Here is a 493,953-nt window from a genome sequence, read left to right as displayed (position 1 = left end):
ACCTTAGGAAGAAGCTTCGGTATTCCAACTTACTGGGCTTTTTTCCTTTTCTTACTTCTGTATATTTCACTTTCATTCTTTTTTATTTTTTTTTTAAAAAAAACCTACCTTTTTCATTTTACATACCAATCTCAGTTCCCACTCCCTCTACTCCTCCTGTTCCCTCCACCTTCTCCCACACCCCACCCCACATCCACTCCTCAGAGAGGGTAAGGCACATTGCTTTGGGGGAAGGTCCAAGGCTCTCTCTACTATATCTAGGCTGAGCAAGGTAGCCCGCCAGAGAGAATGGGCTCCAAAAAGCCAATACAAACAGTAGGAGTAACCCTGGTCTCGCTGCCAGTGGCCCCACAGTCTGCCCCAGCCATACAGCTGCCACCCACACTCAGAGGGCCTACTTTGGTCCTCTGCTGGTTCCTTCCTTGTCCGGCTGGAGTTGGCTCATTAGCTCAGGTAAACTGTTTCAGTGGCTGTACCCATCATGGTCTTGACCTCTTTGCTCATAGTCTCACTCCTCCCACTCTTTAGCTGGACTTTGGGAGCTCAGCCCAGTGCTCTGCTGTAGATGGGGTTAGCGGGTCTGCTTTTTGTCCCGCCCAGCTCCTGCATGGCCAGCTTGACACCCAAAATAACAACACACAAACTGTATTCATTTAAACACTGCCTGGCCCATTATATCTAGCCTCTTCTTGGCTAACTTTCATATCTTGCTTAACCCATTTTTAAAAATCTGTGTAGCACCACGAAGTGGCATCTTACCGGAAAGATTCTAGTGTACGTCCATCTTGGGCTGGAGCTTCATTGCGTCTGACTTGGAGAGGAGCGGCACGGCGTCTGGCTCACTTCCCTTCTTCCCAGCATTCTGTTCGGTCTACTCCACCTACCTAATTTTCTGACCTATCAGGCCAAGCAGTTTTCTTTATTGATTAACCAATGAAACAACAGATTGACAAATGATCTCCCACATCACTCTGCTGTGAATTTCTGCATCTGCTTCCGTCGGTCGCTGGATGAAGGTTCTATGGTGACATTTAAGATAGTCATCAGTCTGACTACAGAGCAAGGCCAGTTCAGACACCCTCTCCACTATTGCTTAGGGTCTTAGCTGTGGTCATCCTTTTGGATTCCCAGGAATTTCTCTAATGTCAGGTTTCTTGCTAGCCCCATAATGGCTCCCTCAATCAAGATAACTTTCCTTGCTCTCCATCTCTATCCTTCCCCATCTCAACTATCCCATTTTCTCAAGTTCTCCTGCCCCTCCCCTTTCTTCCTCCTCCTCTCCTCCCACCCTCCCTTCTCCCCCCACCCCATGCTTCCAATTTTCTCAGGGATCTTGTCTATTTCCCCTTCCCAGGGAGACCTATATATGTTTCTCTTAGGGTTCTCCTTGTTACTTAGCTTCTCTGAGGGCCGTGGATTCTAGGCTCGATATCCTTTGCTTTACAGCCAGCATCCACTTATGAGTGAGCTCATACCAAGCTCATCAAGTAAGTGGGACCTCCCAAAATGGAGGAGCTTCTGTAAAGCCAAGGACATGGTCAATAAGACAAAAAGGCAGCCTGCAGAATGGGAAAAGGTCCTTGTTTCATTCTTACTCCATGGCTGGCTGTGTAGCTGGGTGGCTGGGCCCTATAATCCCCCTCTCCCTCTTCTCTTACTCCTTCATCTTTCCGTCCAGATTTCTATTCCTATCTATTCTCTCGGCCTGGCAGCCACGTCTATTCTTTCTCCAGCTTTGCTATTGACCGTTCAGCTATTTAATGGACCATCAGGCCTTTTAGACAGGCAAAGACTCACAGATTCACAGTTAGGCAAATGCTTCATAAAAGAAGCAACACATCTTTGCTTCATTAAAACAAATGTTCCACAGCATGAACAAATGTAACACATCTTAAAATAATATTCTACAACATAGTAGCAGTTGGATCTCAGTCATCTTGAGGCTAGCTTGGTTTACACAATGAGTTTTAGGTCAGTCAAGGCTACATACTGAGGGGGAAAATATTTAGAACCATGCTATTCAATATATTAGTCACTATATGTAACAACTATTTTTATTATTTTATGGATGTTTGTTTTTATGTGTTTTGCCTGTATAAATGTCTGTGTACCACATATTTATATGCAGTGTTCACAGAGGCCAAAAACGGGTGCTAGGTCTTTGAGAATTGGAGTTACAGTCAGTTATTAGTAGCAATGTGGATGCTGGGAATCAAACCTGGGTCCTCTGGAAGAGCAAACAGTGCTCTTGACCTCTGAGCAACGTCTCCAGCCCCATGACAAATTTAAATTAACTGAAATTAAAATTATTTAGTCCTTTTATCCCCATGAACAATTCAAGTATCCTGAAGCCAAGTGTTATTATCAGTTACTGTGCGGATAGGAAGCGAATATTATCACCATCAGCACAGAAAATTTGCCAGACAGCAGGGGATAGTGATCCAAATTAACATGGCAAAGATCTTATAGTTATTAAACAAGGAAAAGATAGGAACAAGACAGGTCAATAAAAGGTATAGGAAATCAGCCAGACGGTGGTTGGGACATGCTTTTAATCCCAGCACTCGGGAGGCAGAGGAAGGCAGATTGCTGTGATTTTGAGGCCAGCCTGGTCTACAGAATGGATCCATGACAGCCAAGGCTACACAGAGAGAAATTATAGCCTGATCTTTGTTGTAGTTTGCAAATTTTAATACTTTTAGTAACATGTATGTATTCATGTGTCTGTTTCTCTGGCACATGTGTGTAGGTGCCCACAGAGGTCAGAAGTGGGTATAAGATCCTCTGAAGCTGGAATCCTGTGAGCCACCCGACATGGATGTTGGGAACCCAACCCAGGTCCTCTGGAGAAGAGACAAGGGCTCATAAACTGCTGAACCATTTCTCTAGCCTCATTCCTGATCTTGATTTATTGTTATTCTTACCATTTACCCCACACATTTTATTTCTTGTCTCCCCACACAGGATTGCAAGATCTAAGACAGCTAGCTAGGGTTTGTCTGGCTCCTTGATGTATTCCAGGGAGAGCACAATGCCAGCAATACTGTACGTGCTCAGAAATGACTGTATCAACGGATATAAGCCACATTGTGTAACCTGTAATGTGCATAGCGACATTTTTCATGTTGCTCATGTTAGCTTCATTCAAACCTTGCATACTTAAATGGTAGGTACTACTATCTTCATTTTACTAATTCCTAAAATTGATAGTCAAGAAGTTTAAACAACCTTCTCTGTGTGGATGTTTTGCCTTCATGTGTACCTGTGCATAATATTCACGCAGCGCCCAAGACCAGAAGAAGGCTGTCTGGGTGCGCTAGGATTAGAGTTTACGTTTTGAGTGTCATGGGGGAATCAAGCCTGGATGCTCTGTAAGAACAAATGCTCTTAACCATTGAGCTGTCTCTCCAGCTGCCAGTTCTAACTTCTACGGTCCAAATGCTGTATGATTTAAAAGCTGGTCTTTCTCATCTCCGTTAGCGTAACAAGTGGATGTGGAAAATTTCACAAGAACTAACCTCTAAATAAAGAGCTGCAAACTAAGCCGGTTGGTGATGGCGCACACCTTTTATCCCAGCACTGGAAGGCAGAGGCAGGCAGACTTCTGTGAGTTTGAGGCCAGCCTGGTCTACAAACGCTAGTTCCAGGACAGGCTCCAAAGAAACCCTGTTTCGAAAAACCACACACACACACACCATCTCACGGTGTCCCCAGGTACACACCATCTCACGGTGTCCATCGGGTACACACACACACACACACACACACACACCCCGTCTCGCGGTGTCCACCGGGTCCATCTCCACGGGCCCTCACATCCCCGCCCCACAGGCCGTGCAAACGGGCTCTGTGACCCAGGCCCGTGACGTCACAGCGGGCCCAGCCAGAGGGCGAGGCTCGACAGGCGATGGCACACTCATATTCTCAGCTACAGGCTCCGTCTGCCCTCTCCCCGACCCCCAGAACTACCAGCCCCAGAGTTCTTTACTGCGCAACCCTTTCCACTTTGCTCAGGCGCTTCAAGATGCGCAGCAAGTGAGAGCGCGCAGGGACCTGTTAGCCGCTCCAGGCGAGTTCCCTGGTGTGGATGGGTTTGTGTGAGACGTTGTAAGGTTCAGCGTGGGCGTGACAGTGATTGAATGCCTGCGCGTGCTCTTTGTGCATGACCATGGCTGCACACCATTGCGCGTGCGCACCAATGGGGGTAGACTTCTGTCAGTTTACTGAGCTTCTGAATTTGAAATCACGTCCTTTATGGTGGGCTGTTGCTTGACAACTTTGAGTGTGTCCTGCCAAACTGCAAGTCACTGCGGGTGTATGGGGTGACTCTCTTGCTTACTTCGTTGTTTTTTGTTTTTGTCCCCTCCTCTCTCCCCAGACAAGGTTTCTCTGAGCTGCCCTGGAACTCACTCTGTAGACTCAGAACTCAGATCTCCAGCCTCTGCCTCCTGAGTGCTGGGATTAAAGGCGTGAACCACCACCACCCGGTTGTCTTAGAGTGACTATTTCAGTCCGTGTTGCTGCCTTGGGTCTTTTGTTTCAGGGCTTGCTTTTAAGGGGTGAGTGTGGGGTTTCAATTGCTGCATCTTCAAAGTTGGGTTCTGTTTTAAGTGAGGTCTTTATTTATGTGTCTGGGTTTTTGGCTGCCTTGTATGTGTATGTACCAGGTGTTAGTGGGTCCCTGAAACTGTCTCGTGGGTGCTGGGAACCAAACCTAAGTTCTCTGGAAGAGCAGCAAGTGCTTTTAATCTCTCCAGCCCCTTAAGTGAACTTTTAGAAAAGTAACTACCTAGATTATAGAGAGCAAAACCAAGCAGAGAGTAATCTCCAGTCAGCAGCAGTTCACTTGGACATGTCCTTCTTCTAGGTCCTGGATGTGTGCACATGAATTCCATTTTAAGTAAACAGGGTCAACCTAGATTCACCAATTCCAAAGTCCTAAAGCTGGCAAGACAAGGTGGAAACGCTGAGTATTCTAAAAGATTTCTTTAAAACCATGTTATTGGAGACAGGGACTTGGTACACAGACCATCGTGATACCAAACTCCCAATCAGCCTCCATCAGCATCTCTAGGCACTACAGGTATGAGCCACCATAACCATCTAATCACATTTTATATAACTACATCTTCCTCCTCCGATTCCCTGTACTATGGGATAAGATGTAGAATAGGGTGTTGTGTGATACATAAAGCTCGCTTGGAGTTAGAGGGCGGAGCTAGTCACTAGCTGACCATAGAGGTTTGGAGGACTGTAGAGAGAGGACAGGAAGTGGTCAGGAAGGGCTAAGACACACTCTTGGCCCTTTTGGATGAAGGAACAGAAGAGGTAGGAAGGTACTACCTTTTCAGAAACTTTCAGTTACCTTTCAGAAACTGAAACTCCAGTTTCTGACTCCTAGTTTTTATTGACAAGATTAGATTAACACTTCTATAGGGATTCATTTCTTTAACTTGTGTACAAAATAAAATTATTTTAATACCCAGATATTTAATCAGATTGTTACTGTCTCTGTGCCCTCCCATTCTTGTCGAAGAATATGACTTGCTGCAAAGCAGCATCCTTTGAGATAAAACATTCCATCTTGGAGGATGTTCTATAGGGAGGTGAAATATTCTTCTGTGCAGGAATGTGCCTTACAAATCAGGAAGTATACAACCCAAAAACTTTTAAGAAATCCCTGAAACTGAGTAGACTCATCAGGTCCCTCCTTTTCCAAGTTTATACAAGCAGTAAGAACGGACCTTAACTGAGTAGCCTGGAAGAGGTAATGTCCATGGCCGGGCGGTGGTGGCGCATGCCTCTAATCCCAGCACTCGGGAGGCAGGCGGATCTCTGTGAGTTCGAGACCAGCCTGGTCTACAGAGCTAGTTCCGGGACAGGCTCCAAAGCCACAGAGAAACCCTGTCTCGAAAAACCAAAAAAAAAAAGAGGTAATGTCCAAGAGGTTCACCCATCCCGGGATGGGCTTCTTGGGATGCAGCTATCTCTGACACACTTCTGCTCTTATAGCTAATCCCCCCTCCCCCACACTTCTGCATGCAACTCCAGTAACACTCTGGTTCACCACGACTTCGGTAACATCCTCACTTTGGCTGTCACTGGTTCCCTATCAAAGGTGAATAGATGCTTGCTCATGCCTCCTCCAGGAATACTGCCACACAATACTTGTATGTTTTCTGCTTTTAGGCAATAAAGAAAAAGCGTCATCTCTTCCTGCTGTCTTGACAGCTGTGACTTCAACTATCTGCCAAAACCTTCCAAAATTTCAGACTGACATTATTTGAACAACATTAAGAATTAAGTCTGAAGCTGGGTGTAGTGCCCACATTTTTAATTCTAGCACTTAGGCGGCAGAAGCAGGCAGATCTTTGTTTTCCAAGATAGCCTGGTCTACATAGTTAGTTCCAGACCAGCCACAGCTTACAAAGTAAAATTGTCTCAGAGAGAGAGAGAGAGAGAGAGAGAGAGAGAGAGAGAGAGAGAGAATCTAGTCTAAATAAAGACTACCACACATACCTGTTTTCCACTTGTAATTCAGTAAGTGCTAGAGGAAAGGCTTTATTTCATATAACTATTTATTTTTCCATCACGAATCCTCCAGTTTTTTTTTTTTTTTGGTTTTTCGAGACAGGGTTTCTCTGTAGCTTTGGAGCCTGTCCTGGAACTAGCTCTGTAGACCAGGCTGGCCTCGAACTCCCAGAGATCCGCCTGCCTCTGCCTCCCGAGTGCTGGGATTAAAGGCGTGCGCCACCACTGCCCGGCCCGAATCCTCCAGTTTTGATAAAGGTAAATGGCAGTTAAAAGTACATCCCAAGGCCAGGTGGTGGTGGTGCACACCTTTAATGCCGGCACTTGGGAGGTATAAGCAGGCAGATCTCAGCGAGTTTGAGACCAGCCTTGTCTACAAAGCGAGTTCTAGGGCAGCCAGGATTGTTACACAGAGAAACCACAAATCAACAAAACAAAAAAAGTACATTCCAGAAGCTAGGAGAAGTGGGCTAACAATAAAACACTTGCCTAGAATTCATGAGCGAGGGACTGCTTACCTAGCACATATAAGGCCCTGGTGTCTATCCCCAGCTCTACACACACACACACACACACCTTCCAGAAATCATAAAGAAAATTATGACACAGTATGCTAATGATAACAAAGAAACCTTTTATTAGACCTATACTGTATGCTAGGAGTAGATGTACAGTCTTTATAGTTATGAGTTCGAGTCCTTGCAGCAAACCACTGCACACCCATGACTGCACATGTAATATAGAGAACAAGTGCTAGCCGGGCGGTGGTGGCACACACCTTTAATCCCAGCACTTGGGAGGCAGAGGCAGGCGGATCTCTGTGAGTTCGAGACCAGCCTGGTCTACAAGAGCTAGTTCCAGGACAGGCTCCAAAACCACAGAGAAACCCTGTCTCGAAAAACCAAAAAAAAAAAAAAAAAAAAAAAAAAGAAAAAGAACAAGTGCTCACCATGTGTGAGAAAATAACACTTTGCTAACACTTTCTGGCATGGCATTAGGATTTGGGCTAATGAAAAGGAAGAAGGAGCATAGGAGCATAGCATACAAGAAGAAAATGGGAATAAACTCAACATTAAAAAAAATGCTTTTAATTTTCAGAGAAATAAAACATCAAACATCCAAACATAAGTTTGGAGTCATATTAATGGAGACTTCTTTTATAAATGCAAAAATTTAGAAGCAACCATAACATGAATAATAGTCATTTAAAATATACGTTTCATTGCTGGAAAAGCAATTATTATAATGTTTCTAGCATGATAAAGGCAGATGAAGGAAGAACACAAATACATAACTACATGGCTTTAGAAAATAAAGTCCATCAGAATTCTACCAAACTGATAATCGTCGTCTACAATCAATATAGCAGTTCATTTTGATGTCTCAGCTTTGGATTTTCTAGTTTTCTCATTTTTTTCACTTACAATAAAAATAAAGCTCATGAAATATAGCAAAAAGACTGACATGCCTCAAATCAACACTGGAATTCTACAAGGAACTTAAAATCACTACAGGTTACACAATTAAAACACTGTGATATTAGTGCAAACATCAAAAACAGTTTAGAAGATGATAAAAGACAGTCCTAAAACTGTAAGAAAATATAAACAGCCGGGCGTTGGTGGCGCACGCCTTTAATCCCAGCACTCGGGAGGCAGAGGCAGGCGGATCTCTGTGAGTTCAAGTCCAGCCTGGTCTACAAGAGCTAGTTCCAGGACAGGCTCCAAAACCACAGAGAAACCCTGTCTCGAAAAACAAAAACAAAACAAAATATATATATATATATATATATATATATATATATATATATATATATATATATATATATAAAAACAACGGTACAACAAAGCCCAGCAATGAAGAAATAAAGGACGATCAGGCATCTAGCACTGGGGTGGGAGAAGAGAGCAAACGTAGACTCGGAATCCCTAACCTATAGTTATGATTGAAAATATAAATACTTAATCAACCGCGTCAAGAAAGTAACTCTCAAATATGAATTTTTATTATTCATTAGCGTGAATTTCCTGATGGCGAACAAGGTCTGAGTCATTACTGAATGTCTTCCCACATTCCTTACAGCTAAAGGGCTTGTCCCCACTATGAATTCTCAGATGGCGGGTAAGGTTTGAGCATTTATTAAAGGCCTTGCCACATTTCTTACATTCATAAGGTTTTTCATCTGAGTGGACTCTCTGATGCTGAAAAAGCTGTGAGTTCTGGGTAAAGGCCTTCCCACATTCAAGGCATTCGAAGGGCTTCTCACCAGCATGAATTCTTTGATGCTGCCGAAGCTGTGAGCTCTGAGTGAAGGCCTTCCCACACTCCTTACACTCGTAGGGTTTCTCCCCGGTGTGGATTCTCTGATGGTTTGTAAGCGCCGAGCCACTACTAAAGGCCTTCCCACATTCCTTGCACTCATAGGGTTTCTCCCCAGTGTGGGTTCTCTGGTGCTGAACAAGCTTTGAGCTCTGAGTAAAGGCTTTGCCACATTCCTTACACTCATAAGGTTTCTCACCTGTATGAACTCGCACGTGTTGGAAAAGTTGTGAGCTCTTTGTAAAAGCTTTCCCACATACTTTGCATGCATAAGGTTTCTCACCAGTGTGAATTCGCTGATGGTCGATAAGATTCGAACAATAGCTAAAGGCTTTTCCACATTCCTTACACTCATAAGGTTTCTTACCAGTGTGTATCCTCTGGTGCTGAGAAAGGTATGAGCTACAACTGAAGGCCTTCCCACAGTCCTTGCACTCAAAGGGTTTCTCACCAGTGTGGATTTTCAGGTGACGAGTGACATGTGAACCACAACTGAAGAATTTCCCACACTGCTTACATTCGTAAGATTTTTCACCAATATGAAGTCTCTGATGTTGAATGAGCTGTGAGTTCTGAGTGAAGACCTTCCTGCATCTCTTACATTCATAGGGCTTCTCGTCATTATTAACAATTTGTTGTAGGGTAAGGAAAGTCTGTTGAACAAATGTGGGCATGTACTCACGACCGAGTATTTCTTGGCTTAAATGGTCACTTTGATATTGCAATTGGCTTCCACATTCCAGAACGTCTCTAAAACTGGAGTACTCGAGGCCATGCTTCTTAAGTCCCATTAACTCCCTCTGGCACGATTCTATTTCATAAACTTCCTTCTTTAGAGATAATAACTTGCTTTCACACATTGACTCCAGAGCTGAAAGGCAAGAAAGTAGAAAATGTTCTCTTCCCTTCCTATTTGGAAAAACTTAAAACTTTTATAATGGAAATGGGAAAAACTAAAGCTAAAGTGAATCTACTATCTAGAGGTGGTTATCACAGGCGCTTAAGATCTGTCTAGTTCAGTGCTTCTCAGCCTTCCTAACGCTGCAACTTTCGTACAGTTCCTCATGTCGTGGTGACCCCACCATAAAGTTATTTTCATTGTTCTTTCATAACTATACTTTTGCTACTGTTATGAATCATAATATAAATATTTTAGAGACAGTATATATATCTATATATCTACTATATATTTATCTATATCCATGGCAAATTCCTGGATATTTTGTGGCATAATAAATAATAAATTTGGTCTTTCATTTGTTTTGGGTTTAGATAATAAAGCAAGGTCTCATTATCTAGCTCTGGCTGGCTTTGAACTCAGAGATCCTCTGCCTCCCAAGTGCTAGGATTAAAGGAATGTCCCCTGAGATGAGGTCTTACTATGGAACTGGCTGATTCTGGGATTATTTTGTCTCAATCAATTTAGATAAAAAAGGGGAAATATTGTGGAATAATCTTTTTGTACACTGTGAAGATGTGCCACTCTGATTGGTTTAATAAAAAGCTGAATGACCAATAGCTAGGCAGGAACTGGGGGGCAGAGAGGACACCAGGAAGAAGAAGGGAGGAGACGCCAGGGGTGCAGAGCAAGCAGCATGGGCATTTACAAAGTAAAGGTAATCAAGCCACATAAAAGAAGTAGATGAATAGAAATGGGCTAGTTTAAGTTAGAAGAACTAGTTAGAAACAAGTCTAAGCTATTGGTGAGCTTTCATAAGTATAAGTCTCTGGGTGGTTACTCTGGAGCTGGCAGACGGGACAGAGAAGCCGGCCTACAGCCAGGATGATAAACACACAGTAGCATATTGGTCTTTGTCCTGGTTTTCTGCACAGAGCTTCAAAGCCCCGGGCCTCTCCGAATGACAGCAGTATCTCTGTACTGCTACTGAGGGTGTTCACTGATAGGTCTCTGAGAGCCTCAGGGCTGGTTCTGCAAGGACGGACTGGTGGTTAAGTCTGGCAGAGGACCTGCGCTTGGTTCCCAGCATCCACAGGGCAGCTCACACCGCCTGTGACTGCTGTTCCAGATGTATGAACTCTTCTGCCCTCTGCAGGCAGTAGTGCACATCTGCACACACACCACACACTCGGTTTATTAGAAGGCTGGGGTTTAGCTACAGGACCTCTGAAAGGAGGAAAGGCTGAGGTGTCCGTTAAGTAATAACGACGACAAGCTCGATGACCGAGTCTGCCCCCAGGACCTACATGATGGGCAGAGAGCCAACTCCAGTAAGTTGTCCTTTGATCTCCTCACACTAACATCATACAACAAACAAATACATGCAACTAAAAAAAACAATTTTTTTAAAGAACTTGGTTTTCTCACTAGACCTAGCTTTCTTGGCAGAAGCTTTCAAAATAAATCTCACAGGTGCTGTTTCCTCGATCAGCAGCGAGTTATCCCCAGGCACTGCGCTGCTGAGTGTTTCTTTCTCACTTACCTGAGCACAGGCCTCTTGTAAGCTCTTTGCCAATCATCCAGGGCTCTTTGCCTTGCTCCAATAAAGAGATCACCTGAGGCTTGGGAATGTGAAGTCCTGCTTACAAGAAAAGATATGGGACATTGTTATGCTGTGGGAAACAGATCCAATCCCTTGATCACCAAGCAAGAGATGCCATGACAGGAACAGCCAAAGACGCAGATGAAGCTTCAGCCACGGCCCACTGGAGTGGCCTGTTTCTCGGGCTTCTTTTTCAGCCCAGCTGAAACCATGTGCAAACAAGGAGCAGCAATTCAGGAGGCAAAGTTGGAAAGCAGCTGAGAAATTCACTGAGGAAGAAGCAGACACTCCAGAGAAGGCCGAGTTGTTGGTACGGGCGCTCTTACCCACTGAAAGCAGGTTGCTGTAGTTCTCCAGCATCACATCTCTGTACAAGTCCCTCTGAGCAGGGCCCAGGCACTCCCACTCCTCCTGAGAGAAGTCCAGGGACACGTCGCTGAACACCATCGATTTCTGAAACAATAAACGCACACCCTAGCTGTATAATACAAAAACTCCTCCTGAAACTCTGGTGCTTGTGCTGTGGGGTTCAGCGAATGAGCCATTGCTCTAATGTCAAGAACCAGTACCTCTGGATTCTCTGTTCATTCAGAAACAGATGACAAAGCCAAGCATGCTGATGCATGACAAAATGCCAGCACCAGGGAGGCTGAGACAAGAGTACTTTGGCAGATTGAGTTGTCAGCCTGGGTTATATAGTGAGATAAAGTCTCACTAGGGACTAGGGAGTAGTCACTGGTAGAGTCCTGGTTTCAATCCCCAGCATCAAGAAAAAAAAATCATTTCTTACTAATACAAATTATTTTTCTGGTGACCAAATGTTTTGATTTCTGATTTACAATCTCAACAGCTTATATACACTGATGAGACTGATTAGAACCATCCACTATCATACTTTTTCTTATTTCTGAGATAAATAAAATGAATGATTCATATAGAAAGTCAGCATGACCAGGTTGTGGGGGTGCACGCCTTTAATCCCAGCACTCAGGAGGCAGAGGCAGGAGGATCTCTGTGAGTTCGAGGCCAGCCTGGTCTACAGAGCCAGTTCCAGGACAGCTAAGGCTACAGAGAAACCCTGTCCTGAAAAACCATTTTGGGGGTGTCTTCTTTCTTCAACTGACCTGAGTTACACGGTGTACCCTGACAAGGATGACATTGAACATCTAGTCTTTCTACCTCTATAACCCCCAAGTGTAGGAATTATAGGCATGCACCACTGTGACTACTTAATGTGGAGTTGCAGACCTGACCCAGGGCTGAGTTAAACGAGGCAAGCCCTCTACCGACTGAACTGCATCCCTAGCCCTGTGTGTTATTATCCTTACACCACCTCCTATCGTTCTGTCATTAGTTCATCCAATACCAAAGGCTTGAAAGTCAGTAATCAACAACTGTTGAAAAGCTCAGCTTGCAAAAACCATATTATAAAATGCTACATATCACATGATCCAGCCATTGCTTCCCTCACACCTTAGGAAAGTATTTATATGTATGCCAGAATATTTGTAAAGATATTTTAAAGCAACTTGGTGCCCACCATCCATCATAGATCCACATAAGACCTAAGAAAGCTTTTGAAAGGTTTTAACACACACACAAAAAAACGGAGTCAGACGCAGCTTCCTAGTCTCAGTCTCATGCCAGCTGCAATGCAGAGATGCATCTCCCAAGAGTTGCCTGGGAGCTAAGCAGTGGGGCAGGTACCCACAATGCAATGCAGAGATGCATCTCCCAAGAGTTGCCTGGGAGCTAAGCAGTAGGGCAGGTGCCCACAGTCTCTCAGAGAGGCTTCTCCCAGCTGCCAGCTCCACCAACACACTCCAAGGCTGGTATAGGATTTTTGCTCATACAGACAGAAAAGGTTACAGATATGCAGTGAAGACAGATCCATACAGAAAAAAAAAACCTCTAAATGGGTTACAGTGTGTTTAAAAATATAAGTAGGCTTGACAGAGAAAAGAAAAAGGGTAGAAAAAGTCCTTTAAGAAGAAATGGCGTAATAAAAAATATAATAAGTCACGTAAAGATGGGAAATACAGAATCTGGATCCTGTATGCTATTGTGTTGTCTTTAAATTATCTGGTTGCTAAGAGACATTGGATTATGAAAACTACTGGATTGAACCAACCTATATATTTAGAAAAAAAATCTTCAAAATTTAAGTCAAGAGATATGTTACTTTGGGAGAGAGGTTCTGCTTTTGTTTCCAAAGGAAACGAGAGGCTGTGGATTCATTTTGGGTTAAGGAAAATCAGGTTTGATCGAGGAAGACCCCCTGAAAATCCTGGCTACAAACATAAAAAAAAACCCTAAAAGACACATGGTGCATATTTTACCTGCTCAAACACATAACAAAAAAAAAAAATCATCTTTAACTGACTTGTGTACAACTCACAATCTACACTCGTACTAATACAGAGCAAGGGGACCAGACACCAATGAAAATGATGGCCCAGGTAATTCAGCATCCAGAACAGCTTCCAGGCTGCTGTATGAGATGATCCAGCCTTACAGAACACTACAGCCAGGACTTAACAATTATCCTGATTTCCCAAGGTTCCCTGAAAGATGTCAGTGCTCCAGTCAATAGGAAATAGCTAGAAAACTACGCCTACATTCTCAAAAAATGGGTTATAGATATTATCATTTAAGGGGGGCTGGTTATTGTTGTGTAAATTGTGCCTTCTAAGTCGCTCAGATTCTCTGACCACCAAACAATGTAGAATATGGGCCTGCTCCTCTCTTGCTTCCAGTTCTGCTTCCAGCTGCTAGACTCTGTTCCTGGTCGTGCAGGAGGCTGTTGTCTAGAATGGTGATCTGTAAGTTTTTAAAATAAATAACCCTTTTATTAATCATTAAAAAAAAGAATATGGGCCTGCATATTTTGGCCCCCACAGGTTACAACTTATTGGTAACGGTCAGGAAAAAAGCTGAACAAAGGAGATTAGATTCAGGGATCTCCTTATAAAAAGAAAAGAGGAAATATAGAAATGATAGGATAAAAGGGTAGATTATTGAATCTACTTTAATCCAAAAACAATTATTAATCTTGAATATTTTACATTGGTATGGATTTTGGTTTATTGATAACATTTTAAAGTTAATTTTGTTATACTGTGTGTATATTTCTACTCTTGTTTGAAGTACTGTTCTTATGAAGCTCATTTTAAATGTATAATTTAAAAATACAGATTAATAGTAGGTCGTCTATAATAGTCAAACTTAAAGTCATGTTAGGTATGTTTTCAAGGTCATACACAGATATAGTTAGATAGTCTTCAAAGATGTGTAGAATATGGCATTTAATATTTTTAATAACCTAAGGTTTTTCATGATAGAAAGACACATCTGCTCCTGGCAGCACTAAGAGATGATGGGCAGAAAAAACTCCATATTGAGTTTGCTTTTTTTTTTATGCAAAAGCTAGCCATGTGGGCAAAGAAACCGCCCTTGCCTCAAACGCTGGCAGTTACTGTCCAAACTGGACCAGCAGAACGCAAAAAAAAAAGTGACTGCCAAACTTTGCCAAGACAAGGTAAGACAGTCCTTCAGAATTCCCTGCTTCAAGGAGGCCGCAGACAGACTAGGCCTGTAGGCCAGAGCTGAGTGCCCCAGAGCTACAGAGGATCTTTGGGTGACTGCCCAAGCAGCAAGATGTCCCTGTCGCTAGGTAACATTTTGCCATTCTGGGTCTTTGACAGAGTTGAAGACTAGATAGTTATAGTTTTATTTGGTTATGATAAAAAGTAAATTGATACAAAACTTTGGACTCATAAAGATAAGATAGATGGTAGAGTATTTCCTTTAATTTTGCCAAATACAAATAAACTAGATATTGTAACTGTAATTCTTATTTAGTAACTGTTTTGTTATATACAGTTTTACTATGTTAAGGCTAAAACTTTCCTTTTTAATTAGACAAAAAGAGAGAAATTCTATGAAATAATCCTTCTGTACACTGTGAATATGTATACCTCTCATTGGTTAATAAAGAAGCTGACTGGCCTATAGCAAGGCAGGATAAAGTTAGGTGGGACAATCAAACTGAGGACACAGGGATAAAGAAGGGCAGAGTAGAGGAGATACCAGCTAGCCACTGAGGAGACAGGACATGTAGAAAATTAGGTAACAAGGGCTGGAGAGATGGCTCAGAGGTTAGGAGCACTGGCTGCTCTTCCAGGGGTCCTGAGTTCAATTCCCAGCAACCACATGGTGGCTCAGAACCATCTGTAATGAGATCTGGTGCCCTCTTCTGGCCTGCAGGCAGACATGCAGACAGAACATTGTATAGATAATAAATATTTATTTTTAAAAAAATGAGGTAATAAGATATGAGCCACATGAAAATAATACATAAAAATATTGGTAAATTTAAATATAAAAATTAGCTAGTAAAAAATCCTGAGCTATTGGCAAGTATTTATAATTCATATTAAGCCTCTGAGTGATTATTTAGAGTAGCTGTGAGACAGGAAAATTCAGCCTATAGCAACCTTTTGATAATAATTAAAAACTGAGAAACAATGTCCAAACTACAGTTGTTGTGGAATTATCTTTTTGTACACTACAAAGATTTGCCACTGGGATTGGTCTAATAAAAGCTGACTGGTCAACAGCTCAGCAGGGATGAAGCAGGAAACTAGCATGGGCAGTACGGAGAAAAGGTAATAAAGCCATGAGGCAGAAGTTATAAGAGCTAGTTAGAAACAAGCCTAAGCTATCAGCCAAACTTTCATAATTAGTAATGAGTCTCCATGTGGTTATTTGGGAACTGGCTAGCCGGACAGAAACATCCCTCTACATACAGTTATCTGTAATAAGGTTACTCTAGTGGTTTTTTTTTGTTTTGTTGTTGTTGTTTTGTTTTGTTTTTTGAGACAGGGTTTCTCTGTAGCTTTGGAGCCTGTCCTGGAACTCACTCTGTAGCCCAGGCTGGCCTCAAACTCACAGAGATCCCCCTGCCTCTGCCTCCCGAGTGCTGGGATTAAAGGTGTGCGCCACCACCACCTGGCCCCAGATGCTAGTATTTTTTTTTTTAAGACAAAGGGTCTCACTGCACAGTTCTCAATTAACAGACCATGGCTAGCCTCAGACTTGCAGAAATTGGCCTGCCTCTCATCTAGCAAATATGGAATTTTTAAAGAAAGGCAAGACTTAAATTGTTAAGGTGAACTTGGCATGGTAGCTCATACCTAGTGCTTAGGAGGCTAAAGCAAGAGTTTGACTTCAAGTTTGAAGTCAGCCTGGGCTTCACAGTGAGACCCTGTCTCAGAATTAAACACAACCAACAACACAAATGACTCAAAAATGGGGGTTTAGTGATGGCTCTGTGGTTAAAGGACTTCCTGCTCTTGCTGAGGATCCATGTTTGGTTTCCAGCTCCCACACAGTGGCTCACGACCTTCTCTAACTCCAGTCCCAGTGGATCCAACACTCTCTTCTGGCCTCCAGAAGCACTGCACATATGTGGTGCTGCACATACATACATACATACATGCATACATACATATATACAAAACACAATACATATACACACACATACATATATACATACATACATACAAAACCATACACATAAATTAAAAATAAACTTTTTTTTAAGTATGGTGACTCACACATGTAATTTCAGTACTTGGGAAAGTGGAGGCAGGAGAATCAGAAGTATAAGGGAGCTCGAGACCAGTCTATAGGGTAAAAGGGACAACTGGAGCAGGAAACCAACCACACTGAGCACCTTGACTCTGAGTCCAGAGCCAGTGAAAGAAACACACCCTGGATCTGAGACCTGAGTCAGGGAAAGAAACATCTTTATTCCTGAACCCAGGACTAAAGACACATGCCCTGACTCTGAAACGAGTGCCAAAGAAACACACTTTGTCCCTAGAATCAGATCCAGTAAAAGAAATATGCCCTGGTCCTAAGATTAGAGTCAAAGGCTAAAAAGAACCAGTGATAGAAACACAGTTTGACCATGAATCAGAGCCATCTCTGCCCCTGAGCAGGGAAAACTAACCAATCCCTCTTCTCCCTGGGAAAACCCTGCCCCTAAGAAGCCCTATATAAGCCTCTCTGCTGGGTGAGTTAGAGGCCACCTTTTATCCCTCCCTGGCAGAGGCAGTCACTCTCCTGGACTTCTCTTTCCCAAATAAATCTCTCTCTCAAAAGAGTATTGGGTGGCAATCTTCATTCACTGGTACAGAACAGAAGAACCTGGCTAGGACGTCCCTCGGGGGCCAGAGCAAAGCAGAGACCAGAACTTTGCTGGGAGCTCCAAGAGTGCTGAGCAAGGCGGGGCAGGAGACCGCTACATTTCTGCACTGAGCAAGGCGGGGCAGGAGACCGCTACATTTCTGCACTGAGCAAGGCGGGGCAGGAGACCGCTACATTTCTGCATGGGCTTCCCCTTTAGCAGAGTGTTAGCAAAAGAAGTCTTGGGCTGGAGAAGAAGCTGATAGCTCTCTGTTCGGATGTTCCCTTAAGGGCACAGCTGTAGTGGCTCTCCAGAAGAGCGGGATTGCTATATCCTACCGGGAGACCATACCCAACCGCACCCCAGCTTCAGGAAGCCTGGCTTCCCAATAAAGTCAGGACACCTTTCCTGGAGGGCTGAGCTGTCCCATTGCAGCTCCAGCTTCCAGAGCTGTCCTACTGTGGATCCACCCTCCAGAGCTGTCCTACTATGGATCTACCCTCCAGAGCTGTCCTACTGTGCCCCTCCAGAGCTGTCCTATTGTGACTCCACCCCTCCAGAGCTGCCCTATTGTGACTCCACCCCTCCAGAGCTGTCCTATTGTGGTTCTGCCCCTCCAGAGCTGCCCTACTATGGCTCTACCCCTCCAGAGCTGTCCTACTGTGCCCCTCCAGAGCTGTCCTACTATGGATCCACCCTCCAGAGCTGTCCTACTGTGGATCCACCCTCCAGAGCTGTCCTACTATGGATCTACCCCTCCGGAGCTGTCCTACTATGGATCCACCCCTCCAGAGCTGCCCTACTGCGGCTCTACCCCTCCAGAGCTGTCCTACTGTGGATCCACCCTCCAGAGCTGTCCTACTGTGGCTCTACCCCTCCAGAGCTGTCCTACTGTGCCCCTCCAGAGCTGCCCTATTGTGACTCCACCCCTCCAGAGCTGTCCTACTATGGATCTACCCTCCAGAGCTGTCCTACTATGGATCTACCCTCCAGAGCTGTCCTACTGTGGCTCTACCCTCCAGAGCTGTCCTATTGTGACTCCACCCCTCCAGAGCTGCCCTACTGCGGCTCTCAGTACAGCCCGGCGTCCCAGGCTATCTTTGCAGCTCCACAGTTGTAGTACATTCCCCTACACAGCCTGTCTCAAAAAACAAAACAAAGCAAACAACAACCAAACCACACAAGTGCCATGTGTAACCTTTAGTGGGAATATATGCAGTGCTCAGCGCTGTGAAGATCCCGCCCTTGAAAGTAACAGAAGGAAACTGAGCAGAGGTTGTTTCCGTGAAGGGAAAATTTAACTCAGCTCTTTTTCCGAAATTCTTTAAAATAACCGTGTTTGAGATGTGTGTTTGGGAAGAAACAAAAACTTTACAAGTTATCTGTTTCCTAAATTAATATGTGACCATTACACAGAATGAAGTCAGAGCAAACACAAGGCGTGTGTCCGTGCAGAGTTTCCCACCATTTTCATGAACGGGAAATTTGAAGAACCAGGTTATTTTATGAGTCAGTGTTAGATTAAACAAGACCATCCCAGAGAAAAGCAAAAGGGAAAGCCCAGTGCACCTTGTATTTGGCGTGGTCCACAGCCATTCCTCTTTTCTCCACTGGGTACTTCCGGAGGGGCAGAGCTGGGGGAGAAAGAAGGAATCATGAGATCCCAAGCCTTTTAATAAAAGGTCACCCTGGATGCATACCTGTCACCCAAGTAGAAGAAATCTAGGCTGTCGTGATATTCCTAGAATCAGAAAAGGAATGAAGCCTATGTTGTCCAAGACTGGAATCTGTCCTTAAGAGACTGGGGTCTCTTAGAACAGAAAGTTGGAGCCACTTGGTCAGTCAGAGGCATCCCACACCTACAAACCCGTGGCTGCAGTCACTCACCCACCACAGGGATCCCATGTATCTTCACACCCACACCTAACCCAAAGAACAGCCTTTAACATATGGTCAAAGCCACAGGAACACGTCTACCCTGAGGATACAGCCACATCCGCACGGTTACAGAACCCTAAAATACAACACCACAGAAAACCACGGTGCTACAAATGTTACAACAGCACCGTGTCACTGCAGAGTCACACAATAGTGACAATCCCCTCCAGTTCCCCTCATGAGAAGTATACAAAATCACACATTTAGCAGAACAACAGCCTCATGAGAGACACAGCTTGGCAAAGGGACTCATCTTCCAACCATACTCACTATATCACATCAAGTTACATAATCACACTCCAACATCTGCAGAGTCACAAACACCCAATACACACGGTACACACACACACACACACACACACCCCTCCCCCTCAAGTTAACAGTCTTGCAGGCGTAATTACTAACTCTCTGATAGATCCCTCATAAACAAGTTATGCCGTTACACACCATCAGTCCAAACACACGGGGACGCAATCACACACACATACACACACGGTTTCACAGTTATCAATCACACACAGCTCTGAGAATGCTCATTGAGAAACTTAAAAATCACACCCGCGCACTCGTGGCGCCCTAGGGTCACTTCAGGTCACACTCACGCACAGCCAAGAGCTCGCTACTGCTCACCCGGCTAGACCAACTCCCACCAGCCTGACAGCTCGGACACCAACTGGTATTTCCCTTTAGAACCCAGGGTCGCACCTGCGGAGCCTCACAAGGGTCTAGGCCGCTCCCCGCGCACTTTCCCGTCCTCGGACAACGAGGGTCCCGCAGGCAAAAGAAGGGGCTGCTTTTAGTGCGCAGAAGTTTCTGGGAAATGTAGTTCGCGGTGGGACCTGGCGGGGAAAATGGCGCCCGCTCTCGGATTCCCTCCAGGGCACCGCCTGAGGCAGGCTGAGAGGCTCGCTCCGCACGTGCAATTGCGCCTAGACACAGGCACAAGGTAGGACCGAAACTCTCACAACACGCAGGGCTGACATCCTGGACACAAGCCTCCTCCATGGTAAGGGGCCGACCTCGGGAAACCACTGCTTTCTGAGTAAGACAGGTTGGCGCCGGAAGTTGTGTGTCGTCGCACATGTTTCTGGGAAATGTAGTCTAGGGACGGAAACTGCGTGGCACAGTCTTCTGGAACAAAGTTGCTTCAGTGATTTCTCAAAGACCACACCCAGTGTCGGGACGCTTGTGGGCGTTGTAACTCACTGAAGGAATGTTTAGGATGTCGATAGGTCTCCCGTTTTTCCTTCCTCAGTATAGGGTTTATATGACTCATTTAGGTGGCATATAAAAAAAGACAATGAATATTAGTTATTAAAAACTATCAGATTTAGGAGGAACTGTGAGCGAGTGATTGCTCCTGAGTAGGTATGGGATTCTTTTACAGTTTAGTTTTTTTTTTTTTTTAAGTTTTTTCCTATTCAAATTTATTTGTTTGTTTGTTTAGAGTCTGGGTATCTCTCCAGGCCGACTTGTTTGTTTGTTTGTTTGTTTGTTTGGAGTCTGGGTATCTCTCCAGGCCGACTTGTTTGTTTGTTTGTTTGGAGTCTGGGTATCTCTCCAGGCCGTCTTGGAACTCACTGTGTAGGCTGGATTTGCAGTTCATCTTAACCATCTTTTCCTGTCTCAGATGTTTGGACTAAAGGTGAGCTTCACCCTGTAGTGAAAAAAAAATGTTTTGTTTGTTTTTGTTTTTCGAGACAGGTTTTCTCTCTGTAGTAGCCCTGGCTGTCCTGGAGCTAGCTCTGTAGACCAGGCTGACCTCCAACTCACAGAGATCCGCCTGCCTCTGCCTCCCAAGTGCTGGGATTAAAGGCGTGCGCCACCACCGCCCGGCCTGCGAAAATATTCTTAAATTAGGAAATAAGTGATGTTGCGCGACTCCGTAAATACAGTGAAACAATTAAGTTGTGTGCAGCAAGAGCGTCTACAGGGAATTGAACCTGGGAACTAGTGTGTGTGGCGTGAGCCTTCTGATGTCTTATTAGTTATAGTTATGTTGGATTTTTAAAAGAAAATCAAGTCCACTGAGGTACAATTTAGATACAACAAAAGACACCAGTTGTATGGGTTTATTGTAAAACACACCTTTAAAAGGCTTATTTCCTGCAGTAGGTGGGCTGTGGAGGCCAGGCGAGGGCATCAGATCTTCAGGAACTGGACTTACAAAGGGTTGTAAGCAACCATGTAGGTGGTGGCACCTGAATTTAGGTCCTCTGCGGGAATAGAATGTACTCCTCGTCACTGCTCCCCTCTCTGGCCAGGAATGCACTAACTTAAAAGTGAGCTGTTTGAGGAGACTCAACATGAAAAATGGCACCGGCGTCATATTTATGACCTAGACCTTGTTTGCTTGTTTTTTGTTTCTGTGTGGCCCAGGCTGTCTGGAACTTGCTCATGTCTGCTAGCCAATTCAGAAGAGTCTTTTGGTTCAAGAGGCGGGGGTTATATTGGGGATGGACGGTACTGAGAGAAGAGGCGGAGCTGAAGTCTGCGGCCTTTTTGAGCTGTAAAAGAGCAATGGCAGGAGCAATGGCAGTGGTGGCGCATGCCTTTAATCCCAGCACTCGGGAGGCAGAGGCAGGCGGATCTCTGTGAGTTCGAGGCCAGCCTGGTCTACAAGAGCTAGTTCCAGGACAGGCTCCAAAGCTACAGAGAAACCCTGTCTCGAAAAACCAACGGCAGGGGTTGGTGGTGGCTTGTGATTTGGCTCAGGTTCCCCTTTTGTTCTTTAACATTTGTACATGGGATTTTAATAAACCATAAAGAAATGTCTAACACCTGTGGATCAGGTTGGCCCTGAACTCACAGAGATCCACCTGCCTCTGCCTCCTGAGTGCTGGGATTAAAGTCGTGTGCCACCACCGCCTGACTCTGCCTGGATTATTTTTATACATCAAGCCCCACCCTGATTTTCTGTGGGCATCCACAGAATAAGTGAGGCATTCTTCATGAAGAGTTCCTTACAAATGAAATCACAAGTTGCTGGGCGGTGGTAGCGCACACCTTTAATCCCAGCACACGGGAGACAGAGGCAGGCTGATCTCTGTGAGATCGAGGCCAGCCTGGTCCACACAGTGAGTTTGGAGTTCCAGAACATCCAGAGCTATATAGGGAGATCCTGTCTCAAATAAGCAAATGGAATTACATAGTAGGTATACTTTTTTTTACTTTGATTTTGGCAAGGTGTTTATGGGACTCAAATGTACTCCTTTCTTCCTAAGTATTTCTTTTCTTTGCTGAATGATATCCCGTTTATGAATTCTGTGTCTGAGCTTGCATGTCCAGTCATACATTCGTGAATGTTTCCCTTCCCTCCAGATTAGCTGATTTGAATAAAGCAGACAGACATCTGCTTGCAGTTCTTTCTATAAGCATGTGTTTCCACGTAGGAGATGTGTGGTAGTAGAATCAGTGAATCTTATAAGCAAATACTGAATTTTGTAACTACCAGACTGTTTTACAAAGTGGTCATACTATTTAATTTAACCAGCAATGTAAGAGTTTTATTTGTTCCATGTACTATTAAAACTATTGTCAGCTTTTTTTTTTTTTAAGATTTGGTGTGTGTGTGGTGTGTGGTGTGTGTGTGTGTGTGTGTGTGGTGTGTGTGTGTGTGTGTGTGTGGTGTGTGTGAATTCATACATTACTGCAGTGCCTGCACAGGCCAAAAGGGGAGCCAGATCACCTAGAATTTATAGAAAGATTTGTGAGCTGCTTGTCATGGCAAAACCTGTCTAAGTATTTGAGGCTTGAGCCACCACCCCGGCCTCTCTGGTTAGTCTTTGAGTTTAACTACCTATTTAGAGAGTCATGGTATCACATTAAGGCTTCGTTTACACAGAAAGGACATTGCTATCTACCAATTACTTTTGAATTTTGGTGCTTTTAGTCACATGGTGGCCATCTTAAGTTCTTTCTTTCCTCCGCCCCAATCTCCCTACCTTCTCTGTGTACCTCAGCCTGGCCTGGTGCTCCATCCCCGAAGTCCTGAGACTTTAAGTGTGAGCCATCATCCCTGGCATTAAACTACTGAAGGGCTCTAGCTAGCCTCGGCCTAGCAAACATGGCCCTGGCAGGCCTTGCCCTTCTCTCCCCCACCTCCTTCCCTCTGTCTTGCTAAAAACTGTTAGATTACAGTTCTAAAGCTAGCTACCAAGGTCTATTCCCTTATTTGACCACTTCCTCCTTCTGAGGCTGACTACCAAGGCCCAGCTATCGAAGTATTAAAGTCCAGTAATCAAAAGCCTCTTTTGGCTCACCTAATTAAGATGCCCAATTAAAAGTAAACACCTCATACTAACAGGAGGTTTCCCCTTTTACCTTTATAAACCTAAGTGCCACATTCGCCTCCCCTCTACTCAGAGGCAATTCTTTGTCCCTGAAAGACCCCGGTAGGGACCTTCCCTCAAGTGGAGACCCCCGGACCCAAAGACCAGGCCAAGACCACGGGTCAGATGCAAACTGCAAGAGGTTTATTAGGTAGACAGAGGTACCTGCGGGCGGCAAAGTCTTTTGGAGGACTTGCGCACCTGCAGACTGGGAGGAGGTCTTTTTATAGGAAAGAGGGCAGCAAAAGCAAGTTTTACAGAAGCAGAAGCGTGGTTATCGGAATGAGGCGGGCGGGGGGGGGGGGGGGTCATGAATGGTTTTCCTCTCCCAGCATGGATGTCTGGCAGCAGACATCCTGTTCTTATCTTATAGATATCCTACTTTGCAGTCATCCTGCTTTGTAGATGTCCTATCTTATAGATATCCTGTTTTCCTCTCACGAGAGCAGGCTAGCTGCTGATCCTGAGAATCTTTCAAGCAAACAGGACGTTCTCCCGGTGAGAATCTTTCAAGCAAACAGGACGTTCTCCCGGGAGCCTGCTAGCTGCGGGTTCTGAGGAGGGGGTCTGTAGGGTCTTTCAGTCCCTCTGTGACAAATACCCCTGTCCCCTCCCTTGTTCCCATCCCCTTCTCCCTTGTACTCTATCCTGTGTTTCTCTTAGTCTCTGCTCTCTGTCCCTCCGGGACAAATACATCTCCTTTGTGCTGAGAACTTGGCCATGGGGGTCCTGGGCGGATATTATTTTGTTTTGTTATTGCTGCCTGCTGCTTTACCCAAGGTGGTTGGTTAGATGGAGGACAACAGAAGAATGGGTTTCATGCCTGCACTCTACTGCTTCCTTCAGGACACCGCCACTGCTCCCCTCCGTTGTGGTATAGTCCACAGGACTGACCCCAGCTTGTACCCTATTTCCCAATGTCGTTTGTCCCATTAAAGATTTTAACACTCTTTCAGTTGCTTGTGGTACTGATTCTGACGCCTCCCTCGGTTGTTGGGGTTTCTCTCCGGAGCAGATTTCCGTCCTGAACTGTCAACCTTTTTCATGAATGATTTTTTTTCTATAGAGCGGACTGTACCACCTTGGTTTCTCCCCTCATTCCCAGTGGTTTCTCCCTCGAGCCCACTCTTAAACGTTTTTGTCTTTTCTGGATCCCCTGTACCCTGCGGTTTCTTCCAGCAGACGGCGCTGTATTCAGCGTGGCAACTAGGATTCTAAATATAACAGAACTCATGATCCCATGTCGAGTACCTTCTTCCTCTTGGATGATGAACAGACAAAGGTCACAGCACTCTATCTACCTGATAATTTTTTAGCTCATTCAGTGAAATCGGCCTGGATAGCTATTCCTCTGCTGTACGGAATGGACAAGCTTCAAAGATGGCGGCCTACACGAATAAGCATCTGTGGACGCGGCCATGTTCTCAGGGCCACTTAAGGAATCGTATGCAGAGGCTCTTGAAGCTACACGTGTGTGTGTGTGTGTGTGTGTGTGTGCGCGCGCGCTTGTGTGCGTGCGTGTGTGCGAGCACGCCTTGGTTTTCTCTAGCTGCCCAGGTAACGCTGGGCATGCGCACTAATAATAGCCCAGGAGGACATTTTTTGGAAGACCGGAAGTGGCCGTAGTCCCGGAAGGTGGTTTCTGGCCCGAGCTGCCGCTGTTGAGTATTTCTGTTGTTAATTCTGTTAATAACAAGAAGTCTTCGGGGATGATTCCGGTTGGTTTCAGCTAGAATTTGTGGAGTCAGTAGTGTGCGTGGGTGTTAGGCGGTGATGCGGTGGTGACTGCGGGGTTGATGGTTGTCCCTGGGGAGGATTTCTCCTGTCAATAACGGGACTCTGAGTTTGGCGGTGGAAGGGTGGGCGGGTAACGGGTGTGAGGGACGAGCGGGACTGTGCTGAGTGACCCGTGAGACCGTGGCGTCTGTTATCTGTTCGCTTTCTAGTCTGAAAGTTTAGCTCATTAATTTATAGCCTTCTTTAATGTAAAGGATTTGCGACCTTTGTTCTGTAGAGTTCTCTTTATTATTGTTCAAATATAATTGGCTTTCTTTTTTAAATTTGCTTTCTTTGATCCAGGAGTCATTTTAAAGTGAATTTCCTGTTTCAAATAATGTCTCTGGGTAGTGGGTCGAGTTGAAAAATACTTTATGGCCTATACCTTAATAACTTTTCATAAATGTCACATCTATTACATAAAAATAATTCGTTCTTTAATTAGTTGTATTGTGGTATAATAAGCATATATTTTAATATATCATATGACCTTACAGATTTTTTTTGTCTGCTTAGTTGTGGGGGATGGTATATATTGCTATAAGTGTATTGTTACCAACACATGTATATTTTTACATAATACATTTACCTATTTGAAAATTCTCCATATGTATACAATGTTTTTTTTTTTTTTTTTTTTCGAGACAGGGTTTCTCTGTAGCTTTTTGGTTCCTGTCCTGGAACTAGCTCTGTAGACCAGGCTGGCCTCGAACTCACTGAGATCTGCCTGCCTCTGCCTCCTGAGTGCTGGGATTAAAGGCTATGCCCAGTTAATTGTATTTTTAATAATAGGTATGACTAAATAGCTCAGGGGATATTATAGCAATTCAAGTGTCCGTCATCAATTTGTGAAAGAACTTAATTTCCCAAATGCCTTTCCTTTTTGCAAGTTTTCTATGGTTTGTTCAATTTTTGCCCCTTGGGTTTTTAAAAGCAATTGCTAGATTTTTTTTATTAGAAAGAAGCTATTAGTCTCTTGATAAAAATAATATAATTATTTTTAAAGATTTATTTATTATGTATAGAGTATTCTCAGTACTCTGCCTGCAGGCCAGAAGAGGGCACCAGACCCCATTACAGATGGTTGTGAGCCACCATGTGGTTGCTGGGAATTGAACTCAGAACCTTTGGAAGAGCAGGCGGTGCTCTTAACCACTGAGCCATCTCTGTAGCCCAATAATATGTATCTTTATTTCAATTTTGTGGCATCTTTTTTCTTTGTCTTTCTTTTTTTGGGGGGAGGTGTTGGACCCAGAACCTCAAGCATGCTAGGCAAATGTTCTACCTCTGAGCTATAGCTTCCAAGCCCTTCTCTCTCTCTCTCTCTCTCTCTCTCTCTCTCTCTCTCTCTCTGTCACACACACACACACACACTCATTATGTGTGTGTGTGTGTTAAAGCTATTTGTTTGTGTTCCAGGGCAGCACAGACTTGCCATGTCACAAGTGTGGAAGTCAGAGAAGAACCCATGGGAGCTGGTTCTCTCTTTCCACCACATGGTCCCCTGAGGTCAAACTAGAGCCATCAGGCTTGGTGGCAAGTGTCTTTACCATCTGAGTCGTCTTGCTCCTCCTTCCCTATGATGGCATATTTTATCATAGGATGTGGTCTACTCAGAAATGCGTGCCATCTTTTATATCTTCAGTTTTCCTCGTCTGTGTGTGATGGATGGAAGCTTCTTCCTCTGTGCATAACTAGATACCGTCTTGGACTTTGCTCCAGATTCTGACACTAGAGCAAGACTGAGTGATACAGGTCTGTGGGAATGTCATGGTGCTATTGAGAGTCTCTAGGAAAGGAATCTCGAGAGGTGCTACTATATATAAGAAATGGAAGATTAGATTAGTTAAAAGCAGGGCTTGGTGATGCAGCGTCTATGAGGTTGTCATCCATGAAGGGGTGAAACTTTTAATATGATGTATCTGTTTGGGGTTCACCATTGCTCTTTTCAGTACCCCCTGTGCAGTGTAAGCGAACCCTGTAAACTCATTGGTCTCACTAGTTTGGACTTAGGTGAAATTCTGTCTTCGGCTGTTGTTTCTCTAATCTGGGGTGAGCAGGCTGTAGCACGTGTTTCCCCAGTGGAACGGCACCACACACAGTCCATGGCACGGTGGTACGCAGTGCAGACTCCAGAATCCTTGCAATACTTTTGAGGCGTCTGAAAGTGCATGTATTTAAATTTTCAATCTTGCCTGAGTTTGTGCTCTGCACAGCGTGCGATGATTGATTTCCTTTGCTTTTTTCCGGGTGGCAGCCAGTTAGCAGTGCCAATTCCAGAATCAATGTCTTGAGTACACTTGGTTTATATGTTTTACTTATTTTGGTTATGTTGTCTTTACATTTTGATGTCTATTTTAAGATGTTTGCCTTTATGTAATGTGTGTCTGTGTGTTAGTGTGCCTGAGCACATGCCATGGTGTGTGCGTGGGGGAGGGAGGACAAACCACGCAGGTCAATTCTCTCCTTTTACCATGTGGGTCTTGGGGATGGACCTTGGCTTGTCAGGTAGTAGGTTCCTTTTACCCTCTAAGATGTCTCCCAAGGCCCAGATTTTCTTAGATTTTCTACTCTCCCAGCAATGTGTATTGAGTGTAGTCCCTGTAGTACAACAATTCAGGATCATTCTGGGTACTAGTTAGAAGCATGAATTCTTAAGTTCTTAGACCTGCAGGAGCAAAGCCAGGGGGTGTGAGGCTTAACTGTATTTTGACAATTCCTCTAGACCAGTGGTTCTCAGCCTTCTTAACGCTGTGACCTTTTAATACAGTTCCTCATGTTATGGTGACTCCCAACCATAAAATTAATTTTGTTGCTACTTCATAACTGTAATTCCGCTACTATTAGAGATTGTAATGTAAATATCTGTTTTTCCCAGTGGCCTTAGGTAACCCCTATGAAAGGGTTTTTAACCCCAAGGGGTTGTGACCCACAGGTTGAGTAACACTGCTCTGTAGTTTGTAGTACCTTCAGATGCCCAAGATGTCTTTCGATGGTGAATGGCTAAAGACTAAGGACTTGATCTTTCCAGGTTTCTTGGTATCTCTGTGGGGCTCCTGACAAGATCTTCCGCCAGACTTGAGATTGCTTCGTCCACACATCTCTGGCTGATTTCTTAGAGAACCAGTAAGTTTCTGGTTGCTGAGAGAACATGGTCGAGGCCCAGGGTGACCATGTCAAGCAATTGCTCTTCAACCCAGGGGATCTTGGAAGTTCATGTGAGGTCAGCAGGAGGAATCCTGGGGTGGGACTTTCTCCACAAAATAGTTGCCTCTGATTTATTGCTAGAGTCTCAGAGGAAGAGCAGATAGGCCATAGGAGGCAACCAAACTCTAAGGAAGCAAATTTTGATCTTTCTATCAAAAACTTAAGGAACACCTGGGCAAGTGTCCCTGGCTTCAGAGGCTGGAGGGTGGAGCATGATGAAAGACCCTTGTTTTTTTTCTTGTTTTGTTTTGTTTTTTGGGTTTTTTTGTGGGTTTTTTTGTGTTTTATTATTTATTTATTTGTTTGTTTCTTTGTTTATTTATTTATTTTTAAGGACAGAATCTCACTATGTAGCCCTGACTGGCTTGGAACTTGTTGTGTAGACCAGGCTTGCCTTGAACTCACAGAGATCCTCCTGATTCTGCCTCCCAAGTTCTGGGATTCATTTGTATAGCACTTGATGTTTGTCTTTTTCATTAGTGTTGAAGGTCTTATCCCTCTGGTGATACAGTGATAGTTTGTTAGGAATGATTCAATTCTTTTGAATAGGCAATGTCTATTAGTTCAGATATGGGGAACTAAAAGCAACACTAAAAATTCCTGTGTTGAAAGACTCGCAGGGGAAAGACGAACGGTGGCTCACCCACCTCGTTCTCTGCATGCCCCGTCACCGAGTGTAGTTGGCCAGTTTACATTGTTTGCCATGGGTTATTCGCTTCATTATATACCTGAAAACAACTACTTTTTTCTTCTGATTTCAAAAATAGTAGTTAGTGTGCTGGACACACACCGCAGTTTGTTTTTAAATGTAAATACAGAGCATCTTGTGAATAACATTCTTCCCTAGAAAAAAAAGTCTTCTTTTTCTGATCTCTAAGAAATAGTAGGATTTCATTTCAGGCTTTGACCACAAATAGCAAGTCTCAGCTGAATCTTAAAGACATTTCTGTTCTGTCGGGCAGTTTCAGCGTTGGATATCTCAGTCATTGTGTGTCAGGCGGGGAGCCAGGGTTGACTGCTATGTCAGGGTTAAGAAGTAACTGTCGTCTGTATGGTGGAAATAAGAGGATGATTATTGCTTTGCAGTTGAATAGTGCTGTGATTTCTGTCTGCTTAGGCATAATTAAAGAATGGCCTTTCAAGTGTTTATCTAAATATTCTTTATCAATAAAAACTTGGGAGTCAGATACCAGGGTAAGAACCTGATTGATCACAGAAGTGACGGAGAAGCAATCAGTGACCTCCACTCTTTCTCCTTCCTTGATCCAAAAGGACTGAGCCTTTCTCTCATCCCCTCCTTACTATTTCCTGTGTCTCTCTCTATATTCTCAGTCCTCCAAAAGCTCTATGGCTAATTTTGGTTAGCTACTAGCTAGCTCTGCCATCTGATTCAAAATAAACTATATTGGCAGTCTCGGGAGTGTCAGAGTGTGATCAAAATATCCCACAACATATTTTGGTTTTGTCTCCTGTAGGTGAGTTTTCCTGTCCTGCAGCTCTTCTCAAACACTGTTCAGCTATTGGCCAGTCAGCTTGTTTATTAGACCAATCATAGCGACATAGTGACACAGTGTAAAGGAATATTCCATAGCAGTCTTCTGTCCCAGTGGCCAGATAGTGAGTCTTCTTTAATGTTGACTGCCTGTGAGTGAGTGTGTGTGAGTGTGTGTGTGTGTGTGTGTGTGTAACACCACGGAGAGTACCATGATCTGGATAATCCTATCAGTACAGCTCCTAGCAACACTGAAGCCCACTTGATAGTTCCAGGTCTATCTGTCAGCAACTGCTTTTCTTACTTAAAAATAAAGGAGTGGAAGAAAATCTGCTCAGAAATAAGAATCACAAGAAACCTACAAAGCCGGGCGGTGGTGGCGCACACCTTTAATCCCAGCACTCGGGAGGCAGAGGCAGGCGGATCTCTGTGAGTTCGAGGCCAGCCTGGTCTACAAGAGCTAGTTCCAGGACAGGAACCAAAAGCTACGGAGAAACCCTGTCTCGAAAAAATCCAAAAAAAAAAAAAAGAAACCTACAAGCCCAGCATTGGTGGCACACACCTTTAATCCCAATACTCAGGAGGCAGAGGCAGGCAGATTTCTGTGAGTTCGAAGCCAGCCTGGTATACAGAGCGAGTTCCAGGACAGCCGGGACTCCACAGAGAAACTCTATCTTGAAAGAAAGGAAGGAGGGAAGGAGTCTACAGCTGCATATTTAGGAGTGGGAATTTAAGATGACAACCACCTGAAATGATGATGGATGGATCTTACTGATGATGATAATAGGATACAAAGAATTACAGTATTTATTTCCCAATACATGAGAGATCACCTCTGACCCATCTGTCTGGTGACCCACTGTCCCCCAGATAGCTCTGTTATATTCTACCCATGGCAGCAAACTACTGTAAAACCTTCCAGTCTGCCCCTCCAAGTTGCCTGCCACGCCCTGTCCTTCAAGGGCTGAGCTCAGACCCCTGGAACAAGCTATACCCAGCAAGGTGAAGCAATACGACTTCTGCATGAACCACAGGGGACGACACAGTGTCAGCTCTGTTTGGAAAGAATAACCGTGTACTCTCCAAGCAACTCCCTCACTGTGCTTAGACCTGTGAGGCCTGCAGGGAACCGTAGGGTTGAAGATGGAGACTTCTGCCCTAGTTTCATTTCCTATTTCAGTGGCTAAAATAGAAAAAAGAAACCTCACAAAAACAACATAATAGATCAAGGGTTAACTTGGCTCACAGTTCCAGGCTACAGTCATGGGATGTCACAGTGACAGGAACTCGACACAGCTGAGCACCTCTCCAGTCAGGAGCAAAGAGAATGCATGCATGCATGCTTGTGCTCAGTCCCTTCGCTCTGCCCCCCACTTATGCAGCTCAGGATCTCCTACCTAGGAAATGGTGTAGACCCCAGTGGGCTTTCCATACCAACTGACATAATCAAGACTCTCCCATAGGCCCCTGTGGTCTAGACAGCCCCTCACTGATACTCTCTTCCTACGATTCTATATTGTGTCCAGTTGACAAAATTAACCATCCTGGTTTTCTGTGGGGTTCCTGTGACTCCTCTGATGTCCCCAGCAATCTTCTTTGCTTATTTCCATCAACATATCGTAGTTGATTTGTTGTTTTGGCTGTGAGATGAGTGTCAGTGTTTCTTCTTGGCCGTCTTTCTGGCATTACTCTCCAGGGACTTTTACAAATGAGCGAAAGACAAAAACAAAATCTGTATTCCTCATTTCTAACTGTTTTTCCACCCACCCCCGAGTCCGTTTCCACTGAACAGGAATTTGCTCTTACAGAGGTCAGTGTCCTTCATGGATGTGTCTATAGATTTCAGCAGAGACGAATGGCGGCACCTAGACCCCGATCAAAGAAGCCTCTACCGGGATGTGATGCAGGAGACCTACAGTCACCTGCGCTCAGTAGGTAAGCAGAGCCCCTTGTCTGTAACGGAGTTTCACTGAGCGTATTCTGTTCTCAATTGGATGCCGCTGTGAGGTATCTTCAATATGTCATGGTTTTTGTCTGTGTTTGACTAGGGTTCTTTTAAGATTTGTTTCTTTATTTTCTTTATTTTACATGCATGAAAATGCAGTACCTTTGGAGGCCAGAAGAGGGCATCACATGCACTACAGTTGTGAGTGCCCAGTGTGGCTGCTGTGACACCAAGTCAAGTTAAGAACAAGTGCTCATAACTGCTGAGCATCTCCCCAGCCCTGCAACCAGGGTTTTCTTTCTCCTTTGTGCACTCTTAAGATGGCTCTGTTCATAGAGATCTGTGGCTACTTAAGGACAAACTCTCATTACACACTAAGACCCAACAGATCAGACTCTGAAACATAAGTAGTTGGACCCAGTCCTTTACTGTTTTCTTTGAACAGGGTATCAGGTTCCCAAGACAGAGGTTTTCATGCTGGAGCAAGGAAAGGAGACATGGGCATTGCAAAAGGAGAGCCATGTCAGCCCTGTGTAGGTGAGTGAGTGTAACCTGTTTAGGTGGGAGGCAAGGGATCCTCAAAAAAGACAAGAGAGAAAACGTCAGCCATCTTGAGCAGGATTGCACCTTAGAACAGGATTGACACCTTAGAAATGCTGTTAAGGTGACTTCTGGGAAAAGTTCTGCATTTTTTTGTATTGCTTGATTGAGGACCCTTAACATTGACTTCTCAAGTAACTGAATGCCTTCTGCTCGGGTGAACTTTATTATTTCTGTCTTCTTAACTTTATAGATTCTAGAGTGTGTGCTAATCTACCTCATTCTTTTTTTCTTTTATTTTTTTTAATTGACTTTTTTCTCACACCTTTTCCATGGCCTTAGTCTTTATTTATATACACAGGTATTTATGAATCTTTCTTTCATAATTACTTTGTGATATACATATTTATACTCATACATCCCATTTTCTTCTTACCCTGTGAGCTGCTTCAGAACCAAATCTCCACCCAGCTCCTCCTGTTTTTTTGTGGCTACTACATGAGATTTCTCGTTGCTTCCCAGCTTACCTTGCCTTTCCTCTAGCTTATGATTTGAGAATCCTTCTCACTGAACCTATAGAGTATCTGTCTGCTGTGTTTGACACTATTAATCACCCTTTACCAAGCTTCATCTTAATGCTGCCTGAGTGAGTACACATTTGACCCGGTCTTTCTTCCTGGCTACTTGATTTTTCTGTTGTTGCTGCTGTTTGTTTGTTTGGTTTTGGTTTTTTGAGACAGGGTTTCTCTGTAGCTTTGGAGCCTGTCCTGGAAACTAGCTCTTGTAGACCAGGCTGACCTCGAACTCACAGATATCTGCATGCCTCTGCCACCTGAGTGCTGGAATTAAAGGCGTGCACCACCACTGCCCAGCATTGCTACTGTTTTGTTACTGTACTTTACTGATGAGGCCTGCATTTAATTATAATCTTCTGTTTTAGATTTACGATATGGGGTTTGTATACTCTTTTCTCTCTTTTGCTCACATCCTCCTCCCTCTGTATAATGGAAACATTTAAAAATCATCCATGTTATGAGGTCTAAAATAAATTTGAGCTATTTAACTGTATAGACATGCCAGTTTGCTCTGTGTACCTTGTTCTTTGCTTTATTTTGTTCACATCTGCTTGTACGTAATACATGTATCTAATTATTTCCTCTAACTGATGTTTTATGTACCTGGATGTTTCCTGTCGACCACAACCTTTTTCATCAAGTTATTACCCTTAGTGTCTCTGTGCTCATCCTGGGTGAGCCATTTGCACCACACCATGTAACCTCTGCTAGCTGTAGCTGATTCTAGCTGGACTGCAAACTAAAATAGCATGTTTCACATTGAGCAAGAAGATAGCTTTACATGATGCTTTCTCATATTTCATTCCAGAAGAATTGCAGCAAATTGGTGGCCAGAAAGAGACCTGTCAGCAAATAGAAAATAAATCAGCAAGTGATGTTATCTTCATCAAGAAGACACTGGATACAAAGAGTCATTGTGGATCTAAGGTCATTAGAAAAATAATTCATGTGAACCCGTACATTGTTCTGCCTTCCAAAAGACCCCATCAGTGTGACTCACTTGGGAATGATCTGAAGCATAATTTAGAATTACAGAGTCATAATGAAAATAATGGGCCAGAGAGAATTAAAAAGATTACTGAATATGATAAAAATTCATCTTATACCAATGCTGAGCATACTGTAACAGGAAAGAAATTATGGGACCAAAATCAATGTGGAAAAGCCCTCAATTATGAACAAGTACCTTATCAATATCAGAAGATTTATATTGGAGAGAATTCATATGAATGTGCTGAATTTGGAAAGCTCTCCACCCAGAAGTCACAGTACAAAGTACATATGAAATCTCATACAGGAGAAAAACTTTATGTATGTGTTGAATGTGGGAAGGCATTTTCACAAAAGCCAGAATTCATTACACATCAGAAAACCCATACTAGAGAGAAACCCTATAAATGCAATGACTGTGGAAAGTCCTTTTTCCAAGTCTCTTCTCTCTTCAGACATAAGAGGTTTCACACTGGAGAAAAGCTCTATGAATGCAGTGAGTGTGGGAAAGGCTTCTCCTACAACTCAGACCTCATTATTCATCAGAAAATCCACACAGGAGAGAGACATCATGCATGCACTGAGTGTGGCAAAGCCTTCACACAGAAGTCCACACTCAAGATGCACCAGAAGATCCATACAGGAGAGAGATCCTACATATGTATCGAGTGTGGACAGGCTTTCATCCAGAAGACACACTTGGCTGCACACCGCAGAATTCACACCGGAGAAAAGCCATATGAGTGCAATAACTGTGGAAGGTCCTTCATTTCCAAGTCACAGCTCCAGGTCCACCAACGAATTCACACAAGAGTGAGGCCCTATCTGTCTGCTGAGTATGGGGAAATCTTCAGCGGTAGTTCCAACCTCATTGCACATAAAAAAGCTCAAGTTAGAGAGAAATCTTCCATCTGCACGGAATGTGGGAAGGCCTTTACCTATAAGTCAGAATTAATCATTCACCAGAGAATTCACACCGGAGAGAAACCTTACCAGTGTAGTGACTGTGGAAAAGCCTTCACCCAGAAGTCAGCTCTCACAGTGCACCAAAGAATCCATACGGGAGAAAAATCATATGTGTGCATGAAATGTGGGCTGGCTTTCATCCAAAAGGCACACTTGGTTGCACACCAGATAATCCATACTGGAGAAAAACCTTATAAATGTGGTCACTGTGGAAAACTCTTTACGTCCAGGTCCCAACTCCATGTACACAAACGAATTCACACAGGAGAAAAACCTTACATGTGCAGTAAATGTGGGAAGGCATTCACTAACAGGTCAAATCTCATCACACATCAGAAAACACATACAGGAGAAAAAGCCTATGTATGTTCAAAATGTGGAAAGGCCTTCACTCAGAGGTCAGACCTGATGATACACCAGAGAATTCATTCCGGAGAGAAACCATATGGCTGCAGTACCTGTGGGAAAGCCTTTACCCAGAAATCACACCTCAATATACACCAGAAAATTCATACTGGAGAGAGACAGTATGAATGCCACGAATGTGGAAAAGCCTTCAATCAGAAATCAATACTGATTGTGCATCAGAAAATTCATACAGGGGAGAAACCCTACGTGTGTACTGAATGTGGGAGAGCTTTCATCCGAAAGTCAAACTTCATCACTCATCAAAGAATTCATACCGGAGAGAAACCTTATGAATGCAATGACTGCGGGAAGTCCTTTACTTCTAAATCTCAGCTCCTGGTGCACCAGCCAATCCACACAGGTGAGAAACCTTATGTGTGTGCCGAATGTGGGAAAGCCTTTAGTGGTAGGTCAAATCTCAGTAAGCACCAAAAAACTCACACAGGGGAGAAACCGTACGTCTGTTCAGAATGTGGGAAGACCTTCAGACAGAAGTCAGAGTTGATTACACATCATAGAATTCATACTGGAGAGAAGCCTTATGAGTGTAGTGACTGTGGGAAATCATTCACTAAGAAATCACAGCTTCAAGTACATCAGCGAATTCATACAGGAGAGAAGCCTTATGTGTGTTCTGAATGTGGGAAGGCCTTCACTGATAGGTCCAACTTAAATAAACACCAAACAACACACAGTGGAGATAAACCTTATAAGTGTATAGTCTGTGGAAAAGGCTTTGTTCAGAAGTCGGTGCTCAGTGTGCATCAGAGTATTCACACTTAAACATTATGAGGAAAAACTCACTGAGGTCTCATCTTACTGTAATCGTTGTTTCTGTGAAATGGGGTGCTATGTATATTATTGTAAGTAAAAACGCCCATGTGTCAGTGCTACACATTACTGCTCAGAAAAGGACCCAGAGAAGCTGCTTAAAGGGATTATGGAGAAGGACCTTAGTACATGCCAAGAAACTGCATCCATTTGATACAATAGAAACTTCTCATGAAGGAATTCAGTGGAACACTATTACCAAGTTCTTCACAAGGACGACTGTTAACCATGTTAATGAGAATACTGTTGGGATAGATATAGTGCCAACTAATTGAATGATAAAACCATAGCGATAGCGATAGTCTTTTTTTCTGTCAGTTATTTGTTGCAAACATTAACAAACCTGTGGGTATGTTTGCATTCTTGGTTGAATCTAACATATTTATGCATACCCAGTACTTCTGTTGAGAGACATATACTACAGGATGGGGCATGGCATTTCATGTCTATAATTCCAGCCTTTTGGAAGGGCAGAAGCAGGAGGGTCACCATGACTTCAAGGCTAGTCTAAGCTACAGGGTAAGACCCTATCTCAAAAATGAGAAAGACCACAATAAAAACATATACTAACAAAAACTTCAGAGTGTAAGTGGATTCTTTTGTCATTTATACCAGGACCTGTAACCCACTTCATAAGGTACCAGTTGTCAGTGTTACAGCTCTGGAGGGAAGGATTATCCTGGCCTTCAGAAGCCAGGCTACACCTACAGCTCAAATAGGGAAAAGTATCCTGGCTATTAGAAGCCAGGCCATACCTGTAAGTGTGACAGCTCTGAAGGGAAAGATATCCTGGCCTTCAGAAACCAGGCTATACCTCTTAAGTGTTATAACTCTAAAGAGAAATGTATCCTGGTTGTCTGAAGCAATATCTATAACTCTGAAGGGAAAGGTCTCCTGGCTGTTGGAAGCCAGGCTACACCTACAACATTGTTCTGATGGTTTCCCCACAGAATGCAGCAGTTCTGCCCGTGCTCTGGCAAAAGTTGTTAATTCTCCGCTCCACTCTACTCCAGAGAAAGGTCATCCCCTAAACCTCTTTCAGGAGATTTATTGGGAGGGCGAAATTCAGAAGTTTGGCTGCCTCTGCTGGGGTGGAAAAAGGCAACTCCCAGCTGAACAGGTATAGGGTTTATTTAGGGCTTCTTAGGGGTGGAGTTTTTCAGGGTGGGAATTGGTCAGATTTCAGTCTCTGAGCTTGACAACCTCAGAGATTGGCTGGTTTTGTGCTCAGGGATTGGTTGGTTTTGTGTTCAGGGATTTTTTTTTTTTCTGAGTTGGTCAGGGCGGAGTATATTTCTTTGACTCTGGTTTCATGGCCAAAGTGTGTTTCTTTTGCTGGCCCTTTTAATCTTTTGGCTCTGGTTTCATTGGCCCCTTTTAACCTTTGGCTCTGATTTCAGGGCCAGTCAATTGGCTCTGGTCTCAGGATCAGGGTGTGTTTCTTTGGCTCTGGTTTCAGGGGTAGGGTGTGGTTTTTTTGGCTGACCTTTTACCCTACACCAGTAATTACTTTTTTTTTTTTTGGTTTTTCGAGACAGGTTTCTCTGTGGCTTTGGAGCCTGTCCTGGAACTAGCTCTTGTAGACCAGGCTGGTCTCGAACTCACAGAGATTCACCTGCCTCTGCCTCCCAAGTGCTGGGATTAAAGGCGTGCGCCACCACCGCCCAGCCAGTAATTACTTTCTGTTGACTGGGTGGTGGCGGCAGCGCGTGCCTTTAATCCCTGCACTTGGGGGGCAGAGGCAGGCGGATCTCTGTGACTTCGAGGCCAGCCTGGTCTACAAGAGCTAGTTCCAGGACAGGCTACAGGCTCCAAAAGCTACAGAGAAACCCTGTCTTCAAAAACTAAAAAAAAAAAAAAAACACAAACTTAAAAAAAAAAAAATGAGCCGGGCGATGGTGGCGCACGCCTTTAATCCCAGCACTCGGGAGGCAGAGGCAGGCGGATCTCTGTGAGTTCAAGGCCAGCCTGATCTACAGAGCTAGTTCCAGGACAGGCTCCAAAGCCACAGAGAAACCCTGTCTCGAAAAACAAAAAAAAAAAAAAAAAAAAAAAAAAAAAAAACAACAACAAAAAAAATGAATGTTGTTCTCAGGGCCCTGGAAGGCTAGAATATTGGCCAGAAGCAATGAGGAAATTTAGAAGTATATGGTTTATTGACAAACTGAAAAGACAGCAATCCCATTGTCTGGATTGGTCCATATCAAGTTTTAGCAAGTCCAGGACTCATGGTTATTTAGAGCAGGTTATCAGAAATTGCTTGAGTGTGTTTGTCAACCAAATGGAAACCTGTTAAGACATATACAAACTGGGAACAGAAGTTAAAAGTGTATGAACTCATCTGAAACTTGTAGTCTCAGTAATGAGGAAGGGAAGGGGTCCGAAGACCAGGAGAGAGAGAAAATACCATCATCCTTTTAACTTGTGAGAAGTGAAGTAAAACATTACACAACACTCTTCCGCAATAATCCCTGAGCCTTAAGAGGACAGGGTGTGATACGCATGTTCCATTTTTTTTTTTTTGGTTCCTGTCCTGGAACTAGCTCTTGTAGACCAGGCTGGCCTCGAACTCACAGAGATCTGCCTGCCTCTGCCTCCCGAGTGCTGGGATTAAAGGTGTGCGCCACCACCGCCCGGCCCGCATGTTCCATTTGAGGATGAGAATTCTGCCCTTTTCTGTCCTTTTTGCTCTGTGCCTTGGCCAGTTGTGGATGTTTGTATTAATCACATCTACAGCAAACAGAAACTCTTCTGATGAGCATTAAGAGATGCATTATTTATTGCTGTGGGACAATGGTTTTACCAGGTAAACATTTGTTTCTTGTACTTGTTTAATAAAACGCTGATTGGCCAGTAGCCAGGCAGGAAGTAGAAGTGGGGTGATGAGAACAGGAGAATTCTGGGCTAATATAAGTTATAATAGTTAATAAGAAGCATAAGCTAGTGGGCCAATCAGTTTATAACCAATGTAGACCTCTGTGCATCTCTTTGGGACTTAGCGACTGCAGGAACCAGGCAGGACAGAAACCTCAGCGAACAGAATGGTGCCCAACATGTGGACAAGTGCATCCACAGAAAACCTGAGAGAGCTTGAACAGGGTTAAGCATGGTTTCTTGGTAGCAGCAATTTCTCGGGTTTTCTCTGCTTGCTAGAGGCAAGTGCATCTCATTTAAAAGAGACTTCCTGACTCAGATTTAGCTGCAAAACCTTGCAGCTCTTTTAAGAAGTCCTGCCACGAAACACTTAAATGGTGTTGATGAAAAACTGACCTCATGCTTTTTAGTGGTCGCAGGGACCTTGAAACATCATAGAGTTGTGGTGATAAACATGGCTCTGGTCGGTACCTCCACCATGAGGCTGGAATCTCAGAAAGCTAAGGAATGGCCTGCATTCAGCTGTAAAAGCCACGGCTTTAATTCTAGCCATGTTGCTTAGCAAATTAAAGACTCATGTGGTCAGAAAGAGAGATGTACAGTAAAGATAGATTCAGATGAAGAAAACCTCTAAATGTTTTACAGTGTGTTTAAAAATATATGTAGGCTTGGGAGAAAAAAGAAAAAAGGATACAGTCCTTAAAGAAAAAGAGTAGTTGGGTGTGGTGGCACAAACCTTTAATCCCAGCACTTGAGGGGCAAAAGCAGGCAGATCTCTCTGTGAGTTCAAGGATACCCTGGTCTACAGAGGGAGTTCCAGGACAAAGATACATAGAGAACCCTGTCTCAAAAATTAAAAATAAAAAAGATAGAGGTTAAAATAAAGGCACGTAAAGATGGAAATCACACAGAGAATCTGGATACTGTGTGTTATTATGCTCTCTTTGAATTGTTTAAATGTTGTGGAAGGAGCAACAGCTGCTAAAAGATAATTGTTTATAAATGCTGCTGAATTAATCCAAGATAGGTATTTTGAAAATACCTTGACTTCAAAATTGAAGTCAAAAGGTGTGTTACGTTGGAGAAGAGGTTTTGCTTTTGTTTCTACAGGAAATGAGAGGCTGTGGATTCCTTCTGAGTTAAGAAAAATCAGGTTTGGTTAAGGAAGACCACCTGAGAAATCTCTGGTAGGAACAGAGGGCCCAGATGTCGGAGTTCTATATCCAGAACAGATTCAAGACTGCTGCCTGAGATGATCAAGCCTTACCAGATACTCCAGTCATGACTTGACCATAATTCTAAATTTTCTTTAGGTGCCCATAAGATTATCAGTGCCCCCAACCAGCAGGAAGTAGCCTGGAAAACTATACCAACATTCTCAGAAAATAGACTATGGACATTTTCCTTTGTTTAGAATGTTGGTTACAAGTTGTTATGGATAATGGTCAGGAGAAAAGCTAAACGAAGGATATTAGATTCAGAGTTTTTTTTAAAGGGGGGGGAAGTGTTGTGGGACAATGGTTTGTACCCTGTCACTTATATTTTAAATAAATGTTGATTGGCTAGTAGCCAGACAGAAAGTATAGGTGGGGTGAACAGGCAGGAAGTAGAGGGAGGGCAATGAGAATTCTAGGAAAAGGAAAGTTCATTCTGCAGTCGTGACCCAGCCACAGAAGAAGCAAGATGTGACTGCCTCACCAAATAAGGTACCGAGTCGTGTGGCTAATGTAGACAAGAATAATGGGCTCATGTAAGTTATAAGAGTTAACAAGGCCAGGTGGTGGTGGCGCACGCCTTTAATCCCAGCACTGTGAGTTCGAGACCAGCCTGGTCTACAAGAGCTAGTTCCAGGATAGGCTCCAAAACCACAGAGAAACCCTGTCTCAAAAAACCAAAAAAAAAAAAAAAAAAAAAAAAAAAAAAGAGTTAACAAGAAGTCTGAGCTACTAGGCCAAACACTTTATAACTAATATAGACCTCTGTGTGATTTCTTTGGGTCTTAATGGATGCAGGATTGGACTGGACAGAAAACCTCTAGCTGTCTTGTGGGCCACACATAGAATTGGGATCCCAACCCCCATTCACCAGACCCTGCCAGCTACTAGTCCCATCCTGCCCCCAAACTCATTTATCTTCTTGCAACCTCAATGGAACTCCAAAACACAGCTTGTTACAATACAGAGGACCAAGAGTTGAGTGACCAGCCACCTGGGAGAACACCCACTCTCCATAGTTGGATAAAACCCTGGGCCTTTCCCCCACCTGCCTCAGCTTATCTAGCCAGACAGCAGGACTTGACCTCTTTGCTCATATTCTTATTCCTCCCACTCTTCAACAAGACTTTGGGAGCTCAGTCCAGTGCTCCGATGCAGGTTTCTGCCTCTGTTTCCATCAGTTGCTGGATGAAGGTTCTATGGCGATATTTAAGATATTCATCAGTCTGACTATAGGGCAAGGCCAGTTCAGGCATCTTCTCCTGCATTGCTTAGAGTCTTAGCTAGGGTCATCCTTGTGAATTCCTGGGAATATTTTGAGAACCAGGTTTCTTGCTAACACCGTAATGGCTCCCTCAATCAAGATATCTCTTTCCTTGCTCTCATCTCTCTCCTTCCTCCATCTCAACTATCCCATTCCCTCAAGTTCTCATTCTCCCCTTCTAGCCTCCTTTTCTCCTTCTACCCTCCCATTCCCCCCACCCCTATGTTCCCAATTTGTTCAGATGATCTTGTCTATTTTGACTTTCCAGGTGGATCTATAGGTTTTTCTTAGGGTTCACCTTGTTACTTAGCTTCTCTAGGTGATGTGAGATATCCCTCTGTATGCTGTGATTACCATTAATGAATAAAGAAACCTGGCTTGGCCTATTGATAGGGCAGAACTTAGATAGGTGGGGGAAACTAAACTGAATGCTGGGAGAAAGGAGACAGAGTCAGAAAGAAGCCATAGAGCTGCGCCAGAGACAGTGCTGAAACTTTGCTGGTAGGCCACAACCTCATAGTAATGCACAGATTACTAGAAATGGGTTAAAATAAGATGTAAGAGTTAGCCAATAAGAAATTAGAGCTAATGGGCCAAGCAGTGTTTTAATTAATATAGTTTCTGTGTGGTTATTTTGGTTCTGGGTAGGTGGGATGAACAAGAGGCCTCCTCCTAGATCATGAACTATAGGCTCAATATCCTTTGTTTATAGCTAGTATCCATTTATAAGTGAGTACATACCATATTCATCATTTTGAGTCTGGGTTACCTCATTCAGGATGGTGTTTTCTAGCTCCATCCATTTGCATGCAAATTGCAAGATGTAATTTTTTTTTAACTCCTTAATAGTACTCTTGTGTGTAAATGTGCCACAATTTCTTTACCCATTCTTCAGTTGAGGGGCATCTAGGTTGTTTCCAGGTTCTGGCTATTACAAATAATATTGCTCTGAACATAGTTGAACATATATCTTTGTAGTATGATTGAGCATCTTTTGGGTATAAGCCCAAGAGCGGTATTGCTGAATCCTGAGGTAGATTGATGCCCAATTATGTGAGAAACCACCATACTGATTTCCAAAGTGGTTGTACAAGTTTGTATTCCCACCAGCAATGGATGAGTGTTCCCCTTACTCCATATCCTCTCCAGCATAAGCTATTATTGGTGTTTCTGATCTTAGCCATTCTGACAGGTGTAAGATGCCAGAGAGGGCTGTCTGTGGGGAGTGGACAGTGGAGTGGGTCTTGTGTGAAAACAGACCAGTGGGTGGCATAGGTGGTGGTGCAGCCTACCTGTAGGTCTCTCACCTGCTAACCAGCTGCTGGGGTCTGCTCCAGAGCTGTGGGGATCCACTAGAGTTAGCAGCAGGGCCCAGCTGGTGCTGAGACCAGAATGGGAGGGGCACAGGATGTGCCCTGGGACTTAAGGCCTGGAGGTTGGGGTGGTTCTGTACCCTGTATTCTGATGGCACTACTATTAACATTTACTTGGAGGCTCTTAGTACCTATGGCCCCTGGGGTTTGAGTCCCAGCTCAGTGTCTGTTTTAGGCCTAGGCTGAAGGGAGACACTGGTCAATCAGTTTCCAGTTGACACCACCAAGCATCTTCATATCCCTCAGAAGCACCAGTCCTGACTTACCTAATTCATCTGTGATGTGCTCCATGTCCCTTTCTGAAACCTGCCACTCCAGGGTGGGTCTGCAGAAAAGCCCACTGTGCCCACCCTGCACCATAAAGCATGGCCACCACTTAGGTGCAGAAATGACACAGACAGGATTGTTTAGATCTTGAGAACAATCCTGAGAACCGAGCATTCAATCTTTGCCAGTAGCTTCCCTAGCCGGTGCTGATTTACAGCCTAGCTGCTACAACTGCAGATGCTTGGAGTCTGAATCACATTGGCCATCCTGGTTGCTAAGGGCTATTTGAGGAGACTTTGCAGAATCAATACCCACCCTGAGGCACAATGCAGGGATGTGACAGCCAGTCTAAGTAGATGGTCTTGGGACCAGAGAAGTTGATAAGGGCCAAATAGGTAGGAAAGAAAGCATAAGTTGTTGTGGAATAATCTTTCTGGACACTGTGAATATGTCACTATCATTTGGGTTAATAAAAAGTTGAGTGACCAATAGCTAGGAAGGATTTCCTGGCACAGAGGACTCTGGGAAGAAGAAGGGCAGAGATACCAGGAGACACAGAGGAAAAAGCATGGGCAATACAGAATAAAGGTAACCAAGCCATGTAAAAGAATGTAGATTAAAAGATATGGGTTAAGTTATAAGGGCTAGTTAGAAACAAGCCTAAGCTATTGGTTGAGCTTTCATAATCAATAATAAGTCTCCATGTCATTACTGGGGTGCTAACAATCCTGATAAAAGTCCGACTACAATAAGTGCTCAGTGAGCACCATGGGAATTAGGTTGACTTTGTGGGTGCTCATGCACTGGAGAACCCAGAGAACAGGGCTGTCTGTGCACAGTAACTGCTCTGTTCTGCTGGGGTTTAGTGCCATAGCCTGAGGAACTAGCTAGGTGGACAAATGGGGCTTTTGTGATCAAGAGGGACCTTATCAAATCTGAGTTACTCTTGAGACAGTTTTCTTTGCCTGTGTAACCAGGCATGACTTTTTCTTCCTCACAGTTAGGGGTTTCTGTTAGTTTGCTGGGTGACGTCCTCCAACTGATGGCAGCTTTCTGAGAGTTCTTCTTATTCCCCCCCCCCCAAATCCCACTAGACACTCAGTTTAGACTTAGAGAGAAGAGGCACAGACTTAGAAGACAAGGTGACCAGAACACCTCTTCTCTTTCCTTAAAGGCGACAAATCTAAACACACTCCAAAACCACAGAGAAACCCTGTCTCGAAAAAACAAAAAAAAAAAAAACCAAAAAAACAAACAAACAAACAAACAAACAAACAAAAAAAAACAAATCTAAACACAGCTCAGTGATCAAGAGGACAGTAACCTGGGGACAATGTCATACAAAAGTCCCTGCTGAGTAATCATGAGGGCTGGGTAAAGACCAATGTTCTGCACCAGCCTGTGACTTCAGCAGGGGTGTGGGGGCATAGGAGGATCAGTGGGGATGGCTGGATCCCAGTCTGGTGAAGAAAAAGGAAGCCCCAGGTTCAGGGAGAGAACAGAATAGCTAGAGAATCAGAGAGCACCCACTGTTCTTTGCATGAATCTTTAGGTGCACCCACATGTAGCCCCATGCACAAATAGACCTTTTAAACAAGCAAGTGGTGGACTTTTTAGCCAACTCCTGGTTTCACACTCACATACAGGGCCCACCTGGTGGGTGGCAGTGATTGCCTGCCTTATCTCCAGCCTTTCCTGTGTGCCCATCATTGCCTGAATACTCTGCAATCTCACTCCTTCTGTCTTTGTAATGATGCGGTCCCAAATGCAGCTTTCAGTTTCCTTAAGCCTTGGGTGGTGACTCCGAGGATCTGCGGAGCACACTTTAGTGTGGCCATCAGTCTCAGTATGGCCAAGCACTGCCCTGGACATGGTTTCAGGGCAGCACGTACTTAATGCTGCTTGTTCCCTAAGTGATATACACGTATTCGCTGTATCTGGTTATATTCTCTCTTCAGTTTTTTATGCTCACCCCAAAACAATAAATCTAGTTTCTCTATGTAACACTGTCAATTCTGGTGAATCCAACGACATTTTCTTTTCTTTTTGTTTTTAAATATTTATTTATTTATTATGTATACAATATTCTGTCTGTGTGTATGTCTGCAGGCCAGAAGAGGGCACCAGACTCCACTACAGATGGTTGTGAGCCACCATGTGGCTGCCGGGAATTGAACCCAGGACCTTTGGAAGAGCAGGCAATGCTCTTAACCACTGAGCCATCTCTCCAGCCCCCCCCTACGACATTTTCAAGTCTTATTAATCTGCCAGTAGTATGTTACCGTTGATTATCCTAGTCACCTTCATTTAGCTTCTGGACCTCTAGTCTTGACTTTCCTCTTATCTCTTTGAGCCCCGATTTTCGCTCCTTTGTTGTCCTTTTCTTGATCTCAATGTTGGATAATACACAGTCCAGTTCTTGTTCTCTACATCAAGTCCCTAAAGATCCCGTCCTACTTCAGGGTTTTAAATATGTATAACTAACAACTATTAATATTAACTTTGGGGTAATTCAAGCTGCTATATATCCCACTACACAGTATTTTCATTTGGCGTCTAAAAACCATCTCAAGATTAGCAGTCCCTTGGAACTGGAGAGACTGCTCAGTGGTTAAGAGTGTTCAGTATTCGTGAGTTCCCAAGTTCGGTTCCCAGAGCACGCAGCAGATGGCTCACTACTGTACTCCAGCGGGTCTAGCATCCTCTTTTGGCTTCTTCAGGCACACTTCCACACAAGGCACACAAAGACACACTGATATAAATAATAATTTAAAAAAAAAAAAACTTAAATAACATATCCAAAACTAAACTTCCAGTTTTCCCGTGTTAGAACTGCATTTTATCCCATCATTTTGTTAGTTTTGTTTTCCAAGACAGGGTTTCTATATGTAGCCCTGGCTGTCCTGGAGCTTTGTAGACCAGGCTGGCCTCAAACTCACAGAGATGCACCTGCCTCTGCCTCCCAAGTGCTGGAATTATAGGCGTGCACCACCACGCAGCTGGCTTGCTCCATCTTATTTGATGGGATGTCACCTAATCGCTGAGAATGAAACCCTGAGACATTCTCCTAGGGCTTTTCTTCCTCACGTCTAACCCCTGACCATTAAACTAAACTTGCTTTGTATTTAATAACATAACTTTTCACTATAACAATAGTAACAATCACTGCCAGGTTCTCTGGCAGGAGGGGGGGTGTAGTGCCAGATTCGCCTGACTCTCCCTGGGGCTGAGCAGGATGGTGAGTGTTGTACAACCCAGCCACCCTCCCCTCTGGGTCACCAGGGAGAAACACAGCCACTGAGTCGGGAGTCTGTCAAAGCAGGATCTCATTTAATGGTATCAAGCAGGGACTTATATAGGGTTGTGATGGGGGTGGAGAAGCCTGGGATGAGCCAAGGCGAAGCAAGGAACAAGGGCCAATAATATTCTGCCACATTGGCAGTGGCTGGGCAGAAGCAGGCCTAGGTCAGGTAGCCAGAGACAGGTCTCCAAACTTGAGCTAGGCTCAGGAAGTTACACCAGGCCTCACCAAACTCAAGTTAGGCTTAGGAAGTTACACTGGGCCTCATGAGGCCCAACAATCACCGTCTAGGCCAGTGGTTCTCAACCTGTGGGTTGTGACCTCACAGGGGTTACATATCAGAAATCCTGCATATCAAATGTTTACATTATGATTTATAACAGTAGCAAATTTATAGTTATGAAGTAGCAATGAAAAAATTTTATGGCTGGGGTCACCACAGAATAAGAACTGTATCAAAGGGCTGCTCGGAATGCCGAGAACCACTGCTCAGGTCACTGGCATATTTCATCAAAGACAGCTACACATTATGTCATGCTTTTTGCACAAAACCCTCCAATGGTTGCGCATTTCATTCAGAATAAAGTAAAAAGTGCTTGCAAGGGTTTGTAAGACACAGCCCTTAGTTACCTCTCTGGCCTTCTGTCTATCAGCCCCTTGCACAGAACTCTAAGACCCTCTGGTGTTCCTCAAATACACCTTGTCCTGTTATGTGAATATGAGACATAATTTCTGACGAATTTCAGCAATGGAGGATTTGGATGGGAAAAGAGAAATGTTAATACAATCCACAAAGGAAGACCTTTCCATGAACTTTACACTTTCTAATCTTGGCCCAGATTCTCCTTGATGGACTCTAGCTCTTTTTTAGAGGATCCTTTCGCTCTGTTACCAGTTTCTGGAGACAGGCTGTCTTTATATAGAATTGTCTAGAATTTACTATTTAGTCCTGCATGACCCAGAACCTTAAATCCTCCTGCCTCAGCTCCCTACCTTCACCAGCAAGTGTTGGGGTTATAGGTATGCCACCATGCCTGATACAATTATATTTAACACGGTCTATGTTTATTTTTGCCATCTCCTAAGATTGATCATAGCTATACCCAACAACAAGAACAATGGTTGTATTTTAGCAAGCACTCAAATGAGACTACTTTTAGAATAATCTTGGATAAGGAAAGCATATAAAAATTCCAGTTTTCTGCCTACCTACTTACCTTTGTAGGCATGGGCTGTTGTCTCAGATTTTGTTCAAGTTCTTCAAGTCAGTTCATAGGTTTTAGTTAAGACGACTGAACACTTGCTGTCAGAAATAGCATCTCTGTCTCTGTCTTAGATAGGATCTATGTAGCCCTGGCTATCCTGGAACGTAGACCAGCTGGCCTGCTGCCTCTTCCTCCTGAGTACTGGGGTTAAAGGCATGGGCCACCATGTCAGACTGTATCTCCTAATAAAAGCAATATAATATCACTACTGGCCTGGCTATATCTACTCTGAATCAATGTCTCTTACAAGACTTTTTTTTTTTTTTGAGACAAGGTTTCTCTGCAGCTTTGGTGCCTGTCCTGGAACTATCTCTTGTAGACCAGGCCGGCCTCGAACTCACAGAGATCCGCCTGCCTCTGCCTCCCGAGTGCTGGGATTAAAGGCGTGCGCCACCACCGCCCGGCTCAAGACATTTTTTAAACCAGCAATAAATACTGAGCATGTTCTGTATCATTCCTGTCATCTCTTCTAACACTACTGCCTAGGTTGGTATCTGGTCTACCTTACAAGACAGCAGGACACAGGCTGATCAAATGTCTTGCCTGAAAAAATAAGAAATTCAGTTTTGTAGCTCACTCTCAATATGCCCTCTCTGTCCATGGCCTTAGATCAATATTGAGATCTCACCTATTCCCAGCAGCCTATTTCCAGGGCAAACATTATTTTATGCCCTTAAAGCAAGCTTCATTGCTAGTCATGGTGGCACACACCTTTAATCCCAGTTTGAGGCCAGCCTGGTCTACAGAGTAACAGGACAGTCAGGGCTACACAGAGAAACTCTCAAGAGAACAGAGAGGAAGAGGGGGAGGGAAGGAGGGAAAGAGGCGTTATCTTTCAGAGTACTAGGAGAGCGTCAACAAGTATGAGGTCACTTTAATTTTAAATAAAGAATACAAAGGCAGAGCAGAGCTGGAATGACTGTTCACATAATCAGCAGGGTTGCAGCCTCCGCCATCCAAAACACCCAGATACCACTTCCAAAATCCTCATGAGGCTATCTGGGCTCCACCTCAGATGCCTTCAGTGTTAAGAAGGGAAAAGAAACAAAGGATTTCTTAAATACTCTACTCATACAAATACCGTTTTCATCTTGTTGACCTGCAATGGAGACTGAGACAGGATTTTTTGCCTAGGTTTCTTGTGATTGACATGGAAATGAGAACTGGGTAGAACAGCGGTCTACGATACAAACACATCAGATTTTTTCATTGTAAATGAAATACAGTCTATGGGTGTAACTTTTTATTTTAGGTAACAATCTAAATATTCAAGTTCTTTTATTTCCTAGATTAATCTTGAGTATTTAGTTCATCATTTATAAATAATATTCTTGAGTTGACATCAAAGAGGGTGAAACATGTAAGCTTGGGACTTTTATGAGAAACCACACCTCTCCTACAGTCAGGAACAGTGGCTCAATAACCCACAAATGCCACAGAGCATCTCCATACCATATATTCCTCTTATAATAAATACATGAGATTTGAATGGATGCTTTCTCACATTGGTGATAGTGTATAATGCCTCCCACCCAAATAATTTGTTTAGGACAAATAATAGTGAAATATTTCTTAATGTTAAATACACAGTTCCTTCTTTCACGCAGATTCTCTGGAATCACAATAATAAAAATAGCACCTAATGTTTATGACCTGCTATGTTCAAGGCACTGTTCTAAGTGCTTTTACATGTTTAGACATGATAAGACAAAAAATGACCTTAGATCTTACAAACTCTTAAAACAAGGTTATTTATAACAAATGTCACAAAGGAAGTGAACTGATAGGACCACAATAATGTTGACACGTTTTCTGTGCTAAAGACCTTTATATACCATAGTAACAGAACAACTTTCTATTTTAATTTCAAAAATGTAGTATAGTTATAAACAAACGCTTTCCTATGTGCATTATACCAGCATTTCCATTCTCCCATATAATTTTCCAAATGCTGAACCTCATGAACCCCACATTCACATCTGTGAGAATTCTTCACTGATAACGATCAGGAAACACTATGCTAATCGAAAATAAGTTAACTCGAACAAAAAATTTGTGAATGATGACTGAAGTCTATTCCACATTCTTTACAGTCGAAAGATTTGTCATTGCTATGAATCCTCTGATGGTGCACTAATTGTGACCCTCGAGTAAAGGCCTTCTTACATTCTTTACATTGATATGGCTTCTCACCAGTATGAATTCGTTGGTGCCGAGAAAGATGTGAGCTCTGAGTGAAGGCCTTTCTGCAGTCTTTACATTCATAGGGCTTCTCACCTGTATGGATTCTCTGATGCAGAGTAAGCTGAGAGCCATGACCGAAGGCCTTCCCACATTCCTTGCATTCATAAGGTTTTTCTCCAGTGTGAGTTCGCTGATGTTGAGTAAGTTGGGAACCGCGGATAAAGGCCTTCCCACATTCCCTGCACTGATACGGTTTTTCCCCAGTGTGAATTCTCTGATGCTGTATGAGCAGTAATCCACGAGCAAAGGCTTTGCCACACTCGCTGCACACATAGGGCTTCTCACCAGTGTGCAGCCTCTGGTGCTGGGAAAGATGTGAGCTCTGCGTGAAGGCCATTCTGCAGTCTTTACACTCATATGGTTTTTCACCGGTATGGATTCTCTGATGTTGAGTAAGCTGCGAGCTACGAATGAAAGATTTTCCACAGTCCTTACACTCATAGGGTTTCTCACCAGTGTGAATTCTCTCGTGCTGCGTAAGTTCTGAGCCTCGACTAAAATGTTTTCCACACTCTTTACAGTCGTAGGGTTTTTCACCAGTGTGAATCCTCTGATGTCGAGTAAGGAGCGATCCACGATTAAAGGCCTTCCCACACTCCTTACATTGGTAAGGTTTCTCACCAGTGTGAATTCTCTGATGTTGAGTAAGTTGTGAGCCATGACTGAAGGTCTTTCCACATTCTTTACATTCATACGGCTTTTCGTTAGTATGAATCCTCTGATGTTGAGTAAGTTGGGAACCACGGATAAAAGCCTTTCCACACTCATCACACTTATAGGGCTTTTCACCAGTGTGAATTCTTTGATGCTGCATAAGTAGTGAGCCTCGAATAAAAGCCTTTCCACATTCCTTACACTCATATGGCTTTTCTCCATTGTGAGTTTTCCGGTGCTGTGAGAGCTGGGAACCACAAATAAAAGCCTTCCCGCATTCCACACATTCATAGGGCTTCTCGCCAGTGTGGATTCTCCTGTGGAGAATGAGCTGGGACAGCTGAGTAAAGACCTTCCTGCATTCTGTACAGTCGTAAAGCTTCTCTCCAGTATGCAGTCTTTGGTGCAGAGTAAGCTGCGAATTCTGAGGGAAAGCCTTTCCACATTCTTTACATTCAAAGGGCTTCTCACCAGTATGGACTTTTTGATGTCGGCTGAGTTGTGAGCTTCGAATAAAGGCTTTCCCACATTCTTCACACTTATATGGTTTTTCACCAGTATGAATCCTGTGGTGTAAAATAAGTTGTGAGCTTTGAGTAAAAGCCTTTCCACATTCCTTGCACGCGTAGGGTTTCTCGCCAGTGTGAAGTCTTTGGTGAAGACTTAGCTGGGAGTCACGACTGAAGGCTTTCCCACACTGCTTACATTCATAGGGCTTCTCACCAGTGTGGATGCTCTGATGCTGAGTTAGGTGTGAGGCCCGTCTGAAGGCTTTCCCACAGTCCTCGCATTTATAGGGTTTCTCTGTAGAATAAGCTCTTGGATGCTGAGATAAATAAGTATGAGGGCTGAAAATGGACATTTTGACATATGTTATCATCTCTTGCCTGTAATATTACTTCTGATTTTCTTCTTCCTTCTCTAGCCTGCCTTTGACTTCCAAATATCTTCCAGAATTATTATTAGTCTTAGGTGCAGTTTTTAAACCTGTCACTCACTTCCCACTGAGATCATTCTGATTCCTTAATGTGCTATTTTGAAGAAAGTCCTTATTCAAACATCTAAAAGTCAAGTCTGAAAGAGAACAGTAAATAATTTCAGAGAAATAGAAATAATATACCAGAAAAGACAACAGGAAAAGAACACCTGCAAGTAACAAGCATATATTAGTATTTCCAAACATTGCTTACTACACCCCACCCATGTCATTACCTAACATTCAAAGCGAAGTTTTCTACAAATGTAGTTTCCTTAAAGTAATACGGTTTTCCATTCTATCTTGTTCTACACATGCGCCTCCATAGTCAAAAACCAACTTAAGTGATTTTGATGCTGCTATCCAGAATAGAAAATATTAGCTTTGCTGGGCAGTGGTGGTGCACGCCTTTAACCCTGCACTCGGGAGGCAGAGGTAGGCGGGTTTCTGTGAGTTAGAGCCCAGCCTGGTCTACAGAGTGAGTTCCAGGCAGCCAGGGCCACACAGAGAAACCCTGTCTCAAGAAACCCAAAAAGAAAAGTTTAGTCACGAGGCACGGCGACACTTGCTGGGATTGATGATGATGATATTGATATGTATGTATACACACATTAGCTTAGAATGACTTCCTGCATTAAAATACATAATGGGTTAATGAAGACTCGCCTGGGAGTGAAAGAGGGTGAGATTAAGAAAGTTTTCAAGTCAGGAAGTGGTGGTGCGCGCCTTAGTTATTGTTCCTAAACAGTAAGAATCCTGCCTCGGGTAGAGGGGTAGAGATAACCCAGTACTGCTCTTCTGTAAGGCCTAGGTTAAGTTCTCAGCACCTACACAGTAGCTAACAATTGCATGTAATCACAGCTCCAGCAGATCTGATGCCCTCTACTAGGCTCTGTAGACAATGTATTTGGTATAAAGACATACATGTAGACAAAAACCACATAAAAGAAAAAATTTATTTTTTTAGTTATTTGGTTTTTTAGACCAGGTTTTTCCAGGCTGTCCTGGAACTGGCTTTGTAGACCAGGCTGGCCTTGAACTCGGAGAGGTCTGCCTGTCTCTGCCTTTAGAGTCCTGGGATGAAAGGCGGGTGCCACCATACCCAGCAAGAGCAAAATTTTAAAAATAAATTTTAATTTAAAAAAAAAAAGATCTTGGCCAGACATCATGGTGTATAGTCGCACATCCATTTGATCCCAGCACTCAGGAGGCAGAGGCAGGTGGATCCCTGTGAGTCTGAGGCCAGCCTGGTCAAGTTCAAGGTCAGTCAGAGCTATATAGTGAGACCTTATCTCAAAAAGTTAAAAAATATTATTTCTGTTAATTTAGCATAAGTTGTGAAAAATATAAAAAGCTTAAAAATGAGGGCGAGAATGCTTAAAGAATTGGTAGGCTAAAAGCTAAAAACAAGGAAACAAAAACCCACAACTGAGAACTCAGAGACAGAACAAACACACGGTCTTCTGTTCTGCTCAAGTAAGTCTGAGCGTTCTGAAAAAGCCACATGAAGAGTGAAAAACTAAAGCGATGTTCTGGACTCTCTGATGCTGCTTGGTGTCCGGGCTGGGATTCTGAGTGCTATGATGTAGCAACAAGAGATGGGTCGGTGTTAGGTCTAAAACCCGAGCCACGCTGTCCCTCTCTGTTCTTTTACTCATCTTATGTAGTCCAGGCTGGCCTGAAGCTTACGATCTTCCTGTCTCAACCTCTGGAGTGCTGAAATTACAGGCACAGGCAGACACCAAGCCCACATAACACTGTTAAGAGCACTGGCTGCTCTTCCAGAGGACCTAGGTTCAATTCTCAACACCTACCTGGTGATTCACAACCATCTGTTCCAGAGGACCTGACATCCTCTTCTGACATCCACAAGCACTACATGCATGTACACATAAACATGTGTAGGCAAAATGCATACACATAAATAAATGTTTTTAAAAAAACTTAGGTCATAAGATACAAGGGACAGAAATTCTTACCAACTGACCCCAAGTCAGCTTTCCAAACATCACTTCTCTGTACAAACCCCTTTGAGTAGAGTCCAGGCATGTCCACTCTTCCCGTGAGAAGTCAAAGCAACACTAATACACATCGCTGACTTCTGAAACAAACACAGCTCCAGCTGTAGAAATGAACAACACAGCTCCTCAATGGAGGGAACGATGAGAAAGGAGACTCCATAACGGGCACTGCCAAGCGAAAGACGGAGGCTTCTGATGTAGACAGACAGCACAGAATTATGTGATGAGGTGTAAGCAGGTTCCAGTTTTCTCCTGTAGGTGTCTTCTGCGTATGAAACATCTCATCATACTGTAAGTCTGGAGTGAATACAGTCCATACAATGCCCCAGTTTCTTTGATGAAACAGCTTTTGAGAGGTGTCGCTTGTGCTGGGATGGGCTTTGGTGGTGCCATTGTCTTTGAGTCCTTTCTGCTCCTGTAAGTAACCCTCACCCATATTCCTGGAATAAACTCATTGGTTCACAAAACCCAACTTTGTTGGTATGCAATCTTTGGTTCGTCATGGGCTCCGTATCTAGGGTGAGTAGATATAAGCGTGTGTGTGTGTGTGTGTGCGTGTGTGTGTGTGTGTGGTGCCTTCCTGGAAGAAGTTCTGTCACACAACCTAACTGGCGTGCAAACAGTGGCACGGCAGAAACAACTGAGCTGGGGCGGAATGACCGCATGGTCCCATCTCTGGGCAGCAAGGAATATAACAGGCTGAGCAACTTGAGTAGGGAGCATGCGCAGAGGAAATTCAGATTCAGCTGTCCTTTCCTGTATGGTGGGTATTGATGGACCTTTGTGTTATGAAGCTGAAGGAAGGGCTCTAGGAGGCTCAAGCATGTCAAACTTGGCAGGGCAGGCCTTGCCCTCCCCACCTCCCTCTCTATTCCCTTATTTGGAAACTTTCTTATGCCAGATTCATTCCTACGGTTCATCACCAAGGTTCATCCATCAAAGTATCGAACTGCAGCAATCAAAAGCCCTCTTTTGGCTACCCCAATTAGCATGCCCAATCAAAACACATCAGAGCACCCTAGCCCAGACTAACACAGACCTCTCCCTTTTTCCTCTGAAAAAAAAAAGTCATACCTACAAATATTTTGCTGTTGTGTTCTGCCTGAATCAGAAGTCAGTCACTTTTCTTCTCTACCTAATAAAGGATGTGGTCTGTGCCTAGCCCAGGGGTGGGAAGGAGCCCCCCCCACTGTGTGTGGGTGCTTTAGGCTTAGCAGTGTCTGCGGGAGGAGTCTCAGCATGGCAGTGTTCATCTAGGTTACAGGATGCCATGCCTGCTTCATGAGTGGGGCTCACCGCATGAATAGGAGAAGACCTGAAAACGGTTAAAGGATCACAGGGAGTTTTGCCGCCTTGGAAATTAGTACACAAGGGTCAAGATTGCTGCCACACAGCAGCAGAGGCCTCCTCGCCACTGTTGTGTGTAGTTAGAAATGCATCCCAGGCCGAGATGGCAGCAAATGCAACAAGAGAGATGCAGCCAAGTTAGCCTCATTTGGCAAGTAATTGAAATGAAATGAGAGACTGGTGGTAAAAGCAGTTAAAGATACTACTCGGGTCCAACCTTAATACAGAAAGAGGACAATCTACATCCAGCCTGCAGATGGGGCCTTAGCAAGGGTCCCCTATGAGAAACTAGGACCATCAGGAGATAGGGGCTGCGGGAACTGGGGAAGACTTAAACAAGCAAGCAAAGAGTCGGTCCCAGCCTGGCTTGTGAAGCTGTGGGACACGGGGGCGATGGCATCAGTCTGGCTGCTGTGGAGGCAGGAAAACTGAGTAGTGTAGCGCTCATCCCCCGGACATAAGGCAAAGGCTGCAGAAGCCGCGACAGCGAGAGGGAAGTCAGAGCCATTAGGAACACACAACCAGCAGGGTGTAGCGGCTCCGCTGCTATTGAAGGAAGTAGGAGTAAGAGAACCTGTGTTTGAACCCCATTCACTGGGCCAGACAGAACTGTATTCCTAGAGGAGTTACACAAAAGGTTCATCCACACTCGAGGCCGGGGTGGAGCTTTAGCGGTGCTGCTGGGCCTCTTGGGGGGACAAGATCTTGGTGGAGTAGGAAAAACTTTGGCAGATCTGTGACTGACTAGCACGGAAAGAGTGTCCATGAAGTGGGAGCGCAACCCAGGGGAGACAGTCAAAAGGTAAAGCCAAGGAGAGTGCTGTCTGTCCTCAAAGACAAATGTCGCAGAGTTGTGTCGAGCTGGAGTTCCTAAGAGAACGCTGATGGAAGCCAAACTATGCTGGGGAGCTTCTGAGAGACTCTCACCCCGGGAGCGGGTCACACAGCTTCTGAGAGACTCTGACCCGGGGAACAGGTCACACAGCTTCTGAGAGGCTCTGACCCGGGGTGCAGGTCACAGAGCTTCTGAGAGGCTCTCACCCCGGGAGCAGGTCACACGACTTCTGAGAGACTCTGCCCCGGGAGCAGGTCACACGGCTTCTGAGAGGCTCGGCCCCGGGGAGCGGGTCACAGATGATGTTGCTGATGGAACTGCACAGGTGAAGGCGATCAAAGCTGTTCCAGGGAGGGTAATTATCCGCCCAGGCTAAGGAGGGCTCATTTCTCTCCAGCAAGAAGTTATGCTAGGTGTGGAGATGGTTTGCCCATCTAGAACTCCCCTAACAGTCAGGTATGGTGATTGAGGAGGCAATAGCCACCATGCCCACCCAGAATCACTCTGACCCAGGGAGCCAGCAGGTGCAGCAGGGGAGAGCACGGCCGTGTTTACCTTTGGCCGTGAGTAGCAATGAGCAGATTAAACCAGGTCATCATTAAATCATGAGTTTAGCAGGTGTGGAGAAACATAGGGAGGCTCCCGGATATGGAAACACAGTGGCTCAGAGAGAAGGGCTGAGGATTACAGAGAGCTAATTAAGTTAGCGTCTCCTGTCCATGCTTTGTATCCCACCTTCATCTGTAAAAGGATGGAGCCTTTTCATGCTGTACTAGGCCTTGCTTATGTCTGACCTTAGTATCTTCTTAGTTGTACACATGAAAATATTCATTCAAGTACAAAAACACAAAACTTTATTTACTAGATAAACAGATAAAAAGCAAACAAAACTGAAGACAAAGATAGGGCAGCACATTTATGAAGGCTGGGGCAAGAGTTTGACCTGGTCTGCGCTGTACAAGATTGTGTTGATAAAAACATAAATTTAAAAAGCTAAAACTCCTCAAACGTTAAGAAAGATAAATACAAGAATGCTCTTACATTCCATGAGCATCAAATCCATTCTTTATAAATTTAACCACTACTGGAAAACATCTATTACAACTATACATTTTTATTAATCTCAAACTATAAAAATCAATAGCAGTTGGCTTAGCACATGTCTTTAATCCCAGAACTTGGGAGGAAGAGAAAGATGGGTCTCTATGGGGCTGGGGAGATAGCTCAACAGTTAAGAGCACTGGCTGCTCTTCCAGGGGTTCTGAGTTTAATTCCCAGCGTCCACACGGTAGCTCACAACTGTCTGTAATTCCAGTTCCAGGGGACACGATACCCATGACAAAACACCAATGCATATAAAATAAAAATATATAAAGTTTTTAAAAACAGAACTACAATTTCTCTCTCTTTTTTAATGTCGGGTCTCTATGATTTCATGGCCAGTCTGGTCTACATAAAGAAGTTCAAACCAGACAGTGAGGCCCTGCCTCAAAAATAATAAATAAATAAATAAATAAATAAATAAATTGCCTTATTCTCATTATAAGAGAAGACACAGGTAGAGATATTTATAAAAACAACAATGAAGCGAAGATTATGTCTTGACACAATAAAGGCAGCTGAAGAAACAAGTATCTCCTTACCTCAAATTTCTCTTCTAAACATACAACGGCCATCTTTTCTCTTCTGTGTTGTACCCTAAGAGAAAGAGTAAACCGAGATGCCACGCCATTCTTGTCATAGTCTAAATTACACCCTCTCCTTCCAACCCCACAATCCATCCCTCATCTAATACAAAGTCCGGAGACTAGTATTGGAAACGGACAAGGTCAAGCTGTTTCAGGCTTGGATTTATTTCTAGACTTAAAGCTGCCCACTAGAGGGCAGTGTCGCGGACTCTAGCCTCCACAGCAATTATTTCCCACTCCTGAAACCCGTTCCTAGCATCCTGTTTTGGGGTGCTATCGAATCTCGAAGTATCATCTAAATACTAGGCTTATAGCTTCACTTGGAGTCTTAATTCTCTGGCTTTCTGTCTGCCAATTTCCTTGGCTATAAGATCAAGGAGCACTGGGAACCAGCAACAACTCTATTTCCCAGGCGGAAGGAGGAGGGATGGCAGAGCTGAATCGATCCTGGTCATGTCTGAATGGATGAGTAACCTCTGTGGCCACACAGAGGCTAAGTCTTTAAATTCTGGGAGGGATTTGGGGAGAGACACAAAGTCACGAGAAATTCAGGATCCTTCAAAAGATTCAGCCCCGAAATGAATTCCAAACAAAATTTTACCGCTGTACCCTACCGAACTACGGTAAGATCATAGATACAAAACATACTAATGACCACACGAAGTCACATGGGATAAAATTTCCATAGCCACATAGCTAGAGCCACAATTTCATGGTTTAGTGCTACACTGAGCACTTAAACAGGATCCAAGCATGCACAAAAAACAAACAGCTGTAGGGGACAGCGACACTCTTTTACAAGAGTGCAATTCTACTTTATTGACGTTCGTGAAACAGCATATACAAACCCTTAGTCTGTCTCTCTCTCTCTCGCTCTCGCTCTCTCTCTCTCTCTCTCTCTCACACACACACACACACACACACACAGTCAGACAATCACCCAGATGGGAAAACCACGGAAGTCACAGGCCACGGAAACCAGCAGCGACCATCTCTGCGCCACTGCCATCACACCCGTTTACACAGCCAAACCAGTTATGCACAGGATACCCGACACGTCTAACAACCTCCAAGTGACACACACACACACATCCTACCACCATGTTACAACAACACCCTTCCTCCGCGATACACGTGGGGCTGTCACAACCACTGTCAAGAAACATCTCCAGTCACACACCCTCGGAGTCACACATCACACCAACCACAAACCAGGATCGCAACAGGCTCCCAAAGCTGGCAGGCTTGCAGCACACCCAGCGGAGACACGGCCACCTAGGTCACAGACACATCCTTCAGGCGTTCCTGACACTCCCACCTCCACGGGAGTGCATCTCAGGGTTCAGCCTGCAGCGCCTGACTTCGGAACCAAGGGCTCCGCGAGATGCCTAATGAACTTGTCCATGGACACTGCCCTCCCGCGACCTAAGTGCCCCGAACTCTCGCGAGGAAACGAAACCGAAGCGGCGTTCCGGACGCGAGGAGTCTGGGAAATGTAGGCCCGCGTCAGAAAGGTAACGGCAAAGTCGGCTAGCTATTCTATACCTCTGTGACGTGAACTGTACTGGTGGCAATGTGATTTTATACCTCTGTGGGATTGCTCGACACAGACTTCAGCCATAGCGAGTTGCTCGTGAAGGGTCACTACGTATTTCTGGTATAATTCACTAGTTGGCCATGATGATTTTTATTATGTAAATATGCTTTTCTTCTGTTAGTATCTCATATTGAGGCCAGGGGTTCCATTAGCGCTTGACTGTGCGATCGTGTTGACTGTGAAAAAATGATGGTCGAATTATTTCTTCCTTGAATACTTATTGGATGATCAGGAAAATGTAAGCACTTTATCTGAAAAGTCATTTAGACGTGACATTTTCTATTAGAGATATACTACGGGGAAAATTAAAATTTGATAGCCTTTTTTTTTTTTTTGGTTTTTCGAGACAGGGTTTCTCTGTGGTTTTGGAGCCTGTCCTGGAACTAGCTCTTGTAGACCAGGCTGATCTCGAACTCACAGAGATCCGCCTGCCTCTGCCTCCCAAGTGCTGGGATTAAAGGTGTGCGCCACCACCGCCCAGCCGATAGTCTTTATTTTTATGAAAAATTATTTTGAAACTTTTACATAAATAAAAATGAAGCTTGGAAGAAAATTTTGATGTCTAATGTTAACCACTTATTTTGTTAGACACAGTTTAAAAATATACATTACAAACATTTTAAGTACTCTAATCATTCCCATATAACCATGTATATGCCAGAAATATATACACATGTATACATATATTCCTTAAAAATCTGGAAGACTAGTATGCTGGTTTGAATGAAAATGGCCTCCACAAGCTCATATATTTGGAATTTGGTTGGTAAGAGGCTGGAGAGATAGCTCAGCAGTTAAGAGCACTGCCTGCTCTCCAAAGGTCCTGAGTTCAATTCCCAGCAACCACATGGTGACTCACACCATCTGTAATGAGATCTGGTGTTGTCCTCATCAACTTAGACCATGAGACCCAATATGGACAAGATCAACAGAACCACCATATACGGGCTGCCCATGCCTGCTTCAGCATTGCCAGGGCATACATTTAAATCATTCATTCATTCATTTCCTAGTTGGTAAGCTGTTTAGGAAAGGTTAGGAGGTGTGGCCTTGTTGGAGGAGGTGTGTCACTGTGGGTGGCCTTGGAGGTTTCTAAAGCCCAAACCAGACCTAGTCTCTAACTTGTGGGTCCGATGTGAGCTCTCAGCCACTGCTCTAGCGACATGCCTGCCTGCCAGATGTCATTCTCTCCACCATGATGAAACTGCAGACAAGCCCCTAATTAAGTGTAGCTTTCTACAGGAGGTGGAGACAGGTGGATCTCTGAGTTTGAGACCAGCCTGTTCTATAGTATGAGTTCCAGACCAGCGAGGGGTGCACAGAAAGACCCTGTCTCAAAAATAGAAAGTAATTCCCCCCTTTGGTCAAGTCATCTCTTCACAGCAATAGGAAAGTAGCTAAGGCAAATACATTGGCTATACTGGGAAGAGCTGATAGCAGGGATAATGGTCAGACAAGCCCAGCTTTATCTGTAATGTGTAAACCTTTTACAAGCAGAAGAGATCTACACATTGTCTTGGAAATGAAAAATAAATAATGTTGACATATTCAAGTCCTCATGGAACCTACATCCAGCAACAGCAAGCAGGCGAAGAGAGAGCCCTCTGTCTTCCATGCCCTTATATAGGCTGCCAGCAGAAGGTGTGGTACAGATTAAACGTGGATCTTCCACCTCAAACGATTTGGATTAAAAGTGGGTCTTCCCACTTCAAATGATCCAATTAAGAAAAAAGTCCTATCCAGGTGCACCCAGCAGCGCGGGTTATAGAGAATTCCAGATATAGTCAACTTGACAGTCAAGGAGACCCATCACAAGTCCTCATCTTGCCATCTTTTTTTTTTTTTTTCTTTTTTTTGGTTTTCCGAGACAGGGTTTCTCTGTGGTTTTGGAGCCTGTCCTGGAACTAGCTCTTGTAGACCAGGCTGGTCTCGAACTCACAGAGATCCGCCTGCCTCTGCCTCCCAAGTGCTGGGATTAAAGGCGTGCGCCACCACCGCCCGGCTCATCTTGCCATCTTGATACACAATCATATCACCTTATATCATGCTTAATTTCTGAGTAAAAATGATAACCAGTTCATAATTATTGCTACATGATATATAACCATCCCACACACAGATCACAAATGCATTATACATTTGACCAGGCCACAATACACCTAACATGATATAACTCTCCTTCATACAGATGCAAATGCATTATAAATTTAAAATAGTTGTTAATATCCCTTGGGGAACACTCGTTCAGTAGCTCAGACTTAAATATGATAACCATTGTTTTTCTCTTAATTGTAGTTATAGCACCTGATAAAGAGATTGAAGAAAGAAAACAAATATCTGTACAAATGCATTCTTAACAAAATACGACAGAAGCACACCAATTAGGATCTCTTTTTTGCAACTGGTCATGTGGCTTTAGCTGATGTGTACCTTTCTCTACTACCCATTCTGTATTTCCTAGTTTCTCCCCCTGGGCAAGAACCACAGCAGGTCTTTGCTCTTTTCCTGGAGGAGTGACTCATCCCTCCCTTCATTCCTGATGTGTCTGCGCCCTAATCCTGTGTGGATTGAGCTGTTACAGTTTCCCATTGGCTTTAATGACGAGACATGGTGGCACCAAGAGATGCCCTAAAGGATCTCCTGCACTCCACACGTGACTGATCATTCGTACCTCCATTGTGGGGAAGCAATCCAATCTTCCCTTGGTAATCGGGATCAATCTCCCCTCCTGACAATATTATTCCTTTCTTAGCCTGTTGACTTCAGGGCAGCAGAAGCCCAAAGTGGCCAAAGGGAAGCCTGAATTCCCAGCTCCGTGGAATGTTTGCTGTGGCTCCAGACAGGAGTTCTCCCCCATCTGGGACCCAGACTTCCAGGCCAGCAGAACATAAGAGCACAGGAACAAGAAGTAAAAATTTGCCTAGTGGGTCCCTAAGGGTGATAGTGAGTGGAACTAGTCCTTTTCCACCTCTTGATTCCTGGACCCATGGGTTCTGGCAATAGGAGAAACAGTACCTTATATTGAACCCTGATTCAAAGCATATACTGCCTTCTGGAGTGTCGGGGACCAGCCAGGACATAAACCATTTATCGTACCAGAGTGGAGGTGTGGGAATAAATGAGGTACAGTTCACACGACAATATCGGGAGGAAGTCTCAGGGTTCATTTAAATCCTGATGATCACCTGAGTTTATTAGCCAAATGGCTTTTATATCAAAACAATAACTGAGGGGGAATTCGTTAGCATTCTGCTTCCTAGGTAGGGTCGGAGGGGATGGGGAGACTTAGGTCACATCCATAGCTACTGTCTGTTTTGTCACGCCCATGCCCATTTTGTCTGTGAATTCCATGACACTGACTCAGAACCTGACTTTCCACAGACTTTACCCTGCTACAGCTTCTCACCCCTGTGAACGTCCTGGCGGTAATAAGTCCTCACCTGGAACTCAAGGTTTCCCAGCATTTCTACGTTCGCATGGTTTCTCAGCACCATGAGTTCCTTGATGGTGGGTAAATTTCGAGCCCCCGTGAAAGACCTTCCCACATTTCTTGCATTCACATCAGTGTGAACTCTTAGATGGTCACAGGTTTGCTGCTGTGGGATATTATTATTTTAAGTAGGCAGAGCTGTGTTGTATTTGTTTATGCTGTGTTTTTAGTGATGTAAAGATGTGTGTTTTGCTTGCCTAAGCACCTGATTGGTGTAACTAAAAGCTGAATGGCCAACAGCTAGGCAGAAGAGGGATAGGAGGGATCAGTGGGCAGAGAGAGTAAGAGAAGAGGAATCTAGGCTCTAGAGGGAGGAGAAGGAGATGCCCAGGGACAGCCACTCAGACAGACACCAGACAAACAGACAGACAGACACATGGGGTAAGATATACAGAATGAAAGAAAGTAAAAAGCCTGACTCGAAATGTAGAAGAAGAGAAACAGGTTAAGTTATAAGAGCTAGTGGGACATGTGTAAGCTAAGGCTGGTTAAGTCTCCATGCCATGATTTGGGAGCTGGGCAGAGAGAGGAGCTCGGTCTCTTTGGAGCTCAGAGTTGTAGGGGTAAGACCTCTAGGGGCTGGCTGCTCTGCTTCTCTGATCTTTCAGCTTTCATTCCCTAATATCTGTCTCCAGGTTTTTATTATTAATACCAATTAGAACTCGTGCAACAATTGGCCCCCAACTTTACAGTATGAATTCACGAAAAAGCCACTGGCCTGTGGCTTTGTAGTCATTGGCACACGTTGGGGCTCCTGCCAGGGTCACCATCCCGCTGGCTAGCTTTTCTTTTTGTTTTTCCCCAAGCTTATGAGTAAGTTTGGGATTTTCCTATTGTAGCTGTTAAGAAAAATCTTAAGACAAGGCTCTTGGCTGACGCAAAATAACTCCAATTAAACCAGATTAGACCAAATTAAAAATGCCCACGTTTAATAAATGCCACGATCCTGGGTGGCTGGGAGCATGGCGAGGAGAGAGAGTGAAAGACGGGACACACACATACAGGGAGACGCAAAACCCAAAACCACTTCGTGTTCCTTTTTCCAGCAGGAGCCTAAATAGCCTGTGGGAGTTGTCCTGATCCTCCCTGGGAAGGGGTCAGCATTTGGCAGGCTGGGAGTTGGAGTACAGAGGTGGAGTTGGCCCAAGGCAATTCCCAGAGGGAGGGGGCCTGAGATGGAGCTTTCCACTCCACTGGCGCCCCAAGGATGACTGCCAAGGACTGGGGTGACACCCCCAACTTAATATTACAGTAGCCTCTCCAAAACAGTCTCCAGCACAGAAAGGGGCCATGCATGCTTTCCCTCTACACTTACAGTACCTGAGACCACGCCAGTATATAAAAGGCTATTGCTGAAGGAGTTCTGATAACACCTCCCCTTAAGATCCAAGCACTGTTCAAGGTAAGATGAGATTACTCGGTGTGATTCTGTAAACAGGGATACTAGAAAATAATGGGTGGTCAGTTTAATAGAGGTGAATCAATCAATACCAAAGTGCTCGAAAATTCAGGGCACCTCATACTTATATTATGAATGATAGTTTGGGCAGGAAGAAGTTTGAGAAATCTGTCAAAAGTAGATCAGTCTTTCCTGAGTTAAAAATAAGGACTGTTGGGGTGACTTCTACTTCCTATTTGCTTATGAATCTGTGAAAATATCACTTGATTGTGATAAAAACAAATGTCTTAAAAACAGGCTATGGGAAACTGAGCAAAGACTCTAGCCACTGATCTAAATAGCAGTTTAGTCAAAAAGTACGGTCGGTAATGAAATTCAATAAAAATATGAGTTTCTGGGCCAAGGAGATGACCCAGTAGGTAATGGCACTGTTCACTCCAGGCTGTGCCTTACCGTGTTACCCCATATCATGAAACTGGCTTTCAGCCGGTGCCTTCCCTGGCCATTTTTCCGGACACTTGTTTTACTGACAGTGAACTGCAGGGTGACTTTTTCCTGGAAGGAATCCAAAGAATAAGGAATGCTGACTTTGGGTGAGTCATCCCCTTTTCAAAGCATACATCGAAGCCCCCCTGGGAGGAGGCAGTAAGAACTACTGTCAAGAACAATTAGAATAATTAGGAAATGAAAGTTACTGTGGATATAAAAGGAACAGAGTAGAAAAAAAAAAGAAAAAAAAACCTAAACCAAAATGGCTCACTTAGGGAAATTTCCCTGTAGGAGATCTGAGGCTCCAAGGCTCCGCTAGCCCAAGGAGACTGGGGTGGGTGAGGTGAACTCTTAACATTTTCTCTACTATGCCTTCTGGAATACATAATTCATTAACAATCACGCCTGTTTATCTTCAGCCATTTCCTGGAATGCTCCTTAGTTGCTATAGTGTGACTTTACTCAGTGTGCTGAAAGCCTTTAGATGTTGCTCCTAACCTCTGGGTCTGGAAACGGGCAAGTGGTTTGTGTGTTTGTCTTTCCCCTTCCACCTTTACAAAACCTTGTTGGAAATTCCAGAGTTTCTCTATATAACAGCTCTGGCTGTCCTGGAACTCACTCTATAGACCAGACTGACCTTGAACTCGGAGACCCACTTGCCTCTGCCTCCCCAAGTGCTAGAATTAAAGGCGTGCGGTGCACTGCCCGGAGCCTCAAGCTTTAATGTACCTTGTCACATATCATTTTGGATGACATCTACCAAAGCTCACTCTCTACAACTAGACCAATTCTTGTTTTCCATTCTTGTAATTTAATATAACCACAAAGATGAGCCTGGCTTGCTTACTGTGCCTGGACTGCCCAGCTGGTGGCTTGTTCTCCTTACCTCCGCCCACACGGTGCCGCTCCACTTTTTCTGCTCACAGGTATACAGAAACACTTGGAGCACACATGCATGCTATCTCCTTCTGCTCTACCCTCATTCTACATCACCCCACTGGAACTTAGCTACCGTGACCCAAAGAATCTGCTTTTTTTCATTTAGGACTCTTTGAACGACTTCTGGTCAACCAGCCCAAGTCATCTAGCCAGTAAAACCTTTTCTCTTGAGGGATCTAGACTGATCGTGGCTCCTTATGATATTGATCACACATGTCCTGAAGTGTTCTTGCCCATCTTCTTAATGTTTTTTTTTGTTTTGTTTTGTTTTTTAACATGTGCTCTATGACAAGAGAGTTGAACATTCTTGGGAAAATACCCATCATCTTTTCTTCTTGAACTATAAACCTGAAACTCTGCAGACTCACCAGTGCACACAGTACTCACCATGTTGAGCACTACAGCCCACACAAAGTGCTCTCCAGCATGCAAAGGCGTCCAGGAAAACCCCCATGCCTCTCCGAGAAGCCACTGCTTTGCACATCCCAGTGTCCTCCTTAACTGTCACAGGTAGTAATTCTTCCTCCAGTCTTTCCTTTGTAGTCACCAAGATGGGAACCCTTTAACTACAGCCTCATTTCTACAAATAACACTCAGTAACTAAACACAATATTCATTACCTTCTGGCCAAAGGGTTGCTGCCACCACTGTGCTTACACAAACAGTAACCCAGTAACAAATGCACACATGTCACAGGGTTGATGAGATGACTCTGTGGTAAAGACTCTGCCATCGAGCCTGAAGACCTGAGTTCAATCTCAGTGCACACAGGGTGGAAGGTGAGAACTGACCTGAACTTATCCTCTAACCTCCAGATGTGTGCGTGCACCCCTTTTTGTCTAATTTAAAAGGAATGTTTTATCCTTAACATAGTAAAAATATATAAACAAAACAGTTATTAAGTAAGAATTAGAGTAACAATATACAATTCTTTTTTTTTTTTTTTTTTTTTTGGTTTTTCGAGACAGGGTTTCTCTGTGGTTTTGGAGCCAGTCCTGGAACTAGCTCTTGTAGACCAGGCTGGTCTCGAACTCACAGAGATCCGCCTGCTTCTGCCTCCCGAGTGCTGGGATTAAAGGCATGTGCCACCACTGTCCGGCTATCCAATTCTTTTGTATTTGGCAAAATTGGAGAAAATACTCTATTATCTATCCTATCTTGGTGAGTCTAAAGTTTCACATCTAATTTATCTTTTAGCATAAATAAGAAACACTGTAACTATGACTATCTGGTCTTCTACTCTGTCAAAGACCCCACACAGGTAAAAACCTTACCTAATGATAGGGACCTCAAACTACCTGAAGTTACCCAAATTTCCTCTGCAAAATTGGGGCATCCAACTCTGGCCTACAGACTTAGCATTTCTGACAGACTTTCCTGTGAAGCAGGAAATTCTGAAGGACTGTCCCACCTTGTTTTGGCAAAGTTTGGGATCGTAAAACTTTTAGGTCCTGTTTAAATAACAACCGTGCTCTGAGCCTATCCTGCATCTGTCCCAGAATGGCAGCCACAAAGTTATTTCTGGTCCCTAGATCCCTGAAGACCTCTTGTCCTCTGATATTTAGGGTGTTAATACCTTTCTGTCCATTTTAATTTTGTTAATTTTTAAATGTATTTTTAGTTCTATGAGTACTAATGTTTGTTTGCACTCATGAGGTCTCACCAGCTGTGAGACTTGGACAGGATTGAGCCTGACAACATTCCATCAAGGTCCCTGACCTTGGGTTTATGGCTGCTGGGGGAGGGGGGACTCATTTTTCTTCTGTGGTGTAGACATTCAAGTTGTCTATGCCCTAGTAAATACTATTGAGCCATACTCATGCAAGCAGTGCCAATTAAACTCAGTGGGTCACACACTGGAGGGCAATATGGTCAAATACATTACATACATGCATGAAATTTTCAAAGAAAAATATTAAACTGTCAATCTGTAACATCTTGAAATGGGCAGCTCTTTTCTAAATTAAACTTATAGTTTCTTAGTTCTTAATAAATTGAGATATTTTTTAAATCTTCATTGTGTTTATGATATATGTGTTCAAGTGAGCATGTAGGCCAGAAGACAACCTCCAATGATGGTCTTTGTCCTTTTTAAAAAAAAAAGACATGCACAGACACACAAACATCCACATAAATAATCTTAACAAAAATAAATCTGGGAGCTGGAGAGATGACTCAGTGGCTGTTCTTCCAGAGGACCTGGGTTCAACTCCCAGCACCCACGTGGCAGTTCACAACTGTTTGTAACTCCAGTTCCAGAGAATCTGGCACCCTCATACAGACATACACGCAGGCAAAACACCAATGAACATTAGATAGATAGATAGATAGATAGATAGATAGATAGATGGATGGATGGATGGATGGATGGATGGATAGATAGATAGATAGATGGATAGATCTGGTTAGCATAAATGAATATAGCTTTATTATAAATGACAATAATCTCAGAATAACATGCACATGAAATACTTAAATGCTTTAAATATGTACATTTACTCACCATTGCTCAACATATAATACTAAAAGGTACCAAGAACTGAATTCGCATGATACTCAGCACTGACCTAAACATACGTTTGCATCACCCAGAACTGTCATTCACCCACAAAACACGCCTGAAAAGGAGCTGGCATCACCTTTCCCTTTAAATGTCCAGTTTACCTCTCTTGAGATTCTTCATTTCCTTTACAACTGAAACTTTTCAAATGTAAGAATTATGCTAACTAAGTCCCACATGGTTCCGTCTTCTTCTATGGTATATATACATATACATGTTATATATGTAAAATATATTACGTATCTCCTATAACCTTAGTCAAACATGGTCTTCTTTTTCATTTGAGACAGTCTCATGAATTCCTGGCTGGCCTTGAATTAACTACGTGGTCCAAGCAAGACCCTGAACTTCTGATCCTCTATGTCCACCTTCTGAGTATTAGCATTTCAGGCATGGACCACGATACTTGATTATGCAGAACGGGAAACCAAACCCAGGGCTTCATGCACACTAGGCAAACACCCTACCAACCAACCTGCATCTCCAGGCCCTCACAGGACTTTTTAAATGCAATTCTGATGTTTTAAAAATTCTGTTGGACTTTGTATGTTGTGTTAAAAAAAACAAGCACTTCTAAGTTTTCCTAGAAAATATGTGCTCCACATATAAAAATCATGTCTTGAATATTTTACACATTTATATTTCTTTGCAAATACTCTAAAATAGAGTTTTAGCCACTTCTCTTGTAAGGTATCCTTACAGCACATAAAGAGCCCACCAGTAAAGTCTTTCCTAAATAAACATAGATTATATCATGACCCTGGATGACAGGCATATTATTTTGCCCAGAGGTCTTCTGGCATTACACTTAGGGGTTTTTGAAAAGAAATTATCATAACGAGTAGAAATAAATCAGCTTTTCTTGCTTCTGTGTCACTCGCTGTCACAGCTGTGAAGAGTACCCCTGGGAAAATGCGGTCTTCATAAGTTCCCTCACCAGGGAGGGCTGGGAACCAAGAGCACTCGTATAGCACGCGCAGGCTCTGGGTTTCACACCACACGAGAGTACAAATGTTTACACGATCACTGAGTCACTCCTCACACTTACGGGCGCTGCATCAGTATGGACTTCCTGTCCTACGAGAGGCGAGTCCAAACTAAAAGCTCTCCACATTCCCTGGACATCGGTGGTTCCCTGCCATATGCGCTCCTAAGGCCGTGGTTCTGAAAGTCTTCTCCACACTTCTTGTCTCTTTTGAGTTTGTTCTACCAATTAAGTTCAGAATCATGAACAAGTGTTCCCACATTCCTTGAACTCAGTTTTCTTAGCCAGCATTTCACAGATGTCCATTAAATTCTGAAACATAAAGGTCTTTCCATATTCCTTACATCCAGTTTCCTCTCATGAATATCCTCACTTCGAGCAAGATATGAACCCAAGGCCTTTCCCCACCACTTACACTTGTCGGGTTTCCTACCACCATGGACTAACTGACATGGATAGTTGTAGCGAGTTTTCCATCCCACCAGCCACCTCCCAAATCATGACCTGGAGACTTATTAATTTTGAAAGCCCAGCTGATAGCTTAGGCTTGTTCCTACCTAGATCTTATAACTTAGCCTGTATCTTTTAGTGCACTTTCTGCCTCGCGGCTTTATCCCCACCTCTCCACAGAGCCCATCCTGCTTGCTCTTCATCTGGCTAACCATTCCGCCCTTCTTCCCAGCATTCTCTCTACCTCGAAAATCCCTCCTGAGCCATTGGCCGTTTAGCTTTTTTATTAAACCAACCACAGTGGCATTATCTTCACACAGTGTAAAGGGCCATCCCTCAAGAGACAGTGGCTTGAGTTACAGAAGAAGGCTTTCCTGAAGCTCAGTCTGGTTCCCTACCAATGTGGGCATTCTAGTGCTGTGTAAAATTTGAGACACAAAAACAGGCTTTTCAAGTGTTCTGCCTCAACTTGACTCCTCATGAGTATAAATCTTCTGACACTGATTGAGCTGAGCCATGAGCAGAATCTTTCCAACACTCCTTAAATTGATAAGATTATTGACCAGTGTGAACTCCCTCATGTTCAGTAACATCTGGCTGCCAACCGAAGGCTTTTCCGCACTCATTACACTCTTGGTCTGTTCGGCACTGTGGATCCTCTGATGTTTTATAAGATGCGACTGCTGGATAAAGGCCTTTCCACACTCATTGCACTCATAGGGCCTCTCCCCGGTGTGAATCCTCTGGTGCCGAGCCAGGTCTGAGGCAGAGGCAAACGCTTTCCAGCATTCCTGGCATTTGTAGGGCTTCTCCCCAGTGTGCAGCCTCTGGTGTCGCGTGAGTTCCGAGCTGTATCTGAAGGCCTTTGGGCACTCCCGGCACTGGAAACGTTTCTCCCGAATATGAACTGTCTTAAGACCTCTATCACCTGAACGCCAGCCCAAGTCCTTGCCGGTCGCTTTATAGTCATTTGCCGTCTTCCCCGGCCGAAACTGAGCAAGATCCGCACCGCAAGCGAAGGTCTCTGCGTATTCCTTATCTTCCCAGAATTCCTCGCCAGAACCAATCAGCGGCTGCTGAGGGTTTTCTAAAGCAGAACCGAAGGCCTTCTCACCTCTGCTGAACTCGTGCGGCTTCTTACTGTGACTTTTCTGATGTTGAGTGAGGTGTGCCCCGCGAGTGAAGGCTTTTCCACACTCCTTACACACATAAGGCTTTACTCCGGTGTGAACTCTCTGATGCCGGCCAAGGTCTGATCTGCAAATGAATCCCTTCCCGCATTCCTTACACTTGTAGGGCTTTTCGCCGGTGTGGATCTTCTGATGGCGGGCCAGATCGGAGGGACACCGGAAGGCCTTCTCGCAGTCCTTGCATTTAAAGAGCTTCTCCCGGTTGTGAATTTTCTTCAGGCTGCTGACAATGGAGCGCAGACTGAAGGCCTTGCCACATCCTTGGCACTCGTATATTTTCTTACCAGCGTGGACTGTCTGGTACCGAGGAAGTTCTGAATCTGGAAAAAGCGTCTTCCCATTTTCCTTATCTTCAAAGAACTTCTCACCGATGTATATTAACTGCCGTTGAGTATGATCTAAGGCAAAACTGAAGGAGTTTTTGCATTCTTTGCACTTCCGCAACTTATCACCAGTGTGGATTTTCCTGTGCTGGCTTAATTGTGAGCCACACGTGAAAGCTTTCCCACACTCCTTGCACACGTAAGGTTTCTCACCAGTGTGGATTCTCTGATGTTTGATGAGATGCGACTGCTGGATAAAGGCCTTCCCGCATTCGCTGCACTCATAGGGTTTCTCACCAGTGTGGATCCTCTCGTGGCGCGTGAGGTCTGAGCCGCAGCTGAACGCCTTCCCACACTCCCTGCACTGGTAGGGCTTCTCTCCGGTGTGGATCCGGTGGTGCCGAGTGAGGTCTGAGCTGTAGTTAAAGTACTTCCCACACTCCTTACACTCGTAGGACTTCTCCCCCGTGTGAATCCGGACGTGGACACTGAGCAGCGAATGGAATCGAAAGGCTTTCCCGCACTCCTTGCACTGGAAGGGCTTTTCCCCGGTGTGGATCCGCTTGTGCCCGGTAAGACTGGAACGGAAGCTAAAAGCCTTGCCGCACTCCTCGCACTGGAACGCCTTCTTCGCAGCGTGAAGCGCGCGGCACCGCGCCAGTCTGGTACCAGGAGGAAAGCTCTTCCCACATTTTTCGTCTTCTTCGAATTTCTCACCCGGGGAAATTAACTGGAGTTGGGCGGCGTCTGCGGCAAACCTGTAGGCCTTTTCAGACTTGAAGTCGTCTGCTTCCTCTTCTGTGTGTGGTCCTGGACAGCGACTAAAACCCGTGAGCTGATTCGAAAGGGGCGGTTCTTCACAGGTAAGCGCCAGCTGCTTAAAGCATCCCTCCTGACTCTCCTTTTGTGCTGGAACTTGACCTTTGCCCTCCCAGTCAGCTCTAGGACAGGAACCTTCAAGGCCGTGGTTTGTATCGGTTTCCATTACTTCCCACTGGGATAACTGTCTTGCACATTTGCTAGTTTTTGGTAGAACTTTCTTCATCTGCCACATGGAATCTATATCTGAAAGATAATAATGTAAATATATACTGTTACTATCCATATAGGAAAAAATGCCCTCAAAAATCAATGGTAAAGCTGGGCTGTGGTGGTGCACACCTTTAATCCCAGCACTCGGGAGGCGGAGGCAGGCAGATCTCTGTGAGTTCGAGGCCAGCTTGGTCTACAAGAGCTAGTTCCAGGAGAGGCACCAAAAACTACAGAGAAACCCTGTCTCAAAATCCCCCCCCCCAAAAAAAAGAAAGAAAAGAAAAAAAAAAGTCAGTGGTAAAGTAAATCACATAAGAAGTGAATGTCTCAAAAACAAACAAACAAACAAACAAAAACCCCCAAATCTGGACAACATTAAAAGGACAAAAAAAAAAAAAGAAACAAAAATTTTGGGAGAGCTAATTTTAAAAGGGAAGGGCTTGTGAACCAAACCTTGGTCCCCTTTAACATAGCCAGTGTTCTTCCACCAAACAATCTTTTCAGCCCCTACATGCCTTCTAGTACAACAGGAGACAAGAGCATATCCAGTCTGGCTTAGCCAAAGACAAATTTATTTTTAATTAATTATTATTATTGTATGTGGAGAGAGAAAGACAGAGACACAGACAGACAGTCAGACTGTGGGTGCATGTGGCAGTCACTGTATGTAGGTGTGACTGTGGGCATGCATGTGCCGCTGCAGACATCTGGAAGTCACTGTGTGTGTCTGCAGATATGAACATGCCACAGTAGACATGCGAAGCCAGTTCTCCTCTCCCACCACAGGCTTCAGGGGTTGGACGCTGGTCCTCAGGGCTGTAGAGCAAGAAGCATTCCTACCTGCTCAGCCATCTCGTTGTCCCGTTCCACCGTGACTACAAAGCCCCCCCCACTTCCCCTGCAGAGGATGTGCTGAACTACTGACCGCGGCCATCCTCACCTGTGGAGGGGAAAGGCAGAAACACAGGAGGTGGCCAAGCCGGGGCTTGTCTTGCCAGCATTCTCCTGGTTTCTCCCTTTGGCCCTGACCTCTCTGCAGGTAGCTCCTCCTAAGTGGCCCACACTGTTTTTACTTACTATCCCGGCTTTTAGCCACTAGCCTAACCGGTGTTCTTTTCCACCAGGCAAAAATTTCTGGGTAAGTTCCTATCACGGAAAATACAAGGCTTATTAATATATATACTCTTTCTCAATGCTAGTAAATCCAAGCTGAAACTAAAAACTGGTGACTGTGCGTTTGAACAATGACCCCATGAGCTCGGGAAACACACAAGGAAGGAGACAGTAGATAAAGGAAGGCAACCCGCTGCGGGTGGTGGCGTGGGGAGGAAGGAAATTGTAGCTAAAATGATTGATAGTTTGTAAATTTTTAGAGAGTAGGGAAATTTATAAATACCTAAACAGAAAAGATAAAAAAACAGCAAGAGATGGGAAGGCATTTGAGCTACATGATTCATAGAACAAGGCCACTAGAGAAAGAGAACGACACTTCCCTTTCTGTCACGTGGGGGACCAATGAGGATGACGCTAAGAGAGGACTGGAGAGAAGGCGAGGCCGGAGGGGCTGGACAAGCTCCGTGCTCTGTCAGAGACCGTCAGCCAGGGACAGTGAGTCCTGCGCCAGCCAGCGAGGCCGTCAGCCAGGGACAGTGTGCCCTGCGCCAGCCAGCGAGGCCATCAGCCTGGGACAGTGCGCCCTGCGCCTGCGGGCCAGAGGTGCTGCTGACTCAGCAGCCAGACGCTGGATGACTGCCCAGGTGGCCGCCACTCACCTGGGTAAAACCTGCTGGTCTCACTGCCCAAATCCACGGAGGCATCTTGTTCCTTTTCCAACACAGGGAACACACATGGTTGATAAATGCAAAGGCCTGCATGTAAGATAAAACATAGGAAGAACCACATGATAAGATCTCCAAACTTTTTATCTGGTGCCTTGGTGATGAAGGAAGAGGGACAATGACGAGAAGGGCAAGGAGAAGGACAAAGCACTGTGGGAGGATGATGGACATGGAGGTCCCCAATGATGACAACCATCTTTTCAAATAAAAAACAAAAACCAAAAAAACCAACCAAACCAAAACAAAAATACAATGTCTAGGGTGAAACTGAGTCTTACCTACTGAGACAAGGTGGCTGTAGTTCTCCAACATCACATCTCTGTACAAATGCCTCTGTTCCAGGGTCAGACACTCCCATTCTTCCGGGGAGAAGTCTACAGCCACATCTCTGAACGTCATTACCTGCCACACGACAGCCCCAACATTAATGGTAAAACTTAAACAAATTATTTAGGTGGAAGGGGAACAAGGTGGCAAAGGGCAGAGCAGGGAATGGGACACAGATGAGCGAAACCTGGAGCTGGCCATTGTGGTACGGGAGGGAAGGAGACGGAACTGTGGTCAGCCACACCCAGAGCCTGCAGGCTCTAACACTGTTGCTCTGGGGGCGGAAGAGATGGCTCCGTCTGACGGCTCAGTGGCCAGGAGTGCTTGCTGCTCTTCGACAGGGCCTGAGCTTGGTCAAGCACCCACACTGGGCACCATACTAGGTACCGACACTGCCCATAGCTCCGGGAGATCCGACACCCTCTTCTAACTTCCACTGGCATCTATACACACCATAGTCACAGAAGTGTACAAACATACACATTAAAGAAATAAACTGTCAAGATAAACTATTGCTTGGTCACAGCATCCTTATAGGTTTCATATGAGGAACACCTGGACCAAAGGGAGGTAGCCCAGAGACATCCTAGAACTTTACGGCAGACATCATGGAGAGACTAGGCCTGTCTGAAATCCCTAACTCCAGATTGTTGTGTGATACTTTGTTTGTGTTCTCACAAAGTGTGCCTGGCGATCAGAGGGCAGAGCTAGCTCTAGTTAACTATAGAGGCCAGGCAGTGGTGGCATACACCTTTAATCCCAGCACTTGGGAGGAGGAAGCAGGAAGATCAGGAGTTCAAGGCTACCCCGGCCAGTCTAAAAGAGAAACAGAGTCAGGCGGTGGTGGCTGGCTCACACCTTGGATCCCAGCACGTGAGAGGCTCAAGGCTTTAATCTCAGCACTAGGGAGGTAGAAACAGGAATATAAGGCAGGTAGAGTCAGGAGCTCACCCATTCAGTCTGAGGATTCAGAGGCAGAACTGCCCCCATTTGGCCTAAGGATTCATAGAGGTCAGAAGTTCCTGGTGGTGGCTGCTCTGCTTCTCTGACCTTTCAACTTTCACCCTTGATACCTGTCTGAGTTTTTATTCTTAAGACTAATTAGGATCACGCTTCACCAGACATATGTAAAACATGAGAAAATGCCGACATTTCATGGACCGCTCATTTTGTTGTTTGTTCTTTTAGGACAGGGTACTTTAGCTAAGTTTCCTATTGGTTTAAATTTAAAGAATTCTTTACCAATGTATTCTCCAAATCTTGTCTTTCTGAGCAGAATGTGCTGCTCCCTGAAGCAAGTGCCAACCAGTTAGCTTCCTGAGGATCCCCAGGTCGCTGCACACGCGGTGTTTCTGCCATGACTTCTAAATGCACTGGAAAGCACCCATTGCCAAGCAGCCCCGAATAGCACCGAGCACCGCAGTGCTCCCCAGTGCTCCCATCTGTATGCAGAGTGAGTGCAAACCTTCTTCTGCGGTCTCTGAAATGGCACTCCAGGATGTGCTCTCTAGCGGTGTATTCCCAGATTAGATTTGCGTTCAGGTCTAACACAAAGGGCCGCTGACCAAGGGGTGAGATAAGGGACCCTCAGCTGAGGGGAGAGTGCCTGCAGGGGAAGCCCTGGGCTGCTCACAGCATTGCTGACCTGGAATTGGCTCGGGTGAGTGGTTTCCGAACAAGTGACAAAAACATTTCCATGAGGAGAAAGGGTTTTTTGGGGAAATACAAACTCACGTGGGCCATGATTTAAAACTCCTGGATGCTGACCAGTCCTCTTCTTGATTCTGATCTTTATGAAGCCAACTCCTGAGGAAACAGAGCACAAAAAAGGGAATCGTGAGATCCCTGGCTTTCCAGAGGCCTCTTCCATGGGTGGGGAAAGAACATCTTCTTCCTTGCAGGAAGGGCAAGAAGGATTATGATGAAATGCTGGTCCCACTACAAATCAAGAAAACCCCAACTAAAACAGGATGGAGCTATAAGCCACTTAGTTGTGTCAAATATCATTCAACAGCTGGGCCGTGACGGCGCACACATTAATCCCAGTACTGAGAGGCAGAGGCAGGTGCATCTCTGTGAGTTCTAGTCCAGCCTGGTCTACCAAGTGAGTCCCAGGACAGCAAGGCTACACAGAGAAATCCTGTCTCGAAAAACAAACAAAAGCATTCCATAGATGAGACTATGAGACAAGGGTATTCTGATTGAATCTAGATGTCTCCAGATATGGGACAAGGGTATTCTGATTGAATCTAGATGTCTCCAGATATGGGACAAGGGTATTCTGATTGAATCTAAATGTCTCCAGATATGAGACAAGGGTATTCTGATTGAATCTAGATGTCTCCAGATATGAGACAAGGGTATTCTGATTGAATCTAGATGTCTCCAGATATGGGACAAGGGTATTCTGATTGAATCTAGATGTCTCCAGATATGAGACAAGGGTATTCTGATTGAATCTAGATGTCTCCAGATATGAGACAAGGGTATTCTGATTGAATCTAGATGTCTCCAGAAAGTCTTCAAAGCTGGAGTTAGAGATCTCCTGAAGTGGAGTGGAGCTCTCCCTTCCGGGAACTACCAGAGCTACCTGGGCTTCTCTGTCCAGGACACCACCTCCTATTTTCTCCACATCTAACAAACCTACTGAGTTGTTTTCACCTAGAGCATCTAAGAAGGGTCACACCCTAAACCCGAAGAGAGTTTTGAGGCTATAACAAGCCTGAGGAAGCTCAACATGCACTCAGTGAGACAAGCATACACACAGCCCACGTATGTTCTATTAGGGCGCTACAGAACTGGCACAGTCCAGCCGCACTGCCAGTCCCCAGTCCCTCCAGTCTCCGACACGAGTCCTAGTATGCTTAGCCTGGGCCTCGGGTCTCATCTCTGGAGAGGGAAATCACTGCTCTCTTAGAACCTTCATTTTCACTTTATATGAACGAGCTCTTTGCCTGCATGTATGTCTACGCACCATGTGTGCCTGGTGCTCCCTGAGGCCAGGAGACAGCATCAGCGTCCCTGGAACTGGAGTTGCACGTGGTTATAAGCTGCCATGTGGGTGGTGGGAACTGAACCCAGGTCCTCTGCAAGAGCACTGAGTGCTCTTAACTGCTGAGCCATCTCTCCAGTCACAAACACTACATTTTGAAAATGAGATTTAAATTTAATTAGAGAAGGAGAAGAGGCAGGAGAGATGACTCAATAGTTAAGTGCACTGGCTGCTCTTACAGAGGATTTCCAGTGGACCTGGGTTCGATTCCCAGCATCCACATGCTGGCTCACAGATACCTGTTAACTCCAGCATCAGGGGACCAGCCATCCTCTCTGTGGGCATTGCATGCACATGGTACACATACACATAAAATAAAAGTTAAAGAAGAAAAACAACAACAACCCCAAAACAAAAAAAGGCCAGGCATGGTAGCGAGCGCCTTTAATCTCAACACCCAGGAAGGAGAGTAGGAGAACCTTTGTGTGAGTAGCCAGGCCCACATCTCAAGACCCCGCCTCATGAATGAATGAATGAATACATGGGAAAAAAAGAAAACAAAAAATGAAGGTGGGGGCTGGAGAGATGGGTCAGCAGTTAAGAGTACTGGCTGCTCTTCCAAAGATCCTGAGTTCAGTTCCCAGCAACCACATGGTGGCTCACAACCACCTATAATGAGATCTGGTGCCCTCTTCTGGCCTGGGGATACGTGCAGACAGAACACCGTATACATAATAAATTAATTAATTAAAAAATAAATAAATCTTTTTTTAAAAAAAGGCAAGTGGGGGAGGAGGCTGTGAGAGGGCAGAGCAAGGGTACAGTGAGGCTCCTGAGGACTCCGTGTCCATTCTCCTGGGACACTAAGGGTTTCGTGGTCATGACGGATTTTTGAGAGAAAAAAGAGGAGCTACTGAGTAGCTGTGGAGCGAGGCACTTCGTGTTTGGGGGACAGAGGGACTTGAGAGTGGCTATTCCACAGTTTGAAGGCGGAGCAGTTCTAACCCCACATTCCTCCTGAAGCCGTGGAGAGAAATCAGAAATAAACAGAGCCTACGTGGACGCTTCAGCCACGAGAAATCCTCACTCTGTGAGGAGTGGGCCAAACACTGAGCACAAGGTTCTAACAGAAAAGATAGGGCGGGTGGGTTTCCATGAGTTCTAGGCCGGCCAGGGCACCACAGTCAGACACGGTGTCAAACAACAACAAAGAGAGAGAGAGAAGGGGGGGAGGAAGGAAGAACTAAAGCAGATGTAAGGGAGACTCAAAGCGGCAAACCAGAACCACTGTAGACTGTAAGTGCACACCGATACCAGCTGTCTAAACAAATACAATGAAAGGACACGACGGTTCGGGGAGACGGCACAACGTTCATCAGTACCGAAACATTACCTAGTAAAAGCGTTAGATTAAATAAAAAGCATGAAGAGGAGAGGCACTGGGGAGGCTCTTGCAGAACACCTGGTTTGATTGCCAGCACCCACGTGATGGTACACAGCACCCATGTGAATTCCAGTTCCAGGGGATTCGATGCCCTCTTCTGACCTCTGCAGGGAACTAGGTGTGCTCATGGTGTACACACACAGGCAAAATGCTCGTGCACATAAAGTTATAAAGAATATTTTAAAAACCATGAAGAGTTGTGCTAAAAAGGTCAACTGCCTGTAACCGAAAGGAAATTCTCATTTTAATTAGACCTTTCAAGTTGAAAAACTTAGGGGTTTTTAACATAGTTGTGGAAAAAGAAATGAGAGCTTTGAGGACTATAGCTAGCCAAACTATTATTCATCTTTTAATTGATTAATTAACTTATTTTGGCTTTTTGAGACAGAGTCTCATTATATATCCCTGGATGGCCTGGAACTTACTAAGTAGACCATGCAAGCCTCAAACTCACGGAGGTCACCTGTTTGTGCCTCCAGAAGACAGGGATCAGGGATCAAAGACTTGCGCCACCATACTTGGCTCATCAATTTTTAAAGATACAAAGAGTAACCAGATGTGGACACACATCTGTAATCCCAAACATAGGAGACTGAAGCAGGAGAATTATTATGCGGTCAAGGCTAGCCTGGGCCACACAGGAAGATCCATTTTTAAAGGGGGGGGGGAGCAAGCTATATATCGCTATGACATAAGAACTTTGAGAATATTCTCAAAAGTCCCTTCTGAAAAATATACTAGAGGCCACACAGAAACAAACAGAAAAAAATCAGCAAAATAATTGCAATAGACTGAACACATTAAAATGTGAATCTACATGAAAAGCAAGGTGGGAGCTAGGGTGGTCAGCATCCTGAAGGGCCAGCACAGTGTGCTAGCCTCTTCTACTCAACAGGGTGGACTTCTGAATAAGTAAGATACCGCGGGCTGCGAAATGTAATTCAGTGTGTGGAGTGCAGGCCCAGAATGTGCTGGCCACTGAATATGACATCGCTTTCCAGAACACACACACACACACACACACACACACACACACACACACACACACACACACACCACAGGGCAGGGCAATCGCCCATGGCTCCCATATTAATCCCAAGTGTGTAACCCCAATCCCCAAGCTCCCATACTAACCCCAACTCGGTCAGCCCGGAACGCCACCACATCCTCTTCAGAACTCCACGCTCCGTAGGAAAGCCCTTCACCCCCAAACTCGGTTTCCATGGCCATTCTGATTCCAATCCTTTTTTTCTTTTTCTTTCTTTTGTTTTGTTTTTTCGAGACAGTGTTTCTCTGTGGCTTTGGAGCCTATCCTGGAACTAGCTCTTGTAGACCAGGCTGGTCTCGAACTCACAGAGATTCACCTGCCTCTGCCTCCCAAGTGCTGGGATTAAAGGCGTGCGCCACCACCGCCCGGCTCTCTGATTCCAATCCTTAAAATGACACTTGCTATACCCCACACATCTTGGACGGTCCAAGGGATTCAGGCCTGAAGCCAATTGGGTTGGAACTCGCGGAAGCAGCTTGTTCACAGTGCATTCTGGGAAATGTAGTCCAACTCTGTATATAACAAAAGACTAGCTCACAACTATCAATTTACAGGCTCTCGCTTTAAACTGCATTACGTTCGTCGGCAAAGACCATCCCTCACACAACGCTAACAACTGTTCACGAGAACTTCAGGAATTTCAGGTCACATTAAGATGGCCAATGTCGAGACCTACATACTGCTGCTCTTCCTCGGCTATGCAAACGAAGCCCCTTGCCGTCTTAGGACCAGCAACATCCACGGGTGTGATGGTTCCTGGGAAATGTAGTCCTCTGCCTGGGAAGCCGGCAGAAAGATGGTCAATAAATGCCGGGGGTGAGGGGGTGCACTGACAGACACACGGGTTGCTGCTACAAGGATTGGAAAACAGCATCATGCTAGAGGTGAGTTTGAACTGTCTCTACTCCAGCCTTAAACTGGCTGAATCACAACCTCGTATCACACGAGCACCTGCCTGCATTAGGCGGAAACATGAAAAGGGTAAATTTTACTTGGTGCCCGCCCCAGATCCCGGTGTCCTGCCTAAGAATCTGCGAAAATCCTATCTTGAACTCAGGTTTAGTACCTCTTCCATTCTCAAACAAACAAATACCTCAGTCCCATCTTCCAGGCAATCTCTTTACATTATTTATTTAGTTAGTTAGTTAGTTATCTATTTATGTGTATGGGTGTTTTGCCTGCATGTATGTCTGTGCCCCTGGAACTGGGGTTACAGGTAACTGAAGGTGGTGGGATTCAAACCCAGCTCCTCTGCAAGAGCAGCAAGTTGCTGAGCCATCTCTCCATCCCCTCCAACTTCCCTTAAAGCTCGTGTTTTAAAGGCCGGATCATGGTTACATTATTATTATCCGGTATATTGATGCCATTCTAATTTGCTTAAGTCCTCAAAGAGGAGGAATGGTGGCCAAAAGTTCACATCGATTAAAAGAGCACGGCTTCTAAGGAAATCTTGAAGGCAATGGTGTCGGCCCCTCAGAGACTACGTGTCCTACGTATGAGTCTCATTTGGCTACTTCACTAGGAGCCCCCTCCACTGTTCTAGCCTCCCATCAGTCTCTCGTTCAAACTAGATTCCACCAGTTGAGTGAAGTTATAATCTACCTGAGAGAGAACGACACAGGTCCTGGATTTTAATGCAGACACCAACTGATGGGCGGGGTGTGGTGAGATTCGCCTATAAGCCTGGCGCTTGGAACGGCGAGACTAGAGGATCCAGGAGCTCAAAGCGAGGCTCCGATTTATCCTGTTGGAGGCCAGCACAAGCTACAGTCCATCTCAAACATAAACAAAAGCTACCACTTGACAACTGAGCTTGCTCTTTAATCACGGTATCTTATATACATTATGGTTTATAGACAGTGGCCCGCACCTGTAATCTCAGCACTGGCAGACGGGTCTCTGTGGTCAGCACAGCCTGCATGGCAAGTTCTTGACAGGGCTACACAGAGAGGCCATGTCTCAAAAGGAAAGGAGGGAGTGTTACAGCATTGAGTTTTCTAAACACTTCGAGGAGGAAAAGAGACGACACTTTGCTGTCAAATCTGGATTACACGGACACGCATGGCTGTGCTCCTCCGGTTTTCCGCACTGTGTCTCTCTGCAGCTTACTTTAGTTGTGCCTGATGTTGCTCTCTACAGCTAATCACGTCTCTGGGGAGGACGGGGTGGTTCACACCTGCTATCTCAGTCGTTAAGAGGGAGGGGGATTGCCTCCTGAAGGGTGACCAGGGCTAAACAGCAAGATCACCCGACTTAACAAACCCAACGAAAGAACAGAAACCACTTGAGTACTGGAGGTAAGAGAACCTGGAGTTCAGGTCAACCTTGGCTATAAAGAGCCTTAGGAGGCCAGTCTGAAAAGCTGGCCTGTGTCTCCTCAAGAATTCTCGAAGGAAGAGTACATGTCTGCTTAAAGGATCCTGGGCATGCCCCCGCCCCCAGTACACCTCACGGACAAAACACACTGTGTTTAAGAAGTCATAATGCCTGCGGATTGCCTTCGCGCAATTATCTCAGGGAAAAATAAAATGCTAATTAGTTATTATCAGCTGTAACTTTTGCTCCCATAACGTACAGGAAGAAACACAATTACTAATCGTAATTTGAAAAGAGAATGAGGTTTGGGAGGAGTCAGATTTCTCTGTGATCTCAATCACTCGCGCAGTGATCCACCCAGTCAACAAGACCCACAACAGCGCGCTCCACGCACAAAGCGGCACAGATCGACCCCAACTCTCGCTCACCGCACGGTTTTCTTACCTCGCAGTTTCTCTGCCGTTCAACTCCCCCAGGACCCAGTCGCACACGTCATCTCCCCATGATCTTTCTCACACACACTCAGGGTTGCCATTGCGGACTCTGTCACCTAGAGCACGAGGCTAGCTTCCTCTTGGTCAAACAGCCCCGCCTGCTTTGGTTTCAGAACCTAGGGTTCCACATTCGCTTTCCCGACCCCAACTTCCAGCAGGAAGCCTAATTCGGAACAGCCTCCCTGGTCAGATTTCCGCCCGGGGATTGGATGACTCGCCCACGCTAACCGCGCCCATCCGGTCACTGGCACGGTCTTGGACTACATTTCCCAGAAGACCGCGTGGTCCCGTTCGTCGCCCCTCGAGTGGCGGCCCCGAGGAAACTCACAATGCTGAGAGAGGGCTGGGTCCAAGAAAGATTGAACCATAGCAGTTAAACCTGCAAGGATAATTTTAAGTGGGTAATGGAACTTACTGCCAAGCCTGATAACCTGAGTTCGATCCCTGGGGAAACACGGTGAAAGGCGAGAATCCACTTCTGCAAGTTGACTGCTGAATGCCACAGGCAAAAATAATTATTTTTTGTTTCTTTGTTTATAAAAAGGAGTACTGTAACATGCTCGGCACAGTGGGTCACGTCTTCAATTCCAGCATTCGGGAAGCTGGGGCAGGAGGAGCGCTACTCTGGGTTGTCTCTTAAAAAGAAAGCATTGCCAATAGTCAACTGAGGGCTTACAGCCAACCAGCAGGAAAAGGAGTGAAGCACTGGACGAACTTAGGTATCAGTAAGAGAGGTTCTTACCATGGACTCCTGTAACCTCGAGGTGAAAGCCGGGGAGGATGTCTAATGAAAATGAGGGTTCAGAAGAACCTGATCAAAGTCTGGTCTAGGGAACCCTTGTCAGCTGGGATTTCCTCACGATTCCGATGAACAACCGAACAATTGGTGCCCGCAGGCCAAGCCACAGCTTTGAGCCCAGACTTCGGGCCCCTTGCAGTGTCCTACACTACATTTTCCAGACTCCCCTCGGTTTTGTACTTCCCTCTCCTGAAAACCTCTTTTGAGGAATGGGACGGATACTTAAACTAGTTTCGGGGAGAACTTAATTAGCTTCTTTGGGGATAACGAGGCGCCTTGGTGCCAAGGGTCTGGAAGGTCCAGCCCGGTGTGGAGCTCGGAGGAACAAGCTGGCACAGGGGCATCGTGAGACGTGTAGTTTGTCATCGTGTCTGGGTGACAGCGAAGAGACTGTGAAGGCGGCAAAGATTGCTTGATTGGTGATTATGACCACACACACTTCGTGCGAGCGGACCTTGCCGGGTCGTGCTCCCGAGTGTGCATTCCCCGGGCTTATGTGTTTGTGAGCATCTGGCAAGCTTTGGGGGAGTATAAGGTGCCTCCACTGAGAGGTGTGACTTACCCCCCCCCCCCAGTGTGCCTTTTCTACTTTGGGTGGGGTGTGTGGGGCAGGTGCACGGCTGATAGGGATCTAAACTCACATTCTTAAGCATGCACAAGGACGTTGGTTATGGGCCACCCTACCAGGACTCCACCTTATTTTTTGAAACCATCTTTCACTGATTCAGCAAGGCTGACTAGAGGTCAGCCTTTGCCTCCCCAGCACGAGGCCTACAGGTGTGCGCCACCTCGCCCAGCTTTTTACATTCCTGCTGGGGTTCCAACCTCAGGTCCTCCTGCTTGTGGCACAAGCACTTTACCAACTGAGCCATCTCCTCCGTGCCAAGTCAGTCCCTTTCCGTTATACCAGTAATGAACACAATAGAGTGAAGAACAGTACTGCTTTCGGTAGCCATCCCTCAAGGTGACGTACTTCGGGGTGAAAGGAACAGCGAGCACAGAGGAGCTTCATGTAGAAGTTACAGTTACATTTTTCACCAATCAGGATTGTTACAAAGTTATTCCCAAAACTTAGTTTTCTGACTTTAATTTTATTATTTATTATGTATTTGTGTGTGTGTTTATGTGCATGTATGAACAATTGAGTACAGTGCCTATGGAGACCAGGAGAGGGCACTGGATCCCCTGGAGCTAGAGATCTAGGTGGCTGTGGGTGACCCAACATGTGTTCTGAGAACCACGGTTGAGTCTTCTGCAAGAGAGGTGTGTGCTCTTAATAACCACTGAATCACCTTTCTAGCATCCCTCCTTACATTTTTATTTGGAGGGGTGTTTTCTGAGACAGTGTCTCACTATGTAGCCAAAGCTAGCCTGGAACTTGCTATGTAGATCAGGCTGCCCTCAAAATCACAAAGATCTGCCTGCCTTTGCTTTCCAAACACTGAAATTAAAGTTGTGAGCCATTATACCTGGCAATTTATTTGAAATACAGGCTTACACCGTAGCCCAGACTGGACTGGACTCAGTACTCTTATTTCTGCTTCCCAAATACTGGGACTACAAGGATGGACCACTAATCTCAGCCTAGTTTTAACTTTAAAACCATGGAAATGTTTCATTTTTTTTTTAAATCGCTAGGCAGTGGTGGTGCATGATTTTAATCCCAGCACTCATGAGGCAGAGGCAGGTGGATATCTGTGAGTTTGAGGCCAGCCTGGTCTACAGAGGGAATTCCAGGACAGTCAGAACTACACAGAGAAACCCTGTCTCCAAAAATAAGGTGAAAAGTGACGAAGACGCCAGACATCAATCTGTATCCTCTACACGCATACATGCACGTATAAACACGCACATATACACAAGGATCAAAAATAAGTCAGAAACAAAACATCAGTCCTTAAACATAGAAAATAACCAAATAAACCCAATTACAGATCGTGATGTTTTACGACTACAATTTTGGCTACATCTGAACAAACGGGAGAGCACAAATGTGGTCACATGACCAGGCCAGAGGACAGCCTCAGGTGCTGGCCTTGCTCTCCTGGGATTCAGCATCTCTAGCCTTGTTTTCCTGATGCAGGTGCCAAGCTTGTGAGCGTCCAGGAATTCTCATCTCTGCCTCTCGTCTCCACTCAGAAAGATTGGGATTACCGGCGTGTGTGCTATGGCCCGGCTGTTACACGGTCCTGGGATGCCAAGAGCACATGCACAGCAAGTGCTTTTGCCACACGGAGCCATCTCCCCAGCCCTTGACTACCACGTTAGTGACTTTTCCCTGCTGTGTTCACAATGCCTGTGTGTAAATGTGGGTGTGTGCACTCCACGACAAAGGTCAGAGGACAATCTTAGGGACCAGGTTTCTCCTTCTACCTCTATGGGGGTTCACGTTGTCAGACGCACTAGGCACTGCTTCTACCTCATCTCACTGGCTCTTCAGTGAGTATTTAAGCACAGCGATGCAAAGCAAACTTTGGCTTCATTCCGGATTATTAGCGGAGCTGACTTTACACTGCAGTACTTCATGTGTCTTCCAGAACAATGGCTGTATTGTGAGAGAATCAAAAAATTGCTATAAAGAAAACGAGGACAAAGTTTAAGATAGAGACATTGAATCTGAAGTATTTATATGAACTCAGTATCATTTCCGAAGACAAAAACGTTTAGTTGTGCAACATCAATACAGAGACGCACAGGACCTGTGCACAGTGTGAATTCTCACAAGCTGAATACATCTGCCATCAACACCCAAACCAAGTGACAAGACACTGCTGTCCTTGGAACCCCCGCTGTTTCTCTCATTACTACTCCTGGGCAGCCCACCCCACCCCGACCACTATCCTGCCTTCTAACTACATAGAAAAGTGTCAACTTTTGTACTTACTATAGAGGGGACCATAGACTATGGTTGTTTGTTTTTTATCCAGCGTCTCTAGCCTGGTGGTGATGGTGGCACACACCTTTAATTCTAGCACTTTGGAAGCAGAGACAGGCAGATCTCTGTGAGTTTGAGGCCAGCATGGTCTACAGAGTTCCAGGATAGCCAGGGCTACACAGAGAAACCCTCTCTCAAAAACAAAACAAACAAAACAAAGAGAGGGTCTCCTGTAGCCCAGGCTGAGCTTGAACTGCCTCTGTGGCCAAGGCTGACCTTGAACTCCTGAACCTCCTGTCTCTACCTCTCAAGTCCTGTGGTTTTAGATGTGTGCCACTGTGCCACATATGCAGTGCTGGGGATCAAACGCAGGACTTCCTGCGTGCTAAATGAGCACTCTACCAGCTGAGCTACAGTCCAGCCCAGGAAAGCCGTCTTTTATGTCTGCTTATTTTGCTCAGAATTGTGCTGTGGGGGATGTATTTGTATTGTTGCCCATAGGAACACTTGTATTGTTCCTTAGGGTTAAAACTTCCAACTGCTGCAGAAGAGAATCAGGCCAATATGCAGACCCTGGAACTGGGTGCCTCACCCTGGGAAGGGACCTGTATGTGCATTGGTGGCATAAGATTGAAACTTCCTACTAGTGCAGTCTTCTATTTCACTTTAGCAGTATTTACAAATTGCTAATGTCCCACACACTCATAGGCACTGAGTGACAGTACACTGGAAATAACTATGTTATGATGTGGGATTCTCCTCTATCTGCTGTGAATACCATTGGTTAATAAACAAACTGTCTTGGGCCTACATAGAGCAGAACAGCGGTAGGCAGGAAAACTAAACTGAATGCTGGGAGAAAGGAGGCAGAATCAAGAAGAGAAACTTTGCTGGTAAGCCACAACCTCATAGTGATACACAGATTAAAGGAGATGGGTTAAATTAATATGTAAGAGTTAGCCAATAAGAAGCTAGAGCTAATGGTCCAAGCAGTAGTTTAAATAATATAGTTTCTGTGTGATTATTTTGGGAGTCTGGGCGACCAGGAAATGAACAAGTGGCCTCCTACAAAAAGATTAAGTAGTTAAATAAGTCTGAATTATTTTATTCTGATGAAATTTTAGTTTCATTTTCTAAAACAGTACGGATTTAATACATAGTACAGAATATTCTCATTTAACTATGGTACTCTTAAAAATGCATCACCCAGTAGCCAAGTGTGGAGGTGCATGCTTGTAATTGCAGCACTAAGGAGGCGGAGGCAGACAGTGAATTTGGAGCAGACCAGTGAGACCCTCTCTCCAAAACAGAAAGAAGAAAGAAAGAAAGAAAGAGAGAGAGAGAGAGAGAGAGAGAGAGAGAGAGAGAGAGAGAGAGAAAGGGGAAGGAAGAGAACAAAGCACTACCAGTATGTTTCCTAGAAAGTCATCTCAAATATGATCAAGTTTCAGATCTTATTTGAGAAGATTTGGATTATCGTACCGTGCAAGACCCCAGTATGCAAAGGGCCTTGTCGGGACTAAAGACACCTGAGTTTGCTTCTATTTTACTTTACGGTAGAAAGGTCAACTGTGTGATGCAGTACAGAAGCTCACGAGAGTGGTCACAGGCGAATCATCTGCTTGACGTCACCATCCATAAAAAAGTCTTTATTACTGATAAAAAGGTAATTTAAAAATGTTCGTAAGTTTGCAAACACAATTCACTTCACTCTTAAATATGTAGAAAACTTTAAAAGCACAAAAAAGATTGTGAAGGCCTGGACTAGATAACACTTTTTTTACTTGTTTTTCATTGTTGGTGGTCTCACTGTGTAGTCCTGGCTGGCCTGGAACTTGTTATGTAGACTAGGTTGGCTTGAACTTAGATCACCTGCCTGTTTCCCAGGATGGAGTTTCTTGTGTGTGCATGTCTCTGTGTCATGCGTCTGTGTGAGAGGTCAGAGGGGGACTCGGCATTAGCCAGGTCTACCTTACTTTTCAAACAGGGTCTCTCAGTATCTGGATCCAGCTAGACTGGTTAGCCAGCAAACTCCAGGATCCATCCATCCTCACCCCCGCCCCTACCCCGAGCTGATGTCGCAGAGTGCTTGTCTCATCCCCGAGTTCATCCTGAGCAGTCAGGAACTAAGACTTCAAAGTCTTGTTATAAATTGGAGGGACCACAACACCTCGACTTTAAGTTGCTAGTGACACCGTATCAAATCACGTGGGTCTAGTTCATGAACTTCCAGATTGAGTCCAGGGCACTGCTTTCCCCTGCAGACTTCCTGTCTTGTTCACACGTTCGCTCAACTCATGATCTAAGAATTCCCAGTGCATCTGACCTACGTCTTTCAAGTCTTTTTCTAATATTCAAAAAGTGCTACCTCTTTTTCTAATGTCACTTTGCTGGTTGAGCCAAGTAGAGCGGAGTGGCGGTGATGCAGATCTTTAATCCCAGCACTGGGGAGGGGGCAGAGGCAGATGGATCTCTGTGAGTTCAAGGCCAGCCTGGTCTACAGAGTGAGTTCCAGGACAGGCCCCAAAGCTACAGAGAAACCCTGTTCTTTGCTTCTTGTTTTACCAGGAAATCTGTCCCCTTCCTTCCTTTCTCTAAACTGGCAGTTAGGGCTGTATGGTTTAGAGGTTCAGTGCTCAGTTAGGTGTCGCTGTTGTAGTCGTCACGCTGGAAGGCACAGAATTCTTTATTATTCTCCACTGGTTCAGAGGTTCCCAGCCTGACCTATTCACTACCCAGTTCAAGCCAGTCTACCACTCAGTGGTCTTTACCCCTAGAGCTTCCGTCCTGATGCTGCGACCTTTAATACAGTTCATCATAATCATAAATTATTTTCATTGCTACTTCATAACTGTAATGTTGCTACTGTTGTGGATCATGAATACTTGTTTTCCAATGGTCTTAGGTGACCCCTGTGAAACCCCCAAAGGGGTTGTGACCCACACAGGTTGAGAACCTCTGCTCTAGGTCACTTTGATGTGCTCTGCCTGAGTCTGCTGAAAATCTCTAATTAAGAACTGTACCTCAACAACTTTCAGTAGCTTTGAGACACAGCTTATACAGAAGTTCTTTTTATTTATTAATTTTCAAGATGCATTGGTGCCCCGGCTACGCCCTTAGGTGTACGGTATAGACATTCACTCCTGTGAAGCGCCATTCTAGAGAGAAGTTCCTAAAATTTAACACCTTTTTCCTCTGATTGAAACCTTTCATGCCATCTCTTGTGTGCAACAAGCAAAAAAAGGATTAAAACCTTTTTCTTCTAGAATTTTCTAATACCCCCTATCATATTTTCAACGGAAGGGTTCTTCAAAGGATGCTTAAGAATTCTTGTGAATTCGCTGGTGGTAGGTGAGGTGCGAGTGTTGTCTGAAGGCCTTCTTACACTCCGTGCATTTGTACGGTTTCTCGCCGGAATGGATTCTCTGATGCTGGATTAGTGACGAGTGGAGCCGAAAGGCTTTCCCACACTCCTGGCAGTCGTACGGTTTCTCCCCCGTGTGGATGCTCTGATGTTGAGTAAGCTGCGAGAGCAGTCGGAAAGTTTTCTCACATTCCAAACATTTGTACGGCTTCTCACCAAAATGGATACTCTGGTGTTGCGTCAGCTGGGAGTAGAGCCGAAAGGCCTTCCCGCATTCCTTGCAGTCATACGGCTTATCCCCGACGTGAATACCCTGGTGGGAGATGAGCTCCGAGTAACGGCGGAAGAACTTCTGGCACTCCTTACACTCGTATGGCTTCTCCCCGGTGTGGATCCTCTGGTGGAGCGTCAGATGGTAGCCGCGGCTGAAGCTCTTCCCGCACTCCTTGCAGTCAAAGGGCTTCTCGCCCGTGTGGATCCGCTCGTGCAGGGTGAGCTGCTGCCGCACGCGGAAGGCTTTCCCACACTCCGCACAGCTGTAGGGCTTCTCTCCCGTGTGCAGTTTGTGATGCAGCCGCAGGCCCGTGCTGCACAGGAAAGTCTGACCACACTCGTCGCACTTGTAGCTGGTGCCGGCACTGCTGAGCCTCTGGTGCCGGGTAAGGTGCGCATACTGGCGGAAGGTCTTCCCGCACTGCCTGCACTCGTAGGGCTTCTCGCCCGTGTGGATCCTCTGGTGGAGACTAAGCTGTCCCCGCACGCGGAAAGCCTTCCCGCACTCTTGACACTCATACGGCTTCTCGCCAACGTGACTTCTCTGGTGTCCGCGGAGGTCTGCGCTGCACGTGAAGATCTCTGTGCACTTCTTGCATTCGTAGAGCTTGTCAGATGTGTGAATCCTCTGGTGTCGGCTGAGGTGGGCGCACTGTCTGAAGGCTTTTCCGCATTCTTTACATTCGTAGGGTTTCTCACCGGTGTGGATTCTCTGATGGAAAGTAAGCTGTTGGCGGACTCTGAAAGCCTTTCCACACTCCCCACATCCATAGGGTTTTTCTCTGCTATTTTTCTGATAGAGACCAACAGGTGAGCGTTTTCTGTACATAGGTCTTTTTCCAGGGGTGGGTTTTGTTATTTGCCTGGAATATACTCTATGAGAACTCTCTTGTTCTTCAAACATTTTATATTCAAATTCTCTTCCATAAAAGGAGTCTTTGAGGCCATGCCTTTTAATTCTTTCCATTATTTCCCATGGAGATAAATTAATTTCATAGGTATTATTTTCTTGAAATAACACCTTACTGCTATACCTAGATTCCAGATCTGAAAAAAAAAAAAAAAAAATAAACACATGACACTCTCCCAATCTGGATGAAATAAACAGATACAAGTTTTTAAAACAGAAACCAAAAACATAACAGCAAGTAAGCTTAAACCAGACGTGGCGGCATGTCTGACCCCCGCACCCCAGAGGCTGAGGAAGGCGCTTTAGTTACACATGCAGGCACACAGGCAGGCCAGCTTGAGCTACTTCGCAAGAGTTTGGCTCAAGACAAGGAAAACAAAACAAGACAAAACCAGCAGCTAAATCGGCCAAATAGCCCCAAAATAATCATGTGTTTTGAAAATAAAACGTCTAAGAGGGATAAAGAAATGATGCCACCAGGTTATTTGGATATAGATCAAAAATTGAGAATCTGTACTTAAAATATCTTTTTGAATTGTATGCATCTCGTATGTGTTAGCTTGCGTGAGTTTATGTGCATCACAAATGTGCAGGAGCCCATGGAGGCCAGAGTCCGTTGTGAGCTGCTGCGTGGGTTCTGCAAAGGATGCAAGATAGTTATGAAGCACTCTTACATGCTGAGGCACTTCTCCAGCCTCACCACCTAAAGTTTGGAATGCCGTGTCTCTTAAGCAGAGTAAGTATATTTTCCCATGAATAGCATGGCCTGTGTTTACCATAGCGAATTGCTATCCCCTTTGCTCCTTGTAGCTCTACCGCACTTGCTTCCTTTCCACTTCTGAAAACAGGGACTGGAAAGGTGACTCAGCAGCTAAGGGAACTTGCTGTTCCCGCAGAGGACCTGTGTTCTGTTCCCAGCACCCACATGGCTCACAACTGTCTCTAATCCCTTTTGGCCTCTGCAGGCATGAGGCACACACACAGTGCATAGGTATATATGTAAGCAAAACAAGCACATAAATATATACAAACACATTCATATTTTTAAAGTTTGATACATTTTTATCTTGTCATTTGCCTTGATTTTCTTTGAGACAGGGTTTCATTCATGTTGGCTAGGCTGGCCTTGAACTCAGCACATTACCAAAGATGGCCATAAGCTTTCTGATCTCCCTAGTACAGGGTTACAGGTGTGCGCCACCATACCTGGTTTTATGTGGTGGAGGGGGTCTAACCCAGGGCTTTGTGCATAGTAGGCAAGCAGTCTATTAACTGAACTACATCCCCAGCCCAAGAGCTCAATAATTTTTAAAATAAAAAGTATTTTTAAAAAGAATTTATGTCATATAGCAACACTATCTGTAACATGCCCAACCTGGAAGCCCTCCTCAAGAGAAAAACAACTAAGGAAATGATGCCATACAAATACAGCACTGAACCGAGACTGGGCAATGCACAGCTACAAGCAACCATGAGGATCAATTCTCCAAGCGCACCAGTAAGTAAACAAAGTCAAATGCACACACACACATAATTGAAAATAAAAAGGGTGTGGTGTGGCTGCACACACCTTTAATCCCAGTACTCAGGAGACAGAGGATCTCAGTGAGCTCAGGGACAGCATAGTGTATATGGTGAGTTTCAACCAGGCTACAGGATGAGACCTAGTCTTCAAATAATATTAATTCATGCACATTGCATTGCTGGAAAAGTAAGCGCAGTTAAGGAGACCTTAAAGACGGATGGGAAACAGGCCGTCAGGGATTCTGCCCAGGGCTGTGGTGGAGCGTCTGGGCGGCTTCCATCCTCAGCACCAGCACACAAACAAACAAACAAACAAACAAGCCAAAGCCGCCTTTATGAATAAAACATACTTTATGTGCCGCAAGGCCTCAGAGTTGAGGGACTTGATGCTCGCGCAATCCCATCTTTAGCCAGCCAGAGCCTGTTCAGTTGGTTCTGTTTTCTTACTCACTCTCCTACAATTCCCTCACTCTGGTCCCTGACCTCATACTAATCCTCCATATCATTACCCTAATCACTTTTCTTCTAGTACTTACAAGGTTACTTTTTCCAGATAAAGTTTCACTATGTTGCCCTGGCTAGCCTGGAACCTGGTATTAGATTAGGCTAGCTTCGAGTTCCCAGAGATTCACCTGCCTCCTAGGAGCTGGGACTAAAGAATCACATCCCTGGTCATTTCAGGATATTAATAAACCGTTTATGCCGGGCGGTGGTGGCGCACGCCTTTAATCCCAGCACTTGGGAGGCAGAGGCAGGCGGATCTCTGTGAGTTCGAGACCAGCCTGGTCTACAAGAGCTAGTTCCAGGACAGGCTCCAAAACCACAGAGAAACCCTGTCTCGAAAAACCAAAAAAAAAAAAAAAAAAAAAATAAACCGTTTATTTTTTGTTTTATATGGTTGTGTGGTCAGGTGGTAAGGCCATGGCTCAACAGATGCTCAACCACTATGCTACACCCCAAACACAAGCATGTACTTGTTTATTTTTCAACTTTTACATTAATTTTACCTGTATGTATGTCTGTGTACCATGTGCATATATGTCCTTGAAGGCCAGAAAAGGCCACATATCCCCTGGAATGGAAGTTGCGGATGGTTGTGAGCCACAGTGTGAGTGCCGGACACCAAACCCAGCTCCTGTGTATTAACCGTCAGTGTTCTTAATCCCCACTCGTTGTATGACTTCATTACAAATATAAGCTCCATAAGATGAAAACAATAATTACATACATAAAAACTGAAATGCAAGTGGGCATAGTGGCACACACCTGTAGTCCCAGACAGGAGACGATCTGAGACCAGAGGATGAGGAATTCACAGACCGCCTCATTACATATTAAGACCCTATCTCAGAAAAGAAAATGCAGGCTGCTGAGATGGCTCAGCAGCTAAGGGCTCTTGGCTGCTGAAGAGGACCAGAGTTCAAGTCCCAACACGTGCATGGTGGTTCATGGCCACCTGAAACTCCAGTCTCCAGGGGATCTGGTGCCTTCTTATGGCCTCAATGGACACCAGACATGCAAGTGATGCACACACAAACATACCAGCAAAGCAGCTACACAAAGGTTCTTAAGGAGTGAGGGACAAACTAAAGGATTATCTACAAAGAAATTAGATATAAAACACAGGAAGAATATTCTCACTAGACAAGAAAGCTTTCCCTTATGGAAAAGGCAGGAAAACGAGAGAGAAGAAACAAACGGCAATCTGGCATAGAAGATATGTCATTGGTGACTCATTCGTAAAAGACCTAAGTTTTCTTTCCAAGTTTAATGTCTCTTCCCCATCAGCACCTAAGAGTGCGTCCCAGCCTTCCCCATCAGCATCTAAGAGTGCATCCCAGCCTTTCCCATCAGCATCTAAGAGAGCATCCCCAGTCTTCCCCATCAGCACCTAAGAGTGCATCCTCCAGCCTTCCCCATCAGCATCTAAGAGTGCATCCCAGCCTTTCCCATCAGCATCTAAGAGAGTATCCCCCAGCCTTCCCATCAGCAACTAAGAGAGCATCCTCCAGCCTTCCCCATCAGCATCTAAGAGCATCCCCAGCCTTCCCCATCAGCACCTAAGAGAGCATCCCCCAGTCTTCCCCATCAGCACCTAAGAGAGCATCCCCCAGCCTTCCCCATCAGCACCTAAGAGAGCATCCTCCAGCCTTCCTCATCAGCATCTTAGAGTGTGTCCTCCAGCCTTTCCCATCAGCATCTAAGAGAGCATCCCCAACCTTCCCTATCAGCATCTAAGAGAGCGTTCTCCAGCCTTCCCCTTCAGCAACTAAGAGAGCATCCCCAGCCTTCCCCATCAGCATCTAAGAGTGCATCCCAGCCTTCTCCATCAGAATCTCAGGGATGCATCCCCCAGCCTTCCCCATCAGAATCTCAGGTATGCATCCCAGCCTTCTCCATCAGAATCTCAGGGATGCATCCCCCAGCCTTCCCCATCAGAATCTCAGGTATGCATCCCCAGCCTTCCCCATCAGCACCTAGGAGTGCATCCTCCAACCAGCAGGCACATCAGTCCCACGTTGCCTCTGCCTGATGAGCGCCTACTTACCTTGGCTCCACCTTCTCTTCTCCTCCCTCACAACCATCCAGGGCTCTTTCCCTTGTTCCAACAGGGTGATCACATCTGGCTTAGAAATGGAACATCCTGCTTGAAAGGACAGAACAGAATATATGTACAGAACGAATCTATACATGGCTGTGACCCCAGCACTTGGGAGGAAAAGGAAGGAGGACTAGGGGTGTAGCGTCATGGCTACCTAGTGAATGCAAGACGAGGTACAGGAGACTTTGTGTGTGGTCGGGACACATGCAGAGTTTTATTTATTATTATTAATTTATCATTATTATCATGGTTTTGGATACAGGGTTTATCAGTGTACCTTTGGTTGTCCTGGAACTCACTTTGTAGACCAAGCTGGCCTCAAACTGAGAGATCCACCTGCCTCTGCCTCCTGAGTGCTGGGATTAAAGGCATTTGCCATCAACACCCAGCTGTTTAATTTAGTTTTTTTAACTTTTATTTTTATGTGTGTGAGTGTTTTGCCTGCATGTATATCCATGCACCATGTGCATACAGTGCTCTCAGAGGCCATAGGAGGGCGCTGGATCCCCTGGAACTGGAGTTAAAAATGGATGCTGGGAACCAAACCCACATATTCTGCAAAAGCAGCCAGTGCTCTTAACTTATGAGCCATCTCTCCAGGATCTAAAGATTCTTTAGTCAACTCTTCAAAACAACGATGGCTCTCAGGGTAGGAAAACACTAGAATTTAAAGTCTTTTAGTATCAAGGGTAGAGACATGATTTTATTTTCATTTAAATTCATACAACTCCATCCTTTTAAAACTTATTTTTTAATTATAATTATGTATTTGATCTATGTGGGATCACGAAAGTGTTTCACAGAGGTGCCCATTCCAAACCATGGAGAGAGGGTCTCCCGGTGGTCAGCGCGGAGGTGAGCTTACCCAGGGACACCAGGTGGCTGTAGTTCTCTAACATCACATCTTTGTACAGATCCCGCTCGTGAGAATTCAGGCACTCCCACTCTTCCTGAGAAAAGTTCACAGTCACGTCTCTGAACATCACCTCACTCTGAAATGACAAGCCGTGTACTGTGTGTAAGATAAACCGGGATAAGATGGACTGGGGGGGGGGTGTAAGTTACTGTTCTGTGACTGTGAGGAAACACCAAGACCAAGTCAGCTCTTACAAAAGAGCACTTAATTGGGGCCTTCCTTGTAGTTTTAGGTTAGTCCACGGTCAGCAGACAAGCATGGCAGCTGAGAGCTTGACATCCTGATACACAGACAGACAGACGGACGGACAGACAGACGGATACACGAAAGAGAGAGACAGAGAGAGACAAAGACCTGGGCTTGGTGCGGGCTTTTGAAGCCTCAAAGCTTACTCCATAACATGACTCCTCCAACAAGGCCACACAGGTTAATCCTTCCCAAATATTCCCACTAACTGGGGACCAAGTTTTCAAATATATGGGTTATGGGAATTCTGTTTATATCATGGTCTGTTGTCCAATTGAATAGAACGTTTGGTTCAAGAGGTTGGGTTCACATTCAGCTGACCAGAAATTAATCAGAGTCCTTGGTGGACTCAGGAGAGAGAAAGAGAGGCCCCTGGGAAGAGGAGGTGGGGCCGGAAGGCTGCGAGGTCTTTTATGAGCTGGGAGGCAGGCGGTGGCGGGTGTATCATGACCGTGGTGGTTGTCTCAGGTTTTTATATTTGTCCCTGAGATTTAATATAATAAACAGTAACAGAAATCATTTTATACATGAGCCTCTGGGGGCCATTCTCATTCAAACCCACAGGAGGCTAAGCAGATGGCTCAGCGGTCAAGAGCACTGCCGTCCTGCGGAACCAGAGTTTCCGGTGCTCAGGTTGAGCACACATAACACGCATTTGCAAACACACACACACACACACTCACACACACACACACGCATCAAAATTAACTAAGAAAATCTTGAGAAAATATTTACAAGGGGCAGAAGAGACAGCTCCGATGTTAAGAGCTCTTTCTGCTCTTGCAGAGGGCCCAGGTTTGGTCCCCAGAACCCACATGGTGGCTCAGAACCACCAGTAATTCCAGTTCTATGGGATCTAATATCCTCTTCCGATATTGAGGGCTACAGCATGCATGCAGTGCACATATATACACTCAGGCACACTCACATATGATAAAATTAAGTAAATATTTAAAAAGAATAAAATAGGTAAGACTATATATGTGCCTTTGCTCTGTCAACAATGCGGAGCAGCCAAAGGATCGGATTCTGTTAGGAAGCTTCAAAATAACAAATGAGAGTGTTTGTTCAGCCTGACAGACCAAAACTGACAGGGCAGTCAAGAGGGTGCGGTGGGTAAAAGCTGCTGTGGCCATGCCAGGTGATGTGATGGGTGGAAGGAGAACTGGCTCCTTTTCCCTGCACAGACACCTGCGGCACCCCCCCCACACACAAAATGAATAAACATAAATAAATAACTGCATGCGCTTTAACCCTGGGACCCACGTGGGAAGCTGAGGATTTGGGTCTATCCTCAGGACAAACCAAGGAGGAGAGAACCAACTCCAAAAGTTGTGCCCTGACAGTCATGTGTGCTCTACAGCATGCTCATACCCATATTGCATGCACACATACATGTGCCACAGCATGCTTAGGCCCACATGTGCATATGCACAGGCGGCATAAATAAATAAATACTGTAACTTTTTTAAAACAGAATTTGAGATACAGAGAAACCAACTTACATGAGCCATGATTCTAGAATTGCAAGAACTGGCTTGTCCTTCCTCAAGTATCACGCCCTGGAGAAGCCGATCAGAGCTAGAGCTGGGGAAGAGGATGCAGCCATGAGATCAGAGCTGCTCAGAGCTTCCAAATTTTAACTGTCAGTGTATCCCATTTCTCCCTTCTCACATGCAACACAAACTGCGGGAGGTGGGAGGAGCTCGCAGTCTTTTATGTCCTCCTCCAAACTACAGGACAATCAGCGGCAAAATGTGGCAGTGAGACTTCAGGATGCACTGGGGTCACCTAGAGGACCGGGTGAGATGGCTCAGGGGTTAAGAGCATTGGTTGCTCTTCCAGGGACCTGAGTTCAATCCTCAGCACCTACCTGTTAGTCCAGATCCCCCCTGGACACTTGTGGGTGGTGCACATACGTGTAAACACACGCACAAAAGTAAGTTTTAGAAGAAAGAATGCGCTTTCCTGACATGTGTTTGCTCTGCCCTGAAAAGAGAGAGCTCACAGGCCTGGACGAGCTGGGAAAGGGCTCTGTCGCTGAGCTACAACCCCAGCCCTCGCATTTGTGAAATTCCCGAAGAGACGCAGCAGCTGATCCAAATGCCACACTTAAGAACAACCAATGAGCCAGACCTACTGTCGCAAGACTTGGATCCCAGCACCGGGAGGCAGGGGCAGGCAGACCTCTGTGAGTTCGAGACCAGCCTGGTCTACAGAGAGAGTTCCAGAATAGCCAGGGCTACACAGAGAAACCCTGTCTCAAAAAACAAAAACAAACAAAAACTGACCAGTGCAGGGGAGGAGGATGGGCCTCAGCGGTACCTCCAGCCACCAATCTCAGTACCCTTAAATAATGCTTAAATAACACACTAGGCCTTACAAAACACACACCAGCCTTTGGCACAGGTATTTCAGTATTAGAGAACCCTAAGAAAAACGGGCCAACTATAGCACGTGAGTAATCAGCACAGAATCCCACCATCCCCTGCACTAAAAAGGTCTCACTGAAAATGTAGGAAAATTCTCAGACCCTGAGCAATGAAGAATTCATTCTTTTTTGTCTTTTTATTTTGCAGACAAGGTCTCAGTGTGGTCCAGGCTGGCATTGAACACATCATCCCCGTGGAGTGAGTGGCAGCGGCATCACTCACAGAACTGAATAAAACATTTTCACAGAGAACTTTCAAAGGGAAGGAAATTAACCTCATGTCCGAAAAATTCAGACAGACTTCACAGAAACACAGAGGCACCAGAAACTCACATGTAATCTCGCTTTTTTTTTTTTTTTTTTTGGTTTTTCGAGACAGGGTTTCTCTGTGGTTTTGGAGCCTGTCCTGGAACTAGCTCTTGTAGACCAGGCTGGTCTCGAACTCCCAGAGATCCGCCTGCCTCTGCCTCCCGAGTGCTGGGATTAAAGGCGTGCGCCACCATCGCCCGGCGTAATCTCGCTTTTAAACAGAAGCAGCGGCTGATCTTGCTTTTAAACAGAAGCAGCGGCTGATCTTGCTTTTAAACAGAAGCAGCGGCTGCAGGCTTCTAGAGCCTCTTCCCAAGACCTGCAGGCTGAAAAGGCGGAGCAAATTCAAGATACTCCGGGCCTTCTTTCTTCTTCTTTATTTTTTTTCTTTCAGATGGGGTCTCTTGCAACCCAAAAATCAGGCGGCAGAGGATGACCTTTACTGTCTTATCCTCCTGCCTCCACCTCCCAAATCCTGAGATCACAGGCGTGTGCCACCACGCCCTCCGGCTTCACCCCTATGCTTTTCTGAACTTGGTCAGAGCCCCGTTCCACGCTTCAGGGATCCCAACTGACCCCACCCGCATGCACCACAGCAAGCGACAGGGAGACTGGAGGCAGTTCACGGTCACTCGTGTCCGAGTCTGCTGCTTCGGCTAGCCTGTTCAGCGGACACTGGAGTTACCACCACCCCTGGGGCTGTCCGGCCTCTAGTTCCTAGGTGTCCCGCGGCTCTCAGCTCCCCGAGGCCTGCCCGGCATCTAATTTTCCCACGTTCTGCACAGGGTGTCTCCAGGTGCAAACCGACCCCGACTTCCCTCTCGGTCCTCGTCAGCAGCCAGGCCGGGTTTAGCAGCAGAGCGGCAGCACGATAGACTGCACCCACGGATGGCCATCCGAGTGCCCGGGGTCCGCAGAGCGGGCCCCGCCCTCGAGTCCCCTGGAAGAGCGTAGGCCGTGCGAGCCGGGCTCACCCGACTGACAGACGCGGCGCCCGGACGGTGGGTACCGAGTGCGCCGACACGACAGCAGTCGGTGACCCCGGCCTCGGCGTCGCAGCGGTGGCACCGACTTGCTACTGAGGGCTCTGGGGGTTCTGATCTCAAACTAGAAAGTCCCGGCGCCGCCTGCTTCTTTCACGGGGTTCTGGACTCCCCGCCCTACCGAGACTGCGAGCCCCGCCCCCAGTTCCTGGAAGGAGGGGTGGGGGCTGTGCGACAGTGCGCAGGCGCACAAGGGACCCGCGGCGTGAGAAAGGCTTTAGTGGCATCCTGCACCCGCAGTGGCAGAGGGAGTTTGGCGCCGAAATGACTTAGACCCGTGACTCTGACGTTGTACAAACTGACACCCTAATGCTTCGAGGTCCAGGGTGGAGCGCTTGCTGAACAGCCGCACTTAAACAGACATCTGCTTACTAGTTTTGACATCTGTTGCTTATTTTTGTTTGTTTGTTTGTTGTTGTTGTTGTTTTGTTTTTTGACAGTCTCCCTTAATGGCCCTGAATCTCGCCAGGGAGGTCAAACTGACCTTGAACTTACATGCTGGCTTTTAAGGCACACATCACCACACCCCTACCCGAACCACTCTTAGGGCTGTGCTAAGATTGTCTATCAGTTTTTCTTCCTTTCTTTAAAAACATCCGTGACAAAGTCTCTCTATGCAGCCGTAGCAAGCATAGAATCTGTAGACTAGGCTGGCCTGAAACTCAAAAATTCACCCGCCTTTGTTTCCGTTGTACTGGAATTAAAGGCACGCACCGCTACTTTGGGCACCGTTTTCTTTTCATGAAGGAGACTAGGGGTTTAATGTAGGCTGAAGCACCGGTCGGTGGTGGTGCACTCCTTTAATCCTAGCCTTCGGGAGGCAGTATATATGCTGAAGCGCTCGGGTTAGGAGGACGCAAAAGGACAGCACGCCTGAAACCATGGAACATGGATGGGTACAGGCTTCTCCAAAGGACTTGTTTTCATGATATTCCTACGTTCTTATGTAAGGAAGAGCTTTTCTTTTAATCCATTTCTTCAGTCTAAATAGCATGTATTCTTGGGTTCTTAACGTGTTGTAATCGATTTCTTTCGTTTTGATGCCTGCGTTTTCTAAGATTTGACTTGAGGGAGCCCCTGAAACTGAACACTGGCTGACCCGGAATTCATGATTTCTTTCATTCTGCCTCCCTTCAGTTGGCATTACAGGTGAAAGACACCACACTGGGCTGTTGAATACTTTGTCTTCTGATCGGTGGCTAACACGTTTGTTTGTTTGTTTTTGTTTGTTTTTAACATTGTGGTAATCATTAAATACTTCAGGGAGTTGGGGAGGTGGCTCAGTGCTTAAGAGCCGGCTGCTCTTCCAAAGGACCAGGTTCAGTTCCCAGCACCCATATGGTGGCTCACAAATGTAACTCTCCCAGGAGACCCAATGTACCCTTCTGGTTTCCATGGGCACTAGGCAATGCATGCTTTGCACATACATACACGCAAGCAAAACACTCACATACATAAAACATAAAAACCAAAACATGTTTCAGTTTCATCATGTACTTTCAATGTCCTAGCCAAAAGTATGGAAAACAAGACAATTTAATTATTTTCATTCACCTTGGGTATGGTGTGTGTATGTTTGAGTCTATGTGTGTGCCATGGCACACACGTGCAGGTCAAACAACCTGAGAAAGTTTAAAGCAGAAGGATTGTTGAGGTTAGCCTGGGCTACTGAATTCCAACCTGGGTTACATACAAAGCAAGACCCCATCTGAAAGTAGTGGGCTAGGCCAATGATAGAATGCTTACGTAGCAGGCGAAAGGCTAGGTGGTCCAATCCCCAGCGTTGGGAAAGCAGGAAAATGACATCCATGCTAAAGATGATGCAGCTTTATAATTTAAATAACTCCAGAGGCGGGAGGTGGAGGCAGGAGAATTACAACTTCAAGGCCTGCATTGGCAGCTTTGTGCAACTGTCTCAAGCAGCAAAAAACCCACAAATGTAAAATTGTTACAGACAATACATAGCCAGTGTTCAGATTGAACTGCTGACAAGATCTGCGTATTCGCTACTGGTCTCTCACATTAAACTGACACAGGGTCTTTGTCCAGGCGGGCCTCTGCCTCCACTGATGATCCTACTCAGCGTCCTAGGTAGTTAGGAAAGGCACCTACCTACCTTTGGGTCTAGGGGAGGCTGACATACAGAGCCTTGTCGTACCCAGGTCATTGTCACTGAGCTATGACCTCATCTGCTTTGTGATGACAGCTTGGTTAGCTTTAGGTGACCCCAGGCACAACGCTCCAGTTTCCCACTTTGGTTTGTGATCTTCTTGCTTCCCATCTTCAGAGTGCCGGGAGTTCAGCTGTGCACCACTGTATGGTTTGTGAAAGGCAAATCAGCCAGGCTTTTGTGTGTCCTAAGCAAGCAAGCTACCGCGTTCCATCTCTAGCCAATGGTGTGCTTTGCCCAACACCCACCCCCCCGCCTCTCTGATTTTTGTGACAGGGTTTTACTGTGTAGCCCTGGCTGTCCTGGAACTCACTCTGCAGACAAGGTTGGCCTTGAACCCAGAAAGATCCCCCTGCCTTTGCTTCCGAAGTCCTGGGACTAAAGGCGTGCGCCACAACCTTTCTTTTTGTAGGACTAGGAACCCAATCCAGTTTGACTCGGTACTTTGTTTTATTTGCAGTATGTGATGAGACTATATAGCTGGTAAAATATGCTGTTTTGTGAGCTGCTTGCGAATGGTAGAGTATACAGCAATCTGACCTCTCTTACATTCTTACACACAACAGTCTAACCGAATCTGCTCTGTGACTGGAAAAGTTGAATGAGGTGCATGGCTTTGTGATGGGGATGACCTGTTGCTGTGATAAGACTGACAAAAAGCAATGTAGGGGAGAAAGGGATTTATTCAGCTTACAAATCCATCATAAATATGGGGGATCCAAGGCAGGAACTTAAAGCATCGCATCCACATGGAAACAAATGCACGGACTGTTGCTTGTTTGCTAGCTTTCTTTTACATAATTCAGCGCCCAGGCTATGGAATGGTGCCGCCCACAGTGGGCTGGGTCGCTCTACACCAATTAACCAACACAGCCCACTAGACAGTAGGCCAACCTGATTTAAGCAATTCCTCGAAAGACTTTCCTTGAAGTTGATTCTGTCAAGTTGACAGTTAAAACTAACAACATACTTAAGACATGTAAGCATGCACCAAGTTTCAGGGCTTCTCCTCCATCCACAGTCCAGTCATGCTCATCCAGGTATCGCCATGGAGAGTTCTGAAGGCATGATCAAGGCTAGTCAGCTCCAGAGTAAGAAATTCATTTAAAAGTTCACATTTTTGAAAGACATAACTTGAAGATGGCTGTGGTGGCCCATGTCCGAAACCTCAGCACTCAGGATGAGACAGAACGGTCCTGTAGGTTGAGGGCAGCCTGGGTCTCTTTGGCAACTACTTTCTGCCTTCCTTTTTGAGGCAGGATCGCTCCTACATATGGAACTTGCTGACTGAGCTAGACTGGCTGGCTGTGGAAGCCCCAAGACCTGTCTATCTCCCCACCTCTTCTTCCTCCCTGCCCCACAATGTAGCCATGGAAGCACACTGCTTCTCCTTGGTATTTGATGTGAGTGTTGGGATCAAAATCCAGGTCTGAATCCTAGTTTGGCAAGCACTTTACTGACAATTGTCCCAAGTCCCCCAAATGAGGAAAATTTAAACCGTAATAGTTGTCAAATATTTATTATGTTCAATAACACATTTTAAGCCACTTCCCCACTGGGCATGGTGGTACATGCTTGTAGTTAAACTGGAACAAATTCAAGGCCATCCTCAGCTACACAAAGAGCTTACCAAGTACCAAAACACTTTATTAAGCAATTTTATGTTTGGAGACAGACTCTTACGTAGCCCTGACTTCTCTGGAACTCACCGTGTAGATCAGGCTGGCCTTGTACTCAGAAGATCCACCTGCCTCTGATTAAAAGCAAGAAAAGAAAGGGAGATCATCAGGCCATAAAAGCCAAGAAACAGATCCAAGACAGGTGACGTGGTATACACGGTTAATCACAACACTCTAACTTCTTTTTTTTTTTGGTTTTTTGAGACAGGGTTTCTCTGTAGCTTTGGTGCCTGTCCTGGAATTAGCTCTTGTAGACCAGGCTGGCCTCGAACTCCCAGAGATCAGCCTGCCTCTGCCTCCCGAGTGCTGGGATTAAAGGCGTGCTCCACCACCGCCCGGCAATCACAACACTCTAGAGGCAGAGGAGGACTGCCACAGGCCCCCGGTCAGACAGGACTCCATTGCAAGGCCGTATTTCAAGAGGGGCTGGAGAGCTGGCTCAGTGAGTAAGAGCATGCACTGCTCTTGCAGAGGGCCTGAGTGCGGTTTTGGGTTCATAACACCCTGCGCCTCAGAACCACCTCGACTCTGCCACAGGCGATCTGATGCCTTGGCTCCACAGAAGTCTCCAAAGCCCGTGCTCACATGCACAGACCACACACAGAGTCTCACTGTGCAGTCCTGGCTGGCCTGGAACTCTATGTAGGCCAAGGTAGCCTTAGATTCAGAGATCTTCTTGCCTCTGCATTCTGAGTTCTGGGATTAAAGGGCGCAGGGAGAGGAATGGGGGAACAGATCAGCTGGGCAGAGGTCCAACTGGATGTGGGCATGCACCTGTAATTCCAGCACGTAGGAAGCTGATGGGAGGGTCAGGAGATGAAGGCCAACCTAGGCAAGACTTATCTCAAAATAAAAACAACATTTAAAGTGGGGGAGTAAGCCCAAAAATCTAGGAACACAGCTTGTTTGTGTTTAAAACCAACAGGACCGAGTGCTGAGACATCCAAGTCGCCATCCACGAAGAGGGACATGATGCCCTGCCAACCTCTTCATACCCAAGCTGCAGTATTTACATTGTAAATCATAACATCAACCATAAGAGGAAAGCAAGGGATTTTTGAAAATATACTGGGATGAAAAATGACTTACAAGCATCACCACCAAAACAGATCTCTTCCAATCATGAACTGGCTACATTTACAAACCTAAATCTGACATTTAAAAAAACTAATGTAACCACAAACTAGGAAAAACGGTCATAAGTATTACACAGCCAGCAGGAAAACAATCGTTCACCAGAAAATAGTATTAAGACAATTCACAGAAAATGCAGTATTTGAAAATATGAAAGTATGGCATTAAAAGCAAATTACATTCAGCAGAAAAATGCAAATTAAAACTGTCATAACATTTCACTTAACAGAATGGCAAATCAGACTTTAATAAGGTGTCGGCAAAGGCAGAGGAAAGGGAGCTATACAACATCCGAGAAAGAACCAACCGCTATTGGCCTTTTGTAAATGCACATGTACTCAAAACAGCAAAGGCAACCCAGGGGTGGAGCTTTCCTAGACACCTGCACATAGAAGCTAATATGTACAAAGACAGTCACCTCATTCTGTATTTCAAAGGAGAGAAGACTATGTACCTCAGTGAGGGACTGATTCAATTAACTGTGGGAGGCCAAACAATAACAGCACACAGACAAGGACTATGAGCAAGGAAGTTAGTCTTTACTCCTAATATAGTCCACTTTCTACACTTAGAAACACTAACGGACGTAGTCTTCAATAATGTGAAAGATTTACCCTCAGTGCTGAGGGGAAGGAGTCTCACTGTGTAGCCTTACATGGCCTTACACTCCTGAGTGCTGGAATGCAGGCCTGAGTTACTATGACTCCAAACCCCTCACACCCCTACTTTCCCCCTCACCCCCCCAAGACAGGGAGGGTCTCACTGTGTAGACCAGGCTGACCTGGAACTCAGAGATCATCTAGCCTCTGCTTCCTGAAGTCTAGGATTAAAGATGTGCAGCACCACACCTGGCTTCGACAATCCTTAACAGCTAAAGATCGCCCTAGACTATGTCAGCTGCTTAACAAGTTATATGGATGCTTGCTTCCCAGTGAATTGCTGCTTTCAACCTATTCCTTCCTCTTTCATCTTTTAAGACTCTCCAGCATCTTGAGACAGTGAATTTCTCACTGACCTCAGTTTTCTGGACTTGACCTTCACATTCCCTAGGTTATCCGAGGGGAAGTATTTCCCCTCAACTCCATCAAGTTCGAATTAGTGGTTACTCTGAAGTTATTTAAAAGTATATTTCCAAAGATATGGAGAGACATCTCTGGGCCTATGCAAGAAGGCATTGTATATAATTTGAACCAACTGAGACTTGAAGTTCAAGACACAGAAAATAATTTCTTATATAAAAGAATATTTTGTAAATTTGGAGTCCAGGTATGTCTGTTAAGCCTTTCATTGGTATTTGTCCAAATGTTCTATCCTGATTTTGTTCATGACGGGTACGTTAAAATCCAAGCTGTCTTTTCTCTTTGTAGTTTAACCTTTGCTTTTTATTTATGGAGACCGTGCTATTAGTTACAAATAAAAACATTAAATCCTTTTAATGACGTGAATATTTGAACACTATGTTATTTTTTCCATTTTCTTTTTTTTTTTTGGTAAATAATTTTTGTTCTTCAGCTCTTCCTTGTGTGATTTCTTTGGTTAATATCTCAACAGCATGGGTTTCTCTCCCCATCCTTTAATTTCAATCCTTTTGTAGCATTGTCTTATTTATCTATTTATTTATTTTTGAGGTGGGGTTGCTCTATGTACCCCAGGCTAGTCTGAAACAACAGCAATCTTATCTTCAGTTCTTAAGGAGTACAATTCCAAATGTCCCACACCAACCTAGTCTTTCATTTAAATAAGAAAAAAACTTCCTTTCAACTATAGTAATCAGCCTATTCAAATAGCTTTTGGAATTACTGATACAGTGCCTACCATTCTCCTACACAACTTCCCAGTGGCTCCTTCTAGGTTCACCATCTTTGTCTGAGGTCTTATTTTGATTACTAGTTGCTTCTGCTGTTCTCAGCTACCTTCTATGATTCTAGCATAGACAGGGTCTCATGTGGCCCAGGTTAGCCTTGAACAATCATGATTTCCTGCACCCACCTTCCCAGCACTGGGATTACATGAATGCACCAACATACTTGGCTAAGACAGATCACCTTACGAAAAGGATGGACTGGCAAAGGTATTATGTTGACAATCTGTTTCAAATGTCCCTGCTGTCTGGTACGACAGCACCGGGGAAGCCGCAGCCTGGGCCACACGGATCCTATGGCAAACAACAGCTTACTTCGCTGCTTGAACACTGTCACAGGCTCCACTCAAGGGAACACAACCATTTTCCTACTTTTTAAGAGTATACTGGCTTGATTCTATGGGTCTGTGAATGTCAGAAAAATTTATGTATATTCACCAAAACTTACTCTAAACATTTCAAATTTAACTCAAATAACACTGAACAAATTATTTCATAGCAGTAACCCTTTCTAGCTGTACCCGGTGGCAGACGTCTGTAATCCCAGCTGTCAGAGAGGCCAGTGCAAGGAGATGAGCTCAAGGCCTGCCTTGGCAGTTTAGCAAGACCAGGCCTCAGAAAATAGAGGGCAGAACACATGCTTAGCAGGCCCCCGGCTCTGAGTTCAAGGCAGTGTGGGCGCACACACTTCTAATCCCAGCACTCAATGAACTGAAGCAGGAGGATTGCCACAGGATTACGAGACCCTGTCTTTAAATAAAACCCACCAAAGCCAACTGACAAAATTTCTGCCTGCAAATGTTCTGCTTCCTTCCCACTAGCCCTGACTGTTACATCTGTGTCTTCCAAATGTCTCCTTAGGACCTGGAAAATCCAGTCTACTATCAGATGGTTTAGGAAAAACTGTTAAGGTCCAGTTACTGATTTTATTGATTTTCTTAAGCTCCTTTAAATTAAGTAATCAATTATTGTAATAATATCTATTTCTGCTGTCAACTCTAGAATTTATTGATATTTTGATTGAATATTTTATAGCATTTATGCAGATGAGCTGAATCATGTTTAATACGTAGAGCTGCCTAGCTTCCACACTGAAGCAAGCTGTATTTTCAGACTGAATTTTTCATGTAATCCAGAAGTTACATGGTGACAGTTATAGATTGCAAATGTGTTCCACTTCCCATCCTGTGCAAACCCATCTGTCCTGTGTACGTAAACTCAGTTTCTGCTACAGAGAACACTTTGAGCCCACCTTCCAGCTAAATGCAGTGAGTCCCGGCAGCTGTGCCAGAGTCAACTGCCTGGTTCAACTGAAGCTGAGGTGAAAAACTGCTCATGTTCGAGTCTGACCATTGTCGCCAGAACTCACCATGAGAGCTTTGCTTCGGGACAAGCTGACAGGAGATGGCATTAATAAAATGCACATGAACATTCTACTAATAATAACGAAGACTATGATAAATAGATGGTTCCTAATATTTCCTAATCATTCCTCCATGCTACTGACTATGCCAAAGTTCCCTCTACTAAATTCATTCAGTCCCCACAATAGCCTTACTACTGACTAAAAGGCAGCAATCTCAAGTGCAGAAGTTAGCTAATAATAAAATACAGGTGTCAAATGATGCATGGGATAGCGTCTACACCAAGAAGGTCCACGCAATCATTCTCTATGTGGCATTTTCTATAGCTATAATTAAATGTAATCCTTTTACTGGTAATAGAATTAGTATTTCTAGCCATAATTTAATTTTTATTATTCCTATGTGAATTAATGTTCAATAAATTGTAGGTTATAAAGCAAAAGAAAAAAAGTACAGTTATCAGATGGTCTTCTCTTACAAACTCTTATTCGGTATCGAATAGCTGAAAAAAAACGAGGGCTTCCTGTTCTAATCACCATAGTATAAATTACATAATGTTAAGAGGCTCCATTGCCTCACTTCCAGGCTTTTCTCAGCAGGGTCTGGGTAGCTGAGGGACACCTACGGGTGTTTCCCATATTTCTGATCTTATCAACATTTTTCTTCCATATATACATGAAGATGTTGAATAAATAAAGGGCAGTATTCAAATACATAGAATTTCTCCCATTGTGTGTATTCTCTGGTGCTTCTTCACCTGCAAGAGCCGAGTAAAGGCCTGTCCACACTCCTTGCATTCATAGGGCTTCTCGCCAGTATGGATTCTTTGATGCTGCGTAAGATGGGACCTCTGTCTAAAGGCCTTGCTGCACTGCTGGCACTGAAAGGGTTTCTCCCCAGTGTGGATCCTCTGGTGTAGAATAAGAGTTTTACAATCGATAAAAGCCTTTCCACACTCTTTACATTCATAAGGCCTCTCCCCAGTGTGAATTCTCTGATGTCTATTAAAGTATGAAGGACAAGCGAAGGCCTTCCCACACTCCTTACACTCATAAGGTTTCTCGCCCGTGTGGACTCTCTGGTGTTGGATGAGATGTGCTTTCTGCCTAAAGGCCTTCATACATTCCTGACACTCATAGGGCTTCTCATTAGTGTGAGTTCTATAGTGTTTCATGAATGCTGAGTGACAGAGAAAGGCCTTTTCACAATAGTTACACTCATAAGGTTTTTCACCAGTGTGAATTTTCTGGTGATCATTCAAGTTGGAAGCCCAAGTAAAAGTCTTTCCACATAAGTTACACTCATAGGGTTTCTCACCGCTGTGAATTCTTTGATGTCTGGTAAGGTTTGCACTCTTGTTAAAGGCCTTCTGACACTTGTGACATTCGTAAGGCTTCTCATTGGTGTGTGTTCTCTGATGTTGAAAAAATGTGGAGAAGTAGAGGAAGGCCTTCCCACAGTGCTTGCACTCATAGGGCTTCTCATCCGTGTGAACTCTCTGGTGCTGGACGAGCAGGGAGCAGTTAGTGAAGGCTTTCCCACATTCCTTGCATTCACAGGGCTTTTCGCCAGTGTGAAAGCGATTATGTTGAACAAGGTAAGCATGCTTTTCAAAGATCTTGCCACAGATCTCACACTGATATGGCTTCTTATTGATCTGATATGGGGCAAGATGGAAGTCATAGGCAAATCCTCTGCTGCACTCCTTCAATTCATCACACTTCTCGCCAGCAAAGTCCTGCTGATGCTTCATCTGATCCGTGTAGTAGACAAACGTGTTCTCGTACACTTCATTAATTTTGTCACTGGCAGGAACTCTTCCCTGCTGAGTAATGGTTTCGCCTGCCTCCTGTTGATAGTGTTTTGTTTCAGAGTGAGTCATTTCACTCAGAGCGATAGGTGCAGCTGGCATCTTTTCCAACGGGGCTGCCACTCTCTGTAAACACTCCTCTGTGGATTCCGCTTGTACCTCAAGGGGTCCCTTGCATCTCCAGTCATTTCCAAAACTAGATTCCTCAAGGCAAGAATTACCGACTCTTTCTATTATTTTCCATTTCAATGATTCCTTTCCAAAGATCCCACGCTCTAGAGATAAATTCTTCGTTTCATTTACAGACAGCAAATCTGAAAGGAAAATAAGTACATATTTAGTACTAGAAGACATGAAACTTTACATTAGAAATGGGTGACTGGTGGTAAATGCCTTAAATCTGAGCACTGGGGAGGCAGAGGCAGGAGGATCTCTGTGAGTTCAAAACCAGTCTGGTCTACAAAGAGCATTCCAGAACAGCCAGGGTTGTTACACTGAGAACTCCTAGCTTGAAAAACAAAAACAAAACAAAACAAACAAACAAAATAAACCACAAAATGATTTTTTTTTAAAGATTTTATTTTTATTTCATATATATATATATATATATATATATATATCACTGTTTGGCCTATATGTGAATCTGTGCAGCGTGTGAAATCACCCGCTACAGAGACCAGAAGGCAGCTTCAGGTCTCTAGAATTGGAGTTACAGAGTTGTGAGCTGCTGGGAATTGAACCTGGGTCCTCTGGAAAAGAAGCCAGTACTTTTAGCCACTCAGTCACGTATACAGCCCCCAAATGATCTTACAGTGCTTGCTGCAGTGTAAGAGAACTGGACTTTAGATCCTCAGAACTCATGCAACCACCAAGAAGGCATGGAGGCTCACTTCTAATTCCAGTCTCAAAAGGCAGAGAGACAGGGAAGCTGTTTCCCAGGACAAGTTGACTAGGAAGATTAGGGTTTAAGAAACCCTGCCTCAGGTTGGAGAGATGGCTCAGAGGTTAAGACCATTGCCGGCTCTTCCAGAGGCCCTGAGTTCAATTCTCAGCAACCACATGGTAGCTCACAACCATCTGTAATGGAACACATGCAGGCAGAATACTGTATACATAATAAACAAATAAATATATATATTTAAAAAAAGGAACCCTGCCTCAAAATGGAAGAATAAAAGAAAGCGATCAACAAAGATTGCCAACATTAACCTCTGGCCTGCACATGAACTCACACACATGTGAACATGAACACACATATATATACTACATATACACAAAAAGGGAAAAACTCAGAAAGCAACTGGGGCAGATAAGACGGCTTGGTGTAGGAGGATCTTCTGTCTATGTATTACTTTCCTTGGTTAAATAAAGAAGCTGCCTTGGCCTTTTGATAGGCTAGCTCTTAGGTGGGTGGAGTAGACAGAACAGAATTCTGGGAGAAAGAAGGCAGTGTGGCGGATGCCATAGTTCTCCTCTGAGATGGACGCTGGTTAGACTCATGCTGGTAAGCCACAGTCAAGTGGCAATACAGATTACTAGAAATGAGTTAGATCAATACGTGAGAATTAGCCAATAAGGGGCTGGAGATAATGGGCCAGGCATCAATTTAATTAATACAGATCTCCATGTGGTTATTTTGGGGGTATAAACTAGCCGGGTGGCGGGGACACAGCCTGCCGCTCCTTTTACTACAGAGTGGCTGCCCAACGCGGCCTACTAACTCCACATAAAACCTGAGAGGGCTTAAAAGGAGAGAGAGAGGTTAACACAGCCTTTTTTGCTGTTTACTGGCAGGGTGCCACAGAGAGAATTTCTTCACTCGGCAGAAAAAAAGTGGCGGTTTTAAAACACCAGCTTTATGGGCTGTGCTGCCATTGCGACCTCTGACTCTTTTGGGAGATGGAGCATTTGGAGTAAAGTGCTACAATTTGTTTGATGGCAACTAGACTCGCTGTGTGCCTAAAAGGGGGTCATTGCGTGCTGCGGCTCAGAGGCACAAGCAGCTCTACCATGCTAGCGGTGCAAAGTGCAAGGCTCAGAGGCACAAGTGGCTCCGCCATGTTGAACTGGGCAGGGCAAGCCCGCAGTACCTGTTTTTGACCTAGGAATGTAACAGCTTAGATTCTTAAGCGCTTAGTGATTTAAAAGCGCAAAGCAAAAATGTTCCTGGACAGTAAAAAAGTTACAGGCAATGCAATAGGACAGATTCAGACATAAAAGACCTCTAAATAGGTCATAGTGTTAGATAGACATACGTAGGTAGGCTTGGGGGAGAGAAGAAAAAGAATATAGAGAATAAAGTTAATGCTTTAAAAAAAGGGGGTAAAGTCTTTAAAGAGACAGAGTACAGATAGTTATAGATTAAAAGAAATAAGGAAAAATAAGCCATGTAAAAATGGAAAATTCACAGAGAGTTTGGATTCTGTATATTGTATTTTCTTTGAACTTTTTGACTGTGAAGGAGCTAAATACAGAGAGACATTTCATTGTATGGGCTGCTAAGCTGATCCAACATGTATGTTCTAAAGGTATCTTGACTTCCAAATTTGGGTCTAAGGATATGATGCTTTGGAGAGGGTCTTCTTTTGTTTTCACAGAGGATGAGACCCTGTGGATTGCTTCTATCCCAATATGGTATGATAGACCACGCCCTCCTGAAAGGTTGCTGTGAACACCCTCAAAAAATTACTTCACTCAACTGCCGACTGAGATGAACCTAGTAGACAGGTTATACCATGAAAGACCTGAATAACAGCGCCCCCATACAGCAGGAAGCAGTTTGGAGAGAAAAAAACTGCGCCCATATTCCCAAATATTGTTTATAAATGTTTTTACATTTAAAGGGGGATATGATATAGAAATGAATAATTTGGATTGATATGAATCTTGGTTTACTGATACTAATTTAAGGTTAATCTTGTTATATGTATATTTCTGCTCTTGATTAAGGTATTGTGATTGTGTAGTTCATTTAAAAAAGGTAATGTATAATTAAGAAATATAGGTTAATAGATAATCATCAAAATAGTCAAGCTTGTAGTCCTGTTAGTTAGATTTTCTAGATATGTAGAGATATATTTCAGTTAGATAGGCATTCTTCGTATCTTTCAAAGACTACAGAATATGGCATTTAATGTTTTAATAACTTAGGGCTTTTCATGACAATGAGACACATCTGCTCCTGGCAGCACCAGCTACTTCAAGAGGAAGATGGGCGTTGAAGAGGCTCCTTATGGAGTTTGATAGCCATTTGGGCAAGAAACTGCTCTTGCCTGGACTTTTGCATAAATTGGACACAAAGAACACACAGAGAGAGGACTGCTGAACTTGCCTAAAGGTGAGATGATCCTTTGGGGTTCCTGTTTCATGAAAGAGTCTGCGAGACATTCTGCAGGACACAGCAGAAAATGACTGAACTGTCCTTGAAATTTCCTGCTTCATGGAAAAGTCTGCTGGATACTATGGGCCTATAGGCTGAAGATGGATGCCCCAACAGTACAGAAAAACTTTGGGTGACTGTCCAGGCAGTGAGATGTCTCTGTCATTTCTAGAGTTTTTGAAGTTGCTTACTTCTCATTTACTTAGGTAATATTATATCCTTCTGGAGTCTTTGATGGAGTTGAAGAATAGATAGATAGTTATAGTTATAGTTTTCCTTTGTTATGATAAAAGATAAAATAGATATAAAATATTGTGACTGTAACTCTTGCTTGATAACTGTTTTGTTATATGTAATCTTACTATGTTAAAATGAAAGCCTTTCTTTTTTGTTTAAACAGAAAAAAGGGGAAATGGTGTAGGAGGGTCTTCTGTCTATGTGTTACTTTCATTGGTTAAATAAAGAGACTGCCTTGGCCTTTTGATAGGACTGCAGCTTAGAATGCTGGGAGAAAGCAAGCAGAGTCATGCAGACACCACGCTTCTCCTACCCAAGATGGACGGTGGTTAGACTCATGCCGTACTGTACAGTCAAGTGGTGATACACATTTATAGAAATGGGTTCATCAAGATGTGAGAGTTAGCCAGTAGAGGCTAGATATAATGGGCCAGGCAGTGTTTAAATGAATAGTTTCTGTGTAATTATTTCAGGTAAAGCTAGCCGGGAGCCAGGCGGAGGGAAGTGGCCCACCACTCCTTTTACAGCAACGGCTCAGCGAATAAAGATGCAAACCCAACAATCTGAGTTCAGTCCCAGATCACACAGCTAAAGAGCAGAACAAACTCCTTCACGAATATACCCTAAAGTGCACACGTACAGTTAGTCTCAAACCCTGGAACAAATGGCAGAGGTGTCTATTTAATATATGAACGCTGACCTGGAAATTCCAAGGGAGGGAGGAAGACCGTCCAGGAAGAAGCTGAGAGGAGCCATGAGGGAGAAGGGGTAAATGTCTGGTAACAAGAATTTCAATTGGAGCATCCCCAAGCAGACAGAAAGACTTGTTGGAGAGAAATGTCCCAAATCACAAAGTGGCATCCCTTTCCATATGATGGGGGCCCAGTATGGCAAGAAGAAGCTTCCTGACACACCACTGTGACTTCTGTAGTAAAAATAGACTATGGAGGCCCAAAAATGTGAGCCTATTTCCACTTGGTCTGAAGGTCAGAGAGTTCCACCTTGCTCAAAGTTGCTGCCATTCCACCCTAACCAAAAGTCAGAGAGTTGAAACTTACTTCTATTCCTTCAAGGTTATTGTTTGTTTCTACCTCAAACAAAGGTCCCACCTAGATTTAGATCAGAGAGTTCTGCTCTCTGTTAACAAGTGTGGCTAATATTCAACCTTGTATTTCAGGTATCGAGAAGTAGACCCGTTTCTACCTCAAACACAAGTCTAAGGATCCAACTAAATTCCTACTCTCTCATGGAGATAACAATGGATTCCACCCAGGGAGTGGTTTGCCTACAGAATGTTTTGGTTATGGTGTGAACATTACTTATCTTGTTCTAGCAACAGAATGTTTAACTATGAATGTAGCCTGCAACCTTCAACTGACCTGCTCAATTCCTTGTCTCATGTTAATACAGTTTTTTTATCTTACTCCTTCCTTTTGAGGTTAGGGGTATTTTAAGCAAATGGAAATTAAATGCATGCAATTTCAGCATTCACTGGAACTCCCTCCCGTACGATCCTATGTTTTCTGTTTTATTATTTTCATTCACTAAATTCTCTACTAATTTTCCTAATCCCCATGTCCCCACCCTGGTAAGTGATTTTTTTTATTGAAGCTGGTCCTAGACAGTAGACAAAGCAGGAAACTCCATAGTGACACTTACCCAGTAGAAGGGGGGAAATGAGAGGTTAGAGCAGGCAGAGGAGAAAACAGCTGGAGACGTGCAAGCGTTTTAGTAAGTAGGGTTGCCCACATATGGGGCCCCAAAGGGCACAGCAGGGAGATGCCCACGTGGTGGGTGGCCCAAAGGGCTTAACAAAGAGATGCCTACATGGTGGGTATCCCAAAAGGGTACATCAGGGAAAGAGAACACTTACTGAGTCAGTGAAGAGAGATGGTTAGATAAGGTTGTTATGGTTTAAGTAAAATGCTGCAGGTTCCCTGAGGGGCACAGCAGCAGAAACGCTGCAAGTCCCCAAGTGGCAGTAGGCAGCGGGTCCTGAAACCATGGCAGGCCATGAAGGGCAGCAAGTCCCAGGCAAGGAGCCGCATGGGGGGTGAGAGACTGAGATGGATAGACACTCCACAAGACACACAGCAGGTCTCTGAAGGCAGCTGGTCCCGGGGAGAGAGCCACGCGGTGGGTGAGAGACAGAAACATGGATAGGCACACCATGCAGAGTGAAGTTGGATATTTACTTAGTGGGTTATGGAAGGGAAGGGGAAAAGAGGAAGAGCAGAGAGAGAGAGGCAGAAAGAGAGAAAGAAAGAGAGAGAAACAGAGAAGGGGGAAGGGAAGAAGTGGGGAGAAGGGAAAGACAGAAGCTACCTCTTCAAGAATGAAACAGAAAGGAAGTGACTAAGGCTAGAAACTGAAGATCAACTTGCCTTGGTAGACAGAGGAGGGAGTGGGCATGGCTTGTCTCTTAAAGGGACAGGACAGACCATTACAAAGGTAGAAGAGAGAAGCAGCTAAAGAGATGGAACTCTAGAACTGAATTTGGTGGGTGGCAGAAGCCAGCAGAAACAAATGATCAGTACATACCCCAGGAGAGTCAGATCAACAGCTTGTTTCAGAGAGGCTGAGTTCCCTAGAAGGGAGTTCATTTATGACACTCTTGGGCTTCAGCAGCAGATGGATGAAAAAAAGAAATAAAAAGGGAAGGAAAGGACTGCTCCCAGGGATGGGGGAGGTCCCAAGAGGGGTGGTGGTCAGTCACCTGAGGCCTTGGTGGGTCCCCTGGCGGGTGGCCTGAGGCCTCAGCGGGAGACAGATAGATAGATATGCCATGCAGAGAGAGTTTGGGCATAGAGTTTATTTAGTGGGTTATGGAGGGGAAAGGGAATGGGAACAGGACAGTGGGAGAAGGGGGCAAGAAGAGAAAAAGGCAGAAGCTACCTCTCAAGAAGAAGGAGAGAGAGAGAGAGAGAGAGAGAGAGAGAGAGAGAGAGAGAGAGAGAGAGACAGAGATTTGCTTGCCTTGGTGGAAGGGGGAGGTTGGGAGTAGGTGGGGCTTGTCTCTTAAAGGGACAGGGTATCCAGGTGACAGACCAACCAAGCAGATTACACTGATAGCCAGGTTCACTTTGATATGTTAAATAGGTGCACCTCAGCCATTTGTCCCAGGGTTTATAAAACAAAATAATAAGGATTTAAAAAATTAAATGGCATAGGTAACCCTGGAATGATTACATTAATATCAGATAAAATAGACTTCATGATAATACACACTGTCAAAGATAATTTTATCAAAGCAATTAAAGGCAATCACAGTTATATAATTCTATGATAACAAAGTCTCACAATTCATAAGGGAAAACAGAAATAAGAAATGACAATCCTACAATCACAGCTGCAGATGCTCCAATTATCTCCCAGTAACATACACAGTCAGACTCCTCCAAACAGTCAATCAAGACAACAAGATTACACATAGTACTGGGCAACATTATTAATAAATAAAATAAAACTGTCTAATTTTTATAAAGACGACATCAACAACGGCTAAATGCGGTGAGATGGCACAGCTGGCTAAGGGTTTGCTGTCAAGCCTGAAGACCTGACTGTGATCCTGGAGAACCACATGGTATAATGAGAACCCACTCCCAATAACTGTGTGCACACGCGCGCACACACACACACTCAAAATATGAGTAGACAAAAAACCTGGGCAGTGGTGGCACATGCCTTTAACCCCAGCACTTGGGAGGCAGTGGCAGGCAGAGGCAAGCTCTGTGAGCTTGAGGTCAGCCTGGTCTAAGAGCTAGTTATAGGACAGCCAGGGCTGTGACACAGAGAAACTCTCTCTTCAAAAATCAAAAACCAAAAACCAAAACCAAAAATAAACAAACAAAAAACCAAACATACAAACAAAAAAAAGTAGAAAAAAAAAAGAGAAAGAAAAGATAAAGAAAAAGCAAGCTGCTGGTCCTCTCCCTTTCTCAAACTATTTCTTCCAGAACACTGGTCTCACAGCAGGACTCTGTACACTGCAGGGGAGGACAATCACTGCCGCTCCATGACTGGTGTGGCCTTCCCCAAAAGCACCCCAGCTGCTCCCAACATCCTCACGCACCTGGATACCATCCTGCTTGCTCCACCATCCACGGTTCTTTGCCTTGCTCCAGCAGTGAAATTACTAAAGGCTTAGAAATGGCAAGTCCTACTCAGAGAAAGAGAATGTTAAAAACAAATACAGAAACAGACAACAACAGGCAAACAGTATTTGCTATATAATTAGTTTAACTGAAAACAAATTTCGGATCTTCAGGATGATTGTGATTTAAAACAAATGAATAAAAAAGTTGCTGTTTAGCAAGCAATTACTAAACAATTGTTGCTTGCAGAGATCACCGATGAAAATTAAAATTATGAGAAAGTATGTATATAGCGTATCAAAGGACTTCAAAGAAAGCATTTACCAGCTGTTAAGTGGTGGCTTTGGAGACGAAGAAAAAGCTCACTAGTTAAGTCCTGCATGCGGCAGACTTTCCTCTCCGCAGATCTTCATCTCTAGCATTAAGGGAAACATCTTCTGGATTATGAGAAAGAGACGGCCTTACCCAGTGACACAAAGTTGCTGTAGGTCTCCAGCATCACATCTCTGTATAGAGACCTCTGCTCAGGGCCCAGGCACTCCCACTCCTCCTTACAGAACTCCACAGTCACATCCCTGAACACCACCAACTCCTGGACGGAAAGCACACAGACAAGATCAGAGAAAACCATTCCAGGAAAATGTTAAGACTGCCTTTCAAGGTTTTTCCAGGGCAAGGCACGTCCTCTCCCAGCACTAGGGAAACTGAACATTTCAAAGCACTGGCCTTTGGCTCCTGAGAAACCATTTCTGAGCCCCTGGATGTCCTGCCTGGTGAGGTGTTTCTTTTCTGTATGCCTGACTGAGGCCTTCGGCTGGGCCAGCTTGGCCTTTAGGAGGCTGGAGAGTCAGTAACAAAGATGAGTTGTAGCCACCATGGGTAGGCCAGCAAAAACCCCAGACGAAGAGCATTTGTCAAGCGTTGCTTGCTGGCCATACTTGCTACACATTGTCTCATACCATGGCTAGGAGAACTAAGCATGTCTCCAGATTTCCACCAAGGGGACACAATGCAGACTTTAGACTTCGCCCTTGGCAAACTTCTCTTTTCTGGTCCACATTCTTTTTTTTTTTCCTTTTAACTTACTTAACCTATTTATTTTGTGTGCATTGGAGTGAAGGTGTCAGATCCTCTGGAACTGGAGTTACAAACAGTTGTGAGCTGCCATGTGGGCCCTGGGTGTTGAACCCAGGTCCTCCAGAAGAGCAGCCAGTGCTCTTAACAACTGAGCCATCTCTCCAGGCCCCTATTCTGCATTCTTCTGAGGTAAATTCACAAGTATGAGGATAACTGCTTCTCTTAGTTGTGCAAATTCAACCAAAGAATCACTCTAGTCTATCCAGATAAGTGGTTCACTCCTGTAATCCCAGCACTGGGAAGGGCAGCTAGAAATTCAGGGCTAGCCTGGGTCTTAGTTAGGATTATACTGTGATAAAACATCCCAGCCAAAAGTAACTTGAGGAGAAAGAAGTGTATGCCCCTTATGCTTCCAAGGTACCATTCATCACTGAGGGAAGTCAGGGAAGGAACTTAAATAGGATGGTACCAAGAGGCAGGAGGAGATGCAGAGGCCATGGAGGGGTGATGCTTACTGGCTTGCTCCCCATGGCTTTCTGCTTTCTTATAGAACCCAGGACCACCAGCCCAGAGATGGTGCCACCACAGCAAGCTAGACCCTCCGCACCAATCACTAATTTAAAAAATGCCCTATTGGCTTGCCTTCAGCCTGATCTTATGTAGGTATTTTCTCAATTGAGGGTCCCTCCTCTTGGATGCTAGCTTGTGTCAAATTGACATGAAAACTAACTAGGACATCTAGGCTACACAAGTTCCAGACCAGCCCGTGCTACAGAATGGCACTCAGTCTCAAGTAGGAAAAAACAAGAAAGCCAAACCCACAGACGAGGTACTGCAGTTGAGGTTAAAAGGAGCGTGCAGGAGAGAAGCCCAGCAGTGCACTGGGGCCCATAGAGAGGCGCACAGCATGTGCGGTCCAGTGTGCGCAGCTGTCCAGACAAAGCTATCTGTTGCGGCACCACCTGCTCTGGGAACCTAACACACTCAAATGGAAGCCCAAAAACTATTCTGTGGGTGTTTTGGTTATGATTAAAATAGTAATAGAGACTCATAACATAGCAATGGGCACACTCTTGGGGACAAGAGACACAGAAGACACTTGGAAAATAAAAAAGCATTGTACCCACACGAGAACCAAAAGCTGACTCCCTTCTCGCTTTTGTTCTGTCCCCTCTACTTTGGGTCACTCGCATAACTCTGCAAACAGGTATGCTGGTCACTGAGATGAAACCAGGATACCTACACTGCTTATCTCTTTCCTTCCAAGGCTAAAGCACGCAAGAGGGTGGAGGCATTGTACTAGCAATCTTTCTGTGTGTCTCCTCCAGAATCCCTAAAAGCACCTAAAGGTCTTAGGTCCTGGTCTTAAACCTGCACTCACCTTGGATTTCAGGAATGGTATAGGCTTAAGGGCTGCCCCCGCCCCCAGATGTGGCCAACTGTCCTTAAGGGCAGGGCCCAAGCAGATGCAAAAGTAGCCATCTGCTGATGATAAATGTGTCTACTAGGACCCCGAGGACTTCTGCCCACCAGCTCACAGAAAGGGACAGGATGGGGACTAATCAGACCACACCTCCATCAGGATTACGTAATTATGCAGACCTCTCTCATGCCCATCCTTCCCAGAGTTAGCCCTAAAAGTTCAGTGCCTCAAAGATAGTCTTAGTGCATCTTTAAAGGTACCCTAAGGCGCCTTTATCTCTGTGCAGCCACAAAATCAACTTCTCTCGGCTTTTCAGTGTTACTTATTCTTTATCTATTTTAATTTTTAAAATTCCTATGTGTGTACACTGAGGTCAAAAGAGATGAGGTCAAAAGGGAAACAGGCCAGGCACGGTGGCACTCACCTTTAATCCCAGCGCTTCGGAGGCAGAGGCAGTGGATCTGTGAGTTCAAGGCCAACCTGGTCGATAGAGTGAGTTCCAGGACAGCTTCGGCTGTTTTACATAGAGAAACCCTGTCTAGAAAAGTTTTTAAAATTAAAAAAATAATAAATAAATTTTAAAAGAAGTATTTTTGGTTTTCTAGGTGGAAAGTTATTAAGCAGAACAGAAAAGACAATGGGTTTCTGATGGGATTAATGAATAAAAAATAAGGAATAAATTATACACCTGTTCTGGGGGGTTATCAAAGGATGTGCAACCAATAAATGACATGGGAACAGAAAGCTCATGAGCTCAAGATCATCCTTGGCTCTAAACCAAGCTCAAAGCAGCCTGAGCTACATGAGACCCTGACTAAAAAAATTACTACATAATAAGACTGTCCCATTAAATAAGTAACCAAAATAAAAATATAAAGACTGCATATTTAAAAGCAAAAGTGTTTTCCTTTATTTGCAAACATATACCAACACTTTTCTTTGCAGATTTTTCTTTTTTTTTTTAATATTTATTTATTTATTATGTATACAATATTCTGTCTGTGTGTATGCCTGCAGGCCAGAAGAGGGCACCAGACCCCATTACAGATGGTTGTGAGCCACTATGTGGTTGCTGGGAATTGAACTCAGGACCTTTGGAAGAGCAGGCAATGGTCTTAACCTCTGAGCCATCTCTCCAGCCCCTTTTTTTCTTTTTTTTAGACAGGACCTCAAGTAGTGAGCTTGGAACTTACTGGGTGGCCTAGGGTGGGCTTGCTCTTGCAGCAATCCTGAATAACTTTATATTTCCCTTTTTCCTGACTCTCAGGCGACTGAGCACATGATCCAGTCATGATCTCATTTGGTATATTCTATGTGTCAGTACCTGTTAACAACCACATGTCTATTAATTCAGTCAGAACGGATCTAAAGTAAGTGCTGTTATTTCCTCCACTTTCTGATTAGGAAACTGAGGAACAGAAAAAAATGAAGTAAACTCATGAATCCAGAGGTATCAATATTCCTCACAAGGCCCAGAAGATGCTTAAATGAAAAAAGAAAAACAAAACAAAAACAAAAAAACCATACAGTCTCTTGTAGTTCTCATATACTGAAGAAAACAGAATCACACTGGCAAACCTCAACCTCACATGGTTACCATGACAATAGGGTGACAGAAACAATCCCACTCACCTTGAACACAGTGTTGACATCCACAATAGCCATGCTTCTCTACTCTCGGGGCACTCTGGGAAATGGCAGAACTGGAGAAGGAAGAGAGAGTGGGAAACTAGGTCAAAATCCCATGACCAAAAAAGTCACAATCGAAACTGAAATGCTACGAGGGACACTCGTAGAGACGATGACAGATTCTCATTCCTTCCATTTGTAAGGCCTGTGACCCACACAGGAAGTCCTTCCCACCCCATTAATAGGGTAAGGAATGTGCCATTGTGATGTGGAATAATACTCTTGTACATTGTAAAGAATCATCATGCGTATTAGTTTAATAAAACGATGATTGGCCAGTAGCCAGGCAGCAAGTATAGGCACAATGGCCAGAATAGGAGAATTCTGGGAAGAGGAAAGGCAGAGAGTCAGTCACCAGCCAGAGGCAGAGGACGCAAGATGAGAATGCCTTACTGAGAAAAGGTACCAAGCCATGTGGCTAAAAATAGACAAGAATTATGGGTTAATTTAAGTTGTAAGAGCTAGTCAATAATAAGCCTGAGTTAATAGCCAAACAGTTTATAATTCAAATAAGCCTCTGTGTGTTTCTTTGGGACTGAACAACTGCAGGACCAGGCGGGACAGAAACTTCCATCTACACCATTCCCATATGTCCTTATCACAGGGTAGACTCCACGAGCTGCAGCATCAGTGTCCCGGAAGATTCCCAGGGATAAATGCCATTGATGTATAGCATGCATAGAAAAAACTTCTTATGGACATGTAGAAATTTTCTTTTTTCTTTTTTTAAATGATGGGGTCTCACTAAGTAGAGTAGACCAGGCTGGTCTTCAGCTCAGAGATCTGCCTGCCTCTGCCTGCCCCATGCCTGACTCCTTTAACTTTCTCTCTCTCTCCTTTCTTTTTTTCTGGCTCTTTTAATCTACTTTCTCTCCTCCTCTCCCCTCCCCCCTCTCTTTTTCTGAAACAAGGTCCCACTGTGTAGCCCTGGCTAGCCTGAAACTCAAAATGTAGACCAAGATGACCTTAAACTCACAGAGATCTAACTGCCTCTCACTCCTGAGATTTAACTGGGATTAAAGGTGTGCACCACTATGTTCAGTCTTTAATTTTTTAATTATGCTATGTCTATAATGCCCAAGGCCCCTTCAAGTACCCAATAAAATGCCTGCTTGGGCTTTTCTGCGGGTAATATGAGTTTCCCCAAAACTAGTGCTGTTTGTTCCCCTTTCTTCAACCCCCCAAAAAACTGCCTTAGAGTTTATGATGAGAATTGTTTTTAAAAGATTAATTTATTTTATGTTTACTGGTGTTTTGCTTGCATATGTGTCTGTATACCATATGTACACCTGTTGCTTTGAGAGGTCAGAAAAGAGAACTGATCTCCCGGAACTGAAGTATGGGTGGTTATGAGCTGCCATGTGGGTGCTGAGAATTGATTTCCTCCACCTCATGCAAATAAAAAAGAGGAACTTGATCTCCTCTCTGGAAATCATAAACACAAAGCAAGGTACATTCGAGGAACGCCGAAAATTTCCGCAGGAATTGGTCAGGCGCAGAGTAAATTCCATTTTAGTCCGTTTAAGCTGCAAAATATCTGGGACTAGGTAGCTTAGAGACAGCAAACTTGTTCTCAGCTACGGAGGCAGAGAAGTCCCCATCTCAGCACTGACAGGTTTGGTGTCTAGTGCAAACCTATTTCTTGGTCCACAGAAGGAGACTGTTCTGTATTCTCATCTAGGGGACAAGCAGCTCCAGGAAGTCAAGGCACCAATCCCATGTAATTACCTTCAAAAAGTCCCCACCTCCTAAATCCACCACAGTGACGGCCAAGTTTTAACTATAAACTGGAGAAAGTGGGGATGGGAAACAACTGGGACACACTGTGCGCATGTGTGTCTCCTGTCCTAAAGGCTTGGAGCTGAGGTTTTCCTTTTATAGCGCGAAGTGGCTCACCCTGAATCTTGAACTCCAAACTCTGACTTCTCCAGTCGCAGTCAACAGAGCCTTATAGATTCTCTAAGACTTTTCAAATATGTTGTTTGTCCCTAAACAAGGCTACCTGAAGATGTGACACAAAAACAGGAGCCCCACGGTGGCACGTTTTTTCAAATATAATTTCTCCATCCTCATACACTTCTGAGACAGGATTTCACGACGGCCTGGAACCCACTATGGAGCAGTAACTGTCTTCCAGCTTTCGCGGCCAGAGTGCTGAGATTACAGATGTGGCTCACCCCGTCTGACTTCTGACTATATTTAAAAGTCATGGTGATCGGTAAATCGATCTATCTTGGGTACAGATATCCTTATCATCTCTATTATTTAGCTTTCTTTTTTTCAATTTTTCAAGTAAACTTGATATCCAGGAAGGAATAGAGGTATTTTCCCCCCACTTAGCGGTGGAAGACTAGAGGATCCGGTAACACTTATCACCCATGTTCTGACTACCTCGCGCACGCTCGCTCTCACCCTTCCGTACAATCCACACCCTCCGAAAGCCTTCTCGCCTGTGGAGTCGCACTTGCCTCGCCGTAGTCCCTGCGGAGATCTCTTCAGCCCCCAGCGCCATCCCGGAAACCGGGTGGGTCCCCTAGAGCCAGCCGGCAGCCAGCGGCCGGCAGCCGGCAACCAACAAATAAAGACCGGAAGGCCCCATACCCAAAATGCATAGAACCAGAGCCAGACTCACCTCAACTGGGACCCCACGGGCTACGAATTCCAAGGACCAGCGGATACCAACCAGAGCAGTACCCGGTTAGGTCGGGTAGGACACTGAGATGATCCGGAACAACCTCTCTTCAGCCACTTCCGCCATGTGTCTCAGCTTTTAAAGTAGACTACATTTCCCAGCAGGCCGTGCTTCTCTAGACTCCCGGGGAGAGTTTCAAAGCCGGAGAGTGGAAGCAGAGAATGTTGGAACGCTCCGGGAGAGAACGGACAATTAGCCTTCTAAGGAGGAACTTCCCACAGATTCGGGCCTGGGATCCTCTGAAACTTTTAAGGTGTTTCAGATCTGCGGTGGGGTGGAGATCTTTCCTGTGAATACAGCAAGGATCGCCTCAAATGACCCAGCTCAGTACTACATTTCCCAGAGGCCATCGCAGACCGTGTTCTCCTTGACGAACTCAGCCTGCACTTGACCCTCTGCTGTAGTGTGAGAGCTCCTTAGAGCTTTCCAGGTGTAGAGTCTGGGCAACGCGGCTTGGCTGGGACTGGAACACAATCTACTTACACTTGATAGCCACTAATTTAAAAGTGCTGCTTTAGCCAGGCCTGCAATGCATGCCTGAAATCCCAGCACTCAGGAGATGGAGACAGGAGAATAAGGGGTTTTAGAGCCAGCTTCGATTACGTTACATAGTGAGTTTGAAACCAAGGTTGCTTTTTGTTTTGATATGCTGTCTCGCTGGTACAATGAGAACTCGATGTTGATCATGCTGGCCTCAAACTCTGAAATCCCCACGTCTCTGCCTCCTGTTTGCTGGGATTCAAGTCACGCAGCCCCACATCCAGCTAAGTGTTGGTGGGTTTTGTTATTGTTACTTGGTTTTGTTGTTGCTGCTGAGGCAGAGTCTTACTAGGTAGCCTTGGCTGGTGTTCTGGCCTGGAGCTTGCTTGCTATGTAGCTCAGGCTGGTTTCTAATTCATAGATATTCTCCTGCCTCAGCATCCCAAGTGCTGGAAATACAGGCACATACTACCATGCCCTGGTTGTTTTTTCAGTCCAACAAACCTCTCTGCCAACACAATTCAAATCAGACCAAATCAAACCAAATTAAAAGAAACCCAGTTTTAATGGATGCCAGCGCTCCCGGAGAGGGGGACAGAGAACTGGAAAGACACGTGTTTGTTCTCTGGGGGGCAGTTTAAATAGCCTATGGGAGTGGTCTGCACCCTCTCTGGGGAGGGGTCACCATTTGGCAGGCTTTCTTGGAGGTGAGTTTGGACTGAGGCAACTCTCAGGGAATGGAGAGGGCTTGAAATGCATTTTTCCACCCCAACATTCCAAAATGGATGCCAGGACCTGGGGTGACACTTCCAACCAAACATTCAGACTTTTTTGGGATAAGGATGTTAGGGGCTGAGGTAACACTTCCAACACTGCTAACTTTCAGTCTTTGGGGGACAAGATCTTGCCTGGAATTTACAACAGTTGTCTCAGTCTCCTGAGTGCTGGAATTACAGGTATTTGCCACCACACCTGGCAGTAATTCTTAAATATATAAATTTACATTTTCCAATGGACTTGTAATATTTTGCCTATTTTTAATTTTTTTCTATTGTTTTTTGAGGCAGGATCTGTGTAGCATGAATAATAAAAGCCCAGAGACAAATATTGGGGTTCAAGCTGAAGATCAGAGAAGCAAAGCAGCCAAGCTACTAGAAGGTTCTTACATCTACCAAGGCTCAGACAAACAAATGGTCGACCCTGTCCTCAGCATGACTGCAGACTGCAATGTCTCCACCAAACCTCAGACTGTACTGAGCTCTTGTCTCCTCCTCATATTCCTCTCTGTATTTTCTCCTGTCTCCACCTCCCTGGTGCTGACATTAAAGGCACATGACTCCTGAGTGCTGGGAGCACCTTTGTGTGAGTTCTGTCTCTCCTTTTAGACAGATTCCATCTCAAGTAGCTTGAATTCTGAGATTAAAGGAGTGTGCCACCACTCCCCGGCCTTTAGTGGCTTAGCTCTTCAGACAAGCTTTATTTATTAAAACACAAAATATCACTACAGATCTGTAGCCCAGGCTGGCCTTGATGTTGCCATCTTTCTATCTCAATATTCCCATTGTCTCTATCACAGGTATATGCCTGATCTTCAATTTAAATTTTGGAATGGGAGCTGTTTTATGGATATAATAATATCTAATCCATAGTGTGTCTAAAAATAATGACTTTTAAATATTTTAATTATTGTGCCTCTTTCTAGTAGTCCACTAAATTCCTAGTGTAATACTGAAATCACAATGGCAGGCACTTGCGTCTCGTTCCCACAATCCTAGGGAAATAAGAGTATTAGGGATGCGTTCAGCAATAGGGCACTTGAACACCACCATGTATAAAACTGTAGTTTCAACCCCAAGAACCTCAAAAGACAAGAAGTGAGGTATAATGGCCTACTCCTATGACCCCAGTGATTGGGAGGGTATGTTGGAATATTGCCCCAAGTTAGAAGCCAGCCTAGTTGACTTGAGCTGAAAAAATAAGACTCCATTAAAAAAAAAACTGCTAGAAAAATTAAAACCTAAAGCCACCACCTCGAGGGACACTAGAGCAGCCTTCCCACCACTAAGAGATAAGATTTAGTCCAGGGCACTGATGCTTACAACCAAATTGTTCACACAGCTGAGAGGAATCTCATTCACAAGACCTAGGTTACTGTCACCCTGAAATAAGATTTTGCTGCTTAGATTTCTGGACTCCCTGGACTTTTCTGGACCTCCTAGGACCCTCATGCACATCCTCTCTTCAGACCTCTGCCCCAGAGGAATTTTCCGTGAACCTGCTTTGGGTGATATTGTGGCAGGTGTGAATGAGTGAGTGCAAGGTGAAAAGGGCCAAGGAAAAAACAACTTGCTCCTGACTCGACCTCAGGACTGGGGCTTGAAATCCCACCAATCACTGAGCTTGCTCCAGAGTTAGGCTACAACAATCTACCAATCCCAAGCCACCCTGGAAAGCTCCCCCAGCCCCTGCCCAGAAATCCTACATAAGTTCTGTACCCTGTTCTGTTTGCTGCTGCTGGATTCTGCCTTCCCAATAAATTTCTTGAGTGAGGTTTGTTGTGTGGTATGACTGGGAGCAGAGCCTAGCCGGAACAACTGTCACCAGACTAAAACTGTAACCCTTTCCCTGGGGAAACTTTCTCCTAGCAGGGCAGAGTTGTTACATTCCAGGGGACATGAGCAGAATTGTAACACTTCTCCAGAGCAGAGCAGATCTGGAGCAGGGAGTTGTTACATTTCCATTGGGGAACTCTTGCAGTGACTTTGTGGTATTCCTTGGATTCCGACTGCAAGGATACCTTTCCATCTGAGCTATGATGCTTACAGTGAATGCCTTTGAAGATACTAGGGCTATTGTTTGCTCTTCTTATAAACCTCCACAACCTCAAACCCTAGGGCTTGAACTACATTTCCCAGAGAGCAATAGGTGCAGGCAATTTACATTCATGGTCCAGTCCTAGTGTCCCCACCTGCCCCCCCCATTCACGCCTACCCAATGGCAATGTCCTCTGTGTTTAACAGTGTGAATTCAACCTTAGGCAGAGGGCACAGGTGAGTGGGACTCCAGACAAATGTTATGAAATTGGAGCTCCTAACTTGGAGAGAGAGAAGCCACCAGTTGTTACTGGAATAACAAGCCTGTGGGTTCATGAAGGACACACAAGGATTTTGTGTGTCTGTGTCAGGTAGGGGAATGTGTGGGAGCCTGTGTGCGTGCATGTGTGGGGAAGGGGATTGAAAGCGAGGGTTAGGGGAAGAGGACTATGACTGTGGAGGCACCAGGATGTGTCTCCTAAGGGGAAGTGCGGTGAGAAGCTGTGACCCCCGAGTGGCTGGCTGTGTGTGGCATCAAGGGACATGGGGTATGTCCTTTACATTTGTTTGGGTTAGTGTAGTACTGTGTGTCGGTGGCATAGGACCCAGCCATGACAAGCTCAATAGAGACCCGAGTCTCAGTACTTCCCCCTAAGATAATACCTGATTCCAAGGAAGACCACAAACTGAGATCACTCAGGCACCACCTAGGAACAGACCATCCAAAGGAAATTCCTAACGTTCCAACCATTGTAGGTAGGAGCACCTGCCAGCACACACCTGGTGTGGGATTCCGCTCTGCATGCTGTGATTACCACTGATTAATAAAGAAACTGCTTTGGGTCTATAAGAAGGCAGAACAGAGGTGGGCAGGGAAAACTAAACTGAATGCTAGGAGAAAGAAGGCAAAGTCAGGAATAAGCCATGTGGCCCCGCCAGAGACGGACTGAACCTTGCTGGTAAGCCACAGTCATATGACAATACACAGATTAATAGAAATGGGTTAAATTAATATGTAAGAGCTAGCCAATAAGAAGATACAGCTAATAGGCCAAACAGTGATTTAATTTCGGGCCTGAGAAAATGGGAACAAACAAGTGGCCTCCAATTCCACACACCCATCGCTATTCACCAGGACACCCCTAGACAAGTGTCAGCAAATCAGGGGTCCTGAATGTAAGAGGAGAGCCCCTTGTTCATCCCAGCCACTGGGCTAGCTTAGCCCCAAAATAATCACACAGGAACTGTATTAATTAAACCAGTGCTTGGCCCATTAGCTCTAGCTTCTTATTGGCTAACTCTTACATCTTAATTTAACCCATTTCCATTAATCTGTAATCACCATGAGGTCGTGGCCTACCAGCAAAGTTCCAGCACATCTATCTCCTGTGGCAGATCCATGGCGTCTCTCTCTGACTCTACCCCTCTTCCTCCCAGCATCCAGTTCCATCTTCCTGTCTACCTAAGTTCTGCCCTATCAATAGGCCAAGGCAGTTTCTTTATTCATTAACCAAGAAAAGCAACACACAGACAGAAGTACCTCCCCCACCAGTGTGTAAGATTGTGCCTAGGTTTTAGGGGGTGGGTGGATGTGGACATAAGGAGGGGTCACTGTCACCACTCTAGAGATGGTGGCATCTGAGAGAATGGAACTGGTAAATGAGGCAGACTAAAGTTCATGCAATAGCCAACTTTAGTCAGAGCTTCAGACAGTTTATACTGAGGGTTAAGAACAGTCACCCAAGTAAAGTTCTCACGAGTTCACACTGTAGACAGTCACAAAGACAGGTTGCACATGGCAAAAGCATTGTAGGTAGAGGAGGCTTGTTCATTTCCTGACTGTCCAGACTCCCGAAATAATCACACAGAAACTATATTATTTAAATCACTACTTGGCCCATTAGCTCTAGCTTCTTATTTGCTAACTCTTACATCTTAATTTAACTCATTTCCATTAATATGTGCATTACCATGAGGTCATGGCCAGCAAAGTTTCAGTGTGTCTATCTCCATCTGCTCAATGACTTCTCTTTGACTCCGCCTTCCTTCTCCCAGCATTCAGTTTAGTTTTCCCTGGCTAGCTATTCCCCTATAGCTCTGCTATAGGCCCAAAGCAGTTCCTTTATTAACCAATGATATTCACAGCATAAAGAGGGGAATCCCACATCAAAGCATGTTTTTCATAGCTGCATAGGATTAACAACAGCTAGCAATAATGATCAGAAGTGAACTCACTCCTATCCCCTACCACTGGGAGGAGTGCAAAAACACATTCCAAGAACAATCCCATGTTTTGAGGAAACTGAGGTCACAAGACTCTTGTTTTTGTTTCTTTTGTTTTTTCAAAGGTTTTGTTTTGTTGTTTTGTTTTTTTGTTTTTGGGGAATTCTCACATGGCTCCTGGACTGTCTTCCGACAGGTCACTCTTCAACTGATGAGGCCTGCCATCTGATAGTGGAGGGCTCCACTTGGGAACTGAAGTTGATCATAACAAAATAGAGAAGTTTTATGGATGAATGAATTGATATCTCCACACCATTTTTTTAATAAGGAAAAGCAAAATAAATGAATAATAAACTAAAACACCAGCGCTAGACTCCAATAACATCCATAAACTCTGGCCAGTGCTAGCCTCTAAAGAACCTGCGTTTGTTAATAGTGAATTCTCCTCATGCTATTGTTTAGAGCATTGGGCAGAAGACTCAAAGTGTACTTTAAGTAATACATTTTTTGAGAACTCAATTTTCCTTAAGCTCATTTATGACAATATCAAATATTTTTTTTATGGGATGCCGGGGACCAGCCTGAGCAGAGAAATGGGTCTAAAATCTGGGATGGTTGGAAGGCAAAGCGAGTACATGAACACAGGATTCTGATGCCAGCTGACAGGCCATCAGCTGCAGGGGAGCTGCTTCTTCTTCTTCTTCTTCTTCTTCTTCTTCTTCTTCTTCTTCTTCTTCTTCTTCTTCTTCTTCTTCTTCTTCTTCTTCTTCTTCTTCTTCCTCTTCTCTTCCTCCTCCTTTTCTCCTTCTTCGTCTTCTTTCTTCTTTCTTCTTCTGTTGCTGCTTCTTCTTCTACCCTGAACTTCAAACCCCAGACTTTTATTATAAATTTTACACAAGAAAAATGATTCTTTTTTCTTGTCACAGGTTAATCATTACCTGGGCAAAGCAGTTCAGAGGAAGTATAAAGATTTTTTGAAATCAGAACATCGTCATTCATTATGACATTTTCCCAGTTCCCAAGCCCCATGCCAGCCACTATATTCTTAATTCCTAGCTGAGTTAATCATAAAACAACTTCTGAGGCTTTCACCTCAGACACTAACTACTTACAGTTACAGAAGCATAGTTCAGTGGGTTTACTCCATTGTCGTACCTTTCCCGTTGTTGTTCCTCACAATTCCAGTTTTGATTTATAAGGCCATAAGCAGTCAGCCCTAAAGCCCTACGTCCCTCAAAAACTTTATTCATCACAGCCAAGTTCTTTTCTGTGTCAGTATAATTCTTTTGCCAAGTTTCATAATCAAGTAAAAAACAATTTCTGCATTTTTTCCCCCAAATTTCCCCAATTCCTTCATCAGTCAGGTTTTTCCCCATAACCTGCTCTGCAGCTTCAATGCCTGCCCACTCTATCAGATCAGGAAGACTCATATTTGTCATACAGCACATCCATATTTTCAGAAGCCACTGGTGTGGAAGGAGAACAAGAACATGAAGAACAAGCACACTAGTAGAATTGCTATAACCAGAATCATCTGTAACATTGCCAAATGCGTATGCAGATGCCACAAAAGCAGTCCTGGGGCAGGTAGGTGTTCTTGGGGCGTCCTCAAGAACAAGCTCATTTAGCTGCCACTGGGTTGCCTGGAAGGAATTGCTTCCTTCATCTTAGGAACTGCATGTGGACAGGGCGGGGGGAGGGGCGCTATGCTTTGCCATCTCTGGCAATGGGATAAAGAGGAATCCTCATTATAGGGGAGGAATCAGATACATCCTTGGAGAGTTTATCAAGTCCAAGGAAAATCTCAGAAGTTCAGATTTCTCAAAACTTTCTGAAATGGGATGACAGATTCTGATCACTGTTTCACCGAGGCCACTCATATTCTGCCCCAATACGTCTCTTCTGTGCCTGCTGGATCTCCAGGTCTCCATAGTAACAGGCGTCCCTACTCCCATCACTGTGTCTGGGTCTTTTGTCAATATTGATATTTGTCAGGCTGTTGACATCCACACCTCTACAGAAGATACAGAGGACAGTGCTAGGAAATCTTCAGCAACAACTGCCTACCTCTGTCTGAACTTGAGGTGCCAAGGCTGGCTTCAGCTACTTCCCAGCCTTGTTCCTTTCTGTTCTCCTATCTCCCCATTGGCAGAATTCATACATTGTTCATCATCTTGAGATACACAATGCAATTATCTAGAAGCTATAAAAATACCAGCAGTCAGACTCTATCCCAAAGGCTCTCCATACATAGTTTTGGGGGAACTTAGACACAAGTCTTGCTTGTTTTAACCTGGCTTACGATGTGGAGCTCTCTTATGGGAAAAAAAAAAAAAAAAAAAACAACCTGAAAATGCCAAAGCTTTGCAGCTGAGCTCTGGGTCCCCTGTGTCCAAGAATAGATAGAGACTTAGAGGGGACTTGTTCCTCGCATCTGCCTGGCACCCACATCAGCCCACACTGATACCATGTCTGGCACTTTTGCTGGTAAATTAATCTACCTTACTATCATCTTCCGCCTACTCAGACACTAAAGGAGAGCTTGCTTGTGTGGGGTGATTGCATGGATAATGAACAGGCCTCTCTCTTCCTGCAGGAGGCTGAGTTGTACTAGATCATTTTCAGTCTTGATCTTAAAAGAAGGAACATCGAACCTGACTTCGACAGTGGATTTTTATGTCTCCAAGATAGTTGAATTGTGTGTTTCCGACTCCTCCATAGCTGGAATTCTATGTCTATGTCATAGTTTAAGTTTTTAAAACATGAGAGTATAAAAATAGACAAGGAAACAAGATGGAGTCACAGCTCTCCAGGGTCAAGGCAGGACTGTACACACCAGAGAGGGAAGACGTTCAAATATAAATATGGAACACAAAGGAAAACTTTGGTCTTCCTTTCACTTTTATGTAATTAAGTTAAAAATTTTCTGAATAGGCATTCATGATGTAATTTGTTATGTAAAAGATACAACTAAGGCAGGTAAGCTGCCTCAATACCCACCCCCATCCACCAGACCCTGGAAGCTACAAGCCCCATCCCACCCCCAACCTTGGTGGAACTCTGAAACACCACTTGCTACAATACAGAGAGGACCAAGAGGTAAGTGACCAGCCACCCAGCAGGACACTCCACTCTCTAGGACCTCCATAGTGGGGCAAAACCCCAGGCCCCTCCACTACCTGCCTCTGCTTCTGTAGCCAGCCAGTAGGAGATTTTACTGCAGGTAGGCTATCCCAATACCCCCATCCAATGGACCCTGCAAGCTACTAGTACCACCCCACCCCAAACTTGCCTATCCTCCTGCAACCTCAGGGTAACTATGAAACACAGTTTTCTACAATACAGAGAGGACCAAGAGGGGAATGACCAGATACCCAGCAGGACACACAACTCTGTAGGCCCTTTACAGTGGGACAGAACCCTGGACCTCTCCCCCACCTTCCTCAGCTTATCTAGCCAGCCAGCAGAATTTCCTGCAGAGAGGACCAAGAGAGGAACTCTAAAGCACAAGCTGTGACTATGAAGAGTGGACCAAGAGAGAGAACCAAGAGAGAAGACAAAGAGAGCAGGCTAAGGGAGACCTCAGTGGATCCCTGAGACACAGACATTGGCAGTACAGAGCAGACCAAGAACAAATCCCAAAGACTCAGACAGCCACTACAAGGATTGAACTAAGACACAAAGTCACTTGAAGGAAGAGATGGGTAGGCACCAATGCAAGAATTCATCCAACAACCTAAAAAGCAACATGGTAATACTAGAACCCAGTGGTCACACAACAGGAAGACTTGATCATCCTAACCCAGAAGAAGCAGAAGAAAGCGATTTTTAACATAACTTTATGAAAATGATGGAGAACTTTAAAGAGGAAATTAAAAACTCTCTTAAAGAAATGGAGGAAAAGACAAACAGAAAATTGGAAGAAATTAATAAATCCCACAAAGAAACCCAAGAAAATAAAACAAACAAACAAATAAACAAACAAACAAAAAACAATCGAACAGGTGAAGGAAACAGTTCAAGACTTATAGAAATAAAAGCAATAAAGAAAACACAAACTGAGGGAATTCTGGATATGAAAAATCTGGGTAAATGAATAGGACCTAGGTTTTGGCAGGCTGCCTTGCTCCTCCTTGGGGGAGGGGTCAAGGTTTAGCAGGCACAGGGACAGGGCCTCCAAAGATGGAGGCCAGAGACCAGGACTTACAATTACATCAGAGTAAAGGGTTGGGAAAAGGTTTTCCAATCAAATAACCCAAGAAACAAGCGGGTGTAGATATCCTAATATCTAACAAAATAGATTTTAAATTAAAATCAATCAGAAGAAATAAGAAGAACATTTCATACTCATCACAGGAACAATCCATCAAGATGAAGTCCCAGTCCTGAACATCTATGCCCCTAATACAAGAACACCTTCATATTATAAAAGAAACATTACCGAAGCTTAAATCACACATCAAACCCCATACACTAATAGAAGACTTCAACACTCCATTCACACCAATGGACAGGTCAATGAGACAGAAACTAAACAGAAAAGTAAGAGAACTAATAGATGTCATGACTCAAATGAACATAACAGACATCTATAGAACATTTGACCCAAACAAAAAAGAATATACCTTCTTCTCAGCACCTCATGGAACCTTCTCCAAAGCTGACCACATCCTAGGTAACAAAGCAAACCTTCACAGATACAAGAAAAATTGGCGTAACCCCCTGTATCTTATCAGATCACCGTGATTTAAAGTTAGAATTTAACAACAACACTACTCACAGAATGCCTACAAACTCATGGAAATTGAACAGTGAACTATTGAACTACCCCTGGGTCAAGGAAGGAATAAAGAAAGAAATTAAAGACTTCCTAGAATTCAATGAATATGAAGGTACAATGTACCCAAATCTATGGTGTTGGGGTCTGACCCAGACATAAACCATTTCTCATACCAGAGCAGAGGTGTGGGAATAATTGAGGCACAGTTCACACGGCAATATCAGGAGTGAGTCTCAGGGTTCATTCAAATGCTAAAAATCATCTGCGTTTATTATCCAAACAGCTTTTCTATCAAAATGTAAACTGAGGGGGAAGTTCATTAGCATTCTGTTTCCTACGTAGCGAGGAGAATGACTTAGGTCACGTCAACAACTATGCCTGACGTAGACTGAAAAACACCTCTTCCCACGTTGAGCGCCAATTGTTGCAGGGTGAGTGCCTGCTTGTTTGTCCTGGCTGCCTGGCTAGCTTAGCCCAGAAATAACCACACAGAAATTGTATTCATTAAAACACTGCTTGGCCCATTGGCTCTAGTTTCTTATTGGCTAATTCTTACATCTTAATTTAACCCATTTCTATAATCTGTATATCACCACGTGGCAGTGGCTTACTGGGAAAGATTCTAACCGGTGTCGATCTTGGGTGGAGGATCCATGGCTTCTCCCTCACTCTGCTTTCCTTCTCCCAGCATTCAGTTCTGTCTTCTCCACCTACCTAAGTTCTGCCCTATCAGGGGCCCAAAGCAGTTCCTTTATTAACCAATGAAAGCAACTCAAAGACAGAAGGATCTCCTATACCATTTTCCCCTTTCTCTTTAAACAAAAAGGAAGGCTTTAACTTTAACATAGTAAAATTACATATAACAAAACAGGTATCAAGCAAGAGCTGCAGTTACAATATTTATATCTACTTTATCTTTTATCACAACTAAGGAAAACTATAACTATAAATTCTTCAACTCCATCAAAGACTCCAGAAGGATATAATATTACCTAAGTAAACAGGAAGTGCATTGTAAGCAACTTCCAAAACTCTAGAATTGGCAGAGACATCTCGGTTACTGGACAGTCACCCAAAGTTCCTCTGTACCATTGGGGCATCCATCTTCAGCCTACAGGCCCATAGTATTCAGCAGACTTTTCCATGAAGTAGGAAATTTCAAAAACAGTTCAGTTACTTTCTTCTGTATCCTGCAGAATGTCTCGTAGACTCTTTCATGAAGCAGAAAGCCTGAAGGATGATCTTACCTTTAGGCAAGTTCAGCAGTCATCTCTCTGTGGGTCCTGAATGTCCAGTGACACAGTTCAGGCAAGAGCAGTTTCTTGCCCAAATGGCTAGCAAACTCCATAAGGAGCCTCTTCAATGCCCATCTTTCTCTTGAAGTAGCTGGTGCTCCAAGAGCAGATGTATCTCATTGTCATGAAAAGTCCTAAGTTTTTAAAACATTTTAAATGCCATATTCTGAAGGTCTCTGAAAGATTAGAAGAATCTCTATCCATCTGAAATACTTCTCTGTACATCTAGAAAATCTAACTAACATGACTACAAATTAGACTATAATAGATGATTATCTATTAACCTTTATTTCTTAATTATACATTACATTTTTAAATGAAATATACAAATAAAATACCTTAATAAACATCAGAAATACATATACATATAACAAAATTGACCTTAAATTTGTATCAACTATGAAAGTTGTGCTAAAAGGAAAGTTCATAGCACTAAGTGCCTACATAAAGAAATGGAGAAAGCTCACACCAGTGACTTAACAGCACACCTGAAATTTATAGAACAAAAAGAAACAGACTAAACCAGGAGGAGTAGAAGACAGGAAATAATCAAATTAAGGTCTGAAATCAATAAAATAGAAACAAAGAAAACAATACAAAGAATCAATGAGACAAAGCTGGTTCTTTGAGAAAATCAACAAGACAAATAAACTCTTATCCAAACTAACCAAAAGGCAGAGAAAGAACATCCAAATTAACAAAATCAGATTTGAAAAGGGGACATAACAACAGACACAGAGGAAATCCAGAGAATTATTAAGTCATACTACAAAAACCTGTACTCCACAAAATTGGAAAACATAAAAGAAATGGATAATTTTCTGGGTAGATACCAGATACCAAAATTAAATCAAGACCAGGTAAACAATTTAAGTAGACCTATAAACTGCAAGGAAATAGAAGCTGTCATCAAAAGCCTCCAAAAAAACAAAACAAACAAACAAACAAACAAACAAAAAACCCCAGGACTGGATGGTTGCAGTGCAGAATTCTACCAAAACTTCCAAGAAGAGCTAATACCAATACTCCTCAAAGTGTTCCACATAATAGGAAGAGAAGGAACAAACTCTTTTTATGAGGCTACAGTTACCCTGATACTGAAACCACAGAAAGACTCAACCAAGAAAGAGAATTACAGACCAACCTCACTCATGAACATAGATGCAAAAACATTCAATAAAATGCTGGCAAACTGAATCCAAGAACACATCAAAAAATCATGCACCATGATCAAATTGACTTCATCCCAGAGATGCGGGGCTGGTTTAACATATGAAAATCTGTTAATGTAATCCACTATATAAATAAACTAAAAGAAAAAAACCATATGATCTCCTTATTAGATGCTGAAAAATCATTCAAAAAATCGAACAGCCCTTCATGATAAAGGTCTTGGAGAGATCAGGGATACAAGGAACATATCTAAGCATAATAAAAGCAATATACAACAAACCGACAGCCAACATCAAATTAAATGGAGAGAAACTTGAAATTATTCCACTAAAGTCAGGAACAAGACAAGGCGTCCACTCTCTCCATATCTATTCAACATAGTTCTTGAAGTTCTGGCTAGAGCAATAAGACAACAAAAGGAGATCATAGGGATTCAGATGGAAAGGAAGAAGTCAAACTTTCATTATTTGCAAATGATATAATAGTATATATAAGTGACCCAAAAAACTCTACCAGGGAACTCCTACAGTTGATAAATACTTTCAGTAATGTGGCAGGATACATGATCAACTCAAAAAAATCAGTAGCTAAAAAAAAAAAAAAAAAAAAAAATCAGTAGCCCTCCTATATACAAATGATAAAGAAACTGAGAAAAAAATCAGAGAAACATCATCTTTCACAGTAGCCACAAACAACATAAGATATCTTAGGGTAACACTAACCAAAGAAATGAAAGACCTATTTGACAAGAACTTTAAACCTTTGAGGAAAGAAATAGAAGAAGATATCAGAAAATGGAAAAATCTCCTCTGTTCTTGGATATGTAGGATCAACATAATATAAATGGCAATCCTACCAAAAGCAATCTATAGATTCAATGCAATTCCCATCAAAATCCCAACACAATTCTTCACAGACCTTGAAAGAACAATCATCAGCTTCATATGGAAAAACAAACAAACAAACAAACAAAAAACAGGATAGACAAAACAATTCTGTACAATAAGGAACTTCCGGAGGTAACACCATCCCTGACTTCAAACTCTATTACAGAGATGCAGTAATAAAAACAGCTTGGTATTGGCATAAAAACAGAGAGGTTGACCAATGGAATCTAATCGAAGGCCTGGATATTAATCCACACACCTATGAACACCTGATTTTTGACAAAGAAGCTGAAGTTATACACCGGAAAAATGAAAGCATCTTCAACAAATGGTGCTTGCATAACTGGATGTCAACAAGTAGAAGAATGAAAATAAATCCATATCTATCACCATGCATAAAACTCAAGTCCAAATTGATTAAAGACCTCAATATAAATCTGAGCACACTGAACCTGATAGAAAAGAAAGTGGGAAGTAGCTTTCAATGCATGGGCACAGGAGACCACTTCCTAAATATAACCCCAGTGTCACAATAAATTGAGAGCAACAATAAATAAATGGGACCTCCTGAAACTGAGAAGCTTCTGTAAAACAAAGGACACAGTCAATAAGACAAAAAAGACAGCCTACTAAATGGAAAAAAAAATCTTCACCAGCCCCACATCAGACAAATGACTGATCTCCAAAATACATAAAGAACTCAAGAAATTAGACATCAAATTTCCAAATGGTCCAATTAAAAAATGGGGTGCAGAACTAAACAGAGAATTCTCAACAGAAAAATCTCAAATGGCCAGAAGACACTTAAGGAAATGTTCAATATCTTTAGTCATCAGGGAAATGCAAATTAAAACAGTTCTGAGATACCATCTTACACCTGTCAGAATGGCTAAAATAAAAAACTCCAATAATAGCTTATGCTGGGGGATGTAGAGTAAGGGGAACACTCATCCATTGCTGATTGGAAATGCAAACTTGTACAACCACTTTGGAAATCAGTGTGGTGGTTTCTCAGAAAGTTGGAAACCAGCCTACCTCAGGATCCAGCAATACCACTCTTGGGCATATACCTAAAAGATGCTCAACCATACTACAAAGACATTTGTTTAACTATGTTCATAGCAGCATTTTATGTAATAGACAGAACCTGGAAGCAACCTAGATGCCCCTTAACCAAAGAATGGATAAAGAAAATGTGACACATTTATACATTAGAGTACTACTCAGCGGTAAAAAAATGATATCTTGAATTTTGCATGCAAATAGATGGAACTAGAAAACACCACCCTGAGTGAGGTAACCCAGACCCAAAAAGATGACTATGGTATGTATTCACTTATAAATGGATACTAGCTATAAACAAAGGATATTGAGCCTATAGTTCATGATACTAGAGAAGCTAAGTAACAAGGTGAACCCTAAGAAAAACATATATAGTTCTACCTGGAATGTCAAAATAGACAAGATCACCTGACAAAATTGGGAACATAGGGGTGGGAGGAGAAGGGAGGATGAAAGGGAAAGAGAAAGGGAGAAGGGGTGGGGTGAGGAGAACATGAAGGAATGGGATGGTCGAGATGGAGGAAAGACAGAGGTGAGAGCAAGGGAAGAGATATCTTGATTGAGGGAGCAATTATGGGGCTAGCAAGAAACCTGGCTCTAGAGAAATTTCTGGGAATCCACAAGGATGACCCCAGCTAAGATCCTAAACAATAGAGAGGGTGCCCTATATTCAGACTGATGAATATCTTAAATATCACCATAGAACCTTCATCCAGTAACTGATGGAAACAGAGGCAGAGACCTGCAGCAGAGCACTGGAATGACCTCCCAAAGTCCAGTTCAAGAGTGGGAGGTGTGAGATTATGAGCAAAGAGGTCAAGACCATGGTGGGTACAGCCACTGAAACAGTCTACCTGAGCTAATGGGAGCTCAACAACTCCAGCCGGACTGGGAAGGAACAAGCATAGGATCAAACTAGTCCCTCTGAATGTGGTTGACTGGGGCAGTGGCTCCAGGATTTATCCCTACTGCTTGTACTGGCTTTTGGGGAACCTGCCCTCTTTGGATGGACACCTTGCTCATCCTAGATATAGTAGGGAGAGCCTTGGACCTTCCCCCAAAACAATGTGCCTTACCCTCTCTAAAGAGTGGATTGGGGGGGGTAGATGGAGGGAATGAGAGGAGAAGAGAGAGTGGGAACTTGGGTTGGTATATATAATGAAAAGAGGTTGTTTTCTTTTTTAAATAATAAAATGGGGAAAAACAAAAAAGTATTTTGAATTGTTAAGGTTTGGACTTAATAAAAGGCTAAAAATTAGGGTCACAGCCATAAGCACGAAATGCTAACCAGAAACCAGAACCTGGATGTTCATTTCTTGTGATGCAGCAGACGATGACCTAGGCAGTTTGATAGAGGACTTGGAACAGCATCCAAGCCTACGGGTCTCAGTCCTTTGTGGGATGTACAGGGGTAGTCTAGGACTACCTGCATGTCAGATGTTTGGATTGAGATTCACAACATAGGCAAAACTGCAGTTGTAAAATAACAAGGGGAAAATTTTTGTGATGGAGGATCACTATAACATGGGAAAATATATTCAAAAGTCATAGCATGTGATCAAAACAGACTCTCTGAATGTGGCCGACAATGAGGACTGACTGAGACGCCAATGATAATGGCACTGGGTTTTGATTCTACTGCATGTACTGGCTTTTCGGGAGTCTAGTCTGCTTGGATGCTCACCTTCCTAGACCTGGATGGAGGAGGGAGGGCCTTGGACTTCCCACAGGGCAGGGCACCCTGACTCTCTTAGGACTGGAGAGGGAGGGAGAGGGAGAGGGGAGGAGTGGGAGGAAAATGGGAGAAGGGGAGGAGGTGGAAATTTTTAATAAATAAAAAAATATTAACTAATGACTTAAAATATATTTCCTTATTAAAGGTTTATTTTGGCTTAAGAATGTATGTTTAGCCTCCTTGTTTTTGCTAACTTTGTTTGGTTTAAGCTATTTGAATAAACTGAGTCATAAATTTTTGTATTGCTACTAAGAGGAACTTCAATTAAAAAAATTATTTTCTAAGACTCCCTCCTGTTCCCATTTTACCCTGGGACCTGTTCCTTGCCTTTGCATGAGACAGCATTTACAGCTGGATATAAACTTGTTCTGTTTTTACCCTCAGAATGACTAAGTCAACTTCTTTACCAGCTTCAATTTAAAATCATTACGGAATGTAAAGTTCTAGTCTTATAAAAGTGGCTAACTTATTATAAACTGTTAGGAAATACAAGTTAGTCAGTCATCCTTAAAGTACTGATATAATTAATTCCTGGGATAAGCCTTACTTGGGTCCCTGTATATGTTTTCAAAGTCAAACTTAAAACAAGTAATGAGAAAAAGACTTGTCTAATCAGCCATACCTAGGCAGCCCTCATACTTTAGAGATCTGCAGAATATGACATTTAAAATAATGATTAAAAAGCTTATATTAGACATAGACTCCGAGATCCTAACAGTGACTCAAGGTCTCCAAAGAAGATTATACAGGACACCATGATGTCTCCACCTGTATCACAATGACCCTGACCACTGGGCAAGATGCCCCAGTGCAACCCAGCTGCCAGGACCCGGTCCAGAGTGTGGACAAACAGCAAGGTATTGGAGAATTGTTTGTACCATTTTTGCCTAGACAAAATAAGGTCAGTCTTTTCCATGTCCCTCTTTCACAGGAAAAAAATTCACCTTATGGGTCTGGATAAGGCTACTTCTGCCTCCAATGCTATGGAGACCCAGGTATGGCTAAATGTGTATAGACTCTTATCCCTGTCATTTTTAATAGATTCAAAAGCTGCTCAGGTATATATATATATTTTTTTTTTGGTTTTTTCGAGACAGGGTTTCTCTGTGGTTTTGGAGCCTGTCCTGGAACTAGCTCTTGTAGACCAGGCTGGTCTTGAACTCACAGAGATCCGCCTGCCTCTGCCTCCTGAGTGCTGGGATTAAAGGCGTGCACCACCACCACCCGGCCAGATATAATTTATTTATCCTTCTGGTATCTCTGATAATATTGATGGCTAGGCCAACTATAATTTCAATTTAGCAGCGAAGATATCCAGATCATTCCACAAAGCTATAGCCAGCTTGTTAGCTCATTACACACACACACACACACACACACACAGAGAGAGAGAGAGAGAGAGAGAGAGAGAAATCAAGCATTGCTTTTTCTAAAGCTACTAGATCTCTTGATTAAAAAAATGTCTTAAAACATATAAAGGTCTGAGGATATAAAAGTTCATAAGCTTTGAGGGTCTAAAAATGGCTTAGGATGTAAATACAGATTAAGATATGAAAATGTTTCTGATTTCTTTCCCCTTCTATGGTATAGTTCTAATAAGCTGATAGAGCAATGATTACTTACTGTTTGGGTTACAAGCTCAATATTTTAGATTTATTTTGGTTCCCATTTAAATATGAACTAAAAGTTGTTTCTCATAGGGCCAAAGACGTCTCTGTCCAATCCATACCTGGCTCTCTGGAGAACAGAAAAATATATATGCTTTTAGTCAAAAGTTTTCTCTAGGTTTATCTATAGTTTTATCTAGGACAAAGGTATGAGTTTATTCCTGCAGTTTTACAGATACCCATTATCTGTTTTTTTCTTTTTTCTCTACAATATGAACTTCAATAAAGTTTCAAATGTATCATTTTCCTTTAAGTGCAAAAATTCTAATTTCTGTTCCTAGTTTAAACTTGTGTCGATGGGTTTCCACTTGGCTGGCGGACACACCTAAGCATCAGTTACTGACTACAACCTGCTCCGAATGTCTGCAGGCCCTGGATTTCCTGAAAGCTGATGTGGACCAGTCCAGCTGATGTGGATGCTCCCTGTCCCTTCAACGGAGTCTGTGAACCAGATGCTTCTGATGAGTGCCCCATTGCCTGAGCTCCCTCCTCACCTTAGACCAGCCTTTCAGCCTGCTTGGGCCCTGATGACAATGCCCCAATGTCAGCTTGAAGTAGCTGCAGAAAGAAATACATCGTCCCATGCTCCCTGCCCAGAATAGGTTGAAAGTCTGAGACAAGGGGAAACTCCCTGGGATTGGGGACAAAATGACTACCTATAGTGCCCAGTGATATACCAGAAAATTAGCGCCCCCCCAATGATGGATGTATTAATTAAAATGATCTTACAATAAAAAGACACTTTGGGTCTTTATGCAGAACCACAGAACCAAAGACAACATCCAGGATGATAATTACAATTTGGCTGTACTCACAAAACCAGAGCTACAGGGCCTGGTAGGCTGGCCACTGCCCTGGGAAAAATCTGTTAGCTAGTAGTTCTTAGGTGAAGGGGGAGGCCTGGGTCTCAGTAGTTTACCCTGAGACAACACCTGGTTGCAAGAAAGGCCATAAACTGAGACTACCCAGGCCCCACCCAGGAACAGACCACCCAAAGGAAATCCCTAATGTTCCAACTGTTGTAGATAGGATCACCTGCCAGCACACACCCATCTCTTTTCACAAGGACACCCCTAGACAAACGTTAGTCAGGATTGAACCTGTCACCGTAAGCCCTGCTAATATAACTTTTCTGGGTCTTGCCTTTAAATAGTGCTCTCTAGATGGGTGGAAGGTATCCTCTCGCTGTTGCCTTGTCCAGGCCCCTGTAGGTTTGTACCGTGCAAGATAATAAACCTCGCTTTTGCATTTCAGTAAAAAAGATACAATTAATAAACAATTTGTGCAAAACAATTCCTAAAGAGAAACATGGATTGGTGCCTTATTCAGTTTTTTTGTTTTTTTGTTTGTTTGGTTTGGTTTGGTTTGGTTTTTCAAGACAGGGTCTCTCTGTGTAACAACTCTGTCCTGGAACTCACTCTGTAGATCAGGCTAGTCTCAAACTCACAGAGATCCCTCTGCCTCTGCCTCCCTAGTGCTGGGATTAAAGGTGTGTGCCATCACTGCCCAGCTGATATTCAGCTTTTGATGTGGATGACGTGATGTGATGCAATGTGATGATGTGATGATGTGATGTGATGATGTGATGATGTGATGTGATGATGTGATGTGATGATGTGATGTGATGATGTGATGTGATGATGTGATGATGTGATGTGATGATGTGATGCGATGATGTGATGCGATGATGTGATGTGATGATGTGATGATGTGATGATGTGATGTGATGATGTGATGTGATGTGATGTGATGTGGAGGATTTGGGCTCAGGGCCCACAGTCACATGTCGGAAAACGCCCTTGCCCTGCGCCTTCTCTGCCAGACAAGATCGGCTTCACTAAGTGAGTTCCCGTTTTAAAGCACATGGCCAGTAGGGTTGGGAACCCATTTGCTTTTCAGGCTTTCCGCTGAAGTCACAGGCCAGCACTGGAAGTCTGACTCACATGGCGATAACCAGGCTTTCGCTGAGGTGAAGATTGTGTGTCTGAGGATGCCTGCCTTTCAATTTTCCCAGCCCTGTGTTTTGGCTCAAGGGCTGGCTGTCCGAGTGGAAGCACTGTGACGGACTTGAGCTCCACGATTGTACATAGACTTTGAAAATAGGTTTCTTGCAATTCCAAGCCAATTCCTAAAATGCCCAGGGACGGCCATTTACAAAGATCTTTTAAATTGGGGCCATCTAACATAAAGCAAACAAGGCTCCATAACTGCGATCTTTAAATGTGCCCCTGCCTTGGCTTCTAAGTCCCACTCCCCTCCTTGCTTCTATGTCCTGCTTCTATAGCTGTTTGGTTCACTCTGAGGTTCTCTAAACCAAATCTGTTTCCCCTGTCCTTCCACTCTCCTGGCTTCTGCCGCCTGCTCAGGGATCACTCTGCCCCCCCAGCAGTTTGCTGTTTGTCTCACTTTGTGCCCTCCGCCAGCTGTTTACCGTTCTTCCCCACTCCGTCAGCTGTTTACCGTTCTTCCCCACAGGCCTAACTATGCCACGATTTTCAGTTGGTCAGCTGACACAGGTTTTTAAGTGTTTTGTTTGTCTGTCTGTTAGGATAATGTGGCCACAGTATGTCTGTGTAAGTGTGTAAATGTGTTTTCATGATGTGCTCAAGTTAAGTTTCTGAATGCATGTATGCTTATGTTAAGATCAGTAAAACTTATAACTCCAGACTATAACAGCTCTGAAAAAATACAAGCACGTGGGTAGCCGCCATTTTGACGTCAGCGCCATCTTGGGGTAAGAGTACCCACATGTGCTAACATTATTTGATTTATTAAAATATTCCTTTTAATCTTCTTACATTTAGCATTGGTAAACTGTAACTTATTGAATAAAATGCATGCCTAAATTTAGCCTATACGCCCAGTTTAAAATAGCAGGAAATGGTACCTAATTCTCAAGTGTCTTTACAGATCTGAGAATATGGCATTTCACAAAAAAGCTTCTAACACAGACATGCCAGTTTCTGAATCACCCTTTGACTCCTCCAAGAAAACAGAAGACCTTCCACCTCCAGTCTTGCCTTTGGGTTTGGCAAACCTGTCCACACAGCAAAAAGCGGCCTTTCACCTCTTCAGCTTCCTGGATGCCTTTCAGGGAATCGATCTTCTCATCCTGCCAAACAGATAGACTAAATCCCGCCCCACCACCACCACCACCAAGGAAAAATCTTTGGGTCTCTCATACTCAGCTTGAGATCTCTGCTGAAGGATTTTCAAGGACTTTGCCATCATGTTTACAGGAAATGCCAGTAAAATTCTTGCCAGTTGCCCAAGTGAAGGCATGTGTGAGGCCCAGACTGAGGCGTACTTCTGGGAAAGGAACACTCCATCAGTTAAATGTGGCACATAATTGTTTGTGAGTTGGACTGGAGAGACAAAGTCCAAATAGAAACATGGCTGTCACAATGATAGCAAGTTTCTGCAATGCATTGCTGCCTCCTCTTTGCTGGAATCCTTTTCTTGCAATATTAAAGCCTGAACCAAGGTCTTACATATGATAGACAAGTGCTCTACCGGTGTGGGAGGTCCTTCTATGTGTTGTTTTTATAGGTTAATGAATAAAGAAACTGACTTGGCTTGATAGGGTAGGCTAGAACTAGGCAGAGAAAACTAAACTGAATGCTGGGAGAAAGAAGGCAGAGTTAGAGGGAAGCCATGTAGCTCCACCAGAGACAGACACCAGAACATTCTCCAGTAAGCCACAGCCTCATGGCAATACACAGATTAGTGGAGATGGGTTAGTTTAGAGTTTTAAGAGTTAGCCAAAAATACGCTTAAGCTATTGGCCAAACAATATTTCAAATAATACAGTTTTTGTGTGATTATTTCAGGGCTGACCAGCCAGGAACAAACAAGCAGTTTCTTACTACACTCTACCACTAACCTCTCTCCACAGATCTGTGTGTAATAACTTTTAAATATTTTTTCAGGCCAACTCTGAGCTCACTCTGCACTCGAGACTGGCCTTAAACTCCTGTTCCCCTGTTCTAGCCTCCTGAGTAACTGGTATTACAGGCTTCTGCCACAGGGTTCAGCTCTATTTGTTGCAATTTATGGTATATTAATACTCTCTATTCAGACTTACATTCAATTGAAAAATATTTCTTGATTATCTGTTGTTTACCATTTAAGACACTATGGTCACTTTATAGACCCTATACTCATAACAGTGGTTCTGGCTCCATAGATCTGCAGTATCCTCATATAGGAAAAGGCTGGGCCAGTTTTCCAGACTCATGATGATAAATGAATCTGGTGAAAAGGAACATTTTATAATAAGGATTGGTTTTGACAGTTTTGATGTGGGATTGCCCTCTGTATGCTGTGAATATGTTTTATTACCATTGGTTAATGAATAAAGTTGTTTTGGCCAATGACTTAGCAGAGCAAAGCCAGGCAGGAAATTTAAACAGAGCTGTATAGGGAGAGTAGGCAGAGTCAAAGAGATGCCATGTGACTGTCAAAAGAGAAAGATGCCCACTAGAACCTTACTGGTAGGCCACACCCTTATGGTGATACACAGATTAATAGAAATGGGATAATTTAAGATGTAAGAGTTAGTTAGAAATATGCCCGAGTCATTGACCAATGTTGTAATTAATATAGTTTCTGAGTGATTATGTGGGTCTGGGCAGCAAGGAAACAAACAAACAGTCTCTGCTTACAGTGTTCTAAGATTTGTGGTGTTGACCAAGAAAGAATGTACTTGTGAATTTTTTCATAATTAAAAATTAATAAAACAAAGTATTAATTTGAGAAAACAACAATTATCCATGACTTATGTGAACATGCTTTGTTTTTGTTAACAATTTTCTACTACACATTTTTATAACATATTACCATAAAAATTCAAACATGTAGAACAGTTAATGCTTGTATAATGAACACAAGACTCCCACCTAGACCCCACAATTAATGTTTTCCTCTCTTTACTTTATCACATATCCTTGCCTCTACTCTTCTGTTGCTATAATAAAAGAGCATGTCTAAGGCAACATGGAGAGGAAAGAGTTTCTTCGGGTTTACCATCCCCAGTTGGTCAGAGTCCATAATGGTGGTGAAGCTTGGCAGCGGGAGGCAGACATGGTGGCAGAAACCAGTAGCTGAGAGTTCACATCTTAGTACAAAGCACTTAATCTAAGATTTCTCCTCCTATTTATTCTTTCTGCCTGCCAGCCCTGTCTATCCTTTCTCCTGCCTTGCTATTGACCATTCTGCTCTTTATTTGACCAAATCAGGTGTTTTAAACAGTCAAAATAACACAGTTTTGCAAAGTTAAACAAATGCAACATAAAAGAATGCAACACATCTTTACATCATTAAACAAATGTTCCACAGCATAAACAAATGTAACAATCTTTAATATGGTACACTTTCCTACATGGATGAAGAGAATCAAGCTAGTACTTCTGTCTTGACTGTGTTAGCTTAGTTTCTTTAGCTGTGCAGAGACCCCATGACCATGGCAACTCTTACAAAGGAAAACGTTTAACTGGGGCTGGGCTACAGTTCCAAGGTCTAGTCCATTATCGCCGTGGTGAGAGGCAATGGCAGCATGCAGGCAGACATGGTGCTGCAGAAGTAGATGAGAGTTCTACATTTTGATCCACAGGCAGCAGAAGCACCTGTCTGTCATACTGAGCATAGCTTGGACAAAGAAGACCTCAAAACTTATCCCCACAGTGACACATTTTCTCCAACAAAGCCACACCTGCTTAGCCCATCATGGTTTGTTTGTGAAATATCTCTCATAGGTTCCTATGTTTGAACATCAGGGCGCAGAGAGTGGCACTAGTTTAGAAAGTCGTGAATCCTTTGAGAGATGGAGCCACACTGAAGGAAGTCGGTCACTGTGTGTAAGGGAATTGAGGTTTTGATAGTCTAGTTTTACTTCCTGTTTAATGTGTTTCATGATGGTAGATACAATGTGAACTCGTGTTCTTACAATCATACCTTCCCTGTTGTGATGAGCTGCGTCCCCTCAACTGTACACCGAAACAAATTCTCCCTTAAGTTACTTCTGGTCATATTTGATCACAGCAAAGAGAAAACTAACTGCTACAAAGTCTGGATGGTATTCTATATAGGAACCCAAATGGTAGGTATCTGTCCCATGGTACAAACACAACATTGGTTTCCTTATGCAACATTCTCAAATAGGTGCATGGTACCAGCTAGTTAATCACCACCTACTTAACTCACTAATCAAGGGACGTATGGCTAAGACATTATTCACTTCTCTCCCCATATTCAAACTGAAAAGCATAGCAGATTCTGTAGCAAGTGTCACCATCTGGCCAGTTACTAAGAGAAAAGGCTGACACTTCTAGAACACATGCTTTAGAGAGTTTCCATGGCTTTTGTAATCCCAGTAGAGTTGGCAATGCCAGATTTTCCAATGTCGACCCAAGACTCGGCTGGATGCAGGCAGGAATCTTGATTCTTTTCTGTTCAATTTCCAGGTAGGTTGACTGGTAAGTGCTTGCTCAATGCATCCATGAGTAAAGTCCTCACATGGGTGCTGATGTATTTCTGAAACTAAGAAGCTTGAAGGGCTGTAGCTAAAGCCAGAACAACAACCCACTGTTACTTATAGTTAGAGAGCTTTCAACAATCCTCATCCAAGACACCAATGTAGAGAACGCTGTGAACTTTGAATTGTAGCTCAATAACTTTATAGTAGATGAAAAACTGCAGAACTCACTATGATTATGTGGTAATATGTCAACCAGATTTCATAAATACCAGAATTCATTTTACTTTCTGGCTATGACACTGGGTGTGGTATATTGTTTCAAGTTCTTTAAAGTGTGATACTAATTAAGATTGAAGCTACTATGGTGAAACAAGGTCAATATTTTGAAAAATATCCTGGCATCTAAGGGAAATTTTGGAAAAATTCATAATTTGCATAAACTACAGTGTAACTGGAGATTTCTCTCCAGTCCACCAGTTCCCAAATAACCATTCTGAGGCTTAATATTAATTATAAATTGTTTGGCCTGTTAGCTAAGGCTTATTATTAACTAGCTCTTACAACTTCAGTTAACCCATTTCTATTATTCTATATTTTACCATGAGGCTCATGGCTTATTACCTCACATCTTACTTCTCTGGAAATGCTTGTGTCTCCCTCAACTCTGCCTTCTTTCTACTTCTGTCTGTGCTTGGATTTCCCATCTTGCTATATTCTGTCCTGTCATAGGCCAAAGCAGCTTCTTTATTAACCAATAGTGATAGAACATATTTACAGCATACAGAGAGGCATCCCACATCACTACAGTCTTCCATTATGAAATAGGGAAAAAAAGACCAACAGTCTATGAGGAGTCTGGACTTTGAAGTCAGGATTTAGGTCCCAGAAGGGACTTTTCACACTCATGTTTTAGTTTATGGGTGAAGATAATGCAACTGTCACTTTGTTATTGATGGCTTAGTGTCCTGAGGAAGTGACACCATGTCAAGGAGTTTTCTTCTGCAGTAGCCATAACCACCAGCAGCAGGAAGTGACTGGCATCTTTTCAAGAGTATTACTTTCATTGATTTTTTTTAAGTTTCATTAAAATAACATTAATTACTTTTAAAAAGTATTACAGAGCTTGATGTTGTTAAAAATAACCCTTCAAAAAGTGTTCATTTTCAGGCTGGCAGAGTGTCTCAGTGGGTAGAGGCACCTGCTGGCAAGGAAGACAAAGTGAGTCCCACCCTGAGCCCTCATGGAAGGGAAAACCAACTTCCAAAACGCCAGGCCTCCTTAGCCTTATTTCCTGGGGAAGGCGAGCGCCATCTGCTCGTTCTGCAGCCCCACAACAAAGGACACAATAGATAGTCACATCAAAGCGGAACTCGGTTTATTACTGTGAGTGTCAGTTTACATAGGCTAAGTGACATCCTGTGATGTGGGGGTACCTCCAGCCAATGAGAGACAGCCAAGCCCTCGCTCTGGCTGGAGGGGTGTCTACCTAGATTTTGCTGTCTCGTCCTCACTCAGTAGCTTTAAGACTATCCTTCAAACTCGTGCCAGACTTCTTCCTGTCCTACAGGCCTCGAGGTCCAGGCCCTGAGATAATTTTGGTCCAACACCAAAAGTTGTCCTGTGATCTCAGACACACACACACACACACACACACACACACACACATGTAAATAAACTAATTTTAAATTTTTTGATTATTGATAACAGATGAATATAGCTGATTATGACATAATTTTCTTAAGGACATGGTATGAAAAACAAAGTTAATTCACTTACTTTCCTTAGGCAGTTTCAGAGAATCAGTGTAGGTGTAATAATCTTAATTGGCCAACAAGTATCGTGGTTACAGCTTCGTGGCGGAGAGACATGGCAGATAGACGTGAGCGGTGGCGGACAGTCCCGCTTTGGTTTTGAGCTTTGTTGTCTACTTGGATACTGACAAATATGCTTTGTTTAACAAATTAAGAGCAGTTATTAAGGACAATTAAAATGATTCAGTACACAAAGAGAACTTTTTGGTGGCTTTCCATCATTCACAAGCCATGAGCGATGTGTGTAGACAGCAGATGTAACATCATTGGGATCGCAATGTGGAAAACAGAACGGTGGGCTGCTGTGGGGAAAGTCGGGCCCTTGGCAGCAGCAGGCTGGCCACAGGCATGGCCTGGCTGGTGAACCTGCAGTGCAGTGGGGGAGTCCCGTAAGCATGGACTCGTTCTCATGTTGAGTGGCAGATGAAGGGGAACGCGTCAGATGTGGGGAACACAAATAAAGGAATTCCCACACTACCTCCAAATATGGTATAATAAAGGGTTCTTTTTTTTTAAAGGATACCTCACAGAACACAACAGGGAACAGGAATGGAATGCAACATCCAGGTATGGCCAGCAGGGAGCAAGGGAGCAAGCAGGCCGACCCGCATGCTTTTTGGTATCCAAGGCCACGCCCAACCTGGTCCAGCCTATCAAAGGCCATTGACTAAAGGAAGTTCCCCCAAATAAACTCAAAGCTGTGTTTGTTAAATTCCCCTAACATTTTTCTATCATTGAAATAATCATGTACCCAACCTTTACTGATTATGCAGTTGTTCTTTCCCCTAGAATGAAATCAGCTTACTCCTGGTATTTTCTTTGTGACTTGGTTTTGGGGTAGCTACAGTGAAGCAGACTTTGCAGCTATCACCGGTGAGAGTAGCTTCATCTGTCCACTCATTCTCAGTGGCGATGCTTCAGTATTTGCTGCTCCCTAGAATGAACTGGGGATGCCGTTCCCTTGCTCTATCAGCTAGCGTGGACATTCATCTCCTTAAATGTTCGGTAATTTACTCGGTGTCTTCACCATGGCCTTGAAGCGGTGTTCTGTTTGTTTGAACCTCTGTGAATACGCTCATGGGTATTAGTTACAGATTAATTCGAGTGGCTGTAGAATGACTGAGACTTTCTGTTTCAACATCTGAGTTCTGCTAAGGTGTGATTTTCAGAAGTACTTCCATTTCATCTTCCCTGCCATCAACATGAGAATTTAGTCATATTAGCTTGTTAATATGTGAAGAGTCTATAATTATTTTTAAAGTTTTATTTATTGTGTTATACACCATTATGAAATATTTCAACAAAGTACACATTTTTGGTCCTCCTCTCCTCATCTCCCCATTTCCTCTGCTACCCCTGTCCCCCTTTTTCGGGCCCCTGACTCTTTTCTTTTTTCATGTCCTCTGTATCCTTTTGCCTAGTTTCCATCCTTTCTTGTCACCTAATATTACCCTTTTGTGGTTTCCTTTTACATATGTGCTTACACTTATTTACACACACACACTCTATAGGCTACAATACACATAAAAAGGAGCATGTGGTTTTGTCTATGAGTTTGGGTCATCTTGCTTAATATTATATTTTTACTATCTATCCATTTTACTAGAGATTTTATTTTTCTTTAAAGCTGAATAATATTCCATTGTGCACATGTGCCGTGTGTTCTTCCGCATGTTCATTATCCATTCATCTTTTGGTAGACATCTAGACTTTATCCATTTTATAATTATTTTTAAATCTTGTTTATTTCTGTTTCTCCTTTCCTTTTCTGTCTCAAGATCATCCATCCCTATGCATGGTATTAATCTTTACAGAGTTTTTATTTTTAATTTTAAAGACTCCTTTTATTATTTGTTTTTCTATGGTGTTACTTTCTGTACTGACATTTATTATTCAACCTATCCTTCATTCTTAAGTATTAACATGTTATTCTTCCTTGATCTTCTTTTTTGTTTTGTTTTGTTTTTTGTTTTTTGAGATAGGGTTTTTCTGTGTAAACCTGGCTGTCCTGGAACTTTCTCTGGCTTTGACCTCAGAGATTTTGAATCTCTGTTTCCCGAATTCTGGGAATAAAGGTGTGCACTACCACTGCCCAGCAGTTATATATTTTTAGACTTGGTTTCTTGAACTTCTTTATGGAGGGGATTTTGGAAACATTCATAGATCTTTTTAGTGACCAGTGGGAGAGAATGTCACTTGCTCTTCATGGATAGAACTCAGAAATGTGAAACATTCCATCATGCTCCTGACCTGCCACAATGAAGAATTACCCAACCTGACTCTCCACTGGGTAAGGCTGAGGAAACTTGCCTTAGGGCTCTCTGTATCCTTGGAAACAAGGCATTTTGTTACAATTCAGTTAAAATCACTTTTTCTCTTTCATTTTGATTACTTCCTTCACCGTTTGTGATCTTTGCATCTCAGTATGTGTCCACCTGGTGCCTCTTGAGAAGATAAAGGGCCTTCATCGGATAGTAAACTTCCTGTTGTGTGAACTATAAGACAACAGTACATTTCTGATGAGTGTGAATTACCCAGTGCTCTCTTCTATTTCAGCAGCAAAATTACTAAACACAAGTGATCATCACATTCAATTTATTTTTCAAAAATCCGGTAGAAAATTCAGATTAAGAAACTAGAGTTAAGCAGATCCATAGTGGCGCATGCCTTTAATCCCAGCACTCTAGAGGCAGAGGCAGGTGGATCCCTATGAGTTTGAGACCAGCCTGGTCTACAAGAGTTAGTCGGAGGACAGGCTCCAAAGCTACACAGAAACCCTGTCTTGAAACCCTCGGCCCCCCCCCCCCAAAAAAAAGAAAGTAAGAAAAGAAAAGAAACTAGAGTCAAAAAAAAATCTTTTTTTTTTTTTTTTTTTTTTTTGGTTTTTCGAGACAGGGTTTCTCTGTGGTTTTGGAGCCTGTCCTGGAACTAGCTCTGTAGACCAGGCAAGGCAGGGTTGCTCTGGGTAGCCTTGAGTATCCTGGAACTCACTTTTCAAACCAGACTGGATTCGAATGCCTCCTGCCTTTGCCACTGCTGGCCAGCTAAAATAATTTATAAAAAGGATGATTAATTGAATCAAATCAATTATGCTGATTTCACAGAGTGAGTTTTAAGAAAATATTTTTAGAATATATCATAACAAAAATATTCTTTCATTAAGAGTAGGAGACAATTTCAAATAAAAGTGTGAATAGAATCTTTGTTATAACCCAAGTGATCAACAGGGATTACACACTGAAGCGCTGGAAAGAGACTTATGCTGCATGAGATGCGAACAGGAGATGCGAACATCTAAGCAGAGAATGTTACATTCCTGCCCATTACTGTAATGAGGCCTGAGACGACAAGCTACTTAATGCACTCAATCAGTTTGTTAGTGTCAGATTCGTCACTGCGCAGGGAAATACATCAATGCCTGAGCCTCCAGGTTCAGGGAGAAGGTGCAAGGAAGTCGCCACCATATTGGTGTTGCGAAATATTACTTCAACAATGTAAACATGTGTCTGGTTTTGCTGCAGACTATTACTTTAACTATGTAAAGGTGTGCTGTTGCATTTGTTTAACTGTGTGAAGACATGTTGACGTTTCACCTTCCCTGCCTAAGGTACCTGACTGGTCTAAAAACAAGCTGCAGGGCCGATAGTTAGGCAGGAGAGGGATAGGTGGAGCACTGCGTGTGATTTGTGAACCACATATGTGCCTGATGCCTGGGTAGGTTAGAAGAGGACATTAGATCCCTTGGACCTGGAATTACAGATACTTGTGAGCCACGTGTCCTCTGCAAGAACAAGCAAATGTTCTTAATCACTGAGCCAACTTTCCAGCCCTCAAAATCTGAAACTTTTTGATTCCCAACATAATGGTATAAGTATAAAATTCTACACATGACCTCATGCGACAGAGTGTATGACATGTGATTAGAATGTATGTTAAAAATACAGTCATCGGGCTGGGGGATGGCTCAGTGGTTAAGAGCACTGGCTGCTCTTCCAGAGGACCCAGGTTTGGTTCCCAGCACCACATTGATAGGGAATCTTTGCCAACCAATTATCTTTAAGAGGTGGGACCAAGTTAGGGTGTGGCTTTCTGGGATCTGGAGGAAAACGCCAGCCCAGATGCGCTCTCTCTCTCTCTCTCTCTCTCTCTCTCTCTCTCTCTCTCTCTCTCTCTCTCTCTCTCTCTGTGGCTGTGGTTCCCTTGCAGCACAGCTGAGTTTGGACTTCTCTTTCCTGTTTCATGAGTTTTCCCCTTATAGCAAATAAAAATATAATTGTTTTATCTTTTAGCTAGCCTAGTTATTTCCTGAATCCAGCTAACTCCTACAGTTGGAGCCAAATTGTGGAGCTCGGGTCTCAGTGGCTTTAGCCAGCTGCCATCAGGCTCCACGCAGTTCATTTGGGTATAGAATTCCCATGCAGTGGCCCTGAGTACCACTAGCCGTGGTCCTTCACATTATCTGGCTTCTGGGTCCAGTTTTTCTGGCACTTGTGGCATTGCTTTCTTGCTCTCTTTGTGCTCGTGTAACTGTTGCGCAGTCAGGGACTTCCGTGGAGCACACAGTCTGTGATTTACACTGAATAATTGTTTTTAATTTGAGCATATCTTTCAGTATTTAATGCTAAAATCAGATTCAAGCCGGCCACGCAGCTATAAGTGCACTGCGACACCTACTGACAGGTAATGGTTATTGCACCTACTCCAGCTCAACCTCAACCACAGGTAAGATTTATAATTTAAAATATAAATTATAAATTTATAATTTAAAAAGGCAAGATGATGGACAATTTAACAATCCAAGAATTCAATAGTTTTTAAACTTATACCATGTATGATGTTATGCAAGGTTTATATGATTTCCCTGCTACATCCCTCTTTTTGATTCTGGGGATTAGCTTTGTCCTTCATATTTTCTTCTTAAAAACATGGTTTGATAATAGGGCCAAGAATGAGGCACTTTTAGAAATGATACACTCTTTAGAGACTGATAATGACCAACTAGAAGGGAAAATCAGCACTCTGGAGAAGGATACAACCAATTTGACAAAAACCCAGTCAATGACAGAGAGTGCTGCGACATTATCTGAGAGAATTCGTACTGTTGAATGTATTAATAGGACTCTGTCAGATGGTTATGATATAATGACTGATAAAATGTCTCTCCAGGAAGGTAATATGCATGCTATAAAAATTATGTCCAAGGATGAGACGTTATCTTTACTGGTCAGACTTCACACCTTGGAATCTTCATTAAAGGCATTAGAACAGAACACTGGACAGGAGATACAGATATGTAAAAAGGCAGTGTAAAAAGATTTGAAAATATTGAATTTATTGAATTTGATGACCAGGGACAAAAGGTACAAAGACAAAATGTAGCTTTATCAGTATGTACCAAAATCTGGGATAGCTTACCCAGAGTTCTGCCTTTCCGGTGATATCATCAGAAAGAGCACGTGGCACCAAATATCCTAAGGTAATTAAAGAATATACAAGGGAAACCCATACGTATGACTGATTAAATGAAATTAAACAAGCAATTGTATCTTATGAAATACATTTGTCCTTCATTAGGGAAATGGTCAAAACGAGGACTTTAAGCAGCAAGGCAATGTCATAAGATTGAACTCAGCTAATCTCAGTGGTTCTAGACAATGGACTGCAGTTGCTTTGGAAGTGTTATTGGAGGGGAAATTGTATAGCAACAGGGAAAAGCAAAAGGACTTGAGATTTCCCAAGATCAAATTCTGGGCAAGGGACATTACTCTGATCCTCAGGATCAGGGTCTTTATGCTGAACACACTTTGTGCCTATGTAGCACAGCAGCTTTAAATGCTTGGGACGGGATTCAGGAACCAGAAAAGAGAATTAAATCATACATTAGGGTTAAACAGGGTCAGAGAGAACCCCTTAGTGACTTTTTACAAAGATTAACTAAGGTTGTACAAATAGGAGTAACAGACCCAAAAGCTATACATGTACTAATTGAATATTTGGCTTTTGAAAATGCCAACTTAGAATGTAAAAATATCCTTGGGCCTTTAATGGTCAGATCAGCACCAATGGATGAATGGGTCCTGCATACAATGAATGTTGAGACATTTAACTATAGTACTGAATTGGGTAGGAGAAGCAATTTCCAATGGTTTAAGGAGATACTAAAATACCAAATGTTTTAATTGTGGTAGAATGAGACATATGAGAAGGGTTTGTAGACAAGGAATTCCTAGGAATAATGTCTCCTCTGGGAATGGCAAGAATAGGAGGACTCAGCCTTCAGGTATATGTAGGAAATGTGGCAAAGGCCAACATTGAACCACTGAATGTAGGCCAACAAAAGACAGACAAGGCAACCTGATACCATTAGGAAACTCTTGGGGGGGGTTCTCACAGGCCCCCATGATGAACATTGTCTAATCATTCCCAGTTAGTGTGGAGAACATGTCTCACCATGAAAATTAGAAAATCCAGTGCTTACTGCAAAAAATCATACTGGTCTGAATGATGGAATAGATGTGGAAGATGAATAAAAGCCCCAGTAGGGCATAGGAAATGCATGTTCTGGCAGACTTCTATAAATGATCAAAGACCAAAGCTAAGAGTATATAAATGCCATTTTAATTGAAAGCTTGCTAGACATGGGTGTGGATGTAACTATCATTGCTCCAGAATCTTAGCATCTATATGGGCCCCTTCAAGAGGCAGATGTTCAGTTCCTAAGAATTGGAACCCTGTCTCAAGTGAAACAAAGCATGAGATGGATTTTGTTGATTCATAGGGCCAGAAGAACAGAAAGGCTGAGGCCATATGTAACTAATATTACAGTGAATCTATGGAGTTGTGACCTGTTGCAGCAATGGAATACCCAGATTAACATTCCTGCAGCCCAAAAAGCTTACGTTTCTGGGGCGGATATTATAAGGTATTATAAACAAAAGTCACCAGCCATTCAGGATGTACAAGAAATTGTACAAAGCAATTGATAAACCTTCAGTGGTACCAACAGCCCTACCTTCAAAATGGTTAATGAAAAACCAATATGGGTTAAACAATGGTCTCTAACATAAGAAAAGCTGCAGGCTTTAGAACAGCTGGTACAAGAGCAACTGGATGCTCGACATATAGAAGAATCTACCAGCTCTAGGAATGCTCCTGTATTTGTTGGTTAAAAAGAAATCTGGAAAATGGAGATCTTAGAGCTATAAAAAAGGTTATTCAACCTATGGGCCCTCTACAATCTGAAATTCCTCTGCCTTCTCTGTTACCAAAGGGATAGCCTCTCATAGTTATTGATTTAAAGGATTGTTTCTTCACTATACCTTTACAAGAAAAGGACAGAGAAAACTTTGCCTTCACAGTGCCTACTCATAATAATTCTCAGCCTACTAGAGGATACCAATGGACTATCCTCCCACAGGGAAGACTCAATGGCCCCACCCTGTGCCAATACTTTGTCAGCTAGCTGTTGGAAATAATACATAAGCAATTTCCTAAGTCTATAATCTACCATTACATGGATGACATTTTGTTATCTGATTCAAATATACTTTAGAAAGGATGTTTGAAGAAGTAAAGTCTTGCCTAAATGGAGATTACAAATTGCTCCTGAAAAGATTCAAAGAGGAGATTCTGTTAATTACCTAGGTTACAGAATAAGTTCACAGAAAATTAGAACACAAAAGGCACAATTTAGGAGAAACCAGTTGCGGACTCTTAATGTCTTTCAAAGATTGTTAGGAGACATTTCCAGTCTATGACTGGCTGTTGGGATAACACATGATCTAATAATTCATTTAAACAAAGCCTTAAATGGTAACAAAGACTTAAATAGTCCTAGATAATTAACAGTTGAAGTGGAAAAGGAATCGAGATTGTTAAGGAGAAATTTAAAAAGGCACATGTAGATAGGGTGAATTCAAATCTTAATTGTATTTCAGTCATGTTGCTTTCCAGAATTTCTCCCACAGGAATTTTAATACAGAGAGATTATATTGTTGTAATATGAGCGGCAGGGTTGCGTCCCCGGCACCCAGCCGCCCACATGGCTAGCCCCGAAATAATTACACGGAAACTGTATTCTTTTAATCACTGCCTGGCCCATTAGTTCCGGCCTCTTATTGGCTAGCTCTTACATATTAATCTAACCCATTTCTAATATTCTGTGCAGTACCACGAGCTGGCTTACCAGGAAAGATCTTAACCTGCGTCTGTCTGGAGTGGGAGAATCATGGTGACTCCTTACTCGGCTTCTTTCTCCCAGCATCCTGTCTGTTTACTCCACCCACCTAAGGGCTGGCCTATAAATGGGCCCAGGCAGTTTCTTTATTATTTAACCAATGACCTTCCTCCATCATTTCCCCTTTTTCTGTTTAAACAAAAAAAGGCTTTCATTTTAACATAGTACGATTACATATAGCAAAACAGTTATCAAGCAAGAATTACAGTTACAATATTTATATCTATTTTATCTTTTATCATAACTAAGGAAAACTATAACTATAACTAACCATTCTTCAACTCCATCAAAGACTCCAGAAGGATACAATATTACCTAAGTAAACAAGAAATAAGAAACTTCAAACTCTAGAAATGACAGAGACATCTCATTGCCTGGACAGTCACCCAAAGTTCCTCTGTACCGTTGGGGCATCCATCTTCAGCCTTCAGGCCCATAGTATCCAGCAGACATTTTCATGAAGCAGGAAATTCCAAAGACAGTTCAGTCACTTTCTGCTGTGTCCTGCAGAATGTCTCACAGACTCTTTCATGAGTCAGGAACCCGGAAAGACCATCTCACCTTTAGGCAAGTTCAGCAGTCCTCTCTCTGCGGGTTCTTTGTGTCCAGTTTATGCATCAGTCCATGCAAGAGCAGTTTCTTGCCTAAATGGCTATCAAACTCCTTAAGGAGCCAATTCGGTGCCCATCTTCCTCTTGAAGTAGATTGGTGCTGCCAGGAGCAGACGTGTCTCATTGTCATAAAAAGCCCTAAATTATTAAAACACTTAAATGCCATATTCTGTAGCCTTTGAAAGATATGAAGAATACCTATGTAATTGAAATATGTCTCTATATATCCAGAAAATCTAACTAACATGACTACAAACTTGACTATTATCGATGATTATCTATTAACAACCTATATACATTACATTTTTAAATGAACTATACAATCACAATACCTTAATCAAGATCAGAAATACATATACATATAACAAAATTGACCTTAAAATCTATACCAATGCAAATTATTCATATCTATATCATATCCCCCTTTAAATGTAAAAGAACATTTATAAACAATATTTGGGAATATGGGCGCAGTTTTTTCTCTCCAAACTGCTTCCTGCTGAATGGGGGCGCTGTATTCAGATCTTTCATGGTGTAACCTGTGTGTCAGGGTCATCTCAGTCGGCAGTTGAGTGAAGTAATTTTCTGAAGGTGTTCACAGCAACCTTTCAGGAGGGCGTGGTCTATCATACCATATTGGGATAGACACAATCCACAGAGTCTCATCCTCTGTGAAAACAAAAGAAGACCCTCTCCAAAGCATCATATCCTTAGACCCATATTCTGAAATCATAATACCCTTATATCCATTCTGGTTTAGCTTGGCAGCCCATATAATGAAATGTCTCTCTGTACTTAGCTCCTTTACAGTCAAAAATTTTAAAGAAAACACAATAATACAAAGAATCCAGACTCTCTGTGAATTTTCCATTTCTACGTGGCTTATTTTTCTTTATTTCTTTTAATCTATAACTATCTGTACTCTGTCTCTTTAAGGACTTTATCCCCCTTTTTTAAGGGCATTAACTTTATTTTTTCTATTTTTTTTCTCAAGCCTACGTACACTCATCCAACACTGTGACTCATTTATAGATCTTCTATGTCTGAAATCTGTTTTATTGTGAATCTGTAATTTTTTTTTTAGTATCCAGGAGCGTTTTTTAAAATGTTAAGCACTTCTTAAAAACCCAAGTTGCACCATTTAGAGGTATTATGGTACTGCCTGTGTCCTGCCCAGTCTAAACCTTAACTGTGCTGTTATTATGGTAATTACGGTAGTTCCTGCCTGAGACCAGCAGAGTTCCACATGGCATGGCGGAGCTGAGCCGCTCCTGCCTCAGAGCCATTTGGTGCCCTTGGCCACACACAGTTTCAGGCACACAGCAGTCCACATTGCCATCAAGCAAGCCGTAGCACTTTACTCCAAATGCTCCATTTAAAAGCTCTGTCTCCCACAGGAGCCAGACAGAGATCGTGATGGCGGCACAGCCCAGAAAGCCGGCATTTTAAAACAGCCAGTTTTTTCCTGCTGCTGAGTCAGGACAATTTCTTTGCGGCATGCAACCCACAAACAGCAAAAAAGCTGTCTTAAATTCTCTCTCTCTCCTTTTTAAGCCCTCTCAGCTTTTACGTGGCATTCATTACCACGCTGGGCGCCACTCTGTTGTAATATGAGCGGCAGGGCTGCGTCCCCGGCACCCGGCCGCCCGCATGGCTTATGCCCCAAAATAATTACACGGAAACTGTATTCTTTTGAACATTGCCTGGCCCATTAGTTCCAGCCTCTTATTGGTTAGCTCTTACATATTGATCTAACCCATTTCTAATATTCTGTGTAGTACCACGAGCTGGCTTACCAGGAAAGATCTTAACCTGCGTCTGTCTGGAGTGGGAGAATCATGGCGACTCCTTACTCGGCTTCTTTCTCCCAGCATCCTGTCTGTTTACTCCACCCACCTAAGGGCTGGCCTATAAATGGGCCCAGGCAGTTTCTTTATTATTTAACCAATGACCTTCCTCCATCATTATATTGTCTTAGAATTGTTCTTTTTACCACATAAACCAAGTTAAAAAATCAAAATTTATGTGAAAAAGTCTCTGAATTAATTATAAAAGGTAAATTGAGACTATCAATTAGCAGGTATAGACCCAGCAGAGATTATAGTGCCTTTTACTACTGATGAAATAAAAAAGTTATGGGAAGACAATGAACCCTGGCAAAGAGCTTGTGCTAATTTTGGGGGAGAAATTAGTAGCAATTATCCAAAAGCGATAGACTTCACCTTATAAAGAGAACTTCTTGGATTCTTCCCCAAATTGTACGTGATGTACCAATAACTGGAGCCTGTACATTTTATTCTGATGCAAATGAATCAGGGAAAGCAGGTTACAAATCAGAAAAATTACGTAAGGTGGAACAAAGCCCTTATAATTCTGTTCAGAAGGCAGAATTATATGCTATTCTTATAGTACTAGGGGATTTTAAAGAACCTCTCAGCTATGGAAGCCGAGCAGGTTCTTTGCTGCCTCTGAGCTCTGGTGGAGGAGGCTGCTCTGCGGGCAGGTACCGGTAGCAGTGGGTGTCCTGCTCCCCCAGCTCAGCTTCTGCGGGATCCCCAGCTGGCCTGGGAAGCCGGCTTCCCCTGAGGTTGGCGTCATGAGGAACCTGCGGTTCTTTTGCCGCAGCCAGGCGGTGCATGGCTTCGGCTACGGCTCCAAGCAGCTGGGCATCCCCATAGCCAATTTTCCTGAACAAGTAGTAGACAGTCTTCTGGCTGATATATCCACTGGCATTTATTATGGTTGGGCCAGTGTCTGGAGTGGAGCCATCGTAAAATGGTGGTGAGCATAGGATGGAATCCACACTACAAGAACGCGAAAAACTCCATGGAAACCCACATCACACACACCTTCAAAGAGGACTTCTGGCGAAATTCTCAATGTGGCCATTGTTGGCTACCTCAGACCAGAAAAGAACTTTGATTTTTTAGAGTCACTTAGTTCAACAATTCAAGGTGATATTGAAGAAGCAAAAAAGCAACTGGATTTACCAGAACATTTGAAACTCAAAGATGATGATTTCTTCCAAGTTTCTAAAAACAAAATTATGAATGGCCATTGATGGAAAGTGCCTTATCTAGCCCTCGCTGTCGGGTCTCAATGCTTGTGATACAGTCTCACCTTGGTCATATTTTAAATCGAGCCTTTCCCTGTAGCTGTCAGCTATTAACTCCATTATGTTTATAGTACTAAAAGATTCATTCAGAAATCAAGACTTTTTAAATGTAGTATGTTGATGCTACTAGTGTGGTGTAGTGGAAATGAAGTCTGTATGAGTGTGGGTGGAAAACCAAGTCTCTGTGGGAAATGAAGCCTGGTTCTAGTTCTCATAACCATGTGTGCGGGCGTTGCTGAGCAGGGGCTTTTCCCAGGAAATGTGCCACACAGAACTTACCCCGGGAGGAGACTCTATAGAGTGTATTTTCGTTGTTTTGTGTATTAATATATTTTTGCAGACCTACAAACTTGCGAGCTTTGAGTCGCCGATTTCCCATTAGGTCACTTCCTGTAGTGTCCCAGTGTCTGTACAGAGCCCCTTCAGCTTGAAGTGTTCGCACGTGTCCCCGCGTCAGGGCGCCTGCTTCTCTGCACAGATTTGTTTCATTTCTCTCTCCTTTTGAGACAGGCTTCCATTCTGTAGCTCTGGCCGGCTTCAGACAGTTCCTAGCGGTCCACCTCTCTTTGCACTGGGATTAAAGGAACGCACCACCAAGCTTGGTTATCACACTTTCCTGAAAGGACGCAAAATATTTGTTTTCTCCTTAGGGAAACCAATAAAGGACATACTGTATGTCGCACATATGAAGTGTGGTCCTAGTCTGTTACTCTGTATGAACAGCTACTTAAATATAATTTAATAGTCATCTAAAGAGTCCTTGTGGTTTCAGAAGTGGAGAAAGTTTTAGCTAAATAATATTTCCCAGTTTCCCTCTTACTCTATCTTTTGGTGGCTTGAGTTATCAAAGTTGAAATTGGATTACCGATCGTGTTGTGCCTGTAAGCATATTGAATCATTGTTTGCTGTGTGGCAATAGATTTGTTGTTGGGGAGGAACTGCCTGGTGGGAGGGTCCATGTTAAAATATGAAGGCAATTTTAACAATAAACACACAGACACACACGTGGTGCATGCATGTGTGTAAAAGTGGGGTGTGGTGAGGGATGAAACAAGTGCTCTGTCACTGACTTACATCCCTCGCCCTGAAAATAGGATCTTTGATGTTGGAAATTCCATACTTAAAACAAGCCCTTTTCACTGGGTTTATGAAGCAAAGTTAAAAACATGGAAAGTACAAGAGTAGATTTGTGAGTTTTTTTTTTTTTTGTAAGAATAGCTTGCTGCTATGTTTCATTGAGTGCATTGCTAATGTCATCTCACATTTTGTTACAGCCATTTCTTTGGAATTATGTGGTTTAGAGGTTAATTATCTGGACTTCTGTATTGTTGATGTATTATAAGAAATTATAGTACCACTTTGATTAGTTTGAATGTTTTCAGGCCTTGGAATAAATTTTGACGATGTGTTTTTAAAAAAAAGAGAACCTCTCAATATAGTTACTGATTCACAATATGCAGAAGGAGTTGTCTTGTGTAGTGAAACTGCTGAACTTACACCAGATGAAACAGAATTGACTTTGTTATTTATTCAGGTGCAAGACAATCAGGAATAAGCTTTGTCCTATATATAAAACACACATCCAATCCCATACAGGTCTGGCAGGTCCTTTATCACAAGGTAATGCAGAAATTGATCAATTATTGATTGGAAGTGTGTTGCAAGCCTCAAAATTTCATGAAAAACATCATGTCAATAGCAAAGGTTTAAAGAAAGTGTTTTCTATTACATGACAACAAGCTAAGGAGATTGTAAAGAGATGTTCTACTTGCTCTTTCTATAACCAAACACCGTTGCCTGCAGGGAGTAACCCAAAGAATACACAAAGGAATGAGATCTGGCAAATAGATGTGTTTCACTTTATGGAATTTGGAAAATTAAAATATGTGCATCACACCATAGAAAAATATTCAGGTTTTTAATGGGCAACTGCCTTGAGCTCAGAAAAGGCTAATCACACATTTATTAGAAGTTATGGCCATCATGGGCATTCCTGCACAAATAAAGACAGACAATGGTCCAGCATATGTATCTAAGAAAACAAAACATTTTTCTTATTATAATATAAAGCATATTACAGGTATGCCAAATAATCCTACAGGTCAGGCAGATTATAGAAAGATCAAATCGAACTATAAAGGATATGTTAAATAAACAGAGAGAGATGCAAAATACCCCAAGATTGCATAATGCTATATTAATCTTGAATTTTCTTAACGCTAATGAGAAAGGAACAATGGTAGTGGAGAGACATTGGATAATGGAAAAAACTTCTGAATTGAATCAACCAGTGTATTTCAAGGATTTGTTGACCTCACAATGGAAACCAGGAGATGTGCTACATTGGGGAAGGGGTTTCGCTCCTATTTCCACAAGAGAAATATGGATACCACCAAAATTAATAAAGATTTGCTTTGAAAATGAGAAACCTCTTGAAAAAGAGAAATGACTAGCCAGGTGGTGGTGGCGCACGCCTTTAATCCCAGCACTCGGGAGGCAGAGGCAGGTGGATCTCTGTGAGTTTGAGGCCAGCCTGGTCTACAAGAGCTAGTTCCAGGACAGGAACCAAAAGCTACGGAGAAACCCTGTCTTGAAAATCAAAAAAAAAAGGATGACAGCTCATCCAAAATGGTGACAACCATACAGATGATAAGGAAACCATATAAGGTTGGGGCAGGGTTATATTCTTGTCTTTACAGGAAAATACACATCTTCAAAAATTCAAGAGACCCAGAATGTTTGGATGCTGATGGAAGGAAAAATAACTATCCAATAAGGATCATCAAGAAAAAAGAATATGCCGGGCAGTGGTGGCGCACGCCTTTAATCCCAGCACTTGGGAGGCAGAGGCAGGCGGATCTCTGTGAGTTCGAGACCAGCCTGGTCTACAAGAGCTAGTTCCAGGACAGGCTCCAAAGCTACAGAGAAACCCTGTCTCGAAAAACCAAAAAAAAAAAAAAAAAAAAAGAATATGACTTATGAGGACAGATGATAAAAACATATACATTTAAATATATATATTTATGAATATAGAGCTGGCTTTGGAGTTGGACAATGGCTCTGTCCTTCTCTGAATCCAAGCATATTGTTAAAAGGAACATTCAGAGTTTCAGTCTCATGTCAGGAGCCATCTGGTATGGGACAGAAGGAAGAATTTAAGAAAAAGTTTACTTTCTCCATGCCTATTTTGTCTCTATCATATTCTTCATTGAATGTATGTCTATATGAATAATGTTTAAGTTTTCCATGATGAACAATAGACTTTCCTACAGATCTTTTCCTGAAGCAATCTTTGAAGTTTCCAGGAGGAGGATGGGGCTCCACACCAACAACTCCACCTGGTTGAGATGACATCATGATGCTGATAGCACTATTACTAGACTGGTTTTTGGGTACCAGCTGCTAAAATGGTGCACCTTCTCATGACATTCTTGCCAGAACTCCAAATAAGAGCTTTAGAAAAAGCCCTATCAACTAATCAGAAACAGTTTGCAACTATACTAGACAGTAATCTTGAAACTTAACCATCACTTTACTTTTACAGGACCACATAAAAAGAACATTGCCCCCATGATAGCTGGAAGCAATTCTAGAAGACGATGCCCCCTCTCCCAACAAAGTTTGTCCTCAGGGTTGGGAACACCATTTAGGGGTTGTTGATTATTACTTGTATAAGGTAGAGGGTTGGGGTGGAAACTATGCAGGCTCAAAAAAAGAAGGAAAAGTCGGGCGGTGGTGGTGCACTCCTTTAATCCTAGCACTTGGGAGGCAGAGGCAGGCGGATCTCTGTGAGTTCGAGACCAGCCTGGTCTACAAGAGCTAGTTGCAGGACAGGCTCCAAAACCACAGAGAAACCCTGTCTCAAAAAACAACAACAACAAAAAAAAAAGAAGGAAAAATAGAATGGGATAATAGATAATTTATTACACTAATAAAATAGTGGGTAATAGAGTGAATACTTGTGAGCTAATATTTATGGATAATTTACATTGGTATAGTTTTTTGTATATTGATACAAGTTCAAATTATATTTGTTATTTCTATTTACAATATTTGTACACCTATGCAAAATTATTCTGTCAGATTGTATACATGCATGTTTCTACCTCTGTTTAAGACACTTTGTATACTGAATCAACTTTTAGGAAATATTTTTGTATTGCATTATGTATTATTCTTACCTCTGATCAAGATACTTATACATTGTTTATATTTTGAGGTCATTGTCCTCATTTGCTGCACATTTGTTTACAGATTATTTAATATTCTGACATGAAGTCTTAATTTTTAAGTTATATAGGTATTAAATATAGGTCAATAGCTTTTCATGTTTGTTATACATATAGTCAGATTAATTAGATCCTTTAGATACATAGAGATTGTATTCTGCCTAGATAGGTAATCTTCAACCACTTCAAGGATCTGTAGATCGTGGTATAAATAACTTAGGATTCTGTTGACAAAAGACATGATTGCTCCTGACAGCACCATTCTACTCCTGAGAGAATGTTGAACACTGAAGACACTCTACTTGGAGTTTGTTTTCTTCTTGGCACAGTTGGCCTTTGGGCAAGGAACTGCCCATGCCTCAACCACTGACAAAGTACATGATGTCTGGACTGGATAAGCAGGACACAAGGAAAAGGACTGCCAAACCTTGCCAAGACAGGGCAAGACGGTTCTGGAAAATTTCCTGCCTCTAAAAATGGTGTCAGTTATGCTAGACTTTAGCCAAAGTTGGTTGCTTCAACATTGCAAATGAGACTTTTGGTGATTGCTCAAGTAGCCAATTGTCTCTGTCATATACTGCTCGCTTTGGAAGCTGCTTGATTGTACTTCCTGCATACTCAAGTTATATTATCTCCCTTCTCAGGCCTTCAATAGCATTGAAGATCAGACAGTCCTAGTTACCTTCCTCTTATGGCTTAGCCAAGCCTATTTCCAATGCAAGACTTAGACTCTTTGAAATAGAATGCCTATCATGTATTCCTTGCTTAATATTGTTTATGTTGGTTATAATTTTGTACTTGATTTCTGTTCCTATTGTATATAGTTTTGAATTGGGTTTGGAACTCTCTTATTTAGACAAAAGGGGGAGGTGATGGAGAATCTTTGCCAACCAATTGTCTTTAAGAGGTGGGACCAAGTTAGGGTGTGACTTTCTGGGACCTGAAGAAAAACAGTGTGTGGCCCAGGTGCCCTCTCTGTGTGTGGTTCCCTCACAGCACAGCTGAGTTTGGACTTCTCTTTCCTGTTTCGTGAGTTTTTCCCTTATAATAAATAAAAATATAATTTTTTATCTTTTTGCTAGCCTGGTTATTTCTCGAATAGAGCTAACTTCTTCACCACATGGCAGCTCACAACCACCTATGACTCTAGTTCCAGAGGATCTGACATCCTCTTATGACTTCTAGTGGTATCAGGCATGCATTTCACATATACACACACAGGCAAACACATGCCCAGAAAATAAAAATAAACCTTTAAAGTGACTGACATATCCTTAGATAAGACTTAAATAAGGGAAGTACATACACTCAAAATTTCCCAGCTCATTGTTACATGAATTCATATACTTAACATGTCTACATGACTAGCTCCTGAAATTGGAAGCCAGATGATTTTCCATTTTGAAATTAAACATAGAAAATCAAAAGATAGCCAGATGTATTACACATCTATAATCACAGAATTTGAGAGGTAGAGGTAGTGGGACTGCCACAAGTTCAAGGCCAATTTTGGCTACATAATAAGTCTGGCAGTGCCCTATGTCAACAAAAGAACATAACAAAAATCTATCTTATAGGAACTGTGCCATGCATGCCTCTGAGGAAGGTCTTAGCATCACCATTTTTACTCCAAGGAAGGCAAAACAAAGATCAAAGACCCAGTGACTGCCAGAGCAAGGATTAGACTACAGGTTCTTCCAGCTGTCAAGTTGGTTCTGGAACCCACTGATTTGGGCTAGAGAGATGGCTCTTAGAGAACATTCAAGGTTGGTGCGGGGCACTCACATCCAGCAGCTCAGAACCACCTGGAACTCCAGCTTCAGGGGATTCAACACCCTCTCCTGGCCGCCATGGGAACCCACACACACATGGCATATGCACAGACACACACACACACACACGCACATAAATAAACCATTAAAGTGCTACTTCATTCTATACCCCCTTTATGTAGGCAAGAATAGCAAGGCTTAGATATGTTTAGAAATTTGGTCAAGATGCAAGTTTGTTGCAAGAAATTGATGGGCTCTCTCTGATTTTTCTACTAATGTTACATCAACAAGCTTCCCCTTGCCCTCTGAGGACAACACACATTAATCAAAGGGGAAACGTACTAGGACGGACTTGAAGGGAGCAAATCCCGGCTCCTGCCCGCAGAGGAATGTGTGTGCTCCTTTACCTGAAAAGCAGTTGTTGAAGGGTAACCATTTCCGCTGGCCACTTTGTGGAGATTCTAGGCTTGAAGAAAAAGAGATCAGAGTATTTCGTAAGAATGAGGAACATCATTTTATTTAGTACATGGTAGCTGAATGGAGGTGGGTCCTAGTACAGCCCCCTCCTCGATGTGGGGAACAAATCAAGAGGCTTAAAATCTGTCGCAGGCTCATTTCCGGAATGATTTCAGAGTCCTAATGTCAGTGAGTCCGAGAGGAAATGGGGGGCAGTTCCTTTACCAAGGAAGGATTGACTTGAGGTAAGCTTTTCCAGGCGAGTTCTAGGAACCCGTACCGAGCAATACCCACAGGTTGGACAGTATCCACATTGTTCTGCCCAGAGAGGGGTATCACATTCCAAAACTTAAGGGAACCTGCAGGGGCATGGGAGACACCGCAAAACAGGTGGTAGAACAACCGCTCCCCAGGCACTAACTCTACCTCCAGGGCCTTCAGAGTCTCTTTGGAGACGAACTCTTGGGAGTGAGGCTCTTCTCTCAGTAGCAGGTCCTGCAGCAGCCTCTGGATTCGGGGGGACTTAAGCTGGTAGAGGTCCATGAGCTGGTAGAACTTTTCCATCCAAGTAGCTGGGTCTTGGGCATACCGCTCCTGTAGCATGCGTAAAACATGATAGAGCGCCACGAACGTCTCCCATGAAGGGAGCGCTTCTTTTTCTGAGACAGCCTTTGTCTTCTCCAATTTGGCCAGTTTGGGATACCTGCCTTTACTCTTCAAAGCCTTGAGTTCCTTTTGAAACATAAGTGCCAAAGTTTGTCTGTCTACAGATGCATGGGCCCCTGTGAGAATGTCTCTTTGGGCAGGATAAAAGTGTCGCATCTCAATGTCTTTGAGAACATCTGATAACTGCTGCCTACGGGCACTTCTGTGAGACTCATCCAGAAGTTGCCAGTGTTCAGCCTTTGAATCTGCAGTCCAACTGGGGCCCGAGGGTGGTACGGGTTCAGGGATAGGCACTGTTTTCCTTGCCATGGAAAATGTGGGGATTCCTACCCTTGCCCTTGAGTCTGGAAAGTTCTTGAACATCAAAGTCGGGGTTCTTCTATCCACAAAGGGATAGGTGGCTCCCAGATCACCCTTTCTGGTTGGATAAAGGTGCTCTGCGTCCTTGACAGTAGAGAGAAGCTGCCCAGTCTGCTTTTTCCTGTAGGCCTTGGCCAAGAGATCCCAGCTGAAGGCGTCGGGGGGTTGAGTTTGGGTGGCTGAGACGATCATTGGTTCTCTTCTTTTAATCGGAGGTATCGCTTTTAAGTGCAGAGGACTAAAAACCTCTCTCTTGGGTTGGGAACGATCGATTTGACCTATGTCTAGGTGTTGAACAATGGCCTTCAGTTTGGAAAGTTGTATCCCTTCCCAGTAACTGGGTGAACAGAAGTCTCGGAGGAGTTGGTGCAGCTGCTGGAAACTCTCCCTGGAAAGCTGTGCTCCTGCTTCCAGCCTTCCGAGGGTATCGGCTACCCAACCCTTCTGAGAGACACTTGCTCCTGCATGGGCTGGGCCTTTATACCTTCCAGGAAACCTTTCAGGAGATGAGGCAGGGGCCCGAGGCACAACTCGGTCCTTAGTATCCTCCAATGGAAGCAGCCAACTCAGCTTGTCAGCTTTTAATTGTGGTCCGTGGAGCTGCTCTGGGATTTGAGTCTCTAAGCCAGTTCCTGGGGCTTGTAAAAAATCCTTCCTGTCTTTCCCCAAGACCACAGTCTCTTGTCTTCCCCGTGAACGTGGCCTGGGGAGTCCTTCAAGAAACTGATTGTCCCATCTTTCTCTCATCTCTCTCGGGTATATTCCCTCTTTTTCTCCTGGGGGTGACTGGGGTGGTATTACTAAGCGACTTTTGTCCATGAGTCTTGAATCTCTCTTTCTGTCAAGCAAGTCCTCTTTCTTAGGAAGTATTTTCCAGCCAGTTGTATCCTCCCTTTCCTGTTTTAAAAGCATCTTGTCTTTAAGTCTCCTCTTTTTCTCCTTTTCCCTCTCCTTCGCTTCCTCCTCCTCTTCCTCCTCCTCCTCTTCCTCCTCCTCCTCTTCCTCCTCCCCTTCTTCCTCCTCTTCCTCCTCCTCCTCTTCCTCCTCCCCTTCTTCCTCCTCTTCCTCCTCCTCCTCCTCGCTCAGGCTCTCTTCCTCACTGAGGCTCTCTTCCTCTCCAAGGCTCTCGCCTTCACTGACACTCAATTCCTCCCTCGGGCTTTCTTCTTTCAAGCTTTCCTTGCTCGGGCTTCTTTCTCTCAGACTTTCTTCACTCGGGCTTCTTTCTCTCAGAAATTCTTCACTCGGGCTTCTTTCTCTCAGACTTTCTTCACTCGGGCTTCTTTTTCTCAGACTTTCTTCACTCGGGCTTCTTTCTCTCAGACTTTCTTCACTCAGACTTGTTTCTCTCAGGCTCTCGTCTTCCCTGGCCTTGTCCTCCTCCCCCACATGCTCCAACCCCTCTTGGATGAGACTTCCCTCCTCTTCTTCACTTGGACCCTCCTGTGCACTCAACTTCTTTTTCACCTCGGCCACTCTCTTTTCCTTTTTTCTTTTTTTGGCCAGCCTTCTTTTTCTTGGTTCCTCAGCCAAGTCCCGCAAGTCCTCTGCACTTGAGCTGACCTCTCTCTCCAGGTATCTCCTTTTCTTTTTCTTGGGTACAGCCTCCTCCTCGCCTTCCTCTAGGCTCTCCTTTTCCTCCTCCGCAGGCACCCCTGCTCTTTCTGGATAAGTCACGCCTTCCTTCATTTTCTCCTCGGTCCATTCCTCATAGAGGTGACCTCTGACATGGTCCAGCAGCCACTTCAGCTGGACCTCTCCCGCCTCACCCTCTTCAATGTGCTTGCCCACCTCTTCTAGCTGACTTTGCCTTAAGAACTGAACCTCCTCGAGTCTCGCCAGCAGTGTCTTCACCTGGGCTTTCTCCAGGAAAATCTGCTTCTGGTTCTTCTTTAAGAACTTGCTGTCCTCCTCCAAGAGGGCTTTCTTGGTCAGCCTGTCACCTTCTCGCTTTCTCTCTTTCCAGGCCTGTTCCTTTTCTTTAGTTTTTAACCTCTGTTTCTTAAGAACATCCCACGCACGGCCATCCACTCTCATTCTGGGGAGCATCTCTTCCTCTGCCTTGCTGGTCTCCCTCAAAGGCACTGAACCCGCTTCTCTAAGGAGCTCGGCTAGGACCTTCAACAGTTGCTTCACTTTCGCCTCTAGTTTTTTCTTGGCACCAGCTTCCATCTCTTTAGGATGAGCCCTGCTTTCCACAGCCTGCTCCTTTCTTCCCTCTCTGGCTTTTCTCATATCCTTAGCAACAGGCTCCTGCTTGATCCTAACTCTAGAGGGTAATTTCCTCTGTTCCTGGAACAATTTTTCTTGTTTTTTCTTAATTTCTTCCTCTTTCTGGGTTATTTCTGTTTTCCCCTTTTCTAGCCTCATCCTTTCCCTGGATTTAGCCCTTTTTTCCAGCTCAGTATGCTTCTTTTCCAAGCCTCCTGGGGTCAGTATCACTTCCTCTTTTTCCTGGAACAATTTATCTTGTTTTTTTATAATTTGTTCCTCTTTTGGGGGTATTACTTTTCTTCCCTTGTCAAGCCTCATCCTTTCCCTGGATTTAGCCCTTTTTTCCAGCTCAGTATGCCTCTTTTCCAAGCCTCCTGGGGTCAGTATCACTTCCTCTTTTTCCTGGAACTGGCCCTTGCCCTCACCAGCGTGCCAACCCCGCATTACTGACCTCACCCTCTCTTCTCCTGGAACCAATTGCTTTTTCTTTGCAGCCTTTCTCTCCTCCTGGAACTGGCTCTCCTTTTTCTCACTCTGTACTCTCTCTTTCTCCTCTTTTAGAACTGGTTTCTCTTTTTTCTTGGCTCTCTCTTTTCTTCCCTCAGTTGCTTTCTCATCTTTTAGAATTCCTATCTCCTTCTTCTTTGCCTGCTCCTGTTCTTCCTGTGTCGGCTTGTCTTCTGGGACTACCATTAGTTTCTCCCTTTGCCGTGATTTTATATTCTCAGGCACTTCTTCCACTTGCAGAGACAGTTTTTCTCGTAGGTTGGCCAGTCTTTCTTTCTCAGCTGCTTCTTTCTGTTTTCTTATTTTCTCCTCCTCCTCTTCCTCTTCCTCCTCTTCCTCCTCCTCCTCTTCCTCCTCCTCCTCTTCCTCCTCTTCCTCCTCTTCCTCCTTCCCTCCCTCCTCCTCTTCCTCCCCCACCTCTTCTTCTTCCCCTTCCTCCTCCACCTCCTCCTCCCTCTTCTCTTCCTTTGCTAGCCCCACTTTCTTTTTTTCCCAGAACGTTCTTCTCCCTAACTCAATCATCCTTTTCTCTTTCTGGGCTCTTCCCCCTTTCCAGGTGGGCCTAACTACTTGGGACAGTTCCTTCATTTTTTCAAACTCTTCCTTCTCTCCCAGGCCCAGTCTCTCTCTTTCCTGATCTAAACGTTTTTTCTCCTCGGCTTTATCTTCCTCTACCAGCTCTTGTCCTGACTGCAGCTCTGGCTGCCGTTGTTCATCCTCTTCCTTGACTAGTCTTTTCTCTTCTTTTTCTTCTTCTGTAGGCCAATCCTGCTTTTGAGCCAGCATGTCCTCTAGCTCTGCCGGGCTCTCACTTTCTGTTGTTTCCTCCCTTTCGTCCTCAGATGATTCCCCCTCTTCTGGAGAAGAATAATAGTGGTCCAGTGCACCCAGTTCCGAGTCATAGTCCTCCTTGCCCTCTTCAGTTCTCTCTGATACCCAGCTCTGTCTCTTCTCCTCCCACGGCTGTATCGTCCTTTCTCCAACTTGTTCCTCTGCGTCCAGGATCAGTTGCTTTTCTTCCTCAGCCAATTCCTCCTCTTCCTGCTTCCTTTCTCTCTTTTTCCTCTCTCTGTGCTTTTTTGCTAAGGACTCCATCCTCTGTTGCCTGGCCCTCATGTTCTCCTTGTGGGCTTCCATAATCTTTGACCAATCCCACTTTTTCTTTTCCACAGCCGTCGTCCCTTCTTGTGTGTCTGTTTCCTTTTTTTCTCCAGATGGTTTCTTCTCTTGTATAGGCAACGCCTTTTCTTCAGGAGCTAATGTCACATCTTCTGTAGCTAACACCTTTGGGGAGCCATCATGCCTTTCTTTGTCCTGCATCGTCTCTTCTTTCGTGTCTCTTTTCTTTTTTTTTCTAGATAGTTTCTTCTCTTGTATAGGCAGCGCCTTTTCTTCAGGAGCTAATGTCACTTCTTCTGTAGCTAACACCTTTGGGGAGCCATCATGCCTTTCTTTGTCCTGCATCGTCTCTTCTTTCGTGTCTCTTTTCTTTTTTTTTCTAGATAGTTTCTTTTCTTGTATAGGCAGCGCCTTTTCTTCAGGAGCTAATGTCACATCTTCTGTAGCTAACACCTTTGGGGAGCCATCATGCCTTTCTTTGTCCTGCATCGTCTCTTCTTTCGTGTCTCTTTTCTTTTTTTTTCTAGATAGTTTCTTCTCTTGTATAGGCAGTGCCTTTTCTTCAGGAGCTAATGCCACATCTTCTGTAGCTAACACCTTTGGGGAGCCACCATGCTTTTCTTTGTCCTGTGTCGTCTCTTCTTTTGTGCCTGTTTTCTTTTGTTTTCTAGATAGTTTCTTCTCTTGTATAGGCAGTTTCTCTTCTTCAGGAGCTAATGCCACATCTTCTGTAGCTAACACCTTTGGGGAACTATCACGCCTTTCTTTGTCCTGCATCAATGCTTTTTCTGGAGAAGTTGGTTTCTTTTCATCCATGATCAGTTTTGTCATCTTTTCTTTTCTGCGCTGTTTCTTCTCTTTTCTAGGTAGTCCTGTTTCTTCTTGCAGTAACTTCTGGTCTCCCGCAGTTAGCAGCGTTTGTGGGGCAGCAGCTGTATCTTTGCCTTGTGTCAGTGTCTCCTCTGGGTGGCCTGGTTTCTTTTCATCTGGGATTAATTTTCTTTTGTCCTTCTTTGCTTTCTTGGGCTTTATCAATCGCGTTTTCTCCTCGAGCTTTATCAACTCTCCTCTGTCTTCCGTTCTTTTCTCTTTCCGTTTGCCTGGTTTCCTGAACTTTGCCTTAAGTTTCTGATCACTGTCTAAGAAACCTGTCATCATTTTCTTGTCTTCCGGAGAAAACCTCTCCCGTTTCTCCAGAAAACCTAAATCCTTTCGATCTCTAGCTGTCTCTGGCACTTCCTCCTTGACAACTCTTTTAGGCATCTTTCTTCTGCGAACAGGTGGTATCTGCACAGCAGCCTCGGATTCTGGTGGCCCGGTTTGTGAGGCCTTTCTCCAGGGACGTAAGTCTTGGAAGAGAGTCCAGCTGGGTTGGTTGGTGAGCACCCTCTCAGCCAAATTCTCCAGTTCTTCGCCCAGGTCCCTTACCATGTCTGGATGAGAACTTGCTATTCTTGAAGTGAGAAGGTGGCAAATATCCTCTCGCCAAGACGTCTTGTCTGATTGACTCACACGCCCGGGGGGCCCTGCCAAGCCATGACTCATTCTTTCGAATTTCATCATCAAGTCTTTGTCTGGCTCAGCAGGTAGTAGGGATCCCTTTGGGGCTTCTTTCTTGGATGTTTCAGCAGCCACCTCTGAAATGCTGTCTTTTGGCTCCTGCTGTGCTATTTTTTCTTTTTTCATTGCTTCTTTCAAAAGGTTTTTAAAGTGAGTAAGTCTTCTCTGCTTAAGGGACGCTTCTTTATCTGTGGCCCCCAGGACTTCCAGGGCCTCTCTGATTTCCTTTGCCTCCACTTCCCTTTTTTGCTCAGAGCTGAGTAGTTTCTTTAGTATTAAGGAAGCATCCTGGATATCAGCTTGCATGGGTTTCCTAGCCCTTCTCTGTTCGCCTGACGTCGCCGAAGGCACCTTTGGCAAATCTGCCTTTTTGGTTCTCTTGGACACTTTTAGGGTCTTTCTAACTGCAAGATATTGGGAGAAAGATAGTATGAAAATTGTGGAGGTGAGGAGACACTCTGTGACAGCTGGTCCAGGGAACTGCGACGGGAGTAATAAAGGCAAGAGGGACAAGGCTTTAGATTTACCAATGCTCATACTTTTAGCCAAGTTTCAAAAGCCGACTTTGGTACTGACGCTGGGTTGACCTTTCTCAGGAAGACTATCTCCTCTGACTAGCGCCTCCACCCCCGGCACGCCACTGTTCCACTCTTTATGAACCTTCGCTCCTGACCCTGCCTCAGGAAGACTGGCCCCAACAGGTCCCACACATCATCACCCATCCATACCAATCTTTCTGGTCTTTTCATGAGCACGTTTCCTTCTTCTCTTCAGCCCATCAATCTTTTCAGATTCTGACAAAGGTATAAATGTTTGCTCAGCCATCGTCTCAAAGTCCTCGTACTTCAGTGACTCAAAAGAAAAACGGAGTGAGCTGCCTCTGTGTGACAAGGTCAGGTCTTCATTGAGCCTCTCCTTTACATAAGCAAGCAGGCACTCCATATCGCTAGCTTGAATCCTCAGCAGATGGCTTAGAGAGACAGCCTCACTCATTTCTTGCCTACAAAAGTAATGAAGAAAAGAAGACAATACTGAGCAAGGGACAAGACAAAATTTAAAATGAGGGACAGAGCCAGAGGTGGTAGTGGTGGTGGTGGCTGTAGTGGCAGCAATAGTGCATGCCTTTAAACCCAGCACTCAAGAGGCAGAGGCAGGTGGATCTCTGTGAGTTCAAGGTCAGCCTGGTCTTCTTAGTGAGTACCAGAACAGTCAGAGCTACACAGTGAAACCCTGTCTCAAAGAATAAGGGAGGGAGGGAAAAAGGAAGGGAGGGAGGGACGGATGAAGGAAGGATGGGAGGGAAGGCTAGAAGGAGGGAGGAAGGGAGGGAGGGATGGAGAAAGAGAGAGGAAAGGCAAAGATGGCCCAATGTTTTAGTGTTAAGAGTACTGGCTGCTCTTTCAGAAGACCTGAGTTTGGTTCCCTGAACCCACATGGTAGCTTACAATGTCTAAAACACTTCCAGATCTGAAGCCTTCTTCTGGTCTCTGCAGACACCGCACACACACGGTATATATCCATATATCTATATATTGGCAGGCAAAACACACATACATAAAAGAAAAATAATAAATCTTTAAAACATTTGGTTTTTTGAGACAGTGTTTCTCTGTGTAGCCCTGGCTGTCCTGGAACTTGCTCTGTAAACCAGGTTGGCCCTGGACTCACAGAAATCTGCCTGCCTCTGCATCCGAAGTGCTGAGATTAAAGGTGTGTGCCACCACGGCCCAACCCAAAAACATTTTTAGAAGAAAAGAAACAAGAGAAAAGGGAGCAGGAAATGGAGAGAAGAGGAAACAAAGGGGAAGAAACAATTCATAAAGCACAAAGGAAGAGGCAGTGCTGAAGTTGTTTAAAGCAGAAGAGACTGAAGTAGAACACAGAGGAAGGGGAAAGAGCAGAGTGAGCAGAAAGGAAATGTCCTTTTGGCCCCAGAAAACTCGAGATCTTCTTAAGCCCTCAAAGTCACTCAGGTAAATCAATCCCTTTTGGCAATAAAGGAAAAGAGAAAGAAAGCAGGGTTAGTTGTTTTGGTGATGGTGATTGGTTTGGTTTGGTTTTAGTTTTTAGAAAGTCTTTCTGTGTGGTGCAGGCTGCACTAAAAGTAACCCAGGTTGGCCTCAGATGTGATCCTTCTGCTCCGGCTCCTAATTGGGATTGAAAGTGATCATTCCTCCACCGCTCTTTGTGCCTATCAGGTTTTTACCCCGATATCTGATTCCCAAGCTTTTATTGGGTAAATGCTTCATCTGGCATCAACTCCTAGCAAGATTACCCAGCAGCTTTCAAAGCCGACACTCCCCCATGCTGCTGCAGTTCACTGTGGGTTTTCCAGTAGCGGTCCCCCAGCTCTCCCTGAGCCAACATTCCCCAGGCCGCAGTCACAGTCACCCGCTGCCAGCTCTGTCATCCAGGGGCCCATGCCCTCACAGACTATGCTCTCTCAGTCCCCAGCTGCATACGGACAGCTGTGGTGCCTTAGGCCTGGCCTGTGCATCACAGCGGCTAGCCCGGCTATCTGGATGCTCTGCCACAGCCACTCACCTCAAAGATCCACCACACCAGCTCTGAGCCTCTCAGTGGCACAAGCATCTGGGACAAGCATAGTTAGCCCAGATGCCTGGGCATTTCACCCTGGACACCCCACTGCGCTGCTCCCCCCTCCCCAGTTGAGAGCCATTGCTGCTACTGGCTACTCCCAGACAGTTCCATCGTTGCTGCTAAGGGAAACCTGGGAAGTCAGCAAATCTGGTGAAACATAGGAGAATTCTTAGGGGGCATTTTTTTCTCACATTAAGAAATGGGAAACACAATTACAATGAAGGACATTAGGTCTCTGTATGATTACACAATGGATGATTTACAATTGGAACAATTAAATGGAGGGATAATCAATTTAACCAGGATTGGCATAATGTTCATTATCATTTTGATAATCTTTATTGTTGGTTTGATAATTCTTGGTTTATCCTTTAATAGGTTGGTTGATATGAGTGCCAAGATACAGACCTTAGAAAAACTTATTAAAACAGATCATAGAGATACTCAGATCCAGACAGAGGAATTTAAAGGAGAACCAATCTCAGCATTGCATTCAAACTGCCAACTTAAATTTATCCAGTAACCGTACAGGAATGGCCGCTAAATGATAGATATCCTCAAGGTTGTGCAAGACCTGCATTGACTCCTATGGAAATGTTAGATTTAAGAAAATTCAAGGACGTGATAGTCTCATATGGCATGCATTCACCTTTTGTGAAGCAGATGTTAAACTTGGGGTCAACTTCTAATAAAATTAACCCTCAAGACTGGAGAGACTTGGTCTCGTAGCCTGTCCTCATTACAATGGAGGACCTGGTGGAAAGATGAGGCTAAGACCATTGAACAACAAAGTAAGACTAGAAGTATGGAAATCTCCCAAGACCAACTTTTTTTTTTTTTTTTTTTTGGTTTTTCGAGACAGGGTTTCTCTGTAGCTTTGGAGCCTGTCCTGGAACTAGCTCTTGTAGACCAGGCTGGTCTCGAACTCACAGAGATCCGCCTGCCTCTGCCTGCCAAGTGCTGGGATTAAAGGCGTGCGTCACCACTGCCTGGCTCAAGACCAACTTCTTGAAGAGGGAGATTATGTTAATGTACAAAGGCAATCTTTATATGATGACCACACCTTGGCTTTATGCTGTACAGCAGCTTTGAATGCTTGGGATGGAATTGAAGAAGTAGAAAAGAAAATTGAGTCATTTACTATGATTATACAAAGCCCAAAAGAAACCTTCATGGATTTCTTACAAAGATTGACTTCAGCTATAAATAGAATGATACAAAATTCAGAAGTTAGACAAACAAGAATTGAATCTTTGGGTTTTGAAAATGCTAATGCACAATGCAAATGGATAATTAGGACATTAAAGGTGAGACCAGCAGCCTTGGAAAAACGAATCTGAGATACAATCAGTATTGAATCTCATGACCATGATGAAGCTTGGATAAGAGAGATGATTTTCAGAGGTTTGAAGAAAAATCAAAATGTCATGTGTTTCAATTGCCATAAAGTCAACTAGGGGCTGGAGAGATGTCTCAGAGGTTAAGAGCATTGCCTGCTCTTCCAAAGGTCCTGAGTTCAATTCCCAGCAACCACATGGTGGCTCACAACCATCTGTAACAGGGTCTGGTGCCCTCTTCTGGCCTGCGGGCATACACACAGACAGAATATTGTATACATAATAAATAAATAAATATTTTAAAAAAGAAGAAGAAAGTCAACTAAAAAGGGATTGCAAACAGGGCATTCCTAGAAGCAATGCTTTTTCTAAGCATAATTAAAATGGAACACTCCTTCCTTGTGGATTATTCAGAAGGTACGACAAAGGCAGGAATTGAACTAATGAATGTAGATCAACAATGGACAATCAGGGTAATCCTTTCCATCAGGAAATGCCTTGAGGGGCCTCTTGCAGGTACCCATGCAAAATTCAGTTCATTTGTTTTCTGTATCCATGGAGGAAATGCCTTCCAGAGCAATTAAAGAACCAAAAGCTTATTGTAAGAAACCATACTGCTCTGGATGATAGAAAAGCTATAGAAGAGAGAATAAGAAATACAGGAGAAGCCATAAGGCAAATATTTTGGCAAAATTGTGTAAATAAAGACCAAAATTTAAAATGCAGATAAATGATGCCATTGAAAGTCTTGTAGACACAGGTGTAGATGTAACAATAGTTGCACCAGAATCTTGACATCCAAACTGACCTCTTCAGGAGGTAAATGTTCATCTTTTAGGGATTGGAGTATTATCTTAGGTAAAAGAGAGATTGAGATGGGTCAAATGTATAGGTCCAGAAGGTCAGAGAGGAAAATTAGAGCTATATGTGATTAACATAACAATGAATTTGTGGGGATATGATTTATTACAACAATAGTTTAACATTCCCCAAATCTTAGAAACAAACCATAAGTTAGTGTATGTTTATAGGGAAATATTAGAAGGTATTATAAAGAGCAGTAATCAACCATGTAGGTTGTATAAGAACAGAGCACAACAGCTGCTGATCTTCCAAAGGCACCAACAGCCTGCCTTTAAAATGACTGACAGACAAACCTATATGGGTTGTGCAATGACCTTTAACAACAGAGAAAATGCAGGCTTTAGAACAGCTGATAAAGGAGCAACTAAATGCTCAGCATATTGAAGAATCAAAAGATTCTTATGTATTTGTTACTAAAAAGAAATCTGGAAAATGGAAAATGGTAACAGATCTGAGAGCTGTTAATAAGGTGATTCAGCCAGTGGACTCTCTACAGCCTGGAATTTCTTTGCCTTCTCTATTGCCTAAATGATGGCCTCTTATTGATTTAAAAGATTGTTTCTTCACTATACTGTTACAAGAAAAAGATGAAAAAAATTGCCATTATGGTGCCTCCTTATAATAATTTTCAGTCTGTTAAGAGATATCAATGGGACATGTGGTGGTGGTTCATGCCTTAAATCCAGGAACTCAGGAGGCAGAGGCAGGTGGATCTCTGTGAGTTCAAGGCCAGCCTGGTGTACAAGAGCTAGTTCCAGGACAGCTAGGACTATTACACAGAGAAACCCTGGAGAGAGAGAGAGAGAGAGAGAGAGAGAGAGAGAGAGAGAGAGAGAGAGATCAATGGAAGATTCTCCCACAGGGAATGTTAAATAGCATCACCCTGTGACAATATTTTGTATGTCAGTTGTTGGAAATAATATGTAAACGATTTCCTCTACAACAGTTTATCATTACATAGACAACATTTTACTAACTGATTCAAATGTAGATACTTTAGAAAGAATGTTTGAAGAACTAAAGATAACTTTGTTTTATTGGGGATTACAAATTTCTCCTGAAAAAAAAATATAAAGAGGAGATTCTATTAATTATTTATGCTATAAAATAGGTCTACAAAAATTAGATCCCAAAAGGTGCAAATTAGGAGAGATTGATTGCGGACTTTTAGTGACTTTCAAAGATTTCTAGGAGACATTTCCTATCTACAGCCCACTATTGGGGTAAAACCTGGTGATCTGAGTAATTTGTTTAAAACCTTAGACAGCGACAAGAACTTAAACAGCCCAAGAGGATCATCAGCAGAAGCTGGAGAATTGGAGCTGCGCTTACTTACTTCCCGGTTGTATTGCCCTCTAAGCACTCCCTACAAGAATTGTAATGCAGAGGGAAGAGATTATCTTAGAATAGGTCTTTTTACAACATAAACAGATTAAAAATTTTAAATTTATATGGAAAAGATTTCTGAGTTGATTCTAAAAGAAAAATAGAGACATCATCAATTAATAGGAATAGACCCAGCAGAAACTGTAGTACCTTTTACTAATGATAAAATTGACAAACTATGGGCAAATAGTAAACCTTGGCAAAGAGATTGCAGTACTTTTTTTGGAGACATTAACAATAAATATCCACAAAGCAAGAGAATTCAATTTATAAAGAGAGCTAACTGGATCCTTCCTCGCATTGTACGGGAAACACCAATATCTGAAGTCCCTAAATTCTATATATTGATGTAAATAAGTCAGGAAAGACAGGCTGCAAATCAGAAAATTTAATTAAAGTGACTCAAAGCCCTTATGAATTTGTTCAAAAGTGAGACTTATATGCTATCCTCATGCTATTCACTTAATTTATACCAGATGATACAGACTTGATCTTATTATTTATTAAGTTACAAGAGTTAATCAGAAATAGGAATCTTTCCACATATATAGCACACATCTGATCTCATATGGGTCTGCCAGCCCCTTTTGCACAAGGTAATGAAGAAATTGATCAACTGTTGACAGGAAATGTGCTGGAGACCTCAGAATTTCATTAAAAAAATCATGTTACTAGCAAAAGTTTAAAAATAATCTTTTTCATCATGTGGTAGACAAAGAAATTTTAAGGAAATATCCTACTTGTTCTTTATAAAACCAAACATCACTACCTGCATGAAGTAATCCAAAGGGTACTCAAAGAAATGAAATCTGGCAGATGGATGTATTCAATTTTGTAGAATTTCAAAAATTAAAACATATACACCACATCATAGATACATATTCAGAATTTCAATGGGCAACCACTTTGAGTTCTGAAAAGGTTTATTTGGTAATGACACATTTGCTAGAAGGTATGGCCATCAAGGCTACACCTGAACAAATTAAGACTGAAAATGTTCCAGCATATGTCTCTAGGAAAATGAAACATTTTTTTGCTTATTAGAAAATAAAGCATATTACAGGTATGCCACACAATCCTACACTGACAAGCAGTTATAGAAAGATCAAATCAAACTTTAAAGGATATGCTAAATAAACAGAAAGAGATAAAAAATACCCCAGAAATAGATTGTATAATGCTTTATTAACTCTGAATTTTCTAAATGCTAATATGAAAGGAAGAGCAGTTGTGGAGGAACTTTGGATAATAGAAAAAACAACAGAATTAAATCAGCCTGTATACTTTAAAGATGTGCTGACCTCAGAATGATGTGTGTTATGTTGGGGAAGGTATTTTGCTTTTGTTTCCATTGGAGAAGTAAAGCTATGAATACCATCAAAATTGATAAAGATTTGATTTGAACAAGAGAGACCTCTTAATTAGAAGAAATGATAGTTCAACAAACAGTATGGCCATTTAATATAAACTAATCTATAAAACTAATAAATACTTTGCATTTGATCAGATATAACCTCCCCAAAGTTAGGCTTGGGGCAAAATTTTCTTTTTGTCTTTTCAGGACAAGATTCTTTTCAGCTAAAGAATCTGAAAACCACTTGACAAATGAGAGAAGTGGTTAAAAAAAAAGACAAATCATCCAAAAAATGTCCCAAGAAACTCCTTTACTTTTACTCCTTAAATTGGCTTATTGGTATATCACATTTCCAACAGGATCATAAATCTTCCCAACTGTTTGTTTCTGCTGATCTCTACAGACATATAATGTAAATAGTCTTTTTGTAATCCCAGTCAAATTAAAAATTAAAGGTGATTTAGGAGTTGAAGTATGGCTCTTTCCTTCTCTAAACCCAAGCATGCTTATTAAAATGAAATCCAAAATCTGTCTCATGTCAGAAGAGCCACCTGATATGGGACAAAAGAAAAAACAAAATTATGAACTATTTTAGTGCCACTAATTTCATAATCCTTTGGTTTTATTTTGACTCTTTAAAATGCTTCTTAAAGTATAAATATTATCTCAAAATTTATAAGATTAATATATATTTTAAACTTTTTGTCATAATAGTAATGGTCATATAGAGCACTAACTAATTCTAGAATAAGGCTTAATCTAGCCTTCTGTACATGATTTTGTAAGGTTTGAGTTTCTATCAGGTAACTGGGAATTAAGCTTTTGTACTCTGGATGTACTTAACAGATATTGATCCTCTAACCTCTTTGAGATCTGCTGCATATGACATTTAAAATGTTTAAGTTTTCTGCGGTGCACCAAGACCACGTGTAACAGTGATAGAGAAGAAACAGTCCTTTAAATCAACTATAAGAGGCCATCCTTTTGGTAATAGAGAAGGCAGAGGAATTCCAGATTGTAGAGGGCCCCATAGGTTGAATAACCTTGTTGACAGCTCTTCGATCTGTCACCATTCTCCATTTTCCAGATTTCTTTTTAAAAACAAATACAGGAGAATTCCAGAGGCTGGTTGATTCTTCAATATGGCCAGCATCTAGCTGCTTCTGTACCAGCTGTTCTAAAGCCTGTAGTTTGTCTTCCGTTAAAGGCCATTGTTTAACCCATATGGGTTTCTGGCTCCCCACTGGGGAGTTGAACCCTGGTCTCCTGCATGACCGGTGGGGATACTCACCACTATACAAGAAGCTCCCACAGCAAACAGGGACCTTTGAAGTCTCCAAACAGAGGATGGGACCCCACAATGACAATTCCTCCAGGACTGTGGGAATACCACTAAGCTGACAAACACCACCTAATGATTGGCTTTGAACTCCAAACTGCTCAGGACAATTTCAAGTGTCTAGCTGAGATGCTCCAGCCGCACAGACTGCTCCAGCCAGGACTCGAGACAAGCCCTGCACTTCCCATTATGTAGAGCCTGGACAACAAGTGATACAGCCGCCTCTTCTAGGACTTGACAATTAACCCAATTTTTTTTTCAGGATCCCATCTCCCCATACAGCAGGAAGTAAGTTTAAGAATATGATGCTCACATTCCCAAGAGATGGAATGGTGATTTTTGGTCATTCAGAGGGTTACAGATATTTGTCATTGTTTAGGACAAGTCATTATTGGTAATGGTCAAGAAAAAAAAGCTATACAAAGGAGATTAGATTCAGGGGTCCTTTTTTGAAAAGAAAAAAGGATAAAGAAAAAAATAAAAGGAAAAAGATAAAAAAGGATAAAAAAGATATTATATAACTCTGATAGAATAAAAGGGTAGATTATTTTTTAGATTTATTTATGTAGATGAATACTTTGTATACACTTACATCTGCACATGCGATGACAGCATCCATCAGAAAGTTGTGAGCTGCAATGTGGGTGCTGGGAATTGAACTCAGGACCTTTGGAAGAGCAGTGAGTGCTCTTAACCACTGAGTCATCTCTCCAGCCCCAATGGTAAATTATTGAATCTACTTTTTAAAAGCAACTACTTGGTGGGGCAGCGGTGGTGCACACCTTTCATCCAAGCACTGGGGAGGCAGAACAAGTGAATCTCTGTGAGTTTGAGGCCACTCTTGGCTATATAGTGAGTTCTAATTCAGGCTCTGAAGCTACACAGAGAAACCCTGTCCAAAAAAAAAAAAAAAGCAACTACTTGTTTTAACTATTTTACACTGATATGGATTTTTGTATATTGATACAAAATTTGAGACTAATTTTGTTGTACATACATTTCTAATCTTGTTCAAGGTATTATACCTATATAGCTCATTTAACAATGTAATGCAAATTTCTAGTCCTTGAAAGCTATTATTACCAACTAATTAGGATATAAAGAAATGCAAGTTAGTAGTTACTACAATCAAACTTGTAGTCATATTATGTATGTTTGCAAGGTCAAACAGATATATTTTTAGATAGACAGGTTGTCTTCAAACACTTCAGAGATCTATAGAATATGGCATTTAAGGTGTTTTAATAACACAGGTTCTTTTCTTTTTATGACAATGAGACATGTCTGATCCTTGCATCACCAATCAACTTCAGAGAAGATGATAGTTTACTTTATGGCAAAAGTAAGCCACTGGGCAAGAAAGTGCCCTTACTTCAACTGCTGACAGTATACTGTCCTGAATGGACAAGCAGGACACAAAAGAAAAGACTGCTGAACTTTACCAAGACAAGGTCAGACAGCCCTTCAGAATATCCTGCTTCACAGAGAAGTTTTGTCAGACTTGTTTTTAAATTTATTTTTTATTGTTTTTTAAAGGTGTATTCATTTAGCTATGTGGATGTTTTGTCTATATGTTCATCCATGCACCAGAAGAGGCCATAGGAGTTCATGGGACTACAGTTATAGACAGTTGTGAGTCACCATGTGGGTGCTGAGAATTGAACTCAGGACCTCTGGAAGAGCAACAGTGTTCTCAACTGCTGAGCCATCTTTCAAGGCCTTATTTTTTTTATTGCTTTTTAATATATAAGTGCATGTATCTGTGTATTTGTGTTTTGGTATGTACAAACTAATACAAGTGTCTGAAGAGATCAGAAGTATTATATCTCCTGAAACTGGAGCTATAGGAAGTTATGAGCCACCTGCTGTGAGTGCTGGGAAATGAACTTGGGTCCCCAGCAAGAGTTGTATGTGCTCTTAACTGTGGTGGAATATTCTTTTAATTACATTTATTTACATTTGTTTATGCTGTGGAACACATTTGTTTAATGATGCGAAGATGTGTTGCATTATTTTTTAAAAAATATTTATTTATTTATTTTAGATACAGCATTCTGGGGTACCAGATCTCATTACAGGTGGGTGCGAACCATCTCTCCAGCCCTGTGTTGCATTTTCTTTTTTAATGCTGCATTTGTTTAACTCTGTGAGGCTGAGTTACTGTGTCTGTCTAAAACACCTGATGGTCTAATAAAGAGCTGAACGACCAATAGCAAGGCAGGAGAAAGGATAGGCAGGGCTGTCCGGCAGAGAGAATAAATAGGAGAAAAAGAGGAGCAAGAGAGATCAAGGATCAAGAAATGAAGGGGTCAACCACTTAGCCACATGGTCAGCCACAGAGTAAGAGTAAAATAATATTACAGAAATAAGAAAAGGAAAAATCCCAGAGGCAAAAGGTATATGGGATAATTTGAGTTAAGAAAATCTGGTTATAAATAAGCCAAGCTAAGGCCAGGCATTTATAAGTAAAAATTACGTCTCTGTGTATGATTATTTGTGAGCTGGGTGGCAGGCCCCCAAAAGAGCCAAAAGAGTCAAAGAGATAAAAACAACCAACAACATTTTGGTTTCCAGTGTTGGGCTAGAGTTTAAAAGCAAAACAAAACAAACAAAAAAACAAAACACTTAACTGCTTTGCCATCTCTATAGTTCCCAGCACTGTGCTTTCAAAAACAAATTTAAGTAGGCTGGAGAGGTGATTCAGCAGTTAAGAACACGCTGCTCTTTCAGAGAACCAGAGTTTTATTCCCAGTATCCAAATTGGTGGTAACCCCATCTCTAGGATATTTGGCGCCCTATTTCAAGTCTCCTGAGAGACTGCACACATGGCATATACACACAGACACACTCATGAATAAATAAATACAAAACTGTTTAAAAGCAAATAAAAGACCTGTGTCATGGCTTAGCAGGCAACGGTGCTCGCCTTGCACCTTTGGTTACGGAGAAGTTGGTTAGGATGCTATGCTTGCTGATTTCGTGAAAATGGTGGAGAGAGGAATCATTGATCCAACAAAAGTTGTCAGAATTGCTTTGCTGGATGTTGGTGGAGTGGCAGAAGCTGCAGTCACAGAAATCCCAAAGAAGAGAAGGACCCTGGAACACGCACAATGGGTGGCACGCTCTAACTCCTGTAACAGAGCTTTGCCCTCATCAATGAGCCATGACGGGGCATGTCTTCCAGGCCACTGACTTCAGAGAAGTCAGATGGAGAAAATGATGGACGGAAAGCATGGCTGACCCCAGATCCATCAGTTACTGTTTTCAGTTCACAATATAGAATGGTTTGCTCTGTAGGGATCATCCATTCCTACAGATAATTTAGTCTTTTGAATAAAGACATTTGTACACATTCCTGATACTGGGCATAAGAGCCATTTACCAGTGTCCGTCTTTCAGCTTAAATCACTGAGGTGATTCTACTCTTCTGTTGCAGTCAGGACCTATGCTGTCAGATCTGAGTTCACAAGTAGCCTTTCTGTGGGGAGGAAGAATAATTGTGTACAAAGGAGAGAAGTCTCCAATTATGTGACAACATTCGTGTAATCAAATTTTGTATGAAGTTTAAAAATTAAGCAATTAAAAATAATAAAGGTGAAAAAGACAGAACAAGAAGATGGATGTCATGGTGACACAAGATTCTTAGATTGAAAGATGTGTGGAATTAAATTCTGAAAAAAACATTTTTTAAACCTGGTCTAAAACTTGTGATCCTCCTGCTCATCTCCCTGCATGCTGTGATTACAGGTGCGCAGCCTGTGCTGAGTGCTATTCTGAAGAATCTTAAAGCAGTTAAGGAAATGATGGGGGAAAGTCGGTTGTCAGCACTGATGGAAAACACACAGAATTATGGAGCACAGGGGAAGTAAAAGGAAACAGAAGGGGCTGTGATATGGGGGCAGAGAAGAGCCAGATCCTAGAAACAGAGAAAGCAGAAGAAGGGACGCCCACCACCCCACTTACTGTATTTCTTGGAGGGTGTCTCGTCGTCTTAGCTGGTGTAACAGCATGGATTTGCTTTGGATGCCAGCATATCTAGACATAAGGTATAAGACCTTAGTCCGCACAATCTTCTCGCTGTCCATCAACCCCATAGTCAGTGGAAGAGTGAAGACGTGGCTTATGAAGCCCAGCTTCTCTAGCATCTCCCAGGCTAGCTCACGGATACTGGCGTTGTAATGGGTTATATCTTTGAGCAGGCGACAGGCTGTCTCAATGCGCATCTTGGGAGGGATTTGGTGACTGGCGAAAATCTGTGCCAGAGCACTAAAATATTTCTTGTATTTTTCTGTCGAACAGAAAACTGTGAGGTTGAGAATGGTCTCTACCAAATTTTCTACCATTCCATCACTAAATTTTTTCCCTACAACCCAGCTCTTCGCTGACATGCTTTCAAGGATACCATAGGAGTCTCTTTTTTGCTCCTGGTACACATCCTTTCGCTTTCTCATTAACATTTCCACATCTTCTAGACTCACAGATGACAGGGACCGGGATCTTAATGGTTCAGGTGCAGCCTTATCCTTTTCTTTGTAGGATAGACTTAGATCATAGCGTAAGAAAACCGGGGTACCATTAGGCCAAAGGCGGGCACGGATCACTGAGTTAGGGATGTAGCCATCTGGAGCAAAGGGCCATTCCTGCCCGTGGCCAAAGAAGCTTTGGAACATGCGGTAGATATTCAGCCCGTCCCAGCCAGGCAGGTGTAACTGAGCAGGGACGGCATAGGGATACTTCTGCTTGGAGTCAGAAGCATCAGCAGATTTTTCCTCCACAAAGTACAACCCAGGTCTCTCGTGAGTCACGGTAGATATGTGTCTGCCCTCTTCGACCACATGGGGCACGGTGCCATCAAAAGCGATGGCCCGTTTGTTGATAAGGGTTTCTAGCCCCTGGAGTTCCTGAACACTTTGTTCCAGGTACATAAATTTGGGTACAAATATCAACTCAAATGAGAAGAAGAAGCTAGGCAGGAAGGGCTTTGGGGTTTCTAGTATTTCATCTTCGATGTTTAGTCTGTGTAGGAGCACCAGCTGAGTGGGAGGGAGCAACTGCAGGCAAGACACTATATAGATGCTCTGGTTGAAAGTCAAAAGCAGGTCACCTCGACTATTGGCAAAGCAGGGCGAACCGAAATGCAGTTCAGAGTCAAACTGAGTTACAAGTTTCCCACGGAAGTCCCAGACCCGGACTGAGCCATCGGTGGCTCCCGTGACAAACAGTTTCAGGGAGAGGCAGACATCAAATGAAGTAACAGCGCATTCGTGCAAGCAGTTTGTCTCTCTCAACACAGAATTCCGTCTGGCTTCTGATGTTGGTAATTCTTGATAGCGCCAGAGAAACCAGCAGGAGTGCTCGGTGATGGCACCCACCGAACCCGGCAAGAGTACCATGTGTTTCAAGGGATAAAGGCAGTGAAATTTATCGACAGGCTCCAGGGTCAGGTCGGTCCCTGAACACACCACCTTTGTGAGTTGTATGTAGTTGTCCTTGCCGTAGGAACACAGTAAGGGATTTTCTTCAAAACCCTCCGGGGTAGACAATGCCAGCACCGCCCCGGAGTGGATAGTGTTCTCTTTTCGAACAGAGCAGTACTGGGACAAGATTCTCACAACGCCACTCTCGTGCCCACAGAATATCAGTCCTTTTTTGCTTTTGCCCAAATGGGACCTCCCGTAAGCCAAGCATTTTACTTTATCTCTGTAGTTTTCTGAAGTACACAGGAGATATTTGGCTGTACACGGGGAACGTGTGGCGTCAAACACCAGCACCTCTGGGCTGCCTATGGCCACAAAGAGTTCCTCTCTCTCTGAGTGATAGGCCCACGCCACAGCTTTATCCATGACAAGCAGAGGCCACGTAACAACCAGGAGGTCCCCTGTAACTGGAGACAAGAACCGCAGTAAACCGTCCTCGGTGGCACACAGGATACGAATCCAGTTACCGTCACAGCGGACCCGTTGTACCTTCTGCGGAGCAGAACCACAGACGTTGAAGAGCCTGTAAAAGTGGGGCAGGGAGTGCAGCGAGAAAGTATTGGCACTCTGGCAGAAGAAAGTTTGGTTATCAACAAACCGCAGTTGTTGCAGATCCGTGCCAACATTCAGCTGCCGCAGCAGATTCCCGGAAGCAAGGTTCCACTCCTTCAACAAACCCTCACCCCCGGCGGTGAACAAGGTGTATGTCTCCGGCCGACTGTTGATGCACAACACGGGTGCCGAATGGGCCTTGAAACTGTGGAGGAAGTTACTGTTCTCTAAACCCCAAGCGTGGATCTCTCCGTTCTTGTTTCCAGCATAGAAGGTGTTCTGTGGAACACAGCTGCAGGAGCAGGTGAGGGAGGAGCCGCTGGTTAGGGAAGTGAATGTCTTCACTTCTTTAAGCTGGCCGCGACCCTCCTGGGTAAAGACCCTCACCATGCTCTCACACAGCGCCATCAAGAAGCCCAGGGACGTGTTCAGAGACAAGTCCTGTACAAGCTCCTGACCACTCATGGTCACTTTTTGAGCCATCTGGAGGCCCTTGCCATTTGCTAAGATAAGCCAGGTAACCACAGCTCCCAAAGTTCCAGAAAACAGCACCCCAGTTTCTGAATCATAGCAGAGGCAGCTGATGGAGAAACGACAAGGCACTGTGCCCAGAGTGACAAATGCCTGATGATGGTCTCCCAAAAGCCGCAGGCGCATGTCCTCGCAGTAAGCTACTAACAGACGATGGGAGCTCACGTGGACCATTGATTTAATGGACGGCATTTCAGCCCTCATGGGAAATTTCAACTTCTTGACCATCCTTTTTCTTTCTGCGTTTTTTTCCTGTATCCATAGTATTGCCTAAAAGAAGGTGGGAGACAGAAGCCTGGTCATGGGGCGCAGAGCATCTTCCGGGAGCATGCTGTAAGAAAAAGTGGCTATCTCCTCTTGTAGACAAAGGAAAGATTTGGTTTGGGGGTGTTCCTAGTACTAGATACTGGGTTTATGAAAGAAGCTCCTGGCCCAAGGCCCTTGTGTTGGCCTTCAGTCCACTTTATAATGAACACATAATCTTTGGGCCTGATAGTTATCCGTGTAAAAGGGTGGCTAATCTAGGTCAAACTGCAACTTGGAGCCAGGAATTAAAATGAGCTCATTTTACAGGTGTGGTGCACAGGCCTGTAATCCAGCACCCAGGATACTGAGGTGGACAAGTCAGACTACATAGTGAGTTTGAAGGCAGCCTGAAACACATAGGAAGACCCTGTCTCAATGAATGAGTGAATATATGTAAGGTTGGGGCTGGAGAGATGGCTCAGTGGTTAAGAGCACTGGCTGTTCTTCCAGAGGACCCAGGTTCGATTCCCATACCCACATAACGGATCACAACTGTCTGAAATCCCAGTTCCAGGGGACCCAACACCAATGCGCATAAAATAAAAATAAATAAATTAATAACGTTAGCTTGTTCAGAGACATCCCTCTCACTCTGAAACAAGGGCATTTTAGGTACGGGACATACAGATTGCATTCTGAAGGAAGAAGCAAAGTTGAAGGAGCTTTACTTGTATTTGTTTTCCATACTGTTCCAGCCAGTTTAAGGCAACGAAATAGTTGGCATCCAGGGAGTAGGAGCACACGAAAGGCTTCTTCTGTGCATGATAAGACTCCTGGTATAGAATCTGGGGCCGGTCACTCAGGACAGTCACATTATACCTGATGTTTTCCTGGATCTGGAAGGGGAAAAGGACAGATGATGAGAAGTATGAGCAAACACTTAAAAATCCACACTGAGGGATTAGTGAACATTGGTTTGGTCTGTTTCTGCCTAACTGATATTCATCTGGAAGGCACTGTTAGGGACCCACCTCTCCCTTAGCCTCAGGCTACAAGAGAACCCTTTTAGGCTTTTTGTTTTGTTTTGTTTTTGTTTTTTGTTGTTCTTGTTTTTTTTTTTGTTTTGTTTTTTAAAACTGGGTTTCTCTAGTTTTGGAGCCTGTCTTGAAATTCAGTCTATAGACCAGGCTGGGCCTCTAACTCACAGAGATCTGCCTGCCTCTGCCTCCCAAGTGCTGAGATTAAAGGTGTGCACCACCACCATCCAGCATGGTTCTTTTGTCTTTTTGTTTTAAGAAAAACATCATGGAGGCTGGAGAGATGCTTCAGTGGTTAAGATCACTGGCTCCTCTTTCAGAGGGCACAGGTTCCATTCCCAGCATCCAGATAGCAGCTCACAACTGTCTGGGACTCCAGTTCCTGGGGATCAGACATACATGAAGGCAAAAAAACACCAATTCATATAAAATAAAAATAAATTATTTTTAAAAATTATGGAAGGTTTCGCAAATTTTTTATTTATTTATTTATTTATTAAAGATTTCTACCTTCTCCCTGCCACCACCTCCCATTTCCCTCCCCCTCCCCCATCAAGTCCCCCTCCCTCATCATCCCTAAGAGTAATCCGGGTTCCCTGCCCTGTGGGAAGTCCAAGGACCACCCACCTCCATCCAGGTCTAGTAAGGTGAGCATCCAAACTGCCTAGGCTCCCACAAAGCCAGTACGTGCAGTAGGATCAAAACCCATTGCCATTGTTCTTGAGTTCTCAGTAGTCCTCATTGTCCGCTATGTTCAGCGAGACCGGTTTTATCCCATGCTTTTTCAGACCCAGGCCAGCTGGCCTTGGTGAGTTCTTGATAGAACATCCCCATTGTCTCAGTGTGTGGGTGCACCCCTCGCGGTCCTGAGTTCCTTGCTCGTGCTCTGTCTCTTGCTCTTGATTTGAACCTTGAGATTTCAGTCCGGTGCTCCAATGTGGGTCTTTGTCTCTGTCTCCTTTCATCGCCTAAATGTTTTTTTTTGGATTCACCTTCTTAATTAGCTTCTCTAGGATCACACATAATAGGCTCAATGTCCTTTATTTATGGCTAGAAACCAAATATGAGTGAGTACATCCCATGATCCTCTTTTGGGGTCTGGCTCACCTCACTCAGGATAGTGTTTTCTATATCCGTCCATTTGCCTGCAAAATTCAGGAAGTCATTGTTTTTTACTGCTGAGTAGTACTCTAATATGTATATATTCCATACTTTCTTCATCCATTCTTCCATTGAAGGGCATCTAGGTTGTTTCCAGGTTCCGGCTATTACAAACAATGCTGCTATGAACATAGTTGAGCATATACTTTTGTTGTATGATAGGGCATTTCTTTTTTTTTTTTAAGATTTATTTATTTATTATGTATACAACATTCTGCCTCGATGTATGCTCGCACGCCAGAAGAGGGCGCCAGATCTCATTACAGATGGTTGTGAGCCACCATGTGGTTGCTGGGAATTGAACTCAGGACCTCTGGAAGAGCAGCCAGTGCTCTTAACCTCTGAGCCATCTCTCCAGCCCCCAGGGCATTTCTTGGGTATATTCCCAAGAGTGGTATTGCTGGGTCCAGGGGTAGGTGGATCCCGAAATTCCTGAGAAACCGCCACACTGTTTTCCAAAGTGGTTGCACAAGTTTGCATTCCCACCAGCAATGGATGAGTGTACCTCTTTCTCCACAACCTCTCCAGCAAAGGCCATCATTGGTGTTTTTTATTTTAGCCATTCTGACAGGTGTAAGATGGTATCTTAAAGTTTCGCAAATTTTTATGTCTTTCTTGAGCAGGGGCCACGCTGATCTCTGTGTAGTTCCAATTACAGTACAGGGGCTGCCAAGGAAAGCACCCTCTGGGCTCTCTTAATTAAGGTTCCAGAAAAAAAAATTAAGCCCTAATGTCCCCTTATGGAATGAAAGAATTTCTCTGGTTATATAGCCTGGAAAACCTTGAGGCAGCCACTCAAACCATCTCCTATTTGCATGGTTCAAGTGAGAAAGCCTAGTTCAGAACAGCTAGTTGAGTCTTTGTTTGGTTTGTTTGTGATTTTTCGATGCTAAGGACTGGATCTAGAGCGCTATATCGGGGTTTTATTGCTGAGCCACATCTCTAGCCCCTCACTAGTGAATTCTAGACAAGTGCTCTATTGCTCAGCCATACCTTTTTTTATTTTAAAAGCATTTATTTTATGTCATATGTATAGATGTTTTGCATGTGCAAACCTGTAGGTATATGCAACACCTGTGTGCAGTTCCCAAGGAGGACAGAAGAGGGCATACTCCTCTGAAACCGAAGCTACACATGATTGTGAGCTACCTGGTCTGGGTACTGGGATCCAAACTTGGGTCCTCTAGAAGAGTAGCAAATGCCCTTAACAACTGAGTCATCTCCCTAGTCCCTGCTTGGCTGTTTAGAAGCAGTGTCTCACTATGGAGTTACAAGGCAGAGGCTTGTAACCTTCCTGCAGCAGCCTCCCAAGCAATGGGATTACAGGTATACCCCACTATGCCCAGTTTAATGAGCTCATTTTTTAAAGATCTATTTCTTATTAATTCTTTAAAACTATGTGTATCAATAGGCAGTGGTGCCACATGCCTTTAACCCCAACACTCTATGAGTTCGAGGACAGCCTGGTCTATATACCTAGTTCCAAGACAGTCAGGGCTACACAGAGAAACCCTGTCTTGAAAAACAAACAAAAATTACATGTATGTGTGTATGGCACATGTATGTGGGTACTTCCATGTATGAAATAGTCATTCATTCATTGAGTTATACCAAGACTGAACACCAGTGGACTATTCTGCTCCTGTGTGTGAGGAGATGCACATGTGTGTCAGAGACATTGGACCTCTTCGAGCTGGAGTTACAGAGAGTTCTGAGTCACTTGGTGTAGGTTCTGGGAACTGAACTCCATTCCTCTGGGAGAGCAGTATGGGCTCTTAACTGCTGGGCCATTTTTTTCAGCCCCTTACTGCTATTGTTCTAGTGTAGAAGAAAACATTGACTTGGTGAGAGGAGCTTTCCAGGGACGATCATGTTCTACCCGTGCCCCATCCTGAAAGGCAGGAACAAACCATTCCCACAGGCCCACCACGTGCATAGCTTTCCTACAATTCACCTCTCTGTCATTCAAGATGTTGTTGATGATAGATTTCAAATCCCTCCCCTCAGGAACCAGACGAGGTGAGGGCAAAGTCTTAGAAAAGTTCCAGTTCTTTTTAGTCATCTTGGAGTATAGAACCTGGGAAAGACAAAAACATGTGACGTCAGGCTGGAAATGAAGGAACAGAGGAAGACAGAAAAGCAGACATGCTACAGGGGAGCAAGTATTTCAGTGGGAAAACACCTTTGTTTAGATGTATTCATTTTATGTGTATGAGCGCTTTGCCCACGTGTATGTATGTGTACCACACACATGTCTGGTACCTGGGAGGGAAGAAGAGGGGATCAGTTTCCCTGGAACGGGATTAAAGATGGCTATGAGCTGCCATGTGAGTGCTGGGAATCCAACCTGGGTTCTCTTCAACAGTTACAACTGAGCCTGGGAGCTGTGGCACACACCTTTAATCGCAATACCCAGGAGACAGAGGCAGGTAGATTTCTGTGAGTTCGAGGCCAGTCTGGTCTACAGTGAAACCCTGTCTTGAAACAACGACAAAAATCGAATCAATGATTTGAATTCTCCTTGCCCTCCCGGCCCCTCCCCCCAAACATGAACTCGCTATATAGCCTTGGCTGGTCTAGAACTCACTATGTAGACCAGGCTGACCTTAAATTCATGGAGCTTTCCTTGCCTCTGCCTCCTGAGTGCTGTGACTAGATGCATGAGCCACCAGTCTGGCAAAAAAAAAAAAAAAAAAAAAAAAATTTCTTTTTGAAAACTAAAGTCAGATAATGAAAATCAAAAGGCTTTGCAATTTTTAAAAGTGCATTCTAAAACCAGGGTTCTAGGACAGTGAAAGGGGCATACTGAAATCAAGAGAGAACGAGACGTGAGACAGAGCAGAGTCCCACGGATCTACATTTAGATCCTCCGGCTCTGTGGCTTCATGGTTTCTCCTTTTCCTTCGGATGTCTCGGACCCGATAGTCCTGTCTTACAGCTAGCAGACATCTTCACGGTCTCAGCAGGACCAGAGTTGTTCATCGCACTTCCTCCTGGCTGGGAATACCTGTTTCTAACAGCGGCTAATACCATGGGCTTCCGGTTCACTTCCCGTTCCCTCCATACCTGCAACACACCTGCACCATCCAAAGGACTCCAGAGACAAACCCCACTTCCAGGTTTCCATAGGAGGTGAGTCACTGGCTCCAGCATCATAATGCATTGGACTCTCCAAGTCCCCTCCCCCAACCCACACATCTGTGGGGTTCACTGACACCACCAACCTCCCTAAGAACTTGAGACTTGCCCAGCGAATGTGCCAGTGCTAGGAGGCACAGGGACAGGGGAAAGACGCAGCGGGGGTGGGGGGTGGGGAAGTGGAGTGGGGGGTTGGCGACAGGGGGTCTCTGAGGGGTGGTCTCGGGAGTCTTACAGTCTGATGAGAGATGTGTGTCAGAAGAGGGGGCAAGAGCTGTGCACACCAAACTTAGTGTTTCTGTCCCTCGACGCCGTTCTAAAGACTTGTCTGTGTGGCTTCGCCTAACTACCTTAAGGTAGGGCTGATAAAAATAATTAGCTTCGAAATTTAGATACTAGGACACAGTACTAAATAGGAATGTCGCTTAGTTGGTAGAGTGTTTGCCTAGCACGGCAGAAGCCCTGGGTTTGGTGCTAGCACCACATAAAAGCAAGCATGGTGGGGGCTGGAGAGATGGCTCAGTGGTTAAGAACATTGCCTGCTCTTCCAAAGGTCCTGAGTTCAATTCCCAGCAACCACATGGTGGCTCACAACCATCTGTAATGAGGTCTGGTGCCCTCTTCTGGCCTGCAGGCATATACACAGACAGAATATTGTACTCATAATAAATAAATAAATAAATATTTTAAAAAAAAAAGGCATGGTGACATTTACATCAGTCATCCCAGGACTTGGGAAGCCAAGAAGTTCGTCATTCTCTGCTGTGTCAGAATTTCTAGGCTAACCCGGACTATGTGTGAAACTCCGTCTCACAAACAAAACAAAACCAAGGCCCAAACAAACAAGAACAACCGTAACTAACAGACCAAACAACAAACACCCACGACTGAAGGGTCTTTTCCCTCTCCCTGAAATTGAATTTTAGTTGGTTGCTCTACGTATTTACTTGTTAATCCTATTTCAACCTGATGTCCTTCCTTCCTCCAGCAGATGAAAACCCAGCCACACAGCTACAAGGAGGCAGGGCCAGATATGGCAAAGTCACCGGACATGCATGGATGGGAAATGCAGCCTTTTGTGACAGAGGCCCTACATCAGCCGCCCACGTGTAAGGGAGGGGCTCTCTGTCATTATCAAAGGTTTCTATGCCGCCCTTTGTAGTGTCAGCCCTGGAACCAAGCTCAGAGAAGCTTCAGGTAAACCTGTTACAGAGATCAGTGCCCACGTTTCTCCCCACCTCAGAAGCCAAACGGGAAGGTGTGAGGGTCTTTTTAAGGAAAATGAGTGGGAAGCCTCGGAATCGCCTCATGGCTCTCTATCCTCTGGCCTAGGGACGCAGGTCTGGAATAAACTAGTGTTCTTGGGGATCGGGTTAGAGCAGTGATGGGTGTGAAGATTAACCAGATTGGCCATATCCGGTCCGTCCTACTGCTCCTCATGTTCTGCAAGAACCTCATTCTGGCCAGCTTCCGCAGACAGACCACAAAATGAAGGTGTCACCACGTGATTGCCGGAAAGTTGGCGAGTCCCATCTACCACGCATGCGTGTAGCACAAGGGTTGGTTAGGCCCCCAATGTGGGGGGAGAGGTAGATGCTCATGCCCACGCTGGAGGGAGGTCGAGCTATTCCTTTTGGAGGCTCCTGGAGCACGGATCCTGTGGTGGGACTGCAGGATTCCGCGGAGTTTGTGCTCCTGGAGCCTCCCCTCCTTCCTCCTGCGTGGGTTCTCCACGCTGTCTCAGGGCTGTCCTTGGGTCTCTGGCCTGGGAACTGCACCCTGAAACCTTGGAACTACATAGGTGTGACAACCTCCAGGATGGCTGCGTGCACTCCCAAGGTGATTGGTCCCTTTAGTGGCGGTGGCTGCAAGAAGGCTAGATTTCACTGTTGAAGCAATTTCTTTCAGGGACTAACCCTCCCAAATTCTTGGGTTTCCCTCATTACTGACCGGTTTAAACTTTAGCCAGTGTTCTTTGGTGACAGATTATGACAGAGGTGTTAGTATTAAAGTTTCCATCATCCTGAGCCAAGTGACACACGCTTTTAATGCCAGCACTCAGGAGGCAGAGGCAGGTGGGTCCTTGGTTTTGAGGCCAGCCTGGTCTACATACTGAGACTATTGATAAGTAAAAAATCCTCCAGTAGTAACTCCACCAATGCAATAAGTCAAATCAGGCCAAATTAATAAATCCAGGTTTCATCTGATCAGAACATTCCCAGTTGGTACCAGGAAAGAGAAGCCCAGAGGGGAAACCACAAGGGTGGGTCTATGGGCCAGACTTTAAATACCCTCCAGGGGTGGAGCCCCTGCTTGGCAGTCTTTCTTTGGGCCAGTGAGCTGCTGCTTGGTGCTCTGAGAGCAGGGTTTGGAATGCGACCCAGAGCTGGAAATCCCCAGCTTCTATCTTTAAAATCCTGTCTTACCCTGAGCTGAGTGAGGACTATATGGACCACCCTCCCTGTTAGGCACTAGATGGAGCAGTTCCTCCACTATGGCAGCTATACAACATTTTTAAATCCCTCTTTTATATTACTGACTATCATTTCTAGTAAAACTAAAACCAGTTATATGCTGCCTCATTTTTCTCTTGTCTGGATCTCAGTTCATCTAAATCTCAGACTTTGGAACCTATTACTGTACAAAAATACTAATTATCAGAATAAAATTTAAAGGAAAAAGGAAAAGAGACTACCCGTAATCACCATGCTTAAGAATAATAACATATTTATAATTGTTCTCATTATTATTGGTATTTTTGAGATAGAGTCTCCTGGCTGTCTGGATCTCCCTTTGTAGACCAAGCTGGCCTCAAACTCGTAGAGATCTGCCTGGCTCTGCCTCCTGAGTGCTGGGATTAGAGGTAGAGCAGCTCACATGCCTTGCTTCACCATGCTAACTTTAATGATTTGAGTTGTTTTCTTAACCTGCTAGGAGGCATTCACACAAACGATCAATCTCTCTATTCCTTTATATACTTTCTTGACTTAATCTTCATATCATCTTAGTTTTCTTTTTGTTTGCTTTTTGAGACAGTGCCTCTGTGTAGTCCTGGCTGTCCTGGAACTGGCTATGTATACCAAGATAGCCTCAAACTCTGCTGGAACTTAAGGCATGTGCCTCCATGTCTGGCTTTTTGGTTTTCTGTGAAACCCATGACTTATGTCCTGCTTCCTTCAATTCTGTCTGACAGTTGTGTGTTGTTTTTACTTTTTTGTCTTTTTGAGGAACCCACCACCCAACTCCCAAATAAATCACATACAGAAGCTTATTCTTAGTTATGAATGCCCAGCCTTATCTTGACTTGTTCCTTGCCAGCTTTTCTTAACTTTAAATTATCCCAACTACCTTTTGCCTAGGGCTTTTATTTTTCTCTATTTCTGCATATCTTTCTTTCCTTCGTACTCTGTGGCTTGCTGTGTAGCTGTGTGACTGGGTGGTTGGCCCCTATCCTCCTGTCCTTGTTCTCTTGCCTCTCCTCCTTGTTTCTCCTTCCATTTATGCTCTTTGCCTGCCCGCCCTACCTGTCCTTGCTCCTGGCTCACTACTGACCATTCTTCTCTTTATTAGGACCATCATGTGTTTTAGACAGGCACAGCAGCAGTTAAACAAATGCAGCATAAACAAAAGTCACACACCTGGCCAGGCGGTGATGGTGCACACCTTTAATTCCAGCACTCAGGAGGCAGAGGCAGGTGAATCTCTGTGAGTTCAAAGCCAGCCTGGTCTACAGAAGCAAGTTCCAGGACACAAGCTCCAAAACTACAGAGAAACCCTGTCTCAAAACAAAACAAGTCACACACCTGAACTTAATATTCCCCAAGCTCTGACCTCTTCATGTCGCACTGTCAGTCTTCAACCCTTGTCTTTCTTTCTGTCTACAGTCCCTTGATCATCTCGTCCCATCTGATAAATCCTTTATACCCAGGACTGTCACATTTAACTTCAGTCCAAACGTGTCTGCTGGATTGCAGGCCTGTGGTTTTCATTCCTTTCTAGGCTGGTAAGTTCTCGGACAGCTTGACACCAGCTATGTCTGGGAGGAAGGAGCCTCAGTTGAGAAAGTGCTTCCTCCAAATTAGCCTCTAGGCAAGCCTATGGGGACATTTTCTTTATTGACGGTTGATGTTAGAGAAGGGTTTGTTTCATGGTAGAGTTTGTAGCCCATCATGAAGGGGAGGCAAGACAGGAACTCAGGGCAGGAACCTGAAGGCAAGAACTGAAGCAGAGGCTGTGGAAGAGTGCTGCTCACTGACTTGCTTGACCTGATTCCAGAAACAACCCAGGACCAACTGCCCAGAGTTGGCACCTCCCACAGTGGTGTGGACCCTCCCACATCAATCATTAATCAAGAAAATGCTCAGTAGATTTGCCTACAGGTCAGTCTGATGGAAGCATTTTCTCAACTTTTCTCCTGGATGACTAGCTTGTGTCAGGTTGTTAAAAAACTAACCCAGTTCACTTTCCTTCCAAAATTATTCTCTTTCTAATTTCAATTTAGAGATCTGCCATCAAAACCCAACCTGAGGACAGACTTGCCCTCACAACAATTTCCCTGTGTCCCCAAAGCGCTGGCCTTGTCGCTTTAGAGTTCTATCCCACATGTTCCCTTTCCCCTCCAAGATCTTCCCTTCTTGAAATATACCTAAGAGACACAAATTAGAGCCACACGGTAGCTCGTATGTAAAAATGTATTCACAGAAGCATTATTCATAATTACCAGAAAGCAGAAACAATCCAAGTGTTGAATTCATTAAAATGATGCATGCATGCATAAATGTGGTGGTTGTTTAACCTTTTCTAGGACGATATGGCCGGACATCTGTCCACCTCAGGACATTGCTGGCAGACCCAAGAAATAATTCCAGCCAAACAGAACTCGGTGAACCAATGGATGCATTGGGGTTACATTCATGATGGAAACATGAGTCCAAGGCAGCTTGTCACTCTTGCAGAGGCCCCTAGTTTGGTTCCCAGCACCTACATGGTGTGGCAAACTGTTCCAGGGGATCTGACACCATCTTCTGGCCTTCTTGGGCACTACACACGTGTTGCTTTTACACACATGAAGGCAAAGCATTCACACACATAATGTAAATCTTTTTAAAGATAGAGACACTTTTACACTGCTACAGTTTTACTGACTTTTTTAAAAATTATTTTTATCTCTCTATGTGATGCATGCATCTTTTTTGAGATAGTGTCCTATGAAATCTATACTGTCCCCAAGTTCCTTGTGTAGCCAAGAATAACTTGGAGTTTGTTATCTTCAAGAAATGGGATTGCAGTGCTATCACACCTGGGTACTAGTTTAGAGTCAGCTGCTTGATAGATTACTGCAGCTAGTCTTGAACTCTCTGCAACCCTGTCTGGTCTTAAATGGGTAGTGATCCTACTGCCTTTGCATCCCAAGAGACAGGATTCTAGGTGTGAGCAACCTTGCCCGGTGAATATTTACTTCTGTCTTGATAGAACATATACTGCCTGTAGAGTGTCAAAAATTCTCAGCATTCAGTTAAGACATCTGTTTAAGGTGCCACTGAAGACCAGTGGGATCTACTTATTAAAACCACTAGCAATGAGGAATGAAGTGTGACTGCCAGCTCATTCCTTTGTGTGCTAGACTGGTGAAGAGGAGGTCAAGATGTGTTTAGAGACTTCGTGGGGGTTAAGGGTATTAGAAGCAAAGGATTGAAATTCAGAGTTAGAGGAGGATGTACAGGTGGCTCCTGAGTGCACACCGTGTCTCACAGTTCCAGCTTCTAGATTATGGGAGAGACGGGATTCCCATAGCAGCTGGTGTCATGGGGTAGATGGGATCCCCACATCCATCAGAATTGGTGTGTCTAATGATATTCAGATGGCTCTTAACCTAGGATGACTTAGGGTGTTTTCATTTTAATGATATGGTTAAATGAGTATCTATTTGGGCAATCAGTGAGGTGGCTCAGCACACAAAAATGCTTGCTGTAAGCCTAATGACCCAGCTACATAGTGAGATCCTGTCTTAGAAGCAGCAACAAAACAACCCTTAAGACATCTGCTATTTTAACCTCTAGTCACTAGCAAGTAGAGGTTGTATAGGAAGTAAAGTCCTGTCCTGCTCCATGCCCCCCAATACTATAGGGAGTAGAGTCCTGTCCTGCTCCATGCCCCCAAATACTATAGGGAGCAGAGTCCTGTCCTGCTCCATGCTCCCCAATACTATAGGGAGTAGAGTCCTGTCCTGCTCCATGCCCCCAAATACTATAGGGAGCAGAGTCCTGTCCTGCTCCATGCTCCCCAATACTATAGGGAGCAGAGTCCTGTCCTGCTCCATGCCCCCAAATACTATAGGGAGCAAAGTCCTGCCCTGCTCAATGCCACCAAACACTAAGTGGGAAAATGCTCAATCTTCTCACTATTTTTGTTCGTTTTGTTTTGAGGAGTCTATATAGCCCTGGCTGACCTGGCACTCACTGCAGACCAGGCTGGGCTGGGACTCAACAGACAGCCACCTGCCTCTGCCCATGGTGCTAAGATTAAAAGTATGTGCCACCATGCCTGGCCCTTAGTCTTCTAAATTTAAATTCCACCTTTTCCCACAATTATCAATATTGTCATGGTAACACAGTATCTTTTAATTTTTGTACCAGGAATTTACTTTCCTCTCCTATTTAGGATAGACTGTGGGAGGTGAAGGAGGAAGATGACAATGGAAGTCTGGCTTCCTCACCTTTATAGTGATGTAGGAGTGTCTTCTATCTATCTGTTGCATTCATTGGTTAATTAATAAAGAAAACTGCTTGGCCTGATAGGTTAGAACATACGTAGGCAGGGAAGACAGAACAGAATTCTGGGAGGAAGAAAGCAGAGTCAGGCAGACGCCATAGCTCTCCTCTCCGAGACGGATGCAGGTTAGAATCATCCCAGTAAGCCACCACCTCGTGGTGCTACACACATTAATAGAAATGGGTTAACCAAGATGTGAGAGTTAGCCAAGAAGAGGCTAGATATAATGGGCCAGGCAGTGTTTAAATGAATACAATTTCCATGTAATTATTTCAGAGCATAAGCTAGTCAGGTGACCAGGAGCCAGGCAGCAGAAACACAGCCTGTTTCTCCTTCTACAATTGGCACCCAAGCTCAGCCAATCACATTTGGCTAGGGTGTGGCATCCTGGGGCCAGGGAAGAAGGACCTGGGAATCCAGGTGCCCTCTCCTTGTTTGCCTCTCTCTCTCTCTCTCTCTCTCTCTCTCTCTCTCTCTCTCTCTCTCTCTCTCTCTCTCTCTCTCTCTCTCTCTCTCTCCTGCCTGTGGTGCTCGCTGGACCCTGGTCGTGTGAGTTTCTTCATTTCCATTTTTTTTTTTTTTTTTTTTTTTTTTTGGTTTTTCAAGACAGGGTTTCTCTGTGGTTTTGGAGCCTGTCCTGGAATTAGCTCTTGTAGACCAGGCTGGACTTGAACTCACAGAGATTCACCTGCCTCTGCCTCCCGAGTGCTGGGATTAAAGGCGTGCGCCACCAACGCCCGGCACCATTTCCAATTATTAAATTATATTCGTTGTTTTTGAGCTGGTCTGGTTAATTCTAACTACCCGTCGACCATGCCCATCATTATAGGGTATACACCACTGGCTCTGGGGAAGTTTCCCCTCTCTTAGGCATGACTGGTTTCCCTGGTGACCTTGGAGAAACAACATTTATGCTAAAGAAACACATCAAAGTTTTGTTGCAAATGAGAATCTTCTCTTTATTCCACATACAGAAACTGGCTTCTACAGCTGGGTAGGGAAGAGCAACAACTTCGACCTTGCTCTATGTCCGACCGTGTGGGCCCTGGAGATGGCCTACTTTCTGATAACCATGCCCTTGTCCATTTGAGAATTAAAACTCTTGATGTTCAGCCAATCCCGGGTTAGGGAGTGGGAGTGATAGCATGAGTAGCCAATCCCAGTTAGGGGGCGGGAACAATAACTCGAGGCGCTTTCTTGGTGAGGTGAAGATCAGCTTGGGGCAGGCTCTTCCAGGCAAGTTCAAGGATCCCATACTTGGCAATGCCTTTGGGACGAATGGTGTCCACATTATTCTGCCCAGGGAGAGGTAACACGTCTTGGAATTCTAAAGGGATTTGTGGGAGATGGGAGGCACCACAAACCAAGCAGTATAACAGCCGCTCCCCGGGCACTAGCTCCACCTCCAGGGCCTTTAGAGTCTCTTTGGAGACGAACTCTTGGGAGTGAGGCTCTTCTCTCAGTAGCAGGTCCTGCAGCAGCCTCTGGATTCGGGGGGACTTAAGCTGGTAGAGGTCCATGAGCTGGTAGAACTTTTCCATCCAAGTAGCCGGGTCTTGGGCATACCGCTCCTGTAGCATGCGCAAAACATGATAGAGCGCCACGAACGTCTCCCATGAAGGGAGCGCTTCCTTTTTCTTTGAGATGGGCTTTTTCTCCAACTTAGGCAGTTTGGGATACCTGCTTTTACCTTTAAGATCCCCGAAGTCCTTTTGAAACATTAGTGCCAAGGTTTGTTTGTTTACAGAAGAATGGGCATGGGTCAAAATGTTTCTTGTGGTAGGATCAAAAGGTCGTGTCTCCATTTCCTCAAGAACACTGGACAAATGCTGCATCCGTGCGCTTCTGTATGGCTCTCCTAGAAGTTGCCAGAGGATAGCCTTTGGATCTGTAACCCTCTTGGTAGCTAGTGGGAACTCTGGTATGGGGACAGCTGAAGATTTTTGCCAGCTCTCTTCCTTTCCCTTTATAGGAGGAATCACTTTTAGGTGTTTGGGGCTCATGGGCTCCCTCCTAGGTTTTAAAGTCACCGTGCTTCGAGAGTCCACAGTCTGTTTGTGACGGTGCACGATGGCTTCAAGGATCGCCAGGCGCAGCCACTTCAGGTCTCCTGTGGAGGTGAGGTCTTTGAGGATCTGACACAACCTGTGGAAACTGTCTCTAGGAAGCTCTTCTCCTGCTTCCATCTGTTTTAAGACGCCATGCAGCCATTCTAAGTCTGAGATATCTACATCTGAATAGCGTTTCTGTGCCGAGATCTCGGGGAGGGGCATCTGGCCTGTTGTCTGTCCTGCCAGAAAAGGATGATGCTGCAGAAGCCACTTGGCCTGTGGTGTTTTTTGTCGGAGTCTGTGAGCTTGCATGGCCCTTCTAACCATTTGAGGTGTGAGTGGTTTTATAATGGCTATCGGTTCATACTCTGAGATCGTATCCAAAAGGTGTAGGGGTTCCAGCTTATATTTCTCCAACCATTCCCTCTCTTTATCTATAAACTTTGTCTTTAGGGATAACTTGGATGTCTCAAATTCTGGAGGCTTTTCTTCCCTGAACGTTTGTTTCGTCACTTCTGGTGGCAATAGTTGCTTCCTTTCCACCTCCTGCTTCCTTTCCATCTCCTCGTCTGCTGGAGTCACTTTTCCAGGAAGGCTTTTCAGTGCCTCTAGCTTCATAGCGCTCCCTTTGAGCTCAGGGATTCCTTGTCCAATGGGAGGGAACATTTCCCTTCGTGGTGGGAACCTCCTTTCTTCTTGCACCTTAGGCTTTTCTCTTTTTAACACCACCTCTTCCTTCCTCACTTCTTCCAACATGTGTTTCTTCTCCGCACTCAGGCTTTTCATCTCTTCCTCACTCATGCTTTCTTCAGTCTCCTCCTCTTCCTCCTCCTCTTCCTCTTCTTCCTCCTCCTCTTCCTCTTCCTCCTCTTCCTCTTCCTCCTCCTCTTCCTCCTCATGCACCTTTTCCACCATCTTTTTCTCTTCCTTTTCTATCTCCTTCTCCTCTTCTTTCTCCTCTTCTTTCTCCACTTCCCCCTCCTCTGTTACCTTTTGTTCCTTCTTCTCTTCTCTCTTTTCTATCTTCTCCTCCATTTCCTTCTCTTCCTCCTCCTCCATATCCTTCTCTTCCTCCTCCATCTCCTCATCTTTCTTCTCCATTTCCTCCTCCTCCCCCTCTTCTTCTTCTACTTCTTCTTCCTCTTCCTTCAATTCCTCCTCCTCCTCCTCTTCCCTTTCTTCGTCAGACAAACTCTCTGGCTCTACCACTACCTCATGTAACAGGCTTTCCATTTCCTTGGAAAAGCTCTCTTTACATTCTATCTGTTCTAACAGACCGTAAAACGTTTCTGTTCCAGGAAGAAGTCCCACCAGGGCATGTCTCCTTCTCCATGATTTTTTGAAGACCAGAGCTTCCTCCTCTGCCCCGAGGTCCTCCTCCTCCTCCAAGAACTCCATCTGATCCCAGGCAAGTTCACTTTCTTCTTCGGCTACTCTTTGCTCTTGGCTTTTTAATCTTCTCATCTCCCTGGCCAGACGTCTCTGTATCATAGCCAGTTTCTTCTCATCCTCGATGACTTCTAGCTGTTCTTCATTAGCATCCAACTCCTTCGCATCAAGCCTGCCCTCCTCCTTAGTGATCCTGGCCTCCTGCACAAACAGTGTCCGTTTAATCTTTGTCATCTTTGTCTCTTTTTGGGTCATTTTCCTTTCTTTGCTGACGAGTTTTTGAAGTGCCTTTAAAGATTTTTTTGTTTGCACTATCTGGCGGAAGACATTAGTCTCTTTTCCCATTCTCCTTGTTGCTTTCGCTAACTTCCTTTCTTCCTGGGCTTGTATCCGCTGTCCTCTGGTCAGCTCCAGGATCTCCCTGGCGGCATTCTTCTCCTCTGTCGCCAACAGCCTGTCCTCATAGGCCAGAATCTTCTCCTCCAATGACACTCTCTTCTTCATTAGGTCTATTTCATGCTCAGTCAGCCTTCTTCGGCTCAAGATTTCCTCTTCGGTGCCTCTCCTGGAGAGCAGCTCTGACTCCTCTGCCAGCTTCAGCTTCTCCTCGGCCACTTTCTTAATTTCCTTTGTCAACGCCATTTCTTCTCTGGCAATCTCAGTCTCCTCTCTGAAGAATTTGCTTTCCTGGATTATTTTCATCACGTCATCAGATAACTTTATTTTTTCCTGGGCCAGTTTCCCCTGTTTTTCTGCCAGAATCATATCTGCCTCCTCCAGTTTCTTCCCTGCTTCAACCAGCTTCTGTCTTTTTGCCAGGAGCATCTGTTTCTCCTCCATCAGCTTCCTGGAGACTTGAAGCAGTTTCTCCCTGTACATCTTGAGCTTTTGTTTGACTTCCTGTAACTGCTTTTTCCCCTTGATGAGTTTTTCTTCATTCTCATGGAGAGCTGTTTCCCTCTCAGCCAGTCTCTCCTTTTCCAGAGACAGCATGTGCTTCTCCTGGGCCACAGCTTCTTCTGCCTGGGCCAGTCTGTTCTTCTTTTCTCTCAGTTCCTTCTTTTTCTGGGCCAGGCTCTCCTTCTCCTGGGACAGCTTCTTTTTCTTCTCCCTTAGTTTCTCCTTCTTCTCCAGCAGTCTCTTCTCCTCATTGGGTGTTCTGTCTTCCTTCTGGGCCAGTTTTTGCTCTTCCTCCATCAGCAGTTCATACTCCTGGGCCAGCATTTTCTCTTCCAGGGACAGATTCTCCTTGTGCCAGGCCAGCATCTTCTCCTCCTTCATCAGCTTCTCCCTTTTCTCAGCCAGTTTTTCTGCTTCCTCATTCAGCTCATCTTCTTTCCAAGCTAGCTCCCTTTTGTCCCATTCCAGGTTCTTCATGTCCTCTTTCAGCTCCTTTTCTTGTCCTTCCAGATTCAGTTCCTTTTGGGTCATCGTTTCCATTTTCTGAGTCAATACTGCATTTACCTCAGCCACTTTGGCTATTTTCTTTGCGAGTTTTTCTTCTTCACGAGCCAGTTTCTCCATCTTTCTGGCCAGTTTCTTTTTTTTATGGGCCAGTTGCTCTGCTTGTTTACTTAGAAGTTCCTCCTCCTCACCAAGGGTCACCTCGATTTGGGCCAGTTTCCCATCTGCAGCACCCCTCTTCACATATTCCTGGGCCAGTTTTCTCTCTTCCTGGGCCAGCCTTTTCTCTTCCTGTGCGAGTTTCTCCTCCTCTCTTGCTAGCACCCTCTGCTCTTTGGCTCGCTGTCTCTCGGCTCGGGCTTGTTCCCACTGGGCCTTGGCCTCTCTCCGTGCCTCTCTCCGTGCCTTTCGGATCTGTTTCTGCTCTTCTGTGAGAGGCTCTTGTCCCTCCCTCTCCTCCTCCTTCTCAGACTCTTCCTCGGATTCTTCAGACAGTATTTCCCCCATACCCAATTCTGTCTCACTTTTGGCCTTTGCTATGGTATTTTCCCAGATCTGTTTCCATTCGTCCCATCTCAGTCTCTTACTCTCCTCTCCCTCTCCTTCCTTACTGGGCAGAAGCTCTCCTTCAGCCTGGGGTCGCGCCTCTTCTTCAAAATGCTTCCTGTCCCATTCCTTCTTCCATTCTTCCCAGGGTATTGCCCTTTGACTCTGGGCTGTGTTCCACTCTTCCCAAGACTTCTTCCACTCGGCCCAAGACAGCTTTCTCTCTTCCACCTCTGCTTCTTCTGCTGCTTCAATCACTTCCTCTTCTACTTTGGCCACGCCCTCTAGTTCTGGAGTCACAGCCAACTCCCCTATGGAGACTGTCTTCTCTTTTTGAACTTCTTTCATTTTCTCCTGTTTAGCCATCTTCTTAGCTTTCTTCCCCTCCTTTCTGGGCTTTCCCTTTCCTTTGACCACCTCACCTGATTCTAAGAAAGCAACTTCTCTTTTCTTGCCCTTTTTCTGAGTCACTCCCTCTACCTCCTTTTCTTCCTGTTCTTTTTCTGGTGTTTCTTCTCCTGCCTCTGGCATCTCTTCCTCGGCCTCGACTGCCATATCCTCTCCAGTTACCTCTTCATGAACAAAATCTGCTTTTCCCTCATGCCGGGCTACTTGCCACTCATCACCCTTACCCACGTCTCCCCCTTTTCCCTCCTCCAGCGGGCAAATCTCCATAAAGAGTTCCCAGCTTGGATGCTTATCTATCAGGACCTCCTTAGCAGTGGCCAGCAGCTCAGTGCCTAGGTCCTCCACCATCTGAGTTTGGGAACCAGCTATCCTCAGGTTCATGAGCCGACAGAGGTCATCCCGCCATTGCATATCTGCACCGAGACCCCTGCCAGGGGTCCCCGCGACGCCCCTCCCGGAAGTTCTCGGCCTTCTCCTTGGTGGCGGTGGCGGAGGTTCCACAACCAGAGGTGTGATTTCCTCATCCACAATTTCAATTTCCAATTCTTTTTTTTTCTTCTTCTTGTGCTTTCTGGGTTTTTGAGCTTTTTTGTCTTTCTTATCTGCAATTTTCAGCTTTTTCCTCAATTTCATGGCCACAGAAATGTGATCCTTTAAGATATCTTTCTCTGAAATTTCAGTTTCTTTGGGGCTCTTTACTAGGCTCGCTGCTGAAGTCCTGGAATGGGTTGTGAGGTCCTCGACCATTTCAGCTTCTCCCTGGTCTCTTGCCTCCTCTAGTTTTTTCTGTTTAGCTGCTTCTTTTGCTTTCCTGAGACCTCGCAACAATTTCCGGACTGAAGGAAAATTCAAGACATGTAAGTGAGAAAAGCATGATGGGTAAATGAAACACTACTAAAGAAGGCTAGGCGGGGCCTGTCTTTTAAAAAGGCATTCTCAGCCAGGTTCCAGCACTTGGGAGGCACAGGCAGGTGGATCTCTGTGAGTTCGAGGCCAACCTGGTCTACAAAAGCTATTTCCAGGACAGGCTCCAAAGCTACAGAGAAACCCTGTCTCGAAAAAACAAAAACAAAACAAAAGGCATTCTCCTTGGTAGGTGTGTTCCCAGGTTGTGCCTCCTTATCCAAGGTCTTCCAGAATCTGTGTAGATCTTTCTGAGGAGAACTCTCTCTTCTGGCCCAATCTCTCTGTTTGTCTACCTACCTAATTAATGTCTTAGGACCCTCTCTAGTCCTAACTAGCCTTTCTCTTAGGGACCCTCATACGTACCATGCCTTTTACTAGCTGTTCGGATCCGTCTTTGGCTTTTGCTGGATTTGACCTCAGGTTCTTCAGGAACTGGGAGAGGTAGCAAGGAAAGGGCCTTATGAAGTACAGGAGAATATGGGAGTTCTAAAGAAAATTCAGGCTTTTTATCTTCTTTGGACAGTGTCAGATTCTCACTTAATCGCTTATCTACTTGAGTAATGAGGATTTGAATATCTGTGGGCCGCATTCCCAGAAGATGGTCCAGGGACTCCTCCCCAATCAGCTCTTGCCTATGAAAGTCAAAGAGAGAATGGACTGTGTCAAGTCAGGCACCAGTGGGGAATAGGAATAGAAGAGAGCAAACAAGGTTTTGACAGAGCGCATGATACAGAAAGCAAAATGAGGAAAGAAAATGTCTAGGGAGCCAAGAGAGCAATGCCAGGGGTGCCCTGTATGGGGAAGCTGCAGAATGAGAGGACAAGATGGAAGCTGGGACTTCAAGAAGTCAGGAGACAGAAAAGACATGGAGAAACAAGAGCGGAGCTGCTGAGGTCATCAGAAGGAATCGAAAGGGGCCATGAAAGAGAAGAAGGATCCATCAGGAGTGATAATGACCAGGGATAAAGAAGGGTTGGAGTGGGGAAAGGAAGATGGTGGTAAATTATCGAGGTAACAAAAGCAACTCACTGCAACTCCCGGAAAATGTCTCGTTTCTGGATGAGGGCTAAGAGTGAGCTCTTTGAATGGATTCCAGTCTCAGGCATTAGGGTCATGGCTTTACTCCTCACTCTCTGGTCTTTGTCCATTAATCCCTGGGCCAGAGGCAAAGCGAAGAGATGAGTGATCATCCCAAGACGCTTCAGCCCTTCCCAGGCTAGTTCTCGGATGAGTGGGTTGGAATGGGTTGTGTCATCCAGCAGACGGTGTGCTGTCTCTGAGCGCAGGGTTGGAGTCACCTGGTAAGAGGCGAAGATTTGTCCCAATGCACCAATACAGCATTGGTACTTCAGTGAGCTGGCATGGATCATGATGTTGAGGATTGCTTCAATCAGGCTACTGATGGCTACTTCGCTCATCTTTTTTCCCAGCCAGCTGCGGTTTGCTGCATCTGTAAGGACGCTGTAAGTGACGCCCTTAGTTAATCTCTTTTCTATGAAACTATCATCCTCTTTCCCTGGAACATGCCCTGCATCACTCATAGCTCTTATCTTGCTCTGCCAGAAGAAGAACGGTTGATACTTTTCCCAGTCCAGATCCCGCTGGGGTGAGTGCAGGCTGCACTGTAGGAATATGGGGCTGCCATCTGGCCAAAGACGGGCACGCACCACTGAGTTGGGGATGTAGCAGTCGGGAGCGAGGAGCCATTTCTTCCCCTGACCGAAGTAGCACCGTAGGATCATGTAGGGGTTGAGTCCATCCCAAGCAGTCATGTATAAGTGGGGAGGAGCCACGTAATGAGTTTGGGGTTTCTTGTTCTTCTCAGCCAAGGAGATCTCCTCCAGAGAATCATGTCGGGGAGCACTCATTAACACAGTGTTGCCATCATCATCTTCTTCTATGACGTGCGGTACATTTTGGTCAAAGGCGATGGCTCGCTTATTGACAAGGCTCGCCAGGCCTTCGAGGGCCTGTTTCCGTTGGTCTTGGTAGGTATACTTGGGCACAAATATGGTCTCAAAGGAGAGGAAGAAGCTTGGCGCGAAAGGCTTTGGAGGTTCTACCAAGTCATCTGTTATGCTCAGAAGGGCAAGACGAGAGAGTGTGGGTATGGGGAGCAATTCTAAGCAGGATACCAGATAAATACTCTGGTTGAAAGTCACGAGCAGGTCAGCCCTGTCATTTGCAAAGCAAAGTGGGCCAAAGTGCAGCGATGAGTCCAGCATGGCTATAAGTCTACCATGGAAGTCCCAGATGCGGACAGAGCCATCAGAACCACCTGTGACAAAAAGACTCAAGGGCAAGCAGACGTCAAAGGAGGTGATGGCGCACTGGTGCAGAGGCAATGTCTCTATGAATCGGGTACCTTGCTTTGATTCAAAGGACATAAGATCATGGAACTTCCAGAGTCGTAGGCAGCTGGTGTCTGTAATGGCACCCACAGCCTTTGGTAAGAGGACCAGGTGCTTTAGGTGACAGCTGCTGAGAATGCTAGCCAGGATCCGCAGTTGCAATCTGGTCCCAACCAGCACAGCTTCTGACAGCTGTATGTAGTCATCTATCCCATAGGAACAAAGCAGAGAGTTTCCTCGGCTACTCAAAACCCCGCCATAGAGTGCTGACAGAGCCAGGACAGCCCCAAAGTGCATGACTTTCTCGATTCTGGCACAGCTGTGCTGCGAAAGCACTCTTATCGTACCACTCTGATGCCCAGAGAATATCAGTCCTTCCATCCCCCGCCCCAGGTGGAAATTCCCATAAGCCAGGCACTGGACAAAGTCCTGAAGATCCGATGAGGTGCACAGGAGATACTTGACTGGGCAAGGGCTGCGGGTTGTGTCAAACACCAGCACCTCTGTGGTGCCTGTTGCCACCATGAGCTCCTCTCTACCTGGATCATAGGCCCAATCCACAGCCCGGTCGAGGACGGAGAAAGGCCAGGTGATAATCAAAAGTTCCCCTGTTACAGGAGACACAAAGCGCAACAGGCCATCTTCCGTCGTGCACAGGATCCGGAAGCAGTTGTCCTTACAGTGCACGCGACGCAACTGCTGGGGAGTCGAGCCACAGATGTTGAAGAGGCTGTAGAAGCAGGGTAGACGGCGCAAGGTAAAATGATGAGTCGTCTGACAGAAGAAAGTCGTGTTGTCGATAAATTCAAGGCAGCAGAGCGTCTCGCCGAGTTCAAGTCGCCGGAGCAGGTTCCCTGAAGTAAGATTCCACTCCTTGACGATACCTTCCTTGCCAGCTGTCAGTAGGGTGTGGGCCTCTGCCCGGCTTTGTATACAGACCACTACTGAGGAATGGGCTCTGAAGCTGTGGAGGGGCATGCTCCTACCCAGGTTCCACACATGGATTTCCCCAGCCTTGTTCCCAGCATAGATAAGGTTCATATCAAGACTAGTGAAACAGCAGGTGATGGGGGAGCCACTGTTAGTGGTCGTGAACCTCTGCACCTCTCCCAGTTGACCGTAGCTCTGGCGATCAAGCACTCTTAGCATCGTTTCACACAGGGCAACGAGGCAGCCATTGGGGCCATTCAGAACGATATTCTGGACCAGCTCATCACCAGGTACGGGAAACATCTGGATCATTTCAAGGCCCCTGCCACTTGGTTCAATGGCCCAGGTGACCACTCCCCCAACGATGCCAGACAGAAGCATCTTTGATTCTGGATCAAAGCAGAGACAGGTGATATCAAAGCGGCAGGGCACGGCACCCAGGGACTTAAATGCCCTAAAATGGTCCCCAAAGAGCCTCAGAATCATGTCACCAGAGTAGGTCACGATGAGATGAAAGGAACCTGTATGGACTATTGACTGGATGGGTGGCAGTCTCTCCATCATTGGGAATGTTCTCTTTTCAACCATGTCATCAGTCTTGCTCTTCATCCATACTACAGCCTGCAAGACAAAAAAGACAGAAGAGGAGAAAAGAGCCAAACTTCAGCTAAGCTGTCCTTTTCTTCCTCCCCTCCTCCTCCTCCTCCTCCTCTTCTTTTTTTTTTTTTTTTTTTTGTCTTGGCTTTTCAAGACAGGGTCTATTTGTGTAGCCCTGGCTGTCCTGGAACTCACTCTGTAGGCTTTGAACTCACAGAGATCTGCCTGCCTCTGCCTCTGTCTCCTGAGTGCTGGGAGCATGTACCTCCACTGCCTGCATTCTTTTTTCTTCTTGACAGGGCCTTTCTGCGTGGCCCTTCCTGACTTAGAATTCACTGTAAGGACCAGGTTGACCACTTCCTCTTCCTTCTATTTATTTGTTTATTTTTGACTGGGTCCTGCTTTGTAGCCCAGGCTGACCTTGAACGTGAGACCCTCCTGACAGGAAAGGAAGAGGACTGGGAGGACAGGTGTGTGGCATCACCTCAGGTTTCCCTGTTGGTTTGCTTTGCCAAGGAGGTAGAGAAGACTAGAATAACTTTTACCTTCTAGGGAGTTGGAAAGAGGATAGAGGCAGGGAGTCTTGAATCCTTTCACTAACCTCAACTTACTTTAGGGAAATCATGATGTCTACACCAGGTGAAGACTGTGATCAGACAAAGCATGAAGGAGGATTCTGAACCTGGATCCTATTCATTCAAGGGGTGGCTCTTCCTTTTCCAGGAGACAACGACAAGGGCATGGCCCTTGGCGGAGCTGAGCAGAGAGGAAGGTTGTCTTACCAGCGTTTCTTTTGTGAAGGACATTATCCAGGAGAGGGAGGCAAAGAAGTGGGCTTCAATGAAGTAGTGGCATATAAGCGGCATTGCCTGCGGATGGCGAGAGTCTTTGAACAGGACCTTGGAGCGGTCACTCAGCACAGTTGTGTCACTCTTTGATCGCACTGGGTGTTTCTGGGGAGAGGTGTGGTATAAACTGATATAGGCACTTATATATTGTTAAGAAAAAGATAGAGATGGGCGGTGGTGGTGCACACCTTTAACCCCAGCATTTGGGAGGCAGAGGCAGGCCAACCCCTGTGACTTCGAGGTCAGCCTGGTCTACAGAGTGAGTTCCAGGACAACCAGGAAATCCTGACTCAAAAAACAAACAACAAAAAAGTCAAGATTGCAGCATTTCCCCAATGGCCAATCTTGGTTGTCAACTTGACACACCTGGAAGGATTGCCTCTGCCAGATTTGCCTGCAGGCATCCATAGGGTATTTATCTTCTTGATTGCTAATTGACCTGTTAGGACCCAGCCCACTGAGGGCAGACCACTCCTAGACAGGTAGGCTGTGTGAAAAAGCTCACTGGACCAGGCGGTGGTGGTGCACGCCCTCAGAGGCAGAGACAGGCGGACTCTATGAGTTCCAGGCCAGCCTCGCCTGGTCTAGTTAGTTCCAGGCCAGACCCCAAAGCTTCAGAGAAACCCTGTCTTGAAAAACAAACAAAAAAAAAAACAAAAAAAAAGCTAACTGGCTGGGCAAATCAGGGTGCTTCTCCATAGGCTTCTGAGCCCCTAGCTTGGCTTCCATTGGTGAGCCCCTGTAAGATGAAGTAACCCATTCTTCCCAACTCTCCTTTGGTGGTCAGTGTTTTATCCCATCAACGGGAAGCAAGCACATCCCTAACTTCTGTTACATTCACATGGGCATAGCAGATGATGCCCTTTACATGCATGTCAGAAATCCCCCAACACACATGGAACCACACCTGGACAGGCTCTAGATGACCAACCTATATGGTGTAAGCATAGGAGAAAATTATACTCTTCCAAAGGTGTAGTTAGCCACATCCATCCTCAAACATCTCCACCTCTAAAGTGTGTGTGCATCAGAAAGGATACAACCTTTAACAGATTACTCAAGTATACGACCCTAGAGCCACATGTGATGTAACAGGTCACCCCAAAAGTCCATATAACTTGGAATTTTTTTTTTTCGAGACAGGGTTTCTCTGTGGTTTTGGAGCCTGTCCTGGAACTAGCTCTTGTAGACCAGGCTGGTCTCGAACTCACAGAGATCCGCCTGCCTCTGCCTCCCGAGTGCTGGGATTAAAGGCGTGCGCCACCACCGCCCGGCTTAACTTGGAATTATTAAAGATAAAAACTACACAAATAAGGGGCTGGAGAGATGGCTCAACAGTTAAGTGCACTGTTTGATCTTGCAAAGAGCCTAGCTCCAGTTCCCAGCACCCACACTATAACTCACAATGGCTTGTAACCCCAGTTCTATGGAATCTAATGCCTTCTTCTGCCCTTCATGGGCACACATGCAGGCAAAACATAACACATACAATAAAAATAAATCTTTAAAAAAATTTGCACAAGCCAAGCGGTGGTGGCGCACGCCTTTAATCCCAGCACTCGGGAGGCAGAGGCAGGCGGATCTCTGTGAGTTCGAGGCCAGCCTGGTCTACAAGAGCTAGAGCTAGTTCCGGGACAGGCACCAAAGCTACAGAGAAACCCTGTCTCAAAACAAAAACAAAGCCGGGCGATGGTGGCGCACGCCTTTAATCCCAGCACTTGGGAGGCAGAGGCAGGCGGATCTCTGTGAGTTCGAGACCAGCCTGGTCTACAGAGCTAGTTCCAGGACAGGCTCCAAAGCCACAGAGAAACCCTGTCTCGAAAAACCAAAAAAAAAAAAAAAAAAAACAAACAAAAAAAAAAAACAAAAACAAAAACAAAAAAATTTGCACAAGCCAGGAAGTGGTGACACATGCCTTTGATCTTAATACTGGGGAGGTAGAGACAGAGAGATCTCTGTGGATTTGAGGCTAGCCTGGTCTACAGAGTGAGTTCCAGGATAGCCATAGCCAAGATTGCACAGTGAAACCCTGTCTCGAAGAATGAAAAAACAAAACCAATAACAAAAACCACCCGCACAAATACTTTTTTGGACACCTTATCTGGCCAAGGAACAGCACATTCATGGTGCGTTATATTCCACAGAGACAGAACATGAACTTGGGGTCCATTTGTAAATGTTCTCTCTGGTGCCATACTCTTTGTGGTGGTTTGAGTGAGACTGGCCCCCAAATGCTCATATAATTTGAATGCTTAGTCACCAGTTGAACAGTCTGGGAAGGATTAGGAGGCGTGTCCTTGATGGAGGAGGTGCTTCAACAGCTTACACCAGGCCCAGTCTCTCTCTCCCTGCTGCCTATGGATCAGGATGTAATTCTCAGCTACTGCTCCAGCACCATGGCTGCCTGCCTGCAGCCATGCTCCCTGTCACGCTCCCACCATGGTGAAGATGGATTCACCCTCTAAAACTACAAGAAAGCCCCAAATTAAATGCTTCCTTTTATAAGAGTTGCCTTGGTTATGGCATCTCTTCACAGCAACAGAATAGTGACAAAGACACTCTTCCCTTTCAGATTCTCTACCCTTGACAATGCCCCCAAATGTTTACATCCCACTATCATTGTCTGTAGAGTTATTGAGAAATTGGTGTCCCCCTTCTGTTGTGGTGACAACTGTCCTAGTGGTTTGCCCTGCTTTCCTCTTGTTTCCATGGCCTGTAAATGACTCTTTTTGAAGTGCCTATTGCTAGAAGGTAGGTAGAAGCTAAGCAATAATGTGTTAATGTTCTAAAAACACATGCCGTACCTTGCTTTTTTGAATGGCTTCATTCACGAGGTTTATAAACTCATTCCACTTGGGAATGAGTCTGGGAGCAGACATCACTTGACTTTTTCCCTGGTCCCCCTCAGGACCGTTGCTTGCACACCTGTGGGTATCCAAAAGAGGGATGCTTTCATGGGTTACTTTTCTAGAAGCTGGGAGCCAGAAGGCAAGAACCATGGACTCATGTTTTGGGTTTTGCTTTACTTTGTTCATGATGGCTGCATTCACCCTTGGCTGGCTTTGAACTTCCTATGTAGCAGAGGATGTCTTCACTTTCCCATCCTCCTGCTCACACTAAGTGCTAGGATTATAAGCATGCGCCATCATGCCCATTTTATGCAATGATCCAGATGGAACCCAGAGCTTCATGCCTGCTAGGAGGATACTCTGCCATGGAGTAACAACCCTAGCCTGCTTTCCCTCATTTGTAAATGGGAAAAATGCCAATCTTGCCTGCTTTACCCGATTGCTAGGAAGATCAGGCAGAACTCCCAAGAAAGCCCTTGTAAGTATAGCCTGAAGCAGCAGACAAGCACAAGTGGTTCTAGCTGCCTTGGGATTCCGTCTTTCCTCTTTAACCCCCTCCTTCCCATTCCCTGTTCCCTCTTCTCCCTCCCTCTGCTTGTCTCCTTTCAGTGGTCTTTTTTTCCCTTCTCTTCTTTCAGTTGCTCCGGAAACATGACCGCCAAGTTTATAGTCTGGCCAGCAGAGGGCAGTGAAGGCCAAGTGAGTGACAGGTGAAGGACACTTCACAGAACTGATCCCCAAAGCAGTGCTTTAGGACTTGTTAGATTGCCTACTGCTCCCTTCAGCCTGGGGCAATGGCACTTGCCAGTAATCCCAGCACTCAGAGGCAGAAGCAGGCAGATCTCTGTGTGTTTGAGGCCAACCTAATCTACATAGTGAGTCTGAGGACAGGTAGGGCTGTGTAGAAAGACCCTGTCTCAAATGCCTCCTCCCACAAGAAAAGGAGAGGGAGCAGGAAAGAAGGGCAAGTTTTCTCGGCTCAAACTCCAGCTCTTACTGCACTGTAAACTCCTATATAAGCTCAATGATAACTTGGCTTTTAACAGGCTCCCTAGCTGATCACTTGCACGCTAAAGTGGAGGACCATTGGTTTAGAAAGCTGTCAGAGCTGGGCGGTGGTGGCGCACGCCTTTAATCCCAGCACTCGGGAGGCAGAGTCAGGCGGATCTCTGTGAGTTTGAGGCCAGCCTGGTCTACAAAGGGAGTTCCAGGATAGGCTCCAAAGCTTCCAAAGCTACAGAGAAACCCTGTCTCGAAAAACCAAAAAAAAAAAAAAAAAAAAAAAAAAAAAAAGAAAGAAAGAAAGCTGTCAGAGTTCACAATCAGAATGGCTTGGATCTTTTGAAGCAAAGCCAGCAGAATTCCCAGTATGGCTAAGTTTAGGTCCTGTATTTGCACAGAGACTATCCTGAATCTGAGAGGAAGCAGCAGGCAGAACATAAACGTCCAATGGGTGGGGGGGGGGTCTGTGAGAAGAGAGACGTGTTCAAGACGACCTGTGATTCCAGCACTTGGGAGGCTAAGGCAGGACAGGATGACGGCTGGGTGTTAGGCTATCCTGGGTTATACAGAGAGCTCCAGGCCAGCCAGGACTGAGGTGTGAGTGACTCTACCCCATCGCACCCTGCTGCCTCCATCAGGACTAAGAGCCAATCTACAGTTCTGAATTTATATCATGTAAGGAGGTTTTTCCAGCCCATAATAAGGAAGCTCTTGCCCCCCCCCATCCACTCAAGAGTAGTTACTGGGGACTGGTGCTGGGCCTGAGCCTCTTGGTTCTCTTTGTGCTCTCAAGTTCACACCATGCTACTGCACTATCTTCCATTCCTCTCTGGCCATCTTGGAGGAGCCGGGGCAATCTGCTTCCAATCCTGCACACCAGTGAACAACCTGTGGGCCAGCCCCACACCTACACTGTACCCCCACTGGGTCTTCCTTCAGTCCCCAGAGCCACCGAGGCACCGTGTGGCAAATGTGCAGTCTTCGCCATTAGCTCCCATTGCTCTGAGTATACCCATCGTGCCCCACTTTTCACCAGGCTATGACAACGCCGTCAGGACCTTTTGCGGAATCACTGCTGGGGTTGGCATGGGGTAAGGGAGTCTTCCCCTAAGTTTGTGTTTTCTGTCACTCCTACCTCGAACTCATTCATCAGTTGACCCGGAGGAAACTTCTGCCCTAAACTCTTCCCAACTCCATCCTTACTCTCAGGGCTAGTCCCTAAACACAAGTCTGGAATGGGTTCTGGAGGAATTGGTTCCAATGGTATTGACGCACGACTTGCTAGCTCAGAAATGATTCGATCTATTGGTGGCACTCAGTCTGTAGTCAGGGTATTTATGAGACAGAGTTTTGGGGACTAAGATGGGCTATTTATTTCCTCTTGTCTATGGGGGAAAAACTCAAATCTGTGCTCTTTTCCTTTCTCTTGGGTCCAGGATACAGTGTCTGAGGAAAAGCAGGTGTCATGAGAGAATGGACTGCAGGGGGCACTGCACTCCACCACACTGCACGCCTCTCGGCTCCCTCTGGCTCTCGGGCTTTGTAGACCTAGAGTCCAACAGCACCAGAGATACAGACTTCTTGCTTCATTGACTTTGCAGTTTAGCAGGGAAAGGAGACATCAGCAAGTAGTCACAGAACTAATTAACAACAGGACAGCTGGAGTTATTAAAATTTTCTGCAGCCTTTGTTTCAAACTTAAATTCCACCAGTAATATCCATAGCGTCTTTGGTGGGGTGTGTGCTCACTCAGGTGCATCTGAGTGTTTGTGCTCAGGCTAGTCTTGAACTTTGGATTTAAATGGTCCTCCTGCCTCAATCTCTTGAGGAGTTGGCTATCATGCGATTTAATTTTAGGAAGGAAGATTACCAAGTACTATGCATAGATATAACAAGTGACCACCCAAAAGGAGGGTGATGTCTGTTCCATACTTTGAGATAGAACCCGAATGGATTAAAAGGCCTTGCCTTCCAGGCAGGTTTCACACTTGGAAACAAGAGTATAGGAAGTCCAACTGGGACCGGAAGGGCCTAAATAAATAGTTGACTGCAAGACTTAGCTTTCTTTGTTCTTTGGTATTACTGAAGTTTGTCCACAGGGTCTTGGCGCATGACTCTTGGACTGTTGGTAGATCCAAAGGGCTAGAAGGCATTTAACTTTCACACACATTTAGACAGTGGGGTAGCTTCCAGGGAATGGAAGAGTTAGCATAGATCCCTGGGAATAATGGTGCCCAGCAGTTAACAAGGCTACCAAGTGTTAAAAACTTTGAACAGCGGGATATAACAGTAATAACTAAAACAGAGGCATTTAGTAATATTGCTTTAAATTTTTTGTTTTGGTTTTTCGAGACAGGGTTTCTTTGTGTAACTTTGGAGCCTGTCCTGGAAATTGATCTGTAGACCAGGCTGGCTTCAAACTCACAGAGATCCGCCTGCCTCTGCCTCCTGAGTGCTGGGATTAAAGGTGTGCGCTTGCATAGCCTGGTTTACTTTTATTTTGAAAAGTTTTGTGCGTGCCTGTGTATCGGTGGAGGTATGTGTACATGAATGTAGGTGCTGGGGGAGGGGGGCTGGGAAAGGGTGTGTCATATCCCTGGAACTTGAGTTACAGGCAGTTGGGAAATGCTCAAGAGAGGGTGCGGGAAACTGGTCCTCTGAAAGAATGTATGTGCTCTTCACCTCTGAGCCATCTTCCAGCCCCTATCTAATTCTTAGGATGGAACTATGACTTAGCTATTTATCTTCAATTTTTAAGATGAACGTGGAAAAATATATTGGAATTCTAAGGGCCATATAAACAAAAAAGTCACTGTTTCACACTTGGTCGCCTGTCCTGTTTCTTACTCACAAAGGTCACCTAGCTATGTCCTGTCTGTATCCTTCTAAAGGTGTTCTGCACATACACAAGTATAATATACATTTTCTACATACATGCTGTATGCAGCATACATACATTCTTATTCTGTCTAGAGATTAATTCGTATGGTGTGGAGCTATACTTCATTCTCCAACAGTTACCAGATGCTGGGTCTATAATCCATCATTTTCTCAGATGCCCATTAATGGGCATTGGCCCTGTGTGTGGGTCTCATATAGCCTAGGCTAGCCTCAGCCTTGCAACGTAGCCAAGGAACTCCTGATGCCCCTGCCTCCGCTCCCCAAGTCCTGGATTTGGCTTGTCAACAAATATTGGGCAGTTTTCAACCTTTTCGTTAAAACAATCCATGCCACAAATGGCTTTAAGTGTCTCATATTTTTACTTAAATTGTCAAACTGAAACAGCAAACATATTTACAACCAACGTTTTAATGTATCACGTCTCATTATTAAAATTCATCTTAATTTTTGCATGTAAATTTTATTTTATTTATCTATTTATGTGAACCAGCAGGTTTAATTACTCATAAGAGCAAGGTTGATGGTTGGTTTACATGGGTATGAGCAACTTACCATTGGCCCATACCACTGAAGAAAAGGTCTCTACCCCAGCAACCATGAACTGGAAATAGGCTTCAGTTTTTATTTAAGATTATGCCCCCTCCCCAAATTCTAACTCTGTAGCCCAGGATGGCCAGAACTCGGTATGCAGTCACATCTGGAGGCAAAGGCAGGCAATCTTTGTGAGTTCAAGGCCAGCTTAGTTTACATCTAAAGTTCCAGGCTCGCTAACTACACGGCAAAACCCGGTCTCAAAAATTAAAGTAGCTATTTCTGGTAGGTATTGCCGCTGGAGATCACAATGACTTGGATTAGATGTCTAAGACATATTTTTTCCTGAATGGATGGGCATCTGAATGATCCCTCTGTCCCAGTAAGAAGAAATATGTGCTTCCCACCATGTCATAATGAACACTTCCCAGGAAACAGGCTGAAGCCGAAAGGCTCTGTGCATGGGGTTTAGAGGGCTGTGAAATTCGAGTCCACTGCCTCAGAAACCCTTATGGAGTGATAGCGGCAATATCGTTTTGCTGTTTTTTTTTTATTATTATTATTTGTTTTTAAGGTCGAATCTTTGCTTCTATCAGCGAGTGGATTAAATCTGGACATTTCCCAGGCTGTAGGCACTCAACAAACACTAGTTACCCTCAGACTGTGTCAGAACTGAATGAATGGAAGAGAAAAGGTTTGCCAGACAGCCTCTACGGGTCGCGATTCTGCGGCTCCCGTCTCGGGGACAGGTCCGGAGCCTCCTAGGAGGGAGAGAGGAACACAAGGAGCCCTGTCCCCACGTTCTGGCTCCACGGAATCCGCAGGGGCGGGAGGGAGGGTGGGTGTGTCTACCTCCTTCAGGCAGGAGCCGCGCCTATTACCTGCGACAGGACTCCCCAACAAGGGACAGCGAGCTTGGCGGCGCCGGGGGCTCCTGTGTAGACGAACAGACCTAAGAGGGGACCGGGGAAGCAACGCTGAAAACGAGGAGGGAGGACCCCACCGACAGAACGGTTAGTCCCGCAGCCCCGCACCTGGCGGACTGACCCGGGCGACCAGAGCGAGCGCGTGTGCGCACTGGCACGCGCACGCGTTCCTAAAGGGGGTGGTGGTGGAAGGAAAGTCCTCCTCCCTCGACCCCCGCCCCGACCGCCCCCACCCCACCCCGCATCTACCCAGGCCCGAGTCCGCCGGAGAGCGCGCGTGCGCGAGGGCGCGCCGCCGCCGTCCCGCTCCGCCAGGCGCTGAGGGGGGTCTAGCGCACCGCTCCTGTCTACCCACCCCTCCCCAGGCTCGCAGGCCCGGGGTAATAGACTCCCGCCCTGTGGAGAGGGACGGCGAAGGTTTCCTGAGCAGAGGGAGAAGGCGGACGCGGCAGGGAGAACGGAGAAACCGGTCGAGCAGGGTAAAGAGCGAGGCTCGCGGGCTGGAGCGAGCACAAGACACGCCTCCCTGCCTCACGCCCCTCGGGGCTGCGGAAGTCCTCGGGAGACTGGAGCTGCACCGAAGCGTCCTGTAAACTACGACTCCCAGAAGGCGGTGCGGTGCTACGCCTACGATTCCCGGCAGCCCCCGCGCGCCAGGCTCTCTTCAGCGCGCTGCTTCTCAGGGAGAAACTACAGTTCCCACGAGCCCTCGCGCGAAGCAGCTTGGAAGTGGGCAGCCTGGAAGTCACTCGGGCCACTGGAGCTGGCGGCGTCTCTAGCGAGCCGCGCGGTGCCGGACGCCGCGGTCGAGGAGCCCGCGGGGCGTGCAGCCGGGACGACGAGGTACGTGGCTCCGGATGCAGGAGCAGTCTCGCGTAAGGGTGGTGGGGAATTGGTAGCTGCTCGGACCCCGAGGGTCAGCTCAGGCGGGTGACCAGGCGGACGGCCGGGTGTGGGCATCGGCTGTGGGGGGCGGCAGCGCCGGGACTCACGCCCTCCGTACCCGGCGGGACTCGTGCCCGCATGGCTCAACTTTCCAGACGTGCAACCCGGCACTGTAGGGAAGAGCTTGGAGTCCGGGAGCCATGGGTGCACGTCCCAGCTCTGCCACTCTGGAGCTGCGGTCTGGGAAAACCGCGCCGAATCTCCTTTTCTGCCTTCGGTAAAACGGGGAACGAGAATGTCCTTTGCTGGTAATTCTTTTGAGCGGTTGAGATCTGGTGGATAAGGCATTTCACATTGAAGATACTTCTTGCGGGTTTGCGTTATTGTTAGCTCCTGGAGAAATGAGGTGAAGATACTGTACATTGCGATAGATGCCAGTTAGTTGACCATGTGCATGTAAAGACCCGAGTCCATAGTTAACACTCAGTGCAGAGGAGCTGCTGTTAACTGAGATGATTTTGATAAGAGCTTTTGCTTGTGAAGCAGAGAGACTTGTGTTCAAATTTTAGGTTTTGCCACGCGCCGGCTGACTGTGTGACCTTGGGCAGCTAACTTCGCCCCTCTGTGCCTTAGTTTCCCTTTCCCTGCCTAAGTATAAACTGCAGGTTTCAACGAAAGCCACCTCATAGAGCTGTTTTGGAGATGTAGGGGAACTCGCAGTGTAAAATGCAGCACAGCTGCCGGCACACAGCCGTCGGTGTATGCTCTCATTTGTTCAGCGTTCCCGGGGAACGTCGAGACCCTCTCTGAGTAGGGTTCTGGCTGTAGCATTGATCTCCCCAGTGGGCTGGACTCGACACTGTCCCAGTTGGCTTTCCCTTCTGCAGACTTAGGTCCCTCATTTTTAAAAATGGGACAATGGCAGTATAGCCCTGGTAAGGTTCTGAGGATTTGCGGAACACTAGGCTGAGCCATCCCTCACTGAGTGGCAGCTCTAATGCATTATGATTGTTCTCCTTCAATGTTCTCCATCTGGCCCAGACACTGCCTAACTGTGGGCTGTGACATGACAGCCCTGAGCTCCCCCACATGTTTGCTCCCAGCCTCAGTGTCCCATCTGTGAAATGGTAGTCATGGGACTTCTCTGCCAGGACCTTTCCGACTCCAGGAGCTATTTTGTGGCTATCACGGAGCCAAGCACTTGACGAATGGACCCTCTTTTCCTGTTTGTACCTGTACGGCAGAGTGCAAGGTTAGTGCCCCTGGTCCTTAAAGTTTAGTCAGCGAGGGTTCAATTGTGGAGCATCCTGTGGGTTAAGGACCTGAGAAGTGACCGTGCTGACCTGTCCTTAGCACTCCTTGCACACTTCCTCCCCTCCAAGTCAATATATTCGCGTCAGGTCTGTATTTATCATTATTATTATTAGGTACTGAGGATGGAATCCGGGGCTCTGTGCATGGTACACACGCACTGGCGCTTCCTTGACGTCCCCTGATGGGTGTTCTTGGGCATGTCAATCTGAACTCTTTCTCCTCCTTATCCAATAGTCACCAGCCATCACGGCAGACTGGCCAGCACTGACCCAGAGGCAGTAACTCGGAAGTTGCCTGTTTTCCTCAGCCTCCCTTTATCCAGTTGACTGATAGAAGGACGGAGCTGCCATGTTACAGAAGCTCACTTTGCTGGGCCCAGGCTGGAGGTTTCCCTGTCCCCTCTGTAGGTGGTGGCCTTTTCTGGTCTCAAGAAGCCCAGGTTGCCTTTAAGTTCACTATGTTGCTTAGGATAACTTTGAACTCCCAACCCTTCTGTCTCCAAGTATAGGGATTATAAGTATGCATCACCATAGCTATGGGGGTGTGCTTGTCTGACAAGGTCCAGTTGTTTCTTTCCTTTTTCTTCTTTCTTACTTTCTTTTTTTTTTTGAGACAGGGTTTCTCTTTAGCTTTGGAGCCTGTCCTGGATCTAACTCTTGTAGACCAGGCTGGCCTCCCGAGTGCTGGGACGAGTTGTTTCTTTGAGTCATTGAGAATGAGCATAGATAGGCACACACATGTAGAATGTGCACTCATGTGCTCCAGAGAAGACTATGTGGATTTGGCCAGACTGCGATGGCTACAGATGTGTCAGGAAGGCCTGGGCTTCAAGCTACTCATTTCTGTGGTTTTTAACCTGCCAAAGACAATGTCTTTCTGAAAAACTGCATTCTTCAGTACATGAGAATAACCGTTGTGGGAAGGCAGCACACACCACACACTGGGGAAAGACTGGGAAGGAGCTTCCTGGGTCTCTGTGAGGTTTAATCTGTAGCAGAAACCTGTCCTTGGGATGGGAAACTGTTCTGCATTGAATGGCTATTATATTTAAGGGTTTTTTGTTTGTTTGCTTGCTTTTTGCGTTTTTCATCTGCAGAAGTAAGGCAGTGACTGGAAAAGACCCTGGTCTGTCTCCCTTGTAGTGACAACAGCAAATGGTTTTTGAACCTTGTGGGTAGAATGGGTTAAGAGTTACCGTGGGCCCGGTTTTCAGATGTTGCAGTTGTTAGGTGGTAAATCAAAACTGGAATGTAGAGTGTGAAGAGATTGGGGCCTTTTTCAGCTGTAAAATATATTTGCCTGTGGTTTTCAAGCTGAGGCTTAATAACTTGCAAAGGCTAAATTAAATGTACTTACGTTTTAATAAAAGAAAACAATGCCGTTTTCTTCAGTTTTTGTTTTCAGCTGTTAGAGAGGGAAGCTACCAGACCAATCTGTACTTTCTTTTTTCAACATTGCTCTAGTCATGGCCTTAGTGCGTGTGTTGGGGAACAGGGGATTGATTTAACACAAACTGAGCAAGGTGGCACGCACCTGTAATGCCAGCGCTTAGAAGTAGAGACAGCCAGGAGGACCAAGGCTAGCCTGTGCTATGTGAGATGCCCGTCTCAAAAACCAGAGCATTCAAGACAGATGACCTCGCTGTAACATGTCAGGCAATGTGGCGGTGTAGAAGGAAAACAGGCATCCCACCTCCCACTGCACAGTGCCCCTGCCCTCGACATGACCACACATTTACTCTGTGAGTGGCAAGTATGTAGCCTTAGGTCAGAGCTACCAGAGTGAACAAAAGGGAGATGCCCATGGCCGTGGTGATTAGGTTGTGTGCTTCCGTGTGTGTGTGTGCGCACGGGCATGTGTACGTGTGTGCGCGTACGTGCGTGTGTGTACTTAGCTCTGTCGATATGTGCTTATGTCAGTTGTTTCTTCCTCCTCCCCTACCCCTTCCTTAAGAAAGGAGGAGTAGGGCTCAAGCCATATACATGTGACGTCCAATCCCCACTGCATTTGTGTGAGCAGGGGCTCATATAGCTGGCTCATATAGCTCAGATAGCTGCCTCACACTTGCTGTGTAATGGGCTGGCCTTGAATTTCTGATCCTCCTGCCTCTACCTTCCAAGTACTGGGATTACAGTGTGTGCCATCCTTCCTGGCTCAAGCTACACTAATATTTGTAACTTGGTTTTTGGACATATCTCTTCAAGTTCTTACATACAGATCTGACTTTATTTCATGACTGTGCCTACATTCTAGGAGCTGGAGAGACCCTACACTATTCTGCTGTTATATTATTGAACATTGCCATTATGGCCAAGAGTTCTTTTACCTTAGCAATCACACTACTTTAGACCCAGACAGTATAGCGGAGTGTCTGAAAATGTGAAGTTTGGAGCCATAAGGCCTGGATTCAAAGTCTGATACTATTCTGTATTATTTGGAATCCCTTGGATAAGGCATTTGTTCTCCTGGGCTTCCGTTTCTGGATCTGAGCACTGGAGTGACACCAGTGCCTTCCTTCTGGGGCAGTTGTGGAAAGGGAATTTGTGTAGACTTTTAGGACGGGGTCCATTGTTGCTGCTTTACAGTCTTTCAAATTCAAAGCCATTCCAAGGCCTTTGTTGCAGGACTCAGAGGAGGAGCTACCCAGTCATTGGAAATGCTAGGAAGAAATTCGAAAAATTTGTAAAGCCGGAACCAGCTTGAAGATGTTGGATGCTAGGGTTGAGAGGCTTAGCTGCTTGGAATGAAGAGAAGACATGCTCAGAAAAGGAAGATTTGAGCCAGTGCAGTGGTCACACCGCAGCTGGTGTCGGGGTGGGGACTCGTGGTGGAGCACCAGTAGGGAGTACCCTTCCTCATATTAGCAGGAGAAAGGGGCACAGGTGACAGCTCTGGATTCAGATCCCACGTGGCTTCTCCGACGTAAAGTGTTCATTGAGTACTTTCCTTCATAGAGGAAATGTTTACATGGACATCCCTCCCTCGGTGGTTGGTGGAGACTGAAGGAAATGTCTGCAAAACACTGGCCTGCTGGGCAGCTCTTAGCCCTGAACCAGGAGTCACTGTTCCTATTTTATTAAGTTGACCAATTTACTGGTGGGCACCTTCCGCGTGCCAGGATTTTTTCTAGGCAACGAGGATTCAACAATGAATGAGGCAGACAAAATCTGTTCTGTTCTGTTTTTCTGTTTGTGTTTTGAAACCAAGTCTTGCAGCATAGCCCAGGCTAGCCTTGAACTCTCAGTCTTCCTGTTTCTCGCCTCCTGGTCCTGTGAACTGTGAATGCAGACATGAGTCAGCACACCTGGCTCAGATAAGATGCTTGCTCTCAGACTACCTGAGGAGACACACAGTAAACCAGATAGTTTCAGGATTTTTTTTTCCCTGATTAGAACTTAAAAAACAAAGCTGGTCTGGCTACCTTCAGATGGTTTTTAAGTATGTCGGGGAAAATAACAGGGTAAAAGGCTGGAGCGGCTGGTAGAGAGGGATGGGGGAGGGGGTGATTACTGTAGCCCAGATGATCAGGGAAGGCCTTCCAGGCCGAGGAGGGAAAGTCATGTGAGCTAAGGTCTGAATGAGCAAGTGCACCAGCTGTGTCAGGAGTTGGGGGCGTTGGGGGGAGTTCCAGGCAGAGGGAACAGCAAGTGCGGAGTCATGAGGTGGAAATGAGCCACCTCACCACAGAAGCAATACAGTTGTCACTGGAGAAGGGTGGGTTTCTCTTCCCCAAGCTCATACTACTTCACGTTTGTAAAGTAATAATAACGCTAGTTGTTGACAGTCACATAGCACAGACTTGCTGCTAAGTGCTTGGCTGAGCTCTTCACACATGTCCTCAATTAACTCGCCAGCAGTCCAATGACGTCATCGACTTTATTGAACTCATTTTACAAATGAGATCACTGAAGCTGGGTGGTGGTGGCGCACGCCTTCCATCTCAGCTCTCAGGAGGCAGAGGCAGGTGGATCTCTGGTCTACAAGACTGAGATCCAGGACGTCTGGGGCTACACAGAGAAAGAAATCATGCCTCGAAAAACCAAACAAAAACCAAACCAAACCAAACAAAAAACGCAGAGAGAGAGAGAGATCACTGTAGACTGATACTCCTCATTGCAGGCCTTCATGAGGCAAAGGCCAGTGAAGGAAGTAGACACAGCATTTCTTTTCCAGGTTGTTTGACAAGCGAAGCATTGCCAGGTATATTTAGTACCTCATTCACACAGCATTGGGTGGGTTTGGGATGCTATGGCATCATGTCTACTGTCAAAGATGCTCTAGGTTGGATATCAAGAGGCACAGCTTTTGGAAAGAGTCCAGAGCAGAGAAAAAAGAAAGCAGACTGAATATCAGGGCTGGGAGAGTGGGAGAGATTAGTGGTGCTCACAAGATAGCAAGCAAGAGATAGAATGGAGCAGAGGGGTGGGGGGGTTGGGGAGGAGAATAGCAAGACTGCAAGAGGATAGAGAGTTTGGGTAGTGAGAAAGAGTGTTGAGTGGATAAATCATATGGATTATAAGGAACACTAGTAGCTGGGGGAAGGGAAGAGCCAGATACTAGCTTGGATTTGAAATGGATAACAGGTATTTGTGATACTAGGGAGCCTAAAGGCCAGCATGGGTTTTGATGTAGTGATAGGAGCTATAGGTAGCCATGTGTTCCTTCTGCCAGAGGTAAGGGAAATGACTTTTGGCAGATGGGAACCGGTTTCACAAGTTCCTGAGGAATGCTGACTTTTATCTAAGCACCAGAAATCCTTCTGTAGTCCAGCCTGAGCTCATTTCTAGATATATGAACTGCCTGAGACCTAAGATGGGCAAGATGGATCTGCACCTCCTAGCCAAGCAGAGCAGGTGGGTCCCAAGTTTGTTATGTTGCCAGGGTGATAATTTGCACTCACCTCCTCCTACTGACAATGCCTGGTGTGTAAAACATGCGCAGTAAGACCCTATTGACCAAACTGACCATATGAGGAGGCACTGTTCTGGGGACTTTGTGGGGAAGGAAATGGCCTTTGATTCTTCAGTCTACTCCATGGGCTAGTGCTGTTGCTACTTCCATCCCCTATATGGGGAAACTGAGGTCTAGAGTTAGTGACTCTTCCGCAGCCCGTGTCACCTGTGGTCTGCTCATGAACCGGCGGATGGGCAGATGGGGTTCACAGTTCCAGCTTGCAGCTCTTGCATTGGGCCATGAGGTTAGTTACCTGCTGCTCCGGGCCTGGGGTTTCTCTAATCCTGGGACCTGTTCTTCCATTTCCTTTAAAATAACAAAAGCCATATGAGTATTGGGCGGTACTCAGGAGACTTGTTTTTCAGATGTGCTCATGGTCTCACGGCTGAGCCCTTGTCTTTAGGATGTGCATTCTGAAATCCCTGTGAATGGACCACTGGGATGCCCAGCATGTGTCTTAGTGCTTGGACGGGGGGGGGGGGGGGGGGGGGGGGGGGGGGAGTGGAGGCTGACAGGCGCGTGGGGGTAAGAGATGAAACGAGATTGGCCATGAGTTGGGAACGGTCGCAGCTGAGCGGCGAGGGCTTATTAGAGCCCCCTTACCTCTGTGTGTTTCAAGTGTCTCATCAAGAAAAGTTAGAATCAAGTACAAGAGATTTCACCCAGCATTTGTGTGTTTCAGGCTGGAGTATGTGTGTGTGTGGGGGGAATTCCCTGCCTCTGCTCAGTCCACTTAATACAATTATTTGCTCTTCGCCCCCTTGTTCTTCGTCATGTAAAAGTCAGTGCTTGGCTGGCGGTCTGGGGCCTTTGGTAAAGCAGGCAGCATCGAGCACCCCTGGCCAGGCTTCCCGTGTCTGTTGTGCGGCAGGATCCTCTTGAGGCCCTTCTTTCCTGATCCCCTTTCTTCCAGCCCCTGACTGAGGCTCCGCACCCCCCCCCCCAAGACCTGTTTGAACAGGGGCCTCCCAGATCCTCCTTGATCCTCCTCTGTAGACTGCCAGGACAGCTCCTCTGACACCCAGCCTTGTCTCTGCGGGGTTTTGGGGAGCCTCCTTCGGTTTACAGGCAGCCCTGCAGTGAGAGGCCATGGAAATGTCCCCTTTAGTTCTGCTTTTGACCAAAGAAGGAGAGGAGCAGCTTGTGACATTGCTCGGGGACCTGAAATCAGGCTAGCAGTGTTCCCCGGGCATGCCACATGGAATCTCCGGTAGCGTTTGCTCTTCAGTGGTGTAACTTCCCAGCCTATGATGAAACCTCTTCACAGAAGCATCAGGCAGAGGAGTTTTTGGGGTGGGGGGGGACAGAAGAGTTCCTGCTGCCCCTTTGTTTCCTGCAGGTCTTAGGGAGGTTGTAGATATCGCCGGGGAGCTGGCATGATCCCGCCTGGGAGCTGGCACTCTTTGTTCTAGCTGAGGATTCTCCTTTCTCTAGCCCTGTTCCAGACCAGGCTCTGTGCTGGTGGGGAGGGAAGCGTGGAAAGTCCTGCAACCCCTTAGGTGCGGACTGTGCCAACTCCTCTTATGTTTGTCCTTCTGCTTCTTTCAAAGGCACTTGTTGGGAGCTCCATCTCCAGAGGTGGCCAGCATGTGGCACATGTGTGTATATGTATGTGTGTGTTTCTCAGTGTAACTCTGAGGGCTGGCAAAACCCAAAGACTGGCACCATGCATTTGGTATTTAATATTCTTGTGTGTGTGTTTATGTGTGCAAGTATGTGTGTGTGTGTGCTCGCACTTGCATGTAGAGACCTGTGACTCTCATTCCTCAGGTACAGCCCACTCCCCAACCCCTCCAGGGTCTCACCGGCCAGGAATTCAGAAGTAGTCTAGGTTGGATGGCCATCAGCTCCAGGGATCAGTATGTCTGCCTCTTCTAGGATTACGGTAATTTTTTTAGTGGGTTCTGGGTCTGGAACTGAAGCCCTCGTACTGGCACAGCAAGTGCTTTATCTACTGAATTATCTCCACAGCCCTGTTTCTGGTTAAGTCCAGGCTGACTTTGGACAAACTGCGTCTTCAAGGCTGACATCCCGTGACTTCTGATCCTTCCACCTCTACTTCCAAGTGCTGGGTCTACAAACAGGCGCTGTAAGGTTCACCCCAGTTTGTTCTCAGATGTTTTACATTTGTGTGTGGGGTGCTCCGAGTGCCGTGGCACTCATCTGGAGGCCTAGGAATCAAACTCAGGTCCAGATTTGGCAGCAAGTGCCTTCATCTCCCCAGTCCCCAGATTTGTTTTGTTTGTTTGTTATTTTTGTTTTGATTTTTTGAGACAGGGTCTCTGCGCAACCCTGACTGTCATGGAATTCGCTATGTACACCATGCTCATTGAGATCCGCTTGCCTCTGCATCCCAAGTGCTGGGATTAAAGGCGACCCAGCTCCTCAGCTACGTGGGTTTTTGTTTGTTTGTTTGTTTGTTTGTTTTTGTGTCCTGTCATCCCCGCCCCTGAAGACAGGGTTTTTTTGTGTAGCCCTGACTATTCGGGAACTTACTTTGGCAGTCGGGCCTTGAACTCAGATATCTGTCTGTCTCTGGGATCAAAGATGTGTGCCACTGCCTATCCTAGCTTTGGTGTTTAAACCTTCTTGGTGATCACGTTCTCATGAGAACTGTGCTGAATACGACGGCTGTCTGGCAATGCAGACTCCATTCCTCACTTTTCTCCCCCTTGGGCTCCACTTCAGCGGGGGATTAGGAAAACAGGACAAGTGAAGCTAGGCTAGTGGCACACATCTGTAACCTTGGGAAATAGAGGCAGGTCGTTCAGGAATTCAAGGCCAGCTTCAGCTGTGTGATAAGTTGAGGCCAACCTGGACTACAGGAAACCTATCTCAAAGAAACTAGAACTAAAGGGTCGATGAGATGGTTCAGGGGATAAAGGCATTTGGGGCCAAGCCTGATTTTGATCCCTGGAACCCAGATAGTGGAAGAAGAGAACTCTTGCAAATTTTCCTCTTGAGTCCCACATGTGTGGAAACATATTGTAAAGAAAGAAAACACAGTAAATAAATAAATGGTGTACTGTTAGCATATACTAAGGTGAGGAAATTAAGCAAGGAGGAAACATGAAATATTAGGGCAGATGGGGTTGAAGCTTTAGGCAGATTCTGTTGACTGAGGTTTCTGTCCTGCCTGGTTCCCGCAGTTGTTAACTCCCAAAGAAATCACACAGAGGTCTACATTGATTATAAACTGATTGGCCTAGTATCTCAGGCTTCTTATTAACTCTTATAACTTATATTAGCCCATAATACTTGTCTGTGTTAGCCACGTGGCTTGGTACCTTTTTTGGCGAGGCAGTCACATCTCGTTTTCCTGCTTCCTCTGTGGCTGGGTCAGGACTGCAGACAGAAACTTCCCTCTTCCCATCATCCTTGTTGCCATGCCTCTACTTCCTTCCTGGTTGCTCTGCCTATACTTCCTGCCTGGCTACTGGCCAATCAGCATTTTATTAAAAATAATACAAGTGACAGGATAAAAGACCATTGTCCCACAGCACCTCTCCCCGATTTTTTTTTCAAACAAGAACTCTGAATCTAATCTCCTTTGTTTAGTTTTTCTACTGACCATTACCCATAACAACTTGTAACTAACATTCTAAACAAAGGCAACATCCGTAATCATTTTTTTGGGAATGTGGGCATAGTTTTCCAGGCTACTTCCTGCTGACTGGGGGCGCTGATAATGTTGTGGGGACCTAAAGAAAATTTAGAATTATGATCAAGTTGTAACGGGAGTATCCTGTGAGGCTGGATCATCTCAGGCAGCAGTCTTTGAACTGTTCTGAATGTAGAACTCAGACATCTGGGCCATTCCTACTATTGGAGATTTCTTAGGGGGTCTTCCTTGGTCAAACCTGATTTTTTTTAATGTAGAATGAATCCACTGTCCCTCATTTCCTGTGGAAACAAAAGCAAAACCTCTTCTCCAAAGTAGCATACCTTTTGACTACAGCCCCAGCAGGTACCATGGGCACTCTAAGCTCAGGCACCTGCCTATCTGTGGATCAAAAATGATTTAACACTGAGTTTTTATGAAGCTTGGTCTAATAGTTTCCTTTTTGAAGCAAGGGGCCTTTGTTCACTCCTTCTCGCCCTAAGGTTGTTGGCCAGAGATGAGACCTCTGGTGTCTGTCTCATTCTTCCATGTCCCTGACACAGCGCACTAAGAACCCCTGGCCAGCTGTGGCTCCAGCCTGACAAGAATCCTTCCCTGCTGGACTTGGCAGGTCAGTGTTCAGCCTTCTGCATCTTGGTGCCTGAGCTTACAGTGCCCATGGTCCTGCTGGGGCTGTAGTGCCCGAGGCTATGGGAAGAGGCCTCGGACCCAAGGTGTAGAGGCAGAAGAAAAGCCTTTGTCCCCTCCCCCCATCCTTGTTTGCCACACCCTTATACCAACTAGAAAGGTTCTTGCGGAGCCCCCAAACACAGGACTGGTTCCTGGGGGTAAGAGAAATGTACCAGAAGTAGGGGCAGCTTTGGGAGGGCTGAGAAGGACGTTGCGTGCACTCGATGCTGACAGTAATGATGGTAGTGGCTGCAGTAGCAAACAGCAAACCCCAGTGTCTAAGGTGCACCGGGTGCGGTGCGAGGCACTTCACGTGCAGTGACTTATTTAGCCAAGCCTCCCATCAACCTGCCAGCTAAACCCAGTTATCCCTGTTTATAGAATTTAAATAACTTGCTTGGGGTCAAAGGGCTAGAAAATGTTGGTCAATAACTTTTCAGCATCCTGTGCTCCTGCAGGGTTCTCAGGCCAGTAGAATCACAGCCAGCTAGACAGCTAGGCGTGTCCACACAGCCCTGGGCTCCAGGTCCCGTGTGAGCATTTGCACTCTAACAGTTCCCCAGGAGCTCCTGGGCTCTGTGTCCAGGAACCACATTTTGAGACTCCTTGATCTACCGTCATAAGAAGGAAGCCCCAATGAAACTGGCTAGAAGTAGGATTTATAGAACAAAAAGCCCAAAGGTTGACAGTAGCTCTTCAAAGTGTATGGACCAAGTCCTGCTCCTTTGTGTCACCCCGCCACTGACTGTACCTCTCATGGCCAGGCTCCCTGTGTGGCCACAAGATATTTGCTTACGCTCCAGTTGGCACATCCAGTAAGGGCCCTATCCAGCAGCAAGGACACCTCTTACTGTATGTCTCTTTAAGAGTGAAGAAACCTTTTGTTTATGCCCCACCCCCTGATTCCTTTTAGGTCTAGGGTAGCATTAGACAAATTACCTGACACAGAACCCTGTCTGGACAAATCAAAGGCCAGAGCCAATCAGGGTTCACTCTTTTGGCTGGGGGAGCGGCTGTAGGAGTAAAATAGAGTCCTGCTCACAACAGACAGGAGTATGAGTGCATCGTCTGGAGAAGCGGTGTGTTTTCCTGTTCTTGTTGCACTTCCCAGATTTGTAATTACTCGGCTGCGGACTCTTTAATCATGTGCACCCTTGAAAACCTCTGCATAGTCCCTGCACTCTAGTAACCCTTAATTGTGCTGGCTACCAAACATTTTGTCTGATGATATAGGATACTCCAGCCGAGCAACAACACTGGGGGCGAATGTGCATAGCTTAGGACCACCTGGGGCTCCCTCTGCTCCCTCCCACTCCTGAACAAGATGCTTCTCACAGCGACTCAGCTCTGCAGATGCTGGCGGGCTGGTGAGAGGAGACTCAAATGCAGATTGCCGGTGGCCAGCTCAAGATTTGGCCTCTGATGTGTCCCCAACCCCAACCATCTCCAAAAGCAATATTCCTTTTATAGATGGAATTTTCCTGTGACTCCCTACCTGTGGGCAGTGGTTGCCCTGAGAGGCTGCAGCAGGGCTGAGGAATGTGGCATGGCCTGTGAGCAAATTCTGGGTCCTACTTGGCCCCTATTGATCTTGGGCAAGCCACATGGTCCCACAGTGTCCGTTTCCATGTCTGCGCGGTTTGAGGCTTGTGAAATCGTCTGAAGTGCTTAGCATGCCTCACGGCCTGACAGCAGTCGGTGTCCAGTGCATGTGGACGGTTGTCGCATCAGTTTTTATTTTCTGGTTTATTGTCAGGCGACTGAAAGCCCCCTCCAGGTAAGAGCAGCATGGTTCTTGCTTACCATGGTGTCTGGTTCAGAATGCACATTCTTGTTTGTTTGTTTGGTGAAGAAAGTGCTAAGAGTCTTGCCTTTTAATTTTGGTTTCTGAGACAGGGTCTACTGCTGTAGGCCAGTCTGGGCTTGAACTTGGAGCACTACCTCTTCCCTCAGCCTCCCAAATGCTAGGGTTACAGGAAGGTGCCAACAGACCTAGCAATAGACTTTATATATCTACACCAAATGGCCAAAGGTTAAGTGCCATAAATGTGAGCCAGTTTTCCAGTTTGAAGCTCAGATGTGAGCAGTGTGTGATAACACGGCTGAGAGTTAGTGAACTGTTGTGGTTGTTTCGGTGGTTTTGTTAGACAGTCTCAGTAGCTCAGGCTGGTCTTGAACTTGATATGTAGCTGTGAATGACCTCCCTCTTCCAATGCTGAGATTATAGTCGTATGTTATTGAGACTTTTGATGGACCAGAGCTGTGATGTCACTAATGACTGTCCCTATCCCAGGATGGGAACGGCTCTTTACAAGGGCAGATTAGCACAGTGGTCAAAGCTGAAACCTCTGAACCGCACTGCTTGGTGAACACCCCTTGCTGTGTGACCTCTATGCTGTGATTTCTATTCAACACTGTCTGTAAAACAGGCGGGATGGTAGTTCTGACTAGAGGCTACCTGTGGGGCTCTGGAGAGGTTGCAGAGCTTGGAGCAGCCTCTCCCAGAGCTGTGCTCCCCGGGCTGGCTGCAAGAGGCTCGCCACAGGTTTAATCATTAAGCCTCCGGCCTCTGCAGCTAGCACTTGCAGAGGTGAGGGGCCCAGCTGTGGGTGGGAAGGCTGTGAATGAAGCTGCTGGACGCAGGGCAGTGGATGCTGTGGCACTGATCCAGCCCTGGCTCGGCCTCAACAGGTGGCCTGTTCCTGAATGGGAGGTAACAGGCAAGCTTTGTTACCAAGCTTTCTCCCAAACTCATTCAGACCCAGGACCACGTGTCTGATGAGTAAGGGATCCTTTTATTTCCCTTCCCCAAAGGGAACACTGGCAAAGCAGCCCCTTTGGGGATGTGCCTGTGTGCAGAGAGCAGCCATCTCAGGGGGAACTCCGGTAGCTGAGTACGTTTAAGTCGCTGTTAGAAGCTGGCACGGCTGGTTCCCATTTCCGCATTCCAGACACCCACAGCACCAGAGGAGGCACCACCCCAGGTCCGTCTAGGGAGCTGGGGCAGGTGGCCCTTGCCTAGGGAAAGCCAGGGACAGGAGCCACACCTGAGGCCAACCTCGTAGCCACCTGCCAGCATTGTGATCAGGGCCGTGTTCCGGGACGCCTGGTAGGTGAGCCATGTCTTCTAACTTCGGTAGCACCTTCTAGAGAAAGTTAATAATGTGTTTCTTCTCGTGGGAATTAGACACTGGCTTTTTAATTTTCCTTTCTCTAACCCCCTTCTTCTCCCATGAAATGTTTACCTTTCTGTTCCTCACACCGAGGAAGGAGTAGGCCTAGTGTTGAGGAAGTGAGAAGAAAATGGAGGCCACGGCTCCCAGGGAAAGAATAGGTGACGCCGGTGAGCCCCTGTCACCAGGGGTTGTGGGCACTGCAGACATGCTCTGTAGTCTCCTGTGGATCTTGCTCCCTCCCTGGGCCTCAGTTTCCGCATTTCGGGAAACAGGATATAGCCGCAGCACCACTGAGCTCTCGTCGCAGTGTCCCAGCTCCTCCGAACCCTGCGCTGGTGTCACCTGCTATAATCTGGCTCGGGTGGGGTGGCATGGGGGGTTGCTCTCCCTGTCCTAGCCTCTGCCTGGCTGTATCCTCTGCCTAGGAATCTGTGGGTGCAGTTGTGGTGTCGTGTCCCCCTGCCTCCCATAGCCACGCAACCATTCTCAGGCCCTATTCTCTCACCCCTGTCCTCCAGACTCTGCTCAGATGTCCTCTCCCCTGGATGCTTTCCTCGGTCACCCTGGAGCTTCCTGCTCCACTGGATTTTTCTTCCCAACTGTTTGCTCGATGGGAGCACAGGCCCTTGATCCTTCTAGAACAGTGCTTGGCGTGAGACGAATGAATTTATCCTCCTAGGTGCCCTGTTGCTGGAGGATGGTGGCTATCTGCACTCATTTGGGGGTTTGCTAGAGTACCAGCCTTTCCAAAAAGCCACGGCAGTGGTTGGAGTGGCCTATACACCGGCCTCTCTCTGGTCATGCAGCCTTTCTTGGGGTCTGATGTAGCCTCAAGCTGCCGACTTCCTGGCCTTCAGCCTGGTCCTCAGCCCCTTAGGCTTGCAGCCGTGGAACCAGCAGTGGCTCATCTGGGCACTCTGGGCACATGGCATGACAGGAGGTGTGGCACGAGTGGGCTAGAGAGCGCCGGTGTGATTTCAGTAAGAGAGGAGTTGTGGAAGGCTCCATGTGCATATCTGCAGCGCCTGTGGAAAGGCCACACAGCTCCAGGTTTCTGTGGCAGAAGGCAAGGGAAATAAGAGTGATCCGGCCAGCTGCGGTTCATCACTCTCTCTGCTTTAGTAGGCAATAACCCGTGCTCTGTGCCGAGCAGGTTTTAATTAAACGGTGAGTTCGAGGAGTCCGACTGTGTCATCACTGACACATTCTCAGTTTCTGGCTCTGGGTGACGGCTATAAAAACATCCCAGGCAGGCTTCCCTGGGGCTCTGCGGGGAGCAAGGTCAGTGGCCCTCTCTGGTTTCCCCTAGCAGCTAGAGGCTTTGAGGCACCTCATGGGCCCCGTGTGACAGCCGTGTGCCCTGTGGCAGTGTGGAGGCTGCTGTGGCAACAGGTCACTCCCTGGCCTTCAGTCTCCAAGGAGCATCATTTGTGGGTATGTTGAGGAAAAGCCATTTCTTGTGATGCTTGAGTCCCGGCACGGCTTGAACTCTGGGCCTTGGTTGCCTTTTTGAAGATGGTGCTAATTGATAGCATCTGTGGAAGTGAGAGGTAAAGAGAGCTCAGGTGGTATCTAATGTGCCCGAAGACGCGCCAAGTGAAGGTAGTGGAGATGGTGGGTGTTTATGAGCTGACTTCAAGTTCCTTGTGAGCATTTTCTGTCTGGACCTTTTTTGGTAGCTCTCCCCTCCCCTTCCTCCTTACCTCACCTGCAAGTCAGCACCCTTCCACTTCAGCTCGTCCCACATCCTTCACTGCTGCTGATAGTAAGTACTTTTCCAAAACTATAGGTATTTTCTCCATGGTCACACAATGCTACAGAGAACTGTATTATTCTATTAGGGATAATACAGTCCTTATTTTCCTGCATTTTGCTTTCATACACAGCAGTACTATATGGAAATATTTCTTTTTTTTTTTCTTTTTTTCTTTTTTTTGGTTTTTCAAGACAGGGTTTCTCTGTGGTTTTGGAGCCTGTCCTGGAACTAGCTCTTGTAGACCAGGCTGGTCTCGAACTCACAGAGATCCGCCTGCCTCTGCCTCCCAAGTACTGGGATTAAAGGCGTGCGCCACCACCGCCCGGCCTGGAAATATTTCTGAATCCTCCAGTATTCCTCCAGTTTGATTTTCCTTAAAAAAGAAAAAGATGGGGCTGGAGAACTGCCTCAGTGTTTAAGAACACTGACTGCTCTTGCAAAGAACCTGGGTTTGGTTTGGTGGCTCACAACCATCATTTACTCCAGGAGATCTGATGACCTCTCCTAGCTTCTGTGGGTACCAAGTGCACCTGTGGTATACATACATACACGCAGGCAAGACACTCGTATGTATTAAATAAAAATCTGGAAACATTTATTTTTATTCTAGCATGTCCTCTACCACCAAGCCACACCCCAACCCCTTGCTGGTGGATTCTAGACAGGGGCTCTACTACTGAGCCACACCCCCAGCCTCTCACTGGGGGATTCTAGGCAGGAGCTCTACCACTGAGCCACACCCCCAGCCCCTCACTGGGGGATTCTAGGCAGGGGCTCTACCACTGAGCCACATCCCAGCCCCTCACTGGGGGATTCTAGGCAGGGGCTCTACCACTGAGCCACATCCCAGCCCCTCACTGGGGGATTCTAGGCAGGGGCTCTACCTCTGAGTCATGCCCCAGCCCCTCACAAGTGTTGATCACTGAGACCTTAGCCTCTCACTGGGGGATTCTAGGTAAGAGTTCCACCACTGAGCCACGCCTACTCCAGATGCACTCTTTGAATGTCTCATGACGCATAGTGGTGGGTGTGCCATCTTTTATTTGGCTAGATGTTACTGGTGTGCTTTCTTTTTGTTTCTAATTTTTTCTCCAAAATTATTTTTGTACTTGATAACCTTTTTTAAGTAGCTCACAGGTGTCAGACCTGCTTAGTTGCTTTAACTTCTGCTCTGTAGGCCTTCGAGAGCGAGTAGGAGGTAATAGTAGCATGACGATGCCCCTTGTCCAGATAGGAGGTGTGTTTTCTGAGAGTTCTCACCACGCCCAGGGAAGTGGTGAACCACCTACTCTAAATGCTTTTTAATTATAGAAATGATTAATAGATACATCATCCTCATACAGATTAGTTGTACCTAATGGTACTTATGACACAGTCAGAGAGAAGGGGAGGGGTCATGTTCTTTCCTATTAATAGTCTCTATTGGAAATCAGAATATGGGAGAGATGTCTCTTGGGATGCTTCAGTGTTAGAGAGTACTTCAGTTTGGGAATGTGTGTGTCATCATGATACTGCTGCCCAATAAGACATCTCCCAAACTGAATGTGTTCAGATGTCAACTGAGTATTATTTCTCATGCATCTGTGACTGGCTAAGGCTCAGCTGGGTGGGATGGCTCTTCAGTGGGTCTTGCTGTGGCTGCAAGTCAGGGGTACATGGAGCTGGAATATCCCAGATGGTTTTTCTTCAAATGGCCCTTGGGATGACTGTGTCCATTTTTCTGTGTGGCCTTAGGACCATCCATTTGTAGTCAGCCAGACTTGTTTGACAACAGCCTCTTACTTTGTTTGCTTGTTTGTATTTGCTGGGGACAGCTTTGGCTGACCTCGAACTCAGTATCTACCCCGTGTCACAGGCATGCAGCATTGTTTCTGCCTCTTTGGCTTCTTTAGGTCTTCTGGTGAGGGCAAGAGCTAGCTCCTATCTCTCCTTTCCTCTGTGGGGAAAGCGAATGAATCCTTGAATCTCACAGACCCATGGAAGGAGGATGATGCAAGAACTGAGTTCCAGGAAGAGTGCCCTGTCGGGGTTCACCCATGAACACTGATGGCCACCACAGGGCCTGTTTCCTCACTGGACCAGAGCAGGGTTCCATTAGCTTCACATCTGCAGTGCTGTCAGAAGGCGCCTGCTGTGCTCTCTGCCCCGCATCCTTCAGCTACAGGAAAGCAGAGCCTCTCCTGAAATCCTTAGCTGGCTTCTACTTGTGTCTCTTCAGTTACAACTTAGTGACAGGAACCTTCTATTGCAAGGAAGTCTGGGAAATGTTTTATAGGGCACAATGCTATTCTGAGCAAAGGATCAACAAGGAAAGAAGTAGACATACGTGTTAGATAGGGTGCTATACAAGTGCTATGCTCAGACAGTCACAGAAGCGTCGCATAAACCGAGGCAGCATTCATTCATTTATCAATGACAGTAAGTTCGTAGGGTCAGCCAAACACAGGCTTCCTAGGGTGTTGATAAGGACCAGGGAAGTGAATCCCCGGGAGTGAACTGCAGGGCCATCTGCAGGTCTTGGCCTATTGCTTAGGTCTTTTCTCATTAGATACTGAAGTCAGACAAATGATTATGAAGTAGCCAGTCTCATAGAGGCTTCACCTGTATAGTGAAGCCACTACAAGTACTTTGTTCATGGGAGTCCCCTGGAGTGGACGCTGTTACCATGTTCTTTCTCAGCGGGAGGAGCAGGGACACGGGCTGGTTCAATAGCTTGCTGTATGTCCTCCAGGGATGGCACTGTGGAGTTGATTCAGTCTCTTGTGTGGCTCGGGAGACCAGGAACTGAATTCTGTGCCATGTGGCTTTATTTAGTTTGGAAACATTTCCTACTGACATGGGCTTGTGAGAGCAGAACAAACAACACCAGAAACTACCCACCGTTCCACCCCGCCCTCACTGCTGCATCTGACAGCAGCTTTCTTGGTGCTTAGACCTAGATGTACCTTGTTTAAAAATTGAGGTTTTAGCCAGGCAGTGATGATGCACACCTTTAATCCCAGTGCTCAGGAGGCAGAGGCAGGTGGATCTCTGTGAGTTTGAGGCCAACCTGGTCTACAGAGTGAGTGCCAGGACAGGCTCCAAAGCTACACAGAGAAACTATGTCTTGAAAAAAAAAAAAAAAAAACACAAAAGGAAAAGAAAAAGGAAAGAAATGTATGGCACGAATAACAGGCAGCCATTAGTCTGCTGTGGACCCAAGAACTTATTACAACTCCATATACCAATTGCCTGCCCTTCTAGAGGCAGCCAAGGTCTTGAATTTCTCATTCTTTGGAAAACTTACCTCCTGAGGCTGGGCATTGTGGTACATGCCTGTAATCTCAGTAATTGGGAGCCTGAGGCAATACTCTGAGACCCTGTCTCAAAAACCAAAATGAGACGAAACATATGTAGGCCTTTTTTGAAGCCGTGTTTTTCCCTTAATACAATTCTCAGATTGACCCAGACTGATGTAGCTGCAGGTCTTTTTCATGTTTTAGCCGCTAGACTGCAGCTTTGTTTCAGTCGTTTTCTTTTTTACTTTAGTCATTGCATTTGTTTTATTTGTGTCCTCGCATGCACGTGTGGGCACATACATGCTGTGGTGCACATATGGAGGTCAGAGCACAACTTGTGGGAGCTGGTTCTCTCCTCCCACCATGTTCTGGGGATTGCACTCAGGTTGGGACTCAGTGTCAGATCTCCTTACCTGCTGAGCCACCGTCACACCCGCCCAACATTTTTGTTGTCATTTCCATGGCAACAGACATTTTGTGGTTTTCTTGGTTGTTTGTTTTTGCTGTCCATGTGTTACCGTGGCTGTGTTAACACTTGTTTCTAGGTGTGCACGCACAGGAAATTTGCAGTATATACTAGAATGAGTTTGCTGGGCTTGCTAGATGACGTCATCTTTGCTGTCTACACATTTTCTCCAGAGATGTGTGAGCATTTTGAGTTCCTTTTTGCCTGTGTCTTGTCCCATTCGGTTGGCTAAAACTGTGGATTTTCCTAGTGTAATGGACACGAATTGAAATCTCACTGTGGCTAATTTGCAGTGCTTTTCATTTCTGCCACTTCTCATGGTTGTTTTCGAGGCAGGGTCTCTATTATGTAGCTCTGGCTGTCCTGGAACTCACTCCCAGAGATCCGCCTGCCTCTGCCTCCTGAGTGCTGGGAATAAAGGTGTGCGCCACACTGGGCCTTCATGTTAATTGCTCGTATTCCTTATCCACACTGCCTGCCAACCCTGGGGTAGACCCTGTTTAAGCTAATGAAAATTTTGTGGTTCTTGGATCATTGTCTCCTGTGTGTCCCCTCCCCACTCCACAATCTCTGGGTGTTCTTGCGTTAGAGCATCACTATCGGTACCTTCTTCAGTTTCCGAGTCTTTGACACACGTGCCACATGGCAGCACTAACTTCATCTGCAGGTAAAGAAAATGGTATAAGCGCAAAACAGCAGTGGACTAATGAGCGCAATGGGAATTGATTTTTCTCCTAGAGAAAGGAGCCTGATGATACACAGACCAGGACTGTATTCTTCCAAGAGATCAGACATTTGCTAGCCTTCCCTTGCTATTGCCACACCAGGCTATGGTCCTTGTCTGTAGAAAGACTTGATGGAAGGTTCAGGCAGAAATTCTACTCACACTGGCTCAGAATTTAGTAGCACATATAACTGAAAGGGGATCTGGGAAATGTAGTCTCATTTATATGGCTTAGTTTCACCTACAGATTAGATTTCTTACTAAGTTAACAGAAAAGATCAAACAGTGGAATAAACAACTTAACAACTTTAGTATACCCTAAAAATGAGATCATTTGTTTCAGAGAGGGTCTCATGGTAGGCCAGGCAGAATTTGAATTCTTTATCCTGTACTCTCTTCCTGAGTACTAAATTTATAGACATATTTGCCATCATGCCCTACTAAAAATGAAGGATTTGCCAGATATCAGGATGGAAACTTTATATGTTGCCCCTTTTCATTCTTAAATTTATTTCACAAATCAAGCACCCGAGAAAGGAGCTATTTTGGGAACTGGGACGATAACCCTGAATGAAACAAAGCTCCTGCCTCTGGTCCTGCAGACCTGTCATAAAGAGCCAGAGTAAAGTGTGTGCAAGGCAGAACTAAAGAAAGGAGGCAGGCACTGCTGGCTCTGGCGCTGGCTGTGCTGGGAAAGGCCTCACTGGTGGGACACTGGAGCAGGCAGTTGACAAGGGCAGTGAGGGACCACCCTGGATAGTTAGGGGCATAAGGATAGAGGCAATGCAGGGTCCTGAGGTGAGATGGTGCCCGTGTGTTGGAGAAACTTTGGATCTCCACAGAATGGGAAGATGGTGGCCCCGTGTGGAGAGTTGGGAGGCAGAGCCCCTGCAATGTTGTGGGATGCAGAGAAGGTCCTGCTTTACCCAGAGTGAAGTGAGTTTAGCAGGGCTCGGCAGGAGCGGGTGCACACCGATGGGTAAAAGCGATCATGAGAACCCTAAGTTCTCACCACTCCTGGACACCTCCAGAGCCCTGCTGGGTTATAACCTGTTTATGCTGAGTCCAGTATCTGTTGCTAAAAGAGAAAGTTTCTTTAAAGACGGGACTATTGTCATGATTGAAATCATTGAAATAAAATCATTAAAAATAACTTTTTACATCATCTGTACTGAGGGGACTTAGGTCCCCTCACTATCTTTCTAGAACTTGCTTGTTCCCACCAGGACCCCCACCAGTTCCCACTGGATTTGTTCCCAACCCTGTTAAGTTTCACTTAATCTTTTATGGTTCCTCTCCTCTTCCCTTCCTATCTTGGCCTCTGTGTGTGTGCATGCACATGCATGTGTGTCTGTGTCTGTATGCCTGTGTGTTGCATGCATGTGTGTGTTGCATGTGGTCATTTGTGTACATGCTTGTGGAAGCAAGGATTGCCCATCTAATGTCTTTTTTGTTTTCTGCTGTATTTCCTTAAGACAGGACCCTGTCTCTTTGAGCTGGAAGCTTGAAGTTCTGGCTAGGCTAGGGCAGCTAGCTCTCGGGTTACAGACACATGCAGCCGGCTCATTCCCGAGCTTTTTCTATGGATATTAGAGATTTGATCTCAGATACTCATGCTTGGACAACAAGAACCCTTATCCTCTGAACCCTCTACCCATCCCCACGCCTTGGCTTTTTGCTTGCATTGGCTGGCCTTAAACTTAAGACTTCCTGCCTCAGCCTCTGGAGTGCTAGGATTACACGTTATGCCACCATATCTGGCTTTTCTGGCAGTTTATTTGTTGAAAAAAGCTGTGTCATTTGTCCTGTATACATTGAGGTCTAGAGTGGACTGTGTCTTCTCTGTGTTTGCTGTAAATGAGTGGTTGACTTTAGATACTGATAACCATCAGGCACACACATGCACACATGCTCACATACGCATACATGCTCACGTATATACAGGCACACACTGTTTTGGCAGGAAGTGCAGGGCCGTCTCCTGGGTGTCGTTGTGCCTATATCCAGTAGGCATTATGGAGAAAGTCCATTGTCTTTCTTTGTTCTGTGCTGTTAGTGGCCATGGGTGACTGTTGCCTAGGTGTGTTTTGTCATTGGTGGTCTGCCAGCATTGTGGCATTATAATGTGCCCTCTCCATCTTGCCGGACTCGTGCCGGGAGGAGAAACCACATGTATTATTCATCCCCCTCCTCCCCAGTCCTGGCTCCTCTGAACCTTTGCTTACACTAGAAATGAGGACTGAATGGCCAGCCTGGACCCTAATCTGCGCAATCTGGAACAGTGATTCCAATCTTGCTGCGGGTTTTATGTTCATTCCTTCGATCTTCTCTGAACCTTGATACTGCACACCCCGATACTGGTCCCAGCTGTCCCCTGGGCAGGTGTGGTTGCCCCAGGCCTCACCTTTGGCCAGGTGGGGCCCTTGGTGTTTTCCAGTCTGCATCACTTGGAAGAAAGGACTCTAGACAGTTGTGTGGCCACCCTCCCACCCCCAGTATGTTTTTTGACTTTGCAGTGTCTGCTGAGGGTCTGCCCCGGAGCCAGGGTTTCGTTCCTCCTGCTTGGTTGGAGAGGCTTCTGAGCATTGTGTTGTTCTGAAGAGGCTTTCTGTTCTTGACAAAAAGAACAATGAAGGACTGCTCTGGAGAGGGAGGCCATTCCTTCTAGTAGCCTGGTCAGGGGGAGCTCTGGCCCTGGCCTCGTTATCTGGGTCATGAATTCTTTAGAGCAATAGCGTGCTTAGGATCATTTGGATGCCTTGGGTCAGTTATGCATTCTCTTGCCCAGTGCCCAGAGCCTCTTGGCTTCTAGAGGGTTACTCCCTGTGGGAGGGGCATAGTTCATGTGCAGTGAAGGGCGATGCAACCCGGCGATGCAACCCGTTTGATTGTTGACCTAATCAGTAAATATTCACTGAGCTTTACATACATTTCAAGGCCTGGGGCAGAGGCTGAGACAGCCAATCCCTGTGGAGTTTACATGCAGGGTGAGGGACACAGATAACAGAAAGTAAGTGACTAATAAGGTCCTGTCAGGGTGAATAACGCTGGGAAGTCAGTCATTAAAGCAGAACAGCAAATGGTGAGAGGGGCGCACCTGGCAGGGGGAGGGAGCTGTGGGAGTCTGGACAGCTGGGGTTAGGGAGCTTCCCTGGGGCCAGGGTTGGGACAGTTCCCTGAGCTGGAGTGGTCTGGTGAAGAGCTTTGCTGGCATACAAAAGAGTAGGTGCAGGTTGCTGAAACAAGATTGCATTCTGTGTGTTGAGCAATTAAATGGCGGAAGCCGTGAGGCTGCAGCAGAAGGGCCAGGGAGTGAGCTTCCGAGAGCAGCTGCCCTCTGGCTACCCAGAGACACATGAATTGAAGAGCTGTGGAGTGCAAGTGGGGCTTTGGGACAGTCTGGGCTAGCGGAAGGGAAAGATGCAATTCAGGGTCGGAGTGGTGGCTTGGATGCCATCAAGGAATTTGTGACCTCACTGAACATCACAAGGGATTGGCAAAGAGGGTAGTGAGCAGGGTAGAGCTGTGAGTCATGTAAGTTACAGCAGTAACAACAATCCCCCACTCCTCCCTCTTTTTCCCCTTCAAGTCAGGGTTTCTCTGTATAGTCCTGGAACTTGCTCTGTAGACCAGGCTAGCCTCAAATTCACAGAGATCTGCCTGCCTCTGTAGTGCTGGGATTAAAGGCCTGCAGCCACTCTCATGACTTTGTTATCATACACTCTTCCTACTCCAAAGAAGGGCATGAGGCCCAGAGAGGTGAAGCGTTTCTTACTGTTCACACAGCTGCTCGGTACTGGGCTGGGAGCTGCTGACCATGGAGCCACCTTTTTCTCCTTCCCTTCAGCCATAGCCATTGGTCCAGTGTTGACTCAGCCTGTGCAGAATGTCCACGTCTTACATTTATGAATTCAGAATGGGATGAGACATACCAATGGCATTTCCTGATAACTTTTCCGATAACACAGATCTTGACATGCCTTTTATTATGCTGTTTATTGCAGGACTGGGAGCAGGGACTTTGCAATCACTGACCTAGGTATACTTTCCACGTGGCTCTGTGTGGCCGCTTGATTGACAGTTCCTTACCACCTTCCCCAGCACAGCAAGCAAGGGGCCCCATCCCAGTGTGCATCACACGACCTTACTTTGGTGTCACCACCCCAAGTCTGGTTTTGCGTCTGTGCTCACTGATACCCTCAGGGGCACTGAAACTTACCCCAAGATTTTTACATTGATTGATTTAGTACTGAGACGCCACACACAACAGAAGTGTGTGTAAAATGTGCACCTTCTCCATTACTGTCTTGCCGCCTACAGTGCCTTCCGCCTAGTTCCTGCCTGGGATAGTGTTTGTTTGTTAAGTCTTTTTGAGGCAGGGTCTCACTAAGTAGCCTTGGCTGACCTGAAACTGTAGAGATCTGCCTGCCTCTACCTCCCAAGTGCTGAGAAGAAAGGTGTTTGCTACAAAATCTGACATCCCTGTCTGTTGTTTCTCTTGGTCTGTTTTGAGCTAAGGCCTGCCTTGAATTCCTGATCCCCTTGTCTCCACTCCCAAATGCTGGATTACGGGCTTTCACTACCACACCTGTATCCATTTGCGCGTCTATAAGTCAATGATGATGTCTCTGCTGCCAGGTGTGAGAATTTCCTGTCCTAACAGAGAGGTAGAATGGTGAGCGCTCACATGCTGCCTGTTTTCCAGGCCTGCCCTTAGTTTTCTTGAATTGTCTGCCCTCTAGCCTCCCTTGGCTATAGGTCAAGGTCTGTGGCATGGTCTTCTCTCCTATCAGGGCCTTGCCGGGTGTACTGGTTGTTCTGCCGTTCTTTCTAACTCAGTACCTCATAAGAAACAGCCTTTGTTTGCTCCTTGGATTTTTATTCAGACAAGTCTTAGAGTCGCAATTACTGAAACATAGTACATGGCTAATCTAAAAACCAGTGATATCTGCTGCTGGCCTGTGTTCTCACAAGGCTCTATCAATGCGGAGTCTGATTAGTCGGAATGGGAGCCCAGACTTGCCCTGATCTGCACCCACACTTCTCAGAATACTCCTTAGATCATTGCTCCTGTGACCCAAACCAGCTCTTGGTTTTCCTTTCCCTTCTGCTGACGCTTATTTTTTATATGTTGATGTATTTTATGTACTCCTTTCATTGCCCGTCTTTCTCCTGGGTTAAAAAAAAAAAAAGAAAAGCACATTTATGGGAGCTGGAAAGATGGCTCAGAGGTTAAGAATTCTGCTTTTCCAGAGGACCCAGATTCAATTCCCAGTACCCACATAACAGCTCATAACTGTCTGTAATTCCAGTGCTAGGGGACCCAACACACATGGGAAAACACCAGTGCACATAGTTTAAAAAGTAAATAAATTTAAAAAAATGCTAAAGTTAAAAATTACTTTTACTTATGTGAGTGTATTTGTGTCTTTGCAGTTAGTGCTCTTATTCTTATCTATATTTGTGTTTAATTAAAATGAAATAACTATCCTTTCTTTATGGTGCTAGGGGTTGAGCCTAAGGCCTCATATTTGCTAAGCAAGTTATGAATCACTGAGTCACATGTCCAGCTGGGGGACTTCATTTCTTATTTTTTACATCCAGTATCTGATTTTTTTTGGGCTTACATTGAGATGAATATATAATTATCAACTCAATAGTGAGTTATTCCTATGTTATTGACCAAATAATCTAGCTTCTTCCATCAGTTTGAAAAGCTTAGTATAAACCAGGCCCTGGTCAGTTTTGTTTTGTTTGTTTGGTTTTCTTGAGACAGGTCCATGCTGGCCTCAAGCTCAGTCCTGCCTCAGTGTCCCTAGCTTTGGGATCACAGGCATTTGCCACCCCTCCTGGCTTAGCCTGAATACTGTCATGTTTTCCCCTGAGTCCTCTGCCTGGACTCACTGAAGCACACTCAGTGTTCCTGTTCACAGTGAGGGAGCTGGACCGCACAGGGAGACTGCTGCCTGCTCTGCACCTCACAGCTTGGCAAGGCTGAGCCTGCTTGGATCGTTCACCTTCGTTTAGTGACCAGCCTCCTGGCTGTAGTGTGCCTTCTGCAGCTTCCTAGCAGCCTCCTCCCTTTTGTCCTCCATGGCGGTCATCCCCTCTCTGTGCTGTGCAGGCACGCTCCCCGCCTGGTTGCTCTGGCCAGGATTTCTGTGACTCTTAAATGCAGAACAAGATGTTGGCAGGTGTGGGTGTCCCAGATTTTTTTGTCATTCAGGCTCCCTTCTTCATGGGAAGCTGCTTAGGCAGGGGCCAGCATGCTGTCGAATCCCCTTAAGAATTCAATGAGGAAGGGCTGGAGAGATGGCTCAGAGGTTAAGAGCACTGACTGTTCTTCCGGAGGTCCTGAGTTCAATTCCCAGCAACTACATAGTGGCTCACAACCATCTGTAATGAGATCTGGTGCCCTCTTCTGGCCTGCAGGCATGGAGGCTGAACACTGTGTACATAATAAATCTTTTAAAAAAAAAAAAAAAGAATTCCATGAGGAGCTGGGTGGTGGTGTTGAGCCAGGTGGTGGTGGTGCACACCTTTAATCCTAGTACTTAGGAAGCAGAGGCAAGCAGATCTCTGTGAATTTGAGGCCAGCCTGGTCTACAAATTGAGTTTCAGGACAACCAGGTCAAAATAGAGGAACCTTGTCTTGAAAAAGCAATCAAACAAAGAATTCCATGATGGCCACTCAGACAGGCATAAATTGAAAGCCGTGTACCCTGCAATCATCACTTCATCTCTCACAGACTTTTGAAAGTTTTCATCTTTCACATGGAGATGCTGGCGGTTCTTCAAAACATTTCACAGCTGTACATGGTTGTGAAGGCCAGGCCTGTAATGTTGGACTTGGGAGGCTAAGGCAAGAGCTCAGAAGCTCAAGGTCAGTCTTGGCTGCATAGTAAATTCAAGGCTAACCTGGGCTACTTGAGACCCCCTGTCTCAAAAAAAAAAGGAGGGAGGATGTGTTGTTACTGTAAAATAGATAGTGTATTAGAGAAGCTTGCGTTGGGTGCTTAATCTGCATGAGATACTTCACCATTAGTCTCCTTCCTGCAGCCACAGTGTGCTCTGTAGTCAAAGCTGGAACTTGAGGCCAGCTCTACTGCCAGCTGGCTCTGTACCTTGACCAGTGAGCCTCAGAGCCCTGCTTTCCTCCCCGCCCAGCAAAGACACCTAGCAAGTGCAGGGACTTGCTTGCCGTGTGGGTTTGTTATTTCAGGTTGGGATAACTGGAAATTCAAGAGTGTTGGGGCCCTTTGCAGCCGGCCTCTAATCACATTCCAACCTTGTGTGTGGGAAGGTTGATGTTAGGACCCACAAAAGCTGTGCAGGGCCCTGCTGCACATGGTGTGGCGTACACATTTTCCTTCTTTTTTTTTCAGTTTATTTTTATGTGTATGTATGGATTTGTGTTTATTTGTATGTATGTGTTTTGCTTTCATGTGTGTCTATGCATCACATATAGTCAGTGCCCACAGATGCCAGAAGAGGGTGATGGATCTCCTGAGACTGGAATTACAGACAATTGTGAGCCATCATCTGGGTGCTGGGAACTGAACCCAGGTCCTCTCAAAGAGCAGCCAGTGCTCTTAACTGCTGAGCCATCCCCAGCCCTACACTGCCCTTCTTGTAGAAAATAAATCAGGCAAAGAGCTTCTGTAGAGATGCTTCATTTGTTTCTTGACACATCCATTCCCAGCATGAGTCTGGAGTCAAGCGGTGGCCTCATACCTTCCAGCCAGTTCTTTACCATTGAGCCACACCTCCAGCCCACAGAGCTGTCCTTAAACCTGCCTGTGAGCTGGCATTATGAGGAGGGAGAAGGGCAAAGGGGTTCTCCTTGTTCAGGTGTGGCAGGTGGTCAGCTTATTGGGCCACCAGCAACCACTCGTTATCTTTATTGTCGTGTGTGTCTCCACTGAGGCTTCTGTGCCCAAGGTGCTATGACCTGCTGTAGAAATGGGGGCCACACTAGGCAGACGGCTTGGGCAGTGGAATGAGCCTCTAAGGCATTATCCCTGACTGTCACTTCCTAATTTCGATCATTGTGATTGAGAGGCTATCACTCTTCTTTGGAAATACCTGCTGGCATCCTTGGTAGTTAAAACAAGAACCAGTTCATGGGAAAGAGGAAGTAGACACAGCACTGGCTAAGCAAATATGGAAGTAGCTAGAATACTTGGGCTTTGTTCTGTTTGGGAGGGATGATTGCCACAGTGAAATGCCTTGTCTGTCAAGGAGTCAGAATGCATGCACATGCATGCTCAGCTTTGACAGGAAAGATTCTAAAAGTTAACTTTTTTTTTTTAGGATGGAATCTTAACTATATAACCCTCACTCTGTAGAACAGATTGGCCTCCTCAAACTCACAGAGATCCCCCTGTCTCTGCATTGGGATCAAAGGTGTATATCACCACACCAGCCTAAAATGTTTAAATTAAAAAAAAAAAATCCCAACATTCGGGAGACAGAGGCAGCGGATCTCTGTGAGTTCGAGGCCAAACTGGTCTACAGAGTAAGTTCCAGGACAACACAGAGAAACCTTGTCTCCAAAAACAAACAAATAAAAAACCCTTTTATTCAGATCTTAACCTCTGAGCCCTCTCTCTAGCACATTTTTTGCGTTTTATTTTAGGAATTTGTAGAGACAGAAGGGACTAGAGCAATCAATAAAGAAGCCCTACTACGGTGGACTGTTCTCTTCCTGAGCAGTGAGGATGTGGAGCCCTGTGTGGAGCAGGCCTAGGCCATGCCACGCCTCCCTCTCACAGAAACTGCCAGGGGAGGGCTCCTGAACCCTACCTGTCCAATCAGAATAGAGAAATAAGGTTTTGGCTGAACCTGTCAGGGTAAGGGTGTCAAGTACCTGGGCACAACCTTAATATTGCTGGGTGCCACCTTGGCCCAAAGGGTAGGATGGAAATGATACACTCTTTGCACAAAGCCGGAATGACTCCTGACTTTTCAGCTATATGGACCATAAGGCTGCTTTTCCCCTTCTCAAGTTACTTTCAACTGGGTCTGGCCTCTGGGAATCAGAGCCCTAGGTACTCTAGTTGTTTTCGTGGGTCCTAGAATCTGCACTCTAAAATTTCTCTGGGATGATTTCTGTGAGTCAGATGTTGGGAGACACTTCGATAGGCTTTTTGAGTGGTTCTTAGACTTAAGTGAGCAACAGACTTGCCTGGGGAACTTGTTAAAAATACAGAGGCTCCGTTCCAAATTGCAGAAGATTCCTGGTTTCAGGCTTAGGGCCTGGGTAGTTGAGCTCTGAGCAGTGTTCCAAGTGACTGTGTGGGTTCATGGGCATGAGAATCCTTATGATAAGCATGGGCATCAGGCGTGGGTCAGCCCTAGGGACAGAGACAAGGGGACTTAGAGTCTAGAGCAGTGATTCTCCCCCTTCCTGATGTTGCAACCCTTTAATACAGTTCCTCATGTCATGGTGACCACCAATCATAAAATTATTTCACTGCTACCACGTAACTGTAATTTTGCTACTGTTATGAATTGTAGTGTAAATATCTGTGTTTTCTGAGGGGCTTAGGTAACCGTGTGAAAGGAGGGTTGGTCGACTCCCAGAAGGGTCACAGCTCATAGGTTGAGAACCCCTCCCTAGTCTAGAACCTGTTTAGAAGAAACTGTTCCTCTCGTCCCTGTTAGCCTTGTGCATAGGGTGCTGCTGTAGACCCGGCACCAAGGATGCTTACGTTGGGGCGAATGTGCTTAGATGAGAGTTTCACATGTCAGTGTGTGCCCACCTTGAGCAGCTTTGGAGAAAGCAGGGTATGCTTCATACTGAAATGTGACTGCAGATTCCGGGCAGAAAGGGAGTGCTCTGTGTGTGTGTGTGTGTGTGTGTGTGTGTGTGTGTGTGTGTGTGTGTATGCTTGTGCTTACTGGGAGGTGAAGCAGAGGCAATGGGCCTTCTTCACTTGTGTGAGAGAGTCTTTTGAGTTGTGCCATTGGGCCAGAAAATCCCTTTTCAAATACTCTCATGTAGCAGCTTTGCTTTTGAGGCCCTGGGCAGGGGTAGGGAGAGGTTCTGAAGCCTGACTGACCCACCCGGCTGGCCCTGTCCCCCTCCCTCCCTGACACGTGTGATTTTGCCATTGTCCTTAGGATTTGTACCCTTGTGAAGTTTCTGCTGGTCAGCACTAGGAATTAGAGCATGGGTCAGCCAGGTTATTCGTATGTAAACTGATTCTCTTCTGTTTTGTTCCCCCTCCCAAATTTGTTAAGCCCATACCTCTCTCTTTGTGTATCAGTTTAGAAGGCTGCCATCTATAATAATCTTGGGTGACTTTAGGTTATTCTTGTGGGGAAATAGAGTATGTGTTTTATAAGGCGGAGGTCAGACATATTGCAGTGCTGTTGGTGTGTTTAGTTACATAAAGTGGTTTGCACAACCCAAAGTGGGGGCACATACCTGTCTGCAGTCCAGGTTTCTGGAGAGACTGAGGTTTCTGTGTGTATGTTTTCTCATCTCTTTCTTTGGCAATAAACTTTAGAAAATCCTGTGGTCTGAAAAGCATTTCCTTTACAGTATAAATCTATACTGCTAGGCGGTTCGTGCTCCCAGTGGCGGCCCGAATATCCTGTTTCTAAATCCAAATTTCCTCTTTGATGGAACAGTTGTGGTAGGCGAGTCTGGGAATGAAGGTGTTTTAGAATTATTAAAGGTGACTCCCTGAACTGACTTGGGTATCTCCTTTTTGAGGTTTACACACCCCCTGAATGGCACCCCTTGGCAAGGGACAGTTCACTGCCATAGAGGCAGGACCATGCTGGGGGATGGGGTGTGAAAATGGAGGGAGAGACTATTGCCTCCCTTGAAAGTGTCCTTGCTGTTGAACTTATGTTATCTCCTAGAGGCCAGCAATCCAGGCCTTGGGGTATTGGTTTTAAAATTCCAGCAGTTGTTAGAGTAGAAAGTGCTGGGATTTGAAGTTCCAGGAGTACTGTGTGTACTGGGGTCAGGTGTATTACCTCCTGCACATACATCGTGCACAGAAGCACGTTCTGTGTACTCAGTTCTGATGGGGGTAAGCTGGTCACTCTGTTTAACTTTCAAGGCCCCCTCCCATTTCCAAAGTGACTGAACCATTTTTCAGCCCTGCAGCAATGATTAGGGGAGGGTCCAGGGTCTCATGAACTTGTGTACCACCACACCTGGTGTTGTGCAGTGCTGGAGATGGAATTTGGGGCTTTGTGTGCACTAAGCAAGCGTTCTACTGACTCTGAGTACAGCCCCAGCCCGTTTGTACAGTTCTCACCCTAATCCTATTCTGTTACTGAATTGTAAGGCTTTGGGGGTTTTGTTTTTTGGTTTTTTTTTTTTTTTAAGACAGGATCTTGCTGGGTGATGGAGGCAGAGGCAGGTGGATCTCTGAGTTCTAGGCTAGCTTGGTCTATAGAACTAGTTCTAGAACAGCCAAGTCTACACAAAGAACCCCTATATGATAGTTTGAAAGTAACTGGCCCTCAATAAGCTCATAGGGAGTGGCACTATTAGAGGTGTGGCCTTGTTGGAGAGTGTGTCACCATGGGGATGGGCTTTGAGGTCTCATATGTGCTCAACTTCCTGTTGCCTGCAGATCAAGATACAGGACTCTCAGCTCCCTCTCCAGCACCATGTCTGCATACACACTGCCATGTCCCAGCATGTGAACTGTTAGCCAGCCCATTTAAATGTTTTCGTTATAAGAGTTGCCACAGTCATAGTGTCTATTCACCGCAAGAAAACTTTGACTAAGACACCCTGTCTTAAAAAAAACCAAAAACGAAACAACAACAACAACAACAAGACAAGATCTTACTGTATAACAATGGCTGGCCTAAAACTCACACAGAACCACCTGCTTCTACCTCCTCTATTCTGGGATTAAAGGTGCAGTGAGCAGCCTAGTCTATATACATAATGAGTTCCAGAACAGCCAGGGCTATGTAGAGAGACCCTGTCTCAAACAAACAAGACAAAAAGAAAGGTATCATGTAGTCAGGACTGGCTTTCCACCTCTGATCTTGCTGCCTCCACCTGCCCAGTACTGGTATTATCATGATAGGATTTAGCTGCGGAAGTACCTTGGCGGATTGGGGCCAAGCTATGCCGCAAAGAGGTCACACCGTGCAACAGATTTCACGTTGGAGGTTTACTTGGGGTGGGGTAGCGAAGGACACGCTGGAGGAGGGATGTGAGAGACAGACACGATGGGGAAGGTGACTTTTAAGGGGCTGGTGACTTGCGATGAAGCGGCTGCTGGGTTGGAGAGTCCCTGGAGGGCAGGCTGACTGAGCTCCTGATTTCTCACGACCTGATGGGGCTTCTGTGATGCCATCATCAGATGTGTAACTTGCTGATATGTGTACGTTTTTACGAACAAAGTCTGACTTTATGATCCAGGCTGGCTTCAAACAAGATTCTCCTGTCTCAGTCTCCTGAGTGATGAGATCACAGTCACGTACTACCATACTCAGCTATCCGCCCCCTCCCACACACGCACACACTTTCAGACATGGTTTCTTTGTGTAGCTTCGGCTGGCCTGGAACTCAATACATAGACTAGGTTGTGCTTGAACTCAAAAGTGGTAGAATTAAAGGCACAAGCTACTGCGTCTTGCCTGTTTTTATTTTCTTAACTTTGTATTTAAAAGCTTAAAAGTTTTAACAATCAACTTTATCAAATTTTTATTGCTATTTTATCTTACATGTATGGATGTTTTGCCTGCATGTACAGTCTGTACCGCATGTGTGCCTGGTGCCTGCTGAGGCCAGTAGAGGGCATTGGAACATCTGGAACTGGGGCTGCAGACAGTTAGGAGCTGTCTTGTGGATGCTTGGAATTTAACCTGGGTCCTCTACAGGAACAGCAAGTGTTCTTAACCACTGAGCCGACTCTTTATTCCCCTAATTTTATCATTTTCTTAAATTTAAAGTTTCATATTTTCAGCTCTTACCTCTTGGTCTATAATTCACTTTGAAATAATTTTTGTATATTATGAGAAATAAAGGCCAACCCCCCCCGCGAATATTTATTTATTTATTTACTTATCTGTTTGTTTGTTTATTGGTTTTTTGAGACAGGTTTCTCTATGTAGCTTTGGAATCTATCCTGTAACTCACTCTGTAGACGAGGCTGGCTTCAAACTCACAGAGATCCGCCTGCCTCTGCTACCTGAGTGCTGGGATTAAAGACATGTGCCACCACCACCCAATGACCATGCCTTTTTTTTTTTTTTGTATTTAAAAGTTATCTTTTTGCATGTGAATTTTTTGTTATACCAATATGGTTTGTTCAAAGGAAATCATTTTCTTCCAGTGAATTATGTTAGCACTTCTTTTGAAAACCAGTTGTCCATCAATCTAAGGGTTTATTTCTAGACTCATTTGACCATTTCATCTGCCTGTTCCTTCCGGCTGTGCCACCAGAGCTTTGTAGTTAGTCTAGAAATCGGGAAGTACTCTGTTCTTTTTCAAAATTAAGGTTGTTTTGGCCTTTATGGGTCTTTTGCATTTACAGTTTTCCAGATCAGCTTTTTACTAACAACCAACCAATCACATAATAAATTTGACAAAAGGTACGTAGACGTGTACACTTAAAACCATAAAACAAACTTCCTGAAAACAATCTAAATGAATAGAAATCCACTCCTGCTCCCAGATGACAGACTCATTTTTAAATTTAAATCTTATTTTTATCATTCATTGTGTGTATATGCATACATGTATGTCATGAAGTGCCTGTGGAGGTCAGGGAACAACTTTTAGGAATTGCTTTTCTCCTTCCCCCTGGGTCCCGGGAATTGGACTCAGGTAGGTAGTAGGCTTGTTGTATGGCAAGCGCTTATCCACTACCCACTAAAGAGTAAATGGTAACGTGGCAATTCCCACAAAGCAGACAAGACTATTGAGTCCTAGTAGGTTTTGTCAAATTTATTATGTGATTGGTTGGTTGTTTATAGACAAGATCTCACTTTGTAGTCCTGGTTGGCTTGAAATCCACTATGTGGACCAGGCTAGCCTTGAACTTACAGTGATCCTCCTGCCTCTGCTTCCTGAGTTGTGCTGAGATTATGGGCAGGCACCACTACTCCTGTCTTCTGGGCTGTTTATTTAACAGCATTATGTATGAGATCTTTGCTGGGACTTGAACACAGGGCCTCGCGTATGCTAAGCAAGAGGTTTAATGTGCACATTCTTAAGCCCTTGTTTCTTGAGACATTGTCTTGCTCTGTTACATAAACCCAGGTTGTCTTCAAATTCTCAATCCACCTGCCACAGCCTCCAGAGTTCCGGATTTTAGTTGTATTTGCTGATATGCAGAAATGAACGAATGCTGGTGTTCAGCTTGCTTTTCGTTTTCATTCAGTCTGTGGCCCTGGCCCCGAGGATGGTGCTGTTCACATTCACCATGGGTCGTCCCTTCTCGTTCAACTCAATCTAGAGTTTCCCCCAGACACGCCCAGAGGATTGTCTGCTGATGATTCTAGACCCTGGCACTTGACAATATCAACTGTCACAGAAACCTAATACCCTTCCACTCCCATCCCACCCCCTCCTGCTTTTTGTCATTGTTATTGTTTGAGACAGGGTCTCACTATCCTGGCTTGCCTGGAATTTGCTTTGTAGATCAGGCTGGCCTGGAACTCACAGAGATCTGCCTCCCAAGTGCTGGGATTAAAGACGTGCAAAACAGCACCTGACTTCTTCTGTGTCCTGGGACATGTATCTTTTTGTTGTTACAGAACTGGTTCTTTGGGAGATGGGGTGAGTGAGTACCCAGGAGCAAATTTATCCCAAGTGTGGATGTGGTGGATGTGTTTAAGACGTCCTGTACACAGGTCATAGCATCTGCAGAAAACGGTGTGCTTATGCCCTTTTCAACTTGATTGCTTTTAATTTTAAAAATACTTTTGATTTACTTTGTTTTGTTTTTTTGAGAGAGAGGGTTTCTCTGTGTGGCCTTGGCCGTCCTGGAACTCACTCTGTAGACCAGGCTGACCTCAAACTCAGAGAAAAGTGTGCGCCACCACGCCTGACCTTAAAAATACATTTAGCTATTTTCCCCCTCCTTGAGTTGCTGACAACTTAAGTAGGGTGCTATATAGGAAGCGTGAAAGTGAATTCCTTGCCTTGCCCTTTGTAGTAGAGACAGTATTTAGTTACCCCTCATTAAGGACCATGCCAATCATGGGGTAAATGTGCATTTTATCAGACTGAAGAAAGTTCCTTGTTTCTATTTTTTTTTTTTTTTGGTTGTTGTTTTTTATGTTCATTGGTGTTTTGCCTGGATGTATGTCGTATGAAGGTGTCAGATTCCTGGAACTGGCATTATAGCCAATTGTGAGCCACCATGTGGGTGCTGGGAATTGAACCCAGGTCCTCCGGAAGAGCAGCCAGTGATCTTAACTACTGAGCCGTCTGTTCAGCCCACCTTGTTTCTAAATAAAAGATTTTGGGGATATTTAATTTTTTTCAAAGATTTTGTTGTTGTTGTTGTTGTTGTTTGTTTTTAATTATGTGTCTGGATATGTGCTTATGATGAGGGTGCCTACAGCAGTCACGGAGGCTTTGGGTCCTCTGGAGGTGGAGTTACAGGATTGTGAGCCACTCCACATGGGTGCAGGGAACTGACTCAGGGTCTCTGGAAGGGCAGTGAGCACTTGTAATCTGCCGAGCCATCTCTCCAGTCCTTTGGAAGAGTGTGTGTGTGTGTGTGTGTGTGCGCATGCGCTTACAATAAGGGATGGGGTATGCCATATTTGTGCATGGAGATCAGAGGACAACTTTGCAGACTTAGTTCTCTCCTTCCATCTTTATGTGATTCCAGAAATGGAACTCAGGTCCCCAGGCCTGGGTGGCAAGTGTCTTTACCTGCTGAGCCATTTTTCACTAGTCTGGGGACATGTTTTATTTTTTGATTTGGTTTGGTTTTTCCAGACAGGGTTTCTCTGTGTGTAGACCTGGCTGTTTTGAAACTTTCTTTGTAGACCAGACTGGCCTTGATCTCACAGAGATGCGCCTGCCTCTGCCTCCTGAGTACTGGAATTAAAGGTGTGTGTGTGTCTGTGTGTGTTTAATGAATGGGTATGGATTTTTTCAAATGCTTTTTCTATATATGTTGAGTTTTGCATTTTCTATATTATTATTGTATATTACTGATTTATAAATAAATTAAGCCAGAATTATTCATCTGAAATATTGTTTAATACAGTCATTTAAGGCTATATATCTTATTTACCTTTCATTAACTGTGTCCCGTAAATTGTTGGTGTAAAGTTTTCTTATTTTCTTCCATTTAAAATAGTATTTATTTATTTATTTAGCTGGGGGATAGGGTCTCACTCTGTAGACCAGGCTGCTATAGAACTTAGAGATCCACCTGTCTCAACCCCTCAATTGCTAGGATTAAAGGTGTATGTCATGTCTAGTCAAAGTACTGTCCCTCCTGGTTCGTCTTGACTCTTGAGTTCTTTCGAAATGTCTTTATTTGTTGGGTATGAAGCACATGGCCTGAGTCTGAGAGTCCAAGTTCAACTGCAAAAATAAAATAAAATAAGATCAAATAGTTATCTTTATTTGGTCTTAGCCAAAAGTCCCAATCCAATAAGCTAACCTTGTTTGACTCAAATATTTTGGAGGTTTACATTTCTTTCTGTTGATTTTAAATTAATTTCATACTTAGTATGATTTCAGTGCACTAAAACAATTCTTTTGCACCTTATTTGGTTTGGTCTCACCCTATAGCCCTTGGCCAACCTAGGATCCACTCTGTAGACCAGGTGTGACTCCAACTCATGGAGATGCTCCTGCCTCTGCCTCCCTTTCCATTTTATTTTGAAGTGGTTTCACAGAAAGTTACAAAATTGTTAGATGGGACAATTGAAAACGAATAAATCTGAACTTTTTTCCCCCTAAGACAAGGTTTCTCTGTATAGCCTTGGCTGTCCTGGAACTCACTTTGTAGACCAGGCTGGCCTGGAACTCACAGAGATACACTTGCCTCTGCCTCCCAGGTGCTGGGATTAAAAGTGTTTACCACTACTGCCCGGCATGAATCTGAACACTCTATGGCACTGTGTACAAAATTAGTTCAAGTAGATCAGATCTTGTGTAAGAACTAAAACTGTGAACTGCTTATCAGGAAGGACAGGAGTGTATCCTAACTCTGAGCTAGCTAGTGGTTCCCTAGGGTGCCACAGGCTCCCGCAAGCAAAAGAGAAGTTAGTTTAGACTGCATCAGAATCAAAGACGGTAAAAAAGACAGCCCATAGAATGGCAGAACATGATTACAAATTCTCGTTTGTAAGACATGTGTGTACAGGATATACAAATAACTTATAAAAACAACCCAGGTTTTCAAAATTATTTACTTCAATTTTTTCTTATTTATGCATCGTGTGTGTGTGTGTATGCCCAGTGACGCCAGAGTTAGGAGGTGACAGAGCCCCTGGAGCTGAAGTTGTAGGTGTAAGTCACTCAGTATGAATAGTTTGTGGGCACTGTGTGTGTGCTTGTGTATGTATGTGTGTGTATGTGTGTGTGTGCATGTGTGTGTGTGTGCTTGTGAACCTTTTAATCTTTTAAATGGATCACAGTCAGGGTGTTATAGTAGGAAAAACTTTCTTTGGGGGAATTTGAGAATTTTTTTCAGTGTAGTAACAGTTTTATGACTATTGATGGATATTTATTTTTTTATTTTTTTATTTTTTATTTTTTTTTTTGGTTTTTCGAGACAGGGTTTCTCTGTGGTTTTGGAGCCTGTCCTGGAACTAGCTCTTGTAGACCAGGCTGGTCTTGAACTCACAGAGATCCGCCTGCCTCTGCCTCCCGAGTGCTGGGATTAAGGGCGTGCGCCACCACCGCCCGGCTATTGATGGATATTTAAAAAAAATGAATTCCATCTATTTTTAGGGAAGCTCTTAACAGAAAATTGTGCATCCAAGTTGCTGTGTGTTAGTATTTTGTGTCACTTTTGTAGGTGGCTTTTATGAGAGGAAATACCTGTGATCCCTAGTGATGATTTTGCCAGCTGTCTTGCGATATCTTTTTTGGGACAGGATCTCATGTAACCTAGGTTGACCTTCAGTCCCGATCCTGTCAAGTCCTAGGATTACAGGGGTGCTCCCCCACACCCAGCCTCCTGGTTGCTTTCTGGTGTCTTTTGTTTTAAACATTGAGAGTCATGCTTTTTCTTCCTAACTTGTCCCAGTCTCCTGCATTTCTGAGTCACATTCAGTGTTTCCTAATGACCCTGGCAGCGTCCACCATGTTAGGTGCCATCTCCTTCTGCAAAGCTCATGTCAGAGAGCCAGCTTGAGCACACCTGGCCATTGCTCTGCTCACCTCAGGACGGTGGTAGGCTCTCGGGGAGTGTGTGCCTTAGAAACAACAAGCTGTGATTTGACACCTCATTTCGCGTGGCCCAAGTGTGTGCCTTGGCTCCATTCTCCGCCCGCCCTGTCAGCCGCGGTTGGTGTAGACACAGACAGAATCCCACACTTGCCTGCTGGGATCCACCAGTTACTGATTTTCCTGAAATAACTGCTAATTGGTTTCAATCCCACTTGGATTTTAGTGGTGCCTGCCACCACAGCCTTGGTCCAAAACCATCTTGTCTGGAGAAACCTTCCTTAGGAGAGGAGGAATTTTGGTTCCCAGTTTGCCAGTGGCCACAGGCCTCTGCCAGGCACATGTTTGTGCTTTGGGCTCCAGGACAGATGCTGCTCAGTGACTTGTTCCGGGTGGTAAGGGCAGGTTCGGACAGAGTTCCCCTTCCGGGTCTGGATTCCCTGACGCTGCCGGAAAGCCAGTGGTGAGCCTTGGACTCTCTGGGATTCAAGGGTGTCCCCAATTTTCCTGGATGACGTCCTTAATGGTCTTCTTCTACTTGGTCCATCTGGAGCGGGCTGTGCTCTGCAGTGTACTGTGGGCGAGGCTGGATTGCATTGTGCCAGCCAGCTGGGTAGGGAGGTGATTTTGATCCACCTCCACCCTCCTCCTCAGCATTTTCTTCTGCTCAGAGCACTGTTCAGTATTGCCCCACTCCAATGCAGCCTCCAGACCTCCCCTTATTCCTTCTCATTCATCTTTCTTTACCGCCTAGGCCCTGGGGACGGGGGGGGGGGGGGGGGGGGGCGGAGGCGGAACAGGTGTCAGGTGGAGACTGGAGGATCTGGGTGAGGGAGCTCCTCCCACAGGCAGGAATCACCAGACAGGAGCTGGCAACACAGGTCCCCAAAGGCTGGCCCTGCATCCCCACTGCTAGCTGAGGAATTTGGCACAGATGGCAGTGTTTCTGGGTTTAGGTACAGTATTGGTTGGCTAGGGTTGCTAGAACAAAGTACCTCAATCTGGTTGGCTCAAGCAGCAGAAATTGAGTACGTCAGAGTTCTAGAGGCTGTAAGTTTGAGCTCAAGTATGGCCTGGGGAGATCCTTCCAGGCTTGGGGGAAGCCAGCTACTGCTTTCTCTTAGCTGAGGGAGTTGGCTGGCCTTGGAGTTTCCTGGATTCCTTTGAACCCACCATTTCTCTGCTCCCCTTTTACCTGGTGTTTCTGTGTGTGCATGTCTGTGTCTGGCCTTCTAGTTGTTTTTGTTTTGTTTTGAGACAGGGTTTCTTTGTGTTACCCTGGCTGTCCTGGAACTCACTCTTCAGACCAGGCTGGCCTTGAACTCAGATCCTCCCGCCTCTACCTCCTGAGTGTTAGGATTAAAGGTGTGCTCCACCCCCACCACCGGACTCTAGCCTTCTTTCTTAATAAGGACACCAGGTCATACTGAATTGGAGGCCTGCCCTACTCAAGTGTGACCTCATCTTACGTTAACTTTTACTTGTTTTTATTTTATGTGCATGAGTGTTTCGCCTGTGTAGGTCAGAAAAGGATGTCACCTAGTCTGGAATTGGAACTGTGAGCTAGGAATCGAACCTGAAATAGCAATAAGTGCTCTTAGCTGCCGAGCCATCTTTCCAGCCCCTTGTGCTTTTATTTTTTGTTTGTTTGTTTTTTGAGACATCTCACTGTGTAGACCTGGCTGACCTGGAACTCAGTATATAGACCTCAAACTTACAGAGATCGTCCTACCTCTATCTTTTAAAGAATTATTTCTCTAGAGCTACTTTGTCTTCAAATGGGGCCACATTCTAAGGAACTTTAAGGTGTAAGACTTTTAACAGGAGGAGTTAGGGGCAGTGGTAGAGCCCCTGCCTAGAATCCCCCTGGGTGCACTGCTCACTGGTAGATAACAGGCATAAGGCCCTGAGTTCAATTATTTTTTTCCTTGTTTTTTTCTCTTCCTCCTCCTCTTCCTCCTCCTCCTCCTCCTTCTCTCTCTCTCTCTCTCTCTCTATCTCTCTCTCTCTTTCTCTCTTTCTTTCTTTCTTTCAATGGTTTTTCGAGACAGAGTTTCTCTGTAGCCCAGGCTGACCTTGAACTCACAGAGATCTGCCTCCAGAGTGCTGGGATCAAAGACACCCACCCAGCTCCAGAGTTTAGTTCTTAATACCACATACACAAAATTAAATAAATAAAATATTTAATGTGAATTAGTGGGTGTTGCAATTAAAATCGTAACAGAAAATAATAGCACTTAGCCAGTTGCTGGCTTGTGTCAAGTACTGAGCAAAGCCTTGCTCCTGGGTTCTGTCGCTGTCACCTGTGGTGGACTCACAGCACCCTTTGGCTTGCTGCTTCTGTTTTTGGCCTTTCCTTCCTTTTCTTCATCAACAAATGGAGAGCCAGGTGTGGTGGCACACCCTCCTGGTCATCATCCTGGCACTTGGCAAGAAAAACAGATTTGAGGGCAGCCTGGTTATATAGCAAGAATGTGCCGAAAGCAAACCTAAAGCCCTAGGTGAAGGCGTGTTTCACATACGCCCACACGTGAGCCCTGCAGTTGTCTCCCGCTTCTAGCCATTAGAATCACAGCCAAGCTCTGACTGCATGAGGAAGCTGGAAGCAGGTAAGTGGCTGAACACAGGGCTAGTCCAGGGGCCATGTGCTGTGGTGCAGCTTCAGCCAGAGCTCAGGCGATAGCAACACCCACACTTTGCTTTCATGATCTCTCAGTGGTTCTGATCACAGATTAGTTCTTCTGTGGTACTTGGAAGTTGACTAAAGCAACTCTGTCCTCAGATTATAATATTTGGGTCTAAGGGGAGAGGCGAGAATGCTCCTCTTTTGTGTGGGAACGTCTGTAAAATTTCCTCACCTCTCTGTCAGCTAGCTTGGCTCCTGTGTCCAGCTGTTCTATCACCATGAGCAGGGGAGGGTAGGAGTACATTTGGTGATTTAATTAGGACTGCAGAAGGCCTAGGGCATCTCCAACATGTCATGCCCCTGAAAGTGGGGACATCTGGGTCTCAACTAAAATTAGGATTCTTTAATTAAAAAAAAAAAAAAAACACCAGAGAAGAACAAATGGATGAATTATCTGCTGCCGCACGTCAACATTTAAAATAGCCTTCAAGCCAGGCGCAGTGGCTCAATCTGTAAGAACAGCACTCGGGAGGCTGAGGCTGGAGGACTGCCATAGTTCAAGAGCAGACTGGCCTATAGATTGAGACCTTGTTCAAAACAGCCATGTTTCTCCTTACCACAACTTGTAAAGCCCTCCCCGCGTCCTCACCCAGCCTTCTTGCCAGTCTTCCATTTAGTTTCTCAAACCTTGCTTCCTTTTTCTTTATGTGTGCCCTTCCCTGTGCTCACAATGCTTGTCCCCATCACTTTTCCCCTAACCTCGATCCTTAGATCCGAGCTTGCATATCAAGTTTTCCCAAAGCCTCTCCAAGGCAGCCCTGAAGCTCAGCTGGGCCCCTTGTTATTCTTGCCTGGCAAAGCTTCATAGCAGTTACCATAATATTTAATTACACGTTATGTTGGTCTCTGCATGTTTAATGCTTGCCTTCCCTACTGTGCTGGAAGTCCCAGGAGGTCAGGCCCAGGCTTGTTTTTTTCCAACACAAGATATCCCCAGTACATCCCAGCCTTTATTAAACGAGTGTGGTTGAGGTGGAGCGGTTTACTCGTGTAAACCTGTGGTTAGGGTGCCACTGCACTGGCTCAGGGAACGGAGTCTGACCAGAAGTTTTAAGAACTTGGCAGAGAGTTTTATGAGGGGATGAAGTGAGTGTGTGCCCAGCCATAGGCTAAGAGGCTGCTGCGCCGAGCGGAACCTGAGTGGCACACCTTTCAGAGTTTTGGGGCCTTTAGGGTGGTGTGGCTCCCAACACATTCTTGGCCACGTTCACGAGAGACTGATGATGAATGCGTTTTTAATTAGACTCCTGGTTAGCTGTGTTCAGGGCCAGGGCGAGCACTGAATACCATATCGCAGTTTGGAATCGCTCCCGCCTTCCAGGGACACTGCTGTTGCTCGAAGCCTTTTCCCAGGCCGTTCTCTTCTCCCTAGAGCCATCTGTCCATCCTCTCAGATGAGTGAAGAGGTCACCAAACTGACATCATGGTGAAAGTGACCAAACCTCGCTCTCCTGCACATGGGGCTGAGGACCTTCCAGAATGAGCAGTGTGTCTCACAAGGAGTCCGCTTCGGCAATTACCGGGCAACGCAGAAATGCCGGCTCCTACTTGCCTGAAGCTGATCATGAGTTCAGGGCTATCCTGGGCTACATCAAAACCCTGTCCAAAAGTGGGTGGGGGCTGGGGAGCTGGCGTAGTGGGTAAAATCCTGCTATGTAAGCATGGGACCTGAGCTGAGATCCCAAACACCTGTGTAAAGGCAGGGCCGGCGTGGTGGCCTGTTTTAGCCCCAGTGCTTGGGAGGCAGAGACAGGGACTCCCAGCAGCAAGCTGGCTAATTAGAATAATTAAATTGGTAAGCTCTAGGTTCAACAAGAGACCCTGGCTCAATACATAAGACAGAGGACAATTGAGGAGAACACCTGGTGTCATCAGCCTCTGGCTTGCTCACTCATACACACAGACTCCCCTCCACCACACACACACACACAAAAACCAACAACAAAACCCGACTAAGACATTGAGTCTTCTGTCTTATCACTGGGTGTGGTAATCCCAACCCTTGAGAGGCAGAAGCAAGGGTGTCTGTGAGTTAAGCAAGGGCTGTATAGTGAGACCCTATATTAAAATGTTCTGTAGAGATGTGGCTGCGGGATCAGGCTCGTGAGAGCACTTTGTTTTCTCTCTTTAGAAACAGCTGCTGTGACAGTGCCATAGTCCTGGGGACCCGACCCCTGGGTTCTTGTTGCACCTCGGATGCTGCGTTCGTTGCATGGTCACCGTCTGTGCACTCTGGCTGGTGCAATGGAAGAAAAGAAAGGCAGGATTTTGTTCTATTCAGCTTAGTAAGATATAATTCATATGTCAGAGTCCATAGCACACGCATCAGCAGTTTCTGTGTGATCACAAATCAACTACTATCACAGTCTAGTTACAAACAATGTCATCACCCCAAAAGAAATCCTGAATTCGTAGTTCATTTTTCCTTCCCACCAGACCCTAGCAGCCACTAAGCTCCTTTCTGTCACTGTGGGCTTGTGGTGCCTATCTGGATATTTCATTTAAGTGGTATAATGTAGTATTGTCCATTATGTCCGGCTCCTTTCACTCAGCATAGTCTTTGTTGTTTTGCTGTGCCTCGGATGGAACCGAGGGCCCCGTGAATGCTAGGCTACCGCTGAGCCACACCTCCAGACCGTCGCTGCTCGAGTCTATAGTTAGGTATCTGTGAGGGACTCTATGGCTAAGCCATGTGCCCAGCCCTACAAAGTTTTAAAAATACATTTTTATTCTTTGAGAATTTTGTTAATATATTTTGATCATATTCATTCCTATTCCTCCCCAGCTCCTCCCAGATCCACCCTTCACCTCCCCATGCACTTGTAACTTCATGCTCTCGCGCGCGCGTGTGCGCGCACTCTCTCTCTCTCTCTCTGTAACTCTTTGAGTCCAGTTGTACCCATATATTATACTCGTGGGTATGGGGCCCCATCCACTGAAGTGTGGTGGACTTATCAGAAACCTTTTTAAGAAAAAAACAAAAACCTGAGTCTCCCTCTCTCAGAAGCCAGCAACTGTTGTTAGATTAGCTCCTCAGCTTGGGTATATGGATATTTTGCCTGCATGTATGTCCGTGTACTATGTCGGGTTAAGATCGTGAGCTACCATACCCGACCTCCTCCCCTGGCTTTTTATTTATTTTATTTTATTTTGGTTTTTCAAGACCGGGTTTCTCTGTGGCTTTGGAGCCTGTTCTGGAACTCACTCTGTAGACCAGGCTGGTCTCGAACTCACCGAGATCCTCCTGTTTCTGTTTCCCGAGTGCTGGGATTAAAGACATACACCACCATGACCACCAGGCTTCTCCCCTCCCATTTCAAAAGTCAAGGTCTCACTGTGTAGCCCAGACTGGCCTGGAATTTTGAATCCTCCTGTCTCAACCCTTCTTAGGGCTGGGATTATAGATATTAGCTACTATGTTTGACTGCTATGAACTCTGACATTTTCATATATTTTAAATTCATAAACACTTGATATTACAAAGATGTCAATTGCGTATTGAGATTTAGAGGTTTTTTTGTTTGTTTCCAAAACAGGGGTTCCCTGTGTAGCCTTGGCTATCCTGGAACTTGCCTCTGTAGACCAGGCTGGCCTCGAACTTACAAAGATCTACCTGCCTCTGCCTCCCAAGTACTGTGGTCAAAGGTGTGTGCATGCGCCACCGCACCTGGCTGAGATTTAGATTGTTTTATTAGTGTGAAGATGAATTTGAGGTATAGTATTGCCAAATCCACCTAGTAAATACCTTAATTTCCAAATAGCAAAAGACGTAAATGCCATTTAGGATGTGTTATAATGTATGGTGTTAGTACTTGTAATTCCTGTGGGTGACACATTTACACTGTTGGGAACTTGTGTGGTTCACCTGTGCCATTAAAGGAAATGCTGGGTCTCATTTAGAGGCTATGAAAAATAGAAGGGCAACTTCAACACCTTCAAATTAATGCACCTCTAGAATTCTACCTGTTTTATAGGACTTGACCCCAAATCTGTACACACCTCTTCTACACCCCTCCCATTGGTCTGAACATAGTCACAATGGCCACATCTACCTGCAAGGAAGGGCCATGGGTGTGTGGCGCTGGGGGTGCTGTGATGGTCTTCATTCAAGTCAACTCCTTTCCTGACTGCAGTGTAGGGGTTCAGTTACCAAAGGGTGGGGGAGAGTAAGACCCCATGCAGCCATTTTCTCTCCTGGGCTCAGAACAGTCGTTTGCTGCTGATAAGCACCTTCAAAAGATCCTGGCTTGTCCTTTGAGGCCATGTTGTGCAAACAGTGTCGAGAGTCAGTGAGTGCTCAGTGTGGGAGTGGCCCCGTGGTGGGGAACCAGGCCTGCCTAAGGCAGCAGCATATGCTTGCTGCCGCGTCGTATTCACACCAGGGCACACGCTCACCAAGTGGAATGGCCAGACATCTGTTGTGCTTCCATTGTTTGTCCTTGAATGAAGGATGAAGGGATCAGGTCCATACATGAATTTATCTGAAGTAAGTTAAGCATAGGCTGCAGCCTCCCTGTGCCTTTTTCCTGTGCGCTAAGATGTGTGGTTGGCTTCTCAGATGCCTGGGTGCTGATGGTATGTTGAAACCCACCTTCAGTTACCCAAGCAAAGGAGGGCTGATTCGGTGGCTTGCAAACATCGCCACAAGAGTGGGCAGTTCGGGCCTCCAGGTCCAGCAGCAAGGCCTGGACGGCTGGCTCACAGGCATAGAGACCTCCTTTTTGTCTTGGTCGTGGAGGCAGAAAGACAATGGTGCTGAGCATGATGCACTTGCTGTGTTCCTGGGTTCCCAGTGGTTGGTTTGTTACCAGCCTGGTGAGGTGGGCCTGTCTCTACCCCCTTTTCCCCTTGTCTCTAGTGAACGGCATTGTCCTGCGGGGCAAAGGTGAACTGTGTGAGTGAATGGCTTGAAATTTTGGACAGAAAAGAAGGTATTTGTTTCTTTTATTTTCCTGGTATTGACTTATGTGCTTTTAAAGTTTATTTTCACTTTATTTAGCATGCACGTATATGTGTGTGCAATGGGGGTCCCAGGAATTGTCAGAGTCAATTCTCTTCTTCCACCATGCGGGTCAGTCTTTGTAGCCAGGGCATCTAAACCATTTTCCCGACCTCTGTTTTTAGAGTCAGGATTTGCTGTAACACACTGGCCTTGAACTCCCACGTAGTTCAGGCTGACCTTGAATTGCTGATTTTGACATCTCAGCCTCCCAGGAGCCCAGATTACAGGCATGTGCCATAGCTGATCTTTGTGCGTGTGCGCGTTAGGTTTACTTTATTTTATGTGTATGAATGTTTTGCCTGCATGTATGTGTGTACCACATGTGTGCCTGGTACCCTTGGAGGTCAAAAGAGGGCAGATTGCCCCGACACTGGAGTTGTGGATAATTGTGAGCCACCATGTGGGTGCCGGTCCTCTGCAAGAGCAACATGTGCTCATAGCCACTGAGATAGCTCTCCTATCCCACCCCCAAATGTCTTTATTTATTTTGTTGTGTGTGCGTGGCCGTATGTGCACCCTCGCACCCATGTGGGTACAGAGGACAACTTGCAGGAGTCAGCTCTCTCCTCCTACCATGTCAGTCCCGGGTGTCAGGGTCGGGTTATCTATCAGACGTGGCAGTGGGCACCTTTCCCTGATACGCCATCTCACCAGCTCCATGGTCTTTATTTTTAATGATGGCTTTTGTGTTTTTGTGTCCATGCCAGCCTAGACTACCTGCCTCATTCCAGCACCTACTAATGCAGCTCCTCTCCCATGCCACTACTTAAAGATTCGGGTGATTCTGGTCAGTTCCCCTTGATTCCAGGTCAGCCTTGCACCTTGCTTTCAGGTTTTAGGAATCGGTATTTTGTTGTCTTAGTTTTCAACATAAATTTTTATTTTTAAATTTTTTTAATTATTATTTTTGAGACAGGGTTTCTCTGTAGCTTTGGTGCCTTCCCGGAACTAGCTCTTGTAGACCAGGCTGTCCTCAAACTCACAGAGATCCTCCTGCCTCTGCCTCCCGAGTGCTGGGATTAAAGGTGTGCGCCACCACCGCACTCATCAATATAAACTTTAAAAAAGGATTTTGACTGTGTTGTAGTTTGAGTTTGATTGTCTTGTGTGAGTGTCTGGATTCAGATACCAGCACTGTAAAAAATAAGGGAAGAGGTGTTAGTTCGCGGGCCTTCCAGACACAGGAACGTCCCTAAGGTGGCCACTGCCCTCCCAAAGCTGAGTCTGGAGGAGAAGGTAGAAAACACATTCAGCAAGTAGCCAGCCCTAAACCCAGCTGTCTTAGGCAAAGTTCTACTGCTGTGACAAGACTTCATGACCAGCAACTGTTAAAAAAGAGTTAACTGGGGCTCACTCACATTCGAAGGTTTAGTCCGTTATCGTCATGAAGGGAAGCATGGTGCTGGAGAAGTAGCTGAGAGCTCTACATCTTGGCAGGCAGCAGGAAGACAGACACTGGGCCTGGCTTGAGCATTTGAAACCTCAAAGCCCACCCCCAGTGACATACTTCCTCCAACAAGGCCACACCTATTCCAACAAGGCCACACCTCCTAATAGAGCCACTCCTCGGTGACCAACCTATTCAAACCACCACACCAGCAATGAAACATACTATAAAGAGACCTCTCAGAGCCTGGAGGACACAGTGGAGTGGTGGACTAGTGGTGTGTAGACCCCAGTGGTGGGAAGGACATGACAGACAACATACGACAAGGTCTAGCTGAATGGCTGCAGGGATCGAGTAGAGTATCCCAGGCCATTTGGAAAGGCCTATGCGCTGTGGTCATAGTGCCCACTGCAGCAGACTCAGAAGACTGCTGTACAGAAAGGCTCCTATACCTTTTAGCAAGTCACATGGCTATGCTCAGTTTCCTCCTCTGTTGTTTGAGTTGCAGGACCCATTACATCAGTGGATGTGATGGCACTCCTGGTTGGGGCAAGGCTCTAAGGACTCTTACATTTGTGGAATGTAAAACCAGCTAGGGCCATGATCTAAGATGAGTTGTTGACAGGGCCTGCCAGACATGGGGACTTGGAGAGGGTCAAGGGATGGAGCCCCTGGGATTGTGGGAGGATCATGCAGGATTGTGGGAGAGTGTGGTTTTAATTTCACAGTGAGCCAGGTAACAGTTGGAGTTTGGAGGGCCAGGGGTGCTAAATGACCTGAAATGATGGAATGAGTCCAGTAACAAAGGATCGCTCCTCCTGCCCGCCGGAGCCTGGCAAGGAGAGCCATCCTCAGACTTTCCCTGGCTCCCTGTCCCTGTCTCCCGGTGGATTTCTTTCCCTAGGGTAGGAAGACTACAGGCTGCCCCTCTCACAGTGTCTTCAAGGACCACAGTGTCGGCGAGGCTGGCACAAAGGGTGAAAACAAGTAAGTGATCTTGGTCATCTCTCATGCAGGGTTCTTGGATTGTGAGCAACAGAAACCAGCCTGGGTCACAAAGGAAGCCAGGACGAAGCAGAGCTGGCTGGATGTCTCTGGGGGCTTGTAGGTGCATCACTTCAGGTTCTGCTGTGCCAGGAAGTGAAGGTGACAGTGGAGGGGAACTTTGAAGTGCCCCGACTTCTGTAGTTGGCCTCGTGGATAGGAGCACCAGCCTCCCACTCTGCCCTCTCTACACACACACATAGGTTTTCTGGTCATTCTGCACTTGGTTTGAGAGCTGTGAGGGTCTGAGAACAGGGGGGTTGCAATGAGGCTCCAGTTAGTTTTTGAATTGAGTTTAGAAAAATACCACATATAGAACATGTGGCTAAATAAGTATTAGCTGCTATTATTTTTATTTTGATGCTGCCGTGGTTATCATTATTATTACTTTTTTGACAACTTGAAGTTATAATTCCATATCAAGAAGAACTGATTGGTCCAGTTTAGATAAGTGTGTAGGTGAACCCTGTCCTTGGCAGTCCCCAACATGTTCTTGTCTTTTTGTTGCTGTGATGGAACGCTGTGGCCAAAAGCAACTTGGGGGAGGGTGATGTTCACCCTCAGATTGCAGTCTATCATTGAGGGCAGTCTGGGCAGCAACTCAAGGCAGCAGCCTTAGAGGAACACTGCTTCCTGGCTCGCTCTGGCTGACTCATAAACTCACACGCAGCCAACTTTCTTAGATGGCCCAGGCCCACCTGCCACGGGCTGGTGCTGCCCACAGTGGGCCAGGCCCTTCTGCCTTAATAATCAAGACAAGCTTTCAGGCATGCCCACAGACCAACAATAACCTGATTGAGCCTTTTTCAGGTAACTCTAGGCTGTGTCAAGTCAACATTTAATCCTGACTAAGACACCACTTCACCTCTGACCTAAGAGGAATGGGGGAAGCAGCAGTTTCTCCTGGAATAGTGGGCAGCAGTGACCAGAAATTGGGACAAATGTCCTAGTTTTCTGCCATGTGCCGTGACTTGTGTTCAAAGGGACAATGATTTGCAAGGCCTCTTCACTGGGCTCACAGTCACTGGCCTTAAGGGGGTCATCACTGGTGGGAACACACAGCCAAAGCAGACGCCTTAAACCCAGTTTACAGGGCCAGCTTCAGGGGCGGGATGAGGTGAGGTCATCCCCTTCACATCCTGGCACACCACAGGTATTTAATAAATGCGGACTGCGTGATCTCTCAGACGTATAGTCCTGCAGTCCATCCAGTGTGACAGTTAAAGGACCCCATGTTGGGGAGCCATGTGCTGTTGACCAGGAAGTCGAGGTGTAGCTATGAGGTGCATGCTGGGTAGCCGCTGATACAAGTGGATTTCCTCAGTCACAGGCAGCTATTCTGTGTTCAGTTGCTGCTCAGGGTGGGGGTTTATAGTCTTGGTAACATTTAGTAGCGCTTCCTTAGTAGCAAAGAACATAGTGAACCCCCTTTCTGATATCCTAGGATAGTGCAGAACCATGAATCTGTGGAGTCTCCCAGGATGTCTACAGAGGCTCGGGGCATTGTGAAGTAGCAGGTTTGTTCAGTGCCCAGCAAATGCAGAGTCCCGTTAGGAGCATGTCTCTGACCTCCCGTGCCAAAGCTTGGGCTCTTCTCTGCCATGTCTGGCACATTTCCCTTTAGTGTTATCTTTACAACGGCTTTATTTTGCCCTGGGTTGTGCTCAGTGAAGAGAAGGTACTTAGGGTCTGTGAGGCCCTGGCTTAATGCCTAGCAACAACAGCAAAAGAAATTAAAACCATTATTTCAGTTAATTTGTTCAGATTTTTAAAATGCAAAGTTTCCTTTCCTTATATAATAGACTGCACAGCCGCAGCCTCTGCAAGCTGTTGATGTTTTACTTTGTGTGCTGGGTTCTAATCCGACCCCACATACGCGGGTCAGGGCTCTGCCTCTGAGCTGGACCTTCAGTCCCTTGTTGGTTTCATTTTGAGACAGGAACTGAGTTACCCAGTTAGGCTTTGAACCTGAGATCCTGCTGCCTCAGCCTCCTGATTAGCTCAAATGACAGGCCTGTCCCCCTAGGCCTAGCTTGTGACCCGCTCCTCATGCGTGTGAGCAAATATATAAACACGGTCTGTATACCATGAACTGTGGAGGAGAGCCATGGGCTGGACTTGGCCCACTGCCTGTTATTGTATGGCAAGGGAACTAAGAACAGGCTTTATTTTTTTTAAGGTTTATAGAGGGAAATAAAATCAGAAGGTTTCATGGCATGCCAGGTTATGGTTTCAATGTCATAAAGTTATGGATCTAGCTATGTTGTCTGGGTATGTATTGTCTGTGGCTACTTTTAGAGTCCTTGCAAGAGACTGTCTGTCCCCAAGCCTTCTCTCTGGTCCTCCCTGCTTTTCTTCAGCCCCTGTGTCTTTTTTGTCTGCTGTGTTCCTTACTCCCTGCCTTCTACCTTCAGGTGGAACCCAGCTACAAGCTGTGGGCAGCCCGGGGGTGTGGCCACAGGTGGTCTGTTGGTATCTTCACTCACACACACATACTCTGAGCACTGCTGGGGCACCAGCTGCTGGGCAGGCCCCTGGCTGGCAGCCAGCACAGGTCCCAGCCTGCCGGCAGGAATCCATACACTCATTGGGGAAGCTGACATTGTCGGTGTTTATTCAGCCCTGCACTCAGCCCCCTCTGACCTGCTCCCCAGCACCCTGCTTTGTTTTTACTTGTGGTGCTCAGAGAAAAGATAGATTAGGCACTTGCATCGAAATCAATTCTGTGAGTGTGTGTGTGTGTGTGCAGATACCCCAGCAAGAGGGCTCTGCTTCCCCCTCTGCCTGCCCGCCTGGCCCCTCTACCCCGTTAGCTCTGTAAATACCAGCATTTTGGAAGGTCTGTTGTTATGCCCTTCTTTTCAATATCAGAAGCCAGCCTCTTCAACATTCTGTTAGCACTTTACCGTTTCACTCAAAAGTGCATCCATCTTGGATCTCCAGTGGCTTCTGGCTGGTACTGAGGGGTGGGTAGGTTTTATTTGCTTGAGGAAGAACATTCTTGTGTGAACAACAGGTAGGCAGCAAGCCTTGTTTGTAGTCAAGGAACGGAGATGGCCCTGATTCTGAGAGCACCTCGGTATGACCTTCTGCCCTGTTTCCTTCTGTGGCCAAGTACACATGGCCTTCATTGTAGGTGACCTAGGGAAGGCCAGGACTGTTCTTGAGAGCCTGTTAGTGTAACAGTGTAAGAATTTGTTCTGCAGGCTACTCCCACGAGTTGTGATCTGGTGGAGGTTTACAGTCTTATGCTTCTGCTCCCTACCCCCTATGATGCCCTTTTCCATCATCCAACACAGAGCAAGTTCCATCACCTCTCATCTTTCTGTGGGCATGGTTTCAGTGCCAGTCACAGGGCTGTTTGTGCCCAGTTGACCACATAGTGAGTACCTCGGATGTGACAGCAGTGAGTTGGGGTTTCACAGACCTCCTTGGCCACCTGCTTCTTCTTTAATCAAAGTTCGAATCAGCAGTTTTGATTAGGGAGCTAGCTGGTAGGGTGCACACACTTTTTACCCCATCACTGGAGAGAAGCTGGGTATGTATGAGGTCAGCCTAGACATCATACTGAGACTGTGTCTCAAGCAAAACAAAACTCTAAGAAACCTAAATAAATAAACAGTTTTGGTTGGGGAACCTGACTGCCTGGGTTCTAATACCTCTCAGGCATGTCCTGCGCCGGGAGGTTCCTCGCTCTGCACTTGACTCTCACCGTGTGTGAATGAAGATAGTAACAGTACCTGCCGCTTGTTCCTGTGCTCAGCATGAAATGGGCTAGCATTTGTGGTGCTCTGAAAAGGGGCACAGCATGGCGTGACATCAGCGGGTGCCAGCTGTTATTATAATGACTGTTATTTCACACACTCTGCTGTCTGGAGCTCTGCAGCACAGAAGGCTGGGGGACTTGCTGGCCTCAGTGGCAGTTTCAGGAAGTGGTGCCTTTCATTAGCAGTAGCAGCACCTCACCCTTCCTGGAGGACAGACACAGTCCTGGGGTGCTTCTCTGTCAGGGTAACTGGAGCAGAGGACTCTGGCCAAACCCCACATGCTTGACTGTGTGTCCTTGGTGGACAAAGCCACACGACCACCCTTAACTCAAAGGAAGAATGGGAATGGAGCGGGTTTTTTTTTTCTTTTCATAGTTATCAGCCCCGGTAGACTACAGATATCGTAATCTTAGGTGTGCCTGGCAAATTGTTAGCAAGCACATGAATCCGCTTACCGGTGTGTGCAGCCATCAGGAGGAGCCTGGCACTTTGGCGCTGTGATCCATTTGCCCATGGCCTGTGCTGAATGAAGCACCTGGCCTCCAATCTGGAGTGCTGAAAGGAAGCCTGTGAGGGACACAGTTGTTCAGAGCCTCCTGAGCTGTCTAATCAGGGAAACAATTAAATCTTCTAGATCAAAGACGGGCCCTGGGAACTGGGCCTGGAGCAATGCAGAGAGGCTGCAGGACTGGTTTGTCTTCTTGGGGGCAAGCCTGTTTACTTTCTGTCTGATTACCCCATGGACAATCCCACTGGCCCTCAGAGGTCTTCCAGTCAGCCCTTCTCTCTGACTAGACTCCTCTCTTTGGAGGTCACTGGTCCCCTGGGCCTGGGGGGGTACTACTCTGTGTCTGGAGCTGTCCACAGTGCTAGAGATGACCTTAGGAAACACAGTGCACTCACTGTATGCCTGGCTGCAGGGAGGTGAGAGGGTGCTAAACCAAGGTCACACACCAAGTTACTAGCTTCTCCAGTCTTGGTTAACACTTTGCTCTTAGCAACTGCACAGGTCACGTGTTCTTTGGGGCCCCTCTCCACAGTGCCCACCTTCTGAAGTACGCGCTTCTAGGTAACGTTGCTGTAAATGTGGCCACAGGGAGGCACACCAAGTGGGGAACCTAAGGCTGTGTCCAGAAGGGATTGGTGTCAGGTTGGAGAGGACATTGCTCTGGTCATTGTGGAGATGCAGCTGTGGGTTTATGTAGCCTCCGGGGTTCCTTCCTGGGATCAAGGCTTCTCTATAATGCAGACCCTGTGGCCTAGCCTGTCTCCCTGTGACAGTTTGAGCCACGCTGAGTGGAAATTGCTTTTGCATTTGGCAGTTCCATATACTTGAGGGCTCTGAGATCAGTTCTGACTGTACAGTAGTAGGTTTGAAATGCAGGGGTGCATAAGTGACTCATGACGTGCACTTAACAGCTAAACAGCACTTGCTCGCAGTATCTTTTTTGGCAGATGCCAAACAGGGATTGAGATGCAGTGAAGGGTAGTTATTAAAAGCTTACACCCTGGAGCCATTGCCTGGGGTTCGGGTCTGGCTCCGGCTCTTGACCTCGGGCAAGGGACTGGAACTCTCAGGACCTCACTTTTCCCAGCTGAGGTGGGTGTGACGATGATGGGACCCGCCCCACGGGGAGTTGAGAAGCTACACAAATTGGAATTAGTCTCTGTGATCAGGTGTCGCACTGTGCTAACTGAGGACCAGCAACTTCGGGCTGGCGGAGAGTCAAGTTCAGTTTCAGGGGAGATGGTTCTCAGCTTGTGAACCTGAGAACTGTGATGCCACACAGAACGGGCTGCTTGGCACTGCCCCGGACTCGGAAGTCTAATCCCGTCAGAGCATTATTAAGCTCGCGGTTCAAGCTGGAACCTTTGGAGTGGTGAGAAACCCTGTGTTCTTTTTTTGTGGAAGAAGTTGGGAGGAAGACGCCTTGGCGAGTGTCCTGAGAACACCAAGTCACTGCCCCAGATGCCCCTCTGGTTGCCCCCCAGGAGAACAGTGTCTGAGCCCTGTGCAGGTGGACAGAACTGTGGGCCGGGGGTTGGGGGTGGGTGGTCCTTATTAAACTGTGACCTTGACTGTGTGAGGCTCTAAGCTCCAGTGCATCCCAGCATCACCAGTGTATCAGAGGCTTTGAACTAGGAGAGGGCTTTGCGTGGGTCCTGTTAAATATGGGCCGCAGTGCAGTTACCGCCTCTACTGCTGCTCTGTCGGTTGTTGTGGGCTATGTCAGGTGCAGTCCTCGGTGTCTCCTGTGCAGGCACACTGGAACACTTGTTGTGGGATCTCAAGGAAGGAGCAGTTGCTAGGAGCAGAGGTACAGGTGTTCTTTCAGTAAATGTTATATGCCTTTTCTTTGTGTTTGTGTATTGAGATACTGGCTCACCATAGCCCAGGCTAACCAGAAACTCATGGTCTTCCTGCCCCAGCCTCTTGTGTGCTGGAATTACAGGTATACACTACCACACCCAGTTCATTTGTAGTTTCTAGTCTGTGCCAAACACTGTTGTGCCCAGGCTTAATTACATAGACAACCAGATCTACTACTAATGGGAAATCTGCGGGGGGGGGGGGGGGGGCAGACTAGAAGTAAACGGGGTGTTGTTGTTTGTTTGTTTTGTTTTCTAAAATAGGATTGTTTTCTCTGTAACCCTGCTGTCCAGGAATTTACTATAGATCAGACTAGCCTCAAGCTCAGTGATCCTCCTGCTTCTGCCTCTGAGTGCTGGGATTAAAGGCGTGCACTATGGGAGGGGTGTGATAAAAGGCTTTTATCAGTGGGAGCGCTGTTTAAGGCATAGAACCAGGTCTGGGCCTAGTATCGCGTACCACAGGCTCACTGTAATTACCAGCACTGGAGAAGGTAAAGGATTGGATCATGACTTCCAGGCCAGGGTGAACTGCATAATGAGTTTTAGGCTAGCCTAGGCAGCTTACCAAGACCTTGTCTGCAGATGGGTAGATGGTGGAGGATGAATAGATGGATGGATGGATGGATGGATGGATGGATGGATGGATGGATGGATGGATGGAGAGATAGCAGATAAATCTATGTAACTCAGTGTTACAGTGCTTCCTTAGCGTGTAGCATGTGGACTTCATATACTCCCCAGTGCTCTAAAGGAGAAGGGAGGGAAAAGAGTAGGGGGAAGATGATATTGACAAGACATGACATTAGACCAAGACCAGGAGGTTGTGATGTGGGTGGTGCTGAGAGTTTACCGTAAAGGAGTTGAGGGGAGCATGTCTGAGGAGGGAGCGTCTAACCCGATAGAGGAGGAGCCAGCTGTGCAGAGTGCAGGAGAGAAATGCCTGGCAGAGGGCAAGGCAAGTATCAAGACCTAAAGGTCAGCTTTTTCGGGGAAAGAGCAGTCAGGAGCTGGCACGAGCCTGAGCTGGGTGAATATGGTAAAACAAGGTGGCACGCACCTTTAATCCCAGCACTTGGATGGCAGAGACAGGCTAAACTCTGAACTTGAGGCTAGTGTAGGCTATACAGTGAGACTTTGTCTGAAAAAGAAAAAGAAAGAAAGAGAGTTTGGTTTGCTCCCAAAGCCTGTACTGTTTTCAAACTTAGAGGAATCTGAAGGCAAAGGCTGGGGGCCCCGACCCCTTCCGAAAAGTGGATCAACCGCAAGTCCTAGACAGCTGCCAGGCCAAACTCAGTCTCCTGCTTGGCGGCTCCGTGGGGAAACAGGTGGCTAAGTCAAAGAGCCTGGAGGAGCCTCCGAGGACTCAGGCTCTAGGCTCAGCTCTGACTTCTCTGCTAACCATCTCAGGTCTTTGGCTGACTGGCCTTGGTGCCTAGCCTTGGCTTCTTATCTGCACACGGGGTGACCATTCTGTGCTTAGAAGCACATACACGGGCATGCTGTAGACAGATACTGTGTTCTCCTGTAAATCACAACAAGATGGATTTCTTTCTTCTGGTTTCTTGTCAACAGCTAAGTCACTTGGAATTGATTCCCAACTCCCACATCAGCCCGCCTCTGTCTGGGAAGTTGGCATCTGACTGAGACTTGCTTTCAGTTGCCAGAAAGCAGCCTGCTTCTGGGGGGCAGGTTATTTGATGCCAGGAAGCTAAGCATCGTCAGGATATCTTTGATGGAGATGGGGATTGAGTGGCTACTGCCAGCTTCTCTTCACCCTGGCGACTGGGCTTGCTGGAGTGAGTTAAGTGGGGACAGTGAAACCAAGGCCGAGGCTGCTTCCATTTGCTCCTCCCACCCCCATCTGTGTAAGGGGCCTAGGGCCTGGACGTTATTTTTCTCCAAGCTCCTACCACAAGCTTAGGCTTTCTAGTTGCCTGAGAGTTAGCCGCGGACCTTGTTGTAGTACAGGTTGTGATTAATGAGGTTTGAGAAGGGGCAGTTGTACCCTGGTCAGCTCTGAGGGTCAAGGCCTAGAGGCCTCACTTGGAGAATCTTGAGCAAAACTCTGCATTTTCTCTCATCTGCTGGTCATCAGAGCTTGAGGTACCGAGCCAGGGTTTCAGCCCCAACACTGTGCTTCTGGGGGCAGATTCTTGGTTGTGGGAATGGCCCTGTGCATTATGGGGTGGTTAGAGTACTTCGTGCACTAGATGCCAGTTACAAGTTCCCGCAATCAAAAGGGTTGCCATCTGTGCCCTGGAATAGGGGTGGTAAAGTGGCCTCTGATGAGGACCAGTGGCCCCATACCTTCACATTCGCGGTACCAGGGATCTCCTAGGTCGTCTTGGTGGCCTCCTGGCAGGTCTCTTGTTCCCTGTGTTGATGGGTGTGGCCTAGGCAAGCAAGAGGGGGAAGTATCAGACATCGTGTTGGGGTAGTAGGAAACAATGCGAGGTCTTTCACTAATGTTCTAGGCGTTGTCTGGCTTCACTCTTGGACTTCCCCATGCTCGCTCACTGTCCATGGTGATTTCCTTTTATTTCTGGTCTGCGGTTCCTGTCCCTCTTCTTCCCTTGATCTGTGGAACTGACCTCACTGTGCCCATGGTGCCGCCCCATACAATCAGGGAGTGTCCTGTGCGCCCCTGAATCAGATCATGTCCCTCTCTTGTTCAGAAGCCTGTGGCTGACTCCCTGTCCTCACTGTCACTTGAGGAAAGTGAGTCCTTTCCATGGCTCTCAAGCCCCCATCTTCCCTATCCTCCACCCCTCTCAGCAGTCTTGTCTTCCTCCCTAACTTGTACCAGCAGCCCAGCCCTGCTCTGGGAGCCACACTCCTTCCTCCCTTTTAGGTCTCTATAAAGAAGTTGCCTCTGGTGAGGCCTTTGTCACCCCTGATCCCAAGGAAAAGCAGTACTCTTGTTTGTTATCTCCCAGAGATCTTCCCCTTCTCCCCTTTAGACAGAGACCTTATCATTACCTATGGTTGCTGTTTGTGTTTGTTGAACGAGTGGAAGAGGGAAGGAGGAGGTGGGCCTTGCCCCTTAGTGTCCTTCTGGAGTGCTCTCCCTGACCCCTGGAGCAGACCCTGCTGAAGCTCAGGGTTCTGGTGGGGCAGGGCTCAGCCTGAGATCTCCCTTGAAATTGGGGCAGTTCCCCGAGGCAGTCACTTTACATACTTTACTAACTTGACACTTTGTACTGCTGGTTGGTGTGTGTGTGTGTGTGTGTGTGTGTGTGTGTGTGTCTACATTGGGCCGGGAGCTCCCACCTATCCAGTGGGGATTGCTGGGGCTTTCCTGAGCCAGACCCTGTGAGAGGGGGGCTTGGGATTCACTGTTGTGCTCATTATTACTGCTAGGAAAGGCAACTGGGTGCACCTCCCCCCCAGCCTACATATGGCCTGGTGTTTCTGTTGGCGTGAGAAGAGCCATGTGTTGGCCCAGAGCTCTCGAAGGCAGACCTGAGGAGACAAGTTAAGGGTGCCTTCTGCAGGCTCCCGAGGAGTGTCAGCTTGTGTTTCTGAGCCACTGTAGATAGATTTCCAAGTCATTTCAGACCCATGTCTTACTCTGTGACAGGGGGTGCGGGGGGGACACAGTTGCCTGGGATGCAGATGGAAATGCCATTTAGGCCCAGCTGTGGTGAGTGTTCTCATTAAAATATTCAGAATCTTCATCCATTTCTTCATTCCCTAAATATCTGTTTGGGGTACCTCTTATGTGGGGTGGGGACATAACTTGGGCATCAGAGGGGAACAGCAATTGAGAGGAGATAGTTGGTGTCACTGGGTGCACATGATGCTAGCTGGTCTGCCTGCTGTGGGACCCGAGGGGTTTGGATTACCAGCTTTGTCCTGGCGGGGTTCTTTTCCTGGCCAGAATGGAGGTGAATAAACTCCCAAACAGCTAAATAATTTGCAGTGATTGCCACTCTCATTGCTGGTCAGGAGGAAACAAGAGTCCTACCCTAACTCCAGGTAGACAGGTCCTGTGTGCCTGCATTCCAGTGTGCTGCTGCTTGGAGACATGCCGCCAGTTGCTGGGAGATTTCAGCATCCTAGCAGTTCAGCAGACACCGTCACCCACGGAGTGTGAATGTTTCACTGGGGTACAGAACTCAGTAGCCAGCACTTGAAGTACCAGGCCCTGTTTTAATCCCCATGACAGTGCTATTGTTAACCCCCTTTCCAGATAAGGAAACTGAGGCACAGAGAGGAGAAAGAACTGTTTACTGACCCACTAGTAAATGACAAAACTACGATTTGAAGGTGGGCCATCTGGACTAAAAGACGTGTGTGTGCACGGGCGTGCGTGTGTTGGAGTGTCTCATTTAGCCCACAATGACCTGAAACTGCCTGTGTATCAAAGGATGACCTTGATGAGCTCCTGATCCTCCTGCCTCAGTCACAGTTATGGGGATTACAAGCCTGAGATATGTCCCTCTGCGGAGTAAAAGTCAGGACTTCCTGAAGCGTAGGTAAGCTGCACCCCAGCCTTCAAAGTCTCCACTCAGAAACACACTGTGGCTACACAGACAGTTGGGCAGAGCCAGGCCCTTCAGTCTGTCTGGGAAAGAGGAAGGTCCTGCTGGCATGGGAAGATGGGAAGGACCAGATGTTCCCATGCTCCGAGAACCTGCTCTGCTCACCCCTTCCTCCCCCGCTGCATTGTCTATCAGCAAAACCCAAGGCAAGGAGAAAGCACTTACCGGTCTGTCGCTGCCACCCTGGGAAGTCCTGGCCTGCATCCCGAGTATGTGTCCAGTGGCCCAAGCAGAATTGCGGTTCCTGTAGTTTGCCCTGTAGAATTGCCGCAGAGGCCACTCAGGCTGCAGAGGTGACCCCCCTCCTCCTTCACTCCTTTGCTTTGGAAACTGGTTGCTCTCAGTAGCTTGCCAAGGACAAGACACAGATGGGGTACTCTTGGGGAACCTGGGCTTGGAGTGATGGAGCCTGCAAGTTAATGGCTTTGGAGCTACAGGCCAGGCAACACCAGTGCTGGCTTTGTGTCTGTGTGTGGGTGACTTCACTTCCCTGAGCCTCAGGCTCCTCATTTTAAATACATCATTGAGTCATTTGGGTGGGAGTGGGGAACAAGTGGTAACCCTGAGGTCTGCTCATGTAAAGGCCTGAGCCCCGAGCTGTACCGTGAGCTCTCAGTGCCTAGAAAGGTTCTGTCGCAGAGGCAGCGTCACCAACGGGCAAGGGCAGGGCCTCTGGAGCCACTACTCCCAGCTCCAGGGCCTTGGACAAGTGGCTTTCACCTTTGGGGCGACATTTCCTCATCCCCAAACTAGGAAAGTAATGTCCCTACCTCATAAAGATGCTGTGCGCACCCTTGTGAGTCAGTACCTGTGAAGCATGAGCCATCAGAGTCTAATGATCATTTAAGAAAGTGGGCATGGAGCCCAGCAGTCAGGCGAGGAGAAAGTGGGCACGGAGCAGGATTAGGAATAGGTTAGTTTAGAAAAGAGATGGTGTAGCCAACCCGCTACGGTCGGGAACTTCCTTCTCTCCTGAAAGTTGGCCTTTGAGGACCAAATAACGTCCGCTCCTTCTGCAGGGTAATTGGAGGTAGTGTTTGAATCAACACTCGATGCTTTTATTTTCATGTGTAACAGGAAAAGAATTTCAACAGTGCAGCAAACCTAGTGCTCCGCGGCCGTTTCTGCTCTGGGTGGGGCTGTTGTTGGTTCTGAAGCCAAAAATAAAATGAAGCTAGTTAGAGCAAAGTGCAAGGTAAATAATAGCAGTGGGGTCAGAGGCAGGAGTGAAAAGTCTCGTCGGAATAGGTCCAGGCAGTGGAGGAGGGGAAAGGTGCTGGTCCGGCTGGGTGAGCCTTGTGCTTCTCTGCTCTTCAAAAGCTGCAGCTTGCTCTGGAGTCTGCTGGCCTTCCTTGCACCTCTTCCTTGGTTCTCAAGTGTCACTGAAGGTCTAATGACAGCCACTCAAAGTGGAGCCACAGCCTTGCAGCTGCAGTTCCTCCGGAGAGGTGGTGGGAGGGTGATGAAATGGCCAGAGTGTTTGCTGCTAGCACCTTCTGCCCCTGCAGGGGGATGGAAAGCGAGGTGTGGCCTTGGGCAGCCAGTTGTGAGAATGCTAAGAATTCTAGCTGATGCTGAGTGAGTGTTGATGTGTTAAGTGCTTCTGGGCTAGATGGCATTGAGTCTTCAGTTTGTGAGGCTGTCTGCTGGGGACACCTCGGACTGCAGGTAACAGGACGCCTGGTGACCCTGAGCCAGGTAGTGGAGATGGCTTAACGTCGATTCAGACAGCCTGGAGCAGACAAGCTGAACTCCCAATGCAGAGGCTCCGAGTCTCCTTTGTGCACCTTTACACATGCCCCTGTTTACCTCACAGCCTTGCCATGTGTTCTTGAAAAGGCTGCCTCAGCCTGATGACCACATTGGATGCACAGCATCCCAAGCCAGAGGAAATGAGAGTCACAGGCACCTGTACCCCTAGTGGAGCTTTTTATGTCTTTGTCCATAAAGGAGGCAGTGGCTGCCCCAGCTACAGGAGAGGCTGTAAGAGATGCACATGTGTCCAGTGTAAGACATACAGAGAAGGGCTAGGAAGAGCCTTCAGCTGCACAGGCGGGTGTCTGCTGAGGCTGGGGACTGGTCCTATCTCCTCTGTAGACAAGAAGGATCAAGGATTGCAAGTGTCTTAGTTACTTTTCTGTTGCTGTGAAAAGATACCATGACCAAGGCAACTTTTAAAAGACGTTTAAGTACGGACTTACTTTACAGTTTCAGTCGGTGAGCTCATAACCATCATGTTGGGCATGTGGCAGCAGGAAGGCAGGCACAGCACTTTTGAAACCTCAAAACCTACTCCCTATGACACATCTCCTCCAACAAAGCCACACCTCCTACTCCTTCCCAAACAGTACTGCAATGGGGACCCAAGCATTCAAATGTACCAATCATAGGGACCATTCTCATTGCCATTGCCTCAGAGGGAAGAGAGAATGGCTTGCCAGAATCTGAAGAGTTTATAGTGCCAGCAGAGACATAGCTTTCTACTTGCAAGGCCTGTGGTCTCCCCTCCCCAGAATGCCCAGGCAACCAGCTGGACATAGTCCTGGCTGCTCAGTCCACGTGGAGCGGTCAGGGAGAGATAGCCTGGCCTGGACCCAGCCGGGGAGCTGTGGAGGAGCGATGATTGGGCTTTGAAGGGATGCGTGAGTTCTGCCAGGAACACAGGGCAGTGTTGAGGGGAAGCGGCCCATGAAAAGGGCACAGGCTGAGTAGCAGTGGATTGGGACAGTGTGGGCTGGTGGCTGATCAAGGTTGTTTGGGATTGCTTTTTCTCCTATCATCAGGAAGTCGGAGGAATGGTGCTTTAGGCCACTAGAGTGGGTTCTCCCAGGCCACAGGCTCTGCCCTAGCCAGGTTGTCCTCAGTATGCCAACAGGCTGGGCCCAGGTACAAAGGCCCTTGATTGTCTTTTGATAAATGAAAACTCTAGACATTGAAGTTTCAGATGATTGAAGGTGTGTTGGGAATGGAACCCAGGACTCTACCACTGATCCCACCCTGACCGTCTTTATGCTCATGGTGGCCAGCGTGGAGCTTTGGTGCATGTGCTCACCGTGGGATGTGGTGTGGCTCAGCCTAGGTGGCCAGCGTGGAGCTTTGGTGCATGTGCTCACCGTGGGATGTGGTGTGGCTCAGCCTAGGTGGCCAGCGTGGAGCTTTGGTGCATGTGCTCACCGTGGGATGTGGGATGGCTCAGCCTAGGTGGCCAGCGTGGAGCTTTGGTGCATGTGCTCACCGTGGGATGTGGGATGCCTCAGCCTAGGTGGCCAGCGTGGAGCTTTGGTGCATGTGCTCACTGTGGGATGGCTCAGTCTATCGTGTGCATGCCTTCACATTATTAATTTTGTCATAGGAATGCCTAAAACCTAAAACTCCGCAGTCTTCAGGCCTGCAATGCCTCAATTTTGGCTGGGTCACTGTGATTTACAGCTGCATCTTTTGCACTTACTCCTCCTGTGGAACGAAATGTTGGTGTCCTTTGCCCAGCATCTTCTAATGCCCATCTCCCGTCTTCAAACAGTCTTACCATGTAGCCCCTAGGCACCCTGGAACTCACTGTGTCTGGCCTCAAACTTAGAGTTTGGCCTCCGCTAAGACTAAAGACATCTATCTCCTCCGTGCTTGGTACCCACCCCGTTTTATACTTGTTGCTATTCCCTGGAGGTGGTGCTGGGGAGGAAGGAAGCTGGGCACACTGCACAGTCCTCTAGTCCACACACTACATGCGGTGTGGCACCACTGTTCCCCCACCCCCAGACAGCTGGGCTGATGGAACTGTCACCACTTCATACCTCATATCACCATTAGAGTCAGGGGGTGCCCAGGAGCTTGTAAGGCCTCACTTGGCATTGTGCCAGCACCTACTTAGGGTCAAGCCCTGGCTCTGGCAGGGAAGAGCTAAGTACTGCTGGCCATCTCTGAGGAGCATGCTCTGGGCGCTGCCAGGCATGTGGGTGGCATCAGAAGCCTTTCTGACATCAGGAGTGCAGGAGTGGAAGGCCTGAGTCAGGAGCCCAAGCCTGCTAAGCTCTTTGGGATTTGCATTGCAAAGAGCCTTCCAGAAAGGCATGGATGGCATGGATGGTTCTATCAGTCCTGGGTCTGAGCGCTCATTCATGCTCATTCTGACCGGGAGCAGACCTGGCACCACTCCCACCACAGGCACGCCCAGTCACGCCACAGTGTCTCCCCCGTACACATAAGCACCAGTCCCTCTCCCCGTCTCCCCTTTCTCTGGCCTGCGCTCCATTTTATGTTTTTGAGGGAGTTCCTGTGTAGCTTAGACTGGCTTCAAACTTGCAGCAATTTCCCTGCCTCAGCCTTTCCAGTGCTGGGATTCTAGGCATATGCCACCACACCCAGTTCACAATGCCATATTCCCCAGAGCTGCAAGCTAAAATGAATAATATTGGAGCAACATGGTATCCAGGATTGCTTCAGTCATGGTGGTGCACACCTTTAATCCCAGCACCTGGGAGGCAGAGATAGGCGGATAGCTAAGGAGTTTGAGGCTAGCCTGGTCTACAGAGTGAGTTCCAGGACAGCCAGGGCTACCCAGAAAGCCCCTATCTTAAAACAACAACAACAACAGGTTTTCAGATGAGGTTCGGAAAGGAAGCTGAAGCGAATGCAGCAGTCCCCACAGCTGTTGAGTCGCTGAGCACACGGTGTTTATTACACCTGATTCTTTGGAATGCTAACAAACCAGTAGAGGGGTGGGGGAGACAGACAGACAGACACAGAGACGGGAACTGTGAATCAGAACGCATGGTGGTGACATTTACAAATGTAGTTTGGGGTTGCCATTGCCCGGTGCTGTTCTCTGTGTCACTGTAGTCTGCCTGGTTAGGACTCTTGACTCAATATTTGGTATGATTTTAGCTTTCCCGCCAAAGTTGTGATTTCTCATCTCTTCTTGCTCAGAAGGCGAGACAGAACTCCCCAGTGGTTAATTTCCAGGATTCCTCTCACTGGTAGGTCTGGTTTCCCTGTGAGCTGGGGAAAGCCATGTCTGCCTTCCCGCAAGGATCTGCGTGACTGGGCCTCCTTGGGGGCTGGGGCAGCCTCTGTCGCCCTCTGTGTCTTTACACCTGTGGCCACCCGACCCCTCCTTGAGTCTCCTGGGCAAGGAGTTCATCCCTGTGGCCACCCAACTCTCATCCCGAGTGTTCTCTGCTCCACCACCCTGTGGAAGTCTAGTAGAAGGGGCCCGGTCCCATGTATGACTGGGCGTGTCCCAGGCAGCAGAGGGTGTCCCACCCAGGATCTGGCCTTTGGTCTGTGCAGTAAGGTCATCGCTTAGGAATTTTTCCCGGGCAGTCCTACAGAAGACCCATGTGTGCCTGTGGTCAGCTGCAGCTTCCGGCTGTCTCACTTTTGCTGAATTCCAGCAATTTCTCATTTCCTTTAGGAAACAGAATGAGTCTGCAGAGAAGGATGAATAACCGTGATGACACTCTTGGCAAACAGGGACACTGGGAACCTGGCCCTGAAGCTGGTAGTTGATGTCCTTACTGCAGGGTCATCTGCACTGTAGAACAGGGGAAAGAGAACACACGGCTGGTGTCCTGTGTTCGAATCCCTGCACCACCACTTGTCATATGACATTGGGAAAGTCACTAGACCTTGTTGCCTCAGTTCTTTATCTGTAAAATGATGGTTGTGTCTACCTCCTAAAATAATGAGTGTTAGAAATACCATTTGTAGGGGCTGAGATGGATCAGCCGTTAAGAGCACTGGCTGCTCTTCCAAAGGACCCGGGTTCAATTTCCAATACCCACATGGCAGTTCACAACTATCTGTAACTCTAGTTCCAGGAGATCGGATACCCTCACACAGACATGAATATAGATAAAACCCCAATGTGCATTAAATAAATAAAAAATTAAATCTTAAAAAAAGAAATACTTTTGTAAAGTTATTTTAAAAGGTTGCACAGTTAGCATGGCCTGTAGCAGTATTGTATCTGACTTGTATTTGCATTTAGCCTGTATTAGCTAGATGAATGCAGACTGTGGGATGAAGAAGCTCCTTCCTCCTCCAGGGTCTCTCATTTGGGGAAACAGGTTTAATATTTAAACACAGAAACATATAATTTTGATTTTTTTAACATGTTTTCATCATGTATTTGAGGCTGGCATTAAATTCACAGTCTCCCCCACTATGTAGAAACAAACGCTATTTTTCACTTGATGAAAAATAAGAGGATATGTCACCTGCTTCTTCGTATACAGCCTCTGCTCAGGAAAATACTGGAAGGAAATGAACTGTAGTCTTCTCGGTGGTTTTCTTTGGTGGGAGGTTGTGAGTACTTTCATAGATATTCTTCTTTGTACATTTCTTTGCCAAGATCTCTTGAGATGCATAAAAGGAATGCATATGTGTGCACCTGTTGTGTCTATGTCTGTTCCTTTGTGTACATGCGCGTGTACCCGAGTATGCATGCTTGCGTGCATAAACTGACCTCAGACTTGGTGTAACTGAAGGCAACCTTGGACTTCTGATCTTTTTGCCTCTGCCTCCTAATTGAGTGCTGGGATTGCAGATGTGCATCTCGATGGACCTTTTTGCTTGTTTTGAAGTCTCATTCTTTTGCCCAGACTGGCCTGAAACTCTTATTGATCCTCTTGCTTCAACCTCAGTGAAGTTTGTTAGAGGCGTGAAGACAAGAAATAGGGTAGGAAGGTGGCTGGGCTGGTGAAGTACTTGTCACACATGAAGACGCCCCATGTCAATTGCACGGTGACACCCCTGGAGTCCCTGGCTAACCAGACTAGCCAACTCGGCTAGCTCTAGGTTCCATAAGAGACCTTGTTGTAAAACTAAGGTGGACAGTGGTTGAGGATGTCATGCAAAGTTGTCATCAGGCCTGCATTCCCATCACACCCACACACATGTGCATTCGTGCACACAAAGGTAAGAAAGCAGGTGTGCTCTGGCACCTGTGGTGCTTGAGTGACAGTCTCGCTGAATGCAATTCTGTTTCCTACCTAGTGTCCCCCAGAGACTATTTCTGCACTGTCTCTCATGAGGCAGCTAAAATTGTCACTCAGAAGTTCCTTAAGTAAGAGATCACCCCTTGGCATCTGTCTTGGTTCTGGATATTTGTGCTCTCTGCCATCTTTGTCTTGACGTGGCAGAGCTCCAGATCTTTTTTCTTCTTTTGTGATAAGATGTACCTAACATGAGATTGCTGTTTTAATCCTTTAATTTTTATTGTGATAAAATAGCATCAATTTTGCCACTTTAGATTTAGTTTGTCATGATTATTCCACAACATATATTTGTGTGTATGCATGTGTGTGTATATTTTATACATGTATATATATATGTATGTATTTATGCAAAGATGTTCCCCTTAAATATGTATAAATTGTATAGTAGCCTAGTACTCAAGAAGGTAATTTTCTGGTATTATATCCAGTTATATTACTTGACAAATAAATAAATGTAATTGCTCCAACTGATTATTTTAACTATTTTAAACTTGTAGCCAGTCACAGTAAGTATATTCATATTGTTGCCCAGCTTTCACCACATCCGCCTAAAGAATAATTTCCATCTTGCCAGGCTACACTCGGTCCCCAGCAAACAGTAGTTCCTCAGGCTTCCAGCCATTGCTCTTCTTCCCTCTTGTCAGTGTGAAGCTGAGCGTGCTATGTACTTATACTGAGTGCCCGGGTATATTATCTGCCCCTTTGTCCTTAGTGTACTTGATATGGTATTGTCATCAGGGGTCATCCATGCTGTGGCAGGAGGCAGTTTCCTTTCTTTCTAAGTCTGATTCATACCCTGTTCATCTGCCGACGGACGCCGCCCTTGGCTGTAGCAGATACCAGCACGAGTGCGCTCTGCCTTTCCACTGGGCTCTTTTTGTTTGGCTTTGAGGTTTTGAGGTGGGATGACCCCAGATTCTCTGTGTAGCAAAGATGCCCTTGATCCTCCTGCCTCCACTCCTCAAGTGCCACCACATCCAGTCCTCCACTTTTATGTCTTTGGGGTGATGTGAGCAGAAGTGGGATTGCTGGATTGGGTTAATTCTCCAGGCAATTTTGTGGGGTAGTGCCATACTGCCTCACAGCCGTCGCCTATTGGCACCCATGTCAGCAGTATGCAGGGCATTAGCCTCTCCAGTTCTTTCTTCAGACTTATTTTCTGTTTTGTGATTGTAACTGTGTGTGTGTGTTTGTTTGTTTGTTGAGATGGTGTGTTGTGGAGTGTCCTTCTGTGTATATGTTGCTATTATTGGTTGATGAATAAAGCTGTTTCGGCCAGTGGCTTAGCAGAGTAAAGCCAGGCAGGAAATCCGAACAGAGATACAAGAGCATTATTCCACAGCCTTAGTGTCTAACTTTGTAGACCAGGCTGGCCCTGAAGTCACCCAAGATCTGCTCCTCCTCAGTGCTAGGATTAAAGTGTGTACCACCCTGTCCAGCAATTATAGCCATCTTAATAATTATGCGGGAACTTCCCATTTGATTTGCATTTTCTAAGTGAGAAATTGAGAATCATTGAGAATCGTAGTTTTGGTGTTTATTCTTTGGAGGAATGATTACTCAAGTTCTTTGTCTATATTTTAATTGGTTTGCTTATTTTTGCTGTTGAGTTTTATAAATATTTTATATATTCTGAGAATTATCCTTTTTTAAAGTTTTATTCTATTTTATTTTTATAAATAAAACAGTTTGGGTGGAGGTCAGAGGACAGTTTTGTGCAGTTGGTTCTTATCCTCCACCTTTATGTGAGTTCTGGGGATTGAACTCAGGTTGCCAGGTTTAAGTAGCAAAAACCTTTACGCACTGAGCCCTTTCGCTGGCCCTAACCAAACAGATGATTTGTAAATATCTTTTTTTCTCATCTCATAGGCAGCTGTACTGCCCTGTTGAATAGTGTCTTTTAATACCCAACAGGCGTTGGTTCTGTTTTGGTTATCGTTGCTATCTGTGCTTTTGGGGTTGTAACTGGGGAATCACTGCCCCATTCAGAGCCAAGAAACCTTTGTTCATGTCTTGTAAGGGTTCTGTGGTTTTAGCTCCCACACTGGGACCTTTGATGCATTTCAAGTTACATTTTATGTCTGGTATAAGGTAAGGATTCAGCCTCATTCTGTGGGTGTAGGTTTCCATTCTTCCTAACGGCCCTTGTTGATAAAAGAATATCGTTTTGAAAATGACAAGGCAGTGGCCTCCATGAGGCAGCAAGGGTTCTCTTCCCTGCCGTGCAATTATGATTAGTTGAAGTTATGGATAACAGTAGCTCGAGAACAAGACAGTTCCTCCTCAGCTGGGCACTTCTTCCAGGCAGACAGTCCCTCTTTGGAGCCCACGAGTCTAGAGGAAAATACCAGAAGCATGCAGCCATCTGGACAACTGTTCGGTAGATGAGTGGGGCTTTGAGGCTGTAGAACAAGAGGTTCCCAGAGGCTCCCCAAGGAAGTGTAGCATAAGTATCAAAGTCTGGGTGCAAACAGAAAAATATGAATGCTACGTCCATCTCTAGATAAGCCTCTCCTCTGAACGCTTCCAGCTGCGGCCAGGGATCTCCAGATGGGCGTTGCCATGGAAGCATCTTCCACCTCTCACTTCCTGACTGAGTTTATTTGCGAGTTTCCCATGCTGGTGCCAGTTCCCAGCTGTAAATACAGACGTGGCGGGGTCCCTTTTTCCTGCTGCCTTGTAACCGCTTGGAGGGCGGATGTGGCTAGAATCCAGCCTTCCAGCCTCCTCCCACCAGAGCCAGAGCTGGTTGTAGAACCTGCCATGTCACAGTTTCTCTCCCATCCCAGCGTGCTCTCCTTTGTCTCCTCTCAGGATGGTGCCAGCAAGCCTCAGCCTGTGCTTGGAAACGCTAGAGTCCAGCTTGTGTCTGATGGAGACATGAGCTCATGGGAGTTCCCTCTACCACCCAGCTCCTGGAGAAACCAATGGCAGTCTTTTCATTCTGACCTCCCACCAAGGCTGATCTGTCACTCTTCTGGCGGAAACTGGGCTAGCTGTTCTTGGCCACAGAGAAGAAAGGACTCTCTGACCTGAACAAAGGGACTGCCACCAAGATGAGGGAGGGTTGTGGCTCCTTGCTCCTGGGACCGAGGTCGTTCAGCTCCCTCTCGGTGTTGCAGAGTAATCCCACTGTGCTAACCAACACCACCCAGTGCCCTCATACCGGACAGCTGTGATGTTTCAGGTGGCACATCTCACAGGCCCACGGTTGTCTGTGTTGAAATGTTGTGTGGTACACACATGACTGTGCTTGGGCATCTTTAAATACTTTTTAACTCTTAACAACTGATCAAGTGTTTATGATTTCCCTGTTTTACAGCTGGGGAAGCTGCAGCAGGGGATAAGCTTAGTTGTAGCCAGATTTCTCCACGGCAGCCATTCAGGCAAAAGGCGGGGATCTCACCAGAGGATGCTGGTGTGGCTCAGGGAAATAAAGCGGGGCCCAAGAAACGACTGTGGATCAGGGAGTTCCTTGGTTGCAGGTGACAAATAGCAACCTGGCCTGGCACAAACCTAGGTGGAAGTGGGAATGGACTCACCCTACCAGAAACCCCAGAGGCTGAGCCATTGTCTGCACTGGTTGGCCAGGAGGGCAGGACTGTACCCAGTGCCCTACTTCGTTTCTGTCCTTTGATTGGTTCCTCTGATTTCAGCATCACCTTCCTTCTTGGCCTCCCTGGAGGCTGGAGGCCAAGCTACCAGCAACAGTTGGAGTTGTATGGTCCTGTCCCTGTCCTAAGAGAAAGAGAAGGTTAGTTGTCTCTTAACCATGATGTGAAACTTCAGAGGTTCTCTCTGATTGGCTAGATAGCCTAGGTCATATGACTTTCCTAGAAACAATCACAGTGACGGGAAGGGTGGATTTATTAATAGAGCAGTTGCTCCCATCCTAAGCGCTCCATGCTGTGGGCACCCACCAAATGCACTGGGATCAGACCGTGAACGTGGCTCCCAGGGTTCTCCTCCCACCTGTGTATGTTAATCACTCTGTCACCCAGGAAGTCTTTTCCCCTGCCTTTCCTGGTACTGGTGGGGACCCTGGCCATCCACAAGCTGCTCAGCTGCATCCCTCATACCTGCCTCCCCCGAGAGTCATTCTTAGCTGGCACTCAGAATAACCCGAGGAATGGAAGGTGTCTCTCCGGACTATCCAGGGCCAAGAAGTAGGTTCTAGTGACAGGCCCTGCTGAAATGAATGCTCTAGATGGAGGTCATTGTTACTGGCTTCTCTTGTAGGCTGGCCTACTCTGTCTTCTTCATAGGTCCCGTGAACTGGGATCATGTACACAGTACTCTTAAGGATAGTGGTTGGGTCACGCTTCTTGATTGCAGTTACACTACAGCTCGTTTCACGGCTCGGTCTGCTCAAGCCTGGGAGGGTCCCGCTCATTTCCCAGATTCCAGAAGCAGTCTCTTGGGGGCAGAGCGTCTCTGGAGCGTGGCCCACCAAGCTTAGTTTACTGTGACCTCTGCGCCTTGCCCACTGACCTCCTGGCCCTCTGCTGTCTGATGCATGACCTCTGCCTGTTGCCCACTCCCAGTCTGATCCTGTAGGTCTCTCTGCACCCTGCCCGCTGGCCCCTGGCCCTCTGCTGTCCGACGCATGACCTTTGCCTTCTGTTCTTGGGCCACTCTCTTTTGCCCATGTGCTCCCATTCCCTTAGCCCTTCTGCCTAGGCTGACACCAAGGGACCAAGTGTTCTTGGTGAATTGTCTAACTCTTCTTCAAAACAAGCCTTGCTTTAACTTGGACAGAGGATAACTGAAGTGATCACAAAGGTTAAAGAACCTTTTAAAAAACTTTTTTTTTCTTTTAAGGGAGCTGTGTTGTATACAGATACTTGGCTTGCTAGGTAAGAGCTGAGCCATTTCCTCAGGCCCCAAGGTCAAGGATCTTTTATCCAAAATACTTGAGACCAGAAGCATTGCCGACTTTAGAATATTTGCATAGGTATGATCTATCTTGGGAGTAGGACCCAAGTGTAAACCCCGAATTCACTTGTGTTTGAAGTATCTCTTGATCTACAAAACCTGGAAGTTGTTTTATGTGACATTCTAAGCACACCAGTTTTGACTGCAACTTCACGTCAGGCATTGGATTTGCACTTACGTCTTTCTTACCAGCACTTTTTTGGATTGAGAGCAGTTTTGGATTGGGGTGATCAACCCATCTTGTCACTTATAGTCACATAATATAAACAGCTAACTTTATGAGATTTTGGTTGGGGTTACGGATGATTGTGAGTGATATGGGTGCTGTGGAAGAACAAGTGCTCCTAACCTCTGAGCCACCCCTCCAGCCTCTATCTCTATTCTCTGTCTCAGATACAGTCTGGCTTCAAACCTGTATTAATCCCTCCTAAGTGCTGGCATTTCAGGTGTGAGCTACTACACCTGGCTACCTTCTGCTTTCGTTTTTCTTTATAATTTTTATCCTCCTTCCCCGGGTGTGCATGTGTAACATTAATGGACACCTGTGTCCGTGGGATGCTTGTGGAAACCAGAGGACAACCTCGTGGAGTCAGTTCTTTCCTTCTGCCTTTATGTGGGTTCTGGAGGTCAAACTCAGGTCACCAGGCTTAGGTAGCAAGCACCCTTGCCATCTTGCCAGTCGATAGCCACCTTTGGACTGTCTAACTCACAGTAGGCAGAGCTTTTCCATAGGATACCTTCAAGAGATTCCCACTCAGCATGGAACAAGATGAGGGGCGTGGTGCATCGTTGAGGAGTGACTGCTGGCTGCTGTTGTCAGGCTCACTGGCATCGTTCTGTTAGCTCCACAGAGCCATCCCAAGGCCAGCAGGGATTCTGTCCCCAGTTGGCACCTGCAGCCAGTGCAGTCTCATTGCTGTATTTTCTCCCAGTCTTCGAGAGTGTCTGTCATTTGGCTAAGACTTGCATCTGGTCAGTAGTAGAGCCTCCACAGTCGAGATCCAGCCATCATGCGTTTTTGGTTGGCTCCAGGTTGCATACCAGCTTGCTGTATAAATGTGCATTTCTATATGGACCAGAGCAGTGATTCTACCCATTTGTTGAGTAGCTAGGGTTTTCAAGCATTGATAATTAAAGTCTATATATAGAATTTTTATGTTTTCTTGTACTTTCTGCAGTGCTGGGGAACAAACCCAGGGCCTTGTGTATGCTAGGCAAGTGCCTTACTCCCGAGATTGATCTCCAACAGCCAGCAAACACAGGCAAGTGAAGTATCTGGGAGAACAACCCCCTCCCCACCCCCCCCCCCCGCGCTCCAAAACTGATAAAAGTGTTCTTAGGTGATTTCATCATTGTGTGAGCATAGACACGATATCAAATAGCGACATTCCCAGGTGGTGTGATTTTTTGTGGGACTGTTGTATGCTTGACTCTTCACTGAGACTTCAGGATACAGCATCTGACGGCAGGGTACAGTCTTCTTCCTGTTCTTGTCCCCGTCCCTAGATGCAGAAGCTTGTCTTCCCAGAGGACCACACTTACCAGATTTGTGGGGGTTGTTCTTCCAGATACTTCACCCCTCTAACAGCATTCGCTGGCTGTCTCCTCTCCACAACACATTTTTCTTCCCACAGTCCTCATCAGCCATGCTTCTGTTTCTAATGTTTCTGCCGTCCTGAGTTTCTGTCCTTAAAACAGTCTCTTCCTGAGATCTTGAGCCCGCTCCTCACCCCTCCTCAGCCTGTCTCCCCATTCATTAGCTGCTCATAGTGTAGACTAATGTGAGCGACATCATTGCCAGATTTGTGGGTGTATTAATGAGGGTTCTCTAGAAGAGGAGAGTTGATAGAATCCAGTAGTTGTTCGGCCCATAAGGCTGGATGTCTCAGCTGGAATCCCAAAGAAGTAGGTTCGAATGCCAGGGAAGGGCTGGACTTGCCAGCGAGAACGGGAGCTAGCAGGCAGAGACAGCAAACTTCCTTCTTCTGTGTCTTTTACAGATGCTGTCCCCAGAAGGTGTGTTCCAGATTAAAGTGGATCGTCCCACCTCAGACCTGAGTTAGAAGTGGGTCTTCTCACTTCAAATGTTTTAGTTAAGAAAAGAATCCCCCCATTGGTGTGCCCAGCCATTTGGTTTTAGTTAATTCTAGATGTAGTCATGTTGACAACCTAGAGTGGCCATCATAATGGGGAACTGAACCTCAGCAGAAGCCTGTGGACCCAAAGTGAGGCCACGATGAGGAGGCACAGCACAGCAGCAGCAGCCCAGGTCGCTGTTCCAGCCCCGTGAGCCACTGGCTGAGTAGACCTTGGCCACACCTCTGTGCCCCCAGCTGAAACATGGACAGAATCAGAAGTAAAAAAATGTGGCCCCAATTCTGGCCTGCGGACACAGAGAGCTCTAGATAGAACGTGGTCACACATCATTTCTGAGTGACTGTCTTCAGTTCAAGCTGGCCTGTCCCATAGGAGTCAAGAGCTGGGCATGCAAGCCAACATCAAATATGACAGCAACTCTTCTATTTAAAGGGCCGCCCTCCCTTCCCTGTCTCCTGCCAGCTGTTGCTCTTCCTGCATAGGTCACAGGAAATGTCCTCTTTCCCCTTTCCCCTACAGCAGTGTTCACTTCCTCAAGCCCCAAACACATTTCATCTCACTATACACTGCCTTGTGTGTGGAGGGTGTGGATAGCTCAGTGGTTCATTGACAATGAGTTGTTTACTGGGTTTTCCTCTTCTGGAAAAGTCTTTGTGGCCTTCATTTATTTCTGAAAACTTTATTGACCACTGCTCTGGGTCCAGCCTAAGCCGTGCAGTGGGTGCTAGGGACAAGGCAGTGGGCAGGGCAGCCCCAGAACAGGGTCTCTCAGAGCTTGTCCTCTACATCCAGGGACGGAGCACCTTACCATGTACAGTGGCGACGCAGAGAGCTGAGGGCTGGGATGGGGGAATGGGTTGCATAGGTCCTGTGGGCATCCAGAGGAAGTACAAACCCACTAGCCTCAGGGACAGTTGCAGAAGGAGGAGACATGTGGGCTGAAGAGAACAGAGCCAGCTAAAAGAAGGCAGAGTCTGGTATTCGTGCTGTGTCCTTAGGGCCACCTGCCTCTTCCTTAACGCTTGTCTCAGTCACTCTGCAAACTGCCTAGCTACCTATCTCTGTGCCAGGCATCGGTAGTGGAGGACTCAGATCTCAGTCACAGAGTCAGTCTGCTACCAAGAAGACATAAACTAGTTAGGAAGGTGGTACTAAGGCTGAGATCCCGTCTAGGGGACAAGTGGTACCAAGGGAAATTTCGGGGTGGAAGACAGCACATCCAAAGGCCCTGTACAGAGTCAGTTTGGAAGAGCTGGGAGGCCCAGACATGCATGGGCAATGCTTACACAACCATCAATATAGGACATAGGTGGGGCAAGTCAAGACATGCCACGCAGATTGAGGGCAGGAAGTCCAGTCCAGCCTTAGGCTTTTTTTTTTTTTTTTTTAATTCTGAGGCTAGACAGCAAAAAAAGAGAGAGAGGTAGAAGCACTGCCGTGAGCAAACCATCTGGGGGTATGTCTGCCACCCAGTGTCTGTGAAAATAGGAAAGCCCCTCACACACTCACAAAGACCTTCCATGCCGAGCGTGAGAGAAACACTACTTAAAATCATGATGAGAAAATATTTTTCCCTCCCCAGGGAGGCAAGAGCAGAAGTCCTGAGAGCAGGCACTGTGGATCTTGTCTGTTGTCAGTAGGAGGGACTGGATGCTCTCTGTCTGCCTGGCTTGGTATATGTCACCTCTTTGGGCCCAGCGGTTTACTCTGGAAGATTTCTGCTTACATGCAAATGTCCCAAAGTGTGGGAAATGGTTGTGTCCAGGGTTATTTATTTATTTGCTCTTTTGCAATAGGGTCTCACTCACTAAGTAGTCCTGGTTGTCCTGGAAGTCTCTGTGTCCATTAGGCTGGTCTCAGACTCACTGCCTCCACATGCTGAAATGAAAGGTGTGCACCACCACACCTGGCTCAAGGCCATCATCTGTTTATTTTACAGCACGGTTATGAACACTCGCAAGACCCAGCACCCATGCCAGGCAGCCTACAACCACCTGTAACTCCAACCTGAGGGGATCTGGTGCTCTCTTCTGGCCTCTGCATTCACCAGCATGCATGAAACACACACACACACACACAAAGTAAAATCTTTTTCTAGAAAACCTTCTGTGTGGTAGGATGCAGAATGAGTGGGTGAGGCAAGCCTGTGTCGTGGCACACTATGCAGCTATGAAGATGGGATGAGGGCCTGATTGGGTGGCCTTCTGTGGGTGTGTAAGCCACAAGAATGAAAATGAAAAGCGAGACTCCGTTCTAACTCCTCAGTTAGGAAGAGCACTGAACAATGAGGCCTGCGCTAGCTCTAGCCTGTTTGTGGCTAGGGACTGCTATCTGCCTCAGAAAGCAAGTGGAGGGCTTGCCTTCTGGGGAGATGGCATCGTCTTCTCCCCTGACAAGGCCTCCCACACTATGGGCTGACACTACTGGGAGCAGAAGGGTGGGGATCGAAGCCACAGAGTCTGGGTTTTCAGTGTGGTCGAGAAAGAAGACGGGTTGTAACAGGAACCTCCTAGGTGGGTGTGGTTATCCCAGATTCGCCCTTGTGTGCCACCACAGTCACAGAGGTGGATTCCTTTGTTTGTTTTTGTTTTCCTTTGTTTCGGTTGTTTGGGTGGTGGTGGTTTGTTTTAGACAGGGTCTCCTTAGGTAGCTCTGGTCTAGAACTTACTATAGACCCCAGGCTGGCCTTGAACTTGCTATGATCTTTCTCTTTTTTTTTTATTTATTTATTAAAGATTTATGCTTCCTCCCCACCACCGCCTCCCATTTCCCTCCCCCTCCCCCGATCAAGTTCCCCTCCCTCGTCAGCCCTAAGAGCAATCAGGGTTCCCTGCCCTGTGGGAAGTCTAAGGACCACCCACCTCCATCCAGGTCTAGTAAAGTGAGTATCCAAACTGCCTAGGCTCCCACAAAGCCAGTACGTGCAGTAGGATCAAAAACTCATTGCCATTGTTCTTGAGTTCTCAGTAGTCCTCATTGTCCGCTATGTTCAGCGAGTCCGGTTTTATCCCATGCTCTTTCAGACCCAGGCCAGCTGGCCTTGGTGAGTTCTTGATAGAACATCCCCATTGTCTCAGTGTGTGGGTGCACCCCTCGCAGTCCTGAGTTCCTTGCTCGTGCTCTCTCTCCTTCTGCTCCTGATTTGGACCTTGGGATTCCAGTCCGGTGCTCCAATATGGGTCTCTGTCTCTGTCTCCTTTCATCGCCTGATGAAGGTTAATATTCAGGAGGATGCCTATATGTTTTTCTTTGGGTTCACCTTCTTAATTAGCTTCTCTAGGATCACGAATTATAGGCTCAATGTCCTTTATTTATGGCTAGAAACCAAATATGAGTGAGTACATCCCCTGTTCCTCTTTTTGGGTCTGGCTTACCTCACTCAGGATAGTGTTTTCTATTTCTGTCCATTTGCATGCAAAATTCAAGAAGTCATTGTTTTTTACTGCTGAGTAGTACTCTAATATGTATATATTCCATACTTTCTGCATCCATTCTTCCATTGAAGGGCATCTAAGTTGTTTCCAGGTTCTAGCTATTACAAACAATGCTGCTATGAACATAGTTGAGCATATACTTTTGTTGTATGATAGGGCATCTCTTGGGTATATTCCCAAGAGTGGTATTGCTGGGTCCTGGGGTAGGTTGATCCCGAATTTCCTGAGAAACCGCTACACTGCTTTCTAAAGTGGTTGCACAAGTTTGCATTCCCACCAGCAATGGATGAGTGTACCCCTTTCTCCATAACCTCTCCAGCAAAGGCTATCATTGGTGTTTTTTTTTTTTTTTAATATTTATTTATTAAGTATACAATATTCTTTCTGCGTGTATGCAGAAAGGCACCAGACCTCATTACAGATTGTTGTGAGCCACCATGTGGTTGCTGGGAATTGAACTCAGGACTTTTGGAAGAGCAGGCAATGCTCTTAACCACTGAGCCATCTCTCCAGCCCCATCATTGGTGTTTTTTATTTTAGCCATTCTAACAGGGGTAAGATGGTATCTTAAAGTTGTCTTGATTTGCATTTCCCTGATCGCTAAGGAAGTTGAGCATGACCTTAAATGTCTTTTGGCCATTCGAACTTCTTCTGTTGAGAATTCTCTGTTCAGCTCAGTGCCCCATTTTTTAATTGGGTTGATTAGCCCTTTACGGTCTAGTTTTTTGAGTTCTTTATATATTTTGGAGATCATACCTTTGTCAGTTGCGGGGTTGGTGAAGATCTTCTCCCAGTCAGTGGGTTCCCTTTTTGTCTTAGTGACAGTGTCCTTTGCTTTACAGAAGCTTCTCAGTCTCAGGAAGTCCCATTTATTCAATGATGCCCTTAATGTCTGTGCTGCTGGGGTTATACGTAGGAAGTGGTCTCCTGTGCCCATGTGTTGTAGAGTACTTCCCACTTTCTCTTCTATCAGGTTCAGTGTGTTCGGACTGATATTGAGGTCTTTAATCCATTTGGACTTGAGTTTTGAGCATGGTGATAGATATGGATCTATTTTCATTCTTCTACAGATTGACATCCAGTTTTGCCAGCACCATTTGTTGAAAATGCTCTCTTTTTTCCATTGTATACTTTTAGCTCCTTTATCAAAAATTAGGTGTTCATAGGTTTGTGGGTTAAAGCCAGGGTCTTCTATTCGATTCCATTGGTCGACTTCTCTGTTTCTATGCCAATACCAAGCTGTTTTCAATACTGTAGCTTTGATTTAATTGTAGTGGGGCAATCTGCTCTCAGTGTGGGCTTCACTGTTTCATGCCTGGACTATCCCCCATCCGCCGTGTCTGCGCGGGCCGGGGTCCACCGCTTCCCTATATCTTTTTTTATCAAGGCACAGTATTCGTATTCTGTTCTTTGAAATCTTCTTATAGCACATGTTGCATTTTCCTTCTTCTTCTCCTCATCAGGCTCATTTGTCAGCTTTGAATCTGATATTGACTTCTCCAACATTTTGACATTCGCAGGTAAAGTTCCCAGCATCTGTCTGCAGGAACTCCATGGCTTCTCTCTGACTCTGCCTTCCCTTGCTATGATCTTTATTCCTTTACTTCACAAGTGCTGGAATTACAAAACACCACTATTCTGTTTCAATAATAATAATAAAACACCACTTTGACCCAAGAAAGGGGAAAGATGGAAGGAGAGTAAGGTTTTGCTAGTTCCATTCTATCTTGGAATGTTCTGAATGTATGGATGACTGGGGTGTGGCTCAGTTGTTGTAGACTGCTTGCCTAGAATCCCCCAGTGAGGGGCTGGGGCATGGCTCAGTGGTAGAGCCCCTGCCTAGAATCCTTCAGTGAGGGACTGGGGGTGTGGCTCAATGGTAGAGCCCCTGCCTAGAATCCCCCAGTGAGGGGCTAGGGTGTGGCTCAGTGGTGGAGCATTTGACTGGCATGTGAGAGGCCCAGCGTCCCATCTCCAGGACCACCCCCCCAAAAAAAATCAGAGTATGTTTGTGTAGAGTGTGTGTGTGTGTGTGTGTGTGTGTGTCTGATTGAATTCTTTTATTTGAGGTTCTGCTGAAAGGGTTGAGACACTGCTTTGGAAATGCCTGTCTTAACACTGTCTAAATGAGTCTCCCTGTCATTTTCTGTGCAGGCTTTCTTTTCCTTTCCAGGGTGCTAATGTTGCCTGACGTTATGCACTGGCTTTTTCACACCATCCCCCAAGAATGTGAGTTTTGGCAGGGTGGGCCTGTGTGTTTTGCTCTAGACCAGTGTCTGGCCTCTCACAGTTGCTTAGCATGTGGTGGACGGATGTGAACAAGCCGGGCTGGAATACAGGGGTGAACTGGAGCCCAGAGCCTGTCCCTCCCCACGTGGGTTGTAAAGAGCAGGCTGATGGAAGGCCCATGGTTTTACCTGCTTGGGATGGGCAAGAAACCCCTGAAGACTTCTATTTACCCACAATGCCTTTGCAAAATCAGCTTGTAAGATGGCACAGGTTGCCATCTTGTGCTGGACCCTTCCCATTGGCCCGAGAAGCTGTCATATCTGGCAGTGTCCAGCCGGCTGGCCAGTCTCCACTTTGTCTGGGTGACTTGTTAAGGGCAGTTGTGTACTAAGGAATCATGGGTAGAGGGTTTCACGATTTCTGTGCATTAAAATATTTGCAGTTTGCTTATTTTCTACTCAGTGTGACTTGCACATTCTTTGTGGCCTGGCTTAGCTTTTTTGTGTGTTGTTTGTTTAATCACGTGTGTGTATATGTGAGTGGTGGGTATTTGCACATGAAATATCAGATTCCTGGACCCGAACTTAAAGGTAGTTATGGGTCATGTGACCTGGGTGCTGGGGCTCAAACATGGGTCCTGCGGAAGTACAGTACTCACTCGTCACTGCTGAGCCAACCACACAGTTCTGTAGCATGGTGCTCCTAAGAGCCATGAGAGCATTCACTTGACATGTCCTGAGTGTCTGTGGGTGCCCTGCAGAGCCCCAGGTACCATTGTAAACAGAAACCATAGAATTTACATTCACTCCAACAGGATAAAGGAAGGCTGCAACGGCAGTAAATGCTCCATGAGGAATAGAAATAGGGCGAAGTAGAGGCAGCCTGAGTGGGGGCACTGAGGAAGTCCACCCCCTTGACAAGGGCACACGCATAGGGAAAGCCTGAGTGCACAAAGGCCCTGAGACAGCAACTGGCATAGTGTGGCCGCGGTGCTGGTTACAGGAGGGCAGCATGAGGTCAGAGAAGTCCCCTACCTCAACCCTAGAGAAGCGGAGACAATAGGCACAGTTGTGCACAGCTGAGGTGTTGAGTGCTGTTAAGTGAGGAAGCTACCTGATATGGCTGCTGTCTGACCCGATCTATCTGGCTGTCTACTGAGTGGGATCCAGGAAAGCAGACGTGACCTTGAGACCAGAGGGGCCTCTGATGATGTGTCTAAGTAAGTAATGGTGGTGGCAGCTTGGGCATGGAAAGAGGAGACAAGGAAATAGATTTGGATATATTTTGAAGCCGGTGGCAACAAAGAACTTGCTAATTACCAAAGGATGGACAAGTCTGCTCTCCTTCTATATCATTTATTAACTGATCCCTGCTGGTGAGCAATCAGATACCCCACCCCCACCCCAGGCTACTGTAGTCTAAACTCTAGGATGAATCTAGAAGGATTGAGGGCAAGAGCATTCATCCCCTGCAGACAGAGCCTCCGCAGCAAGAGCTGGGACCTCACAGCCAGGCTGCATAGAAAGGCATCCAAGCCCAGCTCCTATGGCTGTGTGGAGTGGATGGCAGAACCCATGTGATTCCTGCTGGTGATACACAAGGGGGTTCTCTCACGCTCTCCCGTGCTTTGTCTTCTCTGGGGTGACTTTTCCCTCCTCAACGAAGTTCCAGCCACCATAGCAGAGTTCAAATCTGTTAGCTTTCCCAGGGACTCAGCACTAGCTGGCTGGGATTTAGCTCTGGGCCATCCCTGGAGGAGCCACAGACTGTAGGAAGTGTGTGAGAAGGCCATCTTGTTTGTATGAGGTGATTTTCCTCGGGCTTTGTTCCTTTCTCTCTGGTTCTTCTGGCTTTGTTCTGAGTGTGCAGATCCTGTGGGTGACAGCTGCCGCTGCTGCTGCTGCCACCACCGCCAATGCTGCCGCCACTACCTCCCTCACCCTCTCAGAAGGGCTTCAGACTTCTAGGGGTCCCTATGTCACCCAGTTAGTTAGGACAGCTCAGCTTGTGTTAGTTGAAAATAGGCTATGAGGAGAAAGTGTGAGCCCTTGTCTCTTTCTGCCGTCAGAGACCACAGGCCCTGAAAACCGGGCCCCAGACCTGGCCTCAGATGCACTGGCCAGGATGCTTGCTTGTCAGATCTGCGTCTCTGGGGGTTCACCTTGTGCCTCCCTACTGACTGGAGACTAGGGGGACAGCAGATCTCAAGATGATGAAGTGTGACGTGTGTCTCAGCTCATTCCAGCTTCAAAAGGAAAAGAGGGGGAAAGGAGAAATATATATATACACACACAGCCTTGAAGGAGAAATATATAGGGCATGAATGAGCTGAGTGTGTCTTCTAGCTGCTTCCTGGGGGATGTGTGAATCACTGTGACCTTTTAGAAGACAGCAGGGGAGGGCTTCTTACTTGCTGCTTTGAATGAGCAGAGTATGCATGCGGAAACACATTCAGAAAGTGCCAGAGAAGTGTACAGTGAACGGTCTGTCAGCTCCTCACCCTGTCCCCTGCCACTCTGAGCCCCTACCAGCCAACCCCTGTGTTAGCTGTCCTCTCAAAAGAGGTAAAAAGGGGGGCTCTCAGCTTGACTTGGAAATCAGCTCATGGCCTAACAGTCTCTGACCCAACACTGCCAGTCCCGAGGTGACACCCAAGAACTAGCCCTGGTACAAAGGGGTGTTTAGCACAGCGTTGTCACAGTGGCCAAACAGACCCCAGAAATAACGTAGATGCTCACTCCTCAAGGGGCAGTGAACATTATGAGGGCACATCCGTACTCTGACTGCTGAGGAAGGGGTGAGCGCACGTGTGATATGTGGCTCGTTCATCTCTTCCATGTCCCACGCCTGCTTCTAGGGGACCTGGCAGTGTCCCCAGGTGCAGGAGCCCACAGGTGGGAGCAGTGGCACTGGCTTTGATCCTTACCTGGGCCTCTCTCTATTGATGACAAGAGACTTAGGCTAAGTGGGCCATGGATGCCCCGCCACCTTTTTTTTTTCCTTTTGAGACAGAATATTTCTGTGTCTCCTTAGCTGTCCTAGAACTCACACTGTAGACCAGGCTGACCATGAACTCACAGAGATCCACCAGCCTCTGCCTTCCAAGTGCTGGGATTAAATGCATGTACCATGCCCAGCCCTCTGCCATGGCTTTAATATGCTGTAAGTGGGCCACCCTGGGGCACTGTTAGCATTCCAGTCTCCAGCTATGGTGCCCAGTCTGTTCTCAGGGACTCTCCATGCCCTCCCCCTACTTTCTATCCTCTGCTCCCAGGGTCTTGTGTTCTGCTCAGAAGACACATATTGGTCAGTGAAGTAAGACTGGTGACCTTTTGGGTCACACCTTGCCTCTTTCCTTGCCACAGTTGTCCTGTTTGTCCTTAGCTGATTGTGCCCATACCGACCTAGAAGGCCCTCCCTTGTCAGGGAGGAGGGAAGGGAGCCAGTCTTGAGATGCAGCTGATCCGGTAACTGAGAAAGACATTACCTGTGGTCATCCGATCCAGGCTTCTTTCACTTAGCCTTGTCTTCAAGGCTCATCTCTGTTGTCCACAAAGTCAGACTTCTTCCTTTCCATAGCTGAACATTCATGGTATGGGTGAATGGTAATATTGCTTCGTTATTTCTGTTAGTGGATGTCCTTTTCATGTAGCTTACTTTTTCTGTAGTTCTAAGTGTAAACTTGCGCTGCTTTCCTGAATGGTACTTCTCAGCACCCGTACTGATGTAGGCATGTGTTTGCCTGTGTGTTTTCTGCTCGTTATCTGGGACTGTGCGCTTTGTAAGGCCTGTCTGTGCGTGTACTTTTGTTCGCTGCGCCTGGCACTTTTCCTTGCTGTGTCCGCTGTAGGATAGTGCTTGAGTTGTCTAATGAATGACTCAACATCTCTCCTGTTGCTCATTTATCGTCTCACCTCCTAAAGCAAAGTGCTGGCAACCATATTCTGAGCAGAACTCTGGGGAATGTGTGTCACTTTCTCCTTGATGTTGTGGAAAGAGTGTAGGTCCTGAAGCATGAGGATGCTTGAAATGATAGGCGCTCGGCCGCCGAGTTTCTGTGACTGCTCATCTTGTGTGGAAGGCTGCAGTGTTGCCTAAATTGTGCATTTCAGATGCTTGTCAAAGCCAGGTGTGGTGGCACACACCTGTACTCCCAGCACTTGGGAGGCAGAGGCGGGAAGATCACCACAGCTCTGAGGCCAGCTTGGGCTGCTCAGTGAACTCCAGGCGGCCAGTAGGAACCCATTTCAAACAAAATAAAGGCTGTCAGTAACAGATCAGAAAGATGGCTCCACAGAGGGTGGTTTCTCTCTTGAGTAAATGTCCATAACAGGGCACACCTGGGGCCAGCATGGCTGTCTGGTGGTCACCGGAGAAGCAGGATTATTGGTCAAGGATCCTCCTGCTTCTCTGTCCCTGGCGCAGAACTGTCAGCCATCCTTAGAGAGCTGCAGTCAGGCTGATGCATCTGTCATGGAACGAGGGGGTGGGCACAAAAGGACCATGCAGCTTTGATTCTGGGGAAGAATTTTCCTCAAAGCTTCACAGCAGCTTCCCCCCTCACTTATGGCCGCTGCTAGCTGCAAGAGAGGCTGGGAAATGCAGTCTTGGAAGGAAGGAAGCATGGCTGCCAGGTGGGCAGTCGGCCTTGGCAGTAGGTCTGTTGTCTGTTTCCTTCCGCAGAATCTGAGCCATCGCAGCTTCTGCTCATCCCTTGGACCTTCACACTGCCCCCATCCCCCTTCAGCTTCCCCCCTGCGAGTGCCCAGAATCAAGCCATGGAGTTCTTCATGTCTGATCAGTGGATAAGACTGAGATTAGCAGAAGTCCAACTGTGTCACCAGCAACATGAATAAATTATCACATTTATTATCTACTTTCTGATGACAGATCTGCTGCAAACAATTGTCTCAGAGTCAGTTTTAAACACATTCCTCCCAAAGCCCTCACTGTTCCCACTTACCAGATGAAGGGCCGCAAAGGTTAACTGGATCTTTCCCTGATAAGTTCTCCCCTTTTACTGTATGATGCAGAAGAGGATTAAAAACCAAAGCCTGACCTATTTTGGCAACTTGACCTGTCCTAACTTTCACCGATTAGCTGGGGCTAGGGAATGCTTTGTGGAGATGCACCCACTGGTGGAAGCCGTTCTGACAAGCTGTTTTCATTGCAGAAAGGGGCTTAACTCTCGGCGTTTCCAGCAAATGCCTAGTGACAGGAGGAGAAAGGATCCCCTGAGCTCTGCAGAATTTCCCGGCCAGCAGAGCACATGCAGATGTATGGGCAGACTGGGCTTAGCCATAGTGTGACCTTTACTCTGAGGTGCTTGAAGACCGAGAAAGAAGCTAGACTCAGTTTAGGTCTTCTGAGAATTAATTTAGGCCATACCTCATCTTTCTAGGTATGTTTGATCAATTCTGCTTAATGGGAAACTTTGATTTCTACAGAGTCTATCTCTTTAAGACACTTCCCAGGCCATGTGACTCTCAATAACCACTGGCTGTATGGTGGAGCGGCCCACAGCTGCTGGCTGAGTGATGGAACAGCCCACAGCTGCTGGCTGTATGGTGGAGCAACCCACAGCTGCTGGCTGAGTGGTGGAGCAGCCCACAGCTGCTGGCTGAGTGGTGGAGCGGCCCACAGATGCTGGCTGAGTGGTGGAGCGGCCCACAGCTGCTGGCTGTATGGTGGAGCGGCCCACAGCTGCTGGCTGTGTGGTGGAGCGGCCCACAGCTGCTGGCTGTGTGGTGGAGCAGCCCACAGCTGCTGGCTGTGTGGTGGAGCAGCCCACAGCTGCTGGCTGTGTGGTGGAGCAGCCCACAGCTGCTGGAACTTGACTTTCAGGTGTCTTATGCATTTGGCTGTGAGATTCTTCATACACAGGTGATGCTGTCATTTCAAGGGGTCATAGGATAACATTGGAGGGAGAAGCTGATAGGTCAACTCCAGTATGGCTCATACTCTTATGAGCCTATATCTACAAGGTGTACCCATCTTTGCCAGGAAGCCAAGGTTGCCAGAGAGGGACCACCTCAAATTCAGCTGTCACATCAACATTCCAAGCTGAGAAAGATGAAGGAACAAACACTTCCAGGAATCCTTGGCTAAGAAGTCATAACCTGGGCTACATAGTGAGTTCAGGCTACCTTAGACTTCATAAGTGAGATCTGTCTCAAATAAACCAAAGGTGTAAACAAAGGAAAAGAGAAGTCATGGCTGCCTAAGCTATCTTCTGTATAGTTAGTTATTCTGTTCACTTGTGGGTCTCTGGGCCGTTGATGCCCTGTAGGGATAGGGACTAGGTCAGGAGCAAGCCTATTCTCTTCCTAAGATGTAGCTCTATCCCTGTGCTGTCTTCTGTATAGTTTTTCTGTTCCGCTTGTGCCCTGGGCCGTTCTGGGCCATTGATACCCTGTAGGTATAGGGCCTGGGGCCAGGAGCAAGTTCTTCCTGCTGTACTGGTGGTGGTTTTGGAGTGGAGTCCCCTGAGTTCAGATTCCTCTCTCCTATCTATGTATTTGCTGTGAGATCTTGGGCAAAGTTAATCTCTGTAATTGGTACCTTAGTTGGGGCTTCTATTGCTGTGATTAAACACTGTGGTCAGAGGAACTTACAGAGGAAAGAGTTAATTTCATCTTACAGTTTGTAGATCACAAATCAGGTCAGAAACTCAGGCAGGGCAGGAACCTGAACACAGGAACTCATGCAGAGACCATGGAGGGGCACTACCTGCTGACTTGCTCTCATGGCTTGCTTAGCCTGCTTTCTTATATCATTCAGAATGACCCACCCACATCAATCATTAATCAAGAAAATACCCTGTAAGTTTGCTCAGAGGCCAACCTAGTGCCTGCAAGATTTCACCAGTAAAGGCACCTGCTGCAAGCTTACTGACCTTAGTGACCCCTGGGACTCATATGTGGTAGGAGAGAGCCAGTTCACACACACACACACACACACACACACACACACACACACACACACACACTCTCAGTCAACCAACCAGTCAGAGGTATGTAGTGGTGGCTTACCGGGAAGATTCTATCTAATCTACATCCATCTTGGAGAAGAGAGCTATGGCATCTGACTCACTTCCCTTCTTCCCAGCATTCTGTTCTGACCTATCAGGCCAAGCAGTTTTCTTTATTAATTAACCAATGAAAGCAACAGATAGATAGAAGACACTTCTACATCAGAGGTAGAAGCAGGAAGGTCAGGTTATCCTTAGCTACATAGTGAGTTCAAAGACTATCTTGGGCTACACAAGCCCAGTTTTACAAAATGGACAAGAAGTGGGGCGGGGGGTGCTAGAGGCACTTCCACAGGTTGTTGGAAGGTTTGGTGAATCTGCAGTTAAGAGTTGAAAACAGGGGCTGGAGAGATGGCTCAGCAGTTAAGAGCATTGCCTGCTCTTCCAAAGGTCCTGAGTTCAATTTCCAGCAACCACATGGTGACTCATAACCATCTGTAATGGGGTCTGGTGTCCTTCTGGCCTTCAGGCATACACACAGACAGAATATTGTATACATAATAAATAATAAAATAAATATTTTTTAAAAAAGAGTTGCAAACAGTGGTTTATACAGAGCAAAACACAAAATCCATGTTTGACCCCTCCCCCAGTTGGGGATTTGCAGGGACCCTGGATACAAGCCAGCTGGAGCATGAATGTGTCACTGGAGCTAATGCTTGTCTTTATACGAAGTTGCAGAGCTTAGGTAAGTGGCCCACACCTGTAGTCCCTGCACTCCTGAGGCAGGGGCTGGCAGATGGGAAGTTGGAGGCCACCATGGGCTGCATAGTGGGACCCTGTTGAGAAAGGAAAAAAAGCAAAGAAAGCAATTTGCCAACTTTTTCAACGCGTTTGTTCCGACTGTTTCCACCCACAGTGACTGAGAGTCCCCTAGCTCCAGCATTCGCACAGTTGGTGATATCAGACTCTGACATTTTGGCCAATCTGCTGCATGTGAACCGGTCACACCCTGTTGTTTTTTCTAAGCAGCTCCTCTGCAGAGGTCTGCATGTGAGCAATGCAGCCTACCTGGGCTGGCTTCAGGCAGGAAGAGCAGACCCCTGCAGTATGTGGAGCCCCTTTAACTTTGTGACCTGGGACCCCACCATCCCCTCAGAGACAGGCCAGTCAGGGGTGTGGACGGTGAGGAAGCTGATGACCCAGTCATGGTTATCGAGGATGGCATCCATCCCTGAGAGCACATGCTAAATCACTAGTGTGGGATATTAATAGAATGTGGGTCATAAGAGAGAACGTGATTAATTGCAGCATGAGCTCATCGACTGTTGCGGGCTTCGGTTTTCCCAAGGCAGAATTCTTTCTTCCTATATCAGCTCTTTGTTGGAATGTGGGGAGAGACAGTTGGATGAACAGATCTTTTCCAGGGTTTGATTTCAAAGATGGGCTGGGGGCTGGATATGCTGGGAATCGCCTCTAAGTGAGGCAGCATTGAGGTCAAAGATGGGCTGGGGGCTGGATATGCTGGCACTTCATTGGTTGGTGAGTTTCCCGTGCCCCATAGGAAGGTCTCAGCCAGTCTGGAAAGGAGAACGCAGCTCATGGTGGAAGGCCACAGGGGTGTGCTTCTCCTTCACTCGGCTTGGAATGCCCAGGAAGCTCCTTACACAGCTGGCTGCGTGGAGGAGAGACACCTGCTAAGAGTGAGTGTCTGCCCAGGCCAGGTGTAGTAGCACACACCGGTCACCCCAGGAGACTGAGGCACAAGGTTCTCAGATTTGGGGCCAGCCTGGGCTTCTTGGTGAGACCAAGTCTCCAAACTCCAAACAAACAAACAGCAATAAAAACCAGAGGTGAAAGAGGATGGTTTAAGCTTTGCGATACTGTGACATAATACTCGAGACAACAAGCTTTAAAAGAGGGAAGTTGATTTCGGCTTGCAGCTCCAGGGGTTTCCCTCCATGGTTTCTTGACCATGAAGTGGCCAGGAGCATGCCCAGCCATGACAACAGTGCCTGCAGCAGGGGCTTCCAGTGAGGACCAAATCCAAGGTCACTAGCCTGCAAATAGCCCCCAGACGATTGGTTTTCAGCACTGTGATCATGGAATTGTGCATTTTTAGTCAGACCCTGCCCTGAAGCCCATTTTGTGAGCTAGGAAGCAAATATATGACTGAACTGGTGCAGTGGGGACTGGGGCTTCGCTTACTGTCATGGTCTTTCCTCTGCAGTCTCTCTGGGGACTGTCCTCCCTCTGGGGCTGTAGTCGACTCTTCAGTGTCCCCAGACAAGTTACTACACACCCGGAACCTCAGTGTCCTTGCCCACTGAGTGGACAAGTTAGACTAGATGAGACTGCTCCTTTACCTGACCCCTGAGAACCCAGCCTCGGAGGTCTTTGACACCTCTGAGATGACTCCTCCCATGGAGAGAAGTGGCAGGGTGTCTTGAAAGGTTTGTGTTCCCTTATGTACAAGTCACCATGAGGACAGATTTGCCCAGTCTTAAATCTCAGAGGGAGCTAACAGCTCAGGGACACAAAGATCCCAGAACTGGCCTGACGAATCACCACTCAGCTACCCCTATTAAGAATCTGCCCCAGGTTGGCAGATAAGCCCTGGTCAGTCCCTGTCCCTTCGTGCAGCAACAGAACTCCCAGGCCAGCTCTTACTGACCAGTTCTGATGGGCCTGCTCAGACCCTGATCAAGAGGAGGAAGATTTCAACCTGGGAGTCCCTACTGGGATGTGGCCGCCCCACCTTTCTTTTTCTGAAGTTCTGTTCTTGGTGTAAACCTGTGGAAAGGGAGGGGCTTGACCTGTGAGTGCAATGCCTGTGACTGATGAGCCGCAGCCAGGGGCGCAGGAAGCTCAGGTGTAGTGACTCTGGCTGAACCAGCCTTGCTGATCTCCTTCACTGTTGCCGCCGGTGCTGCTCTTTACTTCCCCTCCACGCTGTGTGTGTGTGTGTGGTGACCCCAGGCAGATGGGCCTCCAGTTTCTTGAAATCCACAGGTTCCTAGCCCGGAAGTAAAATGCCAGCACGCGTCACTGCTAGTGCCCTTAAAGAGCTAGATGCATGGATGTGGTGACGCAGGTCTTTAATCCCAGCACTCTGGACAGAGGCAGGTGGATCTCTGTGGTATCTAGGACAGCCAGGGCTATTAGAGAGAAACCCTGTCACACACACAAATGCCAGGTACAGCTGGACCCCTTAGTGCCCTTACCTTCCCGGAGTACTTGAATCCAGGCTAGCCTGTCTTTGGGGGTAGGGGAGCTCGTGGTGGCGCACACCTTTAATCCCAGCATTCAGGAGTCAGAGACAGGTGGATCTCTATGAGTTCAAGGCCAGCCTGGTCTACAGAGCTAGTTGCTGTTATATAAAGAAACCCTGTCTCCAAAAAAATCAACCAAACAAACAAATGTGTATTACTTTAGAGGAAGGAAAAAAATAAGAACGGCAGAAAAGTAATTTCCATTGCAATTTAAAAGGGCCTAGTAAAATTTTACAAGCACTTGATTCAGGGGTTTTCTGATCATCTGGTGGTAATAAAGGAGGTGTCCTCGGTGTTTCTTCTTCTCTCCCACCCTTTGGAGCATGTTCAAAGTCAAAGTTGTTAGGGCTTCATAGCCCTCTGAGGAACAAGCAAGGGCCCGAGGGACTGCTTCTGGGTCCTTCCGAGTGTGTGTTTTCCTGTAGTTGCCAGTTCTATGTATAGCGACCATTTCTAATTTTATTTTATGCTTCCCTAAATGGCCTGGTAGTGAGTTCTGGGAATCGACAAGAACAGCAGCGGCCTCTGACCTTCTGTGTTAGTTGGGAGCTTTGTGTGTGTGTGTGTGTGTGTGTGTGTGTGTGTGTGTGTGTGTGTGCGCGCGCGTGCACGAGAACAAACAGAGATTCAGGCCACCCTGCTTATGTAAAAGAGAATGTAGAGGCTCAGCCTGGGACAACCTGCTACCAATGGCATCAGGAATCACAGAATCCAGGGCCTTCAGTAAGGTGGTCAAGTTGCTGTCTCTTCCTCCCTCGAGGCTCTTTGGGTCAGTGGGTGCTTGGTCCTCTGTGTTGTTTTTCTCAGAGGGTCAGGAGATGGCCCCTAGCAGATGGGAGGGATTGCGCAACTCATTCGCCAGAGTCAGTAAGCCATCGCTTTGCCCGCATTTCCTCCACCTGCCCTTAGACTGCTCATTATTGCTCCGCCCACCTGGCTTCCCGGCCAGGACCAGGGAAAGCAGTACAGTGACCTCAGCATTAGGCCAGTTCTGGATCATGTGCGTGTCAAGGCAAGACCTTGCTCTGCAGAGGTCCTTGAACTTGTGTCTGTCCCTGTCCCTAAGCCTCCTTAATGTACCACCACACCTAGCTTACTCACCTGTTTCTAAATCTGAATCCATCACTGGACCTCAAATTTAAAGTAGTAACTGAAATGTGTGGGCGTGGCCAAGCCTGCTGATGCGCTCTGCCCCCAGCAGCCTGAGCTAGAGTCTGGCTCTCCATATACACCCCTCCTTCCTCCTCTCCCTCCATCCCTCTCTCCCTTTTTCTGTCTCTCGCTCCCTTTCTCTCTTGAACAGGCACACACAAGAAATGAAGGAAAAGCAAACAGGCACAGATTTGGGTTTGTTTTACAGTAATTTTGGTTTCTGTATGGACGGGTTCCTTTGAAGTCTGTCATACACATCCCCTGTGGACATTGTGGGTGCCCTTCTAATCTCCTCCTGACTCAGGGCCCGGCCTGTGCTGGCACCTGTAATATGAACAAATTCACTGCTTCTTAAAATGCTTGCAAGATTGGGTGAAGCACTTGCCACACAAGCCTCACCACCTGCGTTACCCCAAGAACCTCCATAAAGGTAGAAGGAGAGAACTGACTTCCAAAAGCTGCCCTATGACTCCATAAGAGCACACACACGTGTCCCCACACACCCTTTCTATACACACAATTTGTAAAATTTTCATTCAGATAAATGCAACCATACCAAACATTCACGTCCCTGGAGTCGTGTTTGTCATTTCTCAGCACATGGCTATCTGAAAGAAGTGATCCCATGTATCCTACGCTTCTGTGTCCACCCCTTGACCTCACTGTCATGATAACCACCACTCTGGCTCATTGGCTGCCCCTGCCCAGAGCCTCACCTGCCTCGGGACCTTTGTACCAGCTGCTTTATGGCCTGGAAGCCCTTTCCAGGGTATCCAGGGTGTCATCGTTTGCGATCTCACCTGTTTGGGTCTTTCCTGGTGGAGGCTTCAGCACACTGTGTGAGTTGGAAGCACTGCCCCCATCTTTTGTTCAGTTTGCATCTGACACCGGCCAGGCCTTGTCTTGGGTTGTGAGCTGGTTCAGCCACCTCCTCCCCCACTAGAATTTCTACTCTTCGAAGACAGCGATTGTACCGCTTCTGTGTATTCTCAGAGCCAGGCTTTGCTGGCTTTTGTTCAATCTGACAGGTGGCAAGAAGGCTTTGCATCACTTGGCCAGAGGCATGACCTTCTCTTTTCCTTTTCATAGGTGCATCGCCTTTGACCTAGGCTCTCGTGAGACCTGAAAGACCACACTGGTGTCCAGGGCATACTGAAGTAAGTACAGTGGCTATTTGTTTAAATTGTATAGGTAATACACATAATGTCTTTATTATTTTTAAATGTACATACAAAAATATCAGAGAAGAGGTAACAGCCTCCAGCATTACCCCCATGCCCCATTTTCCCTTAGGGGTGAGTACTGTCATTCACTGCTAGTATCTACACTCACTCACACACACACACCACACGTACATGTATACACACCCACCACATTCACACACTGTACACACACAGACACACACTTGTATTTTTCTTAGCTGTCTAAGAAAACAATCCAGGCAGTACGGGTGCTCCAGGAACCCCCTCAGCAACACCGTGTCTCAGAGCTTTGTTTGTGAGCACAGTTACACAAAGGCTTCTCTTGGTTCTATACTATTTTAATTCAATTTAAATTTTATAGAAAGTAAATGTCACTCTTGTGGGTTTTTTTTTTTAAGTTCACACGAAGGAATTTTTTTGTGAAGCTGCTGCATAGGGAGACAGAACAGGCCCACCGCCCTGCTGTGCACTGCTGCCCATCACCCTGTGTGCGCTGCTGCTGCCCATCACCCTGTGCACTGCTGCCCATCACCCTGTATGTACTGCTGCCCACCACCCTGTGTGCACTGCTGCCCACCGCCCTGCTGTGCACTGCTGCCCATCACCCTGTGTGCACTGCTGCCCATTGCCCTGCTGTGCACTGCTGCCCATTGCCCTGCTGTGCACTGCTGCCCATCACCCTGTGTGCACTGCTGCCCATCATCCTGTGTGCACTGCTGCTCTCTAGGTCTCAAAGGCAGCAGCAGCAAGCAGCATAGGTGCTCGCATGTGATTCGCCTACTATGGATGGTAAATACTTATCTGGATGTGTAGGCTTACATAGGTTAAATTGGGGAGAATTGGGGCACGATTTTTTTTTTCCTAACGAGCACTGTGCTCTTTCACGTTCTTGGTGGATTTTAGGCAGTGAGGTCAGTTTGGGAGCATACACTCTTTTGGTTCCTAACGAGGCGTTCCTGAATGCTGATGCCAGCCTTTGTGGCAGGGTGCTGGGGAAGCAGTGTCTGGTCCTCAAACTGTGGGTCAGGTTCTGGCTCAGTGTAACCAGCTGGCACAGACTGTCAAGCTGTGGGACCACGGTGAACCTGGGGGAACTGAATGGTTCTTCTCTGAGCTTTCCATCTTGCTAAAGTTTTGCCAGGTCCCCAGAGCTTGTCTGTGGGATGGTCTCTGGGGTCAGAGTGTATTCTTGCAGGTATTAGACCTCAGTTGTTCACCTTGGTTTGTTTGGGCTGTTTTGTTTTGTCTTCTCACAATGCCGATCAAGCTGACCTTAAACTATTGCCTCTGCCTCCCAGCTGCTGGAATTAAAGGCATGTGCCCACCACTGCCTGGCTTTGTTTGGGTTTTTAACTTTTGAAAAATTTAGTGTGTGTGTGTGTGTGTGTGTGTGAGAGAGAGAGAGAGAGAGAGAGAGAGAGAGAGAGAGAGAGAGAGAGAGAGAGAGATATGGGGGGGAGGGAGGGGAGATGGAGAGAGGGAGGAAGAGGGAGGAGAGAGTGCGGATGCCTTTGGAGGCCAGAGGTGTTGGGTTCTTCTGGAACCAGAGTTCAGTGGCTGTGAGCTGCCCTATGTAAATGCTGGGAGCCAAACTTGGGTCCTCTCTACTGCAGTATTTGCTCTTAGCTGCTGAGCTACCTCTGATTTGGTTTTTGTTGTTGCTGCTGCTGTTTGTTTTTTGTGTTTTTGAGACAGGTCCTCACATTGGGACCCAGAGCCTGCCAATCAGGCAAGTGATCCCAGGAATCTGCTCGTCTGCTTCATCAGAGCTGGGTGTGCGCCTGGCTCTTTTCATGAGCGCCAGGTCCTCATGCCAGGGTAGCAAGCACTTTGCTAACTGAGCTAGCTCTCGGCCCATCATGCCCTCTTACTCTCCTCCAGTCTACCAGGCTCCTGCACGCCCTCTTGGCTTGTGCGACTCAGGGAGCGCACTGCTCTGGTATTTTGCAGTGTTTGGACTTAGGTGTGTTTGTTTTCTCTTGACTCTATTGAGGCGATATTATTACTTAGAAGAATGTCCCAGAAGTGATGTCCCCCCATCAGGGCACTCTCCCTGGGACCTGCGGTGTCTGTGTGTATTCCTTCCAGCATTGGTCATCTGACTCTTGGCTGAGGTGGTGATGTCTGCGTGGCAGATAATTTCCTTGTCAGTACCACCACCATTTTCCACATACAGTTCGCAGCCATTTTGGAGGGAACATTGAACTCTGAGAAAGCTCTGCTTTCCCTCAAACTTGCATGCACTAATGTCAGCATCAGCTGCTAGCTGGGTCTGCCCTGCCACAGTCCCTGTTGAGGTTTCTCTGTAATGTCCTCATACCCTTCCATTTGTTAGCTGCAGTTCTTGGCTAATTGATGCCAGGCTTACATTCTTTGATAGACTAGGAGAAAAGGTTTCTACAGTATGGTGGGCCAGTGTCAGGTCAGGGCTTGAGCCTCCTGGCTTCTGAGGGCCTTTTTCCTCATGGTCAAGGGTTGCTGCTACAGCTCCAGACTGCACAAACAGGGATCAACTCCAGTGGCAAGTGTGTTTAAGTCTAGACAACTTGAGCACTCCCAGAATCCTCTAAGTGACACCACTTGCACCTTATTGGGCAGAACATGACTTCCCCTTCTGCCAGGCAGGTAGGAAATTTCATTTAAGTCCTCAGTTTTTTGTGGAAGAAGTAGCCAGAGGAAAGGGGAATGGAGAGAGTCAGATGGTAAACCAGCCAGCAATGTCTGGCTCCACAGGGGAGAGGAGCAGTAATAATTGGTATTAATAGGAGCTGACTGTGTGCCAGGCCGTGCATGCTGTAAGCACTCTCTATGCATGAGCTCACTCTACCCTTGTGCCCACCCTATGAGGTCATTGCTGTCATATCCCTGTAGTAATGACGTGGACACTGAGGCACAAGATTGGGAGGGTGCTTACAGAGTAGTGGACCTGGGTGGAGCCTGTCTCCAGAGCCCTTTCAGACCAGGCTACATTCTGTCCTGCCCTGTCCGAAATCTCCCAGCCTGTCTCGCTTTACACCTGCATGTGTGTCCTCCCTCTAGTCCTGGTCTGGTTCTGAGGTGTGCACCAGTTGTATCTCTCCCTTGCCGCCCCTAGGGACACTGGGGATGGGGGACAGGAAAATGCTTTGGGTCTGCCTTTTCTCAGCAAACAGTACTTGTGCTTTTAGTTATTGTGTCTAAATAATGCCACCTACTTGGCATCCTGCTGATGGCTTCAGTCCATGTTTCCCGTGAGCCCCTGTGCTCACCCCTGTACTGCAGCATGTTGGCAGAGTGAGGAGTCCTACCCAGGAAAGCCATAGGGCCGTGGGCGCTTTTACTTGGCTTCAGGATAGCCTTTTCCAAGTCAGTGAAATGAAAACAGGTTGACCGGGAACCCGAGAGCGCCACTGGCTCAGGATCCAGCCGGACCACACTGGCTGGCCCCAATTGGACATCTTAAGCCATGGAAATGGTTTAAGAGGTTAAATGTGCTTACAAACTTAAGTACCTGGGACGGTACCTGGCACAAAAGTCACTTAAGGGATGATGGTGTTAATTCTAATACTGCCTTTGCTGATCGTGGTGGCAGTAGCGGGTAGCAGTAGCAGCTCTTACCCATTAACCCTTATAGCTGTCACCCAGCACCAGCAGTAGCAGCCACAGCTGCAGCTGCAGCACTACCACGACTACCGCCACCAGCACTCCCTGCTGCCATTGGTGATCCTTACCCATCAAATTCCAAGGTCCTGGAGCCTGCGTATAACAGAGCTGTCTTCTGGGAACGGGAATGTGCAGCGGAGGGTTGGGTCAGGAGTCTCACAGGAGAAAACAGGAATTTCTTTGGCGCATGCCAGGAACCCACAGCTGTTGGTCTCCTGGCCCTGTCTCTCATGAAGTCCCTAGGCTTTTTAGCACTGGCCTTGGGACTGTGGCTGCCCTTGACCTCTGTAGCCAGAACACAGGGATGCTTCGTACAGCCCATCACCCGAGGCCCAAATCAGACCTGACAGTGTGATTTATTCTCTGGGAAGGAGCGGGAGGGCAGCGCCCCAGTGGGGGATTCTTCGGAAGGTTGTCAGCCCGAATTAGCTCACACCCTCATGCATCCTTGCTACTTAAGCGTCCTCCAGCTAATAGGGTTTTCCGGGGTGTCTCTAGGGACTGGAGGTTGGCTGTGAGCCCTAAAGAGTATGTTTGATGAGGCAGCCTGCAGTCTTATCTAAAGACATCAGCTCTGGGTGGGACCTTTCATCTTCCCAACAGGAAGTGGAAGTGGCACTTGCCAGGGAGTCAGTGTTTTGTCTGCCCCTCCCCCAGTCCTTTCACCACGGTAACCCCCTGCAGCCAGAGACCATAGCTTTTCTCCTAGCCACCAGGTCTCATTGCTGTGCCTCTGTTTCTAGTGACTTTATTCATTTACAAGACTGACAGCCATGAGTGAGAGTCTAGGGTGGCAGCAAATTAACATGATGTCGTTCCTTACTGGGCACATGTGAAACATGGCAGGTCAGGTGTAACAGGATTGATTTTGTGCTTGGGGGCCCAGGCCCTGAGGCTGGGGGGAGGGCAGAGTGAGCAGGGCGCTCTCATCTCAGACTAGAGAGGAGAGGAGGACATGAATACAGTGGCTACCGAGCACATCTGTGCCGTGTTTATTTGCACCTCCTGCATACTATGGGCTCTGAACACAAAGTGATCAAGTTCGTCATCTTCGGAGTTTATGTCTGCTATGTTTAGTACAGAAGGTGCAGAGTTTGGTGGTGCTTCTGGTTATTTCGGTTCTGGGCGGTCGGAATGAACAAGCGGACACTCCTGCAACAGTTTGGGAGTATATGTGAGGAAGGGCTGGGCATGTATAGAGATTTAGAGGAGGCCTGAAGGCTGCAGAGTCAAGGGACCAAGTGGGGTTGAGAGGTAGGGGCAAGGATCCCAGTAAAGGAGTAAGCAGTACCTTAGAGGGAATGGGTGGAGCCAGAAGGATCCAAATTCAAAGCCAGCCTGGGTTTCATGACTCAAACGCATAAAAACCCGAAAGCATGGTATTAACCATGGATATGGTAGTAAATGAATGAAAGACAGAAATGCAAAGGAAAGATTATGACTGCTTCTAGATAGGTGGAGGAGAAAGTTTACTGTAGACACATGGGAGAGCATAGTCAGAGGCAGGGCCATCTGGGGGAGTCCAGAGTGGACAGGACAGACTGAGCTGGGCCGTGTGGGGAGAAAGGCGAGGGGAAGAGAGAGGGGAACCAGGGTAGCAACCAAGAAGACAAAGGTACAGAGTGGAGCAGGTAACCAGAATGGCTGGATTATATAGGGAAGGGCAGCCCAGCCTCGGGACTGGAGAGTTCAGGGTAGAGGGTGAGGTATGCCAGCCAAACCCTGTAACGGGTAAGGACTGAGGGATGCTGGGAGAACCTGGAGGCCAGCTCAACTTTGATATGTTAAATAGGCCTTAGCCTTTTGTACCAGGTTTGAAACTTAACAGTAAATACCCATAATGCCAGTATTCTGAGGGGCTCAAGGCAGAGGAATCACCACAAGTTCAGGGTACCCCAGGATTACATAGAGAGACCCTTTTCTCAAAAACAGAACTGAACAAAACAAAAAGCAGGGCTGACAAGATGGCTCAGAGGGTGAAGGCATTTTTGTCTAACCAGACGACCTGCATTTCTCTCCAGGGCCCATGTGATGGAAGGAGAGTCAGTTGCCTCAGGTTGTTCTCTGACCTTTATGTGTGATATTGGGGCATGCACATGTACACACAATAAATGTGCTTTTTTAACTTAAAACTAAAGATATGAGCCAGGCAGTGGTGGCACATGCCTTAATCCTAGCACTCAGGAGGCAGAGGCAGGCAGATCTCTGTGAGTCTGAGGCCAGCCTGGGCTACAGAGTGAGTTCCAGAACAGCCAAAGCTACACAGAGAACCCCTGTCTTGAAAACAACAAGCAATCAAACAGAAACTAAAGATATAGTCAACATAACCATCTACCTATATTTATCAACTCTATGAAATACGTTGAATCTTGAAGCTTTGGGGGCTGAGGTTGTAGTAATGGTGAGAGTAGAGCTCCCGCTAAGAGTCTGCCGGTGAGGAGTCGGGGTGGGGTTGTGGCTCTCAGGTCCCTGGTCCCAGGGGACTGTGTAGCTATCCACACTGGTATCGCATCATCACTGCAGAACTCCCCTTGGAATGGGTTACCAGCGCCCCCAGCCCCTGCTGGTTTGCCTAAGACCCAAATTGCTCAGAATTCCAACCACCGAGGACCCTTTGGAAAGGGGTCCAGAACTGTGTATAGCTCGTAACAAATACTATCAGGGTCGACCCACAGCTCCCTATCATTGCTGTTATCATTAGCACTCAGACCTCACCACTCTTAAAGTCATTATGGAAATGCAAGTGATAATCACAGGGAGATGCTGTCACACACCCTTGTGCTCAAGAACAAAGACAACAGGATGAGAGCAGGGTTTGCCTTTGTGGACTGTAGTGACCTAAGCCTTTTCCCTACATGGAATCTGCATGTGAGTGGGGTCTCCCACAGCAGGATCCCCTTGTAGTGTCTACCATGTAAAGCAGAAAATGGTGAGGGAAGAATGGCTCCCCCTTGTACCCTGAGAGGCTTGCAGCCTGGATGTGGGTGTCGGGGGAAGGAGCCTAGGGTGAGGTTTGAGCCCAACTGCCAGGCGAGTAGTGAGGGTACATGTTGTGTGACACTTCCTGGAAGACATAAGCAGTGTCTTCTTGCCCCATTGGGAACCAATGAGAGACATGCAGAGGATACCATCAAAGTCTAACTTAGTGAATCAGTGGATTTTATGGGGGTTGCTTAGTGGAGTAGAGGTGAAGAATTGCTCACAGGAGCAGAAACAATTCAGAGCTCACCCAGAGTGGATGCTGGCTCACAAGGATAGGCCGTTGGAGCTTGCTGCACAACTGTCATGCAGCTCTGCAGATTGCAAAGTGTTTCCCTCAGGCAGCTTGTCTTGTCCGAGAGTGTCTCACAGTTCTTGTGAGAACTTGAGAGAAGTACCTGCTGATTCTGTTCACTTTCAGGGACTTCCTGAAGCTCTTGAGTTGTCTGCTTCCTGATCTCTCTCTCTCTCTCTCTCTCTCTCTCTCTCTCTCTCTCTCTCTCTCTCTCTCTCTCTCTCTCCAACAGTGCATCGTTGTGAAGCCTTGCAAAATAATGTAGACAGAGATGTGACAATTGAGTCACACAGCTCTTGGCTGCTTGGGTAGCTGAGAGATGCAAGGTGGTGGCCACAGCGTGTAGTTCTGGAGTGGACGCGAGAGGCCCAGGTGGAAAGAAAATTGAGGTCCTCAACAAAACAGTGCTGAAAACTATGATCCTGAGATCATCCCTAGGGACAGGAACAGCTGTCCAGAGAGAATGGGAAGAGAGGCCAAGAAGGCTGGGAAATGGGGCCAGATGGAGAGGGAGGAGGCCAGAACAGGACTCCTGAAGCGGAGGCCATCGAGGAGCTAGAAGGGTGCAGAGCTGATGTGTAGGCTCTGATGGAAGGGACAGGTGGCAGGAGCTCTACAACACCCCCCACAGAAAGGTCCCTCTGATGCTTAAGCATATGCAATGCCTAGTCACCAAACAAGACAACATTAAAGGACTCTCGGGTTGGCAGTTCAATGTGGCATGAGTTGTTTTCCTGACCGCCTGTTGCCAGCAGGTGTTAGGAAGCCAGGGTAATTGGAAATGTTGCCGAGCTACCTGGGTGCTCCCCAGCTCAAACTCCCGAGTGCCTGGTGCTGTGGACAGGCCTGACACGCCTTCCCCATTCATAAACTGGGATTGGGCAGTGGTGGCGCACGCCTTTAATCCCAGCACTTGGGAGGCAGAGGTGGGCAGATCTCTGAGTTTGAGGCCAGCCTGGTCTACAGAGTGAGTTCCAGGACAGCCAGAACTGTTACACAGAAAAACTTTGTCTTGAAAAATAAATAAAAAACAAACAAAAGAATAATGCTGCCTTACCAGGAGTCTCGCAGATAGCCATGTGGCTTTCCTGGAGTAATTAACCAGAAAAATGGAGTACCGATATTAGAGAGAGAGCAGGAGAAAATCCTCTTCTAGAAGGGGTGGGGACAGGATGGTCTCAGGAGGCTTTTCTGAAGCAGCAACCACTAATCTTCAACTTGAAGGTAGATAGGAAGCCATGCAATGGCAGCCAGGGCCCTGGTTGTCTGTGAGAGACAGAATGTCTCCCTCCCTCACTTACCCAGCAGGAGCAATACCATGGTGACCATGATCACCAGCGTGGTTTTCCAGAGCAAGATGCATCCATTCACTCCAGGTGTGTTGTTTTCCCAAACGTGGGACACTCAACTGCATAGTTTGTGGAACATTGCACTTGAACTCTAGATAAACCAAAACAAGGGCCTGAGGTCGGAAGGTGCTGGGTGTGTTTGAGAAGCTGCCGTCACTCCAGCATGGGGAAGGAAGACAAGCAGAGTTGGCCACAGGGGTCCAGTGAGCTATGGTAAGACGTCTGCCTTTCCATTGCCCGGGGTGTTGTGGAAGGATTTTGCTTAGAGGACCGGTTTCAGTGGTCCCTTTGCTTTGTTTTCTTTAAGATGGAGTCTTGCTATGGCCCAGGCTGATCTTCTTGCTTCAGCTTCCTTTGTCTAGGACCATTGTCGCGTGGAAGGGTTGCAAGGAAAGAAGCGACACTTCGGTTTTCAATTTCCCTGTGCACATTCAAGACTCAGAATCCTGGTACCTCCTCTACTAGGACAGCCAGGTTCGTGGTCAGAGGTCCCAGCAGCCACCTGGCTGCCCCACCTGCAGAAGGTGCCCTAGTTCTAGATTCACTCCTAGGAAAGTAGCAGCTTGTTGGTCACGCTAGGCCATGGGAGGCCCACAAAGCAGGTCACTGCAGCTCTGACTTTTCCTCCAAAAAGTCTTAGGCCGCCGTGACTCATGAATCTGTCCTCTCAGAGCCAAGGCCCCCTCCTGCTCTCCGTGTAGGTGCCCTCATTCTCTCCCAGGCCCAAGCTGCCTGCTTCCCACTCCTGCCCCATCTCCCTGTTTCCTTCGTAGGGTGTCAACCAGCAGTCTCCCTTGGTGTTCTCTCTTCTGAGCCAGGCTTTGGGAGAGGTAGGCAGACCAGGGGTTCTTACATCCTCTTTATCTCCCAAATGTGATTTCTTTGTGGGCCCAGAGAGATGAGGCAGGTGGTTTGTCACTCTCTTCAGCCCACCTGGCAATGGCATCAGATCCCCGAGTATGGAAAGTCCCAGGTTCCCCAGGTTCCCCAGGTTGCCCCGGTAGCCACTACTGCGTGCTTCTGGGTAGGTGAGCAACCTTGCTTCCCTTCCTCTGCTGTGCTGCAGCTCTCAGTCCTCAGAACATGGGGCTGTGCTGTGTACCTCTTGGAAGTGCTCACAACTATGTGACCTCTTAGCGTACTGCCTCCATGACCAGGTGTTGGCAGAGACCTGTAAACAGGTGGTCTCCATCAAGCCTTCCTTTGCTGCCAGTGTGCCATGGACAGCCACTTAGTCCTCCAGCATCTGTGAAGGTGGTTCTTTATGATAGTACTTGGTTTTGAACCTAGGAAAGCACTAGTGCTGACCTACACCCCCAGCCCTCACTAGTGACTCTAGGCAAGCTCTCTTCTGTGAGCCACACGCCCAGCCTTCTTTTTACTTCTGTGAGACAGCCTTACCATCTGGTTTTACAGATGGGGGATTGAGTTGCAGGTAAGTCAGGTCCCTTGTCTGAGCCATGCATGCACAGTAGATATAAACGGAGTTGGATCGGGACACAATCTGCCTGGCTCTGTACTTGTCCTTCTTTACTATGACATCTGTTTGTTTCCTTCCAGCCCTCATCACAACTGCTTGGTGGATTTGTTTATTGCCTGTCTCTGCCAGCCACTAAGCTCCTGTCTTTCAGAGACCCTCAAGGTGGGGGTCTCATTAGGTAGCACAGGCTGGCCTCCTAATCCTCCCAGATGCCACTACAGCTCAGTCACATGCCACGTCTTGTCTTTTGCTACATCCCCAGCTTTAGAGCAGTACCTGATGCATAATAGCCCCACAGGAGACCTCTGCTGAGGAAGTGGGACAGTCACCGTGAGAGTTTGGAGAGCTGGGTCCCTCAGACAGTGCTGGTGGGAATGTAAAGTTAGGTGGCCATCCAGAAACGCAGTTTCATGAAAACCAAACACGCTGCTATCATATGACCCAGCCCATTGCACTCTTGGGCACTTAGCCCAGAGAAATAAGACTGTTTACTCAGAGATCTGCCCACCATTGTTCATAAAAAACCTTTACTGCTTGCCAAGTCTGGAAACGGCCCAGGTGATCAGGTAAACAAACCTGTGGAGTGTCCGCACTGTGGTATAATCCTCAGCAGAGAGTGCTGTGGAGACGGGGCAGGCTGAGGGGGAACCAGCTGTGGAGACTCACTGGGGACAGGCTGGAGGGGGAACCAGCTGTGGAGACTCACTGGGGACAGGCTGGAGGGGGAACCAGCTGTGGAGACTCACTGGGGGGCAGGCTGGAGGGGGAACCAGCTATGGAGACTCACTGGGGACAGGCTGGAGGGGGAACCAGCTGTGGAGACTCACTGGGGACAGGCTGGAGGGGGAACCAGCTATGAGGACTCACTGGGGGGCAGGCTGGAGGGGGAACCAGCTATGGAGACTCACTGGGGCAGGCTGGAGGGGGAACCAGCTATGAGGACTCACTGGGGCAGGCTGGAGGGGGAACCAGCTATGGAGACTCACTGGGGCAGGCTGGAGGGGGAACCAGCTATGAGGACTCACTGGGGCAGGCTGGAGAGGGAACCAGCTGTGGAGACTCACTCACTGGGGCAGGCTGGAGGGTAAACCAGCTGTAGAGACTCACTGGGGGGCAGGCTGGAGGGTAAACCAGCTGTAGAGACTCACTGGGGGGCAGGCTGGAGGGTAAACCAGCTGTAGAGACTCACTGGGGGGCAGGCTGGAGAGGGAACCAGCTGTGGAGACTCACTCACTGGGGCAGGCTGGAGGGTAAACCAGCTGTAGAGACTCACTGGGGGGCAGGCTGGAGAGGGAACCAGCTGTAGAGACTCACTCACTGGGGCAGGCTGGAGGGGGAACCAGCTATGGGGACTCACTGGGGACAGGCTGGAGGGGGAACCAGCTATGGGGACTCACTGGGGACAGGCTGGAGGGGGAACCAGCTATGGGGACTCACTGGGGACAGGCTGGAGGGGGAACCAGCTGTGGAGACTCACTGGGGGGCAGGCTGGAGGGGGAACCAGCTGTGGAGACTCACTGGGGCAGGCTGGAGGAACCATTGGGAGATAGATGATGCCAAGTGAGAAAAGCCAGTCTATCTGCAGAATGAGTCCCCCATGTGCAACATTCTAAATGGAAGACTTACATAGTTGGGCCATAGATGGACTGACCATGGCTAGGAATGGGGCATTGGTGGGAGGTGGGTGTGGAAGAAGCAAGAACCAGCATGAGGACTTTGTAGTGACAAAACTTCTGGAACAGAGGACAGGGATGGAACCCATGGGCTCACTGAAGGCACCCTCCCTGCTCCTATCATGGTGTTGAATACACAAGCATGCACGTGGTAAACTAGGAACCCTGAATAATGGGGCTGGCAAGATAGTTCAGCATGTCCTGGTCACCCAACTTCAGTCTCGGGAACCCATATCCAGATTGAAGGAGACCAACCACAGCGTCACCCTCTGGCCTCCACACACCCTTCGTGACATCTGTGTACCCTCCTGCCACACACAAATGATAATTTTTTAAAAAAAGAAAAGAAGCCGAATGTGGTATAATCCTAGCAGGATGGGCAGGGCAGCACCCAGTCCTTAGCAGATCCTTGGACAGGAGGTTAAAGTTGGTGGGGACAGGGGAATAGCCACAAATTCAAGGGCAGCTTAGGCTGTGGTAGTAAGTTATAGACCACAAGGGCTGTAGAGTATAAGACCGTCTTAGAAAACAAGAAAAAAGTCTGAATAAAATCAAGATTGCATTTTAGTTAAGATACTATTCTAGAGTTTTATTCAGTGTTAGCATTTACAAACTATAATTTAAACATAAAACATATATATTATGTCTCACAATTCCATGTGCATCTACAATCTTTCCCCCCTCGGGTTTTTCAAGACAGGTTTTTTCTGTGTAGCCCTGGCTGTTCTGGAACTCACCTGCCTCTACCTCCTGAGTGCTGGGATTAAAAGCATGCACCACCTCCCAGCTCTACAATAATCTTAATAAAAATATTATTTGATGAGATTAATTGGCTCCCAGCATACCCAGGCTCAGTAAGTGGAGCTCTTGTTAGCCCTGTCGTCCTGACCTCATCACACCAGTCCATGCAAGCTGCTCATGAAATGTAGACTACCGCCTTGCCAGAGTTCTTTAGCAAGGGACTCTAAGAATTTTGTGTGTGTGTGTGTGTGTGTGTGTGTGTGTGTGTGTGTGTGTGAGGGAAAATGCAAAATCTAAAAAAATCTCATTTGTAAAACTGCTAGTGATACGTGGTCATGTATACCTGTAATCCCAGCATTTGGGAGGTAGAGGTAGGAATGTCAGGAGTTCAAGGTTATTCTGGACTACATAATGAGTTAGTGGCCTGCCTGGACTACATGAGACTCTGTCTCTAAAAAAGAGAAAACCTGCCGGGCAGTGGTGGCGCACGCCTTTAATCCCAGCACTTGGGAGTCAGAGGCAGGCGGATCTCTGTGAGTTTGAGACCAGCCTGGTCTACAAGAGCTAGTTCCAGGACAGGCTCCAAAACCACAGAGAAACCCTGTCTCGAAAAACCAAAAAAAAAAAAAGAGGGAGAGAGAGAAAACCTTTTCTGTGGTGCTGGGCATGGTATGACATGTCTGTGATCTTAGTACTGGGTGGGGGCGTGGGGTTCAGACAGGAGGAGCTGGAGTTCTGGGCCAGCCTGGGCTACATAGAGAGCCTTTTGGGTGTGGGGTAGGAATATAAAGTTTCCAGTAAGACAGGAAGAGAGAAAGGAATGAGGAGGGTTCTGCAGATATGGGAAATGGGCAGAGCTTAGGAGACCATGGACAAGAGGTCAAGAGTTGACCCTCAGGCCAGACATGGAAAAGGGGGTTCAGGCCTTGGGGCGAGCTGACCAGATTTTACATTTCCTTGTGATTCTTTCTAGTGACTTTCCAGAGATGGGGGTCTAAGAATTGGATGTGAAAGACCAGCAGCTGGGTCCCCCCCCCCACCAGAGAAGGGGGAAAGATGGCAGATGATCCCCAAATAGCAGGGTCAAGGGTGACTCCCAGACCAGGGTCCCCAAATGTGAAAGAAGTTAGCCACCAGAGAAGGGGGGAAGACGGCAGACGAGCCCAAATAGCAGGGTCCAAGGTGGCTCCAGGCCCTGGCTGCTTCGTCGCTCTCCCGCATTTGCCCACACACTTAGCAGGGGGAGGAAGGAAGAAATACTGGGTACAAGAAAGCTGCCCTGGCTCCAGCTTTGTCATCCTGTGGAAATAGGTTTATCTTCATCACTGGGTGTCGTGATATTTCATTTGTATTTTAATAAATAGAGCTTACCTGAAGATCAGAACACCACACTGGTCAGCCATACAGACCAGGCAGTGGTTGCACACCCCTTTAATCCCAGACAGTGGTGGTGCACTCCTTTAATCTCAGCCCTAGAGAGGATTATAAAACGGGAGGAGACAGATCTCAGCTCAGTCTCATTCTGAGATTTCTGGAGGCAGGATCACCATTTCAGTCTGAGGTAGAGATAAGAGCCAGTGGCTGGCTGCTTTGCTTTTCTGATCTTCAGTTTGAACCCCAATATCTGCCTCTGAGTTTTTGTTAATTGTGTTACACCTGGGCCTCTACAAGACCCCAAAAACAGGTGTGCTAGTGAGACCCTTTCCTGAGAAGCAGGGACAAGGAAGAGGTACTGTTTGGGGTGGTGGGGACAATTTGCTCAGTTCAGGACATCTGAAGATATCAGGACAGTTGTAGATATGTCAAAATTCATTAAATGTCACTGGCTATGGTGGTTTGAATAAGATGTCCCATACCATTGACTGTGGCATTTGAATAGTTGGTCACCAGTTGGTCGCCCCCCCCCAACTGTTGGGGGGATCTTAAGAGGCTTGGCCTTTCTGGAAGTGTGTCACTAGGGTGACATTTAGAGTTTGCTTCCTCTGTTTCCTGATTGTGGTCTGAGACGTGAACTGTCGGCTGTTCCTGCTTCCATGTCTGGTGCTTGCTCACACTTCCCCACTGTGATGGCGATGGCCTCTTAGCCCTCTGGAGTCATAAGACCTAATAAACCCTCCCTTCTATAAGTTGCTTCGGTCATGGTGCTTTATCACAGGAATAGAAAAGTAGCTAATACACTGGACACGGTGGCTCACACCTGTAATCCCAGTGCTTCAGAGGCCAAGAAAGGAGGATCAGAAGTTCAAGATCATCCTCAGCTATCTAGGGAGTTCCCTGTCTCAAAAACACGAGAAAAGAAAAAACCAACCCCACACAAGTCATCAAATATATTCCTTTTTTTTTATTAATATTTATTTATTTATTATGTATACAATATTCTGTCTGTGTGTATGCCTGCAGGCCAGAAGAGGGCACCAGACCCCACTACAGATGGTTGTGAGCCACCATGTGGTTGCTGGGAATTGAACTCAGGACCTTTGGAAGAGCAGGCAATGCTCTTAACCTCTGAGCCATCTCTCCAGCCCTCAAATATATTCTTAAAACAGGTACATTTTACCACATGTAACTATTTCAGTGATTAAATAAGAGTTACACACTGTCAAATGACAGTTGTAATGAAATGGCCATGTGTGTGGCACTCTCTGCCCAGTGCTTTCCAGATTCATGTGACAGGCTGTGTCAGTGCTCTGTGGGTCCAGGCACCCAACTGCTTACAGATAGAAAGCGATCAGACCCAGGGCCCTTTGTTCCCACTCTTCTCACTTGCCCTTTCATATGATGGGGTGATGGGACGCTGGGAGTCTAGAGAGGTCCACGCGCTGAGGTCCTCGGGCCATGTGCCTTCTCAGAGCTCACAGCAGTGGCCCAGATCCTAAAGACCGACCTTTGATGCAGGAACAGAGCAGCTGCAGGAGAGCCAGCCGGCTTCAGGGCTGTCAGTCATCCTCAGCCCAGCAGCTGGGGACGAGCCCCTTGCTGCTATCAGGAGCAGCAGCACCCGGGGACCTGCTGTAGGGCAGCAGCTGTTGTGAAGATGGGGGGAATACAGTGAGCCACTGCTGATGGTCCCCACATTCACAGGGCACTGCAAACCACCTCTTTATACGGGGGAGGCTGGCCTTCCTGTTCCTGCTGCTGCTGCCCATTTCCCGCTTGTAGAGATCTTCCTTTAATAATCAAAAAGGAACTGGTTGGCTGGGTGTAGTGACACCTGTCTATAATCCCAGTGCTCAGGAGGCTGAGGCAACAGGATCTCAAGTTCTAGTCCAGCCTGGGCTGCATAGCAAGACCCCGTCTTAGAAAAACAGAGAAGACGGCTGGCTAGCCTGCACATCTCCATCAGGATTTTGTGCTTGCAAATAGCAAACACGCTGACTGGCACCATCTAGCCAAACAGGAAAGGTGTTTCATATGTTCCAGAAATCCAGAGGTGGGTGACATCAGCCTGGATGTAATCAGCAGCTCCACACGTGTGTCCCAGATACCAGCCCTCAATCCTGGCTTCTTCCTCACATCCCTGGGTCCCAGAATGGCTTCCAGTGACATCTAGAGCCACGTGCTTTCTTGCCTACAGGCATTGAGAGAGTGCATGCACATCAGGGCCCCTTCCCCCTTGAGTGATAAATCCTTTCTGGCTACAATTGGTCCAGCTTAGGTCGTGTGTCCCTGCCAGTTGGCCAGTCAGATCAGAGAGGAACAACTCACCCTGTTGCCTTTGACCAATTAGAGCTGGGAAGTGGGGATTGAACTGCATCTCAGTGCCCACCACAGGGTAGAGACTCTCTGCTCTGTTCCTGCCTGGAGCTCACACACTCACAGATGGCATCGGGCTCAACAAATTTAGTGGCTCTTGAGAACAAAGCAGTGTGGTTTTCCTATGAAGAAGTACTGCGCCCTGTGTCCTGCTCCTCCAGCGTGCCTCCTTCACCCTCCTATCCCCACAGGAAGAGCAGCAGAGACTTGCTACACAGCTTGTCTGCTGCTAGAAAAAACGGCTACCTCCTCCTGTCCCTGAGTAGATTGTCTTCCCTTTTTCTCAATCCTTCCAGCCACTACTACCTCTTTTCAAAGTGTCTGTGGTATGGCTGTGGCTATCAGCTGGGTGTGGTGGTGCATGCCTTTAATCCCAGCACTGGGGAGGCAACGGCAGGTGGATCTCTGAGTTAGAGGCCAGCCTGGTCTACAGAGTAAGGATAGCCTGGGCTATGTAGAGAGACACTGTCTACAAACAAGCATAAGCTTCCAGAAATGGCCTTGGATTTGTACTTTCTGTTTTTCATGGTTTTTACCCAACAGCTTGTGTTTGGGAGCTGGCCACATTGTTATGTGCCGGCAGTGACCACCTGTGTTCTCTGCCACGTCTCACATTTCTAGTCCCCTAGAGTTGTCCACAGCACAGCAAAAAGTGCTTCACGTGTCCCCACGAATCTGTAAGGCCCAATTCAGGGTCACTACTGGCCTTGGGCCATGGACAGGTTGGTGGCAGGTGTTCATTCTCGTTCTACCCAAGCTCCTGCCCATGAGACTGCTCCAGCCCACACTCCTCACTTTAACATCTGTATCTCCTAGGGCACCACGGCTGGTGGGTACGTGTGTCCCGTGCATGCTCATCCACAGTGGAGTGTGTCCGTTCTTTGCTTGCTCTCACCTTGTCAGTACGTCCATCCCTTCACTGGCCCTGGAGCCTAGCAGACAAGCTGTGTGTGCTGCAGAGGGCAGAACTGGAGAAGTTACCATGGCTCTTTGCGAGAATCTAGAAGATCATAAATAAATCACAGATAATTGGAAATTGAGTTATTTATACTGTTGGAGTTTGGTTTTGCTTGGATTCAGATTGTAGTGGTGCCTTGGTTCTTTCCTCTTGAAGAAGGTATTTAATTTTAATTTTTAAAGGAGCCCACAGCTGAAAGATTTGAACTTTTAAAAGAGATTTTGGATTTTTTTTATAGAGAGTGAATATTTTAAAGAAACTGGAATTTTAATGAGTTTGAATTTGTAAAGACTGTGGAACTTTAAAAATTATTCATGATTTTACCGGGCAGTGGTGACACACACCTTTAATCCCAGCACTTGGGAGACAGAGGCAGGCAAATCTCTGAGTTCGAGGCTAGCTTGGTCTGCAGAACGAGTTCCAGGACAGCCAGGGCTGTTACACATAGAAACCCTGACTCAAAGAAAAAAATCGTGATTTTAATGTGAAATCTTAGGAGTGAATTTGAAGGAAAGGGTAGTGGCTCAGTAGTAATGCATTTGTGTGTCGAGTTGACAAGGGGTCAGTTGTGCTGACTAGTTTTGTGTGTCAGCTTGACACCAGCTACTGTCATCAGTGAAGAAGGAGCCTCGGTTGAGGAAATTCCTCCATGAGAACCAGCTGTAAGGCATTTTTTCAATTAGTGATCAATTGAGGGAGGGCCAAGCCCATGGTGGGTGGTGCTGTTCCTAAGTTGGTGGTCCTTGGTTCTATAAGAAAACAGGCTGAACAAGGCAGGGGAAGCAGGCTTGTAAGCAGCTTCCCTTCATAGCTCTGCTCTGCGTCAGCTCCTGCTTTCGGAATCCTGCCCTGCTTGAGTTGCTGTCCTGGCTTCCTCCAGTGATGGACAGCAATGCTGACGTGTGAGCCACATAAACCCTTTCCTCCCCAGCTTGCTCTTTAGTTGTGGTGTTTCATTGCAGCAACAGAAACCCTAACTAAGACAAATTTGTGCCAGAAGTGGGGTGTGTGTGTCTGTGTGTCCACATCTACAAAGGAACCTCTGGCTGGGGTGGGGTATTGACAAGGAGAGGACTCAGCAAAGAAGCAGAAGGAATGGCAAGTTTCTCCAGACCCTGTGCTGGTGACCCTGATTCCAGACACCAAGGGATTAATGCGTTCACACCCAAAGGTAATAAAGTGAGGCGTGTGCTTCAGAGCTGGTGGCTGAGCAAAGAGGAATTGGAATGCTTTGGGGAGTGCATCGGGAGTGAACTCTGCCCTCACTCAGATCCGGCTCCAGGGTGCCCTCAAGCCATGGACAATGCCACTTTTAGTTATGGTGCAAGGCCAGGAAAGCTTAGCCATTAAGAGCATCCTTAGTGGGCTGGATTTGAACTCAGCTTTGCCTCTATCTGCAGTGTAGCCTTCCTTATATAAGGTACTTTTGTTTGTGCCTCAGTTTCTCGTGTATGAAATGAGAATGGCAATAGTATCGCTCTAGAAGATTGTACTGATCAAATGAGCCAGCATTGAACAGTGCTTAGAGCAGGGCCTGGTGGGAAGTGGGTCTCCTGCTGCCTGGGATTGTCTCAGATGACCTCCGCGAGGAGGGTCACACAAGTAGGTGTGGTGGTCTTGCTCTTATCTGGCTGCTGTGTCTAAGGGGAAGCACTTGGTAGACAGGCAGCTCAGGAAGCCAATCAGGGCTGTCCCTGGACAGAACATGAGTTAGTGGATTGGCTAAACAGAGAAGAGAGGTGGGGCTAATACCCAAGCTTCCAGTGGCACATTCCTGTCACTCAAGCACAGGTGAGGGAAAGAGAGTTTGAGGCTGGCCTGGGTTACCAGTATTGGGACCCCCATCTTTGCAACAAGCAGAAGGCGGTTGGGCATGGTGGTGCACAACTTTCATCCCAGTGCTCAGGAGGAGAGGCAGGTGAATCTGTGAATTCAAGGCTAGCCTGTTCTACCTAGTGAGTTTCAGGCCAACCAGGCTGTATAATGAGACCCTGTCTCGGGGTAGGGGATAGCGGGAGAAAGGAAGGAAAGACAGAAAAGCCAAAAGCAGAGTTGCAGATTGGTGAGCCTTTGTGTGGTCAGAGGTGGTTTTTTTTTTTTTTTTTTTTTTTTTGGTTTTTTTTTTTTTTTGGTTTTTCGAGACAGGGTTTCTCTATGGTTTTGGAGCCTGTCCTGGAACTAGCTCCAGAGGTGGTTTTCAAAGAGGGGACATACCAGGTCCTTTCTCAGTGTCCTGTGCTTTTTTCTCATCTTGTTGAACACATACAACCTTCTTGGAAACCAGGGAACTTTCTTTTTCTGGGAGTGGCACCTTCTGATGTACTGTCTCTGGTTCATCCAGCTGCACAAGTGTGTGTGTCTGTCTGTCTGTCTGTCTGTGTCTGTTTTGTGTGTGTCTCTGTCTGCAAAGCTCCTGCCTCTGGCTGGGAGGGGGTTGTTATTGACAAGGAGAGGACTCAGCAAAGAAGCAGAAGGAATGGAAAGTTTCTCCAGAGCCCATGCTGGTGACCCTGATTCCAGACACCAAGGGACCATAGTCAGGATTGTGGACCAGTAGTAATAGTGGCAGCGCACTCCTTTAACCCCAACACTTGGGAAGCAGAGACTGGCGGAACTCTGAGTTCAAGGCCAGCCTGGGCTACAGAGCGAGTTCCAGGAGATACTCCAAAACTACACAGAGAAACCCTGTTTCCAAAAAAAAAAAAAATTGCAGACTGGCACTGTAACCCGGGCTGGAGACCACCATGCTGTGCTTCAGTGTCCTTATTTATAACTCAGGGACCTTGGTAGGACTGCTGTTTGTCAACATTGTCCCCTTGCTGCCTAGGAGGGAGGGAGACACCTTTCAAGTCTGCTGAACCCCCCTGGTGGGCATTCAGCTACCAGAGGGTGAAAGGGAAGTGCAACTCCTGTTTGTTAAGAAAGCAGACCCATTTACCTTCGATTAACTAGAATTAACCCTCCAGAGCTGCTGCTTCGGTTGGGCATCCTGCTGGCCCAGCCCAGTGCAAACTAAGAGGAGCAGCGCGAGCTTGAATGTACCCACCAGCCCTGGCGTCCTGGGGACAGCACTAGCAGAGTCCATCCTCACTTAGGAGGGTCTGGTTTAAGAAGGGAAGTAATGAATGACATCACTCTGTCGCCCCCCTCCACCTCATCTGCAGTGGGAGTGACATGGCCCGCCCTGGGTTCTGCTGGGTCCTGGAGGGGAAGAACCTAATAGATGTTAGATGCCCCTTTCTGCAATTGGACTGAGGCTGGCTTTAATGTAGAAAACTGTCACTTTTTGTTTGTTTGGTTGGTTTTATTTTTGGAGACAAGAATGACCTTGAATTACTGATCCTCCTGTCTCCTGATTGGACGGGGGTGAGGGGAAGCAGGGGAGGACGACTAAGCCCAGTTTACGTGGTGCTGGGGATCAGGCCCGGGGTACTGCGGTCTAGGCTAGGACTATGCTCTAGTTTATCATTCTGAGCACTGTCCATGAAGAGAAGAGTATCTGTGGGGTGTGTGTGTGTGTGTGTGTGTGTGTGTGTGTGTGTGTGTGTGTGTACTCTGCAACCGTGGCTGGCCCCACACTTGGTGATAACTGCCCCAAGAATTTGGAGCTGAGCTGGAGAATGATTTAACAGCTCTTGCTGCCCTTGCAAAAGGCCCAGGTTTGGTTCCCAGAAGCATTTGTACCTCTAGCTTTGGGGTTTTCCCACGGCTCCGCATGTGGTGCAATACACACGTGCAGACAAAGTCAGACTCTTCAGGTGGCAGATGCAGGTAGATCTCTGTGAGCTCAAAGCCAGTCTGGTCTACATAGGACATCTAGGACATCCAGGACTACCTTGAGAGATCCTGTCTTCTTTTAAAAAGAGAAGGAGGAAGAAGAAAAGGAGAAGGAAAGAGAAAAAAGGAAAGGGGGTGATTTAAAGTAATTTGGAAAATAAATGGAAGTGTAAACAACTGGTCACTACTGTCTTCAGTTTTAACACATGTGTTCCCAGCCTCTCTCTGAATGCATGTGTGTATTCTTTGCTGCAGGAGTGTTTATGGTCAGTAGATGTGGGGCCATGTTCCCCCATGCTCCATAAGCCATCAGGGGCCAATGCTGTTGCTTTGTTTCCCTTTATAATCAATGCCATTAATATTTTTCTTCTACTCTAGTTATTTCTTTGGGATCAATTCCCAGAAGTAACATTACTGATTCAGAGGGTAAGAACATTATTTTGGTTGCCACATTACCTGGAGAAAGGTTCCACTGCATGTACTGTGTGTGTGTGTGTGTGTGTGTTGTGCATCTTGCAGTCTGTCTTCTTCCACCTGGCCTGAGGCCCCCTCTCTGCAACACTGTCCAGGGGCAGAATGATACATAAACAGAGCAGCCAGCTCTCAGGATCTGCTAGACAGGCCAGTGGACCCGAGAAGAAACTGTAACCCTTCCAGAGCCTTCTGTGTATTGCTGCAGGCGTAGGGCTGACATTCATGTTTCTGTCATCCTGTCCTCCCTTGTGATCTGTGCTCCCCTCCTTACTGTGGGGAGGAAAGCAGGAGCCCACCTCTCTTTTGAAGGTGGGTGGAGGTCCCTTCCTCTGTCCCCAGATGACCTGTGGTAAGTTGCTCTGAGACTGTTCTGAGACACAGCCTTAGTCTCCTGGACTGCCCTGCCTCGTAAGTGCTCTTTCCCCAGCAGTTCTGGAGGTTTGTGTCCACACAGACCCTGCCCATGATGGATTGGTGGGTGGGGCTCCGAAGGGAGAGAAAGCACTACCGGCCAAGGGCACTGTCTAGTGTAGTTCCACAAGTGTGCATCTCACACACCAGCCAGAACAGGTGCTTTTGCAGAACCAAAACAAATCCTCAGGTCTCCAGAGACAGATCTAATGGCTGAGGTTAGATCTCAGGGGTTGAAGAGATGGTTCAACAGTGAAGGGCGTTTACTGGTTAAGGTCTAGAAGACCCACCCAGATTTGCTTCCAAGCGCCCACAACTACCTTAAACAACAGTTCCAGGGCATCTGAAATCTCTTGTACTCATAAAGTTATACAGGCACATACACATACACACATATGTAGATGAGAGTTTCTGACCCATCCAGACCTTTGGACTCTCTGTGATCGTCAATGGGTGGCTTGCTGCTTTGAGCCCCAGAGTTCTACTCTCTAAAGTGGGGAGATAATAAGTCCCCCACAGAAGTGCCATGTAGGATCGGCAGAGGATAAAGGCAACTCATTGATGAGAAACAAAGTAGGAAAAGGGGGAGATTGGTGGGGTTTGGGGGTCAGGACACCCGTGCTGTGGGAAGGCTCATGGGCTGGATGGAGCAGGCTGCAGCTGGACCTCAGCTCCACAGACGTAGAGGGCGGAGCTTCTCCCACTGGTGACGTCTGGTGCTACCGAGTGGTGCTGCACCACCGAGGGGTCACAGGACCGACCTGGAGTCAGCCAGACCTGGGTGTGGGTCTGCGTTCTTCCTCTCCCATCCTGTGTCCATCTCACCTGTTTTCCCTAGTTTGAGTGCATTTTGCCTAAGTGCTCCCTTGGTAGTAAATAGAGGCTTGAGCCCCAGGGGTTGCTGTCCTGTGCTCTGACAAGGATGTGGCAGTCAGGGATCAGGGGCCACTTAGGATAAACCACTGTGACACTAGAACGCCACCTACGAGTCAAGGCTCAGTTTAGGGTATGTCCAGCACCCCCTTCTCTCTCTTTTCTCAGAAGAAGCCTTTCTGATCACTCTCCTGGGGTCTCCACTCACACACCCAGTATCTTCCCAGCACACAGCCGTCCTCAGGTGAAGACTCTCCAGCCCAGCCCTCCCCCGCCCCCCAAGAACAGGATGGGGCTTGAACAGCTGTTCTTTTACAAGGATTCCCTGGCTGTGTTTAATCAAGATTGTCAAATATTGATTTAATCTCCAGGCCCAACAGATGTGATCTTAGCAGGTTTCGGTGGCAATTAGCTGGAATTAGCTTGCAAGTCAGGCTCCATGCTGACGGGACGCCATCTTCTGCCTAGGAGCCTAGCCTGGCCACAGGGGCAAGCCTCACGGGGGAACCCCTCAGTGTCTTATGTGGGAACCACCCACTGTTGTGCCGTATGAGGGCAGTGGAGATACTGGGCAGCAGTGAGAAGCAGCAGCCACAGACTCCTGTGCTGTAGTTTGCCTGTGAGCTTGCTAGTGAGACACCCACAGGCAACCTGGAGCAGAGGCTCTGTCCCCTGACATGTAGTTACCCCAACAGGCTCTTCCTCCTGCCTTTGAGGCCTGTCTCTGTCATACCTCCCCCTTTCTAGGACATAGCTGTTGTTCCTGGGTGGGCTGCTCCTGATCATGGCCAGGAAGCATCTCTTTCCAATTGTGCATCTCCGAGTCACATTTGGAGAGAGTGGGACTGCGTCCAGATTGGAACAAGATGTTCAAGCCACCTGTGCTCTGGGGGAGGTGTGACACCTTCACTCACCCATCCGGTCCCACAGGTACTCCAGGGGCTACCTCCCCACCCCAGGCTCTGGGCTCCTGGGAAAAGGGGCTTGCTATTCCTGTAATTCAAAAGGAGCCGTTACAAGGCTGCATTTGTTTTGCTTGATGTATGGGTACGTCACCATGCAGTGAGTGTGCTGAGCCTTGACATAAGCAGATGTAGGACTGTGCTCAGACTGAAGCCGTATCCTCTTCTCCATCTTAAAGATAGGAAATGGAGGCAGAAAAAGGCTCCTCTTTGTCTGTGTGCCAGAGATCTAGCTAGTTTGGTGGCAGTCAGAGTGGAACTTGGGTGGTCTTCGCTTCAGTCCGCGATGCTCCAGCTGCTGTGCAAGGAAGACCTCCAAGAGCTAGCAGCGCGAACTCTGAAGGCGTTGACTCTTTAGCTGTGTGTGTCTCTCTCTCCTTATGAGCCTCTAACCTATATGAACTCAACTGCACAAGAGAACAAAATAAAACAGATGTGGTAGTGCAAGCCTTTGAGTGAGCTCAGCCTCTGTGTGGCGGGGTCATCACCAGGCCTTAGGACTCACTGTGGTTTGGGTGCCATGGCCTGAGAGCAAGGCTCATACAGGGACTACCCAAGTGTGAACTAGTGAGTCTCCGGAGTTTGTTCCATTTTATACACTCTCGGTCAGCCCAGCGGGTGCTGAGGTAAGGCGTGCACCACCACACGCGGCACCTCAGCTTTAAGACAAGAGTGGCATTAGCCCTTTCCTCCCAGCCTTGATCTGTGGATTAAATAGGCCCATGCATAAAGCCCTTGACTTAGCATGCTACAAGCATGCATTCGGGCTGTCAGCACGCAGCCAGTGCGCGCTCTCATTCCCAGTTTCGGGCTCTTCGGGCTCCTGGACATCTCGCGTTTCTCCTCCACTGCTCTGCCTCACTTTTGCTGAATGCTTCGTCCTTCCTGGACTGAGTCATCCAGGTTCGCTCAGCCTATTCTCTGCTCACGCATATTAGGCTGTTGAGGCTCTTCTGTTCACAGCCCTGTGAACGCCCATGCACCTGCCTTGACATGCCGTGGTATAAAAATAAGATAAAATGCACACCAAGAATTTCAGTGTGTGATTTTTATTCACGATTCCTCTTCCCCAAGGGAAAAGAGTCATGCCTATTAAACACCCTGAAAAGCAGGGCAGGTGACTAGAGCCGGGTGGAGTGGACTGGCTGTAGATACTCACTGCCCTTTTCAGTTAAACACACGAGTCCTCTGAGTTCTTTGGCACTGAATACAGAGCAGGTTTGCATGGTCAATGCCTGGATCGCTGTTGTGGGGCTAATGACTGTCTTTGCATCAACTCCTCCTAATGAGATTGGGGTACTGTAACATGGACCCTGGTATTGCTCAAGCCTCCACTGAATCAGGCAACCAGGAAGAAATCCATCGTTCCACCTGGGACCACTAGGCTGTTACTGCCTCTCTGTGTAGCCTCGCAGCACACTTGACTTTCATTTAGAGCAGAGTGGTCAAGGGTGTGAGCCAAACTTCCATGGTTTGAGTCCTAACTGTGCTTCCTGCCAAACGGGGTGACTTGGTAATGTTACTGTCCTTGCCCCATTTTTGAAATGGGTACAGAGGATGTCCCACTGTGTGGAGTTGTACAGCAGGAAAGGATAGGACACACCTAACGTCATGGCCCTATTTCTCCAACCAGGACTAGAGCCACCATCCCTGGCCCCCAAGTTAGGAAATAATTAGGTCTTCATTGCTCCTTTTAAATGTGATCTGGTCACTTACCGCCCAGTGGGTCCTGCTGACTGCCTTTTGCGTCACCCTTTGCTGACACTGGGCCTACCCTGCCTTTCTCCCACTCACTCTTTCTCAGCCACCTTCTTGGCATGTGATCCCAGGAGCCAAACTTGGTGATCTCATTCAGACACAATGTCGGTGAGGAACATACAGAACCATCGGGAGGCCAGAGGAGCAAGAGTGAGTAAAGACCAGGAAAAGCTAAGCCAGTGTCCCAGAGTAACACTCTGTAGGCCCAGGTGTACTGTGAGCCTCCCATGGTTTCAAGATGCATCACCTCCCCTCCCCCAGGTTCTGCCCACCCTGCCCTGTTTCTGTACTGGCGGGGGCGGGGGAGCTCCCTCCAAAGCTTTCTGGAAGAATGGGAGTGCAAGTGGAGTCCAGAATGCTTGGGACCAGAAAGCAGCAGTGGGATTTTCCATTTGTAGCATCATGTTGGCACACGGACCTTTAAAAATTAATAAATAAATGGGGGGGGCGGTCTCATGTTCCAGAATGGCCTTCAAGCCACGGATGTCCTTGAACTTCAGATGCTCTCTGTCTCTACCTCTAGGGCTAGGATTAAAGATGTGCATCCCTGTGCCCACTTGGCACTTACAGTGTTTCAGATTTTCAAGTTTGGGGTGTTCAGTCTAGGAGGGCAGTGATGATGGGGAAGCAGGAATGAGGTTGTGTCACTGCCAGCACTGGTCCATGGCACACCACTGTTGGAGCCTAGCCGTTTGGTTTTGGGGCACATACTATGCTTCTCTCATAATTGGTTGCCCTATTGGGAAGACCTCAGTGTGTTTTAGCATGGGACAACTCACCAAGCCCCAGAGGCTGTGGGCACCACTCAGCACAGCACAGAGATCCAGCTCCGTGCAGAGCCCCCAGCTTGTAGAAATCTGTGTGTTGACAGCAAGGTATGATCTACAGTGTCCACAGAACTGGAAGCCAGATTCCATCAGGAGAACTCATCTGTCAGGAGTGCATGCCACAGCAAGTCAGGTTTCCAGCTAAGCCACCAGTTGTCCCACCCAGCCCCAGTGTGACCTCAGAGGGAAAAAGTCTCCATCTGTGTAGTACCTGGGCGACATAACCCTCCAAGAGCACAGCTCTGCACAGGCCATCCTGGGAAGCATCCCTCTGTTCCGGAGCTAAAGCTTTAATGGTAGACTCAGTCCATAAATGAATATGAACAGGAACATTTCCACCTTGTGACACCCGCCAGTCACCAGAGGCTGCAAGCCAGCCTCTCTCCCCACGTTCAGCCTGCCCCTTGCTTTGTGGACAGTCATTGTAGTTTCTCGGTAATGCTCCTGTCTTAGTTAGGGTTTCTATTGCTGTGATAAAACCCCATGATCAAAGCAACTTGGGGAGGAAACGGTTTATTTTACTCACCACAGTTCATTATCAAAAGCAGTGAGGGCAGGGACTCAAGCCGGGAAAGAGCCTGGAGGCAGGAGCTGGTACAGAGGACATGGAGGGAGCTGCTTACTGGTTTGCTCCTCATAGTTTGCTCAGCCGACTTTTTTATAGAATCAAGGACCCCTAGCCCATGGATGGCACCACCTGCATTGGGCTGGGACCTCCCCCATTAATCACTAATTAAGAAAATGCCCTACAACCGGATCTTATGGAGGCACTTTCTCAGTGGAGGCTCCCTCCTCTCTAAATACTCTAGCTTGTGTCGAGTTGTCATACAACTAGCAGGCATGGTGGTGCACCTCGATAATCCCAGTATTCCCGAGGACACTGAGGCAGGAGCATCACAAGTTCAAGGTTAGCCTGAGATACTTAGTGAAAGCCTGTCTAAAACAGGAGATGGAGAATGAAAATTATTCAGGCCTGGGATGTGGCGGATCAGTGGAGTGCCTGCAAGATTCAGAAGAAGCAAAGGGTTCACTAATAACCAGATACACAAGCACACAGTAGTGGCTCACCATGAAGAGCGAAGCCTGCCACCTCTTCTTGTGGTACTAGGGTACACCGTCTCCCTTTCGTAGGTCGGAAGCCACTGAGGGAAATATGAAGCAGGGAGAAGCAGGGAGATGGGGGAACTGAGACACACAGGTTTCCTGAAATTCCTCCCGGAACTCTGCGGTGCACAGTGGGTTTTGTTGCTGTCACCCCTGCCGCTTTCGTGTTTCAGATGGGGAAAAATTGCATGAAATTCTAGATTTCTGATTGCTTTGGAAAGCTGGGGTGACCCAGTAGTCTCGGTTCTCAGATTGGGGTGTCTGAGGACCATGCCCCTGGTATGTAGTTCGCAGTGGGCACCCCCACCCTCTCTCCTTTCGTCTTCCCTGTTTTCTCCCTGGGGTCTGGGCTTTCCCCCTGTGGCATCTCTCAAGTTTCTTTTTTTAGTTTTTTGAGACAGGGTTTCTCTGTGGTTTTGGAGCCTGTCCTGGAACTAGCTCTTGTAGACCAGGCTGGTCTCGAACTCACAGAGATCCGCCTGCCTCTGCCTCCCAAGTGCTGGGATTAAAGGCGTGCGCCACCACCGCCCGGCATCTCTCAAGTTTCTTAAGGAATGTTCCTGTACCCCTGACTCGTGGGCACCCACAGAAAGCAGACCATCTTGATCCCTCCCCTCCCTCTCCTACTTCTCCCCATCTCAGAGGCTGGTGTCTCTTCTGTTTGGGTCCATGAACCTGTTCCACAGGCCCCTCTTTGTTTTTCCCTGAAGTTCACGCTGTACCTCTAAACATATGTTAGAAAACACCTACTACATGACTCATGAGCACACGGGGGCATCACTTCCTCACGAGGCAAGCACTCTCGGGGTCTCTACCAGAGTAGCTATGCTCAGCCTCAGAGACTGTGGTGGTTTGCATAGAAATGGTCACATAGGCTTATATATTTGACTGCTTGGTCATCAGGGAATGGTGTTACTTGAGAGGGATTTAAGAGGTATGGCCTTGTTAGAGTAGGGCTGGCTTTGTTGGAGTGAACTTTGCACTTTTAAAAGCCCAAGCTAGTCCCAGTGCCTCTCATCCTGCTGCTTTAGATCTGGATGTGGAACTCCCAACCTCCATGTCTTCCTGCAGGCCGTCGTGTTCTTGCCTTGATGACAATGAACTAACCCTCCGAAACTAAACCAGCCCAAATTAAATGCTTTCTTTTTATAAGAGTTGCCGTGCTCATGGTGTCTCTCCTCAGCACTAGAACACTAAGACAGGATAAGAGACAGAAAAGTCACAGGTCACTCCAGCCCAGGTGCTCAACCCCCACACCTCCTATTCCCCCCCCCCCCCCCCGCACTGTGCTGTCTTGAATACAGTCCTGCTAGTGGGAATAAGAGGCAGCTTCCTCTCCAGGTAGTGAACTCTTTCTTTCCCTTCTTATCCAGCAAGGGGTTTCATTCAAGTGAGAAACAGAGAGAAGTGGTTCTGGAGAGAGTTAGAAATGGGAACTCCTTCCCTGTGGCCTGTGGACCAGAGTGTGTACTTCACCCCTGGTCAGAATGACGCCATTTCCAAACAGTGCCAGGTCATCCCCAGCAGGAGTGTGGGTAAGGGGCACAGTTGTGAGCCATGCAAGTGACCTTACCACTCTAGAGCTGACAGCCCGGAGGTGGAGGTGGTCGGCAAACAGATACCGTACAAAAGAGATTCAGTTGGTGGCAACTTCTAGAACAACAGGAAGAGAGCAGACTGGGTGACAGGCCTGGCAAGTAACATAGGTTGGAAGCCCCCTGGAAAGGTGAGGAAGGCGCCGCAGGTGTTTTCAGTAGTTAGGGGCCAGATCTATCGGCTTGTGGCCAGGAGAAGGAGTTTAGGTTTCTTTTAGAAGCAATATGGAGTCCTGGGAGGAAGGGGGCTCCGTGAGGAGGCACTAAGATTGGACATGAGTGTCTTAACCACCCCAGTCACTGGGAACATTTCCTTTGGCAGCTTCTCTCCAGGAGTTCTTTGGGGCTCTGGTTTTGTCTGTCATATTCCCTCCCCTCCTGGCAGGAAGGCCGGATCAAGTAGGCTGTAGAGCAGGCAGGCAGTAAGTCTGCCCTCTGTGCACGCACAGTTCCATCAGCCTACAGGAAATACAGGGAAAGGGAGCATGCTTAATGGAACCACAGGGATCAGGGATCTTGAGGGTGGCCATCACACTGGACAGGACTCTGGTCCTCGCTCAAGCAATACAGTAGGACAAAGGAAAATGTCTGTGGTGGAGTGGGTGAGACAGGAAGAGCATCCGCCAGGCAGAGTGGGGCTCTTGTTTGGCTCCTCTTGAGCAGACCAACTCAACAAAGACCCTTTGAGATAGCAGAGACCAGACCAGGACCTGAGGCAGACAGTATCACTGGCTGATAAAGAATCCTGTGGGCTTTGGTAGATATGAAATGAGATGGTGGTGGTTCTTTCTTTCTCTTTCCTTTCCTTTCCTTTCCTTTCCTTTCCTTTCCTTTCCTTTCCTTTCCTTTCCTTTCTTTTCCTTTCCTTTCCAGACCTCTGCTAGAGGTGTGAAGTGAAAAGTGTTTATGGATGGAATGATCTGGTGGCTGGTGGTATACCCCAGTGGTAGAACACTTGCCTGACACATGGAGATTGATGCCATCCCCAGGAGTACAGAAAATAAAAATGAAATCGTTTTAAAAATGAAGAGGGGCCAGCAAAACGGCTCAGTGAGTAAAGGCACCTGCTGGCAAGTCTGATGGCCTGAGTTCAATTCCTGGGACCTACATATTGGAAAGAGAGAACTAACTCCCTCACCGTAGGTTCAATCCCTAGGATCCAAGTGGTAGAAGGAGAACCGATTCCATACTCCCACAGACCATCTGTAACCCCTACACATGCTCTCCCGCATTCAAGAGCAGACACAATAAATGAATGTTTTTAATACAGTAATGAAAGGGGAAAAGGAGGTCTAGGAATGTAGTTCAGTGGTAGGGCATACACCTAGGATGTATAGGTCTTAGTTTCAATCCCCAGGACCAATAATAATAATGATGATGATGATGATGGCTGAATGAATGGATGAAATAGAAACAGCAAGGAACTAATGGAGCTGGAGCTAGTGATGAACAGGGCTGCCATCCCAGTCCCTTCTCTGCTTTGTATGTGATCAAACTCTTGCCAGACACCTTGGTGCCCTCCTATAATCCCAACACTCAGGAGGAAGAGGCAGAAGAATCTCTACAAGTTCAAAACTACATAGCATTTAATCCCAGCACTCGGGAGGCAGAGGCAGGCCAGCCTGGTCTACAAGAGCTAGTTCCAGGACAGGAACCAAAGCTACAGAGAAACCCTGTCTCGGGAAAAAAAAAAAAAAAAAAAAAACTACATAACAGGACCATGTCGGAGGGAGGGAGGGAGGGAGGGAGGGAGGGAGGGAGGGAGGGAGGGAGGGAGGGTAAGGGAGGGGAGGGCAGGCAGGCTCACTCCATAATCATCTTTTCAAATGAGTAAAGCTTGATCCTCCACCAAAAAAAGCCGCATTTCCTGCCTTTGGGGGATAGAGTGTACTGGTCACGCCTCACTTTTCCCTTCTCTTCTCTTGCAGCATGGCTGGGAAGATGCCCACCCCATCCACAGTCCATGGCCTGCAGCCGTCGCTCTTTCTGCCCTTCTGAGCCCCTGCGTCTGGAGCCCCCTGGATGACACCTGCCTCCTGACATTGCGCTTGCACTGCTGTCCACAGCGATGGTGAAGAACTGGACTCTACAGGCTCACAACCTTCAAGTGCACTTTCGGGGGCCAGCACCCTTTGTTCCAGGACTGGCAGGCCTAAACAATGGCTGAGGGCCAGTGGACCCCATAGCGTTGTACCACGACTTCCAGGGGCAGCAGCACTCTAGTGCCCAAGGACTATGACCACCTATCGACCTCTTCCTAATGATGGTGTGGACCTGGCAGCCAGCTGTGGGGCCAGGGGCACCGATATCCTCCCTGGGCCCCACCCTGGGGACTACATTCCCATGGGATTCTGGGCCCAGAACGGCAATATGTCCCAGCCTCTTGGTGAGAGCCCAGCCATTGCTACCACCCGCCCTAGCCCCACCACCCCTGCGATGCCCAAGATGGGTGTGCGTGCCAGAGTGGCTGATTGGCCACCCAAGCGAGAAGCCTTGAGAGAGCAGAGCAATCCCAGCCCCTCACAGGACACAGATAGTGTGAAGTCCACCAAAGTGGCCCATTCCATGAGAAATGTACAGAATGGACAGCTCCCCTCCAGCACTCCAGCTTCCTCAGGGTCCAGAGCTTTCCATCGACTCTCTAGGAGAAGGTCTAAAGATGTAGAATTCCAGGATGGGTGGCCCCGGTCCCCTGGCCGGGCCTTCCTTCCTCTGCGACATCGAAGCAGCAGCGAGATCACCCTCAGTGAGTGTGACGTGGAGGAACCTGGAGAGCCACGGGGGAGCCGGCACCCAGGGGTGCTGCCACTCTTCCGAGAGTATGGCAGCACATCGTCCATCGATGTGCAGGGTGTGCCAGAGCAGAGTTTCTTCGACATCCTCAATGAGTTCCGCAGCGAGCAGCCAGAGGCTCGTGGCTCCCAGAGCCTCAATGAGCTCCTGCGGGTGGATCCCAGCACCCTTCTCTCAGCGGGCAGCTGTGGAGCCAAGGGAGACGCCCGTAATGGCCAGCCTGCCAAAGATAGTCTCCAGACTCTGCAGCCCCTCAAGGAGAAGGAGAAGGCCCGGAAGAAACCTGCGTGGGGCCTGGGCAGTGGGGACACTGTAGATTCGTCCATCTTCAGGAAACTGAGGAGCAGTAAGCCTGAAGGAGAAATGGGGCGGCCTCTGGGAGAGACTGAGGAGGGCCGAAGCCCCCCAGAAGCCAGTAGACCTTGGGTCTGCCAGAAGAGCTTCGCCCATTTTGACGTGCAGAGCCTGCTGTTTGACCTCAATGAGGCAGCTGCCAACAGGGTGTCAGTGGCCCAGAGGCGCAACACCACCACGGGGGCCTCAGCCGCCTCAGCCATGGTGACGCTCCCAGCATCCCGGGCCCACAGCCTGGGGACTCTGGACCCAGCCTTCACCAGCACGGAGGATCTGAACTGCAAAGAGAACCTGGAGCAGGACCTGGGGGACGACAATAGCAATGACCTTCTTCTCAGCTGCCCACACTTCCGCAACGAGATCGGTGGGGAGCAAGAGCGCAACGTCAGCTTCTCCCGGGCCTCCATGGGCTCCCCAGGGGGCAACAATGAGACCCACTTAACGGAGCCCACCCTGAGCATCCACCGCACAAACGCCAGCATCTCGGTGCTGGAGGTGCCCAAGGAGCAGCAGAGGACACAGAGCCGGCCCAGGCAGTACAGCATCGAACATGTGGACCTGGGTGCTCGTTACTACCAGGACTACTTTGTGGGCAAAGGTGATGCGAGCGAGTGGCTGGGGCCCCAGCTTGTCTTTGAAGCACACCCACTCCTTAGTCATCTGACCCTGTCTCATTACTAAGGAAAAGAGAGGCACACTCGGCACCTTGGAGGACATAGTCTAGCACTCAGCCCTAGTCTCAGGCCCTGGTGCCACCAAAAATAAATAAGTGGTTCTTGTCAGATGTAACGGTCAGCTAGGTTCTTCACGGGACTCAGGGTCTCTGGGGCTAATCTCAGAGTTAGACTGTGGGTTGAAGTGTCCTATCTGATAGCTTGTTGACTGTGTGACATGGTTCACTCTGCAGACTGGCCTCATGGGAGAAAAGGGGTTGATTGTAGTGGATCCCATACCCCAACCAAAATGGCACTAAGATGAACAGTGAAGGGGTAATGGAAGTTCCAGGTCCTGGATAACAGAACGCTGATGAGGCACCATGAGGGTCCCTTTCAGTAGCACGGATTTCCAAGATGAAAAGGGCCATTCCTTGTTGGTTTTTAAAACTCACCTAGAAGCAGGGTATGATAGTGCACATCTGTAATTCCAACACTTGGGAGGCTGAAACAGCTGGATCTTCAGTTTGAGGGAGGCCTGGGCTACATGGTGAGACCCTGCCTCAAAAGGGAAAGAAAGTAAAGGTGGGGCATGGTGATGTGGAGTTAAATCCCAGCACTGAGGCCGAGACAGGAGGATTCCCAGTGTGAGGCCAGTGTAGTCTACATACACACATTCAAAGACAACACATAATAATATAGCAAGACCTGTCAAGTAGCCTTTCTAAAATTACTTCTTTGTAGCCATGGAGGCCTGGGATGAATGTTTATTGAACACTGACCATGTACTGGGATTTCTGAGATTATGCGTAGATGAAAAAAAAACAACAGCAAATTCAGTAGCCTCTTCAGGAGTAAACTCCCACCTTAGAGTGCAGTGTGCCATTCTGATTAGTTCCCACCCAGTATTTTGGGTTAGCCTTGATGCACCTTCACCCAGGTGCATCTGAAAAGAGGGACTGTCGGTTAAATATACAGAATGCCAGGGTGAGGACAAGAAGCAGTTATCTGCTGTGTTCTTGAATTTTTGCTGATAACATCATAGAAGCTTGGAACAGGAGTCACACAGGATGCTGTGCGTTCCACTACCACCACCCTCAAAAAAACCTACTAGAGTTGAATATCAGAAAGAATTGTTTCCTGGTAGGATTGTCCAGGAAAAAGTGGGGAGCAGAGAGCTGGCTCCCTGGCTCATTTATGGCTGTCACCCTCAGTATTCCATTACTCAGGTCTGTAGCAGCATGGTCAGCTGCGGGCATGACTTAGGGATCTGTGTCAGGGCCCTGAACAAATGGGAGGCCCTGGGCTGCTAATGGCCAGCGTTTAAGCTGTGTGCTTACTGTGCGCCAGCCTGGTGCTGTGCTAACTCAATTAATCCTCACATTGCTGAGTTAAGCCCATTTGACTGCTAAGAATCCCATCATGTGACCTGACTGGAGCCTTATATCTAATCTCAACCCCGAATTTGTGCTGGCAGGAGACTCCCTAGGCTCAGGGCTTAACTACTTCACAACAACTAATGGGAGCTAAACCAGGCAAGCCGTTAACAGAGCCAGGATTAATCTCTGGTCCTGGCTTGGTGAACTGTATACTGTATGAAGCCTTTCACTCTGTCTCACTCCCACACACCAGCTCTGAACCATGAGCCTCTGGGTTCCTGTTCGTCAGATGAGCGTGCTGACACTCAGAAAAGGCTGTGGCTTTTCTGGCACCGAAAGCCAGGCTGTGATCAAACTCTTAGGGTTTCCCCATCGGCCTTGGATTCTTGGGCTTTGTGTGAGACTGCACCCAGCCCCTTATCCTCCCACTGCACCAGACTGCCGTGGCCTGTGCCCTCTCCTTCCGGACATCTGACCATACTTCCCTGGTCTCCCTTTGCAGAGCATGCCAATTACTTCGGCGTGGATGAAAAGCTGGGGCCCGTGGCGGTGAGCATCAAGCGGGAGAAGCTGGAGGATCACAAGGACCACGGACCTCAGTACCAGTACAGGATCATCTTCCGGACTCGAGAGGTAGGGCCCGGCACAGTGTGCCTGCTGGATAAATAAGAACCGTACCCCCCCCCCCATTTCCATGTCCTGGTTCTACCAGGTTCCAGACCAAGGACCTCCTTGCCGGGCGATGGTGGCGCACGCCTTTAATCCCAGCACTCGGGAGGCAGAGGCAGGCGGATCTCTGTGAGTTCAAGACCAGCCTGGTCTACAAGAGCTAGTTCCAGGACAGGCTCCAAAGCCACAGAGAAACCCTGTCTTGAAAAAAGAAAAACCAAGGACATCCTTGCTATGTCTAAGAGACCCAGTAATGTGATCTTGTGAGTCTGTCCATTTTACAGAGGAGAAACTAAGACTCAGAAATCACACAGGTTGCAGCAATAAGAAGCCAGGCCAGGAACTGAACCTGGCAGGTGACATCAAAGTTCCGAATCACAAAATCTTTTCCCAAGAGATTGACTCCAATGAACATAAGGGAAAAAGGTGTGGTCGAGGAGTCAAACCTCAGTCTAGTGGGGCCTGGGGCATCGCAGCAAGCTCTGCCATCATGCTAAGCAGCTTTCACCACTACCAACCAACCTCTATTCTGAGCAGAGAATCCCACTGTCCTACCCAGCCACCCCTGTATTACAGGCCAGCTCCAGCAACGGGGGAAGGCACAGTGATGTACCCCACACCAATACAGAAATGTATTTCTGGCTGGCTTCAAGTCACAGAGATTTCACTGATCTCTAACTGTAGGTCAGGGATAGAGCCTGCTATAGGCAGACTGACCTGGTCTTCTGCAAAACTGAAGAACTTTTTTATTTTGATTTATGTGCATTGTGTGAGCCACCATGTAGGTGCTAAGAATTGAACGTCGGTCCTCTGGAAGAATAGCCACTTTTCTTAACCGCTGAGCTATCTCTCCAGCCCCAAGACTGTAGAACTTGACGCCTCTTCTGCTCAACTCAGCTGACTCAGCCTCCATTTTCGTAATGAATGCCATTCTCTTCTGCCCAGCAAGCTGTCTTCAGTCCTGGGCAAAGGCACTACTGTCCAAGTCTTCTAGGTAGTACTAGCTTTCCATACAGAAGGATGATTCATGTCTGCAGGATCCCTGATTGGCTCTGTGTGGATCCCACACCTACACCTTGGGCCAGGCACTGACGGGTCAGAGAGGGTGAGAGAGATAGGCAGCCAGATCTAGGACACGCTCCACCTTAGGGCTAGAGCCACCGCCCTGGTGCTGAGATTGACAGTTGCATAGGAGCCGCCCAAAAGGAAAGAGGGAAGAGGAGAAGGAGGAGGTCCTCAGTGGGAATGGTGGGGTGGTTTTCTTTTGTTTTGAGCCTAAGCTGGCCTTCAGCTCACCCTGTGTCTCAAACTGGCCTTGAGCAGCTCCTGCCTCCACTCTCTGCCACATCCGACAGAAAGGTGGTTCTAGCTTGTCTTGCTCCTTGCCTCTGAGTTCAGTCCCCTGCAGGACAAAACTGGTTAGCAGCAGCCATGCAGTGATGGCACCTTCTGAAAGAGCCATGGAAAGGCAGCATTTCCAGAGAGGCCGCTGCCAGCTGACACAGCCCACACACTGGGGATCCCTGGCATAAAAACTCAGCAGGCTACCACTGCCAGGGACTATACTCTGAGTTTGCGGCCAGCCGAGTGTTTGAGCTCATCCTGGCAGGCAGATGAGGTGCTGAGGACAAGTGCCCCACCCGCAGAGGCTTTCAACTGGATGTCACATGGCTTCTGGCATTTGAGGAGAGTGGGCCCCAAAATCACGTGCCAGACTGCAGGCAGTCCTTGACCTGTGTCCTGGGCAGCCTTTCCTTCTGCTCACCTTTCTGGCCAGTTGAGCGCCAAGGCAGCTTGTGAGGGGACAGCTTCTCCAGCTTCAGAGTTCTTTAGGACATGTGGGCAACTGCTGGTGCAATGACAAGCAGTGTGTAATCAGTGAGATGCATATTCTTGCAGCGGCAATGGCGGCAAACAGGCTTAACGCTGCAGTGCCGGGCCTGCGCTCTGCCTTTGCCTAGGCTGGCGAGCTCACACCAGTCTCTAGTCTTGTCAGCTGTCTGATGGCAGCACTCTTGTCCTTGTTTGTGGCAAAGCGGATACAGAGCAGTTAGGACCCCCCCCAGTGAGAGACAGGGCCTGTCTCTCGGTCAATCGTCCTCAGGCCACCCCACTCAGCTGCCTCAGGGAGTCGCCTGACTCAGTTTAGACCCCTCCCCCCCTCACTGGACCTGTTCATGGTGTCAGAACTCAGCTGACTTACACGTGCTTGCGGTGCCCATGGAGGTCAGAGAAGACGTTGAAGCCCCAGACACCACCATGCCTGGCACACACAGGGCTCTTAACCACTAAGCCTTTCTCTCCGGCCCTGGGATGACAAGTGACAGTACATCCCCTGAACTCGGGGTCAGGGCACTCCAGTGCTTTTTCAGCAGGTCAGGGTATGGCTTTTCTGCTTTGGTTCCTGTTTGGTCATTGGAAACTGCTCCGTGCCACCCTGGCCTCATGGGCCTCAGATCTGTGATGTACTCATCACACCAGGACTTACCAGACGCCATCACTGCACAGCCCCATGCTGGGCTTTGGGGTATAGTAGTGACCAAGGCAGCAGGGTAGCTTGAAGACTGCTCCCGTGGGGATGGCAGTGCTACACAAGACAGCTTCATGTCCCGTGCCCATGCCAGGGTACGTAGTGATAAGGTGGAAGACACAGCAGGAAAATGGGTGACTGGGGGGGGAGGTAGATCTTCAGACAGGATGGCCAATGGAGGTGTGTCTGAAATACCCGAGCCAGAGCTGGGGTGGTCCTCACAGCTTGGAAGACTGAAGCAGACAGATAGCATCAGTTCAAGTCCAGCCTGGGCTTCAGCATGAGCTGTCTGCCCTCCATCCCCACCTCCCCACCCTCCCGTTCACACACACACACACACCGCACAAACCTTTGTCTGCCCTCACCTACAGACCACGTGCAGACCCAGCCCTGGGCTTGGGTCTTTGCAGAGCTGTCCTGTGAGGCCCTCAGGCCTGCCCTCCCATCGTCTGGAGTTGGAGGAAGAGCAAGGCTTACCTCACTATCATGGAGGCAGGGCAGAGAGACACACAACCCAAATTCCCTGCCATCAGCCCTGAAACCTGCAGTAAAGCTGCAACAATTGTTGCCTGGCGTTCACCTCAGTGTTTACTGTGCGTTGTCCCAGCGGCTTCTCTCAACCCTTGCCACAAAGGTCCCGTTTTCACCTCCTTCCACAATTGGAGCCAGACAATTGCTTATCCAAGGTCACCCACTGGCAGACCCAGCACACCCTGCTTCTGTCTGCCCTCACTCCCAGGACCTTCTCTATGGATCTGAGCTCATTGGACTATCTGTCCACTCGCGTTCTTCACTGGCCCCATGACTTAGACAGATGACCGTTCTTCTGTCTTGGTTTCTTCTTTGGTAAAACAGGCTTAGAGCTGTGACCTGCACCCTAGAGAGGTGTGAGTGGACTCCCCGAGACCGGGAAGTGGTTGCAGGAGCTCTGAATGTCAGATCCTGCCGTGACTGTAACTCTTCCAGGAGGGCGGAGGCAGTGCTGGGGAATGGATAGATGGGCTCCGTCCCTGTCCACACACTTGCCTCTGGCCTCTGCATGGAGCACGGAGCCCAGGCTGCTTTCCAAGCTCGCAGACCGGCCTATCCCAGATGGCCGGCCCTAGCCACCAAGCAGACAGGCTCCAGTGGGCCCACGTCTCTCAGCAGATGGCATGTGAGCTTTGGCAGAGCCAGCTTCCCACCGAGGAAGGAGCAAACTCAGGGTTGGGCTTAGGCACCACACACCTGACCACTGACTGCCCTGTGCCAGTGGCTTCTCAGATGACACACAGGGTTCCCCAGCCAGCCTCGGACCATCTGGCCCAATGCTTCTTCAGCCTGGCAAGAGGAAATTTCTGACAGACCTTTGAAGTTTGTTGTTTTGTGTTCACATCAGGCCCTAACTCTGTCAGTGCTGGCATGGAACTCACAGCCGCTGCCTTAGCCTCCTGGGTGCTAGGACTGCAGACATATGCCCCTGTGCCCAGGTAGGCTATGGCTTTGCTAGGCTTAGGAAATTGGGATTTTACTTTTTGTCTCAGAAGATCTATATGCATATCCCAGTGCTTCTCCCAAACCCGGGAGATAGATGGATACATCTCCTAATGCTGGTTGTTGGTACTTCCAATAATACTAAGTGTGCAAAGTAGAAAGAGGAAGGTCTTACAAAGTGTAATTCTGTTGGGGGCGGGATATCTGCGTTCAGTTGGCGCATCTGGTCTGTGCATGTGCCTCCGCGTATCTCTGATGCATCCTGTTGAGGAGTGGGAAGGGACTGAAGCCTCCTTAGAGCATTTTGAGTTCTTAACTTATCTGTGGCTTTGTACATTTGACCCTTATCTGCCTGTAGCAGTGAGTGGCATATACCCAACTCTCACTTTATTCTGGATACAGTGGCAAGCTCTATGTACGAATTTCCTTCCTGGAATCTTCATCCAAACCAGGTTGGCCTAAACTCTTAATCCTATTCAGTTTCCAGAATTTGAATTGCAGGTGTATACAACCATACCTGCTCAAGGTAGACGTTCTTATCCCCATTTTGTCAATGAGGAAATAATGAAAGTTCAAGGCCAGCCAGGACCAAATAGCAAACCCCTATATCAGTGAAAATCTGCATTAGTAAAATGTAGTGAGAAACACTCGTAATCCTAGTGCTTGTGAGGCCAGTGAGTTCAAGGCCAGCCTCAGCTATATAGCCAGACTAGCCTGGGCTTCATGAAAGGGTCTCAAAACTAAAAAGGGGGGTGGGGGGGATGAGGAATTTAGTGATTTGTTCAGGGTTGCAGAGCTTGGGAGAAAGTGAAGCCAAGAGTCAAACACAGACTGGCAGCCTCAAGGTCCCTGAAGTCCCTAAAGGGTCCCCACACCCAGCACAAAGAGCAGCCAACGTGCATATGGGTTCATCATGGGCCTTACTCTGACAGATAGATCCCTCTTTGCTTATGTGGCACCATGTCCTTTTTACAGCTCACTTGGTCTGTCACCCTCAGTAAAGCGATAGCAGATGTCAGAGGGCTCACAGCGGGTCTGACTCCGGCTGCTGTGGGGAGAAGGGGCTGGCAATGGGACAGGGGCAGGGAGGCCTGGGGGAGGAGCTGCTGTGCCAGCAGGAGGTGACAAAGGATCAAAGCGGGGAGGAGAGAACCTGACAGAGCCCTGCAGCTTCTCCTCCCCTGGCCTGAAGAAAAACCCAAGAGATTTTCAAGCGCACAGCAGTGGGCAGTGATGGGGCCAAGCACAGCCATAAGCCACCTTTCTCCAGGGCAGGTTTTTGGCCTTCACTGGCCCTTGACTCCAGCAGAGAGTGCTGCAGAGCAGTGTCAGCAGGTACAAAGATGCTGATCCTATAGGTGCATTAAGGAAGCCCACAACCCCAGAGCCCCCCAGGCCGGAGAGCAAAGCCCCTGACGTCACCATCACTGCTGTTGCCCTTGTTTCCGGCTTGCTTTGCTCATGATAAGAGATTGTTTGTTTGTTAATGCCCAGCCAGAACTGGGAACTCCCAGCCATGAGATCACTCCATTCCTTCCACACACCTCTTGCCTGGGTCCTGTTTGGCAAGGGTGGGCTGCGTGCCTGGCAGCAAACCATGGCATGCTTTTGCTGCTCCGTGTGTCTGTTGACTTAGGGGAGTGTGTTTTTGCGGTTAACACTGGTCTGCTCTCATGTTCAAGCTGCAGCTTGAAACAGTATGCTTGGGCCGCTTGGGACAGGCCCTGGGGGAAGGGGGATTGTTTGTCCTGTGGTTTTTCAGGTACCTTTCTGTACATTCTTCCTGTGGCTTCCACATACTCAGCCTGGCCTAACCTGGTGGCTAGCATCAAGCTAGTGTCAAGAGGACACGGCTACAGGGGCTCTCAGGACTAGCGGGGCATAAATTGGAACAATCACTTGGAAAACTACTTGGCATTTTTAGTAAAACTGAAGATTAGCATGTCTGGGTGATTTAGCAATTTGTCTCCTAGGTATAAACCGAAAAGGAAATGTGTTCCTGGGTACCAGGAGGTGATTCTGCAGACGCTCCCAACAGTGCTGCTTAGTTGTCAAGTGCTCGAAGCAGCTGCGCTCAGCCACACTAGGAAGGATTAAATCCATGGCAGTGCAGGCTTTATCCTCTCAATGCAACATGGTGGATTCCCAGATGCACAGTCCTCAGAGAAAGAGACCAAGTCGGGCACAGTGACACACCTGTCACATGCGAGACTGGGACAAGGATCTCAAGTTCAAGGCCAGCTAGACTATAGAATGAGATCTTCTCAATACAAAGCGAGAGAGAGAGAGAGAGAGAGAGAGAGAGAGAGAGAGAGAGAGAGAAGCAGAGCGTGGTGGTACATGTCTGTACTCTCAGCATTCCAGAGGGAGAAGCAGGAATTAGGAATTTGAGGCCAGCCTGGGTCAAATGAGATCCTGACTCAAAAGGAGAGGGGAAGAAGCCAGATAAAAGAAGAATAGTGACTGTCAGCTGGGCATATGGCTCTGGATTATAGCATTTGCCTAGTCAGCCATGATTCCAGCCCCAAACACACTCCTGACAAAATAATAATAATAACAATAATGAAAGATAATGAAATAATGAAAGTAGGCGGGAATAAACTGGTCCTGGAAGTCTGAATATCCACATCTTGAATTGGGCGGCACATGACCAGGTATTAGCCTTTTGCATGTGTTGTAACAGTTACATGTGTGTAGACGAGATGGCAATTTATTTTTCCAAAGAGAAGTATCTTGAAGCATCTTGGTGGTGCCTGTCTGTAGTCACAGTACTCATAAGACTGAGACAGGTGGATCTCTGTAGTTCTATATCAGCCTAGGTTACATAGCAAGACCTTGTCTCAAAAAAATACAGCTCTCAGGAGACTGAGGGAGGTGGATCTCTAAGTTAGGGGCAAGCCTGATCTACAGAGTGAGTTCCAGGACAGCCAGGGCTACGCGGAGAAACTCTGTCTTGAAACTGGGAGGCAGGCACATCAGGACTCAGTTCAGAGGGCCCACCTTTACACTGATGTCCCCAGTAAGAGGACATGGCCAGTAAAAAGTTCTGACCAGACAGGAGTCTCACATTTCACTGCCTGAAACTGGTCACATAGTCAGCTGTAGGAGAAGCCTGGGAAGTGGTGACATCTGAGGAAGAGGGCTAAGGTGGCCTCTAAGGCAGAGCACAGCCAGCTAAGAGGGTTGAACGTGTGCGCATTCCCATGCACACGCACAGAGACACATGTACATGCTCCCCCGGGACCATATCAGAGTGCCTGGTGATGGCGCTTCTCATGAAGCTGGTTGAACAGCCAGAGTCACAATTCCAGACCCAGGCTGGCACCAGCATCCTAGACCAGCAGGTCTCAGATGTGATACATACATGCCTACAATGACCGAGAGCCCCTACTTTGCAGAGCTTCTTTTGTTCTTCTGGGGTTCGGCTTCCTGACTTACTCCCCTCCCCACCACCCACCTGTCAGCTCTCCAGGGTCTTTGCTTGGTCTGCAGCTGGATAGATTGGCACACAGGAGACAGCTGCCAGTGTGTGTGCTGAAGAAAGGGGGATATGTCATCTCCCAGCCTCTCTACACGCACGAGTGCCTGTTTTTGTCCCATGGAAGAGATAGCAAGTCTGAGTCTTTGCTCACACTCTGTATTCTGCCTTCAAACTGTTAAGATCCTTCTCATCCATCCCGTTTGGGCGGAGGGGGTTAGGTTTTAGGGTTTTGTTTTGTTCTGGTTTTTTTAAGATAAGGTCTCATGTAGGGAAGCTAACCTTTGACTCTGTGGCCAAGGATGATCTTAACTTCATATCTCTTGTCTCCACATCCCAAAAGCTAGGATTACAGCCCACCACACCCAGCCCTGGTTTTTGAGGGTTTCTTTGAGGGGGTGTTGGTTGGTTGGTTGGTTGGTTGGTTGGTTGGTTGGTTGGTTGGTTGGTTGGTTGGTTTGGTTGGAGACAGAGTCACTGCGTATCCCAGGTTGCCCTCAGCATCAAAATCATCCAACCTTGACCTTCATAGTGCCTAGGATTACAGAAGTACACCACTTCGCTGAGCCTTCATGTGCTGTAGCCCCCTCAAAGCTTGAGAGCCCTGACCAAGCCTTCTCTCTCTCCTTTGAACAGCTCATCACGCTTCGGGGCTCCATTCTAGAGGACGCCACACCTACAGCCACCAAGCACGGGACAGGGCGGGGCCTGCCCCTGAAGGATGCACTGGAATATGTCATCCCAGAGCTCAACATCCATTGCTTGCGACTGGCTCTCAACACTCCCAGAGTCACCGAGCAGCTGCTGAAGCTCGATGAGCAAGGGGTGAGCCCAGTCTGAATCCTGCAACCCTTCATGTCTCCATCTCTGCACTTATTTTAGAAGTAACAAACTCCCTTAAGCTGGACTGAGCAACAGGAGGGAGCTATCAGCACATTGTAATGGTACCAAGAGCAGTGTCATAGAAACAGCCTGGGAATGAGATTGACACCACAAGGTTTATATGAGAGAGGGAGTGGGAGCGTGTGCCAGCATGCAAACACAAACCCACTCCCTGCCATCTGGCCCTTCCATAGCCCCTGGCATTGCTTTTGGACTTCCAGACATGTGCAGACCCCAAGTAGCTGAGGTTTAGCTTGGTACAATCTGGGTCTATGCCCAGTTGCCATCTATAGGAAGCCGGCCCCAGCTCCCTGTTCTGCCTTAAGAACATTGTACACTCACACAGCCATGGAGAGGCAGATGACGGAGTGTCCCTATGGGACAAGCCCCACATTGGTTCCTTCCCTACTGACTGTGGCTTGAGTTCCCAAGTGGTCCCAGCACCCTAGGACTCTTCTTGTCCCTTTCCCTCAACCTCCTTGGACCACTCTGCTCTTCTGCCCCCACAGCTGTGCCGCAAGCACAAGGTGGGCATCCTGTATTGCAAGGCAGGCCAGAGCTCAGAGGAGGAGATGTACAACAACGAGGAGGCCGGCCCTGCCTTTGAGGAGTTCCTGGACCTCCTGGGTGAGAAGGTCTGTCTGAAGGGCTTCACCAAGTACGCTGCCCAGCTGGATGTCAAGAGTAAGTGGCAGGCACATCTCTGAGTTCCAGAACAGCCAGGACTGTTACACAGAGAAACCCTGTCTCAGTTAAAAAAAGAGTTAAGTGGCATGGGGCAGGCCTTTAATCCCACCCAGCTCTTAGAAGGCAGAAACAGGTAGATACCTATGAGTTTGAGGTCATTCTGGTCTACATAATAAATTCTAGACCAGCTGAAGCTACAAATAGCAAGACCTTATCCCAAAACATTAGATAGATAGATAGATAGATAGATAGATAGATAGATAGATAGATAGATAGATAGATAGGGGCAGAGGAAGGCATCAGGTGTGGATGGAGCATTTCCCTAGATTCCACCTTCATTGCCACCAAAAAGACTTTAGGAGGAACCACTGAGGTGTCAAGGAGCCACCACTTCTTGTTTGCCTGACCAGCAGAAGCTCAAAGGTCTGGTGGTGCCAGGGCTAGGGTGCCCCCCACTTGGGAAAACAGTGCTTGTGTCTGACTCAGCAGCTGCATTCATAGCCCTGTGCTCTGCACACTGCCGTGAGCACCTGGCAGGAGCTCCACAGGACTGTGCGATATTTGCAGAGCAGGGACACGGGTAAGGGCCGCCTGTCACACATAGTAAGTCTCAGGAGACCATGTCCTGAGGATGCTTTTTATGTGCCACATATTTTAAGAACATGGCTGTATACTGAGGGTTTGTTTGCGTATAGTAACCTCTAAAGACACGCAGGTGTGGCAGTACATGCTGTAATCCAGCACTTGGGAAGCTAAGTCAGGAAGACTGAATTAGAGGCCAGCCATAGCTAGATTTAGTCTTTTTAAAAAAAATAATAATTATTATTATTATTTCATGGGTGATTTCTTTATGTCTTTCATTTTTAAAGAGTGGATGTAAGTAAAAGCATCCAGTTAAAAGCTAGCATGAGCACGATGGCCTGCTGAATACGGCAGAAACCCAGGGGCTTAGGGACTGTGCTACACTAACTAACTGGTGTTTCTATCCCAGCGGACTCAACGGGGACCCACTCTCTGTACACGACATACCAGGACTACGAGATCATGTTCCACGTCTCCACCCTGCTCCCTTACACCCCCAACAACCGGCAGCAGGTCAGTGGTCCCCAGCTGGGGCAAAGTTAGTCTCAAAGCATTCACCCTCCTTATGACTAGTGGCCATCTGCCAACCTATCTGCCCAGCGACGGCTCTCCTGGCATGGTCCTGTGAATCTGTAGGAGGTCTTGGACCCTTACTACCCTGGTTGTTTTCCTAGACGTTCTAGACAAAGCCCAATGTGATTTGATGCCTGTCTGGTACCACATCTTCCTACTGGTCCTTGGCCATCCTGCTTCCCTCCGGCTGTTCCATCTCCCTCAGGGTCTCTTGAGTCATCACCAGTTTTATGAATGAGAAGAGTAAATGAATCAACAAAATTTGACCACAAACTCATACCAAATCGGCATCAGCAAAGCAAAAGATGGGGTTATGTAACCTGGGGGTCTAGGAGAGGACTGGTTTTAGGTCTGGCTGGATCCAGAAGTTTGAGCAGTCTCGAGAGTCCTCACCCCCGTTGTTCTCTGTAGTGACTTCATTCATAAGTCTTTTTAGCCATGGCAGAGATGCTACCACGGTCCGTGCTCCCCCAACCTTCCCATCACTCCAGAGGAAAGAGAGTGGGCCTGGTGTAGAGTGTCCCGTGAGCCAAGCCTGACATGCATCTCCATCCTGGAAAGGGAGAATGGTTCAGGGGCCAGGGGTTAGGGGTCAGGGAGGTGATGTCCCAGAGGGGTAATGTGAGTTCCAAGAAGTAAAGGGTGGGTGCTGAAAGATGATAAGGAGGCTGCAGGCGTGACCAGCTCCCTCTCTTGGGCATGCCAAGCCCACTGAGCCCATTCGATAGCTCTTTTTATTTTCTAGTGGGCAGGGAACCCAGGGTGCTAAGAGTTTAGAAAATAAGTTGTTGTGGGGTTTGGGTGCCTGTTTTCTTCTTGTCAGTACAAATCACACTGTAGATTCTGCAGGCTGAAACTAGTCAAATGCAAGCCATTTCCTAAGGATACCCTGATAACATGCTCCCAAAAGCACTGGCTTCGGGAGTAAACATAAATTTGAATTCTTTGCCCCTTATTAGCTTTGTGACCCCAGGAAAGTGATGGTACCTCTCTGAGCTGCAGGTCCTTCCTCCACACAGTGACAGTATGGTCCTGGGTATTGGGAAAGGTGTTTGCTTCCTTGCATGGGTCCTGAGCATGAGGCAGGACCTGTAGGAAGCAGGGGCCTGGTGTCAAAACCAGAAGCAGTTGGAATCCCACTGTCTGTCTGCCTTCATCCCTGTGTGACAGAAGACAGGTCACTCCTAACTTCTCTGAGCCAAGCTTTCCCATCTTATGAAAAACAACCACGTGAGTTATTGCCACTGAGGGTTTTGGGAAGGTTCAGTGAGGTCATTAATTTTAAGATGTCACTGGGAGGTGAGCCTCATGAGAGGTTAGCCACAGGAAGAAAGTCTTGGATTTAGCAACTTCATTCATGCAGTTCAGACACAGAAAGAACTAACAGAGAACAGGCCCAGACCTGGAGATGGCTCAGTGCTCAAGAGCCCTGACTGCTCTCCCAAAGGACCCAGGTTTGAGTCCTAGCACCTACAATTTACAACTCTCTGTAACTCCAGTCCCAGGAGATCTGACACCCTCTTCTGGCCTCTGAGTCGCTAACGTGTATATGGTACACAGACGTCCCTGCAGGCAAACACCCAATGACATAAAAATACAAAATATAAAGATTATCCAGGCATGGTGGCACACGCCTTCTGCCTTTAATCCCAGCACTAGAGAGCAGAGTCAGGTGGATCTCTGTGAGTTCCAGGCTGACCTGATTTACCTAAGGACTTCCAGGACAGCCAGAGCTACATGGAAGACCCTGTCTGAAAATAAACAAAAAAGAACTAACAGGCTGGATAAAGTGGTTCAGGCAGGAGACTTCCTGTTCAGCGGTTTAAGGCCAGTCTGGGCAATTTGGGAAATAAATAATTGAATACAAAACAAAAATCAGGCATGGTGGCCAACTCCCTTTGTGAGGCAGGAAGATCGGGAGTTGAAGATCATCCTTGACTGAGTATTGAGTTTAAGTCCTAACCTGGGCTGCTTGAGACCTGTCTCCCACCTTCCAAAAAAGGGGTGGAGTGTGATCTTGGCAAATAAACAAGACACTGTGAAGATACCCATTCCGGTCTCCCTTGGAGATGGAAGCAGGGACAAGAGGGTGTGGCTCCTTGGGCCATCTGAGAGCCACCTGGAATTGGCCCTGCCTGTGTATTCTGCTGAGACTCTGCCATTGTCCATGTGGCCCAAGCAGATCAAAGGCTCCATTCTGAATCTTCCCACAGTCAGATTTGTCAAGCACTAACCAAAACCCATCTTCTTATCACTGACAACCTGAATGGGAAGACAGATGAGGGACAGGAGATGGAGGGCCTCAGTACAGAATGTGGACATAAATATCGGGTGGGGAGCACAAGAAAGCAGGGGCAGGGTAGGCCTTGGAGAGTTGCTGTAGATGACAGAAATCTCAAAAAATCCTGAGGAGTTGACGAAGGAGGCCACCTGGGGCTCTGGGGTAGCAGGGACAGCCCTTCCTACTGCTTGTGAGAGGAAGGCTTTTCTGGAATGTTTGAAAACAAACCAGGCCGATGGGAGGGAAGCAGGCAGTGTCAGAGGCTAGGGGCCCACATGTGGGGGCTCCTTGACTTTGTTCATGTCCCTGAGTGAGAAGGAGCCAGAAGGGCTCTGAGCTGCTAAGGACAAGACCTGGCTCCCATGCTCACAGGCGCCCTCTGGTGGGAGTGGGGATGGGGAGCCACCAAGGCCGTCTGGGTAGGAGTCTTAAAGCTCATCTGTGACTCTTACCTCCTCCCCTCTGCTTCCAGCTGCTGAGGAAGAGGCACATAGGGAATGACATCGTGACGATCATCTTCCAGGAACCAGGCGCGTTACCTTTCACCCCTAAGAACATCCGCTCGCACTTCCAGCACGTCTTCATCATCGTCCGCGTCCATAACCCCTGCACTGAGAATGTCTGCTATAGGTATAGCCACCAGTGTCCTGTCCCGAGAGGCTGGGGAGGATGTGCCCCATCACAAATCCCACCTCACCTCACTTCCTGGCTCCCTGGTTCCCTTCAGGGCCTATATTTCTTGGAGGTTTCTGTTTGTAAATGATGGAGACTCCATCTCGGTCATTCACAGGAAGCTGCACTTGTGTGTTTGCTCTTGAGCACGTCACGGGAAGGCACAGGGTGTACCGTGGTCCTGGAAGGTTCTGGAAGCCACAGTCTATCATCCTTCCTGCTGTAGAGGGGGAAGGTCCATTGGACTGGGGTGTAGTTCAGTTCGTAGAGAGTTTGCCTAGCATGCACGGACATCAAAATAGAGCTTGACCTGTAGCACTACATGAACCAAGCAGAGTGGTGCGTTCCCTAAATCCCAGTGCTCGGTAGGGCAGAGGAGGCAGGAGTTAAAGGCCATTCTCTGCCTGGACTCAAAACGAGGGGCAGGGAGAAAGAAGCAGCACGCACACTGCTGAGCCTTGTACAGTCGCTCTGTGGAGGCCCCAAAGGCCTGGCACCTGTGCGTAAGAACAGAGGCACAAGAGCAGATCTGGGAGAAGCTGGGCGGTAGCTCCCTGGGACCCCCTGTATCTGTGGCCCTGCTTGTAAGGTAAGCTTGAGAAGTAGGTTTGGGAAGAAGACAAAGTCTCACTATATAAGCCCAGGCATTCTTCAGACTCATAATCTTCCTGCCTCAACCCCTGAATATTGGGGTGACAGGCATGTTGAGTCGGGTTGTGGGTTACACAAAGTCATGTAACCCAGGTCCCAAGCCTATTCTGTGCCCTCTCTAACATCAGGGCTTCCCCAGTTTAGTGGCTGTCCAGAAAGACAGAAGGAAAGCCGCCCCTGGAGACTAGGAACAGGATAGAGCTGTATCCTTGAGACACCCACCCTGGCCATCCAGGCCCGGCCATCAGCTTGTCCCTGCAGATATGGACTGGAGCAGGTGTACTGTTTGCCATTGCTTGAACATGCTATAAAATCCAAACAAGAGCATGTAGCTGCGTCAAACCCCCTGCACAGCCAACCTCACGGGCAACGTACATGCTGCTTCTGTGTCTAGATTCCATGTAGTCCTACATGTTTTGGTACAAGTGCCAGCTGCCTGGAGCCTCTACTGTGTAGCCTAGAGGCGTCCACTCAAGCAGTCTTCAAGGCCTTCGCATACCAGAACACCGGCATGCTTTTTCCTTCCTATGACTGCCAGACATTCCATTGTGTGGCTGAGTGAGCTTCCCTGCGTCCTCTAAGGATGGACATTTGGGATTGCTTGCTGGCACCTGCACCGAGTCGCCTTGTTTGTGCATTTACTGCAGCCAGCATCCAGTATGCAGCTGTCTAGGAAACGACTGCAGTGGGTGTGGGAGGCGAGGACCCCTCTGTGTGCGTTGGTAGAGCGAGCAGCGTTGATGAGTTTGATTTCAGCATGCAGCTGTAGCCCATGTGAACTGCTGTGCTGGATGCGTTGCTCGGTGGCTGCCGGGGACCAGCACTGTCCGTCATTCCACTGGCCCAAGGAGTGTCCGACAGCAGCTGTAGGATACTGGCTGGTGCCTTAGACTCTGTGGACTGAGATCACTGATGAGAGTCCGGGGCTTAACAGTTTGCTATTTCTCGGCACCTAAAAGGTAGCCCCAAGTGACAGAAGACAGGTGTTCACACACGTCTGGGAAGAGGAAGCAGGCTGCTTGTGCCTCAGAGGTCGGCAGGAGAGTTGGGTAGCCCTTCTCTCCTTCCTCCTCACTCCTTAGTTGGTTGGGAAGTGACACAGGATGGGGGAATCAAATGCAGGGCCTTGTACACGCTAGGCAAGCACTTTACCACTAACATGTTTTCTTTGTTTTATTTTTGGGGCTTGTTTTTTGTTTGTTTTGGTTTTGGTAAGTTTTTTTTCTTCTTTTTTTTGTTTTGTTTTGTTTTGGTTTTTGGTTTTTTGGTTTTTTGGTTTTTTTTGAGACAGGGTTTCTCTGTAGCTTTGGGGCCTCTCCCAGAACTAGCTCTTGTAGACTAGGCTGACCTCGAACTCACAGAGATCTGCCTGCCTCTGCATCCCAAGTGCTGGGATTAAAGACATGCGCCGCCACCACCTGGCATTGTTTTGTATTGTTTTTGAGAGAGTTTCACATAATCCATGTTGGTCTCAGACATGCTATATAGCTCAAACCCATAGTGATCCACCTGCCTCAGCTTCCCAAGTACTGGGATTATAAACATGAACCATCATGTCCAACTTAATATGTCAAAGCCCTGTAACTCAAAATTTCCTCGGGACTTGGGGCACAATGAGTTGGTTGTTTTGGTGTGCATGTGTTTGTGTGTCTTCTGGCGGTACTGGGGATTGGACATAGGGCCTCACTCATGCTAGGCAAGTGTTGTACCAATGTACCCAGCCAGGCCTGGGCTCTTCTGAGACAGCTTTGCTAGATAGCTCAGGCTAGCCTGCAACTCAACTACCTAGCCCAAGCTGGCCTCAAACGTGTGCTCCGTGCCCTTCCTCCTCTCAGTGCCTTCCTCTTTTGCCTTGTAGTTCCAGGAGCCTGCCCCCACATCCCACTCCTTCAGGCAAGCTCAGGCTTGGTCTCCAGGGTGACTTCTTCCTGATGCACAGCCCTTTCCTGTTTTTTACAATTTAATTTTAAAAGACTTTTATTATGCAATATTTTAAACATTCTGAAAAGTGCAGAAAATAATGGAACAGACACCCATGTGCCCACCAGCAGATTTAGCAGATGTTAGCATTTTGCCTTCCTTGCTTCAGTGTTCCCTCTTTTCTTTATTTTTAAAGAAAGAAAATGTTAGAGATACAACCACAGCTGTCCCTTACCAACTCCGAGGTCCCCACTCTCTGGGGAGACGAAAAATCTCGAGGCCAGCCTGCCCTGCCCTCCCACCTGGCCCCACTGAATTTCGTGTCCATGCGTGCATGCCTGTATACGTGGGCATCGTGTAACCCAGGCTGACCTCAAACTCTGTGTACAGAAATGGCCTTGGACTCCTGATTCTCTTCCCTCCACCTCCCAAGTGCAGGGATTACAGTCTGTGCCACCATGCCAAGCTACCTATCAGAGGACCTCAAAAAGCTGACAGTACAAATGTCTATCCCACACACCATGGGCACTGACGAAACAGTTGTTAAGTTAGTAATTGCACATGTTCTAGGCTTGCCTACTGCACACTAGGGAACAGGGGCCTGGTGGCCACACGTCTAGTTGTGCAATGTGTTCTCATCTTTTGCCATTTCTTCCTGGCCGCCGGCATCTTCCCTGAGCCTGGGCTTGTAAACAAGTCCAGCCCCACCAGCTAGAAGTGAGGCCCAGCTGTTCCTTGGTCCAGGGCTTTCAGCAGCTACAATTTCATGACTTGAAACCATGAGTCAGGACCATGAGGAAAGCCAGTCTGTCGCCACGCAGTTGCATGCCGAGGGGAATTACAAGGCTCTTCTGCGTGTATCAGCTGCTCCATTAGAGCTGCGACAGCCACCCTGGTGTCCTGGCTGGCACGCTGGCACTGCCCTTCATGCTCACACCCTGCTTATTGGTGGAATCATTTTCTTCTCCCTGGGGCTAGAGAATCAGTTGAGCCAGGGTGGTGTGTGTGTGGTCCCCCTACGTGGGAAGGGACACTGTACAGAGAATGACAGAGATGGAAAGCAGGAGTCAGGCTAATCTCTGGGACCACTGCTCTTGCTCAGTGCCACATGATCAGCCACAGTGATCTTCGCAGACGCACCTCTTTCTGCCAGGGACCCAGCAAAAAGCAGAAGCCACTGCTGCCAACTCGCCACCAAGGACTTAGCAGAAGGCTGATGACTACTCAGAGTATGGACGGTTCGGGACTGGTGGGAAATGAAGCATCCGGACCAGGGACAGCAAGGAGCCTGCACTGCCCACCCCAGGCTTGACACAAACAGTTTCTAGAAGCTGGTGCGAGTTGTGGCGCTGGGACAGGGCCTCCTAGCAAGAGCAGTGGATGGGAATAAGGCACCGAGAGCCGAAAGCCCTCAGCCCTTGCCACTGTCATGGCCTGGCAGGGAAGGAGAGAAGAAAAGCGAATATATTGTATGCTACTGAACAGCTGGGACACACTCCAGAAATATGAGCCTGGTGGATTTCGCCGTTGCTCAGGCACTGTAGGGTGTGCTCTCACCCTGATGTCAATAAACAATACAAACGTGGAGTGACCACGCTAGGCGGCCTCTCCTCACACCAGTGCCTCCCATTGGCCAAGCTCACTTCGAAGCCTGAGCTTGTGGGACCCAGGTGCAGAGGCCTTCCTCTTATGGAGATGGGCAGTGTGTGACACACCCTGGGGACTTTCCCAGCCTCCTACTCCCTGCTACTGGGCTCTGACCCTGGACTTGTCTCCTGCATGTACCCTTTCCCATCTGTCTGGAACGTCCCTGTCATCGTGTCCTCCCTCGCCCACCAGACTCCCCACCCCGTTCACCCCTCGCTCCCCCCATCCTAAGATCTCAGCTGTCACTTTCTCAGAGAGTCTCCTGTCTGACACTTCTCTATCTTCGTCAGTGTCCGTTTGTATGTTTGGTCAGCAGCTGTGGAAGACAGGAAGCGCTGTATCCGCAAAGCCAAGAGGGCCATGCAGGAAGCCCTTGTCAAACAGATGGATGAATGTTGTACCATCTCCCTGTCAGGACGGGAGGGTGCCCTAGAGGTCGGCCAAATGCCAGCAAGCATTGTACTGTGTTTGGGTTGCGTAGGGTATTGTTTAATCTGTAGTCTACTATTTATTTTATGTATTCTTTTGACAAAGGTCTTGTGAATCCCAGACTGGCCTCGGGCATGCTATAAAACTGAGGATGACCTTGAATTCCTGATCTTCCTCCCCCACTTCCTGAGTTTGGGTATTATAGGAATGTGCCACCACACTAGCTCCAGATTTTCAAAATAATCTTTGTTGAGATTATTTGCAAAGTATATTAGTGTCAAGTGTTTAACAGAACTAAATTCTACACGTGTGCTCCACATCCAGCCAGATAGTCCTCCATTGATGGTGTGCAACAAGTTAGCATAGAACTGCAGCTTTGTAAGGAGTCAACTAGAGTCCAAGCCTGCACCAGTTGCTTCTCCCTCCTGGGACCCATCCACCCCATTGCAGCAAGAGTATCAAAGTATAGGTCCCTTGCCAGGCAGTGGTGGCGCACGCCTTTAGTCCAAGCACTCAGGAAGCAGAGGCAGGAGGATCTCTGAGTTTGAGGCCAGGACAACCAGGGCTACATAGAGAAGCCCTGTCTCAAAACAGTTACAGGTCCCTCCACCGCTTCCTACACTCACATACAGTCCAAGCCCTCACTCAAAAGGCACTGACAGCCGGGCCGTGGTGGCGCCACACCTTGAATCCCAGCACTTGGGAGACAGAGGGAGACAGATCTCTGTGAGTTTGAGGCCAGCCTGGTCTACAAGAGCTACTTCCAGGGCATCTAGGGCTGTTACACAGAGAAACCATGTCACACACACACACACTCACACACACAAAAGCATTGGCCAAATCAAATCATGGTCAGGCTGCAGAAAGGGCAATACGCTTGTATCTGACTATGACAGTAGAGAGAAAGAAAGTTGTTCATTTAATTTTCCTCCAAAATGTAATCTAACACATAGTTTATATAAAACAAGACTAAATGAAGTCAGGACCAAGAGTGGTGGCTGTGATCCCAGCACTTGGGAAGTTAAGATGTCTTGAGTTCGGGGTCAAGCTGGGCTTCCTATTGAGACTCTCAGAAAACCAAGAGTGGCTGAGCATACAGCTCAGTGGTCAATCACTTGTTCAGCATGTGTAAGCCCTGAGTCTGACCCCCGGCATTGAGCGTGTGTGTGTGTGTGTGTGTGTGTGTGTTTGGGAATACATATAGAATATGTTATATATGTACATATAATCTAAGACTTTTTCTTCAACTTTTCATTCACAGAAGAGAAACTCTAGGGCCAGGGTATGGCTCAGTAGTCGAGTATTTGCCCAGCTACTCAGGGTTCCATTCCCAGTATGACAGACAGGAGAGAGGGAGAGGAGACCTTAGTTTTGATTTTGTTTTCATTCTAGAGAGAGTCCTGTTTGTTAGAGATAGAGTCTTTCTTGTTTTGTTTTGTTTTCCAAGACAGGGTTTTATTGTAGTAGGAGTGGTGGGCTGCGTTCCCGCCCAGTTCTTCATGGCTAGCTTTACCAGAAATACACGGAAACTGTATTCTTTTAAACACTGCCTGGCCCATTAGTTCCAGCTTCTTATTGGCTAGCTCTTACATATTGATCTAACCCATTTCTAATATTCTGTGTAGCACCACGAGCTGGCTTACCAGGAAAGATCTTAACCTGCGTCTGTCTGGAGTGGGAGAATCATGGCGACTGACTGACTCGGCTTCTTTCTCCCAGCATTCTGTTCTGTCTACTCCGCCTACCTAATTTTCTGTCCTATTAAAGGGGCCAAGGCAGTTTCTTTATTAACCAATGACCTTCCTCCATCAGGGTTTCCCTGTACATGTCCTGTATGTGCCCGGCTTGCCATCACCCTAACTAGAGACAGAGTCTTCAGTAGCCCAGGCTGACTTTGAACTCCTGATCCTCCTTCTTCCACCTTTCAAGTTCTGGGGTTACAGTATACCCTCTTGGTTTTAAAGCGTTGTGTTTTTCCCTTTAGCATGGCTGTGACCCGATCCAAAGACGCTCCTCCTTTTGGCCCCCCTATCCCTAATGGAACCACATTCCGAAAGTCTGATGTCTTCAGAGACTTTTTGCTGGCCAAGGTAATTAATGCTGAGAACGCTGCACACAAATCTGACAAATTCCATACGATGGCCACCAGAACCCGCCAGGAGTACCTGAAGGACCTGGCTGAAAGCTGTGTCTCCAACACCCCCATTGACTCCTCCGGCAAGTTTACCCTCATCTCCCTGACCTCTAAGAAGAAAGAGAAGACGAAGGCCAGGGCGGGAGCGGAGCAGCACAGCGCTGGGGCCATTGCCTGGCGCGTGGCGGCGCAGGACTACGCCCAGGGCGTGGAGATAGACTGCATCTTGGGGATTTCCAATGAGTTTGTGGTGCTCCTGGACCTGCGCACCAAGGAGGTGGTGTTCAACTGCTACTGTGGGGATGTCATTGGCTGGACCCCAGACTCCTCCACGCTGAAAATCTTCTATGGCCGGGGGGACCACATCTTCCTGCAGGCTGCAGAGGGCTCTGTGGAGGACATCAGGGACATCGTCCAGAGGCTGAAGGTGAGAAAGAGGGCCCAGCAGAAGGTTCCACAGTATTATAGTACTCTTCCTGACCCAGGCAGCCAGGCATAACAGACATCAGCCCTAAGAATAAGAACTGACTGACTCTCTCTCTCTCTCTCTTTCTCTCTCTCTCTCTCACACACACACACGCACGCACACACACGTGGAGTCTGGTCTGATGAGTCCTTCAACCCACATTGCTCCTGGAGAAGATATGGGCCAGGAATCTGTGGTTGCCCATTCCTTCACCTTGAAAGAACAAAAATAGGTGTTGATTGACCCTGAAAGTATATAGCAGATGCAAGGCAGATGCAAGTCTAAACTTACCCTAAATGTTTAAGTGGAGCTAGAGGTATGAGCTCAGTGGTAGAGCACTGTAAAGGTGCTGGATTCAATTTCCAGTACCACAGCTAAGACGGATTTTCTCTGGGAGAATTAAAATAGAACAAAAAGTTTCCTGGGGCCTGGAGAGATGGCCCAGAGGTTGAGATCGTATACTGCTCTTGCAGAGGACCTGAATCCAATTCTAAGCATCCATATTAGGCAGCTCACAACTACCTATGACTCCAGCTTCAGAGGCATCCAACATTTCTGGCCTCCATGGGTACTAGGTCCCTGCACTCGCATGACCATAACTACCCACAGACACACACATACTTAAAAGTCAAAAATAAATTAAGGTTCTAGACCAGGTTTGTCTAATGTATGGCCCTTGAGCCTCACATAGCCCAAGATAGCTATGAATGTGGCCCACTACGTTTGTCGAGCACACCAGCGTGTCAGATATCCAAAGGCTGGATACCCCAGTGTAGACCATTAATATAGAGGAGGGGCAAGGACCCATAAAAAAGTCCTGGGAAAGTACAGCAAAGGAAACAAACTTAAGTTGCATGGCTGGATTCAGCTCCAACGCGTAGCCACAGTGGCCATGAGTAGTTTAACATTCTGTGTTAAGAGACAAAGGCCTACAGTGTAGTAACAATTGGATCCTGGCTGGGCTCGGTGGCACGGGGGTATTATGGTGGTAGCAATGGGAAGCAGGTCTGTGCATTCAGGCCAGCCTGGTCACATAGTGAGTTACAGCACATCCAGAGCTATAGAGCTGTAGAGAGACCCTCTCTCTCACAACCAAACAAGCAGATCCTCGAGTAAGGGTTCAGTCTGGTGGTAGAGTGCTTGCCCAGCATGTTTAAGACCCTGGGTTTTGTCTCTGGCACTACAAAGTAGGGTCAGGGGAAGGGCTGAGAAATCTTAGACTCCTTCCTGGTGAACAATGCCAACTCTTGACCCAATCGAAAGTGGTCAATTAGTGACAAGTGAGTTGGTAATAACAGCCTGACGCACTGTTGGGAAGTACTGAAACACACCTGAGCCCCATAGGAGGCGTGTGAGGTCAGCACTGAGATGGAAGGCTCAGACGGGATTGGTACGCGCCCAGCACGCCAGAGAAAGCCACATTCCACAGCAGTTAAGAGTACGGCGTCTGGAGACCAGACACACTTAGACTCCGTGATTGTCTCAGTTCCTCTCCTGTTGCTGTGATACAATGCTGGGGCAGGGCACTAGAGTACAAAGAGTTTATCTAACTCACAGTCCGAGGTTACAGCCCACGTCAGAAACGTCACCATGACGGGATGAGGGACGACTGCATGCTTGCTAGTACTTAGCTCGCTCTCTGTTTTATAGTCCAGGGTCTAAGCCCAGGGAATGGTGTCACCCACAGTAGGCAGGTCTTCCCCACCCTAATTAGCTTCATCACAACCGCCCCACAGGTAAGCCAAGAGGCCCTCCTCCCAAGTGAGTCTGGATTCTGTCAAGTTGACCGTCAACAGGAACCACCATCATAGTGACTCAGTTTCCTCTGCTGGAAAATAGAAACAGTAATCATCCTGTGTTGGGACTCGGGCTGGAGCTCAGTGGGAAAGCACTGCCCAGCACACGTGAGGGCCTCAGTTCAATCTCCAATACTTAAAAAAAGAGAATCTTCTCTAATATGCAAGTTTGGTTTCATTTTATTATGTGTATATGAAAGTTTTAGAGGTTCAGTGGCTGGTGTCGCCTAGCAAGCTTGCTTGCCTGCCGGCTATGGCCTCTCCCGGTAGCACTGTGATCAGGAGATAGCTGTGCTCACCCTTGTAGGTCTTTTCGCTCTCCATTAAATCCAGGTGGGATTGGTTAGACCCCGGCTCTCGGCTTCTCGACTTCACAGTTCACGCATCTTCGTGAAAGCTCCTTAGCCAGTGTTTCAGTCTCACGCTATAAAATGAGGTCTGGTCCACAGCCCTGCCATTCAGATCTCACATGAGCAGGGAAGCTGAGCAGGGTTGGGCCTGGTCAGCACTTGGGTGGGGTAAGGTGAGGTTTGAACCCTGAGGTCTCTGTCTGATCTCTTTCTGAACTCAGACTTTGGATCGGGTTGACATACAGTAGGCATTCAATAAATGCTGGCCAGTGGTCGGTTTGTGAAGCGAGTCATGTCCTCACACTGACTCAGATGCTGAGCTCGTTTCCATCTGATAAATGAAGCTGAGGCTCAGAAAGAAACAGATACTCACGTTGAGCTCATCCAGCCTGTGGGTAGCAGAATTGTGGTCTGATTCCAAGTTATTCTCACTTGACAGCCTAGGTCCGAACATGATAAGACTGATCTCTAGCTGCCTCCTCAGAATCTTCCCAGGGCTGCCCAAGTGACCCAAAGAAACTCCACACGGACACTACAAGCTGGGGTTTCTCCCATGCCCCTGTGTTTCCTGTCTCAGTAAAGGCCAGGGTCCCCCTTGTTCTCATATCCACACCCCATCTGTCATTGCCACCTTCAGGCAGCCTTCAGTGCTTCTCCCATTCCCATGCCGCCTCCCTGGCGTCAGCTGCCCAGGACTTGGGGAGTTAAGACATGCTCTACTGTGTAGCCCAGGATAGCTCTGCAGCTGTGGTCTTCTTCTTCTGGGGGGATGCAGGGGTGGTTCAACGCAGGGTTTCTCTGTGTAGTCCTGGCTATCCTGGAGCTCATTTTGTAGAGATCCGCCTGCCTCTGCCTCCCCTGTGCTAGGATTAAAGGTGAGCACCACTAGGACCTGCTGAAGCTGAGTCTTCTACCTCAGCTTCGGGAATACTGAGATTGCCTGCCTGTGTCTCCATGCCTGGCTGCTCCCAAATTATTGCAAGAGCCTACACGCACGTGTGCAGGGGTGCAGGGTGTATACATAACCCCCCCCCGTGTGTGTGCACGCACACACACGTGAAGGATGTATACATACAACTCCTCCCGCATACGTGCGCGTGTGTGTGCGCACACACACACACATACAATCTCCTTTGACTCCATCTTTGTTCACTCTGATCTGCTCTCAACAGATCTGGTTGGGGATCTGGTCACCTGAGTACTGTATTCCAAACCCTCAGCTTTTACCCTGAGTGAAAGGCAGAGGCTTCTCATGGTGGAGGTCCCTCTTGGTGCCTTTCCCATGGCTCCCTGCTCTACACTCACAGGCCTGCCATTTCTTGAATGTGCTAGGCAAGAGTCCAACCTCAGGGCCTTTATACTGCCTGTCTCTTCTTACTGAAACTCTTTCTTTGGTTGTCCCTTGGCTTAGTCCCTTCCTTCCTGCAGGCCTTTAGTCACTTGTCACCTGAGGTCTCGTCTTGAATTGCAAACTCTCCTAGTAAGCTCGGACCATTTGCTCCCATCTACCATGTGTGTCCATATTATGTGTTCACTGCAACAGCTCAGCATCCAGGAGTTTCATTTGATTCTTTTTGAAATGTTATGCTTTTTGTTTATTTTTGCTTCCCTTAAAAATTTGGGGAGTTTAGATGTATTGGGTCCACAAGTATAAGGACAGTGGTCAGCTGAAGGTGGGACAAGGTGATGTCGTCCCTGTGGAGCACAAGTATGGCGCCCATCAGTGACACAGCCCACGTGGGTCGCAGACTTTATCCACTAACACCCTAGCTTGTGGGGAGGTCTGGCCTGCAGAAGTGCCTTTTAAACTAGAACTAGAGTAATAATGAAGGAATATCCTAATGAAGAATGAAGAGGTTACCTTATTCATTAAAAAGAAAAAATACAAGACTATGATGTGGGATTCCCCTCAATGTGGTATGAATATATCTTATTACCATTGGTTACCAAAGAAGCTGCTTTGGCCTATGGCAGAGCAGAATATAGCAAGGTAGGAAATCCAAGCAGAGATAGAGGAGGAAAGAAGGCAGAGCCGGGGAAACACCATGTAGCTGCCCAAGGAGAAAGACACCAGAAACTTAACCAATAAGCCACAGCCTTGTGGTGATTTACAGATTAACAGAAATGAATTAATTTAAGATGTAAGACCTAAATAGAAATATTCCGCAGTCATTAGCCAGATTCTTTATTAGCCAATGGTAATAAAACATATTCATAGCATACAGAAGGGAATCCCACAAGAATACAAAAAATAGAAGTGGAAGAGGGCCATGCAGCAAAGACACTAGCACTGCGGTCCTGCAGCCAGCAGCACCACTGCTTCCCCAGCCACGGAACCAGCGGTGCTGTCCCTGTGTCTATGGCATCAGAACTGTCCTCACAGGGGAGAGGCCAGACACCCAAGTCAAAGCTCAGCAGGGGTGTAGCTGCGGCTTTAAGAAGGCTAGGGACACTGGGAAATGGCTTCATGGGGTAGGAGCACTTGTAAAAGTATGGACACCTGCGGTTTCATCCCCAGCATCCAACACAAAAAGCTAGGCTTGGCCGTGTGCAATTCCAACACTAGGTGTGAGAGACTGACGAGTCAGTGGGGTTTTCTGGCTACTATCCTAGCTAAGAAGCAGCAAGCTCCAGGCTCAGAGAAAGACCTAGCCTCAAGGAAATAAGGCAGAAAACCATGGAGGAGGACACTTGATGTCCTCTGATCCGTACCTGCACGTGCCTGGACATACACGCATGCACAAATGCACACACAGACTCAGTGGTTGCCCACTTGCCTCAGATCTACCAGTAAGGAGCCGAAGGTGTCATTCAGTGGTAAGAGCATTTTCCTAGAACCCGCAGTGAGCGGGGCTGGGGTGTGGCTCAGTGCCTAACATACACATAACCCTAGAGTTCATACCCAGTGACACAAAATTAATACCCTAACCAAAAGCATATGCCTGCTTGCCTCATGGCTCACACAACTGTCTGCCGTGGACTGGGAGGTGCAGTCCCAGAAGGCCTGAGGAAGGACGGAGGCAGGAATATTTGGATAATAGTCTATGACTGTAAACCTCTGAGATACCAGCCACAGTGGCATGTGCTTATTTCCCTGGAAAACTGGGCTCTGGTGATGTGCACCATCTGAGATCCTGACAGCCCCTGGAAGGCAAGTGGGAATTGCCAGTCCATCCCAGAGGGGGCTAATCTGACCAGGGTCTTCAGAGCCTCTGACCCCAGATAGTGGAGACTCATCCCACCCACTCCCCACAGGTAATGACCAACGGCTGGGAGACGGTGGATATGACCCTGCGGCGGAATGGCCTAGGGCAGCTGGGCTTCCATGTGAAGTACGATGGGACAGTGGCTGAAGTGGAGGACTATGGGTTTGCCTGGCAGGCTGGCCTCCGGCAAGGCAGCCGACTGGTGGAGATCTGCAAGGTGGCTGTGGTGACACTGAGCCACGACCAGATGATTGACCTTTTGCGCACCTCCGTCACGGTGAAGGTAGTCATCATCCCGCCTTTTGAAGACGGCACTCCCCGACGGTAAGGGCACTGCCCGGAGAGGCAGGCGGTGGCCGGGGGGGGGGGGGGGAGCAAGATTAGCAGCTTAGAGGTTTCCCTGTCATACTTATCTCGGGGAATCTCAGGGAAGACCTCGGGAAAGGAACTTGATAAACCTGTGGTTCTCAGCATCCTAATGCTCCAACCCTTCAATACAGTTCCTCATGTTGTAGTGACCCCCAACCATAAAATTATTTTCATTGTTAACTGCAATTTTACTGTTAGGAATTTTGTAACATAAATATCCAATATACAGGATATCTGATATGTGACCCTGTGAAAGGGGCGGTTGAGCCCCCCAGGACTCAAATAGGTTGGGAACCACTGTGATGAGCTATTTCAGTAGCGCTAATGAGAGTGGGGGTAGAATAAATGAAATCCTTGTGGGAACTGGTTCTCAGTGTGCCCTTCCACAGCGTCCGTGAGTGCGTAGTAGTCACATCTAGAAGATGCACAAAGAGCACAAGCAGCTTGTCCCAGGACACACCGGGACGTCAGTTGGGCTCCCTGCTGTACTCAAGCCCCATTTGCAGTACTAGGCATAGAGCCGTGGAGTTTGTGTTCTACAGGAAAAGAAAGACTGTGAAGTGGCTGTACAAGGCAGGGGGTGTGTGCTTGGAGTCCAGCACTTGAGAGGTAGAGGCAGGGATGTCAGGAGTTCGAGGCCAGGCTCCACCGTGTTAAGTTCACAGACATCCTCAACTATCCAAGACCCTGTCAGAAACAGCAGCAGCAGAAAAAACAAAACCCAAACCAGCCTAGCCGGAAGGCCTACGTGTGACAACAGCTTTGCTTCTGGCTGGTGAAGGCTGCTGCTGTAGTCTGCCTATCTGTGCAGGTGTCCTAGAAGGCCAGAGAGGGCATCAGGTCCCTGTAGCTGGAGTTACAGGTGTTTGTGAACCACCTGACTGCATGCTAGGATCCGAACTGTAGTCTTCATGACTAAGCAGCAAGTGAACCTGGCTTTCCAGGTTTAGAGAACAAAAGCAAGTTCACTACATCCGATACAGATGACCCTCCCAGACCCCTCCCATTTCAGTCTGCAGTTGGTTTAATGCACCTCAAAGGTACCAAGTCCCAAAGTGCAGATGGCCTAGACTCCAGGCCTTCCTATTTGGCAAGTTCCATCAGCGCTGGGTATGGTAATGCTAACCTTTAATCCCAGTACCCAAGAGGCAGAAGAAGGTGGATCTCTGTGAGTTCAAGGCCAGCCTGGTCTACAGAGCAAGTTCCAAGCCAGCCAAAGCTAAAGAGTGAGATTCCCCTACAAACAGAGCAAAAGAAAAAGAAGCAAGTGTTGGGAGGACATCTGACTGTGACCCAGCACTCAAGAGGCTGGAGAAAGACGGCTGAATTGGAGGCTAGCCTCCACTATGAGAAAGACCCAGTCTCAGGAAGTGCTGGGGTGGGGCAGTGAGTTGCTTTGCCTGGGTTCGAGGCCTGCTCCACAGGAGGAGATCCACGTCTTATACTACAAGCCTGGCTTGGAAGGCTGTAGGCCCCACTGGGGACAGCCGTATGCTAAATGAATGTGATGTACCTGTCACACTGTCTGCAAGTAACCACTTCTCCCTATAGGTCATGGTGCTGTCAGCGCTGGTCACAAAAGCTGCTTTATGCAGCGGTCAGGGTGACCGCAGAGAAGCTCAGGCATAAATGGGGTATCTGTGTCATCCTCTCCAAGACTCGGGGAACAGGGAAGAGGGGCAGGCAACATGTAAGCCCGAGGGAGGGTGGAAAGGGAAATGGTGCCGAATGCGGACTCTGGGCATGGCAAGGCTAGTGCCTTTTTTTTTTTTTTTTTTTTTTTTTTTTTGGCCTTAAAGCAGGATCTCACCATGTAGCCTGGAACATATAGACCAGACTGGCCTTGAAATCGGAGATCTCCCTGCCGCTGTCCGCTAGTGCTGTTTAAAGACATGTGCCACCACTCTGGCTCAGTTTCCAGCTATTGCTAGCTATTGTATGAGAGCTCAAACAGGTTACTGAATTTCTCAGCTGTAAAACAATATGCTAGAGCGGAGGATATGGCTTAATTGGTAGTGTTCAGCTAACGTAGAAGACCCTGGGTTCAGTCCCTCTGCATACCTGTAATCCCAGCACTCAGGAGGTGAAGGCCAGAGGTTCCAAAATTCAAGGTCTTCAGCTTAGTTGCTGTGTTCTCAGCCAGTCCCCCACCACAGGTGGCAGAGTCTGGACTAGGTCTCCCTAGCCTAGCAACGCCTGCCTGCAGAAATAGATCTTTATACTCCCCACCCCACCCCGGGTATTCCAGAAGTGGCTCCCAGGTTGCGCTCCCTGCTCTGCGAGGAACTGCTTAGAGCCTGTGACAGTCCTACCCTAGTCACTGAGAGGTGTTTCTGATTGGTTGGGTGTGGGTCACATGCCCTTGCCTAGCATCCAGAAGTGGGATCCGCCTGGCTCAGAGCACACAGCAATGCTCAGGATATGTGGCATTCCTCCACTCTCTGCTAGCTCTAGTATCTGCCAGTAGGGACAGTTGTGTCCCTACTCTTCCCTATCTGGTCCCTGGGGGGCATCTGATCCCCAAAACAGCCATAAGGACCTGCTGAACATCAGCTCTGTCGTGCGGCCCGAGAGGCACCCTGAGTAGGGCCTGGACAGGAGCATATCTTCAGGTCCCCTGCCGGCTCTGCAGCAGCCACGCCTGAATGTCTGGAGAGGATGAGATGCTCTGGGCCTGCCTCTCAGAGCTTGACTCTCGGGATCTGTGAGGTGGATTTCTATAAGCTCAGGATCCCTCCCGGGCTGCGTGGTGAGCTGCGTGGCACCAGTAGCGGAGGTGCCAGCCCAGCTTGGATCCTACAGCCCCAGGCAGGATCGCCACACCGTGGTGCATGTGCCAGCCAGACACAGGCCGCTCTGCGTCTGTTTCCAGGGTTCTGGGTTTCATAGGCTTTTTTTTTTTTTAACCACCTTGCAAAGTAGGTCACCTGCCTCTCTTCTAGCGGCATTTGAGATCCTTAGGAACAAGGCAGAGACTGTCCTTTGATTTTGAGGGCATCGACTTTTCCGGCCCCAGTACTGCTTGGGGGCTGGGAAGGGCTGATTCATTCATTGAAGACACTGGCTGACTAGAGGCCTGGGCCAGAGAGAAGGGGAGGGGACCAGGAGAAGCCAAGACTAGGAGGAAGAAAGAAACTCAGGTTTAGCCACTGTAACCCTGTGTTGGGTCTGGCCTAGGATTTTCAGCCGGTAAACTTCAGGCCCTAGTTTGAAGGATGCCACTCCGCCTTGAACCAGCGTGGTGTGGCTGTAAACCAGTCAGTCCCCCGTCAAGCTGAAGGCCTGCATGCTAGTGGGCCCAGACCCTGGAAGTAATAAACTTTTTTTCTAGGGGGTGGCCAGAGACCTATGATATGAATACTTCAGAGCCCAAGACGGAGTCAGAAACCACCAGCTCTGGGGGCCGGCCCCCCTACCGCAGCAATGCTTCCTGGCAGTGGAGCGGGCCCGCCTCCCACAACTCTCTGCCAGCCACCAAGTGGACCACCCCTGCCACTCCCGGCCATGCCCAGTCCCTGAGCCGACTCCCGAAGCAGACGCCCATGGTCCCCTTCCGTGAGTCCCAGCCACTGCACAGCAAGAGGTAAGGACCCCCAGACACTACTACCACCTAGTGTCCCACCTGGCCACAAGCCTTCCCTCACCCTTCTCTCTACGACCCTTGTTCTGTCTCTCCCTCCTCCCCTCAGTCATTTCCCTTTTTTCTGTTTGTTTCTTTTGTTTTGGTTTTTGAGACAAGGCTTGTATGTTTAACTCTGGCTAATCTGGAACTCCCTCTGTAGACCAGGCTGGCCTTGAACTCACAGAGATCCTCCTGCCTCTACCTCCTGAGTGCTGGGATTAAAGGCTGACACCTCATCTGGCCATTTTTCCTTCTTACCCCTCTGTTCTCCCCATTGTGTCTTCTTTCCTCCCTACTCCTGGGCAGGCCCACGGGCCCTCAGACAGGGATGGAGAGCTCTCCATATGAGGCTAGAAAAGGTTTTTTTCAAAGGCCAATAACAAAACATGTAGGACTGGCTTCTGCAGGGAAGCAGGCCAAGGGAAAAGCCCATGCAGGTAGCTGTCACAGCTGCTATCAAGCCCCTGGGCTGGTAGTCACCTCAGGGACTTGATATTAGTATTTAATACTGTTTTGTTTTATTTAGTGATACTAGGGATTGAACCTAGGTCCTTTGGCATGCTAGGCAAGTACTTTTCCACTGCATCCTCAGCTTGCTCTTTGCCTTAGTAAGAACAGGATCTGGCTATGTTGTTCTGGCTAGCCTGGAAGTGGAAAGCCTTCTGCTCCAGACTTCTGAGTATGGCTCAGCCAAGATATTCACTTGAATGCATCATATATTACAAGATAAAGCATGTTAAGGGTGTCACCCTCCATCCCTCCCCATTCTAAAAAGAAAAAATAAATATAAAGAGAGAGAGAGGCAGGCAGATGGTGCACACCTGTAATCTCAGCACTTGGGAGGCAGAGGCAGTTGGATCTTTGTAAGTTCAATGCCAGTCTGGTCTAGGTGGAGGGTTCCAAGCCAGCCAGGACTACACAGTGAGACCCTGTAAAAGATTGTAATGAATAGGGCTGGAGAGATGGCTCAGCGGTTAAAAGCACTTGTTCTTGCAGAGGATCTGGGCTCGGTTCCCAGCACTCGCATGGTGGCTCACAGCCGTTCTAACTCCAGTTCCAAGGGATTCGATGCCCTCTGTGGGCATCAGGATACTCATGTGATGTACATATATACATGCAGGCAAAATACTCATACACTTCATATATATATGAAGGACAGAGGAACATCTTGTCCCAGGAAAGGGCAGAGAATTGTCCCCAGTGGCCCCTGTCCTAACTGCAGAAGCTGAGCTTGGGGCCCAGAGCAAAGAAGAGGGGCTTTCCTACCTTCCCTCCACCTCACACGAAAATCAGGGGGTGGATAGCAGGCAGAACTTGACTGAATCTGAGGGTCCTCAGGAAGGCTTCCTTATCCTTCCTTGCTCTTGTGCCTTTGCAGACCTGTCAGCTTCCCAGAGACACCGTTCACAGCATCACCAGCAGGGGCCGACAGAGTCCCTCCCTACAGACAGCCTTCTGGGAGCTTCTCCACCCCAGGATCTGCCACCTACGCAAGATACAAGCCGTCTCCGGAAAGGTCAGAGTTCCCCTTGCTTTTGAAATGATGTCATCTGGTGAAGGCTGCTTCAGCTTTTTATTCCCAGGAAAGGCACCTCACCATCTTACTTGCCATGTTCTGGGGTTTATGGACCTCTGGAGGTCAGCAGATGACCACCAGGCTGTCAGCAATGTCAAATTAAAATTTAGAACAAAGAAACAGAACAACAAAAAAAATCAGAGTTAAGCTGCTCGGGCAAGACTTGTCATCGGCTCTCCTAGCAGGAGAATTTGGGTCACCATTTTCTGGACACCTATATCACTTTTTTGGAGCCAAACCATCCAGCATCCCATTCATCTCTCTGTAGCTCTCACACATCAAAACTAGGCCATCAGTACTTTCCAGGTTACATGGTCTTTCTGACTTCTCCCCCTTAAAGCCAAACCCAACTTGGCAGCATATGCAATCTTGACAAAGTCTCCAAAGCTCTCCAAACCCAAACTGGACCGTTTGGCATTCTAGACCCTGTGAGATCTGATCCGAACCTGTTCCTAACTGTCTGCAGCTCTGGTATCCCAGGTCCTCCCAGCATATTGGTGACAGTCCCATCCCATGGCTGTCCTCCAGGTGTTGTGAGCCTCATTCTCTCTGAATGCCTCCCACCTCTTCCCTGTAGTCTGTTCGGCCTCCCAGACTCTGTTACCATACCTCCTCTGGCATGGCTGACCCTTCAAGAATTCCCAGAGCCCTCAGAACACATCCTCTGTCCATCATGATGACTGGCCAAGGCCCCTAGAATACTGCAGTCCCTTACATGCCAGCCACCAGCCTCACTGGCTGTCTCCACTTGCAGGTTAGTAGGGAGTCTGTTTCCCAGCCTTTCTCTTAGGCCACCGGCCAGCTCCCAAATCATCACACAGAAACTTATTAGTTTTGAATGCTCGGCCTAGCTCAGACTTGTTTCTGGTTAGCTCTTTTAACTTAAATTAACCTGTTCTCTTCATCTGCCTTTTGCCTCGGGGCTTTTTACCTTTCCTCTGTGCATCTTACTTTCACTGCTTCTCTCTGGCTGGCTGGTGCCTGCGTGACTTCTTGCCCCAGGCATCTCCCTTGTTCTTCTCCTCTCGTTCTTTTTTTCCTCACTTTTTCTTCTCCTATTTATGCTCTCTGCCTGCCAGCCCTGCCTCTCCATTCTCTGCCTAGCTATTGGATGTTCAGCTTTTTATTAGGCCAGTCAGGTGTTTAACACAGGCAAAGTGAACCAAATGCAACACATCTTTTCATAATTGAACCAATGCAGCACAAACAAAAGGAACGCACCTGTACACAGTTAAAGAAATGTTCTGCAGCATAAGCAAATGTAACACATCTTTGCCCAGTTAAAATAATATTCCACAACAGGAAAGCCCCCTCACCTGAGTGTAGGTGCTCCTCCTGGAAACCTGTCTGACCCAAGGAAGGAACAGACCAGCTATGCCCCTCAGTCCCCTCTGGTCCCTGACCTGACTGTGGCCACAAGCAACTGCCTTCTCTTAGCTCAGTTAAGGTGGATAGAAAAGAGAAAGGGACAGAAAGGGAGGCAAAGGACACAGACAAGGCCAGCCACAGAGGCATGCCACATAGAGGCCAACCACTCAGGCATGGCCTATGTCCATATGCACAGGGAAAAAAGTGTAAGTTTGCTTCAAGGCCTGGTCCGTTTCTCCACTGAGTACCGGGACTGACAAGTGGCGAATTCTTGGTTTATAGTGGTGACAAGAAAGAGCAGGTGCTTTATTTGAAGCAAAACCTCTAACCCGGGACCAGTCCAACAAACTGAGGTTCTCCCCCAAGGAGGATTGAGGCACACAGGCCTTGGCTTTCCCTGGGTTTCTGTCTGGAGGGCCTACAGTAGACAGTACTCTGAGAGCCCCCACACTGCTCCTTGTTGGATGCTAGGCCTCTGTTAGAAAATCAAAGGGGGGGGGCATTGTTGAACACTCACTCAGCACAGGACCCCAAGAGCTTTCGGTGTGTCAGGTGCTAGCAGGAGTGTTTGGCCTCCTCGTCTGCTGGGGTCTTGCTGTCCTCCTTTGCTTGTGCTAGTGAGAGAGCAAGCACATCGGCTCTCCCCGGGAGGCCATGCCAGGGGCAGTGCTGGGAGTTTCCCCCCGAGGGGAGGGAGCATGGATGAGCAGAACAGCAGGATGAAGGAGAGGCAAAGAAGATTCTGGAATGTGTAGCATGCTGGGATGACACGTGGGCCTCAGTAAGGACCGAGACTGCAAATGGCAGCTACTGAGTTCTAGCAGATGTGGTGGGGCTGCGCTGCTGCCACGGCTGGACCTGCAGTCCCAGCCACTCTACACCCTAAGACAGGAAAAAGAAAAAACTAAAAGAGGAAAAAGCAGGAGGGCCAAAAGTTCATGCCTAATCTGGAATACAGAGTGAGTTCAAAGCAAGCCCATGCAACTTAGTGAGACCCTGTCTCAAAAATAAAAAGTAAGGGAGCTGGACAATGGCTCAGCAGTTAAGAGCCCCAGCTACTCTTGAAGAAGACCCAGGCTCGGTTCCCTGCATCCACATGACACCTCACAACTGTCTGTAACTCCAGTTCCAGGAGATCCAAATCCTCTTCTGACCCCCACAGGCACTGGGCACATATGTGATACAAATATATACATGCAGGCAACACTCATAAAATAAAACATTGTTTGTTTTGTTTTTTAAAAAAGAAGATGCAACTCATTGGTAAAGTGGGTTAACCCATTTTAAGTTATCCATCCTATAAAGATAACTTGGCGCGTTTCTGGGTTTGGGCTATTATAAATATTCAGGCTGTGAACATGTAACATGTATGTTCAAACATATACATTTCTGCATGGAAATAAGTTTCCACTTGTCTGGGATTGGTGCCCAGTACAGTTGCTTACCATGTGGTAAGTCCATTTTGCGTTCCCACCAACAGCATATGCGTGATCCAGTTTCTCCGCAGTCTCCCTGCCATGTGGCATTGCCACATTCTTCATTTTAGCTCTTCTGATGGGTGCGTCGTGCTGTCTCATTGTCATTTTCATTTGCATTGCTCTGAGGGCCAACAGTGCTAAGCATCTTGTGTGTGATCTGCCAGCTATGTATCCTCTCCAATGAAATGCCTGTGAGCCTTTGCCCAGATCCTACTTCACTCGGGGCTTTGCAGCGTTTGAGAGCTCTTTGTGTGATCAGCCACGAGTTTACTTTCCATCTTCTTTATAGGGTCTTTCCTTTTAAAAAAGAAATAAAGGGAAGGAAGGAAGGAAGGAAGGAAGGAAGGAAAACATTCTTTTTTCTAATATAAATCAGAGGTTTTACTGTTGGGCATTTTAATTCCTTGATTCCCCTACCCCACTACCCTTCATAATGAAGATTGAGCCAAGACCTCTCCAATGCTACACAAGTGCTCTACCACTGAGCCACACCCCAGCCCCTCACTGGGAGATTCTAGGCAGGGGCTCTACCACTGAGCCACACCCCAGCCCCTCACTGGGGGATTCTAGGCAGGGGCTCTACCACTGAGCCACACCCCAGCCCCTCACTGGGGGATTCTAGGCAGGGGCTCTACCACTGAGCCATACCCCAGCCCCTCACTGGGGGATTCTAGGCAGGGGCTCTACCACTGAGCCACACCCCAGCCCCTCACTGGGGGATTCTAGGCAGGAGCTCTTATTATTGAGCTGCATCTCTAGCCCTTTCTCTGTCTCTGTCTCTCTCTCTCTCTGTCTCTCTCTCTCTCTCTGTCTCTCTCTCTCTCCACTTTCATTAAGTTACCCAGCTGTATCCCAGACAGGACTTGACACTGAGATCCTCCTGCCTCATCCTCAGAAACCTATACAGGTGTCACTGCACCCAGTATCCATGATTATTTTGACTTTTGTTTATGTGAAAAGTTTAGGTCAGGTTTTCATTTTTGCCAAGAATGTCTGATTGCTCCACCGATTTATTGGAAAGCCTTTCTCCTACATTGCTTTTGCTACTTAAAGCAGAATGAATGGGAGGAACTAAGTGGGTACATTTGTATACATCTTTTTCTGAGTTCTTGGATCATGCTCATCAGCCTTAAGGGATCTCAGAGTCCTCGCAGCAGCTTCACGAAGTAGATTGGTTATCCCCATTTTGCAGAAGCAGAACTGGGGCTCAGCAAAGTGAATCCCCTTGGCTAGCAGGAAGCAGTCTGGGCAGGGATCAGGCCTGTGACTGGCTGGGTCTGGCCCTGATCATCTCTTGCTCCAAGAATTCTGAGCTTCTCTTCCAGATCTTCACCATGTGCATGGTCCCCTGGAGCCCTGCACACAATCAAACACATGCCTGGGGACTGCGTATCAGCTTCTCTGGACTTGCTCCGTGTGATTCTAGCTCTTCCTGGCCCACAGGTCTCTTTGGGGCCCCAGTGGTGCCTAGCCTCTGAGGCTCATGGCTCAGCTATCATGGCACATCAGTTACTTTTAGGTTGCTATGAACAAACAGCTGAGAGGAAGAGCTTCAGGGAAGAAGGGGTTCCCTTGGCTTAGTGTAGAGATGTAGGCAGTCCTGGTGCGGAAGGTGTGTCTGCAGCGGTGTGAAGTGGCCGAGAGGTGAGTGCTAGCACTCAGCTTGCTCGTATCCTCATTTGAATCCATATCCCCACCCCTCATCTGGGGTTCAGGTAACCCAGGCTGGCTTCACACCCATCAGATAGCCAAGGATACTCCTGAGCCCCTGAGCTCCTGCCTCAGCCTAAGTGTTGGGATTACAGGTGTGTGATGCTACACGGGCTTGTTGGTGCTAGGATCAAGTCCCAGGCTCTGTGTATGCTAGCAAGCACTATGCCAACTGAACCACATCCCAACCCTGAGCAACACTTTTGTTTTAAAAATGGAAGAACTTGATATAGGAAGTTTCAGTTAGAGTTACGTATCGAGATCCTATATTTTATTTTTTAAAAACTAGGAGGAAGAGGAAGGAAGGAAAAAGGAAGAACAAATGAACAGAGTCAGGGTGGGATGGAGAAACAGTTAAAAGGACCAGCTGCTCTTGCAGAGACCAGGGATCAGTTCCCACATGCACATAATGGCTCTTAGCCGTCTGTAGCTCCAGCTCCAGGGCCTCCAGTACCTGGCCTGCATAGGCTCTGAACTCAAGTGAGTCACGGACGTATATATATAGCCAAAACACTGGTACACATAAATTAAAAATAAATAATAAATCTTTAGGGGCTGGAGAGATGGCTCAGTAGTTAAGGCCACTTTCTCCTGTTGCAGAGGACCTGGGTTGGTTCCTAGCCACCCACACAGTGGCCACAGTATTCTGTAACTCCAATTCCGTGGGACCCAATACTGTCTTCTGACTTCCACAAGCATATATGGTATACAGATATGCATGCAGGTAAAACATTCATACACATAAAATTAAATAAATATATAATTTTTAATAGTAAATAACAAACAAATAAAGATAGATAAACGGCTATTATTTAAAGAATGAAAGAATTTATCAGGTATTATGGTACACAACTGTAATCGCAGCAGCCTACAAGCTGGTACACAAGGATCAGTTCAAGGCCAGCTTGGACCTACATAATGACACCCACTCTCAAAACAAAACTAGAATGGTGGAACTAGGTCTCTCAAACCCCTCAGTCAGCTTCTGGCAAAGTCACATTGACGTCCAGAACCTACATAAGCAATCAGTACTTATATAAATCATTGACAGAGGGATGGCCACCATTGCAGCCTCCTGGCTCCACCAACAGACAGAGAAGGTGATGGTTGGGGGTGACAGCTGACAGTGGCTGTATCACCCATCATCCCCTGTGCCCCCCGCTCTGTAATCACTCACCCACTGTCCCATCAGTGAAGGGAGGAGAGAGGCACATGGGCCACGCTTTCCACTTGCATGTCACGCTGATCCACCTTCATCTCCGCCCTAGTTCTGTCCTCTGTAGTGGTGAGTGGAAGACTCAAACCAGCCCCCTGGTTGTTTGACCCTGGTGACCTTTTGAACCCTTCCCCCAACCCGCTCAGAATACACCCAGCTTCTGCCTTACAGCCCCAGAACTACAGCAACTCAGCCTTTCATCAGAATCTCAAACCCTTCATCTGGAAAGTGATTTTTATTTCTCAAGAAAACAGAGTCAGATGGAAGACAGCCATTCGGCCCCCCTCTTCTTTCAGGGATGTTTGCCCAGAGCTCTGCATACATGGCAAAAGAAGAGCTGTCTTCATTTCAGTGAGATTGACCGAAATTTGGAAGTGATAAAAATGGCCCAGCCTTCCAGAGACAGCAGCAAATGGAGTGAATAAGAAACCCTGTTCAGGAAGACAGTCGGGGACACACTGTGTATGATCTCAGTACTGGGGAGGCAGAGACAGATGAATCCCTTGCTGACTGTCTAGTCTAGCTAACTGGTTGACCCCAGAACCCAGTGAGACCTTGTCTCAAACACTAAGGTGGCTGACTCTGAAGATTAACATCTGGGCTACACACACACTTAGGCGAGGACCGACTCAGAATGTCGCTGCTCACTTGGTAGCCAGCTCCTGTAAGCAACTGGGTCGCATCTCCAGTGCTGTGGATGCAGCTGCGGTGGTGCTGCGTGCCTGTGGTCCCAGCACTCCAGAGCTGGAGGCAAGAACAGAAGCTCCAGGTCATCTCTGGTTCCATAGTGAGTTTGAGGCTGGCCCGAGATGTGTCTCAAATGAAACAGCTGCCGGGTGGTGGTGGCACATGCCTTTAATCCCAGCACTCGGGAGGTTAAGGCAGGTGGATCTCTGAATTCGAGGCCAGCCTGGACTACAGAGCAAGTTACACAGAGAAACCCTGTCTCAGAAAACAAAAACATAGCAAAACAAAAAACCTGAAACAGCTGTGAGGTAACTGGAGACAGCACAGCCTGTCCTGAATGGGAGGAGCAGCTGAGAGAGGAAGCCAGCTACAGACACCTGTCAGGTTAGGGTTCGCTGCATAACACAGATATGGCGACTCAGCAACTTTCTTTCTCCCATATTGTCAGAGACCCTGCTCTTCATTTTGGATTTGGATTGGTTTTTTGTTGTTGTTGTTCTTTCTTTTCTTTCACATTCTTAGTTAGTCTGTGTGCATGTGTATCTTGGTGGGTGCATGCATTCCAGGCACAAGTATGGAGGTCATTCTCTCCTTCCACGATGCTGGTCCTGGGGCTCCAGCTCAAGTAGTCAGGCTTGGAGTAGGTGCCTTTACCTACTGTCTCAGCAGCCCGGTTTTGGGTTTGTGTTTTTCGGTACTGGGGACTAAAGTCAAGGTCTCACACAAGCTAAGCCAGCTCCTGCTGCTAAGCTGCGTCCCCAGCTGCCTTGTTACTTTTCATCTCAAGAATTGGTTTCGTTAGGTTGTCTAGGCTAGCCTTGAGTTTGCCATCCTCCTGCTCACCTCCCAGGAGACTTCTTACATACCTTCACTGTTACTTCATTGGATCCTGGGAAGTGTAGTGAAGCTCAGTAGGGCTTTTCTTACCCAGGAGGCCGTGCAAAGCAGACACCGGCAGCAGTGAGGTGCTCTCCACTCTCCCCTGACTCATCCCAGCTTCGGTGCTAGGGACTCTACACTGACCAGGGATTCTACTTGCAGCCATGGTGGAGCGTGTTCCCAAGGTAGCTGGCCATGTGAGGGCAGCCAGCAAGGCTTCAGCACTGCTTTTGTAAAACCTCCAGACCCACCACACACTGGGCCCTCAGACAAATGCAGAAGGAAGAATGGACTGTTGGAGCCATCAGTCTTTTGGGAGAACTGAAAGGCTGGGCCGGGGTTGAAGGAAGGGAAATAGTCGGTCCTTTCTTGACAGCAGCATGGAGTTGAGTTTCCTGAAAGTTCAGTGCCCTTCAGGAGCTAAACTTGGCAGTTGGAGCAGGTCCTTTATAGATTACAACCCTGACTTCAAGCTGGGGCGACTCAGGAGTCATCCAGCACTGCTGAGTGTTGAGGGTCTTAGCTCTGTCGCTCCTTCCTGCCACACCCTGCTGAGGTGAGGGTCAGACAGGATGCTTTCTTGGCATCCAAGGCCTACATCATTGGGTCACTTGGCCAGAGACACCAAAAATGGGCTCAAAACTCATAGAAATGTGTTCTATGCCACAAAGGCAGCCCAGGCAGGGTGGGCTCAGGACCATTCATCCCAGGTGGCACAACGTTGCCCTTGTCACATCTCCAGTCCCCTCAGCAACTGCCTCAGCTCCAAGCTAATGGCAAGAAGGCAAGAGCTATTTATGGTGTCGTATCTAGGCCAAGCCAGATCAGGAGGGGATGAGAAGCCATCTATATCACTGCTTTTATTGCTGTGATCAAACATCATTGTCAAGGCAGCTTGTAGAACAAGGAGTTGATTGGGTTATGATCCCAGCACATTAGAGGCCGTGATGGTGGACACGCAGAAGCAGCAGGTGTGGTTAGAGGCCGTGATGGTGGACACGCAGAAACAGCAGGTGCAGGTGTGGTTAGAGGCCATGATGGTGGATACGCAGAAGCAGCAGGTGCAGGGGTGGTGGTTAGAGGCCGTGATGGTGATGGTGGACACGCAGAAGCAGCAGGTGCAGGGGTGGTGGTTAGAGGCCGTGATGGTGGACACGCAGAAGCAGCAGGTGCAGGGGTCATTAGAGGCTGTGATGGTGAACACGCAGAAGTAGCAGGTGTGGTGGTTAGAGCAGCAGGTGAGCTGCATATGCAAAACAGAATAAGCACAGTAAAATGGCTCGAGCCTTTATACTTTTTTGTTCTTTGTTTGGTTCTTTGCTTGTTTTAGGGGAGTTCGTTTGGTTTTGGTTTTGGTTTGTTTTTTTGAGACAAGGTTTCTCTGTGTAGCCCTGGTTGTCCTGGAACTCACTCTGTAGATCAGGCTGGCCTTGAACTCAGAGATCCACCTGTCTCTGCCTCCCAAGTACTTGGATTAAAGGTGTGCGCCACCACTGCCTAGCACCTTTATACTCTTACAGTCAACCTTCAATGACATACTTTCTCTAACAAGGCCACACTTCCTAAACCTACCCAAATAGTGCCACCAACTGGGGACCAAGTATTCAAATGGCCAAGACTATGGGGACACCTTAGTTAAACCACCTCTGTGTGTGTGTGTTCAGGTTTGTGTGTGTGTTTATGTGTGCATGCATGTGAACTAGTGTGTGCGTGCACAGACACACACACGGTTCATGACACGTGGAGGTGAGAAGACAACTGGCAGGAGTTGCCTGTCCCCTGCTACCATGTGAACCAGGGACTGGACGTATCATCAGACTTGGCAGCAAGTGCCGGTACCCACAGAGGATGTGTTTTCTTATCTTTCTTAGGAGCAAGGAGATAGAGATGTTTGCCGTGAGCCCCTGAGGTCTAGTCCTTCCATTTTAGTCAGATTATGCTGGAAAATCTCAGAAACTTAGCTTAACAAAGGTTCATTTGGGGTCTGGGGGTATATAATTCATTGGTAGAATATGTGCCCGAAAATCTCAGTTAAGTCGTAGCACCAGAGGAAAAAAGAGGGTTGGAGATGTTGCTCCATTGATAGAGTGCTTGGCTTAGCATGCACAAAGCCTAGCTTAAAGTGGGCACTTGCCTGTGATTCCAGCAACTTGGGTTAGAGGCAGGAAAGTTCAAGTTAATCCTCAGCTACGTAGTGATCTCAAGGCTAACATAGGCTACATTGAGACCCTGTCCTCCAAAATAGCAAAGTTCCTTATCTACTCCGAAGTTGCCCTGTTGGTCAACAGAGGACTTCACAGGACTCAGATTGCCCCAGCAGCTGTTATCTCCCCCACACCCCTACACCCAGTCCTCCCTTCCCCCAGATTGTCCCAGCAGTTATCCTTCCCATCACTTCCCCTTCCAGCTCACTGGTGGCCCATGACATGGTGGAAGTAGAAAGCCACAAAGATTTTGTAGAAGTCTTTTTTTTGGTTTTTTGAGGCAGGCTTTCTCTGTAGCTTTGGAGCCTGTCCTGGAACTAGCTCTGTAGACCAGGCTGGCCTTGAACTCACAAAGATCCTCATGCCTCTTCCTCCCAAGTACTGGGATTAAAGGCGTGAGTAACCACCGCCCGGCTTTTGAAGTCTTAATATTATAAACTCCCATGTAGCCAGAACTGTGCCATGTGTCTGGCCCTGGCCCAGCCCCAGATAGACAGAAAAGGCCATTCCATGCATGGCTCAGCCTGAGGTAAACCAACATAGGAGCTCTAGAGGCTCTAGAGGCTATGGACCTGGGAGAATGGAGCCAATGAACGAGGCCGACTAAAGTCCCGTGCAGTAGCCAGCTTTATTCGGAGCATCAGACAGTTCTTACTCCAAAGGTTGAGAAGACTCCTACGAGCGGAGTATGGTCACAAGGACAAGTCACACACAGCAAGACCATGTTTTCATAGAGGCGCATAAACAACAATAGCCAGTTGTAATAAGTAACCTGAAGGAAACTCACTCCTGTCTGCCACACCTGGGAGGAACTTGAAAACACGTTCCCAGAACAAGTCCATGTCTTTGAAGGAGCAGGTCCCGAGACTCTTCTCCTGGTTTCTTAGAGTTTTCTCACAAGCACTCAGAAATCCCCTCACAGGACTCTGTTCTTGGACCGTGTTCTGACAGAGGGGGACACGGAAGAATTGATTTATGGTTTCACAGGGCTTGTTCCATAGCTGCTTGGCTCGGTGTGCTTGTGGGAGCATGTGCAGGAAGATAGCTGTTCCTACCAAAGCAGGCCAGGAAGCAGGAAGTGCAGCCGGAAGTGGCCAAGGGCAGTCTGAGCCCACTAGTGACCACTTCTTCCAGATAGAGCTCACCTCCCTAAGTTTCTGTAACCATCCCAACAGCCCCACTATCTGGGGTCAACTTCTAAAGCATGTGCTCTTGCGGGGAGCGCCATTCCAGACCAAACCCCAAAACAGGTGTCTATAGCAGCCCCCATGGTGAGAGAGCGCCCAGCCCTCCACCACCACCTCTCTTAAATTCTGGCCCTTGACTCTGGTGTGCATTGCTATCTGGGGGCAGTTCTAATATTTCTCCTCTTGCCTACCTTGGCCGTGATTATCAAACACAGAACAGCTCAACCTGGCACAGCGGTACACACTGATGATCCTAGCACTAGGGAAGGTGAGAGACGGCTACATCACCAGTTCCAGGCCAGTGGGGGCTACGTGAGATACTGTCTCAAAACAAGATGGAAACAAGGAAAAAGGCAGAGCCAGCGAGATTCCTGAGTGGGTGGCCCTGCTGCCAGCCCTGACAATCTGAGTTCAATCCCTAGGTCCCATATGGTGGAAGAAGAGGACAGACTCCTGCAAGTGCTCCTCTGACCTCCACATGTGCCAGGGTCTAGGCACATGTGCACACGCTTAAATGGATGTGATGATGTGTGTGTTTTGTTTTGTTTTGTTCTTGAGACAGGGTTTCTCAGCGTAACAGCTCTGGTTGTCCTGGAACTCACTTTGTAAGACAGGCTGGCCTCAAACTCACAGAGATCCACCTGCCTCTGCCTCCTGAGTGCTGGGATTAAAGACGTGTACTACCACCACCAGCAGTAAAAAAAAAAAATATTTTTTAAGGAATGAATCATGAGACTGGAGAAATAGCTTGGCAGTTAAAAGCACCCACTGCTCTTCAGGGGACTCAGATTCAGTTCCCAACACCCACGTGGCAGCTGACAACTGTCTATAACTCCAAAGTCTGACATACGTGCAAGCAAAACACCAATGCACAGAAAATAAAAATAAATAAATTAATTTTTACAAAAAAAGAATGAATCACAAACCTAAGAAACCAAAAACAGCTATAACTCTATCAAAGCTCTTGTCTGACTGAGGGCTGGGGTTTGAGTTCAAAGCTGCCTTGTTTTTAAGCCATGGGCCCTGCCTACCATAAACTCTCCCTCCAACAGCAAAGGAACACTGCCATAGCCTATGGGCCAAATGTCTCAATTCCCTGTGTGTCCTGTGTCCGACACAAGCTAAGTGCTGAAAGGAAGGGCCTGTTGTGATCACCTCTTAACAGTTAGGGAAACTGAGGCTCTGACCGATGAACCGATTGATTATACCTGGCCAGACAAAAGACAACAGTGAGGTATGAAACCCATCCTATCCAGCCTGGGTCTGCTGTAACCACAAAATGCTGCCTGACTTGCCTAGCCCCCTCAGAGAAAGGGGAGCTCCCAGGGAGGCTAGATACCCCTTTCTGCAGCCAAGAGGCAGAATTCTGAATAAGCAGGGCAATCACCCAAGTGGCTCTGCACCCTCCCTCCTTGAGAAGCCTGCTGTGCCCTGTACTCCCTGTTGCCACCACCTCCCTGGGAGGCGTCCCAGGCGAGCCTCTTTGCTGAGCTTCAGTTAATAGCAGACACCAGGCTGCCTCGCCCAGCCTCGCCAGCCGCTCATTGCCCCAGCCCACAGCAGAGCCTCCTGAGTGCTAAAAAGCCACTGACTACCTGCTGCCGTCACACCGAGATGTTCCTTTCTACCCTGCAGGTACGCAGCCGCCCCGCACCCACTACTGTCTTTTGACCCTCACTTTATCCACGATGGGATGTCCAGCGGTGACTCCTCTTCAGGTGGCCTGACTAGCCAGGAGAGCACCATGGAGCGCCCAAAACCAGGTAAGACGTCCTGGGCCCCAGTGCCCCCTGCCTCTCCCTGATGGTCTCACAGGTGACTTCCCTTCTTCTCAGCTGGCTTGGGGCTGTGGAGACTATGAAATCATGCCGTGTCTTCTTGAAGTCTGTGGCTCTATGTCATGCTACTGCCAGGCAGCCATGTGACTGGATGTTGTATGGGATTTCTGGATTCAGTATTTTTTTGTCTGAATACACCCCACCCACTCCAGTGCTTGGATACCGAGGGGACCAGTTTGAGGCTGCTTAGAAGTATCTTTGTCTATCTTTCCATGAGCCTGTGTTCCTAGGCATAGAATAGCTTTATCATGTATTTGACTTCATAAGAAACTGCCAAACCACACCCCAGAACGTTGAAGCGTTTCCACCCCTACCCATGACATGGCTGTGTGTCCTCAGCAATCTTTGCTTGGATCATCAGAGTGGACATACAGTGCTAGAATGCTGTGGTTTTCTTTGTGTCTTTCTTTTAGTTCAGTTTTATTAAACTTCATGTATTCATTCATTTACTTGGGGAAATCTTATTATGTAGCCCAGGGTAGCCTTACATCTATTGTGTAGCTGAGGATGGCCTAGGATTCTTGATTCTTCTTATCTGTGCCTCATAAGTACTAGGATTACAGACACGCATGACCACACCATACACACACACACACCAGATATGATTATAGATTGTGTACCTGCACCACTTGGATGAATACTTTAAACATAACCTCTTGTTACACCCTTGAAAGCCCTTTGATTAGCAGTCGGGTGGGTTCCAAAGGAAGATGGCTAACTCAGTGTTAGAAAGGGGAGGTGGAGAGGAGTCCCAGGAAGCTGGGAAAGGTGACCTCAGCCACATGCCCGGGATTAGCATCAGGGAGGACTCAGTACAGCATGTGGGTGTCCTGAACCAGGGATAGTGGTTCAGCCCCAGGCAGGGGGTGACTTGTCCCCACTGTGCATCTCTCTGCTGCCTGGAGGGCGGAGGGCACCATTCCTTCCTCCACAGTGGGCTGGTCCTGCCTGGTGCTGCCCATGGGTCTGTGATCTGTTTCCAAGACAGATTTGTCCTTTTTATTTCCCACTCCATTCAGAAGAGGAGAGGAGTGCTGCCTGGCTCTCGTCACAGCAAACTGAAGAGTGGTGAGACTTTTCCAGCATTCAGCATAGGCTCCAGATGGGGGTCAGGAGACCCGACTGTTTCCCTTCTGTTCCCTAGAGCCCCAGTACCTGCTTCCTTCCCTGAGACCTTATTATATGGTGACTAACACCTTCCCTGACACACATACACATGCACACGCATGTACACTGGGAAGAGCTGTGCTAAGAAATCATTAAGAAGTTTAGAATATGTGGAAGACCCAGAAAAGGAGGAATTCAAGAAGAGTGGCAAGGAATGGCAAGGACTCGGAGCAGTGGCAGACGCAGGGCTTTGCCCATCTCCTCCTGTGCAACTGATCAGTCATGACATCAGCAGCCTGGTTTTGTGTAGTCACTGTGTACCTGGCTTGTACTAGGTGCCCCACGTTCCCTTCCTCTGAGTCACAGCAGCGGGCACCATGCCTGCCCTCCTACAGAAATGAGGCAGGTGAGGCCTGGAAGGGTTGTCACTTGCCGGAGGTTCTTGTTGGTGAGTGACATAATTGAGATTTGAGCTAAAGCCTTTTGGATCACCCACCATGCACAGGGTGTGGATGCAACACGTGTTTCCTATACCATAGAGCACCCAGGTTGGAAAAGTGTCTGCTAGACCTGTCCCACCTTCCTCAGCAGGAACATGGGCTCTGCAGTGCCCTGGGCTATGTTGGGACTTCAGCTTCAGGCTGGAAACTCATGCTCCCATGAGCCCAGCTACAAGTTTCTGGTCAGACACAGGACCTCTGTGGTGACTTCATCCCTTGAGGGTCTAATGAGTCATGCCTACCAGGCCCCAGGACGGCCTGTCCTTAGGGTATTTTCCAAGCCCTTACAGTTACTGCCGGTTGCTGACAGGCTGGGAACTCCAGAAAGGTGGAGGACTGGGCAGCATAGACTCTGACCTCCACTTCCTGTCTGACCATTTCTGACTGTGTGATCTTGAGCCAGTTCCCTAGCCTCTCTGAGCCTTGATAGCACCCTACTATTCAAGGTAGTTCCAATACCCACTTCAGGAGTTGTAGGGCCGTCCAGCAAACTGATGTATGCAGCCAGGCGTGGAGATACGTGTTTACAGCCCCAATGCTGGGGAGACTGAAAGAGTCGGATCAAAGTGAGTCCTGGGCCAGCTTGGGCCTATGTTAATCCAATCCCCAGGGACATGTGCATACACACAAATAAAGGAAGCAATAAAATTTTTAATAAATGAATGCAAGGCTACGGACTTGACTTGATAAATGAAAACAGTTATCACACAAACCTCATAACATCCATTAGATCCCTAGAACCCACACAGAAGGCCAGATGCAGGGTTGTGCATCTGTAATCCAGATAGGCATATCTGCAATCCAGATGTGGTATGCATCTGCAATCCATATGTGGTGATGCGCATCTCTCTGTAATCCAGATGTGGTGGTGCCTATCTATCTGTGATCCAGATTTGGTGGTGCACATCTGTAATCCAGATATGGGTATCTGTGATACAGACATGATAGTGTGCATCTCCAATCCAGATGTGGTACTGTGCATCTATAATACAGATGTGGTAGTGTGCATCTGTAATACAGATGTGGTGAACATCTATAATCCAGTGGTGGTGGTGTGCACCTGTAATCTTAGCATTTGTACAGCAAGATGGAAGACAGTGACAGGAGAATCGCCTGGAAGTTCAGGCCAGCTAGCTTGGAATGATGTAAAAGAAAGAACAAGAGACTCTCACCTCAGTAACGTGGAAGGAGAGAACCAATTCCCAAAAGCTGTCCTTGACCTCCACACATTTGTCATACCACTCAAGCGCCCACACTCACACACAGAGAGGTGAAATAAATAAAAGTTTAAAAAAATTAAAAGCCTCCCACTCCATCAATGAGGTTAAATAATCTCCTAGAATGACGGGAAGGAAATGAACATGTCATGTACAAAGAGATACTCCAGCTGGCCATACGTGGCAAGTGTGCCCACCCTCCTTGGGGGACGATGACGGAAGGCTCTCAGGGTGTTTCCTGGCACTGAACATGTGCTCAGTAGATGTCCCCTGCTGCTGAGCGCTGCTGTAGCCCAAGACATGCATTGGTAGAGCCTGCAGAGCAGACAGGTTAGTCAGAGTGGAACCATGGAAGCAGGGTTTAGGGTAGATCCTTCAGGTCCTGGCCTGTATCACCCCTAACCACCAGTGTCTCTCTTCTTCTCCTGCAGAGCCTCTGTGGCACGTGCCGGCCCAGGCCCGGCTCTCAGCCATGGCTGGAAGCAGTGGCAGCAAGCATCCCTCCAGGCAGGACACAGCTGGCAAAGATTCTCCCAATAGGCATTCCAAAGTGAGTCTGTGCCTCGCCCTGCCCGACCCTACCCTGCCTCATCCAGGGAGTGAGGCCTGTAGTGACTGGCTACCACCTGGCATCTTTCCTGGGTGCATGGCTGATGAGGGCTGGGCAGCTTTCCCTGGGTGTGGCCTCTGGTGGGCACATCCTCAGCCTTAGGCATACTCCCCTCTACAGGGAGCTAAATAGCATCCTGGCTCCAACCCTCAGCCGAGTAACTCGACAGACCCTTTCCTTCCTCTTTGTTTCTATGTCCACCCTGGATTTCAGTGACCTTATGCCTTAGGAGGTCGATCTTTCCCCAGAAGGATGCAGTTCAGGTCTGCAGTGGGCAGTGTGGCACAGAGTGAATCAGGGACTCAGGCTCCCTTCTGTTACATGCTGACCCTCTGGGGCTCCAAACCCTCTACTGGGTCCCCTCTGGGATCTGCATTATTGTAGTACAGGGTAGGAGGAAGAGAAGTTCAAGAGAGGTTTTTCAGCCCAGGCCAGAGATGGAATGAGTCACTTCTACCTACATTGCAATGGCTAGGGCTTCATCTCTGCCAAGAAAGCAGGAACTGTATACCTAGTTGTTCTTGGCAACCTCGTTCCACATGCTGAGCATTGGGAGCATAGTGGTAAAGAGGACAGAGGAGCCACTGTCCTCAAGAAGCTGACGTCCCAGGGGCAGCAGTCAGTGAATGGACAGAAGCATTTATAACTTGCTAAGAAGCACAGTTGCGGACTGCTTGACGGGCACTGCTGCCTTGGGTAATACCGTCAGCAGAGCCCTGGGAGTGTGTCTTAGTCAGGGTCACCACTGCTGATGCAGAGACCGTGGAGACGATGCCCACTGGCTTGCCTCCCGTGACTTGTTCCACCTGCTTTCTTAGAGAACCCAGGACCACCAGCTCAGGAATGACACCACCCACAATGTCTGTGGTGGTGTCTCCCCTGTCAGTCACTAATGAAGAAGCTGTCCTACAGTCCTGCCTACAGCCTGATCTTATGGAGGCATTTTCTCAACTGAGGCTCCCTCCTCTCAGATGACTAGCTTGTGTCGAGTTGACATAAAGCTATCCAGCACAGGAGGTGACTTTGAAGGAAGTTAGGAAAGAGCCATAAAAAGAGCTGAGAGAAGAGTGTCACAGCCTGGGAGCTGTAAGTGTGAAGGCCCTGAGGCTTGTGCCTGGCACAGAGAACAGCGAGGCGTGGTCTAGAGACAGGGAGATGACATTAGACACAGAACATGAGCACTGTGGTAAGGACTCTGACCTATCCCCTGAAATTGCCATAGGAGAGTTTGAAACAGGGATGGAGGGACGTGATTCCATACAGTAGCTCCCAGCTTTCCTCTGGGCACAGGCTGGGAACAAATGAGATGGGGAGATGGAGAGGAGGGTGCTGTGGTGGCCCTGTGGGAGGGGATGGGATGGGGAGGAGGGTGCTATGGTGGCCTTGTGGGAGGAGAGGGCAGCCAGGACCCAGGGAGAACAGGGGAGGATGCCATCGTGACAGTTCCAGCATGTGTCTGCAATACACAGACACAGATTTGCAGGGCAGGCACTGAGAAGATGGAGGTACCATTGTGAAGGAGGAAGGAGGGGGTGGGACTAGGAGGGGACCCCAGACCTCAGTTTAAAAAGCATTTGGTTTGGGATGTATTGATCTGAGCACCAAATGAGCTGGGCTTTTTGTCCCACACCTATTTTACAATTGTATAAGCTGAGGCAGGGAGGAAGTAAATCACTTGTCTAGGGTACCTGTACCAATAGGGGAGGAGCCATGATGTTGACATGCCTGGCTTTGGGGTGCCAGTGTGGGCAGAGGCTCCCACCCCTAGAGTCGAGGTGACACAGCTGCCTTGCCTTCCAGGGTGAACCTCAGTACTCAAGCCATTCCAGCAGCAATACCCTCTCCAGCAATGCCTCCAGCAGCCACAGTGATGAACGCTGGTTCGACCCTCTGGACCCCCTGGAGCCAGAACAGGACCCCTTCTCCAAGGGCGGCTCCAGTGACAGCGGCATCGACACCACACTCTACACCTCCAGCCCCAGTTGTGTGTCCTTGGCCAAGGCACCCAGGCCAACCAAGCCACACAAGCCTCCTGGCCTTTGTGGCGGGGGCCGGGAGGCAGCCGGAAGACCCCACCCTGCGGACCGAAGGCGGGAAGTCTCTCCTGCACCTGTGGTGGCTGGCCAGAACAAGGGCTACCGGCCAAAGCTGTACTCCTCGGGCTCCAGTACCCCTCCAGGCCTGGTTGGGGGCAGCCGAGACCCACCAAGGCAACCCAGGTGAGACCCCATGCCAGCTCCAGGTCTTCCAGGAGACCCTGACCACCAACTTTCACTGACTCCCCAACCCTAATGACGCTCTTTCCCCAAAACATGCTTGCTGATAATTGTATCGCTTGAATCGTTGGGATGTAGGGCACACGCAACATACCCCTCAGCCTCCAAAAGTCCAGACGGGGAGAGAAGCCCAACTGTGTCTCTGTCTTCCTCTGTCACTGGTTCTCTCTGACCTCTGTCTTCTCCCCTCTCTGCTATCTATGACGATTTTCAACTCTGTGAGGGTTTCATGGTTTCATTCAGATCTTTCTGTCACAAGTCTGTTTGTCTGTGGCTCAAAAAAAAAAAAAAAAAAAAAAATAAGGATATAACAGTCTCCTGACAGAGTCCAGAGAGGGTCGAGTAGGCTGTGTGTGACTTGATTGGCCTCCAGGACTGGCCTCTGGCTTCTTGTTCTACTGTTCTTACCGTGCTGGCCGGCTCTCTGGTCTCAAGATGGGGTCCGAGAACAAGGGGGAGCTACGCTTCTCTGCTCTCCTTTGTATGGGGAGCAAATGCTCCCCCAGAACCGTCCGCAGCTGGTGGTGTCATGTGACTGCCGCAGCCACACTGAAGCGCGCTGGCCTTCTAGCCTCTGGCTTTGAGCGGCAGCCCCCAGACCCCACTCTGATCAGCTCAAATTGGTGCCCACTCCAAAACCTGAGTTCTGCCTCGGTGGGTTGGATGGGGTGCAAGCATATGCATTTTTTAAAGCTCTTTGCTGTCAGTGGGTGCAGTCTCGGGACCACGCTTTGCGAAGCTGGAGTAGGGAGGCAGGTGGGAGAGCAACGGCGACCTCAGCCCGCGGTCTGAACCCACATAGTTGGAGTGCCTGGGACAGCAGCAAAGGGTCTGCCAGGGAAAGGGAGGCAGAGTGTTCTGGAGAAGCCGCAGCTTGGACCCTTCCAGGTGCCCTCTGGCATGCTTACTAGAGCCCACAGCTTCCCTTCCCTGCGGCCTGAGCCCAGAACCCTCATCCGAACTCAGGGCCTTCCTGGGATAAAAGGCTTCCTAGCACCTGTGCCTGTGTGTCCGTGGACTCTATAATTCACTGTGTAATCTCACGCCTTTGTTTTCTTTTTTAATTTATTCATTTATTTATTTTAAGACAGGGTCTCACTATGTAGCTCTGACTGCCTGGAAGTCCCCATATAAACTTCAAACTCAACAGTGATCCACCTGCCTTTGCCTTTTAGTGCTAGGATTAAAATGTCTGACTTTTTCTTTTTCCTTTAACCATGTAGGGGTATTTTGCCTGCATGTATGTCTGTGCACCGAATGCATGCCTGATGCCTGAGGAGGCCAGAAGGAGGCATTAGGTCTCTTGGAACTAGAGTTACAGGTGGTTGGGGGCTGCAGTGTAAATTCTGGGCATCCAGCCTAGGTCCTCTGGCAGTCAGTGCCCTTAACCCCCGAGCCAGGTCTTAGCCGTCGCTGGGTGCAGTCTCAGGACCACATTTTAAGAAGCACAAGTTGGGAGGCGTGTGGGAGAAAGCCGTGTTTCTACATGGAAAGAGCTGGGCTCCACACAGAGCCTCTCGTCAGCAGCACACTTTGGTCTGCTCCAGCCATGAACTGTTGAACATAGCTTCATCCTTGCCAGAAGGATTTCCTGACTCCTCCAAAGGGCTCCAACAAATTTGAAAATCCCCATGGTTAGACTGGGGATGTACAATGCTTGCCTAGTGATTGTGAGGCCCTGGGTTCAAATCCCAGAACTACAAAAAGAAACAGGAGAATCGAGAAAGAGAATAGAAAACCAGCAGGTCGGGCTGCCTGAGTTCTCTGCTGCCCTGATCTGAGGGAGCCCAGGAGGGTTGCCATGGAGACAAAGAAAAAGACAGTGAGGGAGCTATCTTGGGCCACCTTCCTAAACAAGTAGTTCTTAACTTCCGACCTCACTGACTGCTTTACTTCACTCACTCACTCACTCACTCACTCACTCACTCACTCACTCATTCACTCATTCATTCAGCATCTATGTCTTAGAGATCTGTGCTGGCCTATATAACTCCGGCCTGTTCCTCACCACGAATGACAGTCCAGCCATCACTCAGAACAAGGGAGAGCTGTGCCTACTGCACAGTGCAGGGATGTGGGGCCGAGAGAGCGTAGCAGGGATTTTCAGCCTGTGGTCCCTGTTGCGGCACATTGGTGGGAGCTGGACCTGGAAGAACAGGTCTGTAACCTCAACCACCTAGGAGACTGAGGCAGAATGATCACAAATTCAAAGCCAGCCGAGGCAGCTTAGTTAGACTGTTTCAGAGCAAACACCGGTTAAAAGTAGGCTGGAGGTGTAGCTGAGTGTTTGCCTCACTGTCGAGCGAGGTTCAACCCTTAGCACTGAACAAAATTTTGTAGAGTTTTGAGATCCATGATATAAAGGCAGTAGCAATGCCAGGCGTGGATGGCAGCGGGGTGGGAACAAATTACCCCACATCTGAGAGAAGTGGAGGGAGAGGAGGGGAGCCCCACTATACAAGTGGGCCCTGGTGGCTGGGAGCTTTAATTTGCATATAGACAATTGATGCTCATTGCAAATCATTCTCATCTACTCATTAACGCTGCTTCCTGAAGTTTTCTCCTAGGCAACGGGTTTTAGTGTGGAACAGCATTTCCCAAAATGGGGTGCTTGAGGTGATCTGGGTGGAAAGAGGAAGGAGATGTTTTCTCTTAAATGGATATATGTTTCCTTAGGAAGCGGCAGCGCTGCCAGCCCACCCTGGTTGTACGGACACTGCCCTGGACCAGAGATAAGATGGCCTGCTTGCTCTCTCTGTGGGGGTTGGGGGTAAGGGTGTATCTGTTTTTGAAATTGGACCTTACTCTGTAGCCCAGGTTAACCTCACACTTGTGGTAATCCTCCTGCCTCTGCCTCTGAGGTGCTGGAAGTACCACTAAGTTGCCACCACACCACGTTAGAACCGAGATGATACAAAGGAACGTATTCAGCCAGGTGTAGTGATGCAAACCTGTCGTCCCAGCCCAGGGAAGGCTAAGGCAGGGGGATCTAGACCACATGGCAGAAGCATCTCTCTCTCTCTCTCTCTCTCTCTCTCTCTCTCTCTCTCTCTCTTTCTCACACACACACACACACACACACACACACGAGTACGGTGAGTTGTAGTGAGTTGTCAGTGTCCCCCACTGCACTTTTCCCACCCTCCTAGTTTCATGTTTCCATGGATACGCACATATTCACTATACAGTCTTGGGCCAGACTTGGTCTCAGAAGGTCCCAGGCACCCCTGACACCTGCTGGCCACATTGTCCCTGGTTGCAGACGGCTCCACAGCCTTCCGCATCTACTATTGTAGGTCCAGTCCTTGGGAATGACAGACAGCATCGTACTTGAACCCAGTACCTAGAGAGCAGGTGGTGCTCTTGTCTGAACAGGCCTGTCGTGAGAGTTCAGTACCTTGTCTCCACCCGACAGCACTCTGTTGCCGAGATCTTACCGTTAGTTCATGAGCAAGTATGTGTGTGTCAGGCCTGGCGTTGGCTTGCCCCAAGGAGACAACAGGCAGATGGTAACAAAGTCTTGGGTGAACCCTGCTAATAGGCCACCGCAGAGAAGGCTAGCTGGATGTTTTCAGTCTGGGGTGCAGTTACGTGGATGCTTGTGTTGTGTCTTCCTAGTTTTATTTTTGGTGAGAGTGGGTGTAAGGCGTTGTTGCTGGGAATCAAACCCAGGGCCTTGCACATGCTAAACCCCATAACGCTGGCTGTGGACAGTGACAGAAAACAGCCAGGCCTGGAACAGGTGCAGCTAATTCCAGCACTCTGGAGCTGATGCAGGATTGTCCTTTCTGGACCAGCCTTGGGTACATAGTGAGACCTTGTCTCAAATTTAAAAAGCAGAAGAGAAAGATGGGGTTATAGAGGAAGTTCTCAGGAGGGAGAGCGGTGGGTACAAAGGACCAGGGCTGGGGAAGATGATAGAGCTGGCATGACCCGAGCACAGGCCCGGCAGGCCAGGGAGATGAAGACACTCCTTTGCCAGTGTGGGTTTGATCCTCAAGGCCAAGGACATCCAGGAAAGGTTTCAGGAGAGGAGACGGGGCAGATATGAGCTCCTTCTTCTAACTGTGTTTGTGTATACGATGTACCATACAAGCCATGTGCGTGTGAAGGTGTCAGAGAGTAGCTTTATGAAGTCAATTTTTTCTTTCCACCTTTACGTGGGTTGCAGGAATCCAATTCAGGTCACCACGCTTGTTTGGCAAGTGCCCTTATCTGCTGTACTGGCTCCCTGGCCCCAGACCGGCCTTTGAAAAGGAGGTTTGGGGGCAAGACAGGAGGTGGAGTTCCTGGGAGGGTGAGGCTGATGTGGAGAGGGTACGGGCTTGGAACAGATGTTTGGGAGGTGAGCTGCTGCTAGTCACTGTAGGCCGGGAGCCGTGGCTACTCTGCATGGAGTGGGAGCGCTGGAGAAGCCCGTTCCTCCGACCGGCCAGGCCCAGCTCTCTTAGACATTGTTCTAGACACCTTGGTGCTCTAGGGAACAGAGTCCAGTCCCCCTTTGTGGGGATGACATCCTACTGCAGAGAGGAAACAGATGGACAGACAACAACCAAGTGATACACAGATGGCGACCAAGGCTGAGGAGAGAAACGAAGAGGCAGGCGGTGTCTTGATTTGTCATAGAAACAAGGGTCCTGGCAGCTAGACAGCAAATGTCAGGACCTAACTGGCCTGTTTTGCAGTACTCTGAGAATATCAGGTGACCAAAGAGAGCAGGACAGATAGCCAAAGAAAGCATGGCAGGGGGCCAGATTGGCACAGGGGCAGGAGCCCTGCTCTAGCAGATTCAGTTCTGTGATCGGCTACTAAGATTTGATCCTGGGGGGCATGGGAGCCATAGAAGATGACTGGGCCCATAATGTGATAGGTGGGGGGGTAGGGGGATAGATATTTTGTTTTTGTTTTAATATCACTCTGGCTGCAGGCCTGTAATCCCAATACTCAGAGGCAGAGATAAGAGGATCATAAGCTGGAAGCCAACCTGAGCTACACAGTGAGACTTAGTCTTTAATTTTAAAGGAAGGGCCCTCCAGTCTTCTGAGAGAAGCAGGCTGTTTAAGGGAAGGGAAAATAGAGGACAGAATTTGAAAGCTGTCAGGAAGAGATGGGCCTGGCCACACCCAGAGAGGCCCCACCTACTTCCCTGGCCCCAGCTCTTTCTTCAAAACCCACACCACCTGTAGCTACTTGTGCAGGTCCATAACCTCAGCAACTTCACAAACATTACCCTATCCCACCCCAGACACTCATCATGGGAGCCCAACTGCCAAGCCCCTGCCGAGTGCTGGCGCCTGTCACAGGCACCTGAGTGGCCCAGCAAGCCCAGACGCATGACTACCTGATCCCAGAGCAGTGCATATGCCAAAGTCTTTTGGTTTCCAAAGCACTTTGTCAGTGAGAGCTAGGGGCTCAGAGACTCAGCTCCACGTGGAGCTGACGCAGCTGGGCGTTCCCAGCAGGCAGGAAGCACGTGGCTTTGCCTCCCAGGCTGTGCCAGCAGTCTCCCGATCTGTCTGGGGATCCATCTCGGGCACAGCCCTCAAAGGTAATCCAGGGGTCTGCTGGGGCCCGCCCTGCCTGTGTCAGGATCTGCTCAGAAGCCACAGCCAGCAAAGGGAAAAACAGTTTGTTTTCCTAGGACTCAAGGGCTCGAGGGAGTGCCCAGCAGGGATCTGTGGGCAGAGGGGCAACTCAGAGGCCCTGGGGTAGAAACACTCCTGGGTATTTGAAGAACAGCATTGTGTAGCTTCTACAGATAAGACAGGCAAGTGGAGAAACTGAGGACACAGGAGATGGCAGATGGAGTGGGGCCTGTGGGAGACTCTGCTTGTCTGCATGAGCTGAAACCACAGAGTTCTGGAGTGTCACACATTCCCATAGGGAGGACGCGGAAGGCAGGTAGCCCTAGAAGAGACAATGGTGGTGATCCTGGCGGGTGGCACATGGTGGAGGTGGCAAACAGTGAAGGGCATAGGATCCAGATGAAGTCCTCACCCCAAATCCTTTGTTTCACTCCTGAAGAGGCTCCAGGGTGGGTGTGGCCACTCTTAAGATCCTGCCAGAGAATCACAGAATATAATCGTTTCAGACTTTCAGGTCATGGCAAACGGGCATGGGAGGTGGGGGCGGATTCCACAGGTAAGCCAAGTGGCGAGCAGCCTGACCCCCTGGACTGTGAGAGCATGTTGTTACTGCCTGACCGCCTTACGCTGGGTGTGACCAAGTCTCAGCTCCACCACTTTTTACCACGTGAATTCTTTCAGGCTCTTGGTCCTATCTATGGATGGGATAATAACGGGAGCCCAGGCTGGGCATGGTGACACACACCTGTAATCCCAGTACTCAAGAGGTAGAGGCAAGAGAATCAGGAGGTCAGAGTCACCCTCAGCTACACAGCAAGTTGGAGACCAGCCTGGGCTACGTGAGACCCTGTCTCTAAAAATTTAATGATGACAATAACAGAGCTGGGATCCAAGGTCATGAGAACAAAATGAGGCTGTGAACTTACAGGACTTAGCACAGGGCTCCATCCATAGCTGGGTTATCTGTTTATTATGTCCTTATCCTGACGATGATCATCTCGAGAGCACAGAAGGAAGCACGCGTCCATCCCATACGTACTATGGGCAAGTTATTTAGGCTCTCTGAACATCGGTGTCCCCGCCTGAAATACTACGGTGACTCCTGCACCCGGGAGTGTTGGTGCTGTGTGAGGCGATGCGTGGGGTTGTTTAAATCCAGGTCTAACTGTGCCCAAGACTGCGGTCGTCTGTGTCACTGCACCCAGGCCAACACCACTCTTTTCCCAAAGACAGGGCAGCAGCTCTCCGCCTTGTACTGTCATGTACCTGGGACCACCAACCAACCCCGTCAGAGTCTGCAGGGAGCAGTAACATTGCACAAACTCACAAAGCCAATGGGCTGTGTCCACCCAGCCTGAGACTAAAGCAGGGGGCAATAGTGCACCACCTCCGCACACCCATTCTGTCTTAGCCGAAGCAGGGGCTCATAGCCCTGCACAGGCCAGCTTCGTGCACCTGCAGTTCAGGGACACCACTGGTAGCTCATTTCTTAGGAGAAAGCAGACTCACTCATGGGAAAGGACAAAGACAGTGTGCACATGGAAGCATGCTTGCAGCCTTGCTTGTCTGGAAGCAAAATCCAACTCTTCATCCACAGGTCTACACAAATACCATATTGAAGGAAAGGCCTACCGTGACTGCCTCAGCCACTGAGGTGTCAGACGGCCACTTCCTTTGTATTTGGAGTCGTCTGTATATGGTTGGGTTTCGCTTTCTGCCTCCATACATACCCATCTTTACCACTGTAGAACTAGCAGCTCCTGTACCCTGCTCCAGAGCATTTTCTTCTAACATGTCCAATCCAGTTCATTGAAATGTGCTTTTTGGTTGGTTGGTTGGTTGGTTGGTTGGTTGGTTGGTTGGTTGGTTTTTCAAGACAGTTTCTCTGTGTAACAGTCCTGGCTGTCTTGGAACTCACTCTGTAGACAAGGTTGGCCTCAAACTCACAGAGATCCTCCTGCCTCTGCCTCCCAAGTCCTGGGATTAAAGGCGTACACCACCACTGTCCAGTGTGATTATGTGTTTATGGGCATGCATGTACATGTAGAGGCCAAAGGTTGACCTGACAGCAGGTGTCTTTCTTAATCACTCTGCGGTGTATAAATGAAGACCTGGTCTCTCACTTGAACCCAGAGCCCAGAGCTCCCTGGTTCCAGCCTGTCCTTGCTGCTTGCTAGGATTACAGGCCACACCCACCCAGCACTGATGTGGGTACTGGGGATGCAGACTCCACTCCAGCTCTTGTGCAGCAAGTGCTTTGCGCATAGGGCCATGCCCAGCCCCTTCTCCATCTCCTGTGGACAGACTGACCTGAGTGCTGGGATTACACAGGTGCACCACCATACTCAACTGTTGCTGGCATTTGCTTCAGCAGCCATGGATTCGTGTCCCCCTTGTGTAAGTGACTCATTTCTTTGTCTTTGCTTTTGCAGTGACATGGGCTCCAGGGCTGGCTACCCCGCTCAGGTTTACAAAACAGCCAGTGCAGAGACTCCCCGGCCCTCCCAGCTCACTCAGTGCAGCCCCTTCCAGCTCTCCACGTCCGTCCCTAAGTCTTTCTTCTCCAAGCAACCAGCACACAACAAGCATCCAACTGGATGGAAGAGAACAGACGAGCCCCCACCACGGCCACTCCCCTTCACTGACACTAAGAAGTAAGTGCCACTGAGAGACCACTGGGGCATCTCTGGGACAGGAAAAGGCGACTCACTGTATTCCACACCTGGGTTTTCAATTATGAACAAGACAGGTGACAAAGACCCCAGTTTTTAGGGAACTGACATTCAGCTGGGAATAGTAAGGATGGCAGATCAGAAACTCGTGTTGAATACGGTGGCATGCAGCTGTGGTCTTGGCACTCCCTGTCCCTGTTTCCCCTTCCTGGGTCGAGTGCTAGGACTTAGAGAGATGCTGCAGCATCCAGCTTTCTACGTAGGCTCCAGAGATTGAACGCAGCTCATATGGCTTACATGGCGAGTACTTCACACCCACTGAGCCGTCTCCTTGGCTGTAGTTTGTTTGCTTGCTCACTTTTTAATTTATTCATTTATTTGTGTGTGTTTATGTGCATATATGTGTGTGAAGGCCAGGCAAACAAGTCAGGCACCCCTCTCTGTCGCTCTCTCCCTTTTACTGTGAGGCAGGATCTCTCCCTGAACCTTGGTCTCCCACTTTCTCTGTTGGACTAGACTCCAGCAAGGTCCTGTGAGCCCCCTCAGAGGTGTGGTTGCAGGAATGGACAGAATGCCTGGCTTGTACACAGCCGAGATCTGAACTCTGAACTTCATGATTGTATAGCAAGCACTTCTTAACTGCTGAGAGCTATCGCTTCAGCTCCACGCAGAGTGAAAGAAAGAGGAAGTGGGCTGTGAAGCTAAGAAAGGGCTTTGGTGCCTGGCGGTGGTAGCATGCACCTTTAATCCCAGCTCTCGGGAGACAGAGGCAGGCGGATCTCTGTGAGTTCGAGGCCAGCCTGGTCTACAGAGCGAGTTCCAGGACAGGCTCCAAAGCTACACAAAGAAACCCTGACTCAAAAAGCCAAAAAAAAATTAAAAGAAAAGGGGGGGCTTTGGTGCCAGGTGGCAGTGGTACACACCTTTAATCCCAGCACTCAAGAGGCAGGGGCAGGCAGATCTCATGAGTTCAAGGACAGCCTAGTCTACAGAGCGAGTTCCAGGACAGCCAGAACTACACAGAGAAACACTGTCTCGAAAAACAAACAAACAGAAAAGATTATTGATGAGCTTTATTTATTCACATACTGAAGAGAGGCGCACACGTGCAAGTCAGAAGACACCTTCAGGAGGCAGTTTTCTCCTCCCTCTGTGGATTCCAGGGATCAAATTTAAGTCCTCCCTTTGGCACAAGTCCCTCTCCACTGAGCCATCTTGCCGGCCTCTTCTAATTGCATTCATTTACTGAAAGCTCGCAACAGCCCCATGAGGACATGATATTCTCCCCACTTAATAGATAAGGTAACTGAGGCTCAAGGTTTGATGCTGTCTGGAGATGGCCCTTGCATCAGAATCCACATAACCAAGCCCAGAGCTCCTCTCTGTTGGCGGGGGAGCTTCTGCCATCCTCCATCTCTTCTTCCCAACGCCTTTCTTCCTGACCTGGATGGAGCTGTTTAAATCTGTGGGTGACATAGAGCTTGGGGGGAAAGAGGCACCAGGAGACAGAAGACGGTCCCTGGAGGTGTCGACAGGCTCTGAAAATTCAGTTCACAAGTGTCACTGACAGCCAGAGGGGACTCTGAAAATTAGAATCTGACCATGGCTCCCCTTCTTACTGTATCCAGCCACCCGCCCCAGGATTAATGTTGGAGGCTCGGGGTCACTGGGCACGCTCTGTATCAAGTTCTTATGAACCATGTTCCTTGCACAGACTCCGGTCCAGTCCTGCCTGATCTGCCCCACACCTCCACCCTTCACTCTGCCCCAGCTACACTGACCTGTTGCTGGGCCTCAGATTCAGTGCATACTGACCCCACCCCAGGGCCTTTGCGCTGCCTCTTCCCATGGCCTGGAATATTCTCCTTCCAGAGAGTCTAAGCTAATGCCACCTCCAGACAGGCCTTTGCAGCCAGGATAGGGGAGTCCCTACTGTCGGTGTGTGTCTCTTCACTCTGTTCTACTTCTCATTTTTCCCACTGGAAGTCAAGTGCCACTGTCTTGGTCACAGCCACTTGTGTTCCACCTGGCACACACTGGGGTAGCTTGGTCAGTAAATGTACTAGAATGGAAGAATGGATCTCGTTTGATTCTATAACTCCAATAAGCAAGAGCCCCCCCCCCCGCCACACACACACACTTTTTGTTCAGGTGGGAAGTTAAGCCCTGTAGAACCCACGTGCTCCTCGGTGTCCTGCGGCTCCATTGCTGTCCTCTTCACTTTGCCTCCAAGTGCATCCCTCCCTCTGCCTGCAGCGCCCACTTCCTCATCTTCTGTTCTATAGGGATCTGCAGGGCCGTCCCAGAGAGGGACACAAACTTACACTGTAGACGTGGCTGTCTCACAGTCCTGGAGGGGGCGGGGTCTCCACTGGCCGTCTCACGCATGGTTCTGGAGGGGGTGACAGGGTCTCCCACTGGAGGCCATGAGGGAGAGATGGTCTGTTCCGGGGCATTCTCTAGAATCCCGCGCTAGGCCAGCTTACTCTGGCCTTTCCTGGCCTGAGGAGCTGCTTTCCTTCCCAGTACTTAATACATCTTCATTGGGTCGCTTCCTCTGGTGATCTCTGCAGCCACCTGTCCCCAGTCTTATCAGATTCGCATTCACCCTGTTGGTTTCATTTCAGCCTGATTACCTGCCCGAAGACCCTGCTTCTGGGTGAGGTCACATTCACATTGGGTTTTTTTCCCTACCCAGTACTTTGTACATGCTAGGCAAGTGCTCTCTCCGTGATCTGGATCACACACACAAGTGTCCTATTCACTGAACTCCTTGCCTAGCCTTTGGGTTTTGTTTTTGTTTTTTTTTTTTTTTTTTTTTTTTTTTTTTTTTTTTTTTTTTTTTCAAGACAGGGTTTCTCTGTAGCTTTTATTTTTGGTTTCTGTCCTGGAACTAGCTCTTGTAGACCAGGCTGGTCTCGAACTCACAGAGATCCGCCTGCCTCTGCCTCCCAAGTGCTGGGATTAAAGGCATGCGCCACCACTGCCCGGCACCTTTGGTTTTTTTGAGACAGAAACTTGTCCTGTCTCTGTCTAGATGTGCACCACCGAATCTCACTAGATATATTTGATAAATCCACAACATAAAAGATTTGTTTATTTTCATTTTATGAGTATGAGTGTTTTGCATATTATAGTATGTATACCATATGTATGCCTAGTGCCCATGGAGACTAGAAGAGGGTGTTGGATCCCCTAAACTGGAGTCAGAGGAAGTTCTGAACCACCATGTGGGTACGGGGAACTGAATCTGGGTTCTCTGGAAGAGCAGCAAGTGTTCTTATCACTGAACCATCTGTCCAGACCTGACTTGATGCTTCTGTCTGTACCTTCCCATTTTATAAAGTTTCTGGGGAGCATATTTTATTTTCCAGTGCTTAAACCCAGGGCCTCGTGCTTTCTAAGCAAGGTTTCTCTGCTGAGTTGCTGCTCAGCTGTGGGGCTTTGAACTTAGACTTTCCCATAGCATCTCCAGATCGTGACCTTGTCACTTACAGGGACTCTTGACTCATCCAACCCAGTTTTTCAGAAAGCACTATTTTTGACTCTTGAGTTTAGACACAGTCACTGAAATACAATGCTGTTGCTAGGGGTCAGGCTCGGTGTAGAAATCTTGTCTTGCCTGTGCAAGGGTTCTAAGCCTAGCATGCCAATAAAAACCAGAAATCTAACCAGGTATGGTGGCACACACCTCCCAGAGCAGGAGAATCAGTCCCTCAGCCTGGACTACTTTGTCATGGTCCTTTTCACCCGTCAGCCTTGGAGTTTCCCTCCACAAGGTCACCAGGGTCCTTACCATGCCTACTCAATGTCTCCACCTCCCTCTTCATCGGCCCTGGTCATGGGTATTTGACAATCTTATCAGGCCTTGTCTAAAGCTGAATGTCCCACTGGTGGGTGTCCCACAAGGACCAGCAGAGGGAGCGTGGCCTGTGAGCCAGGCTTTGCTGCCTGGCCCTAGACCCTCCTGGCCACCCCACAGGAGGGGCCCGTTTTCCCAAGGCACCATCAGTACCTCACCCAAGGTCCCCAATTAGATGAGGCACAGCAAATTTAGGACCCAAACCAATGGCATCTCATCTCCCAGACTCAGGCAGCGGGACCCACGTTTGAGATGGTGTGAGGTAGGAAAGGCAGGTCATGTGCAGCAGAGGACCGAGCATCTGCCACCACAGGGCGCCTTGCTGGCCCTGGCCAACAGCTCTGCCTCAGCGATGATCAGGCAAGCCTCGTTTGCTCGCTTTGTCAATGATCTTTCAAGTGAGTGGCCTCCCTTCACTCAGCCTCCAGAGGGATGGTAAGGGATGGGTGTCCACTATTGACTGCTCACCTCAGGGTCCATCTCTTTAAATTGGGGTGGGCGTAATTTCTACTAGGGAAGCTGCGAGGGCTTTTGAGGTCATCCCAAGTCTGCAAGCAGAGAGCTAGTTGGTAAAGGATATGCCAGGCTGGGGCAGCCACACTGTGCCGGAGGCATGGGGGCAGGGCATACAGCCTTCCCTCCTTGCTGCCTCCACCTTAAGACTGTCCTAGCTGGAAGGCTGGCACTACCTCACAGGCAGGAGGCTGTATGGCCAGAGACACCCTACATACAAGCATGTAACCATGCTTAGACCTCTTTGGAGTACACACACACCACTTCCCTCAGCAACACGACATAGCATGTTATTAAGACATGTATTTTTAAGGGCCAATGACCCTTGTCTGAGAATTAGGCACAGGAGGCCCCTAGATCAGCTTCTACTGACACCATGAGGCCTGAGTTGTCGTCAGGAAGACAAGGCCCCAGTCACAGCTGAGGATCCAGGCATGAACATCCACGAAGAGGGACAACCCCCTGACTCAGTACCTGGGAGAATGAGCGAGTTCTCAGGAGGTGGAGTCCACCACAGCTGCAGCTGCAGTTCCACAGGTCACAGGACTGACGTCCATGCTCCACACCACTTTGTTTTGGCCTCCCAGACAATCAGTGCCCTTTCCGGGGAAGTAACTATGGCTACCTGAGGAATGCACACAGTTAGGCATACAGTGCCCAGGCACGGCCCAGGGCCCACATGTTGAACTCTGCTTGACTCATGAACAGGTCACTGTGTGGTTCAGGGCAGCTAACAGGCATGCCTTCCACAAGTGTCTTCAGTTTCCTGAGCCTCAGTTTCCCCAGAGACAAGATTGAAGACAATAATGCTTCTGCCACAGAAGTGGTATGAGGGTTCAGTGGGCTGTGGGTGCTGGCTTCCAGTGGTTGGCCCTAGCTTCCAGGTTCCCTTCTTCCTCAGGTTTAGCAACCCCCGACTCCAGCTCAACGCCACCAAGAAAAGAACCATAGGAGCCTCTACTTGGGCACCAATTACCCACAAACAGTTAGAGCTGTCCATACCTTTTCCCATTGGCTGCTGCCAGCCATGTTGGCAGAACCCTCAGCCCTGCCAGGCTGACAGCCATACTAATTAGCTTTATTAACCTGGTCCCGAGGGAGGCGCCCCGTTTGGAGGCCAGAGCACCACACTGGCTGGGGTGGCACACAGCCATGCCCGGCTCACTGCTTGCCTGCACTTCACCCTGTCTGTCTGTCGCAGGAAGAAACTGCCGCTGCTAGAGTCCTGTGTGCACAGCTTCCTTTTTCTTCTTTTAGTTTTTAAATTAGTATTATATTAGTTTTGCCAGCATATGTGTTTGCACCACATGTGCGCTGTGCCTGTAGAGGCCAGAAAGGACGTCAGATCCCCTGGAACTGTAGTTACAGATGTTTTTAAGGCTCCATGCGGGTCCTGGGAATCTAACTGGAGTCCTCTGGAAGAGCAGCCAGAGCTCTTAATCACTGAGCCATCCCTCCAGCCCCAGAGCTTACTTTGTGGTTGTTCTTCTTCTGATGGAATTAAACCACAGCGTGGCAAAATCTGAGTGTAGATAGCGTGAACAAATCAGCGTTATGTCTAGGAATGCTGGACAGACCTGTAGTTTTCCTTCAGAGAAAATTAAATACCGCAGAAGGTTTAAGGTTTGGGTTTCGATTCTGTTATTGTTGTAAGGGTTTTGTTTTACTTGAGAGAGCTGTTAGGTTGTGTGTTGCTGGTTTAAGTGTGTGCATGCCCCGCCCCCACGCTCACATGCTTGCTCTAGTGCAAACACAGGTGGACATGTGCATGCCACAGCAGGAGGTCAGGGGACAACTTTTGGGAGTAGGTTCTCACCTTCCACTGTGGACTCCAGGGATGGCACTCAGACTGTCAGTCTTCCATAGCAATTACTTTACGCACTGAGGCAGGATCTCTGGCAGCTCCAGCCGGTGGAATTTGGCAGGTAGCTGAAGATGACCTTGAACACCTGACCCCACTCCTTTAGCCTTCTCGGCTGAGGTTACAGATGTGCGCCACCACGCCCAGCATTATAGAAGGTGGAACAGTGCACAGTAAGAGGCTTCATTCCTAGCCACGGAGTCCCCTCCGCAAAGGCAACCACTGTTTGATTTCTTCTGCATCCTTCCAGACATGTGCAGAGAGCATGATCCTGCACATGTGCTTGTGTGTGCATCCCGTGCTCCATTAGGAGTTACAGGTGGTCTTAAGCCATTGTGTGGGTGATGGGAACTAAGCCCGGGTCCTCTGCCAGGGCAGCAAGTGCTCCTCACTGCTGAGCCGTCTCTTCAACAACCCTCTTCATTTTTCTTTTGAGTCTTTTATTACCGTTGTTTGAAGGGGAGTAACCTTGAACTCACAGCTGCCTCCTCAGCCTTTTAAATGTTTTGCCACATGTGGGCGCTTGCTCCCTTTTGTCTCTATCAACACCATTATCAGCTGTACTTGTGTTTGGTTTTTTCCCTTTATGTCTTTTGGCAATGACTTCATAGTAGGGTATAGGAAATGGCTTTGTACTTCAGAACCATGGAGTGACTTTTCCATGGAGTAGTTTAGAGCCACCAACCCTAAGATCACTAGATTTGGACAACTATAGATACCAGAGAACTAGGCAAAGAAGAAAAGATAAGAGGTGTTGAAACCAGCCTTTTTTTAGGATGGAGATCAATGGTAACAGGTCAACCTAGAATCCCCCAGTGAGAGGCTGTGGTGTGACTCAGTGGTAGAGACCCTGCCTAGAATCCCCCAGTGAGAGGCTGGGGCATGGCTCAGTGGTAGAGCCCCTGCCTAGAATCCACCAGTGAGGGGCTGGGGCATGGCTCAGTGATGTATCATGGCCCTAGGTTTCATCCTCAGCATCACCCCAAAATATATATATTTGAGGGGCTATTATTTTTTGTTTTTTTAATTCATGTTAGGCAAAAGTACTTTGCTGCTGAGCTACAGTTCTAGCCCTGCCGCATAGGATCTGCATGTTGTGTTAGCTCCACAGACAGGACCCGTGCACACTCTGTGTTGTGTGTTCCTGCAGACCTCTTCCCTGAAGTAGAACTGTTAGGGCGGAGAAAGTGCCCGTTTAATTGTATTCCGTGGATCTTTTACACTCCCTCGAGAGGAGAAGGCTGAACATGCTCTCCATGGAAGCTATATTGGGGTGGACCTGCTCCTCATTGGGGCAGAGGACCCTGCCTTGAGGATTCTGGGAAAAGCCAACACTCAAAGGTCGGGGAGGGGAGGCCTTCCCACTACCTCAGAAGAACATTTGTGTGGGGTGTGCTTCATCTGTCCTCCCGCCTTCTCCCTGCTCTTCTCAGCAGCTGTAAGCTTTCCAGTTGCCCCGGGAATTCCTTCCCAGTAAGGACAGAGATGACGGAGAGCCCTAGACCTGCAGATGTGGTTTGGGGAGGAATATGGGCTGACAAAGCCCCACTACCCTCTCCAGCCACCTTCCTTAAAACTACAAGGGCAGCCTAAGGAACAGAAAGAAAATGTAGACTCCAAAACCCCCTGCAGCCCAAGAAATCTTACTTCTGTTCTGGGCTCCAGTAACAACTAGGGAAGGCCAGGTTCCAGCCTGGTCTAGGCTGCCTGTGATGGCTGTTGGAGCCTATGCTCAGAGTAAAACACAGTCACAATCCAGTGGGGTCTCAGAAGAGAAAGTCCTGTCTCTCCACCATGGCATGTGACTCCTGCTCCCCAGAGGTAATGAGCAGTCCTCATACCTCCCGACACTGTGTTTTGTGAACAAATCAAATGTGGGCACGTTTCACATATCACACACAGTCCATCTGTGATACAGACATGACACCGCAGAGTCAGGCATGGTCGCATGCCGGTAACTCTAGCACTCAGGAGGCTGAGGCAGGAGGATACTATGTTCCAGGCCAATTTGAGCCATATAGCAAGACCCTGTCTCAAAAAAGCCAAGCAGAAGAACAAAGGAAAAGGGTGCAGGGCACTAAGGTGTAGACAGTAATAGAATACCTGCCTAGCATACATGAAGCCCTGGGTATGATCCCATCATCACAAATAACTAATTAATTTAAAATTTAGAATAAGTGCTGGGGAGATGGCTCAGTAGTTAAGAGCACTGGCTTCTTTTTTTTGTTTGTTTTCGTTTTTGTTTTTTCGAGACAGGGTTTCTCTGTGGTTTTGGAGCCTGCCCTGGAACTAGCTCTTGTAGACCAGGCTGGTCTCGAACTCTCAGAGATCCGCCTGCCTCTGCCCCCGAGTGCTGGGATTAAAGGCGTGCGCCACCACTGCCCAGCGAGCACTGGCTTCTTTTCCAGGGGATCCAGTACCCTCTTCAGGCCTCTGTAGGTGCCAGGCACACAAGTATTGTGCACAGACATACATGCAGGCAAAACACGCATATACATAAAACTTATATAAAAATTAAAATTAAGAATAAGTTAGGTCTGGTGGGGTGTGTACCTTTAATCCTAGTCAACTGGAGACAGAGGAAGCTGGGTCTCTGCAAGTTCAAGACCAGCGAGACTACACAGCAAGTTCCAGATCTCCAGGGCTACAGAGGGACCCTGTCTCCAAAACACAGACACAGAAACAAACCACTGTTCACACAAGTGGCTACCTTGTTTTCTGCTTGCTTGGTTGGTTCTTTATATTTTGTTTATGTGTATATGTGTGTGTTGTGGTGTGTGTGTGTGCGCGTGCACGCACATGTGTGCAGGGCAGAAGAGGGCATTGGATTCCTTGGAACTGGAGTGGCAAGTGATTGTGAGCTACCTTCCATAGGTGTGGGAACCTAACTTTTGTTCTCTGGAAGAGCAGCAAGCGCTCTTAACTGCTGATCTCTGCAGCCCCTCGTCTGGTCTGGTTTAGATTTTAAGACAAGATCTTATGTAGCCCAGGCTGGCCACAGATTCAGTACATAGTTAAAGATTGCCCTGAACTCCTGATTCTCGCCTCCACCCAAATGCCGGGATTACAGATGCGTGCCGCCACACCTGGCATTAGGCAGTACTGGAGATAGAACTTGGGGCTTAGTGCGTGCTGAACAAACACTTCCAGCCAATCACACACCCAGCCCTGCTGCATAGCTTCAGAGCCCCGTACAAGGTGGTGCCTCATAAAGCCCTCACTCCTAACATTGTTTCTCCCTAGGAGTAGCAAGGACTCAAGTCAGAGCCCAGGTTTCCCCCAGCCATGTCAGTCCTAGACTAGAAGCCAGGCCACAAACAGAAGCAAGAGGAGGCCTACAAGTCACAGTGACCCTCGGGCTTCTGGGGAGCAGTCTGGCGTGAAGGGAGCTGGGAGTCACAGGAGCCACCACAAACATCTGCTTCTGTCCCAGGCAGCCAGGTGCTTGGCAGCAGATCCCAGAGCAGCTGGAATACTCTGGGACACTATCTCGGTCATGTTTCTATTGCTGTGAAGATACTATGATCAAAGCAACTTATAAAAGAGTTTATTTGGAGCCGGGCAGGCGGTGGTGGCACACGCCTTTAATCCGAACGCTCGGGAGGCAGAGGCAGGTGGCTCTCTGAGTTCGAGGCCAGCCTGGTCTACAAGAGCTAGTTCCAGGATAGGCTCCAAAGCTACAGAGAAACCTGTCTCAAAAAAACCCAAAAATAAAATTAAATAAATAACTAAGGGGCTGGAGAAATGGCTCAGTGGTTAAGAGCACTGACTGTTCCTCCAGAGAGCCCGGGTTCAATTCCCAGTACCCACATGGCAGCTCACAACTGTCTGAAAATCCAGTTCCAGGGGATCTGACACCTTCACACCAATGCACATAAATCAAAGATAAATAAATCATTTGAAAATTTTAAATAAATAAATAGTTTCTTTAGGGCTTACAGTTGCAGAGGGCTCAGTCTGCAGGTGTGGTGGCAGGTAGGCAGGCATGGTGTAAAGCAGTGCTGAGGGCTTACGTCTGGAGACACAACCACTGGGCAGGAAGATACACTTGGAATGGTGAGAATCTTTTGAGACACCTCCTATCCTTTCCAGATGGTTCCATCAGCTAGGGACCAAGTATACAAACACACGAGCGTCATTCAAACCACCACAGATGTAGTGGGGCCTGTCTGAGGTCTCACAGCAGGAGCAAGCAGGGGCAAGACTGAGAGAGCCAAGCCTGCTCTTCCCTGGGATTCCTTTTCCTACCCCAGTGACCCCAGAAGTAGCCTACCTCTGTATTCTTAGAGCTACAGAGACAGAGAGAGCTATGGGTCAGCGGGGAGAGAGGAGAGTGGACCCTGTGATGTGGGGGAATTTGTTATCCCACGTGACAGGACCGGAAACTCCACCTGAGCTGCCCGAGTTCCTACAGCAGGGGTAAGGGCTTTCTGGATACCCCATCATTCTTGTTAGGAACATACCTCTCACCTGCCAACCTCTGTGAGCCCTGCCGCCCACATATCCTCTGACATACATCCGGGCCTACGACTGGCCAACTGGCGGCTCAACCCCAGGGCTCCCTGAAGCCACCAGAAATCCATATGGTGTCTCACACGTCTCAGCAGTCTGTCCCTGTCTCTTCCCAGGCCTCACCTTGCTCACTCTTCCACCAGGAAAGTTCTTCCGTGTGGATTCCTCCCTTGATTGCCCTTCCCCCCAGATGCCAACCCCTCAGAAAAGAATTCCAATCTCCATCCCTCCACCCAGCCTTATTTGCTTCGAAACATGCTTTTCTGTCTCACAAGGAGCCCCTTTGTTCACCTGCGTCAGTCCCTTCCTGCAGGTGGCTCTGCAGCCCCTGCCTGCCCTTCCACAGCCCTTGGAATAGGCCTGGTCAGGCAGGCTCCCAGCGCAGATGAGAGAGCGCAGAGGCAAGTGGCATAGAGGGGGCACGGTCCCTCGTGGTAGTGGCTAGTCTGCTCTAGTCCAGATGGCCCTGAGAAGAAGCACCGTCAGGTCCTCTGACTCCAGTGTTCCCGTTCCAGGCAGGTGGACACCAACACAAAGAATGTCTTTGGTCAGCCTCGGCTAAGGGCGTCCCTGCGAGACCTCCGGTCCCCACGGAAGAACTACAAGTCAACGATCGAGGACGACCTAAAGAAGCTCATTATCATGGACAACCTGGGGCCAGAGCAGGATCGGGACACGGGGGTGCGTGCCTGGTGGCCTAGGGCCGGTATGGGGGAGGTGATGCTCCCTAGCCTGTCTCCAGACTTTGGTATCTACTGGCCCTGCTGGGGTGTGAGTGAGGGTCTCTGCTACCCACAGACAGAGCCAAGACTTAAGCCAACTGGAAAAGGCCCCAGACTCTGGGTCTCACATTTTTCTCCCAGAGCCCAAGCGGTTCAGAGCACAGGAACCACAAGCAGGGTAGGTTCCTGTTGCCCAAAGACAGACCAAAGCGGCAGGCACTACAGTCTCTCTGTCGCCCCTGCCTCTCCCTCGTTGCCGGGCTGCAGTCCATGGGAACCACGATAGGCCTCCACTGGGCGTTGTGGCACACACCTGTGATCCCAGTCCTCAGAAGACAGAGGCAGGAGAATCACAGGTCGCAGGCCAGCCTGGGCTACATGACTAGCTGAGACCATATCCAAAAAGAAAAGGCGTGCATACCTCAGTGGTAAAGTGCTGATATAAGGCTAGAGTTGGATCAGAAGCTGTGGGCCACAGTCAGGGCTGGGGAGCCTGCGGGGGGGGGGGGGGATCTAGCGCTGTGACCAGTAAGGGTACAGGAGTGGATACTGGTGGGTAAGAACCTGCCGGGAAGCCCCTTGGACAGGGACCACAGCCCAGCATGCCCTTCCCTTGTCCCACCTGTCTTGGCTGCAGTCCCCCCAGAAGAGCCTGCAGCGGACACTGTCAGATGAGAGCCTGTGCAGTGGGCGCCGGGAGCCCAGCTTTGCCAACCCTGCCAGCCTGGAGCCAGGCCTGCCCAGCGATGTACTCTTCACCAGCACCTGCGCCTTCCCCTCCAGCACACTGCCCGCCCGCCGCCAGCACCAGCACCCCCACACCCCCAGCGGGGCACCCAGCACCATTCCAGCCAATGGCAATGGCTTCCCAGAGAAGAAATGTGAGCCTGGGCATTTGGGGGCTGCAGGTCCCCCGGGGCTGGGAAGTGGGGTGCACTGCGGGTGGGAGGCACCTGGTAGTCCTATGTGGCCAGTCGTGTGAGGAAGGGAAGGGTGCACAGGTGCTCCAAGGGACCTCAAAGGACCAAACACTGGGTCACCCGAGACCAGGGAAGTCAGCTTTCCCAAGGATAGGCAGCCTCCCTGCTCCCCACCAGCCTCCCCCTCCCACCAGCCTCCCTGGTTCCCGCCAGCCTCCCTGGTTCCCACCAGCCTCCCCGCTCTCCACCAGCCTCCCTGTTCCCACCAGCCTCCTGCTCCCCCTAAACATCCCATTTTCTGAACATTTATCTAATTACCTGACTCCCCCAAATATTCTACTTGGGGGGGGTTCCTGAGTGAGACTTACCCACCCCTTCATTTCATGGAGCAGGTATTTATGGAATATGCCCTGCAAGCGGGGCCCTGGTCCATCATCTCCTGAAAAAGCCGTGGTGTGGCCAGCATGCTGACACGTCTGCAATTCTAGCACTTGCAGGTAGAAGGCTCATGAGTTTGAGGCCGGTCTGGAATTCTTACAAGACCTATCTCGACTGAAAAAGAAAACATGGTACAGCAGCTAAAGTGCATGGCTGCACTCTGTGAGCCTCCTCTCCTGCCTGACAAGCAGTGGATACAACCCTGCTCACTGCAGCAAAACCCATCCAGACACCCTGGAGGCTACTTGTCTGTCTGTCTGTCTGTCTGTCTGGGCATTGCTTGGTTGGTTTGAGACAGAGTCTCTCTACGTAGCCCTGGCTGACCTGGGACTTGCTCTGTAGACCAGGCTGGCCTTGAACTCAGCGATCCTCCCACCCCTGCCCCCCAAGCCCTGGAATTAAAGGCGTGCGCCACCACTGCCCTGCTGTGCACACTTTATTTCCTAAAATCCAGACTGTCTTGAGTTTAGATGTGTTCTGGGCCTAGGATTTCCACTTAAGGGTCCTGTCCCCACATCATCTAGACATGAAGCTCCCTGTGTCTCTCCCACGTTATAGGAGGGGTGATAAAGGAAATTCTGGGGCCCTTTTAAGGGAGTCATCTCATCTCTTAAAATCTTTCTGCAGTAGCCAAGTATGGGGGAGCACACCTGCGGTCCTAGCACTTAGGGGATGAAAGCAGGAAGACCCAGGGTTCAAGGTCAGCCTCACCTGTACCATGAATTTGAAGCCAGCTTGGTCTAATGAAGCCTTGCTTCAAAAAAAGCTAACAAAATATGTAATCCTCCCATGGTGCCCCACTATCCTCGCCTTGGAGTTCTGAGGCTTTTCGCCCCAGGCCCCCACAGATAGCTGTGCTCTTCCAGTCTCTTCCTTCAGGCCTATGTCCCTGTGCTCCAGGCTGACCCTCCTGCCCACCCAACAGAGCACCCCAGCCATCCTTCATGCCTCCATGCTTCCTAAGTCCACCCTTGCACCCTGCCCCTGTCCTCAGTCTCGATGTCCTGCTCCTCCAGGACACACCCAGTGCACGCCAGAAGAAGCTGAGGAGTGCTGTGCACGGAGGTCTGCTCAACAGGCAGATCTGAGCTCCTTCCTCCGTCTCTGCCACACTCTCCATCTGGGCCCAGCTGCCCTCCCCCTCCCTGTCAGACCCACAGCCCTGGGTTCTCCCATCCCTCTCATGCCTGAGCAATCTGCCCTAGCCCCTCTGGGTGTCCTCCCCTTGGACTAGAAATATGCTGCAGACAAGGCTGGCAGCCTGGGTTTGTCAGGCTTCTGCCTCCCAGACCATCTCAGAACTCCAGGGGTGCTGAGTGTGCTCCCGGAGCAAAGCCTCGGATGGGCCCTCAGCCTTGACAGGACCTGGCATGGGACTGGAAGGACATCTTCCTGTACTCCAGCATTGCTGTCCCAGGGGCAGCGGCACACCTACCTCTCCAGGAGGAACCGTACACTGCAGGTGGAGGACAAAGTCTTAGTGGTGACCACACGGCCTGCCACTTCAGACTTTCCTCCTCCTGCTCGTTCTGAACCTCCTGGAGCTCAGTGTTTCCTAAACCTCGGGGAATTCTGGCTGCTGCTCCCTAGGAACACTTTCCTCTCCGGCGCCCACCTCCCATGGCAGAGCCGTGTTCTGAGGTCGCCTCAGGAACACACAGACCCAGCGTCACGGCACCCTTGCCCTGCTGAAGCTCTCTCTCCCTGATGCATACCTGACGTGAACACTGTGAATATCTGTCTTTCTGTCCCTTCCACGCCGTCATGGTCAGTCACCTCCCTGTGCCCACTTTCTCACATAGCCACCATCTCAGCCTCGGAGCTCTCACTGGCTGATGGACGGGACCGGCCCCTACGGCGGCTTGACCCTGGAATGATGCCTCTCCCAGACACGGCTACTGGCCTTGAGTGGTCTAGCCTGGTGAATGCTGCCAAGGCCTATGAAGGTAGGTGGCCTCCACCCAGCCTCCCTGATACCCAGTGCCCATCTGTTCTGGGGGGATTTCTGTACCTGGGTTTCAGAGTCGCGGAGAGTGAAGCTAAATCCTTGTGTTGTCATTGACCACGCGACACAAACAGGTGACCGCTTCTGACCCGCACGGATCCCGCACAGATCCCGCACCAACTGCCAGTGGTCACATGAGGCACTGAACATGAAGAAGTGGTGCCGTGCGTCCTTAATTGCAGCGCTCAGGAGGCAGTGGCTGGCGGATCTCTGACTCTGAGGCCAGCGTGGTCTACAAAGAGAGTTCTAGGACGGCCAGGACTACACAGAGAAACCCCATCTCAACATCCATCCCCCCCAAAAAAGGTGGCCCCAAAGCAAGCCCTCCACAAGCAGTGCCCTATTGAAGGCTGCATGGTAGCCTGATCTACAAAACAAGTTCCAAGTTCCAAAACAGCCAGGAGTAGAGAGACCATACTCAAAAACAACAACAACAACAACAAAGGCCTGGTCAAGCAGTCAGACTACAAACTATAGGGAATACTTTTTTGTTTTATTTTGTTTTTTAAGACAGGGTTTCTCTGTGTAACAGCCCTGGCTGTTCTGGAACTCACTCTATAGTCCAGATTGCCTCAAACTCACAGAGATCTACCTGCCTCTGCCTCCTGGGTGTGAATTAAAGGTGTGCATCATCACTGCCCGGCCGGGTGACACTTCTAAATTCAGCAAATTGAGTAAGGCCCAGAGTCCTGCCAGCGTGTGGGACCTCAGCCTGCCACCGACGGCTGCTAGAGCTGTGGCCGTCACATCTCCACCCCAGAGCAGTAAAGATGAAAGACACACACCTTACACCAAGGGAAACCTTGCTCTTGTCCACTGACTTCCTCACCAGGGCCTCAGCCCATGTGCCCAGCTCAGACCGTATCTGTGAGTTGTGGTATAGCATGCTGGTAAAATGCTCGTGTGTAAGACCCTGGGCTGTTGTTTGGTTGGATGGTTTGGTTTGGTTTGGTTTTTTGATACAAGGTTTCTCTGTGTAGTCCTGGCTGTCCTGAAACCCTATAGACCACGCTGGCCTTGAACTCAGAGATACCTCTGCTTCTGCCTCCCCAAGTGCTGGGATTAAAGGTGTGTACTACTACCACCCAGCTATAAACCCCTGGCTTTGATCCCAATGCTAAATGAGCAATGGAATGACTGGGTTTGTTTGTTTGTTTGTTTGTTTGTTTGTTTGTTTGTTTTAGACAGGTTTCAGACAACCCAGGCTGGCCTCGTTGTTCCTTCCTGTGTCCATCTACCGAGCACAGAATTTCCCAGCCTGGCCTCAGATTTGTGGTTCTCCTGCCTCAGCCTCTCCAGTGCTAGGATTGCAAGGCTGTGGCCTCATGTGGCCTTACACCTCACCTGCCACAATCTTTTTAAGTTCTTTGTAATTTAGAATTCATAGCCTCTCAGCCCAGCCTAGATTGCATCAGCACACGGCTGTGTGGACTGGGTAGACGCCATTCCTTACAGCCTCTCCCAAGGACCATATAGGAAAGCAGTAATGGTTTTGATTAAAGTGAGACTCGTGGTTTTGTTTTCATTTTACTTTCTCTTTTCTATGGTGCTAGAGCATCTCATGTGCTCTGCCACCTAACAGTAGCCCTAAAGGCATCAGGCTTACCTTGATGTCCCCAATACTAGGCAGCATCAGACCAAGAATTACTTGGATCTTTGACTTTGGGAGGAAGAGCAAGCAGTGGGGACTGGACCAGATCTAAAAGAAAGGAGCTCAGCTGGCCTGCTCCCAGCAGAGGAAGTACCAAATGGGTTGACAAGGAAACCAGAGCCTGCCGCCTACGTGTGATCCCCAGCTTTGCCTGTGAGGAGCTTTGTGACAAGCCATTAACCCCTCATGCCTCAGTTCATCTATAAAATATCTTTCTGCCCCACAAATTGTGAGTGTTGGCTGAACCTGTACTCATTACAGTGCTTAAGAACCATTGCAAAGCAGAGATGAGCAGCAGTGGAGCAGCCTAGAGTCCCCCAGTGAGGGGCTGGGGCATGGCGGGCATGGCTCAGTGATGGAGTCCTTGCCTAGAATCCCCCAGTGAGGGGCTGGGGCGTGGCTCAGTGGTAGAGCACCTGCCTAGGATCTCACAGTGAGGGGCTGGGGGCGTGGCTCAGTGGTAGAGCTCCTTCCTAGAATAGATATATGTGATAGAAGTTTCTGTCCCACCCAATCCCACAACCATTCAGTCTCAAATAAACACACAGAGGCTTATATTAATTTTAAACAGTTTGGCCTATTGTTCAGGCTTATTACTAACTACCTCTTATAACTTAAATTAACCCATAATTCTTATCTATGTTTAGCCACGTGGCTTAGTATCTTTTCTCAGTAAGGCATTCTCATCTTGCTTCCTCTGCTTCTGGATGACAACTGTGTCTCTGCCTTTCCTCTTTCTAGAATTCTCCTAGTCTGGTTGCCCCACCTATACTTTCTGCCTGGATACTGGTCTATCAGCTTTTTTTTTTGTTTTGTTTTTTTGTTTTTCGAGACAGGGTTTCTCTGTGGTTTTGGAGCCTGTTCTGGAACTAGCTCTTGTAGACCAGGCTGGTCTCGAACTCACAGAGATCCGCCTGCCTCTGCCTCCCAAGTGCTGGGATTAAAGACGTGCACTACCACCGCCCGGCTTCATCTTTTTATTAAACCAATATGAGAGACAAATCTTTTTTTTTTTTTTTTTTTTTTTTTTTTTTTTGAGACAGGGTTTCTCTGTGGCTTTGGAGCCTGTCCTGGAACTAGCTCTGTAGACCAGGCTGGTCTCGAACTCACAGAGATCCGCCTGCCTCTGCCTCCCGAGTGCTGGGATTAAAGGCGTGCGCCACCATCGCCCGGCATGAGAGACAAATCTTTACAGTATACAAGAGCATTATCCCACAGCAGTTCTTCTGCGTTTCTAAAGGATTTGGGATATTCAGCCCCAGACCTGAAAACCAGGAAGACCACAGGAGGGCATTTGGAGTCTGTGCTCTCTGAGTCACGGGAGCCTGCCTGAGCTGTAAAGATCCTCTTTAAAATCTTTGGCTTGGGGTCTGGAGAGATGGCTCAGTGGTTAAGAGCATTGCCTGTTCTTCCAAAGGTCCTGAGTTCAATTCTTAGCAACCACATGGTGGCTCACAACCATCTGTAATGGGGTCTGGTGCCCTCTTCTGGCCTGCAAGCATACACACAGACAGAATATTGTATACATAATAAATAATAAATATTAAAAAATAAATAAATAGGGAGCTGGAGAGATGGCTCAGTGGTTAAGAGCATTGCCTGCTCTTCCAAAGGTCCTGAGTTCAATTCCCAGCAACCACATGGTGGCTCACAGCCATCTGTAAAGAGGTCTGGCACCCTCTTCTGGCCTTCAGGAATACACACAGACAGAATATTGTATACATAATAAATATTTTAAAAAATAAAATAAATAAATAAAATCTTTGGCTTCTGGGCTGGAGAAATAGCTTACTAATTAGGAAAGCTTGCTATTCCTACTCTGCCAGAGAATCTGAACTTGGTTCCCAGCACCCACTCTGGGTCACATCCACATGAACTCTACCTCCAAGGGGAATCTGATACACTCTCTGGTTTCCACAGGCATACGCACAGGTAGCATACTTTGTCTCTCTCTGTCTGTCTGTCTGTCTGTCTGTCTGTCTCACACACACACACATATAATTAAAAATAAATTTTAAAAAGAAAGGTTGGGTATGGTGACACACGCCTTTAATCTTTAATCCCAGCACTCTGGAGGCAGATGCAGTTGTATCTCTATGAGTTCAAGGCCAGCCTGGTCTACTGAGGGAGTTCCAGGACAGGCAGGGATGTTAAAACAGAGAAATCCTGTCTCAAAAACCCAAAAATAAAATAAAACCTAAAATTAAAAAAACAAAAAGAAATGAAAGAAAGACATCATTAAAACAATACAAATAAGGGGCTGGGGAGATGGCTTAGCAGTTAAGAGCACTGGCTATTCCTCCAGAGGACCCAGGTTCAATTCCCAGTATCCACATGGCAGCTCAAAGCTGTCTGTAACTTCTGTTCCTGGGGGATGTGATGCCCTCATTCAAATGTATACCTACAGGTAAAACACCAATGTATGTAAGATAAAAATAAATAAATTTTTAAAAAAGCGTAATTTTAGGAACTTGGGCTTGGTAGTATATATCTATAATTACAGCACTCAGAAGGCTGAGAAAGGAGGGTTTAAGGCCAACCTGAGCTACAGAGTGACACCCTGACTCAAAAAAGAAAAGCCAGACATGGTGGCTCATGACTGAAATCCAAGCATCCAACAGTCTGAGACAGGAGAATCCCTCACTGAGCTTAAAGCCAGCCTGGGCTACAAAATGAGACTGTGCCTCAGAGAGGGGTCAGCAGGTGGGGAAATGGGTGGGGACTGGGGTTTGTAGGAGGCAGTGTCAGTCAAGGAGAAGCTGAGGCTGCCTGCCTCACCTGGAAGAACTCAGTCCCCTTCTCTCTCTTTCCCTGGCAGTGCAAAGAGCCGTCTCACTCTTCTCTCTCAATGACCCAGCCCTGAGCCCAGACATCCCTCCTGCACACAGTCCAGTCCACAGCCACCTGAGCTTGGAGCGGAGCCCACAGACTCCCAGGACCACCCCCACCATGAGGTGAGTTTCTGTGGAAACACTGGAGTTCATCACCCCTTTGCTCCGAGGGCAGGAGGTCCCTTTGTCCCTTGCCTAATGGCTAGAGTTGTTACACCAGCCATGCCCTGGGGATCAGCAGTGGCCAGGCAGACTCTGCCCAAACCGGGACAGCAGATCCATCACACTTCCAGCTTTGAGCCTTGCTCCCAAACACTCCTCAGCTCTCTGCCTCCCATCTCCATCCATCTGTTGCTTGTTCCCCTCCTTGGTGGATCTGCAGTGATGCAGACTGAGCCCGGACATCTCATTTCGCCCTCTGCACTGTTGGGCATGCACAGACCATCCATGGATGCTAAGGTGCAGCTGCACCCTCAGGAGGCTGTGTGAGAGGGAGGACAAGGAGACGGGTCCACTTCGTCATCTCGCCCCGGCTCCTCCAGTTGAACGCAGTGAATCTGAGTGCTCACGCTCAGCAGAAAGCCTTAAGGGCCATGCTGCCCACAGGGGACTCAACAGGGCTCTTGCAGTATCTGCGCCAGCTGCCCACAAGGTTCTGCTTGCCACAGGTCTGCAGCACAGCACTTAGTGGTTCCTGGAAGCCTTTTCTGAGAAAACATTGATACATGCTTTTCTTTACACCCAATCGGTCGTAGACCTTGACGGCCATGAGAAACGTGGACCTCTGTAGTTACAGAGAATAGATGCTACAGTTCGAGAGACTCTGGGGACCTGTGTACCTGCAGCTCCCTGAGATGTGGACCAGGGAGGGGAGGAAAAGAGGAGAGCCAGGAGGACCCAGCAGCCTCACCTCTGCAGCCCTTCCTCCAAACCCCTCTAAGGATAAGAGTCCTAAGCATCTGTAGCTTCGGCTCTGTGCAGGGAAGTGCCACCTGCATCCAAAATGCCAGGCTGACCTGGGGCTGGGAGATTCCTCCACAGCTAGATCCCAGGCAGCAGGTCCCAGCCCCTGCACTTGGTGGACAGCGTCCCCTGCCTCAGCCTGGGCATCATGTGATACTATTGCAGGCCACACAGGGCTGGCTTCTGTAGACCGACCACACTAGAGCAGAGTAAGCTAGGTTCCATCGCCACTGATGGTGCTGTTGTCCATTGGCTCGTGTGGACTTTCTGGGCTTGGGCTGTGCTCAGTCTGCACTGCTAACTAGACCACAGCTTGAGAGAGTTCTTTGTGTCTCATGAGTACACAGCGCAGGCTCTTCCTAAAGTTACACACCCCTTCTTGGGGGGAGATGCATATTTCAGGGCAGCCCCCACCCAGCCTACACCCACAGATAGCCTGGCCCCATGGGCAGGAAGGGGCTGCCTCTGGCTTCCCCACAGAGCTGCTCCTCTGTGCCTTACAGCCGCTGGGCTTTCAGGAAGTGAGGACTCACCAGAGACTAGAGAGCCTGTACCTCAAGTCTCCCAGCTGTTAGGAAGAACTGTCCTCAGAGGCTGGCAGGCCACAGAACTGACCCAATCCCTTGTCTCTCCAGTGAGGAGCCACCCCTGGACCTGACAGGCAAGGTGTACCAACTGGAGGTGATGCTGAAGCAGCTGCACACAGACCTGCAGAAGGTGAGGCTTACACTTCCCGCTCCCCATGCGCTGGGCAGCACCCATCTCCCTACAGTACACCTCCCTCCCTCTCCCCATGCACTGGGCAGCACCTGTCTCCCCTGCCCCCTCTGCTGTGGAATATGGTCACAAGGAGATTGAAAAACCTAGCAAGTAGGCTGGGCAGTGGTGGCGCATGCCATTAATCCCAGCACTCGGGAGGCAGAGACAGGCAGATCTCTGTGTGAGTTTGAGGCCAGCCTGGTCTACAAGAGTAAGTTCCAGGACATTCAGGGCTGTTATACATAGAAACCCTGTCTTAAAAAAACAAAAAAGAAAAGAAAAATCTAGCAAGCATGGAGAAACATGACATGTAGCTCAATTGGTTGAGTGTTTGTCCATTCCTAGCATTGCCCACACTGGGTGCTTATAATCCCAGCACTCAGGTCATGGAGGCAGGAGAATCAGAAGTTCAGGGTCATCCTCAGCTACACAGGGAACTTTTAGTCCGCTTGAATTACATGAGATCATATCTTTAAATAAAAATACAATGGTAAATGGAGCCAGATGTTGACCATCAACAGGAGAATGGTGATACAGATTATAGGTCATTCATGCAGCAGAAGTCTGCAGCCAATTAAAGTAAGAATTTTAGCTAAGTCTCATAGCATCTATATAACAAACCAGGCATCCCCCATGCCTGTAACCCCAGCTCTGCAGGGAGCAGAGACTGGATGGTCTCAGGTGCAAGTGTTGGCTTCCAGCCAATCCAAGAAAATAATAGCCCTAGGTTCAGAGAGAGAGTTACTTTAAATAGGTGAAGATTGACAGAGGTAGACACCTGGACCCTCTCCACACACCTGTGCTTGTACACACACCTGCACATACATAAATAAGAAAATAAGTTAAAATGAATAAATAGTTTATCCATTGACTAACGTGCAAGACAAAGCCAATAACTTTAGTAAGAAAGAGTCCGGAATGGCCTTGATCTTCCTGCCTCATGCTCCCCATTGCTGGGATTACAGGTGCGCCTCCACACCTGGAGAAGGCGCCTCCACATCATGACCTTTTTAAAACAGTCCTGCCAGGCAAGCGCACACCTTTAATCCCAGCAGTCGGGAGGCAGAGGCAGGCGGATCTCTTGAGTTTGAGGTAGCCTGGTCTACAGAGTGACTTTCAGGACAGCCAGAGCCACACAGAGAAACCCCCATCTCGAAAACAAAACAAACAGAAACAGGACAAAAGGGACAGTCATGTGGACGGCTCTCTAATAAGCAGCTGTCCAGCCACATCTCCTGCGTCTGTGTGCCAGCTGAGGGCATGGGGGATAAGAAGCAGCCAGAGCGGAGAAGGCTTTACTTATAGATTTGGGGTAATTCAAGGCAGGAAACAGCAGCGCCTCAGCAGTAAGTCCTCAATACAGAAATCAGGGACCCCAGTTCAGATCCCCACCCCAGTACCCGGGAAGGCCTTGGCGTATTCCCTGCCTTGGTTGTCAAGCAGTCTTGGCAGCTGTGGGGAGGTGGGGGACAATAGCATATCAAAAGATTACTTCAAGCTGTGGGTGGTGTTGCAGCCTGTGACACCAACGATAGGGAGGCTGAGACAAGAGGATTGCAAATTTGGAATCAGCCTGAACTACACAGTAAGACCCTATCTAAAAGAAGAAACCACTTCAAAGACTTTCCAAGCCGCCAGAAGCCAGGACATGAAGTAACTTGCCCAGGGTTATTCATCTGGAAAAAGAGCTGGGATTTGAACCCTTGTATCCAGGCCTATCAGGCCCCAGTAGCTGTGGTCTGCTCCTGTTGTGTGCGCTGCTAGGAGCACCCTTGGCCACTGTACTAACCCAGCCCTTTTGCCCCCCCCCCCCCAGGAGAGGCAGGACAAGGTGGTGCTGCAATCAGAGGTGGCCAGCCTTCGCCAGAACAATCAGCGGTTGCAGGAGGAATCACAGGCTGCCAGTGAGCAGCTACGCAAATTCGCCGAGCTCTTCAGCAGGGAGAAGAAGGAACTCTGAGGCACCCTGGACTCAGCCCTAGAGCCTCCCTGGCTGTCAGGCAGTGGCTTCTGGTTGCAGGGGTGACAGGTCATCCAGCCACAGCCCCGCACCCACTGCCCCCTGCAACCTTCTGTGGGGACTTAGCCCCAGGCGCAGTGAGCTAGCTTGACCCCTCTCAGCTGCTCCCTGTGGCCCTGCAAGCCTTGTAGCCTGTTCCTAAGACCCAGCTGCCTGGAGCTGTGTTAGTGGGAGGGGCCCAGGAGCCCCTGCATGAGAACTATGGAACAAAATGGGCCCTTTCTTCCCCTATTCTCTGATGGTCCAGGGCTCCTCTGTCCCCAGTGCGCTGGCTCCAGACAGCATGGACATCACCCTCTGAGTCCCCCTTCCATACAGGAACCAGGAGCACTTTCATAGAGTTTAAATTATTTTCCTGGGGCCCCAGAATAGACAAGAACCCCTACCATCCAGATCCACTCCTTTGAGAAACCCTGTTTGTACAGTAAAGACTGTTTATACGATCTTTTTCTATCCGCTCCACTCTAGCAGACACAGGCCCCTCTGCCTTCAGCTACTGATCCGCCAGCCGTGGGCTCCTCCCCTAGCACAACTAGGCCATTGCCTCCCACTCCAGAGGCAGCAGGGACCCAGGGGACAGAGCTGAAGCACAGCCTTCACCTGTCTGGTCCTCTTTTCTTTTTCAAGTCTCCCTGGCCACACTCCAGCCGCCAGCGGCCACCAGACATGCTCACTGTGCTCCCCGGGGAGCACTCAGTGCAACCCCCAGAGACGCTGATTCTCCAAAGGCAATAAGGGGCAGCTTGGTCTGGGCCTATGCTGCCCACCCAGGAAACACAAATTCCCTTTTTTTCCTTCTTTAAAAACAAACAGAAAAGAATATATATATATATTTATTTTTTCATGTAGAGTTGTGCCAGAACAAGTTTGAATGGCCACAATCTGTGGGTTCTCCCACCCCAGGGTCAAGACATGTCCGCATGGGCCGGGGATCAGTGTGAGGACCTGGAGGGATGTGGGGGCAGCAGGCGGGGAGCAGTTGCCAGCATTGGACCCAGAGCCATGGCTAGATGGCCCAGCCCTCAGCCCAGGACCCTTCACCTTCTCTTCGGGCCCATGACCTCTCTGGAAGGACCCTGAGGCCACACACAACAGGCACTCCACTCCAGGTGTGCCAGACTGGAGGGCAGAAGGGTACCCACGGCTCCCTATGACCCGCCCCTGGCCCTGGGGAACCCCGGGTTGTGAGGAAGCAGCCTGCCATGTCCTCCACCCACCGTGGAATGATGGTGGCAGACCAGGCTACCCAGTGTCCTCGCATCCTCGGCCCTGGCCAGCTACTGTGATGTCCTCCTTTCCTGATCCCCTTCCTGAAGGGTTCTCCAGCCCCTGCCCCTCCCCCTTCCCTCAGACACCAGACCTGGAGCCTGCCCCTCCCTTCCTCCCCCTACCTTCCTTTGCGCCCTCCCTCCCTCCCTTCATTTCTTTCTTTAATATGTCTCCTCATATCTTCAGATCATTCAAATCATTTTGGGGACCTAATCATGTACATTGACAATTGTAAATTATAATTTTTTGTTTTGTTCTATTATTTTTGTAAGAATTTCTGCAAAAAAAATAACTATTTAATTTGAGGTTGATGTTCTGTCTGATGGCTAGAGATAGTAGCAGGCTTTTTTTCCATGTTGATTTGTTCCATTTGGATTTTTTATCATTCTTTATTGTCTCCCCACCCCCACTCCCCTTTCCCATTCCCATCCCTGTCTTGAGATTTCTGGCATGTTTCAGGAGGTTTCAAAGGAAATAAACGTTTCATAGAAATGGCTGGTGTGCTCGCAGGCAGCTGCCCGGAAATCAGCGCGGCTCCCTCCTAAATGCATATCACACCCTTGCTGCACAGCACAGTTTACTGCTCATCCTCAGCATCCAGACACCAGAAATCCGACCCTCAGGACGTACAATTGTGCTCAAGTTAAAAAAAAAAAAAAAATACTAGGTCTGCAGGGTGGACTTGGTAACACAAGCCTTTAAGCTCATCATGCAGGAGACAAAGCAAGTGGATCTCTGAGTTCTAAGCCAGCCTGCTCAGAATAGCCTGTAGCTAGGGCTACACAGTGAAACCCCATCTCAGAATGGGGAGGAGGGTGGTCTGCTTTTGCCTGGTGTAATGGCTCCCTCTGAGACTGGGGCTGGAGGATCTCTGAGAGTTCAAGGCCAGCCTGGACTCCACAGCAAGAGCCCACCTCTCTAGAAGAAAAAGCCAGCTGTGTTGGTCACTTTTGTAATCTCATCTCTTAAAGTAAGGGCACCAAGACTTCTTGGTCACCCTCGGCTACATAGAAAGTTTAAGGCCATCCTGTGCTGTCCCCAAATAAAGTGGTAATAGTCCTTAAAAAAAATGCTGGCTTAGAAGTGGCTCAGTGGTTAAGAACACCGTCTACTCTCCAGATGGCCGGCATTCACATGGCAGGCAGTTCGTAACTCCTGATGTTTTAAGGGGGCGGGGAAGGCGGAGCAAAGGCAGCCCACACCTTTAATTCCAGCTCTTGGCAGGCAGACCAGCCCAGTTTACTTAGGAGTTCCAGGGCAGCCAGGACCATGTAGACCTTGTCTCAAACAAAAACACAGGATTTCAGGTAAAATAAGGACCATCTTAATCCACAGGACTAGGACTCAAAAGTCAAGGCTCTACCCCTAAGACTCCACCCCTTCCACCTCCATCTCATTTGTATACTCTGCCCTGCCCATGGTCGTCAATGCATCTCCACTGGGTCCCACTGCCAACAGTCAGGGAGTGGATTGTGGAGGAGAGCAGCTCGGGCCGCTAGGGGCCAGAGGTAGGAAGAACACGATCAGTCTCCCTCTACGTCCACAAGGAAGTGTCCCCACAAGGACGTGTCACTCGTTCACACCCTCCTGAAGCCTTAGCCAGGATCGGGTTCCCCGTGGCCCTCTTGGCTGTAGGGAAGGGGGGGGCAGCTTAAAACTCGATCTATGGACATCTGCGAGTGAGCGGGCCACGAGGCAAACTGACTTCAGACCCAGGAATTCCACGGGAAGATCCCAAGGACCCGCCTGCCCTGGGAACGTTGCCTCTCTGGAGAGAACCGCACCCCCGCCCCCCACAACTAGCTGTACTTGGCCTGTGTGTCTAAGCTCAACTCTGACCCTCCTTGACCCCAAACCCTCACCCCTGCCCCCACAACAACGTCTTCTGAAATGCGTTTGCATATATCCAGTGGAGAATCAAGCCCTTCCAGCTACTCAGGCATCCACTCTACACCCTCCTCGGGGCCCCATCCTTCAGCTCTGCCCTCCCCCCACCAACCCGGGCCAAGGGGGGAGGGAACCTGGGAACAAACTGTTCTCACATCCTCTCCTGGCCCGGGAGACACACCACCATCTCCCAACACCCCACCACTCACACGCGCACCCGCACACGCGCGCCAAGCCCTGATGGCGCCTGCACCGCCTGTAGTCCCTTCCCTTCTTGCCCCAGTTTTCCCTGTCTCCCCCTCCCCCACCTCTACTGAGCCTGCCACTCTATCTCCGGCCTCTTCAGGCTGGCACTCTACAGATTTCTGTTGTCCACCCCCTTTTTTTGTTACGAGAAGACTCACAATGTAGCTCAGGGTGACTCACCATCCTCCTGCCTCAGCCTCCAGTCCTGGGACTCTGAACCACTTGGTGTGCTACCATTGCCTTCCCAGCAAAAAAACATCTACCTCCTCCCTGTCTATTGTATAGGGGCCTCGCCTGTCCCTCTCCAGAGTCTCCTTATGCCATTTGCTTCCTCCTGACTTTGTAAATGTTCTGCTTCTCTCTCCAAAATGCTGTCCACTTCCCCCTCCCCTGGTCTTGCCAGAGACTGGCTTTTTAATTATTATTATTTATTTAAATTCTTGGACTAGTCCTCCATCCTTGACCCTCTTCCCTCAGAATTCTTGGGGGCTGTCTTCATCTGTGTTATCTCTCCGGCTTTGTCCTTTATTCATTCAGTAAATTTGTGACCTCAGAATCCTCCTTTTTCCTGAGCCTTATCCAGGCTCAGCCCCCCCCCCACACACACACACACACAACTGTCTCCTTGAATCCTGCATTTTGAGATGCCCTCCTGCCCTTCTCCACTTTTAGCCACACCCAGGGCAGGAAATCCCAGGTGACAGCCAGCCATGCTGGGGTGCCATCTTCCCACCATAGTCTGGGAGGGGGATGCCTTCAGGTCCCTCCGACCCTCCCTTCCCCCCAGCCCTCATTCCCACCTCCCTCTTTGAGCTGCCTCCCGCTGCAGCTGCAGCAGCCCGTTGCTAGGGCAACCACAGCTGGCTGGGTGGGAGCCCCTCCACCCCATCCCCCTCTTCTCTGCAGCAAGACAGGGAGGAGCTGGGACAAAGCCAGAGGGAGGCAGGGTGTAGGGGCAAGAAGGTGGGGGCTGGCCACAGTGGTTTCTACCCCAGTGAGGCCCCGTCTTGGTGACACCCCAAAGGTTAGAGAAGGAAGCAGTCATGGATAGAGGGGTCAGGCCCAGTTTAATACACAGAACAAGTTAATTCACAGCAGAGGCAGGCAATAAAGGAGACTTGGTAGCAAGGGGGGCACTCCTGGATTGGGGGTAGACTCCCCCAGACCCTCTACCTCCCCCACTTGCAGTCTCAATTTCCCTTTTTAAAACCCGAACAACAAACACACACAACCACAAGAAACAACCACACCCCCTCGCCACCCCCAAAATGGCTAGCGAGGGGGGGGGCAGGAGGCAGCCCGGCCTGGCCGGGTAGGGAAGGGGCTGAGAAGAGAGGAAAAAAAATGAGTCCATTGCAATCTGTGCTTCTCACTGCAGCGGGCTGGCTGCCTGCCTGCCTCGCCCCACTGGCCTGCCCCAGGCCTGGCAGGCACCGGGTGGGCGCAGGGTGGGGCTGTCAAGGAGGGCAGGAAGAGTTCAGAACCATGGTTCACATCATGCGGTATCCACGATGGGTACTGGGGAGGCAGTGGGTGGGCACCATGCCCACCTGGCCTGGGTGTGAGGAAGGAATGGTACCCACCTCAGATGGGGAGCTGAGACAATCACAACTCCAGAAACGGGGTGGGGAAGCGCCATTCGGGAACTGGTGAAGTCAGTACCCAGCAGACACTCGGCTGCCCTCCACCCAGACAGGCTTTATAGGGCTCTTTGTATATATTAATTTCTTTTTTTCTTTTTTCTGTTTTTTTTTTAACTTTTTGTCTTTTTCTCTAGAAAAAGGCTCTTTACGTGCCCCCAGCTGGCATCCACTACCCCCCTATGCCCGCCCAGAGGCGGGGTATGGCTTTGAGGGGAGCAGAAGCCCCTGGTGCACATTTGCCAAGGGATGGAGGTGGGGGGCAGGAGGAGCCCTACGGGACCCACCCACCCACAAGGTAACATTCCACTTACAGAGGGAGAACACCTTGGCTCCCTCTGGGATTCACCCTCTCCCTCCCACTGGGGACACTGGGTGGGAAGAGCCAGGAGCTCCTCGAGGCAGGAAAGTTAGCACCACCCAAAGGTCCTGGAGAAGCAGAGCCAGGCCTAAGTGAGGGTGATGTAGGCAGAAGCCTTCTCTTTCAAATGCCGAAGACAGAGGTGGCAACTCCAGCTCCCTGCGGGGGAAGCCACAAGACAAAATTAGATTCAAACCAAAGGGCGCCCCCCACCTGTCCCCACCCAGAGCACATGGTCTCTGCCACCAGGAAAACAGCATTCCAACCCACCCACCCATGTCTCGCCCACCTCTGCCCTCACCTTCCGGGGGCTCCGCCATGGGAGGGCTTAGGCAGTACATGTGGTAGCCCCGATCGCAGTCATCACAGAACAGCAACTGGTCCTGGGGGGTGAGACCCGCCCAGCTGGCACCCTGGGGGCATGGGCACCAGAAACCGGGGTGGGGGGCTGGGGCAGGGGCTAGGTCCCAGGGGCCCTTCTGAGAGAGCTGGCTCTGCAGTCTGTACTGTGGAGCCCACTGGCCTTGCTTCTCGACTCACAGTGTCGTCTGGGTTTTCTAAGGAATACTGAATGATGTTCAGCTGGCCCAGTGCCAGTTCAGGACCAGTGATAGGTTCAAATCCTGGCTCTACCATTTTCTCAGCTTGGTTGACCTCAGGCATGATTCTCCCTCCCTGAGCTCAGCATCTTCTACGTGTAGTGGGAACAAGAGCACCAGCCTCAAGGGAGGTCGGGAGGTGTCAGGGGGGGACGGACATAAAAGAGCACACGGGTGACAACAGCAATGCACGCTACTGCAGGTCACCCAGGGTTTATGAACAAGGAAGGCTTTGGGCTTCATGGGCAAAAGCAGCAGAGCCAGGCTGGAAGGGCAGCGGAGATGTGCCCAGGAGCCGGGGCAGGTACTCACGTCATTCTCCGAGGTACCGCACAGGCTGCAGGACTTGCACTCAATGCACTGCCAGCGGTAGGTCCGCACAGCTGCGGTCATGTTCACCGTGAACTGTAAACACGAGGGATGCCCTGGGGAGGGGACCAGAGGGCAGGGATGCAGTTAGCATGTCATTGTAGCTACTGGTGGCGACTGACCCCTGGGGAGGTGATGGCTCTATCCCCACCCCGGACTCAGAGGTCAAGATGAGCTTTGTGGCGGGACCCTACCCCCAAGATAGGCATCCGGAAGCTGGACTGCCGGCAAGCAGCTGTGTGTTGGCCACCACAGTCTCCTACTCAAGCCACCATGACAACCACACTCTCTCCCCGGAATACCATGGCAACCGCATTCCATTACCCACAGTGCTGTGGCAACCACGTTCTACCACCCACAACACTGTGGCAACCACAGTCTGTTAAGCACCGCACTAGGCGGCCACATTCCAATACCCACAACAGAGCGGCCAGCCCTCACGCTAACCCCAGCAACGTGGCAGCAGCCTTCTCCCAGCCAGGATGCTATAGCAACCGCTTCCACAACAGGGTCCCCACACCTCGCTTCCGTGAAACCAAAGGCCATACTGCACAAACTGCCACCAACAATCCCGGCAGTGTTAGCCTGTTTGGTCATTCTCCCACACCAGCACAGAGACACCTGTAGCCATGGGGCACAGCACTTACCACAATGCCCAGCGCCCACAGCCACTGTCCACAGAGCCCGACGACAGTTACAGTTCTCTCCCACAAAGCCAGACACCAACTGCCCACACAGCCTGACAGCCACAGCTACTGCCCACAGTGCCCAAAGACCAGTTGCCCCAGCACTGGGTACCCACAGCCACGACCCAGTCCACCATGCCAAAACAACCACATTCCGTTGTATTAAGTTTCCAAGACAACCCCTAGTGTAACAACCACAACCCATTCCCCGCGCTGCTGAGCGACCAGCCTTACTACCCAAGAGGCCTCCATGAAAACCCACATTATATTAACCACAGTTCTATCTTGTTCTCTACGGCGCCCGGGTGGTGTGGTTCATTACTCCCATACCTAGGTCCCCTACCCACAATGCCTCCGTAGCTTTTCTCTATTCCCCATGCCAGGAAGACACAAAACCACTGTACCTCATACTGTTCCTACATGGAGCCCGCTCAGTCTCCCACAGGCCTCAGCAGCAGGGGCAGCGCCTAGGCTCCGCTAAACCACTGTCCCCCCCCACCTTCCCCAGACAGGTCTTCACTCCCTTGCTTCCCATCCCCCATATGGATCCTGGGATGTCCCCTCCCCTCTGAGAGTGTCACCTGATCGCCCACAATCTGCACAGGAGATGAGGTCCTCGGGACAGCCAGTCTTCTTGGAGCCCCCCAGGCAAAAGTCACAGTAGCCATTGGGGATGACAGTGCCATCTGGTGCTTTCTTGGCTGAAAGACAGCAGGCAGCAGTGGGCACAGGACAGGTGGGGCATCCCCAAAGACTGCTGCAAAAGTCGGGGTGGAGGGAGGTGTCCCTACCTGTGTGTTTCCTCTGTGCCTCGGGGACCCAGGCCAATTCTTTGTAAAACTCTGGGGGTGGAGGACAGAAAGGGGCTCTTACCATAGGCAAGGTCCCATCTGTCCCCAGCCACAGCCCCAGGGGTGGACCCTTGGCCCAGGCACTGGGAAGTAGCAAAAAAAAAAAAAAAAAAAAAAAAAAAAAAAGCTGGGAGAGGGGCAAATAATTCTCACCAAAACTCAATCAAGTCTTGGGATTACTAAATGTTCTCTTTATTTTGTATCTTTGGGTAAAGGTGTGGGAATAGTTATAGCCTCAGCCAGGACTGCCACCCCGTTACACGTGCACACCCCAAAGTCAGCTTGCCTAGGTCAATAGTTAGCAGGCAGTTCTGCCAGACCTGATATGAAAACCTATTCAGGAAGACACTTTGAAAGGACAGGAGGTTCTGGGCCTGGCCTGAGGCTGCTGAGGCGCTCCCTCTGAGGGACAGGTGAGAGGCAGCTCCCTTCCCCCACAGCTCAGCTGTCATGGATGTGGGTGGGTGTTGAGGACCCTGGGGGCCACTGACCTTGCCCCTGGACACTAGCTGAGAAGGGAACAAGGGAGACCCAGAGAGGGAGGGGAGTCACCGATCACCCCCACCTCCAAGCTCTAATTGAAACAATAAATCAGACCCAGAAATATTATGCCCAGGCAGGGAGTGAGGGAGAGAGAGAGAGAGAGAGAGAGAGAGAGAGAGAGAGAGAGAGATGGTTGGTTGTCATGGCAACCCCAGAGCCAGCATCCCTATGGTCGGTGGGGGAGGGAACCGTTAAGCTGGAGATTTTCCAGAAATGTTTAATGTGCCCCCACCTCCCCTTCCCCAGCTACTCCCAGGCTCCACTGCCCCACCCCACCCCTGGGCATCTCACCCACCAGCCCTGACCCTCTGACTCACGTTTATGGTTGTTTTTCCGATGGAAAGGCAGGGCGTGGCGCTCAGTGTGCTCCTCCCCCTCCTCCTCAGCCAGGTGGGTGTGGGTGTAGTGGTAGCTGAGCCCTGGACGGTTTTTATACCTCTTCCCACAGACTGGAAGGTGAAGGGGTGGGTAGTAGTCAGACTCCAGGGCCACCTCCTCCAGCCTGGCCTCCAGGATCACACCATTCCCACTCTTTCCCCAGGACCCAGGACCAGAACAAGGGCCATAATATGTGAGGTCACCTGGTCCTACACCCCCTCTCCTCCCCTTCTGCAGAACTCACTATCACAGACGTACGGCTTGTCTCGGTCCTCCAGGGAAGCGGTGTCCTGGCGTTTCCTAAGACCTCCAATGCCATACGCCTGGGGGGAGGAGGGTTAGGAGTAAGGCACCCAGAAAACCAGGGAAAGGTTCATCATTCTTGGGGTTTCTAAGTTTGGTTGTTTGGTTGTTGTTGCTGTCGTCTGAAACAGGGTCTCACTATGTATTTCTGGCTGGCCTGGAACTCACTATGTAGAAGGGGCTGGCCATGCACTTGTCTCCGGATTACAGGCATGCGCTACCGTATTTTTACTGGGCTTCTTCATTTAGACTTGAAAGTCAAACTGAAAATAAAAAATTGATTTTTCTTTTCAGTCCTGGGGCCGTGGCTCAGTGACAGAGCAGGTGTCATGTGAGTCTGAGACTCTGGCTTCCATCCCAGCACCACGCAACAGTAATTAAATCTCCACGTGAAACTGGTCAAACGTCCTAGCTATAAGCCTTTGAGCTTCTCTCAGTACAACCATGGAGATAATTCTTTTTGTTGTTGCTGTTTGGAGACAGGGCTCCTGGCTGTCCTGGAACTCCCTGTATAGATCAGGCTGGCCTTGACCTCACAGAGATCCTCTTGCCTCAGCCTCTCAAATGCTAAGATTAAAGGTATGTTCTAACACTTTTTTATTATTATTTTTACTGGAATTTTGGTTTTGTTATGTTTGAGACAGGGTTTCTCTGTGTAGCCCTGGCTGGCCTGGAACTAGTTCTGTAGACCAGGCTGGCCTTGAATTGAGAGATCTACCTGCCTCTGTCTAGTGCTAGATTAAGGCCATCAAGCAGAAAGTTTTTTGTTTGCTTTGTGTGTGTGTGCGTGCATGTGCGTGTGTGTGTGTGTGCACATGTGTGCATGTAGGTGTTGTTTGAGTGGTTGCTTTGGTTTAGGATTTTTTATTTGTTTTTTTGCACGGGGTCTTTTTATGTAGTTCAGAATAGTCTAGAATTCACTTATCTCAAACTTAAGGCAATCCTCCTGCCTCAGCCACCACACCCAGCTCTGTAGACAGCCCTGATCCGCAGCACAAGCTACATTTTTCTTTTCAACTGTTTCTAATCTACTGAGTCGGATTTCCTCATCCATCAACACGGGCATAAAATCCGCTACTCCTACGTACAGCTCTGGGGAGGAGGTGGTGGGGAGAAGCTTCCGGAAGATACCTTTCCTTTGGCCCTGTTCTTCCTCCTGGGAATGTCTTCCTCCAAGTCTTCTACCTCGAGTTCATGCGGAAACTCCAGCAACTGCTGTTTCTGGGCCCAGTAGAAGGGAGATTAGGGGGTCAAGAAGGTGGGGGCACGGATGTGCTGCAGGTGGGGCAGGAGAGCAAGTCGGGGAGCCTTCGGGGAGGATGGAGACTCAGGGGACCCAGAGCGGACCTGCAGCCAGGGTGGGGGCTCCTACCTGACAGTCCATAATGGTCTCCTCTTCCTTCAGCTCGACCTTCTTCTCTCCTGTCTCAGCACACAGCAGAGCCTCAAGGACCGGCCCTTCCGGAAGGCCACCCTCCTTCTTCAAGGGTACCTCACAATCTGGGGACAGTCCACAGGAAAAGTGGTATCCATTGAGGAGGCTGTGACCAGAGTGCCCAGGTTGGGGGGGGGGTGCGGACAGGGTCCTTATGGCAGGGACAGGCTCTCCCACACCCAGTCAACAAGGACATAAAGATTCAACCTCAGATCCTAGGGAGGCATGGCCACACCTTAGCTCTATTGACTAAAAAAGATAAGGCCAGGACACCAAATACACCCAGAAACCCTCAGGGACAATGCAGACCCTCATAACCACCTGTGAAAGCCCGCCAGTCCCTCAGCTACACCCAGAAAGTCAGACATGTGACTAGGAAACACACAGACATAAAAGCAGGACATGCGGATAGGTGGGCAGACACACCAGACCTTTGAGTACAGCTAGACACACAGAAGACACACAATTAAACCCTGGGACATAGGGGAACTCGGAAGATGAAGGAGTCACAGAACAACCTGAACCCATATTAATTAGGAAGACACAAGCAGGTCCTAGATACACCTGGACACTCAAAGACACCCCCAGGGAGAAGCACTCAAGTGTGCTCACACACGTAAATAGAGAAACACGGGCAGTCCTCTTGACAGGCCGACACACATGGAAAGACATGGCCAGTCAGCACTCCGTACTCCTGTTACAAGCAGACCTTCACACACTGAGGGGGAGATCAGGGGGTTCGGGACCAGTGTCTGGCTTTCCTGAACAAACTGGAAAAGCACTAACCCAGTCAGTCTATGAACTAGCACACACCTCAAGAAACACCCAACACAGAAACAAGCTGAAAGTCTCCCATAACAACTCCACAGCATCAGGACCACAGCGGGATGCCCTGATGGAACCATATATACCCCCAGAAGAGTGAGATATGCACAGACCCACCACACGCACACATCAAACACATATCTTCTGACACATACCCTCACTTGGAAACACCTAGACAGAAACAAGCATTCTAAGACATTCAGCAACAAAGTTACAGTTAGACACTCAACTCAGTGGTTCTCAACTCCTAATGTTGTCACCCTTTAATGCAGGTCCTCATGTTGTAGTGACCCCGACCATAAAATTATTTCATAACTACTTAATTACTGTAATTTTGTTACTGTTATGAATCGTGATGTAAATATCTGATATACAGGATACCTGATATGCGACACTTTCAGGGTCCCCACTCACAAGTTGAGAAACATTGCTAACTCATCCAAACACACGGAGATAGCCAGATGCCCTCCAGCACCCACAGAAAGAAACACAGCCAGACATGGGTGTATCCCAGCTCACTGGGGAACAGATAGAGTCAGACTTGATACATCTAGACACAGATAACGCAGTGTCCTCCATACACCTGCTCGGCCATGACCCACATAGCAGGTATGGCTGGAAGCTCAGGAACTCAAAGGAAGTAACTCAAGACATCTGGGAGAGGGGCAGATAGTCTGCTGTAGAGACACTTGGGGGAAAAAGGGACTATGTTCGTACTGGCACCAATGGGGCTGAGGACCTTGATGGGGGCCACACAGGCCCAGGGGACACAGCTGCACCCACCGATCTTGTACTCGCAGGGCCGCAGCCTGGGGTCCTCCAGGATGTTGAGCCTCCGTTTCTTCCTCCAACAGCGGGCAGGATAAGTGTAGATCTGTCCCGGGGCCAAACCTGGAGGAGAGAGTCTGTGAGCTTGAGGTCCCGGGACGCAGGCCCCGCCCCGCCCCAGCCTCGCGGCGGGTACCAGGCCCGCGGTGAGTCTTCTCCATCCAGATGTAGCAGTTGTTCTGGGCCACACCGGTCTGCGAGTCGAGGAAGGGCAGACGCAGGCTGCGCTCGGCGCACAGGCGCGCGTTGTAGCTGCGGCAATGCTCGATGGCCTCGCGGTAGAAGTCCTCGCCGAGGCTGCGGGGACGGGCGAGCAGCGGGCGGGCGACTGTCAGCAAGGGCTGGCACGGGGAGGCCCAGCACCCTCCCCCTGGCTGCCCGTTCCCACTGATCCGCAAAGGGTAAGCCAGTCAGGACCACCTTCAACTCCCCCCTCCTCCTACCCCTCCGGACCCGGGGGCGGGGCAGGGTGCTGCCGGGGAGGCAGCTACCTGGAACTTGATTATGTCTCAGGTTAAAAAGTCTTCACAGACAGCACAGAAACAGGTCGAAACACACCGGGACCCATCCACACATGAACGTAGTCAAACACCCAAAACAAACAAATCGCACATGGCCACACGGGATTCACGCACAAAGAGAAACATATCCCAATATTCACAAAGGAGAAGCAAACAAATTCCCTCCCTCCCTCCCTCCCTCCCTCCCTCCCTCCCTCCCTCTCTCTCTCTCTCTCTCTCTCTCTCTCTCTCTCTCTCACACACACACACACACACACACACACATACACACACACACATCACTTGCAGAACACAAATATTCCAAGTCAGAAACACACCATAGAACTACCTATGCACGTCATGTATCCAAAGACCACAAGATAAACAAATTAACCACAAAGACTCCACAACACAGAAACATACTACACTACACGCACACATCGCAACAGTCACACAGTGTCCAAAGACAGGGACTCGAGAAACATTTACACATGCACTTACACATCTATCCAAAGACACTATGTCAAACACACAATACAAAGAAATCTCAGAGATTTACACAGGTACACATACACACATTCACACCCTGGCAAAACAGAAACCCAAATTTAAAATACATTCCAAACACAGATACACGCCTTGGAAACAGGGACAGTCAGGTCTGCCCGTGTTCACACAAAAATTTAGACATATCCGCACATCTCCCTAGCCAAAGACACAGAGCATAAATGGAGCAGTTCCACCAGACATGTGCACGCACTCAGAGCCCAAATAGTCAGATAGGTAGCGCAGAATAAAAGAAATCATATACATACCCACACATTCAACCAGAAAACAAAAAGCAATGCACAAGTCGCACAACACTCTCCACACCCCAAGACAAAGGTAGCGTGGATTCGACTCGAGTGTACTCAGGCCCCAGCTTCCCTAAGCCATTTACCCTCCTTCAAACCCTGGCATCCCTGGGAGGGGACATGACCCCCTTCCCCTAAAACGCCCGGGAGACCCCTCCCCCACATCCTCCACCCGTCCAGGAGAAACGCGTCGGACATCATTCTTGCCAGACACCCACAGTCACACACGCTCGCACCCCCGCACACGGTGACAGCCCCCTGACACCCCACCGGCCCCACCCCCAGCGGCCACACACATACACAGACACACGCGCGCGCGCGGCCGCGTAGACCCGCCCGCGCGAACTCCCCCGCCTCGCGCCCGCCCGCACCACCTCAGGGGGCCGGGGATGACCGTGGCCATCTTGCTCCCCGGGTCCTGCCCCCAGCAGGTCCCTGCCGGGTCGGTCCTCCCAGCGGTCGGGCGGGCGCAGAGGCCGCCCATCCATTCATTCCCGGGGGGCGGGAGCACGCGGATCTTGGCCAATCAGGACAGCGGGGCGGGCCGCCCAGGCCATGCCGGGAGTGGTAGTCCCTGGCGGGCCCACAGCCCCAAGGGGATGGAGGCTCACGCCGCCGTTTACACACGCTCACTCACACGCACTCTCCAGTCCCACGTGCACAGACGCATGCACGCACACACGCGCACATGGCAACTTACACACAGTCACACTACACTCGGAGACTCCCACACACCCCGTTCACACACCTTCACGCACGCCCAGCCGCAAGCGCGCACACCTCGCAGGTGCCCACCCAGCGGTGTCACCAGTATGCCGGCAGAGACGCTACCTCTCCCACCAGGCCGTCCAAACTCTAGAGAACCCATCGCATCCCAGGGCTGACTCTCGCGGTCAACCCGGTCCACTCCGCAGGACTACAGGACTGCCGGCATTCTTCCAGAGCTCAAATCCTCGCTGATAGGACTTCAGGCACAAGACTTAACCTTTCTGGGCCTGCTTGCTCCTTTAGAAAATAGTTATAATGCCTCATCGGAATGAAGAGTAGATGAGTAACAAGGTAAGTGGCTGTTTTAGTGACAATCTTGCTGTTCAGCCCAAGCTGGTCTCAAACTACAATTCTACCTCTGCCTCCCAAAGGTGTATGACACCACGCCAGCTGCTGTAGTGTTTTCCAGGGTACATAGCAGGGCTTGGGGTTCGGTTCTGGTAAAAAGAAAGTATTTGAGAGTCCATGGGTTCAACCACAGTCCCAGATGAGAAAGTAGTACTGGCAGGTACTAATCTACTCCTTTATTCCACAGAGAAGTTATCTACAAAGAGGATCTGATAGGCACCAAGGCACAGAGTGGCGATGCTGTTACTGGAATAATGCCTGTCCTAGTAGGTGGTCAGAAGATACATGCCAGGTGAATCCTTAATGCCCACCATGTGCTGAGCACGGCTCTCTCCAGGCTAAACTAGTTCTATCCTTATTTCCCAGACAAGGACTTTGGGATCTTGAGGAGAAACCTTGCTGTGTTCTCTGCCCCTGTCTGAAGGTAATGATGAAAGATTTATTCACCTAGCCATCCACATGGAAATCTTGCCTCTTTTCCTCTCCCACTGTCACCCACAGACACTACCCCAACAGAGCCCCGGAGAATGAGCTGACCTACTGAGTCTCACACACACACACACACACACACACACAGCCCCCCACCCTCTGGGGAATAACAGCATTCTGATTTGAGTGGCTGCATAAATTAGCATATCAAGTGTTAATACAAATAAACCCTTGTCCAGCAGAGGGTGTTCCACCCATCCATAAAAGACCTGAGATTTCCTGAACTATATACACCTCCAGAGTTGGCTCCCTTCCACAAATGTCCGCATCTACCGCGGGGCCATCTAAGTCATCAAGGCCTTGACCCATCCCTTTCCCAGCATAGGTAGGGCGTCCGATTCACTTCCTGCACAGAATTAAATAAGGAGTGCTGGCTCCTCCTCTCAGACCCCAGGAGTGTCCACCCACCTTGCCATGATATGCCCTGTCATTCAGCTCAGAGTGTCCCTGTCACTTTCCACCTCCCCCACCACCAGATCCCCAGCACACCCTCCCCAACCTCTTCCACACCTCCACCTTTGCCGTGCCCACACACTCCCGAGTGTAGCTGGTGTCCTATCTCCCCTAGCAAAGGGCCTGGCTCCGTTCTCTTAAGAACCTCTCCACACACTCTCCTCCAAACTTGGCCTCTCAGTTGTCAAAGCAATGCCCCGTCCCAGCAATGCCCTGTGTTATAACATTAGTCACTATTCACACTCATAGTAAGAATCAAAACTTTGGGTCAGACTAAGGCCCTGTGCAAAGTGTTTGAGAGCGACAGCCTTTCCAGCGAGGTCCTGTGACCCAGCTACGTAACCCTAGTATCCAGAGAGCTGAGGAGATTGCTTGAGTTTCAGGGCAGCCTGCGCTAGAGAGTTTTTAAGAGTCTGTCTTAGAAACAAAGCAAAGCAAAACAAAACAAACAAAACCCCACAAAACTAAAAAGTCTGGCATGGTGACACACAACTAAAAAGAAAAGCCCTGCTAAGATCAAGCCTATAACTCAACACCTCGATGAGCCTCACTGCTGCCCCCATGAGGTAATACAAACAGTTATGCGGCCCAACCCACACTCAGTAACACTGAGGCCCAGAGCAGGAAACCAATGGCTTCCAGCCAAGTGTGAATTCAGGCAGGAAGAACTAGAGCCAGTGCCAAAGGGCTCTCCTTCCCAAGGGGATTTGGCTCTAGCCCTAGCTGGCCTAGAGCTCACATATAAACCAGGCTGGCAGAGATCCACCTGCGTCTGCCTCCCTAGTGCAGGGATTAAAGGCGTGCGCCACCACGACCTGTGGCTCTGGGATTCCTTAGGGACGAGTGCGTCCCACTTCCAGCCCAATAGGACATTTGGAAGGAAATCAGAAGAGACCCGCGCCAATCCCCTCCGACTGTCTTCTATACTCCTGCAGAGTGCACACCAAGTACACTTCCCCCGACGTGTTTTGCAGACCTACCAACCCAGTATACACCGATTTCAGACTGTCCCTCCAAAAGACAGAGACCTCTATGTGTGTGACTAAGAGTCAGAGGGAAGTATAGTATGTTACCATTGCCCACGCCTCACACTGACCCAGGTACCAGACGGTCTCCCTTGTAGGCGCGTACCTGTAAATCCCTGCCCCCCTATTTTCTCACCGCCGCCCCCCCCCCAATCCCAGAAACCAGAAGCAACTGGGAAAGGGTTTGGGTTCAAAGAACCTTTCTGTAGGTGAATGGGGGGCGGGGCGCACGCTCCCAGTCATCCCAACGCTCCAGGCTCAAGGTCAAGTCTATAAGTGCAGGGGGTGGAGAAAGGGGGAGGTAGCCTCGGCCCCTTTGTGCGGCGCCGCGGGCGCTCGCCCTCCGCCTCCTCCGCCCGGTCGGGAGCGGGGGAGGGGAGTGCCGCTCTCCTGCAGGGAGAGAGGGCGGGAGCGGCCACGCTCCTGTCACTCGCAGCCGGCTGTCACCGCCAGGGAAAGGGGGTGGGGTGGAGGTGGAGAGCTCTGGGACCTCGGGGTCCGGGATCCCGAGGAAGGACCAAGAGAGGGAGATATAAAAAGGAGAAGACGACGTCGGGTGGCAAAGAGCTAGGAAGGACGGGGAAGGGCTAGCCTCCGACCCAGGCGTCCGGGTTCCCAGACACCGGGCCCAGCAGGAGGCCAGCGCTCAGCGAAGAGTAGCGACAGGCCAAAAGGGAGGGAATTCCCGGAGAGGGAGGCGCTCTCAGTACCGGCTTCCGAGGCACCGGTCCTCAAGGGGATGGGAGGTGCTTGCGTTAGATGGGTATGGACGGAGAGAAGGAGGGTTGCCACGGTCCGAACCGACAGAGACGTCGGGACTTCTAGGTCTTGGAGACCCGAGAGCAAAGAGAGGAGACAGCAAGGACTCAAACGGGGATGGTCTCAGCTCCCACTCTGCAGCCTCAGGGTTCCGGGAGAAAGACCCGACAAGAGGATGGTGCTTTGATGAGGGAAATGGGTGGTGAGATACATGAGGATTCAGGTCCGTACTTAGAGGTTGGTACCTCCCACCCACCCGGGGCAGTCGTGCACCCCCCTCAGACGCCGAGGAGCAGAGATGGAGTAGGCGAGCAAAGCCCCTACCCCCACTCTGGGTGGGGACACGGCCTCCGCCACCCCCTAGTCCGCGCCACATTCCTTCACTGACAGCGACAAAGAAGAGGAGCCCTCGCGACCCAGAAGGGCTCCCATACCTAACCCCAAGGGGCAACAGGGGGCGGAAGGTTCGCAGGGGAGTGGGGACAAACAGGGGGTCCCCGAGTACCATCCATACATTCACGCGCTGCGTCCCCCACCCCAGCCCCGGGGAGTGCCGGGGGAGGACTAGCTCCTGGGGGAGGGATTCCAGACTTGGGGAGGGAACACTCACGACTTGAGCGGGTTCTGAATGGCGGTGGCCATGGCCAGCTCGGCTGGGCCGCCTCCAGCCCGGGGCGCCGCTGCCGCTGCGCGCGGGCCCAGCCCGGCCTGCGCCGCCCGCTCTGCCGCCCAGCGCGCTACGATTTCATTCATTCTTGGGGCTGCAGCGCGAGCGAAGAGGGGCGGGCCGGGGGCGGGGCTCAGCCAATCCCCGCGCCTCCCAGCGCACGACGGGACCTGGAGTCTAGGGGCGCGCGGCGGCGCCCGAGGGCGCCCCTGCAGGGACTACACGTCCCAGGGGCCGTTGGGAGGATGGCGCACCCATTGGTTGCTAGGGATACAGGGAGGGGCTGGGCATCCCTCCAGAGCATCCTTCCTTCCCATTCTGGGGATGCTTGGTTCTCAGCTGGGGCTTCTTCCACCATCTAGTCTTGTACCACCATCATCACCACCACCACTACCACCTCCACCTCCACCTCCCAAGGGATGTGGATGACCCACAGGGAGTGTGAAATATCTTTTTTTTTCTGTGCCTGCTTGTCTGAATGCCTGTAACCTGTAAAGCTGTCCTGCAACAGAAGGGTTTGATCGATGTCTTTGTTCATTGACTGAGCGCCTATGACCAGCACTCTCCTAGGCTCTGAGAATACAGCAATGATAAAGACAAAGTCACTGATCTTCTCAAGAAGTTCACATTCTAGTGCTGGAGAGGTAGGAGAGGTAGCTCAGCAGTTAAGAGCTCTTCCTGTTCTCCCAAAGGACCCAGGTTCGGTTCCCAACACCCACATTGGACTGCCCACAGTCTGACATCATCTTCTGGTCTCTGTGGACACCAAACACGCAGAAGGCTCACACACACACCTGAAAGCAAACACTGATACATAGAAAAATAAATGAATCTAAAACTAAATCTTAAAAATGAAAGTTACTGTTAGTGAATGAAAAGTGAGACAAGTTTGAGATGAGCAAGGACCCACTCCTCTGGTGGGGGGTCTCATAGGTCACTGTGAGATGAGCAAGGACCCACCTATGGTGGGAGGTCTCGAAGGTCACTGAGAAGAAAGTAGATTGTGTTCCAAGTGAGATCCATTCCCCCAGTTCTTTCTTAGAGCACACAACACCCATGAGTAAATCCCATCATCCCAAACCCTCAGACAACAGTTAACAGGGATCTCCATCCATCGTGTGAGTCCTGGAGATAGAACCTGGGGCTTCAGGATTGACCTGTCATCTCTCCAGTCTTACTTCTTAAAAATTATATTTATTTATTTATGGTTTTTTTGTTTGTTTGTTTTTTGTTTTAGCTTTGAAGCCTGTCCTGGAACTTGACCAGGTTGGCCTTGAACTCACAGAGATCCGTCTACATCTGCCTCCTGAGTGCTGGGATTAAAGGTGTGTGCCACCATGCCTGGCTATCCCTAATTAATTTGGTGTGCACATGTGAATGCTCACTCAGCACCCCGTCCCAGTTCGTGGTGCTACTGTGGGGGTCAGAGGACAACTTACAGGAGGAGAATCTCTTCTGCCATGTTAGTCCCAGGGATAGAACTCAGGCTGGGTGGCAAAGGCTTTTGCCCACTGAGCCATCACACTGGCCCTCCTTTTTACCTTTTATTTGACATAGGGTCTCACTAGGTTGACCAGGATGGTCTTGAACTCATGCTGTGGCCTAAGCAGGCTTTGAATTCATTATTCCTCTCTTGTGCCTGCTAAATTGCAGGTCTGTGCTACCAGACCCAGCTAATACCTCTTTTTCTGAACGTTGTTATATATATATATTATATATATAATATATAACATATATTATATATTATATATATATAAAATCTTTTAATTTACTCTCTGACTCCACTCATTAGAACATTGTTTCTCAGGGGTGAGGGTAACTTGTGCCTTTAATCCCAGCACTCAGCAAGCAAAAGCAGGTAGATCTCTTAGTTCAGGGCCAGCCTGGTCAACAGAGCAAGATCCAGGGCTATATAGAGAAACCCTGTCTCAGGAAAAAAACAAACAAACAAAAAAATCCCTGGTTCTCCTAAGGGTTTGTTGTTCCAGTCATGGTTATGGCTATGTCCTCAGTGCCTGAATGAATGAGTATAATTCCCAGTTAGTCCCTTGCCCCACTGTCCTTCCCCCTGTTCATCTCTGAGGCACACACCCAGAACCCAGCAGGCACAAGTAAGGTGGCCAGCTATGCTCTGCCACAGACCTGGGACAGCCTGAGTTGGGGGCAGGGTGGGGGCTGCTGTGTTAGGGATGTCCCATGGAGAGTCCCAGGCAGAGAAGGGAAAGGTTACTAGGCAGTGCTCTGGAAGCTGAGGCCGAAGGAGCAGGAATTCAAGGCCTGCTCAGGCTGCATAGCAAGTTGGAGGAACGGATCCCTGGTCCTGGATAGGTGTATTTACTTATCCCCAGAGGATTATGGGATACCTCTCAGGAGCTCTGACCCAGCTGCCTGAAAATGATGTGCTTCTGTTTCTGGCTGATCTGTGTATGATACCTTTGAGGCTGTTCCCTGATCCTGATCACTGAGCAAGGTCCCTGTTCTGATCTCTCAACCTTGATGGCTGATCGTTCTGTCTCTCAAGTATTGGGGACCAGCAATAAAAATTTTTACTTTTACTTTTTTTTCTTTGTTTTAGTTTAGTTTGGTTTTTTTTAATATTTTATTTATTTATTTATTATGTACACAATATTCTGTCTGTGTGTGTTTATGCCTGAAGGCTAGAAGAGGGCACCAGATCTCAGTACAGATGGTTGTGAGCCACCATGTGGTTGCTGGGAATTGAACTCAGGACCTTTGGAAGAGAAGGCAATGCTCTTAACCGCTGAGCCATCACTCCAGCCCCCTAGTTTGTTTTTTTGAGACAGGGTTTCTCTGTGTAGCTTTGGAGCCTGTCCTGGCACTCACTCTATAGACCAGGCTGGCCTCAAACTCACAGAGATCTGCCTGCCGCTGCCTCCCCAGTGCTGGGATTAAAGGCCTGTGCCACCACCGCCCGGCTTTTGTTTGTTTGTTTTATGTATGTTTTGTTTTATGTGTGGCCCTGACTGTCCTGGAACTCCTTCTGTACACTCAGGGATCTGTCTGCCTCTGCCCCTCACCCTCTCTGAGGGTTGGGTTTAAAGGTATTTTAAACCTTTGGTTATTTCTCTTCTATCGGGAATCGAAAGGACTGGCCACCAGAGGGCACTGTGGCTCAGTCTTTGTCCAGCAGAGCCAGTTCTTGAGTCCTGGCATGGAGAAGCCAAATCCCAAACACTGGGGGCAACCAGGAATACACAGACTCAGTTCTGAACCTCCAGCCCTACTTAGGGCCTGGGCACCGGGTCTGCTCCCCAACCCGGCATCATAGGCTCCAGTGTACAGCTAGGCACAGTGGTAGCTACCTGTGATCAGCAGAGGTGGTTTTGCACCTGCAGACCCAGGGCTTGGGAGGTAGAGACTGGAGGAGCAGGAGTTCAAGATCATCTTCTATAATATTCTGGGGCGCTGTGGTAGTGTGCACGCCTTTAATCCCGGCACTCAGGAAGCAGAGGCAGGTGGATCTCCGTGAGTTCAAGACCAGCCTGGTCTACAGAGAGAGATCCAGGACAGGTTCCAAAGCAGCAGTGAAACTCTGTCTCAGACACACACACACACACACACATATGCATACACATACATACACACATATATGCACCAATGGATATAGATAGATATATAATATATAACAATATATTGTGTATTTATATATGCGTGTATATATAGAGAGAGACAGAGACAGACAGAGAGAGAAAGACATAGGCACAGCCACATCAAGAACCCCAATACCTCAGGCCCACGGGAGCCGCAAAGCACTTCCCTCAAGGCTGGGCTCAGAGGGATGCAAAACCTTCCTTTGCTCCAAATGCAAATGTTGACAGTGTGTGCGAGACTAGCAACTGTAACTTCTTCCTCCAGGACAACTGCAACCTTAGACTGCGGGCTTGCAGAGACCTCCCACTGACATGGGCTAACCCATCCCCTGTGGCTCAGATAACTAAGTGCTGAGTTCTGAGCTGTTGAATACTAAGGGCCCTCCATCAGGGCAAGCACAGCCCACCTGGCCCTGGCTTTTCTGTGCATGTCTACATGTCTGCCCTAATTTTTTTGGGGGGTGGGATGGGGGGGTAGTTGAGACAAGGTTTCTCTGTAGCTTTGGAGCCTTCCTGGAATTCACTCTGTAGACCAGGCTCCACCTGCCTCTGCCTCCTGGGTGCTGGGATTAAAGGTGCACCACTACTGCCCGGCCATGTTTGCCCTTTCTTCATTCCCTCACCACCCCTGCCAGGCCAAGTCCCAGCCAGGTTGTGACAACATATCAATTGGGAGCCGGACTAAACTACAAGACACCTGTCCAAAACATAGAAGAAATTATTTGCTGCCCATTCACATCTGCTGAGACTCCAGGTCCTTCTATGTGACTCAGGTCTGTGGTTGCTGGGGCAGTTACTCTGCCTGCTGTGCAGAATGGACAGGGTTCATGCATAGAGAATTTGGGGGCACAGAGCAACAAGTCTTTGGATGATAAAGATGATTCAGATGTGTGGCTAGTATAGCTGGAGGGACAGAGGTGCCGTGCCCTGAGCTAGGACAGCCTGGACTGGAGCCCATGTGGGAGACACCATGTTGTACAACGTCTGGTGTGTTGAACTTGTTGGGCTCCAGGTATGGAACAGGGTGTGGTCTGGAGGCCACAGGCAGGTAGGAGAGACAGCTGGAGTCGGCATGGCTTACGGTGTGCAGACGGAAGTCAGTAGAAAACTCACATGAGAAGCATGGCTAGAATGGAGAATGGAGACCTGGGCTGACGGCCGCTGACAGCTGGACAGACAGGAGGAGCAGCAGGACAGAAAGGGCGATCAGAGCGAGTAGCTGAGTGTCTGCAGGAAAGGGAAGAAATCCTGGGGTGTAGCTCAAAGGTAGAGCCCCAGCATACACGTGGAGGTGCTGGGTTCGGGTGTGACTACAGTCTAGCACCACGGAGACCCTGACATCCTTGCAGAGGGAGGGTAGGAAATGCAAACCCATGGCTGGGCAGAGTGGAAGAGACAGCTGTGTTCCGGCAAACTGCAGCAGAGGAAAGGAGCAGCGGAGCTGAATGTGGAGTAAGCCGAGCATGGGAGATGCTGAGGCAGGGGATTTCAAACTAGATGCCAGTCTGGGCGACATAATGAGACCATGTCCCAAACATGGTGGCTAACACCTGCAATCCTAGCACTTAAGAGGCTAAGGCTGCTGAGTGGTGATGGTGCACGCCTTTAACCCCAACACTCGGGAAGCAGGAGCAGGTGGACTCTGAGTTCAAGGCCAGCCTGGTCTACAGAGTGAGTTCTGGGACAGCCAGGGATACACAGAGAAATCCTGTCTTAAAAAATAAAAACAAACAACAATCAAAAAGGCAGGAGGGGTCACTTCAAATTCAAGAAGGTCCAGCCTAGGCTACTCAGTGCGTTCCAGAACAGCCTAGACTACAGAGAGAGAGTTCTAGTCCAGCCTGGTGTTGCAGCATGGACACTAATATCAATGGATTAATCCACTGAGAGCTTTAGGAGGCCTGGTTGGATGGAGTAGGCCACTGGGGACAAGCCCTCATAGAGTGTCTTATTCCCCGTCCTCTCCCGTCTTGCACTGCTTCAGGGGCACTGGGAGGGGCGTAGTCTCCTCTGGCTCCTACACCCCCTGCCAAGATGCCCTGTCTCGACTCAGGCCCAAAGCAACAGGAAGCAGAACCAGATGGACTTGAGGCAAAACTTTGGAAACTAAGTTAAAAATAAATCTGATTTTCTTTCTTTTTTTCAGTGACAAAGGTCAGACCCAGGGCCTGGAACATGCTAGGCTAAGCACATCTTCAGCACTAGGTTTTCAGACTCAGGTTATATCTCAGGCTGGCCTTGAACTTGAGATCTTGTCCCAGCCTCCAGAGTTCTGGGATTGACCCACACCTGGCTTTGGAATATTATATATAGTAAAAAAAACTAATTCCCAAAGCCAGGCAAGATGCATCATGCCAGATGCAGGAGAATCGGGGGTTCAGAGTCATCCTCTGTTAAATAGGAAGTTTGAGGCTAGCCTGGGCAACATGAGACCCAGACAAAGGATGGATAGGAGGGAAGGGAGGGAAGGAAAGGAGGGAAGGGAGGCCAGGAAAGGCTCAAATAGCCGGAAGACTTCATGTCAGCACAGGCTGCCATTAGGTAAATGTGCCACTAGGGGGCACTGATAGCAAGCATCTTCTAACGGGTGCTGCGGGAGATGGGACTGCAATGAATCTCAAGACAATTAAACTCATGGGTGGTTTGGCGGCACACTAAATTTGATGGAAGAAATTAATCAGGTTAATTCTAACAGCATGTGTTCCGCAGCAGTGATGCCAGGAGGATTTGGGACTCGGGAAAGCACGGTGGCGGGTCCTATGGGAAAGAAGCTAGGGTGTGGACGACGCCAGTAAAAGGACAGGTACCCAGAGCAGAGAGGGGACAATTTTTTTTTCAGCTGGGTTTCTCTGTGCAGTCCTAGCTGTCCTGGAACTCACTCTGTAGATCAGGCAGGCCTCGAACTCACAGAGATCCGCCTCCCTCTGTCTCCGGAGTGCTGGGATTAAAGGCGTTCACATAAATTACTTTTAAAATATTTATTTGGGGGCTGGAAAGATGGTGCAGACATTAAGAGCACTGGATGCTCTTCCAGAGGACCCAGGTTCCACTCCCAGCACCCATGTGCTCATGTGGAGGTCACATCATCTACAATACCAGTGCCAGGGGCTTTGACACCTTCTCCTGAGGTCCTTGGGCACCAGGCACACACGTGGTACAGACATACACGCAGGCAAAACATTTATGTATCTAAATAAACGTTTAAAAAGTCAGATCCTCAGATCAAGGACAAAACAAAGGAAGAACTAACTATTGGGGAAACTGCCAAAAATTAGTTTTTGAAAAATATTTAGCCGGGCGGTGGTGGTGCACGCCTTTAATCCCAGCACTTGGGAGGCAGAGGCAGGTGGATCTCTGTGAGTTCGAGACCAACCTGGTCTACAAGAGCTAGTCCAGGACAGGCTCCAAAACCACAGAGAAACCCTGTCTCGAAAAACCAAAAAAAAAAAAAAGAAAAAAAAGAAAAAAAAGAAAAATATTTATTTGGGAGAGGGTGTATGTGGAGGTCAGAGGACAATCCACAGACGTGCGCTCTCCTCCCACCATGGGGGTCCTGAGAAGGCACTCGGGTTGTCAAACTTGTTGACAGGTGTCATTGAGCCAACTCTCCAGCGGCTGAAATGGGTTTTTATCAAAGTTGGGGAAAGACGATTTTGGAGGAAAGGGGAAGAGGGAACAGGGTGGATGGGGACTGGACACTGAAGGTGAGAAAAGGGTGTTGTTCTACCCTGAGAAGCAGACAGGCTGTGGGGGTTGGGCCCACAGGAAAGCTGGTGCCCCAGTGAGAGAGCATGGTGAACCTGGGGGACATCACACCACAGGGCAGGTGATGTAGGGCTTTCAGGGAGTTCCTTCCTGGTAGGGCGACTGTTCCCTTTCCACCATGACAGTTTATGTTCACACACCTTATTTCTTCGGGAAACCTCACAGCCCTCGGGAGTGGGCACCGTTTTAATTGTCTTTATTCACAGATGCAGGTGTGGAGATTCTGCGTTCTCACAGAACTTCCCAAGACCACACAGCCAAGACGTAGTGTGGGCGGCATCTGAACTCAAGCAGAATTTTTCAGTTTGTTACAGTGCCAGGGTTTGAATCCAAGACCAGACACGTGCCCAGCAAGCGGCCACCTCCCAGAGCATCCTCAAACTATACCTCCTTTTAAAAACGTACTCACAGGCGGACAGTGGCACACGCCTTTAATCCCAGCACTGGGGAGGCAGAGGCAGGAGGATCTCTGTGAATTAAAGGCCAACCTGGTCTACAGAGCAAGTTCCAGAAAAGTCAGGGCTACACAGAGAAACTCTGTCTCGAAAAACAAAACAAAAAAAACCCCTTACTAGTGTGCATGTGTTTTGCCTGTATGTGTGGTACTTGGTGCTCAGGGAGGGCAGAAAATGGCATCAGATTCCCTGGATCTGTTGCCGGTTGAGAGCTGCCATGTGGGTGCTGAGAACTGAACCTGAGTCCCCTAGAAGGACAGCAGGGCATTCAGTCTGAACCATCTCCCCAGTGCCCCCCCTTTTCTGAGACAAGGTCTCACTGCGTAAGCATAGCTAGCCTGGAACTCCCTATGTAGACCAGGAGGATCTCAAATTCCTGCACACCAAGCACATGAGGGGGTCAGAGGGACAGTGCGCGGGAGTCGGTTCTTTTCTTCCATCATGTGGGTCCCAGGGATTGAATTCAAGTCCTCAGGCTGAGCAGCAAGTGCCTTTACCAACTGAGCCATCTTGGCGGTTCCTTTTCATTTTTATTTTACTGACAAAGGGCCAGGCTACAGAACCCAGCCCATAACCCCATCCTTCTGACCCTGCCCAAGTGCTAGGACTGCAGAACACTACCCTCCACTTCAGCTTTTATTTTCTTGAGACAGGGTTTCTCTGTGTAGCCCAGACTGTCCTTGCTCTGTAGACCAGGCTAGCCTTGAACTCAGAGATCCACCTGTCTCTGCCTCCTGAGTGCTGGAATTAAAGCCCAGTGCCACCATGCCCCTGCCATGTGACTTTTAGCAACTGGTACTGGTGACCTGGGCCTCATCGGTGAGGTTGTTTTCTATAGGAAGCTAAGAACACCCATGGTTTGAACCTGGGGTTTGTCACCTCCACGACCATGAGGAACCAAAACCAGGTTCTGTGAAAGGGAAGTAGAGGGTGCCCCAGCTCACGCAGTGTCCTGGGACAGCAGCCTAGGTGATGGGAGCCACTGGAGATCCCCCACCCCCACCCAACCCTTTGCACTGAGGAGGAAGGCTAAGAGTCTGTGTGGAGACAGAGAGGCCAGCAGCAGGGCTGAATCAGGGTGTCCCAGATGTTAGCCCATCTTTCCTTGCTGGTCTGGGGTTCAGATCCCCGGGATGGAGCCTTGATCCTGGAGAGCAGCTGGGTGGGCAATCGCACTAGAGAGATGGGTGAGATGTTTTCCTAAACGTCCTGTCTTTGGGACCAGGGCCTCAGCAATGGCAGTGGCTCCATGTCATCACACATGGGGGGTTAAATAGCCACTCTGCTCTGAGACCCTCCAGGACACCCTATAGTCCATACGGAAGGCATCCATAATCCTTGAGCAGTAGGCTTCCCTCCCTAACTGAGGGACACTGTCCATCCTGATCAATAGTTGATATTACCCCAACAGCAGCCACTCTGCTTCCAAGTTCAGTATGCAGGTGTGGTTGAAATAGCCTGCGTAAGCTGTGCTTTAATGCTGCTTCTTCCAGGAAGCCCTTCCAGACTTCCTTCCTTCTTTCCTTCCTTTATTATTTTGGCATTGCTGGGAATGGAGCTAGAATCTCATTTATGCTAAGTAGGTGCTCTACTGCTGAGCCATGCCCCAGCCCCTCACTGGCGGTTCCTAGACAAGCCCTCTATTGGCCCTATGGTTCTGCTTCCCCACCAATAGCCAATGGCCCTTCCCACCCCTGGTTTAAGCATCTTGTGCACGTCTCTCTCTCACCCTCCCTCACAATTTTAATGTCGTTTACTGCCAGTCTGTGGCTTCAACGCCAACAGCCACACCAAGCACATTCTTCATGATGGTCTCATAGCTGTGTGACACCCTATGGGGAGATGATAGGGGTCACAGTGGGTTGTGAGCATCTCCACATCTCCCGTGGCCCAGGGATCTGGCCTGGCCTTCCCCATAGGAGCTGGGACTGAGTCCCTTTGCGGGGAGGTGGGGACAGGATGTGAGTGTCCGGGACACCTCGGGGTCAGCAGGGTATGTTCTCAGGCTTTGTGGCTGGGAGGAACATTTCTCCATCTGTCAAGGCCAGCTGTGGCTTGGGGACCAAGGGCTGGGGCTGCCGAAGTCTAGCAGCAGTGGGGAGAGGAAAAGCCAAACACAGGAGGCAGTTACGGGACCATTAAATACAACTTAGAAACAATCTGGACGTTTGGGGGTTGAATACAGAGACAGGCGGCAGTCAGGGTGGGGCGGTGTGGGCCCGGTCCTGGCGGGGGCTCAGGCTGGGGTCATCTGAGCGGCTGGACTGTGGGAAGCCTGGCTGCTTGTGCAGGCCCCGCAGCTTGGCCAGCAGCTCCTGGACGAAGTCCTGAGGACAGAACGGGGTTCTGAGAAGAGAGCAGGGGACAGGCCTCCCGCCCCATGCCAGCGCCTCATCAGGCATCAGTTTACTCAAGCAGGAGCTGGAGCCAAGCCGGGAGGAGAGGGAGACTAAGACACACAGGAGAAGGGGGGAGGGGGGAATAGAAAGATGGGGGGAAGCTGCAATTGCTGCCTGAGTCAGTGATCGTATGTATCTGAAGCAGGAGAATTGCTGTGAATTTACATGCTGAGACCCAATCTCAAAAAAGGGGGGGGCAGGGTGTGTGGAAGAGGGCTCAGGGGTTAAAAGCACTTGTTGCTCTTCCAGAGGACTCCGGTTCAGCTCCCAGCACCCACACAGCAGCTCACAATCGTCTGTAATTCCAGTTCCAGGGGCTCAACACCCTTTTCTGTCCGGTCCCCATGGGCACCAGGTATGTGTGTGGTGGTACACGGACATACATGAAAGCAAAACACATGTACACATAAAATGCAATAAAGAGAGATGGACAGACAGTCTAAGACCCAGACCTGAGAGAATTCTAGACAGACAGCCTCAGAGAGAAGTTTCTCATGCCGAGAACCAGTCCCCAGAGACCAGGTCTGAGCCAGCCCAGGCAGACTGACATGCAGTGACGCTTGTCCCTCAGGCAGCTAGGAGCAGAGGGGAGAACCATGAATATTTTCCCTTTTAAAGCAGAGAAGGAAGTGGGAGTGGTTGCAGCGGCCAGTTCCAGGACCTGCAGGATGGGAGGCCCCCAAGAGGTAGACAGGGAACCCCAGGATAGTAGAGGCAGTCGCAGGGGGTCAGAGATGGAGAGAGGGGATCCCCCCACCCCAGACAACCAGGACAACTAGTAAGGGCAAGCACCATATGGGCCGAAACCAGAGCCACTCGCTTGGGGGAGGGGCTCTGAGGCAGCTGCCTGCGGAGCTGGTGGCAGATGGGAGGTGGGAGGAGGAGACAAGGATGACAAAGAACAGGACAAGAGATGGGGGCTCCCCCTGGAGTCCCCTAGGCCTGTCTCTGCCTCCCCCATAAAGGTGAGGGGACCAATCCAATCCGTAAGGGACAGAAACTCACCTCCGTGGGGTTCCTGCAGGACTTCAAGAGTCCCTTTGGGTGGGTGGGCGGACGACAGAAAAAAAAAAAAAACAACAACAAAAACCAGTAAATGACTGACACCTATTCCATCAGAGGCCCTCCCCTTCCCGCAAGGGAGCAAGACAAAAGACTGCCAAAACTACCCATGTGGCTTCAAGTTGGACAGAGGCAGGGCTAAACCACCAGCAGCTCAGAAGGCTAGAAGGCCAAGCAGCAGGGACGGAGGGGAAGGACCTGGTGGCCAGGCTTGGCTCCTACCTCTCTCTAGTCAAGAAGAGCTGTGTGACCCTGAGCAAATAGTTCAACCTCTCTGGCCTTCACTTTCCTTATGGTGGTAAACGTGTCTACTTTACAGAGTTTTGCAGAGGATTTAGTGTCTGGCAGAGACGTGTTTAATAAACATGCCAACTTGGGCTATTCTGTTTAGGGCCCTGCAAAATGTTGGACTGGGGAGGGAAGGGGCGACTTTCTCCCCACCTACCTGGATTTTGCGGCTTCTCTCGTCTTCACTGTCCAATTGCAACAGCTCATCAATGTTGACCTCATCAGGCATATCTGCTTCCTAAGGCCAGAGAGAGCAGGCTGCTCAGGGCCCATGTCTCCCTGGCCCTCCTACACAGCCTTTGTCCAGGGTCTGGAGGTACTCCATCAACCCCAGGCCCAGCTGGGCCTGCTGCAATAATGTGGCAGGCAGGGACAGCACCACTGAGGCGGACATCTGGGGGTTGGGGGTGGGGTGGGGTGACAGATGGGTGGATGGAGGCCCAGGCCCTTGTACCAGCCCCATGCCTGCACCCTTGGCTCAGTCCTGGGGACCTTGGGGCTGGCACAGGGCTCTGTCCTTGGCTGCAGTTCCTACTCGGCAAAGCAGGCCCGGTCGAGTCTCGGAATGTCAGATTCTGGGATTCAGGTTGGCTTCTGCCCTTTCAAGGGCAAGTCTCACTTAGCCGCAGTGGGTGTGGGGGAGGGGAGCCTGCTGGGGCGGGCCCCTTCCCCTGGGGACCAGAAGGGCTTCTGGGCTTAGGTCCAGACAGGCCTCCCTAGGCTAACTGCAGGCTGCTGGATCAGCGAAGTGACCACCAAGGCAGGGCTGGAGCTCATGAAACATTGGTACAAAAGCTATCTGGTCATGATGGGGACAAGATCCAGCTGTCCTGGGCCTCAGCCTCGTCCTGCTGCCCAGCTGGGGAGTGAGGTTGAGGGTGCTGGGCCATAGACAGAGTGGTCTCATGGAGGTTGCTTTGTTCAGAGGCCTGCGTGATCTGAGGCCTACGTGATCTGAGAGAATGTGGCTGCTGCTTAGGTTTGACTATCTCAGTTTGGACGTGGTCAGCTATAGGGACCATCTTTATCTATGTATTTATTGTATTTTTTTGTTGTTTGTTTGTTTTAAGATAGGGCCTAGATATCCTAGGCTGGTCTGGAACACACTACGCAGCCCACGGCTGGCCTTGAATTCACAAATACCCACCTGCCTTTGCCACCCGAGTGCCGAGTCTAGAAGGTGTGTGCCACCACTGTCAGGCTTGTTTTGGATTCTTTGGACAGGGTCTCTCCTTATCCAAGGTTGCCTTCACCTCCCAAGGGCTGAGGTCACAGGCATTAGGCCCCATGACCAGCATGGTTTCTAAGGGTCTTAATTCCTGAAGCACCTTTGGCAGGTCCAGTCGTGACTACAGTTTCCACAGATGTGTGTGTCTACAGGGCTGTGGCATCTGTCCTTGGGTTTGTTGTCAGCAGATAATGGACGGCCCCTTGTAATCTGATTCACTTTGTGTCCCAGGAGAGCTATGGGAGCTTGGAACGCTACAGCTTAAACTGATACACATCTCTGTACAGCTGTAACTCTTCTCTTGGCGCTGAGGGTGATTGTGTTGTGTGTGGATGTTATTGTGTCCACAGCAGGGCATGCTGTCCCTTAAGCAGAGCCATTCGCGTCCCTGTAAGTTTGTGTGCTCGCTCCTGGTGCTGTGCCTATGAGTGGCTGTGACTTCCGTCATCTGTGTACACTGGTGCTTCCTCTGCTGAGAGTCTCTACTGTCCTATCTGCCTTGTCACCCATGTCTATGTTTGGCTTAAGGACATCCCCTCTCCCTATCCGCTCTCTCAATATGTTGACTCTGGCCCTCCAACTCTTTCTCATCCCCTGTATAGGATCCCACCCCGGGTTTTCTCAGGTGTTTGGACACACACACAAGTCTGGTGAACCTTAGGTGCATATCTCTCTGTGTATCTACAAGCTGGATGCCCCTGAGCACAGACTAGGGCCTCAAGGCATGTGTCCTCCTAGCAAAGATCGCTGCCGGTGCAGCAGCTGGTGCACCAGTAAGCATATATCAGGGTCATCGAGGGCCGATGTCTCAGGCCATCTCCTTTCCCCAGTCCCGTTCCCTCTGGGTCTCACCCTGCCGCGGTATAACTCCTCCAAGCGTCCGTCGATCCACTTCTCCACGTCCAGCCGTCGCTGCAGCTCCCGCCGGTCGTACTTGACGGTGACTCGCGCGTGTCGCTTCTGCAGCCCACTGGGGCTACCCCCCGGGCCGCGGTTCCGCGACGGGGACTGAAGCTTGCTCAGCACGCGCTTGCCCAGCCGCTGCGCTGCCATCGCGCCGCCGCCCGCCGTCCCCACTTAGCGCTCTGCCTCGAGCTCAGGGCTCTTTCGGGCCGGGGCGGGGCCGCCGGGGGCGGGGGCTCGCGCTCGGGGACCCGCCCCGCTCCAGTCGCGGGGCCTCAGTTTCCCTGCCTGCAGAGGCGAGTAGGCTAGTGTGCCGGCTTCCAGCCAGGGTCCTGCGGGATGCAGATGGGGCGGGGGGCGGGACACTCAGCTCAGAGCGCTCTGGGGTACGTATCCCGGGGCGGGGTCCCGGGACACGCTGGGGGGGAGGGGGGTCGGCCCTCTGCGACCTCTAGCGGCAGCGAGGGGTACTACAGGAGCGCCAGGGCTTCGCTGTTAGGAGCCGCCCAGAAACTTCTCTTTGTAAGAGCTCAGGGTTTTAAGACAGGGTCTCAATTAGCCATGTCTAGTCTTGAACTCCTAAGCCTCTTGCCTCCACTTCCTAAGTGCTTCGATTCCGGACTTGAGCCGCGCCACACCCAACTTTTTCTTTTCTTTTTTTTTTCTTTTTTTTTGTTTCCTAGAAATTCTCAGGAATGCTAATCAAGCGTTCTAAGCCTTCTGGGCCTAACTCTTGAACTATCATTTAGTTTACCTCCCTCAGTCATTCACAAATTCACTTCCTCCAGCACACAGTATTCATTGAGTGGTGTCAACCGCCTGTAACCCTGGCGCTTAGGCGGTGGAGGCAGGAGGTTCAGGAATTCAAGGTGAACACGGAGTGAGTTTCTGAGTTCTAGGACAAGCTGAGCTGCAGACCCTGCTTTAAAACAAACAAACAAATAAAGCCTAGAAGGGTGAGGTGGCTCCATTGGTTAAAAGGACTTGGTGCTATGCCTAGGGACCTGATTCTGTCTCAGCTCCTGCAAGTGTCCCTCAGACCTCTACATGTGCCACAACAACACCAGTACACACACGCACATGCGCGCGCGCGCACACACACACACACACACTAATTATTTTTTTAAAGCAGGCATAAGGGCTGGAGAGATGGCTCAGAGGTTAAGAGCACTGCCTGCTCTTCCAGAGGTCCTGAGTTCAATTCCCAGCAACCACATGGTGGCTCACAGCCATCTAGAATGAGATCTGGTGCCCTCTTCTGGCATGCAAGCATACATGGTAGGGATGTTGTATACATAATAAATAAATAAATAAATAAATAAATAAATAAATAAATAAATAAATAGTATTAAAAAAAAAAAGCAGGCAGATGCATCTCAGTGCCCAAAGTGGCTGGCAAAGACAATACTTGAGGCTGAGACAGGAGGACAGGTGAAAGTTCAAGGTAAGCTTGAGCTACATAATAAGAATTACCTCGGGCTAGAGAGATGGCTCGGTGGTTAAGAGCATTGCCTGCTCTTCCAAAGGTCCTGAGTTCAATTCCCAGCAACCACATGGTGGCTCACAACCATCTGTACTTCTGGATAGCTGTATACATAATAAATAAGTAAATAAATAGATAAATATTTAAAAATAAAAAAAGAAAAAAGAGCCGGGCGGTGGTGGCTCACACCTTTAATACCAGCACTCGAGAGGCAGAGGCAGGCGGATCTCTGTGAGTTCGAGACCTCCAAAACCACCGAGAAACCCTGTCTCGAAAAACCAAAAAAAAGAAAAAAGAATTACCTCAAAGCCGGGTGGTGGTGGCGCACGCCCTTAATCCCAGCACTCGGGAGGCAGAGGCATGCGGATCTCTGTGAGTTCGAGACCTCCAAAACCACCAAGAAACTCTGTCTCGAAAAACCAAAAAAAAGAAAAAAGAATTACCTCAAAGCCGGGTGGTGGTGGCGCACGCCTTTAATCCCAGCACTCGGGAGGCAGAGGCAGGTGGATCTCTGTGAGTTCGAGGCCAGCCTGGTCTACAAGAGCTAGTTCCAGGACAGGCTCCAAAGCTACAGAGAAACCCTGTCTCGAAAAACTAAAAAAAAAAAAAAAAAAAAAAAGAATTACCTCAAAAAAAAAAAAAGGCAGGGGAGACCTGGAGAGGAGATGGTTCATCAGAGCACTGGCTGCTCTTAACTGGATTCAGTTTCCAGCACCTCATGGTGGCTCACAACCATCTGTAACTCCAGTTCCAGGGGATTTGATGTCCTCTTCTGGCCTCCAAGGGCTCCTGCAAAATAGACACCCAGGAACACACTCATACACAGAATAAATACTTTAAAAAAATAAATATTATCAAGAGCCAGCAACATCAGACACTGTACCAGAAACAAGTGGTAAAGAACCCAGCAGGCAGTCTACCCGGAGCTCACACTTAGGAGGGATAGTAAACGTACTAAGTACAATATGCCCGCGACTTCCAGTATGACAAGGAGAAATGGGATGGGTAGGAATGTTACCAAGGGTGACAAGGGGTGACCCTGGCCTCGCAGGTCTTCTCACCTGGGTCAGAAGCAGCAAGAACCTTGCTTCCTTTATTGTTGTTGAGATAGTAGGCGAGCTCAAGGCCTCATCCACGCTGAGCCCAACTCCGCACGACAGCACTTTCTCGAATTTTTTATGATTTACGTGATTTGTGCCATTGTCTGTTTCCCAACCAGGACTGTTGTGAAGGTAGGGAGTTCGATTCTGCATGTTGGGTACAGGCAAAAAGGGACACGCAGGGCTGAGGAGCTGTTGCTGTCAGTAATTAGTCAGGATTAGAGCTTGAGCGTGGATCCCTAAGACCCATAAACAGCCTGGCACGGGGGCTCGAAGGATGGGTCAGTGGTTAAAAGCGCTGGCTGCTCTTGCAGAGGACCCAGGTCCTGTTTCCAACACCCACATGGTGTCACAGCCAACTGTAATGCCAATTCCGGGGATCTGACATCTTCTCACCTATGAAGACATCAGGCAGGCACACACATGGTACACATACATACATAAACTCTCAAACACCTAAAAACAAAGTAAATCTTTTTTTTCTTTTCTCAAGACAGGGTGTCTCCTTATAGTCCTGGCTATTCTGGGGCTTGATTTGTAGACCAGGCTGAACTTGAACTCACAGCCTCTGCCTCCCGAGTGCTGGAATTAGAGGGGTTTGTCACCACCATTCGGCTAAATCTCGGCTTAATAATTATGTGTTAAGCCGGGCGGTGGTGGCGCACACCTTTAATCCCAGCACTCGGGAGGCAGAGGCAGGCGGATCTCTGTGAGTTCGAAGTCAGCCTGGTCTACAAGAGCTAGTTCCAGGACCGGCACCAAAGCTACAGAGAAACCCTGTCTCGAAAAACCAAAAAAAAAAAAAAAAAAAAAAAATTATGTGTTAATAATCTTAATAAATCTAATAAATAAAGCTGCATGTGATAATAGTTCTGAAGAGTTAGAGACAGGTAGGCCCTGGGGTTCTCTGGCCTAACTGAATCAACAAACCGTAGGTTCAGTAAGAGACACTGTCTCAGAATATAACGTGGAAGCAGACGGAAGAACGTCAGATACTGGCGTGTGGCTCCCTCTACAGATACACACTTGTGCACACGAATATATAAACACACACACAGCCGGGCGGTGGTGGTGCACGCCTTTAATCCCAGCACTTGGGAGGCAGAGGCATGCGGATCTCTGTGAGTTCAAGACCAGCCTGGTCTACAAGAGCTAGTTCCAGGACAGGCTCCAAAGCCACAGAGAAACCCTGTCTCGAAAAACCAAAAAAAAAAAAAAAAAAAACACACACACACACAATAGCCATTTTCAGCTACATAGAAAGGCCCTGGCTCAACCTGCCCCCTCTCCAAAAGTCATTTTCCAGACATTTGCACAGTTCCAAACAAATTGGTACTGGAAGTAGCCTCCCATCCCAAGGGGATGATAAGTTTTATTCAGGATTCAGTGCTCCACCTCTGAGCCACATCTCCACCCTCCTCCCTGCCCCCCCCCCGCTCCTCCACCTCTGAGCCACATCCCCACCCTCCTCCCTGCCCCCCCCCCCGCTCCTCCACCTCTGAGCCACATCCCCACCCTCCTCCCTGATGCCCCCGTTCCTCCTCCTATTTATATTATTATTATTATTATTATTATTATTATTTTAAGACAGGGTCTGGAAATGTAGCCTTGTTGATCTGAGACTCGATGCCACCAGCCTTGTTGATCTGAGACTCGATGCCACCACGGCCTGGCTTCCACTGTCCCTCTTGAGAGAGGGTCTCATTGCATAAGCCCTAGCTGGTCTGGGACTTGCTATGTACACCAGGCGGTCTCAAGCTCACAGAGATCCTCCTGTCTCTGCCTCTCGAATTGAAAGAGGACACTGCTGTACCCAGCTTTCTCTTTTTCTGAGGCTCCACTGTGTAAGCCAGGCTGTCCAGGCACTCATCAATATATTTCTGCCTCAGCCTTTCTGTTAGCAGAGATCAGAGGCCTGAGCCCCTGAGCCCACCTGAGGAGTATTCCAAAACAGAGTCCTCCAAGCATCAAACGTCTACGGACCACTGCTTTACGCAACTTCCGATACAGCCAGGATCTGTTCGCTGTTGTACCTTCCTGTATCTGCAGCAGAACCTGACTCACGACATGTGCTGAGCAGGCGCATGCTTCAGCGATCGAGTGAATGAATGACTCTGTGCTTTTCTCCCCAGCCGTGGTCTCCAGCCACTTAAAGCTGTTTACAGGCACAATAACCCCTGGTGGGAAGCCGGAGGGTTGAAGTTCTGAGAACTTCAAGGCAAGACAAAGAAGATGGCAGGCATGAAACTATGTTCGGTGTGTTGGGGAGTGGTGGCTCATGTCGCTAATCCCAGCACACGGGAGACAGAGACAGGCAGATCTTTGGGAGTTCAAGGCCAGCCTGGTCTACCTAGTGAGTTTCAGGACAGCCAGGGCCACACAGAAACCCTGTTTCCAAACAAGGAGCAAAGGACTGGGGTTTGATTCCCAGCATCCACATGGTGGCTCGCAACCACCTGGTCTCTGTGGGCACCAGCCACACATGTGTGGTGTTCACACATATATGCAGGCAAAACACTCACCCACATAAAATCTTAAAAAAAAAAAAAGACCTATGTGTTGCTCTTGATGCTTGCCATATTTGTTCCTTGTCTTTCCTTATCCTTCAGCCACAGGGGCTGATTTCTCACTGAGTCCTTCCTCCGCTGCCAGTTTCAAGGCTCTTTCGATTTATCCCAGCCCAGCCCAAACACACTGCCCAGTTTTCGGGGTTTTTTTTCTTTGTCTCTTGCTCGGCAGGATTTCATGAAGCACAAGCTGGTTTGTGTTTGCCGAGAATGAACTTAAACTTGTCCTGGTCCTCCAGTTCCTATGTCCTGGTCCTGTGATGTCCCTGAGTGCTGTGATGTCCAAGTATGTGGCACTTGGCACTGGGGATCAAACTCAGGACTTCCTGCATGCGTGGTAAGCACTCTAACAACTGAGCTACACCCCACACCAGGTAAAGGTTTGTTTGCTTTTTGTTTTTGAGGGACACGGGTTGTTGCTTGTTGCTGGGGTGGGCTTTGAACTATCCCAGTCCTGTTCTGACTGCTGGGAATACAAGCTTGTGCAACCAAGCCTACCTTGTTTACAATAACAAGAACACTATTTTATTTTTCTTAAATCATTTTTTTGAGACAGGATTTTCTCTGTAGCTTTGAAGCCTGTCCTGGAACTCGCTCTGTAGACCAGGCTGGCCTGGAATTTACAGAGATCTACCTGTCTCTGCCTTCTGAGTGCTGAGATTAAAGGCGTGCACCACTTTTATTTGTGTGAATGTCTCTGTACATGCGGGATAAGTACCTGGCTGGAGTGTGGAGGTCCGACAACGTCAGGAAGTCGGTTCTCTCTTTCCACCAAGTGTGCACCAGGATTAGAACTCAGGTTTGGTGGCAGGTGCTGGCCCAAGAGCATTATTTATTTGTTTGTTTGTTTGCTTTTGGCATTTCGAGATAGGGTTTCTCTGGCTGTCCTGAACTCACTCCGTAGACCAGGCTGGCCTAGAACTCAGAGATCTACCTGCCTCTGCTTCCCCAGTGCTGGAATTACTAAAGGCATGCACCACCATCTCCCTACTAAAAGTATGATTTTCAGTGATAATGTGATCATTCTAATAATCTTGGTGGTGGGGCTGGAGAGATGGCTCAGAGGTTAAGAGCATTGCCTGCTCTTCCAAAGGTCCTGAGTTCAATTCCCAGCAACCACATGGTGGCTCATACAACCATCTGTATGGAGGTCTGGTGCCCTCTTCTGGCCTGCAGGCATACACACAAACAGAATATTGTATACATAATAAATAAATAAATAAATAAATATTTAAAAAAATAATCTTGGTGGTGGTCTTCTACTCCTGTCAGTCCTGTCCCATTCATTCAACTTATACGACCCCTCTTCTCAGAAGCCCTCCATGGTTCTGTGGTGGTGGTTCTTGTGTCTCCTCTGCCCACGCCCCTTTAGGTCTGTTCATCCTATCTTAGGTTCTGATCTTCACTCTACGATCTCTGTATAATTGTATTTGTCCTCCTGTACAGAGTCCAGGGAAACCTGCTGTTTTAGGGACCTGTCACCTTTTCCAGGCAGTCCCCTGCCTGGCTGGCCGTCGTGCTGAATAGGAAACCTGTGTGATCCGGTCCTTATGCAATGGTTTTCACCTACCCCCGCTCACTCAATCCTTGGATTTCCCCATCGCATTCCTGATCACTCTTCCCTCTGCTTCCGCATCACTAGTCCGGGCTGCTCCTATCTGACGACATACAGGCCAGTCTGGTGTGGTCACTTCTGAGTTCGGGACATTTGGTCATGGTTCAATGAGCTTTGAATTTAGGCAGGATAAATCCCTAACCCCTAAGGAAGGCGAAAGCAAGGCGGGCAGAAAACCTATTTTCCCCAAAAATATGTGTCACTTGCCCTAGTCCCAGCGCAAGAGCGAGCGAAGGCACAATGGGCTCGTGGACAAAACCCACGCCCCGCAGCACCGCTCCTCCAGCTAGGCCCGGTTGGGGCGGGGCCAAGACTAGCCACGCCCCTTCCAGGAGCCGGGGGGCGGTCCCAGGTAAAGGAGGGAGAGAGCGGAGGCGCAGGTGCCCGCCCTCCGCGCCTGCGCCGAGTCCGCTCGGCCCCGCCCCGCCAGGTGCGCTCCACCCCCGGCCTGGGCTCCACGGTCCCTAACTTCTCAGCGTCCGCCATTCTCAGTAGCGACCCCCGGGCGCCTGGTTGTGTGGAGCCCTAAGTCGGGGGGAGAGTCGCCGAGTGTCGCGGGGCGTCCAGGGGCGTGTTGGGAGCCGACTAAGGCGTTGTACGCGCCAAAATCCCGGAAAAGGGAGCTTCCTGGGAGCCGGGCGCCTCGCAGTCTGCCCCCCCCCACCCCTGCGGGCGCAGCCGCACCTGAGCTCGCGGGCCTCCAGAGCGCGTGCGCGGCCGAGGGCTTCCCGCACCTGCTGGTGAGAATCCCCTAAACGGTCGGTGGCTCGAGGCCTGGCGCGCGGCGCGGACAGCAGGTCATGGCGCAGCTGTGTGGGCAGCGGCGGGGCCGGGCGCTCCTCGCCCTCTTAGCTTCGCTGCTCCTCTCCGGGGCCGAGGCGGCCGGCAGAGACCTGGACTTTCACGGTGAGGGCCTGTCGGGGATCCCGGAGGAGGGGGTGGAGGAGATCGCGGCTGCGCGGGATCAAGCGGGGACCTGGCGCCAAGGAATCGCAGGCTCCTGGGGGACGGGGACGGTGTGCGGGGGGAGCAGCCAGACCTGCGGGTCTCGGAGGGGTGGAAAGGCTGGGGACAGGTCGGAGCGAACAGCGAGCACGGAGGTGTAAGGGTAACGCAAAGTGTCCCTTGGGAAGGGGTATTGATCCAGGAAGGCCATCCAGAAAGGCGATCCAGAAAGGCGTGGCACTGGTCTCTCCTGGGGCAGGAAGTGGATGAGAAGCTCAACGAAGCGGAAATTCGAGGGCCAAAGAAAGTCCACGGGGCGGGGGGGAGGGGGGGAGACGACAACTAGACCTCAGAGAGTGGGGTTTGTTTGGCTGACCTGTTGGCGGCTTTGGGTACAGGGAAGCCTCTCCCAGGACACCTGTTGTAAGGGTGTAGGGCAACAGCCTTCCGAGTGATGTCCGAAGAAAAGAAGCAGTGACAGAAGGGAGGAGCTTTGCCAAGGTGCCAGCCAGGGCAGGAGCACCCGGTTGGTACGAGAGTGTTGATATTGGCATTCAGCAGCTGGGGTTGGCCTCTTCGAGTGTTAGTGCTTTAACTGCGTCAGACAAGCATAGCCAGCTTTGAAAGGATCTCTGTTGGAATAATTCATTGATTCAGTAAACTCGTTGAGGGCCGGCAGAGTGTTGGTGAGGAGGCAGTGCTAGCCCTTGTGATACGAGTTGATTCAGACAACAGATTAATTCACAGAGCTTGGATTCCAGTGGGAGAGACCGCGAGCAAACCCTGAAATGCTGAGTACTTGCCAAAGATTAAATGACCGAGCGGCAATTACAGACCGGTGGGAACAGGTGATAGAAGGCGAGGGGCATCTAGCTAGGAAGGTGTCTGCGTCCTAACTGGAAGAATGAGGAGGTGGCAACTGTACCAACACCTTGGGACCAATGTCCTATGGGAGTAGTGGAAAACAAAAACCTTGGCTGGGTGATGGTGGCACTCGCCTTTAATCCCAGTACTCAGGAGGCAGAGACAGACGGGTCTCTGTGAGTTTGAGACCAACCTGGTCTACGAGAGCTAGTTCCAGGACAGGCTCCAAAGCTACAGAGAAATCCTGTCTCAAAAAACTAAGAAAGAAAAAAGAAAGAAAGGAAAAGGAAAAAACCTTGGTCCAGAGTAAACTTGGCTGTGATCAAAGACTGTCCCTAAGGCTGGATCAGAAGTGAGGAAGAGGAAGAGCGAGGGAGAAGTGGACAGCAATCATGTGGCCCAAGGTCTTCTGGTCAACATATCGAATAAAAGAGAAAGCAGGAAGTGTGGCAGTCTGGCTATTCCTTGTGGTACCTTCTGAGGAATGGTTTATTTCTGTGTCGAGAACTGGAAAAAAAAAGTTGGGAATGACTAGGGCCAGCGTGGAGAGTCAGAGCTCTAGATGCAGAGTCTGGACACAGCTGCTGATCAGGCCTTTTCGAATGAAGGCATTACTGTCTTCTTGTACCTGTAGGTGCCTGGCCCAAGATTACATCTGGTTATGGTTATACACCTTGTCTATATTTCTGCATGTCCTCTAAGCCTGGAGCCAGCCTGAGGTGGTGGTGCCTCCACAGGCCTTCGGAAGGTTACAGTGTGGTAACTGATGAGGCCGTGTCCTGCTGAATGGTCCTTTCCTGTTCCCATTGGCCTGACTGCCGCAGCTGGCTAGACCTGCTGACCTTTCTGAAGTACGACTGTGTGGCCGGGTGAACTACTGCCCTCACTTATCTCAAGTGCTGTTTGTTTGAAAGCTTTCAACAGCTTGATCTGAGGCAGCAGGCAGTTCTGATTGTGTGTGGGGGGGTGGGAGGTCCCTTCTGTTTGCTTTGTTTTTTCTCAGCAAGCAAAATCCTGTACTCAGGTGAGGGGTTTCTCTGGCATATTGAGACAAAGGGGAGTGGAGGGACGTGGACAGGAGTGATTATAAAAGGCTGTTCATAGAATTTTATCTACGCTGAGGGACAGTGGACAGGTGGTCGGTAGGGCAAACAGGTTGTCAAGAGTTGAGGTTCTGGAAGGAAAGACCTAGAAAGCTAGTTGGAATAGGTGTTAAAACTGAGGTTCTGAAGAAACATATGTTAGCATTAGAGAGTGGTGTGGAGGACTGGGTCCTTGGAGGACAGACAGGACAAGGCTCCTTTGTGTGGCTGGAAATCCCCTACAAGTCAGAACCACCTGAGACAGTGAGCCCCAGGGAAGGATTATGGAGAAGGGAGGACCTGGGTCAGCAGATGGCACCGCCTTCTACTCTGATGACAGATATTTTTTGCCACAAGAGGTTTGGGAGCGTGGAGAGAGAATGGTCTGGAAGCAGGGCTAGATTCTGATTAGAGAACAGTATCCTGAAGGCTCAAAGGGGGGTGGAGCGACGGCTTGGTGTTCTTGTAGAGGATCAGTTGAGTTCCCAGTAACCACATGACGGTCAGCCATTCATAACCCCAGCTCTGATGCCCTCTTTTGATTTCCTCAGGCTTCAGGCGTGCACGTGGTGCATAGATATGCATGCAGGCAAAATGCTGATACATATAAAATACTTTTTAAATTAAATTTATTCTGTTTGTCTTGAATTTGGGGTTCTCCATGTATTCCTGACTGTCTGTCTGAACTCACTCTGTAGACCAGGCTGACCAAGAACTCAGATCTACCTACTTCTGCTGGGATTAAAAGTATGCACCACCACAATCAACTGGGTTCAGGAAAGAGACTAGGAAATGAAAGGGTACAGGAGTTGGATGGAGGTAGGGACTGAGCAGGCTGTTGAGGGCTGTGCGTGGAGATCGTGGAGATCAGTGTATGGGCATGATTGACGTTCTCTGATCTGCCCTTGCAAAAGTTGGTGACTTAGACGGGCAGGAGGAAGCCGATTCTGCATCTGGTGTTTCTGTCCAGCATTCAGGAGCAGTCTCAGTCTGCCATGGAGACAGAGGAGGCCTTCACAACCAAAGATCATTGTATGATTTCTAATGTTAACATCTTTACTTGGGGGCATTGCCTGTAAGTATGATGGTCTGATAGGACCTGAGCCAAATACAGGCCTGTGTTTCCAATAGCACCCATGGGCCAAAGCCAGGAACCTTTGTGAAATAGGACACTTCCAGGTCTGATAGCTTCTTCCCTTCAGTTACCTGACTGCTCTGTATGCCTTGGGGTGTGGCTGCATCTCAGGACTGCACTCTCTTTAGTAAAGGAAGTAGTTACCCCTGAGGGTTATTGAGGAGCATGCTACTTCCAAAAAAAGGAGAAGCCGCTTTACCAAATGCTTTCTTCCTTAGGCCTTAGTTAATAATGCTGATACTTAATGGGCCCTGAATTTTTTTTTTTTTTTTTTTTTTTTTTTTTTTTTTTTTTTGGTTTTTCGAGACAAGGTTTCTCTGTGGTTTTGGAGCCTGTCCTGGAACTAGCTCTTGTAGACCAGGCTGGTCTCGAACTCACAAAGATCCGCCTGCCTCTGCCTCCCGAGTGCTGGGATTAAAGGCGTGCGCCACCACCGCCCGGCAATTTTTTTTTTTTTTAAAGGGCGGTTTAACTATGGTCTCACCTATGCCAGGCAAGCACTTTGTGTAGTTTTTATATTTCTGTTTGTTATTTTGAAGCTGTGTCTTATATGGCCTAGGTTGGCCTCGCATACATAGCTGAGGTGACCTTGAACTGATGTTCTGCCTCAGCTTTTCAAGTGTTGGGATTATAACTATGTGTCGTTATGCCTGGCTGCTTTTTTATTTGAGGCAGACTCCAAGTTGCCTGGGTTGGCCCTGAATTATTCTGTAGCCAAAGTGAACCTTGCGCTTGGAATCTTTTACCTCAGCCTCCTGAATAGCTGGGATTACAAACTTGTGCCACCTACCTTTACTGAAGTAATATAATTTTGATCATTCTTACAAGGTCAGATAACAGTTTTCCCAAGTTGGAAATTCCTTTTAGAGCCATCACTTATGTTCAGTTCTTGTTGCCAGTAACTGTTAGCTGCAACTCGGGCATCAGCTGTTAATGGTTGTTTGATCTGGCTTCTTTGTTGATGGTTCTTGGGAATTTCCATTGGAGCTGAGCCCAGCAATGTTCATTCCAAAGCCTCCGCTGACTTTCAAGCAAGCATTGGTTTCCATTAGCCTCCTGGGTTAGTTATGGCTTCCAGCACCTAAACTGCAAGGCATGCTTTCCACCAGGCCCTGGAGCATGCCATTAGTCCCTGGTTCTTTCCTTTCCTTGCTTACATGTATGGTTCTGACCCTGATGCTCAGCATACCAGCTTAGGAGCTGAAGAGCATCTGGACTTGGTATCAGCTGGACACATTGAAGAGGTGGTTGTCCTGCCAGTGGACGAGGCTCTTTGAAACACTTATTAATTTAACCAACATATACTTGCTAAGTACCAACTAAATGCCAGACACCAGTGTAGCTTTTCAAATAGAACACTGACCAAAACAGACTAGGAGACAGCTGAGTCAGTAAAGAGCTTGCTGTCCCCAGCACGCATGTAAGAAGCCAGGTATTGTAGCGTCAACCTGTGGTCCGAGCACTGGCAAAGCAGCCAGACTAGGTGAGTTAGTGAGAGACTCTGTCTCAGGATATAAGGTGGAAGAGCTGAGCGTGGTGATCTATACTTCTAATCCCTACACTGGGAAGCAGAAGCAGCTGGATCTCTGAGCTTAAGGCCAGCCTCACCTACACACGCAGTTCCTGGCAGATCAGAGCTAGATAGTCTTCCCCCCCCCAAAAAAAAAAATTGAAGGCAGTTAAGGAGCTCATCTGCTTGAGCTCTGGCTGCTACACACAAGCGTAATGCACACACAGAAACTTAGGTATGTGCTTCATCGAGGAAAGAGATGATTTATTTCCGTGCAAGTTTTTCTGTTGGGATATGGATGAAAGTAAAGGGCAGAATTCCTAGTCCGTCTCAATGATGAATATGAAGTAACAGTGTGGGTATGAGTGGTTGTTTACATTGGACTATCGTTTATGAAATGTAAACCTTTACAGCTAAATAGATCTAAAAGGTCAAAATCTCATATCCACAACACCAAAATTTTATAGCCCTTGTAATTTAAGTTGAATTTGTCATTATAAATGTCCTTTTCTCATAACTACTGAGGGATTATTTTAAAACTTCTGAATTACTCCTAATTATGGCACATTCCTGACACCAAGACCCTGGGGAGATGAGTAGTTAGTAGGGTTTGTACTGGAAATAGAAGCTAACTAAAAATAAGCAGCTTTATATTTTATGGTAAGGCAAGGAGCCAGGTGCCATGGCACACGCCTTTACTCTCAGCACTTAGGAGGCAGAGGCAGGTAACTCTGAGACCTGGAGGCCTGCTTGCTCTGCCAAGGCTACATAGAAAAAAGAATGAGTATAAAGTACGTGTCAACCTCAGAACTTCAGGATTAAAACACTGTTTTCGGGAGACTGAGGCAAGAGGATCAAACAAAACAGCACAAGGCCAGGCATGGTAAAGGCACATCAGTTCAAGAAGGTTATCCTCGACTACATGGAGTACCAGGCTAGCCTGATATACGCTGAGTCTCAATAGACAATAATGTCTTTAGCAAAACAACCCTAAGCATCGTCTTGTCCAGTATCTCTTGTTTTCCTGAAAACTGTTGAAAGTCTTTTTACCTAGCCAGTGTGGTGATACAGACCTGTGCTCTGTCTCAGGAAACAGAGGCAGAAGGGTCAGACAGAGGTCACACAACCACTACAGAAAATGTTTTCTGTTTTTTTTTTTTTTTTTTTTTTTTTTTAAGGGAAAAGCACACCAGGTGTCCAGACAGTAGCTGAAGTCTAGGTTTCTTCTGCAGCTCCCCGCTCTCTGCCTCCTGACTCCTTAGCTGCACTCCAGTTCCAAAGTGTCCTGGTGCAGAGGAGGGACCAGGCCACTGGAGACATTGCTGTTGTCACATAAGAAATCCAAGGGGACAGTGGTGCTACCTATGGCCTTGTCCTGTTTGACCTGAGGCTGTTTTGCCTTATCTTTCCCTGTCAGCGGCTGCTCTTCATTCTCATTTCTGCAGTGTCAATGTGGTTAGTCCTGTCTTCACAGAGTGACTACTCCTTATTTATTTATTACCAAATAGCAGGAGTCCTGCCTTGGCCCCCGAGTGTTCCAAACTCTCACTGCTGCACCTGGCTTATTTTAAGCATTTATAACTAAATCCTTGAACCTGAGTTCTCCATGCTGTATCAGGAGAGCCTCGCTTTGCTTTGCTTTGCTGCAGTGAATGAGCAAGGCAGCAGGATGCATCTTGAGGGTCTATGAAGAGGAAGCTAACTGACTTTCTACTTTGTCAAGATAGCCTCGAGATTAATGGTGTGGGGCTGGGGGGTGGGTGCAGCTCAGTTTGTAGGGTGCTTGCCTCAAATGCTTGAAGCCCTGGTTCCATCATCCTTAATGCCTATAAACCAGCTCTGTGGCGCTCTAGTCTGTAATTCCAGCACTCTGGGCAGTGAGGGTGGGAGAGCAGAAAGAACTGACGGTTATCCTCTACTACACAGCAGTTGACCTCAAGGCTAGCCTGCATTACATGAGACCTAGTCTCAAATCAAGGAATGAAAGATTAATGGTGTTCCACAGCTAGAAACTAAGTCTGAAGGAAAGTCACAGGCCAGTGCTTGCAAATAAACTTGCCAAGAAACACTGATACCTACTAGGTCCAAAACCAGTGTCAGTCACACAGACAGGCCCTACTAGTGACATTTACAGTGTCCACAGCAACACAGAGGACGGGGCGCTTTCATAGGCAGGCCTCTGTTTTATACTTAGAGCTTTTAAAACCTGGGGTTGGGTTTTGGTCTCACGTTTCACCGTGTTGCCCGTGCTGGCTTTGAACTAGTAAGGTGAAGCAGCTCTTTTGCCTCGGCCGCGTCATTGCAGTCTAGGCTCATGCTGCTGTCTGGCCAGGCTTCAGCCAGAGAAGGTGGACTTGTTCTCCAGGCCTGATGGTGCAGGGCTGTAACCCCAGCTACCAGGCAGACAGAGGCAGAAGAATCGAAAGCTCTAAAGCTTTGGCTGCAGAGTAGCTTGAGGCCAATCTGGACAGCTTCACGAGGCCTTTCCTCAAATAGAGCCTAATAAGAGCTGGGGTGTGACTCAGTGGTGGAGCCCTTGCCTGACAAGTATGAGGCCTGCATTCAATGTAAGTGCTGCTTTAGAAGTTCGTTCTTCCATTAGACTTAAACTTTTACGTTTTTATCTAGTGTATTTGGATGGGTGTTTTGCCTGCATGCAGGTCTGTGCAGGTGTGTGCTGTTGAGGCTAGCAGGTGGTATCTGATCCTCTGGAACTGGAGTTACAGATGGTTATGAGCTATCATGTGGGTACTGAGAATCAGAATTTGGTCCTAGGGAAAAGCAACCAGTGCTCTTGACCACTGAGCTCTCTCTCCAGCCCCTCATTAAATTTTTGAAATTTTTTTGGATGTGGGTGTGCCTGTGCTCACATTTGCATGCATGCCAGGAGACAACCTGTAGGAGTCAGTACCTTTCTTCCAACATGGTTCTCAGTCTCTAGTCGTCAGGCTTGGTGGTAAGTACCCTCACCCACAGAATCATCTCACAGCCACCCGCGGCAAGGTTAGTGAAGCTGCCAGGAAGCTCGCCATGATGAGTGTGCTACTAGTACTTTACCAGAGCACCTTCCTTCCCAACTCCAGGTATTCTGCAATCCGGATTACGTACTTCTGCTGATGATTCCTACCGTGTCACTCCCTTTGGCCATTTCCTTTGTACCTCATATGGCTTATAATAAGCCCTTTGAATTTGGGGTGTGATTATAATAATTTTCCTTGTATAGGGCTTCCCCCTGTCCCACCCACTATCCATGTAAGTCTTAGGGCATTGGCCTAATTGCGATGAGGGCAAGCACTGGTGGGCCCAACTTATGGGGATAATTCACACTCCCCCCCCCCCCAGGACAGTCTTTAAGAGCATCCTTGCTGGGAATGGTGGCTTTGATGTGTGATTCCAGCACTCAGGAGGCTAAGGTAGAAGGATGTCAAGTTTGACACAAGCCAGGGAGAGACTATCTCAGCAAGTCAAAGAAAAACAGGGAGAAAAACTCCTTTTCATTCTGACAAGCATCTAGATTCACATAGTAAGTTGAATGTTCATCTTCCATTTAGTATCTGTTCCCCAAACACTTGTTTTACAGTTGCTCCTAATACTCAGGGAGCTCTGCTCTGCCATGAAGCCACCTTACCCCTAAATAACCTCTTCTGTGGGCTGGGATTTGAACCCCTGCACACGCTAAACAGGAACTCTGTTCTATGACTACACTACATCCCAGCAAGTATTTCTCAGATAAGGTCTCTGCTCTCTAGTGTGGAGGAGTGCTGAGAGCTGAGTGTGGACAGTAGGACCGCAGCTGGTGTAAATTAGTGGAGCGTGAGGAAATGAGAGAGGGGTGTGTGTGTGTGTGCACTGTCTCATTGTATCTGTGCTTGGTTTTTAGCCACTATTTCTAGCTCATAAATCAATCTCTCTCTTTTCGAGATAGGATTTCTCTGTAGCTTTGGAGCCTGCCTGGAAACTAGCTCTTGTAGACCAGGTTGGCCTCGAACTCACAGAGAGCTGCCTTCTCTGTCTCCCGAGTGCTGGGACTAAAGGCGTGTGCCACCACCACCTGGCTTCATAAGTTAATTTCTTTCTTTTCTTGTTTTGTTTTTTGAGACAGGGTTTCTCTTAGCCCTGGCTGTCCTGGAACTCACTCTGTAGACCAGGCTGGCCTCAAACTCATAAATCTGCCTGCCCCTGCCTCCTAAATGCTGAGACTAAAAGCATGCGCTATCACTACCACCACTGCCTGGCTTATAAATGAATTTCTAACAAAAAGATTTAAGAAAGCAAAAAGCCGCACACCTTTTATCCCAGCACTTGGGGAGGCAGAGGCAGATGGATCTCTGTGAGTTCCAGGAAAGCCAGGGCTACACAGAAGCCCAGAAAAACAGAACAAAGCAAAAGTAATGCCTTCAGAAGATGAGACCACCAGAGGCTTTTGGTGCAGATGACAGGCCCCTGTGTGCAGGGTCTCAGTAGCTGGGAGTCTCCACACCTCCATCTGATATGTGAACCTAGGACTGCTCATAAAATTGAGAGCTGGGGGTGAAGCTTGCCTAGTGTACAGAAAAACCTGGATTGTATTTCCAGTACTGCAAAATAAGTGAGAGAAGTGTGAGGAAGAGCTGTGTCCCTTACCCTTGCCCTCTCCCCTCCCCTCTTCTTCCCTTTCTCCTTCCTGCCCTTCTTTCCTTCCTTTGTTGTTCTCTATGTAGCCCTGGCTGACCGGGAACTCTGCCTCCTGAGCACTGGAATTAAAGGTGTACAGCACTGTGCCCCTTTTATTCATGGTATCGTATGTTTCTAAATTAGAAAGGGAAAGTTTAAATCATAATAATATTTGAGTGTGGTGATGAACATCCCCTAATCCCAGCACTCAGGAGGCAGAGGCAGGCGGATCTCTGAATTTGAGGTCAGCCTGGTCTATGTAGTTCCAGGCCAGCCAGGGCTACATTTGTTAAACTCTAACTTAAAATATTCTGCCGTCCATTCCTGTCTTGAACATTTTTCTACCCTGGCGCACACATGTCTGCTTTTAACAGCTCAGAGTATTCCCTTCTCTGGGTGTCTTGGTTGTTTTACTGGCACAAACAGATGTGTTAGTGGAACTTTTCAGCTGCTGTAATGTGTGAGCATGAGCTCTCTGTGGGTGTGGGAACAGCTGGCCCTGCTCTGTGTAGTCTCTTTTCCTTCTCTCTCATCTCCCCTCCACTTTCCTTCCTTGTTCCTCTTCCTTTTTTACTCCTACTTTCTTTTTTAGACAGGGTCGGTCTCTATAGCCCTGGCTGGGCTGGAACTCACAGAGATCCGCTTGCTTCTGCCTCCTGAGTGCTGGGGTTAAAACTGCGCCATCTGTCTGTTTTTCCTACGTGTGTGGCTTGTGGGCTTCACACCACCTGAAGATCTTCATAGCTCACAATCTGATTCCCTTTGGTCCTTACCCTTAAGAGTTCTAGGTGGCTTTAATGAGAAGAGCAGAGGTGCTTTCTATACTGCCTAGGCTTTTTGGCAGAGGATAAACTGAGGAATGTGTGTGGTGAGGGATGTGAACCTTCAAAGTCTGAACTCTGGGTTCTCACTTCTCAAGTTGTATGTCGTGGTGGTGAATAGCAGTCTCTAAACACTCTGCAAAGGGGGAAGTGGCAGGTGTTATCTTTTTTCATTTTTATTCATTATCATATTTATGTGTGTATGATGGTGTACATGTTGGTTGCTTCCTTCCACTGTGGGATCTAGGGGTCAAACTCGGGTCCTTAGCTTTAAAGGCCAGTGCCCACTGAACACGTCACCAGTCTTCCCAGCTCTAAATTGCACCTTGTAAAAATGCCAGCCTCCACCCCCAATTGCTGTGTTTACAGGTGTGTGCCTCCACACCCAGCAGTTTGTTTTTAAATAGTTGAATGAAATCCAGGGAACACTGTCGAGATTTAGAAATGATATGAAATTAGGTTTTGATGTACATGAACAACATCGGTGTAGCACAGCCACCTGCTTATGCATCGTCTCTGACCGACCGCTTCTGTGTGTTGGGATGGAATTACCAGAGACCGTGGAATCCACAAAGCCTGTGGTAAAGGCAGATTTCCACATGCCCAAATTTTCGTTACCAGTTTTACTTGGTAATCTGAGTGTCCACAGTAGGGTTCTGGGGTTGGAGAGCAGGCCCAGCTGCTGGCTCAGCTGCTGAGATGGCTGTACGAGTTAACTGGTGCCTGAGGAGTTGCTGATGTTGTCTGGCCTTTCGGCATTCCCCATTTGGCTAATATTAATATGCACAGCAGAGCATGTGACTTGTACTGCCACCTCATCCCTGTGATAACCTGTGGTACAGTTTACATGAATGAGCAATAGAGGGAACTGCAGAAAAAGCAGTGTAGCCGGGAGAAAGTAGTCACCCTGGAAGTGAAGTTCCACACTGGTGGAAGAACTGGCCATGTTGACACTGCCCCCATTAGAGGCTGGTGCCACACCTCAGAGCTTGCAAAGGCTTCCCAGAACTAGGATGGTGGTGCTACTTGTACTTCTGTGGGGCCCCAGGGGGAGTGAAGGCAGCAGATGTGTTTGTAGAGTAAAGCAAACGCAGAGTGCGAGCTTTTATTTTTTTTAGATACAGTTTCGCTGTGTATCCCTGGCGGTTTTGAAATTCACTGTGCAGTCGAGGCTGGCCTGGAACTCAACAGAGATTCCCCCTGCCTTTGACTTCCGAGTGCTGGGTACTAGGTCCGAGGACTAAGAGTGTGCACTACCATGCCCGTCCTCAAATCAGGCCTGAACACTGCAGGAGAAAAGGCTAAAACGTTAGAAGTGGTTCTAGATCCAGAAGAGCTGACCGAAGGTCCTGTCCGTGTGATAAGAATACCAGGAGCTCTGTTGTGGGGGAAGAAATGCACTTGAGTTCTCAGTATTGAACAAGATGTAGCTGGTGGTGCCAGCACAGCTTTGGGAGACAGAAGCAGGGTAAGCTCTGAGTCCAGGTCAGCCTGTACTGCATAGCAAGGCCAGGATCAACAATGGGCTGCTCGGAAGACCCTATCTCACACAAAATGGAACATGCTACGTAAATATCTGTTTGTACATCTGTAACCAAATTATTTGTTTTGATAGTTTGTTTTATTTTGAGACAGGTTCTCTCTGTGTAACACAGATTAACTTCCTGTCTTCTAAATTATGGGATTACAATTATGGCACTTTAACAGACATTAAAGATCACAGGTATATGATTACTTTTCATGACCCCACACCAACCCAAGGCAGTTATTCCCTGTGTTTTTTGCCAGTGAACCCTAACAAGAAATGTATATTCATCTTTGCTCTGAGCAGAACAGAGCTCCAGAAGGTTGGGGCTTTCTGGCTGTCTATAGAGCTGGGCAGATCTTGCACTTCAGTTTAAAGTGCCCTTCGATTCTCATATTATGGAGTGTAGTCGTGCACACCTGTAATCTGTCCATTGGCTGAGAGTCTGTTTTGAAAATTTCTGTTTGTTTTGAGAAAAAGCTTAACTGGGTAGGAACTGTCAAAATGGGGTCAAATAGTAGAATCCTAAGAAATTAATTATTTTGTGTTTTAAATTTGAGCTGGGTGATGGTGGCTCATACCTTTAATCCCAGCACTCGGGAGGCAGCCTGGGCTACTGTGTGAGATGGTGCCTTGAAAAAGAACTGGGAATAGTGATGAATCCCAGCATTGTGGGAGGGGAAGGCAGCAAGGGGATCATCACTCTTCCAAGCCATTCACAGCTACATAGAGCAAGTTCAAGACCAACTTTGGTTACATAAAACCCTGTTTCATTAAAAAAAAAAAAAAAAAAAAAAAAAAGCCCACCAAGATCTAGATAGTTGTTACTTCATTGGGAAAGAACAGATGGGAAGATGAGAAGGGGTTGGGATCATACCTCTGGTAGAGTGCTAGCCTGCCACATATGAGGCCCCAGGTTCAGTCTCCAGAGCCACAGAGTGAGAAAGCTTAGAAGTGATGCACCGGTGTTAGTCTTGTCTGTACTGCTCAGCTTATTTGGTATATTCCGAAAGTAACTTCCATTGCAGTAAGCACAGCTGCTTATTTGTAAAAATATTAGGTCTGTCTTTTGAAGCCTGTAAACCACAATGAACTTTGTGTCCTTGTTAAAAAGTGACAGCAGGTGGTGCTTGGTGGCTCTCAGTTCTTAGGAGTCTGTGAGTTCAAGACATAGAGTTCCAGGAAGGTAGGGACCTACACAGAGACCCTGTCTCAAAAAAAAGTAACAAGGGATCTTCCCATTTGACAGAGTAGACCGAAGCCATGGGCAGATAGTCTTGGATAAAACTAGTGACCTGAAAACCACAGAAACTAGTTTCCTTTTGACAACATTCCCAGACACCAGTCTGTAATTTTACAGCAGCTGATGTTCTAAATGCCTGCCAAATTAGGGTTTGTTTCCTTCAGCTCCTTCCTGGTTTTCATGGGGAGAAGGGTTAGGAGGTATAAAAGACAGACAGACAGGGTCTTACTCTGTTCTTCTGGTTGGTCTGGAACTCAGTTTCAGTAGACCAAACTAGGCTCCATTCTGAGGTGATCCTTGCCTCTTGCTTCCTAAACCCTGGAATTAGGAATGGATAACCACCACATCTGCCCAGCCTTCCTGGTTTTCATACCGGATTTGGAAGCAATAGAAATAATTTTGTGGGCTGGAGAAATGACTCAGTAGTTAAGAGCACTGGCTGTTCTTCCAGAGGTCCTGAGTTCAATTCCCAGCACCCACATGTTCACAACCATCTATAATGGGATCTGATTTCCTCTTCTGGTGTCCCTGAAGACAGTTCACTCATACACAATAAATAAATAAATAAATTTTAAAAAAGAAAAGGAAGAATTTTGTATTCTAGGTTGGATATGCCTGTAATCTCAGCATTTGGGAAGCTGAGACTAACTTAGGCTACTTGTCAAGACCCTGTTCTAAAGACATTTGTGCCTTGGCATGTGTGAGTGTGCCAGTAACATGAAGCCACAGTGTAGCTCGTGGGTAGAGTGCTTGTCTAGGCCCTGGGATTTTCCTCAGTACTGAAAAGAGAGCAACAAATAGAACAGGAGGCACGCCTTTCACGATTACCTGCAGATACTCAGACAGTCGTGGTCTCTCTGCTGGCCTGACACTGGCTGTGTAGACCAGGCTGGCCTTAAATTCAAGAGGTCTGCCTCCCTCTGCCTTCTGAGTACTGGAACGAAAGGTGTGCGCCACCACACACAACTATATCATTTTTTAGCCTTTTCGTTGGTTTAAGAATCAAAGCCTTATTAAGAAATAGCTTGCTGAAGTTATGTCAGCCACATCCTGTGAGCCTTGGCTAGCACTCGTGGTATGTCACTGTCGGTGACCCTGTAGCTGAGAGCAGAGGCGTCTGATGCAGGGATTTGCCCTGTGAGCCCTCAGATTGTGATAAAGGGCCAGAGGAATGTTGACTTCCAAGTAGCTCTGTTTTGTTTTCCCGCTGCCTGTTGATATCTGTTCAGCTTTTCTCTCCACTGCCCTGAGGAGCCCTTGTCTGCACCTGGGCTCTGAGCAGATCTGTGTGAATTTAGATCTCCTCTGAGCTTCATTGCCCTTGTTTGGAAGCAAAGGGTGTTATTTGTGATCCTGTTTCATTGTGAAGATTACTTTTGTTTTTAATTTCTAGTTAGTGTGTATTTGTGCACATGCACCATCTCAGAAGTATGCCATAGCACTTGAGGTCAAGGAGTAGGTTCTTCTTCCCCCATGTTGTAGGTACCAGCAATTGAACAAAGTTGGCTGCAAGTGCTGAACCATCTTGCCAGTGTTCTTGTTTTTGGGGTTTTGTTGTTTCCAGTCTCCTGTGGCCATGCTAACCTTGAATTCACTGTGTTGCTGAGTGAAATTAGCTTTAATTTCCTGATCTTCCTGCCTCTACCTCTCATGAGTTGGGATTATAGGTGTGCACCAGCACACTGTACCTAAAACTACATAAAGCAACGACACAATCACAGTTGGTGGCTAACAGTACTCTCAGCTCAGCCAGACATTTGTAGCACCGGGTCCCTCCTGTTTTCAGCATGGGATTCTGACGGGGTCCTGTGGGTCCTTGTCATTTTGTATTATTGTTAGCAGTGTTGCCTCCCCCACCTGGCAGTGTGTAGGTTGGGCCAGATTGAAACTGTGTTTACTCTGGGCATTGTTGATCCATCCTGTGTTTTGTTACCTTTGGCATGCTGTCAAAAGCACCTGTTGCAGGTGTATACCAGCTGGGTTTTTTTTTTTTTTTCTTTTCTTACTGAGATAGCCTTGGGCCTTGGACTTACCAGGCAAGTGTGTTACCACTAAGTGAGGTCACCAGCTCTTCCTTTATTTGTTAAATTTTGAGACAGGATCTTACTAAATTCCTCAGGTTGGCATTAAATTTTCCATTCCTCTGGCCCTTGTTGCAAGTGGCTAGGCTTACAGACCCCTGCCGTGAGTTTTTTTTTTTTTTTTTTTTTTTTCGAGACAGGGTTTCTCTGTGGTTTTGGAGCCTGTCCTGGAACTAGCTCTTGTAGACCAGGCTGGTCTCGAACTCACAGAGACCCGCCTGCCTCTGCCTCCCGAGTGCTGGGATTAAAGGCGTGCGCCACCACCGCCCGGCCCTGCCGTGAGTTTTGCTGGGGAGATGGTTCAAGTCACAGCATGAGGCCCAGCACCCACATGAAAGCCAGTGCCTGAGGAGACTGGGAATGGAGTACCACTGCATCCAGCCTTGTGCAGCAACTGCTTTTACCCACTGAGCCATCTCACTAGCCTCGGAATTGTCCTTTTTTGCTAGTTAGTTGAGATTTATTGGCATGTATGGGAGTTGCTGAAGGGGAAGTTTTTGTTTTGCACAGTAGCAATATGTTGTGTCTGTAGATTGTTCTGAGAACATCTGGTTCCGTGCCCATCATAACAGTTTGAGAGATGCAGCGGAAACACAAGTCTTCTCTCTGCATTTTCCAAGATTCTCTCCAGCGGTGGAATAAACTTGACATGAACAAACTGGAGAGAAACAAGGACAGCCTGTGAGCATGTACTCTGGGACAGTTGAGCTTGAGAGCTGTCACCTGGGTGTTGATCAGATTGGCCTCTGATCGGAGTGGGGAGGACAGTGTGCCACTGCAGAGGAAGACATGGGATCTGTGAATGGGTTCTGGTGGCTTTCCATTCTCCAGCGATTCCTATGCCTTGTTCGTGGCCCCTTGACCAGCCTCTAGCAGTGACTGCAAATGTCACTGTCAATACTGTGCTTGACATCTTCCCCTTTGATTGGAGTGGGGGCAAACCTTAGCACTCCCTAGAACCCAGTTCCATGAGCTGGGTTGTCCTTTAGAGATGAGAAACTAGAGCTAGCAAGCTTGTCTCTGAGCTTCTTGGATTTGAGTGTGGATGTTTGTATACTGATTGCCTTTGAGGGAGGGTATATGGAATCTAGAGCCTGGATTTAGGATCCAGCAAGTGCTCTGCTGAGCCACGCCCTTACCTCTGCAACTCTGTTAGGAAAGGAGTCAAGGACAGAAGCCACCTGCCGCTACAGCTGTGTCAGGTACTTTGTTACCAGGCTTCCTGCTTCTTTCCATATTAGGAAGATGGCATCAGCACAGGCTTTGGAACCAGGTCAAGAGGAACTGACAGGCCCAGAACACTTTGCTTCTCCTTTTTAGTATCTTGAAGACCCCTGGACTTCCTCCTATAGATTATGTGTGTGTCCTTTGACGCAAGGATTGCCCCCATCAACCCATATGGGTTCTGCTTTGTTTCAGAGTCTTGTGGAGTTTCGAAGGTAGTGGGGAAATGCCGGGCTTCCATCCCCAGGTGGTGGTACAATGTCACTGATGGGTCCTGCCAGCTATTTGTGTATGGAGGCTGTGAAGGAAATGGCAATAACTACCAGAGCAAGGAGGAATGTCTTGCGAAGTGTGCTGGTGTCACTGGTAAGACTGGAGTTTGGTGAATTTGATGCTTAGAGTTCATTATTGGGATGTGGTTATCTTCTGTCTGCTGGGTCTTCACTCAGCCCAGAACCTGGGATGGAGTGGAATTCAAAAGCAAAAGCAGGCTCAATGTGTGGTCCTGTGGCCCTACTGATTTTACAGCAGGCACTACTTCTTACCATAAAGAGTCAAGCTACCACCCGACCTCCCGATCCACTCCTACAGGCCCTTGTTCTCGGGCACAAGGGCTCTTTTTCTACCTCTAAAACAAGTGACCCGAAAAGCTCACAAAGCCATGTTAGAAGTTAACACTGTGGGTGTGTTCCCTGAGATCCGTCCTCCTCTCAGCCGTTACTTAGGCTCTAGGCCCTTACAGTTCAAATAAAACCCGAAGGCCCAGCAGAGAGCTCTCCCTGCTGCTCCCAGGTCTCGGCTTGAGCTGCCTACAAAGATTTTGTGCAGCCTTTCTTAGCGTGCAGGTTTGCCTGGTGACTCGAAGCTGTGATGGTTTTGTGTTGAGCCCCAGTGCTCACAGCCAGCCTCCTCAAGCAGTGATGTTTGTGATTTCTGTCTCCTCACTTGCTGACTTCTCTTGCTTTGAACTATGCATTCAGGAATCAGATCGGCATCTTGAGGTCGGGTGGAGGTCTCAGCGGTAGCCTTGGGCAGTGACCTCAGGTCTGCTGCACTGGGTGAAGTGCACAAGCCTGAGCCTGAAGAAGGGCAGTTTGCTTGTCCGGGGAATTTAGAGGGATGGGGGACAGGAACTGACTTCGGTCTTTTGACATATAGTTCTACTGTGTCGTCCAAGCAAGTCTTAAACTCCTGATCTTGCCGATTCTGCCTCTTAAGTGCTTTAGTTTATAGGTACTGGCCACCACGCCTAGCTAGAGTGTGATTTTAGATGGTGCAGGCCAGTTCGTCACCTTTTTGGTGGTAGCTGGTTCATCTGGAAACTGAGTGAAAAAAATGTCATTTCTGTGGTTTCCTCTCCCGTGTGGAAGGGGAAGAGTTGGGGAATGTTGTTTGCTCCCTTTTGATGTTCTGTGATCCTCTTAGAAAGAGAGTTGAGGGGCTGGAGAGATGGCTCAGTGGTTAAGAGCACTGACTGCTCTTCCAGAGGTCCTGAGTTCAATTCCCAGCAACCACATGGTGGCTCACAGCCATCTCTACTGAGACCTGGCGCCCCCTTCTGGCTTGCGGGCACACATGGAAGGAATGTTGTACACATAATAAATAAATATTTAAAAAAAAAAAAGAAAGAGTTGAAGTGAGCATGGGCAGGGAACAGTGGGCATAAGGCACTCACTGTCTCCCTGGACACGGTCCAGAACCTGACCCCGGATGTAAGGGTCCGCACAGTTCTTGGTGGGCATTTGGTTGTATGTCTCTTGGTGCTGAGAAGGACTCTGTAAGGCAAGCCGAAAACCGCCAAAACCACTAGTCCCTGGAGTTCTTTGCCAGTTTTATTGAGGGTGTGTGCCAATTTATTAACTTGTAATGGGAACTAGAACCTCCCAGGGGACCAGACTGTCCCTGTGCCTGCTTTCAGTCTACAGAGGCAAGCCTTCTAGCAAATTGCCAGAAAGTGGCCTGATGAGGGGCACAGGTAGGAGGCAGATAGAGGGGAGCTGGGTTATGAGGTGACTGCTGGATGACAGCAGGCCAGGCCGGTCCCAGGCATCTCCACTACTATCTCAATATGTACTGGAGACAAACTTACATCTAATGCAAGCACAGTATTACCCAAAATTGAGAGGCTGAGGCAGGTGGCTCCAGGAGTTAAGAGACCAGCCTGGGCAATATAGCAAGGTCTTCTGTCAAAAAAAAAAAAAAATGTAGAGGCAATTCTCTCTGAGAAAAGCACACCCACTCATGGGTATATCTTACCCTTTCCCTAAGCATGTCCATGAATCTCTCTTTGCTTAAGATCTGTGTTCACATGGGGACAGTGAAATGGCTCAGTGGGTAAAGGCCTGAAGACCTGGGTTAGATCCAGGGACCAACATGCCAACATGGTGGAAGGAGAGAACTGACTCCTGAAAGTTGTCCTCTGACCTCCACATGTGCACCATGACACACACATGCATAATGCATACAAAGTCATTCCTAAAGTATCACTAAAAAGAGGACTTTAAAGATCTATGTTAAAAATGTCATAACTCGGCCGGGCGGTGGTGGCGCACGCCTTTAATCCCAGCACTTGGGAGGCAGAGGCAGGCGGATCTCTGTGAGTTCGAGACCAGCCTGGTCTACAGAGCTAGTTCCAGGACAGGCTCCAAAACCACAGAGAAACCCTGTCTCGAAAAACCAAAAAAAATAAAAAAATAAAAAAATAAAAGTGTCATAACTCCAACTCTACTTTGAGAAAGAGAACGTGGGTTCAACAATTTAAGTGGCCCTGGGAGCCCTGACCACGTAAAGTCCTTCTGCTTCAGTGTGTGCTGACTCCTCAGGCAGTTCCGAGTCCTCATTGCTAAGTAGCCAGAGCTTGTGGCCCTCACTCCCCAGGGGCCCACAGAAAGGAGAAATGAGGATTGGTTGTGGCACATAGGACCTACTTGAAAGTTCTTTTCTTTCCTGGTCTTTGTCCCCTCACAGAGAACACCATTGATGGTATGACCAGGAACAGAAATGGAGCTGACTCTTCCGTCCTGAGTGGTAGGTTCATAAAGACCCAGGTGGATGAAGACCGCCCAGATGGTAACTGTGAAGGGTCACCTGTAACTGGGAATTGTAATGTGCTTCCGCCTCTGCCTCAGTGTACCAGCACTGTGTACTTGGGCCACAACAAGAGGGCACTGCCTCCCCTCTAAGCAGCTGTCTGCTGTGCTGTGTCCTCTGCTCCCCGTTGGGGTTGCTGTCCCCCTTCCTCTGCTAGAAGTCCTTTGTCCTCAGCATCCCACCCTTCTCTCTTCTGCTGTCCTTCATCTAGAGCTTTGTGTTAGTTTGCTTTGTAGAGCTGGCAGTAGCCACCCGGCTCCTCTTTTATGCTTAAGGGACTCTGCGGCAAGAGCCTGGGTGAGTGGTCCCTATTAGTGATTGTACCGTTGGGGTTAGGCCTCAGCCAGGGGCTCAGCAGGGCCTGCAAGACCTGCCGTTCCACAGGGCCGGGGGCGGACTGTATACCCCTGATGGGGACAAAATTCCCCAGCCCCCAGTGGACAGTCCCCTGCACCACAGTCTGGGCTCTGGCCCTCCATGTCTGACACCAGAGCGCATGTGGGAGTTTGGTGGCTGCTGGGACTCCTGACTTACAGGGAGCCGGGGTTAGGCTAGAACACTTCCCAGTTGTTCCAGGCCCATGTTGGCTACCTTAGGACCCTGCATGGTAACTCTTACCTTTCAGCCTTTCTCTTAAGGAAATTTCCCCAGAAAGTGAACAGAGCTATTTTCTTGATCACTTCAGGAACATGGCTAGTTCCCATAGTAACCACTGAAGTGGCAGGAGTCCCACCTATCTCTAGTGTTCCTTCAGTGTGTCCTGTGCTCCCGAAGACACCAGGAACAAGGGATATGTCCCTCCCTCTAATGGTGACACTGCCTATGATCCCTCCCTGGGCCCTTTACAGTCAGCCCTGTTAGGCCAATTGTCCTGTGTCCCTCCTAACCGGACTTTTCTGTTGCAGCTCCCAGAAAGCAGGATTCTGAGAACCTCTCTGGCGAGATCTTCAACTTTGAAGGTATAACTTAAAGAATTGTGTATTTATGTGGTTGGCATTGAGACTAGAAGAAACTTGCTAAGCAGGGCTGCCACACTTGCCAGGTGGCTGTAATATAAAGCTAGAAGTGGGATGACAGGTGGCAGGCAGGAATCAATACGCTGGCAGAGTGAAGGCAGCGGGCTGTGCGCTTCTAGGGTTAACCTGCACCGTGACTCTAACTAACCACAGCTGAGGCTGTGGATAGGCGCTGCGCCCTGTGCGTAATTTCCACGTTAAAGTGGAGGTCCCAGGACAGAGGAGGGGACGACCCAGTACATGTAAGGTACCTGGGGCTGTGTGGACTATAGACAGTATGGTCATGATTGTCTACAAGGTCCCTGAAAATGAAACCAGTTCCCCACCCCCAGTGTATACAACTGAAATTCACGCACGCACGCACGCACATGCGTGCACATTCACCAGAAAGAGAAAATGTAAATTGGTATCTACGGGCTAGAATGACTGTGTCTGATCCACAGGCATTTCACCACACAGATGGCATGCTCGGTCTGCTGACCATCTAGGCATTCTAAGCTTGACTTCGCTCCTCTTGGCCCAGTTGATTTGTCTTCCTAAGGCTCCCTTGCTCTTGCTTCCAGAATATTGTGTCCCGAAGGCTGTCACTGGGCCTTGCCGTGCAGCCTTTCCTCGCTGGTACTATAATGTTGAGAAGAATTCCTGTGAAAGCTTCATCTATGGCGGGTGCCGGGGCAACAAGAACAGCTACCTCTCCCAGGAGTCGTGCATGCAGCGCTGCTCTGGCAAGTCTTCCAACCCCATTCCTGGACCTCGGGCCCTTGATAGGCCCTTTCCCTGTCCCTCTCCCCAAAACGAGGACTCTGAAAATGTCTAGGCCTTAGAGCCTTCAGAGCTTCTGGGGAGAGCCCTAGTGTTCAGGAGGCTGAAGGGACCCATTTTGGTCCCAGCTCTAAGCATGGACTGACCTCAGCATTTTGTGTTCTCTTTAGGCAAACAGATGTACCCTGTTCTGACCTCTGGAACAAAAGGTAAGAGACCTCTTATCCTTCTCTCCCTGCCACTGGCCTTCCTGGACGTACTGGGCTCTGCCCAGCTGTGTTTTCTGCCTTGTTTATAATGTGTTCCTCACTGGAATATCCTTGTGGCAGAGTTCTGTATCTACATGAAAGTGGCTAAGCAGCTTGGAATTTGTGGGCATTTGTCCTAGAGTAAACACTACACAAGTGGAGGCTGAGCCTGAATCCCTGGGTTGCCTGTTTGGGCCACAGGGAGTGTCTGGCAGACAGGCCTATCCTTTGGAGTCCACACACAGCCTGAGGGTAACTGCAGGTTTGGAGGGGACTTAAGGGCCCTGGGGCATGAAGAGGTGATCAGGGTTGTCAGGAAGCAGTCTAGCCTGGGGAGGAAACCCTGTACCTCCCACTTCTGTTTCTGAGGATGTGTATAGCAGTGCTGGACCTGCCAAACTGGTTTGGCCTCTTTCTTGATCTTTTTCCCTGTTAAGGAGCCAAGACCTGGCCTACAAGTCTGCCTTGTTCTGGAAGTAGAATCTGGTTCTCAGGGCTAGGCTGGAAAGGTGCCCAGGTCTTAAAGCCTGGTTGTGGGTAGAGTTAGGCAGGGGATTGCCCCAAGAAGGTAGGTAGGTCCTCTAGCCAATGCAGGAGGGGAGCCAGGTAAATGTCACAGGAAGTCACATGCCTGAGATGGAACCCCACCTAGAAAGGAAGCATCTTAACTGACCAGTGAGGCAGCCGCAGTTAGGAGCCCTGGGGTCCCTCCCAGCACTGATGGGTACACCCTCACCAGTCAAGATTCACCTGCAGGGGATCATCTGTTGCCTTTCAGGGGTTCAAGGCCAGACTCAGCTATATAGGAAATTCAAAGACCACTTGAGACCTTGTCTCAGATAACCAAAATAGGGCTGGTGAGATAAGTCAGCAGGCAGGGGCACTTGCCTCCAAACCTAACAGCACCCACATGATGGTGGCTCACAACCATTTGCCACACTAGTTAAGGGAATCCAGTGCTCTCTTTTGACTTCTCAGGCACTTGGTGCCTAGACATACGTGTAGGCAAAATACACATACATAAACATAAAATTATAACGTACAAAGCCATTCTATACATGTGGCATTGCAGGGGACCACCTGCCAGATCTCTCCAGATTCCCAGGTTGAGGACGGTATCTGGTCCTCTTCTGAGTCCACTTGGGCTACTGTACACTCTAGGTTACCCTCATGGCCCTCTCTGTCCATGTTCCTACTCGCCTTACCTGTCCGCTCTTGTTCCTAGCGGTGGTCCTGGTGGGGCTGTTCCTGATGGCCCTGATCCTCCTCCTGGGAGCCTCTGTGGTCTGCCTGATCCGTATGGCACGCAAGAAGCAGGAACGTGCTCTCCGTACTGTCTGGAGCACTGGGGATGACAAGGAACAGCTGGTGAAGAACACCTATGTCTTGTAAAGGCCCCGACTCTGGGAGAACAGACATGCCTTTGGAAATTAGAGCAACTGCTTGAATCTGTGATATCATTAGGAAATTTTGTCTTTGTTTCCCCATGGCAGGGAGGGCAGGGAGGCATTTCTCAGTCCTGTGGCTACTTAGATCCCCTGACTTCTGACCTCTCAGTAAGCTCCCTCTGCCTCTCCACCCATTACCTTCTTTAGCATCACTAATAGTTCTGTTCTGGTAGCTTTCTTTGTTTTTTGATTTATGTGGTTTTTTTTTTAAGTAGATTAAGTTTTTTTTAAAATTGGGATTCTGAAAGAAAAAATATATGTTTAATAAAATGGGCCTTTTAAAATAAAATTTACTATGTAGTTTCTTTTTTTGTGTGACTGCTACGACCAGATTCTATCTGGGGACTTGATGTGCCATCTGCCGACAGGCCTTTGCTCCCGTTTGGTTTTAGAGACAGAGTATGTTTTTCTTGTTTATACCATACGGGGTCCTGTGTGTCCCACGCTGACCCTACGCTGTTATGTAGCTGAGATGATGTGAGCTTGCTGCCAGCTCCTAAGTGCCAACATTACGGGTATGTGTCCTTACACCTAGACTATTCAGTACTGGGGATGGAACCCAGGAGTTCCTCAGTGATGGGCAAGACCTTTACCGACAGAGCTGCATCCCAAGCTCCTCAAAAAAAAATTTTTAAGATTTATTTTCACCAGGCAGTGGTGGTATACACCTTTTATCCCACCACTCAG

The 493,953-nt window shown here is 47.5% G+C and overlaps 9 protein-coding genes, 1 non-coding gene and 1 pseudogene across 45 annotated transcripts; 4 read left to right on the top strand and 7 right to left on the bottom strand.

Moving 5' to 3' along the window:
- Positions 1-8,370: 8,370 nt before the first annotated feature.
- LOC130865783 (zinc finger protein 383) lies at positions 8,371-20,523 on the bottom strand. Of its 2 annotated transcripts, XM_057756780.1 has the most exons (5): positions 20,188-20,326; positions 19,114-19,178; positions 11,678-11,804; positions 11,292-11,390; positions 8,371-9,721 (listed from the first exon to the last, which is right to left on the bottom strand). In XM_057756780.1, exons 2-5 carry the CDS (start codon positions 19,138-19,140, stop codon positions 8,538-8,540), a joined length of 1,437 nt encoding a protein of 478 aa, XP_057612763.1. In that variant the 5' UTR covers positions 19,141-19,178; positions 20,188-20,326; the 3' UTR covers positions 8,371-8,537. The 2 variants fall into 2 exon arrangements, with proteins under 2 accessions (XP_057612763.1, XP_057612756.1); XM_057756773.1 differs by lacking the exon at positions 19,114-19,178 and having other exon boundaries at positions 11,292-11,387; positions 20,188-20,523.
- A 4,490-nt stretch (positions 20,524-25,013) lies between these two features.
- LOC130865471 (zinc finger protein 585A) lies at positions 25,014-37,108 on the top strand. 7 transcript variants are annotated; one of them, XM_057756548.1, is made up of 5 exons: positions 25,430-25,531; positions 28,621-28,715; positions 32,097-32,223; positions 32,679-32,770; positions 34,157-37,108. In XM_057756548.1, the coding sequence occupies exons 3-5, from the start codon at positions 32,144-32,146 to the stop codon at positions 36,493-36,495; spliced, it is 2,511 nt and encodes an 836-aa protein (XP_057612531.1). In that variant the 5' UTR covers positions 25,430-25,531; positions 28,621-28,715; positions 32,097-32,143; the 3' UTR covers positions 36,496-37,108. The 7 variants fall into 7 exon arrangements, with proteins under 7 accessions (XP_057612572.1, XP_057612540.1, XP_057612546.1 ...); XM_057756589.1 differs by lacking the exons at positions 25,430-25,531; positions 28,621-28,715 and adding an exon at positions 25,014-25,095 and having other exon boundaries at positions 32,679-32,755; positions 34,465-37,108; XM_057756557.1 differs by lacking the exons at positions 25,430-25,531; positions 28,621-28,715 and adding an exon at positions 25,016-25,095.
- Positions 37,109-49,016: 11,908 nt separating this feature from the next.
- Positions 49,017-82,911, bottom strand: LOC130865512 (zinc finger protein 420). Of its 3 annotated transcripts, XM_057756615.1 has the most exons (5): positions 82,730-82,911; positions 76,220-76,291; positions 74,437-74,560; positions 74,093-74,188; positions 68,195-72,353 (listed from the first exon to the last, which is right to left on the bottom strand). In XM_057756615.1, the coding sequence occupies exons 2-5, from the start codon at positions 76,226-76,228 to the stop codon at positions 70,240-70,242; spliced, it is 2,343 nt and encodes a 780-aa protein (XP_057612598.1). In that variant the 5' UTR covers positions 76,229-76,291; positions 82,730-82,911; the 3' UTR covers positions 68,195-70,239. The 3 variants fall into 3 exon arrangements, with proteins under 3 accessions (XP_057612615.1, XP_057612606.1, XP_057612598.1); XM_057756632.1 differs by lacking the exons at positions 68,195-72,353; positions 74,093-74,188; positions 74,437-74,560; positions 76,220-76,291; positions 82,730-82,911 and adding exons at positions 49,017-52,073; positions 57,822-57,876; positions 59,185-59,287; XM_057756623.1 differs by lacking the exons at positions 68,195-72,353; positions 74,093-74,188; positions 74,437-74,560; positions 76,220-76,291; positions 82,730-82,911 and adding exons at positions 49,017-52,073; positions 57,822-57,876; positions 59,079-59,258.
- Positions 82,912-88,137: 5,226 nt separating this feature from the next.
- Positions 88,138-124,743, bottom strand: LOC130865818 (zinc finger protein 30). 4 transcript variants are annotated; one of them, XM_057756895.1, is made up of 6 exons: positions 124,621-124,743; positions 121,932-122,002; positions 118,265-118,391; positions 117,778-117,864; positions 109,058-110,403; positions 88,138-90,838 (listed from the first exon to the last, which is right to left on the bottom strand). In XM_057756895.1, exons 2-6 carry the CDS (start codon positions 121,962-121,964, stop codon positions 89,774-89,776), a joined length of 2,658 nt encoding a protein of 885 aa, XP_057612878.1. In that variant the 5' UTR covers positions 121,965-122,002; positions 124,621-124,743; the 3' UTR covers positions 88,138-89,773. The 4 variants fall into 4 exon arrangements, with proteins under 4 accessions (XP_057612878.1, XP_057612864.1, XP_057612858.1 ...); XM_057756881.1 differs by lacking the exons at positions 109,058-110,403; positions 117,778-117,864; positions 118,265-118,391; positions 121,932-122,002; positions 124,621-124,743 and adding exons at positions 95,073-95,171; positions 95,992-96,118; positions 97,794-97,875; positions 97,963-100,316 and having other exon boundaries at positions 88,138-91,137; XM_057756875.1 differs by lacking the exons at positions 109,058-110,403; positions 117,778-117,864; positions 118,265-118,391; positions 121,932-122,002; positions 124,621-124,743 and adding exons at positions 95,073-95,171; positions 95,992-96,118; positions 97,794-100,316 and having other exon boundaries at positions 88,138-91,137.
- A 37,781-nt stretch (positions 124,744-162,524) lies between these two features.
- LOC130870380 (riboflavin kinase-like) lies at positions 162,525-163,083 on the top strand (annotated as a pseudogene).
- Positions 163,084-194,389: 31,306 nt separating this feature from the next.
- Positions 194,390-194,493, bottom strand: LOC130870575 (U6 spliceosomal RNA). The gene has a single exon (XR_009056720.1). It is a non-coding gene; the product is annotated as a U6 spliceosomal RNA (small nuclear RNA).
- Positions 194,494-204,883: 10,390 nt separating this feature from the next.
- Wdr87 (WD repeat domain 87) lies at positions 204,884-218,029 on the bottom strand. Its single transcript, XM_057761136.1, has 6 exons — positions 217,955-218,029; positions 215,085-215,255; positions 211,454-214,326; positions 210,788-211,056; positions 206,903-210,354; positions 204,884-206,785 (listed from the first exon to the last, which is right to left on the bottom strand). The coding sequence occupies exons 1-6, from the start codon at positions 218,027-218,029 to the stop codon at positions 204,884-204,886; spliced, it is 8,742 nt and encodes a 2,913-aa protein (XP_057617119.1).
- A 6,019-nt stretch (positions 218,030-224,048) lies between these two features.
- On the top strand, positions 224,049-432,815 carry Sipa1l3 (signal induced proliferation associated 1 like 3). Of its 2 annotated transcripts, none has more exons than XM_057756375.1 (22): positions 224,049-224,202; positions 315,534-315,601; positions 346,226-348,042; positions 349,979-350,109; positions 358,263-358,451; positions 359,018-359,192; positions 360,187-360,290; positions 363,104-363,261; positions 369,935-370,511; positions 375,952-376,226; positions 379,603-379,854; positions 381,272-381,409; positions 393,834-393,961; positions 397,292-397,410; positions 399,271-399,689; positions 407,764-407,985; positions 419,267-419,432; positions 420,111-420,354; positions 422,634-422,777; positions 427,306-427,441; positions 428,917-428,998; positions 430,857-432,815. In XM_057756375.1, the coding sequence occupies exons 3-22, from the start codon at positions 346,533-346,535 to the stop codon at positions 430,998-431,000; spliced, it is 5,313 nt and encodes a 1,770-aa protein (XP_057612358.1). In that variant the 5' UTR covers positions 224,049-224,202; positions 315,534-315,601; positions 346,226-346,532; the 3' UTR covers positions 431,001-432,815. The 2 variants fall into 2 exon arrangements, with proteins under 2 accessions (XP_057612358.1, XP_057612366.1); XM_057756383.1 differs by lacking the exon at positions 224,049-224,202 and adding an exon at positions 232,581-232,600.
- Positions 432,816-435,518: 2,703 nt separating this feature from the next.
- Positions 435,519-449,229, bottom strand: Dpf1 (double PHD fingers 1). Of its 21 annotated transcripts, none has more exons than XM_057762450.1 (12): positions 449,087-449,229; positions 443,417-443,577; positions 443,236-443,343; positions 441,565-441,692; positions 441,324-441,413; positions 440,134-440,212; positions 439,829-439,960; positions 438,909-438,959; positions 438,699-438,818; positions 437,375-437,487; positions 436,765-436,876; positions 435,519-436,622 (listed from the first exon to the last, which is right to left on the bottom strand). In XM_057762450.1, the coding sequence occupies exons 1-12, from the start codon at positions 449,227-449,229 to the stop codon at positions 436,552-436,554; spliced, it is 1,308 nt and encodes a 435-aa protein (XP_057618433.1). In that variant the 3' UTR covers positions 435,519-436,551. The 21 variants fall into 21 exon arrangements, with proteins under 21 accessions (XP_057618433.1, XP_057618435.1, XP_057618442.1 ...); XM_057762452.1 differs by having other exon boundaries at positions 436,765-436,846; XM_057762459.1 differs by lacking the exon at positions 449,087-449,229 and adding an exon at positions 445,009-445,102.
- A 9,867-nt stretch (positions 449,230-459,096) lies between these two features.
- Ppp1r14a (protein phosphatase 1 regulatory inhibitor subunit 14A) lies at positions 459,097-463,211 on the bottom strand. Of its 2 annotated transcripts, XM_057762819.1 has the most exons (4): positions 462,804-463,208; positions 460,881-460,961; positions 460,379-460,411; positions 459,097-459,301 (listed from the first exon to the last, which is right to left on the bottom strand). In XM_057762819.1, exons 1-4 carry the CDS (start codon positions 463,002-463,004, stop codon positions 459,173-459,175), a joined length of 444 nt encoding a protein of 147 aa, XP_057618802.1. In that variant the 5' UTR covers positions 463,005-463,208; the 3' UTR covers positions 459,097-459,172. The 2 variants fall into 2 exon arrangements, with proteins under 2 accessions (XP_057618802.1, XP_057618803.1); XM_057762820.1 differs by lacking the exon at positions 460,379-460,411 and having other exon boundaries at positions 459,097-459,320; positions 460,877-460,961; positions 462,804-463,211.
- Positions 463,212-470,009: 6,798 nt separating this feature from the next.
- Spint2 (serine peptidase inhibitor, Kunitz type 2) lies at positions 470,010-493,549 on the top strand. Of its 2 annotated transcripts, XM_057761773.1 has the most exons (7): positions 470,010-470,525; positions 486,898-487,068; positions 489,670-489,729; positions 490,698-490,751; positions 491,372-491,533; positions 491,741-491,779; positions 493,044-493,549. In XM_057761773.1, exons 1-7 carry the CDS (start codon positions 470,420-470,422, stop codon positions 493,208-493,210), a joined length of 759 nt encoding a protein of 252 aa, XP_057617756.1. In that variant the 5' UTR covers positions 470,010-470,419; the 3' UTR covers positions 493,211-493,549. The 2 variants fall into 2 exon arrangements, with proteins under 2 accessions (XP_057617756.1, XP_057617757.1); XM_057761774.1 differs by lacking the exon at positions 486,898-487,068 and having other exon boundaries at positions 470,016-470,525.
- The last annotated feature ends 404 nt before the right edge of the window (positions 493,550-493,953 follow it).

This window comes from Chionomys nivalis, chromosome 2 (genome assembly GCF_950005125.1).
Source record: "Chionomys nivalis chromosome 2, mChiNiv1.1, whole genome shotgun sequence".
Taxonomy (NCBI): domain Eukaryota; kingdom Metazoa; phylum Chordata; class Mammalia; order Rodentia; family Cricetidae; genus Chionomys; species Chionomys nivalis.
Note: the sequence above shows the minus strand (reverse complement) of the source record. Positions and strands in the feature narration are given on the sequence as shown.

Bases quoted from the DNA above. Each gene is read 5' to 3' on its own strand.
- LOC130865818 (XM_057756895.1), bottom strand. From the start codon at position 121,964: ATGGCTATTGTGGATGTCAACACTGTGTTCAAG. The intron at 117,865-118,264 runs GTAAGGCCGTCT...TTCTCTGAGTAG, and splicing joins CAGCAACTTTGTGTCACTGG to GACTTGCCATTTCTAAGCCT. The intron at 90,839-109,057 runs GCCTTTACTCGG...GAGTGTGGAAAG, and splicing joins AATGCAAGGAGTGTGGACAG to GCTTTCAGAGTCCGCCAACA.
- LOC130865783 (XM_057756773.1), bottom strand. From the start codon at position 20,487: ATGGAGGAGGCTTGTGTCCAGGATGTCAGCCCTGCGTGTTGTGAGAGT. The intron at 11,388-11,677 runs GTAAGAGCGCCC...TCTTGTAAGCAG, and splicing joins CAGCAACCTGCTTTCAGTGG to GACTTCACATTCCCAAGCCT. The intron at 9,722-11,291 runs GTAAGTGAGAAA...CTTGCCTTTCAG, and splicing joins TACAAGAGGCCTGTGCTCAG to CTCTGGAGTCAATGTGTGAA.
- Ppp1r14a (XM_057762819.1), bottom strand. From the start codon at position 463,004: ATGGCAGCGCAGCGGCTGGGCAAGCGCGTGCTGAGCAAGCTTCAGTCC. The intron at 460,962-462,803 runs GTGAGACCCAGA...CTCTGGCCTTAG, and splicing joins AGGAGTTATACCGCGGCAGG to GAAGCAGATATGCCTGATGA. The intron at 460,412-460,880 runs GTAGGTGGGGAG...ACCCACCCAAAG, and splicing joins AGAGAAGCCGCAAAATCCAG to GGACTCTTGAAGTCCTGCAG.
- Dpf1 (XM_057762450.1), bottom strand. From the start codon at position 449,229: ATGAATGAAATCGTAGCGCGCTGGGCGGCAGAGCGGGCGGCGCAGGCC. The intron at 441,414-441,564 runs GTAGGAGCCCCC...TACTGGGCCCAG, and splicing joins AGACCATTATGGACTGTCAG to AAACAGCAGTTGCTGGAGTT. The intron at 438,960-439,828 runs GTGAGTCAGAGG...CTCCACCCCCAG, and splicing joins TCGGAAAAACAACCATAAAC to AGTTTTACAAAGAATTGGCC.
- Wdr87 (XM_057761136.1), bottom strand. From the start codon at position 218,029: ATGTCTGCTCCCAGACTCATTCCCAAGTGGAATGAGTTTATAAACCTC. The intron at 215,256-217,954 runs GTACGGCATGTG...ACCTCTCCCCAG, and splicing joins AAGCCATTCAAAAAAGCAAG to AAACACCCAGTGCGATCAAA. The intron at 206,786-206,902 runs GTAGAAGAAGAA...AAGATAGAAAAG, and splicing joins TGAAGGAAGAGGAAGAAGAA to AGAGAAGAGAAGAAGGAACA.
- LOC130865512 (XM_057756615.1), bottom strand. The intron at 74,189-74,436 runs GTAAGACTCAGT...TCTTACATGCAG, and splicing joins CAGCCACCTTGTCTCAGTAG to GCCTTTGCATTTATCAACCA. The intron at 72,354-74,092 runs GTGAGTGGCGGC...ATTATCTTTCAG, and splicing joins GACCAGCAGGTTTTACCCAG to ATATAGATTCCATGTGGCAG.
- Spint2 (XM_057761773.1), top strand. From the start codon at position 470,420: ATGGCGCAGCTGTGTGGGCAGCGGCGGGGCCGGGCGCTCCTCGCCCTC. The intron at 487,069-489,669 runs GTAAGACTGGAG...GTCCCCTCACAG, and splicing joins GAAGTGTGCTGGTGTCACTG to AGAACACCATTGATGGTATG. The intron at 491,780-493,043 runs GTAAGAGACCTC...TCTTGTTCCTAG, and splicing joins TCTGACCTCTGGAACAAAAG to CGGTGGTCCTGGTGGGGCTG.
- LOC130865471 (XM_057756557.1), top strand. From the start codon at position 32,144: ATGGCGGCACCTAGACCCCGATCAAAGAAGCCTCTACCGGGATGTGAT. The intron at 32,224-32,678 runs GTAAGCAGAGCC...TTCTTTGAACAG, and splicing joins CAGTCACCTGCGCTCAGTAG to GGTATCAGGTTCCCAAGACA. The intron at 32,771-34,156 runs GTGAGTGAGTGT...ATTTCATTCCAG, and splicing joins GCCATGTCAGCCCTGTGTAG to AAGAATTGCAGCAAATTGGT.
- Sipa1l3 (XM_057756375.1), top strand. From the start codon at position 346,533: ATGACCACCTATCGACCTCTTCCTAATGATGGTGTGGACCTGGCAGCC. The intron at 363,262-369,934 runs GTATAGCCACCA...TTTTCCCTTTAG, and splicing joins ACTGAGAATGTCTGCTATAG to CATGGCTGTGACCCGATCCA. The intron at 393,962-397,291 runs GTAAGACGTCCT...CTTCTCCTGCAG, and splicing joins CATGGAGCGCCCAAAACCAG to AGCCTCTGTGGCACGTGCCG.